The 576,716-nt window shown below is 36.1% G+C and overlaps 3 protein-coding genes across 6 annotated transcripts in view; all 3 read left to right on the forward strand.

The window, feature by feature from the left end:
• Positions 1-12,814: 12,814 nt before the first annotated feature.
• LOC145662995 (fatty-acid amide hydrolase 2-A-like) lies at positions 12,815-299,029 on the forward strand. 3 transcript variants are annotated; one of them, XM_081729105.1, is made up of 11 exons: positions 12,815-13,018; positions 239,774-239,949; positions 262,162-262,381; positions 266,322-266,539; positions 269,611-269,722; positions 272,126-272,283; positions 279,143-279,286; positions 282,274-282,375; positions 288,842-289,009; positions 291,605-291,787; positions 294,262-299,029. In XM_081729105.1, the coding sequence occupies exons 2-11, from the start codon at positions 239,782-239,784 to the stop codon at positions 294,370-294,372; spliced, it is 1,584 nt and encodes a 527-aa protein (XP_081585231.1). In that variant the 5' UTR covers positions 12,815-13,018; positions 239,774-239,781; the 3' UTR covers positions 294,373-299,029. The 3 variants fall into 3 exon arrangements, with proteins under 3 accessions (XP_081585231.1, XP_081585232.1, XP_081585230.1); XM_081729106.1 differs by lacking the exon at positions 12,815-13,018 and adding an exon at positions 104,924-105,010; XM_081729104.1 differs by lacking the exon at positions 12,815-13,018 and adding an exon at positions 168,102-168,425.
• A 24,090-nt stretch (positions 299,030-323,119) lies between these two features.
• Positions 323,120-447,506, forward strand: LOC145662997 (fatty-acid amide hydrolase 2-A-like). 2 transcript variants are annotated; one of them, XM_081729108.1, is made up of 12 exons: positions 323,120-323,262; positions 360,672-360,849; positions 374,345-374,564; positions 380,723-380,940; positions 398,763-398,874; positions 407,818-407,975; positions 429,191-429,334; positions 435,143-435,244; positions 437,735-437,902; positions 439,975-440,157; positions 443,076-443,178; positions 446,956-447,506. In XM_081729108.1, exons 2-12 carry the CDS (start codon positions 360,679-360,681, stop codon positions 447,009-447,011), a joined length of 1,635 nt encoding a protein of 544 aa, XP_081585234.1. In that variant the 5' UTR covers positions 323,120-323,262; positions 360,672-360,678; the 3' UTR covers positions 447,012-447,506. The 2 variants fall into 2 exon arrangements, with proteins under 2 accessions (XP_081585234.1, XP_081585233.1); XM_081729107.1 differs by lacking the exon at positions 323,120-323,262 and adding an exon at positions 328,296-328,520.
• Positions 447,507-568,417: 120,911 nt separating this feature from the next.
• LOC145662179 (uncharacterized) overlaps positions 568,418-576,716 on the forward strand; it is a 369,228-nt gene continuing 360,929 nt past the window's right edge. The window contains exon 1 of the mRNA XM_081727512.1: positions 568,418-569,095. Coding sequence (XP_081583638.1) covers positions 568,564-569,095 — 532 coding nt within the window. The 5' untranslated portion in view covers positions 568,418-568,563. The remainder of the gene's footprint in view (positions 569,096-576,716) is intronic.

Consider the following 576,716-nt stretch of genomic DNA (forward strand, 5'->3'; position numbering starts at 1 on the left):
ATAAAGTGTTCTTAACAGGTAGGAACAAAGTTATAAAGAATTGAAAATTTTTACTTCTTTCAAAATTAAGTGCTTAGGTAAATATCACATTCAATCACATGTATGGTTTCTAATATAATACCGTTTACGGTAATTTGATATCTCAACCCGTTTCGGGTGCGAGCAGTCCCAGTGTAGACACTCGGTCGAAAAGGTGTAACAATTTTTTCAGATCAACAATCCTTGGTGAGGTTTTTCTTAGATTTTCCTCATTCACACCAGACAAATGTCGGGATGGTACCTAACATACAGGTCCCAGCCCGCTTTTTTCCTTTCATAATCCTTTCTTCCTCTCCAATTCCCCGGGCAGTGTGATCGCCGAGGGACGTCATCTCTCGTACGTGACGGAATAACATGGCCATACTGTAGATACCGAAAACACAGAAAGCCCTAATCAACCTGTTTTCCTAAAAATGAAAGGCATGAGTAGATTGAGATTACTATAATGCTTAAAATGACGTAGTTGTGGGAAAGAACTATTAAAAAAGATATTTCATTCGCCTGTTTCTATAACACCAGAGTAACAGTTTTTAGTAGTTGTAATTCCAAGTTCTCGCAGTTTCATAATTTTGAGCTGTGTCGCAAACTTTACTAATGCTCTTCTCATCTCTGGGATGCATTGATATATCAAATTGCTGTAAACAGCATTATGAACTTTACATTTATTGATAATTATCTGTTTGATTGGATATAATACGTATCTAAGCACTTCGAAATAAAACCTTTATAAAACTTCAAACTTTCAATCTGTTCTAACTTTGTTCGTACTTCTGCAAATACGTAAAATTATAGCCATAGTATTCGACACTAAGGTACTTCAGATGAACATTGACATGTCTGTCTAGATCAGCGTTTCTCAATCTTTCTGATATCGCGGACCCCTTGTGATGACTATTAAGTTTTCGCGGCCCCCCATGAAATCAAAATTGATTTTTAAAAATATATTTTACATATTATAAAAAATGCAATGCAAATTATAATCTTACAACACTAAATGTGTCATGACAATGAAGTACTACTATAAATAGAGATATTCGAAAAAATAAGATCACACCAGTTAGGTGTAATATTATGAATTCAATTCTCCTAATGGGATGAATGATAAATCTGGCACTCTAATCTTCTCATTGATTGAAACCTAAATACTGTATATACATTATAAATATGTATCTTAGATGTATAGATTAAGTTTAATGAAAATAAAATGACTTGTGGAGCACTTTTCAATCTGTCGTGGCTTACTGACGGTCCGCGGACCCCATATTGTGAAGTATTGGTCTAGATGAACATTGACATGAGTAGTAGTGGTCCGCGTTGGCGCGAATGACTCATCCTCACTCTCTTTTATGACCGGGATTTTTGAAATTCGTTTCCTTTTACGGCTAAGATGAGTGCTTTGGTATCTCGATTCTGATTGGCTGATAGAGGTCACGTGATGTTAGGCCCCGCCCACGCGGGAAATTCAAATTTTCCAGGTCACGTGGTATGACGTCATGAGTCACCCCGCGGGGAAATCCGTCACCCGGGATTTTGAAATTTGTTCCCTTTTACGGGTAAGATGAGTGCATTGATACCTGATTCTGATTGGTTGACAGAGGTCACGTGATCTTAGACCCTGGGATATTTGAAATTCGTTCCCTTTTACGATTAAGATGAATGCTTTGGTACCACGATGCTGATTGGTTGATAGAGGTCATGTGATCTTAGGCTCTGGGATTTTTTTAAAGTTCGTTCCCTTTTACGGGTAAGATGAGTGCTTTGGTACCTTGATTCTGATTGGCTGATAGAAGTCACGTGATCTTAGGTCCAGAGATATTTGAAATTCGTTCACTTTTACGGGTAAGATGAATGCTTTCGTACCATGATGATGTTTGGCTGATAGAGGTCACATGATCTTAAACCCTGGGATTTTGGAAATTCGGGTATCCTCTTTGATGTATACTTTGGTACTACGCTACTGATTTGAGGATAGAAGTCACATGATTTTAGACCCACCACACGGTGAACAGGTTACATGGAAATCCCTCACTCATTTGTTTCATTTTATGGGTAAGATCAATGTTTTGGTACCTCGATTTTGATTGGAGGATAGAAGTCACATGATCTTAGCCACAGCTCATGCGAGAAATTCAGAGTGCTATGACGCCGATCCATCCTAGACCGTGATTTTAGAATTTGTTCCCTTTTTTATGGTTATCCTTTTTGCTACCATGGAGGGTTCAACCCCCTCCTTAAATAACCCTTTTTGGTATCATGATATTGTACTGAAGTTTACCTTAAATATTATCGTTCTCTTTGACAGATAAGATGATTACCAACTTTCTTACCTTGATGGAGAGACCTTATACGTTTACATATGGAGATCCTGTACTTGAATTAGTAGCCTATGTCTCTGAAATGAACAATGGTGAAAGAGGGGTCCATTCTTGTCACTTGTAGATTTCTTATAACACATTGTTGTAAGTTTAAACGATTTATTGCTCAGTAAGCGCTTCATTAATGGAAACAGTGTTGCCAGATTTCTCTTACCTAAACTGCTCCGATTCTTTTCGAAACGGTTCCGCAGAGTGCAAGAAATTTTAAACTAAAATTTTTTCGAACCAAAAAAAATTGTAACTAAAAATTTTCGAACCAAACAAAATTGAAACAAAAAGTTTCGAACAAAAAATTTCGAACAAAATTTTGAAACTAAAAAATTTCAAAAAAAATTTCGAACTAAAAAAATTAAAAAATTTTTCGAACAAAAAATTTTAAACTAAAAACTTTCGAACTAAATTTTCAAATCAAAAATTTTTCAAATCAAACTTTTTATCGAACTAAACTTTTAAAATTTTCGAACTAGAAATTTAAACCAAGTTTAAGAAAAATCCTAAGAAATGTTTCTCCAGGAATCGAACTCAGGTCTTTCAAACCAAAGATGTGTATGCTAACCGCTTAAATGAGATCGGATTTAATCATGCTTGGTAGGTTTCGAACCATGGTCCTTGAAAAGGATACACTTATACTTTAAGAAAATAAATCTGACAGTGTAACGCTTCCGTTCCTGGATTAAAATAAAATGCTGATAGATTTCTTTGTGTGTTGACATAGAACCACATATGATTGAAATGCAAGCGTCAGCGAATGTTGTATCGTATTACTTTAGTTTTACTACGAACGTGTCAGCATGATTCATGGAAAAAAGCAAACATTGATATTTTCTTACGGAATATGAGGAAAATGAAATGTTGTCACAATTTACGAAAGGTGGTGCATGTAGAAGGCATTCGGATGATGTCATGATCGGAATTGCGATACTAGATGTTGTAACTATTGAGAAACGTGAATGACGTCACGATCGATTGTTACACACCGTTTTGGTTCGTGATTCATGACAAGAGCAGCGTTTTGATTGGATCGTTGTGATGTCATTTTATGAATTTCCTCGTTTCTGATTGGTTGATGATGACATCGTTTTCACAGCGGCCTAAATAAAAATCTAAATTTCATTTTTCAAATCCTACACCGCTCTCAACTGTCGAGTAAGAAGGTCTGTTTTTTAAAAGTGTCTTCATTGCGCCGACTTTTTGTTCATTGAATTTGAGGTAAGTTCAGTGAGATTTTATTTTTCACACAAGATTCGAAAATCATTTTTATTTCATATTTGTGGGCGGATCACTAATACACTGTTTTACTTTTGGTACGAAATATTTACGCTATGTGGAATTAGTGGAATGGGAAAGTGGGAGTACGAATCAGGAACCCCCACACATTAAAACTAAGCACGAGAAATGATATTGTTTAGCGTCCCTTCAGCGAGCGCCCGTCGGGAATTGAACCATGGCCAGAAATGTGTATGTTTGGTTTTAAAAAGAATGCATTACAAAATTTCTAAAACTATACTTAAGAATAATATTGTTTGATACCCTTTAAAACCATTGTTTTAGTTTAGCGTCCCTTCAGCTTAACGTGATATTCGAGCAACCACCCGGGATGGAACTAGGGCCAGAGGTGTGTACGTCAACCATTTAGCTTAGTTTTGAAAAGAATGTATGATAACGCGTGAGAATATTAAATTTCAGAAAAGGCTTGACATCGCCCCCCGACGTGGAAAGCAAACCCACCGAGGATTGAACCAGGGCCTTCCACGTCCGAACCATGTACGCTAACCGCTTAGTCACAATAATAAAAAAATACGCTATACAGATTTTGTTTCGACAATTACGTATGCGTAACGTTAATGCTTGGTGATTCTCTTCAACTTGCAAACGCATCATTTAAAGGTCGTTGTGAGTGGAAAAAATGCTTACGCGTACTTTGTCACATCTCAGTACTGATGAAACATTCATTCATGCATTCTTTTTATCACTATAGAATGGTAGGTCAGTTAAATGCTGATGTAATGGTCTCGAGTTTGATTTCCAGTATGACAGCAATAAAACACTCATTTCAGTAACATAATTATTTTTAAAAAAACTTTGATTTCTAGTACGCGTGCTTTAATAATGTGATTCTGAACGTCACCGCCAGGGAATCAAACTCAGAACCTTTACATGAATTGCTTAGTTAAGAATTTATCATGAATGTTATGATTTCCTGTTTATCAGGTGATTAAGATTTTTCTTTCTTCTTTTCTTTTGTAGTAAATTCAAGCTGCTCAATTCCTTTTTCCCTTACACATTTATCGTGATTGTACCTGTTTGTTTGTTTTCTCCTTTTTTAACCATGGCCGAATCGGGTTTTACTGTTCGTAATGAAATCACTCGTCATTATAGACGATTTAACATTGAGGGCAGAATGGTGGAAGTACAATTTAATGCACCGCCCGTAGGAACCGATATTATCCAATACGTGCATAACAGTTTCCAAGCAATGCTGGACCATTTATTAGCCAATGTCGACGATGAGGCGATGGTTGGTTTATCGATAATATCACCACGCAATACCAATTAGCCATTTTGGGTGAGTTTTCGCCAAGCACGAAACATGACACTGGAAACGATGTGGGCCTCGTTTGAAAGAGTTTTACAAAGTAACAATTCATTTCTCCTGCACGAACCATTCACCGTTCATTTTCATCGTGTGGATATACCACGTGGCTATGGCGGTGGTTTGCGGCAAGGAATACTTCAAAATGAAGAATTGTTACGAAGCAAGCGAGGGATTGTACGAGTAAAAAATCAAGATTCAAGGTGCTTGGCGTACGCCCTTGTTATTGCTATTGGCCTGAAGGCATACAAGAATGCAGATGTGCAACGTTATTGGCAATATCAACGTCAATCGAAATGTATTGTGGACGATGAAGTGGATGCGTTATGTGCAAATGCAGGAGTCAATTTGGATCATGGTGCCAGTGTAAATGAAATTCGGCAATTCCAGTCATACCTCAAAAGAATATAAAATTACTGTGTATACTAGTTTCACAGGTCATGACATCATGTACGAGGGGCCCAATGATGAAAATCGCACTCCCATAAATTTGATTTGTTTGGCTGGACATTTCGACATCATCCAATCTTTAACGGCTTGTTTTGCAACCAAGTTCTACTGTGAAGCATGCCATAAAAAGTATAGTGAACGTAACAGACATGTGAAAAATTGTCCTGTAACGTGCTCCAAATGCTTACAGAGACCTCTATGTGACAAGAACCAAACGCCGATATTGTGCAACGAGTGCAATCGTCAATTTTACGGCGAAGAATGTTTTAACAATCATCGGAATGCAATATATCATCATGGGGAACCTGTATGTAAAATAGTGAAGCAATGTACTAAATGTTACAGAGTATATTCTTTTGTGCATACCGGACAACGCATTCATGACTGCAATGAGATTTTTTGTAATGTATGTAAGAAGGTTGTTCCGGGATCACATCAATGTTTTATGCTTCCTGATCGCCAATGTTTGAAACCTGGTGTTCCATCACTCATGCACGCAAAGAAAGCCTTGTTGATTTTCTATGATATAGAATCTATGCAGGACACGAATATTGGCGATAATATGTATGTACACGTTCCGACATTAAACTCCATCAAATTGTACCCATCAATGATACGATGTTGTATGCGTTCTGGGAGTACAATGAACATGTGCCTGTTCAAAACCGAAACACCAATGTCGTGTTAGGTGCATTTACAACATGTCAGGCACGTCTGGAACTGTATAAGTACCTTGAAATGTTGCAAGAACGTGTTTTATATTTCGACACGGATTCTGTGATATTTACAGAAAAGCACGGAGAGCCAACCATTGAACCTTCAACGTACTTGGGATGCTTATCGGATGAGATGGAGTCTTATGGACAACGAGCGTACATCAAGACATTTGTCAGTGGAGGACCGAAAAATTACAGCTTAGAAATATACAATCCAGACACCAACGTCACCAGCTACATATGTAAAATTAGAGGATTTACATTAAACTACAATGCAGGACAGCAATTAAATTTCAATACGCTAAAAGAAATGATTACAAATCAATGCCGTGGACAAGTCACCATTACCATCCCCAATAGGACCAAAGACCATACCATCGTCACACGCAAAGAAGAAACAATGTACAGCATCCAGTACACAAAACGTCGATTTAAAGAACTCAATTCCTATGATACGGTTCCGTACGGGTACATTAAAAAACGGAAGTTGGAACTGGAAAACGAAGAAGATGAAGAAAAAACTGTAAATACCCGATGAGGCCACCATTTCTTTTTTCCTTTTCCTTTTTTCTCCTCACAAAACCAACACCTAGAAGAAAAAAACGCAGTACCCAAAAGAGATCATAAACCACCAACACCACCATCAGTGGAAGAAATGTAGTCATCTCTTACCCAACGGGAACCTTGACCATAAAGGAGCAACACCAAGAAAAAATGCAGTACCCAGAAGAAAATGAAATGAAATCTTTAAGTTTTACGTCCCACGGTTATGCCGGTTAGGCTAAAGGAGACGGTGATAAATGAGAAATGAGTGAAATGGTGGAATGAAGAAAGTGGGAGGAAACGGGAGAACTCCGAGAAAACCCACGAGCACGGTGTTTGTCCACCACAAAGTTCACTTGGCGGGGGCTGGGATCGAACCCGGGACCCCAAGCACCAGAGGTGAACGCTCTACCACTGAGCCACCGCGCCCCCGCAGTACCCAGAAGAGTTCATAAACCACCATCAGTGGAAGAAATGCTGGTCCCCGAGGAGGAAGATGAGCCTAAACAGATCCATCATTTACTAGTAAGTTTTATTTCTCTCTTATCAATATTTACTAATTTTTATTGTTTCAGAAAAAAAAGAAATTCATAAAGTAATCCGTTGTTGCTTCTTTTTCTTTACAGGATACGTCTACAAGATTCGAAGATGATGACACGACCAAAATATTCATTAACTAGACCTGCATTTATTATGTTCATAAACTTGTATGGGAAGAGCACATACCTTTCGTTAAAATACAAGCTGAAAAAAAAATATGTTTTATTATTTCTTGAAACCTTGAACACATGTTTTCAAATAATGGTAATCTTGAAAATTTAAGGTGGAAAATATATCCAAGATTTGGTTTACATGATTTTGTTCGAAAAATTAATTAAAGAATTTTTTAGTGTCCAAAATTTGGTTTTTAATTTAGTTCAAAAAAATTGATTTGAAAATTTTCAAATGTGGTTTACATCTTTAGTTCGAAACTTGTTTTTAAAAAATTGGTTCGATATTTTTTAATTTTTTTTTAGTTTGAAAATTTAGTTCGAAAATTATTGATTTAAAAATTTAGTTCGAAAGTTTTTAGTTTAATTTTTTTTTCGTTCGAAATATTTTTCTTTAATTTTTTTAGTTCGAAATTTTTTGGGGTTCGAAAATTTTTAATTTTTTTAGTTCGAAATTTTTTTAATTTGAAAATTTAGTTCGAAAGTTTTTAGTTTAAACTTTTTTGTTCGAAAAATTTGTTTAAATTTTTTAGTTCGAAATTTTTTTGAAATTTTTGTTTCAAAATTTTTAGTCCGAAAATTTTTTGTTTGAAAAGTTTTGTTTAAAATTTTTTAGTTACAAATTTTTTTAGTTCGAAAAAAATTTAGTTTAAAATTTCTTGCACTCTGCGGAACCGTTTCGAAAAGAATCGGAGCAGTTTAGGTAAGAGAAATCTGGCAACACTGTTTCCATTAATGAAGCGCTTACTGAGCAATAAATCGTTTAAACTTACAACAATGTGTTATAAGAAATCTACAAGTGACAAGAATGGACCCCTCTTTCACCATTGTTCATTTCAGAGACATAGGCTACTAATTCAAGTACAGGATCTCCATATGTAAACGTATAAGGTCTCTCCATCAAGGTAAGAAAGTTGGTAATCATCTTATCTGTCAAAGAGAACGATAATATTTAAGGTAAACTTCAGTACAATATCATGATACCAAAAAGGGTTATTTAAGGAGGGGGTTGAACCCTCCATGGTAGCAAAAAGGATAACCATAAAAAAGGGAACAAATTCTAAAATCACGGTCTAGGATGGATCGGCGTCATAGCACTCTGAATTTCTCGCATGAGCTGTGGCTAAGATCATGTGACTTCTATCCTCCAATCAAAATCGAGGTACCAAAACATTGATCTTACCCATAAAATGAAACAAATGAGTGAGGGATTTCCATGTAACCTGTTCACCGTGTGGTGGGTCTAAAATCATGTGACTTCTATCCTCAAATCAGTAGCGTAGTACCAAAGTATACATCAAAGAGGATACCCGAATTTCCAAAATCCCAGGGTTTAAGATCATGTGACCTCTATCAGCCAAACATCATCATGGTACGAAAGCATTCATCTTACCCGTAAAAGTGAACGAATTTCAAATATCTCTGGACCTAAGATCACGTGACTTCTATCAGCCAATCAGAATCAAGGTACCAAAGCACTCATCTTACCCGTAAAAGGGAACGAACTTTAAAAAAATCCCAGAGCCTAAGATCACATGACCTCTATCAACCAATCAGCATCGTGGTACCAAAGCATTCATCTTAATCGTAAAAGGGAACGAATTTCAAATATCCCAGGGTCTAAGATCACGTGACCTCTGTCAACCAATCAGAATCAGGTATCAATGCACTCATCTTACCCGTAAAAGGGAACAAATTTCAAAATCCCGGGTGACGGATTTCCCCGCGGGGTGACTCATGACGTCATACCACGTGACCTGGAAAATTTGAATTTCCCGCGTGGGCGGGGCCTAACATCACGTGACCTCTATCAGCCAATCAGAATCGAGATACCAAAGCACTCATCTTAGCCGTAAAAGGAAACGAATTTCAAAAATCCCGGTCATAAAAGAGAGTGAGGATGAGTCATTCGCGCCAACGCGGACCACTACTACTACATGTATATCTAACTTACTTTACTACTGTTGTAGAGACTTCCAAAATGTGCATATTTACGAATCTTTGTAATTTGTAGCGTCGCGTTAGTTTATAACATTGAGTAACAAATGTGGTAGACCTATAGAAGTTTTAATTTAACACGTAGATTTGAAATATGCAATAACCTGACGTACTGCCATTTTTAAAAAGAAATACAGTGAAACCTCTGAATAACGGACACCAATGGGACGGGAATTTTTGTCCGTTACTGAGAGGTGTCCGTTACAGAGAGGTTACAAAAATTTAATTTCTCTCAACGGTCATTGTATGCAGTAATATACAGTAAATATATGTATGAGCGTAAATACGTAAAATTCAATATGAAAACACTCTATTTAGTACATATTTGAATTACCGGGAGGGATGAAGGAGAAATTCATTTCTGTTAAATAATATTATTATTGGGGAATGTGTTAATATGTTCGTATGCTGCAAATAATAATGCATGTATGGTAATTTTTTTAAGGACATGTCATCACCTTGTAAAAAAATCCATTTATTCACATACCGCCTATACGAAAAGTAAAAATAGCTTCAATAAATATGCAATATTATTATTAAATACTGAAAATGTGGAGAAGAAACTCACCAAATTTCTTGGGAAAAAAGTCTGCAGTAGTTGTCTGCCGTGTACATCCTTTTGCTTGCAACTGTTGTATCAATTGGAGAACTTCTGTTTCACCGCGATTAATGGCAAATTTCTTTAATTGTTCAGCTGTTTGACACACCAATTTGTACAAAAGAAAAATTCTGCTTTTTCAAAAAAATAAGAGAGAAAACGCTGCTCGTTGAAAAATGTTATTGCAAAATAAAGAATGTTTCTTTTGTTATCTATTGTCGGAAAAGATGGAAGGCCAGGAGGAAAAAGCACTAAATTTGTTACGGAAGAGAAGATCCGCATAGAATTCTTGACCATACGACTAACCCTGCATGAGTGTTAGTGCTTATTGAAGATTTTCTAGGATTTCCACCAGAAAGCAGTTTATTGCGGGCAAAAAAAAAGAAGAAGAAGAAGAAGAAGCATTTCAAGTTCAGCTTGAAGTTGTTCTGTTTGATGATAGATATACTTGTGGGGAAAAAAACTTTTCTGTCTACTGCCATATATCGCAGAACCGAGAATAATTCCTGTCCGTTATGAAGAGGTTACTGAAATGTTTGGGGGTAAAAAAGAACTGTCCGCGTCCGTATCTGAGAGTGTCCGTAAAAGAGAGGGTTTTGTTCCGTAAGAGAACATATATTTTTGCCAGGACAAAAAAATTTGTCCGTATTATAGAGGTGTCCGTTATTGAGAGGTGTCCGTTAAGGGAGGTTTCACTGTATATAATTTTATGGCAAGTTGACAACACTGTTAATCTGGCGGTATTTGCAGAGTGTAACAAACAATGTCTCCCCTTTGAATATTTGCATGTTACAAAATTTGTTGGAGACTTTTATATTAGCTTATAAGTTACAAAGGCGTTCTAAGATAAATGGTCCATACTGTATATACGCGACATATAAATTTATTTCAATAGAAACTGAAGTCTAGAGTTAATTTTTGGGCTTTATCTCATCAACCGTATTTCGTACTGTCGCATGCACGGAAAATGCATGTTAGATCTGTTCGTCAAGAAGACATCCATAATTTGAATAAAATTAGCAGTAAAAGGGACAAATAAAATATTTACATTGACCAGCCAGAACATTATGACCCCCTACCTATATGTCCTCCTTTGGCTTACAGGACAACAGCAATGTGGTTTGACACGGAAGCAATGAGACTTTAGTAGGTTGCTGAAGGTATGGCACACCACACCAGCACAGACGAGTCCCTTAATTCCTATAAATTTCGCGGAAGGTGTCGATGAGATGGAAACTGGACGATCAATGATATCCGAAAGATATCTAATTGAGTTAAGGTCCGGTGAGCTTGGAGAACGTTGCAGCAGTTGAAATTCACCATTGTACTCCTTGAACCACTGCAGCACAACATTGGCCTTCTGACAAGGGGCGTTGTCCTGCTGGAAGATACCATTCCTAGCTGCAAATATGGCCGACATTAATGAGTGTACAAAAACAGCAATGACATGCCGATAGCTGGTAACCAACATGGTACCCTCCACACGCAACACCAGGCGCATGGATGAAAGTTCCCCATATCATAATGGAACTACGACCGACTGTTGGCATCCTACTGTGGACGTCTCGAGTAACTGTTTTCCTGGAAGACGACAGATTCTGACTTGGCCATCAATGTAGTGAAGGCAGTATCATGATTCATAGGACTGTGCAATATTATGTCATTGCTCTGCTGTCCAATGACGATAGGCACATAGCCATTTCAATCGTTATCGATGATGCCGTGTGCTTAGCATTGGTACACGTATGGGATGTCGGCTGCAAATATTCGTGTCTAATAGTGTGGGTGAACCATGTACTCAAAAACATTTGTGCTTTGTCCACTTTTTAAGTCTGCTGTTAGTTATCCCACATCTTACGCCCTATTCCGTTGCGCGAACCTCAAGAATCCATTACGTCTGACATCTTTAATGAGGCATGGCCGCCCTATACCTTGTTCTGTGGTGATGGTTCTATAGTGCGTTTTCTACTTTTACAAGACAGTAACCACAGTAGCTCACGAACACCCTTCAAGTCATGCTATTTCGTTGATGCTCATTTAAAGCAATCTGGCACCACTCTAATATATCACCGACCTTTCCCATTCTACGCACAAACATCAAACTATCTGATCGAGTAATAATTCCTGTAACCGTCTCGCGAGTAGTTCTGCTGTGCCTTGTGCCTCTTAACGTCAGTTCAATGACTTCGTTCAGAAATGTAGTGGGCGGTCATAATATTTTGGTTGATCAGTGTATATGTATGGGCATTCATCATTGTGCATTTCTAAAAATATTAAGGACTCACTGTATAAAGATCGAATTTTGAAGTGAAAAATGAAATAAAATATATAAGTCAATAGGAGACGGATAACTTCTCACTCCCTTCCACATTCTCATTCCACCAATTCTTCAGTCATCATTCACTTTCCTTAATCATCGTCTCCATTAGCCTAAAGAACATAATTGTGTGATCCTAAATTGAAAGATTGCATTTCATTTCATTTCAAGAATATGGAAGGAAACGGGAGAACTCCGAGGAATTCCAGGGTTGCGATTTTGTCCACCACAAATTCATATTTATGACTTAAGACGGAACCAGGGACCCTTCGCACTAGAGGTGAGCACTTTGCCACCGTAGATTGAATTTTAAATCGCCGTCAGACCAGTAATACAATATTTTATATGGGACTTTCATTTTTACTGTTATTGGTTTTTATTCTCATTGAGTGCTAAAGGGTACTGTACTTGGGAGGGTATAGAGTATAATGATTAGAAGAGGGCAGTGCTACACACTTCATCGTACTTTATGCATTTAGCATTGAACATTCATCCGGAGGCCTTGAGGTCGCGTGTTAGTTGAACGGGTGATTGGACTGCAGAGTAAGACATTTTTACTTGAGTGTTGTGCGAGTGATCTGCTGTCAGTGGTTCTGCAGGACGTGTTTTTAACATTTTCTCACAGCGTTGGAGGAGAAGGCTAGGGGACGACAGTGCTTGACTGCGAGTCACACACATTGTAAGTACTGTACACTGACTACTCATTTCTCGTCAAGTGCATGAGTGAAAGTGCTTACGTATCTAACTCCACGTGTATTCAAGCTTTCTTTCTTTTTTTTTTTCCTTCGGCTAAAGCTCACGTAATATAGTGAATATAGCTATCAAGATTAATTAGTGCTTTGCCCTATTTTAGCTCATTTTACAGTGTAATGTTTCATAGTGACTGGAGAGGATAAGTTAATAATGGGATGAATAACCTTTGAAGACAGGAGATAAGAGGATATATTAACTCTAGACTTTTATGTGATGATATTCTGGTATACAATGGTCGTCCGCAGCAGGGTGCACTTGCTCCCCTGAATTTTCCAAAGTGGACATTTCAAAACATACATACTATAGTACTTAATACATTTACATTAAAAACCGTAAGGCACATCAGGTACTTTGCACAAAATACGAAAAGAGTTTCACAGTCATCTGTCGGTAAGATCATGAACAGTAAAGAGGGAGTTTCAACTGCCACCGTAAGATAGAACATCAAACTGTATTTTGGCTATAATGTTGGCGGTTGACATCAGTTCTAATTACCGGGAGGGTTCGTTGTTGTAGAGGTATGGAAAGCAGTCACTGTAAAAGGCCGCAAAAATTTGAAAGATATCACATACAAGAATTTCCGTCAAAGTTAAGTCAGTTTCGTAGAATACTACTGTGCATAATGGGACTTTGATGCAATAGTTGAAATTGAAATATGAAACGTTTTAAAGTCATAAAAAAGTAAAACTGGGAGAAGACGGTTTCAGCCTCTAATCGGGGTTACTTTTGCACCGGTCCAAACCAAAATACCGCTAAGATAGAAATTTTTTACTACTGCAACCTCCTGCATTCTAAATTTAGGTAAATTTCCTATTTAAGTAGATGCCGGAATGAATTTCTTGTTGGAAAATGAATTATGAATAGTGGTGAATGCAGAAAAGTAGTTTGAGAGGGGCTTCACTCACGAAGGCTTCGGGTTTGTTTTTGTTTTTTTAAATTATTTAAATTATCACTAGACTTTTGGGGAGGGGGGCTTGCAGCTTATACGCATAGGAATGACTAACATTAGATTTTTTAAAAAAAGAGATCATGCAATTTGGGGGGCTTCAGCCTGAAAGTTCCCAACCCAGTAAATCTTCCACTGATTACGGTTGGGATGATATTCTTGGACATAAGGAATAATCAACAGTTCACAAGGATTTATTTACTGCAGTTAATAATGATATGTGCGTAAATAATTGTTGACCCATATGATGTATTATGTGCACGTAGACATTTTCCGCCCCCATTTGTCCAGAAAGAACAAATATTAAAATACACGATTTAAGTAAGCTACCCCATTATGAACAACGAAGGGTAGGAAACGTGCACTGGCTCTCACAAAAGCCTAAACACTATAAATACAATTTTGTTATGTATGTTTTTCCCTTTGAATAATAATCTATTGTGTCAGTGAAAGATAAAACAAACACACCTGCAGAGGAGAAATGGTAACCCTTTTTTATAGAATTCAATGTCGAGTTTCAATCTCAATATATCAGTTTACAATTCCAGTGCAACTAACTCTTTTACCTTTATTTTCTAATTTTCCTTCTACATCTGTTAAAAGAATAAAAAGAACTTTTTTCCATCTTCAATGATAAGGAACCTGTGTGTGACAAAGACAAGACTAGTTTTTATATCAAATCTGTGATAACTACCCAAGTGGAACAAGGGTTGGCTATTGTTCGAGAATTCTTGTATTTGACAACAATCAAGCAATTAATGCTGGGATTTGTTTGACCATTTGCTTTAGGACTGTCTGTGTGAACTTAAATTAATTCGGCTTAAACATGATTTGTAGTATTCGAATAGGTGATCTTAGTAAATTTCAACTACCATCACCATGAAGTCTGTTTCCAACAAGATATATTATTTTAAATAACATAATTATGATATATTTTGCCGCCCCTCAAAAATTGGCGCCCCGTGCAAATGAACTGTTGCACATATGGTAGAGCCGGCCATGTGTGCACGCATTAGGGCATGTGTATATTAGCAACAGTGCTTGTGTGTTGATCGGTTTTTTGCCTCTCTTGTAATCAATCGCTTTTCTCCTTATGAAATCGGTCTTTTGCTTCCTCTTGGGAAAAGAAAAAATAACCACCGAATGCCCCTGTCTGGTATAGATATATCCAGAGGTTCATAAGACTCGCGGATCATATTTCATTTGCAACAAACTATCATTAACGATTTCAGTGTGTTAACTAAAGTGACCAAAGGGAGCTTTTATACCAGGCTCAAAATCCATTTTGTGATATACACGTACTCGGCCAAGGGACAGGCTTTCAATAGCAGAGAACTCATCTCTGGTGGCTTGGATCCCAGATTCGATCCCAGCCCGCTGCAAGTGAACTTTGTGGTAGACATAGGCTACAACGTGAGCGTGGGTTTTGTCGGGACTCTCCCGTTTCCTCCCACTTTCTTTTTTTCTGATGGCGTACTTCACTGAACATCTATAACATCGCTACATATTTATGTTAGGTTCGAATTAAGTATTTTTGTTGTTGTTGTAAGCACTGGTCGATACAATCTGTCTCAAACTTCGTTTTACGCTATTACTAAAGTCTTCATAGTAAAAATAAAATATTGTTTAAATTTTAGACTTCTAGGATGGCAAGGAGTTCGATTTATCAAAACTCTTTTACACAGGTAACCAAGAAAGTTCTGTTGTTTTTCCACCCACCACCTTCGAACATCAACATGTCTCTGTACCCGGAAGATCAAAAATAGTCCCCATTAGCATCGACGACCTTCTGCCAACGTTTAGGAAGGCCACGAATTGCATCGCGGTAAAACTTGGTGGGCCGTGAAATGAAGAAGGTATCAAGTGCATTTTGCACCTCTATTAGGAATTTGAACTGGCGCCCTCTAAGATGATTGTCCAAGGAATAGAACAGATGATAATTGGACGGTGCAATGTCTGGAAAGTATGATGGATGCAATAGTGTTTCCCACCCAAGGCATAGAATAGTGTCTCTGGTCATCCTAGCCACGTCGGGTTTAGCGTTGTCGTGTAACAGGAGGACCCCTTTGCGATTCAGAATTGCTGGCTCCAGAGTTTTGAGTTTTTCTTGAACACGGCTCAACTGCTGACAGTACAAAGTTGAATTTTGCTATGATCAGCTGGTAGCAGTTCCCGATGCACGATGTCGCGAGTAGTCCACCAAACACACAGGAGGACCTTCTTCTGGTGCAGTGCTGATTTCGGCTGTCCTGAAACCGGTTCATGGGTTGCTAATCAATGATGACGGCGCCGTGGTACTTCGTACAGGACCCACTTCTCATCATATGTCAAAACCCTGTCCAGAAATGGCTCCTTCCTCAGACGAGACAGCAAAGAAACACAAGTTTCTGCGTCCGTTGCCTTCTGACACGGAGTCAAATCATGAGGGATCTATCGATCCAACTTGTAGTGCTTCCCAAGTTGATGGAGGTGCTACCGAATGGTTTCTCCACTCACACTGACTTGTAATCCCAGTTCTTCACATGTCTGGCTACTGTTCGCCTCAATTGCTGCCTTTTGTTAATGTGTTGGTCTTCGAGTGTTTCGTCACCGTCCTTAAACTTCTTAAACAACCGCTGCACTGTCCGCGTAGTCATGACACCCTCACCAAAGCCCTGGCATTCTTTCACCCCACTACAGCGTCGTTTGACCCCGGTTTGAACTCGTACAGCATACACGCCCTTATAATGCTCTATGGAGGTTCCATGTTCACTTTGTCCTTACGCAAGCTCACGGTGTAACTGAACTGCCACAATCAGGTAGTAAGTTTGATATACCCACACCAAGAACTGAGCTCGCCTTATCTCCATTCGCATTCAACTCGCGTTGTGAAGGCCAATGAAACACAGACCTCCACAAAAAGCAAAAAAACTTCTTGGTTACCTTTATAATTGAGACAGTATCACACGTTAGTAAATCGTAAATATAATAAAAATCTGTTGTAACGGCAATACTAAAGTTTTTGAGTGGGAAATAAAGGGTAGTGAGAAATATATTGTTGAGAGGAAACTGAAGACGACGTGTCATTTACATTGGTATTGCCACCTCCAGTTTCCTCGTAAGTACCGGTACTAGTGCTCTCAACGGGTCGGGTCGGGTCGGGTTGAATACCGACCCGACCCGACTGACCCGAACCGTGATCCGACCTGATTGACCCGACCCGACAACCCGACCCGATCTGACCCGACTGACCCGACCCGAGTGACCCGACCCGAGTGACCCGACCCGATAACCCGACCCGAGTTGACCCGATTGACCCGACCCGATTGACCCGACCCGATAACCCGACCCGAATAACCCGACCCGACAACCCGACCCGAGCTGACCCGATTGACCCGACCCGACAACCCGACCCGAATAACCCGACCCGACAACCCGACCCGACCTGACCCGACTGACCCGACCCGATAACCCGACCCGAGTGACCCGACCCGACCTGACCCGACCCGACAACCCGACCCGAGTTGACTTGACCCGACCCGACCCGTAACCCGACCCGAGCTGACCCGATCCGAGTCGGGTCGGGTCGGGTCACGGGTCGGGTCGGGTCACGGGTCGGGTCGGGTCAACCCGATCCATTTGAGAGCACTATGGTCACAACACTGGGTGAACACCAAAATGCACTCCCATTGGGAATTGAACCCGGACCACGTGTACCGAAGTCTTACACGTTAACCACTAGCTAGATCAAGCGGGGATTTGTATATGCATCTTAATGAATATTTGGCACTTTTGAGATTTGGTTATTTCTTTTTATAACTGATACCAATGCCCGACGTGGGAGAAATTTATTTTTATTTTTATTTTATTTATTTATTTATTTTATTTTATTATTTTTTTTCTTTAGTTCTATGTGACGAAATTTTTCTTCAAGGTCAGTGTTCTCACCTACTGGGACGGCAGGGCGTCTTCTCGGAAGGCAGTAGCAAGAGTCTCTTGGCGGAGACAAAAGGAAATCATTTAACTACAATGATAAGGGTTGAGGAAACAGGAGAACACCTGTGGTTTTTTCCAACCCTTCAACTTTCATTCCAAAATAGGTTCTTATGATTCCGGGACCCGTACCACTTTGATTTTTCTTTCTCGGTAATTAAAACGTATTTTACAGTATATATAGTTGCACGTAAGAAGATATATAATATGAATTTAAAAATACAGGTTGACATTTAATTATAAAGCACTAATTTTATTTCATCACTTTCAGCCCAACAAATGAAATTCAAACAATTCGCTCCCTAGGTCTTGGTCATCAATACTGCGTCTTATTCTTTGTCTTGTAGTCAAGTCTTGGTCCTGCATTTCGTAGTCTTGGTGATCTTTCATGCTATACAAGAGCCAAGAATGCTCACCTCATCGGTACAAATGAAGACCAAGTGTGATTTTGATTATGGTATTTCATACTATACGGAAAGCTAGAAAATACGCTCATCGCTACTTGGTGATCACCAAAACAAGGCCAAGAGCAAGATTACTATGCAATTCGTCTTGCATATCCAATCTTTATCTTGTTCTTGTATCGATGTCCTTGGGTTTGGTGAACTAAATGAAATATTCACTTTAAGCAGGGGTGTAGCCAGCAGGTTCGTGTAGGAAGGGCCCGTCGTTTTTGAGGGGGGGCGCCTACAATGTACAAAGCAAAAAATGTGTTGCTGCTAGTGCTTTTCAGGCCTAAAAGAAAGGAAAATTTTGGTTTCCTTCTGGAAAACTAAAAACACTATTTTATCTTATTTATTATTATTATTATTATTATTATTATTATTATTATTATTATTATTATTATTATCCATAAATTAGGTCTATATTCAGGATAGTTTTTATTATGCTTAATCAAGAACTACTGCCCGGGACCAAACGCTATACTTTTGTGCATAACTATAAAAATAACCAGAAAGTTCTGTCCCTTTTCGTGGAGGTCTGTGTTCAATTGGACCTCACACCGTGAGTTGAATGCGAGTGGAGATAAGGCGAACGTCAGTTGTTGGTGTGGGTATATCCAACATACTACCTGGTTGTGGCAATTCAGATACACAGTGAACTTGCGTAAAGACAGAGGGAACATGAGACATCCACAGAGCGTCATAAGAGCATGTATGCTGAACGAGTTCAAATGGAGGTCAAACGCCGCTGTAGCGGGACAGAAAATATGCCAGGCCTTTGTTGAGGGTGTCGTGACGACGCGGACAGTGCAGCGATGGTTTAACCAGTTTAAGAACGATGACCAAACACCCGAAAACACCACATGCCAGAAGACCAACACATGTACGTACAAAGAGGAACTGGGACTACAATTCAGTGTGTGGAGAAACCATTCGGCAGCACATCCATCAAGTTGGGAAGCACTACAAGTTGGGTCTCACATGTTTTGACTCCGGGCCAGAAGGCAACGCGGCAGTCCGAAACGTTTATTTACTGTTTCGGAGCCATTTCTGGACAGGGCGTTGACATGTGATAAAAAGTGTGTCCTATACGAAGCTCCACGGCGCCGTCATCATTGGTTAGCGTCCCATGAACCGATTTCAAAACAGCCGAAACCAGCACTGTACCAGAAGAAGGTCCTTCTGTGTGTTTGGTGCATCGTGCATCGGGAACTGCTAGAGTATCAATGCAACTGTGTAGTGTCAGCAGTTGAGCTGTGCTCAACAAAAACTCAAAACTCTGGAGCCATCACTTCTGAATTGCAAATGGGTCCTCGTTTACGGGACAACGCTAAGTCCCACGTGGCTAGGATGACTCAGGACACCATTCTCCGCCTTGGATGGGAAACAATATTGCAACCACTATATTCCCCGGGTATTGCACCGTCCGATTATTACCTGTTCCATTCTTTGGACAATCACCTTAGAGGCCGCCAATTCAAATCCCTAGTAAAAGTCCAAAATGCACCTGATACCTTCTTCGTTTCACGGCCCACCAACTTCTACCGCGATGAATTCCATGGCCTTCAGGAACGTTTTCAGAAGGTCGTCGATGTTGATGGGGACTATTTTTGATCTTCCAGGTTAGGTGACGTATCGATGTTCGAAGGTGGTGGGTGAAAAAGCAACAAAACTTTTCTTGGTTACCTTTTTATTTAAATTTAAGACCTTGTATACAGAACCTATGTACACAAGATTGATTTTCTTTAAATTTCACTTAATTTCTTTATAGTTTCCTGACAAAAATATTTATTTATTATTCGTGACTAAAAAAAAAACAATTATTTTATTACACTGAGTAGAAATAAAAGAGAGCGAATGAAATCCAAACTGAATAAAAACATTGTTTCTCACCAAATTTTCCATTCTCTGTCTTTTAAAATACTTGTTAAAGCATATAAAAATATAATGTACTTACAAATCAGTTTAGTACCTTTGTTTTATGGCTGTATTTATAATATCTTGTTAAAATGTTTGTCTTTAAATTGTCAAATATAAATCGCAGTAAATTGTGTAATCTGCTGTCACAAAAATGTATCCTATTTTTCGATCGGTATGGAAAAACAATATTTCTCCATACTATTTTACCGTATATTATTAATTGTCAATAACTTTGTTACTTTTAAATGAAGGAAGCGAGATAATTTTACTATGATGTTTTTAAAGCTGGTCATTTGGGGGGGCAGGAAACCATTTGGGGGGCCTGGACTCGATGGCCCCCCCTTAGCTACACCCCTGAGTTTAAGGTCCCTCGATTCTGCTTCGAGGCTAAGGGATATGGTGACCATGAGAAATGAATGAAATGGTGGAATGAAGAAAGTGGGAGGAAACAGGAGAACCCCGAGAAAACCCACTACACGGCGTTTCTCCACCACAAAGCCTACTTAACACAAGCTGGGATCGAACCATGGACACCATGCACCAGAGATGAATTCTCTACCACTGAGCTACCGCGGCCCTGCTTGGGCTTGGTCGTCCATATCCAATCTTTCTTTTGACCTTGCTTAAACAACTTCTAGTTTTGTTCTAAATCCAGACTCCATATTGGCGTAGATATTAATATTACAGTCGATTGGTAAAATCAATCTTCCACATTTAAAACTTAAAGTACATACAACTACAAAAATAAGCATTTACCATAAAAACACTAGCTGCAAGTGTTCAAAATACATTTATGGCTTCTATAAAATCAATTGAAAATTGCTATTTTTAATTACGCAGGTAGTGTAAAACAGCAGTTTTCGACTCCAGCCGAGTTTAAGCTCAACCTAAACTTAGTTGACCAAAGTGAACTGACCCGACTCACCCGACCCGACAACCCGACCCGACTGACCCGACCCGATAACCCGACCCGAGTGACCCGACCCGAGTTGACCCAATTGACCCGACCCGACAACCCGACCCGAATAATCCGACCCGACAACCCGACCCGAACTGACCCGATTGACCCGACCCGACAACCCGACCCGAATAATCCGACCCGACAACCCGACCCGAGCTGACCCGAGTGACCCGACCCGACAACCCGACCCGAGTGACCCGACCCGATAACCCGACCCGAGCTGACCCGACTGACCCGACCCGACAACCCGACCCGAGTGACCCGACCCGATAACCCGACCCGAGCTGACCCGACTGACCCGACCCGACAACCCGACCCGAGCTGACCTGACCCGACCCGTTTGAGAGCACTAACCGGTACATCATAGTTTATGCGTGTACAGAGAATTGTTGACGGGTAGATGACAGCAAGGTAACTTCCACTGTTGAGCCGTTAAAAAAAAAAGAAAAAAAGAAAAAAGAAAAGAAAAAATAGAACTTCGCCAAACTCCTTCATGTAGCTGTACACTGGGACACCACTAGTTTTTAAATTCTAAACTATCGCGCATACCTCATCAGGATGTACGACTCACTGGTTGGGTAGCCTGCTTTTCCCGCATATCCGGAAGACTCGAATGTATACAACCTCTTGAGTAGCGTGTTCGTAAGTAAAGGTTGTTGGGAACTTTGGAGAGTGAAGATCACGCTCTATGAAAAGCGGTAAAAGGGTTCGTATTCAAAGTTAAAACTATTATCTGTGATAATAGCAACACGTGCATACTTTTAAATTGAAAACAAATTTAGAGAATGTTGAAATTTGATATAGTAGATAATAGTGCATGTCTCATTTGTTTGCATAATTTAATTATAAGAATTAAAGTTCAATCTCGATTTGGTGATGTACACTCATGTCCAAAATGATTGTCGCATAGCTATAACTGTCTTCTTGTAAGAATATAATTTAATAATGATTTTGCAGGGTATTTTTAATACTATGTGTATAATCGGGAAATGCATATTTGTGGTAAATTTCATAGCAAAAGAATTATAAATACGAAAATTAGAATGAGTAAAACAAAATGTTGCTAAATGGACAAGAAATTTTCGTTTTATAGTTTTTATTTACTGCTCTTTTGACATGAAATTTGCCACATACATGTGTTTGCCGATTATACACATACTAACATTATAAGAAACACCGGGCGAATTCGTTATCAAATTATATTCCTACAGAAACATATTATAGACATGCAACAATAATTTTGGACATGAGTGTACATGTAGTCATGTAGTTATGGACACTTTTTCTATTTTTTTTTCTTTTTGTGAAAAATGATTAATTTCATTTTAATTTTACTTTTAACACAAGAATAACTTAATGAAACAAATTGCTCCTCCCGGACCTTCGGTTCATTGTACACTATTGGTTAAAATAGTGTTAAATTGGAAGCTCTAATGCAGTGACGGATCTAGCCTGGGACCGGGGGGTAGAGGGGCAAGCTCCCCAGTTTTTTGAGTGACAAAAATAATTTAAGGTATTATTTATATATTTTTGAAAGCTTCTAGTACATTCATGATATAATTATTCTGGCTGCCCCCCTTTAGTTTTTACCTTCTAGATTCGCCACTCTAATTACCTACGTATTAGGTACGAAATATATATATATATATATATATATATATATATATATATATAAGGGTGTATTCCAAAGTTCAAGGACAGTGCTCATAACATGCAAACCGATTGCAGTTCACGAGTTTCCTGCTAGGATGTGTTGCGGTGCTGTCTTGTGAGCCGGTATGCCGAGTAGCGTGGTTTGAAGTGGAAGCGTTTGAATGATGCACGTGTTTTCGTGTGTGTGTTGCATTAGCAGTGTGCGATTTTTCTTATCTCGGCGGTATGGCGGAAGTTGAACAACAAAGGGTGTACATCAAATTCTGTGTGGCATTGGGCAAAATGTCATTACAGGCGATCAGAGCATCGTTTATGCTTACGACCCAGAAACTAAAGACGATGCTCATTTGTTTCTTTGACCAAGAGAGGATCGCACACCGAAAATTTGTCCCACATTGGGAGCACGGTAAATGGAGACTTCTACTGTGATGTTCTAAGAAGGTTGCGTGAAAATGTGCGTAACAAAAGGCCACAGAAATGGAATAACGGTGGCCTCATTCTACACCACGACAATGCACCTGCACACTGGTCCTTTAAAGTGGCGCAGTTTTTTTCTAAGAACAACATGACAGTTGCTCTCAATCCCTCATACTCACCTGACCTTGGCCCCCTGTGACTTTTTTCTTTTCCCCAAACTGAAGCTTCGGATGAAGGGGCGAAGATTCGACACCATTCCAGAAATTCAAGAAGAATCGCAGCGGGTACTTGACACTATTCCAAAAAATGACTTCCAGAAATGCTTCCAAGCATGGCAGAAACGCTGAAACCTCTGTATTAAGGCAAAAGGGGAGTACTTTGAAAGTGATGGAGGAATTTAACTTCAAAGGTAAGAAACTTTCATTTCACAGATTCAGTCCTGGAACTTTTCGATACATCCTTGTATATTTCTTAAATTATCGATGAAAAATTATTTTTTTTTCTGTTTTATTCCCCTCACTTATGCTCTGTAGACTAAAAGAGGTAGATGATTAATGAAATTGAATAATCATGAAAGGAATTGATGGAATGAGGGTGTGAGAGGAAACGGGAGAATTATAAGAAAACCTACGGCCATGATGATTTCCACCAAAAACTCACACCAAAGATGAGCACTCTACTACTTTTTTTTGGGGGGGGGGGATCAAAATCTTCCCACAAGGGACACTTTTCTCCATGGTGTTCTAATTAATTTTATTCAATTTTCTACCTAATCGAATGCGACAGACACACGAACATAGAAACTTTCAGGGAGTTGAAAACTACCTGCTCTTCAGAAGGATTGGAAAACCCCTAGAATGGATTTCGTCCCACGATCGTTAGCCCTCAACATCGTCACATCACTGTAGCTAACTTGTACAGTATTCCCATCTGCTTTTATTTGATTACTAGCAGAATACCCGTTCTTCACACGGGGAGAGTCATCATACCCTTAGCAGTACTAATGGGGGCTGAATTTGGATTTAAATGGCATCGAAAGTGTCACAGTTCATCTTAGCGACCCAGGAAACTATAGATTCGACACTAATGTCGGTCGTTTTCGATCATTTTTTAAAAAATATATCTTCCCCTTCCCTAAGTTGCATAACCAAGGTGAAATAATAAAAAAACATCCCAGACCCGAACCTCATCTATGTTGAAAATTTGATCGAGACCGGTCACGGGGTTTAAGAGTTATTAAGTTATAAACATAGGCTCTTTCATTTTTATATACCTATACCCACTAAAAATATATACCTATACCTATACGAGATTTTTAAAGTAATATCCTGACTACTATAGCTACATAAAATTGAATTAGCAAATCCATTGCGGATTTATATATGTAATAATAGAATCCGCGATGGAGGAAGACCTAGGTTATAAAAGGAATTACTATGCTACCAGGAAGGAAGGACATTATATCTCCTCTGTGCTATTCTTTGCTACTTTGTTCTCGTTGAAGCATGTTCCTACCATTAGACTACTAAACATTTAGAAATGTTGTAATATAGATTGTCGCTGCTTGTTATTCGTATTCAAGAAGCTAGTTAGTTACAACTCTCCAGGTGAAAAATGCCTGGATTAAACACTCGCTGATGAATAATGAAGTGTTATAGTATTAAATATGACTGAATTATTTACTAATATATTAGAGGTCTATTACGTTCGAAACAGAGAAAGGAGGCTTTCGGACCGGAAATGCAAACTGTTTTACTTTCATATCTCTGCTTATAATTATATGTCTTAGTGTCATGAAAGAATTTCCGGTTCTGACGTCATTATTTTGCATTTTGGATATTCGTTTGGAGAAATATTAATCGCTACGGGGAGTCAAAGGAAATTATGTGCTTGAGTTTTATGAGTGGAGACGACATCAAAAAAGGAAACGTTAGACTTTGATTTTTGCTAATGAATTCAGCTCATTTGAACATCGTGACATGAAACATGTACAAGAAAGAAAAGAATACAACACTAGAGTTAATTTTTGATGGATGCAGCTTTAGTGAAATCGAACATAATTATTAACGACTAGGCAGAATAGGCTAGAGCCTTCGGCGGCATTCAGTTTAGAAGCTGCATATTTGACTCCCTTCCCTCCTCCCTATATATTACAGAATAAATTAATTTATTATAGGCCTACTAGAAATGTTCCATGTGGGCGTTTCTGCATTATTCCTACATACTAATACTATTCCCTTTTCTACTGCATTGCATACTATACGTTTTCCTGCTCTATTGAGCAACGAGTTTTTGAAGCCTTCCTTCTTTCCTTCTTTATAGTTTAACGTCCTACGATTCTATCCTTTATGCTAAGGGAGACGGATGATTAAAGCAACTGAATAATGATGGAAGAATTCGTAGAATGATATTGTGAGAGGGAACGGTAGTACCCCGAGAAAACCCAGGACATGATGTTGTCCGCCACAAACTTACTTGGCCGGGGGTCGAACAACGGATCCCATGCACCAGAGGTAAGTTGTCTAGCACGAATCCAGCGTGTCCCCGTCTTTGGATCCATGATTAAGTACTCAACCCAATACCAACGACAATTTAGTCGTTGTGATTTACCACAAAGTCTAAAACTTTGATCAAAATAAGCAGTTTTCTTCATATATTAAACTCGAATGGGAAATAGTGACACTAGCACCTTCAAATTTGGTAAGTAGAGCAGTGATGATTTCAGATCTGTCCCGGGGAGAAATTCAATACACTGAGGGGGTACTACAAAAACACTGAGAATCCACATTGAGAATAAAAGGAGATATTGCTCCGGAGAGAATTTCGTAGCTCCAGGGGGAGATTCCCTTCCTCCTTTGTCACCCCGTAAAATCAACACGACACTAACTAGTCAGTTCATTATGATTACCCGCTACTTTGTGAACGAATTCTGGGGGCTGACATAAGAGTCACGGGACACAGCACAAGCGCTCGCTAGAGTGACAGGGATCTCAATCTATCAGTCGGTAAGGTGCTTGTGCGAAGACTGGGGAAGGCCTGTATATATATTTATATACATAAGAGTTTATAACTGGTTAGTGATACGAGAGAGTGATATCAGATTTTGATAGGGCACAGATAGTATTGGCCAGACGGCTTGGAATTAGTATCTTGGGAACAGCGCGACTTACTGGGTGGTCACAAGTTGTGTTTAGCGTCTTACAAAGGTGGAAAAAGGACAGGGAAATCAGCAAAAAAGACAAGGCGTGAGGCGACCACACTTCATTAAGAATATCTAACATCGTCGAGATTGATAAAACAGGCAAAGGTGCAGACTGTGGTACAATTAAAATCAAACTTTAACAGTGGACAAAGCACAAGTACTTCTAATCACACAGTTCGCCGTACATTATTAGACATGGGCCTCCGAAGAAGACGTCTCACACGTGAAGTAATGTTATACGCACGACATCTTCGATAACGACTGAAATGGGTACGTGCTCATCGTCATTAGACGGCCGAGCTATGACACAACGTTGCATGGTCCCACGAATCACGACACTGCCCTCATCACATCGATAGTCGAGTCAGAATCCATCGTTTTCTAGGGAAACAGCTACCCAAGACGTACACAATAGGAATATACACGCCAGTGGTTGCTCCATTATGATTTAAGGAACCTTCACATGGTCATTCGTGGGTCTAGTAGTGTGTGGTGTGTGTGTGTGTGCGCGCAGGGCACCATGAAGCTTCTAGTTATCATTAGGTCAGTGCTGATCATGTACACCCATTTATGTGGGCTATACTTCCATCTGGGAATGGAATCTTCTAACAGGATAACACTACTTGTCATAAAGCCAATGTTGTGGTTCGAGAAGCACAATGGTAGATTTCAATTACAGCAATGGCCCCCAAACTCACCTGATTCCAATCCAATTGAACACATTTGGGACACCATTCAACGTCCACTCGAGCTCATCAACTCTCTCATCGACTTGCGTGTGCAGGTTTGGTGTGCTATGCCTCCAGATATCCACCAAGGTCTTATTACCTCCATACCAAACCGTATTGCTGCTGTCATGCGAGTCAAAGGCAGATATATAAAATATTAGGTAGGTTGTCATAATACTTGGCTGGTGAGTGTATATTTGAAATTACATTATTTAGTATGGGGAATGTTTGAGAATATAGACTAAGGTACAAGGAAGCTTTAATCCGGTCCTGAATTTCCTTTCGTTTCTAACTCATATATTAGTAATGTATTAGTACCATGTATGAGTAATGTAACCTTACAGTTAGTGACGATTACTGACGTAACCAAAGAGAATATTGGGGCCTACATTCCAATTAAATTATGTTTCTGTTTGTCTGATTAGTCTTCCTGAATGTAAGAGCTGACTACGCTACTGATCACTATAAATGGAAAATATCGAATAATAAATGCATCTCAAAGATGAAAAAACTCCTGGAATTTGAGATGAAATGTCTAGTTTTATCTCTCTGATTGTGGCCTTTAGGCTAAAGAGGACTTAAAATTTAATTAAAGTGGATAATTATGAAATAATTGGTGAAATGAGAATGAGAGGAAATGAGAGAAACCCGAGAAAACTCACATTATGTTGTCCACCAGACACTAGCCTGGCTGGGGATTGAACCAGGAACCCTACGCACCAGAAGTGAGTGCTCTATACGCTGAACTACTGTGATTCTACCTACAGTGAATATTTCAAGGGATGGTCCAGAAGGGAAATTCCCCCTTGAAAAGTATTATTTTCCCCCGGTGCATAATCTCGTATCATGGTTAAATGTTGATTACCAGGAACATTACTTTTCACCCTTTGTGTATTGAAAATACGCCGAAGAAAATCTGAAATTATTACTGCTACGTAATATGACTTGAGTTTATAATTAAACTGAACATATCTCAAATTATCGTATATGGTTTAAGATTACGACCAGAGACATACCCGCGGTGGGGGGTCCATTGGGTACAGACCCTCCCAAAACTAACCTAACTCAACATACATATGTACACTTTCTCAACAAAACTATACTTGTTCAACAGAAAAATGGTTGATGTAGCATGAAAATTTGATCTTACCCTTCATCTGTACTCTTTCTCTTATAAAAACAGCCTAGTTGTATCATTTTTATCTGAAAATGTAGGTGGAACTATTTTACAATTACTTATCGTCTTTTCGGATGTAGAACAATACCCGTTCAATATAGACGTAGTGACTTGTACTATCGAAATCCACCTCCAAAGCTCGGACCCCTCTCAACAAAAATTTCTAGGTACGCGCGCCTGATTACGATGAAAAATTGAAATTTTATTTCAGAAATGGAATTGCGTACATAGCGTTTGAAATACGAATATTTAAGGCGGTCTCTAACCCTTGGAGCGCGCTGAGATTCTCCCTATCTAAAAGCATGTAAAATTTGGTCATGATTATTTCAGGAACTACTGTACTTAGAACATTGTAATTTTCTATAAGTGTTTTAATGACCAATCTCAAGAAAATGACTGAGCAATTTTATAGCTATCCCGTTTTGTTTTGCAGTTGATTTTCATCGATTAAATTTGACAATCATGCAATGAGACTCGTCGCTGCTGGCCCAAGCAGACACATTTTCTTTTTCTCTTTGGTCACGTTCATTGTAACTCAAGAAACATTTCAACGCTCTGCGCTATACGTCCTCTTTCCTGGTATACAGTCACTGTGCGATGCCGACACACCACAGGTGGTTGAGGATGTCACCAAACTCAGTAGATCTTGCATCGTTTGGCCTAATCCTCGTTTCGCCTAACCAATTTGACACTTTTATGAAGATTTGTGTCCGCCATTTTAGGCGAAATAAGGATCCTCGTTTGGCCTAATCCTCGTTTTGCCTAAAACGATGGACTATAAAAAAAATCGCGGAAATAAAACTGGAGGGAAATTTGGAAAGAATGTTCCCTACTATATGAACAACTGAGAAATATTTGATTTAACCATAACTAATTTGTAATTTAGAAAATGCTTTGAGAATTGTGTTAGGTTATTTTTCCTTACCATTTTGAGGACAGCTTATTAGATATACCTCTCATTTAAATTTAATGCTTTCACAGTGTGTATAGTGGCTATATTTGAGATGAGAGAAAAATAATAAGTTACACGTAGTTTATTCCCTGTTACTAATTTCGTTTAAACATGAGTGTTATAGTTTGTAGTTTGTTTTCAAATATCTGATATTGTTAAATAATACTTACTGCTAAACAATTTCTTAAAGGAACTATAGTTTGCGTGAGTATAAACCGGAATATGTATTTTACATTTCTGTTTGTTTCGTTCTTATGTGGATGTAGAAGATATTTTATTGTGGGTTTTGCTGAGGATTTCATACTGAAAAGGGTGAGTAAGAGGGAGGAAAAATCGGCAAAAACACCTCTTACACGCTAGCCGTAAGAAGAAAAAAAAATGGGAATTCTAGCTCTAGACAGGTACTAAGATCGGACAGCTATCCTCTGAAGAAAAGGCATAACTATCCAGAAATGAATTTGCAGAAGGATTTCTTAGAAGAGAGAGACTGGGTGAGGGAAGGTGATTAGGATATTGATAGGAATACCTTCATTTCGACGTATGGGATCAAAAGCTGACACTTCTCGATGATCAAGACTGATGTCCACAGGCTCGGCTCCTTGCTCTCTCAATGGCTCTTGTGCTCCGTTGGTGTCGATATAAAATCAATTAATCAATAATAGATCAATCACTGTCAGTCTTTAATGTGGGCGACAGTACAAATACACATTCTTTCACAATATCAGCTTCAACACTTTATTAAAAAAACTGTTCATGCATTATAAGTGATGCTATTGTGATTCATTATAATTTTAATTAATATAAAATTAGTAAATATATTGAGATAGATCTGACAAGAAGTATCTGAATTAGTTCATAACAATGGACAACTTTAATCGAAATGTGATTTGTGCCAAATCACTCCGCTGGCAATATGTTTGTAAGGTGCGCTTGAGCGTGGTATTTCATTCAATTCAAATGTATCTATTTCGTCTCCCTTAGCCTGAAGGGCATAATTGTGGAACGTTAAACTCAAAGTTTTTTTCAAATGTATCTATTGTTTATGTAATTATTTAGTCACATAATCTACTGTAAAGGCTTTTTTTTAGCAAGTATATTTCACATGACATTAACTATTTTTCAGTATTTACTCAAACGTAGGAAATGATTTCAAAGCTCTTTCACTACTTTCAGTATTTGTGTTCTTTATTGCAAAATGTTCTGAAGTACATTAAAGTCAGCTGTGCACGAACACATAGGAAAGGAGCTCCAGATAAACAAGTGTTCTTCATATCCTAGTAGTTTTTTATACGTCTCTGCTTCACTTATGCTTTTGTCGTCCCAATGCATTACATTTTGAATTTTCTTAATCAACTACTTTTTATTTTCATTGTGAAACTATCCTCGTTTGAAACTATACTCGGGACCAGAATACAGCAAATTATGGATGCGTTAAAATATTAAATAATACTTTTGATAAAGTGGATAATTTCAAATATCTAGGATCAATATTAACAGAGGAAAATCATATTCACGGAGAAATTAAATGTCGACTAAAAGCAGGGAATTCGTGTTACTATTCGGTTCAAAATCATTTGTCGTCGCGAATTCTGTCGAGGAATTTGAAGCTTAAAATATACAAAACGATAATCATGCCTGTTGTTTTGTATGGCTGCGAAACATGGTCACTTACTCTGAGGGAACAACATAGACTGAAAGTATTTGAGAACTAGATCCTGAGACGAATATTCGGACCCAAGAAGAACAGAAATGGGGAATGGCGGAAATTTCATAGCGAGAAACTACATAATTTATACGGTTTACTAAACATTCTTAGGATCACCAAATTTAGGAGGCTCGGGTGGGCAGGTCATGTAGCTAGGATGGAAGAAAGTAGAAACGCTTTCAAAGTCTTGACTGGAAGACCAATCGGAAAACGACCATTAGGAAGACTTAGGCGCAGATGGGAGGACAATATTAAGATGGATCTTGCAGAGATTGGAATACAAAGTAGAAACTGGATGCAGTTAGCTAACGATAGAAGTCAATGGAGAGCTTTTGTGAACGCGGCATTGAACCTCCGGGTTCTATAGGCCATAGAGTTAGTTAGTTAGTTATTGGTGAAACTATATATTTTGCATTTCTTAATACTTCTAGGGAATTTTCTCTTGTAATTTCCCTCCAATTTTGTTTCCGCGATTTTTTTTATAGTCCATCGTTTTAGGCAAAACGAGGATTAGGCCAAACGAGGATCCTTATTTCGCCTAAAATGGCGGACACAAATCTTATCATTTATCTGTCGTGAAAGTGTCAGATAATTGGTTAGGCGAAACGAGGATTAGGCCAAACGTGGCAACACGAACTCAGTATGAGGACCTATTTATGGCTGGTCGAGGGAAAGTTGGTGAGGGTAACAGATCTATTGTTGACACATTTCCGTTTTGTGTTACTTCTATATATAGTCTAGGCTCTGTCCATAAGAGCTGTAGAAAAGTCGGGGATGACAGCAGATCTCTTCAGAACCTGTTAGAGGGAGACCAAGTAATGAAAAAAATCGAAGGTAACACTTCCGCAACCGGGGCCTTCATTGTGAAATTCAATATTCAAAATGGCGCCCGCGCGCAAGTACCGAATTATATTTGAACTGAAATATCTTCTCACAGAAACAAGTTAGAAACTTCGTTTTTGTACCAAATTAAAAATTTTGTAAATTGATAGTAGAAGTAAGAAAACTGGATATATTGTTTACATGTTGCCGATATATTTAAAAATAACGGTTATTTGGGCCAAAAATTAGTTTCTCTCGTTTCTCTTTTTTCATTTCATGACAAATAACTATGAAGTTATTAAAAATATAAAAATGCAGCCCAAACTAATTAAAGAAGCATAATCTTAGCTTTCTATCGTTAGCAATATCTTTAGTAGATCTTAAAAAATGACGGAGCTATTTAAATTTAAGTGGCGCAGGGTGTAGCGTTTTTTGGACTGTTTAATAAATTACCGAAAAAACACTCACTACGCGCAAAACCTTCAAAGCTATTATTTTTCAACAAATTAAAATAGTCCATTTATTTTATCGATAAATTAAAGGTAATAGGTTGCTGTGTCGTAGGAAATGAAATAATAATGTTATTGTATTTGTCAAATATTAATATTAACATGTTCGTTCATATAATATGTAGCTAATGTTGCAGACTCTAATGTGGACAGTGTAATAATAAAAATCCATAGTTGGCACCAATATTCTAGACAATGACTATAGAAAACCTGTTTGGCATCTCCCTATCACGAGACACCTCTTCCTCTGCATCCATATTAGACGTAAATGCCTGCATCATTTTCCTGAATTGTGGCAAATCTTCAGGTAAAACAATGTTGTCTTTCCGAGGGAGAGAAGATGTCATAGTTGCGGCTGAAATTCGCAAGGATGGTGTTCTGAAGAGACTTAAGGATCTTCAGCGAGGTGCAGAATTTGTGAATCATTGTAATGACGCATTCTATATGTTATATTCAAACAAGAATGTGTTGTTACGGAAGAAAAAGAAAAGAGAACGTAGTGAAACTGAGGAGCTGGATCAACGTTCAATAAAATCTCAATTTGAGTCAATTTCAAAGAAAATGAGAGTAGATATTCCAGTTCGATAATCATCACCTTCAAACAAGAAAGCAAGAAATATTTTATGTGTAGTATGTGGGAAAGAGAAACACAACAGAATTAAACAAAAGTACAAAATATGTGAATCAAATCGTGCAACTATATTTTTATCCGCAACCATGTTCTTTAAAGAGACAGATTTACAAGAACTTGTGACTTGAAGGATGAATTACCTGTTTTCGGTGCAGATCTCTATTATCATAAGGCCTGTCTTGAGCACTATCTTCTGAAGTTCAATAAATATTCTCAGAAATCAGATAGTACAACTACCGAGTCTAAGAAAACTAATAAAAGTGCAGTGGTTAATAAAGTGGCGCCAATTATCGAGAAACTATTGGATGAAGGTGTGGATTGACATTGTCGGAAATTAGAGACTTCATTAATGGAAACAGTGAACTGACTTAATAACAACGAAATTAAACTTCGGAGAAAAAATAAGGTTTTCGAAGCCTTAAAGAAATAAACCGATTCTGGTTTCAACTTATTATTTAGTGCCGAAGTAGCTGACAAACTGAGATCGATTAACATACTTACGAGTGCAGCGAAAGAAGTATGAACGGCTCTCCTTCACACAGATTTCGGTATTGAAAGAGAATTTGGGGACAGTCAGCAACTTCATAAGTCCTGGCCAACAACTAGAATTCCTCAACCTCTTTTGGATTTCCTAGCAGAAGTGCTACAAGTGGTCAAGCTGAACACCATATCTGGGATGCAAGCGAAGATCTACATATCACTGACGAAAACAGTGAAAATGATATTGAAGAATTTTCCGACCAACAAAATCTAAATCTTCACAACCTATTGAAGTCAATCTTCCAGACTTTATTCTATAATATATATCGTAGTAGGAAAGCAACCCCCATGCGTTTGATGGTGACACATTCAATTCGTGAGAAATGCAAAATCAGATAGCTGATCTCAACTATCAATAAATTAGGGTGTCAGTTGGCTATAAAGATATCATGCAAGCACGAAGCAACCTTGCACAATATACACTAAAGACTTGTTCCTCCACCTTGTCTTTTTCAAGCCACTTTCAAGGTAGGAACTATGGACAATTTCGACCATGAAGAGGCCGGAATCCGTGATAGCCACGATACAGTCATGGTGCTTTTCCGGGAAGTGCCACCAAAAGTCCTATCGAAACCGAAAGTGTCGAAGTCGGTATTAGCAAGACCTCCAGTCATCTTCGATTCTTGCTTCCATCTCAGCAATTGAAGAAATAAGAAAGGAAAGTACAACCTATATCGATTCAAAATACGCTGACAATTTCTCCCGGACTGTATGATTTGGACATCAATAATCTGCGTCAGAGGGAGTTTACTCGAGATATAATGCATGCTGCATACGAGCTAGAAACTAAAGAATCCACTCTAACGCGGGGTACTGTGAATGCGATAATAACGGATTCAGATGTTTCCAAGAAACAAGTTGGCTTTCTTCCAGTACTGCCGTACCCAGTAACGGAATATAATAGTGTATACACAGCAATGAAAAAACTTCCAGAGCCTACCTATACACTTAAACCAATCTTCAATGCCTGTAGTATATGACGAAGGGGTATATCACATTGCTGCCGAAATTCAACTTAAGAGCAATGAATTTTCGAACATTGTCATCATGCTAGGATCATTCCACATGACCTTCTTGTCTGCACAGGAAAGTACATTTCCGGTAGTGGTTTGGAGTCTCTTTTCATAGAAGATGTTTGGGTCCAAAGTGACCGAGAGTATTTTAAACGGAACTATCTACGTTAGGGCAGTGAGAGGTATGTTTATGATTGCAGATATGTTTATGCTAAAGGGAAGGTTTTCCTCTAAGAAGAAGGTGAATATTATACGTCTGTCATCCAGCGTTCGACACTATGACTATTATGAAAGAAAGACAAGCTTAACATGCTCTTATCAGTTCATGGAGTTGGTCATTAATTAAAATAAAATATCGAAGCTTTGCAGAACTTTTCAGAGAAACCCAGCTCAATCTCAGAGCAGTGCCGCTGCCTTGAACAGTTTTTACATCTTTTATTTCTGCTGTAAAGCCTTATAAGAGCTGACCGAGAAGGATACTGGCCGCTGCATCTGTATATTGTACAGCAGTTGCTTTCGGTATTCATGGCATTCAATCGAATCAATTTCCAGTGGTGCGCGTCCCTCTGTCTCGAACAAATTAGAAATTTTGGAGACTCAACACCCGGAAATAAATGCTCAGTTCATGAATGGTCACTTCGTAGTCAGAAGAACGAACAATATATTTAGCGCAGTTGGTGCTGACATGATACGTGAACAGATTATAAATAGATCTAAGAAATCATCGGAAAGAATTATGGTTCAGACGCGCAGAAAGAATTAATTATGTTATGAAGTGGGAACTGTCGTACCACCAAGTTCTTTCGACATGCCAAATCTTCAGTCAGATTCTTGGTATATCACAAACAGACCATGAGTTCCTTGGTAATGTACTTGATGAAGTTCGTAACTCTCTTAACAAAATGGTAGAATTTTATGGAGCGCAGGGAAGTCCCATACAAAGTTCACAGTCCTGTGAAGTTGTATCATTTCATGTCGCATGAAGATATACCAGATTCTAATGCAGAAGAAATCTTGAATTACCTGACACGTAGCCATGAAGCTTATGTGGCATTCCGAAACGAGCGATTTTTGTACAAAACAACTACGTTCTCGAAGACCATTCACAGACGAAAACTTCCACTATTTCGTCAAGCAAATAAAGTTGTCTACTTTGTCTACTTTGCAAAAGTTGTTGGGACCGTCTGAGTACGTTTTCGAAGGACATTCGTCAATGAATACAGCAATTATTGCTGATGTTATGAACAAACTTCGTAAAACTCGAATGAAAGGTTTACACACATTTGCTGATCTGTTTGATGTATTCTTCAGGAGCTGCAGCAATGTTTAAACACGCACCCCAGGGATTTTATGTGACTATCTAATCACCTCGGTCAAAAATATGGAAAGACAGCAAAGGGTAATCGCCTTACCTATACTACTAACTAATCTGTCATGTACACATTCCTACCGGTACAAATGGAGAGATTTTGGGCTTTCTCGAAAAAAAAAATTGAAATTCAAGATGTCTTAAAAGACTACCTATGCACAAAAGCAATGTTTATCGTCTTTTAAATGTATCTGAGTGAATTACTGCTTGAAAATGGTGCAATTCCTGTTATATCTGTCACTGCCTCTTCAATTGTTCCAAAAATTACGTGAGTGTTAAATGTTTGGTGTCAGTAATTTTACATTACGCTCTGAAAAGAAATATGTAAATATTCTCAAAAGCACAGCTAAAATAATATATTCGTAAAAATTTTGAAACAGTAGAAAACCTTAATTAAATATTACTAGATCTGACAAAGTAAATTCTCATGACATCAAAGTCCGCAAAATAAAACAATATAATAATTACATTAGCTACACATTATATGAACAAACATGTTAATAATAATATTTGACAAATGCAATAACATTATTTCATTTCCTACGACACAGCAACCTATTACCTTTAATTTATCGATAAAATGAATGGACTATTTTAATTTGTTGAAAAATAATAGCTTTGAAAGTTTTGCGCGTAGTGAGTGTTTTTTCGGTAATTTATTAAACAGTCCAAAAAACGCTACACCCTGCGCCACTTAAATTTAAATAGCTCCGTCATTTTTTAAGATCTACTAAAGATATTGCTAACGATAGAAAGCTAAGATTATGCTTCTTTAATTAGTTTGGGCTGCATTTTTATATTTTTAATAACTTCATAGTTATTTGTCATGAAATGAAAAAAGAGAAACGAGAGAAACTAATTTTTGGCCCAAATAACCGTTATTTTTAAATATATCGGCAACATGTAAACAATATATCCAGTTTTCTTACTTCTACTATCAATTATCTTTAATTTGGTACAAAAACGAAGTTTCTAACTTGTTTCTGTGAGAAGATATTTCAGTTCAAATATAATTCGGTACTTGCGCGCGGGCGCCATTTTGAATATTGAATTTCACAATGAAGGCCCCGGTTGTGGAAGTGTTACCTTCGATTTTTTTCATTACTTGGTCACCCTCTAACAGGTTCTGAAGAGATCTGCTGTCATCCCCGACTTTTCTACAGCTCTTATGGACAGAGCCTGGATTAATATACTTCTCAACACTTTTGTTCCAGGCTTTTATGCTGTAGAATTCACCCACGCCAGTTATAGCTGTAGGTTTTGGTTTCACAAATGCGGTTCCTAAAACAATCGACTGCAAAAAAAAAAAAAAAAAAAAAAAAAAAAAAAAAAAAAAAAAAAAAAAAGTATTTCTTTCATAAAACAGCTCAACTGAATTTTGTTTAGTTTTGCTGTTTGTTGTGAGGAGGTATGAGTTTGAAATACTAACATTGGGTCTTTCAGACATTCTGTCGCCTTTTGTGTTGCTGTGATATTTTCTTCTTTTTTCTTTTTATTATTATTCTTTTTGTATAATTCTGAGCGATTGTACTGGTTGTTTTTATAGTGCGTGGACAAGTTTTCATTGTTACCCCCGTATTGCTTTTGTAAGTCTCTGAGTTTCGGAGTAAAGAGAACAACGTACCTAGTATTGACTTCCGTGCATATTTACGTAAATACTAACCCATATTTGGCAAGATGAGCGATACAGAAGATTCGAAAGTAATAAGACGAAGGAGATGCTACTCTCGGCTTCCGAAGAAACGATCCCGTCAGGGATATTTTCTGAAGAAGTGCTGGGAAAATAGACGAGAATCTGAAATGGACCGGTAAGCAAAACGAAGTTTACATCTAAAAAGTTTACATCTAGTATGGCCGAAACTGTCGAAGAATTATTTCTCGTCTCGATTCTATTTTCCCCATCTCGTCTCGAAAATTTCTTTTTTTTCTGTATAATGACTTGAACATCTTTAAACGTTAGTAAGTGCTCTTCATTTTGTTCGTACAATAACTTTGTCAACTTATAGGATTATATTATGCATCATTCAGATCTAATATTTGGATAAAATACTGTTTCCCACAGGACTCGAGAAATTTTTCGTTTCATCTAGATTGTCGTGTGAAAAACAAGGTGAGAATTGTCATGTTTCTCGTCTTATCTCGAATTTAAAAATTACTCGTTGCCTCGATTCCGAGACGAGGCGAGACATCTCGTCTCGTGACAACACTACTTACCTCACCAGTGTAATATCCTTTCTGGGTCCTTCACAAAAAAGAAAAAAAAACATTGTAGCATATTACAGGGTCAATTATGAAATCTATTTTTATTCTAAAAATTCAATTTATTCACAAAATTATAAGAATCATTCCTAACAGAATCACTAGAAAAGTCACTCAAATTCCGCTGATTCTATTTTGACAGAAATTGTTATATTCTAGATTTACTAATGAAATAAACTCTGGAAACGACAGTATAGAGTATCAAGTGATATTTTCTAAATTAATATTGAAACCGAAAGTGATATAAGATTTATGCCGCTTCCGGTTTTAGTAGAGAGATTAGAGTGGACAATATATTTTTTCTTGACTACAGAGAACCGTTTCTATCGTGGTAATTATCTATTACAGTATTTTGTCTACAATAATCAACATTAAAATGTCAACATCAACATGAACTATGTAACATACGTATACATATGTAATGGAACACTGTTAGATGTCAGACACCCTGCAGCGACATGATGTGATATATAAGCGAAAAAAGGGAGTACGTATGTGGCATATGGATAATGTGTGCTCCGTACAGATTTTCGTAGTAAACATATGGATTCAGTATATTTGTACAATATATCGATGTCCAGATAACGGATTTTTCTCTGTGTATTGTCACTTGAAAAGACTGGCCACCCACTAGTCATTCAAAAACCATATTTAATCAATCCAATCGTATGCATGAAATTATGATGCGACAGCTTGAAGAAACATCTCAGTTGTCCAAAAGAGATGTTCTTGGGTTACTCCATGATGAATAAAATCGATGGATGTCAAAGAGTTAGGAGAGTGAACAGACATTTTTTGAACCAGACTGTACAAGACGAAATTAGTGATGGAACAAATGAATTCAGACTTAATAATATTGTATCCTACTGTGCTTAGATTGAACACATTCTTCACTTCCTTTTACTGTGAACGGATTTAGCCTCAAACTTGAAAATATTTTACGTTTTGCATTTTAAAAAGTTATGTGAAAATTAGTAAGGAAACAGTTTTGTTCTTTTTCCAATCACTTGACTGTTATGCTTCTGGTGTAAGAAAAGTTACATTATCTGTTCCTCAACCTATTTTCAGATTCGAGGGAGAAAATTACAACAATAATAGTACTCCAATAAGATGTAAGGCAAATTAAACTTCTTATAGCATTTCGTGTAGGGAGACAGGGCAACGCGAGGAAGAGGAAAGAGAAAAACAAGTCGATTGTTGTTTTCCGTGCGAGCAGCAGCCAGTCTTATTGCGCGGTTGTCAAATTTAAATGATCAAAGTCCACTGCAAAATGAAACGGGATATCTATAAAATTGCTCAGTCATTTTCTTGAGATTGGTCATTGAAACACCTATCCAAAATTACAATGTTTTAAGTACAGTAGTTCCTGAAATAATCATGACCAAATTTTACATGCTTTTAGATAGGGAGGATCTCAGCGCGCTCCAAGGGTTAGAGACCGCCTCTCCACCTCATCGTAGCCCCGCAATTTCTTTCTCGAGTATTCACCAGTGCAAGCAAAGAAGTAATGGAAGGTATACGGTGTATACCTACCTAATACTTTTATAGTCCAGCACATACTCACTTTAAATCAGGGATACAATGGAAGGAATAAGAAGGGCATATACCTACCAAAAATCCTTGCAATGCACCACTAAGCGTAAGTAAAGTTCCATATTTAGGCACGCTTTTAATTACTTCTTGCAATTTAACGCAAATTAAATAATCACAACTGGAAAGTGTTGTTTCTCTTGTTTTAGTTTTTACTCTCATTCTAGGAAAAATATACCGTATATAGCGTCACTAACGATTTACATTGTGATATAATCAAGTCTTTATAGAAAGAATTCCGTCAAGGTGACTCAATCGAACTTTTAACACAACAGCGCGAAGTTAAGATCTTCGAAGGACATTCTGCAGAAAATATGACCTTTCACATTTTTACTATGTTATCTAAACGTAAATGGTCTATTGCACCAGTAGTTATGTGAAAAAGCTTCTTACACATGAAAGACGAGGAGAATAATCATAAAAATTACGTTTCCAGTAACGTAAGCGCTGAGCTTGAACGAATTTCCTGCCACGGCCGTGCCGTGGAAAATCAGCGCCCGGGGCGAGAGTATACGACGGCGCCCTTACATACTAAATTCCAAGCAATTTTTCCTATCTTTTCTCCTTTTTTCTCTAGAATTTTTCGCCTCCTTACTTTGGCGCCCGGGGAAGTCGCCCCACTCGCCCCCCCCACGGCACGGCACTGTTTCCTGCCATTTGTTCTCAGTAATAAAAACTTATAGCAATGTTAACAAATTAAACGGACACAATGGTACAATGCTAGAACGCTCACCTGTGGTGTATGAGGACCCCGGTTCGATCCCAGGCTATGAGGATCATTCACTTTCAGCGCACTCAGAATTTTTGTTAGGAGGGGCCCAAGATTTTTTTTTTGGAGGGGGGTAGATCCAATACTACAAGCCACTATGTCTATGTAGTATTGATGAACGGGTATTATTCTGCACCTGAAAAGACAATAAGTACGGTAATTGTAAAATACTTCCAGCTGTATTTTCAAAGAAAAGAAGTAAGATAGAACTACATTGTTTCTATAAGAGAAGGAATACAGATGAAGTGTAAGATCATATTTTCATACCACATCAATCATTTCCCTGTTAAGCAAGTATAATTTTATTTACAAAGTGTAGAAATGTGTGTTGAGTTAAGAAGCTTTTTGGGGAGTTCCAAACCTGGTGGATCCACGTGAGTGCGCTCTCTGATCATCACTATCCATTTTCAAATAAAGTAAGGTAGTCAGGTAGCCAGGTACATATGCAGGAATTTATTTTGAAAAGGGTCCAAAGACCGGAGGTCTAAGGCGGAGGTCTAAAGTCAATAAAAAGATAATTTGTATTGAAATTTGTAAAATTACCCCTAAAATTAGACTACGGAAAAGTAGGGATTTCGGGGGGCATTCGAACCCTCTGCGAGTAGCGAAAATAGTGGAGTGGCGGTTATTAACTGTTAGGGATTAGCGTTACTCACAGACTGGGATGATTTAGATGATTTTCTATTATTATTATTATTATTATTATTATTATTATTATTATTATTATTATTATTATTATTATTATTATTATTATTATTATTATTATTATTATTATTATTTAATAATAATAATAATAATAATAATAATAATAATAATAATAATAATAATAAGAAGAAGAAGAAGAAGAAGAAGAAGAAGGAGAAGAAGAATGGAAATTTATACTATACTTCCCAATAAATCGCACTTTAAGCATTTTGAGTGTAACAGCAAACATCATACTTCAGTCCACAAATTTGATAGCTTAATACTTGTAGAAGCATAAGAAGATGCTCTGGTAAAGCTGGCAATACTGTGTCTGAAGCCTCTCTGCGGAATTTTTTTTTAAAAATTAGTAGAAAATTATTTTTCCCATAATAAATTACGAATAGTATGTATATGTCACTTTTAGGAACGGATGTGTCACCGTTAAGAGAAGATGAACGAAAACAAAGATAAAATAGGACTGAAGAGAATGTTTTGTTTCATACGCATGCAGTACACAAATAAATAGCCTGTTCGAACAGAATAAAAAACTAATTTTGGCAACGAATATACATTTTAGTGCCATCAAAATCCGTTTCTCCGATTTTTTCAGAAACTAGGCTTAAAAATTTAGGCTACAGATAACTATTCTACAAGTGAAAATAAACCGAATAATTGTATTCCTTTCGGGTCCTGAACCCCTTCGTGGCTAAACGGTAAGCGTACGCGCCTTTGGCATAAGAGACCCGGGTTCGATTCCTGGCGGGAGCTCATGTGGTTCGGATTCCAAGTTGATCAGTAGATCCCGTCTCATATAGCCTTGCTGCTGAAAGGGACGTTAAACTCAAAATTAACTCAACTCCTTTCGGGTCCTCGTCTGGAAACACAAATTGCACTATGTGGCAACGTCACAGATAAAGAACCATAGATTAGATCTACCAATCCATCAAATAATTACATCGATTCTTGCCAGATGATAGTTATAAAGTCAATAGGTGTTGTCACTAGCACCACTTATTACCTTAACAATCGATGTAACTACTTAGTGGATTCGTAGATAAATGCTAATGGTTGCAAGTTAATTTACGATCTTGTCACATAGTGAAATGTTTTGATTCCCCATTGCAGCTGAAGGAGGCCTTGGAGAATATGCCATTATATAGTACTTTCGCTTTATTTTGACCTGTCCATGGGCGCCATTTTTAGAACACTCGATATGTACACTCATGTCCAAAATTATTGTCTATATCTATAAATATGTTGTTGTAGGAATATAATTTGATAACGAATTCGCCCGGTATTTCTTATAATATTAGTATCTGGATAATAGGCAGATACATGTATGTGGCAAATTTCATGTCAAAAGAGCAGTAAATAAGAGCAATAAAACGAAAATAAAACTTTCGTTTCCATTTAGCAACATTTTGTTTTACTCATTCTAATTTTCATATTTATAATTCTTTTCCTATGAAATTTACCACAAATATACATTTCTCGATTATACACATAGTATCAGTATTAAAAGTACCCTGCAAAATCATTATCAAATTATATTCTTACAAGAAGACAGTTATAGATATGCGACAATAATTTTGGACATGAGTGTACATATATTGTGATATATAGTAATGTTTGCAAAATATTCTACTTAAACAAAAATTAAAATGTACAGTTAATCATATTTTAATGATATATCACATTAACCTTATTAGGTACTATGGTCTTGTTAGTGTTATAATAAGAACCTTGATGGTATATTTTGTAGCCATCATACAACATCGATTTTTAGGCTGCAAAAAATATGTATCTAGATTTTCTCGAACACTACGGATAAGGATTTCTGCTGGCCTTTATCATTTTGTTCTGTTCAGTGATGAAATCGATTGGTATATACCTATCTCATCCTTGGACATTTTTCTCCAGTCACAAGCCGCTAATACTTGTAATATTGTAGAATTTCTGTTTACTTTTCTTTTCCCGATAAAAAAATAAAATTATGTATACTTTACAATGAACAAAGAAAATGAACGGAATCTCATAGTTTTAAAGACCTTAATTTACATCTTGATAATTTTCCTGCTTGATGCCCTCAAGGCCTGCAGTGGCGCCGATATCTGTATAACTTTTGAAGGAGAGAGCCAGGGGCGCGCCCACGCGGGGTTCAGTGGGTCTGAGCTTCAAAAACTTCGTAAATTCAATATACATCTGTACAGTTTCTCAATTAAACTATAATTGTTTAGGAGAGAAATGATTAATGTAGCATGAAAATTTCATCTGTAATAAAAGCATTCTAGTTCTATCTTCTCTCTCTCTCTCTCTCTCTTTATATATATATATATATATATATATATATAATATAATATATCAAAAGATCCAATATATTTCAGGCAAAAATTTTCTTGTAGGCCTTACATCTGGAGAACTAAAGAATGAGTCAGAAAAAAGTTGGCCAGTAACTTTGACCAAAAAAGTAGGTAAAGAAATGAAAAGAAGAAAGGTCGTTTTAGTACTTTAGTTGACTATAAAGTTAAAAGAATTAAACACACAAAAGATATCATAAAGAACTAATTATGGAAAAATGCTCATACATTACTTTTAATCCACTTCATAAGAGTTCGCACTTCTTCTTCTGTTATTTGATTGGCAGCTGCAGTCCACTTGCGACGAAATTTTTCAAGTCAGCCGCCTTCCCTTTTGATGTTTTCAATGTTCTTTTAATGTGGGCCCAATATTTTTCAATTGGCCTAAGTTCAGGGTAATTTGGTGGATTTGCCTCTCTTCGAACTGCGATGATATCCTTTTCTTTATAACAATCAATGGCTGCTTTAGAGTAGTGAGAGGTAGCAAGATCTGGCCAAAAGAAAACACCAGTTACTGTGTGACATCACAAATGGATACAAGCGTTTTTGTAAACCCTCCTTCGTATAAATTTCGCCGCTAATTGTCCCTGTTGTGATGAACGCCTTGCTTTTTATTTTTTTTACCGCATGAACAAATAGCTTGCCAAATCAATTTTTTTTTCGGATATTTGTATGCCTTCCTTTGTTTAATTTTATCCTGCACATCTTCCCTCTTCAGTGTCACGTAGTACTCCTTTCAAGGAATTTGACTGAAATCAGCGACACAGTAGGTTTCGTCGTCCATAATGCAACATTCATATTGACTAAGGTACTGATCATAGACTTTTCTTGGTCTGGATTTTGCCGTCAGTTGTTGCTTTTCGTCTCGGTTAGGTACCTTTTGCACTTTGAAAGATCGTAAACCTTCCCTTGCTTTAATTCTGTGCTCTGTAGATTGGGATGCTTTGACCACATCAGCAACTGCTCTTTCCTATAAATTCGGATTCTGACGCAGCAATGCAGTAATCCTTTTCTCCAGCTTCGGTTGGCTAGTCCCCGGTTTTCTACCTGAGCCACGTTTTCTTTCAACAGTTAAATTTTCTGTGTACTTTTTAATTATATTTTGCATAGTAGACCGAGGGTACTTTACGAGTTTACTTAATTTATTTAAGAATATATCTGGATTTTCGAGGTATTTGTTCACAATTAGTTTTCGTTTTTCTACCTCATTCATCGTTCTTTACCACACCACGCGCACTTCACAACTGACAATCTATTCGTGAGTAAGATCGGCAGTCTGTCCTTGCTTATGCACAGTGCTGCCAATGTTCATTTTATATACTAGAAAATATGGCGGCAGGAAAGCGGCCAAGTTTTTTCTGACTCATTCTTTACATATAGTGTAGACAAACCCAAACTATCACTTAACTCAATATGATGTGCTTATTCCGTGAAAAATACGAAAACTCGATTTAGAGGCTAGTCAAAAAATTTTGAGGCACCGATCCAAAAACTAGTTATTTGCTAAGATCGCAAACTTTTGGTGCATTTTATTGGAACATTCCTAAAATTCTTGACCCAGATCGCAATCTTTTGATCCTTTATTATTATTATTATTATTATTATTATTATTATTATTATTATTATTACTAAAATTCTTGTTTAATCCTTTGACTACCAATTTTTTTTAATGTGAATATTCTTTTATATTTATATGTACACTCATGTCCAAAATGATTGTCGCATATCTATAACTGTCTTTTTGTAAGAATATAATTTCATAATGATTTTGCAGGGTACTTTTAATACTGATACTATGTGTATAATCGAGAAATGTATATTTGTGGTAAATTTCATAGGAAAAGAATTATAAATACGAAAATTAAAATGAATAAAACAAAATGTTGCTAAATGGACAAAAAAGTTTTAGTGTCCTTATTTACTCCTCTTTTGACATGAAATTTGCTACATACATGTGTTTGCCGATTATACACATACTAACATTATAAGAAATACCGGGCGAATTCGTTATCAAATTATATTCCTACAACAACATATTTATAGACATGCGACAATAATTTTGGACATGAGTGTACATGTACGACTCTTTTAATGTGGGACATTCCTGACATCTGTACACAGTTTTGGAAACTAAACACAGTCTCCTAGTCACACCTGAACCGATGGGAAAACAACATTTATTTATTTATTTATTTATTTTTAGAATTTTCTAAAAAAAATCAGAACTATGTTTGAATTGTTTGCACGGGTCACACATGTCCCATTAGTAGTCAAAGGGTTAAAAATGTAGGTAGATGTATTTTGCGTACAATTACCTATCTTTTCGGATGCAGAATAATACCTGTTCAGAACTATATAGATGTAGTGGCTTGTAGTATTGAACCGTCCCACAAAGCTTGGATTCCCCCCCCCCCCAACAAAAATTTCTGTGTGCGCGCCTGGAACGGGGATTCAGGTATGTGTGATTCGTTCTTACGTTTATCCAGATCCTGGAGTACCCTAGGAAACTTTGCGGAAGGCCGGGCTTCAATGCATACCTATCATAAGTACATACTTCAATTCACTTCAAATAGCCTAATACAATTTCTTTTGAATATGCTATACTATACGGAACACCGCTATGGAGGTAATATCACAAAGAATATTAAAAGCTTCTTGCATAATTTTCTCAACCAGAATGCAATTATCCCCCACGCATTCACAACACGTAAAGTGTCATATTCAACCATGAACCGTAATCAAGAGAGGAATGGAAAGTCGTTAAAACGTTTTGGCTGTATTACAAACATATCATTAATTTCTCATAAAGATCTTGACAATTGCTTTTTAACCGTGAGAAATTACAAGGCGGTGTGTAATTACTCATTTAAATTACAAGTAGTTTGTAGTAACCGTCGTTTTAATGATGGAGACCGGCGAACTAACGGAATAAGTAAACATATTCTACAGAATCTGAAAATAAATAAATGAGCAAACCTATAAATTTGAAATACATAAGTGACATAAAATTTCTGGAGATAATATCAAGAATAAACCCGAACTTCTGAGAACACTTTTCCCTTTGATTTGCAAAGATAAGTGTGTCAGTTGTGTATGCAAAATAAGGCTACCTGATTTTAACTTCCCGCTTTCTATAAGATAGGAAGAATGTAAATTAACCATACTAAAATATGAATTTTAAAAAAATCGCGCATATACTGAACAGATATAAACTAGAGCAGTGATTCTCAACCAATGTGTCGCGACACACTGCTGTGTCGTGCAGTCCCATAAGGTGTGTCGTGAAATTCTAGAACTTAGCTATCGTGAAGCATTAATTAAAAATCAGTTTTAACCCAACCTGTACTGGTCAACACTTCCAGCGGTAGCAACACTGCTCAGTAGTATAGAGTCTAGTATAGCCTAGAAGCTTATAGGCTTAAACTCTAATAAATGTATATCGCAATTGGGCAGTTTATTATACTGAAAAAGGGGTACCCGGCGCCTCCACCACGCAATGATTTTATAGGTAGAGTCTAAATGATGGTCCGGTCGACTTTTTCCCTTTACCAAATTTTATTACAAAATATAATGAATATAATTTTTTTTTAATTCAATGTTTCTTCCTCAATGACCAGGTGAGGGAATATTAGATGTTTTGCCTCTTCCGCTCATGGCAGTTTTTAGAACACTTAGCAGGTTGTAGGTTAGATTAGGATTATAAGTTTAAGATGGGATCCCTAGTCCAGTGAAACCTAGGGTAAAGGAAAAGGTGCTCCTAGTCCACAGCGACATAGGAAGGTAATGGTTAAGCGATCATTTGGTCGACTGATACCAGGTCAGAGCAGAGCAGAGCAGAGATTTCTTGGCGGTTTTTGTGGTTGATTTAAGTACCGGGCTTGGGCCCTTGCCTTCCATTTGTGTTGTTGACTGTCGTTTGTTTTGCGTGCGTATTTGTTGTGAGAGAGGACGCAACTGTCGCGCTCCTCTTTTGCTGTTCCTATGTCAGTTTAGTGGTTGTGCGTTTTAGGGGTGCGGCATCTTGTAAGTTCGTCTTCTTGGGTTGGCCGTTCCTATGGTGGCTATTTGTTGGTGTGGCGAGGCTCTGATTGTCCTCCAGAAGTTGGCTGATCTGTGAATTCTGTAGTCATGTAGAAATGGGAGTTCCAAATCTTCATGTATTTGCTCGAGGCGAGTGTCTCTCGAGTGTCCAGTGATAGCCCTGGCTACTCTGTTCTGGATGACTTGTAGTTGGCTGAGGTGCGTTTTTGCTGTGTGTTGCCATGCAGGGTGGGCATACATCAGGATGGGACGAATGCTCATCTGATATATATGGCGTTTGGTTTTCAGGGTGAGGGATGGGGAGAGGAGTAGCGGTAGCAAGGCTTGATGGCGTTGACTGGCTTTCTTGGCGATGGAATGTATGTGGTGAGCAAATGTAAGTTTCCTGTCCAGTATTATTCCGAGGTATTTGGCATCATCTCGGTTCTGGAGGGGTGTTCCAGCCATGGTGATCCTGACGTGAACCCTTCTTCTGTTTCTTGTGAAGTTTACTACTGAGGTCTTCTGTTCGCTGACTTTGATCTTCCACTCTTCAGACCATCGGTTTAGAAGTTCGGCGTGTCGTCTGAGGTATAGTTCAGCGTATCTGATGTTTCCATGGCTGGCATAGATTGCCGTGTCGTCTGCGAATGTTGCTACCGCTGTGTTGGGGGTTGTGGGAATGTCCGCCGTGTACATGGCGTAGAGGGTTGGGGATAGGCAGGATCCTTGGGGGACTCCTGCTAGGATAGGTCTGGAGGGTGTTAGGTGTCCTGCATGGGCAACACGAAAGGTTCTTCCTTGAAGAAAGGATTTGATGATTCTCAGAAGGTAGTGCGGAGTGCCCTGGAGCATCATCTTGTGAAAGAGGCCTTCGTGCCACACCTTGTCGAATGCTTTTTCTATGTCGAGAAAAAGCCCCAAGGTGTGGCCTCCCTCGTTGAATCTGTCACATATCTTCTCTACCACCCGTACCAGCTGCTGATCCGCGCAGTGTCCTTTCCTGAAGCCGAACTGGTGGTCCGGGATGATGTCATGATCTTCTATGAATTGCTGAAGTCTGCTCTGCAGTACTCTTTCAAACACCTTGCTGGTATGCGAGAGCAGGCTGATAGGGCGGTAGTTGGCCGGGTTTGATCTTTTCTTTCCTGGTTTGGCCAGCATTATGACTTTTGCTTCTTTCCAGGCTTCTGGGTAGTGTCCGGTTCTCATAATGGCGTTGCACAACTTACAGAGTAGGACCAGGGCCTTTCTCGGGAGGTGCTTCAGTGCTTGCGGCGTCACTCGGTCTTGACCTGGAGCCCGGTGTGCATTGATCCTCTTGATGATTGCTTGTATCTCCCGCGGTGTTGTGAGGGCTTCTGGAGGAGGTGGGTCTTCTATTCGGGAGAGGTGGTAGGATCTATGTACTGCTGCAGTGGTGGTTGCTGGCGTGTTGGTAGCGTTGATCTGGAAGGTGGTTTCCAGGGTCTCGGCGAAAAGTTCTGCCTGTTCTTCCGGTTCGTGTATTGTTCCTTGTGGAGTTTGAAGTGTGAGTGTTCTGGAGTTTGCTTCTGGTCTTGTGATGTTTTTCACTAACTTCCAGAATTGCCTGCTGGGTGCATCTAGCTCCTGGAGGTGGAGGTTCCAGTTTCTGATTTTGATTCGAAGGAGCCTTTTCCTGACTCTAGATACTAGGTGGTTCCAAAGTGTTTTGAACTGGGGAATTCTGGTACGTTGCCACTGCTTCCGGGCCCAACGCTTCAAGTGGATCAAGGCTGAGGTGCGTCGTTCTTCTGGAGTGGTCTGGTGTGATGGATGAGTCGTTGTTGAGGTGGTTGAGGCGATGGCTATGGCTGAGTTGATGGCTGCGGTCAGGGACGCAGTGGTGGCCGCTATGTCTTCCGTTGTTTCAATTATCCGGCGTGGATCTAACATGTCGCTGAGCAAGGATCTGTAGTGGTCCCAGTCTGTTGTGCGCAGAGTTGGAAGGGTTCGAGTTGTGAAGTGGTAGCTGATTGCGATCGTTTGTAGAACGGGTAGATGATCCGAGTCGAGGCCGTGGATAACCTGAGGTACACCTAGGATTGCCAGGTTCGCTGTCAGTACCATGTCCAGTACATCAGGCATCCCGCCGTTTCTTGGATAATGCGTGGGTTCCGTTGGAGCCGTTGGAGTGAAGTCTATGGTGGTGAGAGCGTGGTGGAGGATCCTTCCGTTTGCGTTTGACACATTGGAGTTCCACGCCGGATGTTTACTGTTGAGGTCTCCCCCTAGTAGAATCCGGTGTCCTAGCTGTCGCAGGGCTTGCAGATCTGTTGCGTTGAGGTTGTTGTTGTGAGGCTTGTAGGCTGCTATTATTATTATCGGTCCATTAGCTGAGTGGAGGGTGATCCCTGTAGCTTCCAGGGATTGTAGAGGTGGTAGAGGGAGAGGGTCGTACGGGATACTGTCTTTGATTAGAATTGCTGTTCCTCCAAGGGGTCGGTCGGGACGGTCGGTACGGATGGTGGAGTAGTTGCGGATTTTTAGGGTAAGGTGTGGTTTTAGGTGGGTCTCGGACAATAGGGCTATGTCCACTTCTTCTCTGCGGAGAAAGTCCTCCAGGTTGTTCTTCTTCTTTTGGATTCCTTCTGCGTTCCAGTGCAGCACTTTGACTTGTCTGTTGATTCTTCTTTTAGTCGGTGCCATCGTCAAGGATGGACGCGACTACCTCAAACATGATGGTGATTTTGCTTAGTGGGTCTGTCGTTTCTTTCACCTTCCGGAGTCCTACTCGCAGCTTTTCTAGCATTGAACGGAGATTGAGGCCCGAGAAGAGTTCTCGGATCTCTTTGAATGTGTCTGCCAATGATGGTTCAGTGCGTTTGTCCTCGGTGTCTTCTTCTCTGGATTGGGAGTTGTCCTGGGTTGTTTGATTTTGCTTTGTTTCTTGGTTGGGGGGCCTCCTGGTTTTCTGGTTGGTGTTGTTCTTGTCTTCCGGCGTGACTGCTCCTGCGTAAGATGTAGCGTTGTTTCTTCTGCGGCTGGTATCAGATTTTGAGGGAGAGTCCGACTTAGCTGGTGGTTGGGTTGGCTGTTTCCTCTTGGCTTTGGCCGCCTTGAGCGTGGGACAGCACATGTAGTTGGCGGGGTGTTCGCCTCCGCAGTTACAACATTTTGCCGGAGTGTCCCTCGTTTTCTTCGGACATTCCGTGGAGAGATGGGATTCTTCGCATTTGATGCAGCGAGGGGTCGCCCTGCATGTTTGCGTGGTGTGCCCTACTCGTTGGCATCGGTAGCATTGGAGAATTGACTGACCCTTGTAGGGTTCCACTGCCACTCTGTAACTAAGAAGGTACTTGAGATCGTAAATCTTGTTGTTCGTTGGGTCCTTGGGTAAAGTAACAAGGAATAGCGGAAACAGGGGCCTGTTGCCAGACGGGTCACTGCGTCCCCTCATCTGGACCACATTGGTTGGGGTGAATCCCTGGTCCTTCAAGTCCTGTAGTATGTCAGCCGTTGGAGTGTCGAGTGGCATCTTCCGGATGACTACTTTGATTGGGCGTGTTTGTTTCGGAAGTTCTGTGGCAAATGATTGTCCGGTCTGGATGCAGAAGGCTTCCATCATTTCAAAGTCGCGCCAGGTGGTGCAGTGGATTTTTATGTATGCACTCGGTTGCAGAATTTTGTAGGGATCCTTGCAGTTTGCGGTTAGCGTTTTTATGAAAGTATGTCTTTTCTCGACGTCATATATGAAGAGGGGGGTATCTTCCTGCTGCGGACGGTGTCCTCCGGATTTTCTTCTTCATATTCGGTGGGTGTTTGACCACCCCCAGCGTTGGATGGGTCGTTGGTGGTGTCCAGCGCCGAGAAAGAGTTCCTGAATTCAACAAGTGGCGTAATGCTACTTTCTGGTCTTCGTTTCGCTTTCTTCTTGGGGTGTTGGAACTCTCCTGCGCTATCGGTAGGGTCGTATTCTTCATCACTGGACCCTGCCATCTCGATGGACTGATCTTGGATTTGGGGGGCATCCGCGTGGACGGTTGCACTGTCAGCTGTTTCGTTCATGTGAGGGGTAGAAGTGGTTTGAGCCGTGAGGTCGTGGAGTTCCTCGAGACTCATAGGAACCAATTTAGCCTGACGGGTTGTTCTGCGGCGTTGAACAGAGCCTAAGTTACTAAAACTCATAGCTTTTAGTTGTTTCGCAAGGCTTGTTTCCGGTCCTGCGGGTGGTTTCCTGACGGGAGGCACTTGGTTGGTATGTGGATCACTGCTTCTTGGGGGGGGGGGCGACCCGAGTGTTTTGCTTCATTTCTTGGCTGACGTCTAAACGCTGTCTAGGAACGTATTGGACGAGCTCCTAGCGGCCAGTTTTTCTTTTAGCCGTATTGCTGGGATCTTTTATTATTTATGGGAACAGGGCCTAATTTTTTTTTTCCCAGCCTATGAGCCGGGCTCCCGCTCCAGCGGGCAACTGAGCTAGTTCCTTCCTTCCTTCTGTATGTGACAGTTTTTCCATGTAGGAGTACCGGGTTCCTCCTGGATCCCATACCTCCTATTTGTACTGTACGAGCATATGAAGTAGTACCATTGGTGTTGCGGTCAAAGGGCGACTGTCGCACCTAGAGTGACGTATGTGAATTGTGGCCTGGTCGTTAGCCCTGCTGTAATGATGGAACTAAAGGTTAGGTGGAAAGTTGGAGTCTGAAAGGGATTGGCTGGTTTGTGTTCTTCTTGACTGATGATTGGCTGACAGCTGGTCCAATGTTGTCCGGAGTGGCCCTCCTAAGGGTGTGGTCCTGAATGAAGTTTCCAATTCAAGTTACGGTTGAGATGGACTGATGTCTTCTATGATTTCACAAAGTATGGTGAGCTTAGTGAGCATGTTGGAGGCTTCTTTGAGACGGGGGAGTCTGCACTTTAAAGCTTGGACGAGTTGAAGAAGTTGTGGATCCTGGAGGATAGCCAGGACATCTTCCAATTTGGGTTCATTACGATCAGGATCAGAACGTGGCAGAGAAGCTGTGAGTTGATTATTTGATGATGTCCTTTTGGAAGAATGTGTCTTGGTAGCATAAGTTTACGCAGCGGTGTGCGTAGCCGGCCTAGGTTGTACTGGTTGGGTGGAGTCAGATGATAAAGCAGGAAAATCCGCCGCAGCTGGGAGCTTTGTGGGTGGATTGCGTCGTGTTGAGACTTTACGCAGAATTGGACAGCCTTGATAATTGCCTGGGTGAGCTCCTCCACAATTCGGACAGGTTGCTGGAGCATCAGCAGGTTTATTGCACTTATATGTAACATGTGATTCAGCACATTTTAAGCATCTTGGAGTTGCATAGCAATACGATTGCGTATGTCCATAGCGCTGGCAGTTGTAACATTGTACGAAAGTCTTTGTCCTGTAAGGTTCAACTCCGATACGGTAAAATTCGATGAAATCTAATTTATAAATCGATTGAGCTTCTGGTGTCTTCTTGAGGTTTACTAGAAAGAGGGGAAAGAGCGTCCCCCCTTTGCCGGTGAGTTGTTGTACCGAAATCACTGGGTATCCTCTGTTTTTCAAATCAGTCTGGATATTATTCACATCAGTATCTATCGGTAATTGACGAATAACCACTCGAATGAGAGGTTCTTTCTTGATCATTTCGAAGGCATATTGTAGATTGAATGATTTACAATACCTCTTCAGTCTGCTGTAGTCATTGACGCTCTGGCAACTAAATTTAATCCTATCAGGATACACTGCGCAGTAAGGTAACTTTTTGCACACCTGGATCGCTCCATGGGTAAGCTTGTAAGCTTTGTCTTTAGGGAATCCATAAATAATAATAGCTTTTGGCTTGCTTTTGATTCGATCAAGAATACAACAGTCAGCACGAGTGCAAGTTTTGGGATCATGGTCTTCTTCATCAGTTTCACAGTCTTCTTCTTGATTGTTGGAGATGTCCATCATATTGTCTGAATCCCTGGAATGAGTCTCATTGGTGGCGAGATGGTCCTGCTCTTTTATGTATGCTGCTAGCGAATGCTGGCTTCTGATTGGCTCTCGCATCTGCGTCTCTCCGACCAATCAGAAGCAGGTTCTTGGTTTCTGTCGTCTCGGGGCCACGCAACTTGCTGAACAAAACTGTTCTTGTTCGTCGAAATGGCGGGTATAGTGCTGCCGTGCTTTGTTGCTAACTACCAACTCTACTGCTAGCTACGCATGCAACATGCACACTGCACCGCACTTTCACAGTCACTAGAGTTCGTCACAGCACTTAAATATTCGCAAACACTGTAATAAATGTTTATTTCAATGTTTATTTAAGGTGTGGGGAATAACAGTTTATATTTTCACGAAAACACGAAAAGATGTCAGGAGCACAGGCACTCGCGTGTCGCGCACTACAGCTTCGTATCTCAGTATTTGATACCAGGTCCCTCGGTGGTTGGGCTTTTATCTGTCCTCTTCGGGTTCTTTCGTGAGGTCCGTCTTCTTTCGGCGTTCCTCGGTGTCTTCCGTGTCGGATTCTCGTCTGCTATGCTTGTTTACAAGCAATTATACGTTTTTGTGTTGAGATATGCTTTTATCATGATGTGGGGATCCTTACAATATTATTAATAATAAAAATATCGAAGAAGTGTGTCGTCAGTCAAAAAGGGTTGAGAAAAACTGAAGTAGAGTGCTTGAGCCTTCTCTTTGAAGACATTCTATGTACGCCACTGATGTGTTTGATAACATATTCGTAAAACCTCTGCTATCGTCATCTAATATAATTCTAGGAGTCACAGTGGCTCAGTGGTAAAGCGATCACCTCTGTTGCGAGCGGTTCCTGATTCGATCCTAGTATGGGTTTGTGGTGAACAACCTCGTGTCCATGATGGGTTTTCTCGGTGGTCTCTCGTTTCCTCCCACATTCTCAACAACTCTTTCATAATTGTCCCTTATCATTAATCGTTTGTCGCCTTCAGGGCAGAATTGTGGTACTTCAAACTAAAGCATTTCATTTCACTTCATTAATAATTCTATTAAAGATTACAATCACTGCATTGTTGCCGACAGAAAAGATATTCGGCAACTCATTCTTTCTGACCCATCATGACCAAAAGTATTGATTTCTAAATGATACTTGGGCAATATTGGTTCCATATCCTCATAACCATCCTGTGTCTTGAGTTCTATATGGCTTTGGATAGGAAGTTTGTTTGGTTAAATTATCTCATTACCCTATAGAATTCGTGTACTTTACTGTATATGTAGCCTAAAAGAATTGCATGCTTATAATGATTGAATAACTATAATAGTTATCTTCCCTGTTTCTTCCACTTCCATAGCAGCTACTGTTTCTGAAATTTGTTACTTCCTTTGTGCCGCCTTCCCAGCTTCTGAAGAAGGAAGAAATGTATATTTTCCGCTACTTTCTAAATAAACTCTTCATCGTTTCCCAAGAATCAACTCTAGTCATGTGCTCCTTCAGGCGTTTCACATACTTCCACTTATGATTTTATTTGCTTTTTCAGTGAAGGCCTCCAGGTACTTTTGACTACACATATCGCCAACAATAAACTATAGTTTATCTACTTTTGCGATGTTACACATTCAGATATACAATAATAAATCTTGCTTTATTCAAGAGTTCCGACACTCAGGGGCTTAATCAGCTCAACTAATAAAATAAGAAAATATTTGTTGAATAAATAAATAAAACAATGTTTTTGTAAAATATACTAAATCTTATATGTTGGGTTCATCATCGGATTTATATATATTTCCAAATATATAAGGATATATACTGTATGTTAATCCGTGCTTGGGGTGCCGGGTTCGATCCCAGCCCCCCTAAGTGAACTTTGTGGTGGATAAACACCGTGTGCGTGGGTTTTCTCGGGGCTCTCCCGTTTCCTCCCACTTTCTTCATTCCATCATTTCACTCATCTCTCATCATCACCATCTCCTTTAGCCTAACCGGCATAACCGTTGTGACGTAAAACTCAAAGATTTCATTTCATTTCATTTTTGTATGTTAATCCAAGTATCGATAAAAACTCCAGTTCTCAATCTTAGGAAGAGCACAAAATGCTTTTATCCCAGCAAATATATTTTTTTCGGATATATGTATATAGGCCTATATAGTGGCGGATCCAGGATATGATAAGGGGAGGGGCTAAACCATAGTTTACCGCTTTATCCAGTGTAAGCAGAATTGAAGCCCATTTTATGCAGTGTATACCTGAGCGTCAAGGGGGTGGCTATAGCCCCCTTGGATCCGCCATTGATATATATATATATATATATATATATATATATATATATATATATATATATATATATATATAAAATTAGCTTTTTCAATATCCTGTAATTAGTCCTTGACTCGTAACTTTCTGAACTTGAAAATACTAAAGTAGAGTCCCTAAAACTCGGCACACAGACCCGTTCGTTTTTTTTTTTTTTTTTAAGTCTGTCTTATCAGGTAAATAGGTAAATAACTTTACAGTGTATATTCGTAATTTTTATTTTCGAGTATAGTAAAGCCTCTATGCCTTCATAAAATACGTACTTTTCCTTTGTTTAAGGGTAAGTGCGCAGTTTATTATCTGTTGTATTCTCAAGCAAGCAATACATATAAGTACAGTACTGTATTTTCTTGAGGAAACACTTGCACTTATTGTTTTTTTTTAAGCCCATTTCCGATAACCCGACATTTTCACGAACTCGGCCACCCTCCGGTCCATATTAGAACGAGTTTTCGGGACTCTTAATGTATATGATTTCAAGAAGCCAATAGTTTCTAACTAATAAGTAACATTGCCAAGGACACATCTGGCCCTACGAAAACTTGGAAGGACCACTTTCTACACTGGCATGCAAATTCTATACGAAAATAAAAGTAGGAAAATCTGTAGCCTGTTCTTTATGGTTAATCTACCGATCTCAGTTCGCCACCTAAACAACAGTTATAATTACAATAAGATGTTGTGAGGCCTCATCAGTGCGGAATTTAAATACCGCTAATTTTACAGTAATTATGTAATATCTTCAAATAGATAAAAGATAATCAAAAAGTGGAACAAGACCTCCCTAGACAGTATTATTTTGCGTGAGATAGCGTTATCACGACTCATTTATCTGCTTTCGATTTCCAGCCATTTAGAAAAATCGGCATTTATTTTCGCGTTTCTAAATAACAGCAAACGAAAAGCTACTAGGTGACTCGTGATAACGGTACCTCATGCAAAATAACATCGTTTAGGGAGGTCTTGATCCACTTTTCGATTATCTTTTATCTATTTGAAGATATCAGAAAATTACTGTAAAATTAGCGGTATTTTAATTTCACAGTGATACAGGCTCTTAAACTCAGTTCAGTTGAGTAGAGCTTAACAGACCAACGAGGAGGACTTTCTTAACTTGAAATGACGAAAGTTTAGTATTTTCTTTAAAAAATAATGGAATGAGAATGTGGGAGGAAATGGGAAACACAAGAGTACAATGTTGTCCATCACAAGCTCTCATACTATTGGATCGAACCAGGCATCTTCGCACCAGAGGTGAAGTACATCTGTACCGTAACATCATTTAGGTAGTAGAAGGGACAATCTCCAATACTAATGGAGTACTGCAAAGTAATTATCCAACACACTTATTAACTTATTGTCAAAAGTAATAATATAAACCACTAAAATTATTATAAACTTCGTTTCATAATTTTTCGTCAGTATACTGCATAATTATTCTAGCTGGCGATTGTAACTTAAATTTATGCTTTTTCTTCTTTGTCATTTATAAATCAAGTAAAAATAGCTCCTTTTACTAGAATCTCCCCTTCAGAAACTTTGAAGTAAATTGCTATATTAATTGTACGTAACCCGTGCATGTTATACGACCAAGAATAATCACTATCAATCATACAGAATAGTGCTTCCCAATTACCTCTTTGTTGCGCACTCCTCCTTTTTATTTTCAATACAATGTACGGACTCCACACCTTTAAATTTTGGTATATCCATATTAGTTGTAGACCAATTAAACTGCAAACCTTTATTTATGTTGCAAGCATGCAACATACAGTGCATACATACATGATACTATTTATATCTTTAATACGGTGGTCGCGGTGACTGACTGGTGGAGCGTTCACCACTGGTGCGTGGGGTCCCTGATCCGATCCAGCTCGGCGCCAAGTTCTCAAGTTTCTTCCATTTCCTCCCACTTTCTTTATTCTACTGTTTCATTCATTCTCATCATCACCGCCTTCTGTACCTACACGGTATAATCGTGGGACATAAAACTGAAATATTTCATTTCAATTCATCATCTTTTATAAATTATAAGATGTAAATAATGAGAGGGCCCGCGGTCTCCCAATTGGAGAACATTGATATAGAATATCTTCTATCTTCCACTAAATACATACATTGTTATACCAGGGACGGATCCAGGGGGTGATCGGGGCGATCACCCCCCCCCCCCCTAGAAGAGGAAACTTTCTTATTTTATATATAAATAAAACCCATCCGAGAGTTCTTAAAAGTAGCTCTAAGTAGCAGTATTACGACCTACCCAGAAGTCCGTCCTGGATCCGCCCCTGTGTTATACATATTTAATCTCTGTGGGTGGCCCAGCTACCATTCTGTACGATCACTTTAAGAGCATAAGGGTATATAACGGTGCATAAAATGATTTGGAATGTCACCTACGATACGAGGTGATTGATGTACACTTTCTCTTCTCTGCTCTTCTCATTCAGTTATATCTTGTGTTGTCGAGATCAGTGAAGCCCTTCAGGGCTTTTTTTTCTTTTGTAACTTCATTAAGCAACATTGTCGACTGACATGAATGTAAAATGAATTCGGAAGTACTGGTAACCTTGCCTGGACTTTCGGCACAAATTACACAAAGCGTTTGTTATACAACACCATTTTCTTTCTATTAGAAAAACATAACGCTTCTAGGCAGTCACGTCTAGGTAGGTATTGCGTGTCGCAGACATCTGAAATAATTTATCAGAGTTAGGAATTTTCCATGGCAAGTTATACGTAAAGACGTCACAATTAGACTAGGTAGTAACTAAACACTGAACCAAACTCACTGGTACTAAGGCCACGGACGTCTATGGCTGGCCAGATGGTTTTTTGTTCAAAGTGATTAATGCATATCCAGCATTTCGGACTACAGAAATCAAACAATAGAAAAAATATACTGCTTAACAATATATATTTTTCATATAGAGTTCATAAATAATTAACTAGGTATACAATAATTGAAAATTAAGAAAGAAGTGTTCGACCTTTATTGATTATTTACAGATTTTTTTTAATGTATCAATTGTTTTCGTGAAGGAACACGACATACAAATTGTTGAGTTTGGCATATCAGCAAAAATCATAATGGCTTTGAAAAATTGTGTTCAAGGAACAAAACGAAAAGAGTTTTGCCCTATTTCTAATGCTGAAAATTTTATTTTCCATTGTTTACAGTGAGAATTCGTGGGCAAATACTTTCCCAAGGTTAAGTCTAAGAGGAGCATATTGTTTTTTCGGTGATTATTCCTCAATGGTGGGCCTGTGACCACTCAGCTTGCGCTCTCAAATCACCATGTCAAATTTGGTTAAGAACTGTTCAGGCATTTCGGAGGAGTGTCCGGACAAACAAACGCCTAAGTTGAGTAAAAAGGAGCCTCGCTCTAATTAATCTATTTCAGTAGAATGAAAACTGCCACCTGCATCAGATGAACGACGAACGACACCATTTTAAGGCCATAAAATTTGGTTTTCTCGATTTTCTCGAAAACGACGCATGAGAATGTACCCCGAAGCATGTCATTTTGTTCTGCTTGTTGTAATGTATCGATTATGAAAAGCAACTGATACTTATTTCCACTACCAGAAAGAACGGAAATAGTTTGTTTACATCTGGACATAAATATTCGAACAGAGAACAGTTAGTATTTAGTTATCATCCTGTTTCTGTGAATTATTGCCGATAGTCTTATGGATATTGACTGTACATGTTTCTTGGCGACCGCAGAGTACATATTTCTCCACTCTGAAGTTCTTTCAGATGGTCCTTACTTCAGATGAGATGTTTCCTAACACGATCTTCGAGTTCATTCCAAATGTTCTTTGTAGAATTTAAGTCTGGCGATTGAGGCGGTGTCTTCAAAGTGTTGGGAGTGTTGTACGCACGATCCAAGGTCTCACAATTTTCGCAGTATGCTTTGGATCATTGTCCTGCTGGAAGTGCATCCGAGCCTCTCTCTGCACTCTTCTTAAGCTTGTTTTCAAGAATCATCTTGTATTCAAACTTGTCCATGATCCCATCTATGAACACTAGTTCCCCAACGCCTGATGAAGCCATACAGTCTTATACCATCACATTGTTGCCTCCATGTTTCACTGTAGCTACCATGATCTTAGATTCCCATTCTGTATTTGGTAGCTTCCACACTGTAACACGTCCATCATTCTTATATCAACAGAATTTGCTGTCGTCCGACCAGAGAGTGTGATCCCATAATTCTGTTGGTTTCTCCACATACTGGCTAGCAGGTCCTAGACGCTATTTCTGATTCATATGATTGACATATGGCTTCCTTCTAGGAACCCGAGCATTGTAACCGGCATTATGTAAAACCTATTCAACTGTTCTTGTGTGCACCACTGTTCCAGAATATTGTTCAAGGCTTCCTCTAATCTCAAATTCAATCACTTGCTTCACCATTTTTACCATTTTTACTAGAGTCTCCTGTCTCTAGTATAGTAAGTTTAGAAGGATCGCCAAATCTCGGCTTATTCGCAACACTTTTACTATGTTGAAGCGCTGAATGATGGAGAACACCGTGGTTTTGTTCCGTTGACTGCACTGGCAATTTCGGATAGAAATTTGGGTAGATAAAAGGGCTCACGGACTTTTGGTTCAAATTTGATCACAATGTGTTCTTCAGATCTCAAACAGTGTTTTCAGAAATTTTCAGACGGCGGGAACTTCAAAAAGTTGCCCAAAATTACGATAGAGTTTACCTCTATGGGGATTTCAAATTTTATCACGTATTCTTGAGGTTCCAAGTATTGCTTTTAGGAAATTTCTGATCGCAGAAAACTCAAGAAGTTTGCTCAAAAGTACGATTGAATTTATCGCCTATGAGTGGGGGTAAGTAAAAGGTCCCGCAATCATTTTATTGCAATGTGATCACAATGCATTGTTCAGGTCTCATAATTATAGTGTTTTCGGGAAAGAATCAGGCCGTAAAAGCTTTTAAAAAGTTTGTTATAATTTATTTTAGGTATTCCCAAGGATGCACACAGAATTTTCTCCACGGGGTAAAAGACTGTTACACACACTTCGAAGCACATGTTTACATAATACAGCTTTAATCAGCTGTTATTTATAACTATGTCCTTATTAACTACAGTAAACTATAGAACTGTAATATTTAATAAAAATATATTAAGTAACTTATTACAGTATGTAAACAAATTTGTACTTGCAAGACTTAAATATCTTTCGTAAATCCAGAAGGAGCAACTGCCCCTTGCCACCCACAGCGGGCGGCCATGGGGATACCTCGTTTTATATGGAATGAGTGATAATGAAGGTAACCTGCGTCTCTTTTGATGCAATTTGATGATCTTACGTATGTGGTGTCCTTTTTTTTAAAAAAAAAAATATTTACAGTGGAAATGCAAAATATATTACAAAAATGAATTGAAATCATTTAGTTCAATGTCCCACGATTATTTCCTTTAGGCTAAGGGAGGCGATGATTAAAGCAAGTTAATGATTACGGGAGAATTGGTGGAATGAGAAAGTGTGAGTGCTGCGTAAAAAAGACCCACGGACACGATGTGACCACCACAAACTTACTTGGCCGGGGATCGAACCACAGACCCCATGTACTAAAGGTAAGCGATCTATCACTGAGCTACAGTGCCCCTACTTAGAAACATTGATCCTTGATAGTATGACACGTTAAACTTTGTGCAAACTCCCAAAATGTAACTATCATTTGAAAGAACTTCTGTAAATTATAGACATGCTTCCGAAAACACTATTTGGAACCTAATTTAACATTCTGATCAAATTTGAACTGAAAAGCTACAGGCATTTTTATCTAGCATTCCCATATAGAGGGTAATTCCTATCCAAGTTTTGGGTAAATTTTTGAGGCTTTCATGGTCTAAAATTTTCTAAAAACACCATTTTTGGACTTTAGGGACACGATCAAAACAAAGCCGAAATCTGCGGTTCCTTTTATCAACCTTGCCTATAGTTGGTACATTCTGTCATAATTTTGAGCAACTTTTTGATATTACCGCGATCTGAAATTTTCTGAAAACACTATTTAGGACCTTAGGAATACGATATGATCAAATTTGAACTAAAATTTTGCGGTCCCTTTTGCCTATCCTGCCCATATATGGTACATTCTATCGTAATTTTGGACAACTTTTTGAAGTTTCCGCGGTCTGAAATTTTCTGCAAGCACCATTTGGAACCTCAAGAACACATTGTGATCAAATTACAACCAAAAATCTGCTGGCCCTTTTATCTACCCTGCCCACATATGGTAAATTCTAACATAATTCTGGGCAACTACAATGTTTCTGATGTCTGAAATTTTCTGGAAACACTATTTGGCTCCACAAGAACACATTGTGATCAAATTTCAACCGAAAATCCACGGGCCCTTGGTTCTACCCTCCTACCAGCGATTTGTGTCTTTTCTATAGATTAATTACATTCCACTCTTTCACCGTTGTCTCCTTACCTTTACGCCCCATTTCACTTGTGAACGCTTACGAGTATCCTACAACTGCAAGCTGCTGTTGTGAGGCACAGTATGAATCCAATGGCTGTGTGATGGTGGCATAAAGCATGCATCCAAACATCTCTCTCTCTCTCTACTCGTTTGAGTAGTTCGAAAATTTATGTCGTCCTGTAAGTGGGCCCGCAGGATAAATACAGTATAGACTACGTGCTAAATACATGAATTATGATATTTTAAATATAGTTTCGGAGACACATAACGATAACGTTTGTATGTTTACAAATTCAACATTACTAAATAAATATTACGCAGTTTATAATACATACAATGTAAAGTATTATACCGTAAAATGGGGTTACTTTGCACAAGATTTAAGCAATTTTAAAGAAAATCGCATTTAACTTACAAACGTTATGATTTAGGACACTGTATTTTAAACATATAATAGGTAGACATATAAGGAAAACATTAGTGCAAGTTCATTAGTAAACATTCAGTATGACCATAGATATTGAAATATAAACTTTGGTGCAAAGTAACCCCATAGGTGGGATTACTTTGCACAACGTACAAAAAAGTATGTTCAACATACGAACATAGCGTTTGTGTGCAATGTTTTCCCTTCAATATTTATACATTTTACTTTCTACACAAACTGCATGCAGTTTATAAATATTGATATTAGAATGATAATACCGGTATCAGTGCTTAGTTTGAATTATCGATATTTGTAAAGAAAATTATATATTTTCTGGTACCGACACAGGAACCACATTCTAATAGTTTAGCATATGTCCCACAAAAATGCCAACTCAGGAACAGAAAAAAAATCCTTGTGAACTGATTTGCCTTGGTTATTCCTTATGTCCAAGAATATTATCCCAACCGTAATCAGTGGAAGATTTACGGGGTTTGGGACTTTCAGGCTGAAGTCCACCTAAATTGCATGAATTCTTTCTTTTTTTTTTAAAAAAATCTAATGTTAGTCATTCCTATGCGAATATGCTGCAAACTCCCTCCCCAAAAGTCTAGTGATTTCTTAAAATAAACGAAGCGTTTGTGAGTGAAGACTCTCTCAAAATACTTTTCTGGATCCGCCACTGTTCATAATTTGTTTGCCAACAAGAAATTCGTTCCGGCATCTACCTAAATAGGAAATTTACCTAAATTTAGAATGCAGGAGGTTCCAGTAGTAAAAATTTTCTATCTAAGCGGTATTTTGGCCCTTTGTAAAGTAACCCCGACTAGCGGCTGAAACCGCTTTTTCCGCTGAAACCGCGCTGAACAGTTTTACGTTTTTTATGACTTTAAAACGTTTCACATTTCAATTTCAACTATTGCATCGAAGTCCCATTATACCCTATACATGGTAGTATTCTACGAAACTGACTTAACTTTGACGTAAATTCTTGTACGTGATATCTTTCAAATTTTGTCGGCCTTTACAGTGATTGCTTTCCATACTTCTACAACAACGAACCCTCCCGATAATTAAAACTGATGTTAACCGCCAATATTATAGCCAAAATACAGTTAGATGTTCTATTTTACGGTGGAAGTTGAAACTTCCTCTTTACTGGTCATGGTTTTACCGACAGAGGCTGTGAAACTCTTCAAATTTTGTGCAAAGTAACCCCGGTACTATTCGGATACTTCTGTCGGCCTCTGTATATATATATATATATATATATATATATATATATATATATATATATATATATATATATATATATATATATATATATATATATATATATATAATATAGTATAGTATAGTCACATATGTTTCGTAGATCGGCCTATTTTACAGAAAGTTGGTGTCCTGCGTTTAGTTTAGGCCCTGTTTTGGTGTTCAGGGCGATTTTTTTTATCTTAACTTGCACGCATACACACACTCACGAACATATATGTATATGCTGGCGAAGAGAGAATTCTTGGAAATTTTCATACGAGGTTTACTTAAGAAGATAAAATTTTGCACTGCTTTCTTATGGCATTGCCAATAATGTCATAACTAAACTACTGGGAATAAAGAAAAATCCAGCTGTAGATCCATGTTTCATGTTAGGGCTCTAGAATAGCAACAACTCTTGCTCCAACATGTCTACTTTTACTTTCTTTTTTCTTTTGTGTCAGCATATTCTTTGGATCTTTTATAATCGCTGAGAGTGTCTTTGGTTCATACTTCACGGGTACGAGTGAAATTTCAGTTCGAATACAAGCAGTACTGAGCCTTAAGTATTTATGAAGTCTTCGAATCCAAAACTAACAATTGGTGCATTTGCTATTCTGAAGATCTCATACAATCTTACAGCTGATAGGGTCAAAGCAACCAACATGAACTAGAATTTGTAATTGATACTAGCTGAACCTGCGCTATTTACACAGAGCACAGTTCTAATACTTGTATGAGCGTGAATCTCCTTCTCACTTCTCACTATATCTGTGCAAGTCCGTTTACGAACACAAGTAAAGGATAGTAAGACTCTCAAAATGAGTGAATTGCTATAGACAAACATATACAGTAGATGTAGTATTTTAATATATACAATGTTCGGGGGAGTTAGTGGCAAACTTGGATAAGTAATGTAGATGATACCAAATGCAAATATTTTTTCTTCCATGTATAATTCCATATCCGAGTACACATCATTGTAGGTCCACAAGCCTTCGAAGTTGCCAGCTTGCAATAGGTTTTGTCATTCAGATTAAAGCAAAGCGCCTGAAATGTCCATCAACCCGCTATACGTATCATCTCTACTGGTTGCCTTTCACAAGAGTATCAACCTAGTTGCGATATTAAACTAATAGGCCAAAACGACGCTTAAAATGTGGAATACAAAAATAAAGACAGGTTTATTTATTTATTTATTTTTGAAAATTTGAATGAGAACTGACAAATCTACACAAAATTCGAAATCCACCAGGGAAAACGGTACGTTTCTAGCACTTGTAGTTTTCGAGATCTCATTATCAAAAGGATTGGGGACAAACATATAAACTTTTTTTAGCATTTTAATATATAGATTTTTTTTTCAAGAACTGATTGTTTCACTGATTCCCTTATCACTAGCGTTAAGAGAAAATAAAGAAATGATTGAGTTGAATTTAATTAGTTTTATTATTTATTTACTGGAGTGTATATTTATTTACTAGAGTGTATATGAATTCATTTCACTAACACGCTCATTTCCTTTATTTTCCATGTATCACCGTATAATTTGAAGCAAGACTTCATGAAACCATAGTTGAAGAAGTTATATAATAATTCTTAATTGCTAAATTTGAAAGTGCCAAGTCGTCACTTCTGTTAGATCAATTCTAAGAATATTAACTAATGTTTTAATTGTTCTTAAATATAATATTGCAAGGTTTAGGAAATTTGAGGAATGTAGTAATTGTTTAATTACTTCAACTGACACAACACGAAAGATAATACTGATGATGTAATTAGTTAATAGGTATTACGTTACAATTTGCCTTCGGCGTAATGCTACCCATTTCACATGATTTATTATATAGAGATAAAAAAAAATGAAGAAGAAATTAATTTCTCGTTGTAATATTAATTTTGGTGTTTAGAAAGACAATTTACTTTCTGAATATTGTTTTCTTCCTACCAGCAAGGGTAAAATTGGATCTGAAAAGATAGGGGACGTGTGACGTCACGCCGTCAACTTGCCTATCTTTGCCCATTGTAATTTTTTTAGGAAATGGAGGGAACATCATAGATATTTTCTGGAAGTGGGGAGACGATATCTCCCCGCGTTCCCCCTCACATTTACTTTTACCTACCAGTAGCATTTTTCTCTCTTTCTTCCCCTTCATGTGAGTGGAAAAGAAAGGAACTTCCGAAAAGGAGTGCAACTTACTAGATTAATATGGCGGTGGACAACGTTTCGCCCTCAGAATCAGTGACGTCAACCCGTGGGGAAAGTCCCCTTTCCTGGGATCTTTTGACATTAATTTTTCGAGTAATGATAAAGGGAATTTACGTCAAAAATTGCAGTATATAATATGGGATTTTACATATATTTATTTCATTGACGCTAACAAATTTCTCTGAGCAGTAAATAGGCTAATGACACTTCATGAAACATGAAATAAGTGGTAATTGTCTTTTTATTATTATTATTGAAAAGTGCATGTTAGTGCGAAAGTAATTTATGCAGAAAATTGACTGAAAAAGAGCAACAAGCAACGTAAATTGTACTCCCGAAACAAACAAACAAACAAACAAACAAACAAAAATCGTGAACGCAAGATCCGCAGAATCCTGTGTTTCTGTTTCGCAGAAAGAGGTTCAAACTGGTTTTCCACGCCCAATGTTGTCACGTTTGGAAGAACAGAAAAATAATTCATGCGCGCCTTCCTGTTTCGCAGAATGAGAGATTTTATTTCTTTTTACATAAGTTTGTGGAAAGCCTGTACTGCACCAGACGTGCCGATATTTGTTGCCTGCTCATTAAGGCTTTATCTATGTCAATAGATAAGGGAATGAAAGTTTGCGCAATTTCAATGCACCCGTTACATTTATTACAAAATTATGACTCAAAGACCTACTAAATCCTGACAAGAATATGTACTTGTTTTCGCTAAGATTTGATAAACGTACAACATAGAAATTAACGGATAATTCACTAATATAGCATTGAAGAAAGAGAGTGACATATATCGGTTTCATATTTATGTCTATCTACCTATATCTGTCTGTGTTTCAAAACAACACCGACAACGTTTGGGAATGATTCCTGACACCAAGTGTTACACGTTGAGAAACTGCTTCCATCGTAATATTGTAATCATACATACAATTGTAAGAAACAAACAAATTATTTCATAAATTATTGAGAAAGTCAAGGTGGCTGGTATATCAGCACACCGTAAAATGAAAGGAAATTTTTGTAAAGTGAGAAGAACAAAAAATATAGTGATGGGTAGAACTTTTAAAATTTGTCCATGTCTATTTTCATAGTTACACACATTGGACAGCATTTGACATTTTTCCATTCCTAGTCTGCTTATTGCAAAGCAAAATTCAGTCGTTGTACACACCTATGCTTCAGCAAATCAAGAAAAAAAAGTTGAAAATTGTTGCTTCCAATTTCGTATGCAAGAATTTATGACACTTTGAACAAGCGGCAATAATCACTACAAGAGAAATGTTCCAGGAAGCGACATTACGCATTTGTTTGTTTCGTTTTGCCCAATCTATATCTAGAAAGGTACAGGATATTGGGTTGACTCCACTTTACATGGCTGATAATGATATGAGGAAATAGGTTAGGAGAGCAGATGCATTCCCCCTCGTTCCTCTTGAAGACAAATCCTGATGCATTTCCATATGTACAAGGTGATGCACCCAACATCGCGGAGGCACAGATTTTCCTAGACTACTTGGCGGACATCTATGTCGACTAACTGAATGCAACCTTTCACCCGTAAATATAGCAGTATTTGAAAGTTTACTTTTTTTGTTGGATTGCTATTTGAATAATTATATTTTTATTAATGTTTCAGGGCAATAAGAAACAAATTTGATAACAACAGCGAAAAAACCACGAACAATGCCGAAGTTTAGTATTTCAAGTTTAATAGGAAGAAGACATAAACCATCCCTATATATATATACAGACTTATTCTACTTTTGAAGCAAGAATAGTTTGAGAATGCGGCTGCTGGAAGCAGGTAATTTAACTTTGCGGAGACGTTTAGACAGTCGAACTCGGGTTCTTAAGAGTAAGTTTAGATGTAGCGAGCTTGGCCTTATTCCTAATTTCGATGCAGTATCTCATTGCATTCATTGGGATAGGTGAAATTACAATCCAACGAAGACAAGGTGATATTAAGAGTTGCACCTGTATACCAAATTTATTAATATTCATGCCATTTTTGTTCAATGCAAATCATCTATCTATTAAAATGTTACAATAGCAACAAAAGCGCTTTTTTTTTTACCGGTCCATCATCGGTGAGCAACTACCCGAAGAGGGTTACGCCTTCTGTAGGGGAAGAGTTGTGAGCTAAACGAGAATGGTTTGTAAACAATTGTTGTGGGGAGCTTAGGGATTTATACATATTGCATTTATCATCGACTTTATTAATCATATTACATCATTTGGTTATTATGATCTTTTGATCATAATCATGAGGAAGGGTAGAAGCTAAGGGATGAGAATGAAGTGCACTTTCACATCACATCACAGGGATAAGTGTTAGATAGACAGATGCAGGTTATCTTCTCGCCTATTGGCGACACTAGGCATTGATAAGAGACAGTGGGAGCCCTGTTAGATACAATAGGTGTCTCTGTGCATGTGATGGCCAAATGTAAGGAAGAATTTCATCGGAGCAATATGGCTGGTAGTAAGCAAAATCTGGGTGGTCTGGAGGAAGAGTAAAGCGGTAAAGAGTGAACAGTAAAGCGAGAGGAGTAGGAATAGCCGGTGTAAACAATGGAGGGAGACTGCGAGCATGTGCTTCAAAAGTATCATGGAGAAGGGGTTGATTGAGTGCAAGGCGGCGGCAGATGTATTTGGTGCGAAGGTCTTCAAGATGGTATAGGATGTGGGGAAAACTGAGTCGCTCATAGAGTTCTCGGGTGGGACTGGGAAGCTTAACTCGATAGGCAATTCGTAAGGCATGGCGTTCAAGAACTTTGAGCTTTTCGTAATACTGAGATGAAGCAGACAGCCAGGCAGTGAAACCAAACGTGAGGATTGGACGAAGAAAAATTTTGTACGTTTTCAGAAGCGTGTCGGCGTTAAGTCCCCAAGTAGTGCCTGTCAGACTCTTCAGTAAGTTGAGGCGAATATACGTTTTATTAGTAATGTCTTTTAACTGAGGTTTCCAGGTGAGGTGATGATCAAATGTAATTCCAATATTTGACTGTTTTTGTAGGTAGTAAAGGTGTGCTGTCAACGGAAAGATTAAGAAAAGTAGGGTTGCGCTGGATACGGGAGCGAGCATGAGGTGGAAGGAAGACTATTGTTTGAGTTTTAGATGCATTAATTTTCAATCGCCAGTGATGACACCACGTGACAAATGTATCGATGGCTTGTTGTATATAGACATTGATCTGATGAACAGTTTTATACGTGGCGAGCAAGGCAGCATCGTCGGCGTATTGGAACAAATGGACATTTGTTGGAAGAGGGGGGAAAATCAACGACAAACAGAATATAAAGAAGGGGAGAAAGTGCAGAGTCCTGAGGGGCACCAGAGTGGATGAATATAGGAAAAGACAAGGTGGAGTTAATGCAAACGTAGGCCAGGCGACAGGTGACAAAGTTGAAGATGAACCGGATGTAAGATATGGGAAGTTTAAGCTTATTGAGTTTATAGATCAGTGCAGAATGCTATACCTTATCAAATGCCTTTTCGAGATCAAAGAGAACTAAACAGAAAGGGCGTGAAGTATTGTAGTGATTTGTAATGTAATTACTGAGCCTGAGAAGTTGATCGTTGATACTATAATATGGGCGGAAGCCAGCTTGTTGAAACGGAAGTAGGTTTCTAGACGACAGAAAGATATGTAAGCGTTTAACTACGATACGTTCGAGTATTTTACTAAAGGTAGATGTGAGTTGGATTGGACGGTATGACATGGTGTCAGCGGGAGGTTTCTGGGGTTTCAAAAACATGAGCGTGTTGAAGGTTTTCCATTGAGCGGGAAAGTAACCAGTACGTAGGATGAAGGCATAGATGGCCGATAAAAGGTAAAGAAGGGAGAACGGATTCTCTTTGATCTGGCGATATGTAATGTGGTCCAGTCCAGGAGCAGTGTTGCGTTTGTTTGCGAGAATCGAGGTGATGTCTGGAACTGTGATTGGTGCTGTTAAAAGAGTGTCAGGAAGTGTGTGATCTATATGGGGTTGAAGATTAGGTGAGGTTAGGTTCAGATGATCAACTGGATGTGGGCGATGTGGGGTTGCAGACGGGAGAGGAGTAAAGATACCCTGCAGATAATTAGCAAAGGCATTGGCTTTGTCGAGATCAGTATGTAGAGGTTGATTTTGGTCTATGAGAAGATAGGTAGTACGAGTGTTCTGCCCAGTAAGAGTCTTGAAGCGCTTCTAGTACTGACTGGGGTGTGCTGTAGTGCCTAATTGATTACAAGTTTTGATCCAAGAGCGTAATTTATATGCCTTAAGGTAATTTCGGACTGTGCGAAGAAGTTGACGGTGATGGTGAAGGGACTCGACATTGCCAGTATGCAAGTAATCTTTGTATAACTGACGAGAGCGCTTAATGAGAGGAAGATAATGTGGAGGAAGGGGAGGGCGAGAGAAATAACATTTAGATGAATAGATGTATTGGGTTGTGGCAGAGGTGATAGCATTTGTGATAGTATCCACACAAGAATAGAGTTCAGACTCTGAAGTAGGAGGCAAAACAGTATTTACGGTTTCCTGAATGCAGAGTCTGTATTGTGCCCAGTCGGCTCGATCAAAACGCAGCCTAGTACGAGTAGAGGTGTTGGATCGATCAATGGTAGCTGTCTGGGATGAAGTTGTAGCTTGATAGGAGCGTGGTCACTGCCTATGAGATCTAGAACATCGACCGTAAACTGAGATGCGAGATTAGTGGAGAGTATGACGACGTCTGGGGTAGTTTGACTATCGGGGCGAGTAGGTTTCGGTAGAGGAAGTATTATGCCGGTCTTATGATCGGTGATAAAGTTATGAAGGCGGTTTCGTTGTGCTTCGGAACGGCTATGGAGATTAATATCTGCCATTATAAGATAGGTACGAAAGGTGTTAGATATATATTGAAAGAATGGCAATGGAATGTTATGGCCGGGCCGCACGTATATGGTAGCTAAGGTTATGTAGAAGTTCTTATAGTAAACAGTTGTGAGAAGGTGTTCAGGAAGGTTGAGGACAGGCGAAAAATGTTGACGATATGGAATGGTAGGCGAAAAGCCAATAGCAACACCACCATTGGCACGGCGTAAGACACGTGGATTATCGTGGCGAATAAGCTGGTACCCAGGAAGGTGACAATGGAGTTTGGAAGTAAGGCAGATTTCATTCAGAATGAATGTATCAACATGTTCTCGGAGTAAGGCTTGAAATAATAGTTTATGCTGTTGCAAAGAACGAATATTTAGAAATAAAAATGTAAGCCCCATAATGAAAAAAAACATGTATTGGATAATGAAGGAATTAAACTGCTGTTTCCTGAGTGCTGGAGTGAAAGTAAACATACGGTCTAGTGTATGTGGCATGGATATTTGCATGAAAAACATATTTGGCAGCTAACTGTATATGATGTAAGATATGATTTCGCAAGAACGGATGTATGTTCTGTAGTGATAAGGTGATGAAAGAAAGCAATTGTGAAATGGAGACAGGTGCGTCCAATGAAGGTGGTGGTGCTGGTTGTGCTTGTTCTGGGAGACGTAATGGGACAACATTCTCTGGTTTGGACTGATCTGGTGATGGTTTAGATTGACATTTATAGCTATAGGTTGGATGTTTTTCTGGGCAGAGAGAGCATTGAGGAGGTTGCTGCATATTGGAGCATGTACGGGTCAGATGCGGACCTGCACAGTAGCCGCACTTTGGTTGATTATGGCACTGATTGGTAGGATGTTTGCCATAAGTTTGGCAACGCTCACATCTAATAGGCAAAGGTTTAGATGTGTGAGACGGCTCTACACGGTGTCGTTTCTTCTAAAAATATGCTCCTAGATCTAAAAGATCATTGATGGTCTGCTGAGAATTGGTGAGAACCCGCACCATGTATATCGGGCCTTGGTTATTGCGGATTCGCAGGCATTTAAGAATATTATGACCTTCGTGGGTGAGTTCCCTCTGAACCTCTGTGTCAGTATACGTAGGATCTACTCCACGAATAACCACGGAGAGAGTAGGTGATCTACGAGGTGGGGGTGGTTGCTTTAGACGTGAAGTAGAAAGCGTCTTGAGAGTTGCCTTTGTGCCGAAGATTTCGTAGCTATAGAAATTCAAAAGTTTGCAAGAGAATTCTGAATCACTAGTCTTAATAATACTGCCAGTTCGAGTACGAACTAATTGAGTAATAGCAGAACGTGACATGTATTTAGTGATTTGCAGAAACAGACGTTTGAGGTCCTCATACTTAGGATCGTAGTGTTCTAAGAGAAATGAGTAGATTAACAAAAGCGCTTTTTTAAACAAGAGTTTCATTCCCATCCGATGGATGGGCGGGCCGTAAAAGGCAACACCTTCTCTGTGGCCAGAGATATTTTCAACTTTTTTGATTTATAGGACATGGAGAATGATTTCAGGCTATATAATAATGTGGATTGAAGTGGGGAACTAATAGCAAAATCAAGGTGACGAGAATGTGTCAGAGTTCGCTATTGTGTTAAAAATGTTTCTTGAGTACATGTACGGAGGTTATGGGCAATATATGTGGATTTCGGTGGTAGATACGGTGGTCAGGATTATACTGATCTATGGCTTCGGTGCGTTCGTATATTGCTAAGAGATGATCCAGTGATGGGTAGGCATAGCATGGTACAGCAGGAACTTGGTCTAACAGCTCATGGACGATGGGATGTGCCAATTGGATTCGTGTCGCTATATAGCATTGGCGTAGATGGTAGAGGTGTGGCAAAGTGGTTGGAAATTGCGCACGACGATATATTTCAGCAGTGGGAGTATCGAAAGCGAGAGAGTAGGCCAGACGTAAGGCATGTCTTTCGAGAACTTTCAGACGCTCATAGTAAGTTGGTGCTGCTGATAACCAGGCAAGATGTCCATACGTGAGTGCTGGACGTACAAAGACTTTATATGTTAGCAGTAGAAGTTTTGTATTAAGACCCCACGTGGTGCCTTTAAGGTTTCGTAAAAGATTCAAACGGCGCCGGATATTAGCTTCCAATTGTTTCAGATGAGGCTTCCAAGTAAGATGTTTGTCGAATACTACACCCAGATATTGGAGACTGTTTTGAATTGGAATTGGAGAGTCAAAAAGAGTTAAAAAGTAGACGTTCCGGATTGCGACTGTTACAGCATTTATTGCGTTTGAGCCCAAAGAGAGTCATTTGAGTCTTAGTTGAATTCAGCTTGAACTTCCATTTCAGGCAACAAAAGCGCTTTTTTTTTGTCCGTCATCCCGGTTAAAGGGTTGTGCCCTTTCTTCGGGTAAGTGCTTCAATTTGATTTATTGATTTGAAGGAAATATAGGTGGTCTAAGAGGTTTCATATTTATTATTTCTTTATTCATTCATTCATTATATTAAGCATGGATTAAGTGAAGTTATCCAGAAAATGAAAAACACGTACATGAACAGGAATATTTTAAGTGCTACAAATGAACATGTTAGCATTGTCAGGTATTACATTAACACAAAGCATGGAATAAAAGGTAAATTGGACTCATAATAATAATAATAATAATAATAATAATAATAATAATAATAATAATAATAATAATAATAATAATAATAATAATAATAATAAAGGTGCAAATGGAGTTGATGAAATAGATGAAATGAAGTGCTCTAGACGTCACATCACTAGGTTATGTTAGTTTAGACGAATGAAGTTATCTTCTGTTCCTGGGGCGATTCAGGAACTGATGATTGACAGAGGAGGCCCTTGTTAATAGGTTCTTACGGTGCGTATGATGGATAGATATGAGATGAAAATTCATGCGGGCGATAAATTGCAAAGATTTCGGGGTCCAGCATATCGTTATCTAACTGTAAATGATATAGTGTCATGAAGTGCTGAAGAGGAGTATCAACGTAATTGGGCGGTGCATCGTTATCACGGTCGTAGCGGAGGATTTCAAGCGTCAGGGGATGGTGCTGAGCAAATCGTTTGCAGATATAACGTATACGAAGTTGTTCAAGATGATTTAGTAATGGCGGAAAGTCGATCATCTCATAAAGTAATCTCGTTGGATGCGGCAGTCTTATACGATATGCTAGGCGTATAGCATGACGCTCGAGGATAGCAAGTTTTTGGTAGAATTTTAACGGTGCAGATATCCAAGCTGTATGTCCATATGTTAACGTACTCCGCATGAATGTTTTATATGTATTGATTACGGTACGTGCTCGAAGCTCCCAGGTTGTGCCAACTAGTCGTTTCAGGAGATTAAGTCGGTTTTGTGCTTGGCCTACGAGTTTGGTAAGATGTGGAATCCATGTAAGATGAGTGTCAAAAATGACACCGAGATACGTAATAGTGGTTGACACGGGTACAGGCGTAAGATCAACCTGAAGACGAAGTAGATTCGGATTTCGATGTATTCGAGAGCGGCGTCTACGTGGCAAGAAAACTATGGCTTGTGTTTTTGAAGAGTTAATGTTCAACCTCCATATATGACACCAACGCACGAATGCGTCAATAGCTACTTGCATGGTTTTATTAAGAGATCGTACAGTACGGGCAGTTGTGAAAAATGCAGTGTCGTCCGCAAACTGAAATATTGTGGTAGTATTAGGAACGACTAGGTCCGCGACGTACAATAAGTATAATAAAGGAGACAAAGATGAGCCTTGCGGTACCCCAGATTGTAAGAAGATGGGATGAGATAACGTTCCATTGATCGAGATATAAGCTATTCGTCCTATTAAGAAGGAATGTACGAATCGGATGTAAGAGGTTGGTAGAAGGTAGTTACGAAGTTTGTATAGTAAACCAGGGTGCCAAACCTTGTCGAAAGCTTTTTCTAGATCAAAGGTTACAAGGCAAGAAGGATATCCTGTATTAAACTGATTATAAATTGCTGTGGTGAGACGGAATAATTGATCGAGAGTGCTAAAATGTGGCCTAAATCCAGCTTGATGAATTGGAATAAGGTTATATGAATTGAGATGGTCGTGCATGCGACGTACAAGGATTCGTTCCAAGATTTTGCAGAGAAACAAAAGCGCCTGAGATCCAACCTATTACTATGGATTTCAACCCTCTGCTTTACGGTTATTTGTGATTTCACGTTTAATAACGACAAATATTTTAAAGTATTTGCACTTTATGAAAAACGAGTATATTTAAGTAATTTATTTAAAGTCTCTCTTTTTTAAACTATTGTCAAAACCTTTGTATTTTAATAAGCTTTTTCCAAAATCAATGCAGATTAATTGTGCTGCCATCTTTGGTGTTCTTTTAAACTATACGTTTGTGGACGTTTATGTTTGTGGCGAATCCTTTCGACAATGAGATCTCGGAAACTGCAGGGTCTAGAAAGATGACGTTTTCACTGATCGATTGCAAATTTGATGTAGAGTGTCCAGTTCTAATTGAATATTTAAAAATCATGGCCATTATTTCTTTATTACATTTTTAGGGGTACACTTGAAGTGTTGAAATTAGAAAAAAACTAAAGCATCATATCCTACGCTTTATACATTCCAACACCACATAACTGTATACGGGGGTGCATACCTCTCAGGCGTTTGCTTCGTGCCAAATTATAATGAAAAACGAAGGATAACCATTTCTACAGTCTAAGTTGAATATTGTATGGAGTGTTTTGCCCAATGAACACCACATATCACTGACATTATAATTAATTGTGTGTGTAATGTATTTGCTTATTACATACCGCATGCAAGAAAACACTGATCATATATGAATTAAAAACTCCAACCGGAATTAGGCTCAAATCTTGCAAACGGTGCGAGATATTGAAAAAGTAATCGAAAAAATCTCCCCTCTATGGTATCTCTTGCCAATTTTTATCAAGACGTCTTTCACTTGTGTTTGTAAAGGGATATGTACAGATGTGAGGAATAACAAGGAGATTCATGTTCATATGTGAATGATGCGCTCTGTAGAGAGCGCAGGTTCAGCTAGTTTCTTTTTAAAATTTAAATCACGATTGTGTTTATACTACAAGGCTCTATTGCGAGCCGCACCTCTTTAGATTTATGTTGCTGTTTTTGTTGCTTTCGCCAAATATTTCTCATATTGAGGTGCTACCAAAACTTTTCATGCGATTTCGCGAAACAGAAATAGATAAACATGGTAACATTAGACACTAGTAAGGCATTCTGCGAAACAGGAAGTAACCGAAACAACCAACTTGGAAAATGTTCCACACAAAATGGTCAGAGGATAAAGTTCTTATTGTATCGTTACATTCGCTGCAAAGACATTGGGCAAATTTTTCTAAGGATAAGATCTTTGATAATCTCTGTAATATATGCCTTGCTAACGAGGAGCAGAAAGTGTTGAAATTGCGCAAATTTTCACCGCGACGTTGACAACAACAGGATTCAGGAAATTGTGTGAAATTTTGCACCGAAAGAAAATATATAATGACGTTCCTTTTTGAGATATGCTTGAATTGCATTCTAATATTTACAAAGCAAAATATATATTTACAGAGCATTTCACATATACAGCTTGAATCCTTGGTATTTAAATCCTACAGCTTTTAAAAATGTCATATATGCCTTCTTATGGTTTATCTGTGAATTCCTAAACTCAATGACGAACTTGCTCCTTTTGACTTCTGTTGGTCGTTAGGCCTTTGCAATTCCTCACTAAAATTTTCTATTAATTCTCGATTCTGATTAACAAGTTTAATTCTCGTTCCTCGTTGGCTTGTTATATTATTGTCTTATTATATCAGCGACCACCACTGACTATTTATTCTTGTAACAACTTATACGATAATATATAACAAATCTTTCTCACAGCATCTAAGAACAGTAACTAAGATGCAAATGCAAATACAGTGAAACCTCCTTTAACAGACACCTCTCAACAACGGACACCTCCATAATACGGACAGATTTTTTTTTATCCCGGCAACAACATATGTTCCCTCAGGGAACAAAACCATCCCTTTTACGAACACTCTCAGATACGGACGCGGACAGTCCTTTCCTCCCTCCAAACATTTCAATAACCTCTTCATTACGGACAGAAGTTATTCTCGGTTCTGCGATACACAAACAGACACACACACATGTTTTTTCTGCAACCATACTGAGGATTCTCAGTGGACACTTGCTAAAGAGTTTTATTACCTTTGTGGATGAAAAAGCATGCAGTTTTCGCTAAACAAAAGAATTTAGCTGGTTAGTTGGTTTCTAACGCATCTTTTGAGAAGGTTCTGAGAATTAAAAAAAAATGCTTACAGTGTGATGACATGTACTTAAGAAAATTACCATACACGCATTATCTTTTGCAGTATATGAATATATTAACACATTCTCCAGCAATAATATTATTTAACAGAAATGAATTTCTCCATCTTTCCCAGTAATTCAAATATGTACTAAATAGAGTATTTTCATATTGAATTTTACGTATTTACGCTCATACATAATGTATTTTCTGTATATTACTGCATACAATTACCATTGTGAGAAATTACATTTCTGTAACCTCTCTGTAACGGACAACTCTCAGTAATAGACAAAGATTCATGTCCCATTGATGTCCGTTATTCAGAGGATTCACTGTATAAGGATCATTTATAGAAAGGTGAAAGAACAATTACTGAGATACGTGGTAGTCACACCTGAAATATATAAACAAATGCTTGTTTGTGATTGGGCAAAATTGGAAAATGTAAAAAAATCCTTATGTTTGATTGGTCGAAGCCTGTCCGCTATATTTAAAGGGGACTTTTAGAAATATTTATATTTTTGTTTATTATATATAAGATTGTTTTCCTTTCCAACTATTTTCTTACCTTTTTAATCTTATAGGCAATCTTACAGTTAGACATGATACAGAAAATTATTGACTGGGACATATTTCTGCGCACCCTCTCTATTACGCTCGTACACACACAGTATAATAGCGATAACTGAAAATGCTATTGCCATCCATTACTTTGTACTTTTTCCCTAAAACGACTTGCGTTTTGGTGAATGTTTTTATTAACGGCTTATGGTAATAATGGCAACGTTGCACATTTTTTTGCGCAATTTCCAATTTTGTTGCCTGCTCATTAAGGCTTTATCTGTGTCAACAAATAAGGGAGTTAAAGTTTGCGCAATTTCAGTGCACCCATTACATTTATTACAAGATTATAACTCAAAGGCCTACTAAATCCGACAAGAATATGTACTTGTTTTCGCGGACAAGTACTTATTAGTTTTGCGGACATAATAATTTTGATAAACGTAGAACTCAACCTGACAAGATTTGATAAACGTAGAAGATCGAAATTAACGGATAATTCACTGATATAGCATTGAAGAAAGAGAGTGACATAGAACGGTTTCATATTTATATCTATCTACCTATATCTGTCTATACTGGTTGTTTCAAAACAACACTGACAACGTTTGGGAGATGATTCCTGACACCAAGATAAGACAAAAAGTATAGACCAGCCTGGGTGCACAAATGCTTCCTTTCGAAGTTATAGGCTGCCGTGAACTTTAAAGGTCTATAGCTCCAAAATTATGGGACCTACCGTAGTCGGGCGAAGACTTCACTTAGGAACTAATATGTGCCCTATCCAAATACCCAAGATTCAGAATACTAAGGTACTCACGCAACAATTTTTGTAGAGGGTATTTTTTTTTTTAATAGAGAGGCAGGCTACGGGCATATAATTTGAAGTACTCACCAAGTACTTCTAAAAAAAATTCTTGCAGAAGTACCGCAGGATTCTGAAACTTGAATATTTGGATAGGACAAATGCTACTTCCTACGTGAAGTCTTGACCCGACTAGGGTAGGTCCCATAATTTTGGAGCTATGGACTCCATGCGGCAGCCTATAACTCCGAAAGGAAGTATTTGTGCCCCCCAGGTTGGTCTACACTTTTCGTCTTATCTTGGTGTCAAGAATCACCTCTCAATCGTTGTCGGTGTTGTTTTGAAACACACTGTATATATTTACACGTAAATTTTGTAATTAGCATAACGTGGTAAATTCAAGACCAAAATGGGAATTTCTGCATCTTGAGATGAGATTTTATAACGTTTCAGCCTGAGAACACCTCGAAATTTCAAGAGTTACAGTAGAAATTGAACGAAACGAGTGTCCTTTTATCATTGATATCATAAAAGAGGTCGGTTTTGTAGTAGTATATTCTTCAGTAGCCAATTGGTGAATATATATATTGAAAATTCAAGGTCATACAACTTCCTATTGCAACACGAACAGGTGCGATTGGTAAAGTTAAAACTTCCGTATGGAAGGAAGCTTTCGTTTTTTTGTAGGAACCCTGCTGGTTGATTGGTCGGTTACGCAGAATCTGTCAAAAGTGAAACTTGCGTATGTCGTGACCTGAAGGTTACGCAATAAGTACATATACGTACAATAGTCCTCTGAAAGAAATATTCATATACAAGTCTCGGGACACTTATAAGAAAATGATATCTTTTAAGTATTGTTAGGTAAGGAAAAGTGTGTCAAAGTGATTATCACCTCGTTAATTACTAATTGTATCTTCGCTGAATGTTTGGTAAAATGGCTAAAGGGAAAATAAACAGAGACATACCAGAGAAAGTTGCAATAGTATAAGCAATAATACCAAAAGGAATACATATTCTCTCTCTCTTTTTCTACATACTTACAGCTGTAGGATTTGTAAGGTTTGAAAGCTGTTTACTCAGTGTTCCCCAAACTATGGTTCAGCGTAATTCCAAATGATTTGCGCGAATAACAGAAACAAAATAAGATATAATTTTGCAAGCAGATATGAGTTCTGAAATACATCCGTCGTTTTGTCATTTCTGAACACCGTGACCCCATTCCTTGGTTCGATCCCAGTTCGTGCCAAGTGCACTTTGTGGTGGACAAACATCTTTACGTAGGTTCTCTCGAGGTTCTCCCGTTTTTCCCCACTTTTTTCGTTTCACCATTTACTTCATTTCTCATCATCACTGTCTCCTTTAGCCTAACTGACATAAGTATGGGATGTAAAACTTAAGATTTCATTTCATCATGACCCAGTTTAGTTTGCTGGTCATGCGTCTAATATACTATTGCCAAGCCAGCTATGTGTTTTATTTGTTCTATCCAGCTGTAAGGGGTTCTTCTGCCTCAATTTTGCCTTCCATGGTGACTTTATGTATATTTATTTCCATCTCGTCGCGCCATCTGCCGAGATAATTTTACTGGTGACTCGAGCTGGTCAAAACAAATACGAGTTTTTTTTCTTCATCTTCTCACTTTAAGGGTGTTGAATACATGCACTACTTTTGTGCTTAGCTCATTGATTTATAAGGGGAATTATTGTAATGGGGATTTATATGGGGAATTATTGTTATGATTATTTATACGGGAATTATTGTAATGGGGATTTATATAGAGAATTATTATCATGGGATTTATATGGGGAATTATTGTTATGGGATTTATATTGGAAATTATGAGATTTACATGGGGAATTATTGTTATGAGGATTTATAGGGAATGATTATTATGGAGATTTATATGGATAATTGTTATGTGATTTATATGGGGAATTGTTGTTATGGGGATTTACCTGTATATAGGGAATTATTATTATGGGGAATTATTATGGGATTTATAAGGGGAATTATTGTTATGAGGATTCATATAGGGAATTATTGTTATGGGAATTTATATGGAGAATTATTGCTATGGGAATTTATATGGGAATTATTTTTCTGCTTTGAAATGAGCTGGAATTTTAATTATAGTTTGTAATTTTACTGATTTCTTCTACAAATTCTGTCAAATTTCCCTTACTTCCTACAAATTTAAATTTTGCCACATAATTTTTAGTCTTTAATACAATAAAAATTAAGTGATATTAATCAAATTTTATAATGGAAATTAATTTTGAAAAAGAAAGAAGGTACATTAAAGTAGAGTTCAAGAATTTTAATTTGATTTGAGTTTAGCATCCCTTTCAACAGCGATTCTATATGAGACTTGGACCTACAACTTAAGTGAGACCGGAACTACATGAGATCCCACCGATAATTGAATTCGGGTCTGCCGTTCCCGTACCAAAGGTGTATATGGCAACCACATAACCACGAAGTAGCTCTAGATTTCAAGACGAAGGTGGCCATTACAAGCCGAACCTGGGAACTGTCCGGGACTTGGTGGATGCAAGGACCCCGCCCTCTTGATTTTTTTTTTTTTTTTTTTTTTTTTTTTTACAAAAAGAACATTTGTAGACAACATATCATGCTTCATTGAATAAAAGAATTAAGTTTACAAAATCCGAGAATAATTAACTCGATTACAGTTCTATGAGTAATCTCTCTGCATGACACCGACTAATAATACGTCACTAATAAAATAATATTATTCCCCCTATCTGGAGCCGCAGCGTAGAGCGTTCACTTCTGGTGCGTAGAGTCTCTGGCTCGATCCCAGCTCGCATCAAATGGGCTTTGTGGAGGACAAATACCGTATACGAGAGTTTTTTCGGGTTTAATTTTAATGAAGGGCGGAGCTTAATTAAAAGTCGATCTCCCTAAGGTAGATTGTATAAGAGATGACTAACTCCCAAGCAGCCAAAAGGAGTAGAAGTCTGATGAAAACACAGTGTGTTACGTGTTCTTGTTTTTATATATTTTATCACATAACCTTGTTCAGTGTGCTGTTGTATTGTTTTACAATATGGAAACAAGGCCTGAGAGAATAGTTTTAAAAATAATGTATACTATTTTGAGTTTCGCTTCTTTAGCTTTGATTCAAAGGCTTATGTTTAATTAAGGGAATGCGTGAGTCGAAGTACAAGCTCACAGATGACGAGAAGAACCCTAGCAGAAGTAGTGTGACGTAAGTATGGGCTCGCCCACTTTTCGCACTGGGGTTTCAAATGACACCACGGAATAGCACACAGATAACTTTACCCGGAGTGCCAGACGGCATCTAAGTATAGACCACACCTCAAAAACCGAAAATGGACTTGACCGTGTCGTTGATCTTTCCCCGCTTCCCCTGTTTTAGGGTTCTTCTCGTCATCTGTGAGCTGTATGTGTGTGAATATGTGAACTTTCATGAAAATAGCGAGCGTTACAAAGACTGTAGTCTATGACGATGAAGTTTGATTTCGAAAAAGGACCGAAAGGACAATTAAAATCATCTGCCTATCCCGGATCCAATTTAAACAGAACAGTACTGACAGAATATTGTTGGGACTAAATCATTGTTCAGTTTTTAGCTCCATAGAATTTGGCATTCAGTAGTTATAAAGAAAATTTGAACGCCGTTTTTTTAAAGTAATATGCTGGATCTAGTCCAGTAAGTAGCTAGAGTTGATGCAACTTTACGCCAAATGCCGAACGAGGAGATTATTGATTACTATCTCGAAAACAAAAATTTTCAAAATGAATTTATGAAACTCACGGTAAGTAAAGACAAAAGTTTAAGAAGAGGTGTTAGTGCGTATTACTCAATTGAGGAGTTTGATGTAATAAGGGCGTAAGCGAGTTTGCGTCCTTTTTCCATCAAACGCATTTGTGGCTTTTGCCATGCTTGTTTAGCTTCCTGGTAACATTTCAAATCAATATCGGAATGAAATGCTGCATATTACATTGTTTTATGTAAGAAAAAGAAAAACATTACTTAAATTTTCAACATCGTTTTTCTCCAACTGCGTGCTTCAGACTTACGCCCTTATTGCATCAAACTCCTCAATTATTCTCTGTTATACACGAGATATCGCTTGTATTCATACAGCGCCGTAACTTAGATTTTTTTCTGGGGGGAGAAACATTAATACGCGTATTTTAGCCCTCTAGAAAATGTTTTTCCTAATTTTTGAGCCCCTCTTTCCGTCTATCACCTACTCTTCAAGACCCCCTCCGGAGCTTGTGGGCCCTTCCGCACGGCAAGGTCCGCGGGGCCGTTAGTTACTCCCCTTAGTAGCGCGGCTTACTCATAAAAAACTGCATTTAGTGAAAGAATTATGAAACTTGGCACACTTGTAGAATAAGCCATGGGAAACATTTTAAGATATGGAGGCATTCGAAATTCGTGCTTATTTGGCCGCCATCTTGGAAATCAATATGGCGTCCACGCGAAGGCACAAAATTTTTGTTACATAATAATATCTCCTCACAGAACTACCCTAGAACCTCCTCCATGCGTCAAATTAAAGATAATGAACGAATTAAGAATTTAAACTTAGTACATGTTATTTGTACGGCCACTATATTTAAATATAGCGACTGTTGTCAGTAAATTTTAGTTGTACTCATTACTGAATATTGCTATAATGCAAATAACTATGGAACTATCAAATTTGTACATTCACGTAGAAATAAACATGATAGCGCATAATCTAACTTTTCCAACGATGTCGGTATCTTTGCTCTATCTTCAAAATAAAGAAAACTAGTCGATTGTATATATTACAGGGTGTTGTGCTTTGGGATCTTCAATTTCACACCAACGTGTAATTATGTTCTCAAGAAATTGCGATAAATCTTTCTCGAGTCGAATTAAAGAAAATGAATTTCCCAAAAATATCAGACTAGCAGAATATATTTGCTCGTTTAGTCGCATGATACATTGATTTGTCTACAGTTACAATGAACGGTGTACAACCCTTATATTAGTAGAAAACTATTTTGAAATATTATTATTATAAATTGTATTGTATCAGATTAAAAAAAAAAGTGTTAACAAAAGTTTCAAAGCGTCAAGTCACTTCAGGAGCAAGCTCCTGCACAATTTTTGCACATAAGCGTACACGACAGTCCTTTCTTTTTGCACTTGCAAGCATTTTGTTGGCATCCTTTCTTGCAGCTGCACTTAATCAGTTCTCTTACTGCCTTAGAAATTTCCGGTTGAGTTGACCATTTTGGTGTTGGTTTCTCATCTAGCAAAATCCATCCCAATCTTGTAGTGGTGGAGTATTAATGATGTCCATTGTGGCTTTTCCCCATATGTGATCACTTTGGTAAAGCACTATTAAAATATGCTTCTTCAAAGCATCAGCTGTTGGGGAATGTTGAACATCGTTGTGTTGAAGGAAGTAAATAGTTACTTTCGAGCCTCGTTTACAGTCATTAAGTCACTCGTCTGAGCATAGCAGAGCACGTCATATCGTTGGAGTAGATCAAATACATTGTCTGTGATTGTATCTCGAGAAAACGACAGAAAGTCAAATGCTTCCAACACTTCAGGAAATGAATTCCATCCCTTCCACATGGTTGGTTTTCCACGCCCGGAAAAAGAGCGAAACACTGTCGCATCCACTGAAAGAGTGGACACAGCGAAGTGCAACTGACTTTCGTTCTCCAAGTTGTTCAGCAATAACATGGACATAGAAGAATCTTTCATGTTTTTCACTACCAAACTTTATGAACGACCGTTTAAGACCTTGACGTTTCAACTCGAAATAGTACGATATTGCCAAAACCACAATATCAGTGTCAACTGTTCTGATACATATGCCATGTTTACCATGAAGTACAGCATCCTAAACGTGCAAAATAATACGGGTATCGACTCCTTCGTGGTTGCAAATTTCATGAGAACTGTCGCGAAGACAAGAGCGATTTGTTATAACTCCTGAACCATGAGTAGACACTGCTTCAATGTCTGAAAAGGAACCCGAAGTTAATATTTTTTCTCCTAGTAACGGAAATAGTTCAAATTTATTTTCGGAATTTTAAAGGAAGTTTTGTCAGTTCCTTGGTAATGATTCATTTTTCCGTACCTGTAATCTCTGTACGCTACCTCGAGATTCCCTAGGATGAGATTTAATACTAGATATGTTATGAATGTCTCATACAGTGTCCACTCGTTGCAAATTATACTTGTTTGATGTGTTGTTGAAATATCAACAAGGAGTACTCAAGGAAAGTAAGTACTTGTCACTGTTGGTTTAAGAATGAACAAGGGCTGTCCCATCGTACGTAATTGCATCAAACTTAAGAGAGGTTACATCGTTTAACGTAGTGGTAGAAAGGTGTGGTATAATGGATTCCTCCTGGTCATTTTCACTTTCTGTGTTAGAGCAGTCTCTTACTACTGCATTGTGCATAATATATTGTTCTGCATTACCAAAGCATCTAAATAACTTAGCTTTATCATCAGTTCTCATAATCCCATTCTGAGAAATGGAGGGTGGAAATGGTTGGTTTCAAAGGAAATAAATTGTCGATATCCAATTCTCTGTTCAGATATATTACAAACAGCTTAGAAAAGAGATCTATGTCGTATTTCAGTGACTTTATAAGCACATTAGTGGACCGAGCGTTTCTAGTTCATCCAAACATCTTGAAATTATTCTTAGATATTGTTGAGTAAATTGAGACTCATTGATTCAAAATTCTATCCTGTAAGTATGATTTGTATTGATTCTTCCTTGTTTCTTCAATAATGAGGTTTCTTTTGCATTCCTCTTGCACTACAACGCCTTTTTCCAGGGAAAATAATTCGTTTCCTTCTTCAAGAAATGGATTTCCAAGCTTGTCCAACACCTCATGAAGCGGTTTCACCTTTGCACGAAATCTCTTCTGAAAAGACGATGTTTCTTCATGGTGCATATACTCTGTTTCTGTGTGCAATCCCAATTGGCCTTCCTCGAAGTCTTGAATCATAGATTAAATTTCGGGCCCAGCAAGCATCCATCCACGAAGGGCGGAAGGGCTATCCAAAAGACCTATTGCCTCACCGTCTCCTTTGACAAGAGTGTTGTTCTGCTCATGGGCTTGAACTAGCACCATAGGCGAAAATTTTCTGTCTGTCTTTTTAACAACGAACAGCCCCTGTTGAAAAGCCTCAGATATTATAGGCAATGTTTGCGGAAGCTGGAGTAGATCTTTAACAAACACCGAAAGCCACCTTGCGTAATTGTCAAAATCCATCGAAACAACAGTGTATCATATCCTTTAAGGTTGAAACGAAGAGACTGTAATCTCCAGTTCTCTGTTATCGTACAAACATGAACAGAATCATCTGAAGATCCAAGCATGTAGTTCAGTACTTAAACGTTGTGATATCTTGACTTTTTGCTTTTGTCCATTCTTGGAATCCGAGATTGTTGTTATTCTTCTCATAAGCTTCTTACATAAGTTGATAAAGAACAACATCTGTAATTTCGTGAGCTAATCTTGTCTTAGTAATATTGGAAGCCTTTAAGAAATAGTCTGCAACACCTGCTGTTGCGATGTCTGCTCTCGTGAGAGCTCATGTTCAGCCGCTACTATCTAAATACTTACCTATTATCTTCAGAAAATTTTGCTCGATATGCAGGGGTCCAAACATGATGGAAAAATTTACTTTCTCCATAACTATGTGGCCAGTTCTATTACAAAGCTTTGGCTAGGAAATATAATGGCTAATTCGTAGCTACAACTTGTGCTTGATCAGGGTTTAAGCAATTTGTTGTGGCTTGAATAAGATCCAATCCATGTTTCATCATGCTAAGTGATCCAGAACCTTCTGAAAAAAGGGGAAGTAGGCAAACTAGGGATTTCATTATCGGTTTCTCTAATTCATGCGTTGCGAAAAAGGCAGACCAAGATTTTATTTTCTCCTGTTGTAGGCAGTTCTCCAACCATGATAGTTCTTTGCTTCGTTTAAGAATCTCAGTTTCCACTGTCATTTGATCATAATGAATCTGAGTGTTGTCTGTTGTTGGAAGGCGTGGTTGGTTACTGGGCAAGCATGCCGGGCGCACATTGCAAAGATCTGGTGGCATTTGTGGAACCTTCTTCGACAAGCATCTTCTATCAAATTTCGCTGTCAGGTTTCTGTTTATGATTTTCTGTCCCTGTATTGGGTGCTGGAATACTGATATACTGGTCCCATGGAAAGAATTTTCGCTGGTGGTGCTTGAAGGATTATGGTGTAAGTTGTCATATGTAGATGTCGTGAAAAGCCCAATTTCAATGTGAGGCGGACAGAAGGCGTTTTCTTCAATACTACGACGCACTGCCACATTAGAGTGAAGAAGATATAACGAGCAATCTATCATACGATATGGATAAACCAAGAGAGTGAAGAATGTCCATTAGTTCCCTTTTCCTTGTCTTTGCATGTGATTTCATCGCAAGATATACAGGAAGGGGTGGTTCTCTGTCTTACATGTGTCTGAAAGATGTTGCTTTTGAGACTTGTGTGTGAATGTTGAACATAAATAGTTGACAAATAGAGAGAGCTGGTTGAGATACCGCTACTTCAGTTTTCGGGCTAGATCCATAAAGTATGCCGGTTATTAAAGATAAAAGCAGTGCATCAACCACATCTGTGAACTCGCCATTAAAGGAACAAACAAAGCGCAATACATTTTCACGTATGATTTTAGCTACCTTAGAAGTATTAATAGTTTCTTCGATTAGCTTTCACAGGCCAATCTTATGGAATCACCAATAGCTCCCTCGCATAACAGAAGGTATTCTCGTCCAGATTTTTTCGCTTTCATGTCCGGAAAGTTTTGTAGTATTTTCTCAGGAAGGAATGTACTATGAACTTCTGTGTCAGCGATAGGCATATCATGAAGGGCTTTTTGTACATCGCGACAAGATCAGGCATTTTAAATACAGAATAAACAGAAACTGCATTTTTTCTCACACTTTCCATATAGCATAGAATATCAGTAAAAGCAATACCTTCCAATACCTATGCATTGTTCGTTTCTTCTGAAAAAGCTGCTTTGGTAGCTAATCTGCAGGAATTATATAACGAATTTAAGCATGCCAAATGGTACTTGCATTCTCTTGCAATCATATCTCCTTCCGCAAGTTTGGCCGCTAGCAAGCTGTTTCCTAAAATGTCAACACATTTACGGGTATTGTGTTCTATGGATTTTGTAGAAACATTATGTAGGCCTGAGCCAGTGTTTTTGCCACAGAAAAAGCAAACATTTGCGAAGAGTTCACTCACTTTTGCTCTGAGTGTTCTGGGAACAAGAGTGTGTGAAGACGAGACTGTTAATACGAGGCACATCCAGAAAGTAAGATTTCCACGCGTCCCATAGCTAGGAAGCCGTATGTTGTGCGAAGCGACTGCGTGCACGTAAGAGAGTAAGGTCCAAACATGGCGCAAGCGCCAGCAGAACTTCCCTAACACTCTCAATTGTGTCGTGACAGTGATTGAAGATCGGCGTTCCTATTCCAGCTCCCGCCACGTGTGAAGTGCGAGCAGTGATAAAGTTTTTGAATGCACAGGGCATAGCACCGATTGAAATCCATCGTCAGCTGTATCGTTGCAAAAATATCAATGCTGACCCTGTGCGCCTTGCTTTGTGCTCTAAGGTCAGTTGCTTCAACACAAAACTTCTTGATCATTAGGCACTCCGTGACAGTGGTGTGCAATAAGGAGCAGAAAATCTGCAGGAACTGCTTGCTCATGCCGTTAGGCCCATGGACTTGGCACAGCTAACGATGGATTTCGATTGGTGCTATGCCCTGTGCATTCAAAAACTTTATCACTGCTCGCACTTCACACGCGGCGGGAGCTGGAGTAGGAATATCCATCTTCAACCACTGCCACGACGCTACTGAGGGCACTAGGGAAGTTCCGCTAGTGCATGTGCTATGCTAGGACCTTACTCTCTCACATGCACGTAGTCGCTTCGCCCAACATACCGTTTCCTAGCTATGGGACGCGTGGGAAACTTACTTTCTGGATGCGCCTCGTATTTCTAATTGTCGTTTCTCTAACCTTTGCCAAGCTCTTTCAACAGCTGTGTTGTTGAATTTCAACGAGCACATCTTATGCCAAACAGCACTGTTCGTGGTGAGAGAATTAAGAGAATTTCCTCCACTCTCCATATGTCTCATGCTGATCTTGAGAGGCAGAACATCAAGCTCTTGAAGCGTTTTGATGTTTTTAGCGACTGATTAGTAGCCGCTATCTAAGTCAATAGCTCTGTTTTTGCTACAGAACAAACAGTAGTTTCATTTGTCTTCTTTTGACAAAGACAACATAGTGACCAGTCAAAGAAACAATCATCATCATCATCACCTTCCGCAAATTTAAACTTCTTTGCAGTAGATACCATAATGCTTGAATGATAAAATCAGTACCCTATTTGTGGTTTGAAGTATGGAACAAAATTATGTTACATTATATTCACAATAGAACCAATAGGTTGTATAAATCAGAATTATTCGTAGGTCTTTGGTTACAATTTCTCTTCATTCGATGAACAACACTGTGGAAAGAGCACAATTTATCACCGAGCAAAGCACACGCGTGCTGAATGTTCTCATACCTATTTTGACGGCGAAAGGTGTAAACCTATTGCTGTGAAAAGAGCACTTCCATTGTTCTTTTACCAAGTGCCGGTTTCCTCACACTTATGTATGATTGTATTACAGGATACTACCCACGATGTTTACATTTTCTTTCAACATCCGGCAAACGACAGAGTACAAAAAATAAAATCTTTAATTGCTGTAACTAGTAAAAACACGAATCAGACAAATGTCTCACTGTAAAAGTCAACAGGATATGTAAACAAATGATTATTCATAAAACTCACGAGGAAAATATTAAAAAGTAACTGCACAAAACTTTTTCTTATTGTACGTTTAGTAGCAATATATCACACTTCTCACTCAGGATGTAGCTACTTCACACTGTTCATTTTTATTAGTACAACACTATGTATTATCCTTCCTTCCTTAAATTCCAATCTTCACTCCTCTATAAGGAGCGACTTCACTGCTGGGTTCCTTATCCTTATATCATGGGAAATAAGAAGTCTTCTTGTATCTTCTTGCCACACCCACCAAAATATGATACGACCTATTTAGGATAAAGAGACTTGTATTTATACTTCAGAGGGTCACCATGTACTATGTTTATTTGCAAGGAACAAAAGGTCAAGCAGCGTTGCCAGGTCTCTGCGATTAAAAAATCCAATCTTGTTACAAACTTTATTTCATATCAGGTTTCCCCAAAATTAACAATTAATGATACGAAAATATTCATTTTAATGAGTATAGCAAAGTAATCATCGTAATTTCTTGAGAACATAACTACACATTGGTGTGAAATTGAAGATCCCAAAGCACAACACCCTGTAATACATACAATCGACTAGCTTTCTTCATTTTAAAGATAGAGCAAAAGATACCGACATCGTTGGAAAGGTTAAATTATGCGCTATCATGTTTACCTCTACGTAAATGTACACCTTGTCTCAAAAAGGTTGAGCGCATTCTTTATTGGTGTTTTGAGGCAAAAATTTTCTAAGTCCAGCTTCGGGTATCTTCGGGAAAAAGTAAGCCAGGTTCGAACCTCCAAGCCAGCCTTTGCAAAAGGGTAAAAGTTTGCAGATGTGTTTTTCTTCTTTTAAATATAATAAGACTTGTTGCCAAGTGTTTAAAAAAGCAACATTGATTGAAATACTAAATGATACAATATTTCGAAACGTTTTTATTAATGTGAGCACATGCTTGTTTGTCATTTAGCTCTCTATACGTAATGGAACATTTAAATACGTTAAAGAATCTTTCCATATGTAAAAGAATGCTCAAAATTAAGAAATAGAACATAATTATCGCCTGAGTACTAAAATAAAAGTCAAAGTAGAACAGAAACTGCGTTTGTAATGGATATGAATGTCATAATCATCTTGAGATCTGTTATACGTTGCTAGAAGCTTAGTTCTAGAAGTCCTTGTGTTAGCTCATTGGTAAGCTGTCGGATTTCAAATCATATGGTTGAAAGTTCGATTCTCGTCTGGGCCAATACTTTTTTTAAAATTACATTTTCCGCAATGCATGAAAAATTATATAAAATAATTACATTAAAATACATAAGTTGTTTATATATAACACAATAATTGCAGAACATAGTAATTATTATGTTTAAAATATAACATCTGAGATAATTTTCACAGTAGGTCGGTATTATATATGAGGATGTAAATACAAGTTAAGAAACTCGTTCAATAGCAATAAATAAATCATGTAGTGTATTTATTTGCAGCTATTTGTCATATAGAGAGTAATTCTCAACATTCATAATACAGAATGTCATTTATGTTCTTGAAAAGTTATTCGATGCATAAACAGAGGGTATAAACAGAGAATCCAAAGTCGGAACGCTCGCAAAAAAATTCATGAACCCCAATGGTCACGTGAGCAGACTGGAATTGTGCTTATGAAGCATGCCACAGCAGAAAGTTTTTTCATAGATTTTCAATTCAATTCCTGATATATGCTTTTGCAATGTGGAAGTGGTGATGCCTTGAGTCGCCCTCTCTCGCTCGCTCGCTCGCTCACTCTCTATTTATACAAAATATAAAAGTGGATTTATGTGTGTGTTTCAACATAATTCTAATATATCTAGAGCAATTTTAACTATATTTCTTACAGTCTGGAAAAAGAGTACTGTCGGGATACATATCAAAAATGCTAGAAACGGGTCGATATTAGTATCGAATCCATAGTTTCGTGGTCGCTTAGGTGAATAGCTCTACTTTCAATTCAAGTCCAATTAAGCTCCCATTAGCACCCAGGGTGGTTACGTAGCGACATAAAGATATCGAAATCAACCGATATTAGAATCGAATCGTAAGTTTTCAGCGCCGCTAACAGTGTAGCATTTCCCATTAGTCCACATTAGTCCCATTGCCTAGAGGGCAACATATTTGCAGAGTGCAAATTTTAAAACTTGAATAATGTTTTAATTTTTTCCGTATGAAAAAGTTAAAAATCATGAGCAAATATACTATTTCACGAACAATCCTCTTTTACTATTCTAATATGTTTAATAATTGCGTAAGAAATGTAATAGTAATTCAGAACATGTTTCACAGTTGTTATTTTTTGTTACATAGTTGTAGCTATAGCATGTAGTGAGTGGAATTTAACTGTAATAAATTCACTAATTAACCATATTCGAATTAAGTTTTATTTTTAAGTTCGGAATGAAGGGGCGGAGAAATATGTAGTTATTGGCGGCACCGAGCTTTTCTTCATTTTACTTTCAAGATCTCCATTTCTCTTTTGTCATTTGTTCCTAATAAAAAAAGTTCAGTCACTTTTGGATTGTCATAGGATAGTAGGAGTTGGATTTTGGGATGCAGCCTGTGAGATTCTAGAGGAGCTAACTGCTTGAAAAAATATTTTTGAATCATCTGTAACATATGAAATAAGGATATGTATCATAAAAAATTGATAGGAAAGTGCATGTGCACATGTGTAAAATAGAAGGAAAACGTAATAAAATGTGCTCAAAATTAAGGAAAGGTAGGGTTTATTTTGAAAATGTTATTGAGCTTCATGCCAACCATGGTGGCGCTTCGTAGCTAGTCTGTCGACGTCACTCATATATACGGTGACATCGTACTATACTCTCGCCCCGGGCAATGATTTTCCATGGCACTGTTCACTATAAACAAAAAAATGGATTCTACTATTATAGAAATAGGTATGTTAAAAATCCCACACAAGCTTATTATAAAACAAATTATAAAAGGGTCGCTGGCAAGAGCGTGTGATAAAAGTGGATCGTGAAGCTGGTGTTTAATATATGGAGCGTTCCGAGCATAAGGCAATCAAGCCATAAAGTTAGAAAAAATGGCCATAAAATTTGTATTCTAAACGTAATTACATGGGCATTTTCAATTTTTTTTTTTTTTTTTTTTTTTTTTTTTTTTACGTTGGTCTACTTTTCCTTGATTCGAAACTTTTAAATTTCACCCTATTTTCTACTGAATGTGTCTGTAAGGCAACAAAGAAATAATTACATATGATAAATTTAAATTCATTTTAATTCGGAAAATGAGAAACACTTTGCCATTATATATCGTAAAGGTCAGACCCACCAGTATTGTAACAAAGAGGTGCTTGAGCCAATGACGGTAGAAATTCAAACTCCGATAAGTGATAATTTCACAGTCTTGTTTTATTACAAGTGTAATCTCTTTAGTCAATGGAGAGGAGGACGTGGGTCATCGGTCAGAGTTGATGTCGATGGGTTTTGGTGGGTCGGAGTTGGTCGCAATGGTTCAGAGTGGTTCATAGTTGGTGGTGGGTCAGAGTGGATCACGATGGTTGATGGGTCAGAGTGGGCCAATGGGTCATTTGGGTGGTGGGTGATAGTGGGTCATGGTGGGTCGTGGATCAAATTTTCATTGACCCACACCATCTCTGGTTAAAATTGTACTAAAGATAAGAGGCACCGAAGATGCATGTCGGCTATTATGCTCAAATTTTGCGCATGGATAGTACTCCACCAGAAAGCAATAAATCTGAAACGGTTCACGGTATCACCTCCTAGAACTCGAGATGTAGGGGTTTGTCTGATTGGCTAAATTAAGACGTCAATGAGTTATCCTTCAACAACCAAGCTTTTTATGATCGTTTCCGTGGGGAAGTCAGAAGAACACGTGCCTAGTAATCGTAATATTGATAGTTCGCGTCCACCCCGGCGTATTTGTTTTGTGTTTTTTTGATTCACCTAAATATAAACAAATCACACATATAGGCATTTTAACATATTTTGGGAGAGTAATTTTTGTGGTTCGTTGGCGTTTCATCGCGTCTCTGCCGCTGGTAGTAAAGTTTTCAAAATTGAACTTGGGCCATCACGGATCGTCGCTGCGGGGCCACCAATTTCTGGCGAGAGGTTAATAGTTGACGATCTGTACTCCACCGACGCTTACAGCTTAGGGTAATGAACGATGTCCTTGCCTTGTAGACTTCATGACTACCGACGTCGGCAGTCAACTAGCTTTTAGTATTCCTTTATTAACCATCTATCGTTCATGTTTGTACACGGTGTTGTCATAATAATAATAATAATAATAATAATAATAATAATAATAATAATAATAATAATAATAATAATAATAATAATAATTATAATTATTATTATTATTATTATTATTATTATTATTATTATTATTATTATTATTATTATTATTATTTGTAGTAACAGTAGTATAATTGATGATAGAATAATTATTGTCTATGTATTGTCTAGGTAGGACTACACACAGGATTTGGCTCGTTTTGGTTCGACTTGACTCTAATCCGAGTCGAGTTGGAAGATATTTTTCGCGCCGAGTCCAAGAGTAGACCTCAAAGATGTCTGTTTCGAGTCGAGTCGAGTTTCAAAGAGAAGTCGTTCGTGCCCATCCCTACTAATGAGAGCTTAATCGGAGTTAAGCGAAATTGAAAGTCTCACTATTTATCTAAGCGACCCCGAAAACTATGAATCTAATATCGATCATTTTCTAGCAATCTTTTATATGTATCCCCCTCCCATTCACCATAGGTAACCCGACAGCACTCTTTTTGAAACTATAAGAAATGTGGTTAAAATTACTCTAGGCCAGTGGTTCTCAATCTAATTCCTATCACGATCCACTTTTATCACACGCTCTTGCCAGCGACCCTTTTATAATTTGTTTTATAATAAGCTTGTGTGGGATTTTTAACATACCTATTTCTATAATAGTAGAATCCATTTTTTTGTTTATAGTGAACAGTGCCATGGAAAATCATTGCCCGGGGCGAGAGTATAGTACGATGTCACCGTATATATGAGTGACGTCGACAGACTAGCTACGAAGCGCCACCATGGTTGGCACGAAGCTCAATAACATTTTCAAAATAAACCCTACCTTTCCTTAATTTTGAGCACATTTTATTACGTTTTCCTTCTATTTTACACATGTGCACATGCACTTTCCTAACATGAGTAACACACTTCCTCCGAAATGTGTGGCCCCTTTTTTAGGCGTCCGGCACTGACAGTGGATACAGTAACTGTAATATCTATATTCCCAACGACGAAGGTGCTGGTTCAAGATGGATGTTAAACTCCTTCATTGAAGAGGCCATTAACCTATCCGATCTAAGCCCACAACTTCTTGACCAAATAATAGAATGATCATGCGACAAGTCTTTGCAACTGGTTTTCTGTAACGAAGACTTGGACAAGTTCTGCCTGATGAGGAGAGAAGAATATCCTGGTCTGGTGATTGCTGCTTTAAAAGTAATAATTCCATTTGCTATATCGTACTTGTGCGAAAGTGTTTTTTTTTTATGGTAAACATTAAAACAAAGATAAGAAATCGCTTATCAGTTGAAAATGGCTTGATAATGTTCGTCATGAAGATTGAACCGGGCATTGCTGCACTAGTGAAATTACACCATGCTTAGGTATCTCATTAGGTTTTAATTTTAATTGTATTTCAATGTGCAGGTTTTGTTTCATGTGTATTTTTCTAGTATTTCTATATACAGTTCTCATTAGTTTTATATCATACCTCTTTGATTTAAATTCATTTTTAAACAACTCTACTAACTAACTAACTCTATGGCCTATGGAACCCGGAGGTTCAATGCCGCGTTCACAAAAGCTCTACACTGACTTCTATCCTTAGCCAATTGGATCCAGTTTCTAATTTGTATTCTTATCTCAGCGAGATCCATCTTAATATTCTACTCCCATCTGCGCCTAGGTCTTTCTAATGGTCGTTTTCCGTTTGGTCTTCCTGTCAAGACTTTGAAAGCGTTTCTACTTTCTTCCATTCTAGCTACATGACCTGCCCACCTAAGCCTCCTAGACTTGACGACCCTAACAATGTTGGGTAACCGTATAAATTATGTAGTTCCTCGTTATGAAGTTTCCGCCATTCCCCATTCCCGTTCCTCTTGGGTCCGAATATTCGTCTAAGGATCTTGTTCTCAAATACTTTCAGTCTATGTTCTTCCCTCAGAGTAAGTGACCATGTTTCGCAACCATACAGAACAGCAGGCATGATTATCGTTTTGTATATTTTAAGCTTCAAATTTCTCGACAGAATTCGCGACGACAAGAGACTTTGAACCGAATAGTAACACGAATTCTACACCCTTTGAAAATGTTCAGTAGGCTTATTTTTTTATTGTTCTTTACAGTGTGTATAAAAAATAAAAGTATGCCTATCAGAACAAAATTAAAAATAATATTTAAAAATAATTTCTGGTATTAGATTCTAACTATATTTATCTCTTCCGCCTATCTTCGCGATCCCCTAGGAGCCGCGACTCCCAGGTTGAGAAACCCTGCTCTAGGCACACATGAGTTATGATGGAACATACATACATACACTTTTATATGTATAAATGCAGATAAGAGAGAGTTGAGAGAGAGCGATTAAGGAATTACCGCTCACAATCTCTTCACTTTACTTTTGCGATTCGTGAATTTCTTACGTGACAGTTTGGGGCTAGCTAGTTTTTTTGCCTTGAACCACGATCCGATTTTCGATATGCTCGACCTAAATGCTGTAATGCGAATATTGAGAAGTTATCTGCGATGAAAGTAGCTGCAAATAAATACATTACATAACTTATTTATTGCTATTACACGATTTTTTAAATTTGTATTCAATATTCACACATAACACACCGACGTTCTGTGAATACCTCAGATGTTATATTTTAAAGATAAGAATTACTTATGTCGTGAAATGATATGAATATATATATTCAACTCATATATACAACTGATGGTATGAAAATATATATACAACTGATGAATTGTAATGTAACTATTTTACATAATTTTCATGCATTGAGGAAAGTAGAATATCATAAAAGAATCTCACCTGAACGGGTATCGAACTCACGATTTAAACACTCGGTGGTGTACCACTGAGCTAACATGACCGCTTTTCGGAATCTGCTTCTGAAATATAACTGAGCTCATACGTAAATGCTCTTTTCCGTATGGAAATCACAATGACGAAACGAGAGTGTGAATACATAGTCTCGAAATATTGTATCATTAAGTATTTCAATCAATGTTACTTTTTTCTACACTTAATACCATTTCAACATGTCTTATTATATTTAACAGAAGGAAAAACATATCTGTACATCTTTTCCCGATTACTAAGGTTGGCTTTGGAGGTTCGAACCAGCAGCTTTAGTTTACTGTTTTCCGAAGATACCCGAAGTTGGACTTCGAAAGTGTTCGTCTCAAAACAGCTATCATCATATCGCTCAATCTGTTTGGTATATGGTATATGTTTTTATACGTGTAAAGTCAGTATAACAATTCATTCTTTAAACAGCTTTTCGTATGTATTAATATTTCTTTATAAAAACTGTTTTTAATATTATTATTACGGCGCACCATTTTCAGATTTCTTTCGCGAGTCGTTGATCAAGTCGTTCGCCACCAGCGTTGCCAGACTCACAGCTCGGAATTATTCCAAAACCTGATCGAACTTATGCTAGATTCGGTCAAATTATGCTAGATCCTGATAATTACTAATTCAGGAGTTTTAAAAAAAGGAAGTTGAGATACGATAACGTAACTTAAAATACACAGAGAGCAAGAATGCATGGATAGAACTCAATACTTCACGCACCAAAATTTTAACTCAACTAAATTACTGCAGTCGTTGTCAGACTCAATGGCGTATATATCGTATAAATGAATGCAAAGTTTTTGTTTACATATTTTGAAAGAAAATTACTTCGCAGCATAAGCGGAGTTGGGAATCGTCTGCTGGGGGGGGGGGGCAGATTTTTGGTCGGTCTCGGAGCTGTCATTTCAGGAATAAATATGATCATGAAGTCAGAAATAAAGATGGTGAAGTTGCCAAAAAGTTGGGGGGGGAATGGCCCCCACAGCTCCGCCCATGCCTCGGAGTTAAAGGATTAGAAAACCCTGGGTGGAGCCACAAAAAAAAGCCCAAAGCCGTTCCGAACTTACTTCGGAAAATAAGACTGCCTGTATGGTTTACCGAGTGTATGAATCAATGGAAGAGGATACATTTCTGCCGTTCTTTTTCTTCCCACGACCAACTTCTCCAGGTTTTACGGCTTTTTGATAACTTGCTGAAATTGTGCTAGATTTGGGCAGGATGCTAAAAGCAAGATGCTAGATGCTAGAGACATGCAAATTATGCTAGATCAAGCATCATTATGCTAGATCTGGCAACGCTGTTCCCCACAATAGGCGTGTCGTGCAAGTAACCAATCACACGCCAGGTACTAGCTTTTACCTATTGCTTCCTTCTCACAGCTCAGAACATTGGTAACTATGGATAGACGTACAGCAGTAATTACTTTATGGGAGTTGGAAGGTTATTCTGCAACTGCAGCTAGCAGGCGAGTAGGTGTCCCGGCCTCTACAGGAAGGCGATGGATTCGGAAATATGGTGCTACAGGTCAGACTGGTAATTTACGATCTCCTGGTCGTCCGCATGTGTCAACCGAAGCCCAAGATGCGGGATTAGTAAACGAAGCCCGGTTAGACCCACTAAGGACGTCTGGACAGCTAAGGGAAGCTTCTCTCTTTCCTGGTAGTAAGCATACAGCTCTGCGAAGGCTTCGTCATGCTGGGTTACGTGGCCGTGTTGCTGCCGTGAAGGAAAAACTCTCAGACGACCACAAAATTTACCGTCTCGCGTTTGCACAGGCGAATGTGGGTCTCAATTGGGAAAACGTAGTTTTCTCAGATGAATCCATATTCACAACATCAAAGGAGGGACGCCGTTTTGTGTATCGTCCGAGAGGCATCCGATATGACCATGGATATGTGGCTGCTTGCAATCGCAGTGGCCATGTATCTATTTTATGTTGGGGTTGGATTTCCAGTCGCGGAGCAGGACAGCTTCATAGAATTGTAGGACATCTGGACAATGCTCAGTACTTAGACATTATCAGTAATATCATGGTGCCATCTGTACGAGTATTTCAGCCTGATGGTGTAATTCAGTTCCAGCAATACCAGTCGCCAATACATACTTCCCGTGTGGTTCATGAATGGTTCGCAGGGCACCCTGAGATTGATTTAATCGACTGGTCGCCTCGTGGAGCAGACCTCAATCTCATGGAAAATATGTGGGCAGAAGTGAAGCGTACTCTAAGGGAAAGTTGGCCTGAGGCAGATCCACCAAGAACTCAGGATGACCTGTGGCATTTTGTTTCCGAAGCATGGCTGGAGGTAGGGGAAGGAGATAGATTTGTCACCCATGTAATAGATTTCATGCCCAGAAGAATGGGGCGTGTAATAAATTCAGAAGGGTCTTGGACACAATATTAATGTCCCCGCCTTAACTCCCGAAAAAAAGCCCTTTTCAGGGCTACCTAAACGCCTCTGAAAATATTTCTAGAAGCAAACCACTCCTTGTATCCCATTTCTATGCAATCCTACTAGCAAAAGAATGATAATTAGCTGTAGGCTTTGAACTCAAGACCTCTTCAGTGGCAAGTCCGTACTCTACCAGTGAACTAACATGAACACGCAAACCTAACCTGAAGAAACACGATTTTCAATTTCTGGTATTCGATGACAATGATGCTCATATACTTTGCAAATGTTGTATTCAACTTGGGATATTCCGCAACACACACACACACATAAACAAAGCGAAAGAGAGAGAGAGAGAGAGAGAGAGAGAGAGAGAGATGAATACACAAAAGCATATTCAACGTATTCGAATGAGACTCTAAGTAACGACATTCCGTTCTAAAGAGAATTTGTGTTTCTTCCCGTGACGTTAAGGGGATCGGGAAAAGTTATGTGTCTTGAAGCAGGATACGACTTTGGATACTCTGTTTATACACTTTCTATGACAAATAGCTGCAAATAAATACACTACATAACTTATTTATTGCTATTCAACGATTTTCCTAACTTGTATTTAACATTCTCATATAATACCGACCTACTGTGAAAATTATCTCAGATGTTATATTTTAAACATAATACTTACTATGTTCTGCAATTATTATGTTATATATAAACAACTTATATATTTTAATGTAATTATTTTATATAATTTTTCATGCATTGCGGAAAATATAATTTTAAAAAAAAATATTGGCCCAGACGAGAATCGAACTCTCAACCATATGATTTGAAATCCGACAGCTTACCAATGAGCTAACACAAGGACTTCTAGAACTAAGCTTCTAGCGATGTATAACGGATCTCATGATAATTATGACATTCATATCCATTACAAACGCAGTTTCTGTTCTACTTTGACTTTTATTTTAGTACTCAGGCGATAATTATGTTCTATTTCTTAATTTTGAGCATTCTTTTACATATGGAAAGATTCTTTAACGTATTTAAATGTTCCATTACGTATAGAGAGCTAAATGACAAACAAGCATGTGCTCACATTAATAAAAACGTTTCGAAATATTGTATCATTTAGTATTTCAATCAATGTTGCTTTTTTAAACACTTGGTAACAAGTCTTATTATATTTAAAAGAAGAAAAACACATCTGCAAACTTTTACCCTTTTGCAAAGGCTGGCTTGGAGGTTCGAACCTGGCTTACTTTTTCCCGAAGATACCCGAAGCTGGACTTAGAAAATTTTTGCCTCAAAACACCAATAAAGAATGCGCTCAACCTTTTTGAGACAAGGTGTACAAATCTGATAGTATTTGCCATTATAGCAATATTCAGTAACAAGTACAACTAAAATTTACTGATTCGATTCCCGGCGGGAGCTCATGTGGTTCGGATTCCACGTTAATCAGTAGGTCCCCGTCTCATATAGCCTCGCTGCTGAAAGGGACGCTAAACTAAAATCAACTCAACTAAAATTTACTGATAACAGTCGCTATATTTAAATATGGTGGCTGTACAAATAACATGTACTAAGTTTAAATTCTTAACTCTTTCATTATCTTTAATTTGACGCGAGGAGGATGTTTCTAGGGTAGTTCTGTGAGGAGATGATATTATTTAAGTAAAAGTCTGTGCCTTCGCGTGGACGTCATATTGATTTCCAAGATGGCGGCCAAACAAGCACGAATTTCAAATGCCTCCATTTTTTAAAATGTTTCCCATGGCTTACTCTACAAATGTGCCAAGTTTCATAATTATTTCACAAAATGCAGTTTTCCTTTGATATTCCGGCTTAAGCCGATCTAGTACCTGAGACCGTTCTATACATGACAAATTAATTAAGGGAACAATATTGACAAATCTCAAAGCCATACGAATAAATATTATTTCTAGGGACCCTAATATACATTGAAATGGGTCTACGATTCATTTTTGTTTTATTTATCTTTTGTGTACTGTTTTGTTTATGTAATGTAGTGAACCTGTTTGATGCTTCATTTATGATTTCGTGTTCGTATTGTTTATTGAATAAGAAAATTTTGTCTTAAAATGTGCCCCCTCAAACGGCGGGAAGTTTCCCTGGGGGACAGTTGCTGCCCCTGCCCCCCACAAGTTACGGCCTGGTATTCAACATCTCTTTGTAATATTGCGATTTGTAAACAAAGGCCTCTGAAACCGAGAATTCTTCTACTTGTATGATGTATATTTGTTTGTTAATAATTTGATGGGCGATATTCTACCGTCCACATTTCTTGTTTTGATATTGTGTTATGCAGTATCCCAGGGGGTTTCTTCCCTCTAGGCCCCGCAAAGGCTACGGCTACCTTCGCTTGAAGAAGAAAGCAGTAAAAATCAAATAAATAAAATTTTAGTTCATTTCAAAGAAAACAGCAAAATAACTCTCCACATAAATTAATTTGTTAATTTAAAAAAAAAAGGCATAGGTAATAACACCATTAAAAATGACCTAAGCTTTGATATTTTTTCTTTTTATTACTGTGAAGTTGCTCTGTCATGACTATGTGATGCTACATTAAAAAAGTAGATGATACAGCTGTAAAAGATGATTTTTTCTTAATAGTTTTTATGGTTTCTTCAATATTCAAATAAATCTAACAAATATTTGCTAAAACCTGTACGTTACTACAATAAGTCAAAAAAAAAAAAAAAAAAAAAAAACATACGTGAAAAGGAAAGAGAAACGAGGCATAAATACTTCTGAAGTGTATACAACATTTTAAATAGTTTAATAATAAATACTATCTAATGCTGTCGCAAGAGTAACCAGAAACTTCCGTGTGTTATCACTTTATCCTTGATCCTTGGTAATCGAGAGTCTTAAGTATCTAATGTAGCCGAATTTACGTAAAAAGCGTGATCCAAGGCCACTTAAAAGATTGGAGATTTGTTATTTACAGTGTATTATACACAGTGGTGGAAACGCTGCCGTCCTGCCGGCAGAACGTACGTACCTCCTCGATGGAAAGAATGAGTTTATCCTTCCGGAAGGACGGAAGCCTTTCACCAATACGCTATTTAAAATATACAATAAACAATATAAGTGTAGGTTTAGTATTTCCCAGTTATCACCGAAATTCGCTCTACTTCACACATCATTGATGTTTGGTGCATCAAAATAGCGAGCGTAAACGTTCACACGATCATCTTTAGAAAACATCCCGCCATTACTGAACTAACACTCGTACCAACATGTTTTTTGCGCTAAAACTAGCCCTGCTCTTTCTACCTTTTGCGCTTTTTGCTCTTTCCACTAGGAGAATTTTCTGTCCAGCTGGACGTACACAAAGTACTCTAATTTAACATGGTAGGGATTTTAAGACGTTACGTCCTGCCGGAAGGACGTTGTACGTTCTAAGATTGATATTGCCACAATTTGTGGATGCGATTTGAACAAAATTTGCACCAGATATTGTGTCTGTTGAGCAATGGCTTCCGTAGAGAACAGCCGATTTTAGTTATTCAGAGCATGCTGGTACTGGTTTGAAAGTTGTGGGACAATATGGCGAACGTAGTTATTCGTGCAAATCCGTTATGTGCTAGTCAGAGTACGCCTGCAATGTTAGCAAGGCACGTATTATAAAATGAAGTTACTTTAAGCATGGCTCTGGCTCAGGAGCAGGTCATAGGTGCCATATGGCAAACACACCACTCTCAAAAGCGGTCAAAGAAGCAACTTGACAAACTACTGGTCACACGAGCCACTGATGAATGTATCTACGTTTATAAGAAGAATCGGATATATATATATAGCTAAGCCACATATGCCTTCGGTCAAAGTCACCGTGTATCATACCAGCCATATCATGCAGAAAATTGAAGGTTGGTCAGACAAGCCATTGGTTACTGACGCTAACTGTCATGTACGCCATTGATCAGACAAACCACATTTGCGCAGTAGTGACAAACTGATTTACATAACTGTTCCACAATAAGTAGCTTCAGTGACTAAGACTGCTTTGACCAGTGGCTTGTCTAACTTTCAACTTACCGTGTCATGTGAGTGAAATGAGTGAACCCGTATGTGGCTTGTTTGTCCGATTCCCCTTCTAAATATGACTATATTAATCATTGCCGTATATGACAGGTGGGAGTGTGCAGTAGTTACTCTGATCGTTTTTCAGATGTGGCGTGTTTACCATTTGGCGTCTGTGACCTAAATCTTCAGCTCAGGGTGGTGATGCTTCACTTCGAAAAATGAAATGAAATCTGAGTTTTAAGTCCAACGGTTATGCCGGCTAGGCTAAAGGGGACGGTGATGAGAAACGAATGAAATGGTGGAATGAAGGAGGTGGGAGGTAACGGGAGAACCATGAGGAACCCACGCTCACGATGTTTGACCACGACAAAGTTCACTTGGCGCGAGCTATGTTCGACCCATGGACCCCATGGATCAGAGGTGAAGGCTCTACCACTGAGCCTCCGTGGCCCCATACTCCACTTCGAAGCATTGTATGTTTTTAATACCCTGTTTAACATATTATTGTTGTGCAACGGCTGACATGTTAGGAGCGTATTACCTAACTAAACTTTTTGTGTATCAGCTTCAAGCCAGATCCGCGAGTTCCTACTGGGAGTTCTTAAATACACTGAGAAAAAAAGAATTGTAGGTGGCGTACTTAAAAAGATAGGTTACATGCGTAATTCTTGTAGTTTTTGGACTTAACGTACAGCAGACGTATAACTGAAAACGCATGTTTTATAATACTTTCTGTATAAGTGTTCCATCTATACGTACTTTCCGTATGAACCAATGTAGGCGGTCAGGATCTCACATACAAATGGACGTATATAACATACAGCCGACGAAGGTAACATAAGTATATGCATGTGATATACGGAAAACTGTTAGATGTCAGACATCCTGCAACGGCATGATGTAACACCTAAGGGCATTGCCTATGTAGATAACGTATGCTCCGTACTGATTTCTATAGTAAGCAAGAGGATTCCGTATATTTGTATAATATACCGCTGTCCGGATTTTTCTCTCTGTACATTATCGTTGTTTATTTTTCATTACGCTTACTCGCCGATCCCACTAAAATACCCTAGAACTATCTCTGTTGTAATTATATGAAAACATATAAACTAAATATAGAGAATGCAAATTGTAATCAATACAGCGGCGCTGTTTATTTTTCTAAGTGCAATTTTCGATACTATTCTTAATTTTTTGGTATTGCTTTTTTGTGTGTGTTCCTTTACTTAGCCAGTAACGTAAAGGCGCCGATAATTTAGATGAAATAATCGATTACTAAAATGAAGTGTCTGCTCAATAGTAGAAAAGTGATGATGATGCAATTTTGGATAATAAGCGATTACAAGTGTCCAGTACTTAGTAATATCCTCGTTTTCTTGTACTTTGTAGGGATTTCCCAACAAATTGAAAATTATTTCTTTTGGATCAATCTACATATGAATCTAAACAAATCTGCTGTAACCTACTAACCTCAAACTTGACACACAAAGATAAAATAATAGCTTATAAATATTTTTTTTGTTTCTTATTTCTGTATTGAAGTAAGTGCCAGATCTTCGGTGTTAACTTCAGTTAGTGTTCGGAAAACAGTGAAGTGATTTTATAGGAGTCATTTAACAAAGAGTTTTTAAAAAATCTACTCAAGAAAAGGTAAAGATTTTCATTATTTTTTTGTTACGCATGTTATAGTGTAAAGTGTAAGATAGTTTAAAAAGAAGTTGATATTTATTAGAAAGAAAAGTCGTGATAGTGTTATCCGTAGTGTTGCACACTAGACAAAATATTTCTCGCCTCGTGTCGTTTCGAAGGATAGATGAAGTTAAGAAAAATTAAGGCATAAATTTTCTATCGAAATTTACAAAATGAGACAAGAAATAATTTTTCAAGAGTCGAGATGAGATTCCTATAAAATTTACGAGACGAGAAAACTATTTTTCTCGTCTCGTCTCGTGGGGGTGGGCAGCACTAGTAGTCTCTATGGCATTTGCTTACCACCTGGCTGGCCCAAATTCAACCCACAATGGATATGGACAATTTTCCCGTTTTTACACCTTTGGTTCTATTGAGGTGCATACACCCTCTTTCGAAGTATATACCTGGGACAACTTACGGAAGTAAAGGAAGAAGGAATATGGTGTTGGCTGCACCATAACCATGAGTGCCGAAGTCCAAAATGTGTGGAACCTCCACACACATCCCTTGAACTTCAGGACGTGTTCACAAAGGTGGAGAGGGGTGACCTTCATTATATACAGAGTGGGCCAAAAGTTTCGAAGATTAACTTGTTTACTTATCATTAGTTTCCATTGATATTTTAAAGACTTAAAGACCAAGGATGGGAGATGTTTACACTTGAGTGTGTTATGAACTCGAGCTCATCCTGTGAAGTGCACTGTGTGGTGTTGCATGACGTCAAAAACGATCATGTTGCCATACTTCTTTGGGTGAAACCACAAACAATACAGCAACTCAAGGACAATATTTGTGAAGAAATACGGGCTGTTGGGCCAGAAGTGTTGACCCTTCCTAAAATTATATTCTACATTTAAGTGTAAACAATCTTCCATCCTTGGTCTTTAAGTTTGAAATATCAACGGAAACTAATCATAAATAATAAAATTATTCACAGTTATAACCCCTTCGTGACTTTTGGCCTTCCTGTATATATATATATATATATATATATATATATATATATATATATATATATATATATATATATATATATATATATATACAGGGTGGTTCAGTAATGTTGGACAGCCCTGAATAAATCGGAAACCAGAAGAGATATTAGCAAGAGTGTGGTGGATCCATATACTTGTGAAAGGGGGACGTCTTGTGAGGTACCACACAATGTTACCAGGTCAACAGTGTTGCCAGCTCAGTACAAAGTTGTATTTTTTTAAATGGAACATATAGAAGTTTATGCCATCAAAAGAATTAGTACAGAATATGAATACCGAAAAGCGAAACCACACCTGTCAGTGTTGCCAAATAAGGAAGTTATAAAACTTCAAAGATCAAGAAATTAAAGTGTCCGTAGAGCAAAACTAGCAAAAAGGCAAGAAAAAATAATACTACGGAATGAAAAGGAGTAACCGAAAGAGTAAACCAAAGAACGCACAGCTTCCAGTGAGTAACAGGGTTGCCACAGTAAAGGGGGGAAAAAAATGAAAATTTTGCAGTTGCTATAGGAAGAAAAGTGCCCATATGACATAATGCTGGAAACACCATAGAAAGTCTATGTAAAATTCAGGAATCCTAATAGCGTTTGTTCGAAAGCGATATCTCTAACCGTTTTCGAGATACACCAAAGGTGTGCGGAGTTTGCAACACTGCATAATTGATTTGACGATTAGACCCGTGTAGTTCTTACATTTTGTTGGGCGTATCATTTTCACTACTCGTACCTGTAGTTTGGAGGGCGAGGGAATTAATATGCAGTGTTGCAAACTCCGCACACCTTTGGTGTATCTCGGAAACGGTTAGAGATATTGATTTCGAACAACCGCTGTTAGGATTCCTGAATCTTACATGAACTTTCTGTGGTGTTTCCAGCATTATGTCATATGGGCACTTTTCCTCCTATAGCAGCGGCAAAATTTTCAATTTTTTCCCCCTTTGCTGTGGCAACCCTGTTACTCACTGGATGCTGTGCGTTCTTTGGTTTACTCTTTCGGTTACTCCTTTTCATTCCGTAGTATTATTTTTTCTTGCCTTTTTGCTAGTTTTGCTCTACGGACACTTTAATTTCTTGATCTTTGAAGCTTTATAACTTCCTTATTTGGCAACACTGACAGGTGCGGTTTCGCTTTTCGGTATTCACATTCTGTACTAATTCTTTTGATGGCATAAACTTCTATATGTTCCATTTAAAAAAATACAACTTTGTACTGAGCTGGCAACACTGTTGACCTGGTAACATTGTGTGGTACCTCAAAAGACGTCCCCCTTCCACAAGTATCTGGATCCACCAAACTCTTGCTAATATCTCTTCTGGTTTTCGATTTATTCAGGGCTGTCCAACATTACTGAACCACCCTGTATATATATATATATATATATATATATATATATATATATATATATATATATATATATATATATATTTATGCAATGAAAGAACAATTATGAAAGTTTCTTGCGACTCAACACATGTATCTTATGTCCGTGTCTTTGGAATATTTAGCCTATATTTAAGTATAATTCACTCCCACATACTCGAACAACTCCGTATCGATGTTTGCTGCACACTCACAAATGCAATCTTTGAGTTCAAGCATATCCCTCAGTTCAGGGGTAAAAGTGAGGGGGAACGCGTCGGTACGTCGTTACCCCATTTTTCAAATATATCCATGGCGTCCCTCTACTTCCTAAAAAAAAGTAATGGGCAAAGATAGGCACGGGGGCGGCATGGCGTCATGCGTCCCCTACATTCTGAGATCCACTTTTACCTCAGTCTCAGTTGAAGGGCAAATTGTAATGCGCCGCTATTCCTAATCTACGCCGTCGCATTACATGATATTTGAAAATGTAGTGATCAACTTTCCGGTCCGTACCGTATGATCTAAAAAAAAAGAAAGAAAAGAATGAAAATTTTTCGAAGCAAAATAAATAAACAGATATAAAAAAGTGATGAATTTAAGAATATTGATTTAAAATATTTCCCTCAAGCTAGGTGCCCAGAGTGTAACATCAGTAGTTTAAAAAAATGACTTTGAAAAAGAAATATATCAGAGTAAGATAATACTAAAAAAATGCACTAATTAAAACCTTAGGTCGGGGAGACTTTTTTCCCTCCTTGAAACCTTTCTGCCACCGACTACCGATAAAATGATGGTGTAAAATTTTTGAATATAAAACAGGCAGTGGCGGAACCAAGGGGGGCCAGGCCCCCTTGCTCAAATTCTTGCCCCCTCCCTAGTGCCCCCCCACACAGATGATGCTATTATAGGTCGACAAACGGTGAGTTGCCAGTGGCTACAAGTAAAACTACTTCCAAAATATGTCTCGACAACAAAGTTACGAACTGCAGAATACCGTTGCGTTCCGAGTAAAATAGCTCCACTCGTTTTAGTTTGTAGTATGGGAAGATCTAATTCACGTAAATCTGTGGGATGCTTGCATTCACCCCGCCACCTGGACATTCATTTTAACCTCTGTCCATTATCTAGTTATCTCCTTTGTTTTTGACAAACAACCAGAAAAATAGAAAATCAGTCGGCATTCTCATTCGCTTCAATGTTGAAAGTCATACTAAACTATGATATGCATACTTACAAATAACATGCACTGCAGTAAAACATCACACTTGTGTTGGACGAAAAAAGTCTTCGTACACTAAGTAATTGATTTCCATTGATAATGGCGACATAGAACAAATGCATCGCATCCATTAAATAATTTGGTATTATTATTATTATTATTATTATTATTATTATTATTATTATTATTATTATTATTATTATTATTATTATTATTATTATTATTATTATGAGTTTATCTACCAAACAACTATTTATTGATTAATAAAAATGATTAATCAATTATATTTAGTTACGTATGGTAGATGACTTCAGATTATATTATTTACTGACCGACAGTATCCCACGCTGTCGTATCTGTGCACAAGAGGTAAGTTCTAATCTTTTCTTTGTAGAAGTTAAGTAAAAGAACCTGTTTTACCTCGAAATGCTTAATTACAATTTTATTTACACAAAGACAATTCTAACATACAAGATTATATTAACGATGCTATTTGCATATACGAGTTACTTGTCACAAAAACTAATTACGCTAGGAAACTAAAACTATGCTCAGACTGTCTTTCTTAGCTAACTTTTACAAGTGGTAGCAATTGAAACTCACATGAGTATATGGTAACCTCTCACCCGAAGTCCAAGGTTAATCTCTTTGCACATGGCTTTAAAAAAAAGAACGTCTCTGTTGCCTCCGTTTTCACTCTCCCCCTCTGACAGCCTGAATCCCCATTATATTACCAAATGTTATCAATCTTTAATTTCAAATTAAGTGCTTTATGATTTTTTTTTTTTTTTTTTTTTTTTTTTGCAATTATAGTCTCATTAGTTTCTATCACCGTTGTCCCTTATAGTGCGTGGAGTTAGCGTAAAAATATTACACTTCCGGCTACCAGTCTGCAATTTTACACAGTTCTTATATGTATACGAAAGAACAGAAAACCGCCGGGAGACACTCGATTCAATGTCCAGAATTCGTGTGATGACGTCATCAAAATGGCGGACAGCTCGATTCATAAAATAAGCCATATCTCCGTTATTTATGAACCGATTTTCTTCAAACTTGGCTCATTTTAAAGGAAATTAAATTTGCAATAAAACATGTTGCCAAAATACTTCCTCTAAAATTAATCATTTTGGAGTTATTTAAGAATTTAATAAATTAATGAGTATTTATTGAAGAAGAATACAAAATAACTCCGAAACCCTTAGTTTTAGACGAAACACTTACGTAACGTGTTATATTATTAATTACATTACCTTTAAAATGAGCTATTAACGAACAAAATCGGTCCATAAATAACTGAGATATCACATATAACGTGTTAATTACATTATTAAAATGGCGGTCACGACTTCTAACAGATAGCGACAAATTCAGCCAAAATATTTCACTTCCATATACCAGTCCCAAATTTTACACAGTATTTATATACATAATAAATAATTTTAAAATACTTGGGAGGCACTTGACTTAACACGCTGAACTCCTATGTTGACGTCATCAAAATGGCCGCCGGCAATAAAAACATAGGTTTGATTAAATACACTTAACTCCGTTACCAATCATTTTATTGAGTCTTCCAACTGTTCCATCAGAAAGAGCATGAAATAAGCTACAAAAATGTTATTCGATTTTAAATGGTTTATGGCGATGACAGCGTGGAAGGGGGTAAAAAATGAATGTTTTGAAATTGTTGCTGTTGACTTACTATATTTTGCAATGACATTTTTGTTATTACAAGAGGCGTTAACTCAAGTAAATACACATTACATCCATTGCAATGTTGCATAGTTGTATAATTGTTTTAAGAGTGATTCATCTTTAATTATAAATTATACCACAAAAGAGTGAACATGAAAATAAAAATAGTTATTTACATCTTTTAGTGGATCCAATGCCCTCTTTTTACTAATTGGCAAAAATAAAAAAAAATACTTTTCTTTTTTTAGGAAGGGTAACAGATATTTACAACAGTTTCTCACAATGAAAACCTTTACAGTCCATATGGATTATTAACGCGGAAGGCACAACTATTGAACACTATGTAAACTTTAAACAAAGTGACAAGTTTGTAAGATTAAACTTAATTTCTGGATTGACCCTCACAACTACAAAGTAAAGTGCAAAGTTTGTGTATTTTTACACATCGACAGCGCGTGCAAATGTGTTTGCATTTGCATGCTATCAACTCTTTTAGCTTTTCCATGGTGAAGTTTGGGCTTGTCGACCAGAGGGGCTCATGGTCATCTGCAGTCTTTTTCCATCCCCACTCACAAGGATCCATGCGTTGACTGTTCCGTTGAAGACAGTTTGTTCACAAAGAACATTGTAGGATGGCCCTCTTCACGTATTGCAACAGAGCGTTGCTGGTTGGTGGAATATTTTCAATTGGTCTGTTTTGCTGGGTAAAGAGAATCCGCCTGGTTTCATTGACGGTTTCTGCAGAACTTGATGAATGGTACATAAGAAGTACAAAGAGTTGAATGAGTAAAAACGTATCGTCATCTTCAGAGATGTTGTCCAGAATTTGAGAATATGCCGAAAAAGCTTTGTCTAGGTCTCGGAAAGTCATTCACGTTTTCCATGCAGTTGTTTTACCAATACTTGCAAAACTTGACACAGTGTCAGCCCCCGTAAATGCATGGAAGAAAGGTAAAAGATCTGGAACTCCTCGTGAAACTTTGTTGTGCAACTCGTGGATCGGAAGGTATTGGATGTGCTTTCCACTGCCGTATTCCATCCAAAATTCTTTCAGTGTATTGAGTCTAGAAAAGGCATATATAGCAATTACTACCACGTCACTATCAACAGTTTTCAGAATGACCTTAGAACAACCCGAGTATTTCATGGCATGCCATATATGAAGTAGGAGAGGGGCATCAGCTTCTTCATGGAATTCGGAAGATATAGCTTCAAATGTCGCCTCCATTTGCGATCCAATTACCGTGTCTCTGTAGTGCAAATGACTTTTTTCCCGCCAGGGAGATCCATTATGACCAGGTTTCCAGCTAAAAATTCAAAGAGTTCTTTGTTTTTACTGTGAGCAAGGAACTTACTGAAAGATTTGGGGATGACAACATTAGATTTTATATTTATTCTGAATCCAGACCTCTCGACTGTCGTACGTCATTTTTTAGGCTTCCTTCTAGGCAGCGGTCAAAAACTAGGGCAACTCTTTCCACAGATGTTAATCTCATTAGAATGTATGGTTTAACAATCTGATTGCAGTACTCTTGAAATGTCCGGCTGGATTTAGAGACAAGCATATGGGTCAAGGCTGCTGCATCGATTATGAGCGAAGAAACTTCGGGCTCATAAGCAGTGGTCACTCGAACTCCACTTGACTCGACGATACAGGACACCACGTCGGATTTTTTATTGGTTTTCTGAGCTTACCGCGATCGGATATGGAAGGTGGACATGAGCTATTTTTATGGGCAAAGAACTTTTTGACGTCAATTCCCCTAGATTGACTAGCAACGTACAACTTGGCAAAAAGAGTACTGTCTTTTCTCAGGTCTACTATATTCTGCTTGTCTTTGGACTTAACTGTAACTTTCTTAGCACTCATCAAGGGATGGTTGTTTCTTTTGATGACTTCATTGATGGAAACTTTTCTAAGGATCAACCGATCTTCCACAAACGTATCAAATTGGCTTTTCCCTGTAGCATTTGCCGACATGACACTCATCGCATTTTCTTCTGGGAGAATGATTCTACTGCTGTTGACTGTAGTTAACTCGTCATCTTTGAATGGGTTGCCGTGTGATTCAAACACTTTAACAAGGGTAGAAACAAGGTTTTCGAATTTCTTATGAAAACTTGAAGTATCATCATGATCCTCCTCGGAAGTGATGTTAGATTTCAGGTTTCCGATCCTTTTCGAACTCTCCAATCATGCGAACAACTTCGGGTCCTGCAACCATCCATTGCAATAGCCCCTCCCCTTGACTTAGACGGGATAGGTTAATTGAAGAATTTTTAATTAGTTTGTTGTTCTGCTCATGTAACTGGTCAAGTGCCATCCTAGAAAATTTTCTTTTAGTTTTGCAGCCAGATATATTTCCGTTTTGGAACTCACGGAACATTGTTCGATGCATCTTTGGGAATTGCTTTAAGTTGTACAAAAACACTGGCAGCCATCGCGCATTGGTAGCATGATCGAGAGCAAAAATCTATGGACAAATTTTTCCAGAGTAGAAATAAAATCTATCAAACTGCCCTGTCGAATGCTGCGGACCTAATCTAGAAGGAGACATTCTAGCACCATGGTGGTCTTCCAGTACATTGTGTGATAGAATATTTGTTTCTTTTCTAAAAATTCGGTAACAGAAGTCACCACTAGCAAAACCAAAGAAATATTTTTGCGTTTTCTTCAAGCAGAAACTTCTGCCATCTACTAGAAGAAAATGTACGGATCTTCTTTTCATCCACTTCCAAGTTGTCATCGCCATATATAGTTCATAAACCATTTACCTATAAACTAAATCGAATAACATTTTTGTACCTTATTTCATGCTCTTTCAAATGGAAGAATTGGAAGACTAAATAAAATGATCGGTAACGGAGTTACGTGTATTTAAGCAAATTTATGTTTTTAATCCCGGCGGCCATTTTGATGACGTCAACATAGGAGTTCAGCGTGTTAAATCAAGTGTTTCCCAGGTATTTTAAAATTATTTTTTTATGTATATAAATACTGTGTAAAATTTGGGACTGGTATATAGAAGTGAAGTATTTTGGCTGAATTTGTCGCTATCTGTTAGCAGTTGTGACCGCCATTTTAATAATGTAATTAACACGTTATGTGTGATATCTCAGTTATTTATGGACCGATTTTGTTCGTTAATAGCTCATTTTAAAGGTAATGTAATTAATAATATAACACGTTACGTAAGTGTTTCGTCTAAAACTAAGGGTTTCGGAGTTATTTTGTATTTTTCTTCAATAAATACTCATTAATTTATTAAATTCTTAAATAACTCCAAAATGATTAATTTTAGAGGAAATATTTTGATAACATGCTTTATTGCAAATTTAATTTCCTTTAAAATGAGCCAAGTTTGAAGAAAATCGGTTCATAAATAACGGAGATATGGCTTATTTTATGAATCGAGCTGTCCGCCATTTTGATGACGTCATCACACGAGTTCTGGACATTGGATCGAGTGTCTCCCGGCGGTTTTCTGTTCTTTCGTATACATATAAGAACTGTGTAAAATTGCAGACTGGTAGCCGGAAGTGAAATATTTTGGTGGTTTCTGACACTAACTCCATGCACTATTAGGACAAATTATTATAACAAAGGAAAAACATATTAATGGTTCCTCTTGATTACTTTCCAAGGCTTTTTCTTATAATTCACTTAAGCAGTATCACTTTTTTTTTTTTTTTTTACAAATTATCATATCCATTTATTCCTTTTTTTATATATAAAATCTGTTTTCAACACATTATATTATCATGCGGTATTAAAACAAATCTGGAACTTCTGATATTTATTTACCTCCATCATTCCATCCGGAAAATTAGTGTGATCTGTACACGAGGGAATGTTTTCGGGCTGCTAAAATTAAGATTACTGGTGCCATACTATAACTTTGAGTTTCGCCTTATCTCAAGTAGATGCAGACATGTCAGAATTTTTGATCCTTGTAGATACACTAGTTCAAACGCTGTCCAAGATGAGGTCTGGTAAATATGACTCTCAACGAACAATATTCGAACAAATTTATCAAGAATGTTTGGAGATGTGCAAAGAAAATGGTCTCGAATTCCAGAGCCGGAAACAAATAGAATATAGGGGTTCCTCGTGGAAACGAACTAGACATCCGCCATCGAAATATCACAAATTCATTTTGGATGAATCTTTTCCTTCATTGGATGCAGAAAACGAATTTTCTAAAGATAATATATCTATCAAGAGACATTTTTCTCCCTACTATTGATAGACAATCACTGATATGGAAAACCGCTTTGTATCATGTTGCAAAATCATCAGATCAATCACCACTCTACATCCAAAAAGTAAAAACTTTTTAAAATTACAACATTGTCGAACCTATAACCCAGCATTATGGAGTGATCTGCAAACATTAAAGTGAGAACTCAAAATCCTCCCAAACACAATTAATAGAGCAACCCAAAAGCATAAAAAGCATATAAAGCATAATTGCAATTTACACATATGGTTGGTACCTTGAACATGATTGTGATTGTCTAAGGGTCCAGAAGAAACTAGTTTTAAAAGCATAATTTTAGAAAATAAAGCATAAAGCATAATTTAAAATATATAGCACAATTCTTGGAAAATTCTCTTTAACTGAAAGTTTAACATACTGTGTTAGGCCTAATATTTTTTAAAACCAATATGTACGATGCAAAATCATTGAGAGCATAACAATGCAACAATGAAAAGCTTATTTTCATTTCTGTAAACTTTTCGGTGTAATCCTTTGATGTGGAGAAAAGAAAAAAGTAAAAGCAGAAATTTTTCCGCCAACAATGAATAGCATGCAAGAACTCCATACTATATTGTTATGTTTACTTTTTGAACTTAAGCACTTTCTGTACTTTTTGGTGGCATCTTTTACTTTCTCTTTCTGTATATATGTACCTTTAAGGCGCACACAAATGATAGAAAAAAATTTATTCGAGCAAAGCACATCTCTTTACAATGAATTAAGTAGAAAGTTCATTAAATATGAGAGAAACTAATTGCAAAAAATATCAATAAATAGATCAAGATATTTAGAATATTTAATGTACAATAAATATTATACATTATACACGATTAATGTAAAATAATCATTGAAATTAACAATAAAGCATAATTTAAAAAAAAGCATAATTAAACAAGAAATAAAGCATAATGTGAGTTGCTCTAACAATTAAGTTGTATGAAGACGAGAAGAAAACCAAAGCTGATTCCTTAACGAATTTCGTTGATCTTCTTTGTGTCTACAAAAACGCATTCCTAGAAACCTACAAGCTAGGTATCATCTCTGTGATTATATCAGTTTCTAGTGCTACATGTGAAAGGTCATTCTCTTCTTTGAAAAGATTAAAGACTTGTATACGCAGTTCAATGACTCATGATAGGTTGAAAAACTTAGTGAAATTGCTAAATCCTTAGATCTTTAACAAGTTGTGGATATGTTTGCTGCTGCCCACACGAATAGAAAGACCCTCTTCAAGTAGAGGCATGAACCTATAAGTTATTTTCTTTACCTGTAAAAGTGTGTTTGCTTCCACTTAAGTTAACAGCTACACATATTTTAAACGCCATGATTAAATAACTATTTACTTATATTAGAAATCAATTGCATTAATGAATCCTAGTTGTTTGAGGTACTAAATTCTTATATTTTCACTGTTTTCCAAAGAATAAAATCATGAACAACAAAGATGGAAACATTCACCTTGAATACACACACACACACACACACACACATATATATATATATATATATATATATATATATATATGTGTGTGTGTGTGTGTGTGTGTGTGGAGATCCTCTTGGGCCCTTCATTGGCCCCCCTGAAAAAACTCTAGCTACGCTACTAAAACAGAGCTTATTTTCAAAATTTGATGTCTGGAACTATACCTTTAAAATTTAGTACTTCATCCATATTCATTTACTAGCAAAGTAAAATTAATATCATTCTATACATTAATAAACGTACACTGTAATTAGCAAAGTGTTCTGAAATGAGTTTTTGATGCAAGAGCGACATATTACTGGGATATCATTTTTTAGAACAAATTTATTTTAATAGTTCCAAACTACATTACATTTTGTATTTTGTATTATCTTCTTGAACATGACAGATGAAGCCTCGTGTCTCTGTATAAGTTATTTCTTAAAATGTATTATAGTAATCAAGGATGTTATAAATAGAGGATCTGCCCATATGTATCTTCATCCTATTAAATCGGTGAAGCCAAAAAGCAACCGAGCATCGGCCCGTCTGATTGGCTACTCTCGTTTCCGCCATGATTGTTGGCTCAAAACATTGCGATGCTATTGGGCGGAGTGGGCAGAGTAGGGGTGGCGAAACTGTGGCGTATGGCTTCAAGATTTTGTTGTAAGGGCAGATCCTCTATTTTATAAGATCCTTGATAGTAATACTGTCTTTGTAGCCTACGAATCTGCGAATAAAGAAAAATGGTTTTAGTAATATATTAATAAAAGAGAATAAAACATAAAAGGGAAGGAAGAGAAGAGAAGAAAGAAATTATATTAATAATATTTTTGGAAGGATGCGATGAATGCCGGAGAGAGAAATGAGAGTTCCGCGGTGCATGTGATAGTATCAACATCTCTGAAAGTGAGATGCAGAAGATGAAGTGATTAAAGTAAACTTTTTTCATCGTACACTTATTTTACACATCTACAAATACTCATAAAAACACCTACATCCATCTACAATTATCTCACACGCCTACATTTCTTTTATTTTTGACTTTTACCAATGTTTACACCCTGACTAACTGGATAACTGGCCCTCTTCTTCCCTTGGAACTCCTTCATGATCTTGACTACAATTATACCTTATTTAGACTATTATTACACCCTACTGTGACCATACATTTATTTCACTGAGTTCGACAGATTGCTTTAAGTTGTACAAAAACACTGGCAGCCATCGCGCATTGGTAGCATGATCGAGAGCAAAAATCTATGGACAAATTTTTCCAGAGTAGAAATAAAATCTATCAAACTGCCCTGTCGAATGCTGCGGACCTAATCTAAAAGGAGACATTCTAGCACCATGGTGGTCTTCCAGTACATTGTGTGATAGAATATTTGTTTCTTTTCTAAAAATTCGGTAACAGAAGTCACCACTAGCAAAACCAAAGAAATATTTTTGCGTTTTCTTCAAGCAGAAACTTCTGCCATCTACTAGAAGAAAATGTACGGATCTTCTTTTCATCCACTTCCAAGTTGTCATCGCCATATATAGTTCATAAACCATTTACCTATAAACTAAATCGAATAACATTTTTGTACCTTATTTCATGCTCTTTCAAATGGAAGAATTGGAAGACTAAATAAAATGATCGGTAACGGAGTTACGTGTATTTAAGCAAATTTATGTTTTTAATCCCGGCGGCCATTTTGATGACGTCAACATAGGAGTTCAGCGTGTTAAATCAAGTGTTTCCCAGGTATTTTAAAATTATTTTTTATGTATATAAATACTGTGTAAAATTTGGGACTGGTATATAGAAGTGAAGTATTTTGGCTGAATTTGTCGCTATCTGTTAGCAGTTGTGACCGCCATTTTAATAATGTAATTAACACGTTATGTGTGATATCTCAGTTATTTATGGACCGATTTTGTTCGTTAATAGCTCATTTTAAAGGTAATGTAATTAATAATATAACACGTTACGTAAGTGTTTCGTCTAAAACTAAGGGTTTCGGAGTTATTTTGTATTTTTCTTCAATAAATACTCATTAATTTATTAAATTCTTAAATAACTCCAAAATGATTAATTTTAGAGGAAATATTTTGGTAACATGCTTTATTGCAAATTTAATTTCCTTTAAAATGAGCCAAGTTTGAAGAAAATCGGTTCATAAATAACGGAGATATGGCTTATTTTATGAATCGAGCTGTCCGCCATTTTGATGACATCATCACACGAGTTCTGGACATTGGATCGAGTGTCTCCCGGCGGTTTTCTGTTCTTTCGTATACATATAAGAACTGTGTAAAATTGCAGACTGGTAGCCGGAAGTGAAATATTTTGGTGGTTTCTGACACTAACTCCATGCACTATTAGGACAAATTATTATAACAAAGGAAAAACATATTAATGGTTCCTCTTGATTACTTTCCAAGGCTTTTTCTTATAATTCACTTAAGCAGTATCACTTTTTTTTTTTACAAATTATCATATCCATTTATTCCTTTTTTTATATATAAAATCTGTTTTCAACACATTATATTATCATGCGGTATTAAAACAAATCTGGAACTTCTGATATTTATTTACCTCCATCATTCCATCCGGAAAATTAGTGTGATCTGTACACGAGGGAATGTTTTCGGGCTGCTAAAATTAAGATTACTGGTGCCATACTATAACTTTGAGTTTCGCCTTATCTCAAGTAGATGCAGACATGTCAGAATTTTTGATCCTTGTAGATACACTAGTTCAAACGCTGTCCAAGATTAGGTCTGGTAAATATGACTCTCAACGAACAATATTCGAACAAATTTATCAAGAATGTTTGGAGATGTGCAAAGAAAATGGTCTCGAATTCCAGAGCCGGAAACAAATAGAATATAGGGGTTCCTCGTGGAAACGAACTAGACATCCGCCATCGAAATATCACAAATTCATTTTGGATGAATCTTTTCCTTCATTGGATGCAGAAAACGAATTTTCTAAAGATAATATATCTATCAAGAGACATTTTTCTCCCTACTATTGATAGACAATCACTGATATGGAAAACCGCTTTGTATCATGTTGCAAAATCATCAGATCAATCACCACTCTACATCCAAAAAGTAAAAACTTTTTAAAATTACAACATTGTCGAACCTATAACCCAGCATTATGGAGTGATCTGCAAACATTAAAGTGAGAACTCAAAATCCTCCCAAACACAATTAATAGAGCAACCCAAAAGCATAAAAAGCATATAAAGCATAATTGCAATTTACACATATGGTTGGTACCTTGAACATGATTGTGATTGTCTAAGGGTCCAGAAGAAACTAGTTTTAAAAGCATAATTTTAGAAAATAAAGCATAAAGCATAATTTAAAATATATAGCACAATTCTTGGAAAATTCTCTTTAACTGAAAGTTTAACATACTGTGTTAGGCCTAATATTTTTTAAAACCAATATGTACGATGCAAAATCATTGAGAACATAACAATGCAACAATGAAAAGCTTATTTTCATTTCTGTAAACTTTTCGGTGTAATCCTTTGATGTGGAGAAAAGAAAAAAGTAAAAGCAGAAATTTTTCCGCCAACAATGAATAGCATGCAAGAACTCCATACTATATTGTTATGTTTACTTTTTGAACTTAAGCACTTTCTGTACTTTTTGGTGGCATCTTTTACTTTCCCTTTCTGTATATATGTACCTTTAAGGCGCACACAAATGATAGAAAAAAAATTATTCGAGCAAAGCACATCTCTTTACAATGAATTAAGTAGAAAGTTCATTAAATATGAGAGAAACTAATTGCAAAAAATATCAATAAATAGATCAAGATATTTAGAATATTTAATGTACAATAAATATTATACATTATACACGATTAATGTAAAATAATCATTGAAATTAACAATAAAGCATAATTTAAAAAAAAGCATAATTAAACAAGAAATAAAGCATAATGTGAGTTGCTCTAACAATTAAGTTGTATGAAGACGAGAAGAAAACCAAAGCTGATTCCTTAACGAATTTCGTTGATCTTCTTTGTGTCTACAAAAACGCATTCCTAGAAACCTACAAGCTAGGTATCATCTCTGTGATTATATCAGTTTCTAGTGCTACATGTGAAAGGTCATTCTCTTCTTTGAAAAGATTAAAGACTTGTATACGCAGTTCAATGACTCATGATAGGTTGAAAAACTTAGTGAAATTGCTAAATCCTTAGATCTTTAACAAGTTGTGGATATGTTTGCTGCTGCCCACACGAATAGAAAGACCCTCTTCAAGTAGAGGCATGAACCTATAAGTTATTTTCTTTACCTGTAAAAGTGTGTTTGCTTCCACTTAAGTTAACAGCTACACATATTTTAAACGCCATGATTAAATAACTATTTACTTATATTAGAAATCAATTGCATTAATGAATCCTAGTTGTTTGAGGTACTAAATTCTTATATTTTCACTGTTTTCCAAAGAATAAAATCATGAACAACAAAGATGGAAACATTCACCTTGAATACACACACACACACACACACACACACATATATATATATATATATATATATATATATATATATATATATATATATATATGTGTGTGTGTGTGTGTGTGTGTGTGGAGATCCTCTTGGGCCCTTCATTGGCCCTCCTGAAAAAACTCTAGCTACGCTACTGAAAACAGAGCTTATTTTCAAAATTTGATGTCTGGAACTATACCTTTAAAATTTAGTACTTCATCCATATTCATTTACTAGCAAAGTAAAATTAATATCATTCTATACATTAATAAACGTACACTGTAATTAGCAAAGTGTTCTGAAATGAGTTTTTGATGCAAGAGCGACATATTACTGGGATATCATTTTTTAGAACAAATTTATTTTAATAGTTCCAAACTACATTACATTTTGTATTTTGTATTATCTTCTTGAACATGACAGATGAAGCCTCGTGTCTCTGTATAAGTTATTTCTTAAAATGTATTATAGTAATCAAGGATGTTATAAATAGAGGATCTGCCCATATGTATCTTCATCCTATTAAATCGGTGAAGCCAAAAAGCAACCGAGCATCGGCCCGTCTGATTGGCTACTCTCGTTTCTACCATCGTCTGATTGGCTACTTTCGTTTCCGCCATGATTGTTGGCTCAAAACATTGCGATGCTATTGGGCGGAGTGGGCAGAGTAGGGGTGGCGAAACTGTGGCGTATGGCTTCAAGATTTTGTTGTAAGGGCAGATCCTCTATTTTATAAGATCCTTGATAGTAATACTGTCTTTGTAGCCTACGAATCTGCGAATAAAGAAAAATGGTTTTAGTAATATATTAATAAAAGAGAATAAAACATAAAAGGGAAGGAAGAGAAGAGAAGAAAGAAATTATATTAATAATATTTTTGGAAGGATGCGATGAATGCCGGAGAGAGAAATGAGAGTTCCGCGGTGCATGTGATAGTATCAACATCTCTGAAAGTGAGATGCAGAAGATGAAGTGATTAAAGTAAACTTTTTTCATCGTACACTTATTTTACACATCTACAAATACTCATAAAAACACCTACATCCATCTACAATTATCTCACACGCCTACATTTCTTTTATTTTTGACTTTTACCAATGTTTACACCCTGACTAACTGGATAACTGGCCCTCTTCTTCCCTTGGAACTCCTTCATGATCTTGACTACAATTATACCTTATTTAGACTATTATTACACCCTACTGTGACCATACATTTATTTCACTGAGTTCGACAGACTGTTTTTATGAACTTGAATTTGCATATTGACAATTTTTATTCTAGTACATTTTCTTAACTATATACTGTATAGCAGGCAATTCGACTGGAAAGTCGGCCAACAAATGCAAATGGCGGCTTCCACCATTTGTAAATTTCTTTACAATTTCAATGCCAATAATACAATTTCTGAACAAGTAATTCAAAATATACACCTTTTTAGCATACTTGACTTATATAGCTGATGCTCCTATTAAAACACCATTAATGGTGAAGAAGACAAGAAGGAGGAGGATGCGATGTGCAGAATCTTGATGCAGCTAGAAGGTGAAAGGATCATTAAAATATAAATATATGTTATTGAATAAAACCAATTTAAAACTAATGCTCAGAACTAGAAAAACGTCCATTAGAAAACTTTACGAACAGTAAATGTGTTATGGTGATGAAGCTATCTTACATCTGAGATTTAACGAAAGCTAAAGCTATTTTGGAAGTGATTACTCACCTGTATTTGTAACGATCTATGTAATAGGTAGTAAAAGTTCGAAGTGGGGTTAAATTCCAAAGTTGGGCGTCCGTTTCCAGCAAAATTTTTAAAATTTACAGGAAAGATATGGATAATTTGATCGTTTGTGTGCTTGATAATGTATAAGAGTCTCGAAAAATCTGTTTATTTGTTATATATAAGCGGTTATAAACATGGGACTATACGGCGAGCGGAGGGAACTACTTGGCGCAAGGTAACCGAACAGCTGCATTGTGGGAAAGAAACGAGCATTTATGTTATAAACATGGCGAATGTACAAGGGCAATGAACTAATAATTTTAACATTTGTGAAGCAATACCTTGATAACGAGCAAAATCTTTTAAAAGTTTGTGAAGAGCACGGATTAATGAACCTAATAACAAATTGGAGAAAGTGTGGAAAGGAGATAACAGCGAAAAAACGTGGCGAAAGCGGACGCCCAACTTCGGAATAAATGCCTCGAAGTGATTATAAACCAAAGTTCACGATAATTATAATGCAAGTTTCATTTCCAAATATTAAAAAAAATAGAGTAACTTATATACTTATGTACAATTAAATTTTGTTAAGATTTCTACATTTAATCATACTATGCTGGATATGCCCCTCAGATGTTATTTCATGTATTACTCTGAACTTGCCTAATCTTCTTATGTTTCCCACTTCATAGAAACAGTGGGTGGCGACTCTGGTGTGGAGGGCCAAAACATTTCATCATCTTTAAGGAATTATTACAGTAACATTAGGAGACGGCAAGATGTCGGTTTTTTTTTTTTTAAGAGTTCAGCTTTAATAATATAAAATTATGGAACCTTAATTAGTTTTAAAGTCGAAACTATAATATAAATATGAAAAATATGTTATTATTTTATTTTATTACAAAATGGTTCTTGTGTACTGTGTCTTTTGTGAACTAACCCTAATAAAATTGTAATTTTTAATCTGATTAACATGACATGCACGTAACTATTCCTGGTAGAAGTAAATAGAAATAGTACAAGTACTACCAATTCATTCTGCAATCGAGAATGGAATGGCCAATAATGAACAGTGAAACAGACAATTGACTAATCAAAACAATTCCCAGATATTCCCAAAATAGCTGCTATGTCATTAGTCTTGTAACTTTCATTTACTTTGTTTCTGGTTTCTAAGCACTGAACGTCCAGGATCAACTCATTTTGATTAGTGCCTTCTAGGGCCAGCTTCACAGAACTGACAACTACTACAAGAGTTTTTGTTTGCTTATTTGTTTGTGTTTTATAACACGTATAATGTTATGGAGGAAAATGAAATCTTTCAGTTTAACGTCGCACGATTATGCCTTTTAGACTAAAGGAGACGATGATTAAGGCAAGTGAATGATGATGGAAGAATTTGTGGAATGAGAAAGTGGGAGGAAATAAGAGTAGCCTGAGAAAACCCACGGACACGATATTGTCCTCTACAAACTTAGTTAGCCGGGGATCAAACCAGGGGCCTCACGCACCAGAGGTAAGCACCCTATCACTGAGCCACCATGCCCCCAATATAATAGAGGGAAAATATGTCATTTGTAAACAGTAAAGCCGTTTCCTACAGTGAGTAAGTAATTTTATGATAGATAGTTTAATAATTAATATATTATTATTCGAAACATGCAGGGGAGAGTATAGAAAGTTAGTTTGGTAATAAAATTTCTAACAATCAGTTTAATAGTCGAATTACTTCAAAAATCAACAGCTAAATGGTACCTATATCTGTTCCTGTAAAATCCCAAAACTTCTATGAGGTAATGAAAAAGAAAAAGAGCGAAATTTAACCGTAAATATTGACTTCAGTATTTAGGTCTATACCAAGGATCTTATAAAATAGAGGATCTTGAAGCCATACGTCACAGTTTCACCACCCCTACTTTGTCCACTCCGCCCAATAGCATCGCAATGTTTTGAGCCAACAATCATGTCGCAAACGAAAGTAGCAAATCAGAAGATGGTGGAAACGAGAATAGCCAATCAGACGTGCCTATGCTCGGTTGTTTTTTGGCTTCATCAATTTAATAGTATTAAGATACATATGGGCAGATCCTCTATTTATAACATCCTTGGTCTATACTAAAAGACATTATTATTATGTTCTTATTTTTACCTACATTTTCTATTTTGCAAATATTAGGTCTATTTTGATCAAGTAGCCTGTTGTTCTGTAGCCAAGTTCTATCCGTGATTTGTCAGTGTTGTATCTAAAGCTGCAACGTTCTTTATCTGAAGTTCATCAATTGAAAAGTAGTTTTAAACAACTTTAATCTTTTTATATACAAACTACGTTCTTTTTTCTTTTTTAATTTTCCAAGAATTTACGAAAATGATTTTTTCCGTAGCTACTCAAAATATTGACCGTCTAAAAGACGTCACGTATCAGGGGTGGATCCAGGACCGACTTCTGGGGGGGGGCGGTGGGTTGTCATACTGCTACTTTTAAGGGTGCCAAACTTTGGGATGTGTTTTATTTATATTTATAAAATAAGAAAGTTTCCTCTTCTGGGGGGGGCCCTGTCATATCCTATTAATGAACGGTAAACACCTGAGTCTGTGCGTCAGAATCATCTCACAATAATAAACAGTAAAGCTGTTAGATGTCGCTACCTGCCCCATCGCTTACCTGTATAACGAAGTACTTGAGTAATTGGATAAATATAGTATGGAGTTTGACGTCGTTGATACACAAACTAAAAATAAATACATTTTTAATGGTAAACAATTACAGATTTTAATTATGCACGATTTTAGCCTCGTGTACAGCGGCTCAGGCAGAACAACTTGTCTTAATAATGGAAATAAATGTAACTTACTTAGTGTGGCGTGGGACCACCGTTAGTAGGCAGGACAGCTCTGATTTGTTGTCGAATGGATTTGATTTGTTTTTGTGTTTAGCGTCCCATTCAGCTGCGAGGCTATATGAGACGTGGACCTACAGCTTAAAGTGAGATACGAATTACATGAACTTCCTCTGGGAATCGAACTCGTGTCTTCCACGCAAAGTTGTTGAATGTTTTGTTAGCGAGAATCGAGGAGAACATCTGCTTCGGAGTCTGGGCTTGAGATCTGACCATAGGTGTTTAATAATGTTTAGATCTGGTGATTGAGAGAGCCAGGAGAGGAATTGTTGAAAGACAGCTCATTAAAACATATCAGGTATTTGCAATCATTGGCGATCCACTTTGAATGTACTTTGCCACGTTTTTATTCGCTAAGGCGTTGTTTGCAGCTAACAGTATTTTAGAAATCAGAACCCTACAGCAAATGTTCAGGTAGTACAATTCTTATAGGAACGTGATTATCCCAATATGTTGTTCTAGGTGCTGATTAAGTTCCACAGTTACATTTCCCGTATTCCTTCTATGATCCCTGATGACAATGCTTTTCAATGTTAAACGATCCCTGTCACTTAGACTTCTCTTCCACCCACTATTAGTCTTCGCAGATGTTGTTTTGCCATTAGTTCTGTAGACCGTCATCCCCTTAGATTAGGATTAGATTCCTGGGTTTACGGCACCTATGACCATGTTAGCCCAGGCCCGCAACCAGAGGGGGCTAGGGGGGCTGTCCCCCCTAAACTTTTCGTGGACCCTCCAGACCTCAATATAAAATGTTATTATTAATACAAAATCCAATTTGTAGGATAATTTTTACTGACTTGCCCCCCAAACCGCTAAAGCTGGTTGCGGGTCTGTGTTAGCCCTTCACGTATGAGCGATGACGTCACTTGGCGAACATACCATCCGAGAAAATCGAAGGAAGAAAGGATTGGAAAAGGAAGGAAGCGGCGTGAGATCTGTATATTAGGTACAATCTTGGTATTTTTCTCATGTGAATGAGGAAAACTCAGGAAAACCTCGACCAGGGTGGCTACCCTGAGAAAGCTGTTACACTTTTTCGACCTTAGACACTATTTCCAGTGCTCCAATTAATTGCATACCCATAATTTGGCCTGTTTGAAACTCAGCGGGGTCTGTCATTTTGCGTCACCACCATCTGCTCGCTTCAACGCATAACTACGTTCTACTCCGCTTGACGTACTACGAACACTATTAAAACAACGGCCAGTCATTTCCAATGATACCATCTCACATATCTAACGTGTTGCAAAATACCGGATGTTTCCATTATTGTGTTAACCGTAAGAATGTATAGCATAGTTTAGATTTTTTTTTAAGGAACCTTTAAATTCTATAATTATATAAGCCTGTATATTACTATATTTCATCTACCATTGTGAAATGAATAGTCTTCATGAGTATTAAATCTGAAGTTTTACCGGTCAAGTAATTGTTTCCTTTCTCTTTATCATGATTTAAACGATTCTATAATGACGTTTATATCTTGTGACACAGACAACACAAACAAATAATTAAACATCCGCTTAAGCTTTTATTACACATAATGCCTTCTCATCCAATCAAAGTTCATGTATATTTTTCATCTCTCAAAAATGACTCCATTTTATTACTTAGTAACCATATCATACCAGGACAAAAAAACGTGAATGTTATGATTTATTGTTTCTTGAACTGGATTAAGTGTCACTATTAGTTTGTTGTTTGGAGAAATTTGAGATTTACGTCCGGTTGTAGAACTTCCTTATATATCATAAAACAAAAGAAGAAGAAAACTCCATTATGCTTGTAAGCTGAAAAGATTTTGCTGCAGTGAATCTTATCTAATTATAAAGCATACGAAAAGTAATTTACGCAACGTCTCATACAGCATGTTAATTCAGATTATAATGCAAAGCATTTATAATGCAGGTAAGAGATTTTACATATTGTTCTAACTTAGATATTCTATTCAAAAACCTCTTCCATGAGGAAATACGTGTTTCTCAACCTGTTGTTGCGGTAAATTACAAGATCGCCTTCTCGCCGACCTATTTTCGAGCACATGCGATTTTAGTGTATGAGCTTCCGGGTTTAATTTCTAGTTTAACGTCTCACGTTTACACACTGAGGGTAACGAAAACGGTGAAGATGATATTGAACGAAATGGTGCAATGAAGAAAGTGAGAGGAAACAAGAGATTCCCGAGAAAGCCCATCCACAGTGGCGGCGATTGGACGTTAAAAGTGTGGGGGGCAAGGCATTGTATGTTCCTGTAGCTTTCTTAACTCTACGGGAAGACAAGTAACCAATGTGTACTCACGCAATGACAAATATTATATGGCACCATTTTTTCTATGAACCACTAAACAAAAACTTTACTTTCCAAATGAAACTATATACATTACGGGGTCACTTCAAAAAAGTGGGGGCAACTGTCCCCTCTTACCCCCCCCCCCGAATCGCCTCCCCTGCCCATCCATATGGTGTTTGCCTACTGCAAAATCTACTTGGCGCAAGCTGGGAAGCCCCCACACTAGAAGTGAGCGCTCTATGACTAAGCTACCGCGGCCTCCAATATTCCAAAGTACTTTCTACGATGAAGAATATCTAATAAAAATAAAGATATCCTTTCTAAAAACAAATACAGTAACACTAAATTAAATAATACAAGCATGAGTGGTAATATAAAAAGTGCAAAAAAGGACACAAAGTAGTTTTAGACATAGTACTCTGACAAATAATGTTTACAGCAAATGCTACTGCTCAACGCTTGGGAATGTGGATACGTTCGTTAAAAAGTCCGCTTGTCACGCTACCTCTGTGGCTGGCTAGTTCAACCTTGTAAAGTCAGCACTGCCAAATTATCTTCAAGCAGTTTCAAAGGAAGCGGAGCACCAGTGAAGTATTTCATATGATTCTTTATTAATATGAGAAGGATATTTCAACAAATCATTCTTGTTGAGGGTGGCCTTCCGGTCGATCTGCTGTAACAAGAAGCGATGCTGCATTTTTATCCTCTTGTAGAGAAAGCGATGTACAAATTTAGTCAACATGTTGTTCCATTTCTGTAGCTCCATACTTAATATGCTGATTACCTTGAAAAGAATATTTAGTATTTTTTATGTTAGATGCTATTATTATTATTGATGCGTACCCAATTAACATAAGTTTAACGATAGCAACAACACGCCCCGTTGACACCACTCGTGCCATTTATGCTCTGTTTGGAGTGTTATTTATGAATGTGGTTAGGGTAAATTTTCTGCTTTAGTATAAAGGAAGCCGGTTGGGGATGATTTGAACGCGGAAAGTATACTGGTGGTTGATCTCAGCGTATACAGGAATCTGCTGTTTGGATTGTGGAAATATTGCACAACTTATGAGTTATTTTTGTATAATGTTATTTTGTTCGATCCTTGATGGGCCATCCTACCTAAAAAGGATAAAATAGATATTGATGAATAATTATTCAGTGCATATGCGTCCATACATAAAATCAAACCTCGAGTGATAGGCAGTTTTCTTTTTTCTTTCTTTCTTTCTTTTTTCATGACATGAGAGTGTAGCTTTAAAGCTAATCCAATTTTCCAATCCAATTTTTGCTGAACACCCGTTAAAAATGTTCAATAGATGTTTCAGTACTTAGAAAAAGCTACTTATATGTAGCATAGTGTACAAAACACTCATATAATACTTCGGTAATAGAAAGGTGAGAGAAAAAGTAACCCGTGTACCATCTCTACCATACATTACATGTACACTATCTAATTCAATCCGAGAGAGACATGAATACATAAACTTCGAAAACTTTTTAAAAATATCCATGTTTTTCAAAGGAACTCAAAGCTCCATCGTCTCCCTAGGGCCTCAGCCCGTTCGATTACATTATACTGGGAGCCTTCCCACCTAGTCTAGTGGCTAGCACATGAACCTTTAGTACACATGCTCCAGAGTTTATTCCCGTTGAGAAACCATAAAAAAAAAAAAAAATCAAACGCATTGCATGATTAGGATTCCAACTTATTCTATAGTTTCACATCTATATAGCCTCAGTACTAAACTGTCTCGTAGGCAGAATATTAAAACAAATGTGGAATAATTTTGGGGGCGGGGATAACTTTAGTTTACCTTATATTCTTGACTGCTTACTTTTTTAAACATATACAGGATTTGTCCGTAAAATAGTAGATCATTTTAAAAAAAATGTATTCACAATTTTGACACATCGACTTAATACTTTTCGAAATACGCCCCCATCTGCAGCGCGTTTCTAGCGACTCTGCCAATCACTGAAGGCTCCCTGAAACAGAAACTGGAATGCTCTTCAGCTCCCTCGTTACGGCCTCTTCAATGGCCTGACCGAACCATGGTGCCGTCCTTTAACGACCCCTTTCAGTCGGAGGAAGAGGAAGAAGTCTACAGGAGCGACATCTGGGCTGTAGGGTCGCTGGAGAAGCTGTGTGATGCCATGTTTGGTCAGAAAGTCCATGACAGCAAAGGCGATGTGGCTGGGCACATTCTCATGATGATGCTTCCATGATCCAGCGACTGCTGGACGGACGCGGGCGACTCGTTTTCTGAATCTTTCAAGTAGGCTACCACCAGAGTTCAAAAGATTTCGCACTTTCATTAAGTTTTCGTCCCTTTTTGCCATTGAAGTTGGTCCTGACCGTTGCTCATCTTCAATTTTGCTCTTTCCTCCCGAGACAATTTGCGCCATTCAAAAACACTTGATTGACCCATGGCATCACTACCATAAGCAGTCTTGATCATGTCTCGCAATTCACTATTATATACAGGGTATTTCTAAATAATCGTTTACATAATTTGAGAGGCGATTCTATTCATAGCAACAAGGCAAATCGTCATTACCTTAAATCTGTTTAACCCAGTTTGAAGCAAATCTTCACCGCGTAATGCTGCTCTAACAAACTATTCATTGTGGAGACGACAATGCACCTTGAAAGGGGTTCACCTTAAACTCGATCTACACTCTGTGAAGGCTTGGAGGTGACTGGAAACTGGTGTGCTGGTAGCTATGACTCACCACCACCAACCAGAAGCAATAACATCCCCCTCGGTCACCACGTTTTGGCGGGAAAGAATCAGTTCTATTACTTCCTTGACACACCCTGTATTTATCTAAACAAACAACTAAAGGTGGTCGAAGTGGGATCTAAAATACCCCTTGGCCATCCTCTAGCCTTTTGCTAAAAAGAGACGGTCAACTTCGACAAAAAAAAAAAAAAAAAAACACCACACCGGCACCACTAGCTTACCCTCACTCGATAATCATAATTGTCCGGCTCTCAAATTTCTGCTTCTATACAACAGATGTTCAAAACAACTATTAACTAATTAATTCAAATGTTTCAGAAACATTGTCTGACACATTTTCTAAAATTTTTCATGTTCTTCACTGAAGTTTAATTCACTGAAGTTAAAAAAAAAAAAAAAAAAAAAGTGGAGAAAGTACAGTGAAGACCAGTTAGAACTTTTGTACAGAGGAGTGTACCTATTTGGTTGAGTAGTGGATATTAGAGGGAAAATTGTGCATATGGAAGCGAAAAAATGTAGAAGTTTACTGGATTAGTATTAACTACAGTACAATATTTAGCTTTCGTCGCTTCTTTTAATCTTGCGTTATTAAGATGTCTGGCTGTAAGTAGAGAAAGCTTTTAGCAGGAAAGATGGCCACAGGCGGATAAACATTAGTTGAACGTGCCTCTTGAGGATATCGTCGTGTTTTTACGACTTGTAAAAAGCTTTCTTTCTCTGTACACAATGTATCTTCCTGTGCTTCTGAAACAAATAGCACATATCGTACTATTGAAACTGAAGGGTTATATTTACGAAGATGCGGTGTAATGTCTTATTACAAAGACAGAAAATATGTAAGTTAAAAATCTTACGTAAGAAATGTAAAATACAGTCAAAGGAAATATCAATGTGTTAAAAAGTAGAGAAAATTGTAATGTAGTGTGAGAAAAAAAAATATACACGGCTTATATGCTAGCAAGTATCTTAACTATAATAATGCCATTTTCGCAGTCACTAGCTACCTTCAAGTTAATAAAACTTCTGTGCCCTTTAAATAATAATAATAATAATAATAATAATAATAATAATAATAATAATAATAATAATAATAATATTATTATTATTATTATTATTATTATTATTATTATTATTATTATTATTATTATTATTATTATTATTATTATTATTATTATTATTATTATTATAAAGGTTACTTCTGTCTGATTTTTCACGGCAATGATTCAACACTATTGTGCAATTCTAGCTGCACCCACCCGTTTAGCTGGACAAAAATAGAATTTACTTGGTAGAACAAGTGTTGCAAATCAGTTTTACAGAAATAATTTAGCTCTTTGCTCCTTGGTGTGCGCGGTAGCTTCGCGCAATTTTGACCTTCATCAAAGATACAAGGGTACGCTCCCAACACTGGTTCAAGTGGCACGCGGTGTTGCGAGTGATCCTGGAATATGAGGGGCTCGCTCAGTGTGCGGCTAATCTATATGAATGAATGAAGGCTGTTACCCGATAAACCTCATTGGAGCGAAAATGACGCGCAACAATTTCTTCCATCCGTTTGTTCCCTCAGTGTGTGGCAGCCTAAGGGAGTGATGTATAATGTCTGGGGATAATACAGGGAATAACTAAAGGTGGCGACAATGCCAAAAATATGAAAATCTTCATATTATTAGGATAATTACAACAAAATCTTCCCTTCCATAGAGCTGCGCCAACAAAGTGGATCTGCAATAGGACAATGCTTCCAGTAACACAATCAAGTCATTACCGGCATTTTACAAACAAGTAGAAACTATGATCGGGATTCGTACTGTTTCCTTCCCCACATCCTAGTGAAGAGTCCCGATATCAGCTCAATGGATTACTGCACCTTTTGGACTTCTGGAACACCGCTTTCTTCTCGTAGCTTGCACACAGCTTCCGACCTCTGCAAAGCATCCCAATAAGAGTGGAATAAAATACCCCTTATACACCTGGAAAGAATTCATTGGAAAGTGCGCCGTTGGGCAATAGTTAAAAGTTCTGTTGGGTTCTGGTTAAAAAAAAAAAAAGTCGCCACATAGGACACAAAAGCTGGTGGAAGGGTGGACTGTCATAAGTGAACGAAAACTTGAAAGTAGTTTGTATGTAAGTCTGATTCTCTATGTCTGGTATTTATACTTTAAAATAGGCAAAAATGAAATTTTTAAAGTAGGGATGCATTTCATCAGTCGATTTAAGCCTGTCTCGACTCGTCTCGAGAAAATGTTGTCTCGACTCGTGTCTCGACTCGAAAATATGTTTCTGTCTCGACTCGTGTCTCGACTCGACAGTCTCTGTCTCGACTCGACTCGAATTCGAGTCGAGACGTCTCGAAATTCGAGTCGAGACAAAATGTACGAGTTAAAATATACGCACATATCAGCCAGACCATCATGACTACCTACCTAATTGTCAGTATGTCGACTTTTGGCATGGATAAAAACGGCGACACGTCTTGGCATACACGCAATGATTCTTGATAGGTCGCTGGAGAGAGCTGGCACCACATGTGCTCACTCAGTCACCTAATTCCCGTAAATTCCAGGAAGGGGGGCGATGTGTTCTGACGTCACGTTCAATCACATCCCACAAGGGACATCACTCAAATGTCCGGCTCCAATTTCAATGAAACTTTTTTTGCTGATAGAAGGCATGTATGCATCATTACGTGTGATGACAAATTTTTGCCATGGTGCATGTTTTCTATTTTTTTTAATAACTTTTAAGAGTTGTGATGTGGTTATTAGAGATTACCACAGAAGTCCCTTACTACCCTTTGTAAACGGAGCGTTAATGAAGAAAAGTGAAGAAAAACCATGTGGATACATATAAGTCCTGAGGGGAAGTCGTATGGTAGATATGACCTTGATGGCAGCCATCTTGAAATCCGCCATTTTGAATTAAGATAAAGTTTTCAAAATGGGAATAGGGTAATATGATACATAATTTCGGGCTAGAATTTAATTAGAAAAATAATGGTGAGATTAGTTTTAAGATACACCCATTTGGGGGAAAGTTACCGGCATATTAATTGTTTTTACTTACTGTGTGCGTAAGACCCTTCTTACTTTCGTCTCAAGACCTGTAAATCGATCGCAACGGCAGAGCCCGGTTTCGCACTAGTGTTTAGAAATATTTAAATTCACTTGAGGCAATATTTGTGGATTATTGTATTGTATTTTGCCTTTAATTAAATTTGAACCCACTTCATGATCTTGTGTAAAGTATCACTAAAAGAGAATTTCTGTTTTTATGGAGAACGTAAGCATAGCAATTATAAAAGGTGAGTAAGGTGCGTATGTATTTATAAGAAAGTTTATTTTACGAGTCTTTTGTGGTTCCGCCAACCTATTCTTTAGTTGTTTTTTTTTTTTTTCAAAATACTCATATCTCATAAATAAAAGAGCTATTATAAAATCTCTTACCACTATTCTTTAATACTTATAAAATTTTATTTATTGTAAAAGCACTGGCGAGATATTTCTTATCGCCCACTAAAATTATGGTGGAGCTCATTCGAGGCTAACGGTTAGCATACTTGCCTTTGGCGTGGGAAACCTGGGCTTGATTCCCGGTGGGAGCTCATGAGGTTCGGATTCCACGTTAATCAGTAGGTCCACGTCTCACATAGCCTCGCTGCTGAACGGGACATTAAAATCAGAATCAATTCAACTCAAAATTAGGGTTTTGACTTTATTATGATGTCATTAGTTTAAACGCCCAACTGCCCAGTAATTATAAACATTGACTACATTATAAAATTGTAATTTGTGGCGACTAAAGTATCAGAAATTAAAGATTATTCTTTGGGTTTTGGAACATTTTGAAAAACGTGAAAAACTGGTACTGCACCAATACAACACACCTTTTGGATTTGTCATTGTGTAAAGTGATACAAACTAAAGAAGAATTACAACTTTATGAAATTGTATTAGGACTTATTATTTAGAAATAAACACCAAATAAGTGTAATAGTTCATATCCGTATCAAATACCAAGTTTATGATGAATCAACTACACAAAGTAGGATCCAAAAACGATCATTGCAATTTGTTCCATCCTTCAGTCGAACCAGGAACTGAAACATAAAGAGTGACGTTTTCTTTTTAAAGATACTTTGTCCAGCTAAGTATTGTGAAGGTTTATATCAGTAGAAGGAATTGCATTCCATTATACAAGCGCAATTTCACAACTTTATGTACACATTACTAAATATCGAACACCCTTGTCCATATGATTAGCGTACGCGTTTTTGGTGCGGGAGACCTAGGTTCGATTTCCGATGGGAACTCCTGTGGTTCTGAACCCACGTTAATTTGTAAGTTCACGTCTCATATAGCCTTGATGCTGAAAGGGACACTAAACTCTAATCTAATACTAAATACAAATATTTAAAGAAAAATGATGACGCACCAAGATGACGTGAATTTGGCTATCAAATCCATTTTGTGTTTTCAGTTATTTTCTAGTAGTATTTTTTCTAGGCATCCTTTCAAAAGACAGTGATGCAAATTTCGTAACTGCGAATTCCTGTTAGAAGCCATGAAATTATCCGATTAGATGCAAAATTTCCCGTCCACTAAAATAGATACCGTAAATTTACAATATCTAACAATAAATAATTTTGAAAGATATCGCTTTCGAGGGAAAAAATGAAGTGAAATCTTTGAGTTTTACGTCCCACGGTTATGTCGGTTAGGCTAAAGGAGAGGGGTGATGATGAGAAATTAGTGAAATCGTGGAATGAAGAAAGTGGGAGGAACGGAAGAACCCCGAGGAAACCCACGCACACGGTGTTTGTCCACCACAAAGTTCACTTGGTACGAGCTGGGATCGAACCAGGGTCCCCAAGCACCAGAGGTGAACGATCTACCACTGAGCCACCGCGGCCCCGCTTTAGAGGGGCCATGACGTATAGTTGAACTCATTCTCGTAGTATGAAAGGCATTATTTATTATTATGCATGATAGAATCACAAACAAAATTTAAAAATATTATGTGCACTTTCTTTTAACAAACATTATATTGTCTTTTATGGTGTGGAAGGGAATGTTATGTTCGAAAAAAAAGTCCTTAACACGATTCTTGTTGCTACACACTCCATGTTTCTAGCCACAGAAAAGATGCAGCGATAGGTAGGCTATTTTTCAATTGCTTTACATTAGCTTGATGTTTCAAGTCTTTTGTGTGTTTCTGAAGTTCACTTTTACCACAAAAGAGCTCAATATTAACATGTCTTACATAGCTTTGGTTCGATTCTCAACACGGACTGCAACTACCCGTTAAATTGTGCATCCGAAAGGCACTCTTTGTTAAACCTCGCTTATCACCGCTCATCTTAATAATATATATAACTTCACCTCGAAGCAAATGTTGCATTTCTCTCTTTCATCCTAACACAAAACAAAACTAACCACAGCTGTGACACGAAGGAGCTATTTCAAAAAGAAACAAGCTGTGCTTCATAGAGATGTGTACCTAATGATAGAAGTATAAAGTATTGTTTTCTTTCCTGTTTATTGATATCAGTTGGTGTTCTTAATGAGTTTACTCATTAGTTTAGAAAGAGTATATATGGAATTTGGACATATGTTGTACGTATTCTCCTGAGAAATTGATGAGACCAGAAAAATTATAAGGACAGATGGAATAGGTTTAAGCGCATCTACGTGACTTTATCAAATATTTATTCTCCATAATGGTACCACGCGGAAAACTTGGTATAGGCCTACTTTTATCTTTGCCTCCCTCTGTTAGCTGTTTTGTATCATATATATCGGATGGTTTTGATATTTCTTCTGATCATTAAAACAACAATGGTACCTGTGTGCGTGCAGAAATGCAAAAGCACAAGGTAACTTCCTATTTGTTTTGGAAACAACAAACCCATTTCACGTGTGCGAGAGAAATTGAGCACAGCGAGATCGGGTGTTTACTCACGGTCAGTTCGCAGCAGGAGTCCATGGTAAAAATTTGGCTATCTCGAAAACACTCGCAAAACCTTACAAATACAAAAGACTGCGCTTCAAAGAAAGTTTAGACACAGATGTTTCAATTTTCTTTTAGCATCGTTCTTCAGCAAAAGAGTCGGTTCATTGTATTCGAAAAAGAGAAGGGACAAAGGGTGAATTTATATTTTATGTGAGGGTAACGTTGTAAGTAGTATAAACAATACATACCGCTTCCGACTCTGTACACATACACTAGCCGCGGAGTTCACACACACACACAGAATCAGAGTCCTCACACACCAAGGGTGAGAGCTGTGCCACTGAGTCACAGCGGCCACGGGGCTAGGTCGAGTCCACTTTACGTTCATAGTTTCTTAGTACATAAATGTTACGATTATGAAATAGATTTTCCTTAATGAGCTGCATAAAAACAAAAGCTTTCGAAATGCATTAAAAACAATTAGCTCGATTTGAGTGTGAACTTAAAGTTATATCAGAGTGTAAATGCGGATACGCACCAAAGCTCGAAAACTTAATACACTATTTCTCCTATATAGTCAGCATGTATCAAGCAATCATTCAGCTTTCATTTGAGAGGATGGAAATCGAAGGCCCCTGAACAACTATGTTACTAATGTGCGGAATGTATTTATCTTACAGTGAACTGCTTTGATGCCAAGTGGCCTAACTCCAAAATTGAAATTTTCCAGGAGTGAAAGTTGAAGTTCAATATCTCATGAACAATCCATATTTCTTTTATGTTGGGAACCAAAACCATAACTACTGTATGTAGTTCATTGTTTTATAACTTAGTGTTTACAAAAATCCTTAAAAAAAAATACCTATTCATAGAAGTGGATGGTACTTATCTATACTAGTTCTTGGCATCCAAGCAGTCCATTTATTGTAATACTAGCTTAATATACCCATTCTTCGCATGGGGGCTGTATTTGGAAGTCAACACCTGTGGAAGTATCACCATTCATTTCAGTGACCGCGAAAACTAAGGATTTGACACTAGTATCAATCAATATGGGCTATTTATACATGTCTCGGTATTCCTCACCCGCTGACACCCGGCCCGCATACAGTAGTAGCTGAATTTGCAAGTCATCGCTGATGGAAGTGTCACCATTGATCTCAGCGACCGTGAAAACTATGGATTTGACACTAATGTCGATCAATTTCGATTACTTTTACTACATGTCTCGCTAAACGCCTCCCTGAGACCCCCTGGTTCCAATTTTGACAAAAACGCTTCGCCTTAGACTGGGACCTGGACCAAGGTATCCGTGACCAAAATTTGGTAACTCTCGGTCAACTTGTCTGGTCCCCAGGTCGGTCCCAGTAAACGTCCCCCCGAGACCCCCTTGGTTCGAAATTTAAAAAAAAAACGCTTCGTCTTGATCTGGGGCCTGGACTAAGGTACCCGTGACCAAATTTTGGGAACTCTCGGTCCACTCGTCTGGTCCCCAGGTCGCACAGACAGACAGACAAACACACAAACAAACTCTTTATTTTATTTATATTAGATAAGATATACTATGTAAAATAGTCTCGTATCATAATATGTGATGTACAACAAATGTTACATTATATATTATCCGTAGCTCGTGATATGCTGCAACATATTAAAGCCTCAGAATAGTTGGACAAGCGAATAATCCAGAAGTTACGTAACCCTATTGCGTTCATGGGAACGAAAACACAATAATTATAACTATGCTAAATTACTATAGACTACCAACTGCTCATTCAGAGAATTTATGAAGTTCACTCTATCGCAATAGTTTTATACAAACTAGATTTAGACTACGGATAATAGTTTTATACAAACTAGATAATCAATTATTATTATTATTATCATTATATTTGCAGTACAACCAAATACAACGACATTAACTATTAGTTCTAATTAACTGAATTGAGCTGAAAATTAAATCTTGATCTTTAAAGATTAACTGCGTTCTGTACCTTTCTGAAGGAATAAAAGCTGGAATTGGTTTCAAGGCTGTTTCTGAGTGAATACTTTCTTCAAAATAATATTAAAAATTATAGAAAGATTTTCGAGACATTCGAGTCGAGTCGAGATTTTTAAGAGCCGTCTCGACTCGACTCGTGTCTCGACTCGAAAATTCGAGTCGAGAAATACGTTTGTCTCGACTCGTCTCGAATTTTACAAAGTGTGTCTCGACTCGAATCTCGACTCGAATTCGAGTCGAGTCGAGTCGAGATTCGAGACATGTCTCGACTCGAGCGCATCCCTATTTTTAAGCATACACGTCACTTTCCATTGGAATTCAATGTACACTTTAGTGGTCAATAAAGTAAATAAATACAGGTAAGTGTATTATAGTCTAAGGAAATCAAACACACAAATCATATTTAAATCTACGAAGTGGGTTGTGTTGGATAGAAATATTTGCCAGAAGTGCACATGCATGTGAAAAAAGGGCAGATTGATTGTGCTGTATGTACTACAGTATGTAGATTATACGAATATCTCAAAACAAGTGTGCATCAAAGAGAGGTTATAGTTCAACTTTAGATCCCATTCTACATATATACAGAGTGTTGATGAGATCGTTTTAAACGCTTGGAAGGTGATTCTACTGATAGAAATAAGAAATAAGTTTCAGAAAATATATGCTCGTAATAACTTTGTTTCAGAGTTTGAAGTTGCCTAAACGTGGGAAAATGAACCTTCTATATATATTTTTTTTTTTTTCGAAAAACTACAGATGATTAAAACTAAAGTTACAGCATATCATCAAAGACTTGAAGCAGTTCTGTCGAAATACACTTACATTAGTCCAGGAATATGCAATGAAGGTGATAGGAATTCTCCAAAAGAAATAGGGATTCCCGATATACCGTTAGGAAAGGGAAGTATGATTAAAGATGTAAGGAATGACGTCCCAACAAGAAACAATAATTCGTTGGCAGATACCTCAGACAGATTTAAGATAGTGACTATTTGCCTTGTTGCCATGAATAGAATCGCCTCTCAAATTATGTAAACGATTATTTAGAAATACCCAGTATATAATAGTGACTTGCGAGAGCATTCAATAGCAAGAAGTTTTATACATAATGAAGTAGAAGAGAGAGAAATTGCATTGAATAATTGGCATGAATTAAACATTACGCGCGAAAGATTTATGTAATTGTATTATTACACATAGAAGCGCAATAATCAACGATTAGTAATCAACACTTGACCTTTTGAATGTAGAGATTAATAGAGTTTAGCGTATGTTGTGGATTTTGCTCTTCCTTTTGGAAAACATTGGGAAGAAATTAATAAAAGTTGCAACGATATATTTACCATGAGCACTATAAATTTTATGCTTATCCACAGAAGAAGAAGAAAGCATTAAATTTACGTATCACGTTATATTTTTTAATCGTCGCAACAAAGCTATTATGCAGTTTCGTCGCTAACGTAATATATACAACTTGTAACTTGTTGTCAAGAAGTTGTTTTACTATCTATAACGGTATGTGGTCAGCTATTAACACAATAAAAGGAATTCAGTTATTGTTTTACGTAACCGATCTTGATTTACAAGCTCCATTACAAACAGGGAAAATATAATAAACTTTATTTAACATCGTTCGTATCCTTATGTAAAATGGTATTTCAGCGTCTGGGACAACAATCTTGAAACATATTATAACAACCATCTATCTATTTTACAATTTCTTAAATTTGTGGAGCCATTGTATCTTTTTGATTATTTAGAGTAGTGATGACCAATTAATCCTGAGACGAATATTCGGACCCAAGAGGAACGATAATGCAGAATGACGGAAACTTCATAATGAAAAACTACATAATTTATACCGTTTACCAAACATTGTTAAGGTCATCAAGTCTAGGAGGCTCAGGTGGGCAGGCAATGTAGCCACAATGGAACAAAGTAGGAACGTTTTCAAAGTCTTAACTGGAAGACCAATCGGAAAACGACCATTAGGAAGACCTAGGAGTAGACGGACAACATTAAGACGGATCTCGCAGAAATATGATAGGAATACAAAGTAGAAACTTGATCCTATTGGCTAAGGATAGAAGTCAGTGGAGAGCTTTTATGAACGCGGCATTGAACATCCGGGTTCCATTGGCCATAGAATTAGTTAGATGAAAAATTTATAATAAACCGGACCAGAACAAAATAAGAATCATATTTTCAGACCAGCCGAAACACGTATCAGTGTCATATGTACACGCCGTGAAGGAATTTGGTTTCTATGGCGTGATATTTTCTCAATCAATATTAAAACCACTTCCGATTTCTACCATTTCCGATTTTAGTAGAAAGATCATTATGGAAAATTGAATAAATTCTTGGGACTTGATTGATTGCAGAAAACGCTTTTTGCTATCAACTACCATTTTCACTCTATAGAAATCAACGTTAGAACCAAATCCTTAGAACGAAGTGGTTTATTTCTGCCACTTCCGGTTTGAATAGAAGTTTAAGTGAGAAGATTGTAACTATTCTAATTACTCTGAACCGGTTTAAAAAAAGTTTCTCGCTCTCTCTTATCGTTTTTGCTCTATGTAGATGAATATTGAAACGGAAGTTGTTATGGAGCCAGGGGTGTAGTCACGTGGGGCTCATTGGGGCCAGGCCCCCCTAAATGATTTCCTGGATCCCCCAAATGACCAATTTTTAAAACATCATCGTAAGATTACCTTGCTTCAGTCATTTAGAAATAACAAAGTTTACGTATAATCAATAATTTAGGGTAAATTATTTACCGATTGAAAAATAGTACAGCATCTCTTCCATGTGTACTAAGAAATGGCCAAATTCACAGTTTGCTACCATCTGCTACAATCGATTGATCTAGTGCTCCTGTGTGGATCATGTTCAATATGGAGCATGAAAATATTTTATATAGGCCTATTTTAAATTAATTGTCAATCTATGCTAATACAAGAATTTGTATCGTGAACGGAAACGTGACTACTGAAGTTACTTTTAAAACAGAGATGTATCAAACTCCTATTGACATGGAATATTTATGGAAAGAAAAAGCCTAAAAGAAAACATTGTTTTAAGTTTTCCGGATAGAAACAAAAACTTTCCAGTTTTTTCAAGCCTCAAAATCACTAGCGGTAACAATTATTTTTGGCTTTGTACATTGTAGCTGGGCCCCCCTCAGAAACGACGGGCCCGTCCTAGATAAACCTGCTAGCTATACCCCTGTGTGGAGCCCTATAACTTCTAATTTTTGTACAGAATTAAAGATGGACATGAAAGGGCCGCTTAAACGATTGTAGGAAACCGGTTATCGCTATCTATTACCGTTGTTGATCTATAGTGATCAGCACTAAAACTGAAAACGATTTTTTAAAACCACTTCCGGTGGATGGACCACCTCCATCAACGACCTCCGTTCCTATGTTCTGACTCTCTGCATCCTGGTCAAAATTGATTCTCAAGTAGTTCTCGGATTTTGTGTCTCCTAGACGGACAAATAGGGTAAATATATAAAGAAGGTTAGGAAAATCAAACTCTAAAAATAAACATATAACTATGACAATTTAACAACATGTTATTACTAAAATATGTGCTATTTATTATTATTAATGCAGAGATGCAAATAACCACTCGCCTACTAGCCCGGGGCGACTATTTCATCGATGTGGGCGAATCACTATGATTTATTTCAAACTGTAAAGACTGGAATGTGGACTAGTAGCTTTTTTCTTGGGCGAGTAAAATTTTGTTTCTTATTTGCATCCCTGTATTAATGATAATATTTATTTAATGTTTTATATATTAATTCTATAATTTCCATAATCGTTACATTTGAGACATCAATTGGTTGTATTATAACTTTGATGTCCCAATAACATAGACCTGAACTTGACCTAATAAGATAATATGTCAACAATTTATGACTTCACATAGTAGCCTTGGCATCATTTGAATAGCTTACGACGGAAGAAATGTGAAATGCATTAAACAAGAAATGAAAAAAAAAAGTGATACATGTATTTGTATTCACAATAACATGTGACGCAATAGCCTGAATCGTAATGTTTTTGTTACATATAGAAATTTATACTAAGATTTTTTTTCTACAGTTCATACATAGAACTAAGATATGTATATTTACATTTATGATATAATTCGAATTTATACGCTCGAGAAGCGTATTTGAACACAATCGGCTCAAAGCTTTTATTATTATTATTATTATTATTATTATTATTATTATTATTATTATTATTATTATTATTATTATTATTATTATTATTATTATTCCGACCACACTTTAGCTCTTTTTGATAATTTGTAAACAAACAAAACAGTGTTGAAACAATTGATGATATAATATTGAAAGTTTGCAGATTATGATACATTCGCATGGGCAAAATACGTCAACTATTGATACAAAATACGTATTAACTGAGATAATTACTTCGAACGCTAGTAACTTCGGAGGTTAGTGCGTATGGTTTGCTTTTCTAAATCGCGTATTTCACATTATTGTCAGAGTATCCGAAAATTCCGCATCAGAACAGAAATAATAACATCTCTAGAAATGCGGGGGGCGCGGTGGCTCAGTGGGATCCCAGCCCCCGCCAAGTGAACTTTGTGATTGACAAACACCATGTGCGTGGATTTTCTCGGGGTTCTCTCGTTTCCTACCACTTTCTTCATTCCACCATTTCATTCATTACTCATCATCACCGTCTCCTTTAGCCTAACCGGGATAACCGTGGGACGTAAAACTCAAAGATTTCATTTTTCATCTCTAGAAATGCATGTATATCGTTATTTATTTTAATAAGTTATGTTACTTTATTTATATATCTAATAAAAATGAGGTAACGCTTTTTCTAATCGTGCCTAGTTACAAGTAAAAGCTAAAGAGAAGAGAAAATGTATTTAAGAAGAGTCAAAATACTCTTTGCAAGAGAAATATTATATGAGTAATACTGACGAACAAAATATGTTATATACTGTCGGATAGTCGAATGACTAGCGCACGTGACTTTTAGCACATACAGTCGGTACCAATTTCAATTCACAATAGAACAGAGATTTTTCGGGATTAAAATGCAAATTTATTTTGATTTGATCTAAAGACGTGTAAAAATTATATTATACTTGAAAACTTAAAGCGAAAATCTGTTCTCAATTTAGAATACACAGAAAGTAAGTGGTATATATATTCTATATACCCATAATGACTTGAATATTAATTTGTATTATAATTTATCGAAGACAACTAAAATAGTACTGAACCTGAACCACAGAACTTTCTGTTGAAACATTTGTTTCTATGGTTAACTAACTAACTAACTTTATGGCCTATGGAACCCGGAGGTCCAATGCCGCGTTCACAAAAGCTCTCCACTGACTTCTGTTCTTAGTTAACTGCATTCAGTTTCTACTTTGTATTCCTAATGGGATAGGAAATTTTAATATTGATTTAAAAAGTAACACACAAATAATTATTCATTTTAAAATTGTGAACATGTTTCAGTGTAAAGTAAAAGTAAACAAATAAAATAAAATAAACCTTTAGACTCATTATTCATCGGTATAAGGATATTATTGTCCTGCTAAGGATAATAAGGATAGTATACTTAAGGATACTTAAGTCCTTCAAACGTGTGTGCAGTTCCCAAGTTTAGGGAGATAATTCGGACATGCTGGACCGGTATCGTATGTGTGGCCTTTTTAGGCTGCTAAGGAAGCCTAAAAAAATAGAGTCGTTCTTCAAAATAACTCAACCTTATAATCAAGCTGCTAGAATTGTTGAAAATTACATCTGACGTTGAGAAACGAACCTTTTTATAAATCTTTGTAAGAAAATTCTCCTACACACTAAATATCACTCGTCGACTGAGCGTAGGCAAAACTTGAATACCCGTTTGGTCTACATGTAAGATGAGATACAGGTAGTAGTATAAATCGGTAGTTAAGTCAGTAGGCGAAATCGGAATACTCCAAACGGAAAAGCACCTTCATTTCTAGTGGCAAATTATTAAAATTCATCAATTTTTTTTGAATATAGTCAACGGAGAGCTTCAAGGAACACGGTATTGATTTTTTTTAACAAAAGAGACACTGACCAAAGCTTAAAAGCCACTTTATTTTAAATTATAATTTGTAACTGTTTCGGATATCTAGCATATCCTTCTTCAGACACTATCGAAAATAAATGAAAATACAGACATTGTTATGACTTTTTGATTGACATGACAATAAGATGAAATACGGTATTGAATCTTCGGGTTCCATAGGCCATAGAGGTAATTAGTTTTAAAGGAAGATTATCATATTACCTTTTACTTATGTCTTTTTGGTGGATTTTTTTTCTAATAATATGAAAAGGTATCACATTTTTCTTTGTCTGCACTGATCTGCCTAAGACTGGATGTTGTTACCGTATCTTACAATTAGATAGGGTTGCCATATGTCCGTATTTTGTACGGACTGTTTGTATTTTTGGATCCGTGTCAGTGTCCGTATCGTACAAAGCATGAAATAGGAAAATGTCTGTATTTGACAGCTTTTGGAGCTGCTCGAAAATTTCAGAGTAGGGAATCGCTAAAATCTCGGATGAAAAGGATTGTGTTTTCATGATATAACTTATATTTTAGTTACCATTAATAAAATAGCTTACGTTTTTAAAAAGTTTCATTTTTCCATTCCAGGGTTTTTTTGGTTCGATTTAATATATGTAATTTAATGGCATGTTTTATTATGTTTGTGTTAATGAAAAAATTATAAAACATGTTAGTTTCCAATAGTGTTTTAAGTATTACAGCAAACAATTGTGTGATAACCTAAAAAGGTGACTTTTAGGTAAGAAATCTCAAAATATTTGTTCTGAGTTTGGGCACCGTATCTTTGATGGGTCGTTATTTTAAGGCTTGTCCGTATTTTGAATCAAAAAATTATGGCAACCCTAATCTTAGAGTACATTTGGTTTGCCAAATGTGTAGGATGGAGCTATCAAACTTGTGTTTCAACACAGTAAATGCGAAACTGAATGTGTTTCCCAGAGCTATCTTAATGTTTTATATAATAATTAATTTTGTTTAATTATAACAAACGTAACTGTGAATGAAACGTTGTTTCATCATCATCTCAGAAGCTGTTGTTTTCAGATTAAGACCACCCACCATTTTAAAGAATTTGAGAACATATGCTCAGTGAGTTTCCCAAGGCGTATTCATATATGTAACTTCATCTTGAGTAATTCTTATATAATATTAAATAAATTTACGAAGAAAAGTTTTGTGTGAACGTTGACTAAATTCGCAAGAATACAAACAATGCAAGGACAAAGAACATATGTAGACATCTAATTAACAATATTGTAGTAATCTCTACAGAAACGTGAAATTCTTATTTTTGAGGTTTGCACTTTCTATGTGAAAAACTTTGTAACATTATTTGAATAGTCAGGTCATAGCGTAAAAAGAATAATTGAGATGTTTTTCACGTAGAAGTTGCAGTGCTTCAAAGATACAGTGTTTATTGGGTCTTAACCTATTAAACTGAATAACAAGAAGAAAGATGTCTGTTTGCTTGCCCTGCATTGTAAAATTTCAACAGAGTACAGATCTCAGGTGCCCGAACTTGTGGGGTAAAATTTTAAACTCAAGTGTTCTTAAAATGCTGGGAAGAGATTTTGCTTCAAATTTTAACGTTGCTTTTCGGCACTGAGAAGCGGACCTATAGTTTCGGTACTGAGAAATTCCGAATTGCATGTACTAACAATGGCAGTTGAATCTGTGGATTACAAACAGAAAATATTCGGGTTCCAAGTTGAAGTAATGAGCACAGAATTCACTGAAATTCTTCAGAAGTGCAAGATAGAGAGAAGCTGAGAAAATGGACAGCTATGGTAACGTTCTCGCCTGGCATTCAACATGTGTTTGGTTACTACCAAATGCTGATAGCTTTTTACGAGGTACTTGTCTTAATGCCTAGTTGTATAAAGTGTCTGTAAATGATTGGTAAACTGTCTTAATTTTGTTTTGTTGTACAGAGTGTCCGTACATGATTGGTCAAATTTCAATTTGTTATATCGAGGTAAGTTTCTCATATATTAAATTATATTAAATTGGTGTCATTGGTGTCTAATTGGTATCATTTAGAAGAGAAACTCCTAGTAGTTTCACATAGTTACGAATATTCCGTGTAAGCTCCATTTGTAACCCAACAAATGTTGTCCACTCTGCAATTCAGCTCACCCCATATGTATTCCAATATGTTTCTGTTAATTGTGTAATTCTTAACTTTAAATTATCATCTCATGGGATAGGTGGCACAAACACTTTAATCTTTAAGCAACCTCCTAGAAAAAAGTCTCATAATATGCAATCAGAAGGGTGAGCGGACCATTTTATGAACACACTCCATGTACACAAAGAAAGTGTAAACTATAAAGTAGAAATCAACCTTAGATATCAGTTTCAATAAATTTCTTTTAAAATGCCAATGGCAAATTTACCATGTTTTACACTGTTTCGACCGATTGCCCCCACTGGGAGCCGAGACCTGGTTTATTCTCACCAAAGGCGAGAGCAAAGAAGTTGCGTGTTTAAGAAGTCGCAGATGATGAATGATCACAAATTTGGGTCACTGACGTCAAATCACAAATTCAATATATTATGTACTACGAGTTCTCGCATTGAAATGCAAATTTTACGTTGACGCAAACCTATTAGGAATGGGGACCCTGGTGATATAGGATCTCCGTATTGAGTAGTAGACTATATCTAAACACTTTACAGGGGGGCACAGTGGCTTATCTCCGGTACGTCGGGTTCCTTGTTTGATCCCGGTCAAGTAAGTTTGTGGAGACAACATTGTCTCCTTGGGTTTTCTCGAGGTACTCCCGTTTCCTCCCACATTCTCATTCCAAAAATTATTCCATCGTCATTTATAATGATGAATGCAAGAGTCTTGGTCTTGTAGTTTTTGCAAGAGTCTTGTATGCAAGACCAAGATCAAGAACAAGACCAAGACCAGGAATCCCGATGCAAGACCAAGAGGAAGGGGTGCAAGATCAACACCAAGACCAAGACTCTTGCGCAAGAATCTTGCACAAGTATTGGTACTACTTGATTTTTTTTTACAGAATGTAAAAAGAAAGAGGAAAAAATCATTAAATCTTTCACTTGAATTTCTTGGCTTCAATAATAAAAATGCCACTGCAGTGAATGTGTTCCCAGTAGTTTATGTAATCCGTGTGAATCGATCTGCCCCTGTAGTATAGAGTACAGTATGTCGTTTTTTGAATCGATTGTTCGAGTTTTCTGTAGATATTTCATTTTGTATTTCTAACATAGATCAAAAGTACTTATATAAATTGAGTTTACACAGATATAGATAATTGAGTCGTTTTCAGTTTTCACTCAAATTATTTTAAAATATTAAGAGGTTTGATAATAACAATTATTTTAATTTCTCTAACTCTCTTTTTTTTTTTTTTTTTTGGCCAATATTGTTAAACATATCATCATCATCATAGTTATTCTGCCATGGCAGGTCACCTGCTGCAACTGAGAAGTTTCGATGTACTGTGGTCCTCAACTAGTCTTTTCGTCTTAACATAGCAATTTTCTGTTTTTCTCCTTCGCTCCCTTCATCTCTTTCCTTTCACCATACCCTGTAATACAGTTCCTCCTCAACCAATATTCCAAACAGTTACTCTTCTTCCTTTTAAGAATATATAAAATTCTTTTTTCTCCTACTGCTACTATTTCTACCACCATCTCATTCGTTTTCCGCTCAACCCAGCCAATTCTCTCCTTTTCCCTCCATGCCCACGTTTCGAAAGCCTCCAATTTTTTCATCGCTTTTGTGTAATGTCCATGTTTCTACCCCGTAGAGTACATATTGGAATCAGTAAAACAAAATCTCAATATTTAATTGTAAGATATTTCAATATAAAGATTAGCTAATCGTGGTTGAAAAGAAAAAAAAAAATCTAACGATACCTTTAGAATGTAAAAATAATTTTGCAATTTATGGTATTTCAATAATCTGTGCCGTCTTGATTTTCTTTCGTGTGCCTTTGAGGTAGCTTCCCCAATTTGGGAACCAGTGGAGTGTTGGACTTGTTAAAGAATATAAAAAGTTTATGGAACGTTGTGATTTATAAGTAGTGAAGCGTGGGCATCTATTAAAAAAATAGAAGTCATCGCCTATGCTGTACATCATCATACTTACGCGGAGGTACATTATATTACATTTAGAAACATACACTGTATTACCGTTACTATTGGCGCATTGTAGAATTTATTATCTCCTATATTCAGAGTGAAATTTACCTAATGAAAAGCATAAGATTTCGTAAAAGCGAGACTTACAAGACTCTTGCAAGCAAGACCAAGACTGGACATGCAAGACCAAGACCACCCGAATCTTGGTGTTGGTCTTGCACTTGCTTATCACTAATCATTCACTTGCCTTAATCATCCGTTTCCCTTAGCCTAAAGGTCTTAATAGTGAGACGTTAAAGTGAAAGATTTCATTTAATTTAATTTTAAACGCTTTACAGTTTTAGTTTTACCAATCAATTATATATAAAAGCAAAAACTGGTGTTACGTAGAACCTCATTCCGTAACGGTTTGCATCTACGCAAAGTAAAATTTGCATTTTAGTTTCTGATAATCGGAATAGCAACTGTAATAATTTCTTGCATTCCTTGCGTTGCGTTATGAACGCCAAATTTTATGAAGGCTGATAAGGAATGAGAACCATAGTAGTTATCCTGAATTAGGTGGACAATGAAACAAAAAGCTTGCATTGGTTTATGTCCCTAGATCTTTTTTTCCTCTCGGAATTGGCGACAAAATTGAAACCTGATGTTAACTGAATACGTTCGTGTTAGCATCGCTTGAAACACGCATAGTTGCATCGACATAAGGAAAAGGAAAAGTAAACGCTAAGGAGACTAATGGTCATTACGAGACCACTGACCAACCACTCACGACACACGAGAAGAAAGCAAAGTACAATATGGCACTCCCACATAAGAGGCAGAAGGACTTTCTTCCGCTTCCACATCTCCTTATTGTTTCATGGCGGAATTTACTAACATTTCCGGAGTTTGCTCTGACTGTTTTTGTAATGTATGAATACGAAACCGAAATACACCATTTTCTGTCTATTTGTGATGGTCATCTTCCAACAGATTGTGTTTCTTTTCGGTTACGTTGACAGTTAAAGAAAGAGAAAAAAAAAAAAAAAAACTTAAAAGTAGTTTTTTTTGAAACCAATATTTTCAAATTATCTTTTCTCTTACATTATAAAAGTAATATTTAAAGGTACAGGTATAGCCTATTAAATGAAAGAAACTGGGAATTCTACCTTGCGCTAGTCTCTAAAACATGCCTGCCTGCAATTCTGACAACACAATTATACGACAAAATCGAACGTAGGGACAGTTGTAAGCTGTGGGGACTTTTTCTTTTTTTTAAATTAACGTTCCACGATTCTGAACCGCAAGACTAAGGAAGACAGTGATGATGAGAAATGAAGGAAATGGTGGAATGAAGAAAGTGTAGTTAAAAAGGATAACCCAGTGAAAACCCTTGAACACAGTGTTTGTCCACCACAAAGCCCACTTGGCGCGAGCTGGGATCGAACCAGGGACCCCACGCACCAGAGATGAACGCTCTACCATTGAGCCAACGTGACAACAATAATCAAAAAAATATTACGAAGCAGAAATTACTTACGAATGTTTCTTCTTCTTCCACCACCACCACCACCACCACCACCACCACCACTACTACTACTACTACTACTACTACTACTACTACTACTACTACTACTACAACTACTACTACTACTACTACTACTACTACTACTACTACTACTACTACTACTACTACTACTACTACTACTACTACTACTACTAATAATAATAATAATAATAATAATAATAATAATAATAATAATAATAATTTACAAAGCAAGTGAGTTTCGTTTGACATTGTGGAACTATAATAGGCTTACAAACTATGAAAATTCAATACTAAAACCGGAACTAATTGATCTACAACTTCCGGTTACAATAAAGGGATAAGGTCAGACCTGGAACGCGTTTTTCAAATGCTGAGAAACAATTTCTCCCTATCCTTTACAATTATTACTGTGTAGAAACCAATATTGAAATTTTTCTGCTACTTCTGTTCACTAGAAGCGAAAGGGACATGGTGGCTCAGTGTTAGAACGGGAGTACCTCTGGTGCATAGGGTCCCTGGTTCGATCCCTAGCCACGTAAGTTTGTTGTGGACACCATCGTGTCCGGGCGTTTTCTCGGAGATACTCCCGTTTCCTCCCACTTTCTCATTCCACCAATTCTTCCGTCATCATTCACTTGCCTTAATCATCCAGCTCCCTTTGCCTAAAGGGCATAATCGTAGGCGTTAAACTAAAATATTTTTGGTGGTAGAAGAGTGAGGACTTACATGAAACTTATTCTTGAAGAGAAAACCACTTCTCGCTATCTATTAGCGTTTTATCCGCGACTACGATTAGGGATGAAACCAAAAAACGTAGCTTTCTGCCATTTTCAATTTGACACGACATGACCGAGACGACACCTATTCCTGAAACATTCAATCCACATCAAAAAGCCATTTCTCGCTATTACTCATTAACCAACTAACTCTATGGCCTATAGAACTCGGAGTTTCAGTGCCGCGCTCATAAAAGCCCTCCACTGACTTCTATCCATAGCCAACTGGATCCAGTTTCTACTTTGTATTCCTATTTCGGTGGGATTCATTTTAATATTGTCCTCCCATCTGCGCCTAGGTCTTCCTAATGGTTGTTTTCCAATTGTTTTTCCATTTAAGACTTTGAAAGCGTTCCTACTTTCTACGATCCTGGCTACATGACCTGCCCACCTGAGCCTCCTAGATTTGATGACCCTAACGATGTATGATAAACGGGGTAAACTATGTGGTTCCTCGTTATGAAGTTTCCACCATTCCTGTTTCTTTTGGGTCCGAATATTTGTCTCAAGATTTTATTCTCTAATATTTTCAGTCTACGTTTTTCCCTCAGAGTAAGCAACCGTGTTTCACAATCATACAGGGTAACAGGCATGATTATCGTTTTACATATTTAAAGCTTCAAATTCCTGGAGAGAATTCGCGCTATTTCTCAATGCTTTTGCTTAATTGAGATCAATATTGAAGCTGTAGTGGACTATTTTTTATCACTTGTGGTTTTAGAGGTAAAGAGATAAAGATAGAGACTATTGTATTGTTGGAATGCTAAATCGATAACAGAAAACCATTTTTCGATATATATATATATATATATATATATATATATATATATATATATATATATATATATATATATATATACGGTAGAAGTTACTACTCTTTTTCCTCTGTGGTAATCTACATTAAAGCCGGAAATGGTTGATTTCTATCACTGCTGGTTTGAAAAGTGAGTTGATGGAAAAGATGAAACGTATTCTTGGAATGCTGAATCGTTATCAAGAATTCGCGTCTCGCTATCTCTTACCCTTTTGGTTCTGATACTTGTCGACAGACAGAAAGACGAATATACCCGTTCTATAAGACTTCTGAAACTTAACATAGCGTAGTATGGAAGTTAAAAAAAATAATCGAATTTACACAATCCCAGTTAGTGTTTCTTCCAAACCTGTTTTTGGGGGGCACTGTCCCCCCCCCCTGGAGCTCTGAGATTGTCCCCCCCAAGAGGAGACCAAAATAATACGTCTATAGTATAATAATAAATAGGCTAGTACCAGCAGTGCCCCCTGGAATACTGAATGTACTTCCGGAACATTGTTTCTGAAAGAAACACTGATCCTAGTGAGAGACAAAACACACACACGTTGTTGGCCCAGACCTCGTATAACTTCGATGCTATTAGGGACCGTAAATTCCATTTGAACCAAAGTATGTACACAACTAAAATACAAATATCAATTAGCCTTGATTTCATCTTTGGAAGCCCGTCCTTGCTCTACTCATATTTATCGGATTAGTGATCACAGGAAGTAGCTATTAATCTGATCACTGTATCATGCGCATTTCATGTAAAAAGATAATGAACAATGAATATGAGGTATGTTTCCACTCCATATTTTTCCGCCATCTTATAGTGGTGTTCATCTAAACGATCTAATATTAATATGACATCTATCATATTGCTTCCGGTGAAAGTTTATTTTTTTCTCTTGATTGATAATTGGGCGATAATAAATCTTGTCTTGCCATTGACACAAGTAAATACTAATTCATTTTCTTCATAATAATTAATGATGCTTAAAAGAAGTCGTTTATGGGATACAGGGCAAATGGAAATGAGTGGGGCTGGGGAGACTCGTTTTTCATACTTGTCGCTCTCTGTTCATAGTAACATGAAGCTAACAACGCTTTTGCAGTGCTATGTCAGTCAATGGAGAGAAGTTATTGAAAATAGTTGTTTCTTACAGCAGTACGTTGCCAATTTTTGGTTTCTTCGTAATTAAGGTATGTTCAAAATACACAAAAGCTTTATTGTTTCACATTTTTAGTTGTTAAAAAAAGAATAATAAATAAATAAAACGAAATCTTCAATGCAACGTCACACATTTATGTGCCTTAGGGTAGAAATTAAGGATTTGGAACTACTATGAAAGAACTGGTGGCAAGAAAATGGAAACGGAGTTCTCCAAGAAAACCCACGGACACGATATTGTCAACCACGAATTCCCTTGGCCTGGATCGAACTAAGGACCCCTAATACAAGGAACCTCTAGTAGAGCGCTCTCCCACTTGTTTTAAATTAACGGATTAAATGAAGATTCCTCAGCAGTGACGTAACTAAGGAGAGCAAACGGGTCTTGTGCCCCGCACGTCTTTTTGGAGGCGTAAAACTGGCCAAATATTTGTTTTCACTATAAAGCAAGGAAATGAGTTTTAGTAAACTAAATATCATAAGAAAGTACCGGTACCACTGAAACTTAACAGGACAACAACAACTCACCAACATTAGGATCATATTCAAAGAGCGTTAGCTTCAAATCTATCTTTTGAGAACATTGTAAAAATCGTTGCAGCCAAAAGATCTCGCAAAGTTAAATTTTGGTTTAAGATGTTTGTGTTTTCATTTAAGAGATTCATGCCGTTTAAGAGATTTGCAAAATGTCCGAGTATAATACTCGAGACAACAGCCTGACTGTTTGGCATAATTAAATATTCTATTCTAAAGCAACATACTGTTGATTCATTCTACACATATGCATATCCAGATATAATTCCAAAAACATTCTGATTTGTAGTTATTATGATAAGGCTATCTCAGGCATGCTACTCTCAGATTATTTGGCAATCAAATACTAATTATTTTGGTATTTTATCTTGTACTAAAAATTAAATTATGTACTGCAATTTTGAAATCAAGCTTCACCACTTGAAGAAAAAATGAAATAGAAGAACTACTATGTGATGCTAGTATCAGGTGTAGTCAGGGAGCGTTTTAGCTTGGTTGGTCAAGGAAGGGGGGCGCTAAGGTGGGTTCTTGCCCCGGGGGACGACTAGCCTAGTTGTGCCGCTGTTCCGCAGTAACATAACGTCACTAACTACCATTATTTTACCTAATTTCACTTCTTCCACTTCTTTTTCTACTTGAACAACAGGAACACGAAAACAGATGTATCAAAGCCAGTTAAAATTTTAAAGGTTCTCCTGCCGGGAATAAAATTCGGAGTCACGTACACCAAAAGAGTACACGCTAGCCAATAGACTTAAAAAAAAAAAAACGACTTTCCTCAGTTTCCTGAGCACCCGAGTTTCCTCGTACAGGATTTTATTAACCCTTACCAAAGTGGACAATGACACGAGCACAAGACATATCTAGAACAGTTAAAATTCTGACCATGTTTTTCAGAGGGATTCGAATCCCCCAATGGATTGCGCCTTATGATTCGAAGCCGAATCCCCACTCGGCTATTGCTACTGGCAGACCATTGGGGAGTACACACTGAGCCACCAAACTACCAATAAATCTCAATTCTCTTATGTATTCTCTTTTACGAAATGTTGGCGAATGACCTACCATTCCAAAATTATATTTGTAATTTAAAAAAAAAAGAACTTTATTTTAATAATTTCGAAACAGTAGTGTACTTATTTATTTTACAGACTGTATGGTGGAAGTATCTTTGTCATTACTCACTAAGCAAAACGCAAATAGACTACAATAATTTGATGATAGGATTGAGAAACTCTAAAGCAACTGGAGTTTAGACATGTTTTATTTATAAATTTACATTACTGATGAGAAAATGACCATAACCTGACATAGCAAATTAATTAGTAAAAAATTTAGCATAGAAGATGAAAATTACATGTTTTACAATAAAGAGCACGAGGGAGATCACTTTTTTTTTTAAAACGTGATTTCGTAATTTTGACAATTTGAGTTCAGAACACTACCCGAAAATAACTCGACTACCCACTAGAGACTATTGCCACGTTTATGTAATCAGGTGCTAGTTTTCGCTTTCAGTGGTTTTGCATCTCAGGACGAAGACTTGAAACCTGTATCACTACCTCGTAATGCGACTGAACTAAAACGTGCATTAAAGTGAAAGATTTTCCAAGTTTTTCCATCAGTGCCCACCTCAAGCCCAGGTGGCAGTAATGGCCCGTAGTTGATGTGATCCTTTTCATGCCAGTTCAACAGAAATTTCTGTTGATTTTAGTCATTTTTATAAGTTTTTTTTTTAATTTATACCCATGATTTCATATTAAAACAGACAAACAATAAAATATAGCTCTAAGTATCGCTTGTATTGTGAAGGAAGCAGAAAACTGCTGTAGTTATGCCCAGGTCAATATGTTCCAAACGTGTTCGTCTGAAGAGGACACAAAATTGTCTCCTTTCTTGCTTACCACAAGTCTCTTTAAATGTACTGACTCCACCAGCAATAGACATCGAAAGAAACTTTCCGTTTTATGTGGTTGTCATACACATGAAATGGTATTGTTAAATTTTTTTGAACCATTGTATTTGACGCATACTTATCATATAATAAAATGCACCTTTTTATAAAGACACCAGGAATTACCGCGAGACAGCATGAAAAATGAGTTTTCTTGTCTCGTCTCGTTTCGTCTTGATTCTCGAAAATCTCTTCTCGCACCTTTTTTGTAAATTTATATACAAAATTTACACCCTGATTTTTTTTCTCAATTTTATCTAGAAGTTATCAGAATCTTTCTGCGCCAGGAGAGATATGCTTAAGTGTCTGAAATCTCATAGTACGAGTATGTCTATCCGTCCATCCGTCTGTCAACAGATATCAGAGCAAAAACGGTAAGAGAACTTCTGGTTTGAATACTTTCTTCCATAGAGGAAAAAAGCTGAGAGATTTCGAAAAGAGGTTTTTAGACAGATTCAACGTTCAAACAATGAGATTTTTTAAAGACTTTTATTCTATCTGTTTAAGCCAGAAGTGGTTAAAATCTATTTTTTTTTCGTTAGAACATTGATTGTATAATAGATAGAACGGAACTAGATACTGGCATGTAGTTATATTTCTATTCAGTACCGCAAAAATGTTCCACCTGTGATTTTGTTCTTTTATGATAACAGGAAGTGATATACCTGAATTAGCACTTCCGGTTTCAATGTTAAACTCCATAGAGCACAAACAGCGAGTAATGGCTTTTTGATATGGATTCAGCGTCTGAAGAACAAGATTTAACTTTGATTTTATTACTCTATTGCAACTTGTAGTTATGGATGTATTAATTCAAATTCGAGTATTGAATTCACATAGTTTGGAAGTCTGCCTTAATTTTACTGTACATTGTGAAGATCTTGTTTTGAATGTATAAACACAAAATTGTGTATTTGCGAGAAACGTGTTTACTTGGAAAATTAACTATAAAGATTAACCCTTTTAGGATTTGCACTTTTTGAGGTAAATTTTACTTTCATTGAAAGATTTTTTTTTTTTTTCGAAATATTTGCGGTCCTCTGGTCCGGGCTTGGGTTCACGTAGAGACCTGAATTTCTTTTTGAAAATACGTTCTTATGTACATAATACGTGTGTAAAATTTTAATCTTGTAACTTGAAAACTCAGATCGGGAGAAATTTTTGAAAGTCTGAAGGTGAGTCATACATATGAAAATACTTAAAAAATGTACTACGTCATTATCGTTTGATCTAGAGTCATGGTTCAAACTCCATTTTCTTCAACATAACGAGCACTTTCCAACGGTGCCACTCACATGTCTGTATCATACGCCAGAACCATAAAAATCGGAAAAAAAAAACGGATTTTTTTCTGAAAAAATCATCCCCTCGGAATAGTTGCTCCCTTCGGGCCCGGCTCAAGGGATCACGTAGGGATCTCAAAAATGTTAGAAATACCGAAAGCTACACACAATTCGTATATAAAGTTTCAATCTGATATCTTGAAAACTAAATTCGGAAAAAAACATTGAAATTTGCCTTAAGAAAAAATAAAAAGTCACGCCCCCACTTGCGCCGCTAAGTTGACCATTCGGTACCAAAACGCATCTGGGTGTTTTCTGGTCCATCCTTTAGTTGATCAATAAAAAACCGGCTTAAATACCTGTTATAGAACCTAAATAAGCGGTCAAAGACGATACTACGCAATGGTAACAAAAGTAACCAAAAATCCTAAAAGGGTTAACTTTTCTTTAAACAAACCATCCTTGTTAGAATAGAATCTATCAGTGGGTAAACCCACCACATCGCATCCTATCTCATCGCTTCTCGAAAAGGGGGGCGTGGTTCGGCCGACTTCATTACTCGTGATAACAAATGTAGCTTTTCCTGATTATGAGCTCCCATTTCATCACTCGGGAAAAGACTGTTGCTTCACGAAGGTTATACCTTCAATCTGAAGAAAACCGGAAAAGATGTTTCGGGTTATTGGCAATGTGTGTAAGGGTAGCATCACTATCATGGTGGGTAATTTGATTCGTAAGGAGACACATTTTTGCCTTCCTGATGTTGCTGTAGCTGAAGTTAACATGTGTAAAAATGAAATGAAAACTTTCAGCTTAACGAACCACAATTATGCTTGTTAGGCTAAGGGAGACGATGTTTAAGGCAAGTGAATGATGATGGAAGAGTTGGTGGAATGATAAAGTGGGAGGAAATGGGAGTACCCTGAGAAAACCCACGGACACGATGTTGTCCACCACAAACTTACTTCACTGGGGATCGAACCAGAGACCCCACGCACCAGTGGTAACCTCTCTACCAGTGAGTCACCGTGCTCCCTTTAACATGTGTAAAAACAGTTAGGAGAAAAAGGGGCATGGAAGAACTTAAACCAGTTTCCAGATTTGAGGAGGAATTCGGTAAAGCTAGAGATATAGGTCTGGATTCTATTACAAAATTCCCGTCTCTGTCGGGTTAAAAGTCCAACATGTATAGAGCTCGTGCAAAATCCCTGGAGGTACTGTTGTCAGTGAAATCGGATATCAACATGAGTTTTCCGGAAAAAAAAAAAAGACGGAGAAAAGTTTATCCAATTTGATAAGTTTTCTGAGTGACACAGACGCCAAATTTGTTGAGTTGGTAACTAATTGGGCATGTTAGGTTTGTGTGAAAGTAGTCTTGTAATTGGTGACGGAACATTCAAAACAAGTTCGAATTACTTTGATCAATTGTGCACATTACGTGCTGAGGTTGAGGATTTGTTCAAACCAACACTTTAATGCTTAATCCATAGCAAGGGCGGATCCAGGACCGACTTTTGGGGGGTGCGGTGGGTTGTCATACTGCTACTTTTAAGGGCTCCAAACTTTGGGATGGGTTTTATTTATATATATAAAATAAGAAAGTTTCCTCTTCTGTGTGGGGGGGGGGGGGCGATCGCCCCGATCGCCCCCTGGATCCGCAGCAGAGAAAAAGAAAATTAATGTGAAACTTTTTTTTTTTCACTTACGAAATCGATTCTGAATGCGTGAGATCCCAAGGTTATGATACTTTTTGGAACTGCTACGATAACAGCTGTTCGAGAAATATTTCTTGCGTGCATGTTGCAAGGTTGTAACTTCTACTTTGGTCAGTGTTTCCGTAGAAAAGTATAGGATTTCCGAATGATAAAAGCTATACAGAGATAATGAGGTGACGCAACATGTAAGGTTGATGGCAGCTTTAGCTTTTTCGCCTCCTACGAATGTCGGCGGAGGATAGTTAAAAAGCAGGGAAACTTCACCGGGTGTACAATTAGTGTAAAAGTTTAATGACTATTTCGTGTGGCAGTAGTTTGAAAATTACCCTGTGTTAAAGATATTCGAAACTGTTTTGGTCGGAATTATAGGACCACAAATATAGCAGAAGGATGGCACAATAGATTAGTCCGAAAGTTGCAAAATGTCATCAAAACGCTGTCAAACTCGGCACCGTTTTAAGGGAAGATGTCTACATCACGACACACTGGAATTATGTTCAGAAGTGAACACGATTGACCAGCAGAAAAAGAAAAGAGTGCATAGATCTCCATAGAAGAATAGCTGCCGCGATAAGTACATATTTGAAAAAACATGAAGACGTAGGTCGAGTTTTTTGATACCTTAATACCGTGATAGGCAAACCAGTGACCGCGGGCCAGATACAGCCCTCTGAAAGGTTACATGCGGCCCACGATATGATTCTATCTGGTAAATAAAAAAAAAAAAAATGATTTCGAAAGAGTTGTATTAAAAATAGACTTAACAAATAAGCAATTAACTTCACTTCTGAGAGTAAATGCATCGAAGTTCGGACCAGAGAAACATCAATCATGAATAGGGTTTATACTGCGGTAATTTGAAATCGAGATTAATTTTTGTTTTTCAACATGTGGCGCAGCTGTGTAAGTGAGCTGTGGTGCAAACAAAAGAGGAATGTTTCTTGAGTAACTGATACTAAGTGCATTGACCTTGACTATCAGTTACATGTTTGGACGTGGTGAAGGTAGACAGATGTTGCTAACGTAAGCTGCGTCTTGAGTTCAACATGAAACAAAGAGCGAACATAAAGCCACATTGCCACGTTTGAAGAACTTGTAGCTGTCATAAAAAAAAAAACATCTTGAAACTCTACCATATTTCATCATGTACACATAGTCTTGAAAGGGTCATAAAACATTTTTTCCATCTTGCAAGGAATTGAACGATGCGCAACTTTCTGGGACGTCTGGCTTGCTACCTGCTATCGCCCTCCCGCTGACATAAGGAAAAAGCAGTTTCGCCGCTTCCGAAACAACGGATTCTTTTGGACAGGGAGGGGAAGTGCGCCAAAATACACGTTTTTAATAAGGAGGTTCACTGTTTGCCCACTTGAGAGCAGTGATGCATGTGTGGAGAAACATTTGTAAATAGAAAGATCGGGTTGCAAGTTTTTTTTTAATGACACCTACAAGATTCATTTAACGTGGCAATGTGGCTTAAGTTTTATCCACGTCTAAGTAAGACTGCTACAGAAACTTATCAAATGTCGCCACGAGTGTATAGATCTCGTGCGCGTGTATGTGCATGTCATAGGCGTTTCAGGGAGGGACTGAAGTCAATTGAAGACGACGAACATCCGGGTGCAGCAAGGATAGTGAGAACAGAAATTGGTGAAGAAAGTGAGAACACTGATCACGGAAGAAACGCTGCAAATGTTTGCTGAGGAGTTGTACGTGAATAAAGAAACTGTGCAGCAAATAATAACCCACGATCTCAACAAGAGCAAGGTCTGTGCACATTTCGCATTTCATGTCTCATTCCTGAACAAATGACCAACAAAGGGACAGGGTTGATCACTGCAAAAACTGATAGCTACCACCAATAGCGATCCTAACTTCCTCTTGAATATCGTCATTGCGGATGAGGCATGAATTTTTCAATATCACTCGTTGACAAAACGTCAGAGTGCAGAGTGGAAGTCTTCTAACTCTCCACAAGCCAAAAAACTGCACCAGTCAAAATCCAAAATTAAGATTTTGCTCCTTTCTTTTCTACGATAGTAAAACATTGTGCATAAGGAATTTGTGCCAATAGGATAGACAGTTAATGACTCATTTTACCTTAAGCAGTTACTGCAACGTATCACACGTGTGGGCCCCGAGTATCGGGATGATGATCAGTGGGTCTATTGCATGATAATGTCCCAAGTACAAGGCAGTGATTGTGCAAATCCTTGTTGTCCCACCCTTCTATTCTCCAGATCTGATTGTTTTCTATTTCCTCACTCAAATGTTCGTACTTTGATGACGCAACGGCTATCAAGACGACTATGATAAAAATTTCCAAGAACATTCCACAAAAGTAATGAAATTAAAACCTCTTTACCACTCAATTATCAGTTCCCTTTTCTCTTCAATTCATATTTGTCTCTATCTCTCGCAATATTTTGTGAGAAATGAACTGAAGATTTGCATAGACGGAGAATCTACAGTCAAGGGTTAGATTCTCAGTTTACGCCCTAATATAAAGTATTCTTCAGGTAACCAAGAAAGTTCTGTCACTTTTTATGGAAGAATGTGTTCCATTGGCCCTCACACCGTGAGTTGAATGCAAATGAAGATAAGACGAAGGTCCGTTGTTGGTGTGGGCATATCCAACATACTACCTGGTTGTGGCAGTTCAGTTACACCGTGAACTTGCGTAAGGATAGAGTCAACATGGGACCTCCAAAGAGCGTCATAAGAGCGTGTATGCTGTACGAGTTCAAACTGGGGTCAAACACCGCTGCTGCAGGGCGGAATATATGCCAGGCCTTTGGTGAGGGTGTCGTGACTACACAGACAGTGCAGCGGGTTTAACAAGTTTAAGGACGGTGACGAAACACTCGGAGACGTACCACGTGCCGGAAGACCATCTAACTAACTAAACTAACTCTATGGCCTATGGAACCCGGAGGTTCAGTGCCGCGTTCACAAAAGCTCTACACTGACTTCTATCCTTAGCTAACTGCATCCAGTTTCTACTTTGTATTCCAGTCTCTGCGAGATCCATCTTAATATTGTCCTCCCATCTGCGCCTGGGTCTCCCTAATGGTCGTTTTCCGATTGGTCTTCCTATCAAGACTTTGAAAGCGTTTCTACTTTCTTCCATTCTAGCTACATGACCCGCCCACCTAAGCATCCTAGACTTAACGACCCTAACAATGTTGGGTAAACCATATAGATTATGTAGTTCCTCGTCATGAAGTTTCCGCCATTCCCCATTCCCGTTCCTCTTGGGTCCGAATATTCGTCTCAGGATCTTGTTCTCAAATACTTTCAGTCTATGTTCTTCCCTCAGAGTGAGTGACCATGTTTCGCAGTCATACAAAACAACAGACATGATTATCGTTTTGTATATTTTAAGCTTCAAATTCCTCGAGAGAATTCGCGACAAGAGATTTTGAACCGAATAGTAACACGAATTCTCTGCTTTTAGTCGACATTTAATTTCTCCGTGAATATGATTTTCCTCTGTCAATATTGATCCTAGATATTTAAAACTATCCACTTTATCAAAAGTATTATTTAATATTTTAACTCATCCATAATTTGCTCTATTCCGGTACGGACGCACCGGAAGACCAACACATGAAAATGAAAATCTTCAGGCAGCTATTGAAGTGAACAGTGGCCAGACATGTGAATAACTGGGACTACAATTCAGTGTGAGTGGAGAAACCATTCGGCAGTACCTCCATCAACTTGGAAAGCACTACAAGTTGGGTCGATGGGTCCCACATGATTTGACTTCGGGCCAGAAGGCAACGCGAGCAGATACCTGTGTTTTTTTGGTGTCTCGTCTGAGGAAGGATCAATTTCTGGACAGGATGTTGACATGTAATGAGAAGTGGGTCCTGTATGAAGCTCCACGACGCTTTCGTCATTGGTTAGCATCCCATGAACTAGTTTCAAAACAACCGAAACCAGCACTGCATCAGAAGAAGGTCCTCCTGTCCCTGTGTGTTTGATGGACTGCTCGCGGCATCGGGAATAGCTGGTCAGAGCATCAATGCAACAGTGTACTGTCAGCAGTTGAGGCGTGTTCAAGAAAAAACTCAAAATTCTGAAGCTAGCACTTCTGAATCGCAAAGAGGTCCTCCTGTTCCAGGACAACGATAAGCCGGCTAGGATGATCCAGGACACTATTCTGTGCCATGGATGGGAAACAATATTGCATCCGCCATACTCCCCGGACATTGCACCGTCCGATTATCACCTGTTCCATTCCTTAAACAATCACCTTAGAGGACGCCAGTTCAAATCCCTGGTGGAGGTGGACAATTTCACTTGATACCTTCTTCGCTTCACGGCCCAGCAAGTTCTACCGCGATGGAATCCTAGAGCGGTGAGCCGGCGCATTGTCCTGCTGCAAGATGGTCACTACCTGGATGTAGCAGCCGAGCAAATGGCATGACATGGTCGTCCAGAACATCACGGTAGCGTTTACCTGTGAGGGACTACGTTACACATGTTAGAGGACCATTTCAGTCCACGTAAACATGCCCCAGATGAGAATACCATCACCAACGGCCTACACAGTCCCCTGCTGTCACGATGGATCCATTTCCTCTTGCACCCTTACCGGTTCATCGGCATGCACCAATGTGAAACTACCCAGGCAATCTTTTTCCACATATCCACGGTCCACAGACAGTGTTTCTTTGCCCATGCTAGAGGTTGTTTCCTGTGTTGTGCTATTAGAAGGGATACTCGCGTGGGTCGATGGCTTCTGTACCCGATGGCGAGCAGGTGGTTGCAAATTGTGTGGCTGCTGACACCGCGTTGTTGTCTTGTATTGAACCTCTCCACAATTTGACACACTGTGGCCCGTCTATCGGCTATTACGATGCGGGCCACTCGGCGTCTACCCCTGTCATCGACACGCCCCTGACTGCGGCAGTTTGCCCGTGTGGGTTCGTTTTTACCGGAAGCCAGGTATTCTCGATACACCCTTGACACAGTTGCCTTTGAATATCCGAGTGCCGCAACCACTTCCGAAATGAGACACTTAATCGTATGGCCCCTACGATTTGACAACGGTCAAGTGCACTCAGGTCCTTCGTCTTGCCCATCACACAGTGCACTGACACGGATACCGAGAGAGAAAGTACCCGACAGAAGTACCCTTGCGATGCATTTCATTCAAAAGCACTGGTGAAGCCTCTGCAGGGCAGTTTCTGCAACTGTCCTGCTATCTCTAATTCAACTGCTGATCAGTGTAAAAAGCCTTACGATGATAAATGAACTTAAACAAAAGTTCTAAATATACCAGTGTACTTTGATACTTACTTTTTTCGATTGCGTTTTGCGGTTGAATGCCTACAGTTTTCGTAATAGAGATCCCAATTTTTCACTTTATCCTAAAGTCATGCAAAAATGGTTACTCCGAGAAAAGTGATGATAATTTGTTACATTGCCTATAATATTAGAAGTATAATAAAGAAAGAATGACCCTTCTACGTTAATTAGTTTAGAAGTTACGTGACATATACTAAGTGCATGTGTGAAATCCAAGATGTCAGATTATTTGTTTAAAATGGCGGAAAACCCGCAACTGGATTTTTTGGATTTTCTGGAGGTTAATAATGAAAAGATCACGAACAAATTTCAGAAGGTCTCTACTTTTTATTCTAAACGTCTAGGTTTGACCCGTTTTTGATGTAATTTGACTGGACTATTAAGGAAAGGGTTGGAAAACACTAGTTTAAACTATGATCTGAACAATTATAATGCCGTAACGCATTTGATGCTCCCCATCGGGTATTAGATCGTGCTATAATAATACATTTCAACGTGAAAGGAAAGGAAATGGAACAAATTTTCTAAATTTCTTTACTTAAATGATATATATTGTAGTATATATAATTCTATTTTGGGAAAGGGGGGGGGGACGGAGAGGTTATACGAGTATAGCTGTTACGTATAATTGATGACTTAAGAATGTGACGAAAACAGTATTTAAATTAGAAAGTGTTTGTCTCCCATTCTCTCTCTCTCTTTCTTTCTTTATGTTCTTTAATTTAATGAGTTACGGCATAAGTTACAAAAGAACATACACGCACATAAAAAAAAAAAAAAATCTTCCAGCATTTCTTTCCCGTGCGCGCGCATATCAACCATACATTCGTACGACCTGGTTACCCATTTCCCTGTAAGGTAGTGATATCAGAGTTGCCGCACGCCAAAAGATTTTAGTGTTTTGCTTTCAAGTAAGTTTAACTGGCGTATAGGAAAGCATTTTTACACTCCTATATATTAGGCTCTATGACTTTGCAAAAAATTGCCTGTTTTATTTATATTTTAATATTATTATACCTTGGTGTTTAAAAGTGAAATGATCTTGAATATTATATTCAGGGCCGGCTTTACACGTGCATTTGCAGGGGCAACAAGTTTCAAGGGGCTGCAAAATCTGTCATAATTAGCCTATATTATTTGAAATAAATATTTCTTGTTGGAAACAGATTTCATAATGGTGGTAGTTAAATTTACTAAGCTGATCTTCTATTTCAATACTACATTCATTAATCATGTTTAGATTACGTTAGTTTAAGGTTACATAGATAGATAGTGCTGTTAAGCAAATGGTCAAATAAATCCCAGCTTGAATTAATTGCTTGATTATTGTCAAACACAAGAACTTAATTCTCGAACAGTAGCGAACACCTGTTCCATTTAGTTAGTTATCACAGTCTTGACATGAAAACTAGTCTTGTCTTTGTCACAGACAAGTTCCTTATCATTGAAGTTGGATACAAGTTTTTTTTTTTGTTTGTTTGTTTGTTTTAATGAACAGATTTAGAAGGAAAATCAAGAAATAAAGACAAAAGAGCTAGTTGTACTGGAATTGCAAACTCGGAGATTGAAGCTCGATATTGAATCCTATAAAAAGGATTACCATCTTTCCTTTGCAGGTGTGTTTGCTTTATCTTTCACTAACACAATAGATTATTATTTAAAGAAAAACAGACACAACGAGATAGTATTTGTAGTGTTTAGCCTTTGAGTGCGAATACTATTTCCCGCCCCTTCATTGTTCATGATGGGTTAGCATACTTAACATCGTGGTTTTTAAAATTTGTTCTTTCTGGAGAAAGGAGGTGTCAAATAATGCAATTGCACGGGGCGCAAATTACCTAGGGCCGGCCCTGATTATCTTCATACATTTGATTCAAAAGCAACCGATTAACTTTAAGACTTACAAGATCATAGGAAACTGACATGAAATGCTATCTCATGCCAAACTAATCTAATCAGAATTGATAAGCACTACATTTCCATTTCCGTTTACATTTACATTCTAATTCATGAGAGAAGCAGGCTTCTAAGAAGAAAGTATATTTTATTGGAAAATGACAAAATTTGAGCTTAAGACTCCTACTATTTGATACATTTAAAAGCAAAGGAGAATCATATATTTATGATGTTTCGTTGCACAGTAAGTACAGGATATTCAACAATATTCTTAGCAATTAATGAAGAAAAAAGTCCAAAGATGAAACATATAACAATCGATAGAGTTCGTTGAGCTGAACAAAATAACAAAGGAAAAATAAAATGAAAACTTTGAGTTTTACGTCTCACGTTATGGCAGCTAGGTTAAAGGAGACAGTGATGATGAGAATTGAATGAAAGTGGTGGAATGAAGAAAATGGGAGAACTCCGAGAAAATTCATACACACGGTGTTTGTCCACCACAAAGCCCACTTGGCGCGAGCTGGGATAGAACTAGAAACTCCACGCACCAGAGATAAACGCTCTACCACTGAGCCATCACGGTCCTCAGAATGTTTGATTTCTCTGACAAATTATATATTTTGTGTGATTTCTCTGACAAATTGTATCTATTGTTTGACTTCTCTGATAGATTGTATGTATTGTTTGACTTGTTTGACAGATTGTGTTTATTGTTTGATTTATCCGAACAATGACGCATATATTACTTGTAAATATTTGATTACTATACAAATTGTACGATTCATAATTTACATGTACTTTTAAAAAAAGACGAAAAATGAAAGAAATGCTGTTTTATTTTATCTCGTTGAATTTTATTTGTGGGATCACATCTGAAAGGCCTATTTTACACAGTTAAATACCGCGATTGTTGCGTTTTGAAGTGTCAAATCCTTCCATTTCATTCTTGTAACCATTTTAAGTTCTAATATCTGTTTATAGGCACGAAAGTACTGTCTTCATTATTCGATTTTAAAAAGTACCAATAAAGCTTTTTACTTTTTTTTTTTTAAATTTTCATGCACAGTGGCGTTGCAGAACACCTTACATAGGGGTGATGACCAGGAGCGTCATTTCATTTTGCTTGGGAGGTGGCAAGACCCCTTGATATAAGGAAAATTTCGTGTTTTTTTTTTTAACTGATTTACTACTATTCTATTGATAAAATCTATATAAATCTCAAACTCAGGAAAGCCATTTCCCTCTGCCCTCTAAATGACGCCCCTGGTGATGACGTCATAACTGCAAAATATTTGTAAGGCCTATTATTATTGTTTATTATATTTTTACTTTCCTTACTTTTGCACAAACATTCAGTGCACATTAGTATTTTTCAGATCTCTTATGTTAACACAGGGGGCCCAGAGGAGCAAAAAGGTAAAGAAATTGGTATTTTTTAAAACCAAAAATCTCTTTTTAGCGATTTTTCTCTTCAGATACATGATAGAAACATGTGAATAGTACCATTTGAAAGAATGTTCTATTCTGAAGAGAGTGAAGTAGAAAACATGACCCTAGGATAAAGAGCGGTGTCAGGAAATTTTTTACCTGAGATCCGGGTCTTTTGTGGTAATCTGGGGCATTGTGGTCCTCATTGGTAAATATTTCCCCCCATACTATTCAATATAGAAGCTTGAAATTTTGTACACACATTTAGTATACCCCATAGTATTTTCAGTTAATTTTGAGATCTGTGAGACACACACAAAGGAACACAAGGGAGTTCAGAAGGGCTCTAAAATCTTTTAAAAATTCTGAAGAAGTCCTGATTTCTCCCAAACTTTCCCGTCTCAGGGAGATGATAGGGAAATGTGAATGGTGCCGTTTGAAAGGCTGTTCTATTCTAAAGAGAATGAGGTACAAATCATGATCCTAGGATGAATAGAGATAATGCTGTAGCAGCTTGACTGAAAGTCTATAATTTAACCCCCTTCCCCCGAAAAAAGTGATAATTTAGAGTTAATGGTTGTCAATATGAGGAGCTGCTAAGATATAACTCAGATTTGATCATTTCATTTTTTTTTAAATCAAAATAATGAACTTGCTTAATTCTGTAGACCGAGGAAAGTGAGATATGTACACCTGCAGTGATGATTTCAGAAGATTTCCCTCAGGGAGAAATTTTGAATAAATGGGAGGTAAAAATCGTACTTTGGAAATACTGGTTATCCTGGTTAAGCACGATTGGAGAAAAGCTCCGGGAAAAACTTCCCCCTGGCCGTCCCCTGAAATCAGCACTCGATGTGCATGAAACGGCAAAGTCAAAAATAATGGATGTACCTTTTCGAAAACTGTGTTCTGTATAAAAAGACAACGATAAAACGATGTGTTTTTGTTCTCCTTGAATTCAATTTTCATTTGTTGAACAAATAGTGTGTGAAAAGTAAACAAAATTGTAGCTACATAATTTTGTTTAGAAATTCTCTTATTTAATCATCCTTCGGGCAATTAGTATAATAATAGGAATTTCAATACTGAATTTCTAGATTTAAAATCTTGAAAAAGCTGAAGTACCTTTGTAAAAGCACGGAAATACATTTCTTATAATTACAGTTTAAAAAGAAAAAGCCTTGGGCTTCGTATAAGAAAAAAGTAGGTCTTGGAATGTGACAAGATGAGATGCGTGAACCGAAATTACGAAATCTCATTCCAAGTATACTGTCAACACTGCGCACTGTCTGTTGTGAGCATACGACTGGCCGAAGATCTCACATCGGCTGCTGCCGCGTGGAGCGCGCTCAGCTGAGAGTCTGTTCGGTTGACAGAACTTGGTGAGAATGTGTTTACATGTTTAGAATTATGTAGTGATCGCGTGGTTGGTTTATCGGTGTATTTCATTCAGTGTTTGTGTGGTGTTGTGAGTGTTTCTCTGAGAAAGAAAGATATTGTATTGCCATGATTTATTGGAGATTATGCTCAACGAAAATACGAAAATGGTTTCTTCAAAAGTGTCATCCTGACGAAGGATCTCACCGTTTGGAATCCTAGTTGCTCACTGTGGATTCAGGTAAGTTTTTGATGACTGCTACGCTTTTACTGCTAACTTTCACTCCTGACTACTTAATTACAGCTTCAAAGCAGACTACTCTGGTTTTACTTTGTGCTACAGCCGTCTACTCAGTTCGTCATCATTTACAAACATGTTTTACAGCTATACTCAGCAAATTTAGTCGCATTTTTTTTTTTGGGGGGGGGGCTGTCAAAATAATACAATTAACAAATCATTTAGTATATGAACAGACATGGAGTTTACCTGTCAATATTCGTATTGACGAAACTGAATCAGTCGTCTTGCATATTCTTTTTGTTTATTTGGACTTTTAAATAAAATCTTGAACGCACTGGCGGCTTCAGGGTGTAGGATGGTACGGCAGTAACCCCTGTTGTTTCACTGCCGTCAAGGCGATATGAGGGCGTAACGTAAGCGGAAATGTTAATATTTTGCATTGGATTGGTAGATTTAAATCCTACGGCTCTTATAGGCCTATTTTCTAAACTAGCCTCGTAAAAATATGTTTGATTTAGCAGTAAACTGTACGTACATTGGTCATGCCATTTTATAAAAGTGTTATAAAAGATGGTGTGAAACTGTGCGACAGGCCCCTAGCCAGCCCAAAAATTTAGGGGGAGGGCCGGCTGAAGTTAGGGGGGCCGATCAAACCATATTACCATATTATAGTTCATTTGCAAGCATACCGTGAAAATTTTAGGGGTGGCAGCCAAAATTTAGGGGGGCCCGGCCCCCTAGACCCCCCTGGATACGGGCCTGCTGTGAGATAGATTTTTTTTGGGCGGGGGTTGTGTGTACGTGTAGGGGACACTGTTTTGCTTATGGTACCCTTTGTTCACGAATCCTAAAACCGCCAATGTCCCAACGGTTAACAATGTAAAGCTTTTAGAAGAACGTTGGATGGACAAGATTTATTATTATTATTATTATTATTATTATTATTATTATTATTATTATTATTATTATTATTATTATTATTATTATTATTGTTGTTAAAACATGAGTATTAATATTTCTGCTTTCTATTATTACATTCCAGCTCCTTACTTTCCATCTTATATAATTGAACCACAAGGGAAAAAGAACTGTCTATTCTATCCTTGCTTCGTTCCTGGCTACTTAGGTTAAAATAAATATGCTAACAGTGGTGTATTGTTAGAATCATTGGCAGATATATGCTCAAACGTTTTCAAAATTATAGCGTATATACACTGTTATACCGCCAATTACATTCCTAACTTAAAGTGAATATACGTTGAAGTTTAAAAATATTAGGTGGGTATACACTGTATACTCTCGTATCCTCAGAAATCCTTCGTAACAATTTGGGTGGCATACGCGTCTTTGGCGCAGGGGACCCGGCTTCAATCTCTGGTAGGAGCTCTTGTAATTTGGACCCCACGTTAAGCTGTAGGTTCACGTCTCATATAGCCTTCCTGCGCAAAGGGACTCTAAACTCAAACCAAGTTCCGTATACCCTCCATTACATTCCTGGTTATAACCCCAAACCACCTCCCATTTGAGACGGCATGATGTAATGAACAACTGAAGAATTTCCTAAGACTTTTGGGTTTAAAGTTTGATTGTGGTTTGTTTGGAACAACTGTACACTTAAGAGAAGGTTACAAATTCCTTATTCGTTAATATTCTTAAAGATCGCAGTAGGCAGTGTATTCGACTTTGTATATATAGCTATATGACTGATCGAACACGTAGCCCAAACTGCTTAAGATACAAACGAAATTTGGACAGTGTACTTACATAGGATTTGTGACTTCAGATACTACTAAAGTAGGATTTTAAATTTGAGTTGGAAGAGGATGGAAAGAAATTGAGTTGAATTGTTATAATAAGAAGGCCATATCTTGGAATCTCTTAAGGTTAGAAACACGAAATTTGGTATTTATATTTTCTATTAAAATAAAAACACATTTACACGTTTTAAAAATTATTTACTCTACAAGGAAAGAAAAGATGGGAGAAAAATAGTATGGTTGCAATTATTACAATAAAAAAAAATGGTCATATCTCGAAATCTTTTAATGTTAGAGACACATGAGATTTTGTATTTGGACTTTACGTTTAAAATAATTAAACGCGTGTTTTCAGCGTTTTTAGACTTTGATGGAAGGAATGGATAGAAAAGAGTTGAGATTTCACTAAGATGCGCATACAATTTGTTCTAATGTACGAGACTTCGAGTTGAGATGAATTCTATATGAAAGTGCCGCAGTAATACGCATGAACGTTTGCTAGTAGATTATAAAATCTTACTACGTATTTGATGTTTGTATTAAGTGCAATGTTGGATTTAAAGGGATAACTAGACTACATACATGCAACTAGACGGAATTAAGATCGTGGGCCACATTAATTTTAGCCTAATTTGCTCGTCCAAAAAAGTGTTCTAAATGATTGTCTAATAATACTACATTCGAAAAATTATACTATTTGAGTTGACTACGACTGCTATTTACTTGTCACGCCGCTCTATGAACAGTCCTCCAATCACGTAGCAATACCATTTAAAGCAGAAGACAGCGCGCTAATCATTGGTTGTTGATGGCGAAAGCACTCTTCTGTTGCCACGTCACGCCAATAAACAGCTGGGGAAGTTTAGGGGTGCGCTATAAATTGCAACGCGGCGTTAAATCCACGTGCTTTCAGGTCAGCGAAAGGAAACATCTGGGTTGTGACATGCCGGGAATAACAGCGGCGATAGTTACTACTACTACTACTACTATAATAATAATAATAATAATAATAATAATAATAATAATAATAAATTTTAAGTAATTAATGGCTATATATAATTCCACTCCTTATTTTTTCACTCATCTCCATATATGAGCTCATTCGTGGCTAAGCGGTTAGCGTGCGCGTCTTTGGCGTGGGAGACCCGGGTTCGATTCCTGGCGGGAGCTCATGTAGTTAGGATTCTACGTTAATCAGTAGGTCCCGTCTCATACAGCCTCGCTGCTGAAAGGGACGTTAAACTCAAAATCAACTCATCTCCATATATGTTTAAATATATTTACATAGGACAGGTACCAACATAATACATAGGACAGGTACCATAGACGTGATTTCCATATCTTAACGCACTTTCAATTATGGGGCGTCACTCTCTGTTCAGACGCGTTCTCTTCAAGTGCGTGTAATTACATCCTTTGTCAACGCTACACTTTCACACAACCACATTATAAGAGGACACTTCCTTCTTAGCTCCTAACCATACCACATTGCCTACATTCATAACACAACAGCTTACACACTCGCTTAGTAGCAATTTCTGTCTAAATAACCTTTCTATCTCCTGGTATACATTAATATTTTCTACTCTTAAACATACACACTTATATCTCTCAATAAATAGGTATATCAATGATTTGAAGATTGAAGAACAATTCCTTTGCTTCTTTATATTATCATCCTGCTGTATAGAAAGACTTGCCCTACAAATTTTCAAGTGTCTACGTATATCAATGCAATTTATCTATGCAGTTATGTCTAATTTATAGTGCTCTGTGGGTCAGGACAAAATAAGAACAGTAATTTAGGGCCACTTTCCATTTCCCTTGCCCCCTGAGACGATGGTTCGTTGAATATAAGTAAGTCATACATTTTCTGAGTTTTTATTCAAGTCTGCGTATTCTGCTTCTTTTTTCATTTGTCTATGCCACAGCCAGGCCCGTATCCAGGGGGGTCTAGGAGGTCGCTCCCCAAATTTTGGCTGCCCTCCTAAATTTTTCACGGTAGACTGGCAAATGAACTATAATATAGTGATGAACTATAATATGGTTGCATTGGCCCCCCCTAACTTCAGCCGGCCCCTCCCTACATTTTTGGGCTGGCTACAGGAATGGCCACAGCTACAAATATTTGAAAATAACTCCATGAAAGCTGCCTTTTCCTAAACAATTGGCGCGGTATGAATGGCAAGATGGGTTGATAACCAAAAATTTAAGAAAGTATTTTCACAATTAGAAGTCAAGTTTTGATTCAAGTATATTTATGATGGCAAACTACAATTTTCCTGTTACACCTAATATTTTTTCGCTTTTATTCGCGGGCCGCCATTTTATCATCACTGACTGTGGCATTATACTTATGACACTGTGAAGTATTGGGGCCAATGTCATGTGAGGAAAGAATCAAAGCCTCGAAGCAAGGTCTCCAATCTCTGTTGACATCGGAGTTGCCTGCTCGCCTACAAAACCACATAAAAGGGCTAAATACAAGCACGAACTTCCATAATTTTACTATGCTTTGTGTGTTGACCAACAGATATGAGAATACTGGAGAAGCTACTTAAATTAAGGTATCAGGAGGTCCTATCTAGAAGGCCAGAAACAGTGGTACTCGAAGGTGACGCGCAGATCATTATCGTTATTGAATATCTTTCATCTGACCGACCTTGGTTTTTCTTGGTTAATTTATACTCAATGACCTAAAGGTTTTAAGTGCTTGTTATAGTATAGAGTTAACCTAGGGCCACTCAGCACATTATCCCGACATTGGCTGTGTGTATATGGGTCTGTATATGGCGCTTTCTGTGCACAAGGGAATCAAGTCTACTTTTGATCATTCTGGATACATATTATCTTTAAAATCTCTATCTGAAGCTCCTTTTAGAGCATAACACGTTCATGTCCAGATATTGTAAATAACTCTTACAATATAAAAACAGTCATCTTTTCCATGCACTTAAACATACCATATAAACTTTCTCTTCCTCACAACTTTGATAGTCGGAGTTAATTCCCTTGAGCTCTGAACGCCCATCTATAGGCATCTAAAACTCGATTTATGGGTGTCATAAAAAAATCTAAATACGTTGTAACCTCGAATTCTTTTACTTTTTTATAATTTCTGAGTTGGAGTAAGAATTCCATTGCTGTTAGAGAGTGTGAGTTTTATTGGTGTTGGAAAGTGTGAGTTCTGTTGCTGTTTGAGAGTGAGTTCTGTCGATATTGAAGAGTGTTAGTTCTATTGATATTGGAAAGTATGAGTTTTATTTGCTATTGGAGAGTATGAGTTTTATTGGTATTGAAGAGTATTGGAGAGTGAAGTACGAGTTCCATTAAAGGAGTGGAGCACGAATTCCATTAAAGTTGGAGAGTACGAGATTCATTGAGGTCGAAAAGTGTGAATTCCATTGAGATTGGAGAGTTCGAGTTCTGTTGAAATTTAGGGCGTCTTCACCTCTTTGTTCTCTCGAAAGTAATATATATCTGTATTATTGTATTATCTGTGGAAGTACAATGGTTCAGTAACAAGAGTACTTACTTTAGAACAGATTATCTGCTACTTTGGCCCCGGTTTGTTCCGGTTATTCATTGAAATTAACCTAGATTCGACAGGTGTATCAAACAGTGAATGTTTCCAGCTTCTCGAATAGATGGATTTCAGGGCTTATAACAGATATTTTATTTGTTATAAATTAAAGAAAAATAGTCAGTTAAACTTTCGCGAAGCATATTTATTGAAATAAAGATTTTTTATAAAGTTTTAAAAGTTTAGGTTAGGTTTAGAGTTTCAAATATTTAGTGTTTCATACAAAACTTTTTTTTTTAAATGTTCTATTTAAATAGTTACTAATTAAGCTTTATCTTTGATCTTTTCAGTGGATTTTTTTCTGTGAAATTATCTAGAGTAAATAATCGTATCCCCGAGATCAACTAGGTGTCTTGTCCTTTTGAATCTTCTAAATATGAAAATGAAATGAAATAATATCATTCAGTTTAAGGTTCAACAATTATGAACTTTAGACTGAGGGAGACCGAGGATTAAGGCAAGTGAATGATAATGGAAGAATTGGTGGAATGAGAATATGGGAGGAAACTGGAGCAGCCCGAGAAAACCGAGGGACACGAAGTTGTCCACCACAAACTTACTTGGCCTGGGATCGAACCAGGGACCCCTCGCACCAGAGGTAAACTCTCTACCACTGAGCCCTCATGCTACCCATTCTTCTAAATACGAGTACTGGTAAATACAGTCTTAGAGAATGGTGAGCTTTTTCGTTTGGTGGGATGGTAGGAAGATATTCATGTATATAAGTCGTAGAACTAAGTAATAATTTAAATATTATAAAACTAAGTAGCTAAGTTTATGACGTAAGGAACCTACATGCTGAACACCGCAAAATAAAAACCCATCCAGTAGATCTCAGCCTAAACCATAGAGTTTGGGGACTATGAGTTTCGTTGAGGTTTGTGTATGCGAGTTCTATTGATACTGGGGTACCCAAGTCCCACTAATGTTCGAAAATACGGGTTCCGTTAAAAATGAAAAGTGCGAGTTTAATTGAAGTCGAAGAGTTTGTGTTGCATTCAGATTATGGAGTGTAGCTTCCATTGAGATTGGAAAGCGCGAATTCCATTCAAGTTGAGAGTTGCACGACTTCCGTTAAACTTAGAGACCGCAAGCTTAAATATCGGGAGCTCAGGTTCTATTAGGGATCGCGAATTAAGTTGTGGTTGGGGCAGTGGCGGCGATTGGACGTTAAAAGTGGGGGGCAAGACATGATCTGAATATTTGTATATCAATGTTACTTCTCCTGGTTGTTTCTAACACTTTATTTGACGAAAGGTTGTATAACTAAACGGATGCTACTTCTTTTAGTTAAAATACCCTATATAGTATTTCATATTTATTAAGTAAATTGACAAGACCTATGCAAATAGGTACTAGCCCTTTGTACTCTTAAACAACGAAAGTGTAAGAAGAGATTTGATTCCTTGTCCATGAACATCTTAAAGGTCTGTCTGAAAAATTGTGTGATCAGATTATTTAATAAATTTGCAGAACAAAAAATAAAAAGGATGATATTAATCATAGTAATGAATAATGAGGCTTTTTTTCGCAAATGTTATATTGAAACTGGAGATTAATGAACAATTTATATTTTTAATTCCACACATGCTATTATAAATGTATGTTATTATTCTTAGAAGAAGAGTAAATATTACAAGTACAACCTACGTCATTTAAAGAAGTATTTACATGTTCATTGCCTTTAGGTGGTTTTGACTTTCTTGGAAGCACAACAAAACACAACAATACTTAGAATCACTCCACACTACAGTTATACAAAATAATCCTCAAACCTAGAATTATGTTGAATTCACTAAATTTAATTGTATGTACACGCATACACCCTTAAACACGCCAGTTCACTCCACTTCACTGCAAAACAATGGAAAAGGTAGAAGTTGTTACTTATTACTCTCTTTTTCCATCAATATACCTTACTATTAGGAAGAAAAGACATTTTAGGAACTTGATTTTTTGCAATTAAAGAATAACTTGTGATTTTTTTTTTTTTTTTTTCGAAATGTTCTCTTAATTAGTTTCAAAGCGGCTGACTAACATATCGAGCCATTGCAAGAAGAAATGAAAGTACGCTGGAATTGTTGTGCTCCCCCCCTCCTAGCAATTTTGGAGCCATTTTCCGTGGCAATTAAAACCCAATTCTTGTAGCTTTCTTTACTCCACGGGAAGACAACCAATACGTACTCACACAAGGGCAAATATTATCTGGCACCATTTTTTCTATGAATCAGTAATGAATAACAAAACATTACATTTCCAAATGAAACTACAGTAGAGCTTCGATTATCTGAAGTAATTGGGGGACATGGGTGTTCGGAAAACTGGTTTGTTCGGATAATCGAACTGTACATGTTTATTTGCCAAAAAGAAGTACTGTACAGTAAATTTATTCATAAAAAGAAGTGTGCTGATTGTTGAAACACAGCGACTGGCGGCTTGGCCGGTCAGCAGCGCCTTATGAAGGCCCCATTAGAAGCAATGTTCCGCCAGCGGTGGCTCAGTGCGGCGACTACTGTGGGAAACTTGGTTTGGGAGTGAAGGGAATGATGGACGGTAGGGTGGGAGAGTAACAGGTGCGAGCAAGTACACAGTTTGGTTAAGCGGTCGTTCGGTTGACCGACGTTCGGATAATCGACGCTCTACTGTATTTACATTACTGGGTCACTTCAAAAAAGTGGGGGGCAACTTTTCCCCTTTCCCTCCTAATCGCCGCCCATGGGTTGGGGAGCGCAAATTCCATTAAATTTAGAGAGCTCGAGTCCCATTGAAACTGGGTAGTTCTAGCTCTATTCAAATCAGGCAACAAGAGTTTCATTAAAGTTGGGTGCATAAATACCATTCAAGTTGAGAGCGCGAATTAGATGGATGTTGGAAAGCACGAGTTGAAGATAGGGAGCGCAATTTGCTTTGATATTAGGGAGCATGAGTTCCATTAATGTTGGGAGTTGAGTTCTATTGAGATTAGAGTCTTCAATTTCTATTGAGTTTGAGGCGCGAATTCCATTGAGATCGAATGAAACTTACGCAAAATGGGCAGCTGTGTTACTCTAATTCATCCTGTCCCGTCTAATTATTACTCTCTCTCTCTCTCTCTCTCTCTCTCTCTTTGCGGAGATTTGGTACCTCTTATGTCCACGCTCGCATCCCCTATGCGAGCGAGTTTCCCGTCCATCTTATGTTCGGTGGTAAAATGCACGTCATGCAATTTTCTTCTTTACAACTTTTTACATTCATTTGTTTCCCAGTACTTTTGCTACCTGAAGTTTTGGCTTGCAAAACTTCTTTTTGAACCTGTTGTCATATCTGAGCCTGTAGTGATCAGCCTTGTAGCAATTATCTGAGGACTAGCATTCCAACTTTTGCATCTATAAAGTACAAAAAGCAAAGTTAATAGTTAACGTATTTATAGTTGAGAAATCCAATGTTTATCTTGAGTTTGCAAAGTCCAGGGGCAAAGTTTTTTTTTTCTTTCTTTTCCCGGGCGTCCTTGCTACTAAATAAGATATTCGTTGTTTAAACTTGAGAAATCTAATCAGTTCTTTAGTCCGAGTGTTAATGACCTAAAAAGTTTTAAAGAAGTAAATATTTATAACCTTAGAAGCCAGTAATACTTCTACAACTATTGCAGCAGAAAAATGGCAGTTTTTAACGAGGAGCGGAACTATTTTCTATGGGTAATAATAATAATACATTTTTTTTCCCAGAGCGCTTCAAGAGACACATGCAGACAATATATATAACACACGATGACATAATTAATTTTGCACCAGAAGGGGGACGGGCACGGTGGTTCAGTGTTAGAACTGTCATAAAGTGCGTGAAGTCCAAGGTTCGAGTCCAACTTACACTAAGTTTACTTTGTGTCAGAAAAATATCGTGAATGTACGTTTCCTCCCAATTTATTACACTATTTCGTTCATTATCATCATAACTGTTTTCCTTAGCCTCGAAGATATAATCGTGAGATGTTAAACTGAAAAAAGTATACCAGAAGCATGTCCCTGGCGGTGCCTGTACCCGAAGTTATCGCCGCTTTTGGCAGTTCGTATTGGTTACTACGCGTACCCAATAGTGATAGTCCGGGTCAGGCCGGTAGCCAGCCCAAAAATGTAGAGGGGCCCGATCCAACCATATTATAATTCTTTTGCAAGCCTGCCGTGAAAAGTTTAGGGGGGAAGCAAAAATTTAGCCCCCCCAGACCCCCCTGAATACGGGCCTGGTCCGGGTCACTTGGTGACAACTTTGGTCCAGTTCATCCCGGTCTAAATCTTACTTCTCAGACCCGGTGGCCTGGACAGACCCGAAAGGAGCAAAAATATTAGCTCTACAGCATTACTGTAGAATTTTATAGTCACTACTCAGCTCCACAGAGCTGCCACGTCCACTTCTCAGCTCCGAATTTGGCAGTTCTTAATCAAGATACCACGTCTTAAATGTTTCAAATATGATTTCATGGTTACTCATCTTCTCATACTGAAAATTATACGCTGATTTTGAACGCGGACTATACATAATAATAGTAATAATACAAAATAAAAACTTTCTACTTCTTCAAACTTTTACAATGCACATCATCACTAGGTTTAATATCAATAAATGAAGCGAGAAAGAATAGAAGAGAGAGAGAGATCCATTATTTTCTTGGAAGACTCTTCTTCACGCTTGTTGTGTTAGTAAAACTCTAATTGGCACATTTCTCTCTTCTGAAAAGCGAGATGCGTGTGTTTATATTCAGCATGTCGTATAGAACTATAGTAGGCAGAGCGATAGCTCAAGCTCCATTAATTTAATGGTCTTTCTTTTACGCATAGCAGACACAAGGAAGTCGGTGTCATGAACTTTCGCAATATGCGAATTACTATTTCCGGGTTGCGAATTGCAACTCTCCGCGTGCAAACTCTATCTCTCTGTCTCTGTCTCTCTCTCTCTCTTACTTTCCTGTGTGTTTGATGGATGATCTTGTATGCTTGCTTGTAGGAAAGGAAGTGAAGATGTTTACTGAATGTTTTTTTTTTTTTTTTTTTAATTCCAATATTCTCGTCCTTTGGGAGATGCGACTTGGGCTTCATGGAGAGACACGAGTGAAGGAAGTTCATGGTTGTTTTGTTATGTAACGAACACGAAGTTGTCAGGGCCACATTTTAAAGGGAAACCACTCTTCGCTAATGTGTGTGCCGTATTCATTATGCGAAGGATATTCGTAACATAAAGAGAATGTACTGTGTATTTGTTGAGAATTAACGCAAGGTTGACGTCAATCTCACTATTATGATATTATAACAAATGTGGTATATTATGCTTTATTTGAACTCTGCGCTATAATATTTCAAGGTAAGGAATTTTACAGAACGTTTCAAGGAGAATCCATATGAATAATATCAACTGTAACTTTGTGTGTTACATCATCACCGCTTAAATGGCTCAAACAACTTTGACGAGAGCTTCTTCTTGACTAAGCATTTAGTGAATTTCAGCTTAACGTTCCACTATTATGCCCTTTTAGGCTAAAGGAGATGATGATTAAGGCAAGTGAATGATGATAGAAGAATTGGTGGAATGAGAAAGTTGGAGGAAACGGAAGTATCTCGAGAAAACCTACGGTGACGATGTAATCAACCACAAATTTAGTTGACCGGGGATCGAACTACGTACCCACACACAGAGGTAAACGCTCTACCACTGAGCCACCGTGCCACCTAAGCAGTTAGCCTACGGGCTTTTGATGTGGGGAAACCCGGGCTCACTTCCCGGCGGGAGATCATGTGGATAGGATCCCACGTTAAGTTGTAGGTCCACGTCTCATATAGCGTCTCTGCTGAAAAGGACGCTAAACTGAAAATCAGCTCAACTCAACTATTTTGATCAAAGTTTGCACAAAGACAGATCTCTGCCCGGGAAAGGTTCATACCTCATCACTTCGTTGCAACATCTATTATGGGCTGAGATCAGTGGCGTATTTACGATTTTGTTTCGGGAGGGGCTTTGCCAACTTTCGGGGGGGGGCTTTGCCTGGAAATGTGAAAATTCTTCAAGATATTTCATTTACTTTACTATACTAAGTAAGATTTCGGCGGGGGGCTTAAGCCCGGAAGCCACCCCCCTAAATACGCCACTGGCTGAGATAATTGGTCACTACGTATGAGAATCTACCCTGAAGCATGCCAGCCTGTTTGTCTGTCAATATGATCTGTCGGCTGATGTGTCTCATCTTTCAAATGTAACATAGTTAACCAAAAATATAACTGAAGAGTTAATTGTAATTTTCGGCTTTATCTAATTGGCCGCACTGTGTACTTTATTTTGCTAGGACCATTATGAAAAACTTAATGATTGACGCCATCTGTATGTAATATAATGTATTTGATTGTTACAGTCAGTGGCGTATTTAAGGGTGGCTTCCGGGCTTAAGTCCCCCCCGAAATTTTATTTACTGTATTAAAGTAAATTATATATCTTGCAGAATGTTTATACATATTTCAATTAATAAAATTAGCAAAGCACCCCCCCCCCCCGAAACAAAATCGTAAATACGTCACTGGTTATAGTCATCTGACAACTCTTATTTTATGAATCGACTTTTTGTTAATCTTCACGATTATGAGATGAGATTATTCAGCAATAACAATACCGTGGCAATCAACACCAAATTCGAGTTTCAGCAAACGACACCATAGCAAACTGCACGTAACCTATGTAGGGAAGAGACCGTAGACTATTTAGAATTTTTTAAATGAGTATTCTAAGGGGAAGAATGGCGGTTCAAATGAGAGGAGGTCGTTTAAAATACCCAAAGTATACATAGTATCTAAAAAATCTTCATGTTAGGAAAATGAATCTCAGTAGCCTATATAAACAAACTCCTTATTAAAATAATAAGTTGACACGTGTAACAGCGTTTCAAAATGGAAATTTATACTCGTATACAGATATATAAAAATAGTGTTGATGTTTTTCTCATCACAGGAAAAGAGTTGAGCCATTTGAAATGAATTTATACTGTACTGTAGTTAACACTTGGCTCGAGCTGTGCTTTTGTCATGGTAAATTCGTTAAAGTGGGGATAGGGGTCAAAATTTATGCCTTCTATACAAATCTACACCATGTTTTCGTTAGAAATTTAGTTTTTGCACGTAGTTACTAGTTAGTTCGGGCCGGGTTTCCGTCGTGCTCCTTTCATTAAAAAATGAAATGAAATCTTTGAGTTTTACGTCCCACGGTTATGCCGGTTAGGCTAAAGGAGACGGTGATAATGAGAAATAATGAAATGGTGGAATGAAGAAAGTGGGAGGAAACGGGAGAACCCCGAGAAAACCCACGCACACGGTGTTTGTCCACTCCTTTCATTAAAGTGCGTTCAGATAGGAATGCGCACGAGACAAGATTTATGGCTGTCTCGTCTCGAAAATGTGCTGTAAAAGTGATGTCTCGACTCGAAAAATGTATATTTTTCTATTGGAAGAACCGTGTCTTGACTCGAATTTTGTCAGGAAAATACTGTCTCGACTCGACTCCCTAACTTCAGTTAGCCTTTTTATTATATATCATGTAGACTCAAACTCTCAGGCAATTTATTATTATTGTTGTTCAAATATCTTTTTCTTGGTATTATTTAAATAATTATTATATATTATTTAAATATTTTTTTGAACAAATACGTCATCTGTTATCCGAAGTGTGTGCATAACTGTTAGGAGTGTATGTTTGTGACTATTAGGAGAATGTGTGTCACTGGAAAACATAAATATGATAACAAGAGATACATTTCACTTCAGCATACGGTAGGGTTACCATTCGTCCCGGAACATCCGTCACGGAATCGAGATCTGCGTCCCGGAGTCCCGAAAATATTTGTCGGGACGCTTAAATGTCCCGGATTTCAGCGAAGAAGAAAGGAATGGAATATTATAGTTTGCTTTTTTTTTCACAGGATTAGGTATATAATTATTCTCTTTAACTTCTGAGTATGGCAATTCAAAAGAAAAAAAATGAATACATAAAACGGATTTAATTAAGTTCACGATTTAACTAGTTTGACATTGAACGAAGCATTCGTTTCGTTGGGCGAAGGACAAAAGGCTTTATTGCTCAATCTTATTGTTATCTTTAGTACTCTGTTTCGATCTGCAGCTTGCTTCTGAAATATTTTAATCAATAAGCCCTGATCGATACTTTTGGTAATTTACAGCTGATCATTCAAGTAGAAAAATATATTGTTTTAATTAATAAAACTGAACAGACAACAATGGACAACATCATCCATCAGAACCTCAAGTTTTTGTATATGCGGATAGCAATGGGAGGGGTCTAGCTGAGCAAATGAACCTCAATCTAAAACACAAATTAAAGGCACAAGGAACCATTAAGCCTGGAGCAAAAAGTGCAGAGGTGTTAAGTGGAATTAACCCTAAAATTGCAAATAAGGAGAAAAACTATGTTGTAATGTTAACCGGTACAAATGATGTGGCTTGTAACCAAGGAAATGAAGTTATTAAGAAAATTAGGGGTAAGCTTACTGAGCTAAATTACTGTAAAGTAGTGGTGGTAAATATTCCAAATAGGTACGACCTTATGGAAGAATCATGTGTAAATCAAGCTACTAAGGTTACTAACGTGAAGCTGCAATCTTTGTGTAAACACTTCAGAAATGTGACAATGGTAGATGTAAGTAAATTTGGTAGAGAAATGTTCACAAGGCATGGTTTGCATTTAAATAAAAGGGGAAAAGAATTGTTAAGTAATGAAATTTGTGATGTAATTAACAGTGATATGAGTAATAAATCTAGGTCTCAAGCAGCGTTGCCAATACCTTGGGAAGTAACTCAAAGTAAGAAGAATGTGGATGAGGGCAATTCTTTTTTAGTTCAAGGGTAAATTTAACACACCGAGTAGGCTTACGTATCTTTCATCAAAATGTTCAAGGGTTTTCCATTGGGAAACAATTAACGATGGAAATTTTGTTGACGGAAATTCTGAAAGATGTAGATATTATTTGTATAACCGAACACTGGTGTGCACAAAACAATATAGCAACTATAAATTTACCAAATTTCAAGCTAGCAAGTAGTTTCTGTCGAGAAAAGAAAACAAGGGGTGGTTCAAGCATTTTTGTAAAACATAGTTTAAAATTTAAAGAATGCACGAAGTTTAAACATATAAACGATGAAAAAAATTTTGAATGTTGTATTTTGGAGCTCCCAGTGGAAAAAATTGTAATAATATGTATATATAGGACACCGGATAGTGAAGTTGAAATTTTTGTGCGTAACTTAGAAGTAATACTCTCACATTATAGTTGTACTAAATATAGCCCAGTAGTAGTAGGAGATCTAAATATGGATTTTTTGAAAGATATTGATGTAAAGATAAAAACATTATTGGGTACGTTTAATTTAAAACATTTAATAAATAAACCTACTAGGATAACTCCAACCAGTATATCAGCACTAGATCAGATTATTCTAAACTGTGACCACTTGAGCTCAAGGGCGCAAGTGATTAGTACCGGATTTTCTGATCATGAAGCTCAGATTGCTAAAATATGTGATAAACGCTTCTCTGTAACTCAAAAGTGTAAGAAATATAGTGTAAGAACTTTCAAAGTTACAAGGGTATTCAGTAATCAGAATATCAATTATTTCAATTATTTACTTAGTCACGAAACATGGGAAGGTGTACTTTCATTAAACAACGCAAATGATATATATAATGAATTCATAAAAATTTTTGCTTACTGTTTTGATATAGCTTTTCCTAAAATGAAACTCGTGTTAAAATCCCAGAAGAAGGGACAATGGGTTACTCCTGAAGTACTAAAAGCAAGTGCTACAAACATAAATTTACATAAACTTAGTAAGGTTTTTAAAACAGATTGTGCAAAGTCTTACTATAAACAATATAAAAAAAGGTACAAGGAACTAATTAGAACGACTAAAAAGAACTACTACCAACTTAAACTTGCTTATGCATCGAATAAAACTAAAACCATGTGGAACATTATAAATGAAGAACTAAATAGTGGCAAAGAGACACCATATGTGGATACAATAATACATGAAGGGAACAGTGTAACAAACCCAAGGGAAAAAGCAGAAATATTTAATAATTTTTTATAAATGTTGTCGCAAAAATTATGGATGATGATAAAGTAAATAAATGTAAGCAGAATGGCTACAAACTAGTTACTGTAAATAATTTTAAACAAAGTTCAAATAAATGTGAAAAAACAATCTTTCTACAGCCAGTATCAGAAGATGAAGTAGCAAATATAATAAAATCTCTCAAAAACAAAAATACAGCTGGAATTGATGAAATCTCAGATAATTTATTGAAAAGATGTTTCAATCAGGTGACAAAGCCACTTTGTCATTTAGCAAATATATCACTTACAAATGGCGAGTATCCAGAAAAGTTAAAAATTGCAAAAGTTAAGCCCTTGTTTAAAAAAGGTGAAAAGCAAAACATAAATAACTACAGACCAATATCTCTCCTACCTGTCGTTGGAAAAGTTTTGGAAAAAATTATGTATAACAGGGTAATTAATTTTTTATTGAAAGAAAATGTTATCTCAACAAAACAACATGGCTTCCTTAAAGGTCGATCTGCAAACACGGCAATATTTAATTTCATTGAGAAAGTAAGAAATCTTGTAGATAAGAAAGAAAACTGTATAGGAATCTTTCTTGATTTGTCTAAAGCTTTCGATACAGTACAACACAGTTTACTTTTGAACAAACTGGAGAACTGTGGAATACGTGGTAAAGCAAGGGACTGGTTTGGTTCGTACTTAAAAAATCGTAGGCAGGTCGTAGAAATAACACATAAGAACAATAACATTGTAGAAAGCTATTTATCAGATGAATTATATATAAAACACGGAATTCCACAAGGATCTATTCTAGGGCCATTGCTCTTCCTTTTATATATTAATGATTTTGAAAAAAGCATATCTTCGGCAGATGTTACCCTTTTCGCTGACGATACCACTCTGCTAGTGAGCGGAAAAAATGAAAAATTATTGGAACAGAATGCTAGGCAAACACTAAATGAAGTATCTCTTTGGATGAAGAACAATAATCTTTTTGTTAATGTTGAAAAATCCATTGCTATAAATTTTCATAACAAGTGCAGTCAACCAATATACCCTAACCTATATCTGAACCAAAATAAAATTAACTATACAACACACTGTTCGTTTTTAGGTCTTACTATAGATCATAACCTGACATGGGAATTTCATATAGAGTCAGTTATTAATAAATTAAATAGAATATGTTATGCACTAAGGATCATTAGAAAGAAGGTAAATTTAAAATTAGCTAAAACCTTGTACCATTCGTGTTTTAACTCTATCTTGCAATATGGTATCATGTTCTGGGGAAATTCAAGTCAGAGATTTAATGTTTTCAAAATTCAGAAGAAAGCCATAAGAATACTTTGTGATAAGAAGCCGAACTTTTCTTGTAGACATTTGTTTAAGGAGGTCAATATACTGCCTCTGGATAGTTTATATTTGTATCGTCTCTTTTTGTATTTGAAAGAACACTCATCAGCATTCGTAACAAATAAGGATGTACATAATCATAATACGCGAAATAAGAATGATTTTCATTTGTGTAATCACCGGTCAGCAATGTATCAAAAAAGTGTAAGTTATGGTGGTGTTAAGTTGTACAACATGTTGCCTATTGATATAAAGTATGAAGAAAATATGAAAAGGTTCAGACAAAAGTTAAAATTACTTCTATTACAAAATTCTTGTTATACGATTGAAGAGTACGTAAATATCATGACAAGGTAATATTAGTTTATTTTACTCATGTAAATTTCTGTACATATGACGCATGTTACACTTACTTGAGGACACTTCTCATACTTGTAAGTTCATACAAAAGAAATAAATACAAATACAAATACCTTCAATAAGCTAAAACACTGTGAAAGCTACGAAACAAGAGATCCCGAGAAATTTAAAAAAAAAAAAAAATACCAGTTGGAGGGGTAAATCATCTGCTTACGTTTGCTTAACTAGGGGGAAGGTCTACTAAAATGACTAAGCATGTGATTACGTAATCCTTGAACAGCTCTATCAAATGGAAGAAAGTAAATTAGTATATAACATTTCTTTTCATTCTAAGCATTTCAGAGATTCTCGTAATTTAGTAGCGTCCCGGATTTTCATTTTCGCAATCCTAGCATAGGGTTACTAGATGTTCTTGTTTAACAGGGCAAGTCCGTATTTATAAAGCTTGTCCTGACCCCCTTACTTATTTTTGAAAATTTGTAAAATTTCTGCAGCCTATTATATTTCTTATTGTATTTATTATATATATTTCTTAAATAAGAATGATATTCACTCTAAACTTATACTTCAACATCACCTTTGAGTGTTTCAATTTCTGTTCGGATGTATTTTTTGAACTGGAACCAGTGGCGGGTTTATCCCCGGGGCCGGGGGTGTCTAGGCCCCCCCAAGTTTTCTGACTGACAAAAATAATTCAAGCTATTATTTATATATTTTTGAAAGTTTATAGTAAACATGATATACGGTACCTATCACAGTCTGGGTTCTGACTGCCTCCCCCCAGTTTTTATCTTCTAAATCAGCCTCTGACTGGAACTGGTTCCACTGATTGCGCCAGTAAGCAATTGAGTAGCGCAATAAGAAGAGGCCGTCAGTAGTAGTGCACATATGACCATTGAATTGTTTTAAACTGTGCACAGCACTGTAGTGCATTGTTTCCATTTCTAGTAAAATAGAAATAATGGCAGTATAATGGCAGAATAATGGTAGTATAGTATTATTTTATAAATTTAGTTGGATAATTCTGGTTTTGATGATTTCTTAAATACTGTATCCTCACCAGGAATAAATAAGGAATTTTGAAGAAAGTCACCTGTAACTTACAAGCGTAATAATTTAGAACATTGAATTTTAAATATGTAATAACTAGATATGTAAGGAAAACATTCGTGCAAGTGCATTAGTAAACATTAGGTATGACCATAGTTATGGAAGTATAAACTTTGGTGCAAAGTAATCCCATAGGTGAGGATACTTTGCACAACATACAAAAAAGTATGTTCAACATACGAACATAATGATTCTGTGCAATGTTTTCCCTTCAGTATTTATACATTTCACTTCCTATGCAGTCTACAAATATTTATTAGAATGATGGTACTGCTACCAGTGCTTAGTATGAATTATCGATGTTTGTAAAGAAAATTATGCATTTTCTGGTAAGAGTACAGGAACTATATGCTGATAGTTAAGCATATGTCTCACAAAAATGCCAACTCAGAACATAAAAAAATCGCCGTGAACTGATTTGCCTTGTTTGCTCTTTATGTCCAAGAATATCATCCCAATCGTAATCAGTGGAAGATTTACGGGTTTGGGGCTTTTAGGCTGAAGCCTACCCAAATTGCATGATTTCTTTTCTTTTCTTTTTCTTTTTTTTTTAATCTAACGTTAGTCATTCCTATGCGTATAAGCTTCAAGCCTCCCTTAAATTTTAGTGATTTTTAAAATAAACGAAGCTTTTCTGAGTGAAGCACTTCTCAAACTATTTTTCTGGATTCGCCACTGTTTCACAATCATAGTCATACGTCTTGCAAATAAAATCAGAAAAATAAACACACTGCTGAACAAGACTACACTTATTTAATATAAAAACACATTTACACGTGACGTTTCGATCTTCTAGCCAAGACCCTCATCAGACGTACACTCCAAGCCAAGATCCTCAGAGTGTAGAATGGATGAATTTGCTAGAATGGATGAATTTTCACCCAGAGCATATTTTTCTTTTCTAAAGTAAATAATGTTGTTCAGGGAAATGGATATTCCGTATTCAGCTCACTTTTTGTAGCCTATAGTTCTTGGCATTTGCTTCGCGGTGGGCCTCCCCGCATTGCAGGCCCTGCGGGCCCCTCAGTTACGCCACTGGTCTCGAGAGCTATTATTATTATTATTATTATTTTGTTCTACTATAAGTATTTAATACTGCCAGTTTCTATGAATGCGTTATGTGTACGCACGAACGCTTATTCTGAAAGAAGGTTGTTTGGCATACGTAGAACGAAAGTTTCGTTGTTGCCTGTGTGTCTGATTTAGTCTGTATGAACGAAGACACACATTGCACTTTCTCCTGTGGTGTCCACGTGGTCACTTGTTGATGATTCACCTGAAACGGAAAATAACATTATGACTTTCTGCACACGTACAAAAATATGTAACATAGGTTTATAATAATAATAATAATTTTTAAAGTTGTGAAATTTAAGTTGTAAAAATAATTTTTGGACACGTTATATTCATAATTATTGTTCCAGCTTCCTCAATATTTCAAAGAAAATATTTCTGTGTTTACCTCTCAGATTTCAAGGAATGTGGTTTACCAACCATAGCCCCATTATATATTTATCCTGCCTGGTTGTGTCCGTCCGTCTGGGAGACGAGAAATGTGTGTCCGTTCAAGAGGAAACAATCTGCAGATCTACTTGGTGGATCACATTCAATTTTCACTAAAAAAAAAAAAAAAAAAAAACGTTCCGACGATTCTGCCCTTTACGCTGAAGGAGACGGATAATTAAGGCAAATGAATAATGATGGAAGAATTGGTGGAATGAGAATGCGGGAGTATCCCGATAAAACTCACAGACACGATGATGTTCACCACAAATGTACTTCCTCATGGGTCGAACCAGGGACCTCACGGACCAGAGGTACGCGCTCTACCACTGAGCCAACGTGCCCCTTGATTTTGTCCAGGATATAAAGGGACAAAAGTTAAGAATTGACTTCGATTATGGAGGTGATTCATCCACCCCGGTTCACTATAGATCAAAAATAGTAACACACAAATTCCTGCGATCGATTATGTGTCCCATGACTACATTTAATTTTCATCCCGCACTCTCTACTGAAACAAAATGTGATAGGAGTATACTACAACATCCTGTTTCAATATTGATCTACAATATTCTAAGAATAAGGTTCCACATTCTTTCTTAAGCCTCTATTCAAATTGGAAGTGACAGAAATTAACTCCTTCCGGTTTTAACGATAGCTATAGAGTAAAAACGGTAATATATAGTAAGGAGTTTTCTACAGTCAGGCGTCCCGAGAATATATTCCATCTCCACTGTAATCTCCGTGCTATCATAAATCGGATGTAATTGAAATCCATTATTACTTCCATTTTCAATATTAATTGAGACATCACCACGCGATACAAACCAAATTTCTTCACGTGGTGTACATGTGACTTTGCTACTTGTTTTCTTCAGTGCCAGAGCTTCTGTTGCACTATTGCACTCTCCTCCTCTAATATTAGGCTGATTTATTCTGATTGCGTCCAGAGTTACTTCGAAAGCACGGTATATTTGTTGTCAGATTAAGATCGACTTTTGAATTGTGTGTATATCCAGTAATAGAAAAAAAAAATGGCTTTGGACTTTCGATTAATACTAAGAAACTAGTTGAAATGCATTTTCTTCGAATGGATTTTTGGAAAATATTGAAAAAGTTGTATACCTAGGTACAGTGGCGTATTTACGATTTTGTTTCGGGGGGGCTTTGCTAACTTTCGGGGGGGGCTTTGCCTGAAAATGTGAAAATTCAGCAAGATATTTCATAAACTTTACTATAGTAAGATTTCCGGGGGGCTTAAGCCCGGAAGCCCCGCTAAATATGCCACTGTCTAGGTATAAATACCCTTTTTTTCCTTTAGGATGCATTTTTCAAACAAAATCAATTTACTGAATCCAGCTGGATACATTTGCTATGTTCAAAAACTTATTTCAAACGATTCAGTCATTTTCTTGCCAAAAGACGGTATACAAATGCGAAAATATCAAAGTAATTGTCAATCTCTCCTCTTTAGAAGTGGAATTTTCGAAAACCCTTGTACACGCTTCAGTTATTTATAACGAGGAGTTTATATCCCGAATTCCATCTCCCTAAAATATATACGCATTGTAATGAAACTGGCTTAATAAAAACCCAGCTGGTCATAAATGATATGTTAAAAAAATTCAGCCTCAAATAGTACAATCGTTTTTCTGATACCGTAACAGACAACGTCGAAAATATTGAAAATGAAATGAAATCTTTCAGTTTAACGTAATGTGATTATGCCCTTCAGGCCAATGGAGACGACGATTAAGCATGCGCACAAGACAAGATTTGAGGCTGTCTCGTGTGGAAAATGTGCTGTAAAAGTGATGTCTCGACTCGAAAAATGTATTCTTCTCTGTTGGAAGAGCTGTGTCTCGACTCGAATTTTGTCAGGAAAATTCTGTCTCGACTCGTCTCATGCGCATCCCTAACGACGATTAAGGCAAATGAATGATGATGGAAAAATTGGTAGAATGAGAAAGTGGAAGGTAACAGGAATATCCTGAGAAATTCCACGGATACGATGTCCACCTCAAGCTCACTTCGCCGGGGATCGAACCAGAAATATGCGCTCTATCACTGAGCCATCTGGCCCTTGTTGAAAATACGAGAATTTGTTCCTCTTCCCTCTGTAGAGTAGAATTTTCGAAATTGCGAGGACACATAACCAGGTATTTTTAATTTCATAATCTCCATTCTTGGCGTAAAGTTTGAATGGCGCTGTACAGGGTCGGATCCAGGATTTTCTGAGGGGGTGCACCATAACTATCAAGGTAACCAGTCTCATTGAAACTGTTCAAAGTGACATGTGACAATATTTTTTACTCTCATACATAGATACATAGAACGGACGGGAGGAGGGGGGTGATATGTAGGAAAAATTGTTCTTATCTCTTCCTGGGTTCTGTTTTTTTTTCCCCTACTTGACAAATGTTATATTGTTTTACTTCCTTCCTTCCTTCAAGGGGCCACAGTGGCTGATGGTTGAGCGTTCACCTCTAGCGTCTGGGGTCTCGGGTTCAAACCCTGCTGCCGTCAAGTGAACTTTGTGGTGGACAAACACCGTGTGCCTGGGTTTCCTCGAGGTTCTCCCGTTTCCTCCCACTTTCTTCATTTCACCATTTCATTTATTACTCATCATCACCGTCTCCTTTAGCCTAGCCGGTATAACTGTGGGACGTAAAACTCAAAAATTTCATTTCATTTCATTTTTCTTTTCCTTCAACTTTAAACTATTGCTTTTGCAAAACTCTTTCTTTTAAGCCCCAAACGGAAACATGATGTCAAAAAAGTTTCGGAAAGTGTTGCTATTTTCAGTGCTAGCTTCTTATTTTAGATAGTGTATATTTACAAAGAAGGGGGTGCACCCCCTAAATCCGGCCCTGGCCCTGTAGCATACGCATTTTAATCACAGTAACATGATTAAAGACGACTTAGAGTTGTGTTATTCAAACTTTCTTTTCAAACTGTTCAGACATATTTATGTAATGGAGTAAGAAACAACATCGATTTCATCTTTATAGTAAATAGATTAACGCGGGGGTGCAAATAACCACTCGCCCATTCGCTCGGGGCGATTGGTTCATCGATGTGGGCAAGTTTCTAATATCACTATGATTTATTTCAAAGGTAAGTAAAGTGATTTCTATTATGGGATAATAGTAGCTTTTTTCTTGGGCTAGTAAAATTTTGTTGCTTATTTGCATCCCTGGATTAACGTAAACAATAAAATGCATAAACATCTTACCTTGTTATTTCACGTACATTTTTTTAAAATTACATGAAAACTCGAATCATCCAATTACAAAAGGAAAAGGAACGCTTTATGAATAGAAATGTCTGTAAACACGAACAAAAATAAAAGTACATAAACATTATTGCAAAAATCTTTTTTTAAAGTTTGTCTGTGATGTAATGCTTGTTACTTAAAAGACAGGAACACAATTTCCAAGCTGATCTTTTTTTTTTCTTTCTTCTTTTTTGAAAGTTCGTTATGTAGGCCAATAAAACGTAACTGTTGCTCTGTTAAAACTGCTTTCTATACACGTACCCTCAGTACGCACATTTCACTTGCAGAATTTATAATTAACGTTTATAAAAAAAAACAAAATACTCTTCTGGAAGGAGATTGTTTCACCGGAAAAGAGGTTTTCGTACAACTAAAGAAAAATAAAATTAAACTATTATTATTATTTAACTATTTTCCATTTCTTTATTGATTTATTAATATTTCGTCAGGACGATAGTCAGATAGCCTTAATAGGAAACATTTCTCAAGTATTTCTACTTTTATAAATTTTGTTGAATATTGTACGGGCATGCCGCCCGCTAAACTTAAAAATACGTACAGGCCTTAATCAGCAACAAATGCCACGGAAGTGGCTAGGTAATACATTATCTTCCTTGTTTTCTTTTCTTTGTTTCCTTTTTTAAAGTTTGGTTTTCCAAAATTCATTTTTACAGGGTGGCGCGGAGCCGACTGACACATTTCAAAGTTGAATATTGCGCAGGCACAATAGCTTGAAATGGATTACGAGTGGGAGATTGGAAGACAATAGGATGCCATTTTGTAGGAATACCATAACGGTTACTATGGACATCACTGGAGCGTTGAACAATGTTTTTTCTGTGTTCGCTTATTACGAAGCAAAATCAGTCATTAAAATACAACGATTGTTCAGATACTTCATTGTTACCTGACATTACGCTAAAGGTCCGTTGTAACTGTTGCAGTGTTCTTATGCCATGGTATGCTATCCACTTTCCATCCCTCAGTTGGAACCAACTCCAAGTTATTGTGCCTGTGCAATTTACAACTTTGAAATGTGTCAGTCGGCTCCGCGCTACCCTGTATATTTACTCTGTCTGTCCTTATGTCCGTCCGGGAGGCACAAAATATCTAGAACTACTTGTTGAACCATCATCAATTTTGGTCTCACATAGAGAGTATTAAGGTAGGAGTTGATTCGATTATGGAACTGATCTGTCCAGTTGATCCCAAAATATGGATAATCAAAAATTGTTTCCTCATGTATTTCTAATGGGTATGCATATCATCCTTGTTTAATAGACTACCCGCAGCGCTATTGAGGTTGGCGGGTTAGTCTAGGGCTCAGGATGCATAAAATACTAATCTGTCCGTGGAATACATCACTAAAGTGGAACTACATTACTTTCTACTTCGCAAAATCTAAAAACATAAATATCTTCTATTATAAATTTTCATTCAGCTTACTGAAGTTTTAAAGTAGAGAATGAAACGTGAGGGGAATGCAAAAATTCAAACTTTACCGAACTCCTTTTACGTATATGATGTATACGGTGATTCTATGGTTTTAAATACATCCCTTCCCTGTAGCTTAGTAAATCAGGGTAAAAAGAAATTTGGAACTTACGAAAGGGTCATAGTTTTCGTTTTAATCGCCTAGACTACAGGGTCATAGCCATCGATTTATTCGCCTAGACCACAGGGTCACAACCTTCGTTTTATTCGCTTGGACTACAGGGTCATAGTCGTAGTTTTATTCGCCTAGACCACAAAGTCTCAGCCTTCGTTTTATTCGCCTAGACCACAAAGTCTCAGCCTTCGTTCTATTCGCCTAGACCACAGGGTCACAGGCATCGTTCTATTCGCCTAGACTACAGAGTCACAGCCTTTGTTTTATTCGTCTAGACCACAGAGTCACAGCCTTCGTTTTATTCGCCTAGACCACAGAGTGACAGCCTTCGTTTTATTCGCCTAGACCACAAGATCACAGCCTTCATTTCATTCCACGCTTTAGTAACAGTGAGAGAGAGAGAGAGAGAGAGATAGGTTTATACTTATTATTTACATTTTATGGGAGGTTTGTTTAGTTGGAACAACGTCCTGGAGAGAGTGTTTTCCCGCGTTGATATAAAGAAATAAATAAGAATATGAGAACTAGTAATTTTTTATTGGTTTACACGACTTTTAGTAGAAGAATATTTAGTACCGAAATTAGTAGTAAATTGTTTGGCTTATGAGGGAACTGGATGTTTTTGTTTGTTGAAATTTAACGTGCCTTTTAAATACCGGGGCTACGTATATGAGATGCGGACCTATAATTTAAAGTGGAATCCGAACCACCGTAATGTGTTGAAATTTTGAATTCTCTCCCACCACGTGCACTAAAGGCACACAAAGTAGTCCACTGGTTCCCAATCTTTTTTGACTGGTGATACACTTTACTGAACACCAATTAGACCGCGACACACTTATTTGATTTCTTATTAATAATAACATAGATTATAGTAGAGTAAGACTATAAATTTCTGTTAAGTAGTTACTATGTATTATTAAGCATTGTTGCTGTAGCTGGAGGCGCTGACTGGTACAGTCTATCTGAAAATTGATTTTAACTAATTAATTAAAGTGTAATGATTTATAAATTCTAAAATCTTACGACACTCCTTATGCGACCGCGTGACATCAGTGCGTCGCGACATACCTGTTGAGAACCACTGCACTAACCACTAGTCCAGCGGAGAGGGACTGTGAGGCAAGGGCGCTGATCCTGGGGGTCGAGGGGCCCCGGGCCCCGAAAGCTCATGTGGGCCCCCGTATTGTATTTATGAATATACAATATTTTGCATAATTTGAATGCAATTTGTCTTAAAATCCATATATATATACCTTCTGCATCTGAATGGGGCCCCCAAATTTACAGAGAAATCGGCGCCCTTGCTGTGAGGGAATTGGTGTTGGAGCAACTGAAGAATTTATATTATAGAGATGGAAGTGTAGTTTTTCTTTTCTACAGTTATAAGTTTACTTGGTTACTCTAATAGATCGGCTTATTCTAAAGGACATTAAGAGAATAAAGTTTTCCAAAGCCATCTACTTTCTCATTTTTAGTTCGATGTCACATGATTGTGCTTGGAAACTAAGGGAGACGGTGGTGGTAATGGTCGAATGACAAAAGTGGGAGGAAACTGGAAAACCCAGGAAAAAACACGCATACGGTGTTGATCCATCACGAAATCTACTTGATACGAGCTGGGCTCGAATCAGGAACCATACGCACTAGAGGTGACCACTCTACCACTGAGCCACCGCGACCCCCACAAAAATTATCCATTAGTTGTTACGTTTCAGCTTGCTTAATTATACAAAATTATAGGTAACAGGATGTAAGGATATGACGTATGTCCTTTTGTAATTGTAATATTTATGTCTTTTAAAATTACAAGTATATTTATAACATTATCATAATTATATTTCGTAGTAATTACATAATAAATACAATTCCAAGAAACTTTTTCAATAGTGTTGACATAGATACAGTCACCAAATATGTATATTTTTTCTTTTAGTCTTTTTTTTTTTTTAATTAAATACTCAGAGAGACAATACGTAATCGTTTTCTCTTAAATAAAGACGTTAAGAGTATAAAGAAAGCCCTCAAGTGAATAACTGACAAGAATCATGGCGTCCGTGACAGGAATGGAATCCGTTTCACTTTAGCGTTCTCATAAGAAACTAAGGGGAAACGAAACAACCGACACACGTGCGAAGAAAGAATAGTTAGCATTGTATTAACGAGTTCTTTTGCTTAATGTTAAGATTGCTTGAAGTATTACATAAATCCATTTCAAGACAAGCTTCATGCTAATATTTTTTGTTAGTATACGCATGCTTAATCTTGTTTTGAGCATTAGAGATACGGGGCTAAGCCAAACCAAAATTTATATTCATTATACGACCATCATTATCGTAATATTTTAGCGCTTCTTTGTTTTCATTTATGTCAATAAGAAATACAGTGTGCTATATAAACATGTGACAATATTTTTCAAACAGACTCCTCACATCAAAATAAGAAAAAAGTTCATGTGGACCTATGCTCAAAAGCAGATAGTTTCAGAATTAAGGTGGATCACCACCCGGAAGTCAGTGCATATTTTAGCTCATTCCCTTAACTACTGCACAATGAAACGTTATATATTATAAATATTGTACTATAAGATAAAATTATGTTTCAGCTACAACACAACACACTGATTCATTGGGTTGTGTCTGTTGATATCGAAAAACGTAAGAAATAAAAGAAAATACTTGATTCGTTTTACAATGAGCACACAAGATGGCACTTGCTGTTAGATCTTACTAGAAGTGCTTAGTTTTATGAAATGTTCATTTTTGCGTGTAAAATATTTTAAAGTAGCGATCTTATTACGAAATAGACATATTATTTGGACGTGTTTCGTGTTATATTTTACATTTTATTTAAATGTTAATTTACATTTAAGGAAATTTACTTTAAAAAGAAATTTGCGCAGAACGCCATTGTTGTCAAATTTGTACGTTTAGTTCCTGGATTCTAGCGTTGTAGTTCGAGAAGCGGAACTGAGCTGTGAATTGCAGTAAGGGTCGAAAACTAATTTCTCCAGTAAGTATCCAAGCAGAATGCCATGATTACTTCCTTTATTATCTGGCACCAGTAAACACTCAACTCTACCTGGCAACGCCGCACTATTCAAGCAGCATTTAGCATAGCACAGAGAACACCTAGTGATCCACCTTAAAGGGTGCCGGAAATGTGAAACAAGTGAACTTTAAAGGTTCATAAATCCACTACTATTTGACCTATCGTAAACGAGTGAAGACATCACTGACGAACAGGTATGTGAACTATCCAAATATCCATGTTTAACAATGCTCAAGTACTTCCATACCAATTTTTAAGAGAGTTAGGTGGAGAGTGATCAAGTATTCCCAAACAACTTCCCTAAAGATGATTATGCAAGTACCGGAGGTTCTGAAAGATGAATATTTGCATATTTCACATACCAGTTACTCAGTGATGTCTTGACCCAACTACAATAGGTCCCATAGTATTGGAGCTATGAACTTTTAGAGGTAACTTGTTTCACTTTTTCGACACCCTATAACTCCGAAACTATCCACTCCGAAACTAGCACAGGTCCATATAAATTTTTTTCTTATTTTGGTGTGAGGAATCTGTTCTCAAAATATTGTCACACATTTACGTAACACCCTGTATAACAGTGTTGCCGGGTCACGACTATTAACATCATCAAGGCAACACGAGACGGTTCCAAATAGATTTAGAATTTATGTTGGCCTGGATATCGATAGGTACGCTGCCAAGTCCCCTGGTCGTGGTGCGTAGCAATGTGGTCGGGATTGGGAATCTCCAGATGGTCTTATAATTATTAAATATAGCTGGATTGGCAGTTAACAAGATTTATCAGTGTAACTTGTAGGAAGGAAACACCAGATGATGGTATGGGAAGGAAGTACGTACATTTCACTATAACGCCGCTTAATGTTACATGTCTCAATCAGGCTGTAAACTTATTTAAATACCACAGACGTGAAGTCTTCAAAGAGGGCAATACGCTACATGCAAACTAGATAGGGCTCTATTGGCACCATACATTTATATATTGCAGCATTGCCTCAAGTATTTAGCTTCACCGTGACCATTGCAGTTTCCTGACGAACATGCATTAGCGACTAATGTTGTATTACTGTGTTACCCGGCCATATCCACCATCAGTACGCTTCATGACTATAGATCATCTGCCAAGAACAACTAACTATTTTCATCTGTTTTTTTTTTTTTTTTTTTTTTTTTTTTTTTTTTTTTTTTTTTTTTTACTCATCTGGAAATACATAAGTAAACGAAAGAAGTCCGACGTATTCAGGTGATGAGATATTGTCAGGGATCCTAACTATTTACTCATACATGTTTACCATATTTATATCGCCTTCAATAAAATTTAAATATTATAATATAAAATTTCACAGTACAGATGCACCAAATGATTTACCACTATTCCTGTAATAATATTATGTATTTGGTAAAATATTCTTTCACTTTTTTTAATTATAAAGCATCAATAACAATTTTCATGACAGGAACTTAATACATCAATAATCTCTCCTTTTTCTTCATTTTAGTACGTTCTCTCATTACAAGTTTTTTTTTCTTCTCACAGATTTGTTTTAACATATGTTTATAAAAAAAATAAGATTTCTTTAATATCACACGTTTCGTAGATTAAATTGACCATAGATACAATATAAAAATGTATAGTTATTTTGTTATATAATTTCAATCAGTATTTAAATAGAAAATTTAAATTTTATTACACAGTTCATTATTCCGAATCTGTGTGTCTTGTCTTCTTTACTATTAATAGTGCTGGTAGAATCAGACGCTTGTAATACCAATGAAGTTTTAATAAAACAAATGTTTTTGATGATCTTTGAAATATAGAATATGTGTAATAACCAGGGTTAGGAATTTAAAGACAATTTGCATAGGGAAACTGGAATAGATAAGGTAGTAAAATAAGGCGATAACATCAGAAAAAGTGTTATTTATCTGATCTATTTGTAAGTGGTTTGATTTGAGTTTAGCGTCCCATTCGCAGAGAGGCCGTATGAGACGTGAACTTACAGCTTAACGTGAGATCCGAACCACATGAGCTCCGCAGGGAATCGAACTCGGGTCTCCCACGTCCAAGGCACGTATGCTAACCGCTTACCAGGTATTCACAACAGAGCTCTCTGAGTTATTTTGACAACTCAACTTTTGTCTAATTTAAAACAACTTATAACCTATGTACCTCTCCCTATAAATTGTTAAAAGTATGTTTATAATTGGAGCTAAAACGTTTCTATAAATGCTAAAGCAGGGATGCAAATAACCACTCGCCCACTCGCCCGGAGGAGTGGCTCATCGATGCGGGTGAGTGTTTAATATCACTATTATTTATTTCAAACTGTAAAGCCTGGGATGTGGACTAGTAGCTTTTTTCTTCGGCAAGTAAAATTTTGTTGCTTATTTGCGTCCCCGTGCTAAAGCTTCTTTCCACATCTAGAGACCAGAGGGTTAAACTCCATATTCACTTGGAATGTCAACTTCCAAGGTAGATACGACAAATCCTCTAACATTTTGATTCTTCTAAAAGCTGAATTCAAGTTTTTCTTTGGCAAAACCATTTACTTGTTGCCTCGCGAAAATAAGATCTTATGGCAGCGATCACGTGTTCGTAACCTTAGATAAAAACGGTTCTCTTTGCAATTCACGTATCTTCTTTGGCTGAAGAAGGTGGTGCGCCTTGGAAATTGCACTTGCGTCATTGGGATTCAGAGAAAACACAAACAGCTTGATTTTCTCACGCTCAATCCAGGATGATTGGGAAATTTTGAATGAAGAAGCAGAAGTAAAATAAGAAGGGAGGAACAAAAGGGAATTGGGGCCAGATTAAGGGAATAAAAAACCTAAAATGGGAAGAAAAAAGTGTTGAAAATTGTCTCTATTGCGTACTGAAAGGAACATTTGACTTACGTATTTTCAGAGTGCTCTTTTCGTACTGAGAGAAAGAAGCGCACTCCTAAATATCCTAACCCCAGTAATAATAATGGGCAGAGCTCTTAACGTTTAAAATTAATTTATTCAAAAAACATTCTGTATATGTAAGTGTAGGTTATATTTCTTGCAGTATTTTCTTCAATGGAAACTCATTGTATATTTGAGATTGTTTTCCCAAGGAAACTGAAATACAGTTGGTGTCTTTGGAGGAACTCCATTATTTATTGCGAACAGTCTCTAGTTCGATCCCAGATCATATGAGTTTGTGGTGGACATTATCGTGTTCGTAGATTTTCCCGACGTTCTTGTTTCCTCCCACACTATCCTTTCACCAATTCTTTCATACTTATATTTACCTAATTAATCATTCGTATCATTCTGCCTAAAGAACACATGCGTGGAACGTAAATTTAGGAATTTCATCTCATTTCGTTCGTACAGTTGATTGCTGCTATATACAACAGTATCGTAATTAAATAATCTCACTTTCGTGGTATAGCAATACGCTAGAACCCCGCTTATCCGATCCTCGTAAATGGGAAATCTTGGCGACAATTTGGATACCCTTACTCATCTTGCTCTCAAGAGTTCCTCACTCATTTTCATAGACGATGGTGAGTGCAAGTGAGTCAACTATAGTGAAGGAGAGGTCCTCAATAATATCTGAGTGTAGGGAAGTGAGTGTGAATGTGAGCGAGTTGATTGAGGGTAAGTGTGAGGGTAACTGTGTTAGGAAAAATTCCCATCTCTGGATGGGAGCAGGTAGAGCGTGACTTGTTTGTAAAGTAATTATCTCTGGTTTGAAGGGTTCCTGGTTCGACCCAAGTTTTCTCGGGATTTTCTCATTCTTTCTATTCTTTTGGCCCCCTCCACCCCCACCCCCCGGATGTTACCGACAGATGGATGAACGAACATAATCTTTCTAAAAGACTTCCTATACATAGACATAGCTTAATTTGGAAATATAATAATAACGATCGATCCTTTTTTGATAGCAGCCGAATTGTTAGTATTTCACTTTTATGTAATTTAACAGAGATCTTACGGCAATATTATTGTCAAGGATTCGTCATTCGTAATCTCTCCCAAGCAGCTTAGCGCGGGGTACACTGAAGAACTCTAGAAAAGAAACTCATAGTGTGCGTCCACTTTCTTTTTCTGCAACTAATCTGCATCTTCAAGTGTCGCTCCCATGCGAAGTGACCCACCTTGATCTGGAAACGCGGCATACTTCCTTGTGCACCTTCGGGCGTTGTTACTACACGCGGAAAACCTGATGGCTTCAAGTGGGTCATCGACTTTACAGGAAGCCGATAACGCAATGTCCTGTTTCGCGGTGTCTGCAAAATACTTGATTCTGCCAACAACAACTAGCAATGTGCTTTAAAAGCTTTATTAAGTTCTTGTTTATGTGACCACTTTATACGTTATGTGAATAACACTGTATGTTTATGTGAATGACACTGTTAGGAACATAAGTTACTTTAATATAGAACATCAAAGTCCCTATTACACATTAGAAAGTGACAGCTATATATTAGGTCTATTAACTATAGATAGAGGTGCGTGTGGATATCAAATAATCTCATCCGTAGCATCTCTATGCGGATCCGCATCCGCAGATGTGAGATAACTAATATCACAGGTGCTAATACATACAACTGTTTGTTCTATTGTAGAGATGTAAGGACTCGGGGGGGGGGGGGAATCCGTCTATTTTGAAAGAAAAACAAAACTAAGTTTCTTCCGCGGCTTTTTTGACTGAGAAATCTTCGGCAATATACTTTATAAGCTTCATTAAGTTCTTTGTGTGACCACTGTATACGTTTGTGTGAATGAAATTGTTAATCACACAAGTTACTTCAATATAGAACATCAAAATGCGTACTACACATTATTACACATTAGTCTGTTAGTTATAGATAGAGGTGCATGTTGATATTCAATATCACATCCGTAGAATCTCTATGTAAATCCGCATCCGCAGATGTGAGATAACTAATATGTGCAACTGTTTGTTCTATGGTATAGATGCAAGGGCTCGGAAAAACCCTTCCACTTTGGAGAAAAACTTAAGTCTTCATCCCGGCGAAATTAAAATACCGCTAATTTTACAGTAATTATGTGATATCTTCAAATAGATAAAAGATAATTGAAATGTGAAACAAGAGCGCCCTAGACAATATTATTTTGCGTGAGGTACCGTTATCACAAGTCACCTAGTGGCTTTCCGATTTCAGCTGTTTAGAAACGCGAAAATAAATGCCGATTTTCAAAATGGTTCGAAATCGAAAGCAGATAAGTGAGTCGTGATAACGGTTTCTCATGTAAAGTAATATTGTCTAGGGCGCTCTTGTTCCACATTTCGATTATCTTTTATCTATCTGAAGATATCACATAATTACTGTAAAATTAGCGGTATTTTAATTTCGCCGGGATGAAGACTCTTAAGTTTCTTCCGCTGCTTTTTTGCCTGAGAAATTTTTGGCTTTTAAATATATTTGAAGTTTAGTGGAGAGATGAAAGCACGGTCCACCTTGGTTTTATGCCATTATGATACGAAAAACATTTATTTACTGCAGTCTCAAGGCAAAATCCTGAAAAGCACCAAGAAAATCTGTCGTTCAATCAGAAAAAAAAGTGCAAATCTGGACACACTTTAGTTCCAACAACTTGTTTATAGAGTAAATTAGATTAATGTTCAACGACAAAAATGTTTTATTAAAAGTTTAATAGTGTTAGCCATATCTGTTTTGAAAATGAAGTAATTTAGTGAAACAAAATTATCATTTAAAATTAATGAATACACTAAAATTACCTTGATAACTATATTTAAAATTAATGAATACACTAAAATTACCTTGATAACCATATTGTCAAATTACCTTGATAAGGTAGAAAGTAAAGCAATTTACACGGGAATCGGTTTTCTCCCACAACTTTTTATTACGAAACTTCTGTAATAGAACAGCATAATACAGAATCAATACAAAATCCACTAGGTAGTTAGGGTAAATAGGTGTCCCAAGCCCTAGGGAATGATTCTCTCAAAGATCCAGGCAAGCCGAGTGAGTGTGAGTTAGGATTCTCAGTGCTCCTGTAAGCAAAGAGAGAGGTTGGAGTCCCGCGAAGTTCCATGCAATCTAGGAGGGGGAAAAAAAACAACTAAGCTCTAGGCAAGCTGGGTGGTTGAGGTTAAGAATCTCTCAAAGCTTCACGCAAACTAGGAGAGTGGTTGAATTCCCATAAAGCTCCAGGTAAGCTAATTAGGCAGGAGACCTCAGAGCTCCAGACAAGCTAGGAGGCTTGGATTAGGTTAAAATCTCTCAGAGCTTCAGGCAAGCTAGGAGAGTGGTTAAATTCCCATAAATCTCCAGGTAAGCTAATTAGGCAGGAGGCCTCAGAGCTCCAGACAAGCTAGGAGGCTTGGATTAGGTTAAAATCTCTGAGCTCCAGGCAAGCTAGGAGAGTGGTTGAATTCCCATAAAGCTCCAGGTAAGCTAATTAGGCAGGAGGCCTCAGAGCTCCAGACAAGCTAGGAGGCTTGTATTAGATTAAAATCTCTCAGAGCTCCAGACAAGCTAGGAGGCTTGGATTAGGTTAAAATCTCTGAGCTCCAGGCAAGCTAGGAGAGTGGTTGAATTCCCATAAAGCTCCAGGTAAGCTAATTAGGCAGGAGGCCTCAGAGTTCCAGACAAGCTAGGAGGCTTGGATTAGGTTAAAATCTCTCAGAGCTCCAGACAAGTTAGGAGGCTTGGATTAGGGTAAAATCTCTGAGCTCCAGGCAAGCTAAGAGAAGGAAGTGGACCAACTGAAACTAATATCGATTGTGGCTATGCAATGCATGGAGCGGCGGTGGCGCTAGTGTTCCTCTTTTGTCATATGACCAAGTGATGGCGATGATGATTCCTGTCATCTGCTTCGTGTTGTAACTTGTAGCAAGAAATCAAGTGGGTTTGTTTATAAATAAAAACACATGTTGGTGTTTACAAATACAAACCACGTGTTGGATATTACAACATATAACATTTATTGAAGCCGATTAAAATCAAGGGAGAGAACGTTTAAAATGCTATCCATAAATTTCTTATTACAAAAATTTTGATACGATATGACAATAAAGAAAGGAATTCTGTGCAAAATGATGTTAAACTAGTATCAGATCCAAAATAACCATTTATAGCTTTAATTTTGTAAACTGAACTCTCTGAACCTAAAATTTCATTATAATATATATTACAACAGAGAATAAGATGTAAGCAGGATCTTATATAGGCTTACATATATTAAGTTTTTTTTTTTTAAATCTGTTTCTTGGTTTATGCCTGCCAGATTGAATTTAGGCAACCAGTACATATTTCCAAATGTATAATTTCCAGGTACTTACTTGGAAAGATGGTTAGGCAACCAGAACGACATTTAAGATACGAGGGGTTGCATAACCCACACGTGCTCACAACAATTGCAATACTAGTTTGAAAACCAATTAAGACAGCCAGCCCCGAACTGAATGTAGGTACTGGATGGGGTGAACGTATTGTAGAATTCACTACAGGAAAACGAAAGTGGTAATTGAATAAGAGATTCATAAAAAGTCAATGAAGCGAAAATTTCCTTGTTTTTTAGATAAACGGCTTTCAAAAAAGCCCGATGTTTTCCTTCTCTACTCTATGGTAATTACGATTTCAACAATGTATACGTATAATAACAATTGTAAATATATCCTTTATAGTTTTGTGAATCTTATTATATAACATTAATAACATTCAAGCTAAACATTCAATACAATCTTTTTTCCTATTATTGGTTAATTCATACAGACACAAATTACGAAATTAATGCAAAACATATCGTACATTTGATTACTTAAGGTGCTCTGAAATCCAGAATTTCTGACAAACGTAATGCCAAATTGGTAATATCGTATCTATCAATTAATATTAGAGCAAATCAGTATTATTAATTAATTATTCATAAGGCATGAACGCAAAGGCGAAATCAATGTAAAATGTATTCGAGAAACAAGAATAAACTACCTGAAACAAATTATTGCAAAAGCATTTCATACTTATTAAAGGATTTTTCTTATATCAAATCCAGTGAAACACAATTTTGTTTGAGTAGTTATTTGTCTACAAAGACAATCATATTTTAATACATCAACAGCGGCGTCGATTTTTGTGTGACTGGATCAGGGGGGAACTCCTTGACCCGCAGGATCGGCACCCATGAACGTCAATAATTAATAGTATTTAAAAGAATGATCACGAAATTTTTGTCTTTTCATGAATATTCATGTTTGTATCCGGTGAGGGGCATGATGGCTCAGTGGTAGAGCGCTTACCGCTAGTGCAGGGGTCCCTGGTTCCATCTCCGGGTAAATTAGTTCCTGGTGGACAACATCGTGTCCGTGAGTTATGTCGGGGTACTCCCGTTTCCTTCCAGATTCTCATTCCACCAATTCTTCCATCATTATTAACTTACCTTAACCATTTGTCTTCCTTAGCCTAACGGGAAAATCCTCGGACTTTAAACTGAAAGATTTCATTTCATTTCAATTCAGATGTATCCGTCATCCGCAAATAATCTAAAATTATATCCGCAGATATCAGCATTCTTGCAAACCTCTAGTTATAGATTTAACTAAAACTATATTGTAGTCCGCTTGAACGCTTTCTGTTGGTAGATGTTATTTTGCTGGTATTTCTGCATGTCCTGTATCTTTTGCTGGTCATTTGAAATGATGCCTTACATGATATTTTCATGAAGAGAAATAAGTTTAAAACTAATTCTCTTGTTCCAATTCAGGGTGGTGTACAGTAGACAGCAATTATCTCTGGTTAATGTTTCATAAATTTCAGTAATAACACCATATTATTTACGGTTACTTCTTACAACACAAAAGTTCCATAGTTAATGATGATTCACAACAGTTTCATGCTAGATTATTCATGCCAGAATTTCAGTAGTTTTGTCTGGTACAGATATTGCTACTATTTGAACCCTCTGAGCCTGTGAAGAGTTATCACTATTAGTTTTACAGTGGTAGAGCCTTCCCATAAGTGGAGCAGTTGCCCAGGCCAAGCACCATAGAAGTAGAGTTATGGCCTTCAGGAAAACTATCACTTAGCAAGTTTACTAGTTGTAATTCATTCATGGGATTCAAAATATTTAGAGATGATGAGCCATCAGTTTGTAATACATTTTTACGACTGTGTAGCTACTATTAATATTGCGAAGTGTACTCAAGTGGGATATTAATATCAATCTATCTATACATATAAAAACTGAAAGTGACTATGTTTGTGACGTAGTAACTTTAAACCACTCGACCGATCTCATCAACATAGATGAAGTTCAGGCCTGGGATGGTTTTCATTATTTCACTTTGATGGTGCTACTTGGGGGAGAGCGAGGGGGGAGATATATACAAATGATCAAAAATGACCGATAGGCCTATTAGTGTAGAATCTATAGTTTTCGGGGTGGCTGAAATGAACAGTGATACTTCCAATGCCGTTTAAATCCAAATTCAGCTCTGCAACTTGGGGAAGAGGCAGGGCAGATGTAAAAAAAAAAAAAATGATCGAAAATAACTGCTATCACAGAACGTTTCAGTAATAGTAAAAAGTGACTGATTAACGGAACTTATTACTAATTTTTTCTCATTTTTATCCAGCGAAGCCTGTAATTGACGCCAGTGATATATATATAATATACAAAGCAAAGTGGGCAGAAAATAATTTATTCATTCTGGATGTGGAATTTTTACCTACACCTTTGAGCTCATAAATTTCTTTCACCCCAGACCTCACATATCAACGGAATGACTCTGCGAGGCAGACGTGTTCTTTCTGAAAAACCGGTTAAAACTTTCCTAAAACGGTAGGAAAAAGTCCTATATAGTTGCAAAATCTGGTAAGTGTATAGTGGTTTCAAATGCAAGTACTGTCAAATGACTATATGGTTACAAAACTAACTAAAGCAAATGGCAATTATATATGTTACAGCATAACCTAATTCTCCATCCTGCCCTAGGTCTTCTTCAACTAGAACATAGAAGCCGGAATAGTAGTATTGGTGTAGCTAATAGCATGTTTAATTGTTCAGTGTCTAACGAAATAGGAAAACATATGAAACAGTGTTGAACAACACCAGCCACTATTTTAATGATTTTCATTCTGCTTTTGAGAATCTGTATATATAGGGCTATCATTTAGTTTCAAAACAATGTTTCTTTTTTTTTTTTTTTAAAAAAAAAAATAATAATCGCTGAATAAGAATACCGGACATACCGGAAATGTAAATCTTGTTAAAATAGTATCACTCAGCGACTGATGCTACTATAACAAAATGAATTTAGCCAGCTCTGAAGGCAGATTGTTTGCCCAGTTGAAGTTTGCTCTGCTGTTGTCTAATCATTTTTATAAGGAGGTTATTTCATTGTCATTCAGTTAGTGCAAAGGGAGAGATGTGTAGGGTACAATTATAACAAAATTTTCCTATTTCATCCTTCCCTTTTGCTCCTCAACGGGATGGAACATATAAAACAAACATTGTTTTAAATTTAACCTGGTGAAACTGCATGCTGAATGAAACGTCATATCTCTTTTCTTTAAGAAAAAAAGGTTTATTTTTGCAGTGGATGATCAAGTGGACACCACGCTGATTGGCTACACATACAGCAATTCTACTTGTTCAGTAACGTTTAAAACAAGGTTGCAGTTGTTTTAATTACTGCAAATGTGGTGTTGCTATCTGAGCCTCAGTGCAGTTAACTCTCTGAACATTTTAGCTGTCAACCCTGATTGGCCTCCGAGTGAGGAAAATTGATAATTAAACTCGTTATAAACACATGTTCTATGAAGGATAAAATAGAAAAAAATCGGTATAATGGTACTCTAAGTTGCAGTATGAATTATAATAATTGTGATAAGGTTAATGTATTTTGAAGGATTGTGGGGAAAAAAAAGAGAAATAGAGACTTCTAAAACGAAATATAATAAAATTGGCTAGAAATAAAAAGTTTTGCATGCATAAATCACAAAAGAAAAGCAGTCTTAGTAAAACAAAAAGAAAGGAAAAAGAAAAGAAAAGAAAAGAAAAAGAAAGAATTTTGTTGTTGGTGAGCGATTTAGAATATATTATTATTGCTCTTGCGCGTAAGTGAACACGTTACAGCAAAAATACTAGACATGCGGTATTTACATGTTTTGGCTCGGCCTCTTGCACATCAACCGGCAAGACAGAGTCAAACGTTATGCATAGATATTTCTTGTTTTTGATTGACTTGAAACAGTAACGACGCTAGAGTAGGGAAGGGAGCGGTAAGTCCCCTGGTGATATCGTCCAACCCCCAACTGCTCTCCCGGACATGCTGTATTGAAATGTATGTTAAATACTATAAAAGTATTGTTTTTGGTATACAAAAAAGCAACTCCCTCAAAATTTCTTTGTCTCTGCGTTTTCCCCTCCCTCCCCCAAGAAATTAAAGCTGGCGTCGTTACCGACTGATTATATATAACAAAGAGAAAAATATAAAAGGACTCAAGATCATTGATCACGATAAATACACAGACCATCAGATATTGGATCTGGATCTGCATCGAGCCAAATATTAACAGATCTTTGTGTGTGGAAATTTCAAATCTTCAGGTGTTACCAAATACCAAGGAATAAACAAATTTGCAACACATAAAATTAGGATAGCTTACTATGTTAGACGCACTAGATTTACCGCATGGCAAGGTTCTAAAGAATATCTTAATTTTTATAGCGGACGAACATTTACAGCTTACGTTTACACAGCTTTTTTTTTTTTTTTTTTCGAAAATTGCTTCTGTATACTATCAGACAAAGTTGTTGGTTGAATCCACACAAGGCTAAACATGATGTTCTTTCTTTCTTTTTTTTTAAGCATTAAGTCATGGACCTTGGCTAATTCCATTAAAACTTCATGATTACTGTGGCCGTGACTTACTTCTCGTCCATTTCTTTTTAGTAATTGATAAACATATGAATCCGTTTTAAACTGTGTGATCTTCAGTGCCTGCAGAGTTAGTTAATATATCATATTAGGAGTGAAACTCTTGTTAGTGCATGGTTTTAGCACTGGTCATAGATACGTCCCAAATCTTGCATTGCCGGTGCTTATTGATTTCTATAAGACAAGAGGTGAGACTGTCTCGTCTCGAAAATGCGTCGCTAAAATGATGTCTCATTGCCGAAAATGTACCTGTTTCTGTTGGAAGAGTTGTGCCTCGTCATAAAAATCCTATCTCATGTTGTTTCGTAGACAACCTTGACAGTGGCCTATGTTCAACCTATCGGTGCATATCATTTTTATTTGTGGCTTTCTGAACTTATTGTCACTACCTCTTAACTCGTTACTGCATCAAGTTTATTACGAAGTTCCACAGCTTATTTTTAATGTAAAATGCCAGGGACTCGAATTGTAATAATAATGTACTAGATTAAGTTTAACCTTCTTAAGAGTCGACAGAGGGGTGTCCAATATATTGGACAACCCTCGTACTTGTGTCTATATAGAACAGTGGTTCTCAACGTTTTCTGACTTACGGCATACTTTACTGAACATTCTGAACATTACGACACACTTGTTTGATATTTTTATTATAAATAATAATAATAATAATATTAATATTAATAATAATAATAATAGTGAAACAATTAAATTTTATAATGACTCTATGTAGCACTGAGCACTGCTACCGCTGGAGGTACTGACTGGTAGAAATACAGTCTGTCTCGATTTTAACTAATTATTATGAAATTTTCTATGATTTTTTAAATTCTAAAATTTCGCGACACACCTTAAAACAATGGTTCTCAAACTTTCCGATAACGCGGACCCCCTGTGCATTCGGAAAGTGATCCACGGACCCCTGTTCATTCGGAAAGTGATCCGCGGACCCCTTGTAATGCTATCTGAAATTTCACATGGTATTGAAAAATATAATAATTAGAATTACCACTTACAAGAAACAGATCAAGAAAAATATTGCAATAACTTAATTTATTCTAAAGATACATGATTGTTTCCTAATGAACAAAATTTCAATTGAAAATACAATAACTTTCAAGACTGAAAATCAATGCACTTTAAAAAAAAAAAAAAAAAAAAAAAGGAAATTCACTTGATAAACAATATTCTCAAATGTGGGATCACTAATATGAGGAATGAAATTCTTTCTGTTTTAACATGATTGCTGTGAAATCAGGAATAAGTTTTGTCACCATTAATCTTAGGTCCGATTCCACGACGATTTCGTTTTCAGGTTTTAACACTGCAAAGAGCAGAAAAGGTCTGTTCACATAAGTGGTAGGGAAAGGTATAAAATGTTGCAATGCCTTTTTAGACAACTCTTCATACTCACAGGGCAAAAATTTAGTAAAGTAGAGAAAACATTTAAATTTACAAACGTAAGTATAATTTCTAATTGCTTTCTTTTTAGTAACTGAAAAGAATATTTCGTACATATTAGCTGTGAGTTCCATTTTACTGTAACACACCCCCAGAGGTCCGCGTACCCCACTTTGAGAACCACTGCCTTAAGAGACTGGTGGCATAAAAGTATGTTGTGACACATCGGTTGAGAACCACTGATATAGACCATGATATAACAAAGATAATATTTACAATACGATTATGTGTTCTCTGAACTTCGAATTCAAAGATAATCGAAATATAACAACAAATAATAGTAATAATAACGTATACTATAATGTTTTAACGTAATGTAGTATAATAACGTTTTACTTGTATTGCACTGTGCGAGTCATAGCTAAAGTGTATAAAAGCACTTTCGCTTCTTCTTTTTCCGACGCGTTAACCAAAGTTAACCATAGCATGTGACGAATTTAGTTTTCTCGGGCTCTAACATTATATCTAATGAATGGACATCTCTAAAACTACTTCCTTCTGAAGTTACCTGTCATTTCGGATAATCAAATATATTGGACCGTATGTACTAATGGTTATTCATGTAGTTTCCTCATGGTACTGAGTTAACAGAAAGTTCTCTGCCCCACTGTGAATAGAAATAAGCAACAATAATATTAGGACAATATAACTAATTTATAATGGATTTAACAGATTTTGTGTATTGTGAATCGCAACAGAACGTGTTCGAGATTTCAAATATATGTAACTTTATGTTATATTTAATCGTAGAGTTCAGGGCTCTGCAGGAATTCAGCGATTTATTACGTAAATATTCTTGTATTCTTTTTTTTCCATTTTTCTTTCGAAAGTATTCATTGTGATGTAATAACTTGACGCGAAGCCATAAAAAGTGGAATTACGTCCACACGCAACAAACCGGTTCCATTCTTAACAGGCCTCTGAGGCACAAGTTCAACGACAGGTGAATGGATTCCACTCACGTGAAGCAACACATACGTTAATCAAAGTAAAATACTACGAGAGTTGTATGTACTCTTTCATCAACAACAGTTGTAAGCCTAATTCTGTCCTGGCATCCTTTAATTGAAGCAAGCGTAGAGAGCTTTTACCATTCGACACGAGCGACATTTCTGTATTTGTCCGTTTCACGATAACTCCCATAAAACTTCTCACCTTTGAACACTTTCGTTGCTGGGCTCATATAGGTATGCAAATTCTGTTAGTTTAGTGTAGATCAGGTAGTTTTTTTTTTTTTTTTAAAGTAGGTATGCAAAATACATGACAAATAAATTTTCAAACATTCTATTTTACGTTGAATACAATATTTATCAATATTTGTTGTATACAAATGCTATAACCAGTGGTTTATTTGTGGATTTTGTACAAGGGGGGAATATTTATAAAGAATTGCTACCAAGGGCGCCCATCAGGGGGGGCAAGGTGGGGCGCTCGCCCCCCAAGAGGAAATTGTACTTGGGAATATTGAAAACCAAATAGAATTTTTACATTAGTTACAACTAAATCTGAAACTATATTTGAAACATCGCTTATACTTGCCCCCCCCCTTGGAAACCACAACATGGGCGCCCTTGATTGCTACTAAAACATGAAGTTGAATTATTGTACTTTAAAACAGATTATGTAGCCTATGAAAGGGGGAAAATATCTTTCCAGGCTAGGAAGACTGACTTAAACTTTGAGGCAGGGAAGTAAAGACTTAGAAGGGGGGAAATTCCCAGGCTTCCCTGGCTACAAAAAAAATACCTGGCTATAACTAGTGTTCCTACGAGAGGAGACGAGACGAGATGAGAAATAAGATTTCCTCGTCTCGTCTAGTAAATTTTCGTAAAAACAAAAATCTCGGCTCGATTCGAAATTTTTCTCGTCTCATTGTGTTAATTTAGGATATATAGAATACAAAATGTATGCCCTAATCTGTTTCTTAATTCTCTTCTAGAAATCTGGGGCGCAGTGGCTCGGTAGAGAGCTTATTTCTGGTGCGTGGGACCCCGGGTTCGATCCTCGGCTATGTAAATTTGTGATGGACAACTTCGTGTCTGTGTTTTCTTTCGGAGTATTCTCGTTTCCTTCCACACTCTTATTTTCTCAGTTCTCCCATCATTCATTTGCCTTAAGGGTCTTCACTACAGCGAAATTAATCTACCGCTAATTTTAGTTTTTCTGTAATATCTTCAAAACCAAGAAAAATATTCGCAAAACAGAAACGTAGTGAACCAGACAATACGATTTTGCATCTGATACCTTTACCACACTTCACCTATCTGCTTTTGGTATGCCGCTATTTACAGAACCCACAAAAAATGCTAAACCTATCTACAGTTGCAAATCGAAAGCAGATAGATGAGTTGCAAATCGAAAGCAGAAAAATTTTGTATGCCGTTATTTACAGAACCCGCAAAAAATGCTAAACCTATCTACAGTTGCAAATCGAAAGCAGATAGATGAGTTGTGATAACAGTAGCACATGCAAAATCGTATTGTCTAGTTCAGTACGTTTCTGCTTTTCCAATATTTTTTTTTTTTATTTGTTTAGAAGATATAACAGAAAAACTCTACAATTAGCGGTAGTTTAATTTCGTTGTAGTGAAGACCCTTAATCTTCAGTCTCCCTTAGCCTAAAGGGCACAATCGTGTCGAAAGACTTCATTCTTTTTTTTCATCTAGAAGTTATCAGAACTCTTCCGTGTCATGAGAAGTTCACGGAGAGTCTGACATTTAAACCATGTTTATTATTGCAGTTTATTGTGTAATGACGTACATGTCTTTAAACGTTGATAAACGCTATTCGTTATATTCGTAAATGACTATCAATTTACGTTTTTTTTTTTAAAAAAATGCTAATTTGACACTAAAACAGTTTGAAAAAAATAAATGAACTCTGTAATTTTTACGTCCCACGTTTATGTTGGGTGAGGTAAAGGAGACTGAGATAATAATTAGAACAAATGAAATGATGGAATGAAAGAAAAAGGAAAGGTGAAATCCCCGAGAAAGCCCACACACTCGGTGTTTGTCAAAACACTGTTTGAGATTTAAGTGTTGGGTAAATAAGTTGTTACTCACGACACTCGAGAAATGTCTCGTCTCGACTCAAAAACGAGACGACAATTATCATATGTCTCGTCTCGTCTCGAATTGGAAAAGGTATTTCTCGTCTCGGCTCTCGATTCGTGTGCAACACTGGCTACAATATTGCTTTAAACTAATTTTCTTTGACTCCATGGAACATTTTTTTCAATACCATATACTGTGAAAAAGGTGCAAAACTTACCTCTTGTTATCATCGAGTGAAATTGAGACAATGATCGATATTTGTTCTTCATCCATTTATATCTATTTGTGTTTTCTACAAGTGAAAAGTAAAAGGATTTTTAACACGAATCATTCACGTATGGCAAGATAGCATTCACCTATATACGTAAGCATTCACCTATGTTTGTCAGCGAAGTATCGCAAAGAAAACGAACAACAGCTTTCAACATATATCTTCGGAATTTAATCACTAGATGGCAAGCAAACAATGTTTTCTTTTGGATACGAGCATGAATAAATTTTTCACGCAATCGAAGAGTGACCAGCACTTGCTGAAGGATTCTGACACTGAGAGAGAGTCATACGGAATACCCGTTCTACTTCCGATTCCAATTACACGGTGCTATCAATTCTACCCGAGATTAAGAGTGAAAATCTTAATGAAACTATACCTTCCTCCAATTTTCCAAAATAACCTTATTGTTTAGGGTTGCAACAGTAGTGTCATTTCAGAGTTTACCAGATGAGGAGCAAAATTGTCCACCGACGTAGAGAGTTTCACGTTTTTATTGGTACAAGGGCAAAATAAAAATTCATGATAACATTGTTGTAATTTGTACGTAGGTTAATACACAGAAGAACGCCATTTAGTATTTGGATTCCTTCAACGTAATCGCTTCCCATCTCTATCACCATCTGGTACACGCGTGGAACTTAATGTAGCATAGGACCGAAACGGCATTCAGCCGAAACTTCAGCTTAGAAACCTGTTTCGGCCCCACGCCGTTTCGGTTCTACGCATGTAAGCCACGTGGAAAGCGTCGTCAGCGATTAATCTTCGTCGATTTCCCACAAGTTCCACCATGAAATTGGTGGAATGAATAAAGTGGGAGCAAACGGAAGAGCCTCGAGAAAGCCCACCCACGATGATGGCTTCTCTTGTACTGTAGTGCTTCCAGCAAAGTTCTTCCATTTTGGTGAAACAGTCGTCACGATGTCTCTGAAAACATTGCTGTGCATTGACCTTATATATCATTCAATCTTGGTCCACGTAAATTGTTCGTCTTTCCCAAACATATTGTTATGGCGTATGAACTTTCCTCCTTTACTGTGCTGCACTGCTGCTTTTGACTGAATAACACAGTCATCACTCATCACACTTCATCGCCTCACGTTCTCTTATCAGCTACGAAATTATTGTTGTGCTGAGACAGAGCCCTCTGACGTTAGAATAGTGTTGCCACTACTTTTTGTCCAACCTATGTATATTGGTATACAATTTATTAAAAAATCATGCGTTTGTCGAGCTCAAGAGTGTGTGTGTGTGGGGGGGGGGCAATTGTCCTCTGCCACCAAATGATGCCTCTGGTTGCATATCATGAAGAATAAGGGTAAAAGGGGAGTGAAATCTACCCCCGTGTTGTAGGTTTGAATATATTCATACAAAATAATTCTACAGTGTAAATTTTTTGAAAATTACTTAATTTTTCACATAATAAGGTACATTTGTTTATTGCGACTTTCATACATTTCCCACTGCTTGGAATTGAAATCAGTCAAAAATGAGGGCTCAATGCCTTCCCTATCTATGATTTTTTTTAAAAAAAAGTATGTTTCACGATATCATTATATAAAAAAAGACTTAATTTTGGTGAGATGTGGCGTATCCCCCCCCCCCTTGAGAATTCCGAATCGTCTCTACTGGTTGAAGGTAATGGGTCAATAACCAAGAGTGAATCTTCCCCCACGATTTTAAATAACATAGAATATTTCGTGAAAAATTCTTAAAACGTTCCGAAATTTATAAAACATAGATGTTTTGGTTTCAGATTAGACACCTACTCATCATAGTTTGGGGTTGAAATTAATGAGAGAGAAGGGGGAGGATCGAACGCTTATACCAGGGTTTCTCAACCTGGGGGTCGCGAAGATCAGCGGAATAGATAAATATAATTAGAATCTAATACCGGAAAATATTTTTAAATATTATTTTGAATTTTGTTCTGATAGGTATATTTTTATTTTTATCCATACTGTTAAGAACATCAAAAAATAGGTCTACTAAACATTTTCAAGAGATAAACACTTTCAGTTTTTTTTTTAAATCATATGGCCCAAAATTAAGGGAGTTACGAAGTTTTAAAATTTTCAAACGGTCTCCATTTTGAAACAGTATGACGGATCGGAGTCGATATTTGTAATATGAATGAGCTGACCAAATTTGGTTTTAATCCATTCGCTTTTAGAGAAGTTATTGTATCCACTGTATACAAGAAATGAATTCTATTATTATAGAAATAGATGGATATCGTGAGATCTCCGCAATACGTATATTAAAAAGCCTACACAAGGTTATTACAAACCATATATTATGAGGGGGTCGCTGGCAAGTGGATGTGATAAAATGGGGGTCGTGTTAGGAGTTAGGTTGAGAACCACTGGCTTATACAATAAATACACAGCAGCACTAATGTAATTGTTCACCAACGTTTTTAGTATGTAGGAATGTGCATAAAACGCATGTCTATTCTCAGAACCACATTCACATTTTTTTCGGAGGGGAGAGGAGGAAGGGGTGCATGCAGAGTCAAGTTTCAAGTTTCAAATGTAAATTTTCAACCTCAAGTACTCTACGTTGTCCCCGGTGGAAGCTCCACATCTCATAGTGTCACTGCTGAAAGGGATCCTAAACTCAAATCAAACGGAAAATACTCTACATTGTTGAGAACACTTTGCAACCAATGGTTACAACGGACTCTAATACAATGCAACAGATACTATCTATCGCTATTAAGGACAATCAAATGCATGGACAGTGGATTCTGTTAGTCGCATTGTCTTTTCGTTGAGACTTATGAGAAAATAAGTTATCTTTTTCTCAAAGCCGCATGTTGGAAGTTACAGTGGTTTCCCATGCAGTGTAATCGAGTTGTCTGAGGTGTTAGGTTGAAGATCGTGAGATAACACTCGTTGCTGGTTCAGTTCCTCTGAAAAGCATAAGTGTTTCTAATTGTCCTAGATGGCTTTGTGTTCGTGTCCCTGTCGAATCTAGTAGTCATGAAAAATATTTAAAAAAAAAGACAACAAGAGTCAGAAACTGCTTTAAAAAAACAGTGGTAGATCTTTGGTGCTGCATGTCTCTAATTCGATTCTAGAACAAGTAAGTTTGTGAGGGACAACATGATTGATGTTGGTGGATTTTCTCAAGATACTCCCGTCTTCTGACAAAATTTTCCTTTCACCGCGTCTTTTACATTTTTTTTTTTCATTTTCATTAATTACACGTATCCTTTCCCCACAAGGCATTATCGTGACACGTTGCAATAAAGATCTTTTTAAAAGCAGTATACACACACATTCCGTAAAGTAGGTCTAATGCATGCCTATGTTGCATCAAGTTTGTATGAAGTGAATATACACTGCTTACAACATACTCGTATTTCGCAACATACCCAGTTACAACACTTTAAAAACGATGCTCCATTTATTTTTGATTGTAACAGTTCACTTCAACATATATAAGGATAAGTAGCCGTTACTGTTATACAGCAATTCTATGACAGTGTATAACATTCGCATTTGAGTAGGTCCGTCCCGTCGATTTGCAAGGCTTGGGACGAAAATATATTGTGGGCTCAATTGTAGGCCCTATATGAGGAGAGTCTTACGTACTCATGGTGAGACTTCTTTTACACTAATTTTGATTTTTCCATATGATAGTGATGCTGTTATCAACTACAGCTTGCAACATTAATAGTATACAGTCGTAAAACATATCTTAAAGGTAAATGTTTCATCATCTCTAAATATTTTGCATCCCGCCAGAATGCCATTAGAAGTAGTGAACTTGTTACTTTTCTTAAAGGGGTTGAACGTGTTACTTTACTTACCTAACACTTTTCTCCTATGGCGTGGATCCAGGCCCGTAGCCAGCTCGAAAATTTAGGGGGGGCCCGGTGGAAGTTAGGGGGGGCCGATCCAAAAATATTAGTTCATTCCATATTATAGTTCATTTGCAAACCTACCGTGAAAATTTTAGAGGGGACCAGTAAAAATTTAGGGGGGCCGGCCCCCCTAGACCCCCCTGGATACGGGCCTGCGTGGATCTCCGAGCGAATGGCAACTTACCTCGCTCACAAGACGGTCTTGCATTAAAAACAAGAAAACAACAGAAATATCGAAGAAAGTGAATGATAATGGAAGAATATGATCGAATGAAGAGAATAATAAGGAACGAGAGAGCCCCTAGAAAACCCATTGACACAATGTTGTCCACTCATAACTTGGAATCAAACCAAGGGACCTTTCCACCAAAGCGAGTACCGTACTTTACCAATACGCCACCTTACTCCACGATAGGATTGTACGGTAATGACGCTTAATATTAATGGAGAGAAGTGAGCTTTAGCGCCTGGAGCACTATCCTTTCCCTGAAAGTACACTCTGAGTTTTAACCTTTTTCTTACAAATGATTCAACTGGTTTCAACCAAATTTTGCATGGCCTTCCTTTCGTAGGAAATTTGGGCAAACTTTTTAAAAATGCGTAGCCGCTTCGCTCGAACCTTCGATATCGAAAACTTCATAGTAACATTCTACGGTTGCTTTCCAGTAATGGCTCCGATTTCTGTAGAACATTTGGGATGATACATTCATGTTTGTCAGATATCTAATAATACGATAAATGAGAATTTAAATACAAATATGTCAGCCTTAGCAAACTTCTGGGGGATCAGGCCCCGTCGTGCCTCCAGAATCGGCACCTACGCTTTTCGGTTCCATTTACTTTTTTTTTTTTTTTATTCTCGTCCATACCTACATTTCTAAAGGCACAAGTTGTTTTTAATCGGATTCTGCAAGGCCATGCCGTAGAGTATAACTTCACACGAAATGTACAAAATTCCACAATATTAGTATCTTAACTTATAAAGGAAAAAAGTTATTTTCGTTTCACAGTGTGAAATTACAGTAGACTTCCAAACTATGGGAATTCAATACTGGAACTTGAATTAGTAAATCTATAACTATTGGCTGCAATAAAGAAATAAGACCAAAGATCAACATAGAACCTGCTCCTTGGACTCTGAACCCATATCTAAAAGCCTTTACTCTCTATCCCTCACTTTTTTTTTTGTTCTATGGCAATACATGTTTAAACTTGAAATCGTTAATTTGAGTAACTTCCGGTTTGAATACATGGTTAAGGGAGAAGGTAGAACCTATTCTTGGGGCACTAAATCGATTACAAAAAAAAACCGCAACTCAATATCTCTTAACGTTTTGCTTTATAGAAATCAGTATTGAAACTGGAAGTTGTAGCAAATTTCAACTACTTCCGGTTTTGAGAAAGCGTTGCGGGTTGTGTGTGTTGATATGTTCTCTTAAGACTCTGAGTCGATTGCAGAAAATTGCTTATCGCTATCTATTACAATTTTTGTTCTATGGCAATAAGTGTTGGCACCGTAAATGATTAATTTAAACTACTCCCGGTTTGGATAGATGGTTAAAGGAGGATATGGAACATATTCTTGTAACACTGAATCGATTGCAAAAATAAAAAAAGGAAACGCTCCTGGATATATCTCGCCGTTTTTGGTCTGACCTGTCGACAGACGGACGGACGGGCAAAGCCATTCTAGAAGACTTCTGACACTTTTGCATAGCATAGTTTAGAAGTCTAAAAATGTCCGAAGATGAAATGTACCAATCGATAAAGGTCATTCAGCTGAACAAAATGAGATGGGTGAGTGTGAAAGCTTACAGATAGTCCTCGAGAAAACGCAAACTTTTTGGTAAACTTTAAACTACTGCTGTATGATAAGCGCGTCATCTATTAAGAGGAAACAGATATTGAAACTCGTACCCTCACCAAGCTTTTCTTTATGACACCTGCAAGACGAGAGTACAACAGTATGGTTAATCAGATAACTATAACCTAACATTATTATGAATTCTTAAACTCAGGGGTAAAAGTGAGGGGGAAATGCGGGGAAACGTCGTTCCCCACTTCCAAATATATCTATGCCGTCCCTCTACTTCCTAAAAAAAGAATTACAATGGGGAAAGATAGGTACGGGGGACGGCATGACATGCGTCCCCGTTCCTTTTCAGATCCACTTTTAGTCCTGCTTAAACTTTCCTGTTTGTTCAACTATAACGTTTTAGAAAGAATATTTTGCTATCAATCGCTAAATAACATCGCACTGAACAAAATGAAGTGATTGAGTGTCAATTCTTTCAAATAATTTCCGAGAAAAAACACGCTAAAGTAAATGGTATCTCATAGAGAACGCAACTTTTAAAATACCCGCCATTTCTGTACTAGTTAGTTGGCAGCCCTTGAACGTTATACGATTTTCATCTGTTGTCTTTGTGGTTATGCACCACTTCGCGACGGAATACTATATTGTCATAATGAAAACTTATTACAAGTGTGGTAAATGCTGTGCATCGCAAACTCTTTGGAATATTTGGTCAATGTAATGCACCGAATAAGTCGACTGTCATGTAATGAGACTTATTGCTAAATTTGAGAAAACCGGTTCGGTTGTGGACATAAACCCTCGGGGCGTTCTCGCGGAAATAGTGGTGGGCACAAAAAACGATTTTTCGGTTATCGGTTTTTAGAAAAACCGAAACCGATTTTGAAAATTTTCAAAAACCGGTTTCAGTTTTCTCCCTAAACCGGTTCAGTTTTTCATCGAAACCGGCTTCGTTTTGTTCCAAAATTTGTTTTATTTCTGACCGAATAGTGTTTCGTTGTTCTAAGGAAACCGATTCCGTTTCCACAGAAATAGTTTTATGTGTTTTCCAAAAGTTTTCACTGAAACTAGTTTCGGTGAAAACCGAACTGGTTTTGGAGAAAACCGAAATGTCGGTTTTTCTAGAAACCGGTTTCCGGTTGTTATAAAAACTGTTTTGCCCATCGCTACGGAAAACATCATCATCGTGAGTGAAACACTTCATTTCTATCCATACAGAAAACAGATGACGATCATGCGCTATTCAGCGCTTCATGAACACTACTAACCACAAACAGAACATACGAAAATTGTGTAACGTTCAGTGTTGCCAACTTATTAGAACAGAAATGGCGGGCATTTGAAAAGTTGCGTTCTTTATGGAACACCTTTTATTTGTCATTCGTCGCCAATAATATACGTACTTGGGGAGCTAGCTTCCGAACACCACTTAAGTATTTATTTTCTTTTTACGATTTTTCGATGTTTGTACTATTTCTGTACTCGTATATTACGGTTTGGCATGTTTCTGAGTATAACCATACATAACATACATCACTGAAACATTCTCCATTATATCAGAGGAACCATAACAATATCAGTTTTTCATTTCGCCAATAAATTTACAAAAGTTCTCCAACTCATAGTTTTTATTTTACTGGAATAATTAGTTTATTTATGTATAAACTGTGGGAGAAAAACAGAAAGGTAGTATCGTAGGCAAATATGGTTTAGGCGAAAGAAATGAAAGGGGAGAGGGACTGGTGAATTTCTGTAGACAGAATTCACTAGTAATTGGGAACACTTGGTTCAATCAGCACAAGAGAAGAAGATATACATGGAAATCACCAATAGACGCCGGAAGTTGTCAGATAGACTATGTTATGATTCAGGACAGGTATCGGAATAGCTTAAAGAACGCGAAGACCCTTCCCGGGGCTGATATTTTCTCTGATCATAATCTTGTGCTGGCCGAAGTAGATATTCAACTGAAAAATGTAGGCAGAAGAAAAGTAGGTAACAAAGTGTTGAATACTGAAAAGTTGAAAAACGAGGAAATAAGAAATCTTTTCGTTAAAAAATTCGAAGAAAAAAGTTCAAACGAGGAAAGAATAGGTGCAGGTAGTAACGCACGGTGGGAACATATTAAACGTTGCTTACAGCAAGCCGCAGAAGAAGCAGTAGGTTACCGCGAACACAAAACTGCTAAGAAACCATGGGTTACAGATCAGATGTTACAGAAAATGAGGGAGAGGAAGATGTGGAAACAGGTTGATACAGAAGAGGGCAGAAAGATGTACAGAAAGTTAAATAATGAATTACGATGAGAAACAGACAGAGCGAGGGAAGAGTTTTACAAAAGAAAATGCGAGGACATAGAAGAATTAGAAAGAGTTGGAAAATATGAGGAAATGTACAAGGAGGTGAAATCTATGGAATTTCGGAGGAAACAAGGAGGTATTATGATGGCAGTAGAAAATAAGAATGGGAAAGTAGTCAGCGAGAGAAATGAGGTCATAGGAAGGTGGAAAGAATACATTGAAGACTTATATGAGAGTAGGGATAGACCGTGTGGCCTAAATGTTGAAGTAGAAAATGAAGTAGGCGAGGATGATAAAGGATTTAGTATTCTTAGGGATGAGTTTGAAAAGGCTATATCCGAGATAAGGAATGGAAAGGCAACCGGAATAGATAACATACCAATCGAATTCATTAAAAATATGGGAGACAAGGGAAAGAAAGAATTGTTCCGACTATGCAATGAAATATATGAAACAGGAGAATGGCCAAAAGACTTTCTGAAAACGATCATGATACCGATGGCTAAGAAATCGAACCCAAAGAGATGTGAGGATTATTGAACTATTAGTCTCATATCTCATGCAGCTAAAATTCTGCTCCGAATACTGAACAGAAGGTTATATGAAAGAACAAATAAAGAAGTTGAGGAGGAGCAGTTCGGGTTCAGAAGAGGCAAGGGCACAAGAGATGCAATTGGATTATTAAGGGCGATTGGTGAAAGATTTATAGAAAAAGGGAAAGAGGTGTATGTTATATTTATTGATCTAGAAAAGGCTTTTGATCGCGTGAATTGGGAATTGTTGTTGGGAGTTCTAACGAAGATAGGATTGGAATGGAAAGATAGAAGACTTATAAGAAACTTATACATGAACCAACAAGTAAGTGTTAGGATAGGGGAAGAACTGAAGGAAGAGAGTGCAATTGGAAGGGGAGTTCGACAAGGATGCTGCCTCTCGCCAACACTATTTAATGTCTATCTAGAAGAGATAGTGAAAAAGAGATTACATGATGATGATGGTATTTCGGTAGGAGGTAGAATGATTAGATGCATAAGATTTGCAGATGATATGGCGCTTGTTGCAGAATCTGATAAGAAAATCAATAAAATGTTAGAAAAAATGAGAAAGGGCTTTGAAGAATATGGGATGAAAATAAATGTTAGAAAGACAAAAGCCATGGTGATAGGAACGAAGGGATCTGTGTCAAATATAAAAGTAGGAGGGGAGAAAATAGAACAAGTGAATAGTTTTCGATATCTGGGTAGTATTCTTAGTAATAACATGAAGTGCGAACGTGAAATAAAAGCAAGGATAGGAATGGCGAAAGAAGCCTTTAGGAGGAAGAAAAGTCTGTTTTGTGTGACCTTGAAGAAAGAGTTGAGAAAAATACTCATAAAATGCTTCGTGTGGAGTGTTGTACTGTATGGGGTGGAAACGTGGACATTACGTAAAGGTGATGAAAATCGACTGGAAGCCTTCGAAATGTGGGTGTGGAGAAGAATGGAAAGAATTAGTTGGGTAGAGCGGAAAACGAATGAGAGAGTGTTAGAAATGGTGGGTGAGAAAAGAACACTTTTAGATATTATTAGGAAGAGGAAGAGAAACTGGTTGGGACATTGCCTAAGAAGAGATTGTATCATGAGGGACGTTCTAGAGAGTATGGTGTCAGGAAAGAGAGGGAGGGGGCGAAGGAGACTACAATTAATGGATGATATAAAAACAGAAGGATCATACGCGAAGACGAAGAAGTTAGCGGAGGACCGTGGAGCATGGAAGCTTCTGAGCTGCGGCAAGTGACCTGCCAATAAAGGCAGAATACCTATGATGATGAAACTGTAAATGTAAAAGAAAATAAATAAATAAATAACGCTGTTAACTAACATATTATATTTATTATTGTTCGTCGTCTTCAAACAGTGACGACGCTAGAGGGAAGGCGAGGGGACAGGCACTCCTCAGTGGCATCGTCCACCCCCACCCCCCGACTGCCTCACAAACATGTTGTAATGTAGATAATATAAAACTACTATTTTCTTCTTGCCTTCTCCCCCGGAAGAAATTAAAACTTATAATATACGTCGTCAGTGAGACACATACTCCTAACAATGACGAATATAGTATAGTACATGTAAATGTTAATTCTACCTTCTAAGGAAAAAAAAAGTTATACAGTGAAACCTCTCTAAAGCGGACAGCTATGGGGAATCAAAAATTGTCCGCTACAGAGAGGTGTCCGTCTTAGAGAGGTTTCGATATTTTGTTATGTAAATTAGCAAACAAGGTGATATGTAATTACAAGCTATTGAAGGTAATTTATCAAACCGTTCTATTACTGTGGGCATGTCGAGGTCTGCGGATTCTCTACAAATCGCTTTGAAAGAAATTTTGTCTAATCCGAAACTTCCCTAACCACTCGTTCGAGACCTTGAAATCTGAAACATCCATTTCTGTTGCTACCTCCAAATTCTTAGCTTTTAACATTGATCTTAACACAGGATTTTTTTTTCATTCCGCACTCTACAAAACCATTCACTTGCACACCAACTTTGCTCAAAGCAATGAGACACTATTTTCATTGTTATTTTCACAATTTACTTTATTATTTTGTCTTGGTTTTATATTATCTCAGGTGCTTGTGTTTTACCGATACAAAAATTTTCAGCTATCCTTCGCACACCTCAGTATTCTTCGAAAATTCAATCAATTCGATTTTAGCATTAGCGCTTCTCGTGGCATTTCGAAAGCTCACAACAACTTACACCTTATTGTGTATTCGATGCAGAATGACTTAAAAAGATTTACTTCTACAAATCGAGGCACTAAGACAATATGCGTATACGCGGACAAAAAATACCAAACACGTCTTCTGCTTGATTCCAGCGGAACAGTAGAATTGTAATCCCAAATGGCAGGCAACTCTCAATCACTTTTGATGCTAACACAGGTTGGGTGGGAGTGGAACGCAAGCAAAGGATATGAGGATGTTGATAAACAAAGACGCTTCATCTGAGTTTCTGAACAGCCAGTTGACGAGAAAAAATGTTATTACAATGCTTCCTTGGTGATACATGTAAGCATTACTGAAAATGTACTTTTTCTATACTTTTCAACTTGTTTCTAGAAAAAGTGTCCGTAATATGGAGGTAAATAATATCTATAAGAGACAGAAAGGACTGTCCGTGTCCGTACTAGAGAGTGTCCGCTTTAGAGAGGTTTGTCAACATGGTTTTTCCTATTACAGTGTTTGGGGATTACAAAATATGTCCGTTATGAGAGGTGTCCGCTTTACAGAGGTGTCCGTTAGTAGAGGTTTCACTGTATTTTAATATTTTTTGTTCATAGCTATTAGATTTATATACGTATTACTACACCGTCTCATTATCAAAGCGGAAAATGCTATGAAATTTTGCGTCATTTTCCCCTTACGTCAACTCCATTTGGTTTATCTGGAATCATTACCCTGTTATTAGTTCTTCGTAACATTATTTAGAGCAACATGAATAAATGATAAGTAGTAGATAAAGATGATTTATCAACAGTAATTACAAGATGCAGGAATAATCAGAGGGATGAAATTGTAATAAGCCATGATCGTCAGCCTCAGAACTGGAAAATCAAGTTCGCGACTGGCAAATAAGATGTATTTTGCACCCAAATTTAAAGAGGTTTCTCACTTTTGTTAGCAACTATTAAATTTATGGTAATTTTTCTGGGTGTTTTAAGTTGAAGGTATTATTAAAGCTCATAATGAAGTTTTCCTATCATCGCAATCAGACTTTTTTTTCGTTCTTCCTTTGGAATATGTTTAGTAACGTGCAATTCCGTAGCAACACTGATTACTGGTTGCTGTTTGATCACCCAAGTCAAGGAGCATCAAGTGTGAATAATAATAATAATAATAATAATAATAATAATAATAATAATAATAATAATAATAATAATAATAATAATAAAACTAGGAAAACCCAGATTGAACTGGTAGCGCGGCGTTTGCCACGCTTTGCCAGAACAATTGGAGAGCTACCTGAAGACAAAAAGTTGCAGACTTCGGTCAAGGTTGATTGATTGGAGCTTTCGTGTTCCTTTGTAGCACCGAGGCTATGTAAGACATGGACCTAAGTTTAAGATGGAATCCGAACATATGCGCGCTAACCATTACACCAATGGGGTGGACAGAAGCAAGATTTGAAAATTGCTGACCATAACCGTCCAGTTTAAAACTTGTCTGGTTATCTTCAGGCGCTTGTGAGCTTTGCAACAACGAATTTAGTTTATATAAGGTTTCTCAATAAAGTTTCAAAACTAATGCTAGTATGGTTGACAGAATCAAATCGTCCCCAGGCGACACTAAAGGAAGCGGTACACTATTGATATGACCCACACTCCATTGACACATGAGAAGGATCTCATGAACAAAGTCCTTTCAGTTTGGTAGTCTTTTTTCGTGAACTATTGAAAAAAAGAACGATGTTGCAATTTATGCATTAACTAACTCACTTTCTTCATTGTGCATTCTCGATAGCAGGACAGTATCAGTATTTTATTTGGTTCTTCGCCTTTTATAATCAAATGTTTTGTTTTATTATTCTGTTGGTGCGAATGAAATACTCATTTGACGTCTGGTGGAAAACTCACCTCAGCAATACAGCACAGGAGTGGATTAAGGTCTCGCGAGTAACGTCACAAACTCAATACACATCCAGCAAACAGGCTGGTAGTAGCAAAAACTTAGAAGTTATACGTTATTGAAAAGGGCGTATGAAAGTGCACAATGGAAAACACACAATTGTAAGTGATTTCTCTTTACATATTCAAACTGTTACATTTTGCATAAATAATAATAATAATAATAGGGTTAGGAGTGGCGAATGAAAGCACCATTCGCCATTGGTTTGTCCAATTACATTCTGATGACACAGTATTGCAAAATGAGCCCCTCGGTTACCAACCAACATCGTGTTCGGATGAGTTCCTCAAAAACACCGAGGAAGCAGACCCTCGGAAAAGTAGTCGTGCTATCTCAAATGAATTAGACATATACCCAGGGTTTACCACAGTGGACCTGTTTTTTTTTCGGGTTGGGCCCACTTGAAAATACCCGAAAAGAACAATTTTAAAACCCACTGATTTTTATCGTTATCTTACTTTCTGAACTATTCCTGAAATTACAAAACCTTATACAATAACCTAATAATGAAAATTGGATTTTGATATTAGAAGTTAGAATGGATATGACGATTCGTTATTAAAATATTTAGGTTCAAGAAATACGTACAAAAGAACAAGTGAAAGTTGTTTAATATTATTTTTTTATAAACTGTAAACGTAATTAACAGGGCGATTAGCTCTTACCTTTGTGTATTTAGATTTTGCAACTCTATATTTTATTCTGTTTAACAAAAAAAAAAAAAAAAAAAAAAAGTACGAACGAACGAAATCCCACTAGTTCGTGAATAAAATTTTAGAATCGGGAATAAGAAAAAGGAAAACAAATGCCATTAATTTATTTTTGCTAAAGCTGTCATTCTAACGGATGAATATGATTTATATTTTCTTTCTTCTTTTTTTTTTTTCTTTTACACCTGAAGATTGTCGATACTTACGAAATACTCCTACTCCGAGGATGTTCTCCCCAAATGCATGTTGTAATGAATCTTGCTTGGGAACACAAGTTATTAGCATGAAACATAACATTAATTCTTACATTTAATTTGTACATATAAACAGGGCCGTGCCGTGGGGGAGGCGAGCGGGGTGACGGCCCCGGGCGCCGAAGTAAAGGGGGCGAAAAATTCGGGAGAAAAAAGGAAAAAGATAGGAAAAATTGCTTGGAATATATGTATGGGGGCGCCGTCGTATATTCTCGCCCCGGGCGCTGACTTTCCACGGCACGGTCCTGCATATAAATACAATTTACATAATTATACCATGGAATATTCAAACTAGAAAACAAGTCACTGAATAAAGCAACTTTATTTTTTTTTTAAATAATAACGGTGTAACAGTTTCGCCAACTAATTGCACATGTTTGCTTGATCAGACACTGTAGTCTTATGAAACGGGCAAATCTGTGCGTTAAGAAGAAGATAGACTACTTTGAGTAATTCTCGCCGCGGTTTGCTTCAGAAACTTAGTTTCCAGGTACTAGCGTCAGTCCTGGATTTTTTTGTTTAAAATAAATATTGTATGAACTAACCCTATCGCGAAGCCTAGAAGAACTTAAGCCTACACTCTGAATCGGGAGTGCCCAAAATTCGTCATAGAAAATAAATAAGTAAATAAATAAATAAAATAAGACTATGTATTGCCTTTTTTGGAGTATGTTTACTGTAAAGTATCTTAACTTTTTATACTAAAAGTACGTGAATAAGGGTCCTAAGACAAAATTTAATCAAAGGTTTAATAATCAAATTCCGGTCCTTGATAAGAAATTAGAGATATGAATCGCAGATACAAAGAATAACAGAGCTTCTTCGTGCGTAAGCGATTAGCGTACTCGCCTTTAGGTGAGAGACCCGAGTTCAATTTCCGGCGGGAACTCATGTGGTTCGGATTCCACGTTAATTAGTAGGTCCTGTCTCATATAGCCTCACTGGTGAGACGGACGCTAAACTCAACTCAACAAAGAATGGCAGAATTTTATGGTCCAACGTAGGGAACTCTGAGATTGTAATGACACTGTGGAGAGAGTAGGGTGCTATATTGAGATGTATACAAACTTTGGGACAAATCCCCAATCCCTGCTGATGTCCTTTACTGCGTTCCTACAGAAAAAAAAGAATTCATATTCTAATATAATTATACATTGTTTCAAAATATTTGATATTCTTATATGAGAACCAGGTATGTTGAATAATGATTGAAGTTTATGGTCAGCTCCGAGGCTATATATTATGTGAATAAACAGTCTACATAAATACACTTTCCATGTCTTACGTGTTAACAATATCATATGTGTTTTGAAGATTTGTTACACTATCATGTATTCTCTGCGCGCGCTTACATTTCAAGTCTTAAAAGTAATATTGGACAAAGCAAAAAGTCTCAATTCTTCATACTTTCTCTTAAATTTCCAGGACAAGAGATTGCTCTTATTGAAACACATAGAAAGGACTAAAAGAATGTTAAGTAGCCAGATTTTTAAGTGTGTACTGGAGGAAGGGGGATGTGTGTTACAGAAAAAAAAAAATCAATTTTAAAAGTGTCTTTTCAGTGCGGAAATAGTGTTAATTTAGATCATTACTTTTATCTGTGCAACTGTCATATAATTTCGTTTTGTGCGAAAGTGAAAGCGCATAAACAAATGTATTTGTAATGAAAAGGGGCAAAAGTGTAAATTATGAAAGCTCGTATTATATTTATATAAAGGAACATAGTGATGTTTCGTGCTGGGTATCTGTCAAATAAACGTTGAAAGATACCTGAAAGAGAAAGGGGAAAGAAATGACATATATTTACTTCGAAAGTAAGGACTATTGAGTTATTTTCAGGATCATTCTACTTCGTTGATTAATTCTAGTTTATTTCTTTTTCTTTTCTTCACCAAGGCTGTATGAGAAGAGACTTACTGCTTAAAATTGCATCTGAAGCACTACTCTGGTTTTATCCGATTTTTTTTTTTTTTTTTTTTTTTTTTTTTTTGTCAGCGATCGGGGTCACTTTTACCACGTGCTCCACAGAAAATATGCGCGTTACATTTTGCCATAACATTTTGTGTGTGTGTGTGTGTGCGCGCGCCCGCATCGTCCTCCTCCTTTCCTGTTACACTCTCTGGTATCCACACTCCCGAGATCGATTCCTGGTGGGGTTAAGTGTTGTGAAAATGCCTCAGAATCTTAACTTTGTATCGACACACAAGTCATAAGGAAAAATTTTTGGAAATTCTACATGGAAGAGGGAAATGAGGGTCAATATCTCATAAAGTCAATAAATAAAACGTCAATATCTCGGAATTCCTTAGAGACATGAAATTTGGTGATTGGACTTTTCGTTTGAAATAATTAAACTTGTGTTTCAGCATTTTTTTTTATTATTTTTTTTTTAGAGGTTTGATTTATTGTGATTCCATGGAGTCGTGAAACTTGACTTAGACCTACAATTTCACCACCCAATAGAATGCAAAGATGTGTCCCGGTAGTCAACCCCCCATCCATGAAATTTTGACAATGTCGTCTCTCGTGCTATACAGAAAACATTTCCTAAGAGTACCGTGTTGTTGGATACCACTAGTTTTGTTTTTTAATTATTATTATTATTATTATTATTATTATTATTATTATTATTGTTTTTATTTTTTGCCATTATTATTTATACCATTTAATTCGAATAATTGTTAATGTTCGTGTTATAGTTTTTCTAGTGTTTTTTTTTCCCTCGCTTGTTTGCCATGGTCTTTAAGTTTGGCAACGTTTTTGGCGCACTTCTGCCGTTTTACTTTGTCTCTAGTGTGCGTTCGGAAGGGAGCTCTACGAATCGTACCGAATTCTTCCGATGCATCACACGTGAGGCAAAAACAGTTCTACGATTGGTGTAGAGCCGCCCAGACTTCACGAGTCGTCGCGATCACTATAGAATGGAAGGAAAATGGTTAGGGCTAGTTCACTAGATGCTTATACATGCTATACAGGCTATTTCGAGCTAGATTTCGAATTCAATCGAATTTTAAATGAAAGGTGATGTTCTTAAAAACGATCTTCATTTGTAAATAAACTATGCTTATATATTTTAAAAATAAAGGGATTGGAAAACAAAAGCGAAGTTAAATGTCAGAGAGTCTATTAAAAAGGAAATAAGCTTTAAATTTGTTTTTATCTTCTGGTACTTATCATTTCGGAATAGTTGTTGCATTTCGATTCCCATGTTATGGACACATTGTGTAATTCAACTTCCCATATAAATATAATCGTATATATTCAGTGCCGGATCTAGAAATTTCGTCCCCCCCGCAAGAAAACTTGAAAGGGCTCCCTCTATATTCAATATTTTTTAATAGTACATTTTAATGAAATATTCCTAGTATTCTATTTGTTACGGAATACAGATTCAAACACTTACGTTTTACAAGAAATCCTTCCCCCTCGACTTCATCTCCGCAAACTCCAATATTAGATCTCTCTTTTCAATCGTCCAAGCTTCTCATGGTTGATTTCCAACATTCCCGAGTTGATCATTCTCTCCTGTGTAATTGAACACCTTAAATAGTTTTTTTCTTCTTTAAGATGAGAATGACCTTTCAGCGGAGGTCACAATCACGAGTAAAATCAGGAATAAAGCAAGAGTAGTCGAAACTTCAGGATAACTTGATGCAATAGTATTAAACTAGACGTATAGTAATACCGCCAATTCAAGAAGTATTGATGTCTGAAATATGGTTTTTAAGTAAAGTGCGAAGGGAAATTGATTCCAATAGTAGCGACGGGCCAATGTCTTGCTGGTACTTTTTTTCTCGTAGTGTTTCATCCTTAGCTAAAATTACTTCGTCTGAAAGGTTCACAAGTACCATTGGGAATATGATTAAAAATTCATCAAGAATTGTCTGTAACGATGTAAAACGGTTCCCTATTTCATTGTACGTGAAATCTAGAAGTCTATTATAAACATTAACCATGAAGCAAGTCTCTGTGTCCGAAAACCGATGTACCAGCTCATCAAAGTGTTTTTTTTTTCACTTTAGATTGCCTTTTTTATTTGATGATTCGTGTTTTATTTTATAGTATTCCTCTCTCATTTTCTTCAATTCCTCTCGGCTCTCTTTAAGTGTGCATAAAGCTTTCTCAGGGCCAATTTGTTTAGTTTGGTGAAGTTGCGATGCAACGTTCAGTTGTGAAAAGAGTTTTGACAGCACCACAGTCAGAAACACAAATTCGAAGGAACTCATGACTTTTGCCAGTCACTCTGCTTCTGATATCTCGTTAGCCTTCTTACTTGTCAGTGAAAGTTTTCGTAGAGTTTTCATTACTATACCTCAATCTCATCCTGATACCTTCATCCGCATACCTCAATCTGATAGCTACGAAAGACTGATACTGTGAGGCCCATCTGATTGGATTGAGCTTTTTCAAAGTGACGTCTGATTCTGCTGTCAATGATGACAGAATATCCCACCTATTTATACTTTGGCTAAAAAAAAATATATATATACAAATCCTGTAGCGTTGTGTAGTAACTGGCAACTTCTTTTACACCTTTGACGGATCGTTTATGACAAGGTTTAGGTTATGTACCGATCAGTTAATATATATAGTTTGTTCCTCAAGTCTCTTCTGAACACCTGAGTAAGCACCACTCATCAGAGCAGCGCCATCATATTCCTGCCCTCTGCATTTTTTCACAGACAATCCTAATTTCTCCAAATGACTTAACACTGGAGTTGCAAGTGTGGATGCAGTTGGATTTCTTACATGTAAAAATCCTAAAAACACTTCTTCAATCTCGATCCGTTTAGAAACTTTGTTTTCTAAGCTATCGTTTACTTCTGTAAAATTTACATAGCGAATAATGAAACTCATTTGATCTTTCTTTGATAAATCTTGAGTCGTATCAATGATTAATGAGAAAATGGCACTTTCTTAATTTCCTTCAACAAACTAGCTTCTAAGTTTGAAGAAAGGCAATAGATGATTTGATTTTGAATATCATGGCTGAAATACTTAATATGGCCTTTAGGTAGACTGAACACTGAAAGTAAGAGCATCTCGTGCGTCGTTGTCAGTCCTGGTAGCTCATTACTTGGTTCGAGTAATTAAACTATTGGGAAAATATCATTCATTTTCAAGTGTTTTAAAAATTAGTATTTACAGGTGTAACAAACTTTGAAAGCATTTGTGCCCCTTGAGGTCCAGGCGCCCGCATCGCGAGGTCTTGCGGTTTATAGATCCGGCACTGTATATGTTCTATTATTATTACTTTGTATGGTAGTCATTGTACGATTTAATATTATTGTTATTATTATTAACATCAACTCTCCGCAGAGTTTAAAATAGAGTCTACTAATTTCCATTTGCAGCTCGTAAGGGAAATCACATCGGTGAAAAATAAGATTTTGTCACTACAAGCTGTATGGAAGAATTATTACATTTTCCCCCCTTAAGTTGTAGCAATAAAACGTTAATATTTACTTATATGACTTCTCTAAGGAGTTGCTACTTGGTAATTTCATTAAGTTACCATAGAACTTATCTGCTGTTAGTAAACCTATATTCTGTATGCGCATATTTTTAAAAAATCTTATAATGATTTTAGTGCTTTTAACCAGGAAGATACCACAATTCTTGTGTTCAGCTTTATTTTGTATGCACATTTATTCCTTACGAATTGCTGTATGTCCAGCAACATTAATTGTCACTTAATACACTTCCTAGTTTGAACAAACATGCATTGAGAAAAGTTGTTTCTCCTTGACCTTTGCACTTGAGTTAACCTTCCGGACACTTTGATTCCTTAATTCTAGTTTTCTTGCCGAAAGTAAGAAAGAAAGAAAAGTTTCAACTTCTATTTCTATGTATTTAACTATTATCAAGTACTACGTTTACCTAAATGTTGTTTTTTTCTCTGTGTACTGATGTTCAACGGTATGGCATGAATTGACTAGAGCAGTAATTTCCGACTGTGTGATGTATGACGTCAGTATAGACTTTACGACAGAAGCAACGACACAGAGAAACAGTAAGAGCCAAGGAGGAAAGGGAGTGAAGATGGAAACAGTTGTAGAGAATTTTTGGCAGTGCACGAGTAGTCATGAATTTACTATTTGTGAACTTTTCACATCAAAAACATCTACTCTGCTATTAATATTTTTATTTGTCTGTCAATTCTCAAGGGTCGGTGCTGTAATATTATTGATCTAAATGTACAGTCCGCAGCAAAAAAACCTGCAATATGAGCATTTAAGTTTATTGTGAAACTACGCCTACCAGCCCAGGGAATCAACATAACGTCTAAGTGGCACGAATCATGCAGGAGAAACCTCGACGTCCTCCAGTGCACACTTATTTTAGAGTAAAAGACTTCGTCGTTTCACAATAAACTTACATGCTCATGTTGCAGGTTTTTTACTGCGGACTGTACATGCCCCAACAGATGATGATATAAAAGACAGTTTTTACGAAGAAGTAGAACGAGCATTTGACCAATTCCCGGGATACCATATGAAAATTCTATTAAAGGATTTCAATGCGAAGGTAGGACGAGAGCATATTTTCAAACGAACGGATTATAGGGAATGAAATTCTGCATAAGGAAAGCAATGACAACGACATTAGACTCGTGAACTTCGCACTATTCAAAAACCTTATCACGAAGAGTACAAAATTCCTACATCGCGGTGTTCATAAACGTACTTGGATTTCACCAGATGGAAAAAAAAATCAAGTTGACCACATTTTAGTAGATAGAAGAAATCTAGCATAACTGCCGTCAGGTCGTTTAGAGGACCTGACTGTGACACTGATCACTACCTCGTAGCAGCAATAATAACAGAGATTATTGTTGAATAAAGGAAATTTTCAATATCTGAAAACGAAGAGGTTTAATTTAAAGAAATAGGAGGAGGACCAGGCGAGAGGGGAATACCAGATTGAAGTGTCTAATAGATTTTCGGTTTTAGAAGTTTCAGAATGAACTAGACTTGAGGATACTTAAGTTGGACAGTATTGAAATGTCAGCAAAAGAAAATTGGGACACGCGGAAATACATAGTAACAAATCATGGTTCGACCAGGAATGCAGAGAAGAGAAAAGAGGCAAAACTGTGTTATCTACAGAAACTGACCGATATAACTACACAAAATTCTTTTGACAGGGGGAAACTTCCAAAGCTTATAGAACAAAGAGACGCGATTTTTTGCAAGCTAAAATTAGTGAACTTGAAGATAATAGTAAAAATAAAACATTCGGGACACGTATAAGAGCATCAACGAATTTAAGAAAGGCTTTCAACCTAGCGCTTATACTGTATTAAAAAAAAAAAGCCGACGAAACAATTATCATTGATACAGATAGTATTTTAAATAGATGGAAAGATTTTTTTGACGATTTGCTTAACACGCATCGAAAAAAACTAATGTTTGTGAAGAGAGGAAAATGCATACAGCAGAACCGTCTATTCCAGAGCCTAACCGAACAGAAATATAAATTGCTATAAAGAAATTAAAGAAACAAAAATATATGGACGTAGACGAAATTCCGGTTAAGCTAATTTTAGCTGGAGGGGAAAAATTGGGGAACAGGATTCACAAACTCATTTTCCTTGTCTGGAACAAGCAGGAATTACCACAGGAGTAAACAGAATCAATCACTGTTCCTGTTCACAGGAAGGGCGACAAAACTGATCTCCCTTCTGTCAACATCCTATAAAATTCTCTCGAACATTCTATTAGCAAGATTGACCCCATATGCAGGTAAAATTATTGGAAATTATCAGTACAGGTTTAGGCAAAATCGATCAACTATCGACCAAATATTTATCATTGGACAAATACTCGAAAAGAAATGGCAATACATACTTCAGTATATCAATCGTTAGTTAATATTAGAAAAGCCTACGACTCGATTAGGAGAGAAACATTGTGTAACATTCTTACAGAATTTGGAATACAGAAAAAGCTAGCTAGATCAATTAAGATATGTTTAAATGAATTCCAAAGTAAAGTCTGAATTGGAAAACACGTCGTAAATGGGCTGAAACAAGGAGATACGTTGTCGCAATTATCATTAAACTTTGTCCTGGAGTACGCTATAAGGAAAATCAAAGATAGCAATCAGAGTCTAGAGCTGAATGGTATTTACCAGCTCATGGTGTATGCTGATGATGTAAATCTGATAGGGGATGATAGGAAAACAATAGGAAAAAATGCAGAGGTTTTATGAATCACGTGCAGAAACATGGGTTTAGAACATGGGCGCCCGGGCCCACCTGGCTCACGAAAATGTATACGTAATATAACAAACCACGTATAACAGAAATACCAGAGGAAATATAGCAACCATGGAGATGCCTCCCCCCTAGAAAATTTTCTTCGGGCGCTCCTGGTTTAGAGGTAATTAATTGCAGGGAAAACTGAATGCATGGAAATTTGCCAGGACCGTAATACTGAAAATTATACATGTGTCAAAATATCAACTAATACTTTTGACAAAGTGGATACTTTCAAATAAATAGGATCAATATTAACAGATTAAAACCATATCTACGAAGAAATTAAATGTCCATTGAAAGAAGGGAATTCGTGTTGTTATTCAGTTCGTCCATGATTATCATGTTATTCAGTTCAAAATCTTTTGTCGTCGCGAATTGTGTCGAGAAATTTGAAGCTTAAAATATTATAAAACGATAATCATGCATGTTCTTTTGTATGGTTGTGAAACATGGTCGCTTATACCCTGAGGGTAAAACGTAGACTGAAAGTATTTGAGAATAGAATCCTGAGACGAATATTCGAACCCGAGAGAAACGGGAATGGAGAATGTCGGAAACTTCAGAACGAGAAACTCCATAATTAATACCGTTTACCAAACATTAGGGTCATCATGTCTAGGAGGCTCAGGTGGGCAAGTCATGTAGCCAGAATAGAAGAAGGTAATGAAAGTTTGTATAAGGAACTCCAGAATAGAAGAAAATAGGAACGGTTTTCAAGTTTTAACCTGAAATTCAATCGGAAAATGACCATTATGAAGACCTAGGCGCAGATGGGAGGACAATATTAAGATGGATCTCGCAGGATACAAACTGGAAACTGAATCCAATTATCTAAGGACAGAAGACAATGAAGAACGCGGCATTGAACCTCCGGGTTCCATGGACCATAGAGTTATTTTCCTATCAAGACGGTTTTGACAATGCCAGGTGCTCGGTCTAGTTCTTTGTCTGTCCGTCTGGTTTACTGAGAATGTCCCGGTGTTGAAAACGAACGCTCTAAACTCTAATTCAATCAACCATCATAAGGGGGAATAATATTAATAAGATATGCAGTAATACATTGAATAATGTGGCAATGTAAGCAACCATACTCACGTAGGAATAGTAGAGGAAAGCAAGTTACACTTAGGCTATTTGTTTTTATTCATTTATTTAAAGAAGTTATGATTGAATATCTATCTATTAAAATGCTACAGTAGCAACAAAGGTGCCTAAGCTCCAACCTATAACTTTGGATTTCAAACTTTTGATTTACGGTTATTTGTGATTTCACGTTTAATAAAGACAAATATTTTAGAGTACATGTACTTTAAATATTTAAATAAATCCGTTTTTCATAAAGATTATCCTTTTTCAATTATTGTTCAAAGCCTTTGTATTTTATTAAGCCTTTTCCAAAATCAATGCAAATGAATTGTGCTGCCATCTTTGGAGTTCTTTTAAACTATACGTTAGTGGACGTTTATATGTTTGTGGCCAATCATTTCGACAATGAGATCTCGAAAACTACAGGCTCTAGAAAGATGACGTTTTCACTGATCGACTGCAAATTTTATGTAGATTGACCTGTTCTAATTGAATATTTAAGAAACCGCCATTATTTATTTATTACATTTTTACGGGTACACTGGAAGTGTTGAAATTAGAAAAAAAAACTAAAGCATTATATCCTACGCATTATACATTCCAACACAACAAAATTTTATACAGGGATTGCATATCTCTCAGGCGTTTGTTTCATGACCAAATGATAATGAAAAACAAAGGATAACAATTTCTCCACTCTAAGTTGAATCTTTATTGTTTGGAGTGTTTTGCCCAATGAACACCATATATCACTGACATTATAATTAATTGTCTCTGTAATGTATTTGCTTATTACATATTGCATGCAAGAAGAAAGAAAACACTGATCATACATGAATTAAAAACTCCAACACGAAGTAGGTTCAAATCTTGCAAACGTGTGAGATATTGAGAAAGTAATCGAAAAAATCTCCGCTTTATGGTATCTCTTGAAAATTTTTATCAAGACGTCTTTCACTTGTGTTTGTAAAGGGACATGTACAGATGTGAGGAGTAACAAGGATATTCATGCTCATATATGAATGATGCTCTGTGTAGAGAGCGCAGGTTCAGCTAGTAATATATAATTGTTAGCAATATAAGAGGCAAGAAATTGGGAGTAATGAGTAAGGCTACTATTTTTTTTGTAAAAAAAAGTACTGAAAATGGTGGGTGGATGAAAAAACACAATTTTTGGTGGAATGAAAACTTGTCTTAATAATTATACTACATCATAAACACGATTTCAATATTTTTGAACCAAATTCTATAAATTTAGATATTTGGTCCCTTGGAAAATATGTCTTTAGTTGAACATCGAAAAATGTAAATGAATTTGACTTTCGCTTTGTTGACACTTCAAGGTGTGAAAGAGTGAAATTGAATTTTATAACTTCATAATTCCAATGCTGGAAAATGTCAGACTTCCTTGGTTTGACAGGAGTACTTTGTACTATGAGAAGAAACATTCAAGTCTACAACACCAATGGAACATACTTTGTTTTCACGCCAAACTCTGCGTTTGTTACATTACTTGGATCTCAAACTTCTAAAAGTCGGATCCTTTAGCCAAACTACTTTCAAGTCTGAGTTTTGTTGTTCACTACAGACTATCCTTTGCAGTTTGAAGTACCGGTGTGATGCATGTTTCTACTTGAAAATGCACTGTGTTTTCAACTTCGTTTATGTAGTCGACAGGTAAATTTTGTAACTCCATGAATTCCATGCAATCCCTTAATAGTGTATTCTTCAGCAATAAGATTCTGAGCATTTTTTTACAGACTATACCTCTAACAGATCAAGTTTTTCAACGAATTTATTCATTTTAACAAAAATTTCACAATTGAGTGTACAGGGGAAGTCAAAATGATGGACCCGATTTCAAATATTTATTCTATAAAATCGAATAAACATATGTTATTGTGAGATATACATGGCACACACTTGTTCGCTTCGGAAGGTTAGTTTTCAAAATTTACTTTCCACGCAATGTTTACACTTTCTACCACTAAGAGTCAGCAGCGAACAGTTAAGGAAAATGGCGTTGACTAGAGAACAGAGATCTTTCCAAGGATGTTATAAAATAGAGGATCTGCCCACACGTATCTTCATCATGTGAACTCAATGAAGCTAAAAAAACAACCGAGCATCGTCTAAACCGGCACGTGTGATTGGCTACTCTCGCTTCCGCCATGATTATTTGCTCGAAACATTGCGATCTTAGTGGCGCGCAGTGGGCAGAGTAGGTGTGGCGAAGCTGTGACGTATGGCTTCACGATTTTCTTGTATGGGCAGATCCTCTATTTTATAACATCCTTGGATCTTACTATGTGCTTGATTATCATGTAAACAGATCTGTGCTTAGTGTGCAACGGCATTTCCATACCAAACATCAGAGAGACCCATCTACGGGGAAGGGCATTCGTACCACCTCTTCCAACAGTATTGCGTCTGCATCACAGTAGCCATTGCTGATACAGTATTAACCACATTATGCTATAACAGGTTTGGCAGAAGATAGACAATTGGTTTGATGTGTGTCGTGTTACACGAGGTGCTCACATAGAAGAAAACTTTGACAATTTACCTTTATTAACACATGTCTCAATAATTTATGTGTAATAGATTTCACACAGAATAAATATCTGAAATCGAGTCCATCATTTTCACATGCCCTACACATATTCCGCAATCGAAGAGAGGCCGGGGAACTTTTTAAAATTATTTTTCTACCTCAATCGTTCATGAGCATACGCTTTGATATTTTCTTCTTGTATGTTGCAAATAGTAACAAAAAAAAAAGTGAAGTGTTGTACCTAATGTAAGAACTCAATAAATCTACGTTAATACTGGCGGAGAACGAGAAAGAACTGACACCTACATGTACATCGGTACAATTATGTATGGATAACAATTGAAAACGTAAAATTTTGTACTTATTTCGTGAGAAATTCTTGAATAGGTAGAGAAGATTCTTTAAGTGGAATTTGATGTGTATAAATTTCGAGTATGGAACCTCAAAAGTCATGTGGTAAGTTGAAACCATTGTGTCAGCTTCCCTCATCACACTTAATTCTATGATTTGGTGGAACACAAAAAAATCCGAGCTCAAGTAATGATACAGAATCGACCAATTATACCAAATGGCTAAACTACATTTTACTGGCTAGATGCATGTGAAAGTGGCTAGATTTGGCCATAAAATGGTTAGATTTGCAACACTGTTGTGCTATCACAGAGCATCGAGTTGAAAATGAATGTTTTACGTATTTCTGGTAATTTCCTAAACTTCACCTGTACTAAGTGTGTATAATGTATGTCACCGAAAGCAAATCCCTCGTAACAAAGTACAAAGATAGCTACTGAAAGAAGTTTAACTACTTGAGTTCCAGGTGTCATTTTCGTGTGTGCATGCTGTAATACCAGGTTTTCATTTACTGTTGAAAGATTGTTTATACTGTTATATAGGGCACAGTTATTGCATTGTGGAACACTTGGACTGAAAAAGGGAAATTTTCATGTTCTGAAGGGATTTTGTGCTGCTTCAAATTGGCAACACTGACTGGAGATCAAAGACAAAGTTTTTTTTTCTTTTTCCGATCTCGAATTTGCTAATTGTTCATCGTCAAAACAAGCACATGTGTGTCGTAATTGAATGCTCCCTTAGGTCTACAATCTACTGAGAAAAAACATTTCTTTTCTGTCAGTAAGGTGCTGTCATCTAAGGAGAAATAGTAGAACTAACTAGTGCCTTTCAGCCACTAAAAAAAATCATCATCTCCAGGATTAATACTCGACCCTCAATAAAATGTATGTTTTCATAACGTCCCCACGGATATTGGTATTTTGGAACGGAGTATTTTATGACATCCTCTTGGATGTCACAGGTACGCAAGGGGTTAATTTTTAGACAACTATTCCTGGTGGTGTTCTTAAACTAAACCTACACCCTGATTTTTTTCATACCTTCAGGAAAATATATAAAATGAGATTATGACAGATTCCTTTCCTTCTGTTTGCAGTGCTCAACATGCCATGGCAGAAATGTCTTGGAGCACTCCTATGGGTGGTGAACCATACGGCGGATCCTCTCTTCAAATTGGTCAACTTTCGCAAAGGCAAGAGAATTCCACCTATACGAGACCCAATTTTACTAGAAAATGCACAATCCCTTGCAGAGAAGATTCGGAACGGAGAGGTAAGTGAAAAATTAATTTTAAACAATATGCAATATATTACAAAACAGTTAATAAAATACAATGAAACCTGCCTATGTTGGCCACAATATGTTCCATTGGAATGTGGCCAAACTATGATAGATCATAAAAACACTTCTAATGCAGCTGCTAATTATCTACATAATTATAATAAAATATAGGCCAACTATGCCCAATTTCGCAGTATATTCTGTTTTGTCATATATTATCAGTTAGAAAATTAGCAAATTATAACAGATCAGATTATTTTATGTCAATTCTAACATGAACATATACATACGTGTTGTCATTTTTTTTCTGTGGAAATTTAATAATTTTACCTTGAAGTTCAGACCACAATTGTTCCCAATTTCGCAGTTGGTTTTCCTTATTTGGCATTAGGGTTGCATATGTCATATATAAAACTGAAACTGACTATGTAACTTAACTCTTGAACCATCCGACTGATCTCGAACAAATTTTCAACATAGATGAGGTTCGGGTCTGGGATGGTGTTTATCATTTCACTTTGAATGTGCAATTTGGGGGAAGAGGATAAAAAATGATTGAGAATGACCGATACTAGTGTCGAATCCATAGTTTTCGGGGTTGCTGACAAGTAAGGGACCATATGGTTGTCGCGCAAATCAGATGCAGACATACGCCATCTGATTGAGCATGAAAAGATATGAAGAACACAGAAATTTAAGGTGCTAAGGGCCATAGGGAGCGGAGCGAGGAAGGAGGAAACATTGAATGTCGGCAAAATTGAAGAAAGTCAGGAATGACGGGAAAAGTTAATTTCTTGCAAACAGGAAAAAAAAAATCAACCAAAAGAAAGAAATTAAACATAACAAGGGCATCAAGGACGAAGAAAGACCATAATCAGGGTTGCCATCCGGACCGCAGTGTTGCCAGCGCTGCATAACATTGATATGGAAGGTATAGCACAGTATAGCAATTCATGCACAAGGAAAAATACTAGTAACACAAAAGACAATTGAAAAGACTCTGTACACGTGCGTAAAAAGGTTTAACGATAGTCGTGAGTAAATAATGTACATGAGGCAGGACAAATATAGACATGAAAGTGAAGGGGGTACACATTGCTTCCACATATGTATGTTCTTGTTCCGGAACCCAGTGGTAACTTTCCAGCGCGCATGGTCGCTGAATTTCCCAATGTGAAAGCATATGCAAGCAGATCACCGAATATGACCAAACGGGATTTGCAATTGCAAATCTTCCTGAAAGAAGTTTTGTGGCCCGATCTTCAGGGTAAGGATCGTGTTTTCCTTTTGGTTGACTCCTGGACTCCAAACAAGGATGACATTCTTTACAACATGACAGATCTTGACGGTGTTCAGTTCTACAGAAAGCTGATTCCTCCAAAATGTACAGGCCTTATACAACCTGCTGATGTGTTCTTCTTTCGTCCATTCAAAAACATGGTGAAGTTCATCACAGATACGTTAGTGTTCTCCAGTATTAATGTGTGGCAACGTGAGAACTTTCTCCGCCTTCAGTCATTTGTTCGTTACCAGTTTTCCTCTAGGCGATTCCAAAAGATGATACGCTTTGCGTTTTTCAAATGTGGCTACTCCAATGAACATCCTGGACAGTTTGAAACACCTTCCGCATATTGCTTTGAAAAAGGACTCACAGAGGAATGCTGCAGAGACGCGTGTGACCAGCTTGCTTTCATCCTTTGTGCTCACTGCGAGAAATGTTTGTGTGTTGACCACGCATTCATTCGTGATCTTCACGTCAACTGCAATTAAACTACAAATGGTGCGTACTGTTCTCTATTTTCCTCCATTTGTATTCACGCGGGTGTAATATTCACTCACGACTACGTTAAACCTTTTTACGCACGTGTACAGAGTCTTTTCAATTGTCTTTTGTGTTACTAATATTTTTCCTTGTGCATGAATTGCTATACTGTGCTATATCTTCCATATCAATGTTATGCAGCGCTGGCAACACTGCGGTCCGGATGGCAACCCTGATTATGATATTTCTTCGTCCTTGATGCCCTTGTTATGTTTAGTTTCTTTCTTTTGGTTGACTTTCTTTCCCGGTTTGCACGAAATTAACTTTTCCCGTCATTCCTGACTTTCTTCAATTTTGTCGACATTCAATGTTTCCTCCTTCCTCGCTCCGCTCCCTATGGCCCTTAGCACCTTAAATTTCTGTGTTCTCCATATCTTTTCATGCTCAATCAGATGCCGTATGTCTGCATCTGATTTGCGCGACAACCTTATGGTCCCTTACTTGTGAGATGAACAGTGACACTTCTGATGCCATATAAACCAGAACTAAATTAACTCGTCTGGAGGCCCGGAGCTAGAAAATATATCTGGCCCCTGCTCACTTCGCCTTATACATTTCTGTGAAAGTAATGTAGAAAAGTTAAGGGAATTTGTTTCATATTTTTGGTCATACTTTATCTTGTGATTGTATTTTGTATGATTCTTTCTAGACAACTAGTTGAGATATTGATCAGAGTGGGGTCCCCCGTCCATCTGGAGGCCCGGGGGCTACAGCCACCATAAGCCCCTTCCTTAATCCGGCCCTGGTATAAATCGAAATTCAGCCCTGCATCTTGAGAGAGGGGGGAGATATATAAAAATGATCAAAAATGACCGATATTCGTGTGGAATACAGAGTTTTCGGGGTCACTGAGATGAACAGTGATACTTCCGATGTCATTTAAATCCAAATTCAACCCCCATTAATACTCCTAAAGGGGGATGGTGACATGTAAAAATAATTGAAAATGATCGATATTAGTGTCGAATTCATAGGTTTTGGAGTTCCTAAGTTGATTAGTGACAGCAGATGATAACGAATTTAGTGAGGTCCCTCGTGGCTAAGCATTTAGCGTACGCGCCTTTGGTGTGGAGGACCCGGGTTCGATTCCCGGCTGGAGCTCATGTGATTGAGATTCCCACGTTGAATTGTAGGTCCACACCTCATATAGCCTCAGCCTTGCTGCTGAAAGGAACGCTAAAAATCAAATAAAATAAAACAATGAATTTATTACGTAGTGAACACTCGAACATTTTCTACATCATTCATTTGCATTACTCATTAAATAAACATAACTTTTACCTTATCATTCAAATTAGTTAATGTAAACAAACTACCTGTACACCGGAAAAACTACTAAAAAACGATAAGCCTCATGAAATGAACATTGAATAGAGCTTAAAAGATACAATGTAATTACAGTATTTTTATTTTGTTCTTTTTTTACTGAACGATGTGTACTTTGCGCTTAAGCGACAAGGTTCCTATTGGAGCCACCTGGGAGTATGGGTTCAGTGTGCGTAGAAAATTGATCACGTTTCTTTCATGCTTCTTGGTGTCCGGTCATGTTACGTCTTCGTCGTCGAGCAATTACGTGCATTGGCGCGAGAAATTAACAACAGTGGACTTCCGGACATTTTCGTTATAGACATTCCTGTATTTGCCCTTTATTCAAGTTCCCGTTTAAGTAAGTTTTATTGTAATTCAATTCAACATATGTATGTGTGAAAGTACCCCTCTTTATTCTTTCTCTCCTATTCTCCAATTGCTGTTTGCTTTAGGTTCGTAGCAGTCAGCACGCCAATAAGGTCACATTTATTCTTTATAAATAAATAAATAAAAAGTGGAGATTAGGACCAGAACATCCGTAGAAATCAGCACCATATCATTCATACTATATCATCCTTCTAAATCGCGAAATACCAAAAGTGACCTCGTTGTGCATCCAAAAACAACTACTTGGATATGGTTGTGGTTGGTTATGGTTGTTCACCAATAAACAAAGAGAAAAGTAAGTCATGTTGTGTTATTTTTCTTTGTTCTTTCGAATCCAATCGTTATTTGTTCCAAATTTCCTGCAAGCCTACCAGAAGAAAAAGGATTCGAAGACTGGACGGAAACAAGGAGGCATCCAAGTCAACCTGCACTATGAAATGGTTTGCAATATAGAATATGAATGGGAAATCTTAATGGCCCCAGATTATTGATACATTTACCGACAATAGATATAAAAACAATAACGAGTTCGCATTTTTGAAGAAGTTACAGACAATTGTCAAGTTTTTCTCCTTTACTCGTCCCCTGAAATATATAGGAGTCCAACATACAAAAAGGAATTAAATATTAATAGCCAGAGCCGTAAGTTGTGGGGAGCAGAGGCGACAACTTCTCCGCAGGGAAGCTTCCTGCCGTTCGAGGGGGTCCACTTTAGAACAAAATTTTCTTACTCCATATACGATACAAACATGAAATTATAAATGAAGCATCAAACAGTTTCACTACATTACATAATCAAAACAGTACACAAAAGGTAAATAAAACAAAAATGAGTCGTGGGCCTATTTCAGTAAAAAAATGTCTACTATTAGGAGCCCTAGAAATAATATTTAATCCTATGGCTTTCAGATTTGTCAATACTGTCCCCTTAATTAATTTGTCATGTATGGAACGGGACCAGGGGCGTAACTAACGTCCCAATCAGACCTTGCCGTGCGGGAGGGCCCACAGGCTCCAGCAGGGATGTACGCAGGGATGTACGCAGCTCCTCCCGAAATTTCGACTTTTCTGTAAATTTAGCCTGATTTTAGGACCAATTTTAGGAATTTTAATATAAAATACCCTCATATTGGGTTTGGGCCCCTCCCGAAAAAATTCCTGCGTACGCTACAGGGCTCCAGGGGCCCCACAAAGAGTAAGAGAAAGATGGAAAGAAGGTCCTATTTTCGAATTTTGCAACTTTTTCTATGGGGGGGGGAAATATTTTTAGCCAACTATTTCTACTTGCCCCCCAGAAAAAATCTAAGTTATGGTGCTGCTGTAAATAGCATATGTTGCTTCATTGTGGCCAGTAATAAGTATTGCATAGCTTATGGGGAAGTGCAGATTTTACTTTACAGACTTAGAGAAGTGGCCAAATTAACATGTTTTACTGTAGTACGATAGGACATTCTGTATAATATAGGATCATCTGTTGAGATTTGTACTTATTTTTGCGAGAATAATGTGATAGGGCTAGTCTAATATTCCATGATAACTGAAAAACATTTCTAGCCTTGAGTTATAACCATCTTATTATATATATTAGTAGATAATATTCAAATAACTTAATTTCATCATAAAAATAAATATTCTGTGATTATTGCATGGCCATTTGTCACTGTTTGAGTCTAGTAAGGTTTCAGCTAACCTCTTCAATTAAGAATTTTGTACTGATTGACAATGGCGCGAAATCCAAAGTTCGCAAATTTGAATTAATGACACGTTAGACTTGTGATGTGATCTTCCAAATCTATTATGAGTTTCTGTACGAAAAGGGTCACGATGTGGAAAAGTTCTATTAACGCGATGCAAGACATGATGACATGTTTTTTACATTCTGGAAGATTTAACGGGAATGGCTGATCAAGTCTAATTAAATAAAGACAATCAAAATCAATCAATTAATTCTTTACATCAATTAAATTAATGTAAAGGATTAAAGTCTATCGATCATTTTAAGGTTTAATCGGTAGAAACAATATATATATTGTACAGTTCCGCTTGTGCAAGTATAGGTAGAGCAAATTATAGCCCGGAATCGTTTTCTCCCATTACCAGATTATATTACAAAATGTTAATATAATACAAATAGATACAAATTCTCTAATGTTTGTGTAAAATAGGTGTTCTCATGAAGCGCTTCTCACGAAGCAAGCTACGTGAGGACGGGTAGGACACTCAATGCTCCACTGCAAGCAGAGAGTGGTTAGAGTTCCGATAGAGCTCCATTGCAATCCAAGCCAATAGGAATGTTCCAATGATCACTGCAAGCAGAGAGAGAGGTAAATATTTCCACAAGGTTAGACTGCAAGCCAGGAGGAAAAGGAAGCCAAGAGCTCCACTGCAAGCTAGAGGCTTTGGGTTTAGGTGAGGTACTTCCAGAGCTTCACTCTAAGCCAAGGAAGAAATGACCAGTCGAGGACTGATGCTTGTCGCTGAAATCCTTTCGGTTGTGCTCCTGGTAAGACGGTGCCGCTGTTGTTCCTTCGTCATCCTATGGCCAGTTGTGTGTGTTGAGTCTGTCGTCTGCAGCTATAGTACTCCGTACTAAACCGCACATGGTTGATGTTTGTAAATAGAAGCACATGTCGTTTGTTTGTAAACTCAACCATGCGGGATATTGCAATATAATCTTCCCAATCTATTAAGGGTTTGTGTACGAAAAAAAAAGTCACACCAGATGATTTAAGATTCATAACTAAGTGGGAAAGTTCTATTGATGCGGTGAAGGACAGGTGACATTAAGTTTTAAGTTTTTTAAATAGATGCTGCACCCGTGGACTTAACTCGTAGAATGTTCGAAGTGCTTTCTATAATTTTAATTATCTACTTTAAGGCTCTTTGCTAAGCTCACTCACAATTTTTTGAATTGTACTGAATAACTTATAAACAATAAACAACACACAAAAAAGGCCTATCCGGTTTCTCATAAGCACCAGATTGTGCCACGTGATCAAGTCAAAAGTCACGTTGCGTGCTAAATCGGGTCTGGAGATTCCAAATCCTGATGTGAGATATTTCAAGCATGCAACCTCGGCGTAGGGCGCCCTGAGTAATTTGCAGAAGATGCATATACTTTATCATTATTATTGATTTTACTCAAACTCAGCTCTTAACAATGTTCTATCCATACATCGTTTTTAAGCACGTAATTATTTCTTTGCATTAAGTTTTCAATTATCCATCTCCTTATTATACAGTAAGACGGGGTTACTTTGCACCAGAATTAAGGAATTTTAAAGGAAATCGCATGTAATTTACAAATGTAATGATTTCGAGCGCTGTATTTTAAACATATAATAGCTAGATATATAAAGAAGACATTAGTGCAAGTGCATTAGTAAACTTTTAGTATGACCATAGTCCTTGAAATATAAACTTTGGTGCCAAGTTACCCCATAGGTGGGGATACTTTGCACAACATACAAAAAGATATATTCAAAATACGAACATAATGTTTCTGTGTAATGTTTTCCCTTCAGTGTTTATACACTTCACTTTCTACACAAAACTGCATGCAGTCTACTAATATTGATATTAGAATGATGGTACTGGTACCAATACTTAGTATGAATTATCGAGATTTATAAAGAAAATTATGTATTTTCTGGTACCGGCACAGTACTCACATTCTGATAGTTTAGCATATGCTTCAGAAAAATGCCAACCCAGGAACAGAAAAAAAATCCCGTGAACTTATTTGCCTTGTTTGCTCTTTATGTCCGAGAATATCATCCCAAACGTAATCAGTGAAATATTTACGGGGTTTGGGACTTTCAGACTAAAGCCCACCCAAGTTGCATAATTCTTTTTCTTTAATCTAATGTTAGTCATTTCTATGCGTATAAGCTTCAAGCCCTCTCTCCAAAAAAGTCTAGTGATTTCTTAAAAAAAAAAAAAAAAAAAAAAAAGCCTTTCTGAGTGAAGGCCCTTTCAAACTATTTTATGGATCCACCACTCTTTGTAACTTATTTTCCAACAAGAAATCCATTCCGGCATCTACCTAAATAAGAAATTTACCTGAAATTAGAAGGCAGGAAGTACCAGCATTAATAATTTCCTATCTAATGGGTTACTTTGGACCGGTGCAAAGTAACCTCGATAAGAGGCTGGAACCGCCTTCTCCCAGTTTTATCTTTTTTATGACTTTAAAACGTTTCACACTTCGATTTCAATTATTGCTTCAAAGTCCCATTATACATATATTCTACGAAACTGACTTATTTTTGACGGAAATTCTTGTAGGTGATGTCTTTCAAATTTTGTCGGCCCTTAGAGTGACTGCTTTCCATCTCTACAACAAACCCTTCCGGTAATTATAACTGAATTTAATTGCTAATATTATAGCCAAAATGCAAAAAATGAAATGAAATCTTTAAGTTTTACGTCCCACGGTTATGCCGGTTAGGCTAAAGGAGACGGTTATGAGAAATGAATGAAATGGTGAATGAACAAAGTGGGAGGAAAAGGGAGAACTCCGAGAAAACTCACGAGCACGGTGTTTGACCACCACAAAGTCCACACGCCACGAGCTGGGATCGAACCAGAGACGCCAAGCACCAGAGGTGAACGCTCTACCACTGAGCCACCGCGCCCCCCTAGCCAAAATACAGTTAGATGTTCTATCTTATGGTAGCAGTTGAAACTTCCCTTTACAGTTCATGATTTTACCAATAGAGGACTGTGCAACTTTTTCATATTTTGTGCAAAGTAACCTCGTCTTACGGTAGTTTTTGAGATACACTATGTGATCAAAAGTATCCGGACACCTGGCTGAAAATGACTTACAAGTTCGTGGTGCCCTCCATTGGTACTGCTGGAATTCAATATGGTGTTGGCCCACCCTTAGCCTTGATGACAGCTTCCACTCTCGCAGGCATACCTTCAATCAGGTGCTGGAAGGCTTCTTGGGGAATGGCAGCCCATTCTTCACGGAGTGCTGAACTGAGGAGAGGTATCTATGTAGGTTGGTGAGGCCTGGCACGAAGTCGGAGTTCCAAAACATCCCAAAGGCGTTTTATAGGATTCAAGTCAGGACTCTGCAGGCCAGTCCATTACATGGATGTTATGGTCGTGTAACCACTCCGCCACAGGCCGTGCAGTATGAACAGGTGCTCGATCGTGTTGAAAGATGCAATCGTCATCCCCGAATTGCTTTTCAACAGTGGGAACCAAGAAGGTGCTTAAAACATCAATGTGCCATGCTGCGCCAGTGCCAGGCCTGCGCTGTGAGAGTGCCATGCAAAACAACAAGGGGTGCAAGCCCCCTCCGAGAAAAATACGACCACACCATAACACCACCACGTCCGAATTTTACTGTTGGCACTACACACGCTGACAGATGACGTTCACCGGGTATTCGCCATACCCATACTCTGCCATCGGATCACCACATTGAGTACCGTGATTCGCCACTCCACATAACGTTTTCCCACTGTTCAATCGTCCAATGTTTACGCTCCTTACACCAAGCGAGTTGTCGTTTGACATTTACCAGCGTGATGTGTGGCTTATGAGCTGCCGCTCGACCATGAAATCCAAGTTTTCTCACCTTACGCCTAACTGTCATAGTACTTGGAGTGGATTCTGACGCAGTTTGGAATTCCTGTGTGATGGTCTGGATAGATGTCTGCCTATTACACTTTACGACCCTCTTCAACTGTCGGCGGTCTCTGTCAATCAACAGACGAGGTCGGCTTGTACGCTTTTGTGCTGTAGGTGTCAATTCACGTTTCCACTTCACTATCACATCAGACACAATGAACCTAGGGATGTTTAGGAGTGTGGAAATCTCGCGTACAGACTTCTGACACAACTGACACTCAATCAGCTGACCACGTTCGAAGACCGTGAGTTCCGCGGAGCGCCCCATTTTGCTTTCTCACGATGTCTAATGACTACTGAGATCGCTGATAATGAGTACCTGGCAGTAGGTGGCAGCACAATGCACCTAATATGAAAAACGTATGCTTTTGAGGTTTCCGGATACTTTCGATCACATAGTGTATGTAGGCGACTTCGTGTATTTTGCACATTTTGTATCCTATGTAACATAGTAGAGCTAATAAAAGAGTTTGGCTTATTTTTCCACCCCCTATTTTAACATAGCAAAAATTACATAAGATTATGAGCACAGAGACTACAAACGCATATTTCAGCAGCACTCCTATGTAACATAGCATAGACTACTAACGTAACAGATAATAATAGGGATGTATTCGTTTCTTTTTATGGGCACCTTTTTCAACCCCTATGTAACACAGCAGAGATTACTTAAGACACTTATTGTACTGTAAAGGATTTGTTTATTTTTTAATCAATGTAATAATTGAGTTACTCACTGCAGGATCGTAAAGAGAGCAGAAACTTACTAAATCTAGTTTCCAAAAAAGTAACTAAATCTGGTTGCCGCCGAAATTGGGGTCGCTCAAATTATTTTCGTACCTATTTTAAAAATAAGTCATACTCTTTTCTCAGCTCTGATATGTTAAAATAGGGGTTATAAAAGAGAACGAGTACACCTCTATGATGTTAGTAGCTTTTCTGCTATGTTACGTAGTCTTGTGTAATTTCTGCTATGTTAAAATAGGGGTTATAAAAGAGAACGAGTACACCTCTATTACGTTAGTAGCCTTTCTGCTATGTTACGTAGTTGTGTTTTCGTAGTCTTATGTTACATAGAGGTTGGAAAATGTGTTTATTGTCTTATGTAATTTCCCCTATGTTGGAATAGGGGTTGAAAAAGTGGTCATAAAAGAGAACGAATACACTCCAAAAAGTAGTCATAAAAGGGAACGATTTCTACGGGGGATGTTAGCTGGGCGATACGTGTGACATCTTACATAGGGGTTGAAAAAAGTGGTCGTAAAAGAAAACGAATACACCCCTAAAAAAAGGGTCGTTAAAGGGAACAAATACACCCCTATAACGGAGGACTCAATTTCTCGATTCGTACCTGGGTCGTCTGACACCGCTTGTCAGGCGGCACTGGGAGTCGTTCTTTGCTTCAGGCGGGACTGACGAAATGGGTACGAGCTCAGTGGCGCAGAACCGTTATATTTCTACTACTTTTCATCCATATTAGAACAATTTACTTTTAAAATATATAATCTTTTCTACATTTAAGCTGACTTTCAGCCATCCCCCCAAAGTATGTTCACATTGCACCCAGGTAGGCCCTTTTGGAAGTTAGGCAGATAGTTTTTACGTTATTAATTATACTAATACAATGAAACCTTTCGTATCAATTTGAGTGTCCAAAAATTATGACGTCATTAACTGGACAATTAAATTTCTGATTTATAAGAAAACGTTTGAAAAAGTTATCAATTTCTTTAATAGCATTTTGTAGATACAATCTGACATTTTCTACATTTTATGTTCTTCATTTTCTTCAAGTTACTCATTAAAATTTAATAAAAGCCACTTGAGAATGCTCCAAGAACATTGCCAGAACGAATTTAAAAAGAATTAATTTTCCTTATTTACTTCTACAGGCTTTATACCAATTGTTCTTGTACTTTATATACTTATTAAACAATTCTTGTAGTATATATCTATCCATTTATAATTACCTTGAGTACTATTTTTTTCCACATGTTTTGTTTAAGAGTTCTGTTAAATGTTCTACGATATATTTTATGAAAACACATGCTCAAATTGGGGGCTCAAAATTGAAAAATTCGCAAATTATCATCTCTCTATGACTTACGGTTCCCGAGACATGGCTCCTTAAATCTCCCGAAATCCGAACTTTCATGGCCAATATCTGGGTAACGATCGCCATTGGCCAGTGTCCACCGATTATTACTGAGTACCAAAATGTTTACCATCCTTTTAGATATTGATCAACACCAATATCATCTCTCTATGACTTACGGTTCCCGAGATATGGCTCCTTAAATCTTCCGGAATCGGAACTTTTTTGGCCAATATCTCTGGAACGGTAAGAGTGACGCGAAAAATTCCATCACTTCTTTGAGATAGTTTTTGATGCTCTATCGATTGGAGAGCTCAAAATTGAAAAATTCGCATATAACACAAACACACACACACATACAGAGAAAATTCAGTAACGAAAGTTCGTTGAAAATTGGGATAAGCGTCTCTAACTTAAAGTTAGTAATCGAAATTATAGAAAATATTTGAACATTATACGAGTTTGGTCTACGGGTGAAGTATCTATTAATGAACTTATATCGCCTGTCCTTCACCGCGTCAATAGAACTTTTCGATTTAGTTGTGAATCTTAAAGCTTCTGATGTGACCCGTTTTGTATACAAACCCTTAGCCTAATAAATTTGGAAAATTACATACGTACATTGTTCTTATCGATCATACCTTGAAGTGGTGAGCATACTTTAATCCTTTACATTAATTCAGTTGATGTAAAGAATTAATTGATTCATTTAGATTGCCTTCATCATTCAATTAGTTTTGATCAATCATTCCTCTGAAATCTTTTAGATAAGAAATTTTGATTTTTATGCAACATCATTGGCAATTGTACTACATCATATTGGTGTATGTAATGTGTACCACTGTCAGTTTAATTGAATTATTGTAAAGAGGAACGCATTTACGGACGGATTGAGTCCACCGGGTTCGGACTCCCTCAAACTTTAGTAACTCTTTTAAAATAGAATATATATCTATGTATTTTGTCTGCACTACAGGTGCACTCACGGAGGTCCACCTAGTGATGGGCAGTGGGAATATTCCCTGTGAGAAGGAAAATAAAAAATGGGAATATTCCGGGTTTTTACCCTGACATATTCCCGGGAAGAAATTTATTCCCTTCCTTTATTTTCTAAATTATAAGAACTGTATGAATAATTACTGTATTTTCATGTATTATCATTTACTTCTAGGTTTTAAATAATTTGGAGATTAAAAAATTGTAATTCGTTGACTGTACTTTATATAACTAATTAATAATGTGATTTTTTAATTTACATTTCAATTTGCACTAGAAAGTAGCAAAATACTAATTTTTAAATGATGAAAAAAATCAGCTTGTAAATTAATGTAGAAATTCTGTAGAGATAAAGGTGAAGTACTATCAATACACCCCGAACCACCGTTAGTACTATATGTCGGTCTGTCTGCTATTTGTGACTCGAATCTTGCTCACTGAGGAAGAATTAGATATGAAGAAAGAAATCTCTGTAGCTGTAAATACATATATTTTTAAAATTAATGTTTACATATTAACAGATTTAATAGTACACAGTAAGACCGCAGTAACCAAGCACAGTATACCTCAACTCAACATTCTGTACATATGCCGTCCCATGCACTTGCAACCTTACGAATTTTTCGACAGACTACGTATGCTTTCTGACAGTTACCCAATTTAATTTGTTTATAACATTTAAAAATTTAATATGGTTATACTAGTAGTAGGTTGAAGTTTAGATAATTCACTTACATATAAATTTAAACTGTTTAGCGGTGTAAAAGTATGTGGACTTTCTATACCAAATGTATTTCCAACACATTTACTTGCATAAAACATAATTGTAAGTAAATATACATTTATGCGTGCTCGGTAAATAAAGTAAAATAGCATAATACCGTTCAGAATATACATTTTAAAGAGTCCTCTGAAGATAACCGTAATAAATATACAGTGATAAAAACAACGGATTTTATTTGAAATTATAATATGGTAAGAGAATGCAATTTTCTTTGTTCGTACATAAATTACCGGAATATTCCCATTTTTAGGAATCTTCCCGAAATATTCCCAAGGAATATTCCCGAAAAATATTTTCCCGGGAATTTGCCCATCACTAGGTCCACCTAGTCTGAATCCTCACCAATCTTAGGAGCTCGACAGACCATTGTACAGTCCGCAGCAAAAAAACCTGCAACATGAGCATGTAAGTTTATTGTGAAACTACGCCTAACAGCGCAAAGGAATCAACATAACGTCTAGGTGGTACGAATCACGCCAGGAGAAACCTCGGCGTCCTCCCTTGCACACTCATTTTGGAGCAAAAGATCGCCGTTTCACAATAAACTTACATGCTCATGTTGCAGGTTTTTTTTTTTTTTTTTTTTTTTTTGCTGCGGACTGTACACTTTCTTAATAAAACTATACTTGCTTTAGCAGAGAAATGATTTCTTATGAAAACAATTCAGCTCTGTCATTTTTTTCTGAGAATATGAGTAGCAGTACTTAAAAATTACTTTTTAAAAAAAATCGGAAGTAGAAATAATACCAGTTCAGTACTAATATAATAGACGTAGTGCCTTGTGAATTACATATATTCCAAAATGGCTGCCTGTTAATATTTCCTGTACAATCTTATGAGTTAATTTTATTTGTAGTTTTTACTTAGTTCTACTGTATTAAATGAATTAGTGACGTTTTATACTAGAACACACATCTCAATACAAATATAAAACTTGAAAAAAAAAAAAGGAAGAATGGAATGTCTTTTCGATTTTGGATCCTCCTCAACAAAAATTTCAGAATGCGTGCTTATTGTTAAGTAATCATATAATTGTGTTGACTGAATGTTCATCATATGGACGTATTTACTCTGTCTTTCTCATGTTCTTTTGTGCTGAAAAATGAGTTGCGCAAATTATCCTTTCTTGATGATTGATAATACCACTCTTTCGCAATGACGAAGCGAAGAACTAATCATAATGGCATCTCAACTACATCAGCACTTTTTCTTGTCTGTCATCGCATTGTCTATCAAAAAGAAACTTCATATATTTTAGTTCGTCTCGTAATTCTTTTTGTAGAAGTCTCGTCTCGTCTCGATTCCCGAGAAAGTTCTTTCTTGTCTTGTCTCGATTTTTAGCAAATTTATTCTCGTCTTATTTCAAAAATTTGTCGTCTCGTCTCGTATAGTATGTAGAGTAGAGGTCTGCACGGGCCGGAATTTTTAGCCCGGGCCCGACCCGAATCCGAAATATCTTTTAGCATTTAGGCCCGGCCCGAGCTCATGTGATAATCAAATGAGCTCGAAATAAGTCCAAATTACGGAAACTTAATAATTAACGCAAAATTGTATTTTTATTTACGGCAATTAGAGATTTAATTTTGCAGTTGTGTTTTAAAAGTTATCTAGAAAGAACGTTGCAATATATATCATTGTACAGTATATTTACAAAGTTAGGCCTGAAAAGGCCCGATAAATGTGGTTGTATATTTAAAAATTTACGGACCGGGCCCGAAGTGATATATACTTTGTAGGCCCGAGCCCGGCCCGTGCAAACCTCTAATATACAGTAGCCTGCTGATTACCCGGCCTAATGTGACAAAAGCATGTCGGATATCAAAAATGCAGATAGGTCGGAGTTCTATAAATACTCACTTCTTACCCGCCCATTCCATTAAACCCGCTCTTATCGATATGTTCTGACTTCTTCTTAGTACAAAACATCATTACAATAATAATAATAATAATAATAATAATAATAATAATAATAATAATAATAATAATAATAATAATTATTATTATTATTATTAGTATTATTATCATCATCATCATCATCATCATCATCAGCATCAGCATCATCATCATCATCATCATCATCATCAGCATTCTGCCATTATTTGCAGGTCACTTGCCGTAACTGAGAACCTTCCATGCTCCATGGCCTTCCGCTAATCTCTTCGTCTTCACTTACGATGTTTCTGTTTTGATATCGAGCATCAACTGTAGCCCTTTTCGCCCCCCCCCCCCGTCTTTTTTCTGACACCATACTTTTTAGTACGTCCCTCATGATCGGTACTTTATAAATATTTGTTATGTATTATATTGTACGTTTTAAAACTAAATTACAGTGAAAGGAAGTTCAAGAATATAATCAGTTGAAAATGCTCGAAGAGCATTGCCAGAACGAACTTAAAAATAATTATTTTTTTCGAAATTTTTATGAAATTATATATTAAATTTATTTGATTAAATTCAATTGATAATACATTTACATATTTGGAACCTGCGTATTAGGGGATCTATTGAATTACCTATATTGAGCTGTCACATTTTGACACCGTATATATACTGTAAATGCAGATACAACCAGTGACTACCGGTTACTGCTTGATACCTAAATGTCTACCATCCTCTTAGGTATTAATCAACACCAATATCATCTATCTTTGACGTATGGTGCCCGCGAGATACGGCTCCTGAAATCTCCCGGATTTTTTGCCAATATATCGGAAAGCAGTAAGAGTGACGCGAAAATAGTTTTTGATGCTCTATGGAATGGAGGGCTCAAAATTGAAAAATTCGCAAATAACAGACAGACACGACAGACACAGAGAATTCGGCAGCGAACTTTTTAAATTCGTTGAATATTGTATACATTTTAAGATAAATTTAATTAAGTCTAACTTAATTGCAGGAAACATAAAGTAAACCAAGGTTTTTCAGCTTTTAGTCTGTCGTACTACCATAAGTTGCACGTACCATCAAGCAGCAACTCGAGTTAGAGGTTTGCACGGGCTTGGGTCAAGTCCGCGGACTTAAGCCCGACCCGGCATATGAGCCGGGCTCAGGTCTACGAAGCGTAGATCAGTTCAGACTCGGGCCGCAAATTTTTAAATATACAACCATATTTCTTGCGCCTTTTTGGGTCTAACTTTGTAAATATAATGTACAACGATGTTTATCGGACCGTTTTTTTTTTTTTTTTTTTGGAGAACTTTTAAAGCACATCTAAATTTTTAACTTGAAACGCCCACCTAAAAATCTGATTACCATTGTGCAATTGAGAATAAAGCTAATTGTATAGTGGAGAGAAAAACTAAAAGTAACAAAAATAAACATGCTTAGCTTATCTGTGAGTGAAAGTTTGAGATGCCTGTGTAGGTTCTATTCTTTTCTTCACAGCAATCGACAATGACTGCTTTGAGGACTATTTGAGTGAGTCCAGTACACATCCATTTACATAAGAATTTGTATACATTGACATTTTGCTTTAAATATTTGAAGTGTTCATGTTCCCATTTCATCAGAATTTATATAAAACAAATGAAACGGGGTAAACGTCCCCTGAACGGGACGTGTTATCATCTGCATGATCTTCAAATACACTCTCAATAATTAGTCAGGTTTCTAGCCTCAGCAAGCCATTATCGCACTTCACATCTCTCAACAACTGGTGTTTCATGGTTGAATGAATTTTCTCTTTTTCCTGAATTCAGCATTGCAACCTTCTGTCTTAAGATAAAAAAGTTTAACAGAATAAGGAAATATCACTAATAAATTTGATTTCGAGAGTATACTAAGTAATACGAAGTACATCGCACATAATCTTATTATTAACTTCCTAGTAATGATAAGAGACAAGACTTGAAACTTAAGGCTTTTATAAGATTCAGGAGTAGTAGTTAACTCTTGCGAGTGACATCTTTCTAGACTATCTTCTCGAATGTGAATCAGTTTTATCAAAAACGACTCAGGTGATTCTGCTTATATTTCATAAATAAATATTTAAATCCAATAACCCAAGAATAATGTGTAAAACAAATTCTTATATAAAAATATGCAGGAAAGGTAATTTCCTGTTAGGGCTGTTTTTTTTTTTTTTTTTTTTTTTTGTGTGTGTGTGTGTGTGTGTGTCTCTAATACGGCATGCGATTTTATTGATACTTCCTTCAACTTGCAGAAATATAACTGTTTGGGATTGCAATACATCAAGTTTACGTGAGGTAAAAGGAGTAAATTCTACCCGATGTTGCACCTTTGAACATGCTCATGCAAAATAATTTTCCAGTGAAACCTACCGAATAAATTATTCGATTTTATTAAAATATGTGTACAGTTATCTTCTTTATCGCATTCAAACAATCCTCACTTTTTGCGATTGAAAATAGTAGGGTAAACGGGAACAAATACCCCAGACTTTGGGATTTCCATATTTTAAATAATATAATAAGAAAATAATTTTCTGTAAAGACGTTCGCCAAAATTGCTAGATTTTGTCATAATAAAGAGTATAGTTTGTTTATAGCTTAACAAACATCCCAATGCATGTAGTTAAAATAGATCAAGGCCCCCTTATTCTCCCGATATTCTGAAAGTTATTTCCGCGATAACTTTCGTGAAAAGTATTAGCTTTTGAACAAAGTAGTATATATATTGTTTGCGATTTAAATTAGTGAAGAATGGGGATAATCCTAGGAAGGTCATTCCGCTGGTACTTGGAAGTCTCTTCAATGGTAACTTTCGTAAAGAAAAAAAAAAAATAAAATAAATAAAAATAAAATAAAATAAAAAATGGAATATGTGCATTGTAGTATATTATTTCGGATGCCTCAAATTTGCCACAATTTCCTTGAGTTTAAAATTTTCAAGCCATCTTTCAAGTCTTTTTTCCTTTTTCCGCAGCGCGGCTATATGAGACTTGGACGTACAGTTTAATGTCGAATCCGAACCACTATCATTCAATAATCTACCGGGAATCGGACCCGGGGCCTCGTCCACCTAAAGGGCGCGTGGTAGTCATAGACCAGCTGGGAGGGCTTTCCATCTATAGATGTAGCCAAAACTTTTCGTATGGGTATGCACAAAGGTAATTAATTCATATTCACCATCTTACTATAACGTTCTTAAGTGCTCATTTGGTGTACCTTTAAGTGGATTTCGAAAACATAAAATGTTATTTTAAGGAATCACTCCCTCTCCTTTGGCCTAGGCGGCATAATGTGGGACGTTAAACTGAATGAATGATGACAAAGGGACCTATATTTCCCCTGTAATTTTTAACTTTTAAGTACGCCAATGTAGTGCTAATAATTTATACACTACCATTACACTGCCAGTCCTAAGCCTGGATAAAGTGTGAAGGGCAGTTGACATTGCGCCTCGAGGTTGTAGCCTACTTAGTACAACCTACTAGTAGACAGCATATAATTTATCGTGACATTTTATAAATGTCAATATCGCATGTTATAAATTCATGTGGATATTCTAACCAGCAGTATTTTGCCTAGGATGTGCTAACACACTGAATAATCTCTTGAAGAAACATCCAAATTTAAGGCGCCAACACCTGGAAATCTCCCCCCCCTAAAAAAAGATTGTTTTAAAATGTTAAATTACACTCGAATATTAATCTAGCAAACAGTAGGAAATATTTTTCATACTACTACTACTACTACTACTACTACTACTACTATTATTATTATTATTATTATTATTATTATTATTATTATTATTATTATTATTATTATTATTATTATTATTATTATTATTATTATTATTAGCATCGCCGATTTCCTTCTGAATCGGTCTTATTGTTTTTTGTTTAATGTTCCATGATTATGCTTTGAGGCAGTGGTATAGAGAGGGAGGCTCACCCAGCTCGATCCCCCCCCTCCCCGTTAGTGCCGTAATATCGAATATGATTTTGTATTATTATTTGTGATTCCGATGTTTTGACTTTTTTAAAAATATAATTTATCATCACAAAATGTATTTTAAAGTCATGTTCAAAAGAATAACTTCTTCATTATTGATTGATTTTAAACTCAAGGAAATTGTGGCAAATTTGAGGCATCCGAAATAATATACTACAATGCACATATTCCATTTTTTATTTTATTTTATTTTTATTTATTTTATTTATTTTTTTCTTTACGAAAGTTACCATTGAAGAGACTTCCAAGTACCAGCGGAATGACCTTCCTAGGATTATCCCCATTCTTCACTAATTTAAATCGCAAGCAATATATATACTACGTTGTTCAAAAGCGAATACTTTTCACGAAAGTTATCGCGGAAATAACTTTCAGAATATCGGGAGAATAAGGGGGCCTTGATCTATTTTAACTACATGCATTGGGATGTTTGTTAAGCTATAAACAAACTATACTCTTTATTATGACAAAATCTAGCAATTTTGGCGAACGTCTTTACAGAAAATTATTTTCTTATTATATTATTTAAAATATGGAAATTTCAAAGTCTGGGGTATTTGTTCCCGTTTACCCTACTATTTTCAATCGCAAAAAGTGAGGATTGTTTGAATGCGATAAAGAAGATAACTGTACACATATTTTAATAAAATCGAATAATTTATTCGGTAGGTTTCACTGGAAAATTATTTTGCATGAGCATGTTCAAAGGTGCAACATCGGGTAGAATTTACTCCTTTTACCTCACGTAAACTTGATGTATTGCAATCCCAAACAGTTATATTTCTGCAAGTTGAAGGAAGTATCAATAAAATCGCATGCCGTATTAGAGACACACACACACACACACACACAAAAAAAAAAAAAAAACAGCCCTAACAGGAAATTACCTTTCCTGCATATTTTTATATAAGAATTTGTTTTACACATTATTCTTGGGTTATTGGATTTAAATATTTATTTATGAAATATAAGCAGAATCACCTGAGTCGTTTTTGATAAAACTGATTCACATTCGAGAAGATAGTCTAGAAAGATGTCACTCGCAAGAGTTAACTACTACTCCTGAATCTTATAAAAGCCTTAAGTTTCAAGTCTTGTCTCTTATCATTACTAGGAAGTTAATAATAAGATTATGTGCGATGTACTTCGTATTACTTAGTATACTCTCGAAATCAAATTTATTAGTGATATCTCCTTATTCTGTTAAACTTTTTTATCTTAAGACAGAAGGTTGCAATGCTGAATTCAGGAAAAAGAGAAAATTCATTCAACCATGAAACACCAGTTGTTGAGAGATGTGAAGTACGATAATGGCTTGCTGAGACTAGAAACCTGACTAATTATTGAGAGTGTATTTGAAGATCATGCAGATGATAACACGTCCCGTTCAGGGGACGTTTACCCATGAAACGAAATGTTTAGTTTAACGTCCCACGATTATCCACCAAGGCTAAGGGAGACGGAAAATAAGTATTTTCTTTAGAGAATTCATATAGTTAGTAAGTGTAAACAATAACCTTTATTTTGTTATTCTCTCTGAATCATGTCAACTTTTAAAATGTAAAATTAAACCTCTGATTGTTGTAAATAAAAATACAATTTTACGTTAATTATTAAGTTTCTTTAATTCGGGCTTTTTTCGGACTCCTTTGATTATCACACGAGCTCGGGCCGTGGTCAGGCCTAAAGGCTAAAACATATTTCGGACTCGGGTCGGACCTTACATTATAAATTCACGGGTAGGGCTGGACCCGTGCAGACCTCTAGCTCGAGTAACATAGGTTGAGAAAACATACAATTTCAAAATAAACAAAACATTAACGTTGATAAATGATTTTAGAAATGTGAAACTGCAGTCTTAATAGAGTCGAAACTTTTTCTTTCTTACTTTCCTTGTTCCTTTTTCGTTTTTATTTTTTATTTTTATTTTTAAGTAGGCCGGATATTGCAAGCCAGATAGTCGAAAGTCTTTTGTACTTACTTTTTTAAATAGTGCAAACACTAGTCATGATAGATTAATTTAGTAATAGGACTAGTGGTGGTCCGTGTTTAAATCCATTGTGACTCACTCGGAGCAAGTGACCATTTTCCTGGAGACTCCCAAGCATAGGCCTATAATATTCTGATAGACTGCGGGATATCTACGTGTTCTATTTGGTTGGGTTGCGGAAAAATATTGTGGGAATTCGGGTACTTTTACTTTGACACAAAAGTTCCCACTAGCCATAAAACATGCTGGTTGTATGCACTTTGAATATCATACAAGTTTAGCAGTTTGTAGGTGTATATGTCATAGGAAATATATATGTGTGCATCTTTCTATTTTCATGCCTGAGAGGATAAGAAACCAACACACGATTTTCGCAAACTGTGTTTGAAATCGGTCCCAGAGAAGCACAAATAATTTAAAACATTAATGAAAGTTAGGATTAAATTAAGGCAATTTAAGTGAACATATAGGCTAATGGAAACTTAGTTCCAAAAATTATGTTGTGGTGTCTTATACTTAGAAAAATAAACACACTGTTGAACAAAATTGCACTTATTTAATATAAAAACACATTTATATTAAATAAGTGCAGTCTTGTTCAGCAGTGTGTTTATTTTTCTGATTTTATTCGCAAGACGTTGACTATGATTGTGTGACTTACACTTGGAGGGTAAGAAATATCACTAACGTCGCTCGGTTGTTGGAAACAACGAATTGAAGCGAGACAGCAATTAATGTGATGAGATATATGTGGTTGAAACTTTCCACTCACAATTGCTTGCGGTTGTGGATCAAGTTCACTTGTGAAAATTATCAGCAACAACTTCAAATGTTTATCAGTTAGGTTGGTTCAGTAACTGAGACTCAAAATTTATTTTTAAAACACCCAAAACTTCAATTGTAAAATCTACCGGAAATGGAGTCTCAGTTCACTGACTGAATATTTGGCATGTATTAAAATCCGTGAAACTTTTATTCTTTCAATTGAAATTGAACAAACATTATTCACTCAGAAGCTGTTTTTCTCCCTGTATTTTAAATTAAAGTCATTCATATATTTAGTTAAATCTGTATAAAATCTAACTTTTATAACCACTCAATATTGTGTAACTCAGGCAGAGAACGATTCTCTTCATTCAGGAAAATTTCAATTATTTGTAATTAACAACAAAAATATGTTCTTATGTATTTTTATTTTTTTTTTTTAAAATTTGCTATTTATATGCTTTATTTATCAATTTGTTTAAAATTTATTTTCAGCTGAAAAGCGAGGATGTAGTACGGGCATATATAGAGAGAATAAAAGAAGTAAATCCAATAATAAATTCTGTAGTTGACCAAAGATTTGAAGAAGCTCTCCAAGAAGCAAGGAACATTGACATCTTTGTTCAATCTACTACAAGGAGTAAAGAGCAGTTGGCAAAGGAACTGCCCTTCTTAGGAATTCCACTTTCTGTAAAAGAAAGTTTAGCTGTCAAAGGTTACGTAAAACATTTTGTTTTTTTTTTTCTTTTTTTAATTATTACTTTTGATATATTAGTGTATGTACGTTTCTGATCTACTTTTATTTTATATTTTCATCTTCAGCAATATATATTAAAGATAGTTATGATACCGTTTTCATTCTTAGTTTGTAATTAGCTGCTACCATTCAGGATTTTGAAACTGGGAGAGTGAAGGAGAAAATTTAAAAATAGAGCAAAATCTATGGTCTATATATCCTAAAAAATATTTTTGGGGCTGAATATGTATCCTAAAACATATTTGTTTACTTATTTTCGAGCTTTACGTACACTGTTCTGCCCTATAGCCTAAAGTGGCCAATTTATAATGCAGTATGGGCCCGGACAATGTAAGAACCATACTTGGGAGCTATTTGCCTTGCCCCATCTCCTGAGCTGACAGTTCATTGAATGTGCTTAAGTCATACAATTTTCTGAAACTTTGCTCTATTCTGTGTATCTTATTTCTTATTTATTTTATGTTTGTAAGCTAATTAGGGACTGAACTATGAACACTTCAAAGTAATTCTATGAAGTTGCATTTTTCTAAAACTCGGTTCGATATTAATGGCCTAATCTTGCCTAATCTTCATGTTTTCTCACTTAAAATCCAAGTCCGATTCATGTGTATTATAATAACCAGCTATATTCTTCCTGTTATGCATGGAATTAAGAACATATCACACTTCTTTTTTCATCACGTGGGGGGTAGTATTCGCGGTCTGGATGAAACGTACTCGTGAGACGCTATTTGGCCATCATTACCCTAATGGATACTATGAGAAATTAAAGATGAAATTGAAACAAAGGGTAAAAGGACAGTGCACAATGAACTGTAATTAAATTTGAAGATTCACGGAATATTCTGAGTCTCTTACATTTGATTAACCTAAAGCTAACGTAGGCTCCAATTCCATCCTATTGTTTGGTTCTGAAGGAAGCTCCAAGATATAGCTGCTCAAAATTTAGTTTATCTATATTCAAAAGACAGGATTAGCGAATATTTCATCTGACAAAATAAGCAGCTTTTCAAGTTCTTCATTATTCAGCAGTCCTATATCTGTGAGTTTACAGATACATCATACACTTTAGTGATATTCTCCTTAACAGTAAGGAACTTCAGAACAGTGATTATTTTAAATTATATCATTTTGTATTCTAAAGTTTCTCTTTATTTTTAATCTTGTGCAATATTTTGAAAAATGTAAAACAAAGCTATTAACTTTCGAATCCTAACCCTTCAAGGAATCCTCATCGGATGAATTTCCTGATATGATTTCTGTAACCAATTTTGTTGTCATCGACTGCTAAACATTAAATGAAAAGTTTCGGCTTCACAAAGACTTTTACATGTTATTTAACTTAGTCTCTTTTCAAATAGAACACTAAAATTAGCAGCCAATTATTATTATTATTATTATTATTATTATTATTATTATTATTATTATTATTATTATTATTATTATTATTATTATTATTATTATTATTATTATTATAGTTACTATTTGTGTTTTGTTAATACCTCTACACATTAACTCTAAACTTGATGGTATAGTGAAACCTCTCTTAACGGACATATTCATATGGACAAAATTATTTTGTCGCGGCAAAAAATGTAAGTATTATTACGGGACAGGAACCTTTCGTTTACAACACACTCATATAGGACACGAATAATTTTCCTTTTTCCCCAACGTTCTAGAATTCTGATCGTATCATCTCACAACATGACTGTTGTAACCCACATAGCACAAGTACGTCCACGGGATGTCCGAGACTGAGCCTGCAACGGACGACGGGACATCCCAGGATACCCGAATGTGCTTCCGGGACATCCACAGGATTTCCGCGGGAGATCCAGATGTCCGCTAATATCTCGGGATACGGGATATTCAACGGGACCACGAAGCGATGTCTATTGGTATTCCCACGGACCTCCTGTCCCATCTGGGACGTCCCGTGGACATCCTACGTGGGCATCCTTCAGGACGTCCCATGCAGGAAGTCCATGGGATGTCTTCTCATTGTCCCGATAATCCCGGGAACTGAATGGGATGATTGGGATCAAAATGGGACATCCCAGGGACGTAGTGTGCTATGTGGGAAGTGAATAACCTGTTGAGCCACCACAAAAAAACAGTCATTGAAATTGTTTTCTTTGTTCACAATAAATTGCTTCGTGGTGAGAATCCTGAAACAAAATCTTTAACGAGTAAAAACACTCATGGAAAAAGAGTTGTATTATCACAAATTGTGTGTGCAATGTCACCCTTTCCTGACAAATTTACTCCTCTTCTCCTTGGAGCTTATACCTTTCCCTGCAATTTTAATGATAAGGGAACAAATGTTGCTTGTTTCACAATAAAATTTCAACGATGAATAATGTCCCTCGTTCATTCTTTTTTTTTTTTTTATTTCTTCGAAAATCCTTCAAGTAATTTGCACACTGTGAGTACAATTTTTCGATATTAGCCTATATTTATGTGTACAAAACTGCATACAATTAGTCTTTAAGTTGTGAATAATTTAAATTTGTGTAACTTCTCAGGAATATACATGAATAAAAACAATTTTGGACACAATTATATACATAACATTATTTTTAATTTGAAAAAGTATACTTCACTTCAGTCGTTTTCTTCTTCCTCCTCTTCTTTTTCTCTAACTCATATACAAATTGCCTCAACTTAGACTCTGTACAAGATTGTTTTTATTTATGTATAATTGGTACTATCAAGTTTTGAGCTGTGTGTGTATTTGATCACCAACAGTTTATAAAAGTGATTGCTGATGTTAGTGCTTTCTTTGAAAATGAACTAAATTAGCTGACATGTTTTGTGAAGCCAAAATATGTATAATGTGTGGCAGTCTATGACAAACAGAATTGGTTGCCAAAATCATACCAGAAAATTAATCATCCAATTAGGATTCTTAGTCATGTAAAAGCTAGTGGTTGTTATTCTTTACAAAATGTACCAAACTTTATGTTTGTTAACGAACACAAAGCTCTAAAGATTCAAGGAACAATATTTTAAGGAATTCTCTTTCCCTTTCGAACCTAAGACAAGTTGTGGTTCACTTATCTAGCGTAGTAGAACAGAGTTAAGGAGGTGAGAAATTTCCTTCTGGGGTTAGAAAGGCTATGTGAGAAACTAGAAATTACGTTAAAAAGCTTAGACAAAAAATTTAGATAGAAGGTAATTACCACGTACACAATAACTGAGTAAATCTAACTTCATTACACATATATTTGCATGCTTATCTCAATTAATAATTCTCCAGGATTATCTCAATTAATTGAACATAAGATACGGTATTGACTTCCTATAAAATGAAGAACCTGGTGTATTAACAGAAGTTATGAAGGAATTGAAGGAGGTAAGAATTGCAGGAAGAGGTGATCTGAAAGGAGACCGCAGATATATATGTAGAACAGTTTCAAAAATAACCTTAACCTGGAGTGCGAGAAGAAAAAAGTTGAAAAAGTTTCAAGAAATAACTCTAAAGTATGATCCGACCCATCAATATAAACCGTAAAGCTTACGAAATATACTAGATATTGGAAACTCTACAATGCACCACACAAGTAAAACGTTTTGACCTTGAATATCACTAGAATTAATTCAAAACAATGTGGAAGATTGTAGGAAATACTATATTATTTGGGTTCTTTTACCTTAGTAACGAAATGTGATACTAGACATGTTTTAAAGCTTCAATTCACGTATTTGAGAATTTTTTCAGGGTTATAAAATCCATTTGTATTTCCAAGTAAATTTAGTAAAATTGTTACAATGTAATACATTCTTACATTCTCTACTTCAGCATTCTTAAGAATTAGGAAACTAACATAATATTCGCATTAACAATCGCCAGTTACAATTATTATTTTACTGCGTACTTTAATCGTTATTGCAGGTTTAAGTCATACAGCAGGCTCGAAATCCCGAGCCAACCATAAAGCGGAGCATGACGCTGTTGCAACAGAACTCATTCGCCAATCAGGAGCAATTCCTCTCGTTGTTACAAATGTGCCAGAAATGTGTATGTGTTGGGAAACTTTCAATAAGTTATTTGGGACCACCAAGAATCCGTATGATACGAACAGAACTCCAGGAGGCTCGTCGGGTGGAGAGGTAAGCGGTTTCTATTTACTATTGTAGGAATATTTCTCTTAGAATGTATTATACTTAAAATATCTGGAATATTCTAAGATATTTTTACAGACACTATTGTGTACTGGAAACCTAAAAATATGCATAAACTTCTCTATTGGTTAATGTAAGAAATAGGATCAACTATTAGTCGTTAGTCGGTCAGGCTGTAGCCTATTACACAGTGCAATTTGAAGTTTCATTTTGATCAATCGTCAGCGAACGATTTAGGCTGTGGTTACACTGGATCTTGATACGTACAAAATTTGTTTTTAAGTACTCTTAGGAATTAAGCAGATTAATAGATATTTATACTCACATGCTATTCATATGAAGAAGCCTCTATGAATATTAATTGATTTGTTGAATTCATACAAATTTGCGAGTTCGTACGACCAAACTTTGTACGGGTTCTGATCCAGTACCACCATATATATAATTTTCACAAATAACTTTTAGATCTAATGTCTTTTTTTCTTTTTTTGTTGTTGTTGTTCTGTCCTTTCTATTATTTATTTTACACATTTTTATCTTTCGTTTTTAGTAGTTTAATTTTTTTTTTACATTCATAATTTAATCATTCTTATGAGGTTAAATTCAACTATTGTCTACATATGTACCTAGGTACAGTCCTCAGAAAAAAAACTGCAACATGAACATGTAAGTTTATTGTGAAACGACGAAGTCTTTTGCTCCAAAATAAGGGTGCAGGGGAGGACTCCGTGGTTTCTCCTGGCGTGATTCGTGCCACTTAGACGTTATGTTGATTCTCTGCGCTGTTAGGCGTAGTTTCACAATAAACTTACATGCTCATGTTGCAGGTTTTTTGCTGCAGACTGTACAAATTGGTTTATTTACAAAACATATAATGAAATGTATTAATGTATAAATACACAAAATCGAAATTCTTTCTTTGGGGAAAAAATAGAGTATGCTATCTAAAATTAATTGACGTAAAAAAAAAGTAGAAAAAAAAGAAAAAATAATTAAAATTTACCTACCCTTTTCAAACTAACATAATCTTTACAGGTTGTAAGTTGACGACTAATTAAAAGATTCTTAATAAGTTAAAATAATAGTAAATACAAGGAAACCAGATGCTCATGATGCTCAATGTAAAAACATTTTATTATCTCAAAATACATTTTTGACTGTGAAGCTGTAGACATCTTCAATGGCGTAGCATTTAAGAAGTCATTAACGAACACACAAACATTTCTACCTACAAGTAATTCCGACATTTAAAAGAATTTTCTGACCTCCCAGGCTACAGTAGAATTCCAAAACGGTACTTTTTGATGGCGATAAACATTAAAATAACGCCTAGGACTACCATCTGTATAGAATGACGTTGTTTTCTCTTTGCTTTCGTACTATGCCAATGATTTTACAGGATCGCGTCCGCACAAAATTTACAAGCAATGCATATCAGTTGATCAGTTTCAAACGAAACGAAGACTTTTGGTTTAAAACAGACTAACGGATTAGCTATGGGATTCTTTATTCTCTTTCTTAGAAAATACAGTAATGAATAATTTTGAAACTGGATTTTAAAATTTCCAGTATTGTAATATACAACACGTATATTACCATTTTGTGGACGATACGTTATTTTTATATAAGAAAGATGCTGAATTAGAACTTCACTAAAACAATCCAAACTCCATATACACCCCAACTTCAAGGTAACAAAGGAAACGGGTATTAACAGTAGACGGACCAAACCATATGCAGGAAAGGAAACAAATTCGACACGAAGCTTTACCGCAAAGATATAGCAGTCACCTGGTTCATACATGCGAATTCGTCACGCTCAAATAAAACAAAAACTAACAGTTTGGATTTTTTGTTTCGTACTTTCGTAGAGCATCAATTCTTTGTTCCAATGATGATAGAACGACTGAAATTATTATTTTTTTTTTAATCAAACATTGAGGAGAAAAATAGTTGCAGAATTTATACTTTCAATAAATGGTTACATCAGATTGAAATATCACTGAAAACGGTTATTAAAACAAACTGTGATACCTTAAAATTAATAAGTATATGCCTTTATTTTACTTGATTTCAAACAAATAAAAAAAAAACAAAAAAAAAAATAAAAAAAAAAAATAAACAGAAGCATAATTTTGACAATGCCTTCAAAGAACATAGAGAAAAGCTTAACAGTTATAAAAGTTTCTTCGTTATTTTGCAAAATACACACATTATACTGAAAGAATATACTCAGGGTTAAAAAAAATCCTCAATATCGGACTTTTCAAAAAAATACAAAGCAGAACATGGATAAAGTGGAAGTGGTCATACAATCTTCAACAATTATAGAAAGACCGAGTTACGGGTCCTTTTCCATTCGAACTAAGGAATCAAAATTAAAGTCCGACATGGGCACTGTGGCAGAAATTGGAATAACATCATTGACACTTTCACCATTGTTACCAACCACAGGAGGGGCACAAAGAATTAAAATGTGTATGCTATCCTATACTATATAGCAGGAAGAAATTTTTGTTTGCTAATGTATTTTTATTTTTTATTTCATTTGTAACTAATCCTCATATATATCCTATCCTCAGTAAAACCTTTCCTTACATTGTCTTGACAAAGCTGTCAGCGTCAACTTAACACCTATATTTACTTTAACTTAACTAAGGATACATAAGAGCAAGGTGACAGACCTTTCGACTTTAGTAATAAGATTGCTCTTCAAGTGATTTATATGACTATGATAGGTTAAACGAACTATTTTAATTCAAATGATCCTACGAGTTTAATTTGATTTGAGTTTAGCATATTTCAGCAGCGAGGCTATATTTAAGACGTGGAATCCAAATTACATGAGCTCCCGCCGGGAATCAAACCTGGGTCTTCTTCGCTAAAGACACGTTCACTAACCACTTAGCCACGAAGGAGCTGGATTACGGGTTTAATAAATATAATGTTTTATAAGGTCTAGAAGATTAGTATTTGTGCTCTTATTAACAGAAATATTATTTGTTGCTAAAATTATCTTAAGTTCTATTTTCTCAGAGTCATTTTGTTTTACGTTGTAGGCGGCCTTGCAAGGAGCAGGTGGCTCTGTTATAGGGCTGGTATCCGATGTAGCTGGATCTGCACGAATACCAGCCATGTTCAGTGGAGTATTTGGACATAAACCAACTCCAGGTAATTTCTTCAATCTGTGTCATGTAATAATAACGTGTTGTTCATTCTAGCTTAGGAACTACCTATAAGATAAATAAAAAGAAAATCTGGTCAAGTAAAACACTTATTATTACTTATATGTGTTATCGTTTCGGGAATATATCTTTACCTTTGTCAGGCAATGGTATATTTCCTGATGAAGCAAGCAATGGTATATTTCCGACTTTGCTTTGGTTAGATTTTAGTATAATTTAAATGGCAACGTATCTTAAGGCAAAAATGGAATATTGAATCCCAAAACTTCTATACTAACTTCTTGAGTCACTAGTTCCACACATTTTTAAAGTAGATGTTGCTTGTTAAATACAAAGCCTAACATTTGTTATTATCATATTATTTTAAATTGCAATAGTTAATAAGAATTTCAAGTTTGTTAGTCTTGTTACAATATTCCATAATTACAAAACCAATATTCTGAAGATGATTTATTTTTCATTCAAATTAACTACCCAGGTACTTAGTCATATTCAGAAGGAACTGAACAAAGATGTGAGGAAAAAATCCAGTTCATAGTACCTTACAAACAACGTCTTGAAGAAGTAAATTTTGTGTTGTTCAACATTTACATAATACCTGGTATATATAAGTAGGGAAATGAGAATTCCATGTGTAACGATGTGTTTTGTGAGGCTCCATTGATCTGTTGAATATTATCTTATGTAATAATAATATATAAAATACAATGAGACATTTCTATTTAATTTTTTTTAAAGACGAAAACTGACGAAGCTGTAGTGCATCATATATATCATGTAAAATGACTAAGTGTGAATAACGCAATAACCTAATTATAAGCTTAAACCTATCAATATTGACATATTGTTCTGTATGGGCACTTTCGTTTTTAAATATGTAATAATTTTCTTTTGCATATTAAGGAGTTTAACACTTACTTAATAATAAGTAACATTGTATTATTCAACGCTTATGCAATTTTATTAAAACAAAAGAAGATAACAATTTGCATTTTTTTTTACATTTTCTCAAAATCGCGAAAGTCCTGTTTTTCCTAATTTTATCCAAGTGTATAATAATAATAATAATAATAATAATAATAATAATAATAATAATAATAATAATAATGTATATTATATTGTTATTATAGTTAATTATTAGATATTTAATTTATACGTTGCATTAACAAGTAATTTACAGGTAGATGCTATTTACATTAATACATCAAAAGCCTTTGACTCGATTGACTATAAATTTTTTCTCAATAACCTATCAAATATAATGGACTATGATTAGCATACGTTAAATATTTGGAAACTATTTATCAAATAGAACTTTTAAAGTAAAAATTTGCACTGTATCATCTAATCAAGGTCAAATAGAGAAGAGAATACCTCAAGGACATCCTCTGGGACCTTTCTTTTGCTTCTATTAATGGTTTATCCGAAAAATCAAATATTAAAAATAATAATAATAAATAAAATTATACGCAAACAACACAAAACTTTTAATAGTAGTTAAAAAATGAATATGGTAATTATTAGTTACAAAAAAATTTAGACACAGTAAATAACTGGTGCAGAAGTAATTTGTTAGAAATCAACTGTCAAAAAACTAAATATATCAGATTTATGAACAAATCTTAATATTTTATTGAATTAATGAAGTAAGACTATACAAAGAACAAATCGAAGATCTAGATATTGCTCAATATACGACAGATAACTAAAATTTTGCAATCATATAAATGATACAATACAAGGGTTGATTATTATTGTTATTATTACTATTATTGGTAGGAGCAGTATTAGGAAAAAAATGTCAGAAGATAAGTTGAAAAAGCTGTAAAATTTTAATTTTTCCAAACAAAATGTTAAAAGTTGTGCAATAAATAAGGTAGAATAATAGATACACTTTGTTGCAAGAATACACTAGATAAGGTAGAATAATAGATACACTAGATGTTCTTTGTTGCAAGAATATTACTGGCGTGTTCAAATGCTTGTAGTTACAGTAAAATATCTGAACTCTTTCTCAATATATATCACAGGACTATGTAACATAGTTGCCCTGACGTCATTACTATTAGTTCCAAAGAATCAAACAAATAGAGAGAGAAAATTATGGGCTCAGAAAACAATAGTTTATTGCATTCTTTGTCATCGTTTTCGTAAAATCATGAATTCCATAAATTAGTACCGAACATTTCTAATATATGATAAGTAAATGATGACTAGTATATAAAATATAGACGAACTAAAATTTCATTATCTTAAAACACGAAAGAGACAATTGTAATATAAAATACAAAAGTATCGTATATGTACCTACTATGTTATACATTCCTAAATGTACTACAAACTTATGTAGAAATAATAATAAAAATAAATTTATTTTCTTTACTTTCAGTTGTAGTATCGAGCGTAGGCCACATACCTACAGCAGAAGACGAAGATTGGAATAAGTTCTTTACTGTCGGAGTGATGGCACGTTATGCTGTGGATATGCTACCTATGTTAAAAATTATTGCAGGCAGTAACGTTAACAAATTGAATTTAGACAAAAAGGTGATTAAATTCTATTGATTGGTTATCGACCACATTACATTTGTATTTATTTTACCGGATTTGATGTTTAAGATACATTTCATATATGAGCATGTTGTTGTCAATGTCATTAAAATTAAAATAAATACGTAGAAAAAAAAAAACTTTTACAAAGTATAAAATATACTATTACATTATTTATACTATTACATTATTTATAAAATATACTATTAGAAATCTGTAATATTCCAGGCATTATAACAAATCTCCAAATGCCTTGATTAAACACTATTACATGTGCATGTTGGAAATGCTTCACTGTAGTTCCGAGTTAACTTGTCAATTTTAACTACGTAAGACTTAAGGCACGTGTTCTTTTACGGCTGTTCAATGCTTTCTTGAATTCTCAGATTATCCGCGGTGTTATAGAACACGCCTACTGGTACCAGCATAATGCATTAGTAATGATTAGGAAAAACAGTTTTTTACCTTGTTCATACTGCAAGTACTGGATTTGTGAATTTTATCTTCATAAATACCTCCACTACCACTAGCAGTATTGTCTTCTGTAAAAACTGGTCCAATGTAGTTGTTTGTAGCGATCTTCTATCTTCTTGAGAAGTTTACTCACACGTGACTTATTTTAAACAGCTGCATTCCTGTACACAGGCTTGATTTGTATTTTCACATACATTTCTTCTACCCGATGCATCCTCTTCTGTTATAAGCCCACGTTTTCTTGAACATAACCACATTAATAGTTCTGAACTTCGTAGGTGCGAATGGCATATTTTATTCAACTCTACGAGATAACATGAACGAGCGTTTAGAATGTTAATATGTAATGATTACAACACTGTTTTAACTATTTCGGGATTATTTATAAAGAAAGAAAAGAAGAATCAAAATTATTGACATAACATTCCAAAGATCATTCAGTCCCATATTTTCTTCTCTGTTGGGATTGTTAATACTCAACTTTATTTCCACTGTCTCTTCGACTGTCTTTTATATACAGGTTGTTCTGTTCATAATGCACGTATTTTTGAATGAAATTCCATGATTCGTTAATCGAGATTCTATTGGTTGCTTCAAATTATAAATATAATTCAGACCTAATAGCAAGAGCATACAAAAAACGTCGGTTTGTATTACTCAGAGAAATCTGAATGAGCACAACATTAAAAGAAAAATCATAGCTTTCTCCGTAAATTTAGAAGTAACATTATTATCACCAAAACCTCTGCAAAGAATTAGCAAAAGAGCCAATTGAGTTACTCAAATACCAAGAACCTGATTTAAAAAGGAAAGTTCGAAGTTGTGCGACATTTGGAATGTTCTAGTACAATAATTTTAACACTAATTTTGAAGATTAACCGTCTTTCTTTTTAGGTTAGGATTAACGTTGAAACAATGTTCTAATTCTTGTAGTTTAAATTAAAAAAATGTCACAACAGTCATTCAACAATCGTCATCATCATCATCACTGGTATTCTGCCATTGTTGGCAAGTCACTTGCAGCAACTGAAAAGCTTCCATGCTGCACGGTCTTCACTAAGATCCTCGTCTGCATCTTAGCTCGTCCATCAACTGTAGCCTCCTTAACCCCCTCCCTCTCTTTCTTGCCACCATATCCTCAAGCACGTTCAACAATATTTGATAATAATTCTGAATTTGAAAGCTGTAAGTAGCATTTGAAATGTAAGAATTCTAATAAAGCTAACCGACCCTGGGAAACCAAATGTTTTTTTTTTTCTTTCATAAAAAGTCATGCTCGGGAAACAAATTGTGTATTTCTTAACCTAACTTATTCATTGTGTGATAGCATTTACTCATTTATAAATCAAAGTTAGTACTTAAAGCATTTGATTAATTATATTATTATTATCTACCTGAAAAGTACTAAAAATATATCGCACACGCTAAAGAAATGTAAGCGTGTTTACTAAGTGCTACATCAGATAGGGACAAGAAGAAGAATAGACAGCAAAAAGAACGGATGAAGCATTTAGCGAAAGAACTTAATGGTATTCCTATTTTACTTTCGAGCGACGATAGATTTCAAAATAGATTTACACGCTTCATGGTTCTTACATACCGAGAAAGTGATTTTTGAATATATAGCCGTCTGCTCATCTGTTCATTCATCCTGATGTAAACATGTTCACTCGCCTAGACAGAGGCGGATCTAGCTCTAGGCCGGGGGAGCCTAGGCCCCCAGTTGAGTGACCAAATTCATTTAAGCTATTGTTTATATGTTTTTGGAAGTTTATAGTGAACTCGTGATTTACTTATCGTAGTCTGGGTTCTGGCTGAGGCAGAATGACCATATGATCATTAACAATGTTTGTTGTTCTGTAAGCCTACTGGACGTCAATTATGAACATATTTTATAACCCGCTTCAGATCTTCCTTTCTTAAGTGAGACACTGATATTGACAAGTTTTTTAAATAAGCCAAATATATTGTGTAGCAGAAAGTTCATTTGATTTTTTTTTTTGTGAAGAAAAGAACTAACAATTAAATTTTTAGTTGTTACTAATTTATTTAACAACTATTATCAATTAAGAATTAACTGAAAGTGTAATCGATTTATTTAAAATTAACAAAATTATTAATTAATTAATGAAGTGTTAATTTTTAATGAAACAATTAAAAATCTGTATAAAGCTAACTAGGCAAAATAATGAAAGAGAAAACGTTATTATTAAAGGATTCGGTACGAAGTTTTGTATTCATAATCAATTATGTTTTGGAACTGATTAGTATTTCGTATGAATAGGATGTTCATCACATTAAATAAAATTACTAAAATTTTATATAAATACTAAACTAACGTACGGTATGGAGCCGAAAGTTCGATTCCAAAACTTCATAGTTGGATTAAGGCAGGCAGCTATTCCTATTTATCTAGACATGGCAGAAAATAGGGCAAAAGTGCACTTTGCGCAGAACATTCATAGGAACCTATTAGTAAGCTATCCTAACCTAATCGAACCGAACCGTACCTATTATGTACAAATAACAGTGATTTTATTTTTTCTCCAATGCCACATTTTGTGACAAAATCACTTTTTCTGCTCAAAGTGCATTCTTACCGAAAATAGTACATGAAATAAAGCGTTTATCGACAACGCCGTTCTTACTATAATTAACTTAAATTTTCTATTGTTAGACGATTGAATGTTACAATTAGTAATGTTAATAATTACAACTATTGAATATGCTTGTATGGTATCAATAACCTAAGTTTCAAAGCGGTTCATTAAGAATTCACTTACATAATTCCGTTCATTCATCACAAGTATCACAAAAATGCATAAGACAAAATTCTCATATTACCCAAATGTTACAATTTACGTACGGTTATCATTTACATACTTGGATTTAAATTCCGTTGTCTCATATAGTTCAATATGGCGTCATAGTTACTTCTTTTCCTAAGCTATTTCTTACGAAAAATATACTTACTATCAATAGAGATAAAATTCTTCATATTTTAATATGAATAACGTCTCTTCTAGAAGAAAATTTCCTCCAAAAACAGATAAATCATTGAACTGAAGTTCATAGTTCACATTTCAAGGGCGATGGAGTAACAAAACCATAAAAATTGCTGTTCAAAATACAACTTTTGTACGTCATAGGCCAAATTAATTAAACTCCAAATTATTAGTTTTTATTATTTTAGCTAAATGGTTCCTTCGAGGTTTTATATTTCACACAATTTTTGGACTAACATTAAATTTATCTGCCTCATCAGACATGTACAACTTGCTTCCCGTATCGCTACTAAGCAACAACAATTACTACTGCTATTACTAAACAGTAAAATATTCGCATTGTTAAAAATACAAAAATGAAGCAAAGAATATTTATAACTGCATAATACTGTGATACACAAGGAGTAAAAAAGTGCCTGACTGGACCGGGATCTTCGGCGTACCGTGTCGATGCGTTAGCCACTACGCTACCCAGTCCGTTCCCTAAATGGCCCTACACTCTCCATTCTTGAAGTCCATGTTCTTTCACTCAGACAACATGGCTTGCACCACAACTTCCTGTTGTGCTTGAATAATCCAGTTTCTACTTTAAGAATACTTCTGACAATTGCATTATTATTGTAATAACGAATGGAGGCAACAACCGATTTTTAACACAACAATCCCTCTATTGCTGCAAATTCAATGATACACAAAGAGTGGAAAAGACATGACTGGACTTGGACTAGAACCCAGAATCTTCATGCCGATGCGTTAACCGCTAGGCTAGCAAGTCCGTTTCCTGATTAATCATACACTCTCCTACTCTTTAAGTCGATGTTTTTCTCACTCAAACAACATGGCTTGTACCACAACTTCCTGTCGTGTTTGGACAATTCAGTGTCCAGTTTTAGAACACCTTTGACGGTTCGTTATCATTATATTAATGAATGGAGGAAACAACCGATTTTTTAACACACTAATTCCTTTATAGGTGCGAATTCAATTATACACAAAGAGTAAAAAAGTGCATGACTAAACCATGATTCGAATATTATAATGAATAATACCTTTTTTCCTTTCACGAGCTTCAATATTCTGTAAATCACTTTCTAAACTATTTAATAAAATATATTTTGAATATTCTCTCAACAATATTCAAACCATGATATAAATTTTATATACTACTTAATAAATGCAATTATTAAACCAGAAAATACTCATGTTGAGTGAGAAACTCAAATTAAAGTAGGAAAAGTCGGAAGTTCGTTAAAGTATTTCAACTTGTGGTTTTAATTGATTGGCGGAATTTTTATTTATTAATTTTATTCACAGTAAACAAACAATTTTATGTAGTTCTGGATAAGAAAGTGTTAAAATGTTATATACAGTGGACTCTTTTTAATTCGAAGTCCAAGGGGACACGAAAAAACTTCGAATTATCCAAAATTCGAATTATCCAACAACATTCATTTTCACATACAGTATATAACAACAAACAAACCAAAGTACTGTGCATCAGAAACATATTTATATGGTGTAGACTTTTCCTTTAAAGCAGCTTATTATTTGCGTGATCGAATACCGCAAACTAACAAACGACGTTGACTCCACATAATTCAAACTACGTGTACAATGGAAAATATATTTACGTACAACACTACAACATACATTGAATAGCCCAAACAATTGAAAACCAGTAACAATTTGAATACTCTGTTCTCACTTTTAAGAAGTCATAAACATCATTTACTTAAATTTGATTGTTTGTGTACGCTCAATAAATCTTGAATTTCATGTATTGCGTGGAATACGATATTAATAACATTTGGTTGTCTTTATCAATAATTCATCTTAAATTTTCAACCAATTCTGAAACAAGATGAGATTGCCACTCGTTCTCTATCTTTACTTCTTCCCTAACTCACCTTCATCTTTATCATTACATAGATTTTCTATTTATCTTTTGTATTACTCTTCCCTATGGCTGCATCTGGATAACTGAAAACACGTTAAAACTGCATTCCTCTGTTTACATCTGTCCAACATTAAAAATTTTCAACTGTATTTACTTCGAATTATCCAAAACATAGCTTCAAAGTTCGATTTATCCACGATTTTTTACTATTGTTTTCAATACAGTTTTCAAGGGGAATGGACTTCTGTTCGAATTATCCAATATTTCGAATTATCCAAGTTCGAATTAACGAGACTCTACTGTAGTTTGTTTACATGTATTAACTCGAATAGACATTGTCTTTTACCGCCTTGTAAGTTTAGAAGACAATTGCGTAATCATCATCTGGATCATCAAGCATTTGAAAGAACAAATAGAAAATTATTATAAATCGGCGAGACACTATCATATTTTATGTGAAAGAAATGTGTGGCACAATTGGTTTCACTTACACTTACACTGTATTTTTGTGCTTGACATTCACACTTTACACCTTTACAACGAACACTAAACCTAATATAACGTTCTTAAAATATTACTGGATGAATGATTGATACAAACACAAATGTTATTTTCATTCAAAAGTGCCACATACACACACGCACACAGATAGACCTATATATATATATATATATATATATATATATATATATATATATATATATATATATATATATATATATATATATATATATATATATATATATATAAAGAAAAACAGAAAAGAAATAACGCTGAAAAGACAAATGCCGTGCCCTGCGTAAAGAAGTCCTGATCATGATTTTAAAGCATAAATTAACCACGAACTTGAGATACACATAGATTCAGTAATATAGCTTAGTATTCAGAAACGACTTCTACTTCACCTCAAGAAATCTACTTATCTTTTCGTTTTTCTTTGTTTGATTGGTTTCTGAAATACTACAACCTTGCCTTCAAGTGCTTTGATTACCGGGGCCGTTCTTCTTGCATTATTTGCCTAATTTCAAGCCAAAGTACTTATATTTTATTTTCATTAAAATGTTGTTTGTCTTTAGAATTATATAAAAAATCTATGAAACTCTACCATACTTCTATTAATGTGGCCACTGCTTCCTTACTTCACGTACACTACCCAACAGTGACTATGCATTTGTTAATGGTTGCTGGTTATTTCGATTCCAGTGGAGAAAGTGTATCACAAAAACATAGAAATCACGACTCACACTGTTACACATAACGACTGAAATACTTTTTGTTCTCCAAAATGTTACAATATGACACAAGTTTTTATTTATTTTAACTAATTGTTAACATTTCTTGTTTATATTTGATTTTTTAAAAATTTTAAACCAAACATATGTACTTAAGAATTCGCACATGTACAACAATTTGTTTCAATAATGTGGAAGAGACTTTGCACATTTAAACGTCAGCAGTGATACGAATAATATTATTTCAGGTGAAGATGACTGATATAAAATTCTATTATATGGAAGACGACGGTGGCTCTCCCTTAACTTTACCTGTTCATCCAGAAATTCAGAATGCAATTAGACAGTTGGTAAATTATCTAGAAGAAAGATATGGAATCAAAGCTCAAAAGGTAACTTGTCATTTTCTAATTGTGTGTAATTCATTATCTATTTATATGAGGGTTTATTCTCGAAATTCGCAATAAGTTATGTTTCTAACATTTTTATACAAGGTGTTTCAAAACAATACCGACAACGTTTGGGAGGTGATTCCTGACATCAAGATAAGACAAAAAGTATAGACCAATCTGGGTGCAGAAATCCTCATTTCGGAATTATAGGCTGCCGAAAACATGAAAAAAAGAAAGAAAGAAAAAAAAAGAACTTTAAAGTCCATAGCTTCAATACTAGGGACAACCGTAGTCAGGTCAAGACTTCACTTAGGAACTAATATGTGCGTTATCCAAAAATACATGTTTCATAATTCTACGGTCACGGAACAATATAGAGAGAGTTTGGCTACGAGCATATAATTGGAAGTACTCACCATTGGGAGTACCTCTATATAAATTGTTGCGTGAGTACCGCAGCATTGTGAAACATGTATTTTTGGAGAGCGCACATATCAGTTCCTAAATGAAAGTCTTGACCCGACTACGGTAGGTCCCATGTATTGGAGCTATGGGCCTTTAAAGTTCATGTTTTCGGTAGCCTATAACTCCGAAAGGAAGCATTTGTGCACCCAAGTTGGTCTATACTTTTGTCTTGTCTTGGTATCAGGAATCACCTCCCAAACGTTGTCGCTGTTGTTTTGAAACACCCTGTATTAATGTTTTCTTTATATTAATGTGTTAAAATGTAATATCTACCTAGGTATAGTAGTTAAGTTAGAATATTAAATAAACAAATAGAGAGATAATACGCATGAGAAATGACCAATTGGTTGGACAGTCCAGTGTCCAGTTTTAGAATATCTCTGACGGTTCATTATCATTGTAATAACGAATAAGGAAAACAATCGATTTTTAACCCACCAATTCTCCCTATAAGTGCGAATTCAATTACATGTTACGTTAGATTAGAATTGCTGATTAGGCAAAAATCATTTTTGTTATTATTTCACCAATGTATCCTCTTTATATGTACTTAATAGATATATTTTTATCTATTTAAATCTTCCCAAAGATACTATACACAGACCACTTACTCTAACCTTCATAAATGTACACACACGTACAACTTAATACACAATTACTTCCATAATGAAAATCATATATATAACATAAAATACTTTCTTAATAATTATATTTTTATTTATAGTATGTGCCATATTTATTAAGCACTCTTATCTGTAACGAACGTTCTTCCAATATACGTGTTTTTCAATTAAGAAACAGATAAATTATAAAAAATATGCATGTTAATGACAATTGCATTTTGAAATCCATTATAGTTCGTTATATAGGTATTAAAATATCCAATCAAGCTTGTGTCGTAAATCTTTCAGAAGTATCTATAGGTAAATATTTAAAATGTATACGATAAAGAACATGCAGAATTCCAAGAGGCTATCTTTGCAATACTATACCAGCAGACTATATAAATTTAAATACTAGAACTTTAATCTTAATAAGTTCACCAGCATGCAGAATAACTGAAAATAAAAATTAATCGAACAGAAGAAAAATATTTTGTAAACTCAGCAAAAATGTTTTATTAGCTTAGAGAAATGAATGTCTAAAGCTAGATTTACATAGAAACATATTTGTGCCAGCTTAAATCTTGCAGAAAATGCTACACAATAGTCCTACGGTCGGAACATATCTATCAAAAGTGGAATATTTTACATGGCAAATGCTTGTTATAATTTAGTTGCACATAAGTTTTCGAGATCTCTGAAGATTGTGTTAATTTACAAACAACTGAATGACTAAGTATAATTATTAGCTAAAAATATTGGAAAGAACTGTTACTGTTTAAAAAAAAACATTTAAATTTATAATAAAACAGTTTATACATTTGTAAACCAAAAGAAATTTTTTTTTAATAATAACATAAGAAAGATATTTAGTATACCGTACATGGTTTAAATGTAACCGATAAAATTAGGAAATAATATTGAGAAAAAATTTACAGGCTACAAAAATTAATTTACAGACAATTTCTAATGTAATGCGATATATCAGTTTTTTTTTTTTTCCATCAGAAGACATTTATATAGGTAAGCCAAAAGAAATATTTCTAATAGAGTACGAAACTTTTGAAGGATGTAAGAAATGACTCCAAGGTTTTTATAACTTAAAACAGTAAAGCTCACGATATAAAATAAACTAAAGTTACATGTAAATCCAATAATAACATTGAAAGGTCTATGAAAGAATCTTTGTTACAAAAACTAAAACTGCATTTAAATGTAAACAAAAGAGGACTGAATTTCGCGAAATACAGGAGGCGTGCAAGTGATTTAGATATTAGCTAATATAATTTTAAGTAACATGTCAAGATGAATATAATTGCAGGACTATCGGGTATGTCCTATTTATGTGTATGATTATTGTACTACTTTGAAGGGGCATTGACACGTTGTCCTAGGAATATTTGAACAGAGGATTGTAATTTTTTAATTTTTTTTTTCTTAAATGAATTAATGAATGGTTAAATATAGTTCTTTTACAAAGTACAGGAAATAATTCCTGTTAAAATCAACAAATATTTAGAAATAATGATATCGTTCTTGAATCTTGAAATGTACGATCTTGTCGTTTTCGGAAATTAGATAAACTACACTAGTTCACTTCATGAAGCATTTTCCAACTATCCCATAATTTGTTTTCTTTATTTAACTCTACTTACATTGTATCTGCAGCGTGACTCTACGATCGATGTTCAAGAAGCTAGTTAAATGCATGAAAAATAAAGAACAGAAAACTAGCAGTATTTTCTTGGGAAAAGCTCCGGAATATATGCCATAACATGAGAAATAATCGAAATAAAACATTTGCTGATTTGCACTGTGTTACAACAAGGTAAGATTTTCTTACTACTATACACACTAAAATAGTTTGTTTTGTTAAACCGGGCCTATTTCTAAAACCAAAATTATTTCATTTTGTTTCAGGTTAGAATAAGACATTTGTACAAGGCATTCGAAATAGCAGCGACAATTCTGTTACACCTTGATGGAGTTCCGAATGTACTTCAAAAATCTTCCAACTCTGAGGTATAAACTTACACTTTGTTATAATAGTTTTTTTTTTTTTTTTTTTTAAACAAAAGAGACACTGACCAAAGCTTAAAACTTTACTTTATTTTAAATTATAATTTGTAACTGTTTCGGATATCTAGCATATCCTTCTTCAGACACGATCGAAATTAATGAAAATACAGACATATATATAAATGTTGTTATAACAGAGTTTAAATTCTTTAACCGTCATATTATTTTAGTAATATGACGGTTAAAGAATTTAAACTCTGTTATAACAACATTTATATATATGTCTGTATTTTCATTAATTTCGATCGTGTCTGAAGAAGGATATGCTAGATATCCGAAACAGTTACAAATTATAATTTAAAATAAAGTAAAGTTTTAAGCTTTGGTCAGTGTCTCTTTTGTTAAATCAATTAATCCAAAGCCATGAATAGTCTTACTATAATAGTTTTTGAATGATTGTTTACTTTGTTTTACATGTAATATTTTGTGATCAATCTCCAGTGTTACGTTAAAAAAATAAATGTATTTAATGATCAATGCATAATAGAACAAAATTCTTTAATTTATAAAAAGACTAAAGCTACCATATTTAAGAAATAGTGCGTTATTGTTGCTTTTTTCCTCTCTTCTCACTTAAATACTAATTCCTTTGGCATACGTAAGATGGTGTGGAATAACGGGATTTTTTTTTATTTGTGTGTTTCAGATATACTTTTTTTATATTGACAAAAATGTAACGACGCTATTTTGTTCCCGCAATAATGTCAATAAGTAGACATGGATTCGGTGAATAACATGCATTTGCAGTTAAATACTTTTTTTTTTTTTTTTTTTTTTTAATAAATAATGACCGCTTAGAAGTTGTAAAACGAGAGTTGTGGCATCAGTTTTAATTTCGACGTCATGATAAGGTTCCGTCAGCTCGCACAATAAAAATCTGGGTCGAGAATTTGGAAACAGCAAATTCAGCAGTAAGCAAGAAGCATCCAGGACAATGGAAAACTGTTCGAACATCATAAAAAAGGCTGTGAAGGCTGTTAGGACCTCTATCTTGTGGAATCCTCAGTGTTCTGCACGACGATATACTGTTTCATTGGATTTGTCACGTCACGCTTTGGGAAGAATATTGTTTCAAGGTTTAATTTCCATAAAATTCAGGTGGTTGAAGAACTCAAAATTTGTTTTTTGAATAACAGAATTATTTTTCTAAAAATTGTCCTTAGTTTAAAAAGGGAACATATGTGGATGCCAGATGGAGCATACATTCCTTGTAAATGAGTATATAAATAAGCAAAATTCACGTTGTTCCCCTGACTGGGGACAGAGTGACATTTCACCAGACTGGGGACAAAGTAGCATTGTTACATGTTGCCAACGTTAATTTTAAAACAATCATTGTTCCATACTACAGTTACATTTGTATTATGGCAATTCGACTTTTACTATTATACTATCCTAAATACATTCAATAAATAAATGCTAGACTGAAGCTACAGCAGTAATCTCTCCAGGAATTCAACTTCAGAGGAGAGCTTCGACTCGAGATGTGTCTAACTTCAATAATTGTTCCATCTTTAGATAGACTTTACATAATGTAATTAATGATCCAATTTTTAACTCCTCCTCCTCCTCCTCCTCCTCCTCCTCCTTCTTCTTCTTCTTCTTCTTCTTCTTCTTCTTCTTCTTCTTATTATTATTATTATTATTATTATTATTATTATTATTATTATTATTATTATTATTATTATTATTATTATTATTATTATTATTAAATCACTTTCAACATAATAAATTGTCTGATATTCAGGTGATAAATTCATTTCTCATTTCAGTAATTTTGATTTTTCGGAAAATTATTGGGAAAATACACGTACACTTTTACTTATTTTATGATTCTTTGTTCAGAATTTATTTATTTAATGCGAGTCATACTTATATTAGTTGTAAAGTAGGAAATTAAAAAAAAAGAAGACAATCCCCAAATATTAAGTTTCTTTTGTAAATAACTTGAAATGGAAACAACTACTTGAAAACATCTTTCTTTAACTTAAAGAGGGCATGGTGTTCTTCAAGTTAGCAGGTTGCAATGAAATCTGGCAACACTTTTCGAAGATTTGAGAAATTGTACCCTCTAAGCAAATATTCATTTTTATTGACAAATATGTTAACATCTTTCACATAAAAAACTTCCTTTCTTTAAATATGAAACATAATAATAAAATGTAGTCACCAATTCGATAGTGGACGAATTGAACTTTAAACCTTTTCACAAGAGTTCCCTCTAGACAGGCCTGACAGTGACGATGCCAGCTTTAATTTCTTGGGGGATAGGAGTGCAAGCGGAGAAGAGACATTTTTGTGGGGCAGCTTTTTCTATACCGAATATAATAGTTTTATATTACTTAACCTGCTCTCGCCTTTGGTGCGAGCGGTCCCGGGATCGATTCCCGGTGAGGGCACTCGGTCGAAAAAGTGTAGAAAAATTTTTCAGGCCAGTCATCCTGACTGAGGTTTTCTTCATTCACATCAGGCAAATGTCGGGGTGGTACTTAACTATAGGTCCCAGTCCACTTCCTTCCTTTCCCAATTCTTTCTTCCTTCCCTTTCCTCAGATAGTGTGCTCGCCGAGGGACGTCATCTCTCATATGTGACGGGCTTAATGACTATAGATACCGAAAGCCCAGAAATCTAAATCCTATTACTTAACCTACATTACAATACACTATATCTTGAACAGACTTGTAGCTACGACGGGCACACGGGGACCGGGTCTAACAAACTTTAGTCGTACTCTCCAAATAAAAGATCCACACAAATTGCTTAATATGTTTTATTTAAGGTTTATTAGTTGAGAAATATTGGTTATCAATCGATGCTAGTTTTCATCATTTCAAGTATTTTTGCTCAAATGGGGCAAAATTGAAGTAATGGGGGAAGTGGGGTGGGGGCACAGAAAGACCAAAACCTAAATAAAAACTTTTTATCTAATCTCAACATTATTCACTGATATTTACACACGGTGTGGTTTGAATTACAAAACCTTTTAGAATAAATTCCATGACGTATTACTTCAGAAGAGGTATATAATCTGAATTAAATCATTGTATTTTGCTTAGCTGTCCTTTCGAATCTCACTAGGTTACACGGGCGTCTCTGGCGGGAGGTGGGACGAGGGGAATGCGTCCCTCCCCAATATTTTGAAGTACAAAATATTCAATACTTTATTCTAATTTGATTTATTTACTAACAACAGGATAACATACAAATAATAATAATTATATTTATTTAGAATATAATATTCAGGCTGTGAAACGATTATAACAGAGTTCTTGATATATCTCAGGGGGACCATTTGTTATCATAAGGTAAGCAGAAAGGTAACAAATGGAATCGAACATAATAAACAGGTTGGACTAGGTAGTACCATTTAAATAACTTTTTGAAGTCCCTTCCCCCAAATTTTACATGCTAGAGACGCCAGTGCTAGGTTACACTGAAAATGTAAAACATGTTTTTTTTTGTGAGAGCAATTATACTAATAAACAAAATACTACGTTTCACAACCACTCTTAAAACCATGCTTGGATTCTTCCTCAGACTAATGACAATTTGTTTCTTCTTTCATTTTAAATCGATACTTCACATTTCTCCCCACATAAAGTGATATAATTACCACTCATTCTAGCTTTGGAACTTCTTGTATAAATTAACAGACAAATTCTGACCAAAGCATATATTAACTAATAAATAATAGCGTTACAGTTTCGGCAAATTAACTTTGCCTTCATCAGACACATTATCTGTCTGATGAAGGCAAAGTTAATTTGCCGAAACTGTAACGCTATTATTTATTAGTTAATATATGCTTTGGTCAGAATTTGTCTGTTAATTGATATGATTAAGATCATATTATAAATAGCTTCTGCTAAGTAGTTTCCTTGGATAATCTTAGATGACATGAACAATTTAAATTTTGGATTCAACTGTAGGGGTATTATAAAACTGAAAAAGAAATTAAATTTTTGAATCAAGAAAAATTACTCACAATAGACAAGTGAATCAATGTAGAAAGTTCTTAATTTCGAACAAACTAACGTTATCTAAAGAATAATTCTTTCAAATTCTGAAATTAAGTGCGGGACGTTTTCCTTTAGGTTCCTTTGTGGTTCTCACTGACACTTACTAATGTACTATGAACTAGAGACTGGCTGTAGAATTGACGACAAAAAAATCAATGTGCACTTCAACATTTTATAACAATGAAAATAAAGTGCCTTAATGGTCTTTGGAAGTGCAAGATCTCAGCTTACTTTTTTTTTAAAAATTAGAACTAAAACTTATCATCTTTCTTTTCTGTCTACTGTTGTTTGAAGCTTTGGTAAGTAATTAATAAATGACACATCTACGTAACTATTTCATATTGTTGAGCCAGAAATATTCTTTTGCTGCTTTGTCTTATTTCTCATTGAAGTGGCGAAAGAATAGTGGTATTCGATTTACAACTTTTTTTTAAAAAAAGAACAATAAATTTGATCCAAGTAGCATTTGGCTACAATATAAGTTAAAAAAAATTAACACTTGCGTGAATTAAGTTATTGTGTTTTTGCCATAAAAATGAAGATTTACTTTGTGGCCTACGTAATGCCAACTGTCCATTTCTTGATAATATTACGGTTGAAAAAAATCTGAACTAGTTACCATCTTAAGCAATCCGTAGAATAATAATATATACGTTTTTTTTTTTACATATACAAAACTGGTTTATATTTGCCATTTCGTGTCTACGTAAAAGAGGAAAACATATATATAATTTATTTGCTTCCGAAAATGCCATACAAAACTTATAAATTGCGATGTAAATTTAAATTTAATTCGCAAATTGCTATTCAAGAATTGATTATATTGGTAATTACAATAATTACACCATGAAAATAATTTTTACTAAGCCCCTAACAAGAAGGCTTGTCTTCAATGAAATAATCCTGGTTACCAACACTATCTGGGAGGGGAGGGGGCAGTCGCGGGGTGAACGATGCCATTGGAGGCAACCCAGCCCCCTTGCTCCCCTCTAGTGTTGTCACTGATCTGACAACGCCACTGAATTATAGAAAATAGCCCCCACAAAAATTAGTTTCATGGTCTGATAACGTTAACCTTGATTCGAGGAAAAGGCACATTGATTGTAAATTGTAATTAAAATTTAATTTCCTACTCGTACTAATAATATAAAAATCATACTTCATTGTAATATGAATTTCAGAAGACAATGTGATGAACAATATGTGCTTATTACCAATATTCTCTGTATTGTTGCATTTCTCAGTTACGATAGTAATGTAAATGCGTTTTTACATTCGGCTTCATGTTATTTTCCTTTAGATATTTTTTGGGAATAAGTTTTGTATGATTCTGATGATATGACCGAAAGAAGCGATAACTAAGATTATAATATACGTTTGGACAATCTGAAAATAACTGGATAATTCATTTGGCAACTATATATATCGCGCAGAGGCCTGGTAAACAAATTGCTTACTATAAAATAGGATATGTTATCATACAACACTAAAGAAGGTTGATTGTAAGTGCTTTCGCTAAATATTTCATTATACAGAGACAGGATATGAGACAGGAAAACAAAATAAGACCTTTACAGCTCTTTCAATATTTAAATCAAATGAGTATTAGAATTTTGAGTTGCTAAGCAAATATAGCATTTTACTTGTTCGAACTGTCCTGAATGTGTAAACTCTACGTGTTAAATTGAACTGTGATAGTTTACAGCTATTACAGAAAACTGCTATTAGAGTTAACTTTTGTTGCTATGATTTTTCAAATCAATATTGTCATAGTGTGTGTATAGTTTTCTGAAATTGTTATGTAAGGCTGAAAATTAGAAAATTTGGATTTGACTCTTAAAATCACATTATTTAACTATTAAATTATTAGGAGTTCGGGCTTTCTACTGACAAAATTTTCGATTAAAATAGTAAAAAGGTTCACTCCCAGAATTTACTCGTTAATTTCATTTTATATTTAGGATTTTAGTGAGCACATTTATCATTTGGTGCATCTTTCTTCAGCTATCTTTGTGGAGGTGTGGATGTACTTCCTACATAGTACTTCCAATAGTATTGATAAATCATTGATAAACATTTCACTTCGCTTTTTTTTTTCCAACGCGTACCACTTCTCTTTATTCCTTCTAAAATGTTTCGCGCAATGAAACGAAAATTCAAATGAGTTTCCTATACTTGTGCATACTTAAACAAATTTACGATGTTTCTCAAACTAGAAATTTTTGAATTTAAAATATATTTAAAGATGCAACGTTTCTATATATCTTTGTACAATATATTACTACCCATAATATACAGAACAAAACATGATATGCATGAAGGGCTAGGCTTGCATGGGAAACATCATTATGTTATTTTTACTAACTAAATATTTAATATTTTATTTTCAGGAGACCAAAAATGTATTTGTGGAAACCTTGAAATGCCTGTTTCATATGACAAGTTACACTTCACCTCCTCTTATATATTGTTATGTTAAAAAACTTGCAGACGAAATGAGTCCTCGACTTGTTGAACATTACACACAACTGAATGCTGAATTGCTTCATGAGTTTGTGGTACGTTGGCCATTTTTTTAAAATTTTATATTTGTCATTGGATAAACATTTCAGTATTTGTTTATTAACTTAGTTATAGATATAACTGTTATGAGACTATGTTAAACAGAAGCATTAATAATGAGATGGAAGAAATTCTCGGAAGAACAGCGATCAAGAATTATACAGCGTGTTCATAAAAGTACTATCATACTTTCAAGTGCTATTACGTCGCTTTGGATATATATATATATTTACTATACCTCATAGACATTGAATGTAAACCCCGCGAATGGCGAATATTCAGAATTGCGAAATTATTTTGAAGTCCCTTTTTGGATCAAAAGATCCAATATATTTCAATAAAAAAATTTCTTGTACGCCTTTTATCTGGAGAACAACATATAGTGTAGCTAAGTCCAAACAGTCACTTAACTCAGTATGATGTGCTTATTCCACAGAAAACACGAAAACTGGCTCTAGGGGCTGCTCAAAAATTTTGTGGCCCTGATCCAAGATCCAATATATTTCAATCTTAAATTTTATTGTACGGCTTATATCTGGAGAACTACATATACTGTAGTAGCCAAACCCAAACTGTCACTTAACTCAGTATGATGTGCTTATTCCACAGAAAATAGGAAAACTGAATCTAGTGTCTGCTCAAAAATTTTGTGGCCCCTGATCCAAAAACTAATTATTGGCCAAGATCGCAATCCTTTGATTCATTTTTAATTTTCCTAATTCTTGTTTTCCCCTGCTATGTTAAAGCACTTTATTTTAACAAATTTTGAACTTTCTGTGTGACGAATGAAAATTTAATCTTTTTGGCTATATTTAAGTTTATTTTTTGAAAGTATAATCAAAATTCATCCTGTTTTATAATGTAGATATTTTTCTTATTACATTCTTTTTATTCAGATTACATGGTAGCCATTTTTTCATACATGTACGCGATTAGTCAAGTCGGATTGCAATTTGAAAGTAATCAATGACTGTTATTCTATTAATTAACCGCTTCCTGGTCTACATTTTTGCAGAAAAACGTCCCAAAAAAGTCATATTTTTTATTTCATATTTTAAATCTATCATAAAGCAACCTCTCATGATCTATGTTAATTGTCATTCAGAACTACAGTTCGAAAGTTATAGCTCCTCAAAAAACTCCTTCTGGATTATCCCGAGTTATTTCGGGTACTGAAAAATAGAAAAAAAAAAATGTAAGAATGAAATAAAATATACGCTGAAAATATGCTATATTTATTCATATACTGTTAATATGTCATAATATAATGGCTATATTATCATAATATATGCTATTTTCATTTAATAGCAGCAAATACAATGTAAAAGTTAGTAATAATACGAATTTAAACAAAGAAGTGAAGATAATTTTTGAATTACGCTGTAACAACACCAGAGAACTGTTAACACTACCTCATGTTGACTTTCATTGTGCCAGTTCCTCTGTGTTTCGTCCTCAGCGTAATTTATAAATTGCGTTTACATTTTTATCTACCCTGGTACAAATTGGAAATATTAAAATAAAAAAGGAAATTACCTGTAGCGAATTCACTGTCACTACTACTATTTGTATTACACTAACAACACTGAAATTTTCTGCTTCATCACTACCTATTGTTTGCAAGATATACTGAACAATGCAGTCGTAATATAAACACAAAACTTCTTCTTCAGAAAGAAAAAAATTAGCGAACAGCTCTCTTGTACTGAAAAAAACATGAAACCTTTATGAGAGTAATACACTGCCCAGTGGTGGTAAATCAGGAAACCAAAACAAAAGACGGTTGAATCACATGTAAATATTTGCTCCGTGTACTTTTCTTTATCATGACGCAATATTTCGGGTTAATCCATACAATAACGTAAAAAAAAAAGTATAATGACCGTAATAACTCGGGTTGATTCAGCTTTACATGTTATCCCTAAACGTAAATATTTGGGTTAATTCGGGAAGTGGTTAAGCTTTCCAATACACGAAGTAACACTATTGGCTAAGTAAAGGGCAAAATTTAAAATTAAGTAATGAACATTACGATTCATATTTCTTATTTACCATTTCGTTTAATTATCTTTCATCTTACATCATTCTCGTATCATGCGTTCAATCTTTAGCTTTTACTCGTAAAGCAACACATATTTTAGTATGCTTATTAATTTTTTAACTGCAATATGCACTGAAAGAAATGACAGCAGTTTTCTTTAAAAGAAAAGTGCGAAATTCTTCTGGAAGTTAAGGTTGAGGAGAAAAACGAGAGTGAAAAATTCATATACCGAAATTTCACTCGAACAACTTAATTTTGGAGTTCTCCAAAATTTCGGTATACTGGTATTTTATTGTACATCTGAATTTAATTGTTACTTGGGTATCGTTTTTACTATGCATCAGTGCAAAGACTGACGCAAATGACAAGAAGTTTTCATAAAATTTACTAATAATAATCAACAATAACCAAACTGATGCAGATCATATTTATTAATTTTTAAACTGGCAACTAAAAATATTTACAATTTCCTTCTCATTATTATTGTTGACAGAAACAAAATGTTTATTTTTTTTGTCATAACAAAATAACGTATTTAATTTGTTTCCAGGAACTACTGCGTGATGATGGAGTGTTTATTTACCCAACATTCCCAAGGTTTGCTGGCTATCACAACCAGACTTATTACAGATGTTTCAGTACATCGTATGCCATGATATTCAACGCATTAGGAATGCCAGCTACAAATTGCCCAATGGGTCTTGGAGAAAAGGGATTGCCAATTGGAATTCAGGTTCGGTTACATTTAATTCTTTTTCTTCATGTTTTATGACAAAAACAAGGGAGAGAGAATTAAAACCTAAAGCTCTAAACTGAGTGAAATAAGGAATAAACATAACAGTGTGGGGTAATATGCATCGATTAGGATATACTAGCTAAGGCTTATTTATACTTATTTCTTAAGCATATAAGCATATAGGTATTGCCTTTTTAAATTGAATTTAACAAAGTAAAAAAATTAAACTGAAAGAACCAAGAATAATTACAATAATATGTATACTTAATGACGTATTAGGGTCCGCGGTAGCTCAGTGGTAGAGAATTCACTTCTGGTGCATAGAGTCCCTGGTTCGATCCTAGCTCGCGCCAAGTGAACTTTATGGTGGACAAACACCGTGTGCGTGGGTTTTCTTGGGATTCTCCCGTTTCCTCCCACTTTCTTTGTTCCATCATTTCATTCATTTCTCATCATCACCGTCTCCTTTAGCCTAACTGGGACATAAAACTTAAAGATTTCATTAATAACGTATTAATAATTAAAAATATTCATATTAATAATTTGAAACTAAATTTCTGCTCACATAAATTAGTAAACGGCAAATTTAACGCAAGATTTCAGTGACTGTTGTAATCTTCCTCATAGGTGTTCCTAAGATTACGCTGCTTGTTGAATTACATATTTTGATCCGTTTCCTTCATTGTGAAGAAAATGTTAATGTTTCTTGAATCAATGCTGTTAAAAACTAGACAAGGGTTTTGATCAAAAAATTTTAAAATGTAATGATTCAAGAAACATTAACCTTTCTAAGAATATGCATAGAAAAATGATAATTGGTCATTGAGACATTGCGTTGGATTTGTCGTTTACCATTTGGTTGCTGACGTGATTGTAGATTTAATTTCTAAATAGTATATATTCTTTAATATCCTGATTTGCAGCAAGTAACTAAAAAATACTCGATAGAGTCTGAAAGGCTGTTATTTGGTTTCTTTTATTCAAATAATATGCGACGAGTATAATGAAAGATGTATTAAGTCTATGTATGAATAAAATGATATGGTATTAAACCATTTACAATGGATACACATTGTTACATATTAAATAAAAGAATTGTGTGACTGCAATTTGCTTATCTTGAGAAGTGGGAATAAAAATAACAGTGGATAATTACATTAATCCAATTGCATTTCGTGTAACTCATTTAGACTTAGCGGTTTACATTGTTGTTCTCATGTATTCGATGTATCGCTTTAAACAATTTTTATAGCTTAAAAGTCCTTCGTGGACGATATGCAAGTAATTCTATTCGGAAGTAGTGCATGTAAAGATTCTGAACTACCAAACTTGTAGCCCTTACATATTTATAGTATCATAGAATATTTATACCTATCCACATTGTCAGTTAAATATAATGGCGTGGAAAACCCGGGTTCGATTCCCGGCAGGTGCTCATGTGGTTCGGATTCCACGTTAAACAGTAGGTCCCGTCTCCTAGAGCCTCACTGCTGAACGGTGTGTTAAATTCAAAATCAATTTAACATAAAGAAATATTTATTGTTCTTATTAAGACAAAAGCAAACGAATTACATATTAGCAATTATAATTCGTTTTATTAAGAAAAATGAAATGAAATATTTAAGCTTTACATCCCATGGTTATGCAGGCTAGGCTAAAGGAGACAGTGATGATGAGAATGAATGAAATGGTGGGAGAAAACGGGAAAACTCCGAGAGAACCCACGCACATGGCGTTTATCTACCACAAAGCTCGCTTGGTACGAGTTGGGATCGAATTAAGGACCCCATGAACCAAAGGTGAAAGCTGTACCATTGAGCTCGTTTCATTAAGATTAGAAAAATGTAAGAGCAAGAGCATTTCTAACATTACATGTATAAATTAACTAAAACCGTAGAAATAGAAAGCTAAAAACAGGACTTCTATAACAAAAACTAGAAGAAGAATATAAATCAAATAATTTCACTTTACAAACATGCTTATATACCTATAAAATTTAATACTGAAGAGCGTATGCCATGTTGAAATCTTTAAAACAGCTGGAGATCATATGACAATCGTTGTGGCAAGTATACAGAAATCTCAGAAAAGTAGTAAGTTTTGAACAACAGTACACATCTGCCCGAAGCATGTTGGTTTCACGTCAGTCTTTACATGTGTTTCTCACTGCGAATTTTACGTTAAATTGACTTTCTTTCTATTAATGTTTTATTTCATTTACTGAAAGTTGTACGTCTGATAAGATATTGACATTTCTGATAATTATTGTTTAGTTTTTGTTTCTAACTCTGTTACGTATATTGCTTAAAAAAGACTAAGAATTACTTTTAAAAAATCCAATAGATCTTCACCTGTTTCTTTTGTAGTTTGCCATAATAAATTTTTTTGTCACTTATTCACTTATTTTGCTAATTTCTTTCTTCTTACGCTTAATTAATTAATTAATTAATTAATTTTTGTCTCAAATGCAGATTGTAGCTGCTCCATATCAAGATCACCTGTCTTTAGCTGTAGCTGAAGAAATTGAAAGAGCGTTTGGAGGCTGGGTAGAGCCTCCGCAGCCCACTGAAGCGAGTGAATAGCACTGCCAAATACAGCATTGTTCTGCTTTGAAAGTATAATTTATTTAAAAATACTGGGTGAAAAAAAAATACCTTCGAATAAAAAGTTACGTAACTTTTGTAAGAAGAGGAAGTGAACGTTAACTACAGTTAAATACATAGAACTCTTAAGAATGAATTACATATGGTACGTTATGAATGAGGTGATTACGAAAGGAAGTGAAAGCAAGTTTAGTGATACTAAAGTACAATGCTATGAACAAAAGAAGTGAATAAGAAATATGTGATATCTATCAAGGAAAGTTGTGCAATATTTACTTTAAAATATATATATATATATATATATATATATATATATATGGTCTTCAACATTGAACATCTTTGTGTGTTGACATTGTTCCTTTCTTTTAGAATTATATATATCACTATTATATTCTAGAATATTTAAAATATTTTTTTAAAGTTACAGATATATATTTTATAAAAGAAAAGAATAAGTTTATATATCTATCTATCTATCTATCTATATATATATATATATATATATATATATATATATATATATATATATATATAGTAATATGACAAAATACTTGTGGTTGTCAGTTTTTGTTATCACTTGTACATTTTAGGCCAAAAAAGACACGTAATTTTTTTCCATAACATTTTAAAGTAATATTTTGTTAGTAATTAGGAGGTAGTAGGTACATACTTTGAAGTACACCAACCTTTAAATTGATAGTCAAGTTACCCTTTTATTGTGTTCAGTAAGAGCAATTTATGTGCTATTAGTTATTGCAGCATTTTGCAATGGTTTAGTAATACGTGTTCTTGACTATAAATTTATTTATTTTCGTTGTAGATTGTTCGCTATTGACAGCAAAACGCTGAATAATGAAGGTTTTGTGTTTTGTGTGATACAAACGACAAAGGAATATAAGTATTCTTAAACTTTTTGAAATTTTGCTCAACTATTTGCAAATGTTTCATTTTCTTTATAAATAATAGGTGGGTTGGCTATATTATTCTACTATGTATTAACAAGATAACACTCACAATCATTTATAATGTCTTCTTTGTGCTTACAACAAATGTTTGTGCATTATATGACTTAAAGTTGCATCTTGATTTCATCGTAATCTTTTCGGTTTTTAAAGAACCTGTCAGTACAGTTTCAGTATTATTTAACAAAGATCATTATATTTATTATATTGATGAAAAGGTTTGCTTAGTTATGATTGGACCATATACAAGCTATTATGGTAGAATGTGAAAAATAAGATTAATATTGTAATTTTTATTAGCTCCGAAAGATAAAGTAAGAAGATATATTTATAGAAAACAAAATACGTCTGTTATTGAAATGTTTTTGTCTATATCTATGTTCTGCTAACGAAAATTTACTTTTTTGTTCAATAATTGATTAAAGTTAGTTCGGCTTTCTAGACGCTAGCGTTTAGTTAAGCATATCTGTTAAACACCATTATGTACAAAACTGGAATACCAGATGCTGTAACCAGTTTTCGGGAGCAGATTGTATTCTATAGCTTAGTATTTACGCTGGCATTTAGATATCGACTGCAGCGTTGTGCTATGAGAAGATAGTAGAGCTAAAACTAAGTACAGTGAAATATGCCAGTAGAGCTAGAACTAAGTGCAGCCAAACCTGCAAGTAGAGCTAAAACTAAGTACAGGGAAACCTGCAAGTAGAGCTAAAACTAAGTACAGGGAAACCTGCCAGTACAGCTAAAACTAAGTGCAGTGAAACCTGCCAGTACAGCTAAATCTTAGTACAGTGAAACCTGCCAGTACAGCTAAATCTTAGTACAGTGAAACCTGCCAGTACAGCTAAATCTTAGTACAGTGAAACCTGCCAGTACAGCTAAAACTAAGTACAGTGAAACCTGCATCTGTTGGCTACCGTCAGTTTCACGGAAATTATCCAACTTATACTAGTAATCAGTTTATGGAGTAATAATAGCACTAGGTATATATACAATCTTGTTTAGAAAAACCTGATCACCTATCTCTTTCAATAGGTGATATTTTCATAACCGAAAAAAAAATAGTATTATGGCTTGAAATAAAAACTACAAACCCAGAAAGAAGATTCACACAGTTTTGATGCAAATCCTTATTATGGTAAATGTTGAGAAATTTTTAAGAGACAGTTGGGTGGCCATGATGATTGAACATCCACTATATATGTTGGCCAAATTAGAGGACTGGCGAACTTAAATTATTGTAAATTAAGCAAAACTAAGTCAAGAAATACAATTGTAATTATAAGTAATAATTACAATTTTGTTTACTTTCATTGTAGTAAATTCTCTTATGTTCGTTTCTTGTTTAGTTACTCCTATACTGTATGTGGAATCTTTAGGTAAAGATATATACTGTTTCTGTTTCATAATTTCTTTAGGAAATTTTCTGGAGAGCCAAAGATGGCTGACTGAGACAGGTTTCACTATAGTTACATACAGTTTATCTCAAACATGGTGTGCAAATGCAATTTTATTAATAATTCGGTGCATTTTCTTTGTTTTTGTCAATCTTATGTACACAATGGTTTAAAAAAAGGTTTATTAGATCAGTAAGTCATTTAACTGATAGCAAATTTGCAAAATTTTAAAGATGATGATATAACAAAAATGCTACCGTGTAATATCTACCGTTACTATGACATTTTATAGTATATTTTGATAGATATATTTCCAGTGCTAATGCTTGCTTGTAATGCTAAGCTTAAAGCTGAAATAAAATAAAATGAGATGTCTTAATGTTTTAAGTTTGCTGCATTCAACTATGTTTTAAATTGTAACATCTAGTTTGTTAACGAAACTTTTAATTTGTGGTAACAAATTTTTTAACATGATTAACTGTTATCATCAATACAACAATGGAGAAGATATAATAGTGGTAAAGGATAAATACTTTTCCAACTATTTTTAAACATTTGAAATTGTATTTAAATGCTTGATAATTTATTTACTGATACACTACAATACAATGTGGAATATTACAGTACTTTGAGAAAAGTAGATGTTCACCGTGTGAAACATTGAAACAAGTAGTTACATTAAACGATGACTCATAAAAACAAAAATGATTTTGAATAAGGGAAACTGAAACATGTTACTAACTTTCGTTTAATTGATTTTTCATGATTAATATTTTAAAATAACTCCAGTAATTTAATTATTGAGATGATACTGATATTTGCTTCCAATAATTTTTGATCAATGAAAAATAATAATAATAATAATAAATACATTTGATTCGTGTTATGTCAAATCCTGTGATTTTTTTACCGTACGTGACAGGGTAAATGTGAGAAGTCAAGGGAAAAGAAAGACCAAAGTTAACAATAAGAATATTTGAACAACGAGAAATATTTTATGCAACACACCATACTTTTTACCAAGTAATTACAATAAATAAAATTCAAATAAAATCGAGAATTCATTACATGCTAGAATAGAAAATCATTTTTCTCTACCAGCTAATAAATTTTGTGTTCAATTAAGCGATTCGCTTTACTAAAAGATTAGGACATATAAATCAGACAAGAATTTGAAGACAGTGTTCATGTTACAAATGGTATTGACATTGAGTTATAATAAAAGCATTCAACTATAAAATATCAATTGATCTAGAGGTACTATTTTTTTTTTAAATAAAAGCATTCAATATAAAATATCGGATTGGTCTAGTGGTACTGTTCTTTATTGATCTAGTGGCATTATTCTTTCTTAAGTTCATAATGTATAATGAGTAAATTTGCATATTTTATAATCAGAAAAAGATATTTTTGAAGCTATACATTCTTTGTTTGTATTCATTATTATGATGGTTTTAAAAATATATTTTACACTTCGGAAAATTTTGGAAATATGAAAAACTTGAGCAATGGAACATAAGAATATATTTGAATTTATAAAATGATGATTTTGCTAAACATACATATTTAAGTATATTTAAAATTACGAAAAAAGAAAGTATAAAGTGGGCATTAATGATCATCATAATAATATTTGTTTCTTATTCTGAATTATACTTACAAAGAAAGTAAAAATTTTATCAAGTGATATTGAAAGAATATAGAATCACATTATTCCGGTAACACTGGATTAAAATGCTTTCAATATTGTAGTGATAAAGCGATGTAAAACAAAAATTACAAGAAAACCAATATTTCAACGGTAATTTATGATCAATTGACGTAATTTTTAAGGGATCATGGAGAAATTTCGTAGCACACTATATAATCTGTACTTTTACATCAGAAGATTGAATTTAATTAAATACATTTTTATGATTCGAGTTATTTAGCAATTTTATCTGATGATGAGAGATCTTAATTATAATGCTGAATTCTGATTTCAGCATTTTAATAAACGTGTGTAGAGGAAGTAATGAAGTTGCTCAAACTGTTTCTAGAATGATGTTTAGCTATCGAACGAGAAATAGAAGGAACGTTAGATGTTATTAGATAAAAGCAGTTGTACTGCTATCATTTATTACTCTGCACTGTTGAAGAAACTTCATTTGATATTGGAGAAATCAAATATTGATAGAACATATCAAATATCGACATAAAAGGAAATAAACTTCCGATTGTAACGAATTTCTTTAAAACTTATTATTTTGTAATCTAATAAAAAAATACTTTCTATGCCTTCGTAGTTTTATTCATTTTAGAAACCATCTTTGAAAAGAAAATGTTAATTGAAACAAGATTGCTGTTTTTGAAGTGTTGAATTCTTACTAGTCATTTTAAAATTCTATAATCGAATATACCAATCCCAACAAGATATAGTAATTGTTTAAATTACAAATAATTATACAGTAATTGTTTAAATTACGAATAGTTAGTTCGTTAGATTCTAGTTAAAGTGTCCTTTTTAACACAGAGGTACATTAGACGTGAATTAACGTGGAATTCGAACCACATAAACTTCCGCCAGGAATCAAATCCGGGTCTCCCGTGCCGAAGGTGCGGACCATGACGATACAACCACAAAGAAGATCAATTGAATAACTGTTCAAATATTTATTTCAGTAACGTATGCTTAAGTAATTTGACTAAATTTATCCAGATAAATATTCAGTAAATTCTAACAGTACTAATTTTAATTCTTTGTAACCTAGCCTTCAACTTAAGTAATTAGATAGTACTATAAGATTAAAATCTAAAATATTTCGGCTTTATAATAGACCCAAAACTAAAGTATAGGATTCGTATTAAGAACTGTATTAACGAAGTATTCATAATCATTATTATCATCATCATAGTCAAAATTATCAATCCACTGCTGGATAAAAGTCTCTCCAACTCTTCTCCACAATCATCTATCTTGAGCAGCTCTTTTCTAGGTCATTCTACAGTGGTGTTTGATTTCATCACATTACCTTGTTTCTTGGTACAATAAAAATTGCTTTTGTACATCGATCATCATTCTTTCTTGCAATATATCCAGATTACTGCCATTTCAGTGACTATTTTCATGATAATATCCGTCACTTCTGTTATGTTTCTGATCTATGTGATTCTTTTCCTATCTTTGCGGGAGATTCCTAACATACATATGAACATGTTTCATTGTGTAATCTACCGATGGTGAATATCTTCGTTAAAATAAGAAATTGCTTAATTCTAAATCGGAATTACACATTTTAATTAGCATTTATAGGCATAATTTTGAATATTACTGTTAGCTACTTATATGAATTTAATACTCCTATTAAAAACTTGATGAACCTTAAACGTTTGCAAAATTACTGTCTAAGGTTAATTCGAGATAAAACATTAATTCATGAGAGCTCTTGTAATGTCAGTTCGAATTTCAAAGTTTCCTAAGTTTAGTCAAGATTAACTTAAGTTTAGAAGGTACTCCACAGTTTCCATGATGAACGAATAAATAACCAGCTAGAATTTTACTTAACAGAATCCTCTCTCAGTCTCCACAAGATCAACTGCACACAACGAACTATAATAATGACTTCGAAATTGAACAGACTTTGCTACTTTTACAAATCTTTCAAATACGTGAACTCCCTTCATAATGAACTTAAAATAATTATCAGCAGAAATCAACTCTACAGAAAATTTTGTGTGTTGGTACTAAATTCTGAAATTCCATTCTATTAAAATCTTCCTTTAAAGAATGTTGAGAGCACGGTCAGCCATGTTTGTTTTTTAGCTCACTAATACGAGAAAATTTTATTCTTTTCTTTGAAATGAACCGGAATTTTAACTGATTTCATCTTCAAATCTTGTATTTAAATATCCCTTACTTTATGAAAATTAAATTCTGTGACACACAGGTTTGGTACTTCAACTTACATGCATTACATGGGAGACTGGATGGGCCTATCCATCGAGATAACCGGTATAATATAGGAGTGTGTACTGATGTGACTGACCCAATTGTCCCACAATCCTTTCTCTTCTTTTGTTACCAAAGTTCTTCTAGTGTACATTTGTTCTTCAAATAGACTTGATCTGGCTGAAGGTCATTATGTATCATCAAATACTTTGTTTTTGCTATAAAGTCGTCTGCTTATTGACTGAGATTCTGTTCATCTGTGTAGGCCTTGCCGGCGCTATGATTGTTTTTTTCCGAACACAATGTGGTGTTCTATCCTAAATTTCTTCATTCACGACAAAGATGTCTTGAATTGTATGATATTTGATGGGATCAATTTGTTGCTTCACATGGAATGTCCAGAGTCACAAAGTTCTGCCATGAATGATTGCACCGTTGCGTCACATCACGAGTTAGAGATATAGCAACTCATTGTTTATTTTCGTTAGGGAAGACTAATGGGTATATCGCACGAAAGTACGAAGAGCAGCTACAACTGCCCTGCAAGAATTTATACTTGTTTAATACAGTAATACAGTATACTTGTTTAATACGGAAGACGGTTTCCTTTGTTTACCAGATGTTTTTTCAATCTGAATTCAATACTAATGTTGTCAGTGTGTAAATTTCCCGTCCGAAATTCATGAAATTTCCCGTATAGATGCAAAAAGTCTAATCAATCCAAATATACGGTGTATTTTTCCTAGCCATGAATGAGTTAAAGTGATTTTGTCACTTCCGCTCTTAGCTTAGGTGCAAGGATCTAAAACTCATATACTAGGTTCCAAACAATACATATACTAGGTAAAGAAAGTATAGACAGGTCTATATTTCACTTCATTTTCATGTAAATATATATTCCCTTCTCTTACTTATCTTTGATATATTTGCTTTGAAAGTCCTCTCTTTTAGAACTTAAACAAAAATTCCAAATTCTCTCTTTCATTATAATATTTATAAATCAATGCAAAATATAATCATTGTAAGTTCCATATTATTTCACGTCTTAAGAATCCACCGGAAACAAAATGAAGAACAAGTACTGGTGGAAATATGTCATGTTTAATCTGTCTATTTAAATACATTAGCAACGCCTGTGTAAGTGCTAAAGCGCAAAAATACCAAATGACTGTTTTGTCACGTGTTTCAGAATCTACAATCCCATCTAAAGCATGCAAAGGAAAAGAAGTAGCAGAGGTAATTAGCTAGGAACTCATGTTGCAATCTCTTTTTGATTCCTTTTACCTTTCTCGACTTTGCTCCAATGAAGCGCTTTATCCATTCTCCTCGATTTCGGGGGATCATTTTCATCACCTACATACTAAGACACTTACATTTTCAAAAATTAGGAGGATTCTCGATTTGAGGGGGGGGGATTACTCCCTTCTAACATGTCTGGATAAAATACTGATGGTCTTTCTTCCTTATGATGTTGCTAATTAAGCGTGTTTAGATGAACACGAACTACGTCAATCTTGATATCTTTGTTGTTTTGTATATGTTTAAAAGAGAAAGGGAGAGTGTGAAACAAGGAACGGAAGAAGAAATAAAATAAAACGCGCAAGAGAAGCTGAGAATGTCAAAATTTCCCGTTTTCAGCCTCTTTTAAAGAAAAATCCCCGCCAGTATTCAGAATTACCATTTTACTGGAAATTTGCCATCAACTGACAACGCTGTTGAATAATTATAAGCCTTTAATAGTTGTTCTTGGGTGTATCGACGTGACTGCTTGCGCATTGGAGATGACAAGTATGAGAAACTGCTGATTTATTGGGCAGTGGTCTCTTCCGGACTAGCCACGGGTAATTCTGTAGTCCGGCTGTTCGTAGCTATTCTCAGAATTATCCATATTTTCCTTATTATCCAATACCATGTCGTCAATTTCATTTCTACAAGATTTTTAATTCTTTCGAACATAGCTGCTCTTTTCCACCGAGTAATAATCGCTACAAATCTCGAACGCTTGCTCAAACAGCCTTATACCACACGGATTCATTGTTCACGTCTCGCTAAAGGTCATTTGACTATTCACGGAGAGAACTTTCAATAGTAGAGTACTCTTTTACACTTCATATTGTTGTCATTTATACGTCTACTCATTGTATCGAGTTCACACGTCATTTTATCATGCAACATCATGATCGTTGTATACACTGTATAACAAGATTTACGTAACAAAAGATTGATTACTATTAAAATAGCAACAAATTGTATTTCCTGAAGGGCTATACAGAAAATGTTCCGAATCAGGATGTTGATGTGTGATAAGATTATATAGGGATTCAGAAAGCTGTTTCAACTGATTTAGCTGCACTTTTCCGTTATTGTAACACATGCCTGAACTCTTGTTCTTCCACTTCTGCGTTTTGCACCATCTTCGTACAAACGTTAATAATTCTACCCCCTCTCCCCCCCAAATAAAAACTTGTCACCATCATCATAATTCAGATCTTTATTATAATTAAATACAAAACTATGATTTTGCTTCCACAGGACTCCGTTATTTTCTCACATTCGTTTATCTTTGCATACTTCTTTACAGTGTCTTGTCATTACAGTGTTTTTTTTTCTTCGTACGTTTAAATATACCAACCCTATATACATTAGGAATTTTCTTCGTGTATCTCTTAAGTGTAGCTCTATTCGTTTGGAGACTTTTCCGTACACCTTTTAACTGCTTTTCTATTAATCTCAGGGATTCCTTATGTACCTTAGGATAAGTTTTTGTGTGCTTCCTGGATGCTGTCTTGTCCACTTCAGGATTCGTTCGTTCGTTCGTTCATACCTCGTACATTTTTTTTTTTCATTCATTAACTGCACAGATCTTGCATCCTTGATTGGCTATATCCTGAAAATGAGATTATAATATTTAGTATTAAGTAGGTTGTTTAATTTTTAAGGCTGAATACTGGATAACTGTTTTTTTTTTTGTATTATTTTTTTCAATGTTTCCATTTATACATTTGTTCTTGACAGTTTTCAGGATTGTATAATATAAAAATATCTGATGAGTTCCTTATTTGTTGTTTTATCCTTTTTTTTATTTTAATAAATTTATATTGTTCTGGGCCATGAATTGAATAAGATTACTTAGTATATCAAAATCTTTTAAATGTAATATCACGCTAACAGTGGCGTATTTACGATTTTGTTTCGGGGGGCTTTGCTAACTTTCGGGGGGGGATTTGCCTCAAAATATGAAAATTCTGGAAGATATTTCATATACTTTACTATAGTAAATAAGATTTCGGGGGGATTAAGCCCGGAAGCCCCCCTGAATACGCCACTGTATGCTAACCACTTCAGGATATTATTTTGCATGTATAGCAGAGGCGTTTTTAAATTGTTTCTTCCTTATGTAATCATTGACTCTCGGTTGATCACTTCTACCTCTTCTCTTCGTGTATGAAATGATGATGATATTGAAGAAAATGAAATAGACGGAGACAAAAATAAACCAGATTGTGTTCAAGAGAAAGCTGGAGAATGTTGCAACGGTATCAAAACATCGTAGTGTCCTCTGAACATACAACCTCTCTAAATCTTAGTCTTTTTGTGCTTCGCAAACCCATCTGAAGCTGCTCTAAGAGGCGTCCATCCTTGAACATCTGAAACTAACATCGAGACTGTTTCACCTGCAGCTACCAGTTCACATGTGATGCCAAAGGTCTCAGGTCTAGACTTGCCGGCCAAGTAGACATCCATAATTATTTTGAACTAGTATTGCGTAATAATTTCCAACTGGTATTGCCGAGATTACTTCTAGTCTGCACCTTTTTCTAATGACTTGAAAAACATGTTGAATCACTTGTTTCGGCACGTGCATAGACATAGTTTGTGTGCCACATACAAGATAAGACAAAGAATGGAAGAGACATCTACCAATTCCAGTCAGTTGCACTATCTGATGAGAAACCAACACTATCAAGCCTTAAATGAGGCTTCTTGTATCAAAAGCTGGCGAATCCATTTTTTTTAAAACCGAAATTGAGTTATATATCGTTTGTTATGTGTTTGATCTGAAGAAATTGCATGGAAACTCCTTGGAATTGCATAAAAGCTCGGTATATCATACTAAAAAACTAATTCAAATATGGCACTTTCTACGTGTATATATGGGGATTCCCTGCAAGTTTGGCAAAATTACTCAAAACTAATCTAAATAGGTGTGGCGGATTTTGATCCTAGGCGCCTCAAATATTCAATCTCCATTAAAAGAAAATGAACCATCCAAAATTAAATTAAAATAGCTGTGAATAGTTTCAGTGAAAGAAAAAAAAATCTATGCTTATGTAAGGAAATACACAATTCTTACCAGGAACGTACGCGGAAAGTGGGTCCTTCGGGTCCGGACCTCTTCCCCAAAATCTCGACTTTTCTGTAAATTTACTCTAATTTTATTGGCGATTTTACAAATTTTAATATAATTCGTCTTCATATTCTAGCTCTATGTACGGTTATGTCGCAGTAGGTAGCTAATAATATAACATATCACGATATGACCAACTTTTACCCTATATATAAACAGGTCAAATTGAGTACCTCCTCCTTACTTTGAAGTTGGTTAAAAAAATAAAAGTTAAAAATTACTCTACGTTTCTTTTTAAGACATTATTTTTAGTGCAAATGAAGGGCCCTCTGCAATAACAAGGTAAGTCGAGTTACCTCGATTCCTGCTAAAACATAAACAAAGAAGGCGTGTGGACTTACTTTCCTTTTCTGTCATCTCTAGTGCATATTCGAAGCGTCTGTTGTGAGAAAAACAAAATTAATCTGCATCGAGTCCCCCAGTGATGGTTCCGTGCATGTAGCGCCCGTAGACTTAGCGCCCAGTGTTTCTGGCTCACAGAAGGAATTTTATATTGATTTTATCTCACAATCAGGGATGTCCAGTTCATTTTACCACTCTTTCCACAGGTCGTTAATTCCTGTTATTTTCTTACATCCATGTTCCGTGTACTTAGCGTTCACTAAGTAAAACTGTTATGAAGAGGGAGAGAGAGAGAGCGAGAGACCAGCCAATAGCACTGATTATGACGCTTCAATGAATCATAACCTCCGGGGGAAAGGGTGAAACGAAGAAACGTAGTTATATATATATATATATATATATATATATATATATATATATATATATATATATATATATATATATATATATATATATGTGTGTGTGTGTGTGTATATGTATGCATGTATGCACGTCTGTAACTGTACTCCGTGGTATGCAATGCTCTACAATATTTAAATGTACTATAAACTAAGGTTACATATGTAGCTTTTAATGTGAAAACTGTAAAACAGACGTAATCTAGAATACCGCAATGAGGATAAGGCATACAAAAAACGGTGAACATATTCTCACGACTGAGAACGGGACAAAATGTAGACTGGCGAAACACCGGGATAAGAGTCTTCATGGAGGTCACGGTGGTTCAGTGGTAGAAACACTCACATTTGGTTCACAGGATCCCTGGTTTTATCCCATCTTGCGTCAAATGGGCTTTGTGGTAGTCAGACGCTGCGTGCATGGATAAACTCGGAGTTCTCTCGTTTTCTCTCACTTTCTTCATTACACCATTTCATTCATTCTCACAATCACCGTATCCTCTATCCTACTCCTATCTCCTTAATCGTGGGATGTAAAATCCAAAGATTTCATTTCATTTCAAGAGCTTCCAAACCGGGACTGTCCCGTTAAAAATCTGTCATATGGTAACTTTGACTATATAACAACATCGGGTTTGATACTAAAAAAGAAAAAAACGTCATATTATCATATGGTATTACACAGTTTCAGAAAAAAAAAATTAACAAGCTATCCGCATTAAGTCTGATACGGTACATATTTCACAGCTTTATGCGTAATATAAATCTATATAGTTAAGCAATTGATATCATACACTACAAGTACTGAAAAACAACGTAACGTTCTATAATAAAAAGAACGTTGCTTTACGAACCTATAAGTTAATCGCTCTACGAACCTTATTGCACACATTATACCCTAAAGTTACAGCCTTATGCAGTAATCAATTCCAATCAGATATTGAACGAGTATGGTGTTTCTTTGAGAATAATCCATCACTAAGTTGAACAAGCGCCTTTGAAGGCTAGTCGTCTTCCATTTTACCCTCTTCTTCGGTAATTCATATCGCTGCTCTTGTTCGATGCAGTTGAAACCATGGCCTCATCCTTTTGTAATGTCCATCCACAAGGAAGGATGGACAGGTTCAACCTTTTGGAATTTCAAATTCGAAGCTTCTATCAATTTACTCGTTCGTGTCTCTTTCTGTAATTTTGCTATATGAACGGGTATGTTGCGAGGAAACAAAAAAGGCTAGCAAAGAAATTGAATTGTAAGATCACCGTAAGATGAAAGTCGCATACTCCAGATACTACCTGATGCGTAATGTTGATCAAAATAAATTAGGAATTCTTCAGTTTCTTCTGGTACGATTTGCTGTATGTAATCCATCACTTCTGACCCTTGTCAGAGAAAAGGAAAACAAATCCGTCCACCATTCCATAGAAATCGGATTTTCTCATTCTCCCTGTAAAAATTCGCCAATCCTAAGTGCTGCAGTATGTACTTCGTGTTCGTGTGACTTGTCTGGAACGCTTTGGCTTACGACTTCCCTCACTAGCCACGTCTGGTTGTGAGTTTAATTTACATATTCCTATACATGTTTGTTTTATCCCTCCTCGCTGGTCTAGTGATAAGAACGCAAGCCTTTGGCATATGAGGTTCAAGATTCGATTCCTGGTGGGAGAGCATTGAATGACCAAAGTGGTTCGGATTCCACTATAATCAGTAAATTCAAGTCTTCTTTAGCCTACCTGGCAAAACCATGGGACATAAAACTAAATACAAACCTATTTATTATTATTATTATTATTATTATTATTATTATTATTATTATTATTATTATTATTATTATTATTATTATTATTATTTATTTATTTTATTCTTTTATTTTTGCAAAAGGGAGGTTTTATTATGAAGTAAAACACTATTCAGAAGTATAATATTGAAATTTGCAAGAAGAAAACTTATTTCTGCGTAACAAAATTTAAAAATTAATTACTCACAGGTAATTGTTTTACAATTCTCCATGTCTTTTTAGGTACTTTTCACTACACTAATTAGCACTTTGATAAGTCGTGATGAAATGTAAACATAGTTTCGTTGCAATTCTCCATGTCCAGTAGGCATTTTTGACGTACTGTTATTAGCGCTTTTGATATTTCGAGATCAAAGGTTTGAAGGGGTCTGTGCCCCACCCAACCATTTTTCCCATGAAAATACGAAACACATATTCCATCATTTAACGTTTATAATATCTGTGCACAATTTCATTCACTCCGGCTAACTTCTTCTTGTCTTTCGGACCTCAAATTTCTCCAAATTTTGGGTGGAGGCTTTTACCCTTAAAACAGTTTTCCCCAGAAAAGAAAAAACACGTATTCGTTTATTTCATGTGTAATATCTACCTGCCAAATTTTATCAAAGTCGGAGTGTTACACTTCGAAAATGTTACATGTCAGTACATTCATGTAGCTTGCATTTGCGGCAGAAAGTTCTTGTTTTGCGCTCCCTCTTTGCTGGAGAGAATTTCTTAGACTGTCCCTCTTCAGTATGCAGGGAAGCTTCCATTCTCCGTGATTTTTTCTCAACGTTGGCGAACTGCTAACCAGACGAAATGAAGAATTTACGGCATTTCAAACTTTTTTAATGTCTGTTTCTCTTTTGAAATTACGCTTTGATGACACAATACCATAAGTGTTGAGTCCACTTACATTAGTTATGTAAAATACTGTCATAGGCCATTTTGTTCATTGTTTTGTAATCTAACAGCGAGCCATATGATTGTTAGTGTGAACGTGTGATTTTGTTGTGTTGTAATATATGATAACTTTGAGTTTTTCCTCCGCTCTAGAAGTGACCACTTCAGGATAGTTGTGCATTGTGTTTTGCAATGGGTGATCTTACTGGGTATATATTGTCAAAAGAGACAGCGCACCCAAAAAATGAGAAATTGTTCGTCTACAGTCATATTATATGTAAGAATAAAATTATATTGCAGAGTGTGTGAAGAATCTGCAACTTCACAAATTAGGAACAGTTCATCATCAGGTATTCTAATAGCGCCGATGTTGTCATCAAAACATAAGGCATCCCATGTAGGATCGCTTTTCTCCGGAGTTTTGCTTTTTGCATTAGCACGTGCTTTTGTATTAGCTATAGGTGCTACGCTTCAAACTTCTAACCAATCCTCTGGATAAGAAAACTACTCAATGTCTCATTTCAATTTCGGTACCTGAACAAGAAACTTCAGTTGCATTTGTATATAAGTCTGCTAATATCTTATCGTCTGTCGGGAATCAATTTCTTCATTGTTTATTGATTTACCAAAAATATTCCTCCTCTACTATCAATAGTGACGTGTATTGTTAGTGATCTGTTTGTCTACCACGTGCAATGATCAAAACACACTAACAATAAACAAAACTTTACATACAATCAGTGGCAAAGCCAGGATTTCTATTCGGGGGGGGAGGGTCAGTGTACTACTCCGGAAAACTTTTTTGTTAATGTGGAGACTGAAAGCACAAATTTAGATTTTATTCTATTTATTTATTTATTGAACAAATTACCAGATACAGCATAACTTTACCATTTTACACAGGGACATGCTAACAAAAGAAAGAAAAAAAACAAGATAACAATAACAACAACATAGAAAAAAGAGTGTAAGAGTAAAACTATTCCGTCAAAGCTCGCTTAATTGCTCTTTCAGACACTGGGTAGCTCGAAAATATGTCCACATCAGTTGTTACTTGATTATAACAGTTTGGTATTCTATAAAAAGAGACCTCTGTATAACAGCCAACCTAGGACGGGCAAGATGGAATAGGTGGGTATTCCGGGTGATGCGGGAAGGGACACGTAAGGATAGTTCCTGAAGTAATATTTCCGATCTTAAGTTTCCATTAACTATTTTATTGCTAAAACCTTAAAAATAGGTTTGCAATTTATCTCAAACGTGACTGGTTTTGTGACGTAAAAGGCAGTTAGAAACTTTTGGAGGCATGTTGAACGGAGACCTCTTGTCTGGGTTGCAAACCCCAAACAATTTTCATACATGAAAACTACTGAATGGCCTTAACATCCACCCAGTTCCTTTAAGAAGTAATTTAAACTAATGCAAGTTTTGGGGGCGTAGATAGCGTAGCTTAGAATTAGAAACATGGGAGTAGAATTTCAAAGATAAAATTTGACAACACAGAAATAATTTAGAACAAGAATTTAATGAATTGATTTTGAATGACTGAAAAATTACAGAGCATGATGTGGACTGGTATGACTTAAAGACTAGAGAAGACAATGCATAATCACTTACTTTTGATAACGATGACGAGCAGAACCTCTGATGGACAGAATGACGGAGTGACAGAAACTAATTATGAATAATTTGACTCGCAGAGTTTTGGCGTTAAAATAGAACTTTTCCTACCCGGAAGAGAATTTGGTAGTATTTATATGATTTTTTCGTTATGTTAACATTTTTGCACATTCTTTTTGAGTTTTCCTAGTTTTAGAAGTTATTGCCGGTCATTTGCATTGTAGAAGTCAAGGCACTCTAAATTTTCCATTGGATTATGAATCCTAAAGAATATTTAAACTGCCTTTACTTCATACATTGCCTGTTTTATACAAATTTTAAAATCCAATTAAATATTATGTTTCTTTACATTGTGGTACACAATATTATGTAGATATTTCAGGTCAGAGATAGTTCTGCGTACTTCAGGAGTCTGAATATTAAGATGTCGCAAGAGTTCCTTCTTAGATAATATTCGAAGTGCAGGAACACGAAAACGGACTATAGCGATGAAGAAATTGAGAACAGAATCAAGTCTGGAGAGATGTGTAGGTGCTGCCATGGCCCATATGGGAGAGCAGTATTCGATCTTGGGCGCTATTAATGTCTTATAAAAAGTTGCTAGTGAAGAAACAGTGCGTAGTTCGGTGAATCGATAAAGAAGTCCCAACATGCGCATTGAATTCTTTAGTATTGAGGAGATGTGGTCAGAGAATGTGAGTTTTGAATCAAAGATGACACCAAGATCATTATGACTAGCAGAATGTGTGATAGGGGAATCGTTGATATGGTATGTGGAGGGAACAGGAGACTTTTTCAAAGTAATAGTAATACTGTCACATTTCTTACTGTTGAGTTTCAAGTGCCACATTTCACACCAGCTTGTAAGGTAATTTATGTCTTCCTGTAGAGCAGTTGTGTCATGGAGACACGATATTTCTCTGTATAACTTACAATCGTCAGCAAAAACCAGAAGGCCACTAGGTTGAGCTGATAAGTGCGTGTAGAGATCATCCATATACAGGACAAACAGCAGAGGTCCAAGTACACTCCCCTGAGGCACCCCTGAGATCACGGGTTGGGGGTTAGAAGTCGCCCCTGAAAGAACAACTCTCTGTTTACGGTCCTTCAAGTAGCTTGTGATTAGAGAGAGAAATTTGCCATGTACATTAAATCTATTGGAGAGTTTATGAAGAAGATGAATGTGACTGACAGAATCAAAGGCCTTCGAGAGATCAAAATAGATAACATCTAATTGAGTATTGTTATTCATACATTTGACTGCACAGGAAAGAAGAGTACTTAAGTTTGAGAGACTTGAGCTTTTCGGTAGAAAGCCGTGCTGAGAACTATGGATGTAAGGTGAGGTGAATTTAAGTAGCCTGTCTTTGATTATTTTTTCGCAGATAATTGATATTACAGAAAGAAGAGATATTGGCCTATAGGAGGATACATGATCTTTAAGTCCTGATTTATATATTGGGGTCACGTGAGCTAGTTTCCAACTGGTGGGATAATACCCTTCCTTGAAGCATCTATTGAATAAGATAGAGGAACCGTAATAACTGAAGCAGTTTTGTTGAGAAAGAGAGGACTAACTTTATCAGGTCCAAGTGATCTGTGTGGAGATAACGATAGCAAGAGAGCCAGAACTTCGCCCGGGGTGGTAGAGAGATTGGATAAGGTGTCCGAACAGATGGAGCGGAGAGGGGAAGATGGGTTGTAGAGGGAAGGGAAGTAAATGTTTTGCAGAAGTAGTTATTGAAGAGGTCGGGTCTTTGATCATCACTCGCTTCAGTATTTTCATCTTGAACTGTTGCCGGTATGCCCGGAGATTTTGTTCTAGATTTAATTACAGACCAAAAGACTTTAGGGTTACTAACAGTAAAATTACCAATTGAGTCCATGTATTCAAAGTATTTACGCCGTTGTACCTTCTTGGCAAGACTTCTAATTCTAGCAAAGTTTTTGTATGTGTAGTCACTCGGATGTGATTTCCATAGAGTCCAGGCAAGCTTTTTGTTTTTAAAAAGTTCACGAAGTTCATTGTCGTACCAGACCGGAAACCTGTTCGATTTTGATGCTTTCACCGGCACAAAGTCCTTTATGGCTGAGTGGACAACAGATGTAAATAAGTCCACAGCGTCGTCAACAGTTCCTACCTCTAACAAACACCAAGGAAACAGTTCAATAGCCCGGCAGATGTCACCCCAGGGGGCTTTCTTCCAAAGAAGTTGTGACCTACTTTTGAGGGGCTGGTTTGTAGTAGTGGAGGGGAGGAAATCGAAAGAAACATCCAAGGAATCGTGATCCGATGGAAAAAGATTTCTGCATGGGACAACACAACGAGGTTCTAAGTTAGAGAGAATATAGTCAAGATTGCTATTATTGCGGGTATTATGCATATTATGTTGACCTAGACCAAGTCCATGAATAAAATTATCCATGAAATAACTGTCGTTTCCATCTTTAGTGACGCCATGCTTGCTGTCCTGCCACGTGATGGAAAGGTTGAAATCACCCAATAGGATGACGTCACCGTGTGACAACGCATGTAACAGTGAGTCATGGCAAGCTTCTAAGATGTGCTGGGGGTGTTCTTGTGCGGCCTATAGAAGCACCCAATAAACACAGAACGACGCTTTGGAATAAATACTTCCACCCAAATAAGTTCACAATCCCGTTCGAGATCCAGTCTTCTCTTGCTCTTCCACTTATTATTTACACAAATCATCACTCCACCTCCACGAGTTATGCGGTCTTTACGATAAATGGTGAACTTATTTGAAAAGCTCATTTCACTGTCGTTCACTGATTCATTCAGCCACGATTCGGTCACTGCGAAACAATCCAGTTCCCTTATCTCACCTAGGTTCAATGAACACTCAAGTAATTTGTTTTTAATACTACGAACATTTTGATAATATATATTGAAAGCATTGGTGTAATATGGACAGGGTGGGCCAGGGTTTACGTGAATATCACCACAAAGGAGGAGAAAACAAACGAGAATGAGGCACTGTTTTTTTGCTTTTGACTCATACCTTGGCACAAAATCACTGGTAGTTCCTCCGTCACTGTTAGCAGTACCAGAGAGAGCACATGGCGGTCCTCTTGGTATGAAGGCAGCAGCAATAAAATGAAATGATCTTCCACTACACTTCAGTCCATGTTTCATTGGCAATGCTTCATTTGGAAAAGTCACAGCACCGTTACTACATGAAGACAGTAGAGCACGCACATAAACACTACACACAACCACGAAAAAAAGATAAACAATAAGAGCACCACTTTGCATCGACTTCGAGCTTGACGCCATCTTGGTGATCTAGCAACTTTTTAAAATTTTGGTTCTTGGGAGTTCATATCCCGGGAAACTCCCCCTGGATACGCAACTGCATACAATGGAAAAATTAATACAGTTTGATAGACAAAAGCAACTATTATGCTTCTGACAATGGACTTATATAAGTGAATAAATAAAGAAAAGCTGCTACTAAAATAATAAAAATTGCAAATAATTAAATCAATCAAACTAAATAATAACACATAAAGTTGCAATATGTTATATCTGACTTCATTGGGACAGTTAGAAGATTATCAGAACGTTCACTCCGCTACGAGCCACAATCTCAATCTATTCTGAATCTATCCTCATATTTCTTCATTAAGGCTCGAGTTTAATGGACCCACTCGGCATCCAATGCTATAAATTTTAAAAACTATCACTTAACTCACGGAAATGAAAGAAAAAATACTTAAATAACATAATACAAGAACACAACCAGGGAAATGTCATAGAATTTCAATACTTACTAAGCCTTAGTAATTATTAAAGAAAGTATGCGTACGAGTGCAATGGACCCACCTGGTAGTCCTAGGCAGTGTCGGCGGTTGGACGTTAAAAGCGGGGAGGCAAGACATGATCTGAATACAGTATTTGTATGTCAATGTTGCTTTTCCTGGTTGCTTGTAACACTTTGTTAGACTAAAGGCTGTATAACTATTAGGAGGCTGTTATATAGACTAAAGGCTGTATAACTGTATAACTATCTTTTACAGTTAAAATACCGTATATCTTGTTTCATATTTTGTTACGTAAATTGACAAGAGCAACACAAGATACTAACTCTTTGTACTCTTATACAACGAAGGTGTAAGAAGAGATCTGATTCCTTGCTCATGAAATCAAAAAATCATAAAATCATGCATCTTAAAATTCTGTCTGGAAAATTGTGTGATCAGATTAGGGACCTATTTAATAACAAATTTGCAAAACAAATAAATAGAAAGGATAATATTAATCAAATAATCATAGTAATGGATAATAAGGCTTGTTCTGCAAAAGTTATATTGAAACTGGAAATTAATGAATAACTTATATTTTTAATTCCACGCATGTTATTATATGTGTTATTACTCTTAGAAAGACAGTGAATACTACAAGCATATGCTACGCCATTCAAAGAAATATTTTTGCAGCTTCCCGAAACATGTTCGTTGCCATTAGATACAGTTTTCATTTTCTTGGAATACATCAAAACTCAACAATACTTAGTCACTCCACATTCCAGTTATACAAAATAATCCTAAAACCTAGAATTATGTTGAATTTACTAAATTTAATTGTATAACAAAACTGTATATGTTCACCCCTAAACTCGTATATTACACTGCAAAATTATATATTTCTTACTGAGCTCCTTCGTGGCTAAGCGGTTAACGTACGCACCTTTGACGTGGGAGACCTGGGTTCAATTCCCGGAGGGAGCTCACGTGGTTCGGACTCTACGTTAATCATTAAGTTCACGTCTCATAGAGCTTCGCTGCTGAACAGGATGTTAAACTGAAAAAAAATCAAATCAAAATATTCCTTACTATAAGAAAGAAGAAAAGAACTGTCAATTTTTCAAGAAAAGAACTGTTTTAGGAACTGTCAATTTTTGTGCAATTAAAGAATAACTTGTGAAGGACTTCTTTTCTTGCGAAATGACATCTCAATTAGATCCAGAGCGGCTTACTAACATATCGAGCCCTTGAAATGAAAGTACGCTCGAATTGTCTCGCTCCAACAGCTTAATTTTTGGGCCATTATTAGTGTCATTTTTAAAACGCAATTTCTGTAGCTTTCTTAACTTCACGGAAAGATAACCAATACGTACTCATGGAACGGCAAATATTTTATGGCACCATTTGTATTCTATGAACCAATAATACATACAAAACTTTATATTTCCAAATGAAACTATATACATTAATGGGTCATTTCAAAAAGTGGAGGGGCAACTGCCCCCCTTTGCCCCCCCCCTAATCGCCACCCGTGGTCCTAGGGTTAAAAGTGTATTCTTGTATGGATATTTAGATAGAGGAAATATTAGTTCTTGCCGAATTTCTTTAACTACTTACGATATGTTCCATTATTTTTAAACTAGGGTTTAAAATGTGATTGATTGCGTTTAGGGCGGCTTATAACACTTGACACATGTTCATTAGAACGTTTTATTTTCATTTGATATAAAGAATTACCCAGCAAATTTTGGCATTTGAATTTTTTGACACCCTGTATTTACGATAGGAAATGAAGTTATGCAATGTGAATAAATAATTGCTGTTTTCCATGCAGTAGTATTTGCATTAAGGTGCGTGTAATTATTATTATTTAAAACTATATAAATTTTAAAATAACGCTAGCACATGAATTCACATCCATATATGAAAATCTCATAGGTGATATGGTAATGCTCTTAAGTCGTAATTAAATTGTACGTAATTACAGATGTACATGAAAAGTCAGAGTGATAGAGCTGACGGTGATGAACAGAAGAGGAAGAAACGAACACATTTCTTTCAACTTGCCTAAGGGGTTTTAAAAGTGACATGACAATTGTGCAGGAAGTTTTAAAACCCCTTAGGCAGGATCTTTCAAGTGAAAAATTTTTGTTCTTTAGTCGTCAAAAGAGATGGGATGGGATAGATGATTTGAGTACGAAACTACATTTATACATATAAACTAGTTCTCTCTTTGGTCAACCCTAGCACACTGATAAGCATCAAATATTTTCTGGGCGCTAAGTATACGATATTATATGTGGGCGCTAAATCTACGGGCGCTAAGTGCACTCCACGCCAGTGATTTATCTACACCCCGTAGCATCACCCTAAAGTTTTTGGACACCCCCGGAAATAAATTCCTTACACCCCCCCCAATTAGGGGGATGAAATATTAAAAAGATTCATTCTTGTTCTGCCTAAAGGCCCTCCAGGACTTCGTACAATATATTTTAAATGATCTTATCTTTAGAACGGGAATTCCCGTTTTGCCTAATCTTTGGAGACAGAGAATTCTATGCGAGGAGGAAACTTTTAGGGAAATGCAGAACCGAAAAGCTTGACTCCTAGCACGTTTGTATGCAGATCGGAATTCATGTATAAAATGGCTGTAGTAACGAGGGCGGGAACTAAATTCAAGCGGTCAAAATGCAAGGAAAATTCTGAAGAGGACAAAATCCAAGGGACAAAATCACAGGAGTATATTGGATGTACCATTGCACACCCTATATGATTATTTTTTCCCTTCAATTGTCATATATTGTAAAATGTTATCTGTGTTTTTTTAAAACTGAAATAACTTTTTCTTTCTTTTAAAATGCTGAAAACTCAATGAAACGTAAAAATGTTATAATAAAAGGGCAGATTAGCTTTAAATACTTTCACACATAGGCGTCTCTGGCGGGGGGGACGAGGGGGTCGCGTCCCCCCCAATATTTTGAAGTACAAAATATTCAATATTTCATTGTAATTTAATTTATTTACAAACGACAGAATAACAAACAAATAAATAAATAATAATAATTATATTTATTTGGAATATATTATTCAGGCTGTGGAACGATTATATCAGAGTTCTTGATATACCTTAGAGGATCCGTGAAGGTAAGCAGAAAGGTAACAAATGGAATCGAAGATAATAAATAGATTGGGCTAGGTAGCGCCATTTTAATCACTTTCTTCAATGCCCCCCCCCCCCCCAATCTTACATGCCAGAGACGCCAGTGCTTTCACACATACCCATATGAAAAGTTTTGAGTATTCCTATTTATTATACACCTTTAATATATTTGAAATACGTTTAGCATATTACAGTAACACCATTCCTTTCAATTACGAAAAGTAACTGTGATGCTATTCGATTTTTAAAAAAAAGTTCTTGTGTGGTAGCATATAGCAGTCATTTATTTTGAGTAATGTATAAATATTTATTTTAATTCTGAAATACTGATCAAGATTTTTTTAAGCAGAGATCAAAATGTGAAATATATACTTACTATGGTCTTTTATTGGGTTTTCAGCATTTTTTTTTAAATGTTATTTCCGTAAAGTGAAGAATTTCATATAACATTTTAGATGCATAACAGTTGAAGAAAAAAATGATCATTTTTTTATTAATCTGTGTCTATGATTCTGTCGCTTGAATTTAATCCGTTTTGTCTGATTTTTCCTTGTGGTTTGTCCTCTTGAATTTTGTGCTGCATTCGTAATAATCTGTTTGGTAATTCTAACAGAGGCTGTAAGAAGAATATTTCTTCAAGCTTCATCATAAATTTTAGATGTTATTCTTCTTGTTCTTCTCGGAAAAAGACGAGGACACAATTCTTTATCAGCTGTGTTATTCACATCTACTTTGGTAAAGATGAATGTGATTTTTAAAAAAATGTCTGCGAGCAGATGGAAAATTGATTGACTCAGTTGCAATGAAAGCCGTTTGATATTGTAATTGAAACGACCATAAAATAAACTTAATAGACTATAATATCAAATTATTTCACATCAAGATTTTATTCACTTTTTCAATAGTTCATCTCTAACATGCTAAGAGTCGCAGTACGTAAAAGATGCCACAGTTCACATCCTCAAGGCATGTTTGGCGATATATAAAGTAAACAATGCAAGAGGATGCATAAAGCGACTCTTAAGAAAGAATGTTCTACATCACAATTCCCTTTTCGGCATCACCTTATCAGCTGATTTGTCTTATATACATAATTCTATACTATATGCAATAGTATCATATATACTTCGATATTTATATTTATATTGTCAATGTAAATAGCAGCAATACAAAATATCAATATCAATATTGAAATACTTGTATGTCTTTTGTAGTTTCACTCAAATCAAAAGATCAGATAATCGGAGATAAGGGTCGTCTTACGCATCCTTTTGCATTGTTTGCTTAATACATGGCCAAACATGTCTTGAAGATGTGAACTGTGTCACCTTTTACGTACTGTGAGCAGTGGCGGTTTTAGCGGGTAGGCCAGGTAGGCACGAGCCTACCCGAAAAATTTGAAAAATATATAAACACTAAAAGATAAATAAAGAGTAAATATATTTTCCACTTTTTATATTAATGGTAAATAATTATTTAATAAACAACATCAACCACTAATGTAAAAGTAATTGCCTATTGTCATTAATCAATCAAATGTGCATATGTATCCAGACGCGAGGGTGCAGACCTACCCAAAATTAAAATGCTAAAGCCGCCCCTGACTACGAGCGTTAGCATGTTGGAAGTGAACTACTGGAAAACTGAATAAAATTTTGTTGTGAAGTGACTTGATACTAGACCGAAGTAAGTTTAGTAAGTTTATCTTCGTTTCAGCTAAAATGTCAAACGGCTTTCTTGCAACTGAGTCAATCAATTTTCCCTTTCCCTGCAGGTAGCTTTTTAGAAGATCACATTCATTTTTACTGAAATAGATTTGTATAACATTGTTAATAACAGAACTGTATCTAATCATTTTTCCGAGAGGAACAATTAGAATAACATCTAAAATTTGTGATAAAACTTAAAGAAATAGTTATTCTTCTTACAGAATCTGTTACAATTACTAAAGAAAAGTTATCTTGAAGAAATTCCTCCCTGGACAGAGTTCCTCGTCTCGAAAGATTAGGCTGGACGGTAATTCCCGTTCTGCCTAAAGATAAGATCATTCAAAATATTTTCCACAAAGTGCTGGATGGCCTTTAGACAGAACGGGAAGACACCATTAAAAATCTTGCTATTTTGCTTTTTTAAAATATTTTGAATTCTTGTTTTTAAGTACAGGCTGGTAGCCAGCCCAAAAATGTAGGGGGGGCGGTAGATATTAGTGGGGGCCCGACCCAACCATATTATAGTTCATTTGCAAGTCTACCGTGAAAATTTTAGGGGGGGAGTGAAAACTTAGCCTCCCCGTGGATACGGGCCTGAGTGCCAATAGAATATAACAACTTACTTTCGACAAGATAAATTTTCAAGCAAAGCACGCAACGCAAGATTGAATGGAAATCATCCTTTACACGGCTGTGATCCTCACAACAGCGTTTGATCAATCGATTGCCAACGATTTCATCTCGACGTCCCACTAAGTATGAGATAGTCGACGCTAATTGGCTCTGACTGAGGAAGGAAATCCAATGCAATCGTTCGTTGCATCAACGAGTTTTAAAGTTTGTAAAAATAAATAAATAAATAAATAAATAAAATGACGGTAATAGTATATGACCTTAATGCAAGATTGCACCCCCCCAGATTTTTTGAACACCCAGATAGCTATAGTGTCTGATGAAGGATATGTTAGATATCCGATACCGTTACACAAAATTATTTCCAAGTTTGTACAGAATGGAGGATAAATAAAATGAAATGAATGAAATGAAATGAAACTGTAGTTTAAAATACAGTGTGTGTTGAAGCTTTTTTTTTTTTGTTACAATATCCAATTCAAAGCCATGGATACTGTTTCGAATTTCGATGTCTGGATTCAGATTTAAATCCGGATTTCAGATGTCGGATTTGAAAATCAAAAGTCTTGATTTGTGAATCGGATATCTAATCCGAATCCGGTTTACGGATTTACTAGTAAATCGGGCAAGGGGAAGGAGGTGAACCCCCCCCACCACATGGATTTGTGTCAGTTTCGGAAAATGCAGGCACCACCACTGGACACCATCCTGCTCTTCGTCAAGAAACCAGCCAAACCGGGAATCGAGAATTCAAAGAAGGATGCGGAAGCTGCTACGATTTGACACTCTGCAGGAAAAAAAGTTCACTCCTCCTGGTTTCTCTTTACTTCCCTACTTGACAAATGCTATATTGTTTTGCTTGGTGAATCCTTTTCCTTCAACCTTTTGAAAATCGACTTAAACTATTGCTTTTGCGAAGCTCTGCTGGCTATTTTCACTGCTAGCTTCTGATTTTAGATAGTGTATATTTACAACGAAGGGAGTGGGGGTGCACGTGCACCTTTGCACCCCCTAAATGCGGCCATATATATATATATATATATATATATATATATATATATATATATATATATATATATATATATATATATATATATATATATATATATATATATATATATATATATATATATATAACCGGTTAAAATATTAGAATAACACCACTGGGTTTAGTCTTGGTCTCTAATGGAAGAAGTAGGTTCGGGATGGTGGAAGTATGAATGTTTACACACATTGGTCCTTATGCAGTGTCGTTTTAATGTATGATTAGCGTCATACTAAAGGCCTGAGTAGGCCTACTGCAGGAAACATACGTTAGTCGAATTCTTTAGTATAGCACTAATCACGCGATACATAGAGAGAGAGATGGGTAGATATACTTCTCTTAAAAAACAAAAAGCAATAATACAAGGTGGTGTGACAAAATTTGGTAGCACTGAGAAAATGTTGAAAACGAATTATCCACGATAGATGGTTGTCAAAAATATTGGAAAGACCTTAATCCCAGCAATGAATGGATCGACAATTGTTGATAAAGGTATGTGTATGCGTTTTAAATATAAATAACCCTTAGCACTACACTTATGTGATCCCATCTTTCAAATTTTTCAGTTTTACGGCCCACATTTATGTTGGCAAGGCTAAAGGAGACGTTGATGATGAGAAATGAACGCAATGCTGGAATGAATAAAGTGGGAGGAAATGGAAGAAACCCGAGAAAATGCACACACACGGTGTTTGTCCACCACAAAGTCCACTTGGCACCAGCTGAGATCGAATCAGGGACCCCATGCACCAGAAGTGAACGCTCTATCACTGACCTATCGGGTGCTTATCGTTACATAAACACCGAACTTAAATCTCTTCCAGGAACAGTGACGACTCTTGAGAGAAGTCACATCGGTAAAACTTAAAATTTTATCCCTACAAACTAAGGGAAGGAAACTCACTTTTGTATGGAACAGCTAGTACTTTTGGTGAATTTGTTTCCCTTAGTTTGTAGCGTTAAAATTTTAATTTTTATTGGTACAAACTAAGAAAACAAAACTCACTTAAAATACTAACCCTTGTATGGAAAAGCTAGTACATTTGCTAATTTCCTTCCCTTAGTTTGTAGCGTTAAAATTTTAATTTTTATTGGTACAAACTAAGAAAACAAAACTCACTTAAAGTACTAACTCTTATATGGAAAAGCTAGTACATTTGCGAATTTCCTTCCCTTATTTTGTAGCGTTAAAATTTTAATTTTTATTGGTACAAACTAAGAAAAGAAAACTCACTTAAAGTACTAACTCTTGTATGGAAAAGCTAGTACATTTGCGAATTTCCTTCTCTTATTTTGTAGCGTTAAAATTTTAATTTTTATTGGTACAAACTAAGGAAAGAAAACTCACTTAAAGTACTAACTCTTATATGAAAAAGCTAGTACATTTGGCGAATTTTCTTCCCTTAGTTTGTAGCGTTAAAATTTTAATTTTTATTGGTACAAACTAAGAAAACAAAACTCACTTAAAATACTAACCCTTGTATGGAAAAGCTAGTACATTTGCTAATTTCCTTCCCTTAGTTTGTAGCGTTAAAATTTTAATTTTTATTGGTACAAACTAAGAAAACAAAACTCACTTAAAGTACTAACTCTTATATGGAAAAGCTAGTACATTTGCGAATTTCCTTCCCTTATTTTGTAGCGTTAAAATTTTAATTTTTATTGGTACAAACTAAGGAAAGAAAACCCACTTAAAGTACTAACTCTTATATGGAAAAGCTAGTACATTTGACGAATTTTCTTCCCTTAGTTTGTAGCGTTAAAATTTTAATTTTTATTGGTACAAACTAAGAAAAGAAAACTCACTTAAAGTACTAACTCTTATATGGAAAAGCTAGTACATTTGGTGAATTTTTACCCTTAGTTGTATCGTTAAAATTTTAATTTTTGTTGGTACAAACTAAGGAAAGAAAATTCACTTAAAGTACTAACTCTTATATGGAAAAGCTAGTACATTTGGCGATTTCCCCCCCCCCCTTAGTTTGTAGCGTTAAAATTTTAATTTTTATTGGTACAAAGTAAGGAAAGAAAACTCACTTAAGGTACTAACTCTTGTATGGAAATGCTAGTACATTTGGCAAAATATCTTTCCTTAGCTTGTAGCGATATAATTTTAATTTTTATTGGTGAAAACTAAGGGAAGAAAACTCACTTAAGGTACTAACTCTTGTATGGAAATGCTAGTACATTTGGCAAAATTTCTTTCCTTAGCTTGTAGCGATACAATTTTAATTTTTATTGGTACAAACTAAGGGAAGAAAGCTCACTTAAGATACTAACTCTTGTATGAGAAAAGGTAATGCATTTGGCAAATTTTCTTCCCTTAGTTTGTAGCTATAAAATTGAATTTTTTATTGTGATTTCCCTGAAGAGTCGCCACTGCTCATGAATGAAACTAAGAAAGAAAAAAGAGAAAAAATATTAAACCCAAACGTGCAAATGATAGTTCGGATTCCACTGATCACAGAGATTGTGTAAATTACAATGTAAATCTGACATATAATTAATTGTGAGAAAAATGGTGATTAAAATATTCGGAACACTAAGAAAATCAAGTATTGTGTAAAGTCTCTTCTTACATCATTCTAACTTTGTCGTCAGAAATGAAAAACTTGATTGCCATATTATTTCAATGGCTCCAGAGTTAGGAAGTTTATTCTGACCTTGGAAGTGGCAAAAAAAGAGAAAGAGAATGGTCGTCCTTGACAATGCCTCATGGATGCACGAGTTCTGTGTTTACCTCTATCAGTAGTCCATGTGTAGTGTAAGAAGGCCGAGCTGCTTGCTGTCAACGATCTTGACACTGGGGTTTGAGAAAATCGTAAGTAATGTGTATTTTTCTGCTTAAGTTGTGAGAATTTAAATTCTTAAAAATTAAAGTATAGTTTGTATTTTAAAGAAAGTACAACAAAGATGGAGACGTCAGGTTGGTTTTATCCATTGAAAGAATTAAATGTAAAGGAAAGTGTAATTATTTTCAGTCCATAGGCACCTGAATATTTCTCAAGCGTCGTATCAGAATCGATCACTTGAGGAGAGCAATTTGAATATCATCATCATCACCATCAAGTCACTTGCCGCAACTGAGAATCTTCCATGCTCTCCGCTAACCTCTTCGTCTTCACGTACGATTTTTCTGTTTTGATATCGTCCATCAATTGTAACCTTCTTCGCCCCTCCCTCTCTTTCCTGCCACCATACGCTCTAGCACGTCCCTCGTGATACAGTTCTGCCTTCTTAAGGGGGCAGACTACTAAATATTTTTCAAAAGCTAAAAATTTTTCTTTTGCCAGTTTTTCGTAAGTGAAAAGTGATAATGAAATGTAACTTACCACAGTAATAGATAATGTTATTCTACACCCGATAAAATACGAATCGGAAGAATTTTCAGTGTTGCCATGCATAGAAATTACAGTCTGACCAGAATTTGAATTACCCAAAAATCCAGGCAGTGACTAGAAAGATGAACTCAACGGCAGTTGATGACTTATCATGTTGTCTGTGTTCCTTGTTAATTACTTTTTGAAAAGCTAATATTTGTATTTTAATTCTACTGTTTATTAAAAAAATATTTATTTTGCACTCTTTATTACAAAATAAATACAAACATTATTTAAAAAGTAGTTAAGAAGGAATACAGATAACATGATAAGTCATCAATTGGTGTTGAGTTCATTTTTCTAGTCGCTGCCATAACCTAGATTTTTGGGTAATTCAAATTCTGGTCACATTGTAATTTCTATGGATGGCAACACTAAAAATTCTTCCGATTCGTAGTTTCGGGTGTAGAATAACATTATCTATTACTGTGGTAAGTTACATTTCATTATCTCTTTTCACTTACGAAAAACTGGCAAAAGAAAATTTTTTAGCTTTTGACAAATATTCAGTAGTCTGCCCCCTTAAGCGAAGTCCCATCCAGTTTCTCTGCCTCTTTTCAATAATATCAAAAATTGTTCCCCTACCATTTCTAACACCCTCTCATTCGTTTTCCTCTCGACCCAACTAATTCTCTCCATTCTTTTCCACACTCACATTTTGAAAGCTTCCAGCCGTTGTTCATCATTTTGGGGTAATTTCCATGTTTCTGCCTCATACAATATTAACACTCCACACGAAGCATTTTATGAGTCTCTTTCTTAACTCTTTATTATTCAAGGTCACACAAAACAGACTTGTCTTCCTTCTAAAGGCTTCTTTCGCCATTCCTATCGTTTGTACTGAAAATTAGGCTCTATGAAGAAACGTAGAATAAAATTTTAACTTCTAGTTTTTTAACCGATTTGAAAGTAAGGAGGAGGTACTCAATTTGACCAGTTTATATAAAAGGTAAAAGTTGGTAATATCGTGATATATTATCAGCCACCTACCACGACATAACCATGCATGGAGCTAGAAGATTTATTGTGTCTACACATCTTTTTGCAACAGGGAAGATGTGAAGTCAAATTGTCAAACTCTATGTTATGCTGTGGTAGCTGCTAATACAACATATAGCGATATTACGAATTTTCTCCTATATGTATGTACTATATATGTTGTGGATATGCTCACACATAACTTCAATATAGATTTAACTATTTTGATGATTCTTTTTTATTATTTGAAAGAACATGCTTTCGTGATGGTTCTTCATACATTTCTTAGGATCTAATTGTAGTCTCTTTCAGTGTTGCCAGATCAGAAGATTAAAAAGTAGGGAGGTTGGCTCCAAAAGTACCGGATTTGAACTATTTGTAGCCCAAACATAAAAATGAATTATTTTGCATCTATACACTTTTATTAATCATATTTGTATTCTGACAATACTGTTTAGTAAATTTTGGTTATAATAGTCCTTTCTCGTACTTGCTTCAATGAGGATCTATCAATTTTGCTAATACATTTTGGTATCTTTTGATCAAGGCTGGAACAATGAATCTCTTCTAATTACTAGAGGGTCACGTTGGCTTAGTGGCAGAGGGCTTACCTCTGATGGGTGGAGAGCTCCTTCATGTTTAAGTGGTTGGCGTACGCGCCTTTGGAATGGGAGACCCGGGTTCAATTCCCGGCATGAGCTCATGTGATTCGGATTCTACGTTAAGCTGTAGGTTTACCTATCATATAGCCTCGCTGCTGAAAGGGACGCCGAATTGAAAATCTTTTCAAATAAAATCTTGCGTGTGGGGTGCCTGGTTTGATCCCTGACTAAGTAAATTTGTGATGAACACCATTTGTCCAAGGATTTTGACGAGACACTCCCGTTTCCTCCCAAATTCTTCTATCATCATTCATTTGTCTTAATCATCCGTCTCCGAGCCTAAAGAGCTTAATCTTGGGGGTGTTAATCTGAAGAATTTAATTTTTCCCAATTACTCTTAAAGTTTACAACACTACTACGTATTACACATTTATTTTTGTTGACCTGTATAAACAATAATTTGACACACGGCCTTTGAAATACAAACCGAGTTGACAACACTGCATTATTCACAACATTGGTGATAATGATAATGCTTATGGATATCGATAGTCTCTATGTCCATGTGTAATTTTTCTAGATTGCTTACGAAGAGCCGAAGATATTTGAATATAGCTTAAAATTATACCATTGTCTGGTTTCACATTCTTCAAATCTAGTGGTAGCTCTTGAGGGAGGTCATATCTGCGTTTTAGTTTGCGATAGCATACATAACGGGCCTTATGCAGAGTCGATCTGACACAGATTAGTGCCATACTAAAGAGTTCGACTAACATGATTCCTGCAGCAGTCAGGCCTATAGTATGACACTAATCATATGTCAAAACAACTCTGCATAAGGCGGAACTGTTCTAATTTATTTTTGCGTTGTGTTACGCTCCACGCAGATAATAAGATAACAAAATTTATAAACTTTTTTCTTCTATGACAATTACAATTTCAAAAATAGTTGTTACTATAATAATATAACAATTGTAAGTATCTACTTATAGTTTCGTGAATCCTATAACATTATAATAAAATTCGAGCTAAACATTCAATACTATCTCATCCTATGGTAAGTCAACTACACTAAATATCAGTAAAATGCATGCAATCAGAAACACGATATTAATGGAAACCGTATCTACGTAAGATTGCATCAAATGGAGAATTCTGACAAGAAAATTGTCAAGCTGGTATACCATATCTGTCAACTGATTTTAGATTAAATATGTTTTATTTGCTCAGAACTCAAAGACACAATGGAGGGCAAAGAATCTCCAGAAAGAAGAATAAGCCATAAGATCTCATACACTGCCATATGATTGATTGTAGGGTTAAAAGGCAGAGAAAGAGGGGAAATAATTAACGAAACTCAATTTTATTTTGGTGGTTATTTGTCCCGAAAGGATATTCATACTTTATTACAAAAAAGTAAATAATTAATAGTGCTTAGAAGAATGACCACTAAAATTCTTCTTTTCACAAGCATCTACATTTTTATCCGCCATCCGCACATGAATTAAAATATTATATATCTGTGATAAGCTACAATGATAAGGATATTTGCATCTGCGCAGACCTCTACCCAAGGGCGCCCATCACAGGAGCCAAGAAGGCGCTCGCCCCTCCCCCCTAAGAGGAAATTGTACTTGGGAATACCGAAAACCCAATAGAATTTTTACTTTAGTTACAGCAAAATTTGAAACTATATTTGAAACGTTGTTTATATTTGCCCCCCTTGGAAACCATAACATGGGCGCCCTTGCCTCTACCCATGGTCTATCTGCACAAAAAATGTTCTCGGCATTTTAACATAAATTTCAGCGCATCAACATTTAACAATACTCATCAATTTACACTATATATAAAAAAGTTATTGCTTTTTTAGTGCTATCCCGGTTAGGCAACCATAATTTTGCAAAAGAAATATCCGAGTGTTATTTCAAAAGAAATAAGCAATTAAAATGTGTGGGAATCTTAGCTCTGATATCCCTAATAAGTTAAAAACTGTAATCCAAATTGTATGCTTTTAAGCATGTAATAATAATTAAAAAATGCAGCATTAACTCACTTCCTATATCAATGCAGTGTTAAGTCATAATTAATCAGTAACAATGAAACTGTCGGAAACGTAAGCTATTTAGTAACATAAGGAATCTGTGCCTCCACTATCCATGCTCACGCACACATCTAAGTCACTGACACGCCTTTTTATCTTCGGACGCACACCTACGCTAACGCACGGACTCACCAGCTTCGCTCTGCTCTGCCTTGGTTAGATAGAATTCATGCTATTTAGTGGTCAACTAGCACAATTAGTTTGTATTTTTTGTACTGTCGTTCTTAAAGAAGAAAGAAACAATTCTTGAAATCAAGTATTGATACCTAAACTGGGATACTACCGCTACTTTTTTAAAACAGTATTGTAGAGCTAGATTAAGAATGTCTATCTGTCTGTGATAGTAACATTGTGGTAACAGATCACAGAATAAACCAGAGTTTACTTATTTTGCCCTCATTGGCAACCGAAGGACTAAGATGGGTCCGCCATTTGGTGCAGTTTGTATACGGATCCACAGATTCTAACGTGTATAGAAAAAATTGAGGAAATCTTTAATTTGCCCATTTTATGTTGAGAACAAAACTCAACGAACCCCTGCGGGGCTTCTAACCCGTTCCTACTCCTACTGCTACCCCTACCCTTATTCCTACTCGCACTACTACTTATATTATGGATCTGTATAGTAAAACTGCACGCACCATTTTTCATTATCCTTCAATTTTGTCAATTTTTATATTAATATTACTTTATAACCAAAAATTACTTGTAACAGAAGTCAATGATACAGATGACTGGGAGATAGATTTGGACCTGAAGATATAAAACTTCACTTGAGATTAAGAAAGAAAAAGTTAGCAATCTATTATTGAATGTATCAATATTGCAGCTGAAAATTCTTTTAGTGCAGATATTTTGTATAGTTAGTGTGTAGCATGATTTCTTATAGTGTTTTCAAATTTGGAAAGAAGTTGAATAATATCCGCCGTATTTTACGGTGCAAGACTAAATTTTTCTCTTTTATGTTGTCGAAGTTTTCTTTCAAGAAAGCAGCTGAAGAGAATACATGTTTTCCGTAAGTATTCATTACAGGTAATTGTCATTTTGTTATAAAGCTTATAACAAATCTAGAATGCTCGCACATTTTGTGTTAGGGTAGTTAACTACAAAACCAGTAATGAAATTATGTAATCCTTTCATGAGTAACCGGGCTTCAATTTTGTAAGAATTTCACAAGTATGATATATATATACTTTCCATATCTTTTTTGTTGATGGTTCTACTTTCTGATTTAATGAGATCAGGTATTTCACATGTTTGAGAACCCCCTGATCTGCGTTTCTTCTGTGTTCTATTACCACTTCTACATGAAATACCATAAATTTTCTACGTAGTGCAATAGTAAGGAGTATCCATGTGCACAAGACATGCGATATGCGTTAATTCCCCCCCCCCCCACACACACATAGTCGTAGATAAAGTACAAGGGCACTACACATGCAGATATAAAGTACAGGTACGTTCTTTTTTTATTTTCGTATCAGTCGATAAGTAAATAAAAGTCGCTTTGTTACCACCTTTGTAAGTTCGTACATACTCAATGAATAATCCCTAAAAGTATGGGCGTCCTGCTCCTTCGGGAACTGATGCAGCTTCATGTATACTATATCCAATCACGAATTGATTTTTGGGGTTAAGTTATCCCTCCGTTTTGTTATAAATCTTGTGCCATTGAATAAAAGCTCCATTACCTTGAGAAAATGCAACACACTCTAGAGAAAGGTCAATCTTCCGCAGATAGAGATCGCGGATTGAACCCATATTAACCTGTTTCCAGGCCCGTATCTACGGGGGTCTAGGGGGGTCCGGGCCCCTCCTAAATATTTGCGGGCCCCCTCTAAAATTTCCACGGTAGGCTTGCAAATGAACTATAGTATGTTGATGAACTATAATATGGTTGGATCGCCCCCCCCAAACTTCAGCCGCCCCCCCTACATTTTTGGGCTGGCTACCGGCCTGCCTGTTTCCAACGTTGAATTAATGTACTTTAATGTATTGTACCTTAGAATTACTTCCCCTTCATTTCCTTTGTACCAGATATTCATCTATATTGTATTACTGCAAAATACCTTCCAAACTGTTAAGTGTTGCAAACTACGCACTATTTAGAAGTAACCAAACCAATCAATATCCTTACCTTCTCGTGTTTCCAACCAGCACTATAAGCAATATGTAAACACACTTTTACAGGAGAGTTTGAGAGCAGAACCCCTTATCAAATACGTGTCCCTGGGGCATCAGTAATTAGAAAAGGCATGCCAAAATAATTCTTTCCTGAACTAGGTTCCCACACAAAGTGATCGTTATATTCATTAAATATGAACTTCTTTTAGAAGAAAAATGCACTCTTACTGCCTTAGAATGTTTTTTAAAGGGAATAGTAGTATTAATGAGTGCAGATGGACTTTACGAGGATTCATTACAACTACAACGTGTGCACATACGGCATAAAAACTGAGCAACTTATAAACACAGACTAATTTATACTAGGTGAATACTAAAAGGCACAAATGCTATCTAACCAAGTTGATTGATTGATTTGATTTTAATGGGGACGTCACCTACGAGGCTATTTGTCCTGGTCACGAATTATGTCAAGTCAGGAGCCTGAGCGCCAGCGAAGGGGTGCGTCAGAGACGGTAGGATTACTCATAGACGAGGGCAATAGAAGAATCACTTTATATAGCGTATAACACACATACCTTGTGTGTGGCACAGCTTTGCGATACTTCTATGGTCACTTTGTACACTGCCTTCACATAGCACTTCACTTTTTCATCTCTTTCTCATAGAGCATATGTTGTAAGTAGCACACTTCCCATTTCGTATTTCTACCTTATTACACGAGGAAGAATCGAATGAAAACCGGAGAAAATTCGATTATATTTTTTTTCTTTTAGGCGTTTGGGAATTTGCAGACTTGACGTCTTTACGAGCTGGTAGTACAAAGCAGTGCTGGTAGATGGGATTGGAAGTGAATAAAAGCTGATTCAATATGGCGCGCACTACTACGCAGTCACATCAAGGAGGAAAGACGTGAAATTATTCGATTTTTATAGAGTGAAGAGGTGAAACCGGTTGATGCGGCAAGTCTACGAGTGGTGCAAGAAATTCACAGAAGGTACGATTTTGTTGACTGTTGTTCCCCATCAAGGCTCACCGAATTGTGACAGAAGAGTCCATAGCGGCAGCAGATCGGCTTACTGAAGGAAACCAACCCATGTCATTCTGGCTCAGCTTCGATTCAATACAATGTGTAGTGCATGACGAACTCCGCTACAGAAAAATGTCCACTAGGTTGCTTCCTCGATAGCTGACGCAGGAACTGAAAGATCGTCAGGTTAACACATACCAAGAGGTGCTGAGGCATTATTAAGAGAACGGTGAGGATTTTCTAGCTCACCTAGACACCGGAAATGGAAGTTAGGTGCACCATTTTCAACCGGAGAGAAATGTGCAAGCAAAGAATGGCGACTTTCTTCTTTAAAGAAACCAAAGAAGTTTCGCAGCAAGTCTCTGCAGGGGAAAGTCATGTTGAATTTATTCTGATAACAATGGTTCTATTTTGAAAAACTACATGCCCCAACGTACCACAGTGACTAGAGGTAGCTATACTGATTTTCTCAAGGGCCACTTTGAATCCAGCAATACATACAAAGAGAAGGGGATTGCTGAGTACACGTGTTTTCCTTCAACATGAAAACCATCGATACAGCCAGGCCCGTGCTGGGGTACTAACGAGGGCGGTGGACAAGTCTACCAAAAGGGCGCCCATAGAAAGGTGAATACGTATATATATATATATATATATATATATATATATATCTATGGACCAAAGCGGGACTATAGGAGCTATAGCCCCCCCTTGACACTCAGGTACACTGGATAAAATGGGTTTCAATCCTGCTTTACACTGGATAAAGCTGCAAACTATGGTTTAGCCCCTCCCTTCATCATATCCTGGATCCGCCACTACATATATGTAGTAACTTAATTAATATACATATATATAGTAATTTAATTAATATACGAAACATCGGGAGGTGACTCCTGGTACCGAGATAAAACGAAAAGTATAGATCAACCTGGGTGTAGAAATGCCTCTGAGCAATGACCACCAGAAAACTTTCGAGAAAATGTAATAGCGGCCAAACTCGAAAACAAAATGTCGGATCGAAATTGTGCAAAAAGGAATGCCCATTATTTTTAGTCATATATCCCATTAGTGTGCAATCAGATGTAGTGCAATGGCGGTGCAAGGGTGACTCCTAAAGAAACTGGAGTATTCCTTCGAGTATTTTATCAAATATTGAATGAGGAAAATGAATAATAATCAAGTACAAGATTTCAACAATCAAAAGTAATAGTACATCGTTCAAGTTAGAACACTTCGAATTCAAAAGAAAGAGAGATACACATGTGTGATTGATCTATTTCGTCTCAGCACAGAATAAACTCTCGGTAGAAGAATTTAAAACGTATTACAGTTATATCTGCTAGGCTAATGGTAATGGATGTGAACGGCTTTGTGTCTAAGTTACGAGTGTGTGAAAATAGGAAAAATAACTTTGAACCAGATTAGGTTTCGATAGTCAGGCGGCAAAGATCATGTATGATGAACGAAAGTACAAATGATTCTTGACATGATAACAGTGATTTCCACAAATTATGTGAATACAATTTGGGCAAAAATAAGGTGCGTTAAAAGGTTTCCTTCTCGTAATACGTAACTCAGTGTAAGATTATAATTTCGAGCACAGAATCAATGAAACTCGACGAAACGCAAGCTGTTGCGCGTGTTGCACAATGATACAAAGAAATACAGAACTACCCATTTATTTTGTTTCGTACAAAGTAGGATAACTGTGAGAAACTCAGAAGTATTTTGTACAGTATTTGTGCAATGCAGTATGTGTACACAAGACAGCTGTGTAGAATAACAATTCACTGTCTGATATTGTCAACCGTTGACCGCATTGCAAAGATGACATCGGCAAAGCAAATTTTTCCGTGTGAGGTCAAACACACCTGCAATTTCGGAGATGATTGCCGCAGCTATATTAACTCGAGCAACAAGTTCTTCGGCTGTCGTGGCTGGTGTTGCATACAAAAGGCGTTTCATAACCTTCCAAATAAGAAATAGAGGGGCGTGAGGTAGGGTGAACGAGGTGGTCAGAACACAGGTCAATCTCTCAAATTCCAACTATCTAGGAATGTTTCATGTAGCTAGGTCTGCATATTTCTGTCAAAATGTGTAGGTGCACTGTCATGCTGGGATCACATCTGCTGTCTTAATTTCAAGGGCAAATGTTCTAACCATTTTGGGAGAACATTACTTAAAAATAAAAGATACATACTCCTACACAGGCAGGCCGGTAATAAATAAGGTACTACCACAAAATTATCCACCATACCGCAACGCGCGCTCACACTAAATCTCTCTGCTGATCTTTCACTAGAGTTGCATGTGGATTTTTACGCCCTACACATGGCTACTGCTAGTTTCAGACGGTCTGTGATCATTCCCAGTACGTGTCTTCAAATTCAACTGTCCACATAGTGCAATTTCCTCCGATTTCAAGTAGGGGATATTGAAGAGACCCTATCTCCGGAAGGCGAATATGGAGGCCTGGAAACAATAGAAGGACAGTTACTCTCTTTTAAGGGCGATGGTCACGATATAAACGTCTCGCCTCTGGGCTATTTCCCTTTGCACCTCCATAAATGAGGTGTATATCTGCCTGCTCGTGGACAGGATAATCTACCATTGCGCAGGCACGTACAGATTAATATAATCAATTTCACTTAAACACCAACGACTACAGTTTTACACGACCGTGAATACCTGGACACAACACTCTATCGTTGTAAGCAACACTTTCTATCCTGTTATACAGCAATTCCACACGTAATGCCAAAGTATCGGACTCTGTATATCGCTCACAAGTTGGGTCAGATGCCCACTACAACACGGTCACGCTAATTTATGCCTTCCACATCAAAACTGCTATAAGCTTTCTGCAAGCCACTCGCAAGTGGCACACAAGGAACGATAATTCCGTAAGTTCTGCTACGGCTAAGCAAAAGTGCCACATTTTCTTTCCTCCGTGTAGGTATTTCATTCAGCTCCAAAGTACATAGAAAACATCGAAAAAGATTTTCCACCACTTGTTGCATGTATTTTCTTCTAGAAATTTTTTCCAGCAGTGAAAAAATCAAAATATAAGTAGGCTACACTACTACACTATTTTGGTACATTCACAATAGGAATGTAGTTTTTCATAGCTCATGATTAAGGGGCGGTTTACCAATTCCAAGAGAAGGAAAAAGCCCCTCGAAAGTATCCTTGGAAGAAGATTTATCTAACGGATAAATTAAGTATACTGTCCCAGTGCATTTCTTTGTATCGTTATGCAACATATACAACATCTCGTGTTTCGTCCATTTCTGTAGGTTCTGTGCACAGAAGTATCAAATTCCACGAAATAGCATATTACGAGGAGGAAACATCTTAATGCAGCTTACTTTTGCCCAATATGTATTCACGCAATATGTGGGAATCCCTGTGTCTTATGGAGAATCTTTTGTACACTCGTTCATCATATTTGGATACTGCATGTTGTTTTTCGCTACTACATGTTGTTTTTTTACATGCCACCTAACTGTCCAACACACTCGTTTTAAACCTAATTTGGGTCAAAGTTATTTTTGTTTTTATTTTCACACACTCGTAACTTGGACACAAAGTCGTTCAGTTGGCATCCATTACCATTAGTCTAGAAGATACACCTGTGATAAGTTAAAGACTTCATTTAAATTCTTCTACCGAGAGTTTATTCTGTGCTGAGACAAAATAGATCAATCACACATGTATATCCCTCTGCCTTTCGAGTTCGAAGTGTTTTTCTAACTTGAAAGATGTACTACTATTTTTGATTGTTGGAATCTTATACTTGATTGTTGTTCGTTTTCCTCATTCAACGTTTGATAGAATACTCGAAGGAATACTCTAGTTTATTTGGGAGTCACCCTTGCGTCGCTACTGCATTATATCCGATTGCACACTAATGGGATATACGATTAAAAATAATTGGCATCCTCTTTTACCCGACTTCGATCCGATGTTTTGTTCGAGAGTTAGGCTGTTTTTACTTTTTTCCGACAAATTTTCGTGTGATCAAGGCGTCGAAAGGAGGTTGTTTTCACTCAGGTTGGTGTATACGTCTCGTTTTATATTGTGTCAGGAGTAACCTCCTAAAGTTTGATATGTTCATTAAGTTACACCCTGTATATATACGGGCGCCATTTTATGTATTAAAACCCAAGTTTTGTTTAATAACGTCAATAGCTAAACTGTGATTTTTTTTACTAGAGAAACAATTTTAGTTCTTGTAAGAATTTTTTGTCAACCAAAATAAAGCTAAATACATACTAATAAATCAATATAGCTACATTTTAGAAATAGAATAGGCACTGATTAATCCAATAGTGCTCTAAAACACACAGGAACAATCACAGGACAAGGGCGCCTTGCGTAAAGGGCGCACTGTACCCTTCACGGGTTCTTCACCAACAGTAACAGTATGTATTCATTGTACACAGCTGTGCCACACACACACACACACACACAAAATAAAATCGTTTCTCTTTGATGTGGTTTCACAAGGGCGCACTGTACCCTTCACGTTTTTTAGCAACAGTAACAGTATGTATTTATTGTACAGAACTGTGCTATACAGAAGAATAAAACCGTTTATCTTTGATTTGGTTCCGCAAGCGCGCCTTTGCAAAGGGCGCACTGTACCCTTCCCGGGTTCTTTACCAACAGTAACTACGTATTCATTATACAGAACTGTGCCATACATAAAAACAAAACCGATTACCTTTGATGTGGTTTCGCAAGGGCGCCGTATGCAGAGGGCGCACTGTACTCTTCAGGGTTCCTTACCAACAGTAACAGTATGTATTCATTGTACAGGACTGTGCCATACAGAAGAAAAAATAAAACCGTTTATCTTTGATGTGTTTTCGCAAGGGCGTCTTGTGTAAAGATCGTACTGTACTTATCATGGGTTATTTACCAATAACAACTGTAAGAATTTATTATATAAAAATGTACCTTTATATATAATGTGATGTTTAGGAGGGCGCACCGGGACATGTCCCGGTGTCCCGGTGGGCCAGCACGGGCCTGGATACAGCCCATCCTCATTCTGCTCCTGCAACCATGAAAACCATCGACGACCTATGCTTCAAGTGCCTACCACATCCTAAATGCTCAGCAGATTTGGCACCACTAGATTTCCAGACCTTTGGTCTATTAAAGGAGCACATTGGAGGGCAGAATTTCAAGTCTGATGAAGACGTCCGATCCGCAGTGCGCGAGTGGCTACATCAACCAAAAGAATTTTCCTTATGTGGTTCGAAGCATTTCCTATCCGATGGTGTAAGCGCATTGAACAGGGAGAAGACTACGTAGAAAAATAATGTACAAACAAATATTCTACTTACAGGAAAATAGTGGGGACAAATACTTGCGGATTTCTTTTGATTCTTCCTCGTAGATATAAGAGGTAAGAACCCGATATATGTTAATTACTTGTATAATTTTATTTAAAAATCAAATAACATATTTCTTCCGTGAATTTTGCGAACTTATACCCCCCATAAAATGGGATAATATCCAAAATTTCTCACCATTTCACCACATTTGATTCAGATGCAATACCCCTCTTATTAGTTTCCACTCTACATTTCTGTATTTTCCCTCCACTAATGCAATATACATATCCCAGGTTAATTAATAAGACAGTTGGTTTGAAACACTCTATTGCCTGTTTACTTAATACCACATCAATGCAGGAACTCATATTATAGTCCAAAAATTAACTTCGTTTTTCTCTCTAATTAATCACCCTAAACTGATGACCATTTATGCTACTTACATTTCGTCTGATTCTGTTCATTTCTCCGTGAATTTTGTATTTCGGGGCCACCATCTGCGGCAGCTAACTCTACAGAGATGTCCTTCTATTAATCTAGTGGTTACGTCCCCTTTAGTGCATGTCCCGGGTTCGATTTTCAATAGAAAATCATTAAATATTTGAACGTGTTACGCTGGTTCAGATTCCACCTTCATCTTAAACTGTTGATCCACGTCGTTGATCATGCAGCATAAATTGTTGAAAAGGTACGCTAAGTTCAACAAATATCTCTAGACATAAAACTACTTTTGTATTATTTACAAAATTAAACATATCTTAGACTATCGCTGTGTGGCTTTATTTTTCTTATTAGGTAGTCTAAAAAGTATTGAGCTTTAACGACACGAAGTAATGTTAGTGTTCCTAATCCGACTCTATATGAGTGGCACCCAAGCACGGACGTTTCTGGCGGGGGACGAAGGGGACGCGTCCCCCAATATTTTGAAGTACAAAATATTCAATATTTTATTCTAATTTAATTTATTTATTTATTAACGACAGAACATCATATTATATTTATTTGGAATTTAATATTCAGGCTGTGAAACGATTGTAATCGAGTTCTTGATATACCTTAGGGGATCCCTGAAGGTAAGCAAAAATGTAACAAATGGAATCGAAGTTAATAGGTTAGGCTAGGTAGTACCATTTAAATCACTTCCTTTGATGTCCCCCCCAAATTTTACATGATAGAGATGCCAGTGCACCCAAGGATGTTACCTAGGTATAAAATGAGGATTGGCCATATATATGCATTCTATTAACTCAATGAAGTCGAAAAACAACTGAGCATCGGCACATATGATTGGCTACTCTCGATTCCGCCGTCGTCTGTTTGGTTACTTTCGTTTCCGCCATGAATGTTGGCTCAAAACATTGCGATCTTATTGGGTGGAGTGGGCAGAGTGGGGGTAGCGAAACTGTGAAGTATGGCTTCAAGATTTTGTTGTATATGCAGATCCTCTATTTTATAACACCCTTGGTGGCACCGCTTCAGGTCTAACATCATTCGACAGCTGACAGTTGAATCTAGTGTGTAAGAGCGTTGGAATTCTGATAATGAGGCGTAAGATAATGCGCCGTGAAAATGGGTGATCTTTCTGCAAAACTACATTCTTCTGTTTAATTTTATTTCGATAAAGATGCAAATGCGGCACTAGATCGTGAAGAAATTCGTGCTGTTTATGGGCAACAGACATTACCAAAGCCAAGGGGCAGAAATGATTCAGTCTCTTACATTATGGAAATTTCGATGTTCAAGATTGCAGTAGGCAACCAATTACAGAGAGCAAGAGCGGCATGTAACCAGTCATAACGTCACCAAGGATCTAAACGTCCAACACCACACAATATTAAACCATTTGGAGAAGCTGGCTACAAAAAGAAGCGCGATATTTGGATGCCACATCTGACTCAAACATTTACTCGAACGAAATTCTATTTGCGGATCTCTAATAAAATGTAATGAACTCGAGCTATTTGTAAAGTAGTTGCTCATAAGTGATGAAAAGTTTATAACATACTACAACCATATACCAAAAAGATCGTATTGAGTGAGGAGAAGCTGTGAGAAAGCTTACCATACACAGATGCCCAGGAAGATTATGCTGCAGATTTGGTGGGATTGGAAGGGTATCGTGCATCACGAGCTGCTGCTACCAGGAAAAAACGATAGACTCGGACCTGTTTTGCTGGCAACTAGCGCTAGTGCAGCTAACAATTAAAAAAAAAAAAAAAATCCGGAACTGGTCAACAGAAAGGGTGTATTATACTGTACCACGCTGATAATGCTAGACCGCATTCATTTCTAACGATGCGTCTGAAATTGAGCACCGTATTGACCAGGTCTGGCGCAATCATACTACTGTTTGTTTCGGTCTCTGCAGAACCTCCTGAATAGTATTAAGTTGGTTTCAAAATAGGCCTTAAAAATCACGTGTCATTTGTATTTTGACCAGAAACAACAGATGTTCTACATCGATTGATTTATGGTGCTGGATAAACGACAGAAGATAATCGAACAATATACTGTATATGTGTTTTTATAATGTTATTTTGAAATAACGATAAATGTCTTATCAATTTTGATCTCCAAAGGCATAATTCTTTATAGACAACATGATATAATCTTTTATTTAGTCCAATTTAGTAACTAGAAAACACTACAGAATCAGAATATGCATAGCCGGTGCAGTTTTATATATTATTTTAACCATATTAAAAAGAGCAAATATAAAAGCTATCTACGATACAGAAATTTGAGCTTGCTTGAAATAAAACGTGTTAGTGACAAACCGGAAATCGACGGAACGGAAGTATTTATCAGCCATTTCCTATTTATAGGAAAACGCATCTTCCGATGAAAAATAGCATGATAACTTTATTCGGGTAAACATACGTCAACATCCTATTTTAATCTTTCTTATATCCTTTAATAAGTGGCCTTACTGTAAATAATAATAATACCTAGGTAATGTTGTGAATATTATTCCAGATTAGAGTTTTAGACATCTCAACTAAGGATATTCCAGGTTCCTTTCTCAGCCCCTACCAGGCGAATGCTGAGATATTATCAAAACATAGGCTCTGGCCAATTTCGTTTTAAAATTCATTCCCATGATTCATAATGAATATTTATTTCATTATTATACGTACTGTAAATATCTAAATCTCTGTTAATACTGTAAGTCACAAGTCATACTCATGAGTGTAACATATAAGCTGAAAGCTTTTCTTTCCCTTCCGCAAAAAAAGGAGAGCGGTGGTTCAGTGGTAGAGCGTTCACATCTGGTACGTGGGGTCCGTAGTACTATTCCAGATCGCGCCAAGTGGACTTTGTGGCGGACAAACATCGCATGCAAGGACTTTGTCGGGGTTCGCCCACTTTATTCATTCTACCATTGCAGTCACTCCTCATGATCACCGTCTCCAGCCTAGTCGTCATAACTGTGGGACGTAAAACTTAAAGATTTCATTTCATTTAAAAAATAGAGCGATTAGACAGATATTAATTTGAACATTATTAATTTGAGTTATTTTCAAATGGTTTATTTAAGACTAGTAAAATCATGTGGAATAAAAACTTAGTAGGTCACTCAAAGCAGTGTTTTCGCGTTCCTATGATCTTTGAACGACTACTGGTTATACGGTTTGAATATTTTTCTGCTATTCGAATGTGAAAATACGGTAAAACCTTTGAATAACGAACACAGCGATCGGACATGAATATTTGTCCATACATGATAGGTGGCCGTTGCAGAGAGGTTATACAAATGTATTTATCCACAGACAAGCGTGCACCCAGAAATGTTTACTGGGAAGAATCCAAAATAGTCTGGGAGGGATCCAATACATCTGTATAATATTAAACCTACCTTATTCCGCACTCGAAAAGACGATAAGTAATTGTTAATTACTGCCAGCTATGTATATTTTTAGAAAAAATGATAGAACTAAATTATTGTTATAACAAGAGTACAAATAGGACGTAAAATAAAATCATTAGACTATATGAATAATTTCTCTGTTAAACAAATATAGTTCTGTTAAAAAGTCAATAAATGTTACTGGAGTTACGAAATTTTGGGAGGGAGGTCTGGGTGCGCTCCTGCTCACAGATCACGTGATAATTGTATACAGGCCCGTATTTATGTAACTGCTATTCTGTGCTCGAGCACGGGGCGGCAGAATTTAGGGGTCGATAAAATTTTGAATTTTTAAAATAAAATAAAATGAAATCTTTAAGTTTTACTTCCCACGGTTATGCTGGCTAGGCTAAAGGAGACAGTGATGATGACGATGAATTAAATGGTGGAATGAAGAAAGTGGGAGGAAACGAGACAATCCCGGGTAAACTTACGAACACGGTGTTTGTCCACCAGAAAGTTCACTTGGCGCGAGCTGGAATCGAAACAAGGATCCCATGCACCAGAGGTGAACGCTCTACCACTGAACCACCGCGGCCCTCAGGATTTTTTAAAGATTCACAATAAAGTAATATTTAAAACTAGCAACCCGTAGAGTCTCGCACAAGCGCGAGAAAATATGTTAATGTGTTTAATTCGCTCTAATTACAGTAGTTACTAATTAGCTAGCTTATATTATTACTTATCCTCTCCTGTCTCCATCCAGAGGTGTAAACTTGAACTTGAACATCATGAAAACTGATACCGTTAAACTCAGCGACCTCGAAAACTATGAATTCAACACTAGTATCTGTCATTTTCGATTACTTTTAAAATCTCGCCCCCTTCCTGGGAAGCGGAGTACGAACTTGAAGTTGAATTGGATTCAAACTGTAACTATTAATCTCAGCAACCCCAACAACTATAAATTCAACTCTAAAATTGGTCGTTTACGGGGGTGGAAAATTTTTAGGACACAGGGGCGCACAATATATAAATAAGGAGCTGATTTTACACATTATACTAGTGCTCTCAAACGGGTCGGGTTACGGGTTGGGTCGGTTCGCGTAGGGTCAGCTCGGGTTGGGTTGTCGGGTCAGGCTACTCGGGTCGGGTCAGCTCGGGTCAGTCAATTCGGGCCACTGGTCGGGTCGGTCTTCAACCCGACCCAACCCGACTCGTTGAGAGCACTACATTATACAGTGAATACATTAGTCATAAATGTAAATATTGCATAGGCTAAAATAGAGATAGTCTACACAATGTTCGAATGTTTCGGGAAGATGACGGGAAAATTTAGGCGCTACTTTTGTAACGAAACAGAAGCATCGCTGGGGATGTCATTACGTGGACACAATCTTCAAACTACACTGTGCGAGATAATTTTATCCCCAAATAAGTACGTTTTATCCTGTTGTAAAAAATCCCTTATTGTTCTGCTGACTGAAAGTAACGCAACAATAACCAATATATTATTATTATTATTATTATTATTATTATTATTATTATTATTATTATTATTATTATTATTATTATTATTAAATACTAAAATTATATATACATAGAATCCATCAATTATGATCCTTCATGAATATCTTGGAAAAGAGTGTGCAATAATTGTCTGTCATGTACACTCAGCATGTAGACATCAAATAAATAATAATAATAATAAAAGAAGTAACTAACTCTATAGCCTATGGAATCCTGAAAGTCAATGCCGAGTTCACAAAAGCCCTCCATTGACTTCTGTCCTTAGGCAACTTAATGCAGTTTCTACTTCGTATTCCTATTTCTGCAAGATCTATCGTAATATTGTCGTCCTATCTGCGCCTAGGCCTTCCTAATGGTCGTTTTCCGATTGGGTTTCCAGTTAAAACTTTGAAAGTGTTCCTACTTTCTTCCATTCTGGCTACATGGCCTCCGCACCTCAGCCTCCTAGACTTGATGACACTCACAACGTTTGGTACACGATACTAATTATATAGTTCCTCGTTATATCCTGAAGGAAGTAATGAAGAAGGTTTGATTGTGGTAAAGGATTGTTGTGCTCTTAAGAAACTGATATACGAGCCGTTTAGAATTAGAACAGGATATATCAAATTCAAATATCTTTATTACAGCAGGTGAGATTAAGGGTCTTCACTACAGCGAAATTAAACTACCGCTAATTTTAGTTTTTCTGTAATATCTTCAAAACAAATAAAAATATTCGAAAAGCAGAAACGTAGTGAACTAGACAATTCACCTATCTGCTTTTGGTATTCCGCTATTTACACAACCCGCAAACAATGCTAAATATATCGACAGTTGCAAATCGAAAGCAGATAGATGAATTGTGATAACGGTTATCACATGCAAAATAATATTGTATAGTGCAGTACGTTTTTGTTTTTCGAATATTTGTATTTGTTTAGAAGATATTACAGAAAAACTCTAAAATTAGCAGTAGTTTAACTTTTCTGTAGTAAAGACTTAAGGCAAGACTGTTGTAACATCTAACCCTTGTCACTAAGATTTTTTTTAAAAGAAATAAAATTTAAAAATAATAGTGAAGTAACGATAAGAGCAAATAAGCATATACAATATGAAAAGTAATACATATATAAATAATTAGGAAGTTTAACAAAAGTATAACCACTTTCTAAAGAAGCAATATTAACCAACTTCATACTGGTGTACGTATGTTGAAGTTGTGCGTGAACATCCCCACAACATATACGAGGGTCATCCATAAAATACAGACCGTTTACTTATACAAAATGAAAAACACAATATTGGAGAAAACAATTCTGTTACATACCTGAAGCTTATTCCATTTCTGTACATAATTATTACCTTCATTTAAACATTTATCGTATCTGTTCACGCACTTCAGAATTCCCATGTTATACTCTACTGCTGCAATCCAGTAAGTCAGGTGATCACTGTGTTCTCCAACTCTTCAGCACTTCAAAACATTGATCTCTCAGAAACTCTTTTAGCAGAGGGAAAAGGTGGAAATCGCTAGGAGCAAGGTCCGGATTATACGGTGGATGATCAAAAATTTCACTTTTGTTTGAATGCAGTGGCCACCTGGCTCAATGGATTAGCAGCAGCATGGATTAGTATAACATGGGGATTCTGAAGCGCGTGAACACATACGACAAATGTTTAAATGAGGGTGATAATTATGTACAGAAATAAAATAAACTTCAGGTATGTAACAGAATTGTTTTCTCCAAGTAATATTGTGTTTTTTTTATTTTGTATAACTAAAGGGTTTTTATTTTCTAGATAACCTTCGTGTATAAACGAGTCTTATCGATAACCTGATCCTTTTTCTGAAGTCGGTTTAAAAACTACTATACATTTAAAAGAAGTAAGATACAAGATATTCTCACATATTTTTTAAAAAAAATATTTTAATAAATAAATAAATAAATAAAGACAAATATATGCTATGTAGTTTCACACAAAATTGTGCATGCTGCGCTGGTCGTCCAACAAATAAAACTAGTGTTTTGAAAAGTGTTCACTGAGTGTTGATCTTGAATTTTTTTTTGGCAGTACGTTTATACTATTGGTCCTGTATTTGGTCTAGTCTATGATCTTGGTATATGCAAATCTTTCACTAATACGAGTCACGCAAGAGCGAATATCTCACCGATGTATGAGTTTATGATGTGAATATTGAGAACACCCCATTTTTAAGATATTAAGGATAAAACAGCAACAAACGCAGGTATTGCTGTTTTATTTGTAACACATGTACATAATTAGATACTCGTATAAGGTTTCCAGTTCGATAAACTAACTTCAGCAACCATCAAAACTTATTTTGATAATAACTGCAATATTTTGATAAAATTAAACTATTTTTGTTCCTTTAAAACTTTGTATTTCCTTAAGGGTCTTCACTACAGCGAAACTATACTACCGCTAATTTTAGAGTTTTTCTGTAATATCTTCAAAACAAATAAAAATATTCGAAAAGCAGAAACGTAGTGAACTAGACAATACGATTTGGCATGTGATACCGTTATCACAACTCACCTATCTGCTTTCGATTTGCAACTGTAGATAAATTTAGCATTTTTTTACGGTTTCTGTAAATAGCGGCACACCAAAAGCAGATAGGTGAGTTGTGGTAAAGGTATCACGTGCAAAATCGTATTGTCTAGTTCACTACGTTTCTGCTTTTCGAATATTTTTATTTGTTTTGAAGATATTACAGAAAAACTCTAAAATTAGCGGTAGTTTAATTTCGCTGTAGTGAAGATCCTTAATACTTATTTCTTTGTTGAAGTGGCGTATTTAGGGAGTGGCTATCGGGCTCAATCCCCCCCCCAAAAATCCACGTACAACAGTGATCCTCCTTACCATTTCTAAGGAAAAATGTAATTGCTTATTCACGTGTTGTGCATAGCCCCCCCGAAACCAAATTCTAAATACGCCACTGCTTTGTTCAATATCACAAAAAAAAAAAACATTTAAAATTGATGGCGTTCTAACTTATTATAACTTAACAGCCTAAATATACATGTATGTCCACAAAATTTAAGAGCATAAGTGTGCCACCAAACAGTAGTATCTTTCGTACCGGACCATTGTCCGTAACAACATATACATGTTATCGTTCCACACTATTGCGTATTGTTGAAGGAATTAAAAGAAGGTGTAATTATTTAAGGAATGTTATTTCTCCAACATTCTCCATCTACCTAGTTGAGGAGGTGGTATTTCGGTAAGTGGTAAAAGAGTTAAGTGTGCTATTTTTGCAGATAGTATGGTCTTTATAACGAAATCTGAAACGAGAATTAACACAATCTTAGAAAATTTGAAGAAAAGATGCGAAGAATACGATATAAAAATAAACATCAAAAGAATGGGAAACAATGATGATTGGAACGAAAGAAAATGCTAAATGTGTAAATTGAATTGGAGAAATTGAAATGAGATTTCTTGTTCTACGTCCCACGAATATACTTTGTAGATTAAGGAGACAGATGACTAATGAAAATGAATGAATTGATGAAGTAAGAATATGGAAGGAAACGGGAGAAACCGAAGAAAACCCATGGACACGGTGTTACCCATCACACACTTACATTGCCTGGGAGCTAACCGGGGACACCTCCCAACAGAGATGAGAGTTCTATTACCGAGCCACCGTTTCGTCTTTGGGAGAGTGGAAATTAGAATAGGTTACTAGTGTTAGGTTTTAGCATCGTTTATGAAGAAGTGTAATGAAACTGGGAAATAAAATGTAGATCGGAACGCAGAAAGAAACCATTAGGATGAAAAATAAAGAAGTAAATTTTATGGCACATTAAATAAATAGTTAATGAAAGATCCATCAAATGAAATATCGTAATTTACAGGAAAGAGGTATAACATTACGGAGAGCGACAAAATTTGATTGGGAGCGTTCAAAATGCGAATATATAGAAGAGTGCATAAAATTTGCGGAGTGGAGTAAAATTCAATGAAAAAGTGTTATCGAAAGTAAGTGAAAGAAAAGCAGTAGTGGATAAAGTTCAAACGAGAAGAAAGATACCGGTAAGAGTAATTTCTGCTATTAGGAATGTAATGAAAGAAGAAGTAGAAGATGAGAAAGGAAGGGAAAGAAGAAGAACTAATATTAACATTTATATTTCAGAAGTCAGTTTAAGAGATTAGCAAGGTACACTAATATATGGCAGCTTGTAGCTTGCGACAAATGACCTGCAAACGATAGCCGAATAAGTATGATGAAGATTTGATTTTATTTGTTCTCAACGAAACACAGAAAGGGCTGTTGCCTGCGGTATTCTGAGAGGAAGTGCCTTTTCTAATAAGATAGTGAAATTGGCCCTTCATCCTAATTGGGTCGTTATTGACTCAACATGTTAGTTTTAACCTAAAACCACCCCCAAAAATGTTTTCATCCGCACCCCTACTCTTTACCGAATTACCGCATCATACATGTTCGAAATTTAATATTTTTAAAAATTCTGGTGGGGGTGGTTCAAATAATTTGAAAAGTTTCACAGATTGTAGACACTATGTAGATGTAAATGCGTACATTATAAAAAACGATGAGTATTTTCTTGTTTTTTTTTTTGTGTGTGTGTGTGTTGAAAGTTGAAAAGAACTTAATTTTTTGACTATTCTATCAGGCCTTGTTTCCATATTATCAAACTATGGCTATGTGATTATATATATATATATATGTCGTTGCATTTAAATTTTTTGAGGGGACACGTCGCTGAGTGTTTTTGTTCAAAATGTTGTAATATCCTTAGGTATAACTTTTTTTCAGGGTCTGAAAATGATGGAAACGTGGTTTAAAAAAAAAATAATAATAAAACTGGTAAAAAGTGTTTTTCACAGCTTTTAAACCTATTTAATACCCTCAAGATGAACATTTCGAACATTTCTTTGCCAGAGTTCACGATTTTCCTTTCTCTTACGTAATTGACCTATTTAAAATAGACTCTAAAGTTGGAAATATTCCAATCAACGAAGACAGCGACGAAAATCAAATCAATTATCGCAAATCATATAGTGTTTGGTTTCCGATTTGCTCTCATTATCAGAGAGAATATTTATGTGTACCTTATTGCTTTAGATGTTGAAATAAAAATACATATAGTAAATACGTTTACTCAGACATATATAGGGTAACTGAGGCGAATATCGCCATGTTGACAATATCGCCACTGATACGGAAAATTTTAGTTTAAGAAGTTACCTACACTGTTGAAGAGCTATTTTCTTCTGCAAATATTTGTTGGTTGTCTGTTGGTACATACTGACGCGTTTTCGGAAAATTCTCGTTCCTTTAGTTCGCCTGGGCCCTTATGAAAAAGACACACTGTGTGCTTTGAAGCCACAAAAACATAATCAATTTTCAAGATTTTTTTTAGTAAGTACTCTCCTATTCACTTTGGTTTATAGACATAGGTCTGTAATATACGTTTCCGTCACGTGCTACTTTAGCTCATTGCAGGTGATGAAGAAAATGTATTTCCTTTCATTAGTAGAAGTTTAGTAGAATAACTAAAATAGTATAATGCAGACAATATCGCCATATACTCGTGATTGGCAATATCGCCAACGGACATTGCAGTCACTTTGATGTATCTGCGCTTGAATTGGCTGTCAAGTTTGATATTGTGATGCTCTGTCTTCTCTCACATTGCAGTGACGAACTGCAACCACTTGATGTGAGTTGTTTCAAATCCCTCAATGTAGCATGGAATGCAGCCACAGACACGTTTCGACGAATGTATCTTGGAAAATCATTAAGCAAGCAACAGTTCCCTAGATTTTTTGCTAGAGTATGGTACAGAGCTGCAACTCCTGAAAATGCTATTTCAAATGTATGTATCTACTTTGTAAATCTTGATATTTGTGTGGCGATCTTATGTTCAGATGCCTACAATATCGCCGTTTTGCCTATTGTGACAAAAACATCAATAAACTGTGACTGCTTTCCCATATTGAAAATTCAACTAGTTAATATTTTACTATATGGTCCTAGGTATTTGATGTAAAATTTATTTATTTATTTATTTATTTATTTTTTGTTGTTGAAGATGAATGAAATATTTTGAATATTCCGAATTCGTGGCGATATTCGCATCAGTTACCCTATGTGAAATGAAAACACATTGATATAACTATAATTCAAGTATCTTTTTTCTCTTAATTTAAATGTGTTTTTGTTTTTCAACTGTTAAACTTTATTTTTGTACATTTAAGCTTTGATTTCGTGATTCTTGAAGTTACAAGATTCAATTGCAACCAAAATTACGGATTGGAAAAAAACAATTTGCAATTACATATAAAATATCAATTTGATCTTTTGTTACAAAAATAAATAATAACGCAAATTGTTTGATGATAATTGATGATAATTGCAAAACGAGGTTCGGTACTACAAGGAGCGTTTTAAAGTACTATTTTTAAATATTAAGTTGGATTGAAAGTTTTGACATTGAGCGTCCTAAAATGGTACAAAAAATACTGTGAGAAAAACAAGTTTTTTCAACTTTATTATTTTATTTTATTTTATTTTTTGACAATGTTGCCATCACTTTCAGACCCTGAAAAAATATGTGTTGCACCTAAGGGAATGATATCATTTTTAAAAAATAGCGATGTCTCTCTCTCAAATTTTAAATGATATTTTGAGTGGAGGACGTCACTGTTCTTTTTGTCAAAAATATGAGTCGGCTATATGGATACTATTTTAATATAATCAAAGAAATGTCCGAATGTGAACTTTAAAGCTGACCGCACATTGACCAGAGGACAGGATAGCCAAGTAGAGACAGAGCCAGACAGGAGAGGATGCGAAAAGAGGTCTGAGCGTGTGTGTGTGTCTCAGTTCCAAAGTTAGGGAGTTTTTCTTGTCTAGCACGTGCTCGGGTAAGTGTGAAATACGCAGTTTTCTTTGTTGTTCAGTTTCATGTTTGTACTATGCCTCGAATTACAGCCCTTTCTCATTAGGCGGCAGTTTGCCGCGAGCGGCGACGACAAATCGCTACCTTAATGTGAAAGAATTATTAGTGTATACGGCTAGCCTAACACGATTGGCCAAACAGACAATCTCTCTTATTAAATTACTAAAAGACGTGTCCTTTACAATAGTGTCATATAGCCGCAAATTCATTTATTTTAGCTCCGGGGAGAGAAGCAAAGTGTGCTTGGAAGAAACAACTGATGCAGAAGCGCTTGTATTCATCTACTCAGAGTTTTTGTAGAACAAAATTGTATTTAACTTTCCACGGAAACAAAATGAACTTCTTTCTTCGAAGGTCAATACCTAGTGACATTAATTCAACGGAAAAGGAAATCAGTTATCATGTTCCTCCTGGTAATAATGGCAGAAATGGCTAACCCTTTGTATAAGTGGAAATTGGCTTATTGACTCAGTCTGCACGTGGTCGTAATGCCCTTCTGACATTTTACTGCTGATAAGAGAAGTTGGTTTAGTTTGTAATTATACTATATTTTATGTATTCTAATGAAGGCTGGTTCTAGCCCATTTATCTTAATATAGCTAGACAGAACATAAAGATATTAATAGTATTGCAAGGAGTTCACTCCTTTCCCTCAATAGTTCCAAAGGGTATACGGGGAATCAGAAAGCTAGAGTGAAAGGGTAGATTTAGAATTAGGATTAGTGATACCACCTGCACATGAACTGAGTAATTGTGCCTTCGTTACATAGAGGTATCCATTTACACATATCTCTATAAATAAAAATGAGTTGAGTTGAGTTGATTTTGAGTTTAACGTCCCTTTTTAGCAGCGAGGCTATATGAGAAGTGGACCTACTAATTAACGTGGAATCCGAACCACATGAGTTCACGCCGGAAATCGAACCCGGGTCTCCCGCGCCAAAGGCGTGTGGACTTGTTTATAATTGCATTACAGGAAAACAGTTGAACCGTTGAAAATGAATTGTTAGAAAGCAGTTTACTACACACGTCGAACTGAGTTCTTATTAGGATCAATAAGACTTACAAGATTGTGATGTTTGTACTTCCATTCGTCCGTCCGTCCATTACTTTGTACGTTAGCTTTTGAATAGGAGTGAATGTTTGAACTCTGTGTATTTGAAATAGCTATTATCTCATCCAAGTTTGTTAATAGGATCAATTCATAGACATACTAATGGATAATGGCAATTTTAATGGTGGCTATCTATGTCCCATATCCCACATATGTAACCTAAACAACATTTTTTTCGGGGCACGGTGGCTCAGTGGTAGAGTGGTTACCTCTGGTGCGTGGGATCCCTGATTCGATCCCCAGAATGAACAAAATTGTGTCCGTGAGTTTTCTCGGGATACTCGTTTCCTCCCACATTATCAGTCCATAAATTCTTCAGTCATCATTATCTCGCCTTAGTCATCGTCTACCTTAGCCTAAAGGGCATAATCACGGGATGTTAAAACTCAAAGATTTCATTTTATTTCGTAAGCAAGATTTTCAATTCTGCTTTTGACAAACACCTTGTGCGTGGGTTTTCTCGGGGTTCCCCCACTTTCTTCATTCCACCTTTTCATTCATTTCTCATCATCACCGTCTCCTTTAGCCTAACCGGCATAGCCGTGGAAAGCAAACTGATTTAATTTAATTTCTGTTTTTCTTTCTTTCTTTCTTTTTCTTTTCTTTTTTTTGCAATAGGTAGCTAGAGCGATTATCTCAACCGAGTTCGTTAATGGAGTCAATATGTTAACGTCTTCATGGGTAACGGTGACTTTGATGGTGGCTATCCATATTACATAGCTGAAAACATTTTGTGTGATCCTCTTTATTGTCTTTACCAGACTTTATTATTTCACTTTGATTAAATTGCATATACCAAGAGACGAAGAGAGGTTCAAAAATTATGCTGGAAATAGAGTGTTTCGAGCTTCTTAATTAATAAACAATACGGTATTGAATCAGTATATAAAATTATCATTAAAGGTAATTGGACACGTGCCCCAGAGTTTTAGAAAATTCAGCTTTTATGAGGGCAATTTCAATATGTTTTTCTCCACATTCAAACTGACGTTGTCTCATCTTCACAGGGAAACGGCTACACCGTTTGAAACGAATTTTCCAACATAGCACTTGAAACCTATCTTTTGAGTTTTACATTCCGCGTTATGCCGGCTACGCTAAAGAGGACGGTGATGATAAGAAATTAATGAAATGGTAGAATGAAAAAAATGTGAGAAAACGGGAGAACCTCGAAGAAACCCACGCACTCGGTATTTGTTCACCATATAGTTCACTTGGCGCGAGCTGGGATTGAACCAGAGACCTAAACACCACAGGTAAACGCTCTACCGTTGAGTCACCGCGATTCCTAGGTAGCATTCGAATTGAGCATCGTTTTCGTCACGTTCCTTTCAATAAAATACTTTTCTAAAGGAAAAAAGGTTGGTTTTAAGTGTATGCTTAAAATTGAGTCTCTCACAAGCCCGTCATTTTAGGAAATTAAAACTTGAGAACAAGTGGATATATGCATGCGCATGTTAGAATATTCAGCTTCTAAAAGGGGAAAGACGGCAATTTCTATAGCCTAATATTTTTCTCTAGGTGTAAAACTAATTCATTTATGTCTTTCAAGTATTTATCATGCAAAGAACAAACTTTTTATAGTGTTGAAAAACCAGGTACTGTCGTTTAAACGATAAAATCACGAATAATCGTAACCGATGGCTAATAAAAAGTAAATTAAATTATTGAAGTTCCTGGACATAACAAAAGGCATAATGCACTGAAAAATAAATTAATCCTCCGAGAGAATAAAATACAGTGCTTTCAGCAAGTATTTTTTTGTCTCGTGCATTGAGAATAATTACATAACAAGCCAGAGTCTGTAAACTACTGATATTTTATTTTAAACTAACAGGTAGTTTCCCAGGAAAAAGACCCGGTCTTTCTTCTTCTGCTTCTTGTAAGAGAAGATGACCTTCGCACGAAACTTGATTACAACTTGTTAATGATGATTTAGACCACGTGTTAGAAGGAATGCACATTACCACATAAGGTGTGCAATAACTACGTATGTTTTTTTCTTTTATTAAAATAAATTGGAATTAATGAAAACTTTATTTTAACGTTCTACAGTCTGTCCTGTAGGCTACAGAAGATGGTTGATTGTAGACGACGGATTTTTATTCACTTAAAATTCATGAAATATGCATGCAGCTATGCTGTTAAATGTGTTAAAATATGCACTAACAATACAATAAAAGAGAACACTTTCAAACATATACTGAAGATGTATCAGAAGCTTTGTTGGTGAAAATATAATATGGAGAGAGTACTTTACGTTTCAAGAACTTCTCTTCAGAGTTTATTATTATATTTACAGCGTATATATCCTAAAATTTTCGAAGCATACACAAATTATGAGATTTAAATGAACACAGTGATATGAGAACACAATTTCTAGTTTTTCTTCACATGTTTTTTAGAATGCATTTACTTTACACGAAATCAGTGGTTCTTCACCTAATTCCTATTTCGACGCCCATTTTACTACATCAACTTGCCAGCGACCCCCTTATAATTTCTGGTTTGTAATAAGATTGTGGGGGATTTTTAATATACCTATTGCGGAGATCTCACGATATCCATCTATTTCTATTTCTATTTCTATAGTAGAATACATTTATTGTATATAGTGGACATAGTAACTTCCCTAGAAGCGAGTGGATTAAAACTAAATTTGGTCAGTTCATTCATATTACAAATATTCAATCCAATCCGATCCTCATACTGTTCCAAAATGGAGGCTATTTGAAAATTTTAAAACTTCATAACTCTCTTATTTTTAGGTCATATGATAAAAAAAAAGTGATTTCTAATTTTGGTTAAAAAACTTGGATAGTTGTTCAAAAAAAGTTATTGAATATTTAAAATGACTTGATAATGTGCGTCACGAAGATTGAACCGGACATTGATGAAATCACACCATGCTCAGGTATCTCATTAGCTTTCACTAAGCAGGTTTCGTTGCATTTGTATTTTTCTGCTATTTCAATATGCAGTTCTGATTAGTTTTCAATCGTACCTCTTTCATTTAAATTGATTTTTAAACAACTCTGCACCTATTGAAAATGTTTTGTAGACCTCTTTTTTGTTGCTCTTAACAGTATGTAAAAAAATAAAAATATCCCTATCAGAATAAACTTCAAAATAATATTTAAAAATATTTTGCGGTATTAGGTTCTAATTATATTTATCTTTTCCGCTTATATTCGCGACACTCATGAAACCTTCTCGCGACTTCCCTAGCGGTCGCGACCCTTCATAAAACCCTCTCGCGACTGCTCTAGCGGTCGCAACTCTCAAGCCTCACTTTCCTACATGTTTCCATGTACGCACTTACTCCCTCAACACGCTGATAAATTCATTCTGAATGTTCAGTGACAAGTAGAAAACTGTCATATTCTTCTCCATGTTGACCTTTGTGAAGTACGCACCCATGACCGGATCGTATTTTTACCAACATACTCAACAGCTCTTGAAAGAATCCTCGCGTTTCCGCTACTGACAGCCTCTTCAACAATTACACGGTATCCTAGAAATGTTAAATTCTGTTTAGCCAGTAACTTCGTTATGTCGAACCTCTGGATAAGAATATCCAGTGCTGTAGTCCTAAAATTTTCAGAGGGTACACGTTGTTTTGTGATCATGTATGATTGTCATAAAAGACATAGAAGGCATTTTTAATGATCATTGTAAAACGCATGTATTAATTCAGTTAAAATATAAAAGCTACATTACAGTTTTATAGTCTAAAAGCATTTCATGCCATCTTCTTGATGACACTTCTTACTTAAATCACCACTTCCAAAGACTCCCACCAACCATTCCATGCGCTTTACTCCTCCGTCCCATGGCTCTGGGTCCATACGTCTTAAAACCACAAATCCATTTATCATAAACAGACCAATAGCAAAGTTGGTATTTAAAAGAACTGGTCCATATCAGAGGCTTATCTTTCTATTATACTCGATCCCTGGTTTTAAATGCCGGGTGATCAGCTCAACACAATCCCCAACATGGAGGACCGTGGAGCTGGGAGATGGAGGCTCCACATCTCGACGCCGTTTTATCATTAGAGTCATAGCCCATTTAAATAAATAAATATAACCGAAACAAAAGTAGAAAGTACTATACGCTTTGAAGCAGAGGATACACTCTAATGAATAAGATTAAGCAGAGGGTATACGGCGTGTACCCTCGACTACAGCCCTGAGAATATCCCTCTTCTGTTACAATAACATTTTGTTCTTAATTGTCGCTTGTCTTTCATCAGTTGATTCGAATTTCCGAAATATTTCACTGCTCAAAGCTATCGAGATGCGGAGCACTGGACTCATGGTTTGCCACTTTTGGATTGAAAGTGTGCATCAAGCCAAAAGCAGATTTGGTAGCTCTTATATGTGGTAACAATTTGCAGCGAGAACGTAACAGAGCTTCTTTTAAAGAATAATAAACCATCCATGAGCGCAGATTCTTCTCTCAATTTGGTAGAGTACGGTAAAACCCATCCCGAATCAATTTGCTTTTCCCCTTTTGGTTGAATCTCCTTGACGAGCAACATAGGCAAAACCACAACCATGTCATATCTCCCTAATTGGAATCGAGCCCAGACGCTGACACTATGCGTATACCCATTTTTGTAGTTCAGAAACTAATGAACATACCTTAATTACGATGGCTATTGAGTATGTGCTTTTAATGAACTAACTATTAATCTCAGATAATTGCAAGTAATGTATGATTGAACGTTCAGTGATTGCTTGTTCACCTCTGGTGCTTGTGGTCCTTGGTATGATCTCAGCTCGCATCAAGTGAAGTTTGTGGCGGACAAACATCGTATGATGATATTTCGGGGTTCTCCCGTTTCTGCCACTTTTTCATTCCACCATTTTGTTCATTTCTCATCATTACCGTCTCCTTTAGCCTAGTCGGCATAACCGTGGACATAAAACTTAAAGATTTCATTTCATTTTTATTCCTTATTAGCAGGAATGTTTTGTTTGCATGTAGTTTTATGTTGTTACATGATTTTCTTAATTGTTTTGAAGATATGTGAAAGACCTGCAGCACCAGTTTGAGATTTGAATTTTATTTTTTATTAAAAATATTAATAATTTACGAAAGGTTATGGTGATTATTAATTAAATATTCTTTTCCTTTTACCAATTAATTTTCGTCATGTTACAATATGGTCGAACTACGTTAAAGCCTTAAGTGAACAAGTAGTATCCTGAGATTATCTTCGTTAATTTCAAGGCTATTCACCCATATCTTTAAGTTAACGAAAGGTGTTTGATCACATTCGTCGTCGGAGTCATCTGAGTATAGGTGGTTATTTTGATATTCGCATTCTTTGGTAACCGTAATTTGTTCTGAAATCGTTGTTCTTTCACGCTTATTAATGCCATTTAGATGTTCAGGCTCTGCTTCTTGACTAAAATGCGTTTCATATTCTAAATTCTCATTACCAATCGTACTTCCAGTAGCAGTAAGTACGTTAGGACTTTGCCTTTGAATAGCTTCAGTTCCTTTAGGAAAATACGAGGGTAGGTCAAAAATTATCCCCAATTTTGACTTAACTTCTTACATTGTTCATACTGAGGTCTTTCCTCGTTTATTTTGTTGCTATGCTGTTGTGGTGTGGCGCGGTGGCTCAGTGGTAGAGCGTTCACCTCCGGTGCTTTGGGTCCCTGGTTCGATCCCAGCTCGCGCCGTGTGGACTTTGTGGTGGACAAACACCGTGCCCGTGGGTTTTTTCGGGGTTCTCCAGTTTCCTCCAACTTTCTTCATTTCATTCATTTTCCATCATCGCCGTCTTTTTTAGCCTAACCGGCATAACCGTGGGACGTAAAACTTACAGATTTCATTTCATTTTTTTCAATGCAGAACTACCTTTACTTATGTTATTCAATTACAGTCTAACCTTAATTAATACTAATAGCAACGAATATAGTAACATTTAATAGCACCAAATTCACATTTAACACACTGTAATTATTATATTCAATTACAATCACCAGCTGAAAACAGGTTCCACGATTAGGGTTAGGATTAGGAAATAGATTTCTGGGCTTTAGGCATCTATGATCATGTTAGCCCGTCATTTACGAGGGATGATGTCCCTCGGCGATTACACTAACCAAGGAAAGGAAAGGAAGAAAAGATTGTGGAAGGAAGGAAGCGGCTGAGACCTGTATGTTAGATACCATCCCGGCATTTGCCGGTGTGAATGACGAAAATCTCACTCAGGATGGCTGGCACTTTTTCGATCGGGTGTCCTCACCGGGAATCGAATCCGGGACTGCTCGCACCAAAGGCGAGAGCGTTTGCGACGACGTTACACGGGACCACGAAACCAGATTCCAAGTTGGCTAATTAGATTTACGAGCAGGAAGTAACAAAGTGTAACACGAATTACTGACAAGCCTATCAGCAAGACACTCATTAAGCCATTGAAGTTTGAACCATAGGAAAAAAAAAAATGAGTGTAGGTGACAATTTTAAAATATTGCCAATACTCAAAATTTTGAAAATTTCATCTTTTTATAAAGTTTGATCCCTATTTCTGTCGCTTCTTCCAGATTGCTACGCAGTGCAATCCACCCCCATTTACTACGCCACTCCACATAGATTTTTTTCTCGAGGGTGATCACGACAGATACACGCAACTATGAAGTAGTGTCACCTAGATACATTTCACATATCTAGAGTCTGCCAAACACAGAATTTCGTATTGGTTACTAACAGCGTTTCTTTCAGACATACTTTTGGAAGCTGACCAACCGCCCCCCTCCGACTACGGAGCTAAGAAAATTTAAATTGCTATTGCTAGTATAACAAAATAGTGTCCCAGTGCAGCTCCCTCGCATTTTGTTTTGCCTCCCCCCAAGAAAAACATTTTCTGGAAGATCATGCTCACTTTGCTACTTATAGAAATAAACATTTTCCTTTCTTCATCTTCGATATTTCCTTAATACAATATATTCTTTCGAATCAATTAGCACACAATTGTTCATTAGGATTCCGTGCAGTTTGTCGTCATTCCAGTTCGCGACCAAGGCCATTGTCAGTTCTAGCGACCACGTTTGAGATCAGATAAAAAATCTAGTTTGCAATCAATTAGTGACTGGTTCTTTGAGCGAGACGTCTTGGAGAGGAGAAATCAGTGAACCATAATGTTCACGAAGTGTAATCATTATGAGGAAGTCTCCGCGTTGTCCCAATCAATGTTGTCCACGTGAAGAGATTTGGGACTATCTCATCTCGAAGAGGTGTAGTGAAAGAGCCGTCTCGTCCCGAAAAGTATATCTTTTTACATTGGAAGAGCTGTCTCGTCTCGTCTCGTGGACAACACTATCTAGAACAAACACAATTAACTAAGTTTGTTATCTGGGAGAACGAGTTTGGGCATCAGAACCATTCAGCGAGGTCTATATTGTTTTTGGGGAAAAGGGATATTGAAAAACATTAGAGTGTACGTGATTGATCATTTGGGGCACAGGAACCTATTATTGCTATTATTATTTTATTAAAATACTTTTTAATACACCAAATTTACTCAAAACTTCTCTATTTTACAAACCCCTAATGTTTGTTTTTTCTTCAATAGAAATTTCTTCTTTTATTTAATTACATACTGTCGTGTACTGTACACATACAAGGTGTTTCAAAACAACATCGACAACGTTTGGGAGGTGGTTCTTGACACCAAGATAAGACAAAAAGTATAGACCAACCTGGGTGCAGAAATCCGTCCTTTCGGAGTAATAGGCTGCCGAAAACATGAAAAAAAAATGAAATTTTAAGGCCTATAGCTCCAAAACTATGGGCTACCGTAGTCGGGTCAAGACTTCACTTAGAAACTAATATGTGATCTATCCAAATATCCAAGTTTCAGAATCTTGTGGTACTTCTGCAACAATTTTTATAGAGGTAGTTGATGAGTAGTTACTTCAAATTATATGTCCATAGCCAAATTCCCTCTGTAAAATTGTTGCGTGACCACCGCAGGATTCTGAAACATGCATTTTTGAATAGCGCACATATTAGATCCTAAGTGAAGTCTTGACCCGACTACGGTAGGTCCTACAGTAGTAATGGAATTTTAAAATTCATTTTTTGACAGCCTATTAACTCCGACGGATTTCTGCACCTAGGTTGCTCTATACTTTCTGCCTTACCTTGGTGTCAGGAATCATCTCTCAAATGTTGTCGGTGTTGTTTTGAAACACCTTGAAAACATGTATACTGTGATAATTTCAGATTTTTGGGTAGCACAGTGGGTCAGTGGTAGAGCGGTTTCCTCTGGTGCGTAGGCTTCCTGATTCAATCCTTGGCCAAGTAAGTTTTGGTCGACAACATCGTGTCGGTAGGTTTTCCCGGCGTACTCCCATTTCCTCCCACTTTTCACTCCACCAATTCCTGTATCTTCATTCACAAGCTTTAATCATCCGACTCCCTTAGCCTAAAGGGAATAAACGTGGGACGTTAAACTGAAAGACTTCATTTCATTTCAATTTCAGATTTTCCCCGGGGAAGAACTTTCAGTACACGGAGGGGAAACTAATACTGCAAAAACGCTGATATCCCATGTTGAGCTCAGTTAGGAATATGCCCCGGGGGCAATCCTCCCGGATCCCCCTAAAATAATCACTGTACATATACATAAATAGATTAAATAATAAATAGATTAGATAAATTAAAAAGTGGAAAAAAGGACAAAAAAGGAACGAAGAAATTATGTATGTACATAACAAATGTTTTGTGTATATTCATTCATTGTAACAAGAATCGATATTTCCTGAAAATTTACTCGCAAATACCTATAGAATAAAACGGTGCACTGCACATCTAATAGATATTTCTCAACAGAGAGGCTTTATCCTTTTCAAAAGACATAATACAACACCAACAAAGGTCATTTCTACGATAGGGGAAGTCTGTGTTCATAGGGTACACATGCAAAGGGGATAGGGGATACATGCCTGCGAGTTGTAGGATGGAAGATCGGTTCAGAAGGTACAAATAGGAAGTACAGAGCACAGTGGTGCTCAGTAAAGAAAATGAAATGAAATCTTTGAGTTTTACGTCCCACGGTTATGCCGGTTAGGCTAAAGGAGACGGTGATAATGAGAGATGAGTGAAATGGTGGAATGAAGAAAGTGGGAGGAAACGGGAGTACCCCGAGAAAACCCACGAGCACGGTGTTTGTCCACCACAAAGTTCACTTGGCGGGGGCTGGGATCGAACCCGGGACCCCAAGCACCAGAGGTGAACGCTCTACCACTGAGCCACCGCGCCCCCGCTCAGTAAAGAGTTCATAAACTTGGATAATAATCTTAGATCGATTGAGGTTTTTATCCTGCAAAGGTGAGGGATACTGTGAAAACATATGTGCTTAGAGATCCAACAGAATATTTCCTAGAGAACACAAAACAGTAGAACATAACTTCAGAAGTAGAAATCTCACAGCCAATATCAGGGACAGTTATCGGTTTCCGTTAGAACATTGACAAAGTCTTAGAGTCTTTTGACTTTTTCAGATTTTCTATATATAGAGCCATCACTAAATAGAATCAAGAACAGAATCTTCGATAATGAAGGGCACGGTGGCTCAGTGATAGTGTGCTTACCGCTGGTACGTTGGGTCCCTGGTTCGATCTAAGGCCAAATAAGTTTGTGGTGGACAACACTGTGTTTGTGTCCACGATGCATTGTTGGTTGGGTGTTTATGTGTATTTTTGTAAGAAAAAAAAAGTAAAATAAAGTACAAGTGCCTCAATATCCATATTCTATTAAAAACAAACTTATAGGTTGTTACGATGGCCATTGGTAGGGGCTTACATCTCGTTTCATGAGTCAGGTATTTGATCCCAAACCATGTGAGTTCGTGACGGACAACATTGGGAGAAAGAGAGAGAGGGATACATTCACATATGTAAGGTTAGAATCTGGAGAAACAAATGATCGGACAGCATTCATATTCTGAAGGAAATTATGATTTCGTGAAACATAAGAATCAAAGTTTCTCATTCGAACTTGCGAGCATTACACCTGTTGTTGTCGACCTAACCTCCTCGGTCCCAGTCCCAGCAATTTTTTTGGGTAGAAATGTTATGTTCTAATATTATAGTTACCTTCGGTTGTATACCCTGTTAGACAATTTTCAGTTATTCTTTCTTATATCTTTGTCATTTGTCCGCTGAGTGCATGTCGCCTATAGGCAACATAGGGACTCAGTGTATACATCATGTATAATTCACATGTCGCCTATTGGTGACACAGGATCCGAGGAGATGGAGAAGTGTTATTGAAGCATCAGATGATTGCACAGCAAAAGAAAGTCCTTAACATTTCTAGAATGAGAAATTGAAAAATCACAGCTTTTGGAGACGGATTTCGACCCAAGAACCTTTTGTTTATTAGTCACGACTTGAACCACTCACCCACTGAAAAAGCTATTTCATAAAACAATTTTTCTTACATATCTCGAGAATACCAACACTTTCGAGGCATAAAAATTTAGAAATATATTCGTATTGTGTCTATACTTCCCGTTTAAAGTGTCTAAATATTCACAGCCCACTAACAGCGAACCTATAGGGAGTCACGATGGTCCACTAGTAGAGTGCTTACAACTGATTTCAAGAGTAGGAGGTTAGATCCCATGCCACGTCATGTGAGCTCATGACGAACATTGTGACAGAGGGAAGTAGATTCGAATATGGAGACAGAGAGAGATACATTCTTATATGCAAGGTTACAATTACAGAAACAAATGATTGGACAGCATTCATATTCGGAGAAAAATTGTGATTCTCTGAAGCATAAGTTCCAAAGTTTCTCATTCGCACCTCTCGCAGCATTACACTCGCAGTTGTCGAACTAAGGTGAAGTCTTTTTGAAACATCAGATGATTGCGGAGCGAGAGAATTCTTAACATTTCTAAAATGAGGAATTTAAAAATCACAGCTTTCGGAGGTGTATTTCGAACCAAGAACCTCTCGGCTATGAAGCCACGACGTTAAGTACTCACCCAGGGAGAATGCTACTTAGGCTATGTTTCTCTTGCATATCTTAAGAATACCAACACCTTCGAGGCTTGAAAATTGGAAATATACTCTTACAATATACCTTGTCGAAACAATATTTTAAAAGTAAGCTTGCATAATTTTGAAGCTAAAGACGTGTTTTACTTCGTGATGAATTCTTAAATAAACAAATAACATACTATTTGTTTTTCTTTGATTTCAGAGTTGAAATGGAGTTACTGCTAAGATTTGTCGCATTGTTACAGACATTAGCTCATTGGATAACAGTTCCATTTTTTCACTTAGTGAATTTCAAAGGGAAAAAGAGAGTGTCTCCCATAGGAAATCCTCTTCTGTTGCAGAGTGCTACAGTCCTTGGAAGGAGAATTAGGACGGGCGAGGTAAGACATTTTAATGTAGAAACATGTTGAATTAAGATTTTTTAAATAATAAAAAGTAAAAAATAATAAAATTTAGTCTTCCGAAGTTATTTCTTGTTTAAATTTGTTGCTCTAAGAGAACACATAGCACAACATGTCCACGGAATACTCTTTGGATGTTCCACAGGTTCCATTCACATTCCAGGACAATCAGAACAAGATTTTCCTTAGATTTGAATAGGATGTGCCTGTCATGGGACCAGTGGCGACTCGTGAATGTCATATCGACAAAAGTTCAAAATTATATCGCTACAAGTGGTGTTGCCCACGAAACGCAACGAGACGAGAAATAAGATCTCGTCTCATCTCGATTCGCCAAGAATTCTTTCCCATCTAGTCTCAAATATTTTCTTGGCTCGTTTCGTATCTTCACCTGGAAATTATCAGAATCGTTCCGCGCCACAAGAAGTCTGTAAAGAGTGTGACATAAAAACGTATAAATCATATTTATTATTGGAGTATAGTGTGTAGCGGCTTGCATATCTTTAGATGTTGATAAATGTGTTTTATTGTATTTGTACAGTCACTTTATTAAACATAGTGTTTATCCTATGAATCATTTAATACTAAAAGCAGTGTTTAAAGTCATAAGACTTTTGCGAACTACTGTTGCCCACTACACTCGACACATTTCCTGTCTCGTCTCGTGGGGAAGACTAGCCGCAAGCTAAAGGAATAAGAAAATCCACTCAATGTCCCAGTTATTTTATACAATAATTAATAAACTAGGTGAGTCCTCTTTGCCATGTAATTCTAGTTTTCATCAGCTTGACTTCCTTCAAGAGCCGACAGTGCATAACGCAATATTAGAATGTTAACGAACTGTCCTGTGACTATCAAGCAACAAGCCCAGAAAGATCTAATAGAAAGTCTCGTATTCGGGGCATAAGCCAACATATGGATTTCCACAGAACGTCTAGAGGACATTCACAGGCAAAAATGGGACGTTCTGTGGTGGACATTCCCAAATCTTAGGACTAACATTCCTTGGGTATTCAAAGGACATCTCTGTGTTGTGACCGGTCTGCCAGAGGCATCTGTATAATTGTGAGTAAAATGTACACTGAAAAAAAAAATGATAATACAGGCCAGTGGTATCAGCTTGAGTACCCTTTTAGAGTGTACCCCTGGTCTGCCATTACCGATTTGACACAGAAATGGTGTTGAGCGGTGTGAAAATAGCACTGCGGCGGAATTACAGAACTAGCGGAAGGAATGAAGGAAAGCGGAAATAGGTAGACTTTCTAAATGTCATATATGCCACGTGTAAGTAAGAATACTCCAGCTATCATGGTGAATGCAGGCAATTGAGATTCTGTATTATTTGTTCTGTACTTACTAATAATTTTAACTGTACCTAGGTATTATTACTCTGTGGTTAGAAGAACTTTTATTTGTCGATCAATGACTTAGAAAAGTATCATAGCCGCCTGAAAATCCAATGTAATATATGGATATACCTATTATATGGAATTTTAAGCGTACACTTACCTTGCAAGAATATTATAACTGACATTGAGAATTCGTATTGGATTTTATTTTTTGCTATAAGGAAAGTTTTACGCTGTACACTTGACATTTATACCAAGTAACAAACAATGTGTTATATTTCCTTAAATTTTCATGAAAATAGTTTCGTGGGCATTATGGATTTTCTAACATTTTCATGAGTAGAAGTGCTGCCATCTGTCATTCTTATATTCACTATATTCCTCTTCGTCGCCAACTGTATTTCCATACCTCATAACTAGTTATAAATAATTTATGCTACACTTTATTATCCATCATAAGAATCATATCTGTACAATAAAAAAGAAATGTTTATGTAAAACCAGTTGTTTGGCAACTATACATAAAACAACATTAATTGTGTGTTAGTGAAATGACTCATCCCCATGTCATAGTTGACTAAACGACTACCATTTTAACACTCCAAACTACAATGGAGTTGGTAGCATCAGACTTGTGTCCAAACTTAAGACAACTCGTGTATCAAAGAGTCATTGCGTTTAATTGACGCAACCATTTTTAATACATATATTCTCTCTTTTTCTACAGTGGTGCTTTTGTTAAGAGCTTGGGAAACTGTTTTTTTTTTTCGGTTTCCCTGACGAATGTAATGGAAACCATGAAAATAATGCACCAGACATCAGAGATACGTGCAGATAGTGGTTTATAATACATCTTGAATAAGTATTCGTGATGCGACATTATAACAATTATGTCAATAACTAGAGGTTTGTGTGGATATCATCCACTTACGTACCGCAGCCCCAACTTGTACGTATATCGGCATCGAAATCTACATGAGCAAATCTCTATCCACAGCCGCAGAAAATTAGATAACAGATGTAAGCAGCTTATTTGTTCTGTAACAATTATGGTTTTAAATAATACTAAACATATTATAAATATTTCCTTCATAATTTTGTAAATTCTATGATATGATATGAATCAAATTCAAGCTAAACATTAAATGCAGCCTTTTTCGATTGTAAATCAACTGCGCTAGACAAAATGCAATAAAATGTATGCAAACAAATGACGAAATTAATGAAAACAGAATTTGTTCTAAAAACGGGAGAAGAAGAAAACGGAAGAGAGTAGAAGTGTAAACAATATGTATGGTTTCTAAATGTAATAGATTTCATGTAATTACGAATAATGTTGTATTATAATATTAAGATTACAAGTTGCGTTTCGTATACATGTTGGCGTAGGAGACGGTTTCGAATCCCAGTAGGACCACAAAATTGCGGCAAAAATTTTGCCTTGGATTCGAAATATACGGTAGCTTTTATAACAGAACGAGTATTACGACACATTTTCTTTTTAATAGTAATAAAACCAGTATTAAATCTTCGTGTATTGAGATCAGAACAAGGTTTTTGGAGAGAAAGAAGCAGCGGGCCATTTAAAAGGGTAAGGAGGGCAACTGCCCCCCCTGGGTTTGAGAATCACATGATTTTCAATAAATTGTATACTATAATACTAATACAAAACGTAAAACTCGTATGTCGATGGACAATCTTGCCCCAGCTCCTAGCAAAATCTGAAATTATGTACTGAAAAGAAACACCTAGTAAAAAGAATGATTTTTTAAAATACCTCATCATTTTTAGTTCTCAAACAATAATACATGAAGTAAAATAATGATGTGTACACTAAGAAAAAAATGTAAGTGGCGTACTTAAAAAGGTAGGCGACATGCGTAATTCCTGTGGTTTTTGGACTTAACGTACCGGTACACCAGACTGAAAACCATGTTTTATAATACTTTCCGTATAAGTGTTCTATCTATACGTGCTTTCCGTATGAAACAATATAGGCGGTCATGATCTCACATACAGATGGACGTATAAAACATATAGCTGAGGAATGTAACATAGGTATATGCATGTGATATACGGAAAATTGTTATAGTCCAAAAGGTATAACGTCGTTGGCTTCCCGCGCTTGGACATGTTCGTCACTGGGGGTGTGGTAACAGGGTAGCCAATCGCCACCAACCGTCTACTGCACTCAGCGAGCCACGAGTAACCAAGCTGGTCATTTCCCATAAACGTCACTACAACTTTTCGCGGGAACCAATTATGTTATGATACCGTACTTTAGATGTCAGATATCCTGCAACTGCATTATGTAACATCTAAGGGCACTGTGTATGTAGCACATGCTCCATACTGATTTCTGTAGTAAGCACTAGGATTCCGTATATTTGTACAATATACCGCTGTCTGGAGAACGGATTTTTCTCAGTGTATCGGTCTTGCCTTCGTTCAATATTACATTTATAAACTGAGTTATTTCATGGAGGTGAAGGTCTATCATTTCATCCATTCAAAATCTGATATGAGAGACAAAAATTTGCTATTCCTTGGATTCATCATGTTGCTGTATCTTCTGTTGGTTTTTGCGAATTTGGACAATTTCTGGATTATTTCGAAGGAAACATGTAAAGTCAGAAAAAGTATATTTTGAAACTGAGGAAAAAGAGGGAAGATTATTTTTGTTTCTTTCAAGCTGTAAACTGAATTGTATAACTCTCAGCGCAACATCATGCTTAATGGTGCTTCACTTGTGGAAGTTCTGTTTGATTGTTTTTTTTAGACAAACACTTCCCTGTTTTATAAACAATACTATGAGTTATTCAGATACATTTGCATTGACTATTTTATAAATTTACTTAAGCTTTGATTTTTAACAGTAACCATTTCCATTTTTCACTATTTTATACTCGTGAAGCTAGCACAAGAACGATGGATCAAGATAATGACACATACGTAAATAATGTCTCGAAAACAGATTTGAATTTCTGAAAAGCTATTAATAATTTTGCAGTGGAAAGAGTAATAAGAAATATTACATTATCGCCATTAATAGAGATTTCACCTGAAAGTGGTATCAAATACAAGAAGTGTGTTTTTTCAGTTACAAAGTGATTCCATCTACGTTTAGAATACATGGACAGCTTCTATAATCGCACCGGGTGACATCCAGAAGTCCTAAACGGCAGAAGTCCTAAAAATATAGGCACTAGCCCTAAATTTTAGGACTTCTGCAGTTTAGGACTTCTGCCGCGATATGATTTTTAGGACTTCTGGCGTTTAGGACTTCTGCCTTTTAGGACTTGTGTCGTTTAGGACTTCTGCCTTTTTCATTCACTTGCTTTAGTTCTGAAATTCGCCACCACCACACGAAATTGGGACGATGCAGCAACTAGTTGGCAATAATGTTACGAACGTAGCTAATTCCAACAATAACAGCTATATTTGTACTACTAAGATTATTATTATCACTACCTGTTCTGCACTTATACACGAGTTACATAATACAACCTATTTCATTCTAAGAATTAATTACATAATTAGTTAAGAAATTAGTTTCTTTCGAATGGAGATACGAGAATCCCAAGACAAATTCCTAAAACAAAAATAAATAAATAAATAAAATGTTTAAAAAGGATATTTTACCAGACTTCTGAAACCAAGCAAACATTTAAAATTGCAATATATACTATGCGAAGCTTATTTTATTAAGAGTAGGACAAAAGTCCACCAAAGTTTACTTAATTAGGACAAAAGCTCATTAGACATTTCACGAGTGAACATTAAATACCAACTGTATACATAAAGAACGCAGTAAATTTAAAATTGAACAAAGAACATTTATTATGCAATACAGTGGGTGACATTCATAAGTCCTAAACGGCACGAGTCCTAAAAATATAGGCACTAGACCTAAATTTTAGGTCCTGTGCCATTTCTGAAGAAATTACTACATAGTCATTTAGGGGTGTGGCCTGCAATTTTTTCTAGGGGAGCAGGCTTTTTATATATTAAAAGAAAATCAAAAGTTTATTTCCAGATTACGAAAGCTTCAATAAGACAATAAATTTATACATATTACACCTGTACATAAATACATACTATTATTATATTTCCAGTTAGTTCCTTTTTCAAACCTGAACCTTGACAGACTGTAAGTTTAAAACCACAGCTTGTGGGAAATGTATGAATAAGTTATAAGAAATCGGAAACTGTTCATGGAAGTCCATTTGTTTGACTGTATTTATCTTCTGTACTCTTATATAAAAGAGTAAAGATGAGTGATTTTTTGGGCATACTACTACAAGTAGAGTCGTTAAATTTTAATTATAAAATGTAATTTTCTTATGAAAGCAGGACATAATAAAGAATTTTTGGAAATAAGTATCGTAAAAAGGGTGGGGCAAGATTTTTTTTAAAGGGTAGTGTATCTCGCAAGTTTCTGAAGCTAGTAAAATGAAACTTGGCATATAAACTTTCCTGTTTAAAAAACTGAAAATTGATCACATAAAAGGGAAAGAGCAAAGGGAGCACTTTTTTAATGTTCGAATTCCCCATTACTTACTCAGAAAATATGTAAATAAATTAAGGAAGGATTGTTTAAGTTAGATGCGTGAAACTCGGTATTTAAACTTTTAACTAAAAGTAATAAAATACTATATGTTTCAGCGTCATGAAAATTACACATGTACACACATACACTGCATGAGTGCATAAATTTGAGCAGCGACAAATATATTAGAGAATTTAACATGTGAAACTTCCGTTCGTTATTCTTAAAGACTAGCAGAATACCCGTTCTTCACACGGGGAGAATAGTTTCATTTTCGGTATACGGAGCATCAAAACTGTCCCCAGTGAACCTAGGGATCCCAAAACTATGAGTTTGACACTAGTATCAGTCATTTTCACTTACTATTACATGTCATCCTCTCCCTTTAGGAGTAATAATGGGGGCTGAATTTGGATTTAAACGGCATCGGAAGTGTCACTGTTCATTTCAGCCACCCAGAAAAGTATGGATTCGACACTGATATCGACCATTTTCGACCATTTTTATATACCCACATCTTCTTCCCCCACAAGTTGCGGTGCTGAATTTGGATTTAAATGTAATCGGAAGTGTCACTGTTCATCTCAGGACCCCAAAAACCATGAATTCAACACTAGTATCGGGGTCATTTTGGATCATATATATATATATATATATATATATATATATATATATATATATATATATATATATATATATATATATATATGGTCTAGGAATTAATTCGTGCGTTGGTACGCACACATTGAAGCTGTAGTACAAACACAAAATACATAAATACCTTAAGAAAAATATTGTCCATCGCTAGCCACCACTTTCGCCCATCTGTCAGGCAATGTACGGATTCCGTGGCGAAAGAAGTCCTCATCCTTGGAAGCGATCCAGTCAGAGACTCATGTTTCGATATCTTCTGAAGAAGTAAACCGCTGTCTAATCAAATCGTTGTTCATGCAATCGAACAAGTATTAGTCCGAAGGAGCAACGTCTGGTGAATACGGCGGGTGAGGTAAAACTTCCCATCCGACATTTTCTAAATAGGTTTTGACCGGTTTTGCGACATGTGGGCGAGCGTTATCATGTTGAACAATAAGTTTATCATGTCTGTTCTCCCATTCTGGTCGTGTTCTGGCCAGAGCTTGCTTCAAACGCATTAATTGTCGTCGATAACGTTCTCCATTCATAGTTTCACCCGGTTGCAGCAGCTCATAGTACACCACACCTTTCATATCCCACCATATGCACAGCATAACCTTTGCACAGTGAATATCTCGTTTTGGTTGTGATGGACCTGGTTCACCTGGTTTCACCCAGGCCTTTTTTCGTTTAGGGTTCTCGTAATGAATCCACTTCTCATCACCCGTAATAATTCGATGCAGAAACCCCTTTCTGCTCTGTCGTTGAAGCAGCAATTCGCAAATGGTTTTTTGTCTTTCAACGTCTCTGTCTTTCAATTCATGTGGAACCCAATGTGACATCTTTTGAATCATTCCCATGGCTTTCAAGCGTTTGGAGACTGTTGTTTGATCAACGCCTAATGCTGCTGCAAGTTGTTCCTGCGTTTGACACGAATCCTGCTCGAGCAATGCTGTCAATTCTTCGTCTTGAAATTTTGTTGGCTGTCCAGCTCGCTCTTGGTCTGCCAAGCCGAAATCACCACTTCTAAACCGTGAAAACCACTTCCGACACGTTCGCTCAGCTAGAGCATGGTCACCATACACTTCCACCAAAATACGATGACTTTCAGTCGCACTTTTCTGCATGTTAAAGTAATGCAGCAGGACACCCCGCAAAAACACTTTATCAGGCACAAATTGCGCCATGTTCACTTAACTACAAACTGGTGTTGTTGACGCTTTAATCCACTGCCCTATACTACGAACGATACGCGATGACAGGGGTTTGCAACACATGTGTGGATACACGGAACTGTGGGACGCTCCGTTCGTTGCGCCATCTCTTGTCCACCCGCACGAATTAATTCCTAGACCAAATATATATATATATCCGCCTCCAAGTTGCGGGGATGCATTTGGATTTAAACTGCATCGGAAGTGTTACTGTTCACCTCAGCGACCGCAAAAACTATGGATTCGATACTTATAGCGGTCATTTTCGATCATTTTATACATCTTCCTCTCCTTCCCCCAAGTTGCAGTGCTGAATTAGAATTTAAGCTTCATCGGAAATGTCAGTGTTCATCTCAGCAACCCCGAAAACTATGGGTTTGACACTAAGATCGATAATTTTTAATATATATCCGCACTTCCTTCCTCCAAGTTGCACCTTCAAAGTGAAATGATAAAACCATTTCAGGCCCGAACCTCATCTATGTTGAAAGTTTTTGTCGAGATCAGTCTGGTGGTTTAAGTGTTGTTAAGTTACAAATATAGTTACTTTCATTTATATATATAGTTACATTCTTTCATTTCTAGTCTAGTTAGTTACATTCTAGTATATTTTCATTTATATATATATTTATAAAAAACTCAGCTATTGCTTCTGGACTATTTCAATGGTTCGTTCTTTAATACATCCCTTCCTCAACAATGGTTGCGGAATTGATTAAACGTAATGTTCTTGTATTAAATAAATTTATTTTAAATATATCTTTCTCATTAATTTCAATTAAGTTGCTTTTCAAAGATCCTCTAAAATTTCAGTGACGCACTATGGGCTATAAGCCATTAACTTCTATGGCCACCCTGCTACAAACTACACACTTAAATATTCGATAAAGCATTTCAGTAGTAATTAGTTGCACAATACCAATATGAACGTATTTAATTCCAATGGTAACAACTATGTTAGTAACACTAAAATTATTATTAATAATGATAACGAGTAAGAGTAGTTAATTACGAGTATGACAAATATTTGCTACAGAAAGACTTCTGTACAAGACTTCTGTATGTAAAAATTATTTTACTTCAAAACAACACAAGGAAAAGAAAATTTATGACGCACATAACTAATACACAATATTATATGTTACTAATATGAGGTCAATGGTGTGGAAATAGAGAAAAACAGACATTATGAAAGATCTGGGAATCACATTTGGTAGGAAGTTAAAATTTTGTCAACATAGAAATATATCATGGAAAGAGCAAGAAAGGACAATAGGCTTCATTTATTTATTTATTTATTTATTTATTATTTCAGAACGATAGAATATGTATTTATACAAATAACTTGTAAGAACTAAGGCTCTGTAATATGAAACAGTATATCTAAAACTTTGACTAACAGATTGACAGTATTCTTCTTACGGACGCGATGGTAGCGCCACAAGAGATTTTTAAGACTTCTACCTTTTAGGACTTCTGCAGTTTAGGACTTCTGCCGTTTACGACTTGTGCCGCGAAATGATTTTTAGGACTTCTGCCGTTTAGGACTTCTGCCTTTTAGGACTTCTACCATTTAGGACTTGTGCCGCGAAATAATTTTTAGGACTTGTGCATTTTAGGTCTAATGCCGTTTAGGTCTTGTGCCTTTCAGGACTTCTGCCGTTTAGGACTTCTGCCGCGTCCCCATCGCACCAAGTGGGTAAGAACCGTGCCTACTCTACAAAACGTAATAACTCTTCTTCTTCACAACACACATTCTTATAAAACTCACAACAGGAATGCCATATCGAATTGCCATCTTTGAATACGGGGAACTAATTTCCTCATTATACTCTAATGTCTGACATCAGCATGCTCCACTCAAAATAGTACCAACAACACGCAGCTTTTCACATTTTAAAATATCATATTAAACTAGTTTAGTTAGCGTGAATTTTACGAAAAAATCACTATTTCTTTCCTGTAGATTTTACAGTTTTCATATTTCAGGACCTACTCTCTGACATTTAACCCTGAGTTCTCTGCGGAGACTTTGTTAGGCGTTTTACCGAGTTAATGAGTATAGTGAAGATCGGAATATGACTTAGATTTCGTGCCTTTATTTAACATTTGATTGTTAGGGGAAAAAAGGTGCATAAGGTCAGGGAAATTAACATTACAAATTTTGTACCAGAACTAAAAATTTCAAGTTAATTTCTTTTGTATAACTTCATGCGCATTCTATTATTCGAAATATTTTTTCAACAAATTCAAACAACTGAAAAGAAATTTTACCAAATATTGAACACACCGTTGTAATGTACTAAAATTTCACTTGAAATGTCCATTCTGATAAAAGACTTCTAAACTTTACAATGAATTTTCTGCGAAACCATCTGAATTTTCAAGAGTAAGTATACATATATTTTCCGTAGAAATTTCTCAGCATATTTGTTAAAACAGTCCCTTTCAGATTGATAAAAATGTGCTTAGTTCAGTGAGACTTTAAAATACTAAGGGATCATTATCGAGACAATCGTAATGTGTATACACTAGTATGTTGACATATATTTGTAAAATAGACGAGTCCGAATGGGAAAACAGTCTGAATAGCTTATATATATATATATAACTTTACAGCGCTTTCAAAGTATTCTAATAATATGTTAGAACAAGAATAAGATAAATTCTACTGGTAATCTTTACCAAACCTATATTAAATTCCACAAACACAGAATATTCTACACTCTGCTGACAACTAATATTACCGTTGTTCAGACATAATTTCCGGAGAAACATTACTAGAAAACAGTCGTGCATAACATACATATCCATAATGAATTTACATTAAGCTGGAAACTTTATCGTTTCAAGACAGATGATGATTACTCGGGGAATCTTGTTTTTGTACTTTGTAGACAGTCTTTATGCATCTTCATACAAAATGCTGACTTGAATTTGAACATTTATTGGTAGTGAGAATCAGTTTCTGTTTGCTCACTGAACTTTTTTTATTCAGAAAGGACTTTAACGAAAACTTAGAAACTTAGATATTACTGTGGAAATAGAGATAGATATTGCAGTGGAAATTGAAACTAAAACTTTTCTCTGGACATAACTGCAGCAAACCAATGACGTTTTAATGGTACCTATTTGAGACGTCAGAGTTTGCTTGTTTTAAGGAGAGCATAAGTTTAGTGTTTTACACAAGTCGCAGTGTCACATATACACCACGTAAAGAAGTTAGGTTTATATCAGTAGCGTAGCCAGGATGTGTGTTTCGGGGGGGAGTGCTGTTATAGGTACATATAGAAAAATTACAAACAAAAAATATATCAACATAAAAATATATATAAAAAATTACAAACATCAAAGTACCAAAGTACATTGCCGGACCTCTTTGGGGGGAGGGGGAGCCGGCCCCTCTGGGCCTCCCCTGCCCTACGCCACTGGTTTATATGACGTGAAATTTTCTCAATATTGAAACTAAAAGTGATAGATTTATACTTCTTTTGACTTGACTTTCAATGAAACTGAAATATTTCAGTATACTGTCCCACGATTATACCTTTTAGAGTAAGGGAGACGGATAATTAAGGGAAGTTAATGACGATGGAAGAATTGGTGAAGTGAGAATTTTGGGAGGACACGGGAATATCCCGAGAAATCACGAGAATATCCCACACACACGATGTTGCCCACCTCAAATTTGTCCAGAGACCGAACCAGGAACCCTACACACCAGAGGTAAGCGCTCTACGACTTCCGGTTTAGTAGAGGGATGTAATATATTCTTGGGACGCTTAAATTGATTGCAGATAACCGTTTCTCACTATATATTACCGTTCTTACTCTATAGCGATCAATATTAAAACTGAAAATGTTTGACGTCTGCTACTTCCGGTTTTAATAAAGGATTAAGGGACAAGATGGACCTATTTTTAGAACGCTAAAACTATCCCAAGAAAACCGTTTCTCACTATCTCGTATCATTTTTACTGTATGTAGATCAATATTGACACCGAAAATTGTAGTGAGTTTCTATCACTTCCGGTTTTAGTAGAGAGTTAAGGATGGAAATTGTATTCTTGGAGGAAAGGGGGGGCTTAATTATTTGCAGGAAACCAGTTCTAACTAGCCATTACTATATTTTTGCTGTATGGTAATCAACGTTTAAAGCGGAAGTGGTTGATTTCTACCACTTCTTGTGGGCGGATCGTTGAACTGGTTTCCTAACTTTTAATCCTCGAAATGCTGACCAAAATTGATGGTGATCTATCAAGTAGCTTTCGATATTTTGCGTTTCTCAGACGAACAGACGGGCACAAAGTTAAACTAAAATATTAAACAAATAAATTCCCAAATATGACTCATGCGTTTTTGTTTATATATCATATAGAAATATTTCATTAATATCCTCAGTATATGACAAGTCACTTCTCATGATAAACTCCACAAGAGAGAGTTTATTTTCGGAGATAAATTTTCTTCACACGGAGTTTTCTGAAAATGCCTTATAGTTTTGTTTGTATTTCACTAATATATATGTTTTTTCAATAATAGCTGTAGCAAAGTTGAAGATATTGCAGAGAGAAAGTTTAGTGTGGTTGCCCATACTTCTTATTAATCGAGTAATAGGGCTGAGAAAGACTGAACCTATATTTTTTTTAAAAAAGTTTCTCACTCTCATTTTTAGTTTTTCCTCGGTTATGTTTAACATTAAAACGTAAGTGATAGATTTATTACAACTTCCAGTGGGAATAGAGATACAAGGGCGGAGACAAAATCTGTTCATCAGACGCTGAATAAGTATCAGAAAGCCGACATATGTGGATGGAATGACGCCACATGGTGTCTTCATGTCTCGTATGAAGAGTCGAATGGCATGACATTTTCTCAGAGGAATCCCGCAGCTTCATGATGGCCACGTCTATGTTTCTCGGTACTGTGGCATCAGGTAGAGCGACGCTTGCATTCTGCATCGCCACACCGTCCGGCATTGAGTACCATGGTTTGGAGTGCCACAAGATTCTATGCCTGTTAGCGTCAAATTTGCATTGACAACTCTTTGACCAGCCAGCCTACATCCTGAGGCGTTGTGCCCGGTTCTGATTGCTTTATCGCAGGTTCTGTGTCAAACACACTTTTTAACAATACAGCGGACGTTTGATCTATGGTTGCACAACAGCTCGCACAGTATTGAAACCTCCCCTAGGGATGCGCACGAGACGAGTCGAGACAGAATTTTCCTGACAAAATTCGAGTCAAGACACGGCTCTTCCAATAGAAAAGTATACATTTTTCGAGTCGAGACATCACTTTTACAGCACATTTTCGAGACGAGACAGCCATAAATCTTGTCTCGTGCGCATCCCTAACCTCCCCTAACGAAAATCATCTTTGATAATTTATCGCCATACTTTAGAAGAACATGCAAGGTTTCATGCTCTATTTGCGTCGTCATATCGTAACCGTTCTGAACGCTCGTGATGGAACCCACAGGCTATTGACCATTGAATTATCTGCTTATTCTTCTTGAAGTTTCATTTTTAATGTTCAACACTGTAGTAGCTTACTTGAAGCGTTCTGTTCATATATTAGGCATGTGCAATCTCTTCTCACCTTTGTTTCTTAATCCCACCGCTTCCAGCATAGAGATTTCCTATTTCCTATGGAGATTTTATATATATATATATAACCTTAAAATGCTTGACTAAGGTTCGTGTAACTTCCTTGTTTGATTCTTGCAGGTCAGTAGTCAAGAAGTGGTGAAAGCCTTTGTGGCTAGAATTCGAGAGGTGAACCCTCTCCTAAACTGTATAGTGGACGAACGGTTTGAAGATGCTCTGGCTGAAGCGAAAAAAGTTGATGAACTTATTCGGTCTAACTCTTTCACACTCGAGGATTTGGAGAAGAATAAACCTTTTCTTGGAGTCCCTATAAGTATTAAAGAAAGTATAGCTGTTGAAGGTAAGTGCTATAATTCATTCCCTGATTGATCTTTCGTTCCTAACTTACGAGATTCCTATTTATAACTTAATATTTTATTTTCTACGATTCCAATTAATTTCGAAATTAAAAAATGTTATGTGCAAATTTATTTTTAAAAACGTACCGTATAAATTTATTGAAAAAGATAATCACATGATAATTGCATGTCTAAAATAGTTATGAGTATTATCTGCCACTCTGCTGTCTTTATTGGATAGTTGGTGAATTATGTCATAGTGTCGATTAGGTTAAGATTACTGGACTCATTTTCTTTCCTTTTTAATTTTTTCAACCTGATATAAGCGCTTCGATATCTTTAAAGATGATTAGTCCAGAGTTTCAATATAGGGTCTTGGTGGCTCAGTAGTAGAGCGCTCATGTGTGGTGAGAATAATCCCCAGTGGTTTTTGAGTCTATGAACTTATGGGGAACACCATCGTATACATAAGTTTTCTTGGAGTTCTCCCGTTTCCTCCCACATTCTCATTCCACCATTTTTTTCATAATCGTCGAGTTTCATTAATCATCCGTCTCTTTTGGCCTAAAGGGCATAATCGTTGGATGTAAAACTGAAAGGGTTTCATTTTGACAATGAGTTCCTGATTGCACGCTTATATTATGAATAGCCAAGTCAACGTGTTATTCTGCTCTCGGGAGTATAATAGTTTAGAATTTAATAAATAATAATAATAGTCTGTCGCAAGAGATTGGTCAATTCAGATCAAAAAGTTATGGACGATGTAATAAGCTAAGTTTTCCTTTTAAAGTGTATTTTTATAATCTTGGATATAGCCAGTGGTGGTATTCAGCCGGTTTGCTAGAACCGGTTGTTGAAATATTTCAAGTTCGCTAAACCATTTGTTATACCCAGACATAACAGTAAATTTTACCCAGTTATACCCAGGAACAAGTAAATTTTAGTTTGTTTACCTTTGTTCGTAGAAATTCTTACAGCTACAGGATTAAATATATGATCTCTCAGAGTAAGCGATTATGTGTTAATTACGAATGGTTAGATATCAAGAATGAGAACTGGGATCACGTGAGTATAGTGGTGAGTGTTATTTATATTTGAAACGCATACATACCATTATCCATAATTGTTGATCCATTGTTGGATTAAGGTCTTACCAATACTTTTTGACAAACATCTATTTTGGATAATTCTTTTCCAAGATATTCGTATTGCTACCTAATTTCATCCCAACACCTTGTATTAGAATGCTATGTAGGTCCCTACTTGTTACTTGTGGTATCGAGTGAAAAATTTGCTTTTGTCTATATATACGACGCGCATCCAGAAACTAAGTTTCCCACGCGTCCCATAGCTAGGAAACCGTATGTTGCGCGAAGCGACTGCGTGTACGTGAGAGAGTAAGGTCCTAACATGGCACATGCGCCAGCGGAACTTCCCTAGTTTTCTCAGTAGCATCGTGGCAGTGGTTGAAAATGGACGTTCCTATTCCAGCTCCCGCCGCGTGTGAAGTATGAGCAGTGATAAAGTTTTTGAATGCATAGGGCAAGCGCCGATTGAAATTCATCGTCAGCTGTATCGTTGCAAAAATGTCAATGCTGACCCTGTGCACCTTGCTTTGTGTTCTAGAGTCAGTTACTTCAACACAAAACTTCTTGATCAACAAGTACTCCGTGACAGTGGTGTGCAATAAGGAGCGGAAAATCTGCAGGGACTGCTTGCTCATGCCGATAGGCCCATGAACCTGGCACAGCTGACGATGGATTTCGATTGGTGCTATGCCCTGTGCACTCAAAAACTTTATCACTGCTCGCACTTCACACGTGGCGGAAGCTGGAATAGGAACGCCAATCTTCAATCACTGTCACGACACAACTGAGAGCGTTAGGGAAGTTCTGCTGGCGCTTGCGCCATGTTTGGACCTTACTCTCTCACGTACACGCAGTCACTTCGCGCAACATACGGTTTCCTAGCTATGGGACGCGTGGGAAACTTACTTTCTGGATGCGACTCGTATATAACCGGTTGTTAAAAAATTAAAATAACATCGCTGGATATAGCCAAGCATTTTGTCTTGTTTTTTCATGATATAAGTAAGGTAAAAGGTGCTAGGAATGAGACTACTTGGCTATGGACACGCAACGTTATACGGAATACTGGCACATGCCTCTACATTGAATATTGCTGCTAGAATAGATACTGTGGGAATCAGATCAAGATGGTTAAGATAATCTAGGATTTTCTTATGGGCTCTCATGAATTGGAATCTATATGTCTAATTATGTGAATATGATAATGTAAGAATTAGGTAGATCTCAATTCATAAGGGAAACTCTCATTGGAATTGGATGTAATAAATATTTCTGAAGTAATTTGTGTATTTATGCTTGGTTTTATACAGATGCTTAACCCTAATATTAATGTGGAGGTACCCAGAAATGAATATAGTTAAGAGTAATTAGTTGACATAGTTACAGATTATACGTGCACAATAATATCTAATTTTGGCCCAGATTGAAATTCAAAAATAGGTATTTACAGTAAATGGTCAACGGAATTAGATTAAAAAAAATATATATACTTTCATTTGGAGTTTACAAACTTTCAACAACATGTAACATAGGCTACCTAAAATGGAAGTGAATAATGATTCCTCTTTAACTTAACATTACGGTAATTTATATATCCGCAATTAGAAACCTTTGAGAATTAACATTTTCTTAGCTGATTTACATGACTGCTAATATTGCAAGATTCTGTTTTAAAGTGTTAGGCACAATCGATGGCGAATGAAACGAAGGCTATGACGCTACGTTGCTGTGTGGTAAAGGGATGTGGCTAGACGCGAGAGAATGGTGAATTGCTCCTTTCGTGCATAAACTAAAGTGAGTATACAAAGATGTGGCAACACCGTAGAACTCTCAGTTGCTAACAGCGTTTGAAAGGGAATTCAGAGCGCCGTTTTCAAATGTCATCATAAATGTCATTGGCATGGTTATACGTTTCTTAGTGTTACAAGATTATAAATTCTCTGCCTCTCTTTGTACATAATACATAAACGAAGGGAAACGAATAACTTTGAATCCAGAATTAGTAACACTGTATGGCCGGTATTTGTTTCGGGCCGATTAGACATTGAGATGACTTTGCCCTTTAATAATAATGAAGCATTAAAGTTGTGTGGAATGTGTGCTCTTTGTGAAAGCATTTGATAAAAACGGTGACGTCCTATGACCTCCGAGATCCCCTGAAATCAGTGTGTGCAATTTGTCTCTGTGGCCAATCTATGGGAACATCTCGAAATCAAACAACATAGTACACGTCCTTCAAACATTGTTAAACTGAAGCAGGTTTAAAGAAGGATTCACTGGCGTTCCTCAAGACATAATACACTGAGCATTCCAAGAGTTTCCGAAACACTATCATAATGTAGATGCAGAGATGGGGCACATCTTTCTGATAAAGTGACATGTAAGTGCCATAGCTAATGCCATTATTAATCGCGTACTCTCTCCATGCATCCGAATCATTAAATGTATTCTTTCCTGTGTAGATTAGTATATTTTACATCAATTAAAATTTTTGTGTTTTCCTACGCCACCCTGTTCAAAACAGGATTGAAGTGACCCATAAGGCAAAGATAGGATAGCAGAAAGGGAAAGTAAATATAAAAAGCAGTTTGCTGAATTCTTAGGAATATATATATAAAGACACTCACAGAAGTGAGGGGACGGTTAGTGCTTGACAATACATGTCTGTGCGACAGAGAGTCGAGATATCTGCAAAGTGGGACTTCATAACAGTATTGTAAATAAAATTACAACATGTATAGGCCTATTCCAGAGATGTTCTCAATTCAAAAATAAAACTTCTGATATTCCATCCGTGTTTATTTTATTAGACTAATGTTTCAAACATACTGACTCTGTTTATCTTCACAGTTGAAGATTATAACTTGTGCTATCGTGTTAAAAAAAAATCCGTAATTAGCATAGCATTAGGTTCAAGCCTTGTATAGCTACCATGATTCATTGTGATTTTAATCATTAACTTAATATCGTTATAATTGCTAGCGAATTCTTATCGTTATGATTAGTTAAAAATATTTCTTAACTTGGCGTATTAGTCATTTCCACTTACAAGCTTTGTCTCCAGAAGTTAAATACGTTAAAGCTGAAGTAACAAACGTGATAATTAGTAGTTATTAATTTATTTATATAACTCTTGCAACTTACCATATTTCGTTTGTATTATATTATAAGGCCTAGACCTACAAATGTAACGATATGTAAATTACGACTGACCAATATCGGAGTTTTTATGGTGAAAATCTAGCCTGTCGTTGAATATACAGATGGTGATCAGAAAAATGGAAACACCTGAACGAAATTGCAACTTACCAGATTAATATGGTGTCGGGCCACCTTTTGCCTTCAGAACAGCCTTGATGCTACGTGGGATGGAGGCATAGAGGTCGTGAATGGTAGCAAGTGGAATTTTACACCATTCCTCGTGCAGGGCATCGGCCAGTTCTGTGAGAGAGGATGGAGGTGGAAATCGTCGCCGGAGTCGTGTTTCCAAGACGGACCACAGATGTTCAATTATGTTGAGATCTGGGGATTGGGCGGGCCAGGGGAGGTGTTGAACTTCATCCCGATGTTCCTCAAACCACGCTGCAACAACGCCAGCTGTGTGAATGGGTGCATTATTATCCTGGAAGATGGCGTCATTGTCCGGGAACAACATCCGGACCATAGGATGCAAGTGGTCTCCTAAAATTGCGACATAATCGTTGGCAGTGATTCGTCCGCTAAGTGTGACCCCAATGAAAATCATGATATGGCGGCCCACAGCATCACCGAGCCGCCGCCATGTTTCACAGTTGGGCGGAGACACTGCAGATCATAAGCTTCTTTGGGCGTTCTCCACACATAAACACGGCCCGTGGTTGGGAATAGGGTGAAGGATGACTCATCCGACCATATCACACGTTTCCAGTCCTCAACGGTCCAAGTTCCATGGTCGCCGCACCATTTGCGGCGTGCGAAAGCGTTATGGTCCCTGATGAGCGGTTTGGCCCGTGCAACACGACCCCGTAAGTTCATATCATGTAATTCGCGGCGGACTGTGATTGTCGAAACAGGGTGGGGGAGGTGCTGATTGAGTTCCTCCGTCACTTGCTCCGCAGTGGCACGACGGTTCTGCGTGACAATGCGCTTTAATACCCGGCGTGACCTGTTACTCATGATTTTCTTCCGCCCACTGTTCCGCTTCCCCGATGTGGTTTTCCCGTGTGTTGTGTAGGCCGTCATCACCTTCGACACTGTACTACGCGACACACCTGACACAGTAGCCACTGCCGTCACACTCACTCCACATAACCGCGCATCAACAATTTGCCCTCTTTGAAAATCTGAGAGGTCTCCCATTTTACACTACCTCCGTATGCTGCAGCCACTGGACACTGCTGTTCCACTGTGCCTGACGTAGTATGGAGACCGACCTAACACACCACCACCAGCGGTGCGGCGCTGCGGGCGCCACGACACCACTGCCAACCCATACATCTGACGTGTTGCCAAGTACAGGTGTTTCCATTTTTCTGATCACCATCTGTACATAACTGACAATTTTTGCTTTTGCCCTGGTATCTGCGAAGATTCGGCACTTATGAAATGAAATCGAATCAAATCTTTTAGTTTAACGTCCCACGATTATGCTCTTTCGTCTGAGAGAGACGAATGATTAAAGCAAGTGAATGAGATGGAAGAATTACTGGAATGTGAAAGTGGGAGGAAACGGAAATATCCGAGAAAATTCACGTACACGATGTTGTCCACCACAAACTTACTTAGTCGAGAATTGAACCAAGGACCCTACACACCAGAAATAATCACTCTACCACTGAACCACCGTGCCCCCTTCGATACCTATGCACAACATAGTTTGGAAGTTAAAATAAGAAGAAACACATTTTTTAGTTTTGTTACTTTTATACTTTTTTTAATATTACAAAAGCAATGTTTCTTAGTTAAGGATTAACTGTTCAGAAACATATTTTATTTCCTATAAAATCACATAGCTTGTGTTTGTATATACATGTTATTTTATGATTTATTTGAATGTAAAATATTAAATATATTACCGTTTCTGTTTCTCTTAGGCATGAGTCATTGTGTTGGGTCGTTGTCTAGGGAGAATTATAAGGCTATAAAAGATGCTGTTTCTGTACAGCTTGTTAAGAAATCTGGTGCCATTCCGATAGTAGTCACCAACACGCCAGAGTTATGCTTGTGCTGGGAAACCACGAATTTGGTCACCGGTCGAACCTACAATCCTTACGACATACGATACACACCAGGAGGATCTTCGGGAGGAGAGGTTAGTTTTTGCCATAATTTACTACTTCTTTTAAAGTTTTTAATCACTGGAGTAAGTGGAAACTTCTTATGTTTAATTGTGTGCAATAATCTTACTACAAAAATGGTTTATAAAGCCACTGTATAGATCATCAACATCATCATAGGTATTCTGCCATTTTTGGCAAGTCATTTGCCACAGCTGAGAAGTTTCTATGCTTCACGGTCTTCCGCTAACCTCTTCGTCTTCATGTATGGTCTTTCTGTTTTTATATCGTCCCATAATTGTAGCTTCCTTCGCACAGTCCCTCTCTTTTCTGCCACCATACCCTCTAGCACGTCCCTCATGATACAGTTTCTTCTCAGGCAATGTCCCAACCAGTTTCTCTTCCTCTTCTTAATAATACCTAAAAGTGTTCCCCACCATTTCTAACACCCTCTCATTCGTCTTCCGCTTTCAAATAATTCTTTCCATTCTTCTTCACACCCACATTTCAAAAGCTTCCAGTCGTTTTTCGTCACTTTCCTTAATGTCCGTGTTTCCGCCTCATACAATAAAACACTCCACACGAAGCATTTTATAACTTTTTTTTCTCAACTCTTTATTCAAGGTCCCACAAATAGACTTTTCTTCCTCCTAAAGGCTTCTTTCATCATTCCTATTCTTGCTTTTATTTCACGTTCACACTTCATATCATCATTAATAATACTACCCAGGTATCGAAAACTAATCAATTGTTCTATTTTCTCCCCTCCCACTTTATATCATCATTAATAATACTACCCAGGTATCGAAAACTAATCAATTGTTCTATTTTCTCCCCTCCCACTTTATATTTGACACTGGCCGCTTCGTTCCAATCACCATGGCTTTTGTCTTTCTAACATTTATTTTCATCTCATATTCTTCAAAGCCCTTTCTCAAGTTTACTAACATCCTATTGATTTTCTTTTCAGATTCTGCAAGAAGCGCCATATCGTCTGCAAATCTTATACATCTAATTATTCTACCTCCTACCGAAATGCCATCTTTATCATGCAGGCTTTTTTTTTCACTATCTCTTCTAAATAGAAATTAAATAATGTTGGCGAGAAACAGCATTATTGTCGAACTCCTCTTTCAATTGCAGTTTCCTTTGTCAGTTTCTCCCCTAACATAACACTTATTTGTTGGTTCATATATAAGTTTCTTATGAGTCTTTGATCTTTCCATTCCAACCCAATCTTCTTTAGAACTCCCAACAACAATTCCTAATTCCCAATTTCCAGTGTATAGAAGCAGGCCAGAAATTTTATTGTGGTTTCGTTACTAAAGAGTTTGTTATTTATATCTATACTCGTTCAACATAATGGTTTTCCTGTCCTGCTCCTATGTCGAAGATGCCCAGATGTCCAATAACCATTGTCCAATCCAATAGAAAAAAAAATCCACCCCAATACGGCACCAAGTTACTTAAAACCGATGTCGATAATTGAATAAAATTGTATATGTAATTCTTGCTTAAAACTAGAATCTTACTAGAGTTCAGTGTCGCCATAGCTAGGAAGAGCAAGCAGTATTCAAGTATTATGCGGGAGGGGAGTTTGATAAGCAAAGGACTCGGGCATAATTTTTCTCGCGCTAAAGCGTTATTTGCAGTTATCAGCAATTTAGGAATTGCAACCTGACCGTTAATGTTCAGGTTATGCAGTTCATCCTTCTTCCTTTAAGTTCAACGTCCCACGATCATTGCACCCAGAGTAAGGAAGACGATGATGACATGAATGATGATAGTGAAATGACGGAAATGGTGGAAATAGGAGAGCCCGAGAAAACCGCGCACATGTGTTTGTCCATCAAAAGTCCACTTATTGGGCGCTAGGATCACTATGCGAAAGAGATAAGCGCTCTACCACTGAGTCACTACGGACTGCTATCGCAACTCACAAAGGGCTGTTATCGCAATAGATCGTTCCAGGTACTGATTGAGTTCCGCAGTACTTTCATCACATTCACTCTATGATTCTTAGTGATAATCGTCTCGAATGCTCGCCATTTCCTGTCATTGACGTTTCTCTTCGGTCCACTATAAATCGACGATCTTGCTTTGTAATGAGTTCTATAAGCCGTCATCACCCTGGACACTGTTCTTCGCAATATATCTAAAATACTGCCCACTTTAGCTATACAGAGTCCAACAGCACATCTACAATTTGACCTTTTCGAAACTCATAGAGGTCTCACATTTTGCATAAGGATGACCTTTTTCAAAACATCTGTTTTCCGATATTCTGTTTTTTGGCAGAAATTTCGTTTTCAGCTCTTAGAAAAAAAATCATTTTCCTTTTTACGGAAATTTGTTTCGTTTTTCAAAACATTTTTCGTTCTTCTTCTTCGATGTAGCATTTTTCAAAAAATAGCGACCATCCCTAATTTTGTATCACCATTGCCTGCCCGCTTCAATACACACTTCCGTACTACCCTGCCTGATATACTTAAACAGATCACTTAACACATCACTAACAGCGGCCAGGTCCTGTCACACATCCTCAGTGTTATCACTTCATATATCATGTGTGTAGCAAACTACAAGTGTTTTCATTACTTAGATAACCACCTGTTTTGGTAGTCTTATTTAACTGTCAGAAATATTAAGTAAAAGGTGATTTTAATTAATAGTGAAAACTAAATTTCTGCACTTGGTATAATATTTTGAATGAAAATAATCTTTAGAAACATAACACAAAACTTTTCGTGAAAATTTCACTATTTTTGTTTGTGCTGATAGAGACGTACCCAGGAATTTATTTCTGGACATCCAAAGCTTTTCGGGAAGGTAAGGTCCAAATTTAATATGAGAATAAATTATATTAACATTTGTAAAATTCCCCCTAGGATGAGACTAAATATACAAAAAAGCTGGGGTGTGGGTGTCCGGGCTGCCCACCACCTTACTTTCCTGATGCTGACCATAATGTTCCATTTTAGTTTCATTAGTAACGCGAACATATAATAATAATAATAATAATAATAATAATAATAATAATAATAATAATAATAATAATAATAATAATAATAATAATAATAATAATAATAATAATAATAATAATAATAATAATAATAATAATAATAATTATTATTATTATTATTATTATTATTATTATTATTATTATTATTATTATTATTTGAAGTGATAATCAAGAGTTAGAAAGATAAATTGTTTAATATGATAAACGTTTAGGCTTTTACAACAGCCGCAATTGATCTAACAGACACTAATTTAATTCTTAGATTTGTTTGCTGTGCTATATTTGTAACTAATAATGTGTTACCAATTTCGAAATCCTTGAAATTTCTATCTGAACCTTGTATTTCCTCTACGAGCCACAATTCACTAGATATTGAGAGAACAGACAGTATTCAGTGCAAATACGATTTTCTTATTTATTGGAGCAATCAGGTTGTTGCAAGAAATTGGAAACGTTATTTACGTAAGATTTGACCTTTCCATCAAAGGTTCTTTTTGCCCATGCTGACATTTTAAGTGCCACAAAACTTAATTAAAACGCATATGTACAAATGCGATGCAAGATCTTCGAGTCTTCTGCCTCAAAGAAAGTATTACAGTGAGACAGGAATGCTGAGTGGTGTATTCATGTCAGAAAGTGTGTGTCAGCACTCCAAGCCGTTTACAGTGTTTATAAGGATGTCGAGATGGGTTGTTCCAATTGAATAATACTAATTATATGAAAAGTCTGATTGCTTCATTTTGTATCATGGAGGAACTTCGAATTGTAAATCAAGGAAGAATAATTGAAAGGAAACTTTGAGAAAGACTGCGTAACCAAACAAGATTGGCAAATCAACGTTACTGATTATTTGTTTTGATTTTTTTCTTCAGATTATGTTTGTAATATTACTATTAATAATAGCAGTATCTCTGTTGAACGTTCAGTCACTCATTTAAATAAAATTATTTAAAAACAGCGTTTGATGGGTCCATAGTACTTTATCATTTCTTGTTTGTACATGATCTGAAGTAAGACAACGAAATACCTGAAATAAATTACACAACAAATACTGTATTTTCACTCTTTACATTGTCTATTTATGTATCATGTAATTAATTCTCATACATCATATCTAGTGCGAGCGGTCCCTGGTTCGATTCTCGGTGAGAACACTCGGTCGAAAAAATGTAAAAGTTTTTTCAGGTCAGCCATCCTGAGTGATTCCACATTTCCACCAGGCAAATGCCGGGATGGTACTAACATACAAGTCCTAGGCCGCTTTCTTCCTTCCCTTTCCTGGGATAATGTGACTACCAAAGGAAAATCATCCCTAATACGTGAGGGCTAACACGCCCTTCTTACTGATTACGGAGCTGCGGTGGCTCAGTGGTAGAGGGTTCACCTCTGGTGCATGGAGTCCCTGGTTAGATCCTAGTTCACGCTAAGTGAACATTGTGGTGGACAAACACCGTGTGCATGGGCTTCTTCGGGGTTCTCCCGTTTCCGCCCACTTCCTTCATTCTACCATTTCATTAATTTCTCATCATCACCGTCTCCTTTAGCCTAGCCGGCATATTCCTGGGACGTAAAACTCAAAACATTTCATACGTGAGTGCTAACATGGACATAGGTGCCGAAAGCCCAGAAATCTAATTCCTAACTCCCTGATCATAGCTAGTATTGCCCACAAGTTTTCTCGTCTCGTCTCGTAATTTTTTGTAGAAGTTTCACTTTGTCTCAATTTTCGAATAACTCTTCCTTCTCTTTGGTCTCGTTTTGTAAAATTTGTACAAAATTAATTGCATGATTTTCTTCTTAACTTTATCTAAGAGTTATCAGAATCCCTGCACGTTATGAAAAGTGCACGAATGGTTTCTTTTTAGATATAATTATTTTTAATGTAAAACGAAATCATTTAAGAAGTAGAGACTTTCTTATAAAAAATAATCAGATTCTATACTTTTTTTCTGAGAATATAGTTGGCAGTACTTGACAATTACTTATCGTCTTTTCTGGTGCAGAATAACACCAGCTCAATACTATATAGACGTAGTATCTTGTAATATTAAATCCCGCCTCCTCCCAACAAAAATTTCTGAATGCGCGCCTGGTTGCGACAGACTTCTCAGTAATACATTTGCAAGAACTGGGCTAAGTCGGTACTCCATTTTGTCAAGAGTTCTTGGTTTAGTGCGATAAACAACCACCCCTTTCCAACCTCAATGTGAAACACGACTTCATCTGGCCACGGATATTGTTGAAAAATCCGACCAATCCTTTCACTAAACAAGCACCATCTCCCTATACTTCAACTGATGATCATGGTCTTCCGCAGGTAATTCTTGGCAGTATTGTGGTGTCCACGGGCAAAAATTCACCTATTTCTTCAGAACGGTTCGAATTGCGTGTGAAGTTAAACCACTGTCCTACGTTTGTGATTTCTAAGGAATTTACTTGAACTTTTCCTGAACCATTTGTTCATTCTCTTCCGGCCTGAATCTTGAGGAACGATTACGGCTCCTAACATCTACTACAGGAATTGTGTCCATTTTTGAATCTACCGAGGCACAAGGTTCTTTGCTTTCACACTTTACTACCATTTCTGTACTTGCACTACTGGCTGCCATACTTCATACCAGAATGGCAACTGAACCGACTCACGCGAGGTTAAACGTTACGCTACTCTTTCCGCTGATACCTGCAAACGTTAATGAGATATCATCTAATAAATTTACCGCTACAAGAAACAAAATACTTTTTGTTTCGTTAAAATTAATTTAGGATTTAAAGAATTATAAACAGTTTTCAATAGGAAGTTAATTGCTATGAAAATAGTGTTCCTTATCTATATCTTTTATTAAGTTACATCGAAAGAAATATCTTTTTGCTGAATAAATATATTTAGGTGTGGCTAACCTCATGGTTATTCGCTTTCCCACAATTGTTTTTACTATTAGTTTTATTTAATTTAAAATATTTTTTCTATTTTTCCGGTTATGATGACGTCATGTGATTTAATACCATGCCAGAAGTATGAATACAATCAATTCAAATTTTATTTAGATTTAATTTACCAAATTATTTTGCAGACTAATCAATTTTCCCTATCTTGAAAGAATTATTTATATAATTTCGTAACTAATTTTTATTTATAACAGCTAAATCAACCTCTGGAATTAAATGAAATATGAAATTATTTATTTAACTATATTCTATATGTTGCAGTGGGCGTTCCCTTGTTTGTACAGTTGTAGCCCCCTTAGCATCAGAATTAGTAAATATTGCGTTTAGAATTACCGACTAATTCAGGAGATTTTTAAATGGATCAGACACTTAAGTTTTAACGGTATGTGGAAAAATTGAATTTTTCCCATTTTAGCTTCGACTTTGATACAAATACATATATATATGTGTTGAAGAAGTGTCTCCTTATTTTAGGCATAAGTTATTGCCTAATATTTGACAATTCACACAGTATGACGAGATAAACTAAGTGACTGAGTGTTCTACGTATGATCCATCTTTAACGGTAAGATTAGAACAATAGAAGCATTGATATTAAGAAGTTACTTGGTTGCATTTTAGTGGTTGATAATTATCGGTGGTGTTGACAGTATACTTGTCTTCAAAGATGGAAAATACATTTACAGTATTTTTTCCTGATATTTACGTAATAAACACAATGCTCGGGTAAAGAAATTTACAGCCTCCCGCTTTCAAACCTAATACCGATTACCTGCATATTTCGTAATAGTACATCCGATTAATTCTGTAGTACGAATTTTACAGTATGTTTTCGATTAGTTAAACTAACCTAATAAGCAATGTGAAACAGAGAGATCTTGGCTATTTCAAAATTTTCTGTAAAATATATCTTAAGAGCATGAGTATTTACTAGTTGATTTTTGCATGTCGTTTTATTTCAAATTAGTATCGTATTCCAAATTATCTGAAATGTTAATGATTCAGCAAATACATACAGTCAATCATTTCTTACGGTTTCGAATCGCAGTTCTCTTTTGCTTAGTGTTTTTTTCCTGATCAAATCTAAATAGCAGAATAATTCTTCGATAATAACATTTCTTTCTATTTCTGATTACCGGTAAAAATATGAACTTTGCAAGATATGTGGCCTACGATTATTTTATTGATATAATTGTGTTTATAAAAACAATAAGAATAATTAAAGAATTTCTTGGTGAAATAAAAATGTAGTTAATTTTTAATGTATGAAAAATGAATAATTTATAAAAGAAAAGAATTACGACAACCTAACGTAAGACAATTTTAGCGTAAGGTATGTATGAAACATGTTGTTAATAATTTAATGGCCACTGCAAAGTAAATCTGTACCTATAATTAGTATAAATTTTCCTTCTTGTTCACATGATTATCTGTACAATTGAATAATACGTAAATTCTATGAATTTTGAATATTGTATCAAAAGACAGAACTGTTCTATGTTTCGACTACATTATTTGGCAATAATTTTAAATCCCTTGAAAATTGTGCATGCTTAAAAATCTCATTTATTTTTCCCTTTTGGAAATCTATAAACTAATAATTTCTGTAACTTCTGTTATGAAGTAGCAAAAGCAGAATTTACTGATTTTAATGAATTTCGACTGTCATAATAAAATGGTATTAAAAAAAAAGAATTATATTATTTCTTAAACAGCATTGATTCAGTTATATATAACAAATTGACTTTCTTAAACAGCTATACGAGGGCTGTCTAAAAAGTGTCCGACCTTTGGCCAGAAAAATAGTTGCGAATACGTGACAGATTTGGGACCCTAATCCCCTTCAAAGTAGGCCCCTTGTGCTTCCACACACTTAGCCCACCGATCCTTCCACTGCTGGAAATACCGCTGGAAGTCTTCTTTTGGAATGTTGTTCAGCTCCGTCGTCGTGTTCCGCATTATGTCTTCTCTACTCTCAAAACGGGATCCCTTCAGAGGCGTCTTAAATTTTGGAAACAACCAGAAGTCACAAGGAGCCAGGTCTGGAGAGTAGGGAGGTTGGCGAACGGTTGTAATTCCATGTTTGGCTAAGAACGTGTGGATCAATTGGGATGAATGTGCTGGGGCGTTGTCATGATGGACGTGCCAGTTCTTCGCTGTCCACATGTCTGGTCTTTTGCGCCGGACTGCGTCACGGAGTCGCCTGAGAACATCTTGATAGTACTCCTTTGTCACTGTTTGTCCTTCCGGTGCGTACTCGTGATGCACAATTCCACGGGCATCGAAGAAAACAGTCAGCAACACCTTGATTTGGCCTCGCACCTGCCGCGCTTTCTTCGGCCTCGGAGAATTGGGATGCTTCCGTTGAGACGATTGTTGTTTTGTTTCTGGGTCGTACCCGTACACCCATGACTCATCTCCAGTTATCACGGAATTCAGATACCCAGGATCAGTGTTGGTGATGTCCAGAAGGTCCTGTGCAACGTCAAAGCAGCCACTCGTTTCATGTTCAAATCGTCACGCAAAATTGCATGTGCAGAATCTTTACTCACTCCAACATCTTCTGCAATCTCCCGCACTGTCAAACGGCGATCTGCCATCACCAAATTTCGCACCCGCTCAACAACAGCTGCATTCCGAGCAGTTTGGGGCCTGCCGCTACGCTGCTCACTCTCGACTGATGTGCGGCCATCTTTGAATCGGTTGAACCATTGTTTAATTTGTGTTACACCCATCGCATCTTTTCCAAACACCTGCTGAATCTTACGAATTGTTTGGCTTTGAGAATCACCCAGCCTTTGACAGAATTTGATGCAGTATCTTTGCTCAATTCGTTCAGTCATCTTGCGAGAAACACTAAATCCGACGGACACTACCAACAGCACCTCACTTCGCGACCACCAGCTCACGACTGGCACACGCGAACGCGGTGAAAAAATTCAAGCATGCGCATTAAGGTTCCTCCTTCCACCGTGCACGGTGGCGCCTCCTGAGAATCACTACTTTGCGTGGAAAAAATTAAGGTCGGATACTTTTTAGACAGGCCTCGTAGAGTACCCACTAAGATGAGAGAGTGCCTAGATAGGTAATTGAACATTGTAATCAATTTTGTCTTACTTTTTTTTATTTAGTCAGATTGCACAATTATTTTCCTTTTGCGGTTTTTTCCGTTGCCGCTGGCGACCTATTTCATGTAATCAATTATTAGTATTATTTTTCGATAGTAGAAAGTAAATATTACAATAAGTGGCTCTCCTTTAGCCAGGATCGTCTCATATCTTATGATGCTGTTCTCTATTGTTGTTATTATTAGATAAAGAAAGAAGTCAGCCAAGATCAAATGCAGGTAAATATTGCGAAGTAGCAGGTTTTAGGTTGGGTTCTTGGAAGCGGGATAGGCTGTGTTTCCATGAAATAAAGCTTAACAAAGCTAGTGTTAGTAAAGTGAAGAACTTGAATTTAGCAAACAGAAGTTTATCTACGAAATTTAATGTTTTAGATATTTTCTTAGTGTGTGTATTGAATAACACAATGCGACGTACTAGGAAAGCTAAAGTTAACGAAGAAATAGCATTAAAGTGCTGTTCCGATAATAAAAAGGATGATTCGGTGCTTGAGTGCAAAAGCTGTTCAAGTGCTTATCACAGTACTTGTATTGTTATTAGTGATGAAGAGTTTGACAAGTACAGGGCTGGAAATTTAATTTGGTTTTGTGAGTTTTGTAGAGAAAAAGCGGCACCTATTAGCGACGACAATACTGAGAATGAATCTTTTGCGGATTCAGAAAATCTGCTAGGTTTAGTGGCGACAGTGAACGGAAATCCTACTTCAATTAATGCAACTGTTAATACAAGAAGTATTGTAACTTCTGAAGGAGGTAGTGATAAAGTACGCCAAAACACTGGTAATTTCACTATTGATGGTGATGCTTTTCAGGTGTTGATGAATAAACTGGCGGAAATAGGAATAGCGCAAACTGAATTAGAAAAAGGAATGAAAGAACAGGTAGACAAACTGGAACAAAATGTAAACAATAAAATCGAACAAAGTCAAGCTAGGTTAGAGAATCAAATGGAAAAGTTACAAAACGATTTCAACCATTTTAAAGGGGAAGTACAAATGAAAATAGACAAAGTATATTCTGATTTGATTGAACGGGTTCAAATTGTACAAAAGAATACCACGGAAGCATTGTCTCAATTTGATGTACAATTTGGTAGTGTGAATGCCGAATTAATTTCTCATAGTTCGGTAATAGATAAATTAAAGAACACAGTAAAAGAGAAAATGAAATGAAATCTTTGAGTTTTACGTCCCACGATTATGCCGGTTAGGCTAAAGGAGACGGTGATGATGAGAGATGAGTGAAATGGTGGAATGAAGAAAGTGGGAGGAAACGGGAGAACCCCGAGAAAACCCACGAGCACGGTGTTTGTACTGTAAAAGAGACTAGCGATAGCATGACGGTATTAGATACTAAGGTAAATCAGATAACAGATATTGTAAAAGATGTACTTAATGCCGATCAGAAATGGAAAGAACCGGTATCGAATCTAATTCGGGATGTTACTAAGCATAAGACCGACTTAAGCAGGATAGAACGAGCGATTCAATCCGGAGAGGTGAAATCTGCTAGTTTGGAAGAGCGTATGTCCAAGCTAGAGGATAGACTGGAAGAGGTAGATGCTAATAAGGCAAAAGATTCAGATAATTTGAATACACGCGAGACGAATCATGCTCGATCGGTAAAACGCAAACGAACAACTTTTGATATGTATAGCCAAGATCCATTTGTTTTCATGGGGGGAGATAATCACTCAGAGAATGAGGATGAGATTAAAGAAATTCCTACAAGTAATGCAGTTAAAACTTCGACAATTAAACAGACAATTTTCCCTACCTTTAATACTTGTTTTAATCGGCTATCTGATAAATTTCAACCGCAATTTCCACGTTTCGTAGATGAAAGGAACGTAAGTCAGAACGATAGTTTCAGAATGCCAATGGAAGATTATCATAGTAATAATAATCCTTATTTCCAAAATCCGTATCATGCCATGATTCCCAATAGTTGTAGAACAGATAAAGTCAGTGGAATTTCAGAGACAGTTCCTAGACTTAAAGCTAGTGATTTAAGAGCTTTTCCACATTTTTCAGGAAATTCTAGTAAGGAATCCGCTAGAAATTATTTAAGAGATCTAGAGCAAAGCCTGGATTATTTTCAAATTACAGAAAAACGAGATTTAATGTTCGTTTTAAATCAAACTTTAACTGGAGCAGCTAAGATCTGGTTTCTTTCGGCGGAAAACCGAATAAATAATTTTTATGATTTTGCCCAGTGTTTCACACAAAATTTCTGCTCAGATTATAAGGAGCGTTGGGAGTTGAAACAGCTAAAGAACGAGAAATATGATAAATCTAGGCATGGGTCGTTGATCAATTACGTCTGGAATTTAATAGGTAGATATCAAAATGCAGTCAGCAATCCCACAGAGAGAGAAATAGTGAACATTGTCTTAGATGCAATTCCTGACGAGAGATTTGGATTCTTAAAGATAGTAACACCTAAATCAGTAAATGACTTAATTTGCCATCTGACTAAGTTGCAACCGCAGAAAGAAAATAGTTCTAGTTTTAATGAAACGATTAAGCCTTAAAATAAGTTTAATGTGCGTCAGGTAAAATCCACGTCCACTATAGAAAGAAAACCTGATCGTATGAATAGTAGTTGTCAGACAGAGACTAGATTTGTAAATGCATCTGTTAACAATAGCACAGACAATAGATTTATTGGCAAGAGTAGTAGTGACAGATTCGTAAGTGATAGAAATAAATATTTTAATGGGAATTTAGCCAATAATTATAGAATCTTAAGTGACAGAAATAGTACTGAGAATTTCAATAATTGTAATAGAAACACAGAGAATAGACAGGATAGAGATGGTAGATATAAATGGAATAATTCTTTTACCAGAAATGGCCCACTTATGCATCCTTTTCCACCGTTTCCTTGGTTCCCAATGGGAGTTAACTGGTGGAAATTTCCTCAATCTAGATTTAGGGGTAATAATCCTAATTATTTCAGTGACTTCAGGAGAAATAGAGGGAATAATCAGGAAACAACTCAGAATGAAAATCCGGAAATCCCGCAAAATTTGGAAAATGCCTCCGGCAGTCAGTGAGCTCTGATGGGGATCCTGTCTGCCTAAATATGATTTCCCCATCGAACATAATTTCTGATAGGGAACTACATGAGGCTAATATGGTGGATGAGAATGAAACTTTAATTAAAACTAAGATGTCGAACAATAGTATGGCTTTGAATATTCATTTTGTAATTGATGATGAAGAAAAACAAACGAATGTGATAGAAACCTACCCTTCACCAATCATACATTGCAATATAGCAGATATTAAATTAAAAGCCATCCTTGATAGCGGAAGTGATTTAAATATTCTCAATTACAATATTTGGAAGAAAATTAACGAAAAATTTCCATCTGCTAAGTTAAAACCAATGACTTCTTTATCACTTAAAGGTTTTGCAGGACAAGAAGAGGTACAAGTAAAGGGATTTTTAGTTTTGAACATTGAAATTAAGGGAAGCATTTTTGAGGTACCAGTTTATATCGTAAAAAGTTTGAAAGTAGATTTTTTGCTCGGATATCCATTTTTTATACGTCATCATGCAATATTGAAATGTAAAACTAAAACATTAGATATTACAGACAATTTCAACAAAAGCATTATCATTAATCTAGACGAAGATCATACCTTGTATATAAAGTCGGTCACTACTGAAATAAAATATGATAAATTGCAAGACGATGAGAGTATAACTTCAGAAAAAGAAATCAGGGAGAGTATTGGAAGTAGAGAGGATTTGACGCCAACTATTAAAGCTAAACTATTGGAATTGCTTTTACGTTATCGGCATTTATTTTCGAGTGATCCCAGATTGATAAAGACAGACCCTTACGAAATTAAATTAACTGATAATGAACCAGTTGTAGGCAAAATATACCCAATTCCTCAGGCGTTACAACCAGCTTTTGAAAAGGAGCTAGAAAAATGGTTGAAATTGGGAATCGCTGTTGAAAAGAGCAGTCCGTACAGAAACCCCATTCATTGCGTGAAAAAATCTAATGGTTCTCTAAGGCCAGTGATTGACTTAAGATTACTAAATGTTAAGGTAATAAGTCCAAAGGTACAAGTAGAACCAGTGCAAGAGTTACTTATGAGATTAGCAGGTTCGAAATACTATAGCAGTATCGATATAACCCAAGCCTATTATGGAATAGCCTTAACTCCTTATGAGTGTACAAGCTTCGTATACTTAAATAGACAGTATTGTCTTTGTCGTTTGCCTATGGGACTAAAATCTAGTGCTGCAGTATATCAAGAGGTTATGAACAAATATTTTGGGCCAAGATTTAAATCATATGTTATTAATTTCTTAGACGATCAATTTATATTCAGTAAATCCATAGAAGAACATTTTCTACATTTGGAAACCGTATTGCAAATTTTTGACTCAGCAAATTTTGCTTTAAACTTTAAAAAATGCGATTTCATTAAGACAGAGATAAAGTTTTTGGGCCATATTGTGACTGCAGAAAAAATACAAGTTAATCCAAAACTTAATGAACCGATTAGATATTTTCCATTGCCAAAAACAAAGAAACAAATTAGACAGTTCTTAGGTTTGATCTCTTGGAGAAGGAGACATATAAAGGGGTTTGCTGAGCTTACTGCGCCTCTGTTTAATCTCCTAAAGAAACAACAGAGAGTAGGATATACACCTGAACTATTAGAAAGATTTGAACAATTACGAATATTAGCCAGTGTAGCGCCCTCGTTAGCTCAACCGAATTTTGATTTACCATTCCATTTATATGCTGATGCCTGTGCTCAGAGTTTATCCTCATATTTGGCACAATTTCCACAAGGTAAAGAGGAGAAGGAACCAGAAGTAATAGCCTACGCAAGCAGGAGAATAAAAGCGCATGAATATTCCTTATATATATACCAACTGGAAACGCTTGCAATATTATATGCATGTGAACAATTTTCACAGTTTATTTTAGGCAGAAGAGTTATAGTTCATACGGACAACATGGCAGTAACTCATTCGCTAAAGGTACAAAACTTAGATCCACGAACTACAAAAATGTTAAGATTACAACGTTTTGATATAGAATATCACCATATTTCGACACAAGACAATAAAATAGCTGACATTTTGAGCAGAAATCCTCCAGAACCGCCACTAGATACAGAAGAACATTTAATTAATTTTATAACAGTCAGTGATTACAATATGCTAAATTGGGAGGAACTAAAAGTAGAGCAACAAAAGGATGAATACTGTAATAAGCTAAGTAGATTACAGTTAGATAAGACATGTTTACATGAAGGAATATTATTCCTTAAAGATGATAGTAACAATAGCTGGTTGTTGGTAGTACCGAAAACTATGACTAAACAAATAATAGAAACAGTTCACAACAAAGCTCATTTCGGTTTGAATAAATGTTTAAATTTTATAAGGAGATTATTTAAGTGGAAAAATATCAGAGCAGATTTACGTCGTTATATAAATGATTGCATTGAATGTTCAAGAATAAAACATACTAATATAGTTATTTCAAAGGAGGAATGTCATATTACAGCCGTCAATAGCCACGAAAAGCTTTGCATTGACATTGTAGGTAAATTGCCTAAAAGTGGGAATTATAATTATATTTTATCCATAATAGATGTCTACTCCAGATTTTTAGTTTTCTTGCCATTGAGGAAAGCAAATTCTAAAGAAATAATTACAGTACTAAAAATACATATTTTCACATAGTGCCATATCCAATGATGATAATCTCAGACAAAGGAGGACAATTTTCTTCTAAGAATTGGAAAGAATTTTGTAAAATCACTGGTATGAAACATATAATGACATCTCCTTATTCTCCTTTCTCTAATGGAATACTAGAGAGAGCTCATTAGAATTTGAATCAATTGATGAGACTTCGATGCCACAGTGATCACACAACTGGTCTAAATTTTTACAAGAGATTCAAGATATGTTAAATTATTCTATGTGTGAAACTACAGGAAAATGCCCGTCGGAGTTATTTTATTCCTACTCAACGGATATGCATCTGAGGAAAAAATATCCATGGCCAAAAGTTTTAGAACAAACACCATTGCAAGATAGACATTTTCAAGCAGAAATACATGTTCCAAACTTACAGGGAAGTAAGAAAAATAAAAATAAAAGAGAGGTAACCTTAAATGAAAATGATCTCGTGCCAATAAAAACGCACGAATTATCTTCTGCACTGAAACAAAAACACATAAATATTGTTATTGTTATTGTGGTCCATTTATCGTATATAGAATACTAAGGAATAGAGCCATTCTCAAAGATCTTAAAGGAAATGAAATAGGAACACAGAATTTTACAAACTTGAAGCTTTTTAACTGCTCAGAAGAGAAGAGGAATGAATTACTGAAAGACTATAAGCCCTGATTTAGGCAGATAATCTATTGTATTATTGAGGAAAAGTACGTTAATTCTAGCTTCATAGGAATGCTGCTCTGAATAAAAAATTATTGTTATAAACATTAGTTTAGATTAGTTGTGTTTAAGATAACATTTATCGTGTATTCAGCGTTTGACAAATAGATGCAGTTAATGTTAGAACAATTTAAAATAATTTCATCAATTCACTAATTATGTTAGATTATATGAGAAATTATTTTTCCCCCAGCGGGGGCTTTGTGGCTAACCTCATGGTTATTCGCTTTCCCACAATTGTTTTTACTATTAGTTTTATTTAATTTAAAATATTTTTTCTATTTTTCCGGTTATGATGACGTCATGTGATTTAATACCATGCCAGAAGTATGAATACAATCAATTCAAATTTTATTTAGATTTAATTTACCAAATTATTTTGCAGACTAATCAATTTTCCCTATCTTGAAAGAATTATTTATATAATTTCGTAACTAATTTTTATTTATAACAGCTAAATCAACCTCTGGAATTAAATGAAATATGAAATTATTTATTTAACTATATTCCATATGTTGCAGTGGGCGTTCCCTTGTTTGTACAGTTGTAGCCCCCTTAGCATCAGAATTAGTAAATATTGCGTTTAGAATTACCGACTAATTCAGGAGATTTTTAAATGGATCAGACACTTAAGTTTTAACGGTATGTGGAAAAATTGAATTTTTCCCATTTTAGCTTCGACTTTGATACAAATACATATATATATGTGTTGAAGAAGTGTCTCCTTATTTTAGGCATAAGTTATTGCCTAATATTTGACAATTCACACAGTATGACGAGATAAACTAAGTGACTGAGTGTTCTACGTATGATCCATCTTTAACGGTAAGATTAGAACAATAGAAGCATTGATATTAAGAAGTTACTTGGTTGCATTTTAGTGGTTGATAATTATCGGTGGTGTTGACAGTATACTTGTCTTCAAAGATGGAAAATACATTTACAGTATTTTTTCCTGATATTTACGTAATAAACACAATGCTCGGGTAAAGAAATTTACAGCCTCCCGCTTTCAAACCTAATACCGATTACCTGCATATTTCGTAATAGTACATCCGATTAATTCTGTAGTACGAATTTTACAGTATGTTTTCGATTAGTTAAACTAACCTAATAAGCAATGTGAAACAGAGAGATCTTGGCTATTTCAAAATTTTCTGTAAAATATATCTTAAGAGCATGAGTATTTACTAGTTGATTTTTGCATGTCGTTTTATTTCAAATTAGTATCGTATTCCAAATTATCTGAAATGTTAATGATTCAGCAAATACATACAGTCAATCATTTCTTACGGTTTCGAATCGCAGTTCTCTTTTGCTTAGTGTTTTTTTCTGATCAAATCTAAATAGCAGAATAATTCTTCGATAATAACATTTCTTTCTATTTCTGATTACCGGTAAAAATATGAACTTTGCAAGATATGTGGCCTACGATTATTTTATTGATATAATTGTGTTTATAAAAACAATAAGAATAATTAAAGAATTTCTTGGTGAAATAAAAATGTAGTTAATTTTTAATGTATGAAAAATGAATAATTTATAAAAGAAAAGAATTACGACAACCTAACGTAAGACAATTTTAGCGTAAGGTATGTATGAAACATGTTGTTAATAATTTAATGGCCACTGCAAAGTAAATCTGTACCTATAATTAGTATAAATTTTCCTTCTTGTTCACATGATTATCTGTACAATTGAATAATACGTAAATTCTATGAATTTTGAATATTGTATCAAAAGACAGAACTGTTCTATGTTTCGACTACATTATTTGGCAATAATTTTAAATCCCTTGAAAATTGTGCATGCTTAAAAATCTCATTTATTTTTCCCTTTTGGAAATCTATAAACTAATAATTTCTGTAACTTCTGTTATGAAGTAGCAAAAGCAGAATTTACTGATTTTAATGAATTTCGACTGTCATAATAAAATGGTATTAAAAAAAAAGAATTATATTATTTCTTAAACAGCATTGATTCAGTTATATATAACAAATTGACTTTCTTAAACAGCTATAGAGTACCCACTAAGATGAGAGAGTGCCTAGATAGGTAATTGAACATTGTAATCAATTTTGTCTTACTTTTTTTTTATTTAGTCAGATTGCACAATTATTTTCCTTTTGCGGTAGTTTTTTTCCGTTGCCGCTGGCGACCTATTTCTTGTAATCAATTATTAGTATTATTTTTCGATAGTAGAAAGTAAATATTACATAGGTATTAGGTAAATGAATGGAAACCTGTCTTCAGGAAGAATGCTTGGACAAGGCAGAAAAATATATTAATCTACTTTTTTTTAAATGTCTTTTAAGGCTGCACTGCAAGCATCTGGTGGATCAGTTTTCGGTGTTGCTTCTGATATTGCGGGTTCAATTCGTATTCCTGCTATGTTCAATGGAATATTTGGTCATAAGCCTACACCAGGTAAGAAAATTTCATTTAGTTATTTACTTACAAAAGCTAACTGGTTTAATGCGTTAACATAAACAAAAGCATGGATATTAACATTAACTTGTTTAATTAATTCACTTGGTAAGCCCAAACATAAAAGTTATTGAGTTGTTGCAAAATTAATACAAGATATTGAACCGTAAATTCAAACTGCCATAAATTGCCCGAAACAGTGGAATTAATTAAAATTTAAAAAAAAAAAAAATCAACAGAGCTAGCGATGGGGACATTTATTCCAGTAGCATAAGAATCAACGTTCTGGAGCAAATAAAGTCTTCGAAGGCGTTTTGAGCACTGACTAGATTATTGAAGGCACGTTCTTGTGAGAACATGAGGACACGGAGGTTCAGTCGTAGAGGACTCATCTCTGTTGTTGGGGATCTCTCATTCGATCTCAGTAAGTTTCTGGTGGAACACCGTGAGTTTTCTCGGAGTTCTCTCGTTTCCTTCCACATAATTATTTCACCAATTCTTTAATTATCATTCACTTTGATTAATCACCCGTTTCTTTTAGCTTAACGTGCATAACTGTGAAACTTAAAAAACAAATACAAACATACGTGAGAACATATCCAAATGTTGGTAAAATTATAATTAGCGAGAGAGAGGTCTTGCAAACATGGTGGATAAAGGAGGGTTTCGTATCTCAGTGTGTGTAATTTCTGCATCGTCATTTGTGCGCATTGTTGTCGTGTAAATGAGTGAATCTTTTCTGTTGGTCAATACCAGAAATATAGATTTAGTGAATTCTATGTTTTCTCACAATATTTCTCGGTCGTGATGCAAGTGCTCGAACTGAAGAAGTTGTAGTAAATTATTGTGGATAAGAGCCACCTTACAGACCTTATGAACTTCAAGTTCTGCTTTGAATTTGGAAATGTTTTTGGGAGCGAAAGTGCGATACAACAATTGGTACGGAACATCATCCATCAGCTGTCGTACAGAAGCCCTTTCAAGTTGCATGTTTCAACGTGGACGTGTTTTTGTTGTGCAGAAACAGCGTAGAGGAGAATTAGAAATTGTGATTACTTTGATTCTCGTTCATTTCGTGTTATATGTGGAGTCCCTTATTGCTCATGAGCCCATACCACACATTCCTCCTATGAGTACTGCCAATGCATCCGTGAATATACATGGAGATCAATCCTAGAGTTGCATGTTGTGGCGATTAAAATATCCTGACATGTAGCAAGTAGTTTGACTAGGAAACACAATCCTTTATAGATACTCGTATTTACTGTCTTCAATGATTTTATCCATCGCGAAATAAGCGGATTCAAAAGACAAAAGCAGTTATTCAACTCTAATATTGGAAATTTTCAAAAAAAAAAAAAAGAAAAAGAAAAAAAGAAAGAAAAAAAGAAAGAAAGAATGAAAAAGAAAAAAAAGAAAAGAAAAGAAATGAAATCTTTGAGTTTTACGTCCCACGGTTATGCCGGTTAGGCTAAAGGAGACAATGATGATGAGTACTGAATTAAATAATGGAATGAAGAAAGTGGGAGGAAACGGGAGAACCCCGAGGAAACTCACGCATACGGTTTTTGTCAACCACAAAGTTCATTTTGCGGGGACTGAAAGCGAACCCGAGACCCCAAGCACCAGAGGTGAACGCTCTACCACTGATTGGAAATTTTCAGTCTGCAAGCATGGATATATAGCATTTTATGCAAAATTCTATATACAGTTGTTTCCGATACCTGTAACTCCTGAGATAGACAACACATTGATTTTGGAGAGCTATATTTAAATGCAATTTGCACTTTGTTCTTACGACACTCCTCATCGTCCATGTTGCAGCAGGTTCATTCACAGTACTAATTACTCTAAAGCTACTTACCCTCTTCAGAATGCTGGGCACAGAGGAGGCTTCTTTCTATGATGAATGGCGACTTGGTTTGCACAAACCAAGCATACACTAAATCGCCTTCTGCTATTTGCCATTTCCATTTAGTTATACCAGTGCTACTCAACCGGGGGTACGCGTACCCCTAGGGATACGCGAAGATGTTTCTGAGGGTACGTAATGCTGCTTCTAAGGGTCTGCTGAAAATATCTGTTGACAATTCACTCCAAATGAAATTCGATAACTTGTCAATATGCGACTTTTGTATTTATGTTCGAAAAGTCTACAATGAAATTAGTGGCAGTGCTATTTCACAACTTCTTCCATTTCTATCCACATATTTGTGTGAACAGGGTTTCTCTGCACTAACATCAATAAAAGTGAATCACAGAAATTGCTTGAATCCACAATCAGCTCTGATTCTCGCACTCTCGAACATTCGACCAAGAATCGAGGAGTTGGTGTCCCGGGAACAAGCTCAGTCATCTCTTTAACAAATTAGTTCTAAAGTTACTTTTAGTTTTTGAACTTTTAACATTATCCTCAGTGTACGAATTATCAGGGAGGATGAGGAGGAAATCCTCCTCAGTAGAACTGAATGTCTCCCATATGTGTTGAAATTTCCCATGTTAATTTTTTCGGATGTGCACTTTATCCTCCCCTAAAAAGTCCTTTTGATAGGGAACCCTGTTTTCCTTCTTTGGGTCTCTATTTGCCCCCTTTTTTAATCAACAGAACATGTATATTAATTTTAATAAGTTCATTTCGATTTAATTTCTTTTAAACAGCCTCAGGGGTACACAATTGGATGGCAAACAGCGTCTAGGGGTACGCGAGAAAAAAAGGTTGAATAGCAATGAAACAACAAGATTGGAAGTTAGAGACATACTAACAAAAATTTGTAAATTGTAGTACATTTTGTGAGAAACTGTTAGAAAGTTATTACCAATTGCAACGGTAGCTGGACTTTCAGGACACATGGTATATTAAAATTAATTTATTACCTATAGGCGTCTCTTTACTTCATCTTTTATTTCACGAACTACGTGATATATAGAATATTTATATTATATACCTAATGCCTATCTGATGTATGAGATTATGGTGTCTTTAAAATGTTTGTAATAAGATCCAAATGTAACTAATCATTCACATACAACTTAAAATAGTCCATATATCTTCGTATTTATGCATGGGATACATTTCTAAATAGACACTTTCTATTTATATTAATACTAGGTTTCGACTAGCAGGAGACTTACTGTTAGTCCCCAGACCATTGCGTTTGCTCGGCCTACGGCGTCGCACCCCTCATATCCCCAATATTTCTCTATCTCTCATCTTAAAGAAAAACGAGATATGGCTATCTTATTATAACAATTGTCACCCGCACCCTTCTTCTTTCCATCTTTTCTCCCCTTCTAATGGAAACATCAAAAAACTCTGAAACACGTCTCTTATTATTTTAAATTAAAAGACTAAATACCAATTTTTATGCCTCTAATCTTAAGGGATTTTGAGATATAAGCATCATATTTTAACTAAAACAACCCCGACCCTTTTTCTTCCCTTGTAGAGGGAGTATCAAAACACTGAAATACTTCGTTAATTGCTTTAAATAAAAAATCTAAGTACCAAGTTTCATATCTCTAACCTTACAGATTTCGAGATATAACCATCTTATTATAAGGATTGTAGTTATTCCCCCTTTTCCTTTTCATTCCATTTTTATTCCATTCTAGTGAAACGCGTATCTAATTATTTTAAATAAGAAGTCCATATATCAAATGTCATGCCTCAAACTGTCAGAGATTCCGAGATATGAACATTTTAAAATAAGAATTGCCACCTCTCTTCGCCCCTTTCCCGTCGAATTTCCAAAAATTCTTCCTTACCGGAGCCTTATACCACAAATCCTATGCCGTGTTCAAATTTAAAGTTTCTAGCTTAAGCGGATTGGCCTGGGTGTTGATCAGTCAGTCAGACATTCACTTACACTTTCAGAAGTTTTTAAATATAGAGATATAGGGTCTAAACGAAATGTAGTAGGGTCAAATGAAATGGCTTGGTCAGATTTCCTTAAAAACTCTTAGAGTTATATTCAAGTGAGAGCTTTGGTGAAATTGATTTCAAGAACCTTGCACATTTTCATTATACACTGAAGTATTAAGCTTGTCGTACTGACTGACTAACTGGATGACGTGTGATTTCACAGTTTGCTACTCTCCTTCGCGGTAAACTCACAAAGGGAACAAGGAGGAGGTAGTAAACCTGACGTTGAAAATGATCAATGGTCATATGCAAATAAGATCATCGATAGCGTCGTCGGTAGTTTTATAGGCATACTACTCGTGGTCCATGACTACTCGTACACTGCCCATATTTGTTTATTTCGTTCCTCTGCACAGTCCTCTCCTCTTGTCTACGTGTCCTTACTCCAATCGTAAAAAGTGAGTTCCTACGTCAAACATCGACCAGTTGCAATAACTATTAAATTGTTTTGAATATTGTAATTTACCTTTTTACTCGGATTAATGTAAGTCATTAATATAATTATAATATAAGTCATTTTATATAAGTCATTAATATAAGTCATTTTCGATCATTTTTGTATATCTCCCATCTAAGTTACGGAGCTGAATTTGGATTTAAACGGCATCGGAAGTGTCACTGTTCATCGCAGCGACCCCGAAAACTATGGATTTGACACTAATATCGGTTATTTTCGATCATTTTAAATATCTTCCCCTCCTCTAAGTTGCACCGTCAAAGTGAAATGATAAATATCACTCCAGGCGCGAATCTAATCTATGTTGAAAAATGGATCGAGATATGTCGGGTGGTTCAAGAGTCACAAAGGAAGTTACTTTTCTTTTTATGTAGTTTTAATATTTCCCCTATCCTTCCTCTAACTTAAACCGACAAAGTGAAATGATAAGATCCACCCCAGGCCCCAACCTAATCTAAATTATGTGACAAATTTGTTCGAGATCGGTCTCGTGATTCAAGAGTTATCAAGTTTTATTTATTTTATATATCTCCTCCTGCCCCTCCAATACGTTGTACCGTGAAAGTGTACCGTTGTACCACCCTGGGCCCGAGCCTCATCTATGTGAAAATTTTATCAAGATGGATTGGATGGCTCAAGAGTTTAATCACTTTCATTTTTTTATTTTTATGTATCTCCCCTCCCACTTCTCTAAGTTGCACAGTTAAAATGAAATGATAAAAAAATATCCTAGGCCTGAATCTCATCTATGTGGTAAATTTGATCGAGATCGGTCGGGTGGTTCAAGAGATATAAACTTCAAATATAGTTACTTTCATTATATATATATATATATATATATATAGAGAGAGAGAGAGAGAGAGAGAGAGAGATAGATAGATAGATAGATAGATAGGTAGATAGATAGATATAGATATAGATTATACACGGAAGTCACTAAGCAATTTACAGAATTGTCTCACATATAATTTATATATGAATAGAGACACAATTTTTTGGTGATACGCGAAACCGCGAAATGTATCAGTTTTGTATGAAAATGTTGTGTATCTAAAATATATACTTTTTCACTAGTTGTTAGGCCATGTAACGCTCGCGATTAAACGCGAAATTCTGTCGAATTAGTGAAATTTGCAACAAGTCTGATATGACACGAAATATACGCAAAAGTGACAATTTTCGACGCTTTTACGATTTATTCTTTACCATTATTTCTCCCTTCTGCATACTTGACCGTGAGTAATGCTACTAGTTCGTCACTTGTCTACCTGATGGTATGTGTTCCAGCTACGTGATGAAAATTCCCATATTTGAGAAAATAGATCACCATGATTTTTTGAAATTTTGCATGCAGTTACAAAATGAGCTACAAAGAGTATCCATTGGTAAAGTGGATTGTGTGGAAAGTGTGTTGCAAGGTATGTTAGATAAACTTTCAGAAATCGCTGGAAAATGTCTCCAACTAATGTACATATCAGTTTCGAATGTTAATGTGGAGAGGGCTCTCTCTTCTTACAATGTCACACGGTATTTACCGATAAAAGAACAAAATTAAGACCAGAAAATATTGAAGCAGTCTTTCGTGTTAATTAGTTGCGTAAGTAAACTGTGAACACTAGTCTATTATTTATTATAGAAAAAAGTTATTTTTTTCTATTAATGTTCTCTGTGCGTGTGTGTATTTTCTTTAAATGACACTTTTATTCAATGAGAATGCTATGTTTTATTTATATAAAAAAAAACTCAAATATTGTTTAATATAGTCATGCATGAGCTCACGTCATGATGATTGATGAGTGGAAATTAAGGTGAAATAAAAGGTAACTAATTGAATTGCCAAGGAAAATAGTGTTCTTACATTGAATTTTTATTCATCGATTTTATTCCACTTTATGCATATTTTTTATAACGAAATTGCGAATTCTTATTTACCACAAAATCGGTTCTCTATATATGAATATACTAATATTTTCTTTTCTCAAATTTCAATAGAAAATCGTCTCTTCTAAAATGGATTCTTTGTATTTGCTACTTATGTATTCATTCATCCACAAATACATAAATGATTTGTTGATACATAGGCCTATAAGATACATTCATTTTTTTCTGACATTCGACACAAACACACATACACACACGAACATATGTAACTTAAATTTATATCACCATTTGTATTCTACTACGTGTATGCGCGGCGGACATTAACCTGGAAAAAAATGTTATGTCTCTGTCGGGTCATGAATATTAAAATGTGTCCGTTGGTGAAATACAGAAATTGAAGATGATAGCAATTGTTGGTTTACAACAATGTTTGTTTTTAACCTTCCTAAGAATCGATATAATAAATGCTGTAAGTACACAGTCCTGATTTGAATATACAACAGATCAACGAGTTACGAACCCCTCGCTTTGTAAACAATTTGGTTTACGAACAAGCTTTGTGAACAATTTTCTTTCGGTTTACAGACAATATTTCGGGATACGAACGTGCACACACGCCTGTACGGACAATTTTATTTGCCTAGGAGCAGGGCCAGCTCTACCTTATGTGCAACACGTGCATTGCACGGGGCGGCAAAATCTGTCATAACTATATTATTTAAAATCCTTGTTTGAAACAGACTTCATGATGATGGTAGTTAAATTTACTAAGCTGACCTTCTATTGAATACTACGTTCACACATCATGTTTAGGTCGCATTAGTTTAAGATAACATGGTGAATGCTAAAACAAATGGTCAAACAAATCCCAGCATGAATTGCTTGATTGTTGTCAAACACAAGAACTCGATTTTCGAACAGTAGTGAACACCTGTTCCATTTACTTAGTTGTTACAGTTTTGATATGAAAACTAGTTCTGTCTATGTTACAAACAAGTTCCTTATCATTGAAGATGGAAACAATTTTCTTTTTTTTTTAATTTTTAACGGCTGTACAAGGGAAATCAAGAAATAAAGATAAAAGAGCTAGTTGCACTAGAATTGTAAATTGGTATATCGATTGAGATGAAGCTTGATATTGAATTCTATAAAAATAATTACCATCTTCCCTCTACAGGTGTGATTACTTTATCTTTCACTAACATAATATATTATTACTTAAAGGAAAAAAAACAGATACAACAAGATTGTATTTGTAGTGTTTAAGTCTTTCTGAGTGCGAGTACTCTTTCCCTTCTTTTTGTTGTCCCTAATGGAGTAGCAAACTTAAAATCATGGCTTAGAGAGAGAGAGAGAGAGAGAGGCGGCAAATTACGTAGGACCGGCTCTGTCTAGGAGTGCATTTGTAGTATATATTATCTGTTAAGTGTTCTATGTTCAGAAACTACTTTTTATTCTTTAGCTTCATATTTTGGATTTTCTAGTTCTCATGCTGTTTTATTTAATTTTGTGTTAGTTATCTGCCTTTTAAAAATATGTTATTTTCATTCTGCGTATATTCATCACAGAGCAACACTGAAAAAAAATAGTAGAAATAATCGTACATTACCATTTTCTGGGTTAGAACGGATTAATTGCATTTACATTAATTTTAATGGAAAAAATAATTGCGATTTGCGGTTTACGAACAGCGTTATGGAACGGATTAAGTGCGTAATCCGTGGTCCATTCTATTTTGTAACTCGTATAAAGAAAAATCCCTGTAGGTCTAAATTCACGGATTTTTTAAAAAATATTTTTTTAAATAGTTGAAGACAAAAGAGATATCAGATTGGAGGTACTATGACTATCTTTGAGTACTTTTGGGACACACCGTGACTCAGTTGTAGAACACTTACCTCTGGTGCGTGAGGTCCCTGCTTTGATTCTCGACCAAGTAAGTTTGTGGTGGACAACATAGTGCCCGTGGGTTTTCTAGGGGTACTCCCGTTTCCTCCTAGATTCGCATTCACCAATTCTCCCATCATCATTCACTTGCCTTAATCATCCGTCTCCCTTAGCCTAAAGGGCATAATTATGGGACGTTAAACAGAGAGATTTCATGTCATTTTCTTTAATAATAATTATTTGCTTGCTTATCAATTATGACATCATCCAACGATTTGTCAAATTAGCCTATCTAAGATAGGGCTACCTATGACATTCTTTAAAAAAACATATTAAGATTTCACAAAAGTTTTATATTACTCGAAAAATAGGGTTACCAGAAGTCCTCTTTTGCCCGAACATGCCCTCTTTTACAGGCCCTAATGTGGCCCGGATAATATTTTCGGAAAATAGGAAAATTTCCCCTTTTTATGGAATACAGTTAACGGCTTCAAGATGTTAATAATAATAATTATGGACATATCTGTTAATGTAAATTAGTTGTTTTCCCAAGCCTTCGGCCCACTGTACTCTATACGTTAAAATCATGCTTAAGTATAAGCTTTAATTGTGTACGTTTAACAAATTTATTTATTGAATTTTCTCACCAACCACCCAAAACTCAATACCGTATTTTGGCAGATTAAAATAAAAAACATTCGTTAGTAGAAAATTTAGCTTTTGTAATTTGTTACTTTGTATATATACACAAATAAGACTCACTTGGAATAACTATTTTGTTCTATTATTTCTGTAGGTGTGGTTTCAATTCAAGGACATTATCCAGTTTCAGATGACGAAAACTTTGACAAATACCTCACAGTTGGACCGATGAGTCGTTATGCAGAAGATTTGTTGCCTTTGTTAAGAGTATTAGCTGGTGAAAATGTTAAGAAACTACAATTGGACAGAAAAGTAAGTATTTCCAAATCAGTTAATGTTATTCTACTTTTGCTGAACCTAACTTCAGATGTTAATCAACTTATCTAGAATAACCTGCCTGCCTGAAGACAAAAGAAAATAAGATCATAATCAGTCAAGTGTAACAACACTTGAAGATGGTCTGTGGAAGGAGCGATTGTAATATTAGAGACGTATATATGGTCAGGCTACCAGGTCCTGAATGTTAATTAAACATTGCAATGTTCTGTAGGTAGAATCAAAATAATGTACACGGGAATTTAACCCTTCATTCTTTTATTATAAAAGTGTCTTATATAAAATATTGTACAGTGAAACCTTTGAATAACGGACACAAATGGGATATGAATTTTTGTCCGTTATTGAGAGGTATCCTTTACAGAGAGGTTACAGAAATTTAATTTCTCACAACGGTAATTGTATGCTGTAATATACAGTAAATACATTTGTATGAATGTAAGTACGTAAAATTCAATATGAAAATACTCTGTTTAGTACGTATTTGAATTACTGGGAGGGATGAAGAAGAAATTCATTTCTGTTAAATAGTATTAATGCTGGGGGATGTGTTAATATATTCGTATACCGGTACTGCAAAAGATAATGCGTGTATGTTAATTTTTTTAAGTACATGTCATTACCCTGTAAGCGTTTCTCATTTATTTCAAATTCTCAGAACCTTCTCAAAACATGTGTTAGGAACCAACTAATCGGCTAAACTCGTTTGTTTAGTGAAAAAGTCATAGTTAGTCATAGCTAATTAGCATTTTCAGCCAATCAGGAACCAGAATTTTCGCCAGTCCAGAGTATATATTACTTATATCCGCTTATCTCTAAATAATTGCCCTGATGATGAGAACGATGACAGCTCTCGAAACGTTGGCTTATCCACCAGTTTTCACCTGGCTGATTGCCCGAGAAGAACTTTATCATATTTAAGTCTTATCGTCGCCTCTGGTGTCCGTATATTTTTTCTGGTCCTTTGCTGTGTACTTTGAGCATAAGTATGCAAAGAATCTCTTTTGTCATTTCGTCAGCCAGCGTTTTGCCTCACTCGTGCAGAAAAACACTCTTTACGATTTGTTCTTTTAACAGATGGGGCACCTTCATGGTGCTGTTCTAGCTACTCTACCAGGCGTATTTAACCTTTAGCGGGCGTTAGTTGGGTTGCCTAACTCACGGATTTTGTACCTTAAAAATTTCTGTGGCCCACTGTGGTAATATGTGTTTCGTATTTGCCTCATTTTACGTATACCGTATCTGTGCACAATTACTTTTACTTCAGTACACTTCTTCTTGCCTTTGGGGCGTAAACTTTCATAATTCTGGGCAGGGGCTTTTGCACTCTAAAGCAGTTTTTCTACAGAAAATTGAAAAACAAATATTCTTTTCCTTTTTGCGTATTGGCCCTAGTCAAAGTTTCGTTGCAACTCTTCATGTCCTTTAGGCACTTCTGTCATACTGCTATTAGCACTTTTCATATTTCGTGATCTTTGCGTTTAATGCTCCACGACTAGGCCTGTTAGGTTAAGAGAGACCATGATTAAAGCAAGTGAATTATGATGGACGAATTAGTGGAAGGAAAAAGTAGGATGATATTGGATTGTCCCGAGAAAACCCACGAGCACGATGTTGTTCACTTCAAGCTGACTTGACTTGTGAACGAACCAAGTACCCCGCGCTCAGATCAGAGCTGAAGTGGGTCGTTGGGTCAGTGGGTAAAGTGGGTCGAGTTTTCTGCGTGGTTCAGTGGGTCGAGGGTTAACGGCATGTGACCCACTGCAACCCTCCATAACCCACAGCGACTCACCGACCCAATCTCATCTACTGACCCACTCTACTTACTGCATTGTAGACAGTATTTTCTGAACAGTATATCTTTTCACCCTCGACACTCGCCACAGAAATTAAATACACGTGTCTGATTGGTTGCAGTATTCGATTGTCCAAACCTTCTGGTGTATGTATTGTGTATTATAAAATAGAAGAAAATTGTCACTTTGTTGGAATTAAAGAAGAAAATTGAAAAGCAGCTGAGGGTAAATTAATATCATGGCAGTCAGCTGGAACAAAACGAACGCTGCGGGGTTAGAACTTTTGTTAGTCCTACTACTACTACTACTACTAACGTAAGTAAATCACTTTTTGAGTATTATTTATCTTATTTTATTGAAGAAAGTGTTATGGGAACTTAATAAAAAGTAAAAGAATTTTAAAAGTTTCTCTGAGACGCCAAAAGTAATTGTAATTACTAACCGGTTGTGCTACCACGCTCGGCCACGAAAACTGACAGTAGTAGGTGGTTTATTTCTGCTATGTTTACGGTATGTGGCGAGAAACGGATAATTTCAACTAATCACAAACGCTATTTAGCTCATATTGCTAGGGTCGAGCGTCCCTTAAAATATGCTTCTGAACACTGGTGAATTTGTCCACGTTTTACTCTCAAGGCCTCCATTATCCTTCCTTTTTCATTTGTTTCTGTTTACCTACCTGAGATGAGTATCTCTAAGTGAAAAAGAACTTTAGGGATTTTTGGATATTGATATTTGTAATTGCAATATTAGCAATAGGACATATGCTATTACTTGGCTTTCAAGACACACAACCTGTGAGTTTTTACAGGAGCTAACTACTTGAAACAATACATTTTTGAATCACTATAATATATAAATTATTATATAAAAAATTGATGTAACTGTGTGCGCCTGATCATCAAGGCAAACTTGCAAATTGAGAAACAAATTCATAAACAAATTGAGAAACAGAAGCCAGGCGCTTTCTACTATAATAATTGTTGATGCTTGTGTTTATTAAATGGAGCGCTTAGGGCACAGGGCATTCAAGCAATAAAATTGTGAGAAAAATAGACAAACTTTGTAATGTACGCTTAGTTACACGAAAATTTTAAGTTTGGACTGTACGTTGGTCTACTTACCTTGTTTTGGGACTTTCAAATATCATAGTTTTTTCCACTGAAAAGTATCGACAATTCAACAAGGATATAATTATACCACGATAATTTAATTGAAATTCATCGAGATTTGGCCCATGACAAACACTTTACCATTTTACATCGTAAAGGTCACATCCACCGTTTTTGTAATAGACTGGTGCTTGAGCGAGTGATCGTAAAAATTCAAACTCCGATTAGTTAGAATTTCAATTGCACAACCTGGTTTTATTACAAGTATAAACTTTTTAGTCAGTAGAGAAGAGGGTGTATGTCATGTGTCAGAGTTCATAACGATGTGCTTTGGTATGTGGTGGGACAGAGCGGGTCGGTGGATGGTGGGTCCGAGTGGGTCATGGTGGGTGGTGGGTCAAGTTTTCATTGACTCGCGCCATCACTGGCTCAGATAGTTCAGTACTCGCGATCCCGTGTTCAATTCCCGGTGTGAGATCCTGTGAAATTGTATGTCCTGGGTGTATCTGTGTTCGTGTCCCTGTGTTTCAAAGTAACTGGAAATAACTGTAAAACTAAATGAAATAAAATCTGAGTTTTACGTCCAACGTTTATGCCGGCTAGGCTAAAGGAGACGGTGATGAGTAATGAATGAAATAGTGGAACGAAGAGAGTGGGAGAAAATGGGAGATCCCCCAGGAAACCCACGCACACGGAACTGAAAAACGAATATTACTAAGTATAATAAAGACAAGTTACGGAGATACTTTCAATAAATCTGAAAAGAAAGTGGTCTGAGGCACTATATGTCTATTTTTGTTTTTTAATTTAAATTTGAAGTTTCTCGACTATAGTATTTTATCATGACCGAAATCAGTGTGTTTCGTCGTTGTCGTAAACGTGTGCAATTTGCTACATATACAAGTGTTTTTTGACTCTCCCTTAACAGAGTAGTCTTAGCGAAGTGGCGTTAGAATTCGTTTCGTAGTTCAGGGGTCCGAGGCTCGATTCTCGCTGCGGCAAGTTGTTTTTATGAACTACAATATTCATACTTCTGATGTGTATTAAAGTGAAAAGTACTCAGTTTCTTTCGGTTTTACAAGTTAGAGTGGAGACGGCTTTCTTCACACGGGAAATACTAGCAAAATGACGTCACATGTCTGTCTACAACCTTGATTCGTACTGTGTGAAAACGTAACATGTTTTGCAAGCAATTCATGAATACGATCCCTAAGGCTCATGCTTAGGGCCGAGTATGAGTCATAAATTGCACGATATTGTTTTCGAGCAATTTTTCCGAACGCCTTCCACTACTACTCCTATTGCTAGAAATAATATTTTATTTCGCCATTTCCAACACGTTCCATATATCCGTTCAACCAAAATTTGTAAGTAGGAGCTATTCTCTTTTATATTGGTATGTATATTTTGTTAAAATATCAATATAACGCATACATAATCCAAAGTATTTATCCAAAGAGAACGTGTTGCTATGTATAACGATGAAGACAAATCCTACTTAGTTTCTGTTTAATCAATCGAAGTTTCGATATTAATATTGCCCAGGAACTGACACCTTTCTCCCCTCTCGTTTGCTTCGGACACGAATCCCTCGAATTATTTCTTATCCTTTCTTTTTCTTTTCCTATCAACTTCAGTATTTTATTTATATTGCAATAGGACGTAATATTGAGGTCTTAAATTTTCAGTAATAATAATAATAATAATAGCTTTAATACAAAAATATCTACAGAGACCATAATAAATTCAATGAGCTCCGAAATACAAAGTAACAAAATAGCGTATGAGATTTAGTATACCACAATTGTTATTTAAAGAACGGACATGCACTATTTCGAGAATCGAGATAAAATGAGAATTGTTTACGATACTTTTTGACTCGTATCGATTTTCATCTCTAAAGCGAGACGATAATTTGAGTTAGCCTTGTCCGGTCTTGTATGTAAAATGTTAACTCTTGTCTCAATTTTGTTTGTTTTGTTTCAGAAAGAAGATGAGAAATTCCTCTTCCCGTGAACAACACTAAACAAAACCGAAATATTTTTGCTAAATGTTACATTTCTGGTTGTAGTGTTATGCACTGAGCGATAATAAGCTTCTAATTTTTAATTTTCTATGAGATAGTAATAATAATTATTAGTTTATTATTGTTATTATTACTATTATTATTTCTGAAGATTTGATAGTTCAAGTATTGAAACATCCGAGTATTTAAATGTCTGAAGATAATAAAACGTGTGTCATCACCGATCAATCGCCACCAAACATTCTAAAATAAAAACGTACTGGCCGTTCGTAGATCAGATTCGATTCGACTACCTTCAGATTGCTGGTCGAGCGCCTTGACCACTAAACCACGATTACTGCGCAGCAATTGATTTGTCTTTAGTTGGTTACTAGTATAATACACGCGCCGTATTTGATTCAAAATGAAGGAGCTTTGTATTTTGTTTTTAAAATATCTGTAATGTTGATAATTTAGTGGATACAGTGATATAATGCCCTTTGAGTCCTCAATTACATATTCCTTTGTTTTTCCAATCAATCTATTAAGAAGCAACTGTTTTGAACGAACGGAAAAGGCTTTTTTTTAGGCGAGCCGGAAGAAATAACGCTTTAGATGAGTGGTTAGTGTTGTAGTTTCGTAATCCGACAATCCGTGTTCGACTCTCGCCTTCGCCGTTTACACCTTTTAAAATGTTTTATTTACAAGGCTGATCTCCAGTTGGATGCTGTTAAATGAAAGGTAATCTCCAGTGGAGAAGTTCAGTGGTGATGTAATCCTGAAAATAAAAGAAGAAAAATGAATGGAAAAAACGAGTTACAAAGTTAATTCTGTTTGTTTCTATATTTGATATTAACCGTTAATTTCGTGTATTTTTAAATTATTGTTTATTAACACTTTAGTCTACTCTTTTCTTCTTGTCTCAATGTGTAAATTTGCACGAATATTAAAGAAATCACGAACCCTGAGTTATATTGGCAACCTAAGGGGAAATACGCTTAGTACGAATAAGTTCTGCAACTCGTTTAAGTGTTATCGAATTTTTCATTTTTTATATTTACAAATATATTACTTCATAACAATATTTAGCATTTTCAAAGTTATTTAACGAATAATGAAATCAGACAAGTTCTTTCGAAGTAACATTACATATTAATCAGTGGCGCCGGAATCTACGAGCTCAGGCCCTGTTAGACTCCCAAAATTTTCATTATGGGCTGGGTTCTTTCCCTGAATGATCAATCCATACTTTAATTGATTTGCAGGTAGGACTACTGTTAATAGTTTTAAAAGTCAGCGCAAGGCTTTATGTTTAGTTTAAAAATAAACTAATACATGTACCGCATAATCTATCCGTATATTATTTGATACGCATATAAGTATAGTCATTTGAAGTAAGTTAACTTGTTTATATAACCCCTCATTTGAGTTAATTATAAGATTATTTAAGTCTCACCGTCGCCTCTGGTGTCCGTATATTTTTTGCTGGTACTGTGCTGTGTACTGTGAGTACAAGTATGCAGTCATTTCGTCAGCCAACGTTTTGCCTCTCTCGTGCAAGTAAATACTCTTTACGATTGGTTCTTTTAACCAGTGGGGGCAACTTCGTGCTGCTGTTCTAGCTACTCTACCAGGTGTAATTAATCTTTGAGCGGGCGTTAGTTGGGTTGCCTATCTCACGGATTTTGTACCTCTACACTTTCTGTGGCCCACTGTACATTGCACTGTATGAGAGAAAAGCGTTGTTTGGTTTCGGGCTATTTCTTTCCCAATTGATGTATAATGTGAAAGCGACAATCTATTTTGTCTTTAGTGATGAAGAAGAGACACTTGGAAAATAGTAATAATGAAAAAAAAAAAAAAACACGATTCCAGTGACACAATGAGTGGTAAGAAGCTACGTTACGATAAACAAGATTCATGTTTACCAAGCACGAGTGTCAGTCATAATACTGGAACGAACATTAACAAACACGAGGGTGCGTTCAGATGTCAAAAGAGGTGGGAAGCAAAATATACTTCGACCCAGTGGGTATGGAGCATTCTGAAAATGCAAAGTGCATATGAAGAATGATTTGGAGGCATTGCAGAAAAGTGGTGATAATTTTGTTGATGCTCCATTTTCTAATTTTGAGAAAGCCACTGGACGTTTAGGTAAATTGGAAAAGCATATTAATTCTAACAAACGTAAGAAAGTTCTAGATATGGAAAAAATGTTGGATTCAGGGGAAAAAGCGGATTTCACTATAGTTTCCCTTGGGTAGTGAAATAGTTTTCACATATTCCATGTTACTGAGTAAAACAATTAAATTCCAAATTTTCTCTCTCTCTTCCATATATATTTTCAAGCAGAGCTGAATGGAATGTTACCTATCGATTGAGTAAAGCAATTGTGAACAGTGCAGTGGCAATTTCCGGGTAATCTAATTCGGTAATTGTGGGTAGTCACGTGATGCTGAAGTCAGTTTTTGCTTAGTTTTTCTCTAGTGAAATAATTAGGATCATGTCCGACTAAACAGTTTACGAAACTATGGCCAATATCCTGCTCATATCAAAATCAGTTTGTATTAATTATTTGATTTTTAGTTGACCTAACCTAACCTATTGAAAGTGAAGCAAAGAGTCTTAGTAATTCAAAATTTAACATTTATAGACAAGATGAAGTTTATATTTCCAAATATTTTAAACGACATTTCGTATGTTAAATTATCTGAAAATTAGTATCTAGGCTAGAACAGTGGTTTTCATCCTAGTTCTTGTCACGACCCCCGATTTTATCACATCCTCTTGCCAGCGACCCTCGTATAATTTTTGATTTGTAATAAGCTTGTATGGGATTTTTAATATACCTATTGCGGAGATCCCACGATATCCATCTATTTCTATAATAGCAGAATCCATCTTTTGTATATAGCGGATAGAGTAACTTCCCTAAAAGCGAATTGATTAAAACCAAATTTGGTCAGTTCATTCATATTACAAATGTCGAATCCAATCAGACTGTTTCAAAATGAAGGCCATTTGAAAATTTTAAAACTTCATAACTCCTTTAATTTTGGGTCATATGATGAAAAAAAAAAGAGATTTCTAATTTTGGTTAGAAAACTTGGACAGTTGTTAAAAAAAAGTTAAGTATTTTGAATAACTTGATAATGTGCGTCACGAAGATTGAACCGGGCATTGCCACACTAGTGAAATCATATCATGCTCAGGTATCTCATTAGCTTTCAATTTTAATTGTATTTCAATATGCAGGTTTTGTTGCATTTGTATTTTTCTGGTATTTCTATATACAATTCTTATTAGTTTCATATCGCACCTCTTTCATTTAAATTTATTTTTAAACAACTCTGCACCTGTTAAAAATGTTTAGTAGACCTACTTTTTGTTGTTATTAACAATATATATAAAAATTAAATTATTCCTTACAGAACAAAATTCAACATAATGTATAAAAACATTTTCTGTTTTACATTCCTAATTATATTTATCTATTCCGCTTATCTTCGCGACCCCCGGGGCCGCGGTGGCTCAGTGGTAGAGCGTTCACCTCTGGTGCTTGGGGTCCCGGGTTCGATCCCTGCCCCCGCCAAGTGAACTTTGTGGTGGACAAACACCGTGTGCGTGGGTTTTCTCGGGGTTCTCCCGTTTCCTCCCACTTTCTTCATTCCACCATTTCATTCATTACTCATCATCACCGTCTCCTTTAGCCTAACCGGCATAACCGTGGGACGTAAAACTTAAAGATTTCATTTCATTTTTTTCTTCGCGACCCCCATGAAACCTTCTCGGGAACCCCTAGGGGTCACAACCCCCAGGTAGACAAGCACCGGTCTAGAGCAATAGTTAAGAACAGCGATTTCCTATGGCAGCTTTATCTCAGTTCTCCTTTAACTAATTTTGCTTCCTAGAATAATTTGACGTACAAACAAAGAGTAATTAGTTAATAATTGTGAGAATTATTAACTAAAGAGAATAATTAGTTAATTTTTGTGTTATTAAATGTACATAATGTCAAAGGTGATGAATAAGTGAAATGAATATTGTATTGAGAATTAATTATTTATTAAATCCGATATACTATTATCGCATCAAATATGTAAAATAATTAATATTATGATTAGCTGGCTAATGGAAAGTACCGGTATACCTACACGTTCATGTTGCTCGAATTTGTCTACAAAAGTAACCTTAAGTGCAATTGATATACGTAATTACTTATATCTGAATGCAACTCATTCTAGCTTTGGAACTTCTTTTATAAAATAACAGACAAATTCTGACCAAAGCATATATTAACTAATAAATAATAGCGTTACAGTTTCGGCAAATTAACTTTGCCTTCATCAGACACATTCTGATGAAGGCAAAGTTAATTTGATGTGTCTGATGAAGGCAAAGTTAATTTGCCGAAACTGTAACGCTATTATTTATTAGTTAATATATGCTTTGGTCAGAATTTGTCTGTTATTTTGTAATTACTTAATTTATGATTTATATGGATCTTCCGAGCAGGGGCGGATCCAGGACGGACTTCTGGGGGGGCGGAGTGGGTTGTAATGCTGCTACTGAGAGCTACTTTTAAGAGCTTCAAACTCTGGGATGGGTTTTATTTATATATAAAATAAGAAAGTTTCCTCTTCTGGGAGGGGGACAATCACCCCAATCGCCCCCTTGGATTCGCCTCTACTTCCGAGTGAGATGCTTGAGCTGTACAGTACATTTTCAACGAACTTAAAAAGGTCGTTACTGAATTCTCTATGTCACTCTTTCGCTCTCGCCTCTCTCTCTCTCTCTCTCTCTCTCTCTCTCTCTCTCTCTGTGTGTGTGTGTGTCTGTCTGTCCGTCTGTCTGTTATTTGCGAATTTTTCAATTTTGAGTCCTCCATTCAATGGAGCATCTAAAACTACCTGAAAGAAGTTATGGTATTTTTCACGTCACTCTTACCGTTTCCGAGATATTGGCCAAGAAAGTTCCGATTTCGGGAGATTTAAGGAGCCATATCTCGGGAACCGTAAGTCATAGAGAGGTGATATTCGTGTTGATCAATACTAATATTAATTTACTACCAGTTATTGATTCCACAATGATTGCTCATTAGTTATTAACTCAATAATTATTGCATCATTGGTTAATTTAATCAAATAAATTTAATATACAATTTCATAAAAATTTGGAAAAAAAAATTCTTTTTAAGTATGGCAATGCTCTTCAAGCATTCTCAACTGGTTTATTTTGAAACAATTAAAATATGAAAAAGGACAACTACCTCTATAAAGGCTGTTGCTATGGCTACAGAAAATTAGTAGCATGCCATCTGTTGTAAGAACTGTAACTGTTTTATTGAAAACCATTTACTTCATACCAATATAAATTAATTTGTATTTGGGGCCGCGTGGCTCAGTGGTAGAGCGTTCACCTCTAGTGCATGGGGTTCCTGGTTCGATTCCAGCTCGTACCAAGTGAAATTTGTGGTGGACACGCACCGTATGCGCGCGTTTCCTCGGGGTTCTTCCGTTTCCTCCCACTTTCATCAGTCCACCATTTCTCATCATCACCGTCTTCCTTAGCCTAGCCGGCATAACCGTAGGACGTAAAACTCAAAATTTCATTTATAAAATTTGGATTAGTAGAAAGGAGTGGTTTGGGTACAGAAAGGAGTGGCCAGAACCATACGGCGACAACCTCGCGGACCAAAACCTCGCTTCGCCAAAACCTCGCTTCCCAAAACCTCGCGGCCCAAAATCTCGCCGGGCCGAAACCTCGCCACCCAAAACGTCGCGGGCCAAAATCTCGCCGGGCCAAAACCTCGCCTTGCCAAAACCTCGCGCCCCAAAATATCGCCATACCCAAAATTTCGCCTGACCAAAACCTTGTTGTAATGATCTCGCGACACAGAATCTCGCCTGGTCTAAATTAAGCGAGACGTAGTGTCGCCTGGGAAGAAATGTCGTCAGGATAAAACCTCTTCACGACGATTTCTTCAATGTAGAATGTTCTATATTTTACTATATGTATATATTTAGTAATAACATTATTATATTAAAATAATGACAAGAAAAATTCTAATGCATGCTTTGGAAATCTATCTATCTATCTATATATATATATATATATATCTATATATATAAAAGAGAACGTACAAAATTTTGTCCGCTCATCACGCTAATACGGCTGAACCAATTTCTTTCATTTTTGGGGGGTTATTAGGATTTGGACCCTAGATGGTTTTTATCATATCACTTTAATTTTTAATTACCAGTGTCTTGAGATAATTGACCATTCAAGTGTCCATAACGTACAAATCCTTTGTTATTAGTTCATCATAGGTAAAAATAAACGTATTTATATGCAACCCGCATGACCGTGTCACTCGGCGGGTTAACATAAATGACAGGCGATATACAGCGGAAAATAGCTTGAATCTTCTGTTTAAAATTTTTTAATTGATTTGCTTATTTTTACAGACACTTTTACAATATGCCAGCACCGGGATGACCGCAGCGAAGCGGGGCGGGTTAACATAAATGACAGGCGATATAATGTTAAGATTTACTGCAATCTTCTATGGTTTTTATCATATCACTTGAAAGCGAAAAAGTAAAAATTATCTAAGTAACAAAGTTTATTGCGTTCCGGGGTGACCGCAGCGAAGCGGGGTGAACGCTGCTAGTATAAATTAAATGACTGTTTGTTACATTATACCTCTTGAGCCATCCTACCGATCTCAATCAAATTTTCAACATAGATGAGGTTCGAGCCTAGGATGTCTTTTATAATTTCACTTTGTGGGCACAACAAAAGGGAGGGGAAGGGGGATATATATATATATATATATATATATATATATATATATATATATATATATATATATATATATATATACAGAGCCGTAGCTAGAGAATTCGGCGCCCCTACTCTCATCACACCAAGCTCTTCCTTCCTTTTTTTTTTCTTTTTACTTATAAGAAAAGCAGCAGATATCGTTATACTACACTGAATTTTTATTAAGCTGCAGGCGAGATTTTGGCCCACGAGGTTTTGGCCACGCGATGTTTTGGGTGGCGAGGTTTTGGCCCGGCGAGATTTTGGGCGGCGAGGTTTTGGCAACGCGAGGTTTTCGCCCGGCGAGATTTTGCCCGCGAGGTTTTGAGCGGCGTGGCTTTGGCCACGCGAGGTTTTGGGCGGCGAGGTTTTGGCCCGGCGAGATTTTGTCCCGCGAGGTTTTGGGCGGCGAGGTTTTGGCCACGCGAGATTTTTAGGGGCGAGGTTTTGGCCACGCGAGATTTTGGGCGGCGAGGTTTTGGCCACGCGAGGTTTTGGCCGGCGAGAATTTGGGCGGCGATGTTTCGGCCGCGAGATTTTGTCCGTATCCCGAAAGGGGTATTTCATTTTAAATAAAATGAATGGCAATTTCTGTAAAATATTCTGTTCGTTAGCAGCAATAGAGGGTCCACAGAAGACTGAAAGAACTTGGATAAATCAATTACTGGATTCTTTTTATATATAACAAGCATAAATGAGACGTACTTGAGATAGATATTGAGTACATTTATTCATTGTTTTATCGGATTTCAGTTACATAGAGTGCGTAAATATTTTGAATTTCTGAAATAAAATAATGTAAATTATTTGAGGTAGGCTAGGTAAATCCACGCTGGTGTTGTCAATCCGCTGTTAACCAATTCCCAGTTATTATTATTGCTATCATTTTATTATTAGTGTTAGAATTTATTTTTTAAAAATATAACTTCCACAGATGGTTTCAGCATGTTTTTTAGTGTATGTTTACAAAATATAACATAGAAATAGCTTTTCGGAATACTGTTTGGGAAGTATAGCCAGCTTAACACGCTAACGTAATGTATACTATAATTCTATGGATTACTTGAAAAGCGCACATCGCTTTGTAAATAATACTTGTGCATTTATCGTACGTAGAAGTTTTAAACTTTGGTGGAGTTATACAGTGCGCTCAAAAAGTCGCTCCGTAGTGAATGTAAGTACTCGTTATTATGAAAAAAATACCGAAATATTTCCTTCTTGTATACGCGTATGTTATGTTATGCAAATCCATCCAACGGTTTTGTGTGTTCGCATATCCACCCATGTGGAAATCGGCGTCGTTAGTGAAGATAAAATTGTTGAAAAATTTGCCATTGTTCTCGTTGTGAATAGGGTCCAATCCACGAATTCACGACGTAGTGAGGGATGATTTGGTTTCAACTGTATTTTATACGCCTTTAAATGCAAATCTTTGTATAAAATGTTGAATATTTTTTTACTTTAATGAAATTGCTGTGAACGGCGACTAATTGATGTGTCTAGGTCCTCTTGAACACGATTGCGATGTTTCCTTGGGAGCGACAATGACGACGATGTATAGGTGCACACTCACGTAGAGGTCCACTGGGTACGCCCCCCAGACTTCGTAATTCGACATACATGTGTACATTTTCTTAATAAATTTATACTTGTTTAACAGAAAAATATAATTGGTGTACCCTAAAGCCTTGATCTAGCTCTTCAACTGTACATTTGCTTATAAAAACAGCCTAGTTATATCATTGTTTTTTCTGAGAGTGTACGTGGCAGTACTTAAATATTTTTCGTTATTTCGAGTGTAGAATAACAAAGGCTCAATTATAGACAAAATGTATTGTAGCATTTGACACCCCGCCGCAAAAAAGAGCCCCACCCAACAGTTGAACTCTCCTAAAATTTTGGACCCCTCCCAACAAAAATTTCTGGGCGCACGTCTGACTGTGTACTGGACTACTTCCATTCCTCACTGAACCACTTTCTACAAGCTTGATTCAGATTCTTTTGATTTTGCATCTTTGACGGACACCTTTGTCTTCCATATTTGGTACGGAGTTTACAACAACTTCTGCACATATATCCCCACATTTGTAGTAATGTTTTACAATATAGACGCGTTGTTTAATGGTATAGCGTTGAATTTTCACTCGGCGCAAGATCACTTTTCCCAACTCTCACTATTGCTGCTTCTCCTTGAAGAAAGAAAAAAAATCAGGCTGTAGTATTTTTCACCAACGGAGTTGATAAGGAGAGAAATTTCCTTAGTGTTCTCTATGTAGACGTACTTATTGTTATAAATAATAATTAGGAAGAAAAATAATTATTTTCGTAGGTGCACATTAGCGTTGAATGTTCGATTATGAATGTAAAAATGTTGGCACTTTGTTAGAATAATTTAACTTCTTTAAGAGAAATGTTTCATTAAAATAAAAAGCAGAGTAGATCTCCCTCTCCCTCTAGCCAACGATGTGTGTGGTATCATATGAATTTTTAAAGCATGCTGAATAGGTATTTTGGATGGTGTATAACATCAGTTATTGAATTACTACAGAGTATTTTAGAAAGAGTAATTTCCTTTGTGTTTATCTCGTTGATCCACGCCTGAAAATAACCAATATTTTGATTGAAATTTTCAGTTTCACATGAGGAACAGGTGGCTTAGTTGTAGAGCGCTTAGCTCTGGTTGCGAAAGGCTCTTGGTTCGATATTAGGCCATGTGAGTTTGTGGTGTACAACATCGTATCGGTGAGTTTTCTCGAGAATTCATCCCGTTTTCTTCTATATTGTTATTTCACTGACCCTTCATTTACTTTGATCAAGCACCCATCTCCTTTGGTTTAAGGGATACAACTATGAGGCGTTAAATTAAATACCGGGGAAGATCAGAAACTAAGGTTACAAAGCCGATATTTCTGGAATTTCATCTGTTATAGAGGAATGAGGAGTGTGCGGTAATTTTAATACATGAAGTTGGCCACTGTGCAGAGTTTCAGCCACCTGCCACCTACAGTGCTAGTTGTAGGTAAACACAAGTGATCACTCGAACTCCTCCGTGGCTAAGCGGTTAGCGTACGCGTCTTTGGCGTGGGAGGCCCGGGTTCAGTTCCCGGCAGGAGCTCATGTGGTTCGGATTCCACGTTAATCAGTAGGTCCACGTCTCATATAGCCTCGTTGCTGAACGAGACGATAAACTCAAAATCAACTCAACTCAACAAGTGATCACTCGTTTAAAAACTAGTCTCCCGAAGAAGTAGACGAAACATGTAACCGCGGCTGAAATTCAACGCAACTGGTAGAGGTTTACGGAGAGACTGTAATGTCTTGTCAGCATGTCGTAGAATGGTGTCGAAAGTGACCACGCGCGCCCGCATACAGCCCATAAGACCACCACGCTGTTGAAGCAGTTTCTCTGGAACATCATCGACTACTCTCCCTACAGCTCGGACCTTGCTGCAAGCGACTTTCACCTGTTCTTGCACATGAAGGAGCACACCTAGGAAGCTGTCGCTTCGCTTCAACCGAGGAGGTGAAACACTTCGTGACAACGTGGCTGACATGCAAGCACAAGATTTTAACCAGGGGGGGGGGAATTTTCACGAGGCGACAAGTGCCTCAACCGATATAGAGACTACGTAGAAAAATAACCTAATGTATATACTGTGTGCTAACTGTATTGGTTGTATGAAATAATATATACACGTTTCACTGCAGGCTTTTTAACCTTACTTTCTGATTACTCCTCGTATTTCATTTCTGAATACAGTGGACTCTTTTTAATTCGAAGTCCAAGGGGATACGAATAAACTTCGAATTATCCAAAATTCGAATTATCCAACAACATTCATTTTCACATATATAACAACAATCAAACCAAAGTACTGTGCATCAAAAACATTCATATGGTGTAGACTTTATCTTTAAAGCAGCTTATTATTCGCATGATCGAATACCGCAAACTAACAAACGACATTGACTCTACATAATTCAAACTACGTGTACAATGGAAAATATATTACGAACATCACTACAACCTACATTGAATAGCCCAAACAATTAAATACCAGTGACAATTTAAATATTCTGTTCTCACTTTTAAGAAGTCGTAAACCTCATTTGCTTAAATTTGATTGTTTTTGTACGGTCAATAAATCTTGAATTCCATGTATTGTATGGAATACGATATTAATAACATTTGGTTGACTTTATCGAAAATTCATCTTAAATTTTCAACCAATTCTGAAACAAGATGAGATTGGCACACGTTCTCTATCTTTACTTCTTCCCCAACTCACCTTCATCCTTATCATTACATAGATTTTCTATTTATCTTTTGTATTACTCTTCCCTATGCCTGCATCTGGATAACTGAAAACACGTTAAAACTATATTTCTCTGTTTACATCTGTTCAACATTAAAAATTTTGAACTGTATTTACTTCGAATTATCCAAAACATAGGTTCAAAAGTTCGATTTATCCACGATTTTTTACTATTGTTTTCAATACAGTTTTCAAGGGGAATGGACTTCTGTTCGAATTATCCAATATTTCGAATTATTCAAGTTCGAATTAACGAGACTCCACTGTATTTATTTTCGTGCTTGGGAAGTACGTATATGAGCGATAACACGTGTAAAATTGTATGTAAAGCTACCTGAAATATCCGCTCTTCAGACGAGGAAAATAAGTTTACGGAAAACATTTGGAACTCCTTTCCCCCTTTAGGGTACACATTTCAGTGAAAGTGGAATGAGAAAAATCAGTAAGACACTCTACTTTTGACATACTTTTTGAAACATTCATCTAATCAAACTAACATGATAAAAACCCACGTTGAGGTATGTACTACGAGTATGTCCTAATAAGTGCTTCAAAAGTGTAATGCTATTTTCCCGACTCCGAAAATTATGGTTTCGGTACCAATCTAAATTATTTTCAACATTTTGTTTTCCATCCTTCTCATTCCTCATGCCAATCGGGGCTGAACTTGGACTTTAAACGGCATCGGATGTAGCAGCAATTTTTTACTATTATAGCGACCTCGAAAACTATGGATTTTGGTTGAAATTGCTGCAAGCATTCTAAAGTGGTGGTAGAACATACCTACACAACACACACACACGCACAAAAGTGCACACACACACACACACATATATATATATATATATATATATATATATATATATATATGCACTTTTACGTTTATAGATGTATAAGCAATCCACTGCCCGTGTCAGAAATTTAAGAACTGAGTAGAATAAATGAATAAATAACGGCGAGCAACGCCTTTGACGTTGTCCTGTCCATTCCCGGACCAGATGGCATGCCCGTTCTTGCTTAAACTTGATCTTAAATGTTACCGGATGGTCATCAATCAGCTTAGCGCCCGCAAAAACTATGAATTCGACACTAATCTCGATAATTTTAGATATTTTATTCTCCGCTCCTCCTAACCCTTCTTGCTGACTAGAGTTGAATTTGCGCTTAAACTGCATAGGGAGTGTTACTGTCTATAGCGATAGAAAAAAATGTGAATTTGATACTATAAAGTTAACCAAGAAAGTTCTGTCGCTTTTTGTGCAGGTCTGTGTTCAACTGGATTTCACGCTGTGAGTTGAATGCGAATGGAGATAAGGCGAAGGTCAGTTGTTGGTGGGGGTATATCCAACATATTACCTAGTTATGGCAGTTCAGTTACACCGTGAACTTGCGTAAGGAAAGAATGAACATAAGACCTCCACAGAGCGTCATAAGGGCATGTATGCTGTACGAGTTCAAATTGGGGTCAAACGCCACTGCAGCGGGGCGAAAGATATGACAAGCCTTTGGTGAGGGTGTCTTGACTACGCGGACAGTGCAGTGGTAGTTTAACAAGTTTAAGAATGGTGACGACACACCTGAAGTCGCATCACGTGCCAGAAGACCAACACATGTACAAAATGAAGATATTCAGGCAGCTATTGAGGCGAACAGTGGCCAGACATGTAAGGAACTGAGACTAGAATTCAGTGTGAGTGAAGAAACCACTCGGCAGCACCTCCATCAACTTGGGAAGCACTACAAGTTGGATCGATGAGCCCCACATAATTTGACTCCAGGCCAGAAGGCAACGCCAGCAGACACCAGTGTTACTTTGCTGTCTCGTCTGAGGAAGGAGCCATTTCTGGACAGGGTGTTGACATGTGATGAGACGTGGGTCCTCTACGAAGCTCCACGGTGCCTGTATCATTGGTTAGCATCCTATGAACCGGTTCCAAAACAGCCGAAATCAGCATTGCACCAGAAGAAGGTACTCCTGTGTGTATGGTGGACTGTTCACGATATCGTGCATCGGGAACTGCTACCAGCTGGTCAGAGTATCAATGCAACTGTGTATTGTCAGCAGTTGAACCGTGTTAAAGAAAAACTTCAAAACTCTGGATCCAGAACTTCAGAATCTCAAAGAGGTCCTCCTGTTACAGGACAACGCTAAGCCCCACTTGGCTAGGATAACCCAGGACAACATTCTATGCCTTGGATGGGAAACACTATTACATCTGCCATACTCTCCGGACATTGCACCGTCCGATTATCACCTGTTCTATTCCTTGGACAATCATCTTAGAGGACGCCAATTCAAATTCCTAGTAGAGGTGCAAAATACACTTGATACTTTCTTCGCTTCACGGCCCATCAAGTTCTACTGCGATGAAATGCATGGCCTTCCAAAAAGTTGGGAGAAGGTCATCGATGCTGATGGGGGCTATTTTTGATCTTCCAGGTACGTGTTAGGTGCCATATCAATGTTCGAAGGTGGTGGATGAAAATGCAACAGAACTTTCTTGATAATCTTTAAAATATCGGTCTTTTCGATTATTTTTACATGTTATTACTTCTCACTCAACCCCTAGGAATGCTAGGGGTATCTTACATTCACTGAAGGATGAATTTGGGTTTAAACGGTATCTGGAGTGTAACTATTCATTTGAAGTGTGAGTCCCTGAAAATTAGAAATTCGACATTAACATCTGTCATTTTCGATTATTGTTACATATCATCTCTTTACATTCGCCTAGGGTAATAATGAAGGCTGAATTTCTACTTAAACGTTATCTGTAGTGTCATTATTCGTATCAGCGACCCCAAAAACTAGGGATGCGCACGAGACAGGATTTTCCTGACAAAATTCGAGTCGAGACACGGCTCTCACAATAGAAAAGTATACATTTTTTCGAATCGAGACATCACTTTTACAGCACATTTTCGAGACGACACAGCCACAAATCTTGTCTCGTGCACATCCCTACCAAAAACTATGGATTCGATACTATTATCAGTCATTTTCGGTTATTTTTACATGCTATTCCCTTCTACCTAGAGGTGTCCTAGAAATTTTAGCCACCGTTAGAGATTGAACTTTCACTTGCACTTAAACGGTATCTGGAGTATCACTATTCGTCTCAGCGACCTCGAAAGCTATAAATTTGACATTAAAGTCGGTCGTTCTAGATTATTTGTCCATTTTGTCCCTAGGGGGTTCTAGGAGATGCTAGGTGCATGGGTACTAGGAAAGTTTTACTCCACTGAGGCTGAACTTGCACTTAAAAGTATCGTGATGTCACTATTCGTCTCCGCGTCTCCAAAAACTATTAATTCGATATTAACTAACATTTGTTGTTTGGATTATTTTTACATTTCATTCCTTGTGGGATTTGTAAGGGGTTCTAGGAGTATGTTATCCCCACGGTTTATTTTTTCAGACTGTAAGGCATAGATGTACCAGGTATGGTTGAAATTGCTCCAGGCGTTCCAGAAAAAAGTGATCTCTTCAGTGCACAAAATGAATCAATGTATGAACACGATTTGGAAATTTTGTAGAAACTACTTTTAGTCATTGTTTAACATAATATAAAATGTCCTGAAGTGTTGTATTAGTGGACAAACATTCTAGAAAGCCATATTGGTTAATAGAAACTGCCCTAAGAGTGTTCAAAGCTGTACTAAACTTATGTTGGATCCAATAAGTATACGGGAACATAAACAACTTTTCAACATGTTAGAACATTTACAAATCATATCTGCCCATGTACTCATTGGGGACATCACAAGTTCGGTTATATTTTGAGCACACTTACGGAAGTTTCTATTATTCAGTGTTAGAATACATTCTAGACATTTTTTGTTCACTGATAGTAGACTTCAGTGGACAGCCAAAAGTTTTTCTAAAAGATGTCGAAACTGTGAATTATTGTTTGCAGTGCTACCGTTTCTGCTCTACCGTAATTCAAGATCGAAACCGGAGATGGTTAACTCTGTAACTTCTGGTTTCAGTATATCGACAAGCCTGCAGATCAAACTCATTTTCAGAATGCTGAATCCACATCAAAACTTCTTTTCTCGCTCTCTCCTACCATTTTTGCTTTGATACAACAGACAGACGAAGGATTGTACGAACAAAGCAGAGATATCATAATTCGCAAATCCGGCTCTTGGGCTCAATTGGCCTTGAACTACCCTAATTCACGAGTCCGGCTTTCGGGTTCCATCGGTTTTCAACTTTTCTTATTTGCGAGTCCGGCTCTCGGGCTCAATCGGCCTTGAACTATCCTAACTCGAGAATCCGGCTCCCGGACTCAATCGGCTTTGAACTATCCTAATTCGCAAGTTTGGTTCTCGGGCTCAATCGATTTTGAACTATCCTAATTCGTGAGTCCGGCTCTCGGACTCAATCGGCCTTGAACTATCCTAATTCACGAGTCCGGCTTTCGGGTTCCATCAGCCTTGAACTTTTCTTATTTGCGAGTCCGGCTTTCGGGCTCAATCGGCCTTAAACTATCCTAACTCGAGAATCCGGCTCCCAGGTTCAATCGGCTTTGAACTATCCTAATTCGCAAGTTTGGTTCTCGGGCTCATTCGATTTTGAACTATCCTAACTCGCAAGTCCGGCTTTAGGGCTCTATCTACCTTGAATTATCCTAATTCACGTGTCTAGCTCTTGGGCTCAATCGACCTTGAACTCAACAGTAATTGAGAGCACGCTTGAGCACGAGACCTGGATAGCGAGCCAGAGCCTGAGTTCTAATGAGTGCGAGCCCGACTAAAGATAGTAAGCCCGAGTCCTTTATTAGCGAGAGCGAGCCGAATATGGTAAATGGGTGCAGGATAGAGCTGGCTCGAGCCTCATCGAGATTACTAAGTCTGAGCTAATAACGAGTGTGAATTTAAGCTAATATGAGGCTCATTAAGGTTAATGAGCACGAGCCTCTATGAGAATAAGGAACCTGGGCCCATGGAATCCCGATTAGAAAATTGCCATCTCTGGAACACAAGCGTTCAATATGAACTGCACAATCTTGAACTCTCAAATTCATGTACAAAAACTTAATATAGCATAGAATTGATTGTAACTTGACATTACTGGGATTAATATTCCTTGGTAGTGAAGCATTAGTTAATATGACGTCTTTATTCATTACAGGTAAATCTCAAAGATATGAAAGCATTTTACATGGAAGATGATGGAGGGTCTCCATTTATTCAACCCACAGAATCCTATGTAAAAGATGCAATACACAAGGTCGCTAATCACATGAAACAATCACATGGAGTAGAAGTTATCAAGGTAAACAGCTTACTTATTAAATATGATAATGATTTTGGTTTGTAATACGCTGTAATTGCGTCTTGTATAAATTATAAAGCGTTTCGTTCTTCTCTGACAATTGTTATAACTACATTGCGGATAATTTTTGACTTACCCTCGTAAAATTCAAGTGATTTGTGCATCACATACTAGTAACAATTGACATCCTTTTCGTTTTTTGCAAGGTTTGTAAAAGTTGTGATTTTTACATAACGTTAAGTCAAAATGGCCCCTTTAATTTGTTAATAACCTTTCGTACCTATGAACACTAACGTTATGCTTGTAGTACTAACCAGAACTAACGCAGCACTAACAGTTAACTTCCTTTTCATGTCCCCAAAAGCTTACTTAAGAAGATGGCGAATCTGGCGTGTTAGCCATTTTAATGTGTTAATATATTTTCCTATGTAGGAGCATTAACATTGCGATTCTAGCAATAAAAGCGCTAACAACAGATATCTCTTTTCTTTCTAAAGCCTACTCGTAAAAGTTGTGATTTTCAATTTTTTAATAACTTTTCGTACCTTGTAGCACTAACGTTGTTTTTGCAGCACTAGCCAGCACTAATGTAGCACACACGATTAACATCCCTCTCGTTTTCGACAAAGCTTGTTTGTAAAAGTGGCGATTTTGGCTTGACGTAAAGCCAGAATCGACACATTATTTTATTAATAACTTTCCGTACGTAGGGGCACATTGTGCTTGTAGCACTAACAATTGACACATTTTTCGTTTTCCGCAAAGCTTATTTGTAGATGAGGTGATTTTAGGTTGATGTCACACCAGAATCGCCACTTAATTTGTCAATAATTTTCTGTACGCAGAAGCACTAAACAACACTAGCGATTGACACCCTTTTCGCTTTCTGCAGAGCATTTTTTTTTTTTGTGTGTGTGTATAAGTGGCGATTTTGGGAATCTAACGTTGTTCTTGTAGCAGTAACAAGCACTAACGTAGCGCTAACGATTTGTTTAAGATTTAGCATGATTTTCAGATACGGCGGTTTTAGCTTCATAAATGTTGCAGTTTCCATTTGTGTCACATTCAAGTTTTTCCTCAAAATCTTTTTTGTAATCTCAGATTTTCTGATCATTTAATGCTTCGTTACTCTTTGTTCCGAAATTAGGAGTGGGATGGGGGCACTTTCGCAAGCGACTGTACATATAAATGTTGAATTCTAGAAAAGAGACATGTGAAATTAACATACCTTTCCTGCGAAACTATACTGAAATTTTTTTTTTTTCTGTTGGAGTTGTGTAGGTGGAGGCGTAATCACTTTAATTGTTTTGGTGATGTTCAAGTAGTGAATTGTTCCGGAACAATATATAAAACATAGTTAAGTGCCATCTTAATTACTGTGTGAGTATTGATCAAAGGGAAGTGTTGAAACGTTGGTCGTGCCAGTTGGCAGTAAATCACTGGAGAACAATTGAAAAATGCAATAACGAAACAGTTGTCACTCTTTTACTGTCAGAATGTTAATCAACACAGACATACGCGTGCATCACCACGTTTTATGTTGTGATTTTATTTTTTAAAAAAACTTGGATCTGTAGAAAATGTATACAAAAAGAGGAGTTTGGATAGAAGATATTTTCTTCCTCTGTTAGAATGCAAACCTTGAGCAGTTTAAGAAATATGCTTGCAAATATTAATTTGATTGCCATTTAATGCACAGAAACACTTCGACTTACGTAAAACGCGACATGTGCAATAAATCTCGAAAATAACAATTATTAGCGGATATGAACACGGTTGCATTTTTTGCATCCTTGACATCCATTACAATAAGCAACGACATACGTAATATACCTATATTTTTCTGTGTAAAAAATGAATACCTATAAAAGAACATTTATACGTATATACCTTGTATATTTTTCACACTTTTAAGATTTACATTCAAGTGAATATTGCTGCATGTTGTTTCAATCATAAAATAACACTATACTAAAATACACATATCTATATACAAATATCAACAATGAGGAATATTGCTGTTTCTTACGAAGTTATACTTAAGCAATTTACATATTCGACTCTCATTACATTCGACTCTCAGTGATGCCAACCTAAAATGTTATAAAATCCCATCTTGAGAGGCAAAAATTCTCATTTTGGTCTTGAATTTCCTACGCTATACTCAGTGGCGTATTTAGGGGGAGGGCTTCCAGGCTTAAGCCCCGCCCCGAAATCTTACTTACTATAGTAAAGTATATGAAATATCTTGTAGAATTTTCACATTTTCAGACAAAGCCCCCCCCCCCCGAAAGTTAGCAAAGCCCTCTCCGAAACAAAATCGTAAATACGCCACTGGCTATACTAATAACAAAATGTTCTAAACTTAGAATACATGAACAATGAAATTAGTGTATATAAGTTATTTTCTTCAATATATGAATGAATTGTTCAAAATCTGAATCTGATCGTCTACGATTATCAAACAGTTTATGAACTAATAGACTGTTTCCCTTAATTGAAAGGGACAATTGAAAATGCTGATGAAAGTAAGTACATTTTGTTGTGAGTCTAGTATTTCCTTCACGCTTTGGAGTCATAATGATCTTCTACTGTAGGTATAAAAAAAAAAAAAAAAAAAAAAAACTAGATAAACTTTATTCTTCAGCCCGGGAGCACGGTGGTTCAGTGGTAGAGATCTTACCTTTGGCACGTTGGGGTCTCTGGTTCAATCCTCAGCGAAGTAAGCTCGTGGTGTACAACATCGTGCTCGTGGGTTTTCTCGGAGTACTCTCGTTTCCTACCACTTTCTCATTCCACCAATTCTTTCATCATAATTCACTTGTTTTAATCATCATCTCCAAGGATGCCCATCAGGGGGCCAAGGTGGGGCGCTCGCCCCCCCCTAAGAGGAAATCGTACTTGGGGAATATCGAAAGCCCAATAGAATTTTTACATTAGTTATAGCAAAATTTAAAACTATATTTCAAACCTTGCTTATATTTGCCCCTCCCTTGGAAACCACAACATGGCCGCCCTATATCATCTCCCTTAACCTAACAGGCAAAATCGCAGAACGTTAAGCTCAAGGATTTCATTTCATTTCATTTTCATTCTTCAGTCACTTCGTATGGAACGTTTTGGAAGTTGGACGTTTCTCGTTTTACCTTGTTTCGTTAATTCTATCTTTCTTTCATTTGTTTCTCCCTCTCTTTTTTTCTGATACCAGAGTGCAATTAACGTTCCTTAGCGCTTGCTTTTTGAGATTCACAAATTACTTCATAAATTGATTTAACATTAACATGCGTTTTATAGTAACAAAATTTAACCATTAGCATTAATTTCTAGTTTACCCAAGACTCATTTGTTTATACTTCTCGCCCATAGACGATTTTGGTGGAATCAATGTGATATATGTATGAAAAATCCCATAAATCCTGCCAATTTTTATGAAAATTCCCTTTATCATATTTCGAGAAATCATTGTCAAAAAATCCCATAATATGAAATTTTTCTCACGGGTTGACATCACTGATTAAAGTTGCGTAAAGATTTACGGATCGCATTACGTAAGAAAACCGGGGAGGGCGGTCCTTGTACTTTAAGTAGTTTTCAATTGCCAATTATAATCAAGATTCAGTTTACAACGGAAAAATAACTGTAATTATTTGCGAAGATCATATTCTGTTACTAAGAGTGGAATGTTGGTTGTTGATTTGAAGTTAGCGTTCCGTTCTGTGTCGAGGCTGTAGAGACGTGGACCTATAGTTTAACGTAGGATCCGAACCATATGAGTTGCTTCTACGACTAATCGAATCCGGGTCTCCAGTGCGAATATGTGACTTATCCCTACGGTCCCAAATACTTCTGACATGTTACCCTGAGTAATTAATAATATCACTCTTAAACTTATCCAGACGTTTCGATCTCCTCCGAGACTATAAGCAAACTCTGTTATGAGCATAGATAACATTACGAAAAAAAATTACTTTTAATTGAAACTAATTGTGAAGAAGATTGAAATATATCAATTAATAAGTATTGTAATTGATTTGTGAGACTATTCTTAAATTATTGTGGAATTTTACGATCCCTTTTTGAATTATTGCTTCTTACTTCAACACTAATTTTTACCAATCCGGAAGATACCAAAGTTGAACCTTGAGTCTAGGAACAACATATATATTTCCCGAAAGGATTTGTGGAGCAAGTTCCAAAACAGGTTTCAGTTCCTTGCCCGGTGAGTGAGAGACCTGTCTTTCAGTTTCCACAAAAAGGATCCATCTCTTTCAACATGTTAGATCCCGGACGATGAACATTACATTGAGAAATGCTTTATTCAGTGTAGTTGGTATCTCCAACCACTGTGTTTCTATCACTCTTTATGAACAACAACATGGCAGAACCCGTTTACGAGACGCTGAAACCTTACTATCACGCCGTAAAGTGATCGTGAGACAGTATGAGTTACGTGGCCCTCACACCTAGACAAAAGCATAAGCCAAGCCTCCAGCAAACAACATCCAGCCGGAGCCTTCTTCCTTCTCATTACCCGGGCCATGTCGTAGGTAGAGGGCTTAAAACCCTGAAGGGTGATGAATCGGGTCTCTATAGCTATAAAGAAAGAGCTGATCGGATCGAGTAAATGAATTCAAATTACTACCGCGACTAGTTTTCACCTAATTAGTAACTCTAAATCTATTGAACGTTTTTGTACCGTGAAACCTATCAAACAACTCGTCTAGATGAGCAGTTAACGAATACATAATGAACATACTGATTTAACAACGTATATAGGTGAAATCGAGGAAAATATTGAAATTGAAATACGTCGAATGTGTCACATCTAGCCATAACAATGAGTCACATTAGTTGTGATATCAAATGGCTTGCTGTTGACTGGATATTATGAATATGCTTTTCTCAACTTTATAGGTCCACTATTATAGGATATTTATAGTGAAATAATCAATGTTTTGGTTTTATTACCTTGATATAAAATATAATTGGGTAATGCATATTATATTTTTAATCTACTAGTCAGGTGGAGTACTTTGATATATAGGACATATAGATCAAGCTGTTCTATATAGACTATTTCTATCCCTGAAGGGGCGGGGTCGCTTCCAGGCAAGGAATTGAAACCTGTTTTGGAACTTGCTCGACAAACCCTTTCAGGAACCGTATAGATTGTTCCCAGATTCAAAGTTCAACTTTGGAATCATACTGGGTAATTCAATCCCTATTATTTTTATGAAATACTAATGAATGATATTATATATTGATTATATATAGTTTTCATCACAGTTTGCATAAAAATTAGAATTGGCTCAGTAAACTTTAATGTTAGATTAAGATGTAAGATGTTGGCTTTCCAGAAGAAATAAGCTACCACTAATTACAGTAATGATCTACACTAGATTCTGTATGTATATCTGTATCATGTGTTTTAAGATTACCAACTAATAGCATTGAAATGTATAATCAATTTTCAGTTTTAAACTTATAATACGTAGTTAAAACCTAGTACACTCAGCTCCCTTAGCTAATGTAGAACTTCCCTTAAATTTCGATTCTAGCTACAGGTCCATGCTCAGAGTATTCTCTGACTTGAAGTATATTGGTATTATTTCACACATTTGTTGAGTTTTTGAATAAAATTGTGTTTTAAATGAACTAGAACGTTTAAATAGCTAGTATCGAAGCCTATTTTTTTTAAAGGTTATTTCTTAAGAAGTGGGGTGTATTTTTCTGTAGTGAACTTTCGATTTGGATTTTACTATTATTGGGATTTTTTTCTAACAGAATATACACTTATTTTTCTTGCAGGCAGATGTTCCTGAAATGAGAGAAGCACTTGAGATAACTGTGGCTCTCTTTTTCGGTCTCAAAGGGGTACCTGATCTTCTGCAACACCCAAATAAATCTCAGGTCGGTTGGTGAACATACATATAACATTCTTGTTATAATCTTTAATGTAAGGTCTGTATGCTTAAAGTTGTAAATTTAGTGAGAATAAATTTATCCTTGCTACCCTGTTGGGGGGGGGGAAGGATGTACAACTGGAAAAAATACTGTTTAAATGCAAAGAAATAAGTAAAAACTCTTCTTTACCCTCCGGGTTACCGAGTCTCATTCGAATCACCGGGTCACTATGGGTTCGAATCCTCGACCCATTAATGGTATACAAGCTAACCCACATCACTCGACTGACGTGATGATTCGTTTCAGTTCCAGAGTGTTATTTCTATCTGTGCAAATTACAACGTTTTATCTGCAATATGTGAAATCGAGAGTGGATGTTCGGAACAGATAAATCTTCAGAGATGACTAGAAAAGTTCCCTTTTTGTTTATTTCAAGAAAAGATTTTATTTATATTAGTTTGAAACAAAATTCGTTTCCTTTGTACAATTCAATGTGTTTTATTCACATTTGAAAAGTGAAACGTGCAAAGTCTGCTACTTTTATAAGGAACATCCCATTTTCCTTTTGAATATTTGTAACTTTTCATTATGATACAGTTTGAAATTGTAATATAGGCTCTTTCTGATAGAAATTAGCAATAAAATAGCACTTATTCATTTTTCTTTCTTTCTTTTTCTTTTTCTTTTTTCATTTTTTTTAGTTTTCATTAGTAGTCTGGAATGGAAAGTATGACCTACGTACCTACTGGGTTTATTATAATGAATTTCGGATCAGTACGTTCAATAAACATTACCTAACCACGCGGAAACAAAGCATGTGTGTTAAACTTTTTACATTTTTTAGATGTATCTCGGAACTCTATAGTTTCACTGGAAATTATTTAATTTGACCACCAAGTATGGTATTCATTTTAAAAGTAACTTAATAAATATTTCAAGCATCCTCTATATATTCGAATAGTTCTGAAAAATTATTTTAAAAATATGTTATTTCTATGTTACTGTTGGATTTCTCGAAGCGAAACCTTACAATGTTATGTTCTTTCCTTACTACGTTTAATTTCCATATTTTTGTCTGTTCTCCCTTTTCTTTTTCTTCTTATCTCCCCTTTTCTCTCTCTATCTTACTTCTGTACCTTTGTCTAATGGACGTCCATTGGTTTCAATTTTTCATTGTGTATATGTTTAAGTTTCTCATTACATCAACTTATGAATCTTGTTTCGTCTCGCTTTTATTCTTTCATTTTATCAATACTAATCGTGTATATTTTGAAATTAGAATTGTGCTCATGTTGTTAGCTGGTTTTAGTATTGGAGAGAGGAAAGAAGGAGAGAGAGAGGGAGTCTTTACCAGACATGATTACGGGATAAGAAGGTGTATAGTGGTAGAGCGTTCACCTCTGGTGCTTGGGGTCCCGGGTTCGATCCCAGCCCCCGCCAAGTGAACTTTGTGGTGGACAAACACCGTGTGCGTGGGTTTTCACGGGGTTCTCCCGTTTCCTCCCACTTCCTTCATTCGACCATTTCATTCATTACTCATCATCACCGTCTCCTTTAGCCTAACCGGCATAAACGTGGGACGTTAAACTCAAAGATTTCATTTTTTCATTTCAAGAAGGTGTATATTGGGTGTCCTAGCTGCACGGCGTTAGCTGTTGCAATTTTTTAATACGGAGTGTACATTATACTTGCGTTCCCACATCTACGCCAATAAAATTGAATTTGTACAAATGAATGACATGCATGTTCTTTTCTAGAGGAAGTTGTTACATCTAAAGTGCGTGCCTTTACGTGCAATTATTCAAAGAATCCTCCTCTGGGTTGAAAGTCTCTTGGTTCGGAGTAACCGCAATCGATTTACTTCAATGTTTCCAGCATCACAATCTGTTTATCAATGGCGTCGTTAGAAGCCTATTTTGAGGGGCTTTTACTGTATATTATGAAGAAGAAAAAATATTGAAAACTGACTCCAGATTCGGAAGCAATACTTCCGATTTACTTGGCCATTCTGAGCGACGTGATTTTCTTACCAGTGGCGTCGCCATAAACATTGTTACTGTGTTTAAACACCCAGTGTTTTGACATCAATAAGAAAATAAAACATACTTTAAATTCATAATATATGAAAAAAAGCAGCTTGAAGTAAATACATTTTCAGAAAAGACAAATGAAAGAGTAGTGAAAGTAGAGTTATATTCAAAAATAATATGGGCTAAGAGTAACATTTCAATGAACGTTCGCAAATATTTCGTTTGAACTTTTGTAAGTTAGTCTAGAGGCGGGAGGGAAACATGGTATACTGCTTGGGTGTGATACTATGTCAATATTAAAATAAATTGGAACATTTATTTAATACAATAATGGGTAAAATATATATTATACTTTAGCTTTTTAACAATTAAAGATTGTTCATGTGGCCATTGCTATGATATGTTACATGACATATTGAAAAAGTAATTTTCTTAATACTTAACAAGTATTTGTTTTTTCTTCCAGGGAAGGAAGTCTCTCATACTTGAAATTCTAAAATCATTATTTAATATGTCTAGAATATCGTTCGCCGCACTTACCTACTACTTTTTGAACGCTATAAACAGTTTCATTCCGAAGAGCAAATACGCAAGATATGTAGGTAAAAATTATTTATTGCGAGAAAAGTTGCAGGTAAGTTGCTTTCAGAGTGACTTTTATTATGTATTTAGGTTAATTGTGTTTTGCAGACTCCTCTTATCACTTATTTATTAGAGAAGTTATCTTTCACAAATAACTTGTATTATTTATTTAGGTCAGTAACATTTTGCAGACACATCTTACCACTTATTTATTAGAAAGTTATGTTTCAAATAAATTTTATTATTTATTTAGATCAGTTACGTTTTGTAGACTCCTCTTATCACTTATTTATTAGAAAGTTATCTTTCAAATAACTTTTATTATTTATTTAGGTCAGTTATATTTTGAAGACTTCTCTTATCACTTATTTATTAGAAAGTTATCTTTCACAAATTACTTTTATCATTTATTTAGTAGATAAGTCATCTTTTACAAATATCTTATTTTTATTTATTAGGCAAATTATCTTTTACGAATGACTTGTTTTTTATACATTAGGTAAGCTATATTTTGTGGTAAACTTTTATTATTTATTAATTTATTAAGGTACCTTTCGCAGATGATTTTTATTATTAATTTATTGGGTAAGCTAACTTAAGCAAATTACTTTTGTTATTTATTTATTTAATTAATTAATAAATAAGTAATCTTTTGCTAATTCATTTATTAGGAATGCATTAGGTACGTCACTTTTTTTTTTTTTTTTGATAACTTATATTCTTTGCTTATTACGTAAGTTGCCTATTGCGGGTGACTTTTCTTATTTCTTACATTCACGCGACAGTAGGGGCGAAGAACGCTTTGTGTTTGTGTTAAAGAAAATGTTTAAATGATTTATTTTATACTTTCGGAGACTAACACATGCTGAAAAGCTAGCTTTGTATGCTTAAATCTCTCTTCATTTGTTTCTCCTTTTCTATATCTAGAGTTTTAGAGACCACGAAGTTTAACATATTCGGAAGGTTTTTATGAGATTATTCAGGTAGTGTTTCATATTTTCCTCTTAAACTCGATTATAAGAGTACTTGATTGGAGGCTGTAAATTGAAAATTGATCCGAAATGGGTCTAAGGATTTTAGTCTATATTCCATAAAAAATATTTCAGAGGAAATCATTTCTCTGGATAGATCCAGTAAATGAACATTTTCCCGAAAATAACTTTAGAGGCTTTATTCATATTTTGGAAGTAAATATTTCATTGGCAACCTTACAATATGCAATATCTCACACATTTTCTGAAAGGGTTGTTATTGATTTTATGAATTTAATTCGAACCATTTCTTTAAAACTGCGTCTAGCGATTTTGTTCATATTTCGTAACATGTTTATAATATGATTAACTTATTTTTCATTAACAGAAGTTTAGGACTTTTTCTGAAAAGACTAATGACTTTCTTCGTATTTCATAAGTAAGCATTTGATTAAAACCCTGTAAATTGGCGTAATTAATTGCTCTTGAAACATCCAAGATAAAAGGTAATTTATTGTATCGTGTTAAGCGTTTTGGACAATTTTCGAAAACTGCTGTAATATACCTAATTATGTTCATAAATTTAAATTACAAGAAGAGTTTTATAAGACAATAATAAGGTAGCCTATTTTTGTATAAATATTTAGAAAGAGTGATATACCGGTACAAATCGGGTCAATTTTGTTCCAAAATATGTCTTAACGATTTTATTCTTATTTTATTACTCTTTTCGTATTCCATTGATATTTCAGTAATAACTCTACAGTAAAGCATAATTCATGATTCAGTATTTGAAAAATGGGTTTAAGGAAGTTGAGTACTGTCTCGTATCTTAGAATTTCTCTAGTTAAGTACTGGATCGTGAAGCGCAGAAGCTTCTCGATTTGCGCCAGTGAGGCAGAATGTTTATGTTATTTTCAGAAACAGTGTTTGTCTTCAAATATGTTAATGCTAAATATGCGTTGAGTTTGTCTTCTTTCAGAATCTATGATTTATTGATTGCATTAAGCGGAAATATTAATAGCCCATGATAGTAGAACTTCTGAAAATAACCGACCTTATCTTTTTTTGAATAGCTTATTAAGTTTCTTAATACTATACAACTATTAGCAACATTGAATTTATTATTGTTTATATTATTTTTATTTTGTAGACCCTTCTTGGAGAGAATGGGATATTGATCTTACCTACTCATCCAACGCCTGCCCATTATCATAACCAAATCTATACTAAAACGCGTGGAGTATGCTATGCAATGATTGTCAATACTCTCGGTTTTCCATCTACTCATTGTCACATAGGGTATGATGATAAAGGTCTTCCTGTCGGCGTACAGGTAAGTTATAGAATATTTATTTAAAGTGCTTGCGGTGGGTTATACTTAATTAAGAGATTAAGTAGAAGATGATAGTCGAAAAAATGAATTGAGAATTGATATTTGTATAAAGTTTATTTATTTATTATACGAAATTTAATTTAGAAGAACACGCGTCCTGTCTCATGTTTAAGTTTATTTTAAAGGTGATTTTGCAAAGTCTTACTAACTTCCGTCAAGCAGAAAAAGTCAATATGCTAATAAGAAAGTCTCTCTAGGGCTACCACAAACGTCTCACAGTGAATATTTAGTGTGTAGTGGATGCCACTCAACTTAGCCTCCACAGATCTACGTAGACCTACCCGTCCTAGATGGCCCAAAAAAGTCAACAGTACTAGTAGCTGTGTTCAAAAACCTACAACTGTATCTGTACGAGATACAGGTGGTTGCAAAAATTGTTCCGGGTTGTGACTTGTGAGATACACAAAGCATTGTTTCGTGATTAATTTATCAGTAAATGCAGGAAGGAAGAGGATTTTGTACAACATCTGATCGTATCAGATGAAACTCAATATTATCTATCGAGATTTTTAAAGAACAACGAGACGTTTTGGACAATGAAGCTCTGCAAGACTTACATAAAAGATCCTTATACGATGTTAAGGTCAAAATGTTCGATGTACAGTTGTTTATAGGAGTATAGGTAGTTTGTAATTTTTTCAGAATGAACACGGTTCTGCCGAAAATGAATCCTGAGAGCTACAACCCAAGCTAATATGCGTAAGTTACAAGGCAAAGTGTTTCACACATGTAGATGCAGAAAGATGATGCCCTGCCTTTAATCCAATGGCACGACTAACAGCAGCAATATTCAGACAAGAATTCACTAGACTTCTTATTTCCAGATTTGGTAATATCCATTGGTCGTTGAGATTATCAGATCAAATCCTACGTGTTAATAGAGAAACCAAGTATAGCTCTGGAACTCGGAAACAGTCGGAGAGAGACATTAACCATTTCAGCTGATCATCTACGAAATAAATTCAACAAAATCTTTAATTTAACGCTCCTTCGTAATGTCCTTTAGGCCAAAGTAAATGAATGATCAATGAAAATAAATAATTAGGGAAGAACTCGCCAATTAGAATATGGAGTTATATGGAAGAGCCCCGAGAAAACCAAGGGCTAATATGCTGAACTATGTGGTGTGGGTAACAGAATCTGAGGATGTTCTTTCCGATGTGATGATCATCTCGGGGATATGATATTCTATTTTTGAAGATTACTATGAGTATAATTTCCTGTGCCCTGGTCATATATGACCCTCAAAAAGTGTGTACGTAGGTCTTAATGTTTGTGTGAAGGTAGGTCCAACTTGACCTTACTTCATTAAAACTGTTCCAGCAAGCATATTTAGAGGAAAGACTATATGAGTCGAGCTTAGGTTACAAATGACTCACTATTTTCAAAGCTGGCAGAATATCGATGGAAGATAATTTCATGTCCGTATGACTTTTCGCATCAAGAAATAGTTATAACATTGATACAGTTCGTATTATGATTTGTGAAGAGCCCCGATCACCTCTCAGAGATTATTGAAGTAATTTCCACGCAATTTTAGCACAAAATCCGCAAAATTCATGTTGCATTTACTGACCAGTGATCAGAAGGAAAATTGTGTTCATGTCAGTTAAGAACTGATAAACTTTGCTAGTATTAATGAAAACGTATTGAAACTCAGCAGGAAATGAAACTTGGCTTTGTATCTACGGCATCAAAATAATGATCAAAGCAGCCTGGGAAAGGAATTACCCAGCTAGAACAACCGTATGAGTCGATGAAACCTGCTTATTTTTTTACTACAAAAGTTTAACCCACTAAGAATTCGTCCTGGGGGAGTAAAAGAAGGGTATACATAGAAGAGATATGAGTGTGGATGAACCATAGTCGGATGTCACATCATGACAATCTACCAGTTAACGTGTTATTCCTGATATGCAATAATTATCTGATGAAATACCAGTAATCCATTCTGCTACACCCACTGTACTCTCCAGACTTGACTGAGGCACGGTGGCTCGATGGTAGAGCGCTTACTTCTGGTGCATGGTGTCATTGGTTCGATCCCCAGTCAACAAAGTTTGTGGGGACAACATCGTGTCCGTGTTTTTCTCGGTATACTCCCCTTTGCTCCCATATTCTGATTCCACCAATCATTTCATCATCATTCACTTGTTTTAATCATCCGTTTTTCTTAACCTAACAGGACATATTCGTGGGACGTTAAACTGAAAGATTTTTCCAGACGATTCTAGCAGATAGTTTCTTGTTTCCTGAATTAAAGAAGCTTTGAAGAAATGTCATTCTCAGAAGATAAGTGAGATTCAAGGAAACACAAAATAATAGCTGCGCCATCTCTGAAACAACGTTAGTAAGATATATTCTAAAACTGAAAACAACATTAGAAGCGGTAGATTGCAAGCAGAGGATAAAGTTTACTTGAACCTCCGAATCTCGATATATTGCTTGGAAATATAACCATGAAATGCACCAATTTTTCACCTTCCAAAGTTACAAAGAAACGCACCAATTTCCCACCTTCCACAGTTACAAAGAAACGCACCAATTTTTCACCTTCCAAAGTTACAAAGAAACGCACCAATTTCCCACCTTCCAAAGTTACAAAGAAACGCACCAATTTCCCACCTTCCAAAGTTACAAAGAAATCGGCACCGCTGATAACAACTGCCTCGAAGGGGGCAAACCTTAATGAATTTGTAAGAACATTAATACGTTTTTATTGTAAAAGTTAGTACTTTTCTGTTAATAGATTTCACATAAGTATTTTCGCGAACATGCAACAGAACTACTCTAATATGTGCAAGAAATTTAAGATATTTTTAAATTATTAAAATGTATGCTTCTGTCGTTTATTTCAGGTTGTAGCAGGTCCATATAATGATCATTTAACATTAGCTGTAGCCAAAGATTTAGAAGAAGCTTTTGGGGGTTGGAAAGAACCAGCCTCAATAAACAACAGAGGTCAGTTCGGTAAAATATTCTCTTATAACCATAAACATTAGTTGTTCAAGTAAAGTGTGTATAATATATATGAACACTATTTGTGTTTCACATCATCAATATGCCTGTGATTTTATTAATTCAGCAGTGTGATAGTTTTCAATGGTTTGCAAATTTGCATGCATTTCCAGGATTGTAATAATTGTAACAAATGTGCGACTTTGAACTGGCATGCGTTTCTAGTTCCACTGACTTGCGTAAGTCCAGAAATTTTATGCATGAATTCGTAAATTGTTGTCTTTTAACTTCTGTAAAATTTATGACTAAAGTTCATTCAAGATTCATTTATGTACATTTGCATGAATTTTCTTGATAAATTCGCTTGTATGTATAGTCATTTGTGCATGAACTTGTAAATATTCTGTAAATTTCACTGTTATGTTTCTAATAAATTCTAACGAAGCATGTGAAAAAATAATTAAATAAAATAACCATGTGAAATATTATTATGTATTAATTATTTCATGTAATTTTTCAAACAATATTTGCCTAATACGTTGTAATTTTAATTGTTATTGTTTTAAGAGAAAATCTATCAATTATGATGTAAGGAAACTACCAAAGGTCTTCAATAGAATTACCGACGAAATAAAAACTGAAGTTGTCTCGTCTCAAGAAGAGATTGTGAAAGGGATATCTTGATCGTTTCTATTAGATCTTTGTCTCATACGAGGGTGCTTCCGAAAGTTTCTGGTCTGACACTGTATCACCACTGATAACAAGCCGTTTATGGCACATAGTGTTGTCATTTATTGAAAAATCACCCAGCTTCAACTCTCTAATTGCGTCAGTTCGTTTGAAACAGTCGCTATGCATTGATTTCGCATACTGCATGACAATATCCAGTCCACACGGCTGTTGCCAAGATTGCAGTGAGAACTGTGAATTTGGGGCGCTTCAGCACCCACCATATAGCCTATATTTAGCACTACAGCTTTGGCAACAACAGCCGAATGGATTGTACCGGAGCATTGCCATGCAAAATATGAAATCAACGCACAATAACGGATACGACTATCTCCAACGATTGACGCAGCTAGGCAGCTGAAACAGGTTATTTCTTGTATTAATGGCATTATTATATGCCATGAACCATGACGCGATAATTCAGTCAGGTCGGAAATTTTTTGAAATATCCTCATTTCATATCTCTTTGTGAAAATTCTACCTCCTCTCATGTTGTAGGCAGCCATAGTCTTCAATATAGAAATATTTCGAATTGCTATATTTTCATCTTTGAATTACAAATGTCTTCATATTTAAGAAAAAAATCCTCATAGAAATATTTTAACTAATCAACACATGATACCAATAAAAAATCGAAGAAAGCAGTAATTGACAACTAATAGAGCGAAATTCACTATTTACGATATGTTATTCTTTAGTTTAATTTTTCGTTTGTTTTAGGAATACTTATCCCCTTGCTATTCAAAGAAATTCTTTAAACTTATGAATTCCTTGCATGTAACAATTTGTGTATATTCATGGATAACATCCAATTCTTGATCTAAGTTATCGAAATCGTTTAAAATTGTTATTTTAGGGTGTTGTATTTAGTTGATTTAATAAAAACATTATGTAACTGCTTTAAAATTTCTTCTTAGGTAATATACTTATTGGAGAAGCTTGTCATTTAACAGATAGTGATTTGAACCAATAAAATTGTATAATATTAAGACATTACATTATCTGTTGTTTATGTTATATTGTATTAATACTCTGCGTTTCATACAAAATCCAATGAATCATGTTCAATAATATACCTATCATATCTTGTTTCATTTGAGTAGTTAATAAAGAATGTTTTATGATTCAACAATTCACTCAAGACATAAAATTGTCTATCTTCATAAAATCATACTAAAAATCTGCTAATATGTCGTGACTTAAGAAAGAAAATTTTAGCAAAGTTATTAGACTATTTTTCAATTAATAAAAGTGAAAATTATTGTTATTTCCCAAAGATAATGTATTGGATATTAACATGGTTGAATATAATCTAATTTTAATTGTTGTTATTGTGACATCAAATAAAATATACAGAATTGTTCACAAATGTTTCATAGTATATGGCAAGATTCACATAATTCATATCTTCTCCCTTTGTTCGACATTATGTCAACACATTTTGCTGGAAACACACTTCTGATGATGATGTTGCTACGACATACATTATGCATTCTTTTATATTGTGAGTATTGTGTGGCTTCATAGTATACATATTTTTGGGGGATCATTCCCACACCTAAAATTTACATGAAATAAAAGTCGGTGTTTGTGGAGGTCAGATTAAAGGTTCTTTGACAATCTATCACCATGGAAATGCCATGTGAAAACGATCACGATTATTCTGAGCAAAGTGCGTTGGAACATAATTCAACTGAAAATATCTGAATTACGGGATTCAGAGAGGATTGTCTTCTTCCGCACAGTTCTGCATCCAATGTCGTCACTATTAGTTTGTTATTGTCAATAAATATAATATTACATATCAATTGTATTGTTGAGATTACACAACAGACATTTATTTATCTTAGGACTGGCTTTTTCTTATTCAGTCACTGACTCTTTCGAATTGATGTTGAAGTATGCTTGATATCTAATGCGATAAAACACTGGAAAATACTAATATTATTTATGGAATTCTTACTTGAAACTCAGCCTGGTAGCAACTTTGTCATCATCCTATTCTACAAGAAGGCTAAAGTATAGCGTTAACATTACCTTTCAAACAAGAAACTTTAATCTTAAATTTATGTCAGTGATTAAACTTGCTTTGCATTTTAAAATACTAACTGTAGAATCAAGACTAATAGCTTGTAACAAGAACAAGAACTAGACAATAAATGTATTTTATCTGACATAGGTTCCTAGTTTACGTATTGAATTGTTAAAAGCAAACTCTGACGTTGACGTAACGCACAAAGAGCTACGACTGGCCTTTTGTTGGTTGACATGTAGTTTACATATCAGCTTCTATCGCTGCTATGAGTGTTCGTAGATGAATTTGTCGGCTTCGTAGATGAATTTGTTACTTCTTAAGAGGATGCAGAAGTGGATACATCTTATATGTCGATTTAACAGGGCCATGTACTCTTTTCATTATATGAGCTCGTGTCTATGCATTTCTGTGCAGAGCGCTCACTTCTAGCGCAAAGAGTCCCTGGCTCGATCCCAGGCGATGAGAATTTGTGGTGGACAACAGTTTCTATGGATTCTCTCAGGATTCTCCCATTTCATCTCATATTCTTATTCCAACAATTATTTAATAATCATTCGCTTTCATCAATCATCAGTTTTTTTTAGCCTGAAGTGTAAACTGTGGGATATATAACTAGAAATTTTGTTTTACTATGCATATACTAAATCAGTAATAACAACTTTAGTAACCAAATTAGTAATAACAACATGCTGCAAGTTTAAACGTATCCAAATGAGTGATAGCAGCATGCTGCAAGTTTAAACGTAACCAAATGAGTGATAACAGCATGCTGCAAGTTTAAACGTAACCAAATGAGTGATAACAGCATGCTGCAAGTTCAAACGTAACACCAAATGAGTAATAACAGCATGCTGCAAGTTCAAACGTAACTGCACGAATCAATAAGAACAACACGCATGGCAGAGGCACTGCATGTAATGACAAAAAGTGACTTTCCACATATTGTGAACTTTTTAAGAAGTAAATAAATGTCTTTCTTATTGTAATAGATTTCTTCTATGTAATTTTTTATCTAGGTATTCATCCCGTCGAACACAGTACTCGAATCACAATAGAAGAAGAGATAGTTTGAGCAAATATAGGTATCCAAATCATTTATCAAGAGAATGCTATTTTATCCTTCTCATTAAGGACTTCTCTCTCGTATTGACAAGATAACAGTTAACTTCAAGACGGATTATGCTACAAAAATGTTAAGTATTTGTTACTTACAATGAGATTGCATCTGGACTGATGCATACTCTTGTTTGATTTTTTCCTAGTGCCCTGCTCTTCGTGTTTCGTGTTATGCTATTTTGTTGAGAAGACAATTAACCTGAAGTAAATGGGACAGATATTGATTTCCACGAAGTGTACTTACTTGAAAGAAGAAAGATTCTTTAATTAATTGATAATGTTAAAATATAAGGCTGTGTACTTTTCAAATATTGTTGTCTTGAATTGTGGCTGTTGAAGTTGTTACCTGGAAATGTATTTATATATTAATATTGTTGACAAAATGTAATTCTATTATGACGTAGAAAATGTTTTGTGAAGTTTCCGAGGATATAATATAATACAATTAAGATTTGTTCGTGTTTCATTCATGTTTTACAAGCAATATACAAGGTATGATTCGAAAGTTTTAAGACTAGGCTTGTAATAGTAATTGCAGGCTATTGTGATGGATCTCCTTCAAAGTAGTCCCCTGCTGAATGAACACACCGATTCCAACAGTATTTCCACTTCTGGAAGCATTCCTAAAAATTATTTTCCGTCATGATGCGAAACACTCTCTCCGTATTTGCTTGAATGTCCTCAATGGAGTCAAATCTCTTCCCTTTCAATGACAATTTTAATTTAGGAAAGAGATAGAAGTCGGCCGAGGCCAAATCAGGGGAATACGGGGGTTGCGGAGGGTGCTTTTTTTTTTAGAGGCGGAGAACTTTATTTTGAAATAAAACACAAAAATGTTTTAATATCCATGAAATTGACTTTATTTGACAGTCCCTTTTATGTCATTAATGTTTGAACCTGATCTTGAGCATGTGGCCACCGCAGCTGGCCCGTACATGGCGTAATCTGGAGGTCCGTTTTCACACACCTTTCGCAGTAAATCAGGCTGTATTTTGGCAAAACGCGTTAAATGTTGGCTTCCAAGTGCTCAATTGTTTCTGGTTTCTCGGCGTAGACGTGCGACTTTACATATCCACAGAGAAAATAATTTAATGGTGTCAAATCTCATGAACCAGGTGGCCAGTTAACAGTCCAATTCGAGAACTTAATCTTTCAGTAAATTAATTATAGCACTCGCTGCGTGGCATGTAGCGCCACCCACCTGAAACCACATGTCTGCAACATTAATAATTATCTTTCAATTGAGGCATTAGTAATCATGTCTCTGTACCGCTCCCCATTGACTGTAATGTTCTGACCAGTATTACGCTGCACACCATCAATCGCTTGTTGTGTCCGCACTGTACGATGTCTTACTGGATGCGTATTATCGTCTAGAGTAAACGCATGGCGAAAACGATACATAGTTTCCCAAATTAATCGCTTTGATGGACGATTATGAGCACCATAAAATGCACGTAATGCCCGATGAGTTTATCGAATTGAACCATGGTTTTCAAAATAAATTTCCACAATTTCCAAACGTTCCTCCGACGTGCGTCTATTCATGATGATTTTCCAAACCAAACTAACTTCAAAACAACCAATAACTGTGATATCAGCTGTCATAGAAAACAGTGTTGCCAGTTTAAATTTGTCCGCCTCTAAAAAACACCCTTTACAAGCAACTTGTGACGCCAGAGAAATGCTCACGAATGTTGATGTTATCTAGCCTGAATCTGTGCATGATTTAAGAATATGGAAAAATTTAAAGGTTAGGTTACTATTAAGAAACAAAGCGAATGTTGTACTACTTGGTGATAATGAGTATGGGATGAAACCATGCTTCACTGCTCCGTTTATAAATCCTGCTCCTGGTCCTAAACTGAAATATAACAAACTTTTGAAAAAGGAGAGAGTAATAATCTAACGATGTTTTGACCAAGTGAAACGTCGATTTCCGATCTTACAGTACGTTTGCCGTCCAAAGTTGGAAAATGTTCCAAAAACAATTATTGTGTGTTTTATGCTCCATAGTATTGCAAAAACTTTAGGCGATACGGATTTTATCGCATTTTATTTTGTGTGTTTTCTCATATTTGCAGTCGTTTCGCAGATATACGGGGCGTCAACAGATTTCTTGGACACCCTATAATATAAAAGCTCCATTCAACAAATAACCGGAAAAGTTGTATGAAAACTACAAAACTTCGACAAAGTCTGTGCTTCTTTGTTATTTTTTGGTGGTGTCCTAGAACTATTATCAGATGGGCCTGGCACCCCTGCCTCGCGAACGAGTTGCTGGGAATCAGTGAAAGAAGACGGCAGCATCCTTGCAAATTTGCACCAACGGGGAGTAGCAACGTGTCATTAGATTTCTGTTAGCTGAAGGGTTAAAACCAATGGAAATTTACCGTCGGATGCAGTGCAATGTGGTGAAAGTATTTGAGTTTGATATAAGTGTACGAGTGGGAAGATAAGTTTAAACGGAGTGTAACAAGTGTTAAAGATTCATCGCGTCGAGAACTCTTTGTCTGTGCAGTCACGGAGAACAACATTACTCGAGTTGATAGGGAGGCGTATAACGGTGAGTGATATTGCAGCAAAGATGAAGATGTCGCCACTCCATTGGTGTTCATCCATTGATGCCATCCGACGGTGAATTTCAATTCGTTTCAGCTCTTCAGTTAACAGAAATCTAATGACATTTACAACGGTATGTTGTATATTTTTACTTGTAACAATTATTAACTTGTAATGTTGAGCTATAATGTGTTTTGAATATTTTAAATATACACTAGGTAGGTTCTGCTAATAGAAGAAGAGAAAGAAAAAGAAATAATATAGTTATGATGTTAATACCTAAAAAGATTATTCAAATGTTTTTATGTAATCAAAATCTCGATGTCGTCGTCATGACAACAAAAATAAATACAATTATCGTGTGAGTTAAGCAGATATCTTTAAAAAAATGTGTAAAAGAAAAATATACACTTCTCCATCACATTTATTAAACTATGTGTATAAAAGGTAATTGATGTATTTTAATGACTCAAAATTAAGGTGATTAAGAACCATTTATCGTTATAAATTGGTGCCGAAACACCGAGAGAGAAAGTTGTATCGTTTAGAAGAATAGTAACGCGATCAACATTGAGCCCAACAGCAATCTTACTATTTTGAGAAGTGGAAAGATAATAAATAGGAATCTAATGAGTGCTACGAATAGAGAAGTGGACGATAATCAAACTATACATACCGAAATGAATTCTCCAGAGAACATGATTGACATCTTAAGGAAAATATCACAACAAATTAAGGATCAAGCCCAACGCAGTGATGAAATATCACAACAAATTAAGGATCAAGCTCAACGAAGTGGTGAAATATCCCAACAAATTAGGGACAAAGCTCGGGATCAAGCACAACATCTTGGCGAAAGGTTAGAGCAATTGCAGCAACGTAACAATGGTAAATGGGACCAATTACAACAACAATTAAGTCAAATGAATCAGCAAATTGCAGTTAAGTTCGAGCATTATGATGAAGAAATGGGCAAGATAGCACAGAGATTCACCGAAGTTCAAGACTGTAGAGATTATAGAGCCAGCGGTAAATGAACACGCCAATCAAATTAAGCAGTTACAAGATGAAGTAAACTTCATTAAAGAAAAGTATATTCACGAAAGTGCAGAGCAAGATGGTGGGCACATGAATGCTGTACACCCCACATCCATCGGTTGGGAATCTACATGTCATCCCGGAGCAACTCTTGAAGATAATCAATCCTCGAGCTGTAATGAAAATAGTACCGAAGGAGAAAGAAGAGTGAGGCGATCATTCCATCAGAAGCGTAACCACCACAAGTATTTGAAGGCTAGTACAGGTAAACTGTTACGGTTCAGTGATGTAAAATCTCTTACTAAATTTAGTGGTGTACTGGAAGACATACCAGCGAGGGGATTCCTCGAAAAATTTGAGGACGAATGCGAACTAATGGGCGTAGACGAGTCTCAATTTTTAAAGTTACTACCACATATATTATTGTCACCTTGTCTAACATGGTTTAAGGCGATTAGGAGTAGTCTTCGTACTTATTCCGACTTTAAGAACGCCTTACTTTCCAATTACGAGAACGACTTTATGATAGCGAATAGGGATGCTTTACTGAGAACGAAACCATTCAATCCCAAGGTACATAGAAGCGTTACTGAATTTGTGGTTTCTACATATAACGAGTTAAGATAGTTAAATCCGAATCATTCAGAATCCCGAATCATTGCGTCCATTCGAATTCTGTTGCCTTTTAGGTTACAACAATTATTAATGTCTGCGCAGTGTATCAATTTTAATCATTTGATTATGCTTGTTCAAAATTATGAAAGTCAATCTGCAATGCAAAATGGTAATAGAGGGCAGGATAGAGGTCAAGGTAATTCTAGTCGTAACCATATGCAATATGCTCCTGTTCGTAACTTAAATATACAACCTGAAAATACCTCTAATTCGTACTGTTTTAATAGTAGAGTAAATGGTTACAATGTTACCGGTAATCACACGCAACCTAATCGCAGAAATGGAAACAGGAATTTTAGAAATAGTAATCGGAATTTCAATAGAAGCAATAATCACCGTCTGTTTACACAAAATCGATTTACAGGTGGCAGTAATTACGATTAATAGAAATTCGAATGTTGCAACAGTGCATAATTGCCAAGAAAGTACCCAAGATTGTGGGATACAATGTAATTTAACTGAAGTTATGAGTCAACGTAATTTAAACTAGTTTGTGCTGATGTGGAAGGGGTTGAATCCACGTCAGCGTTAAATACTTCTAATCAATCAGCGTTAAATACTTCTAATCAATTTTCTGATTATGAAACTGATTTAAAAACTTTAGATACAAATACCGTTTATTAATGCGAATATAATCGTATAGTGTTTGGATTGATAAATAGAAGTTATGTTTTATTCGATATTTGTATTTTATACTAATCATGTGTTTTCCTATGATTGCAAAACGCAATATTAATCGTATTATTCGTGTTTCATGTTATAGAGTATATTTGAAAGCATTTTTGTAATGTGGGAATATATATTAAAGTTACTAATTTATGTTTCTCTAAGAAATTCGTATGTAAACAATTCTTGCTTTTATGTTCTCGTTCTATTCGAATTTTACGCCAATAATATAAATGTTAAAGAATAAAAGAAGATATTTTTAATGTAAACATGTGAAAGTAATGACAGTTATACAAAATTGATGTCAGGCATTTTATGGAAGAATTACGGGTAATGAAAATCAAATTTATATGTTGTCCAAAGAACTTTGACTTTAAATGCTATCACGGAGTCAGTCTTAATTTCTACTTTCATTCATATATTCATGTTGTAATTACTTTCTGTTTAAAATAATGACATTGTGTGCATTTCAAGTTTTTTGATTACTAATGCCTAAAATACATGTATATTAACACCATTTATTATGCACAAAGTTAATGATTTAACCTCTTTATGGCCTACAATGGACTTGAATTAAGATATTGATCGTATTTTTTTTAATGTGCCATGTAATCGTCGACTATGGAATAAATCGTCCAGAGTTCTTTTCCTTTTATTGAATAAATAAAAGAAAAGTCCGTCGAGCGCCATAATATACAACGGTATGTTGTATATTTTTACTTGTAACAATTATTAACTTGTAATTTTGGGCTATAATGTGTTTTGAATATTTTAAATATACACTAGGCAGGTTCTGCTAATAGAAGAAGAGAAAGAAAAAGAAATAATATAGTTATGATGTTAATACCTAAAAAGATTATTCAAATGTTTTTATGTAATCAAAATCTTGACGTCGTCGTCATGACAACAAAAATAAATAGAATTATCGTGTGAGTTAAGCAGACATCTTAAAAAAATTGTGTAGAAGAAAAATATACACTTCTCCATCACATTTATTAAACTAAGTGTATAAAAGGTAATTGATGTGTTTTAATGGCTCAAAATTAAGGTGATTAAGAACCATTATCGTTATACATTCCGCTGCTCCACGTTGTTGCAAATCTGCAAGGGTGCTGCCATCTGGTTTTACTGAAACCCAGCATCCTGTTCGAGAGGGAGTCATGTCAGGCCCATCTGATAATAATTCTAGGACACCACCAAAAAATATGAAAGAAGCACAAACTTTGTAAAAGTTTTGTATTTTTATTCAAATTTACTGGTTATTTATTGAATGGATCTTAAATTTTTTATACGTGACCTTCAGTTTAACGTGAGATTTGAATCACATGAGCTTCTACCAGGAATTGAACCCGAATCTCCCTAAAGGAATACGTGTGTGTTACCGAAAAAAAATCTACAAACACAATAGGTCATTTTGCTACGTGCATGGCGACTTAAGCTTTTTAGTGTTGGAAAAGACTCCGTGGTCCAATCTTAGTAGTTTTCAACAGACGTCGCGCGCGTCAATAGGTATGGACATGTAAGCATTTGTTCTTCTATTTTATAGTGGAAATCGAGTAAAACAGTGTCAGTAATATGAGTATGTGTGTGTGTGTGAGAGAGAGAATGCACGTATAAGTGAAAAGATGTTCTTTGTAACGCTTGTACAGTTTAAATATCTAGAGAGTAATAATAGTTAATTAGCAATTACGGGAAGAAGTCAGATTTACTTAAAGTAAAGATTGGTTGGATTGGAGTTCCCATATGAGACGTGGACCCAGGGATGTACACAGAGCATGGATCTTGGAGGTCCGGATCCACCCCAAACCCCAACTTTTCTCTTAATTTAGATTAATTTCAGGGATGGTTATGCAAATTTTATATAATTTATCCTCTCATACTGAATTTGGGTCCCCAAAAGCTTTAGTCTGCAAGTGTTCAAGCTTTATAAGTTAGTGTGCAACTCTAAAAACTGGGGGCCGTGGAGTATTACCACTACTTTATTCTTTACTGATTTTAACTTCCCGTTGAGAAGTCTCAAAGAAAATGTAGAAGTTATTACACCAAAATCAAAAATTTTAAACTAAAAATATCCTGGAATATTTTTTTTAAAATTTCGAGGAGGGGTATGAATTCACATTTTCATTCTTGACAGGATTTAATGCTAACCTGTGGGGATATTCCCAATGGTATAAAGAAAATATATTTTTTCTTATAATAGAGATTTTTTTACGTAGTATATAATGGAAAATCGTCTTGGAAGTACGTGTGTAAACGTGCTACACGGGATGAATTTTGTCTCCTATTATCCAGGTTGAACTTGATGGATTGCAACCTCAATCTACCTAGGATAGGATTATTCCTGCCAGTGGAAGGAAAATGAAGTGAAAATCTTTAAGTTTTATGTCCCACGATTATGGCGGTTATACTAAAGGAAACGGAGAAATGAATTAAATGGTGAAATGAACAAAGTAGGGGGAAATGAAAGAACCCCGAGAAAACCCACACACACAGTGTTTGTCCACCACAAAGTTCACTTGGTGCGAGCTGGGGTCGAACAGAGGACTCCACGCACAAGGGGTCAACACTCTACCACTGAGCCACTGTGGCCCTCCATACCTCCACTGGAAGGAAGGAACATACCAAGTTTAATCAAGATCGGATACATTTTACGAGGGTAATCGTGGAGCAGATGGACGGACAGATGCACAGATACGCAAATGCCAATGAAATCGAATAGTAGAAGCTTCGATAGTTCTCTCTTCAATTAAGAGAATAGATTTTTTACAAATACTCTTGGGGGGGACACGGTGGTTCAGTGGTAGACCGTTTACATCTGGTTTGTGGGGGTTCTGGTTCTATCCCCGGCCAAGTAAGAATGTGGTGGACAACATCGTGTCTGTCTGTTTTGTCGGGTACCCCCTGTTTTCTCCCACATTCTCATTCCACCAATTATTCCATCATCATTTACTTGCCTTAATCATCTGTCTCTCTTAGCCTAATAGGCATAATCGTGGGATGTTAAACTGAAACATTTAATTTTTTTTAAATTATTTTGCAGAAATAAGTATTGTACTGACGATTATCAAAATAATGGAAACGCCTGTAGTTGGCAACACGTTAGATGTGTGAAGATGATAACACTGAAAATGCGTGTGCAGCACCTGGTTGGTAGTAGTATACATTATAGCCCAAAATTACAAGTTAAAATCGTGTATTGAAGCAGGCAGACGGGGCTTAGTGGTAGAAACTTGGGCATGTGAGTTTGTGGTGGAGAACATAATGTCCGTGGGTTTCCTCGAGATTCTCCCGCAATCTGACTTCACCGAGCATTTCATATTCATTCACTTTCATTTATCATCTGTCTCCTTTAGCCTTAAGGGCATAACCGTGGAACGGTAAACTACAAACTTCATTTCATTATCATTTGGGAAATCATAACGTTACGGAAATGTACAGATTTCTTGAATCACCCTATATAATTTGGTTCTTATGCATAGTTTTAGTCTACAATCTCTAATAATAATAATAATAATAATAATAATAATAATAATAATAATAATAATAATAATAATAATAATAATAATAATAATAATAAGGAAATATGAATATTCTGTTAGGCAGTATCATTTTTGCATTCAACTTGTAACAAATAACACTGGAATAAAATTTGAATTGTTCTATGTAAGGATAAGAGCACCTGTCTTGACTGAGTAGACGTAAAGCGGGAAAGTGCATTTGAAACATGGAAAATAAGATTCAAAAATTAATCCATGGTTATAGTGTCGATTGCCCTTGCTTTCATTAGGGTCTGTTACAACTGTAGAGCAGGGTATTCCTTTCGAAAGAAACACTGAATACAAGCATCCTACCTTGAATGTTGTAACTTTTGCTATGGACGCCGCCTCCAAGCATTGTACTTGCATCCTCTGCGTATTTTGTCTCTATTATCGATTAGTCGCTCCTTTAAGTTCCATTTTAACATGCGCGTGGGTTCCCTAAAGCTCTTCAAGTCTTCCGAAGCAACAAGTATGAAATTATCAGATGCTCACGTAACGCATAGCTCATTCATAACTTCAAATGCACCTTATTTATTAATTTTTCTATATCGTTCAAAATTACATTTTCCACGTATGACTAGAAAATATATGATGTAACTGTTAGAAAACCATGTGTCTCACCATAAGGAGAGGTTATACAACAATTTATAGGATTAGTTACACAAGTTGGAAAAGTTATACAACAGTGTCGATCAATTTCGCACGTCCTGTTTATCGGATTAATAATTCTGCAGGTCTCGAGCTTTTTCACACAGTACTCCTATCAATCACGTGATTCATTCTGAAACTACTTTCACTATAGTGGGGAGGATGATACAGAAGAAATGTGAAGTAAGAACAGAGAAAGAGCAAACATAAGCTAAAATAAATACAAACAATTGTAATTAATACTAGAGAAGAATAGTTTAGAAAATGTTTCAAATGTTTCACTTTCACTAAAGGAATAATAAAGAAAATAAAAATAACTAAGAACACAACAAAGAACAAAAATGAGCAAACAAAAGTTATAGTAGAGAAGAATTGAAAAATAATAATAAACAATGGGAAACTGAAATAAATAAGATAAAAATAATAAAAACTAACGCAAATTGAAGATGTAAAAAAAAGAATAAATAAGAACAGATGAAAATAAATAAGAACAGAAAAAGAATAACACTAGGTAACAAATTTGAACATCGTGTTTGCTACAAGAGAATTAAAATCTGTTTCTTATTGATTTTTTTTCGCTGATTTCAAATTTGTTTTCAGTTTCTGTCTATAGGGCTCAGTTTTTGAGTAACAGACACTTCAACTCGAAGTCCTATTGTATTGTGATATATCGTATTATATATTATGTATACTCACCTACAATGTAACCTTCGTTGAAATTCTGCGGTATTTTGCATTAAGTAGGTCCCTTTTTATGTTCCAGCAATAATCTGCCAGCATCCTGGAATTCCTTCTGCCTTTATAATGACTTTCCATGGTTGCCAACTGTTTGGTGTGACCTTTCCCCATGCTCATCACTGACAGCTCCAAGATTGCTAGGAAACAAGTTCAAGTGAGAGTGTAAAAAATGGATTTTGAGAGACATACGGCATTCCATTTTCTTGTAGGTTTGTAAGAGTTCTCTTACAAGCACTTCATAGTTTTCGGATCTATAGTTACCACGAAAGTTTTTGAGCATGTAGGCAAAAAATTTTGTTATGCATCCAACTCTTTTGGATTTAAACAACTTCAAACGTTGGATCGTCCAGTAATGTTCGAATTTGGATACCATTGAAGGTGTCTTCCTTTATTTAAAAGCTTACATACATCTACATCCATTTTCCTCTTCTTCCTCTAAGTTTCATTTGTCAGGTACCACTGGAATGGTAAGTCCTTCACTGTTGGACCAAACCAGAAACCAGGCACGGAAGTTTGGGGGGAGGGGAAATATGAATATGTTAGGGTGGCCAAGTCATTAAAAATTCTCTTATAAATATCTAAATTGTGCATTTTATACAGTCCAAATTTTATACACTTTATCAGTGTACAAAGCAGTCTAAAATTTTAGAATACTTTATCAGTACACATAGCAGTATAAAGTCTTACGGCATCTTATTACTAGAAACAGCACTTATATTTCTCGGAAGAGGCAGAATCCTTTCTTGAAACACTAAACTATATATTTCAGCCAATAAAGTCTTATTTTGAAAAAGATGCGTAGAATAGGCAACATTAGGCACTAAAGCAATTATTTAGGTAGGAAGGGGAGAAATAGGCAAAATAAAACTGGCTTAAATTGAAACTATAACCCTCAGTTTAAACTTTAAAACATTATTTTTAATCATATCTTTAATATTAAAGAATAGACATTTTGCCTAACATCCGGTCTTTAATAATTAGGAATAGAAGATAGAACAATCACAAATTAAAATAAATAAAGAATAAAATAAGCAGCACATCAGAGAATTTAGTCTGGAAGTTCAAAAATCGAAGAAAAATGTGCTCACCCGAGAGCATAGAAAAATGTTGTGATTTGTGAAACACACAACATTAGCACCATACTCCAAGGCGATTCTAAAAACAACCTTATCATCTTGTCATTTTTCGAGCGAACAGCAGGTTGTGAAGGTGGAATCTTCATACTTCTGAACATCTTCTATCCATTTTGTATATACAATTCATAGCTTATTACTCCAGCTTTCGGAGATAGTCGAAGCTTCTCAAGCATTTTTTAATATATCCGCCATTTCCTAATTTCTGTAGAACTAACTGCAATCGTTCATCAAGACATATGTAAGTTTTTAAACAATGGGCTCCGATTTGATTAACAAAAGTGCTTATTTTATTCTTTATAGTAGAGGATGACTTTATTGTTGACATACATTAATTTCCGAAAATACAGCTTTTAACCAACTTAGCCACAGAATACCTTGATAGTCAACCTGTAGGAACGATATCAATTTCCGAAAACACTGGAGTGGAAACGTATTTGACATAATGAATCACGTGATTGACAGGTGGACCGTATGAAAATGCACGACACCTGCAGAATGGTTCATTCGATAAACAGAACCGTGCCAAATTGCTCGACAATGGGCACCGTGTGAAAATGCACAGAATATGTGTCTTTATTTCAAAGAAAAATATAACATAATACAAAATAAAAATCATAGCCTGGATTAAAGTTTAGGTACCAAAATGACAATACACACACACACACACACACACATATATATATATATATATATATATATATATATATATATATATATATATATATATATATATATATATATATATATATATAGGGTGTTAATGAACTATACCGAGAAACTGTAAGAGGTGATTCTTTACATCTGAGAAAAAGTTCATATGGACCTGCGGGGAAAAGTACATAGTTACAGAGCTAGGGCTGTCCAAAATCTCGAAAAAGCCAAATTTCAATAGGTTCTATTTCGAATTTGAGAAACTGTGGATGGTGGTCCTTATCAGCGTAAAGGAAGTCACGTATAGGCAATCCAAAAATGCATATTTCATTAATGTTCATGCCATCAATCGAATTTTGAGATATGCTCTGATTTATGATTGGTCCAAAGTAGGCAAGCGATAAGCCTTGATAGCAATGAACACGGAATCGTTTAGTGTGGTGTCGGAAGTGTTAAGAATCGGGCTCTTGTACTCGGGAAAACGCGTGCTGCAATGTTTTCTTTCACGCTTATATGTGAAGAAAACGTGAAATATACTGTGCCAAAATGCATCGCATCATATGTTACTCCGAACACAAAACAACATGGAGCGCGGAGCTGCCAGTTCCTAACACTTCCGACTTCCCTCCGAAGCTTTGGATATCCATTCTTGTCAAGGCTTACCTCTTGCCTACTTTGGACCCTTCTTGAAATCAAGGTATATCTGAAAACTCTATTGACAGCATATCTAAGAATTACACCTGTAGGGAATACCCTGTACACCTTTTGAAAATTGATGAAATGTACACTTTTGGATTGTGTGTGCGTGGCTTCCTTTATGCTGCTAAGGACCAACATCCACAGTTTCTGGAATTCGAAATAAGGCCTATTGAAATTAAGCTTTATCGCGATTTTGGACAGCCCTAGCTCTGAAACTATGCACTTTTTGCCATAGGTCCATATGAACTTTTTGTCTTATTTTGATGTGAGGAATCACCTCTTAAAGTTTGTCGGTCTAGTTCATTAACACCTTGTGTATATATATACAACCAGGAGTATATATACAACAACGAGTATATATACAACCAGGAATAGACATACACACGTATACACACGAGGTCTCTCGAGGATCTAAGTTATACAGCGTATATGTGTTTTCGTTGTGGGAGGCCCGTGTTCGATTTCCGGTGGGAGCTCATTCGGTTTCGATCCTACGTTAAGTTGTAGGTCCACGTATGATACATGCATAGCCTCGGTGTTGGAAAAGACGTTAAACTATAATCCTATTCAATGTATATACATATACATATACACAAATAGCAATTAAGTCAAATGCATTTAATTTTTTTTAAATAAAGATTTCCATAGTTATGTTCTTCTGTAGAATCATTTCCAAATTACGTAATACCATATAATTAGATATTGTATCTTGCAATTATTCCACAGGTATGTTAAATTTAAGTTTATTTTAATTGTCTAAGTTGAATAGGCACGGATTTCTGTTTACAACTTGAAACGAAACTATTGAAACGATTCATTAACTTGGCTTTGCATGTTTGTGCATACACTAATTCAAGTTATTATGAAAAGTATTTAAAACACAAGCATACATACCCACACAGACACACATATACATGAACAATTTTCTTTGTATTGAATTCAAAACCTTTCATTAAGACTGAACGTAGCAAAGAACCCACAAAGGATGCTTCTATGACGGTTTTCTTCCTTTTCTGTCTGTATGAGTAGTTCTTAACTTGACTTAGATTTTATTCTTAATACGAAGAAAATTATTCTTCTATATTTTTTATACATCTTGGTTAAGACATTACATTAAGGCAATCATTCATCTACGTATATTTAGCAAATGATTTATGATACATATCGAACAAGAAATATCTGGATCTTGAAGGAAAAACAAGAAATGAATAACAAAGATAGTTTGAATAATGAATATCACAGAAGGAGATTTATTCAGAAGAAAATGTTACCATTGTTTTCATCTTCTGTGATATAAAATACTCAATGACTGTGGTTTACCTCAAATAGTTGAAATATTAATAATGTTGCTAAAGTTTTTTTTTTTGAAACCATTTACGGTATTTCATTAGACGCCCACATTGGAGATTTGTTATGAATGAAGGAGAAATATCTGTTTAGACCGAAACAAAAGTCCTCAAAACTATGGACCAAATTCCTACGGACGAGTTTGTGATCTTGAACTTGTAAGCCACGAGAAAATAATCGTATTAATGTTATTCCATGTTGCAAAGAAATAGGTGAGATTTGTTGAGTAAAGAGGGCACAACTACAAGTTTGATCTAGTTACGTAAATAAGTTTTTCGCATCCAAAAACCATAAACTCACCCCAATTTATAAAACTCTTTATAGCCTCTCCCTAACATGTGTTTTTGCAAAGTGGATTACAGACGAACTTTCAAAATAATTTTCATTTAAAAAAAATCGTAAATGAGTTTTTGTCAAATCGCAACGAAATAAAACCACTTTCTCGAATCAAAAAGCAGGTTCCATTTTATAAAAGTTATAATTTTATCCTCTAGATGGGATTTTGCAAAGTCGATTCTAGACCTACCTAACTAGATTCTAGTCGATTCTAGGCTATATATATAAAGATCACCGTGACGCTATTCCTATCTTCGCGTTTCTTCATTCATTCAGGATAGAATATCCAAAATCAATGGAGTGAAATTGTGTACTATGGAATTCTTCTGATCCAGGACAACACCCGCCCACACACAGCTGCTCGTACGGTTGAAACAATTCAAAGATTTCGATTCAAATTATTCAATCATCCCTCTTTTAGCCCCGACCTTGCTGCCATCGATTGCTTTCTTCCTTTTCACTTAAAAAAAGTGGCTTGCAACGGAGCATTTCAACGACAGTGAAGTGCTCAAGATATCAGTTCTGGACTTGCTGTACTTTCACGTGGCAGATTTTTATACAGAAGATATACTGGAGCTTGTGCCACACTACCAAAGCTGTCTGGAGATTTATGGTAACTACGTCGTAAAATAACCAAGATATGTATTTGTATATCAATCACAACCCTAGTAGCAGAAACAAACTTCCAAACCGCTTGCTGTAAGCTTGAATTGCAAGTCGGTCAAGCTTGCATCCAGTTTGATTGGAAAACGTGCCAGCATGCCGCAAGATGGATTCCAGTAACGAAGTTACATGGAGACAACCCTGCATTCAGTGTTCCATTCAAGGTTGACGCAAGCGTTATAAACCCGATGAATCATGGAGCTCCCTCGTGGCTAAGCGGTTAGCATACGCGCCTTTGGCGTGGGAGACCCGGATTCGATTCCCGGCGGGAGCTCATGTGGTTCGGATTCCACGTTAATCAGTAGGTCCACGTCTCATATAGCCTCGCTGATGAAAGGGACGCTAAACTAAAAATCAACTCAACTCAATGGATGCATTTAGGCTAACTGATGAACTAGTAATTGTTTCCAAAACATTTCGTATAACGTAGAAATTTGAATACGCAACAATAATGATGACATAAGCTTCATACCCACGTTTCTGGTCTATAAGGGAAAGGTCTGGAACAGTGACGGTGAATTTCTAACACAACACGGACCAGAACAAAATATGAATCACACTTGGGAACCATTTTCTTTAACAACTTTCGTTACCTCCAGGTTTCACTGAATGCGCGTAAATCATACATTTTCTGAATCTTTATTGTATATTCTCGGTAACCTGCTTATTCTTTCATGTGTCTAGGACAATTACAGCCTAAGGCACGAACATTTGAAAGTAGGTATATGAAATATGCATTTTGACAAAACTCGGCGAGAGGCCAATGACTTCACTTTATACAATGGGAGGCAAGTGAATGATGATGAAAAAATTGGTGGATTGAGAATGTATCCGAGAAAACCAGGGACACGATGTTGTCTATCATAAACTTACTTAGATGGGGTTCGAACTAAGGATCCTACGCATCCGAGGTAAGCGCTCTACCCTGAGAAAAAAGGACAGCCACTGCACCCCCTGAAAAAAGAAAGAAAACATGAAACTTTATTCAACATGCGGTATTACCAGGTTCCATCTAAAACAATGTGTTTGTGTTGCTTTTTCCGTCCTGTTGAAGAGGAAAAGAAGAGAATGCAAAAGGAAAATTTCTGTATAATCGTACCCTAGAATAATGTTTCCCTTGAACTCATTCTTACGGACACTTGATTGTATTTCTGACTGAATGACCCACAAGTATTAAAACGAAACAAACAAGCAATTTTATTGTATACAAGAACTGAGCTAAAATCGCATTAAATTCCGTGCATATCGCTTTGCATTATGTTGTGTGCAAAGTAAGTACCTTGGGTAGACAGGCATGTCTCTTTCAACAATGCATTACTAACAGAATATGTGAGTCTAGAATCTTCGTTCTACCGCGAATAACATAGAAAATGCTTGAGAGCTTCTTTGACAGTCCATTCGCAGGTTCCTTTGTAGTGTGTGTTCTGTGGGTGTCCCATGAGAGTTGGTTTCTTCGAAAGTATGCAAATATCAAATGGGAGAGAGAGCTGAAATTCCACTTTCTATTTTCTTTCTTTTGATTGGGTACTGCGTTTTAGAAGCTTAAAACAAAACTAATGTATGTTGTTACCTGCGGAAGTTCAAGGTTTGGATTATTTAGTACGCCCACGAATACATAATAAAAATGGGAAACAATTGTACTAGGAAGGTAAACACACCATCATCAAACATGTTAGGAACGCTATATTTTGTATTGACATTTTCCTTTGTTGTCCAGCACAGGGGTGCCCATCCCCCCCAAAGCTGATGGAGCACTCCCCCCCCAAAGTGATGCCACTTTTGAGCTGGTTTTCAGTTTACCGCAGTCCCTGGAAAATGTAATCGCACAAACAGAAAATTATACAAAATATTATCATTAATTCATTTATTATACATCATGTAGCAATTGAACAGCATTACTTATTAAGTGTCGTACATGGTATAAATAAGAAATAAATAAATGTTCCCAGAAGAAAATGGGTAAATTACCTACACAAAGCGATAAACCGACCAGCCCATCCTTTCATATAGCAACTTGCGCGGTACTTCATTCATGGAGTTTCTAAGCAGAGGGTAGGGGCATTCATTCTGGAGATTAAAAAAGAAATCGCATCGTGTTCCAATGTTATTCTGACGACTGCAAAATTACTTATTCGACGTTAGAGTAAAATTCTTCCCCAATTTTTTATTCCCCCCCAATTTTTTTCTCGATGGCACAACTTGCGCCATTCATCCCTCCTGTGGGCGGCCCTTCTCTCTTAAAACGAACCAGCCTTTCCTTTCATACGGCTACTTGCGCGATTCATCGAGTATCGAAGCAGGGGGTACGGGGGTTCACCCCGGAAAATTTTTGAAAATTAGCTTCTCAAAATCGTGTTTTAATGCTATTCCGACAGTAAAATTGCTAGTTCAAAAGTAGAGTAAAATCCCCCCCAAAATTTTTCTCAATGGCGCAGCTTGCGCCATACATCCCCCCTGTGGGCGGCCCTGGTCCAGCAGCATGTAATAATAGCAAAGACAAGTATCATGATGGTCTGTAATTAAGGTTGCCAATTCTGGAAAATAAAATTACCGTCACCCCCTCAAAATTCTCTATGATATAGGCCTAAAGGTGAAATATCCATCCATGGGAAGGAAATGAATTATCGTCGGCAAAAGTGCATTAGCACGTGCGTTCTGCATGTTCTTAGTACATTCACTAATAAGCTTAATAGATATATTGTGCCAAAAATGAGAAACTGAAGGCGGTATTGATCATTTTACTGTATTTACCAGTAACTGCCACTTCTTTAAAATTATCGAAACAGATGACCAAAAGTATATTACGTGACAATTTTAGGTTTACAAAATGAAATTTACTCTTTAAACTTATACATTACACTACAGATAATTACTTTATGAAGTCCTAAGGAATGAAGTTGGAAGTTTTAAGGCAAGTTGTCATACCCGGCAGTGTGACCACCCAGCAAAAATATTTCGCACTAACCTATGCAGAAAAAAGGATTAGATTTGAGGAAAAAGTACTAAAATTTTATCTGCTCCCGTTTCACCCTATTTATGACATTTTAGGATATATCCTTTTCCGTTCAGGCTAGATGGAGAGAAAATCGAAGACGTTAAGACGTTTCCCTGTTTAGGAACTCTGATATCCTCGGACGGAAGAAGTGGAAAAGATGTAAGCTCGAGAGTAGCGCAGGCTAAACAAGTATTCAGTAGGAAAAGAAGACTGCTAATGTGTCGTTGGACGTTCGAAAACCATTTATTAAGACTCTGGTATGAAGCGTGACAATTTACGGATCAGAGACGTGGACATTGAGAAACGCTGGAAGCATTTGAAATGTGGTATTGGCACAGAATGCTGAATATATTATGAACAGAAAGGAAAAGGAACGAAGACGTGCTAAAAGAAGCTAATGGAGGACGACTGATCATGAAGATAATAGTAAAAACAAGAAACAGCATGCTTGGCCATCTTATTCGGCACTCTGATTGGATCACCATGCTGATAGAGAGAAAGGCAAAAGGAAAACCAGAAAGAGTATGACCAAGGATAGGATATCTAGATGCAGTTATGAAGAAGAGACCTTATCAAAGTACAGGGTGTCCAATATACAATGCAACCCAGAGTCTGGGATAGTCGAACTTTTGAACCTGAAGCGAAACACAAAATGAAGCTTTGTTCATGCATATATTTTTAAACTAGGAATCAACGGTTGAAGTACACTAGGAGCCACACAGTGTTTCCAGATGTAACCGAAGATGTAAATCAATTTTTTTGCAAAACATGTAAATTAACTCATAACTAATACGTATTGTTGTTCTGTCGTTAATTTTGAGTTTGTTTAGTTGGAGTAGCTTAAAAACTATGGAGCAGAAAAAAATAATTTTTCATTTCCACCGATAACTAATTGGATGAGGCCTCCTCTGTAAAGGGGAACTAGGGAAATCGTGGTTTTCATAAATTAACAATCTGAATTGGCAACATTGCTGATGTTTCAGTGCATCAAAAGGTGTGTTAAGGATCTGTCTACACTGAAAACAACGAAAACGAAACTTTGAAATTATCATGATAAAACTTTTACTTACAGTTATTTATTTATTTATTTATTTCGGAAAAACAACAGGCAAATGCCTAATTACAGTTTTCCCTTATTGTAAAGTGTATTTAATACATTTAAAATACACATATAATAACAATAATATGACCTCAATTCTATCGTAATACACTCTAAAATACACATGTAATAAAATAATAATATGAAAGCAAAATATACGTTAAAATACAGATAGCACGATATACAAAATACAACAAATTTATGTAGAATAAAAATTTTGTTTGTAATTAAATATATCTATATCTGGGTGTTCTTGTGACATCTTATTATACAATATACACATTTTTCTGACAGGCGATACATCTAATGCATTAGTCCTTTGCTCTGAGAGATGGAATATGTCATTATGGGGTCTCGTTGCTCTATGTGGGAGGCGAATTTTGATTTCTGATAACAAATATTCTGAATCTATTGCACCATGAATTATTTTATGTAAGAAAAATAATATGAAATGACTTCTCTTGCTTTCAAGAGATTGTAATGAATATTTGTTTCGAAGACCTTCGTAATTCTCAAATTTTGGATATATACCTGTTTCTCTATATGTCAAAAAGCGCACAAATTTATTTTGAATGTTTTCGATTTTATTTATATATTTCTTACTATTAGAACCTCATTATCGCTGCATATTCCACCTTAGATCGTACATAGGCAGTGTATAATGTTTTGAGAGCATTGATATTAGAAAAATCACCTCCTAATCTCATCACAAAGCCAAGATTCCTAAAAGCCTCACCAATACTCTATTGACATGAATATCAAATGATAGGTTTGATAGCAGAGTGACTCCAAGACCAGTAACATAATCCACTCTCTCAATTGGCGTTTGATTAATAGTATACACATTGCGTACATAGTTTATTTTCCTGGTGTATGATACTACTTTACATTTTCTAATATTTAGTATTAAATAGCAACTTGTTTGATTCACACCATTGGGAAATAGCATTAATGTCATTTTGCAAAGAAATTGCGTCTAATTCCGTGGAGATACTGCGATAGATTTTTAGATCATCAGCAAACAAAAGTTTGTGGGAAGATGTTATTACAGGTGGTAAATCGTTAACAAATAGTATAAATAACAGAGGTCCTAAGTTCGATCCCTGAGGCACACCAGAATCTACGACATATTCCTTAGTTGAAATATTCTTGTATCGAACGCGATGTTTCTGTTGGCAAAGATAGGATGCTAGTCTATAAGTTGTTGAAGATTTTGTGAAAAATTGAATGTCACAAGTTTGCTGAGAAGTATATCATGATTAATTACGTCGAACGCCTTGGAGAAATCTGTATAAATTACATCTACTTGTTCCTTCTTATCAATTTGATTAGCTATAAAATGTGAGAGTTCTGAGAGATTGGTTATAGTTGATCTCTTTTGCATGAAACCATGTTGAAAGGGAGATATTATTGACCGTACATGTGAATAAATTTTTTCGTATATAATAATTTCAAATATCTTAGATGGGGCAGATAGTAGGGTTACCGGTCGATAATTTTTTATTTGGTCTGTAGGACAGCCTATTTTGGGAATGGGACAGACGTCACCAATCTTCCATTTCGTAGGAAATATAGAAGAAGCTATTGACTTGTTAAAAATAACTTGTAGGGGATGTTTCAGTATTTATGAGCAGCCTTTAATGATATATGGTGGTATTTTGTCCGGTCCACAAGATGACCGTGGTTTAAGTTTTTTAATAGCATTCTCCACATCTTCGATTTCTATAAACTTAATGTTTAATTTGTCCATGATTTCCGAATTATTGTGTTGCTCCATAGGAATAAGATTGTAGCTCGATTTATTGTGTGTCACTTGAAAATTTGCCATAAACGCGTTTGCAATATCAGCATCGTCACTCAAAGTTTGACCATCATAATGAAAGATTCCATTACTTCCCGAATTACTCTTTTTATTCTTAACATACGCCCAGAAAGTCTTAGGATTATTTATAATATTGGTCTCACAGTTGTTTAAATATATATTGTATGCATTAGAAATTTTTTTTTTAGAAAGAGCTCTCAATTCTTTAAATGTATTGTAGTGATAAAGTGCGTCCCGAGAACCCTGCTTCCATTTCTTATGGTGATATGATTTGCTCTTAATTAATCTAATTATGACACTTGAAAACCAAGTAGGATAATTGAATTTAGCTCTTTTTCTCGGGATGCATCGGTCAAAAATAGAATAGAGTATATTATAGAAAAAATCCACAGAGCCATCTACAGTCAAACTATCTGTGATAAGTTCCCAATTTGTTAGTAATATTTCGCGGTACAGTTTATCAAAGTCAGCTTTAAAAAAAAATTATAGTCTCTTACTTCGCTTTTGTTTGTGCACTTAGCATTTCTAGAGTTAACACATTTATATTCAGCTAGGAGGGCTGGGTGATGAGCATCCTCCGGTAAAAGGGAAGGGTGTTTGTGTATGACCTCTACGCTGGTAAGATTCGAGAGTATTAGGCCAAATGAGTTTTTAATATTATTGAAGGTTGGTAAATTATAAAAATTCATTAAGTGAAATAACTCTTGACAGGTTCCAGTAGATGTTAAAAAATTGAAATCAGTTCCCGTGACCTGTGAGAGATTATTGTCGCCTGTCAGAAGAATGTTACTCTCTGGTTGTAGTACACTAAATATGTATTCAAAATATTCTCTATATGTTGATTGATTTGACCGAGGTGCAATATATACAAGACCAATATACTGTATATACAATTAACCGTATCTACAAAAACTTTTACTGTAATACAATCAACACCAGGAATGACTGGGGAAGGAATTTTCTGCACACGATATTTTTTATTTACAGCTAATACAACACCACCACCCAATTTCTTACCAGAAGTAACAATATTTCTGTCAGCTCTTACCACGACATACCGCGAATCAAAGAGTTCAGAGTCATTATGACTGTTAGTAAGCCAAGATTCAGTTAATGCAATTGCCTGATAGTTGTTACTTAATACATTTTCGGTCAGCGTTCTTAATTTGGTACGAGTTCCCCTTATATATATTAAAATAGCCATCTTTCCCCTTAACTATATTGTCACCTTCACCTCTCACTTCGAATATTTTTGTACTTACGGAAGTGTCCTTGGTGCACCCCCCCTCATGCTGATTATTTCTGCCTGTCTTGTAATGTCCAGATAGAGGGTTGGGGGAGGGAGCGGATGCTCGGCAACACTGCTATTATCACGAAACCAGTTATCAGCTCTACAGCGACGCTGGAAGTGGCCCCTGTTTTCATTCAAACACTTGTTCACACGTTTCACCATGTTGGCAGCAATTTTAAGAAGAGCACAAGTGCTAATGTTCTTAATGGGACTGAGAATGTTCGTTCCCAGGTCTCGTATAGTTCCAGAATTGTTCTTGTATACCTCTTGCTTTAAGTAGCCCCATAGAAATGAATAGCATTGTTGCCAGGTGAGTTTATTTTTCGTTGTTAGCCGGCACCTCTCGTTAGCCGGCAAATTTCAAAGAAATCGCACATGAGCAAATTACTCAGAAACTATTGATTTGCGACCCCGGTTCATATAGGTGAAAATGTTCCAAATTACTTGTAGAATATCCTCTTGCAAGGAATGCATCGAATTACCAGTCACCCTCTATATATATGAACCCTGTCACCATATATCTATATCTATATCTATATCTATCTATCTATCTATCTATCTATCTCTCTCTCTCTCTCTCTCTCTCTCTCTATATATATATATATATATATATATATATATATATATATATATATATATATATATATATTTGGTCTAGGAATTAATTCGTGCGGTTTTACAAAAGATGGCGTAACTAGCTTATTGTCCCATAGTTTCGTTGATCCAAACATGCGTTGAAAACTACTGTCATTGAGCATCTTGTTTAGTATATGTCAGTTGCTTGAAGCGGAAACAACAACATTTTTTCTTCAACTGAAAATGGCGCATTTTGTGCCTGATAAAGTGTTTTTGCGGGGAGTTATTCTTCATTGCTTTAACATGAGGAAAAGTGCTATCGCAAGTCATCATATTTTAGTGGAAGTGTTTGGTGACCATGCTCTAGCTGAGCGAACGTGTCAGAAGTGGTTTGCACGGTTTAAAGGTGGTGATTTCAGCTTGGAAGACCAAAAGCAATTTGGACAGCCAAAAGAATTTGAAGATGAAGAATTGAGAGCATTGCTTGATCAGGATTCGTGTCAAACGCCGGACGAACTTGCAGAAGCATTTGGAGTTGAGCAAACAACAGTTTCCAAACGTCTCAAAGCCATAGGAATGATTCAAAAGATGTCTTATTGGGTTTCACATGAATTGAAAAGAAAGACGTTGAAAGAAGAAAAACCGTTTGCGAATTGCTGCTTCAAAGACAGAAAAGGAAGGGATTTTTGCATCGAATTGTAACTGGTGATGAGAAGTGGATTCATTACGAGAATCCTAAACGAAAAAAGGCCTGGGTGAAGCAAGGTGAACCAGGTCCTTCACAACCGAAACGAGATATTCATTGTGCAAAGGTTATGCTGTATATATGGTGGGATTTGAAACGTGTGGTGTACTATGAACTTCTGAAACTTGGTGAAACTATTAATGGACACCGCTATCGACAACAATTAGTGCGTTTGAAGCAAGCTCTGGCCTGAAAACGACCAGAATGGAATAACAGGCATAATAAACTTACTTATCAAGATGATAACGCTCGACCACATGTCGCAAAACCGGTCAAAACCTATTTGGAAAATGTCGGATGGAAAGTGTTACTCCACCTGCGATATTCACCAGACACTGCTCCGTCTGACTACTACTTGATTGATTGCATGAATAACGATTTGATTGGACAGCGGTTCACTTCTTCAGAAAATATCGAAAAATGGATCTTTGATTAGATTGCGTCAAAAGATGAGGAATTCTTTCGACACGGAATCCGTAAATTGCCTGAAAGATGGGAGAAAGTAGTGGCTAGCGATGGACAATATTTTTGTTAACGTATTCATTTACTTTGTTTTTGAAATAAAGCTTCAATTTTTATTAAAAACCGCACGAATTAATTCCTAGACCAAATATATATATATATATATATATATATATATATATATATATATATATATATATATATATATATATATATATATATATATATATATATCGGGTGTTCTAAGAATGACGCCCACGGACCACAGAGTACTATCCCAAGGCCATAATAAATCGAAAATATTATATAATGGTATGCTCTCCGGGTCCTCCTTCAGCCGCTATGGGCAATCAAAATTTCACAAATCGCAGATTAACTTGGAGCCATTAGCATTACTCTACCAATACAACAATCAATTGAATCGATTGCTACACTAATAATTGATGCTACTGCCAATCAGTATCGACTTTAGCTGCCACCTGTAATGAATCGATGTAACTATTTGAAAAGCCCCTTTACCCTAGCGCTACTAAATCAGTGGAACAGGGGTAAGGTGGCTAATTGTTTTGCACTGTAGTTCAAAAAGTATTTCACCGGTAAAATGGAAATTGAGAGCTTTTGTAGAGATATAGGTTGGCCGTTAGAATTGTGAATACCACGTACACAAAAACAACACTTCAGAAAATAAATCAGTGTTTTTACTTGCTTTGGACGATTTTTAGAAATTAGTTTTGGTCACTATTTAACATGTCTAGAAATGCCCTGAAGTGCCGAATCAGTGATCAAAAGTAGTGGTTAATAGGAAAGGTAGTATTCAAAATATATCTGAACTACACTGCAAAAAAAAAAAAAAAAAAAAAAAAAAAACTACTTTTAAACACAGTACCGGTAGTACACTTTACACATTACCGACACTCTTTGAACAGCTTCAGATTGTACGCATAATTATATGGAAAATTTTACACTTTTTTCCCTTTACGTTGGTCTACTTACCTTGATTTGGAACTTTCAAATTGCATCCTTTTTTCCACTGAAAAGTATTGATAATTCAACAAGGAAATAATTATATTATGATAATTTAATTGAAATTCATCGTAATTTGGCACATGGCAAACATCAGTGTGGTAATTGAAGCAGAAGAAGGGGGGAAATTCCCATTCACCCCTGAATACTTTCCAGAAACCTCGTTCCCTTTCGCTTTCTAGACGGGGGAGGGAACTTGGTAATGGTATCAAACCTTCATGTGTAATTACAAAAATTAAATTTATAAACAAATAAGAAATCATCAGTTTATCAGGCTTTAATTGATAATTTATTCACAAGATTCCCTATCGAAGGCGTGGTAGATGAAGTTTCTGTTCTCCATGAGTCGACATTCCCAACTGACATGGTCGATATGGAAAAGATGTTGTATGGTGATAGAGAGATTATACGTACTTCTTGCTCAGTATTTCAAAACTGACTAAGAAAAATCGTTATCAGACTTAAGTCTAACAAGCAGATTGTCGATGAGGAGTTGCAGAAATCGGGCAGAAGTAATATCAATTTCCACGACAGAGTGCGAACGGGGATTTCCCCTTATGAATTTACAGATGACTGATATTAGAAATAGACTAAGTGCTCAAACATTGTCTAACTTGTTGTTCATCAATGTTAATGCCCCACCGCTAGACAAGCTCAAAGTACACGAGCTAGTTATTTCTTGGCTGAAGGATGGACATTATTCCGCTGCGGATGATTTACCACGAAAAAGTTACCAACAGGAAATAAACCCGATTTCAGATTTGTTTTAAGGTGGAAAATTACGAGTTATAGAAAATGTATGCTTGTATTAGTAGTGGCTTATTTGTGTTATTCAACTTTGTACCTATTTTTTAGTAAGTCTCTTCTTTGCTTTAGGTAAACTACTTTGAATAAATATTCATAATAATTGCAATTATGCATATTTGTAACTTAAATTTAACGTGGTGTTTTAGTGATTACACAAATTACAATTATGAGCATACTTTATGGAGATGCTCTCACAGAGGGTACCCGAGCACCTTTATAAACTATGAAAAACTGATTTTTCAAGTTTTTTGCGAGAAAAATACTGTGAACTGAGAAACCATAACCTTTTCCACATTGTACAGGGGTATTTTCCTAGGGTGGGTCGTTTTGCCACTTTTTCTTCGGAACGAAATGTAATACCTGGCAAAAGTGGCCAATCCACATGGACATTTCAGGTATAGATTTTTTTTTCAAATCAGATAATATCTTCTGTGAGAACTATTGCATCAAAGTTTCAAAATTTCACTGAAAATTGCAAAAAATACCAAAATTGTTCATTTTTTTGTTATGTTAAAGTAAGCATATTTTTGGGTTTATACATGCCAGATGGTATGAAAACTGACATTCCAGTCTCAAAATGCCAGTTATATGCCCTTGGAGCGTATAGAAGTGCCTCCTCTGGAGCCGGAAAATAGGGTAAATTCAGTACAATTAAGCGTTTCTACAACCTTTTTCGTCCTTTCCTTTTCCTTCGGGACCTGCTGGACCAATATGAAGATGAGCGTGACAATTTTTTGGATAGCATCGTCACTGGAGATGATACGTGGTGTAATCACTACGAGCCGGAATCCAGAAGACAGTCCATGGAATGCCGATTTTAGCAATCGTTGGTTCATCGTTGGCAAAAGTGCATAACAAATGGTGAGAACTATGTGGAAAAATGAGTCTGTAGCTGAAATATTGCTCTGTTTAGCTGTGCTGTTGTTAGTTATGTATCTCCATTAGTTTCCATTAAAAAAAAGAATGGATTACTTTGGGAACAACTTTCGTAGATTTGACTGAAACTGTTATGATTGCTCAGAGATACAATGTAAGCGAGAGGGCTACGGTACATATAACAACTGTGCTTCAGGCAGCTTCAAAGGCTGGAATTATAACTTCTCAAAAATCCAGCAACATAACATCTGCTTTAACTGTAGACAGGAACAAAATAAGGCTTGCGAAACTTAAACTTTCTCGGAATTTAAAAGAAAGTTCTAGAAATGATGATCCCATTAAAATCCTATACTTTGATGATAGAAGGGATGACACTAAAACACACACAGGCATCGTTAGAGAAGAGCACTTATCACTTGTGGCTGAACGTAACTCTCAATACGTTGGTCACGTGACACCATCCTCTGGCTCTGCACATGACGAGACCAGAGCTATTTTCGAATACATCATGAACCAACTCAAGTTGGCTTTGATAAAGTTGAGGTTCTTGGGTGTGATGGAACATACACTAACATGCTTGGAATGGAGTTGATCTTCGAAAATTAGAGGAACTAACAGGAAAACAAATACAATGGGCTATTTGTCCCTTGCATTTTAATGAACTGCTGTTCCGAACTCTCTTCACTCATATTCACGGCGCTTATTCAAGCCCCTATTCTTACACACGTCCCATAGTTTCAAAACTATCTGTGAAAAAGCTTTCAGTGTTGCTATTCAAACCAATAAAATGTGACTTACCTCATCATAATCTAGAAGAGCACAGAAAACTCAGTAAGGACCTGAGATGCTTGTTCCAGATATCTCAAGCAATTGACTCCAGAGCATGCCCGGAAGAGCTTGTTTCTATGTTCCCTGGCAAACTAAACAAAGCTAGCTTGGTTGAATAGTGCAGAAAGAATTTTAACATTGTATATTGCATCAAAAAACCTACCAAGAAATTAATAGAAATTGCGACATTCATACTTAGAGTCTGTGTGGTTATGCAATGCCGTATCAGAACATAGTCTTCCATTGCTGATGGTCCTCTCACGTCTTTGAGACCATTCATAAGTCTAGATACTTACCAAGGGAATACCAGGCTGTAATCCGTTCATCCATTCAGACGAATGCAGAAAATTTCCCAGAAAATTTTTTCTCGCCATGATGACTGATGGTCGACTTGCTGTCCGACAAGATGCATTACATAAGATTCTTAGTGCTCGAAAATACGAAGCAGGGAATCTCCATAACTCCATTAGATATAACATCATTCCCAGACTGAATTTTGAGGCAAACAATTACACTGCAATGATCTTTTGGGAAAGCACTGATGTTTCAATAACTGTACTACCAGTAAGTTCTATGGACGGTACCAAACAAACAGCTCATGGTCAAACTTTCACTTCCTGACAACACTGTGCCAGAATGTCCTTCACCGTCCATCTGTGCCACACGGTGGCAGTAGAACGGATAGTGAAATTAGTCACTGAAGAAGCCTTCCGAGTATGTGCTAGTGATGCTAGAGGCGGAATAATCAGGTGAACCTTACTTTCTAGGCAAGCTGCGTCTAAATTTCAATCAAAGTCCCAATTTGTGACAATTTTTCCTGACAGTGACTAACCGGATCAGTTAATCCGGCCCAACATATGGTTGGTTGATTGGATAGGCCTAGCAGAGGAGCCCTAGGTGCAGCCACCTCTACATGGTAGGCTCTGGGTCACTTGGCCAGGCTATATTGCCAGGTGAGCGAGGAGCTGCACAACCGCTTAACTGTACTGAATTTGCCCCCTTTTCTGGCCCCAGAGGAGGCACCCCTATTCCCCCCAACGGCATATAACTGGCATTTTTATACTCGAATGTCAGTTTTAATAGCAACTGACATGTATTTAACCAAAAATATGTTTACTTTAACATAACTAAAATTAATGAACAACTTAGGTATTTTTTGTAATTTTCAGGTAAATTTTGAAACTTTGAGGCAATAGTTCTCACAGAAGATATTATCTGATTTGAAAAAACATCTATACCTGAAATATCCATGTGGATTGGCCACTTTTGCCAGGTATTACATTTCATTCCGAGAAAAAAGTGGTAAAACGCTGCACCCTAGTATTTTCCTGCGAATAGAAGTTTCTTTTGGAATGCGTTCAGAAATTAACACTTGAAAGAATACTCTCTTAGTACAAGTATATTTTAGGCACACACTAATTTCCCCCCACCTCGAACTGTTTCAATTTCCTCACTGACAAACACTTTACCATTTTATATCATAAAGGTCAGATCAACCGTTATTCTAACAGAGTGGTGCTTGAGCGATAGACTAGAAATTCAAACTCCGATTAGTGACAATTTCAGTCTTGTTTTATTACAAGTGTAAACTCTTTAGTCAGTACAGAAGAGGCCGTGGATCGTGTTCAGAGTTGATGACGATGGATTTTGGTTAGTCAGAATAGGTCACAGTGGATGAGAGTGGTTCATGATGGGTGGTGGGTCATGGTGGGTCATGGTGGGTCAGAGTGGGTCACGGTGGGTGGTGAGTCACGGTGGGTGGTGGGTCATGGTGGGTCATGGGTCACGGTGGGTTGTGGGTCGTGGGTCACGGTGGGTGGTGGGTCGTGGGTCAAGTTTTCATTGACCCACGCCAACTCTGGTTGGGACAGAATTGCCTAAGAAAAATTTGTATCATGAGGGACGTCCTAGAGGGTATAGTGGCGGGAAGGAGAGGCATAGGGCGAAGGAGACAATTAATGGATGATATAAAAACAGAAAGATCATACGTGAAGACGAAGAGGTTAGCGGAGGACCGTGGAGCATGGAAACTTCTCAACTGCTGCAAGTGACCTGCCAGTAAGGACAAAATACCTATGATGATGATGTAGTGAACAATGAGTAATACAGCCAAAAAAAGAAGAAGAAGAAAAACAGAAAAAAGAAAATAGCTTACTTTATTAAGTCCATATTACTTTAATATAGTTATTACTATATGTTTGACGATAGTAATTATAACTCACATCGAAATTCTCTACTGTTTTGCATCTCAAACGGCAAAATCAAATGAAAACAAAAATTTAGGGTGGGTAGAATTCAAGTCTTAATCTGCCGCATGGGAATTCGGTGTGCTAACTATTTGACCATACCGCGAGAACTGGTAAACGGGTTTTATTTTTGTAATTTTCTATGTCATTCTTTCTCCCCGGCCTGATTCATTGATGATTATTTTCTTTAGTTCATTGTGATATTCTTTGTTTTGTGTTAGCGAGTTGCTTAGTAGTAAAGTGTTCACCTTGGATACTAGGAGTATTTGCTTCGATTCCAAGCCAAATGAGTTATAGATGGACAATACCGTATCCATGGGGTTTCTCAAAAGTCTCTTCTTTTTTCTACCAACTCTTTTGTGATAATTCACTCTCATTAATCATCCGTCACCTTCTTATTTGGCCAACAAGACATAAACTTGGGGCGTAAAACAACAAATCTAATTTCAATTATGTCGAAGTAGTGCCTGTAAAAATATAATGTGACCGTGTTTCTAGAATATACTACTTGTTGTCCGTGCAAAAAAATACTTAAAATATGTCCTGCTGGAAAGCTTTTTCTAGACAAAATACACACTATGCAATTTTTAACAACACGTTTTGAAAAGAGTTTTATTAAATACTGAAAAACTCAACCTACCAAGCTGTGTTTTACTTTTTGTAGTGTGTGTGTCATTATGTATTCATTACACAGGCAATCAGTTGTACACACCAATTAATATTTCTTTGAAATAAAACACTCTGGCTACATTTAGCAGTGTTTTTCAATCCATTTTCAGCTTTTGGTATTCTATACTGAGAAAATAAACGTACATGGTGTACGTAAAAACGTAGGTTACATGCGTAAATCCTGTAGTTTTTGGACTTAGCGTACAACCCTATGTAACATCCTGCAGCAAACATATAACTGAAAACGACGCACTTTCCGTACAAACGAAAGAACTGTATGTAGGAGGTCAGGATCTCACATACAGATGAACGTATGTAACATATAGTTGACGTATCAACATATGTAGGCTTATTCATATGTAATATACAGAAGACTGTTAGACATCAGACATCCTGCATGATGTAACATATAAGCGAGAAAAGATCAGTATGTGTGTAGCATATGAATAACGATTTTCGTACAGATTTCTTTAATAAACATAAGGATTCCGTATATTTGCTCAATATACTGCTGTACGGATAGCGGACTGTACATCTATATAAAAAAATATTTATTTATTTTTTCCATAGTTAATGCCAAGTTGCTCTTTTGATTATAAAGAAACATTCCAGTGTACAAATATAATGCGATTCGATAACAGAAAATGAGAAATAATTATTTCGTAATGGAATCTGCATCACACTGAGAAAAATCCGTTCTCCGGACAGCGGCATATTGTACAAATATATGAAAACTTCTTGCTTACTACACTGTTAAAAATAATTTCTTACATTTGAGCAACCGTTTCTTATCTGTACAACAAGACAATATTTTCTGAGAAATGAAATTTAGTAATTCTCATTCATAAGGAAAGTAACAGTATATTTTCTCGTTTCGCTTTATACAACCTCATCTAGTTTTTTTTTTTTTTTTTTTTCATTTCTCATTAATGAGACTTAAATTCTTGTTTCTAAGAAAAGATATTCTCGGTGCACAGAAAAGAAATGGTTTCTTAGATTTAAGAAAGTATTTTTAACAGTGTACAGAAATCGGTATGGAGCATACGTTATCCATACGCTACATACCATATGCTTAGATGTTACATCATGCCTTTGTAGGATGTCTGACATCTATACTAACAGTTTTCCGTATATCATATGCATATACTTACGTTACATTCCTCAGCTATATGTTATGCACGTCCATTTGAATGTGAGATCCTGAGCGCCTGTATTGTCTCATAGACGGAGAGTACATATAGATGGAACAGTTATGCGGAAAGTATTATAAAACATGTGTTTGCCATTATCCGTCTGCTGTACGTTGTCCAAAGACTACAAGAATTACACATGTAATCTACCTTTTTAACTACGCCACCTACATTTTTTTCTCAGTGCATTAACATAGTTCCAAAATCCTAACTTTCTTCCGGCATATGAATGATTCCGTCGCAGCACACTAACGTACTGGAGTACAGTGTTTGAAAAGAGCCTGACTCCTATAACGTCAAATGACCTAAACCTTTACAAAGGGCTTGCAGCACTGTTGAACTGCCTTAAATAGTCTTAGGGAGATCAGCTTACTAAAAAAAAAAAAAAAAAAAAAAAAAAAAAAAAAAAAAGCATTTTTTCATTAGATGAAAAGTACTTGTGAACACTGGGAAATAATTTTGGGAATTCGGCTTTTTAAAAATGAAAAAAAAGAAAGAAAGGAAATATGAAATGAAATCTTTAAGTTTTACGTCCCAAGATTATGCCGGCTAGACTAAAGGACCCGCTGATGATAAGAAATGAATGAAATGATGGAATAAAGAAAGTGGGAGGAAACGGGAGAACCCCGAGAAAACACATGCACCAGAGGTGAACGCTCTACCACTGAGCCACCGCGAAACCAAACAAAGAAAGGAATAAAGCACTAATTACTCTTGTGAATTTCTTAAAAAAAACATATTTTTAGTTAATTATGTTAGCATTTTAACGTAAAATTACCTTAATGAAACTATTGCTTGTTCGTATGTAAGTTGGTCATTCTCCATGGAACTAAAGGTGGCCTACTTGAAAATGTTTCACTGCAGTGAAGAAGACGAAATTATCACAGAAGAAGCTCCTTTTTCTTAGCTACAAGCGAGGTGACGAAAGAACAGTTCTTCCAGCTTCTCAGGTAATCATTGACTGAATCGTTCAATGTAAGTTTAATTAAAAGTTTAACGGAATTGATTTTTAGTGTCTTTCTCACTCCTTCGCTTGTTGCTTCAAACCTTATATTAAAATTCGGCAGCTAACTTCACAGGAAATTGTCAACCTACGCTTGTAAATGATCTAATCACTTCCTTCCCATGTAAGAGTCACAACTTTTTTAAGGAATGAATAGCATGCATTTTTCATAAGAAATGAGTGGGAAAAACGAATCATGGCGCCGTTACGACCTACACAAATAGTAATGTTTTGATTTTGCTGCAGAGGGCAATGACTCGGCGCAAAAATAACACCACTGCGAAAATAATAATTTATTCCATAGACAAAATTGAAAAATCCCTTCTTGGAACCTTGCAGAACAAATATTCTGTTGTTTCTAAAATGAGCTTTGAAATACCCGAAATTAATCAATTGAAAAGAGAAAATGAGCTGTATATAATTAAAATCAGTTATGTATGGTCAATAACAAACCATGAAGTAGTGCAGATGGAATTAACCATTTCTATAAAATTTATTTTTATACTTCTGGCGTTTTTTAAGTGGAAAATTGTGGATAGAATCGGAGATTTTTTCTTCTCTTTACTAATCAGAACACGACTGAATAGAAATATCGCCTTAATATACGAGTCACAAGTTTCTTGAAATGAATCTAAGTAACGCATTATTGATATTGATTTTAAAAGATTTAGCGAGAATTCAAAAGCGGAATCGAATAACGCATTTGTTTACTGTTGAGAATGTATTACGTAACTTAGTACCCATTGCTAACCACCATCAACATTTCGAATGTTTTCCAACCAAGGGCAATGTCCAAGCAACAAAGAAAAAAAATATATATTTCTAAAAATAACATGAGAGTTATTTGTTTGATTTCTGTAAACATTGAAAATTAGCCACATAGGTCATTGAAGTCAAGAGCACACTTCCGCATGATGTTTGTATACATTACCTGGAAACGTTTGTGGTCAAAGTAATTTAATGGTTCAAAGATGTAAAACAATAACACAATTAAAATAAATCCATAAACGAGTAATCGAGGTCTCAATTCTCTAACAGTTATGACCCTATCGTGTTTTGGCAAGACACCTTCACGCCTTTTGTGCAAAGAAATTGACTATCTCTGGCCTAGAGGTCTGCACGAGAAACAGAGAAACATCATATTCACGAAGAAATTAAATGTCGACTAAAAGCAGGGAATTCGTGTTACTATTCGGTTCAAAATCTCTTGTCGTCGCGAATTCTGTCGAGGAATTTGAAGCTTAAAATATATAAAACGATAATCATGTCTGTTGTTCTGTATGGCTGCGAAACATGGTCACTTACTCTGAAGGAAGAACATAGACTGAAAGTATTTGAGAACAAGATCCTGAGACGAATATTCGGACCCAAGAGGAACGGGAATGGGGAATGGCGGAAACTTCATAACGAGGAACTACATAATTTATATGGTTTACCCAACATTGTTAGGGTCGTCAAGTCTAGGAGGCTTAGGTGGGCGGGTCATGTAGCTAGAATGGAAGAAAGTAGAAACGCTTTCAAAGTCTTGACTGGAAGACCAATCGGAAAACGACCATTAGGAAGACCTAGGCGCAGATGGGAGGACAATGTTAAGATGGATCTCGCAGAGATAGGAATACAAAGTAGGAACTGGATCCAATTAGCTAAGGATAGAAGTCAGTGGAGAGCTTTTGTGAACGCGGCATTGAACCTCCGGGTTCCATAGGCCATAGAGTTAGTTAGTTAGTAGTTAGAGGTCTGCACGGGCTCGGGCTGAGCCCGCGGGCAGGACTCGGGCCTACAAAGCACAGATCACTTCGGACTCGGGCCGTAAATTTTTAAATATACAACCATATTTCTCGGGCTTTTTTCAGGCCTAACTTTATAAATATAATGTACAACGATATTTATTGTACCGTTCTTTCTGGAGAATTTTTAACGCACAAAGGAAAATTAAACATCTAATTGTTGTAAATAGAAATACAATCTTGCCTTAATTATTAAGTTTCGGTAATTCGGCCTTATTTGATAATGGCACGAGCTCGGACTGGGTTCAGGCCTAAAAGCTAAAACATACCTCGGACTCGGGTAGGACTTCACATTATAAATTCACGGGCGGGGCAGAGCTCGTACTAAAAATTCCAGCCCGTGCAGACTTCTACTCTGGCGTGATAGTATCACATAGTGGTTTCCTTATGCTATAGTGACGCACCAAGATTACCAATTTAGCTTATTTGAATCATTAATGGCTAGCAGAAGATGAGAAATCGATTATGGTTCGAAATTTAGCTTGTTTATCTATTTGCGTAATTCGTCCTTAGCACTTGGAGTTTGAAATGGTGTATAGTGCAAAGAGCCACCGTGAAGCATCTTAAGTGTTGTTTGCATTTTCCTTTGCGAACTCAACGGAATATAATGGTACCATTCAATAACTCCTTTAATGAACAGGAGCAAGATAAAAGAAAACAGGTTGGTTCTATTGGAGTTTAGCACCCTTTCAACACAGGGGCTACATGAGACGTGGATTTAGTTTAAAGTGGAATACCGCACAGAATTCAAAACACCGCAAAGCGTTCAAATTTCAAAGTTCTCCCAGGGGGAATAGAACCCGTGATCATGTGCAACAAATACGCGCTTGCTAGCTACTAGACCATTAGGGGAGGCTAAGAAAACAAGTGTTCGACGCTACTCATGAATTTAGGGTTTAGCAGAGTAATATCTCCGAGTTTCCACACCCTTAATCCGGCAGCCAGTCATCGTTGGTAAGGTGCTAAGAGGGTAGCTTTATTCAGCATTCATTTGATAACTCTTTACCTTCATGTATTTGCCTGCGCTCTCAGTGGCGGATACCCCTGCAGGACTCGTGGGTGAATGGTTTAATTCTTGATCAAGAATGATCAGCGGCCATCCTCTGCCTGAGGCGGACGCGTAGCATCCCGAGTCGAGATTTTTGTTTACCTTTTTATGATAAAAATTTAAAACACAAAAATGAAAAAGTTTAAAATATATATTCCCCGCCATTTTTCCATGCTCTAATTCAATGGTTCTCAACCTTTTTTGATTGACGATACATTTTACTAAATGCCAATGAGGCCGCGACACACTTACTTGATTTCTTATTAATAATAACATAAATTATAGTAATGTAAGAGTATTAATTTCTATGAAGTAGTGTCCCTATGTGTTACTAAGCATTGTTGCTGTAACTTGAGCCGCTGACTGGTACAGTCTATCTCAAAATTGATTTTAAGTAATTAATTCATGTACTGGTATTTAAATTTTAAAATCCTGTGACACTCCTTATGTAGCTGCGTGACACATCAGTGTGTCGCGACATATCGGTTTAGAACCACTATTCTAATTCATTTTCGGATGATTCTATTAATTCTGGTATCCATTCTTTTTCTTTTCCATTTTAATAATGTGTTTTGTCTATGGGAATGGTTATTTGCTGTACTTCTTATGCTCCTTGACCAGTCGGCTACAGGCGGTGATCCTTCAGTGGACAAAATGAAAAGGAGGAAGAAATATTTTTGTATGGATAATTTGAATATAATTTTTCTTTTCTTTATCTTTTTTTTTTTTTTTTTTTTTTTTTTTTTTTAAGTATGTTGCCTTTGAATTCAGCGGAATGTCTAGATACTGTATTCGAAACCACATAGCACCTACCCATACTTGTCACTTGGTAATACAAACACCTATATAGTAAAACTTTCTTGTAAATCAGGATAATGAAACAAGTAAGGTTCAGCAGATGCCTGGGAACTTTTCTTTAGGAACGAGATGATACTCCATTCTGTTGTATCCATGAGACCCCTTCCTCTAAACTGTAGTTTTAGTCACATGTAAAGCATTTTAAAACTAGGCACTGAGTTTAGAGTTCATTAAAAATAAATAAGAAAAAGGCCGAACAAAGAACGTGATATCACCCCCAACTACCTAGTATTTTGTAATCTTCATGAATCTAATTACTTCTTTCCCATCTCGCATACCGAGGAATTTTTCACCAGTCTCATTCTTTTCTTTCTTTTCACTTCGTTTGTTGATTAACAATTTCTTTAAGAAAATGTCAGTTTACATAACCTACGTTCCTTCATACTCTTTACGTAGTATGTATGGTTTAGCAATAAAATTCGCAGACTTTAAAATAAGATAGAATAAAAAATACAAGTAATAAGTGTTTTGGTGAAAAAATAAAAAAAAATGTCACTGACAATAAAAATATTTTCAAGATAATCTCCAAATATTCTGTGCTTCGGTGGATGGAATGGACTCTGAAAGTCCGGTTTTGTACACATATATTAGTGGCAATTTCACAATAGTGCGCTCAATATTCTCTTTCAGTTCATGAATCGTTCGTGACCATTCCCATGAATCTCAGACTCGAGATAACCTCATACAGGGGGAATTCACATGATCTGGGCTGCCAGTTCACATTAACATTTCTCCACATAAACAGCATTTGGGGATCTTTTCGTGCAATGTGTTCATAGCCACTGTTCATAGCTACCACATTTGATCTTGTCAATCCAATCACTGTTGCTAGCATACGTTTCAACGTTCTGACGTTCTTATTGCTAACTCCTTTAGTTTTTGATAGAATAACCATATATCTTGACTCTTTATCAATCTGAAATACTGTGTCAGATTATTTCTAACATTGTTGTTCATAATCTAGCTTACTCAATAATCTTAATTTCTAAATTGAGCGAACTGGAGAGGAAAACATTAAAAGCTTCCCTATTTGTGATCATGTGCAACAAATACGCGCTTGCTAGCTACTAGACCATTGGGGGAGGCTAAGAAAACAAGTGTTCGACGCTACGTATACTACCCTACCTCATGATATTAGGGTTTAACAGAGTAATATCTCCGAGTTTGCACACTCTTAATCCGGCAGCCCATCATCGTTGGTAAGGTGCTAAGAGGGTAGCTTTATTCAGCATTCATTTGATAACTCTTCACCTTCATGTATTTGCCTGCGCGGATACCCCTCAGTGGCGGATACCCCTGCAGGACTCGTGGGTGATTGGTTTAATTCTTGATCAAGAATGATCAGCGGCCATCCTCTGCCTGACGCGGATGCGTAGAATCCCGAGTCAAGATTTTTGTTTATCGAGACTGTTTTGTTTTGGCAGTCGGCTGCCAGTTCACATTACCATTTCTCCACATAAAAAGCATTTGGGGATCTTTTCGTGCAATGTGTTCATAGCCACTGTTCATAGCTACCACATTTGATCTTGTCAATCCAATCACTGTTGCTAGCATACAATTCAACGTTCTGACGTTCTTATTGCTAACTCCTTTAGTATTTGATAGAATAACCATATATCTTGACTGTTTATGAATCTAAAATACTGTGTCAGATTATTTCTAACATTGCTGTTTATAATCTAACTTACTCAATAATCTTAAAGCCTGACTACCTGCTAAAAGCCTGACTACCTGCAGAAAACATATGTTAGTCGAACTCTTTAGTATGGCACTAATCACGCGTCATTACGAGTCTGCATAAGAGTAGTAGGGGTCCGCGTTGGCCCGAATGACTCATCCTCACTCTCTTTTATGACCGGGGTGAAAGGTCAATGACCTTGGCCCGGGGTCAATGACCCAGGGGTACTTAGGACCACCCCCTCTAAATTTTGGCAGGGGTACCATGGCCCACCCCCTAAATTTTGGCAGGGGTACATAGGACCACCCCCCTTAAATTTTGGAAATTGCCAAATCTAAAAATTTGGTATGGTAGCCTAGGACCATAGTAGGTACCTCTATCAGTATTGGGTGTCTATGTCGTTCCCTTTCATGGGTAAAAAATTGCCAAAAATTCAAATTTCGGGGGTTTTTGACCTAATTTATCCCCTTTGATGAGGTATTATTACCCTATATAGTTATATGGCCGTATACAGGGGTCCATTACCTTTCATAACATATGGGTATATTAATGCACCCCTTGAAAAATTTGGGAGGGGTACCTTGGCCCACCCCTTAAATTTTGGAAATTGACCAATTTAAACATTGGGTATTATAGTACAGGACCCTAATATGTATCATGATAAATTTGGGCGGTCCACCTTGTTTCCTTCTAGGGGTAAAAAATTGCCAAAAATATAAACGTAAGCAATACGTTGTACAACGTGTTTGGTTTTCGACCTAATTTATCTCCTTGGATGAGGTCCTATTACCTTATATAGTTATATGGTCATGTATAGTGGTCCATTATCTATCATAAGACATGGGTACATTGGTGCACCCCTTTAAATTTTTGGGAAGGGTACCTTGGCCCACCCCTTAAATTTTGGAAATTGCCCAATTTAAACATTGGGTATTATAGTACAGGACCCTAATATGTATTATGATAAATTTGGGTGGTCCACCTCGTTCCCTTTTAGGGGTACAAAATTGTCAAAATATAAACGTAAGCAATACGTTGTACCACGTGTTTGGTTTTCGACCTAATTTATCCCCTTTGATGAGGTGTTATTATCCTATATAGTTATATGGTCATGTATAGGGGTCCATTACCTTTCATAAGATATGGGTATATTTGTGCACTCCTTTAAAAATTTGGGAGGGGTACTTTGGCCCACCCCTTAAATTTTGGAAATTGCCCAATTTAAACATTTGGTATTATAGTACCGGACCCTAACATGTATTATGATAAATTTGGGTGGTCCACCTCGTTCCCTTCTAGGGGTACAAAATTGTCAAAATATAAACGTAAGCAATACGTTGTACCACGTGTTTGGTCTTTTGGCCCAATTTATCCTCTTGGATGAGGTTTTATTACCTTATATGGTTATGTATAGGGGTCTATTCCCTATCATAAGACATAGGTACATTTGTGCATTCCTTTAAAAATTTGGGAGGGGTACTTTGGCCCACCCCTTAAATTTTAGAAATTGCTCATTTTATATATTTGGTATTATAGTACTGGACCCTAACATGTATTATGATAAATTTGGGTGGTCCACCTCGTTCCCTTTTAGGGGTACAAAATTGCCAAAATATAAACGTAAGCAATACGTTGTACCACGTGTTTGGTTTTGACCTAAGTTATCCCCTTGGATGAGGTCCTATTACCTTATATGGTTATATGGTTATGTATAGGGGTTTATTCCCTATCATAAGACATTGGTACATTTGTGCACTCCTTTTAAAATTTGTGAGGGGTACCTTGGCCCACCCCTTAAATTTTAGAAATTGTTCATTTTATATATTTGGTATTATAGTACTGGACCCTAACATTGACCCCTAACATGTATTATGATAAATTTGGGTGGTTCACCTCGTTCCCTTTTAGGGGTACGAAATTGCTAAATTTTAGTACAACCACGTGTTTGTTTTGGCTCAATTTATCCCCTTGGATGAGGTCCTATTACCTTATATGATTATATGGTTATGTATATTGGTCCATTCCCTATTATAAGACATGGGTATATTGATGCACCCTTTAAAAATTTGGGAGGGGTACCTTGGCCCACCTCTTTATTTTGGAAATTGCCCAATTTAAACATTTGGTATAATAGTATAAGACCCTAATATATATATATATATATATTACTATAAATTTGGGTGGTCCATCTCGTTCCCTTTCATGGGTACGAAATTGCCAAATTTTAGTACAACCACGTGTTTCGTTTTTGACCTAATTTATTCCCTTGGATGAGGTCCTATTACCTAATATGATTATATAGTCTTGTATAGGGTCCATTTTCTATCATAAGACATAGGTACATTGATGCACCCCGGGAGGTGTACCATAGCCAATCCCTTAAATTTTGGAAATTTTTCAATTTAAGCATTCGCTATCATAGTACATGACCTCAATATGTATCATGATAAATTTGGGTGGTCCACCTTGTTCCCTTTCATGAGTAATAAAAATGCCAAAATATAAACATAAGCAATATGTTGTATCACGTGTTTGGTTTTTGGCCCAATTTATCCCGTTTGATGCGGTTCTATTACCTTATATGGTTATATGGTCATGTATATAGGTTCATTTCATATCATAAGACATGAGTACATTGATGCACCCTTTAAAAATTTGGGAGGGGTATCTTGACTCATCCACTCAGTTTTAGAAATTGTTTTAATATAAGCATTTGGTATCTTCGTACAGGTCTTCAATATGTAGCACTATAAATTTGGATGGTCCACATCGTTCCCTTTCATGGGTAAAGAACTACCAAAAATCAAATTTCGGAGGTTATTGACCCCTTTGATAAGTATTTAGCACGTTATATGGTTTTGGGAATTATCAAATAACATAATTCGGTAAACATTTTCTAGGACCCATTGGTGTTCCTCTTATGGCCAAATATTCAAAATTTAAAGGTTATTGAATAACTACAGGATTTATTACTTTTTCATAAGATACAGGTGTATTTGTGTACCAATCTTAAATTTTGGGAGGGGTACATTTTTTATTGTCATATCAATAATTGGTAATTGTTCTTAAAATTGGATAGTATCTCATTCATTGGGTAAATCATTATGATCACGTGATCAGTTATTGACCTATGATGGGATTAGGAGTCCAGGACATTGGTACATTTAAACTTTGTAGGATAATTTGAGAATGCGTCATTGGTATTGATTATTACAGCCAAATATAAACGTAAGCAATACGATGTACCACGTGATAGACCTTGATGAGGTAGTGTACAGGGATACATAGCTAACCTTATTGAATCTTATGACTCATAGTCTTAAGGGAATACATGCTACAACACTGACAAAGTTATTGTTGATGCAATTTGATTGGTTGATCACTATCTTTCGTGCAATCTGATTGGCTGATCACTATATTTCGTGCAATCTGATTGGTTGCTGATTTTCAAATCTTTGCTGCATTCAGTTTTAAGTTTTGTTTAACATTTAAAAATCTTTTTTTCGTTCGTTTTGCACTCACTGATAAATATGATCAAAACAGTTTATTTGTTAATCGAATAGTTAAAAACCGGATAAAGTTTGACGGTTAACCGTGAAACGTGAAATTTTTTTAGTTTGAAAATTTTTGTTTCGAAATTTTTGTTTGAAAAATTTTTGTTTGTAAATTTTTGTTTCAATTTTTTGTTTAAAATTTTTTCGTTTGAAATTTTTTGTTTGAGATTTTTCGTTTCCAAAATTTTTTGTTTGAAAATTTTTTTGTTTGGAAAATTTTGTTTCAAATTTTTTTGTTTGAAAATTTTTTGTTTGAAATTTTGTTTGACATTTTTAAAAGTTTGTGCACTCATTAGTAAAGAACCGGAACTGTTTAGAACAAAAACCTCTGGCAACATTGTGGTGCAATAGTACACGTCAGAACATGATAATGCAACGTTATCAGTTTTGCATCATATATAAGTATCGTTCGAGTTAGTATTCATGATAACGTCATCATGGCTACTTGTCTGCAGTTTCTAAACACACGTGACGTGATGAAATCATTTACCAAGATTACTGATTTACAACAGAAACAAAATTTCAAACAAAAAATTTTCAAACAAAAAAAATTGAAACAAAATTTTCCAAACAAAAAAATTTTCAAACAAAAAATTTTGGAAACGAAAAATCTCAAACAAAAAATTTCAAACGAAAAAATTTTAAACAAAAAATTGAAACAAAAATTTACAAACAAAAATTTTTCAAACAAAAATTTCGAAACAAAAATTTTCAAACTAAAAAAATTTCACGTTTCACGGTTAACCGTCAAACTTTATCCGGTTTTTAACTATTCGATTAACAAATAAACGGTTTTGATCATATTTATCAGTGAGTGCAAAACGTGTTAAACAAAACTTAAAACTGAATGCAGCAAAGATTTGAAAATCAGCAACCAATCAGATTGCACGAAATATAGTGATCAGCCAATCAGATTGCACGAAAGATAGTGATCAACCAATCAAATTGCATCAACAATAACTTTGTCAGTGTTGTAGCATGTATTCCCTTAAGACTATGAGTCATAAGATTCAATAAGGTTAGCTATGTATCCCTGTACACTACCTCATCAAGGTCTATCACGTGGTACATCGTATTGCTTACGTTTATATTTGGCTGTAATAATCAATACCAATGACGCATTCTCAAATTATCCTACAAAGTTTAAATGTACCAATGTCCTGGACTCCTAATCCCATCATAGGTCAATAACTGATCACGTGATCATAATGATTTACCCAATGAATGAGATACTATCCAATTTTAAGAACAATTACCAATTATTGATATGACAATAAAAAATGTACCCCTCCCAAAATTTAAGATTGGTACACAAATACACCTGTATCTTATGAAAAAGTAATAAATCCTGTAGTTATTCAATAACCTTTAAATTTTGAATATTTGGCCATAAGAGGAACACCAATGGGTCCTAGAAAATGTTTACCGAATTATGTTATTTGATAATTCCCAAAACCATATAACGTGCTAAATACTTATCAAAGGGGTCAATAACGTCCGAAATTTGATTTTTGGTAGTTCTTTACCCATGAAAGGGAACGATGTGGACCATCCAAATTTATAGTGCTACATATTGAAGACCTGTACGAAGATACCAAATGCTTATATTAAACAATTTCTAAAACCGAGTGGATGAGCCAAGATACCCCTCCCAAATTTTTAAAGGGTGCATCAATGTACTCATGTCTTATGATATGAAATGAACCTATATACATGACCATATAACCATATAAGGTAATAGAACCGCATCAAACGGGATAAATTGGGCCAAAAACCAAACACGTGATACAACATATTGCTTATGTTTATATTTTGGCATTTTTATTACTCATGAAAGGGAACAAGGTGGACCACCCAAATTTATCATGATACATATTGAGGTCATGTACTATGATAGCGAATGCTTAAATTGAAAAATTTCCAAAATTTAAGGGATTGGCTATGGTACACCTCCCGGGGTGCATCAATGTACCTATGTCTTATGATAGAAAATGGACCCTATACAAGACTATATAATCATATTAGGTAATAGGACCTCATCCAAGGGAATAAATTAGGTCAAAAACGAAACACGTGGTTGTACTAAAATTTGGCAATTTCGTACCCATGAAAGGGAACGAGATGGACCACCCAAATTTATAGTAATATATATATATATATATATTAGGGTCTTATACTATTATACCAAATGTTTAAATTGGGCAATTTCCAAAATAAAGAGGTGGGCCAAGGTACCCCTCCCAAATTTTTAAAGGGTGCATCAATATACCCATGTCTTATAATAGGGAATGGACCAATATACATAACCATATAATCATATAAGGTAATAGGACCTCATCCAAGGGGATAAATTGAGCCAAAACAAACACGTGGTTGTACTAAAATTTAGCAATTTCGTACCCCTAAAAGGGAACGAGGTGAACCACCCAAATTTATCATAATACATGTTAGGGTCCAGTACTATAATACCAAATATATAAAATGAACAATTTCTAAAATTTAAGGGGTGGGCCAAGGTACCCCTCACAAATTTTAAAAGGAGTGCACAAATGTACCAATGTCTTATGATAGGGAATAAACCCCTATACATAACCATATAACCATATAAGGTAATAGGACCTCATCCAAGGGGATAACTTAGGTCAAAACCAAACACGTGGTACAACGTATTGCTTACGTTTATATTTTGGCAATTTTGTACCCCTAAAAGGGAACGAGGTGGACCACCCAAATTTATCATAATACATGTTAGGGTCCAGTACTATAATACCAAATATATAAAATGAGCAATTTCTAAAATTTAAGGGGTGGGCCAAAGTACCCCTCCCAAATTTTTAAAGGAATGCACAAATGTACCTATGTCTTATGATAGGGAATAGACCCCTATACATAACCATATAAGGTAATAAAACCTCATCCAAGAGGATAAATTGGGCCAAAAGACCAAACACGTGGTACAACGTATTGCTTACGTTTATATTTTGACAATTTTGTACCCCTAGAAGGGAACGAGGTGGACCACCCAAATTTATCATAATACATGTTAGGGTCCGGTACTATAATACCAAATGTTTAAATTGGGCAATTTCCAAAATGTAAGGGGTGGGCCAAAGTACCCCTCCCAAATTTTTAAAGGAGTGCACAAATATACCCATATCTTATGAAAGGTAATGGACCCCTATACATGACCATATAACTATATAGGATAATAACACCTCATCAAAGGGGATAAATTAGGTCGAAAACCAAACACGTGGTACAACGTATTGCTTACGTTTATATTTTTGGCAATTTTTTACCCCTAGAAGGAAACAAGGTGGACCGCCCAAATTTATCATGATACATATTAGGGTCCTGTACTATAATACCCAATGTTTAAATTGGTCAATTTCCAAAATTTAAGGGGTGGGCCAAGGTACCCCTCCCAAATTTTTCAAGGGGTGCATTAATATACCCATATGTTATGAAAGGTAATGGACCCCTATACATGACCATATAACTATATAGGATAATAACACCTCATCAAAGGGGATAAATTAGGTCGAAAACCAAACACGTGGTACAACGTATTGCTTACGTTTATATTTTTGGCAATTTTTTACCCCTAGAAGGAAACAAGGTGGACCGCCCAAATTTATCATGATACATATTAGGGTCCTGTACTATAATACCCAATGTTTAAATTGGTCAATTTCCAAAATTTAAGGGGTGGGCCAAGGTACCCCTCCCAAATTTTTCAAGGGGTGCATTAATATACCCATATGTTATGAAAGGTAATGGACCCCTATACATGACCATATAACTATATAGGATAATAACACCTCATCAAAGGGGATAAAATCGACCAAAAACCAAACACGTGGTACTACGTATTGCTTACGTTTATATTTTTGGCAATTTTTTTACCCCTAGAAGGAAACAAGGTGGACCGCCCAAATTTATCATGATACATATTAGGGTCCTGTACTATAATACCCAATGTTTAAATTGGTCAATTTCCAAAATTTAAGGGGTGGGCCAAGGTACCCCTCCCAAATTTTTCAAGGGGTGCATTAATATACCCATATGTTATGAAAGGTAATGGACCTCTGTATACGGCCATATAACTATATAGGGTAATAATACCTCATCAAAGGGGATAAATTAGGTCAAAAACCCCCGAAATTTGAATTTTTGGCAATTTTTTACCCATGAAAGGGAACGACATAGACACCCAATACTGATAGAGGTACCTACTATGGTCCTAGGCTACCATACCAAATTTTTAGATTTGGCAATTTCCAAAATTTAAGGGGGGTGGTCCTATGTACCCCTGCCAAAATTTAGGGGGTGGGCCATGGTACCCCTGCCAAAATTTAGAGGGGGTGGTCCTATGTACCCCTAGGTCATTGACCCCGGGCCAAGGTCATTGACCTTTGACCCCGGTCATAAAAGAGAGTGAGGATGAGTCATTCGGGCCAACGCGGACCCCTACTACTATAAGGCCCAGAATGTTTAACTATAAACTAGTCTGTTATTACATTTCCTGCTATGATAGTTTCAATACCATGATTTTGATAATCATATATAGTAATTTAAATATTTTCTTTCGTACAGTTTTACGCGATGTCATCAAGTTGAGAAAAAATATCAATTCTTGGTTGAATTGATAGTTTAGTAGATTTTACAGTATTCTTGGCGCATGCTCAAATAATTGCTTACAGATTTATAATATATCTGAAAATTGACAGATCATGAGAAAGATTATTCATGCCATAAAAAAAGCACCAACCTATAATAGATGATCACTATAAGAAAGAATTGTATATATTCTTGTTCAGGACGAGCGAATTTAGTGGGCTCGCGCATGAGCGAGTTCTTGGGGAGCAGGTGCAGAGAAAATGGTGTACATGCAAACAAAGATTTTTAAAAGCTATTGTCACAACCCATATCAGAACTTACTAGCATTTATTTTTCCTCTTCCTTTCTTCCTTTGCATACTGAAAGGGGGACACGATGACTCAATAGTTGAATGCTTACCTCTAGTAAGTGGTGCCGCTGGTTCGATCCCCGGAGAAGTAAGTTTGTGGTATATAACATTCATGTCCATGGGTTTCCTCGGGGAAATCCCATTTCCTTCCATTTTCTCATTCCATCAAGTATTCCATGATTATTTATTTGTATTATTCATCATCTCCCTTAGCCTAAAAGATATAATCGTGAGACGTTAAACCGAAAGATTTCAGTTCATTTCATTTTCACAATATCTGATAGGTCTTTCATTAAGTCACATTCAAAACGAAATGTTTGGAAAGTACCGAGAGAGCTACGGAGAGTTTAGACAGTGAATATTGTGCAACACAATAGTAATCTTGGCGTTTGGCGTGCAATTTGCATACACTTCGATCCTTGTATGTTGTATTTACGTAGTGCTTCTCGCAGTGTTTGAACGTGTATGACATACAGGAAATAATTCTCAGGACAGGAATAAAATGTTTACTGTAAACATATTCCTAAATAAAATACAATAAAATACACAATGACTGAGAAACTGGCTTCCCCCAAGGATGTATGGGGAGATCCGTAATCTCCTTGAAATCCCGACTTTTCTGTAAATTTAGTGTAATTATAGGGTTAATTTCACGAATTTTAATATAATGTATCTCCATATTGAATTGGGCATCCCCAAAATAAATTTCTCCTTACGTGCTTGTCCCCTTCGTTCTCCAGAATTAGAAACCAACCACTATTCTAATCGAGCTTCAGACTTTGAGGAGGTTCTGATAGCTGGGGACGTGGAATCTGCTGGTCGCTATCTCCACTACTGACCTTGACCCTGAAATTTTCATATAAAATGTTTACAGTACACTTTGTTTGGACCATTGATAAGGTGCTACACGTTCTTTGACTCCTTTTTTTTTAGTTTTCAACTTATCGGTGGTACTATTGATGTAACACAGCCTCAACCATGTCAAACATTTACTCAAAAAATTTTTCTCACAAATTAGTTATGCATTGAAATTAGTTGTTGGATAGTGAAGCTTCCAGATTCCGATTTACCTGAGATCATCTTAGTAAGTGAGAATGATATATAAGATACTTATATATAAGATTGTGATATGGTATCGTAAGTACTAATACTACAACCAGAGACATTAGCAATACTGTAAGACATGGTTACTTTGCACTTCAGGGGTAACTTTGCACAAAATATGAAAAGAGTTGTACAGTCCCCTGTCACTAAAACCATGAACTGTACAGAGAAGGTTTCAACTGCCACCGTGAGATAGAACATCTAACTGTATTTTGGCTATAATGTTGACGGCTAACATCAGTTCTAATTACCAGGAGGGTTTGTTGTTGTAGAGGTATGGAAAGCAGTCACTGTAAGGACCAACAAAATTTGAGTGGTATCACTTACAAAAATTTCCGTCAAAGTTAAGACTGTTTCGTAGAATACTACTGTGTATAATGGCACTTTGAAGCAATAGTTAAAATTGAAGTGTGAAACGTTTTAAAGTCATAAAAAAAATTAACTGGGGGGTGGTTTCAGCCTCTAGTCGGGGTTACTTTCCACCGGTCCAAAGTAACCCCTTAGATAGGAAATTACTAATGCTGGTACCTCCTATCTTCTAATTTCAGGTAAATTTTCTACTTAGGTAGATGCCGGAATGGATTTCTTGTTGGAAAATAAATTACGAACACTGGCGGATCCAGAAAAATAGTTTGAAAGGGGATTCACTCAGAAAGGCTTCGGTTTTTTTTTTTTTTTTTTTTTTTTTTTAAGAATTCAGACTTTTTGGGGGTTTGAAGCTTATACGCATAGGAATGACTAACATTATTTTTTTTAAAAAAAAGAAAGAAATCCTGCAATTTGGGAGGGCTTTAGCCTGAACACCCCAAACCCCGTAAATATTCCATTCGGATGATATTCTTGGACATAAACAACCAAGGCAAATCAATTCAGGGGGATTTTTTTTTCTGTTCCTGAGTTGGCATTTTTGTGGAACATGCTAAACTATCAGAGTGTAATTCGTGTGTCCGTACCAGAAAATACATAATTTTCTTTACAAATATGGATAATTCATACTAAGTATTGATTCCAGTACCACGATTGTAATATCAATATTTGTAGACTGTATGCAGTTTTGTGTAGGAAGTGAAAAGTATAAATCCTGAAGGGAAAATATTGCACAGAAACATTATGTTCGTATGTTGAACATACTTTTTTGCATGTGATGCACAGTACCCTCACCTAAGGGGTTACTTTGCACCAAAGTTTATATTTCAATAACTATGGTCATACTGAATGTTTACTAATACACTTGCACGAATGTTTTCCTTGTATATCTAGCTATTATATGTTTAAAATACAGTGTTTTACATCATTACATTAGAAAGTTACATGCGATTTCCTTTAAAATTCCTTAATTCTGGTGCAAAGTAACCCCGTCTTACGGTATAGTAAATCGTGTTGTACTTTATTCATATTTTTAGAGTGGCAACTTTAAACCCAAAATTTTAGCTAATAGAAAAATTATATTTTTACTATTATATACTATTATGTGAAAATGGTTACATTAAGCCACAACATGGGAAAATTGTCAATATTGGAAACAGGATACCGGTACATCCCCTGCTACTTGCTGTTCCAATATGAGGCCTTAGTCCTTAGAAATCTTTTTCTTTTTTCCCACAAGATGGTTTTCCTATCAGACTACATACGGCATACATACCTAAAACCTTTACAAAAGTATACATGGCTCGCTCCGTCTCTGCACCATTTAAGGGAAGTGTAAGATCCGTGTTACTTCTATAATAACACACTCATGTCATTCTGTTCAAGTCAGTGAGACCTAATCTATTTGTCTAATTTTTAGACTATCTGTTTCTATTATAAACTACCAGCATCAATTACCCGCTTCGCTGAGTTAAATTTAAAAAAAATAGTAACATCCGTTAGTTTTACTTTTTACTATTATTAAAGCGCTCTCTGCCATCGGTCATTTTAGATCATTTTTATATTTCTTCCTCTCCCCCAATTCCATGTTGCTTGGCTGAATTTGAATTTAAACGGTATTAGAAGTGTCACGGTTCATTTTAGCGACCCTGAAAACTTTGGATTCGGCACTAATATCGGTCATTTTAGATAATTATATATATATATATATACAGGGTGTTTCAGATAAAACGGCCAGTGCTTATAAATCCGAAATGGCTGAGAATAAAAAGATGAAACAAAAACTGAGATAGGAAAATGTCATAGGGCGCATCACATGGTGTTGTTGTGGTGACCCACAGGGCCCTCCTTTAAGGAGGCCCAGGGGCCAACTTCAAATTTTCAAATAGGAACATGTATTGAATCACACCTCATTCAATAGTACTTGGAAAACGAAACAACTTTTGTAGGAAACAATTTTCGATTTGGGCCACCGTTTTTAAATAGCCGCAAAAAGTGAGTCCTATATCAGATAAAACGTCCAGTGCTTATAAATCCGAAATGGCTGAGAATAGAGAGATGAAACAAAAACTGATAGAAACGATGATAAAGCATATCAAGTGGTGTTGTTGTGGTGACCCTCAGGAAACTCCGTGAAGGGGGCCCAGGTGTCAACTTCAAACTGATGCATGTGATGCGCCCTATGACATTTTCCTATCTCAGTTTTTGTTTCATCTTTTTATTCTCAGCCATTTCGGATTTATAAGCACTGGACTTTTTATCTGATATACGACCTACTTTTTGCGGCCATTTAAAAACGGTGGCCCAAATCGAAAATTGTTTCCTACAAAAGTTGTTTCGTTTTCCAAGTACTATTGAATGAGGTATGATTCAATACATGTTCCTATTTGAAAATTTGAAGTTGGCCCCTGGGCCCCCTTAAAGGAGGGCCCTGTGGGTCACCACAACAACACCATGTGATGCGCCCTATGACATTTTCCTATCTCAGTTTTTGTTTCATCTTTTTATTCTCAACCGTTTCGGATTTATAAGCACTGGACGTTTTATCTGAAACACCCTGTATATCCCTGTAACCGCTTTCCGGATCTGCCGCCCCCTCTGGTGTCCCACCAACGAGTACTTTCAGGATATCTGAACTTACCCGGTTAAGACATCAAAGAACATTTCCAAAAAGGGGTTACAGAACTTTTCCCAGATCGCTCTCAGGTTTTAATAATGAAATGATGATAAAGAACCGAGAGGTTCGGATGTCTCATCTTGAAATCCTCATGGACATCCAGATGATCGCTCAGACCATGACACACAAAAATATCATTCACACATGCAACGAAAACACATTAAACAAAATAATAATATGCTTATTTATTAAATGCACTATGTGTAAAAAAAAATGTACAAGAAAAACAATCACAACACTAAACACTGATACAGACGTAAACACTTAACAATTTCCACTAATATAAAATTACACTTCACATTTCACGACGTTATAGTCCTTTACTTTTGTATCACATATGTATGTAGATAAAACATTATATTGGGAAGTTCACCACAAACACTTTTCTCATCCACTAACTAATGCACATGGGGGTTAGCACTGTGGGGTAACACTAAAGGTAATCTCACGACATAAGTTCCTGGCTGTTGCGAGAAGAATTCGTATACAAGCGACCCTGAAAACTATAGATTCGACACTAATATTGGTCATTTTCGATTATTTTTAAATATCTTATCTCTTTCCCTCCCCACCCCGTTGCACCGTCAAAGTTGACCGTAATATCTAGCAGTTTGAACGCAGACAGTCGCACTGTATAATTAGGACATTGGTAGGTCCGTTTTCTAATTATAGGCACAGGGTCAGCGGACCCGGGACTTCACTAAAGGGGGTTAGCCGCTGCACCAGTTCCTGAACGGTCACTAGACGTGTGCCCCTTTAATTAATTCTATGGCAAATTCAACGCACGTGTTGGCTAAATCGACCCGCGGCAAAAACTCCTAGAGTTGAGGTGTTCCAGGTATGAGCTGGGTTGACCGATTTATTTTAAAATGTAATCAGGTTAAGCCACCTGTATGGATATGCAAATTAAATGTTTATAGGATTTGCGTCAATTCTCAGTTCACTAGCCACAATGCAGAAAAACACGATAACTTGGTCGTGAGAACGTGGAAATAAGAACGGACTGAGCGATATGGTTGGCGAAGGTCAGTCCTTCAAACAGCTGGTCTGCTCTGGCCTGATGCCAGTATTTCCATAAATAATTAGAGGATCCAAGTAAGAGAAATACGATTTTCATACATGTAGTTCAGATAATGAATGTGGTCTTTGTTACTCACTAAAATCTTCTCACAGTGAAAAAAAACAACATGTATGTATGGTTGAATGATGAAAGAATCTTTTGTTCTAATTCGTGGAAAAAATTGAATTATTTGCAGTTCTTACCGAAGAAAAGAAATTATTTGCGTCGCATAAATAAAGTATATAAATTGAAGAATGATTTCTGTCTTTCCAAAATATACAGAGCGTCCACAAAACTTACTTATATAACCTGGTGACCATTATATCTCCCTCCGAAATGTTGCGAGGTACGGCATTGGAAGTGTCACTGTTCATCTCAGCGACCCTGAAAACTATAGATTCGACACTAATATTGGTCATTTTCGGTTATTTTTAAATACCTTATCTCTTTCCCTCCCCACCCCATTGCACCGTCAAAGTGATATGATAAAAAAAAAACATCCCAGTTCCCAATCTCACCTATGTTAAAAATTTGATCGAGATCGATCAGGTGGTTCAAAAGATTAAGAGTGACAAACATAGTCACTTCCAATTTTATAATTTTTACATTTTTACATAAGATTTTTGCTTTGGTCAGATTTTGGATTTTTACTTAAAATGTATTGTAATATTTTTGGATGCAGTGACAATTTACGATATGGTACTACAAGAGAATAAAAGGAAGTAGCTTAAATCAGAACACAAAGTAAAAGTCATTCATTTCCATAACACTTCTCGTAACAGATAGTTTTTCTGATATGGGTAGTAATAATATGTAATATAATTAATAACTTAACTTAGTTAAAGAATACTGAAATTTATAATGCGTTTAATTTAATAAATTACTTAAAACAGCATTACAACAGTACATAGACTGAGAGAGAGAGAGAGAGAGAGAGAGAGAGAGAGAGAGAGAGAGAGAGAGAGAGAGAGAGAGAGAGAGAGAGAGAGAGAAAATACCTATATTGAGAAACAGAGTGTATGCAGAGAGAGAGAGAGAGAGAGAGAGAGAGAAAGTGAATTGTAATTAATCATGATTACATAAAAATATAAATATAAATATATGTAAAATATAAGCCTCGCTGTTTAAACATTTAGACTAGATATTGAAATACTCATATATTTATAGGTATAATTAGTTTGATTGCAATACGTGTTCATTTTATTATGTAATTTAGTTAATGTTTGAAACAGATTCAAAATTCCTATCTTCACAGTGAAAGTAATTCCTCAGGTATTTTGTAAATGTATCACATAAACCTCACTGCTATAAGAATAACTACAGAACAAAGTAAATTCCTACATATTTGGCCTATTCTTGTTTCACTTATAGCCAAATTGTCAATTTAGAGCATTGGGTCAATCCATATGAAGTGATCCAGAGGTGGTTGCTCGACCATCTCCAAAAATTATAAAAATTTGAGTGTGATGACCCTTGTGTATGAGAAGGTCAATACCATCATTCACGTTGTCGTATGTACATCCAACCACAAAAGTATCTCCCCCCTAAGTGCTTTAATTCCATTACTTGAGGTCCAGGTCATTCGCAGTTGTGAGAACGCCTAGACAGATGCAACCCAACTTACACGTAACTTTTCTTGGCACTGACAGCAGTTGGTAGCACTGAGTCAAGTCTTTATGCAAGTAAAATTGTGAGTAGATGACGCACGAAACATTACTCCATTCTAAGATCAATCTCTCTGGTTCAGATGATTTGTGTTGTCCAAAGAACATCATATGTTAATCTCAATATTGCTGTGTATGTAATGTATTATTTCATTATATACTGTATATTTAAAGAAATAAAAACATTTATCACACATGAATCAGAAAATGCTTGAAAGTAGACGTAAATATCAAATCTAGAACAATTGTTGGAAATAGGTTTGTAAATCACTGTCTCCATTGACAGACCTTCTCCAATTCTCCTTATTCCAACATCTTCTTCTTTCCAGGGAAGAGATCTTGCTTGTCACACTGAGTATACATTGAAATTGAAATTCAAGCAAGAACACTTGAAAAGTTTCAGCCTGGCCGGAATTCGAACCCGTGTCTACCAAATAGAAGTTCAATGCACTAACCACTCACCTACCGCGCCACTTAACCTCTCACCCAAACTAATAACTAGTTAAAATCGTTTCATGGAAAAATATAAGCAAGATACTCAAATATAACAAAAACAATCAAATATAAACAAAATTTAAAGAAGAAATTATAAGAACTTGTGTGTGTGTCTTAACGACTTACTCGAGATTTTGTCGTTTAACTCAAAAACAAGTTATATAGACGTTCCTCAATGAGAAAAATATCACGAAAGTTGAGGCTACGTCATTGGCAGAGCCATAACTTGTGGGAGGGCAGGGGGCAACTCCCCCCCGAGAAGCTCCCTGCCGTTCAAGGGTGCCTATTTTGAGACAAAAGTTTCTTACTCCATATACGATACAAACATGGAATTAGAAATGAAGCATCAAATGGGGTCGCTACATTACATAAACAAAACAGCACACAAAGGTAAATAGAACAGAAAAGAGTCTTGGACCCATTTCAATAAAAAATGTCTAATATTAGGGGCTCTAGAAATAATATTTATTCGTATGGCTTTGAGATTTATCAATATTGTCCCCTTAATAATTTTGTCATGTATGGAATGGGCCCAGCGAGTAACTAACGGAACTGCAGACCTTGCTGTGCGGGAGGGCCCACAGGCTCCAGGGGGCCAAAAGATTAAGAGAAAGTTGGAAAGACGGGGCCCAAGAATTAGAAAAAAAACTTTTTCTAGGGGGACCAAATAAGGTTATTAATGCTTGCCCCTCAGAAAAAAATCTAAGTTACGGCGCTGGTCATTGGTTGCAGGAATGGTCCCGATTTATAATACATTTCGTCTTTAATATAACTTCTAATTTCCAAAGAAGAAAAGACGACAGAAATTATTTTCACATTCTTTGAATTGTATTACTACGTGCAGAAATAGACAGTTCTATGTTTATGTTTCGTAACTACTAGTTTATTTTCTTATATTCATATGAGGAATTTGTGCCAAATTGAGCCGGTGGCACTAGCCGAGTGATCCCAGGCGTTTGGCTTCTGATCATGAAGCTCAATCCAATAGGGTTGGAATTTCTCTGAAGAGCAAGGTCGGAATTTTAACTGTCCTCAGTATTTCTGTGTTCGTGTCCTTGTAGTGTTTGGAATACGTCGAAAGGACATGAGCTGCCAGTGCCGAACAATACTCCGGTTGGGGCGATTTGTTTAAAAAAAACTTGTGAAAGCAGGAAACTCCCATTGCAGCTACCTGAATGGAAAGATAATGTTTATGTAATTGGTATTGTAATTATGTTATTCCTTTATTATTGTTATTATTATTATTATTATTATTATTATTATTATTATTATTATTATTATTATTATTATTATTAATAATAATAATAATAATAATAATAATAATAATAATATTAATATTACCACAGAAGGAAAGAAAAAGTAACATAGTTGAAGGTATTCATAAGAACAGAAAAGATATACAGTATCCCAGATGTTTCTTAGGTTTACACATGAACGCAATAATATTATTACATTTATGGATTTACAGATAGAATTATCATTTTATGACAACAAGAAATGGAATATAAAGATTTGTTAGCTGATAACAATAATACATTTTGTTTCGCCCTTCTTCTAGGTAGAAAGGTAAAGTGACATCTTAAATAGGATCATTCCCGTGACTAGCGTTGTAAGTTCGATCACTATTTGCAATTTGTGCACAACTAGGAACAATTCCTTGGAACTCATTTTTGGCCCATACTACAGCAGTAAGTACGTGTTTAGCCCTTATGCATTCATCAATTCTTGTCCAAATACGTTGCTTGCCAGACAGTTACGAACAAGTGTTGATACGGATGACGTAATTTTGTGTTGTTGGCATTTCACCTGTAAATGAAGTCGTCTCAACTCGTAGACCCAGAGAAATTGAATATTTTTCATGTTAGTATACATCAGAAGTACCAGTTTTGTAGATTATAAAAATTTCCTGAATTGCCACAGCCGGAATCGAACTCGCGTCCCCAACATTATGAAACTAACGCATAAGCCACTGCTCTGGGAGAAGGAAAAAATGGAGCTGCAGTGAATTCAGTAATTACACACTTTTATGATTCCAGTATAATAATGCTGAAACTTTCTGATTTCAGTCATGATAAAATAGTAAAGTATTATGCACAAAGAATAGTCCAGAGAAGTCAACTTTAAATTGACAACTCATATGTACGGAGGCGCTGCCGTATGCTGTCGTCTCGGACCCTGATTTTTCACGGCACAGCATTGGACAGATACTCATATTGATTGAAATCTGATGTTTCAGGGCACTGGATTACTTTTTTTAAGTTAACTAATTTAACGAACCTTCCTCAGTACCTTGCTTCCCAAAAGTGTCCAAAGTCATGAGGTCGGTGCTCACGAGTTCGGAACTTACGATCACTTGACCTCAACCTCACGAAGTGAGCGTGAGGTCAGACTGGTTATGTGAGCGTGAGGTTGAGTGAGCGTAAGGTTACAATGATGTTTTGAGCGTGAGGTTGAGTGAGCTTGAGGTCAGACTGGTGAGGTGAGCGTGAGTTTGAGTGAGCGTGAGGTCAGACTGGTAAAGTGAGCGTGAGGTCAGACCGATGAGGTGAGCGTACGGTCGAAATTAGTTTGTGTGCATGAGGTTGAGTGAGGTTAGGTCAGACATGATGTGAGAGTGAGGTAGAGTGAGTGTGAGTTCGAAATGAGTTTGTGAGCGTGAGGTTAAGTGAGGTTGGATCAAAGTAGACACCTGGTTCTTCCAATAGGAGAGAGAAGTATATAGTAATTCGAAAACACTGTAGATTTTTTGTTCTCTACACAAAAGCTTCTTTTTCTCTATCTGAAGATAACATCTGCTGTGAAACGACCATAGGTAAGCAGGGAGTATTTTTGGTCCGCTATTTTTTTTTTCATTGGCCAACTTAGGAAGGAAGTTTTAGTGTCTTTGTGACCAGGTATTTCTTAGAAGCAAGTAGAAAATAATCATGAAATGTCTTGATGTTTTGTCAGGCATACTGGAGTACTTGGCCTCGAAATCCGGTCAAGAATATTCATCATTTAGTATCATATTTACCTACATTTTTAAAGATACATTACTGCCAAAACTGATTTGAATATTTTCCTTTGTCCCTTTAACTATAGTTTTCACTTGTGATTTCGCTTGCCATTGTTTGATAGGGATTTTGTAGGCTAAGTCAGTGTTTTATTTAGGAATTTTCTAGAGGGGACGGGAATATTGAATCTTGGGCTAGCAGTTAACCACATAAGAATTGCAGCCCTCTCCCGCCCTCGGCTGAGGGGAGCCCATCTCTCCAACTACTTGGGCGCAATTTCCCCCTGAATATATTATTCGCCCCCAAAAGAGAGTGCTTAAATTCTTAGCAAGATTCCCCCTCTCCAATGAGTTTCCACACTGGTTTGCATGTCGAATACATTGCAGGCTACATCACTTAGTAGCCATTGTCCATTCTTTCTAAACAGAATCAGTCTATACAGTATTTTCTTCTACCTTCCGTCATAATTTTATCCTTTCAAGCCACAGAGAATATGTTCATTCACCTTCACAGTTGCCGTTCTTAAAAGGAAAATTATAGTATAATTAGAAGTGCGATTCTGTCGTTTTGAAAGAAAATATGCCCTCCCTCCCGAAAAAAAAAAGTCTAACGGGTGCAACCAACACTCTAAAACCAGCCTGTGGGCATCCCTGCCTGCTTCAAATACAAAATAGAATTTACATATTTTCTGGGCGAGTATTTGAGAGACTTTATAACATTTTGATAAGTATATAAAATTTCATATACGCTGACTATTTAATTGGAAATAAAATTCACATAGTTAGCAAGTAATTGTTTTTGTATAAATATAACTATGCAGAACAGCCATAAATCAATGTTTTGTATTACTAGGGTAAATATGCCGGTCCTTGACTTATTAACTCATTTTCGTATAATCCTTTAATCGTTGTTCAGAGAGCGGAACAACTTAGGAGGATACAACTAGCTCACGTGTGTTCCTAAAGCTATATTTCATTTATATTTTATACAAAACGGAGATAACTTATACCATTTATGTAATATTAGTCGGACAAACACCGATGATTGATTAATACGAGCTAGTTGAATAATACAAGAAATTCGTTTCGAATTTTCAACTGTACGTAATAGTTTTAATATTGAAACTACCAAGAGTGTCTCTAAAACTACCGGAATAACTGTTTGGACTATTGAAATTTATCTAGATAGAGATTGGTAAGGTGGCAGATGTCGAGGGTTACATGCGAAAGATAACCAAGGGAAGGGGGCGAAGCCACAACCGTCTATTCCGGCGGTCATGGCGAAGCGCATCATACGGACCAGCCTCTATGCAAATGTCTACTGCAAGTATAAGGTTAAAATTTCACTTAACTTTGACCAATGATTCAAGCCATAGATTTGCAAAACCAATTATTTCTTGGAGTGCTTCACTTTTACTTTATTATTATTATTATTATTATTATTATTATTATTATTATTATGATTATTATTATTATTATTATTAGTAGTAGTAGTAGTAGTAGTAGTAGTAGTAGTAGTAGTAGTATTGAACTTTGACGTTTTTAGAGGCCGCGGTGGCTAAGTGGTAGAGCGTTCACCTCTGGAGCGTAGGGGCCCGGGTTCGAACCCAGCCCCCGCCAAGTGGACTTTATGGTGGACAAACATCATGTGCGTGGGTTTTCTCGGGGTTCTCGCGTTTCCTCCCAAAATTTCATCCATAATTTCATCATTACCTATCCTTTGGTATAACAGGCGTAACCTGGAACATTAAACTCAAAGATTTAATTTAGAATGAAGGGTTACGAGAGATGACAACTATTCTTAGATGCCTAACCAGATTCCAAAACCTACTTCTCGCTAGTTCTTACCTTTTTTGCAATATATATTGAATCCGCAAATTGTAATGTACTTCTATCATTTCCGATTTCGGTGGAAAGATAAGGATGGTAACTAAAGGTATTCTTGGGATGTTTAATTAATTGTGAAAAAAAGAGACGCCTATCTCTAATACAGTTTTTACTTTATAGTGATCAACGTTAAAATCGGACGTGGTTGATGTCTGCCATTTTCAGTTTGAATAGAAGATTAAGAGTGAATTTGAGAACTTCTCTTAGAAAACTAAATCGATTCTTAAAAAAACTCACTATCTTTTTTTATATAGTTTTTGATCTATGTAGATCAATACTGAGACTGAAAGTTGTAGTAAATTTATCTCACTTCCGATTTTGGTACATTGTTAAAGATGGAGATGAAAGGTCTTCTTGGGGCTCTGGATCAATTGCAAGAAACCATGTTTCCCTATATGTTACTGTCTTTGCTCTATGGTAATCAATGTTAAACCGAAAATGGCTAATTTCTACCTCTACCCATGGGTAAATCATCTTTATTAACCCTTTCACTGTGGAAGGCGACGGAAAAAATTTTCCTAACCTGCGAATGTCGATTATAGTCGACGTGTTAAAATTTGTCTGTACCTTGGTTTTGTCGACTGTAGTCGCCAAAGGTTTTCTGTGTGATTTCTATTGTTTATCGAAAACAATAGAACACAAACAAAAATGAACGGTACAACTTTGGCGACTACTCTCGACAAAGCCAAGATATGGACAAACAAATTTTAACACGTCGACTATAGTCGACATTCGCATGTTAAGGAAATTTGGTTCTGTCGATAAAAGTCGACTTCCTCTGTGAAAGGGTCAACGAACTTTTCGAAATTATTATTTTAGCTATCGATCCCAGGAGACGGAATTCAATAATTTACTTGCATTTAGTAGTTCGCGTGTGAAGCAAAAGTCGTATATGCGTACGAACTAATATTATAATATTGTAAATTCCACTTGGGTAATCCTGATAAATCGACGTGTGTTTGTCATATTTGGTTGTATTAGGTAGTAATCCTGTGGAACAGAGAACGTTGAAGTATTGAAAGTCTAGGTCGTGTTATATGAATAGTTTTCGTTATGTTGAGAAAGTGGTATCGGTATACCTTGATATTGAAAGAAAGAAACATCGAGAACTATCCAAATACTGAAAACTATCGAATAATCGACATCAAAAAATCCCGACATTTCAAACAATCGATCGATACATCGAAATATTGCAAGTCCTACCCACAACCCTCTGCACCAAAGGTGCTTGTGCTAGCCAACAGGCTAGGGTGAAGAGCTGTGCCCGAACTCACGAAATCGGAGCGCACGAGTTCGGAACTCATGCTCACTCGACCTCAACCTCACGAAGTGAGCGTGAAGTCAGACTGGTGATGTGAGCATGAGGTTGAGTGAGCGTGAGGTTAGAATGATGTTGTAAGCGTGAGGTCAGATCGGTGAGGTGAGCGTGAGGTCCAGTGAGTTTGAGGTGAAACTGGTGAGGTGAGCGTGAGATTGAGTGAGCGTGAGGTCACACTGGTGAGGTGAGCGTGAGGTCAGGCCAGTGAGGTGAGGTGGAGTGAGCGTGAGGTCGAAATTAGTTTGTGAGCGTGAGGTTGAGTGAGGATAGGTCAAAGTGGTCACCTTTGTTGTTTCCTACTTTTACGGAGCTACAAAGATGGAACAAATGCTACTTGCAAGCTTTTGCACAACTGAACACAACCAAAAGCGGGTCTAATTGCTGCACCATGCATAGTTTTTGAGATTTAGAGTGAAACATAATAAAAGCATTTAAATTTTTCTGGGCTATGATCATCGTCACGCAAGTGCTTCCTTATCACTTTTACCATGTCCTCACGTTTTTATCCATGTAATATCAGTCATTTTTTTTTGCAATAGTTTATTCACATACAGAATTACTTTGTGGCACAAGCAGCAATATTTAGCACTTTGTCCTCCTGAGATATTACGCCCCAAAAATGGCATCAAAACCACAAATTTCAACTTTCGGATCCCCATAAATCTACTGTGCCAGTAGTATCATAGCCGAGGATATTTCTGCAGACTCCTTACATGCAATAGTATTCAGCACAAAACTTATGAGCCCCCCATTCCATTCCAAAATACAGCCCCTTGTAATTTTCTCTAGTTTTTCTGGTGATTTCATCTTTGCAACCCTGCATATTTATTTAGACACAAAAGTTTATATTCTCCGTGCACCTCAGTCTCTCCTGTAAACATTCGTTTTGTATGATGTTCGTCTGATTTGTACGTCCTGAGCAACTGTAATTTTCGTAAACGCTTGCAAATGCAAAAATTGGCACTCCACTGACAACAAAGATGGCCACCATTTAGGAACACTTGCACAAACGAAAACTTGAATGACGTTATTGACCTTCCCATACACACGGTTCATCACACGAAATTTTTTATAATTTTTGGAGATGGTCGAGCAACCATTTTCAGCATTTTTGGACCACTTCAGATGGATTGACCTCATTATATCTATCTCATCTTAGAAACAGGAGTTGTTCTTTGGCCTATTCTTTTTACACCTAATTTCCGGGAGAGGAATATTTAATGTCCTGGTGTGATTTTTGTGGTATTTTACCTCAACTTGTAATACTCAAATTTCTAATTATTTGAAATTCCTCTGAAGATGAAGAAAAAGTGAGTGCGAATGATTACCGATATTGGTAAAAGCAAAAAAAAAAAAAAAAAAAAAATAATGTAATCCATTTATAGTGAAATACAGGTAAATGACGTTTGTCAATATTTGTGTTACAAAAAAAATCAATTAGCAACTGCAATGAAGTTTCTGATTATAAATACACAACACGATGCACAATCTGCATGGAGTCATTGTCAATATAAAATACAGAATTCACTAATTACACTTACAAGGCAAGTTACCCAGGTGTAACACGCCGATTGTGATAAGATTGCAGACATAAAGAACATTGGAAAAGAAGCGACACTTATTTTTTTTATATCGACCAACAAGCACCTTGAAAGGGTCAAATAGGGGCATACAAATGGGGTCAAAATGAGATTATGTGGAATATAGCGAGAACGAGAAGAGATATCGGAAAAGTTTAAATGTACGAAATACTACCCATAGTCGACGCAATTCAATGAGGTAGAACGCACCCATGAGAAGAGAGCAGAACATCCGAAAATGGAACAATCACGTGTACAACATTGTCACAATGTGTTACGGAAATGAGCGACAAGGATGATAAGGAGCAGGAAGAAGGAAGAAACGAAAACAAAAAACACGTGTTTTTGCTTTGGGTGCATATGTTGTCCGTATGCAAAAGAGACGCAGATTTATTTCAATGTCCAAAGATGGGATAACACGCAGGAAGGATGCAAACACCGTTCATATAGACAGCTAGCGAGACAGCACTGTCCGGTGAGTTGCATATGACGCGAATGAGAACAACGATGAGATGGATGTTGGAAACGAAAATGTGTGTAGGCAGTAGTAACACAAAAACAAAATTGTTATTAATACTGTTATGTTGAACTCGTATTTTCGTAGTGATATAATGTTGATACACACGTGTGGTACTGATATTAATGTTGCTGTTTATCTTAAGTATGTGGATCACCTGCTATTACGTTCTACTGTTCTATGAATTTTTGTTCCCATTACCCGATATATGCAACCCACTGCGCAGTACTGTCTCGCTGGCTGCCTATACGAACGGCGTTTGCATCCTTCCTGTGTGTTATCCCATCTTCGTGCTTTGAGATAAATTTTCCTTTTTTTTCGCATATGGGTAATGTATGCACCAAAAACAAAAACACGTATTTTCTGTTTTGGTTTCTTCTTTCTTCCTGCTCTTTATCACCATTTTCGCTCATTTCCGTAACACATTGTGACAATGTTGTACACGTGATTGGTCCATTTCCGGATGTTCTGCTCTCTTCTCATGGGTGCGTTCTACCTCATTGAATTGCGTCGGCTATGGTTACTATTTTCCGATATCTCTTCTCGTTCCCCCTATGTTCCACATAATCTTATTTTGACTCCATTTTTATGCCCCTATTTGACCCTTTCAATGCGCTTGTTGGCCGATATAAGAAAATAAGTGTCGCTTCTTTTTCAATGTTCTTTATGTTTGTGCAATCTTATCACAATCGGTGCCTAGTTAGTTTAAATTATTACATTATCTCCCCCTCTCTCTCTCTCTCTCTCTCTCTCTCTCTCTCTATATATATATATATATATATATATATATATATATATATATATATATATATATACAGTGCGTTCTACGAATTCAAGGAACTTAAAAGGCAACATTATGCTGAGAAGGAGAATCCCCCACAAGGGGGGCTAAAGGGGTTACTGGGGATAACTCAAAAATTTTAAATAGCAACCCCCATCGTGTGGTACCTCGTTTGAAAGGTACTCACGAGTAAAGACCACTTGTGAAAATTGTAAGTCGCTAGCATGTCCGTAGCCAACATGGCGACCATCCGTAAAGGACGGTCGAAGTGCGTTCAACGAATAACACTAAAGCTCGTCTCCAGAAGAAACGAAGGCAGATAGAAACATGAAACCTTTTGGAACATTCAAGGAACTTAAAAGGCAACATTATGCTGTGAAGGAGAATCCCCCACAAGGGGGGCTAAAGGGGGTTACTGGGAATAACTCAAAAATTTTAAATAGCAACCCCGATCGTGTGGTACCTCGTTTGAAAGGTAATCACGAGTAAAGACTACTTGTGAAAATTGTAAGTCGCTAGCATGACCGTAGCCAACATGGCGGTCATCCGTAAAGGACGGTCGAAGTGCGTTCAACGAATAACACTAAAGCTCGTCTCCAGAAGAAACGAAGGCAGATAGAAACATGAAACCTTTTGGAACCTTCAAGGAACTTAAAAGGCAACATTATGCTGAGAAGGAGAATCCCCCACAAGGGGGGCTAAAGGGGGTTACTGGCGGTAACTCAAAAATTTTGAATAGCAACCCCCATCGTGTGGTACCTTGCTGGAAAAGTAATCGCGTATAGAGACCAGACCGTGTCCACAACAAACTCTAAAGTCTAACGTAGGTCTAGTTCGGAACGAATGCACAATACACATACCACACAACTAACACTATAACAGTATTGCAAATACAAAACATGCAAATTGAAGTGAAACCGATAGAAAAGAGAGTACCATACTATTATTGAAAAATCTGAACCCTCCGAGGCTCGAACCCCGGACCGTACGTGTACTGAACCAACACTTTACCATTGCGCTACTGTCGAACTGTTACTCTTACGGACGAGGAGATTTAGTTCATGACGACGAGTTGCCCGTGGTGGCGCTTTGGTGTTGGACACACGTACTTTAGCAAAGCTACTCTGTTTACTCGTGCACCACTATCAGATGTGCTTTTCCGACCAACAGTGCGCTACATTACAACCCGGAACAGTAGGTCTGAAGGACGTAGACGTGTGTTTGTGCTGGTGCGTTTGACCATCCTACATTGCATACATAATGTAGTCTCTTGAACAGAGAATTGAAATTGTGTTACTCTTTGGTGCTACGAATCGTTCGTACAGTGCACAGCACGGTTGTTCAATGAACAAAATGTGCGCAACCCAATTAGTGTTTCTTCTGTACGCCATTTATTATTCAAATTCTTTACGACAGGCAGTGTGACCAATGCCCCAAAGCCTCGAAACCCTAGTGGTGCTACGAAAGAAACACAGATACAAGTGTTGGCGGAACTGAATGTGCATCCACAACAGTCCATAACAACTGTGGCTCAAACGTTTGGTGTGTCACGCACAACGACACAGAATCTAAAAGAAACATACCTTCCATCCATACAAACTATATATGGTCCAGGAGTTAAGTGAACATGATCCCCATATGCGTATAGAGTTTTGTGAGCAGATGTGTGAGGCATTGGTACGTGGGACCATTGTGCTGACAAACGTGTGTTTCAGCGATGAGAGTACGTTCTACTTGAATGGCAAGGTCAACAGGCATAACTGCCGATATTGGTGTATCACAAACCCTCATGTATTTCGTGAAGGCAACACTAAACACCCAGAGTCGCTGAATGTCTGGGCGGGTATCTTAGGTAATCACATAATCGGGCCCCTCTTCATCGATGAAATATTAACGGGTGAGAAGTACCTGGCGCTGCTGCAAGACTTTATTGCACCGTTGATTGTCGAGGCAATGGAAGAGAATCCGCAAGAATTTGGAGAGATTCCGCCCGTTTTTCAGCATGACGGCTGTCCTGCCCATTTTCATAGCCTTGTACATGACTATTTAGATAGTGAGTTTCCGCGACGATGGATTGGTCGTCGCGGCACCATTGAATGTCCAGCCTGTTCGCCAGACCTTGCTCCACCCGACTTTTTTCTCTGGGGCTATTTTAAGACTATAGTGTTCGGCACGCAGCCGAACAGCATTGCGGAGTTGCGCCAACGCATAGTTGATGCCTGTCATTCTATACTGGTAATGACTTTTACCCGTGTTCGAGAGGAGTTCGTCCAACGTTTACATTACTGCCAGGAAGTGGGCGGTGCACACTTCGAGCATCTAATGCATTAATGAGGTATGTTCCAAATCATACTATGTTACTCTCTGCTTACAGGTTTGCAATATTTCTTCGATCATAGTTTAAGGATGGCAGCCATGTTGGCTACGGACATGCAATCAACATGCACTTTCCAGAACAGGTCAATACACGTGATACCTTTCAAACGAGATACCACACAATGGGGTTGCTATTTAAAATTTTTGAGTTACCCCCAGTAACCCCCTTTAGCCCCCCTTGTGGGGGATTCTCCTTCTCAGCATAATGTTGCCTTTTAAGTTCCTTAAAGGTTCCAAAAGGTTTCATGTTTCTATCTGCCTTCGTTTCTTCTGGAGACGAGCTTTAGTGTTATTCGTTGAAAGCACTTCGACCGTCCTTTACGGATGGTCGCCATGTTGGCTACGGACATGCTAGCGACTTACAATTTTCACAAGTGGTCTTTACTCGTGAGTACCTTTCAAACGAGGTACCACACGATGGGGGTTGCTATTTAAAATTTTTGAGTTATCCCCAGTAACCCCTTTAGCCCCCCTTGTTGGGGATTCTCCTTCTCAGCATAATGTTGCCTTTTAAGTTTCTTGAATGTTCCAAAAGGTTTCATGTTTGTATCTGCCTTCGTTTCTTCAGGAGGTGGACCTTAGTGTTATTCGTGGAACGCACTGTATATATATATATATATATATATATATGTGTGTGTGTGTGTGTGGTGTATTCCGAGTGTTTCGAAAGGCCTGAGCTATTGATCAGCTATGTTATGAGAAAAAATCACTACCGGATCCAGAAGAGTCGTTTGAAGGGAGTGAATTGCCCTCTGGGTGATTCATTTAGACCCGAAATACCAAGTTTTACCGAATTTCAGAAAAAAATGTGCAGTGTTTTATATATAGATCTATAAAAAGAAAATCTTTGGAAGGAACGGTCGCAGTTGCAAAAATACCTGAAAAAAATAAGAGGAAATTTGTTGGAAATACTGTACGTGGTTTTTAATCTATGACGGTGTAATTTTTTCCAATTGCACAAGCTATTTCGGTACCACACTAATAAGGAACCTTATATTAAATGAAAAAGCAATGTTTTTAATTCAGCATAAGCCTACCATACGTCCCGTAAAAAACGGGGCAGTTCCGATTTGGGACTATAATGCCCCGCGTCCCCATAAATTTAGACGGGACAAGCAAATGTCCCGTATTTTGATCCCATCCAATTTCTGCTCTCAGTATTAGCTTATCGAAATAAAAAATATTGCAGGGAACCAAGAGAGAAAAGTAGCTGCAGCTGAGGGAACTTTCGCTTATCATACTGTTGTTCTTAACCAGAGCTACAGTTTATTGGATTGTGTTGGAAATTTAGAGGGGAGGAACCAAAGGTGTATCGTATTCTCATGAAAAAAAAATGTGGCAGGGTTAGTTCAGCAGGCTGTTTGAATGGAACGTAAGCACCATTTGCCTACCCAGAATCTTTTTTGAGGGGTGGAAGGGGGATCCAATATTATAAGTCACTACGTCTATTAGTATTGAACGAGTATTATTCTATACCTGAAAAGACGATAAGTAATTGTATGTCCACCTATATTTTCAGAAATAAATATAAAACTCGATTGCTTCTATAACAAAAAGTACAGATGAAGTGTAAGATCAAGTTTTGTCAAATAGAGCAACAAACATTAAACAAATAGAGGATCGTTTAAAAGCAATTGAAATAAAAAAAAAGAAATGAAACTGGTGAACGACTGCATATTAATATACAAGAAAAACAGAAATACAACAGAAACTGAATAAAGTACAATTCTGTGGGTGCATGGTAGAACCTGATAGTATGTGACATTTTTGTGAAAAGTGAGTTATCGCCATTTATGAAGGCTCCAAAAAAGTCATTCGACTTTCTGAAAAAATGCAGAGTTGTGGGAAGTTTACAAGTCCACCAAAGGTTGGTGTGCACATCGTATCAGGAATTGTAATTAACGGTTGTAGAGTGCAAGAACCTGATATGTTCTTGCCGCATTCTACTCTTCCCACTCTTGATGCAAACGACATTGTAGTGGCCACAGCGACAAAGGGAGATTAAACAGCAAGAAGTAAACAATTATCAGAAGTAAAAGAAGATTGTACAGGTAACTAACGTTCCTTTTAATAATTATTTTTAATAATATTTTGTAACGTGACTCACCTCCAAATTGTATTCCTGAAGAGACAAGAGAGCACATTCGTAATGTCATAGGCAATGTTCCCAAATACGTAAGCCATTATACATGTCGACACAATCCTAATCGATATTAACTTTCCCCTTAATTAAATGAGAAAAAGCTCTACGATATGTACGTCCAGTATGCAACAGAAAGAGCCATTTCGCCAACAACATTCCGCATTTTCAGGGAGGTTTTCGTGAAAGATTTTAAACTTCAATTTGGACATCTCAAACTGGACACATGAAAACGTGTGATAAACTTCCTATAGACATCAATAGTGCAAGGGATGCAGACACACGAAAGACAAGTGAGCAATAATGGGAACTTCACTTACGAAAAGTTGAAGCCGCTCATATCCAGATGGAACACGATTTTCGTGTTACAAGAGAGAATTCACACGTGTGGACAATAGCTTTTAATATGCAGCAGGCATTGTCTACAGCACATATATCCACTAATGTTGTTTTCTATTCTAGGCAACTTTGGACATACAATCTAAGAGTGCATGACGTAAATGGAGAGTTGAGTTGAGTTGAGTTTATCGTCCCGTTCAGCAGCGAGGCTGTATGAGACGTGGACCTACTGATTAACGTGGAATCCGAAACACATGAGCTCCTGCCGGGAATCGAACCCGTGTCTCCCGCGCCACAGGCGCGTACGCTAACCGCTTAACCACGGAGGAGCTCGACGTAAATGGAGAATCTATACATGTCTGGCTAGAAGATGTAGCCAGCCGAGGTTCTCAAGATGTAGCCTCATGTCTAATGGCCTATATAAAGAATAATAATGAAGTAATTGAAGGAAGGAGGAAACTAATAGAATGGTCTGATTTTTGTGGCGGCCAGAAAAAAAATATCATATATTCTGGTACCACTTAGTGCACAACCAGCGATTTTTGATGGGGTACAACACAATTTTCCGCTACCTGGTTATACTTTCTTGTGCCAGGGATTTTGGAATTATTGAAAAGAAGAAGAGGTCTACAATAGCAGTATGCACTCCATATCAGTGGGTCGACATTATTAGAACATCAAAAAGAGCCAAACCTTTCCAAGTAACAGAAATTATGAGAAATATGTTCTTTACCTTTGCTCCTTTGCTTCATCATTAGTTTTCCGCAAAGAATGTGTTCAAGGTAAACCAGTTTATATACAGAAAGCTTCCAAAATTAGAATTATCAAAGATAAACCTGGTATTGTCCATATCGCTTACTCATACTCTGATATAACTAATTGGGAAACAATCAACTAATTGGTAAACCAGGCGTGGCCAGCGCCCAAGTCTCAAGGAATTGCCTGCTCTGTACTTCGGACAAAAGCTTATCTGCTTTGAAAGAATTTGCGAAAGCTTCTTATTCATATTTCACCAAAATTTTGAGAATATTACGTAGGTATTCAGTGTATTACTCCATCGTCAAAGAAATTACGGTTTTATATAGTCAACATACCGAAAGCGTTCTAGACGTAGAAAGTGAAATAGAAACGCTAGCAGAGGAAGATAGTGATGACAGTCACTATCATGTAACATACCAGGTTCATACACGTTAAGAACTGTCTGTCAAAGGTGCCATTTTTCTTTCCAACAATTGTATACGTGATATTTTCGCATACAAAGACAGCGATTTGTGGTTATTTTGTTACGTGAGCTTAGCGATTTCACTAGGTTTCAAATCGATAAGCAGTAGTAATCAAAAGGCTTATTACAAAACCAAACATTACTTGCGGGGGCCTCCCGGACAAACTTTTCTGTAGTAAAGCCTATTCTTTTGTTTCTGTGGCGAAAACCTCTGGGTTTCTTAATATAAGAAATGTTCATTTTTTCATTGTCTTGCTCAAGGGGAGGCTTAAACCTCGAAACTCTCCCAATGAATATACCACTGTTTAAGTCGTATAGTTAGTTGGTTATTGGTAGCATAAAAAAACAGAACGACTTGTAAGCATGGGTGTCGATCTGGTCACTGGCGCAAATTCCGGGGAGATAGGAGGGACATGTCCCCTCCAATATTGGAAGTGGGAGGACTGTCCCCCCCAATAATACGATTTGAAATGTGTTTAAGGAGAGACATGTGATGATTTGTGTCTGATTACCACAAAGAAAAGTGAGATGAAATTGATGTCCTCGCACTCCCTCAGAATAAGCCTCAAATCTGCCGCCTCAAAATGTTGAAGACAACTCTGCTCCCCTGGTCCTTCACAGCATCGTTTTTCAACTTCATAAATATTTTGAACATTGGTTTGTATAAGCTCTGTGGCTGGTTTCGAGCCTGCTCTGCAAGTGGTGTATCAACGGACGGACGTTAGAAGGGTGTAGTCAGTAGTTGAGACCGCAAACGTCACGAACAGTGGTGCTAATTCCCTATGATAAAAATGATCTGTTTTATTAAAATTTACAAATTTTATCCTATTTTGTGGTACAATTTATGGTGATTTTATACAAATTATGGTGATTTTATGATAATTTTATACAGTATTTGGTGATTTTATGATGATTTCATACAGTATTTGGTGTTTTTTCTCATATTTCTAGTTATTTTTAGTGTTATTATCCAATAAAAATTATTGTAAAATATTTTTGGTAATATATTTTGATATCTAAGTTGGAAACACTTGATGGAAACACACAAATGGTTGAGAATACAAAGTTAACATCCTAAGCCTCTAAGGAAACTTGTTCCTTCCCTTTTTCGTCCTTCCCTCAAGCGGTGAAGAGCAGGTGAATGAACTTGAAGAAACTACCTGGAAAGGGAGGGAGGAAGGAGACACAGGTGCATGAAAGAATGCTAGGAATTCCTTTGTTCAAGGAGTAGTGGTTTCTCGCAAAGGTAGTTTAGCCAATCAGAGACCGAGTTGATTCATTGGCGTTAAGAGAAGGTTATTTGACAATAGGTTTTTTTTACAGGAATGTTATTTAACCTTGACGATATTTGTATACAATAGATGTTTTATTTTTATTACATTTTATTGATTGTTTATATTATTTGTATTGTTGACAGGAATGTTGTTTATCCTTGAGTATACACGTACGCAGGTGGGAACAATGGATGTCGCAGATGTGTGTATATGTAATCTTTTAAACGAATTATTGTATTCAGAGAAGTAGTTTAACCTTGAATAGTCACGTACGCAGAGGTTTGTTTTGGAATTTCTAAGAAAAGCTTATATTGTTTGGGGGAGAGGTAGAACACAGGTGTGCGTTAAAAGTTTTCTATTGTATTCAGGAATGTAGCTTGACCTTGAATAGCTACGTAGGCACAAGTTTGTTTTGGAATTTCTAAGAAAAGCTTATATTGTTTGGGGGAGAGGTAGAACACAGGTGTGCGTTAAAGTTTTCTATTGTATTCAGGAATGTCGTTTGACCTTGATTAGTCACGTAGGCACATGTTTGTTTTGGAATTTCTAAGAAAAGCTTATGATTGTTTGGGGGAGAGGTAGAACACAGGTGTGCGTTAAAATTTTTCTATTGTGACAGAGAAGTAGTTCGACCTTGATTAGTCACGTACGCATGGAAAAAAAATCCAAGATTTTTAATGATCACGTGATAGGGAGAGTTGTATGAACTTGTTGTTGTTAGGACGCCATTTTGTTGTGACGTAAACGCTTAAATACAGAGTTTCAGGAGAGTGTTTTATGTATTACGCTATGGCTCCCGTTCGCAAGTTAGTTTTTAGCGAACTCGACGACGAGGAGACATTATCATCGCCTCCTGCGGGAACTAAGAAGTTAAAGACCGACAACAGACCGGATTCCCCGGACTCTATTGAAGTAGTCTATATATCATCTTCGGATGATGAAATTTATTCATCATCTTCGGATGAAGAAGGCGAATTGGAGGAACCAGAGACACCATCTCCAACGGTGTCGCCAACGGCACCTGCATCACCATCGCTGTTAAGCCGATCCAGTTCCAGATTTTGGAGTTTAAACTGTTCATGTTCCAGTCAGAAAGTGGATCGTGATTGTGTAATAGATGCAATTCTTAATTGGGACACTGATAGAATATTAATTTGTGGTGGATGCGCAGAAGCATTGGCTAACCAAATGGGGCATGACTGTTTGTTTTTGAGTCCAGAGGAACTAGAAGATCGGGCTCTGAAATCTTTGCTGGACGTTGAAGTGGAGGACTTATTTTATATATATGCGAGAACGCATATTATTGGGATATTTACACAAGAACTCTTTTATGAAGCCTTTTTTGACTTAATTGAAGAAAAGGATCCTAATTTTTTGAGTGAACTAGTTAAAATTTTTGAAAGCAAAGACAAAAAGGAAGGCTTTGCAAAGTGATTTTGCGTGTGTGTATGCAAACTGAAGTGACAGTGTTTAAAAACATGTATTCTCATATTAGTGGTGGTGGTGATTATATTTGTGTATCTTGTAGTGACAATAATATTAGTGAACTGTGTATTTTAAAAACTATAAATGTATACTTACGTTTAAATATTATTTCCTGTGAACAATGCACGTTGAATCTTCAACACCGGTGTTTGCTTCTTCATGATACTGGAACTTTTGCTGTACAGCATTTATCCAATGAAATAACTCTTATTGATTTGTTTGAAGTGTTTGAAGAACATCATAGTGAAATCTCAAGTATAAACTTTATACGAAAAACGCGAGAATGTTTAAACAACATGGAATTTGTAGGACAAATAATTCCGTTTTTGTTGAATCGTAAACATGAAATTTCACCATGTGTTAATGAATATATTATCGACATACAAGGTTTTAAGATTTCAAATAATGAATTTATTATTCGTGAATTTTGTTTAATTGCATGTGATGATACAGTAAATTTCCATTGTTTAGTAAAATCTCCGATTGAATACAATCAATTATCTTTAGGATGTCAGAAACAAGTTGATTGGTTAACATCAAACTTACATGGACTAACTTGGAATAATAAAAACGGATATACTTTATCACATATACGTAACCTTGTATATCAATTATGTTTGCAAGATGCTACCTTTTATTGTAAAGGTGCAGAGAAATCCATTTGGATTAAGAAACTATTTTTGTTAGATAATGTTATTGATCTTGAATCAAAACAATGTCCACCATTAAATGAATTATGTGCAAATGTTATGAATGAATATTGTTCTTTTCATGAACAAAATATACAACTTGAGAAAAAATCAGGTTGTGCATATCGAAATGCCCAACAACTTAATTTTTGGTGGAAGTTTCAACGATCAACAGCATTAACTAACATGTTTTCAATGATGTAACATTACTTTTTATTATTTTTATGTTTGTGAAATGAAACACAAGAAGTAAAATTTGAAACTTTTATTTTTTTAAAAAAAATCTTTTTTTGATTTTTATATTTATGTACATAATATATACAAACAATAAAATTATTATTTCAGATAAATATTTTTTTTCTTTTTAAAAATTTATTTACATGGTTATATACAATTTTATCGTTCTTTTTTAATTTTGTCTTATGAAATAAACTTAAAGTTTTTTCAAATGAATTATTGCGTACTATATGATACATGAAAAATAACACGAAATATCCACACAGTACAGATTCTTCGTCTTGGTATGGTTGACTATTTACATAATAAACTTTACTATTTTTACATAAGAATGAATGAATTTCTTTTGGCACAGGCATTCGTAAACTATCGAAATAAAATCCTTCATGAGTTTTGTTTATGTATAGTCCAACCCAATGACTTCCTGTGGAATCTGATGTATCAAGATTAATGATTAGTCCAACAGGAGTTTGCACTGTTTGTGGAATTGTATCAATGGAATAAATTCCGTTCACATATGATCCAGTTTGTTTATCACTGAGAAGCACTTTTAAAATTTCGTCTGTATACATGATTTTTGTTTATTTCTTTAACGGAGTAGGAACATATTTATCACTGGTATTGTTCACAAACAAAACATAGTCATACACTTTTACATATTCACTGTATAATAAAGCTTCATGCACACTGCACTTGTAATATCCAAAGCGATGATTATAATGTGCACACTTTGACACATGAAATCCTAGAGATGTGTACCGTGGACAGTCCAAATCCTCGAGATTGATAATATCACGTTGAAGAATTTCCTGCAGAAAGTCCTGACGAGCTTTGCCGAAAGTGTAAACAGATGAAATATTTGTACAATATTTGCGAAGAATTTCTTTAAGGTGTGAGTATTCGACATCTCCTTCATGCCATTGGATTCCATAAAAATTATCACACAAGTATTTGTTTGCTTCTATTATTGTTTCACACAGTTCTGTATTAGCGCACGGAGGTTTAAATATCCAGCTTTGTATGAATGGTATATCTGGATTAGCTATTGCTAACTCTTTAACAATAAGTTCATCGTCGTCCTCCCCACGATAAGCGGAGAAGTGAACAACAACCCTCATGCTACTCAACTGATTTAAATTTAAAATGAATTATCACTATATACATTCCTATCTTTATCTATTTGTATGAGTGAGTCAAATTGAGCATACACAATACAAGTGATTGGTTGTGTTAATGACTCTTTGAATGATACTTTTAATTAACGGGAGCATCGCGCACAACATCCCATGTAGTATCATCCAATATAGCAGTAGGGGATAGAATAAATGCATAAAGAGTGTATCCATGTGGATATTCATCATAGGTAACAGTATGGCCATCATCTTTATAAAATATTCCTGTACCGGAAAACAGAGTCTGGTAACTTAGAACGTATAAATTATTTGAAAAATCAGGGGTGAGGGGATTGGGAGGAAATGATTTTGAACCAACTTGTAGTTGCAACTTGTTAACGTTAAAGTTTTGGAATTCAAAAGGATTAATTTCTGATTTCCCATTAAAGGCTGCGTTAGAGACAAATCCGATAACGATTGCTTTAGGTACATTTCCAAGGAACAGATTATCAAGATTGTATGAATTTACTTGTTGAGGTATTGTATATGATCGAGTTTCAACTCTTGTAAGAGGTAATTTGGCCGTTTCATGCACCATACCTGAATTTATTTCCATACCAACATGTGCAGATGTGTCAACACGTCGTGCATACATCGTAACTTCTTGAAGCACTACTTTATAAGATGTATTTGGAGCATGCATTAAACAAAACATATCTTTTGTTCGGTGTAATTTAATACGAAGACCAACTTTGTTTGGAAGCACACGACCTAAGCTTGCAATATCAACATGAATACGTCCGTACATTTCAAATGGTGTACTATTTTTAACAAAAGCAGCACGTTTATTAAACCCTGTATTTGTTTCATCTAATGAATTAAATTGTTTTGCGGTATCTTTGTACCATAAAGAAGATGTAAGATGAGTTTGCGAAGCATCATTTGAATAATTTAACAAGGTTTCAATATATGCACGATAAGGATAAGATCCAGATGATGAACTAATTAATTTATCATTTAATGAAATATCAACTTGACTAAATAATGAATGTAAAAAGTTATTTACTGGTGCAACTACATCGTTTGCATCTAAATTATTACCGTTTGATTTTGTAATTTTACAACGTACATAAAGATAAAGATAAGCAAGATGAATAAATTCACCTGTTTCACCAGGAATAACAAATTCAATAGGTCCTTCTGAAGTTAGTGTAGAAATAGGACGATATTCCACATGAGAGGTTGCTTCTATCGCAGTTTGTGTCATTGGAACGGAAAATAAGTCAAATTCTGAAGTACAACACTCATGGCTATTTGAATTAAGTAAAGCCATTATGAAAATATATCTTTAGTCTTCCTCCTTTTTGTTTTACGTTTAACAGTACGAGAACGTTTACGTTTGATTGGTGGTCCAATTCGTATTACAGGAGCTTTACGTTTTCGTGGCCGTCTCTTACCGCTACCAGATAGTAACTGACCAACTTTATTAACAGCTTTTGTCTTTAATGTTTCACCAGCTTCTTTTACACGTGCGCGAACGGATTCTTTTATTGGACGATTTTCTAATACATCGCCTGCAACTTGTATGCCTGTTTGTAATGCTTGGCGACCTAATGCTTTGGCACCTTGTTTAAGGAATGGTAATGCAATACGTGCTAAACCTTTAAAGAAACTACCGATACCGTGTCCACGTTGATAAACTGGTCCTGAAAAATAAGGTATTCCACGACCACGTTGATAACATATACGTCTAGATTTCATTTCTTTTATTTAGGAGCAGCGCGTTTAAAATGAAGTGTTACCGTCAATGTCCCGGAACGAAATGGCAAATTTCGCCCTGCATGGTCCTTTAGTAGTACTTCGATATTGTTAAAACAAAATTTTGAAACTGGTAAATAATGAATATCTTGAAATGTAATTGTTTGCACTTTTCCGTATTTTACATTGCAAATTGTTGCAATACGTAATAATGGTGCCTTGGTATCACCTAAATATTGATATTGTACAATATCACTATACACAAAAATTTGATGTGGATAACTAATATCAACGTAAGGTTGTTTAAATCCACGTTTATGTAAAACAATATCTTTATTTTCAGGAAATCCTAATTGTAAAGACAATGTTGGTGATAATGTAAGTGATTTAACACGTTGATCACATTCTACGAATACTGTATTTGACACATTAAATCTTATGAATTTGGAAACTTTATTTAATTCTTCGATTAAATGGTACACGGTTGAATAATATCCCGGTGTAATTTTACTTTTCTGAGGTTCCCCATCTTTTAATGTAAACCAAACAACATTTTCACCATCGATAACATTATGACATGTTAGCGGAATGTGTATTTCACTTAAACCAACACACCAATCGGATTCAGATAACCGAATAGTATTATTTAATTGATTAATGTGACGGACTATTTTTAGGATATACATCAGTACTAGCATTTGAAACGAGTGTAATGTAAAAACTATCATCAATACTATCAGAAATCATTTTTGCTTAAAGTGTAGTGTTAAGTTTGAAGTTCCAAATTGAAATGGTAGTTTTTGCCCGTGCTCATCTTTTAAGTTTAGTTCTATCGTGTCAAAATACTTTTTCTCTACTTTAACATAGTGTGGTGTGTGAAATAGAAAACATTTGATGCGTGCATGCTCTTCATCATAAACATTAAGTTTTCGAAGTAAAGGTCCAACGTCTTGTTGTTGCTTTACAACATCAACACAAACATTTACTTCAGTTGGAATATTATAATCTAAATTGCACGGGAATTTTCCACGTGGTAGTATTCTTTCTTGTGTGTTTGGTGGTTTTAAGTATACAACAGGAGAAAAATCTGTTGAATGTTCATTAATAAAACCTAAAATGTGTTGTAATCCTTTTGTAATACCAATCATACATTGATCGGATGATTTTAAAATATGTGATATAAATACTTGATTTTTATTTTTATGATATCTTATCATACGTACATTTTCAGGTAACATATCTAAAATACTTTTTATAGAAGAATAATATCCCGGTATGATATTAATTTCGTGACGTTCATGTTTACCATCAATTACAGTATTTATGGTAATTTTTTCGTTTTCACCTACATTATAAAAACTCCAAGGAATATTGATTTGTGTTAATGCAACACCCCATTCTCCATCCCTTAAATCAATAGGTTGTGCAAGTTTTACTCTATACGATGCTGTTGTATTATCAAAAAGTTTACTACTTGCATTTGAAGGAAGAGTAACGTAAAAGTCGTGTTTAAATGTTGAATTCATGTTGAAGACTGAACAGATTTTGCTTTAATCCATGAATTCATACTTGACGGATATCCTAACCACTTTACATAAATCCACCCCTTTTTTCGTTTAAGTACTTTTTCAATTAAATAATTTTTGTTTGAATTAATTATTACTTTTTGTAATTCTTGTGCATAAAATATTCCTTTAATTTCATCATCATTCCAATCTTTTAATTTATAAGTTACTGGATTTGATTTAATACATCGATCTACAACAAATATTTCTTGCGACCATTTTGGTAAATATCCTTTCTCTAACTTGTGTTTATATTTACTGACACGTACATAATCACCTGGATGAAATTTACATGTTAATTTCTTTTTCGCGGTTGATGTTCCATATAATGTGTTCCATACTTGATTAATGTTTGAATCATTTACTTCTGCAGGTACCATTTTAATACTTCTGTGATACGAATGATTATAGTTATGTACAATTTTATCGAGAACATCAATATAACGATAAGTATTCTTTGCTGTAAAGTATCGATACAATCTTTCTTTTAATGTTCGTATAAAACGTTCTGCTAATGCACATTTAATTTCCGAATGCACACTATAATGATTGATTTCATTTTCTTGAAATAAACGTTTTACATGTTGATTATAAAATTCACCACCTAAATCTGTTTGTACATGAAACACGGGTAATTTTAACTGTTTAAAAATTTTTGTGATTGCTTTAACCATTTCAGGACCCTTTTTTGTTTTTAATGGAACGCAATACGCATACCGTGAGAAAATGTCAATACAACATAAAATATATTTATAATTATTATTATACTTTGCAATATTTTGCATATCTGCTAAATCCATTTGTAATGTTTCATTCGGTGCACTAACATAATATTTCTTTCGCTCGAAAACTTTTCGTGCTGGTGCATGCAATATATACGCATCTTGTGATGCTAACCATTCTTTTATTTTCTTTTGTGATATTTTAGTTTTACGTTGCAATGTTTTAATACTAGATAAAGAAGCGGGATTTGAATAATCATAATATATTTTTGATAACTTTGTCATTTTTATTACATTTTATATTCTTTCCAACCTTTTAAAAAATCTGTTTTACGAATTTTACTACTAATAACTTTCGGTGTACTCACAGGAGTAGAAATAAATTCTTTAGGAACATTAAGTTCTTCTAACAAAATTTTAAACTCTTGAATTCCTACTGGTTGTCTTGAATATTTTCGCATACGAACAACATCATTCACTAAATCTATAATATTTGAACCTGGAATTTGTTTTCCATGTATCTTTACTGTTCCTGATTGATCCCAATCTATTTTATTCGAATTTATTAATTGCTTAATTAATAGATCTGTTTTCCTTCGATGTGTTTTTGGTACTGATTGTAAAATGTCCGATACAACGGGTAAAATAGAATGATTCTTTTCTTCAGATGATGTTGATCCTTGAATTTCTTTTTCAACAATAGGCAATGTAACAGGTTTTTGTGTAGATGAATATTGTAAATATTGATGTAATGCTTGCTGGTACATTTTCCATTTTTCTTCAACACTAAGATCACGACGTTGTAAAATATTACTCATTTCTTCATCTAATCGCGATTGATGTGTATCTATAGACTTAGCATTTGATTGAAATTGATGCATTGCATTCTCAGGAACTAAAATCATTTTACGTAAGCCTGACATGATTTTTATCTTCCAAAAATACTACTTGCTACAGCTCCTAGAATTGGACCTAGTAACATTGGTAAGAACGCACCGCCTTTCTGAAGTAATATCTTCCTTTTCTTGTTTAATGCTGTACGTTGTTGAGAAAGAACTCGCAAGATCTTTTTATGTCTACGTAATCATTGCTTCTGACGAGAATTTAAAGGAATGTTTCCTTTTATTGTTTTTTTAGCAACTTGTGAAATGGTTCGTATTAAATCACCCGAAGCATTTTTCAAAATATGTTTACGTTTTGCCGCTTTACATTTACACAGAGCACGGAGTGTGCTAAAGTGTTGTTTCACCTTTAACATCTTGATAACAACTAAACATAAACTACGATTTCATCGTCTTTTACGCTTGTGTACACGTACATTGTTTCATCGGGAAATATGTTTGTACGAATTCTTAATGCATCATTTGTTTTCTGTGTTAAATCAAATAATAAATAAGTATGAGGTGAACGTGTAACTTCATCAAATACATCAACGATATGTTTACTTTGTCGTGGCATGATTTGTCTAGCTAAATATTGAATTTGTAATTTATCACGTGGATTTTTAAATACTATAATATAATGTGCATTTAAACTAATATCACGTGCATATTTTCCTTTTGGAAACAAATTTTGTACTATAAATATTACAGTTAATTTTTTATGATGTGCATATTTTGTAAATAAATTTGCGACATCACCATTGGTTTCAGACATTAAATCATCTAATATTAATAATGAATTTTCTTCAATGTGAAAAGTATTCATATCTGGAATTCCCTCTACGAAACGAATATTTGCATGAGAATCCAAGTGTGGTATTACTGCCCCATAACACCATACAATTTCACGAAATGTTGTAGTAAACATATGTTCACGTTCATTAAGTAAACGATTTACAAAACTAGTTTTACCAGCCCTTGATGGACCAGCAATTAAAATCGTAGAGGGATGATTAAACTTTAACATCTCGTTATCAAATGAATGCATGGAATAGAAAGCTCACCTTTTTATACATTCGCACACACACACACACACACACACTCTCACTCAAAATGTTAAATGACTAGAATATTTAAAATGACTAGAATGTTAAAGTGAGTTCTTAATATAATCACAATCAATAGGAGTCAATAAATAAATAAATAAATAAATAAATAAATAAAGCTTTAATATAAATTTTAACAAAGAGTTTGCATAGCAATTATTTAACAACGAGCTTCAATATGAAGCGAATCGTCAAAGATATGCATTGGCGTTCGTGGGTCAAACGTTAAGTTTCTTGGTAACCGTATGGTAATGTCCTAGTCTTGTGTACGTCATGTAAAAGAATATCGTCTTCGTCATCAATACGTTTACGTTTTTTGTTAACCATACGGTGTGTCTTGGTCTCACGTCTTGAAAAGATTTGGAACCCACGTTTACGGATAATACTTGTAGGATTTTCTATTACTACAGAATCAATTTCTTCTCGCACTAACGCATAGAAGCTCTCAAAATTAATTTTTTCAGAGGTTCTATGGTTCAGTGTTATCCCCGAATTTTGTAAATGTGCCGAAATTCCCCTGCAGCATTTCTAAGCCGCATACTATAGTTTTTGGGCCCTAAAGCTATGAGAGTGATAAATTCCCACCCTTCATCTACTTCGTCAGTTAAATCCCCAAGATAATTACCCAACTGTAACACGGGTTCCTCATCTTTCCGTTGTAAAAACATAATACTGTCCGTATCACAGTAAAGTGCTCGTTCCGGTCCTACAGCAGTCAAAAGGTCATAAAGTTTAAGTCTGGCCCACGAAGTAATAAATGCTGCCAAGACGACATTGGAAAATCCTAACGGGGTGTTATCATTTTCCAAGTCCTTGTAGTTCATTAGTAAATGCCTATCACCGACTGGAATCACTGAATGAACTTCATATCTTGCCGATGAAAGGTACCTAAGAAACTCTTCTGAGTTGTTGAGGATTGTACACTTCATCGTGTCCGGGCGTTGACCCCATTTCCCATACAGCGAATTAAGGTATAATTTCGCTGTAGCGCGCAATCCCGGGTTCTTCCTTATATTATCATAATTTAATTTAATGCCTTCATGGGCATAATATTCATCGATTTATTTCTTTTTGTCTTCTTCGGTTTTGCAAGAAGCAGGAAAACCTGAGGCTTCCTGTTTCATTTGAAGAAAGGAGTTCACGTAATTCCCGAACAGACCACCTGAATTCCCTTCTTCTGGGTCCATGAGTTCGAACTCCCAAATTTCGTGAATATCGATGATCTTATAACCTTTTTTAAGAGCAAGGTGTAGCTCTGGAGTACAAAATGTACTTGTTATTGCGCGATCTATTCCTTTATGTGTACATTCCCCTACAACATCATTTCCTTCTTCTTCCATACATGACCGGCACAGTCCAAAAAGTAAGCGTCCACCTGCCACATATGGGAGAATAGGAAAATACATGTTTTTAGGAGGCATAATAGTACATTTCACTAACCCATGAGTATTTTCCACTTCTGGAAAATCCGGCCCCCTGTGAATCTTAGGCATTCCAATCGGCATTGGTCTACGTGCCATTACCCAAGGATACAGAGACGTAATATCATAATATTGAATTGTCTCATTATCCTTGCAATTAACGTATGATCTAAAGACTTCAGTACGTCCACCTTGATATGCCATTCTTGGAACAATAGGATCCGCTAGATGAGTACAATGTTCTTTAATGAACTTTTGTAAATCTTTATCTGTCTTCACCTTATTGTCCCAAGTACATTCCCAGATCTCGTGTAACTTTACACCAAGATTTTGAATGTATTCTCGACGTCTCATGGTTTGTTCGTACCGTCTTGGATACGTATCGCAAGGATCCTGAGAACCATGAATGATTTCATCACGGTTATTAGGAATACATGAAACACACCCGTGGAAATTGCAGCCATAAAATTCATACACTGTTTTTGTACTTGGATCGTATCCATCAACCCTGTATTTACCAAAGCGTACCTCCGGACCAGTACCACAGTACTGGATATTCCTACCAAGTTGATGCTCAACATATTTTAACCACAAAAGTGCTTTTGCACTTTGTCGCTCATTATGTTGAAATCCCTTTGGTGGAATTACAGCAATGGTATTCTCCGGTAAGTACAGAGTACGGTACGTTTTCATACTTAACCCTGCAACCGTGGAACAAGCAATAAAACATTGGAGACCATTCGTCTTCTCTTCTATGATGTTACTAAATTTGATGATAGCTTCTGTAAGAATTCTAACATCATTTTCACAGTAAGCCAACATTTCCTTTTGCAGATCATACTCCTCGCCACTTGCAGCACGTTCTTGGTGCCAGGCGATTAGTTGCTGTCTTTCTTCCGTGGATCGCGAATCAGGATCAAAATATTCAATAGCGGGAACCGGACCTACATAATTTTGATTTTCCAAAGTATTAAATAAGTATGGGAAATCTCCCTTTTTCAAATTTCCAGATAGACCTAACGTTTTCGGAATTTTGGATAATTTAATTCCAAGGAACAAATACGTGTCACGGAAGAAGAATCTATTTGCAATATTCATACAAAATATCTTTTGACCCTGTATCAGAACATCAGGAATAATATGTTGCTTCTCAATTAGATTTCTTAAGCAGAAGATACCATCAAAACGTCCAGAATTATGTGCCAAAATTACTATGCGTTGAAACACTGGACGAGCCATTAACACGTGTTTAATGAAGTCATCCATTGTTTTAAAAGAAAACGATCGATTTCCATTTTTATCACCGCAAAAGTTGCAGGGATCATCCAGAGATTTACTTATACAGTGTGAACATGTATGTCTGCTACAAATCAGGGCGACTTCATGTTTCCTTTCACCATTCTCATTTTCAGGCATTAACATTGTTTCTATATCATATGAAATGTACATAAACCTTTTGATATGTGTAGGCTTCAATTTTTGCACAAAGCATTGATGGTTAGGTTCAACGTGAACCTTACACGTGGCACAAAAATGTTCACCACACTTATGTGCAACTTTTCGAAGTCTACTGTCAGTCATACGATCACAATCGGGACAAACCTTTACATAATGACACGCACTAAAGCCAGCTTTATTACGTGCCAAATGATTATTAAAACATTCACCCTCAGAAAACTTTCTATTACATGCATCACATTTGATTTTTCTTAATGTTGGGTTTTGGTAATGCTGCTTATTGCAAGCTAAACACCGCAATTCACACTTGTGTTTACGTATTTGTTCATTGTATGCTTCCAAACATTTGGTGCAATACTTTCTATTTTCTAGAAACGATGTAATGCACTTAATTGGTGCGAAATGGCCAACTGTAATACCTCTTTCATAATAAATATAGATTTGTTTCGGTGCAGGAGTTCCAGGGACAAGTACCTTATATTTACGCTCATTAACGGATTCATCTCTTATATAAACAACAATTTGATACTTTCCTGAAAAATATTTCTGAAAAGTATCAACATCGCTTAGATCGCAACCATTCTTTGCTTTAACATTAACATTTGCATCACTACAAAGTCGCTCTGCTTTGCTGTTCCAAAGTTTATCATTGTCTCTTTTTAAATTATACACTGTAAATTTACTTCCTTCATATTTCTCCAAATACCAAACAATACTCTTTGGCAGACAGAGCATATCAGATCCGTTAATATAGACAATGTGACGGTTAAGCACTTTTTCCATGTCTTCATAACGGGCGGCATTACAATTATTCCTAATACCTTGCCCGCTTACGTTTTTAACTATATGAAATCGAAATTGGAGTTCATTTCCTAGCAAAAATTCTTCATTGGAATTTAGTATATTTTCCAATGAAGTTAAAATGACTTCAGCACTTAAATCGCTCGTTCTTCTCCAAGGAATATACGCTGGTTTTTTGTTTCTACTGTTCGAGCTATCGATACAGAGACCAACGTAATCCTCTGCTCGGGCGTCAGCGAGAACCTCGTCTAACGCAAAGTTAACTAATTTCTTAATACATCCTTCCGGATTTTCAATATTGTTTTCACCAGAAGGACGAACAGCGATTTCTCTTCCACGAAGATTAAAATTCGTGAAATCTTTTGTGCTGTCTCTTACGATTTCGAAGTTACCATCATCTGATTTTTTAAATTGTTTGTGACCAACTTGGTCGCGCCTATGCGAAACATTTCCGTGTGATGGTCCTGGCTGAGGAGATACTGATCCATAGCCAATAGTATCCCGTGAACATTGCACATCTGGATGAACATTGTTTACAGGATTTGTCCCTTGGGTTATTTGAGCAGATGCAACTGCATCGATACCCAACTCTTCTTCTAAAAACTTACCCAGTATCTCCATATAATCATCATTTTTATCAACGGAATTTTGATTATATTCTTGTTGTTCAGCATCATCAACAATCATTCTTTCATCTATCATATTACCCAAGTTTGAATTTCCTTGGGGGGTATTGACTATGGAATTATTACATGACGATGCTAGAACATTACGTTGGGCCAAAACAAAACGCGAGCCATACTGATAAAATTCAGATACCTCTCTATCATTTACTCTATCAAGTTGTCCTTCTCCCCTATTAAAATAATGAATAAACCTCTCGTGCGCTAAATGATACATGTTCTCCCCTCTGAAAAATCCTGCAGAAAAAAGATCTAACACATCTGCAGAGGAAAGACATGTATTCAAAACTGTGTGTTCATCAGAAGCAAAATACTGGTGTAATAATGAAAGCAAATACTCACACCTTTCACTCCCTCTATGGCCATCCTTCTGTAATTTAACAATTTTCTGCCAAGCCGCCAGGACTCTTTCAGCATTATGCAACCCCTTCAACTCTTCCTGGAAGAGGGTTTCATCGACGAGGTTAAACTCCAAGTTAAAGAACTCCATCTGTAATCAGGAATTGAGTTTCTTCTTAATATAAATATAATAATAATAATAATTTGATGTTTCTGTATATCTGTTAATACAGTCACTTCAACTTCAATATATCTACTTGTTTTGTCTTGTTTTGTTTTTCCTTAACAGAATAATTTCTTGCTATGTCCAATTTTTATCTTGACTAATAATATACAATAAATTTAAATTTGAGGATGTAATAAATTACGTCATGCAGGTATCGTCGTCAGCATTCAAATGATTATAATTGTACAACAATACGGTATATATATATAAAGTGGTAGAAAACAAGTTTCAACATGTTTTGCAATTTTCCTTGGAGTTTGCAGTGCAAACAATAGGTAAGAAAATATGAAAGGGGAGGAAATCAAAGCCATGCCGCCAACAGTAGGAGAGGAAATCAAAGGAATGCCGCCTACAGTGGGAGAGGAAATCAAAGGAATGCCGACTGAGTGGGAGGGGAATTCAAAGTTAAGCCGCCTGAGTGGGAGAGGAAATCAAAGGAATGCCGACTGAGTGGGAGGGGAATTCAAAGTTAAGCCGCCTGAGTGGGAGAGGAAATCAAATTATTTATCAGTTCACACAAAGTGTTCCGACTAATTATTAGGAGAATTTAAATAAGAACAAGTTTCGAAAGGAAACAAGAAAATAAATAAGATGAGTGGGAGGGTAGATCAAAGGAATGACATCTACAATGTAATTATAAGGGATGCCTTACATAGACATCTTTCTTGAATGTTAGTGAAAATATTAAAATAATATGATAAAATCATTATAGAAACTCTAAAAGTTAGAAAAGAACAAAAATGATAAAAAGATAAAAGTGAACATGTCCGTCTGGACATCAAGAATAAGAATATTTAAACAGTATAGTGAAAATCATCATAGGGACACCAGGACATTGGAAAAACATAAAATGAAGAAAAGAGAAAAGTGAACATGTCCGTTTGGACATTAGAAATAAGAATATTTAAACAGTATAGTGAAAATCATCATAGGGACACCAGGACATTGGAAAAACATGAAATGAAGAAAAGAGAAAAGTGAACATGTCCGTTTGGACATTAGAAATAAGAATATTTAAACAGTATAGTGAAAATCACCATAGGGACGCCAGGACATTGGAAAAACTTAAAATGAAGAAAAGAGAAAAGTGAACATGTCCGTTTGGACATTGGCTACTAGCTAACATGTAATGTATCTACTGCGCATCCATATCATGCACTGGTACCCGTCGCGCAAAAAAATAAATGATTTTGTGCATGGCGGGAAATGTACACGTGCACCTGAATAGTGACTGTCAAGCTGTATGCAGATCTAGCCTGTATTATCATTTACTGAATGTGTTGCGTACAAAAACAACAAATATTACATATCGTACCTATATAAAAAAACTACTATGGATCTCTTGCGTACGGGAGCGGTGTGTATAGATACTATATGTTGTCTAAGCATTACTGATCTTCGCGTAACACGTACCTATCCGCACACGTTACATTATAATGTTTGTCTTCGCATTCGCGTCGGGGTCCGGACGCGTTTTCCATTCGCGTAGCCCGCGCCGCGCCGCGCCGCGTTTTCCGCTACCGGGCACCCGCGTTGCCGCAACCGGATATTAATGATTACGTATTCACATCTAAGACAGTTTCCTACTTGTGCAAGCAAATATGTTTATGCAGAAGCCATTAGGTAAGTGACAAACTGTTTGTATACTCAAAATGATAATAAAATTGAAATTGTGTATAGGTATAATACATACAAGACAATATCATATATAAAATCATGTGTACCAATGCATGACACAAAACAGTGCGACAGCACAATCGTACAAAGTCATACATACGAAAAGCTACAATACACATCCACACATACATACAGATGCATACAATGCAGCACATCATACAAAGTCATACATACGGAAAGCTACAATGTACAAACACACATACAGACACACATATGTACACACATGCATGTTAATATATCACCAAACACATCACATACATAGGCAAGCAGCAATAATACAACTGGAAAGACAAAACGGAAGCCTACCAAGGCCTACAGAGGTAGACCTATGTACATGCATGACAATGCTCCACCACATACATCACATACATATGCAGAACCAAAATAATACAACAGCAAACACAAAAGGGAATCCTACCAAGGCCTACAGAGGTAGACCTATGTACATGCACGGTAATGCTCCACCACATACATCACATACATATGCAGAACCAAAATAATACAACAGCAAACACAAAACGGAAGCCTACCAAAACCTACAGAGGCAAACCTATGTACATGCACGGCAATGCCCCACCACACATACCTCATACATAAGTAAAACAGCAATAATACATCAGAAAACACAAAGGGAAGCCTACCAAGGCCTACAGAGGCAAACCTATGTACATGCACGGCAATGCTCCACCACACACATCACATACATACAAAATATCTCAATAATACAACAACAAACACAAAACGAAAACCTACCAAGACCTACAGAGGCAAACCTATGTACATGCACGGCAATGCTTTACCACACACATCACATACATACGAAATATCTCAATAATACATCAGGAAACACAAAACGGAAGTCTACCATAACCTACAGAGGCAAACCTATGTACATGCATGCCAATGCTCCACCACACACACACACACATCACCTACATAGGGAAAACAGCAATAATACAGCATGAAACACAAAACAAAAGGCTACCAAGGCCTACAGAGGCAAATCTATGTACATGCATGTCAAAGCTCCACCACACACATCACATACATACGAAATATCTCAATAATACAACATCAAACACAGAACGGGATCCTACCAAGGCAAACAGAGGCAACTTATGTACATGCACGGCAATGCCGCACCACACATACCTCATACATAGGCAAAGCCACAATACTACAGCAGGAAACACAAAGGGAAGCCTACCAAGACCTACAGAGGTAAACCTATGTACATGCATGGCAATGTTCCACCACACACATCACCTACATAGGCAAACATCAATAATACATCAGGAAACACAAAACGGAAGGCTACCAAGGCAAACAAAGGCAAATCTATGTACATGCACGGCAATGCTCATCCACACACATACCTCATACATAAGCAAAGCCACAATACTACAGCAGGAAACACAAATGGAAGCCTACCAAGACCTACAAAGGCATGCATTTGTACAAGCATGATAATGCAGCATGAGACACATACATACATACATACACACACACACACACACACACACAGACACACACACACACACACACATACGCACACACACACACAAACATACATACACATACAAACATGCAGAGAAAGAAAGAGAGAGAAAGAGAAAGAATAAACGGATGTCTATCAACGCACAAACAAGCAACAGGCAGATATACTTGTAAATAGATGCCTACATATAAACATATATACATATAAACAGTTGTGGGCACGTACATATATACATATATACACATATACAAACAATATATATGGTCATAAACCAAAAACGTAATCAAATACCCTCAAATAACGGATTCATATCAAAAGTTCATACAACATATGCTACAAACTTGTCTTGATATCGTTCTCCTCCCCTTTCTCATTCCACCATTTCACTCATCATAAAGAAAACTACGATAAAATAGCTCAACATGTGTATTCTTGGGACGTAAAACTAGTAAATGTCATTTACATGTATGTAAGATACAAATATACCAGTCACCCCACCGTAAAAATGTCTTTCTACGCCCCTAAAATGCGTATAGACCATTTTATCCTATCTCTTTCATGAATATTTAATCTTTCTAGCCTAATTTTTTAAAAAATAAAAAAGATTCCAATGAATGAATGAATACTGGTTCCATTTTATTCAGTCAAAACAGAAAAGTCTTATTTTTTACGGCCGACCGTCATAAAAACATCACTTGTCATTCAAGGGAATTCCGGCCAGGAAGGAAAAAGAAAAAAAATGTCAACAAAAACAAGTATGTTACCCAAAGCAGTTAGACTTGTCTCATTCATTGATAGTTTCGTAGCCCGGAAAAGGGTGTTCTAAGGGGGAAAGGGAGGACTGGTTCATTCACAAGTTTTGCTACTATTTTCTTCTTCTTTTTCTATGGACGTAAACAAGCCATTATTCCTATTTCATTCACAAACTTAGAGGATTACCTGAGTCTCCCAAAAAGAGAAAGTATACCTTCTATTTGGTTAGAAGAGCCTGATCTATAGGAACACAAAAATGCTTGTAATTCACGTATATTTTAGCATAAAATGAATAAAATTAACATGATTAATTCCATTTTTTAATCTTTTATCATTTCCAAATACTTTTCACATCTCAATGGATTGTAATAACCCAAAAAATTCAAACATATATTCGTGTCATAATAGTACTTTACTCTTATAGAAGTCCGTATTTACATTGAAAAATCTGTTAAGATATGATTCTATCATTTATATTTCCAATACAAGAGTTCAAACACCGATACCTACATTCGATAAGTGTGTTTACGACAGTATTATTCTATTTCTCAATCGAACATATAATAACTATTTGATTTCTTTGCTAAAAGTGGTACGGTAAATCAGTGAAAAACGTTTACTCTGGTCCCGGGTTCAATTTCTGTCCATAGAAAGTTATGTTGGACAACATTATGTCTAATTTTTCTCGGAATTCATCCCGCTTTCATTAACTGCAATTTATAATCTAATCTAACTGACATAATTGTGGGACGTTAAACTGATCAACTTCATTTTGTTTTTGCATTCATTATATCCACTACCATTTACTTCAAACGATTTCCAAGTCGTAGCAATTTCATTCCATTAAACATCAAGGATAGCATATGAGTTCCCGCCGGGATCAAACCCGTGTCTCCCCCCGTACAATCAAGTGTTGTTCCCTCTAAAACATGTAAACAAATACTCGTTGATTCAAAGATATGTCTGCTAAGAAAACTGTTTCCCTCCCTATGTCCACATTTCAAATGCATAAAAATAATAAATATTCTTACCTTAATGATGAACTAATCACAGGAACAAAAAATATATCACCAGCAATGTTTCATACAAAAAACAATCACAACGAGTAATATCACACAAATAATATCAAGCAGCCAAGAATCACCAACTCAAAGAAACAGAGATCAACTCTGAACGGAATACTTGTTCAATAATAAAATGTTCGTTTCTCTTCTTACCAATTTTATAAACAGGTCTTCCCGCCAAAACAAGTTTGGGCAACTCGGTCCCCCGTCCTTCCACCCTTAAGTTGCAACATGTGTTTCGGCGCGGGTCTCTTTACAGCAGTCATAAGCAATAAAAGAAAGAATGTTTCGTTTCAATACAATCTTTACAAAAACTCGAGGAAAACAAATTCATGTAACAACCTAACTGTTACGTAAAAGGGGAAGAATACATAAAGCTTTTCCAAGTTCAATGTCAAGTTTGGGTTTTATTTTCTCTTTTTTTCTGTAAGGGAGTAAAAAATTTCTTGAAGGACATCTAAAATACAAACTTCACAAAGCTCTCTAAAAAGTAGACAATAATCCCTAACAGTTTCTTTTTTAACACTAACTAAATTGCACAATTGTGTTCCAAAAATCTTTTTGAGGGGGACTCTGGTATCTATGTGAAGGACACACTGTCTAATTAAATCTGATGGTTGTATCTAACGGTCAATCCTAATTTTTTCACGGCTCCTTTCGGCTAAAGGACAGGATCTCCTCATAAATACCAACACAGAATCACAAGTATATCCTATAACAAATGGGTAAATCTTCAAAGAATTCTTCAAAGAATTCGTATATGGGCAATAATAAAGCGCTACTTGGCCTTGCATCAACTCTCAAAAAACCTTCAAGCTTCATTTCTGAGAATTCAGGTGTTCCATTAAAAATTCAATAATAAATGATGAAAGAACGTATCAAAACACATCAATAAAGTTTTATTTTTTCAAGATAACCTTCAGTCAAATTGTATTTTCTACGAATTTCAACTTTCACAGCCATAAATTGTCAATAAACACATTTTTTCACTCAATAAATAACATAAAAAAACACTCATAAATAGCAGACACCCCTCTAATCACGCAATAAATAGCATTAACTCAATGCCAGATGAATCAACTCGGTCTCTGATTGGCTAAACTACCTTTGCGAGAAACCACTACTGTAGTCAAGACGTTTTTAGAAATGAAGAGATCGATCGAAATAAGAATTAAATATTTTTTAGAATGAGTATAGTATTAGGCGGGAACGCATTTGGCGCTAGCTTAATTTTTGTAAAGTATATTTTTATTTACGTAAATTCATTGAGCGGAACAGGGCTCATAGCAAGTCACTTTTTTAACTAAAATTTACTTTTTTTTTTTCAAGTTCGTCACTAAAAGTTACTTTTTTAAAAAAAATTGTCACTAAAAGTTACTTTTTTGAGAGATAAAATGATTTTTCTTGTGATTTATGTTTTGCATTGGCAGTTTTCTAAGAAAAATATAAAAACAAATGGAAAAAAGCAGAAATTTGTTACTCATTACTCTTCTGAAAGCTTCAGAACTTGCTGCCACATGTCAAACAGTCTACTTCATTCTCACTTCAATTTTTATTCTTTCTAAAGCACAGTGGACGGTTGGTGGATGTTTAAGCTCCCAAGGTGGGGTTGAGAATCCTTCTGTGTCTATTCTTTCTTCTATCATAATAATCTTTTAGTTTTCTCTCGTAATAGTTATCGCTCCGTTCAACGTTGTGTGAGTGTGTTTGTGTGGTTCATCATGTTCGTCTTGTGCTTCTTGTATGTTCTTCTTAAGAGTAGATTATGAATTTGAATATTTCACGTTTTTGAGTACTCTTAATGCGAAGTTAAATATAATGTCTGGGATGAAGAAATTCGGAAATAGGCCAGAACTGGTTCCCTTTACTCAGAAGCTTTTACCTGTGCTAAGTCTGCTTACCGTAACTACAAAGCATACTTTGAAAACCTAAGAAAGAAGGAAGCTCAAAAAGAAGTAAAGAAGAAACAAAAGAACAAACAAAGAGAGAGGTGATGGAGAAATTGACAAAGGAAAAAAGGGGCATGATGAGATTTTGGTCACTTTTTGGTCTGCTTTTGGCCATTTTTGGTCACTTTTCTACTATTTACAAGAGATCAGACCACTATGTGTCCTGGGATTATTAAAATTAAGGTATATTAAAGAAGACAAAACAGAAAGATACAACATATTTGTAAATTGAAAAATTGGATTTCTGGAAAACAACTAAATCAATGAATAATTTTCTTATGAAAGATATTCAGAGCCAATAACGTAGCCAGGAAGGGGTAGGAACGGAGATTAAGAGATCAAATAATATTACCACAATTAACGTTAACAGGGTTAGAACATTAAATGAAATGAAATTGGAACTATGTACAGTATTAATTACTAAACGAATGTGATTTCAGTGTGGGACGAGGGAATTTTTTCCCAATTAATATATATATATATATTTTAAATCTCCCACTAAAATTTGCTGGGGTGAATAAATTAAAATAATAGCATAATTTTGCGAAATAATTAGACTACAATAATTCGTATGTAATCAATTCACATGCAATTACTAGGTAAAATAGTGGAGGTTAATTCCTAATACAGTGAAACCTCTCTCAACGGGCATCTCTCAATAGTGGACATCTTCGTAAGAGGACAAACTTTCTTATTTTTCCATACCATAAATATGTGTGATGTGGTATTATGAGAGAGAACCTTTCCTTTTAGGGACGCCTCTCATTTACGGACAAATAATCGGTTCCACCGATGTCCGTTTTGAGAGGTTTCACTGTATTACTTAGTTTAATAATAATAATAATAAATGCTCAAATGTGTGAACTTACTTTATTGAACCTACCACTGCAAAGAGTTGATATTATTATTTTTATTATTACTACTACTACTACTACTACTACTACTACTACTACTACTACTACTACTAATAATAATAATAATAATAATAATAATAATAATAATAATAATAATAATAATAATAATAATAATAATAATAATAGTAGTAGTAGTAGTAGTAGGAGTAGGAGTAGTATTGCAATAGTTGCGTAACAAAATATACTGTTTTCTTGTTTGAGTTTGTTTAAAAATTATATCACTATTCTGAGAGCACACACCACCTTTTATTTTGAACACCCCCCTAAGTAAAAATTTCTGGCGTACTTACTGAAAACAGTTACTATGGTTGGTTCAGTAAGTACCAAGAAATAAAGTACCACATGAAAGCCGAGTTTGACCCTGACTGAGCTCCACCACTAAATATAGCGGTTCTTATTCTTTAGACGATGAGCTATTCGTCCACCAAATTTGCTCTAGATGAGGAAAGCAGTTATCGAGAAATAAAGTACCAAATACAAGTCAAATGGAGCTTTGTCCCTGGCCGAGCTCGACCATCAAATATAGAAATAATTAGTCTTTAGGCCATGGGCTACTTGCCTGCCTAATTTAGTTCAGATCCATCAAGTAGTTACCGAGAAATAAAGTACTACTTGCAAACCAAACTTGACCCTGACTGAGATCAACCACGAAATGTAGCGGTCCTTATTCCTTAGACGATGAATTACTAGTCCACCAAATTTGGTTCAGATCCGGCAAGCAGTTATCGAGAAATAAAGTATTATATACAAGGCAAGTGGAGCTTGTCCTGGCCGAGCTAGACCATCAAATATAGCAATCTTTAGTCCTTACACCATTGGCTACTTGCCCACCAAATTTGGTTTAGATCCGGCTAGTAGTTACCGAGAGATAAAGTATTCCATACACATGCAGTTAAACTATAAGCTCCTGTACGCTTACGCAGGGAGTTTATAAATACAATAAGTCATATATATACTTTGATATATACAAATGATACTTTTTGTGTTTTTTCATACCTTGAGGTCTAAATTAATACAGATTTTATACATCAATACAAAAATAAAAAAAGTTATTTTAGTCATGTATTTTTAAAGTAAAAAGTTCTAAAATGTAGTGAAGAGTTTGCTACCTTCCCCCTCCCAATGTGGAAGTTCATAGTAGTAATGGGGACACCCTATCTCAATCTTGATTATTTAATTTGGGGTCCCATGGACCATAGCGTTAATGCGAATGAATCAGGGATGCTTTGGCCCGGGATTGCGTCACCTATTGAAATTTTGCTTATGCTTACTCAGGGGCCATGCACGCTGGTGCGAATGAGTCAGAGGTACCTTGGCACGGCTAATGCTTTTGTAAGACGTCATTGAATTGCGAGTTTTGGATCAGAGGCTATGATGATTCTTTAATATTAATAAAAATATGGTCTTGAGGATTTATTACGTTATGAGTTAGTATAGGTTTACGAATGCTTTTTATTTTCGTTCTCTTTTATGGCATAAAATTTGGAGATTGTATCCCTTTAATGAGATGGTATATAATTGGACTGACTAACACTGGTGCAGATGAAATCTTTATTTTTACGTTCCACGGTTATGCCGGTTAGGCTAAAGGAGACGGTGACGATGAGAAATGAATGAAACGGTGGAATGAAAGTGTGGGAGGAAACTGAAGTATCCCGAGCATAATGCTACCCACCACAAAACTACTTTCGCGGGATTCGAACCAGGGACCCCATACAGCAGAGATGAACGCTTTACCACTGAGCCACTGCGCCCCTACTGTTGTGAATGAATTAGAGGTATTAGGTTCGAGCTAATGTGTTCGTTTGACGTCACTGAACTGGGATTTTTAGCTTGGAGGTTATGATGGCTTTTTCGTTCTCTTTTATGGGTATAAAATTACTAGAACAAGGTTTGATCTCTTTCTTGATGATCTATTAAATTATGAATTAGTAGATCCCCAGTAATAGTATGAATTAGTATTAATATGAAACTCGAAAACTTTGGAGTTCCTCCGTGGTTAACCAGTTAGCGTATGCGCCTTTAACGTGGGAGACCAGGGTTCGATTCCTGGAGGGAGCTCATGCGGTTCGGATTTCACGTTAATTAGTAGGTTCTATTTTCGCTGCTTAACGGGACGTTAAACTTAAAATCAACTCAACTCAACTCGAAAACTTTGGAATGAATACTTATTTTTTGGTTAAGGTTTAGTTTTTTATTCATGGAATTTATGGGACTCGAACCACGATATTCAATTGTCAAAAAGTGTGTCCAGGAAAGCATACATTTATTTGAGACGCATAAAAGAGGGGAGGGCGATCCCGGACCTGATTACCAACAATAATTTATATTGTATTCGTTTGTGGATTAAATAAAACTGTTGGAAAGATTTAAAAAGCTTCTTTCTGCATTGACTTATAATCATATGTTGAAAAGAAAACGTCAACTATATCGTATTACATATGCTTACATATTCGTTGTCACAGTATCGTTGGCATTGCTTGTTCAAACAAGTACGGTTTGTAATTGTCAAATAGTGTATAATGGTTTACTTTGGAAAGATATATTCATTCTTTGAGATGGAGAAAAGGGATGAGATGAGGTTATTTTGGACCAGTTAGGACCTCTCGTTTTCGTCTGTGGATTAAAATAAATGACGTCACATTTACTTTTTGCTTAAATCTGATTGGTTCATTGTAATAACGATTAATCATACTTATGTAACGAGGTAACATTGAGGAGTTATTTCTTATGACAAAACAAGAACATATATGTGTAATGGTTTACTTTGAAAGAATACATTCATTCCTAGAGAAGGTAAAAGAGGGAAGTGATGAACTGAACCTAGTTACTACCTTTCGTTTCCGTTCGTGAATAAATAATAATGACGTCATGAGTATAGGCTTCTATAGGGCATGGGTACATGAACGAACACTAAAATTTCATGATTGTGGGTTAATTTGGCAGAACCAAAGTCATGGTCTCCAGAACTAATTTTAGTATTTGATAACCTAAAATTGCTAAAGATATAACTTGGGAACTTTCCTAACCTCATGTATTCTCTTTATTGCGTTATAGGCATGCACTGTCTAGATTTAGTCTCCGAAGGTCATGAGTTTGATTCTCGATGAGAGCTTATATGACTTTGATATTAACTTAAATTCTTGTGCTGTTTAGGATTTTTGCTCTACATAGACGTTGTGTGAGCTCTTCAAAGTACAGTTTACAGTGACAGTTTACATATAATGAGGATATGCGTATCTTAATGCACTCCTCTTAAGTTTTTTGATAAGAGAGAACCACGATACTTTAAGGTTACATTCGTGGTCATGTTGTTAGTTCGTATAATTTATATCTTAAATAACATTGATGGTTTAGTTAAAATCATTATCTCAAAATATTTTTGCCAAAATTTTTCAGTGAGTACACAGAGGGAATTGTTTCACGGTTAACCGTCAAGCCTTATCCGGTTTTAACTATTCGCTTAACACACACACGGTTTTTAACTATTCGATTAACAAATAAACTGTTTTAAAATATTCGATTAACAAATAAACGGTTTTTAACTATTCGGTTAAATTTTGAATCATCACTAATTTCCAGTTATTACAAAAGTTCAAGTAAAAATTTGAAACTAAAATTTCTAGAACTCAAAAGTTTAAAATCAAAAATATTGAAACTGAAAATTTTTCGAATTAAAATCATCAAACTAAACTTTTCGAACAAAAAACTTTGAAATAAAATTTTTCGAATTCGAACTTTCAAACTAAAGAAAAAATTGAAACAGATTTTCGAATTAGAAGTTTTTGAAACAAATTTTGGAAAACTAAAAATTTTCGAACAAAAAATGAAATAAAAATTTTTGATTTCAAATTTTTTCAAATCAAACAATTTCACACTGAAAATTTCGAAATAGAAATGTAAACTAAATTTTTGAAACATGAAATCAAAATTTTCGAACCAAAAGAAGTTGAAACCAAATTTTAGAACTAGAAAGTTGAAACTAAAAATTTCGAAACGAAATCAAAATTTTCGAACCAAAAGAAGTTAAAACCAAATTTTAGAACTAGAAAGTTGAAACTAAAATTTTCGAACAAAAAAATGAAATGATTTTTCAAACGAAAAATTTAAACTGAAATTTTCGAATTAAAAGTTTCAACCTGTGTCAAACTAAAAAATTTATAACTTGAAATTTTAAAATCAAAATTTTAGAACTAGAAAATTGAAACTAAAATTTTTGAACGAAAAAATGAAATGAAGAATTTTCAAACGAAAAAAACACAAACTGACATTTTCGAATCAAAAGTTTCAACTTGTGTCAAACTAAACATTTTATAAAGTTTCAAATCAAATTTTTTAATCTAAAATTTCAAACCAAAATTTTCGAATTGAAAGTTTAAGGTTTCGAATAAAAAATAATTCTAAATTTTCATACAAACTTTTTGAAAAATTAAGCAGAGGTTTGAAAGTGATCACTTAATCAGATTACACCTTAGAAATTAACGGTTTTCAACAAATGAACGTTTTCGACTACATTTGTAATCTTGAAATTCAAAGTGTAAAATGAATGAATGAATTTCAAGGTCGAACTAGAAGTTAGAGGTAGAGATTAACCAATTTTGGGTAAAGGTAACTTTTCATCAGTAACTACCCTATATTCAAGTATTATAGTCATAAATGTTCACCATTTCAGATGACGAGAAAACTCCATAATTTTTTTTAAAAATGGCAATGATCTGTTTGGTTATAACTCATTTCATAAGGCATAACCATAGCCGTTTACTGATTTTAAAACTTTAATTGCCTTGAAGAAATATTCGGGACTAAGTTTTGAGACGATGAACGGTTTGGTAACCCATAGCCGAATCGAGACATTAATATTGCTTGAAATGAAGTTTAATCAAGCTTTATCTCATCAGCAGCCCTAACTTACGAACCGTTTTAGTGAACTGTAACATTTATTTGTTTCAGATCCACGTCGACGTGATGAGCTAGTTAGCTAGCCATAACCGGAACTTCTTTTTCGTATCATCACGAAAGCACGCAAAGCTTCTTAGAACGGTCATAGCCGCTACGCTACGTGAAACGCGAATCGGTACAACAGAACAAAGATCCTTATCATTTTCAAGCTTCACTACATTCTTAATCCAAACTTTGTAGGGATCATTCGGCTAGCTAAGATTCTATAAGGTATATTCTGTTGTAAATCGGTAAATGATTTCATCACATCACATGAGTTTAGAAACTGCAGACAAGTAGCCATGATGATGTTATCATGAGTACTACCTCGAACGATGATGCAAAACTGATGACGTTGCATTACCATGTTCTGACGTGTACTATTGCATCATGATAAAAACTATTGCCAGATGGTTTTGTTCTAAACAGTTACGAAACGGTTCTTTACTCATGAGTGCACAAACTTAAAAATTTGAAACCAAAATTTTCCAAACAAAAATTTCAAACCAAAAGTTTACAAACAAAAATTTCAAACAAAAAGTTTTCAAACAAAAATTTTGAAACAAAAAATAAAAACATTTCAAAAAAATTTGAAACGAAAAAATTTTCAGAAAAATTTCAAAAAATTTTCAAACTAAGAATTTTCAAACAAATAATTTTACGTTTCACGGTTAACCGTCAAACCTTATCCGGTTTTTAACTATTCGATTAACAAATAAACGGTTTTGGTCATATTTATCAGTGAGTGCAAAATGTTGAACGAAACCAAGATTTTTAAACAGTAATCGATAAATGTTAAACAAAACTTAAAACTGAATGCAGCAAAGATTTGAAAATCATCAACCAATCAGATAGCGTGAAAGGAAGTGATCAACCAATCAGATTGCACGAAAGATAGTGATCATCCAATCAAATTACATCAACAACAACTTTGCCAGTGTCAGATTACATCACCTTGTGTCTAAATTTCAGTGATGTATCATGTATTGCCTTTAGACTATGAGTCATAAGATTTAATAAGGTTGGCTATCAGATTTTTAATGCTCAAGGGCAAATCAACCACCACCAATGATCTTAGACTATGAGCTGTGACTAAGGTTCAAAGTATTGTTTCAAATTTCGCGCCTTATATTAAGATTCTGTTTATCACAATTCCCAAATTTAAAGAATACATCTCTCGATATACCTGACAAAATTAACCATATCATTATATGTTCAATAAGGTCAATAATGTCCGTCAATTGTTTACCTTAGCAGAACCAATTGTTTTCTATAAGTGTGTACTCAAACTTAAGAAGTACCACAACAAAGGAAATGGTTAACTGTACACTACCTCATCAAGGTCAATCACGTTGTACATCGTATTGCTTACGTTTATATTTGATCCATAGGCGGGAATAATCAAAACCAATGACGTAATTTCATTTTGACAGTTCTCAAATTATCCTACAAAGTTTCAATGTATCAATGTCCTGGACTCCTAATCCCATCGTAGGTCAATAACTGACCACGTGACCATACTCATATTTGACAATGATTTACCCAAAGAATAAGATACCACCCAATTCTAAGAACAACTACCAATTATTAGTTTAACAATAAGAAATGTACCGCTCCTAAAATTTAAGATTGGTACACAAATACACCTGTGTCTTATAAAAAAGTAATAAATCCTGTACTCATTCAATAATAAAGCCGTATCAAAGAAGATAAAATAGGTCAATAACCTTTAAAATTTGAATATTTGGCCTAAGAGGGACAGCAACATTTTTCAAAGGGTCCTAGAAAACGTTTACCGATTTTTGTTATTTGATAATTCCCAAATTTAAGGAATGGTTCTATGTAACCCAACAAAATTTAAAAGGGAACATAAAAATATAAAGGTAATAAACCTCTGTACTCATTCATCCTTATCAAAAGGAATGAATTGAGTCAATAATCGAACACGTGGCCATACTAATTTCTGGTAATTTTTACCCATGAAAGGGAACGAGATTTATAATGGTATATATTAAGAACCTATATTATTATACCAAATTGGGCGATTTCCTAACTTTAAGGGTGAGTCAATGTACCTCTACCAAATTTTAAGATGAAAGCATCGATGTTCTCATGCCTTATAAAAGAAAATAAACCTCTGAACATATTCATATGTTCATATAAGGTAATAAAACCGCATCAAAGGGGGTCAATAACCTCCGAAATTTGAATTTATAACATTTTTTATCCATGAAAGGGAACAAAAATGGAACACTTAAATTTATATTAATACATATTAGGGTCCTATAGTACTATATTAAATGTTTGCATTTGACAATTTCCAAAATTTACAGTGGGGGGCCAATGTACTCCTTCAAATTTTTCAACGGATGCACCAATGTATGTATATCTTAAGAAATAGAATAGACCCCTATACATGCCCATATAATCGTATAAGGTAATAAGACCTCATCAAAAGGGGGGTCAATAACCTCCGAAATTTGATTTTTGGTAGCTCTTTACCCATGAAAGGGAACGTAATGGATCACCCAAATTTATAGTGATACATATTGATGTCCTATACTATCACAACAAATGCTTATATTAAACAATTTCCAAAATTTAAGGGTAGGACCCTTCCAAATTTTTAAAGGCTGCACTAATATACCTATGTCTTATGTAAGATAATTGACCCCTATATATACCCATATAATAATATAAGATAATAGGATTTCATCAAAAGGGATAACTTAGGTCAAAAGCAAACACGTGGTCGTACTAATTTTCGACAATCTTTTACCCATGAAAGGGAACGAGGTGGATCATCCAAATTTATCATGATACATATTGAGGTCCTGTACTATAGTACCGAATGCTTAAATTGGAGAATTTCCAAAATTTAGGGGTGGGCCAAGGTACCCCTCCCAAAAATTTAAAGGGTGCATCAACATACCCATGTCTTATGATAGGAAATGGACCAATATACATGACCATATAACCATATAAGGTAATAGGACCTCATCAAAGGGGATGAATTGGGCCTAAAGCCAAACATATGGTTGTACTAAAATTTGGCTAATTTGTAACCACAAAAGGGGAACGAGGTGGAGCACCCAAATTTATAGTGATCTATATTAGGGTCCTATACTATAATACCAAATGTTTAAAATGGGCAATTTTCAAAATTAAAGGGGCGGGCCAAGGTACCTGTCCCAAATTTTTAAAGGCGTGCACCAATATACCCATGTTTTATGAAAGGGAATGGACCCTGTATACGCCCATCTAACTATATAAGGTAATAACACCTTATCAAAGGGGATAAATTAGGTCAAAAACCAAACACGTGGTACAGCGTATTGTTTACGTTTATGTTTTGGCAATTTTGTACCCCTAAAAGGGAATGAGGTGGATCACCCAAATTTATAGTGATACATACTAGGGTCCTATACTATAATACCAAATGTTTAAAATGGGCAATTTCCAAAATTAAAGGGGCGGGCCAAGGTACCCGTCCCAAATTTTTAAAGGGGTGCACCAATATACCCATGTCTTATGAAAGGGAATGGACACCTGTATACGCCCATATAACTGTATAAGGTAATAACACCTCATTAAAGGGGATAAATTAGTTCAAATATTCTCGAAATTTAACTTTCTGGCAATTTTTTATCCATGAAAGGGAACGAGATAGACCCCAATACTAATCGAGGTACATACCCTGGTCCTAGGCTACCATACCCAATTTTTAGATTTGGCAATTTCCAAAATTTAAGGGGGGTGGTCCTAGGTACCTCTGCCAAAATCTAGAGGGGATGGTCCTAAGTACCTCTAGGTCATTGACTCCGGGCCAGGGTCATTGACCTTTGACCTATGACGTCACAAAAATTTTTGCTGACGGCGCAATATAAGTCGGGGCATACTACTTTCATGTTTCTGAGAGCAATCTCTTTAACTTAAGTGGAAAACTGAAGATAATATTACATATGAAAATAGACAAGAAGACTTTATAAAGGTTTTATTGCGCTAAGAGGAAGCAAGCAAGTGTAAGTAAGAATGTTTCCATTTGATGAAAACAAAAAATAAAGAAATGGAAATATTTGAGACGCATGATATTTTCGAATGGAAGAAGCGAAAATAACTTTGAAACGAAAGTAGCACAGAGAAAGCAGACATTCTTCAAAATCAAAGGATTATTACACTACAATTGAGGAGTTTGATGCAATAAGGGCGTAAGTCTGAAATATGCATTTGGAGAAAAAACGATGTTGAAAATTTAAGTAGTGTTTACATCAAACAATATAATATGCATCATTTTATTCCGATATTAAGTTTAAATTTTGACACGAGGCTAAACAAGCTTGGGTAAACCACTTATGGGTTTGATGCAAAAAGGGCGTAAAATCCCATACGTCCTCATTACATCAAACACCTCAAATAACGTTTGGCATAAACCTAGTGTTACCCACGAGCATACACGCAACTAGAGGGGCTAGGGGGGCCTGGAACCCTTAAAGTTTTCGTGGCCCCCAGACTTCAATACAAAATGCCATCATCAATACAAAAAAAAAAAACATATTTGCAAGACAATTTTTAATGACAGCCCCCACAACTTATTCATGGTCCCTCAAACCTCTGTGGCTGGTTGCGGGCCTGCCCACCAGATGAGAAATTATATTTTCTCGTCTCATCTTGTCTCAATTGTAGAAAAAGTCTTTCTTATTTCGAGTAGACAGCTGGAGAAATTACCAAGGCCAAGCTCATTAATGTAGTGAATCCGTTAACATCTTCATGGGTAATGGTGACGTGGATGGTGCCCATCCGTATTCTGTTTAAAATCTATAACATTCCCTAGCTTCTAGCCTTTCGTGCTGGTCTAGTGGCTAGCACGTGTGCCTTTGGTACACGTGGTATCAGGTTCGATTCTCGGTGAGAGAGCACAAAATATTTAATTTCACAATCATCCACTTTCATACTAATCCGTCTTCTTTAGCCTAAAGGACACAACCGTTGAACGTTAAACTTTTAAAAAAACAGAATCCCTAACTTATATGCAACTACGCACTAGCAACAAATAAACCTACTATAGAAGTATATATGGAATCCTCTTATTCTCTTGGGTGACATCCAGAAGTCCTAAATGGCAAAAGTCCTAAACGGCAGAAGTCCTATATTGCAGAAGTCCTAAAATTTAGGTCTAGTGCCTATATTTTTAGGACTTCTGCCGTTTAGGACTTCTGCCTTTTAGGACTTCTGCCGTTTAGGACTTCTGCCTTTTAGGACTTCTGCCGTTTAGGACTTCTGCAGTTTAGGACTTCTGCCGCGTCCCCATTCTCTTTACTTAGCAGAGTTTATTGATTATTTATAACAAAAATAATTATTGAATTTAACTTAAATAAATAAATTATGTGACAACATTGTATTCTCACTGAGTTTACCCATGTATACGAAATATTAGAAAATGAAATCCTTGAGTTTTCCGTCCCACGGTTATGCCGGCTAGACTAAGGGAGACGGTGATGATCAGAAATGAATGCAATGGTGCAATGAATAAAGTGGGAGGAAACGGGAGAACCTCGAGAAAAGCCACACTCACGGTGTTTGTCCACCACTTGACGCGAGCTCGGATCGAACCAGGAACGCTCTACCACTGAGCCACTGCGGCTCCACGAAATTTTACAGTTTCGTTAGTATGCAACTGTGTGAGATTCAGTGATGTAAATTTTCCGGAAAATTTTGAAACGGAAAATTTTCTAATTCATGAAAACATACTCCACTTAGGCTATTCCTACATTGTTGTTTAGAAGCAGGGCCGGATTTAGCATTTTGGCGCCCCTAGGCCCAATATTTTTTCCGCCCCCTAGTCTGGTTAAAGTTACTTTTCTAAAAACCTTTATTTAAAAAAATTATATCAGGCCTATATGTTAATTGCTTAAACACCACTCCACGATGCAATTTTATCATTGCAAGTGTTTTGAGGAATTTACTTGGTTCTGGGCTTAACAAATTACCGTTAATGTATTAACAAAAGATTGGTGAACTTTACCAACAATTATTTGTTCCAGTGAACTTGAAAATCAGAGTGCTTTATTAGCCTGATTTTTTAAATTCAATTCAAAAAATATGTTAAGTTATGGCTATTTATTTTTATTTCTAAATATTTTTTATTTTTTCTCTTGGCCGTGCGCCCCCTGGGAGCTTGCGCCCATAGGCCCGGGCCTACCGGGCCTATTGGGAAATCCGGCCCTGTTTAGCCGTAAAATTAATTTGTAATAAATATTATCTTAAAGAAATTCATGAATTGAAAATCTAAGTGTTCTTCATTTCTGTAAAAATGTTTCAAAAACTTTAATGTATTCTTCCCTCAAAATTCATCTTTGATCTTACAAAATCATATTTCATTAATTTAATATTCGTAAGACAATGTTTTCTTATAGCTTTAAACACAATAAAATCAAAACATTTCTTATTTTCTGTTACAGAAATACTCTTCATAAGGAATTGGAACTTTTATGTAGTTATTTCATTACATAGACAGGTGTATATGTGAAGAAATAGTGGAATTTTCTGTTTTCGAAATAATTGATAAATTTACAAAGATTTCTTTTCGCTTTCTTGTTACATTTTAAACAATGGGATGGGATATTTGTACTCTATGAACTCGATTTATCTTCCCTGCACTTTACACACACACACACACACACACACACACACACACACACACACAACAGAGAAAGAGAGAGAGAGAGAAGGAGAGAGAAACAATATGTAAGGTTTTACTTGCCAACTTGAAAAATTAGAAAATTTTCCGGTTCCCGAAAGCAAATTGGAAAATTATAATTTCTTGCTGTCTAACTTTCCTCTACAGGAATTCAATTTTATAGCTCAATATGCAGTTAAATATAGTGGGAATTTTTTCCACCTAGGATCGCTATGTAAATTATTCAAAATTGTTAGGATTATGAGATTTTTTTCCAGTTGTTTCTATATCATAATGAAAATTTTCCGATCCATGAAAATTCCTTTCACTTGTTTCTACAGAGAAATAAAACTTTCCGATTCGTAAAAAGTTGTTTTACTTTTTGCTTCACAATGATGAAAATTTTCCTACTTATAAAGAGTTTTTCAATTTTTCCATACACGACAGAAAATTTTTCGATTCATGAAAAATTGTTTCACTTGTTTCTACATAGTACTGGAAATTTTCTGAGCCATGAAAGTTTTCAGATTCTTTAAACGACCTTTCAATTTTTAACATTTCTATAATGAAATCAATTTTATGGTTAATGAGGAATTGTTACTTGATCACTGATATTTGTTTTTCCGGAAAATTTTCTGAAATGGAAAATTTTCCGCGGAAAATTTTCCACTTCACATCACTAGTGAAATTTAAGTTATAAGACTTTACTCTAATAGACAAAAAAAAAAAAAAAAACAATAACCTAATAAAAGTACTGTGATGATAGAAGACCAAGCGTGATTGTTTGGACAATAATTTCAGAAGGACAACCGTAACTACAAATAAAAGGAGTAGCTTTCAATAGATAGAAATAGCGTTTCCTATAAACTGTTATTTGAGCTTGTATTGTCTCAAAAAGTTGTGAAAATGATGTCACGTCTCGGAAAATCAGTTTTTTTTTTCGTCGGAAAAGTTCATTATTTCGTTTCATATCCTTTCATAGGCAATCTTATACGGAAAATTTAATCTTTTCATGTTTCTCACCAATTTCTGGTTGAGGAGCGGGAGACTGATCCCTACCGGGAATTTATGGAATGAAATTACATTTTAAAGTTTTACATCCACGCTTATGCCGTGTGCGCTAAAGGAGACGGTGAAGATGAGAAATGAATGTAATCGTCGAATGAATAAAGTGGGAGGAAACGGGAGAACACGCACACGGTGTTTGTCCACCACAAAGTTCATTTGGTGCGAGCTGAGATCGAACCAGGAACCCTACGCACCAGAGGTGAAGTTCTACCACTAAGCCACCGTAGCTCCTAATTTCGCCTTGTAGGCAATCTCTAAGACAGAAAATTTGATCTTTTCATGTTTCTTACCAATCTCTGATTGAGGAGTGGGAGATTCGGACTTGATTCCCGGCGAGAGCTAATGTAGCTCGGAACCCACGTTAAGTTAGAGGCCCACGTCTCATATAGCCTCAATGCTGAAGGAGACACTAACCCCCAAACTCGAACTTAACTCAGAAAAAAATATTATAACGGATATTGTTTTCAACAATAACAGCAAAATCCCGGTAAATTTGAACGAAACTTTTTTTGTCTGTATAATAATTGAACATGTTTTATCTATGTATCAATGTTATTTCCACCATAAATTGAATTCCTCCAACGATTGCGCAGACGTTGTGTCATGTCATTCTTACTTAGAGCGACCATCTGCCCACTTAATCTCACTTCTAAGTCTCCCCCGCCAAAAGAGCGGGAAAAGGCAAACAATATAAAAGGAAGACGCCATCCACGTGGACGAACAAATCTCCGCCTGGACGCTACACGTTAACTAACCTTAATTTTGTTTACGGTTCGTAGATCCATACCCTTTTTATTTCACATAATGGTACGCAAAATACCCTATTTCATTTTTATGTCGATGATTTTGATCACGAATAAATCATGTGTATTGCATATCCACGGGGCACGTCAAAGTAACACCAACAAATTTTACGTTAAAGTTCCAATGATGGATTATGATTCGGTTCTTGCAAATAGTATTCATGATGAATTCGGTTCACTTTATCCTGAATCGCAATTGGGAAAACTGTCCGAGAATGGTTACGATCAAGATTCTTCTCAACATTGGGAGCAGGTCGATAGTAACTTGAGAGACGACGAATCGTTGAACATTTTAAGAGATTCTGGAAGCTATTTATCGCAATCTAGTGAGGGACAACAAGTAGGGGAGGCAAGAAGCGACAGAATAGAAACAACAGATTATTTCAAGGAAAACCAGCCAATTGTGACCAAGCGATTTCATTCCCATTCTTATTGGGGACGCAGTGGTGGTAAGTACTCAATTTAGTTTTTTATTTGTCTGTTTCACATTTCTAAGCCAAATTACTCATTTATTAGGGCTGCCTATATCGGGCTGCCATGAGACAAGAATCGTAGCTGTCTCGTCTCGAAAGAAAAATATCCGCTTTTATTGGGAGAGTTGTGTCTCGTCTCATACTTCTTTTCATACGTTGCTGCTTAATTTTTTTTTCAGTTTGTTTAATTTCTTTCAGCGGTTCAACTGGAATTAAATTACTACCAATATTCTCATATCGTCATATGCATAGGCCTGTCTTAGGTGTATTACAACATAGTAGAGTTTATTTTTAAATTTTTACAGCTGCTATGATTTCTGAGAAATCTTGATTTATTATCAGCATGCTATACTGAAACGTGGATATATGGTTTGAGTGCGGGAAACCTGGATTTGATTTCCGGTGGGATGCTCATGTTTTTCGGATTCTACGTTAAGCTGTAGGTTCACGTTTTATATAGCCTCAATTCTTAAGAGGGCGCTAAACTCCACATGAACCAACCTGAATAAACATGGCCATAATCTGGAATCAGACCAGGGACCTCTCAAATTATAAGTGCGCTCAATATCATACATATTCTGCCATTATTAACAGGTTACTTGCCGCAACTGAAAAGTTTTTATGCTTCGCGGTCTTTAGGTAACCTATTCGTTTTCACGTACGAATTTTCTCTTTTGATACCGCCTATCAACTATAACCATCTTCGCTCTCGTGATACAATTTCTTCATATACAGATGGTTATAAAAAAATATAGAAACAGCTGAAGTTAGGGATGCGCACGAGACAAGATTTGCGGCTGTCTCGTCTCGAAAATGTGCTGTAAAAGTGATGTCTCGACTCGAAAAATGTATATTTCTCTATTGGAAGAGCCGTGTCTCGATCGAATTTTGCCAGGAAAATTCTGTCTCGACTCATCTCGTGCACATCCCTAGCTGAAGTTGAAAATACGTCAGATGTCTGGGATGGCAATGGTCAGGCGATGATCGTAGCGCCTGGTTGTTAATGGTAGTGTGTTAGGCTAAACTACGTACTACATGACGAGCAGTAGAACGGTAGCATCTAGTTAAATCAGCAGACTGCGTAATAGTGCAAAATGGACGACCTCTCTGATTTCCAAAAAGGGCAACTTTTTGGCGCTCGGTTATGTGATGCAAACTTGGTGAAACTGGTAAGTTTATTCATGTGTCGCGAGTTTCAGTGTTCAAGGTCATGATAGGCTACAAAAGTCACAGAAAAACAAAATCGGGGAACAGGAGCAGTGATCGAGTAGTAGTAGGTTCCGTCGAGCACTAAAGCAGGTTCACTTAGAACCGTCGATGCGACTGCGGTAGAAGTGACAGTGGAACTCAAGCAGCAACTTTCACAGCTTGTGTCCACAATTACTCCAACGTGAGTTACATGATATAGATTGCACAGGTTGCACGGGCGGCTGCTGATAAGTAATCGTGACGCTTTAGCATGACGGCAATGGTGCCACACACAAGCAACATCGAGCGGTGATGACTGGCAACGTTGGTTATGGTTGGATTTATCTTATTTCAAACCATGTTTATGTATGGTGGATGCCGAAAGAAGCGTACCATGAAACATTGCGGGGAGTCTGTGATACTGTGGGTCGTAATATCCCGGTTTTCAGTAGGTCCTGTACTGACGCTTACTCTTCGTATCACTGCTCGTAATTATGTCGCACTTCAAATGGTGTCTAAATGTTACTTCAAGGCAATAGCGGCATATCTATTCATACATTTGGACCTGTTTTGGAGCACTTTAAGGAATATCAGGATAAAATTGAACACTTTCCTGGCCCGCTCAATTCCCGGACATAATCACAATTGATCATATTAAGTCTATTTTAGAGACACGAATCCACTGAGAAAAATCTGTTATCCAGACAGCGGTACGGTATCTTGTACAAATATGAGGAATCTTAAAATTTATTACGGAAATCTGTATGGAGCATACGTTATCCATATGTACTGCCCTTTTCCCACTTGGATGTTACACCATGCCGCTCCAGGATGTCTGATATCTAACTGTCTTAAGTATATTACATACGTATACGGAAGAGCACATACGTCAGCTACATGTCATATACGGCCATCTGTATGTGAGATCCTGACCGTCTATATACAATTCTTTCTTTCGTACGGAAAGTACGTTTATTCGGAACAGTTATACGTAAAATAGTATAAAACATATGTTTTCAGTTATGTGTTTGCAGCAGAAAGTTACAAAGGATTGTATGCTAAGTCCTGAAAAACAGGATTTACGCATGCAACCTAAGTTTTTACGTACGTTTTTTGTCAGTGTCGGAACATATTTTCGTCTCCATCCCCTCTCTCTCGGAACTGATTGTTACACTACACGTAGAATGATGTAATATCTCCCTTGCTACCATTTACGACTTCTATGACTCATTCCATATCGTATTAGAGTTGTTCTGAAATCAAAATGCAGTCCAATGTCATATTTATGTTAAGATCAGGGGTAAAAGTACGGGAGAACGCGGGAAGACATTGTCCCCCCACCTCGAAAATATATGTTCGGCGTCTCCCCAGTTCCTAAAAAAAAAAAAAAAAAAAAAACATTACAATGGGCAAAGATAGGCCGGGGAAACAGCGTGGCGTCATGCCGCTACCTACCGTCCTCCCACCTTTTCAGATCCACTTTTATCCCTGGTTAAGATGTACTTTTTCAAATGTTTCCATTACTTTGAAAACCATCTGTAGGTTTAGATGTATATCAGCATCCAAAATCCTTGAAGCTATTTCTAAAATTAAAAAAATCTCAGAGAAATCAAATAAAAATTATCATAAAATTTCCTTATTTTGTCTTTCAACAGGAAACAGACAATATCCACATTGTTTTTTTTATTATTATTTTTATGAATAAACGTCACCATCCATTAGTTCTCTCTGATATTTCGAAAACTTAGTTTCAACATCAGAGACAACACTAAGGGTAAGTAATGAAGGTGGGTTGTCGTGATACGTAAATAAATCACTGGAAATAAAGTTTCCTTCAAAGTACTGTCCATTTGACCTTTTACCTGTTTAAAAACTGTAAAAACGATTGTTCTCTCTATATATAAATAATAAAACTATAAATGAAAAACTTTAAAAACATACTTATAAGTTCAATGAAAAATTCAACAGATACACGCGTATAATAAAACCTAAATAAATGTGTTACCGTTATGTAATCTAAAGCTAGTATAAGTATCTACATTGTATTTTACTTAACACAAAATATTGGCATCTCAAATCCTTGCTCTTGTAATAAACGGTAACATGCTTGCCAACCAAGGGCGCCCGTGTTGTGGTTTCCAAGGGGGGGCAAGTATAAGCGACATTTCAAATATAGTTTCAAATTTTGCTGCAACTAATGTAAAAATTCTATTGGGTTTTCGATATTCCCAATTATAATTTCCTCTTAGGGTCCCACTTGTCCTCTCCCTTGATGGGCGCCCTTATTGCCAACCATACGATAATTTATCGTTATATGTGATACTTTAAGTCTTATTAATGTCCTTGCTATAATAGGTAAATATACTATAATTTTAGAACTCACACTTTCTTGCAATTTTTGAATGTGTATTAAATAGTTCTAAAACATTTACATTGAGTTTTTCTTTTAACAACCATTTCCGCTAAAATAAATCAATAACGATTTGTGAATTGGCAAATGGCCATCCTGTCTACATCCATTCTTTGAATTCAATTACGTTTACTAGGGGATGAAAGTATTGTTGTTATTCGGGGTAGTAGGGATGGTACCGAGACTGAGACGGACTTTTATATATCGAGACGGGACCGAGACCGAGACCGAGACGGACTTTTACATACCGAGACGAGACCATGGTCAGTCTCGAAAGTCTCGGTCTCGTCTCGAATATTGATAGTTATTTTGCCTTTACTCAAAATTTGTTTCGTTGCTGTATGAGATAATATGGGAACGGTTGACTGATGTACAGTGTCGTATTTAGGGTGTAGGTATCGGGCTCAAGCCCCTCCCGAAATAAACTTGTAATCATTTTTTCGCATTGCACGTACAACACAAATGTTTGTTACCCGTTCCTCAAGCCTCTCCCGAAACAAAATCCACTGCTGTTGTATATAATCTTCTCTCTCTCTCTCTCTCATGGGTCGAGTGACACCTCGTTCTATAGGTCTTTAAAAACTAAAAGGCGATGTGGCAAAAGATTTTTCATATCGGTCACCGTATTCAAAATAGCCCGCAAGATATGTTACCTGCATCAGATGAACGTCCAGTAGCACTAATATGAAAACGGTTGAACATAAATGAACCAAACAAAAATTCAAATATTAAATCCACGGGGCAAATCTAATGATGTTGTTGCGGTGCCCCCTAGGGCCGGCTTTCATGGGGGCCCAGGCCCAACTTAGAAATTTTAAACGAAAATATGGGTCAAGTGATACCTCGTTCAATAGATCTTCATACACCAAACAGCGTTGTATCAAAAGATTAGTCATATGGGTCACCGTTTTCAAAATGGCCGCCAAGACATGGTGCCTGTATCAGATAAAACGTCCAGTGCCACAAATATGAAAACGGTTGAAGATAATAACGGATAAACAGAATAAAACTCCTATAGGAAATCACAGACGGTATTATCATTCCAGGACTCGAAAACGTTGCAACAGAGGACAAGATGCTTAGAGTAAAAGTGCCATAATGCAAAGGAGGAAATCTATTTCCTAGAAAATCATCGTTCCAACGTCCTCCATAAGTGGGTGAAGTGGGACAGGAAGAAACGGTGAAATTGCAAATGAGAACCTTAGTTTTTGCAAATTGTATCTACACAACAAAATTATCTAAAATCTGATTTTATAACAGATAGGTGTCTTTAATAGCAAAAAGTAGGTAAAATTCTTGTTAAATATTACTTTCCATTTTGATTGCAGGCAATGATTTGTGCAAAAATGAATCAACTGAAATGCTAAACCAATTTGTCGAACAACGCAATTTTAGAACAACAAGTACAAATGTTGGTTTTGCTCAAAAGTCGTCTGCACAATATTGGTTTATTACTGCATTACAGAGCCAGTCACCCAAGTGTTTCAGACAAACCATACCTATCGCAAGTAAAAGTGGGGTTCTCATTTGAGATTTTACCATTCATTTCAGCTTCATCCACTTACGAAGGAAGATCGGATTTTTTTAAGAATTAGATTTCCTCTTTAGCATTGGTTACTTATACTTTAACAATCCTTTTCTCCGTTGGATTATTCTCGAGGCGTGGAATAACAAATACCTTCTGCGATTTCCTATACGAGTTTTATCCTGTTCATTTATCTTCAACAGTTTTCATATTAGTGGTACTGGACGTTTTATCTAATACAGGCACCATGTCTTGGCGCCCATTTTGAATACGGTAACCGATATGAAAAATCTTTTACCAGGACACTTTTTAGTTTTTAAAGATCTATCGAACGGGATATCACTTGACCTATGTTTTTTCCACTGATAATTTTGAAGTTGGGTTCTGGGCCCCCATGAAAGGCAGCCCTGGGGGTCACCGCGACATCATCCGACGTGCTTTATGCCATTTTCCTGTTTCACTTTTTGTTCTGTTCATTGTCACAAATCTGCTTAGTGTTTGCACGTCTATCGAACGAGGTATCACGTGCCCCATGTTTCCATTTAAAATTTTAAAGTTGGGCCCTGGGCCCCTATGAAGGGCGGCCCTTAGGGACACCGCTACAACACAATTCGATTTGCTCCATAGCATTTCCTATTTGAGTTTTTGTTCAGTTCAATTATGTTCAACCGTTTTCGAGATATTTCCGTGGGAAAATTAAAATGGACCACCCTCATATAATTTATATAGGCGCGGATCCAGGATACGATCAAGGGAGGGATAAACCATACTTTGCCTCTTTATCCAGTGTAAAGCAGGATTGAAGCTCATTTTATTCAGTGTATACCTGAGCGTTAAGGGGGGATATAGCCCTTATAGGCCTTCCCTTGGATCCGCGCCTATATATAAACAAGCAGTGATACCAACGGAAAATAAAGTTGTATTTTCTCAAATTGCACTATGTAAGGTATTACCTATTTCTAATTTAGATATTAAATAAAACCATAATACCACATACATTATTCAGTGTAATAAAGTACAATACAGTATCACTAACATCAACATTTTGGAGATGACTAATAACTCAAATGGAATGGTGCAATGCTCATTATTTGTATCTTAGCGTCAAATACTATGATCATGGCGTAATGCATTTCGAATGAATGAAGGAACAAAGTTATAAGAAATGAAAAAAAAATAACTTTTCTGAAGACTTTACTTCGAAAACGTGCTGACATATCACGTCTCATCATGTAGATTCTTCCAAAAGACTTAAGTGATCATAATGTCATTTACAAGAATTGTTATTTCAAACCGTTTCAGAGATACCAAACACATGGATAGTGATTGTTTTATTGCTTAAAATAACGCATTTGTGTTAAGTTTTTATAATGATTGTTGTTTTAGTTTGCTTCTATAGCATTACAACAATAGTTTTTGGTGGTTTAATTACAACAAGTTGCAGTTCCATTATTTTAAGTAGTGTTGGCAACTTAAATAAATTGCTAAATATTATTCTAAATGTAGTGCAAACAACGTAACTAAGCTGCAAAATATTTTAATAACGCGTAATTTGCTTTATGGTGCAAGAATGGTTTCAAAAGACGACGTGTTTCATAGTCTTTGGGCTATTTATAATGTTAATGTCAAAGTTTTCGTTCCAGCAATACATGTAAATGCAAATTGTAACTGAAATTAAATGTAACTTATAACTTTTCAGTAACACTAGTTGTTCCCCTAAGCCTTGGGCCTGATGTACACAAAACCATGCTTAATTAAAAGTTCTAAATACACCCTAGTTACATTTCATTTGATTTAGTTTGACCACCGACCACCTCAAACTCGATCCATACCATATAGCCATATGCAATTATTCAAGGACTTACAGTTAGTAATAGACATTATGTTGATTTTTGGTTTGGTTTGTTTTAGTTTAACGTCCCACGTATATGCTAGGACGTCTAAAGGAGACGTGGAGCTAATGATTATAATGGAATCCGAACCACTTCGGTCGTTCAACTTTACCCCCACCGGAAATCGAATTCGGGACCACGCGAACCGAAGTGAAGCGTGCTAACCGCTAGACCAAATGGAGGTTCTCACATTGTGTTGATTTAAATAATTGTGTCAGTGTTGCCAGATTCAAAGATCAAAAAGTAGCGTGTCTGTGCTCCAAAAGTAGCGGATTTGAAGTACCGGTATTTGTAGGCCAAATATATACACTAGAAATGAATTATTTGACAACCAATGACTGGTACTAATTGAATAATTTTTAATATGAGCTGGAAAATGTGCTGGACATATTGCAAGAAATTATGATCGATGAACAAAAACAATTCTAGACAGGAAACCACGAGATAAAAACAGCCTAGGAAACGTCCTTATACAAGAAGGTTTGACGAAATTAAGAACAATTGGGGAGTAGCCTGAAAAAGAATTGCTCAAAATAGATAGTTGTGGAGAAGACTTCGAAAGACATTCATCCAGCAGTGGATCGACAATGGTTGATTATGATTATGGCTATGATTTTATTATATCTGGACCTCAGAGGTAAACTAAACCAAGTCATAATTTCGTAATTTTACAAGAGAAGCGAAAAACCAGCTCCTTAAGTAAAACGTATAGTACTGTTTTCAAACTATACTAAGTAGTTGCAAGGTAATAGGATGATTTTAGACTTACATTGTTACATCACTAGAAAGAACATAGTCTATTAAAAAATAGTCTTAACTCAATTTCGACCAAAAACTGACTTACCATAGTCTACCTCTAAAGTTCATATATATATATATATATATATATATATATATATATATATATATATATATATATATATATATATATATACACTTTTATATATATAACTTTTACTAGGTAAGGTAGGGTAAAAACAGATTCAAAATTTAACGAAATTCATACAGCGAAAAACAAATTTGATCTTCATATTGCAGCAAAACTACGAAAATCAATACAAAAGAAAACTAGAAAGTTAAGAATCACTTGTTTTGCCGGGACCGAGAAAATAGATACATATAGCTCGAATTGCCTATATACTTACATAATATGTATGTTCATGTTTCGCAAGTAATTTCCAAACAATATAAAATTTCAGCGTAATGAACGCATGATTAGTTTTCTCGAATAAAGGTCACATGCACCGCTGAGAAAAATGAAATGAAATCTTTGAGTTTTACGTCCCACAGTTATGCCGGTTAGGCTAAAGGAGACGGTGATGATGAGTAATGTTTGAAATTGTGGAATGAAGAAGGTGGGAGGAAACGGACGAACCCCGAGGAAACTCACGCACACATTGTTTGTCCACCACAAAGTTCACCTGGCGGGGATTGAGATCGAATCAGGGACCCCAAGCACCAGAGGTGAACGCTCTACCACTGAGCCACCGCGGCCCCATGCACCACTGAGAACTCACGAATAAGCTTAATCTATGTTACGGCACTGGATATATGCTTATGTAATACATTACGACATTATAAACTTGTATAAGAAACAGAATTTACTTAAAGTGAGACTCGACTTATACGAAACATAAGACTTTGAATCTAACTTGTTTGGTGATCCAACCCGTGATCACAGATAGCAAAGATGACTGCAGTAGCTCCCACCATAAGGTTAAGGAAGTGCCTGTTTTAAAGTGTCAATTAAACACTGATATGTGAAACGGTAATAAAGCAATTGATCAATTTGAAACAAAATATATGGTAGTAATAATTTACTCTATTTGTTAAGATAATGGACGTTATATTCTGTTTTTAAAATGGCAATCAAAGCAGAGTGTTTTGGATAATAACTGAGAAATTGTAAAATTTCAATTTCGGTATGATTAAATACATTCGTCTTCTATGTGTTGCGTTATCCGTTAGGAGGTATTGAACAACTCTGATTCAAAGGAAGGAAATAAACTACTGTATAGTAATGCAGTTAATTTAATAGAGATTAATTGTATAAGCCGTACTGAGGCTATTTGAGGCAAAATCTATTGCTGAAAGTGAAATATGGGTTACTATTAGGGTTTTACCCCAAGTATGTTACCCACTGATGATTGAACCCGGAACACGCGCATGGAAAGCATTAGCGTTAGCAATTTAGCTGCGAACAAGTACATCATACCATAATTCTGTCAAGAATGAAGGGAAAAAGTAAGAACCGGTCATTTTGGGCTATTTTACATGTCTCGGTATCCCTCCGATGACCCCCTGGTTCGAATTTTGACAAAACACTTGGCCTTGGTCTGTCACCTTGACCAAGGTATCCGTGACCAAAATTTGGTAACTCTTGGTCAACTTGTCTATTCCCAAGGCCGGTTCCGGTAAACGCTCCTCCCTAAGATCCCCTTGGTTCGAAATTTAAAAAAAAATGCTTCGTCTTGATCTGGGGCCTGGGTCAAGGCACTCGTGACCAAATTTTGGTAAATCTCACTCCACACGTCTGGTCTCCAGGCCGCACACAGATAGACAGACACACGAACACACAAACTAACTCTTTATTTTATTTATATTAGATTAGATGAGAGGTTAGAAGAAGATCAATTTGGATTCCGGAAAGGAAAAGGCGCCAGAGATGCTATTAGATTGATGAGAATTATATCAGAAATAATCCTTGATGTAAAGGAAGAGTTGTGTTTGTGCTTCATCGACTGGTGAAAAGTTTTCGATCGAGTCAATTGGACAAAACTTCTGAAAATACTTAAAGAAATCGGAGTTAACTGGAGAGATCGACGACTCATTCAAAACCTGTACATAGAAGAACGAGTGAAGTTGCGCTTGAATGAACCAGTAGTGTGAAGATTGGAAGAGGAGTCAGACAAGGATGTATAGTTTGTCGCCCCAATTATTCAACATTTACAGTGAAAGTTTAATGAAGGAAGCATTAATGGGAACTGGAGATTTCAAGATTGGAGGGCAGATCATTAACAAGATCATGTATACAGATGATACGGTTATAATAGCTAAAACCGAATGAGGACTACGGGAGATGATTGACAAAATAGTTGACATTGGAAAACTGTATGGAATGGAAATTAACATCGAAAAGTCGAAAGTCATGAGAATACCCCGTGGAAACACGCCCTTACAGATCAGAGTAGAACAAAGAGAATTTGAAGAAGTCAATAATTTCAAGTATCTGGGAAGTATTTTGACAAGAGATGCTTACTGCACCAAAGAGATCAGGTCAAGAATTGCCATAGCTAAAGCATTCAACAAGAAAAGATCACTCTTAACTAGCAGGCTCATGTTTGGACTCAAGAAGAAGTTGGTCAAGTGCATTGGACTGTATGGTTCAGAGACTTGGACATTACGGAAGTTAGAGAAGAAATATTTAGAGGACTTCGAAATGTGGTGTTGGGGAAGATGGAGAAGATAAAATGGGCAGAGAGAGCACCAAACGAAGATGTTTTAAAACGGATAGAAGAAAAGAGGACACTTCTAGCCACCATCCTTCGTAGAAAGACCAATTGGATTGGACACATCTTGCGAAGAAATTGTCTTCTTCACACCGCCATAGAAAGAAAGATGGAAGGGAATTGAGGAATGGGAAGAAGAAGAACACAGCTGATCGATGATTTGAAAGATGGGAGAAAATATTGGGAGTTAAAAGAGGAAACTGAAGATCGACAAAAGTGGAAGAAACATTTCCAGGCCCAAATCTAAAATTGAAAAAAAAAATCTTCATTAGTCCCAGAGCCTGCCGAAATACAGAATACTTTAATAATAATAATAATAATAATAATAATAATAATAATAATAATAATAATAATAATAATAATAATAATAATAATAATAATAATAATAATAATAATAACAATAATAATAATAATGAAAACAATATAATAAGCGTTTTCAGAAAACTTTGAAGGTAAACCATCCCCAAGAGTAAATTACCTATCATAGATTTTATTATTGGAAATTAGTAGGTCTGCCATATTGTAGGGTGTTAATGAATGGTTCTTTGGGAAAATTGTCCTTTAAAACAATCACCTCAAAGAACTTCAATTTATTAATTTTTCCATACGAAATAACTTAAGCCACATTATAAAGTCGTTAATGGAACGATCATTTATGAAATATAAACAAAATCAGAATTTTTTTTTTTGAAAAAGTTGTCGGAGAAAAGTGCCGTAACTTAGATTTTTTCTGGGGAAAGCATTAATACGCTTATTTGTGCTCCCTTGAAAAAGTTGTTTTTTTAATTCTTGGGCCCACTATTTCCATCTTTCTCTTACTCCTTTTGGGTCCCCGGAGTCTGTGGGTCCTGCCGTACGGCAAGGTCTGCGGGGTCGTTAATTACGCCCCTGAGCTCGTTCCATACATGACAAAATAATAAAGGGAACAATATTGACAAATCTCGAAGCCATATGAATAAATATTATTTCTAGGGCCCCTAAGAGTAGACTTTTTTTCTTACTGAAATGGCCCCACGACTCGTTTTTGTTTTCTTTATCTTTTGTGTGCTGTTTTGTTTATGTAATGTAGTAAAACTGTTTGATGCTTCATTTATATCATAATTTCATGTTCGTATCGTACGTGAATTTAGAAAATTTGGTTTATAGTGGGCCCCCTATCGAACGGCGGGGCGCTTCCCTTGTGGGCAGTTGCCCCCTGCTTCCACAAGTTACGGCCCTGTCGGAGAATAAATCACACCAAACGTGAGCTACCCCTTCTGTATTTGATTCAGAATAAGGTCTTCGAGCAGCAGAACTAAATTTTCTCGCTTTCACTTTTAAATTGAATCATGTCGTGATGTAGTATGAATGTTTATTTGCGAAATATGAACAAAATAATAACTAATTCGAAGGCAACACTTCCAAGAACAAATTACCGGTTGTGGATTCCTTTCATTAGACATTATTCATGTCATATTGTAGGGTTGTTGCAGAAATGTTTATTAATGAATAGAAATTAGGAATTAGATTTCTGGGCTTTCGGCATCCATGACAATGTTATCTCGTCACGTATGAGGTATGACGTCGCTAGGCGATCACACTATCCGAGAGAGGGAAGGAAACAGCCTGGGACCAAGTGCGCCTATCAGGGGGGCAAGGTGGGGCGCTCGCCCCCCAAGAGGAAATAGTACTTGGGAATATCGCACACCCAATAGAATTTTTACATTAGTTACAGCAAAATTTGAAACTATATTAACGCCGTTTATACTTGTCCCCCTTGGAAACCACAACATGGGTGCCCTTGCCTAGGACCTGTATATTAGGTACTATCCCAGCATTTGTTTGGTACGAATGAGGAAAACCTCATTCAGGATGGCTGGTCTAAAAAAACTTTTACATTTTTCCGACCAAGTATCGAACCACGAATCGAAAAGAAAATCTCTGTAAAGAACTCATCCCCAAGAAAGTAAACTATCACTTGTGAAACTTTTCATTCAAACTGATTTATGCGTATTATAAAATTGTCAGTTAAGCATTTAATTCTGAATGAAGACTGAATCAATTGGAGAGCTTTTGAGCAAATTGTCCGAAAAAAACTGACCCCAAGAGTAAATTACCCCTTGTGAAGTTTTATGAAATATAAAAATGTTGCCTGATTCGTTTTCAAAAAAAGTCATCCCAAAAACACCTTATCCCCAAAAGTAAATTACCCCTTGTGAATTTTTGAATTTAAATGATTTATATCATATTGTACACTTTCTAAACAACACTTATTTAGAAATATAAGCAGAATTGTCCGAATTGCTTTAGAGAAAATAAAAATAAAAACACTACCAAGAGTAAACTCTTTGTGACTTTTTTAATGAAAAGTGATTTGTATCATATTAAATGCTTTTTAATGGAACATTCATTTATGAAATATCAAGAAAATTACCTGAGTTGTTTTTCAGAAAATCGTCCGGGAAAAATCACCTACAAAAGAAAATTACCTGTTTTGAATTTTTTTTAATTGAAAAATGATTTATACAATGTTGCAGATGACTAATGAAACATTTATTTATGAAATCTGAACAAAATTGCCTGAGTCACTTTCGAAAACCAATCTGGGAAAAATTCACTCCCAAAAGTATACTATCCATTTGATTCTTTTAACAAAAAATTATTTATATCACATTGTAGTTTTTTTAAATAGAACATTTGTTTATGAAATTGAGAAAATCGTTTGGGAAAACTTACCCACAAGTGTAAACTACATCTTGTGAATTGTTTAATACCGTATTATGAAAGATAATTAATCGTGAAAAATGATTAATGAAAGATTATTTAGATATCTTAGTGTAACATTTACTTATAAAATATGAACAAAATTGTCAATCCTTTTGGAGAGAAACGTTTTGGAAAACTCACTCCCAAGAGCATACTACAATTTCTGAAATTTAAAAAAATCATTTTTATCATATTGTAGATTTCTTAATGTAACATTTATTTATGAAATATGACAAAAATTGTCGTCATTTTCATTGTTATTATCATTGCCATAATGATTGTCAAAATTGGCATTTTGAAATATGAAAAAACTTGTTTCTGAGAAAATTCTCTGGGGAAAACAACTTCAAGAGTAAACTATCTCTTGTAATTTTTCATGTAAAACAATGTAGGGCACATTGTGTGCTTTATTAATGTAACATTTATTTATGAAATATGAACAAATTTATCTGTGATATTTTGAGAAATTCGTCCAGACAAAACTCACCCCTAAGAGTAAACTATCTCTTCTGGGTTTTAAAGAAACAAACGATTTATACAATGATATAGGTAACTCTATACATCACGACTCTGAAACTCACTAGAAATATAATTAACATTCTGACCAGAGTACATACACTTATTTATTAAAATTAAATTACACTTTAACGGTTTCGACAACTTAATGTTAGGCTCTTTATGAAGATAAAGGTTAAGTTGTCCAAAGCATTACACTGTATTTTAATTTTAATAAATATGTGTATGCACTCTGGTCAGAAGTGTTAATTTTTTTCAATACTATAGGGTTCAAAAGAAATATTAATTTACAATCAATGAACGAAATCATTACAGCGGTTTTTGGGAAAATCACATTTTTTTAAAAAAAACTTCTTTTTAGGAATAGGAAGAAAATTTGAAACCCCTCCCCTGGAGAATTGTATAAAAACCTTAAGCTTAAAGTTTGGTCTCAATACAGTTGAATGATATAGCCTCTAGGCAAATGTACACCAGGACGAACAGACGGAAGAATATCGAAAAATTACTTTTTCGGTAAATAAGAGTTATGAAAATCGTAAATCCATAGAAATCTCGAATTCGATGTTGTTTTCAAGATCATCATACTCTCTTTTCTCCTATTGTCGGTCGAAAGTAAAAATTATTTGTATTGTAATATGACTGAAGCGATTTGCTAAATGATCTATGTGATTGGAAGAGTGCTACAGAGAACTTACTTCTAAACCCCTTGAATGAACGCCACCCACAAATCATCTCGCTTTGTTGGGTTGCATATAAGCGTCGATAAACAGCCTTTCTGAAACTTATCCGTTTTAAAACGATCTACGTATATAATTTGAAGAATGCCACAGAGAACTTACTTCTAACCCCCTTGAATGAACGCCACCCACAAACCACCTTGATTTGGTGGGTTGCATATAAATCTTAATAAACAAGTTATGCGAACCTTCCTAATTCTGGTAGTCACAATTTCTGAAGAATTCTTAAGTTGTTAGACTTCATGAATGTTAGAGTAACCAACAACGGGAGTCGATTGCGGACCGGTAAGAATTAGAGACAAGAGCCAGGATCGCTTTTATTGTTGTTGACATTGTATGTTTATAACTACAAAAGGAAAAAAAGAGAAAGAGAGAGAGAGATAGACAGGGAACAAAATCTTGACATGCGTCGTGGCGCCGGACGCCTTTGCCAGTTGCTGTGGTGATACCATGCAACGCCCACAGAGCGGGAAACGGCTGACAATATAAAAGCGAGATGTATTACACGTGGTTGTGTGTAACGGAACAGTACTAGTAACTAGTAAAAGGAGCGTCGCGGCGGCAAAAAAAGAAAAGGGAAAAACTTACTCCGCATCCAAAATCCGTGTCTCGCGGCTTTTCCCGGCCATCTAGTAGTAGTGAGACGCCCCCATTGCACCCCGTGCTCCCGCTCAATGATAGGCCAAGTTACGTTTTTATTTTTAATAATTGCGGCTTTGTTTGCAAACAAATGGTGCTTCTCGCAAGTACACGGCGCGCGTCTTGATCGCACTGTGTGGCGGAAATTCTATGCGAATGTACCGATAATGGAGTATAGTCCAGCGACTTCCGAATCTACCAATAGTAGGGAAGATCCTAGAAACAATGATAATATTGAAAGTCATCTTATGTACTACCGAGAACCGTTGTCGACTAAACTATTCCCAAGCGTGTTTGGCGTTATAGACAAAGACTCTGAACTTTGGGATTTGCTAAATGATAACAACATAGACGATACATCACCGGAGATTTTAAGTGGACCAAACAGAGACTCAAATTTCTATACCTCGCGTATTATGGATAGAAATGATCAGGAAGATATTATTGACAAATCTGTGCTCAGTCGTATGGAAGAGAACGAAGAATTATTCAAAGAAACTCTACCAGTTATCACGAAACGACTTCCCCCTGCCTTTGATCCGTACTCATATTGGAGGCGTTCAGGACGTAAGTACCTATAAATATAATATAAAAGCTTGCTTTGATTATGGATTATACAGGGGTATATAGTTTCATATTCGGAATATAATATCGGAATGAAAGAAACATTTTGTCTTTGATATTTGTACATTTGAAGTGAAATAACATTTCTATTATAACGTTCCACGCATATTCGGAGAAGGATGATCAATTATATTAAATGATTACGACGAAAGTGTTGGCGGAATGATAATATTGGAGGAAACGGGAGAACTCTGAGAAAATCCACGGACAAGATGTCCACAAGAGTAGGCTGGCTGCATGAAAAAGGCGGTAATACAAACATTAGGAGAGTGACCCACCGACTGGTCGGGGAGAGGAGGCATTAAATCATTTAGAGATGTCCATTGCTATTGAAATATCATATAATTGTCTTTAACATTTGAGGGGCGCGGTGGCTCAGTGGTAGAGCTGTTATACCTCTGATACGTGAGCTTCCTGGTTCTATCTCCAGCCAAGCAAGTTTGTGGTGGACAACATCGTGTCCGTGTATTTTTTCGGGGTACTCCCGTTTTCTTCCACTTTCTTATTCCACCAATTATTCCATTATCATTTACTTGCCTTAGTCGTCGTCTCCTTTTGCCTAAAAAGGGCATAAACGTGGAACGTTAAACGGAAAGATTTCATTTCATTTCAAATATGATTTTATCTTCAACATAAGACATAGTTTTGAAGTAGAAATATTTCAAACAAAAGTGCTGTTTTAGTTTGATGTTTTGAGTTCAGAAGAAATTTGCGGCGCCTCGGCAATGTAGTTGCAACTACAGATTGACCAGCCGTACACACACACACATACTGTGAAAAGTTGTTACCAACAAAAACTTACAAAATTTCGGAATTATTGTGTGTATTATTTCAGAAAAATAAATATTTCAGGGAAATTTATACATTTTATTTCCGTTATTAAAGATTTTTTGGGGGGGTGGGGGGGTGGAGCAATCAAATCAAGGTAGTAATGGAAGAAAGGCCTATACAATAGTAAACGGCATACACCTAGCTGATATTTTTATAGTTCAGCGCATACTCAATTTAAATCAGGGATGTAATAGAGGGTACACACTTGTCTTTTTGAAAATGATCGAACGTATACCTACCAAACGTTTTAGCAATACATCACTGTAGTCATGCACCCAGAGAATTTTTGTTCGGAGGGGGTCCAAGTTTTGAGAGGTGGTGTCCAATACTACTAGCCATTACGACTATGTTGTATTGAACGGGTATTATTCTGCACCCGAAAAGACGATAAGCAGTTGTAAAATATATCCACCTACATTTTCAGGGAAAAAATGATAGAACTAGATTGTTTTTATAAGAGAAAGAGTACAGATGAAGTTGAAGATCAAATTTTCATGCTACATGAATCATTTATCTGTTAAACATGTATAGTTTTATTACGAAAGAGTACAAATACATGTTGAGTTAGGAAGTTTTGGGAGGGGTCAGCATCCGGTGGACCCACCCCCGTGGGTACGCCCCTGCATTACTGAATAAAGAGCATTGCCCAGTGGTGTATAGGGCATTGCCCAGTGGACCAGTTCAATTCTGATTGTCCACCACAAACTTACACTGTCAGGGATTGATCCAAGAACCTTTCAAACAAGATGTGAGCCTATCTTTTGTATTAAAAAGGGGTTCATTAGCTGCAAAGTAATTAAAGGTGGTAGCACGGACTTTAGGTCAAGGGAATAACCAAATTGTAAATACTTGTACATATCCAGATTGCTGACCTTGAATGGTTTGCAAGCTGACTTTATTTTATAATAATGCTATTTACACTAAAAAAAATCAAATTAAATTAATTCGTTCAGTTTAACATCTCACCATCATGATCTTTAGGCTAAGGGAGACAATTATTAAAGCAACTGAATGATGAAAAATGGTGAAATGAGAAAATGGAACGAAACAGGAGCATCCCGATTGTCCACCACAACTTCCACCACCCAGGGATCGAACCAGGTATCCCACGTACCAGAGATAATCGCTCTGTCAGTGAACCACCGTGTCCTCATTTATACTAGAAGAATGCACAATTACCAATTCAGCTAAGCACATCAATACATAATAATGGTATTTCTGGCTTTCTATATTCAAGTTGACATTATCCACTGGTCTCATACTAAAAAAAAATGAGCACTAAATATTCTGTAGTATCTCGGGAATCGAATCTAGGAAAACGCGTACAATGGGTTCTAGGGTATAGTGGATCGGAGCACACTAATTAAATGAGGGAATAAATAAATATAGTTTTACAATCAAATTTTCAATGCGTAAGTAATTTTACCCTGGAAACCTTATAAATAGAGCAACCCACATTATGCTTTATTTTTTGTTTAATTGTGCTTTATTTTCTCCAAATTATGCTTTATTATGCTTTATTGTTAATTTCATTGTTTTACATTAATCGTGTATAATATATTCTAAATATCTTGATCTATTTATTAATATTTTACTGCAATCAGTTTTTTTCATATTTAATGAACTTTCTACTTAATGCACTGTAAAATGATATGTTTTAGTCGAGTCAGTTTTTCTATCATTGTGTGCGTCTTACGTTAGAGATGCATATATATATACAGAAAGGGAAAGTAAAAGATACCACCAAAAAGTACAGAAAGTGTTCAAGTTCAAAAGGTACACATAACAATATAGTGTGGAGTTCTTGTGCACAATGTTTCTTCTGTTCATTTTTTTTTATTTTTTCCACATCAAAGGATCACAGAAAAGTTTACAGAAATAAAAATAAGCTTTTCATTGTCGCATTGTTATGTTTACAATGATTTTGCATTGTAAATATTGGTTTTAAAAGACATTAATACAGTATGTTAAATTTACAGTTAAACAAAATTTTCCAAGAATCGTGCTATATATTTTAAATTATGCTTTATGCTTTATTTTCTAAAATTATGCTTTTACAATTAGTTTCTTCTAGACCCTTAGACAACCACAACCATGTTCGAGGTATCAACCATGTGTAAACTGCTGTTATGCTTTTTATGCTTTTGGGTTGCCCTAGTTATAAAGAACAAGTGAAAAGGAAGTTTCGTAGGAAGGTTGAATGAAAAGTGTCTTCCCGGAAATTACATGATGGGACTTTAAGAAAAAAATGTTTGTCAGGATGTTTAATCAGCAGACTCTCAATTGTTTCAAGCAAGAATAGCCACCTACACCTGGCATATTTTCTTCTTTTTAAAAGAGGGATGAAAGTGCTACAATTATCCGGGTAAATACGATAAGTGATCGACGTAAAACGTATAAATAGTAAACTTACACAAAATATTATTAAGTTTCTAATGCTTTTATTGTTTTAAATGTGCATTACTGATGTTTTAATAGATATAACATATTGATTTTAAATTACGTGTTAAATTACAGAACTTGTGCAAAAAATGAAATGAAATCTTTAGTTTTTCGTCCCGTGGTTATGTCGGTTAGACTATAGGAGACGGTGATGATGAGAAACGAAGGAAATGGTGGAATGAAGAAAGTGGGAGGAAACGGGATAACCCCGAGAAAACACACGAGCACGGTGTTTGTCCACCACAAAGCCCACACGGCGCGATCTGGGATCGAACCAGGGATCCCAAGCACCGGTGGTGAACACTCTAAAATTGAGCCACCGCGCCCCCTATTCAAGTTTTGAACATTCACATAAGAATGAAATTTTAGTAATTGCAAGCTGCGCATAATTTTAAATTTAAAAGAAACCTTTAAATGAAAATGAAATGAAATTTTTAAGTTTTACGTCCCACGGTTATGCTGGTTAGGCTAAAGGAGACGCTGATGATGAGAGATGAATGAAATGGTGGAATGAAGAAAGTGGGAGGAAACGGTAGAGCCCCGAGGAAAGCCACACACGCGGTGTTTGTCCACCACAAAGTTCACTTGGCGGGAGCAGATAGAAACATTTAAATGAAATCTTTCATTTACCGTCCCACGTTTATGCCAGTTTGGCTAAGGGAGACGATGATTAAGGCAAGTGAATAATGATGAAATAATTGGTGGAATGAGAAACGGGAGGAAACGAAATACCCCTGAGAAACCCCATGGATACGATGTTGGCCACCACAAACTTTCTTGGCCGGGGATCGAACCAGGGACCCCAAGCAACACAATCGCCCTACCACTGAGCCATCGTGACCCTTAAATTTAAAAGACATAGCGCACATACAATGAATCCGCATGAATGCACATATCAATACCATCCTCTTGAAAAATCTATTCAATCTTTTATGGATTCTAATTGTGTCCATGGGTTTTCTCGTTTCCTCCCACATTCTCATTCCCACCAATTGTTATACTATTATTCACTTGCCTTAATCATCCATCTCCCTTAGTCTAGCTGGAATAACGGTGAGACGTTAAACTGAAGGAGTCATTTCTTTTCATTCCTTGTGGATTATAGGTTGCTTTTCCTTTAATTTTTTAATGAAAAATTTGAGTTTTAAACTTTTCTATTTTAAGTAAATATAAAAGTTTGAAAAAGTATTACAAGTAATAAATGCGTTACTGTTAGAAGTACCGTATATGTTTCACCGTTAGGGGAACACAGCCAGGAATACATAGAATATGCTGGTTAAAGGTGTATTTTTAATAAATAAATATATACTATACATAAATAAATTATACAATGTTATTAGTGTTTAACGGGGAAAATGTCCAAAGCAGAAGTGACCACTTTGACTTAACCTCACTCAACCTCACGCTCGCCTCACCGGTCTGACCTCACGCTCACATTACCAGTCTGACCTCATGCTCACTCAACCTCACGCTCACATAACCAGCCTGACCTCACGCTCACATAACCAACCTGACCTCACACTCACTCAACCTCACGCTCACATCACCAGCCTGACCTCACGCTCACATTACCAGTCTGACCTCACGCTCACTCAACCTCACGCTCACATCACCAGCCTGACTTCACGCTCACTCAACCTCACGCTCACATAACCAGCCTAACCTCACTCACTCAACCTCACGCTCACATCACCAGCCTGACCTCAAGCTCACTCAACCTCACGCTCCATAACCAGCCTGACCTCACGCTCACATCACCAGCCTGACCTCACGCTCACATCACAAGTCTGACCTCACGCTCACATAACCAGTCTGACCTCAAGCTCACTCAACCTCACGCTCACTTCCTGAGGTTGAATTCGAGTGAGGGTGAGTTCCGAACTCCTGAGCGCCGACCTCGTGAGATATGGCAGAACTAATTGATAGATCTTGTTGAGTTGAACTTAATTACTTAATTATATAGGTGAGTGTAAAACGTCATGGGTACTTTCCGAGAAAATCGCCAAAATATTAACTTTTCATGTAATCCTAAGAATTGATGGTATACAACAACCACACCATATATTAAGATAAAACCGATACTATTGTCAAGCTGTTTTAGTATGACATTACCAAGACGACAGCACATAGCATACTTCATGAGAGATGTCATAGCCCTAAATAAATAATTAACTATAAAACTTTAATTTTTGTTTAAGTATAATATTTTGGGCAATGGCAATATATGTATCAATTGATATATCATACCGAGCTGCAGAAAATGATATGCTTGAGGTCAAATTCGCATGCGTAGTTTTTGATAAATTTAGCGCCCCTTTCAGCAGCAAGGTTATATGAGACGTAGATCTACAGATAAACGTGAGATCCGAAGTACATGTGCTCCAACCGGGAATCGAAATTGGTCTTCCATGTCAAAGGCGCATACACTAATCGCTTAGTCAGGAGGGAGCTCTAAAAAGTGTATTGTTTGTTGCCTTAAATAACTGACAGTTTCTTTCTTAAAAAATTCTATTCTTGTTTGTGCTCAAACAATGACAAGAATATTGCTAATAGTCCCACAGAACTCCTAACAGTTACGCCGATACTACTTGTGAAGTATTTCTTGAAGCAGAATAAAAGCTGTCAGCATTACAATTGGCAACGAACAACCTAGTTTTCTGCACCAACAAATTCAATTTTTCTCGAAAACTGCGCATAAGGATTTACACTCGCCTAAATCGTTTTGTTCAGCTCATTGCACCTATAGATTGTTATATGCATTAACCTTTGAACTTCTTTTTATTTTATTATTCGCTTATAATCTCAAACAGTTTCTCATTAAAATGCTGTCTTCTAAGTGAAAACGTTTTTATTATTTATTTAATTTAAGGACAAAACTACTGAAGATGGACCAACGCCTATAAAATAAAAATAAAACAGAAAAAGAAAAAAGGGGGAAGTATTAACACGTACAAATCCTCTACTTACAACAATAAAAACAAGTATTTTAATATGAAACGCTATTTAATGACATGAACGTTACTATATTTACCCTATGAGATGATGTCAACTAATTCTATAGAGTAAACTAATTTCTTCAATGTTTGAATGAATTGATTTGATTTGATTTTAGTTTAGTTTAGCGCCCCTTTCAGCAGTCATGCTATATGAAACGCGGATCTACAGCTTAACGTGGGATTAAAAGCACATAAGCTTCTGCCGGGAATCGAACCCGAGTTCCCCACGCCAAAGGCGCGTACTCTAACCGCTTAGCCACGAGGAACCTCTAAGTTTTGAATGCAGCTGTATTAAACTCTGTAAGAATGTATTTTAAGAATTTCCGAAATTTCAAATAAACAATATCATTTTTATATTAATATCAGTTCTTAACAATTTTTTTTAAGCCTGCCATATTTTTGTCATGGAAATACGGGACCCTCCGATTCTCCCCCACAAAAAAAATTACAACACAATGCATTTTTTGGAAACATTTCACTGCATCATATGAAATGGATACAAAGAAGTAATGAATAATCTGTAGTGCAATATGTTCTCAGGATTGGACAACTCTCCCCTGCAGAACGCTTCTGGAGAACTCTCTCATGAGTGTTCTGCATTTACATGAGATTTTTTTTATTTGAAAATGCTACCCAAATAACATGCTATTTAAGAATCTAGCAGACGAAAAAAATCATGAGTCTACAGTGTTCTGCATAGACACAATAGTGCTCGTTCTGAAATGACTCAAGAAAATTCAATGTTCTTATAATAATAATAATAATAATAATAATAATAATAATAATAATAATAATAATAATAATAATAATAATAATAATAATAATAATAATAATAATAATAATAATAATAATAATAATAATGGGATTTTAACCCAAAGAAAATTAGTACATGAAAACTTACTCATATATTGAACGAAATATAATGCTCGTTTCTTAACCACTACAGGTTACATCTTGTTGATATCGATAAGCTGATATTGACAACAAAAATGGGACGGAACTAAAATAAGGGACATTTGCTTGTCCCTACTAAATTGACGGGGACGCGGGACACTTGGGTTTAAAATTGGGACTGTCCCTTATTTTACGGGACGTATGGCAGGCTTATATTTTTTCTCTCTTTTTTTTTCTTGCCAGAATTGAGCATTGTTGTTGCAGTTGCAGGTGTTAATTGATACAGTGTGTCTCAAAATTTATGCGGAATAAATCGTGCCTCATTGATTTCAAGTACAACAGAGCCAACCAACTGTCTCGTTATTTACACTTCTATCCGCCAATTAACCTTTAGTAAACTT

This window comes from Thermobia domestica, chromosome 10 (genome assembly GCF_964235325.1).
Source record: "Thermobia domestica chromosome 10, izTheDome1.hap1.1, whole genome shotgun sequence".
NCBI lineage: Eukaryota > Metazoa > Arthropoda > Insecta > Zygentoma > Lepismatidae > Thermobia > Thermobia domestica.

Coding starts and splice junctions, on each gene's coding strand:
- LOC145662997 (XM_081729107.1), top strand. CDS start 328,381: ATGATTTCTTATAGTGTTTTCAAATTTGGAAAGAAGTTGAATAATATC. Junction 374,565..380,722: donor AGAAAGTATAGCTGTTGAAG/GTAAGTGCTATA, acceptor TGTTTCTCTTAG/GCATGAGTCATTGTGTTGGG. Junction 407,976..429,190: donor AACTACAATTGGACAGAAAA/GTAAGTATTTCC, acceptor TATTCATTACAG/GTAAATCTCAAAGATATGAA.
- LOC145662995 (XM_081729105.1), top strand. CDS start 239,782: ATGCCATGGCAGAAATGTCTTGGAGCACTCCTATGGGTGGTGAACCAT. Junction 262,382..266,321: donor AGAAAGTTTAGCTGTCAAAG/GTTACGTAAAAC, acceptor TCGTTATTGCAG/GTTTAAGTCATACAGCAGGC. Junction 279,287..282,273: donor ATGGAATCAAAGCTCAAAAG/GTAACTTGTCAT, acceptor ATTTTGTTTCAG/GTTAGAATAAGACATTTGTA.